The sequence below is a fragment of the Mobula birostris genome, chromosome 3 (assembly GCF_030028105.1).
Source record: "Mobula birostris isolate sMobBir1 chromosome 3, sMobBir1.hap1, whole genome shotgun sequence".
NCBI lineage: Eukaryota > Metazoa > Chordata > Chondrichthyes > Myliobatiformes > Myliobatidae > Mobula > Mobula birostris.
Genome location: NC_092372.1, coordinates 48,770,887 through 49,238,400, shown reverse-complemented (window position 1 = coordinate 49,238,400; position 467,514 = coordinate 48,770,887). Strand labels below are relative to the sequence as shown.

Genomic DNA, 467,514 nt, shown 5'->3' with positions numbered 1-467,514 from the left:
TGTATCTCGCTCTGCAGCAGGATCCTTGACTTCTTCACTGGGAGAGCACAGTCTGTGTGGTTAGGAAATAACATCTCCTCCTCGCTGACAGTCAACACTGGTACACCACAAGGATGAGTGCTCAGCACACTGCTGTACTCTCTGTACACCCATGACTGTGTGGCACAGCTCAAATGACATCTATAAATTTGCTGACAATAGAACTATTCTTGGCAAAATTTCAGATGATGATGTGGAGGCATACAGGAAAGAAGTAGACCTACTGTCTAGGTGCTGTCACAGCAACAACCTTGCATGGGTGCACCACAAGGGTGTGTGCTCAGCTGCCTGCTCTACTCCTTTACACTTATGACTGTGTGGCTATGCACAGCTCCAATGCCTTTTCAAGTTTGCTAACAGCACTGTTGTAGGCGAAATCAAAGGTGGTGGCAAATCAACATACAGGGGGGATTGAAAATCTGGCTGAGTGGTGCCACAACCTCTCACTCAATGTCAACAAGACCAAGGAACTGATTATGGACTTCAGGAGGAAGAAACCAGAGGTCAATGAGCCAGTCCTCATTGGAGGATCAGAGATGTCAGCAACTTTAAACTCCTTAGTGTTATAATTTCAGAGGATGTAAGTGCATTTTTGAAGAAAGCACGATAGCGCCTTGAATTCTTTAGGAGTTTGCAAAAATTTGGCCTGACGTCTAAAACTTTGACAAACTTCTATAGATGTGTAGTGGAGAATATATTGATTGGCTGCATCACAGCCTAGCATAGAAACACCAATGCCCTTGAATTGAAAATCCTACAACATGTGGATACAACCCAATCCACCACTTGTAAAGCCCTCTTCACCATAAGAGAAAGGGAATAACAAGGGGATCCAGGGGGAAGTGATAGGCGGGTGAGAAGAGGTAAGAGGCCAGAGCGGGGCATACAAGAAGAGGAGAGAGGGAGGGAAAAAATTGCCAGAAGGAGAAATCGATGTTCATGCCATCAGTCTGGAGGCTCCTCCACCCTAAGGGTGGGCAGGAGGGCATGGACCGGCATGTCGAAACGGGAATGGGAATTGAAACGTTTGGCCACCAAGAAGTTCTGCTTTTGATGGATGGTGCAGAGGTGCTCAACGAAGCGGTCTTCTGATATACAGCAGTTCTCACCAATGTAGAAGAGGCCACATCAGAAGCACACTGGACATTATAGATAACCGCAGCAGATTTGCAGGTGAAGTGTCGCCTCACCTGGAAGGACTGTTTGGGTCCCTGAATGGAGGTGATTGGGCAGGTGTGGCACTTTGGCTGCTTGCAGGGATAAATGCCAGGAGAGAGGTTATTGGGGAGGGACAAGTGGACAAGGGAATCACTGAGGGAGCGATCCCTGTGGAAAGTGGAAGGGGGAAGGAGGTAAGGATATGTTTGGTGGTAGGATTCTTGAAGTCAAGATGGCTGATGTCTCGACAACCTCAGTATTTTTCCTCTTTCTGCACTACTTACAGTGGCATGCAAAAGTTTGGGCACCCCAGTCAAAATTTCTGTTACTGTGAATATCTAAACGAGTAAAAGATTAACTGATTTCCAAAAGGCAGAAAGTTAAAGATGACACATTTCTTTTAATATTTTAAGCAAGAAAACTTGTTTATTTTCATCTCTTACAGTTTCAAAATAACAAAAAAGGAAAAGTTTGGGGACCCTGCATGGCAGTACTTAGTAACACCCCTTTGGCAAGTAGCACAGCTTGTAAATGCTTTTTGTAGCCAGCTAAGGGTCTTTCAATTCTTGTTTGGGGGATTTTCACCCATTCTTCCTTGCAAAAGGCTTCTAGTTCTGTGAGATTCTTGGGCTGTCTTGCATGCACTGCTCTTTTGAGGTCGATCCACAGATTCTTAATGATGTTTAGGTCAGGGGACTGTGAGGACCATGGCAAAACCTTCACCTTGTGCCTCTTGGGGTAGTCCATTGTGGATTTTGAGGTGTGCTTAGGTTCATTATCCTGTCGTAGAAGCCATCCTCTTTTCATCTTCGCCTTTTTTACAGACGGTGTGATGTTTGCTTCCAGAATTTGCTGGTATTTAATTGAATTCATTCTTCCCTCTACCAGCGAAATGTTTCCTGTGCCACTGGCTGCAACACAAGCCCAAAGCATGATCGATCCACCCCCGTGCTTAACAGTTGGAGAGGGGTTCTTTTCATGAAATTCTGCACCCTTTTTTCTCCAAACATACCTTTGCTCATTGCAGCCAAAAAGTTCTATTCAAAAGGTTCAAAGGAACATCTAAACAAGCCTGATGCATTTTGGAAACAAGTCCTGCGGACTGAAGAAATTAAAATAGAACTTTTTGGCTCAAGACGCCCCTAGAAGCCTTTTGCAAGGAAGAATGGGCGAAAATCCCCCAAACAAGAATTGAAAGACTCTTAGCTGGCTACAAAAAGTGTTTACAATCTGTGCTACTAAGTACTGCCATGCAGGATGCCCAAATTTTTGTTTCCGGCCCTTTTCCTTTTTTGTTATTTTGAATCTGTAAAAGATGGAAATAAAAAGTTTTCTTGCTCAAAATATTAAAGAAATGTGTCATCTTTATCTTTATGCCTTTTGGAAATCAGTTCATCTTTTACTCGCTTAGCTATTCACAGTAACAGAAATTTTGACCAGGGGTGCCCAAACTTTTGCATGCCACTGTATTTAATTTTCATTTTTATATATACTTATTGTAATTTATAGTTATTATTATTATTATTGCAATGTACTGCTGCAAAACATATACCAGTGATATTAATTCTGATTCTGACAAAACAAATGGATCAACAGAATAATAAAGCATCAATCACACTGATAGTTCAATTTCAAGGCTATCTAGTAGTTAAAGAGAGATGGAGGAAGAAATACATTGAAAACTTAGGGAAATGTGTAAAAATGCAGTAAAATATTCATTGAGAACTGCTTTACCCTGATATGAATTGGGCACGAGGTATGTAAAGGAGATAAGGCATTTGAGTTCTCACAACATATTCAGCACACCTTTCTAACCCTAAATGCAAAAAGACTACCAGGAAAAATATGCAAACAGATTTCGTAATGGAGAATGAAGCAGAACAATATATGCGATATAAAAATACAGAATTATGCAATTATGGCCATATTATATCATATTAATGTTAGGGAAGGATATAAGTACAGTATAACAGAAACTATATTACAGAAAATCAAATTTTGAGAGGCTGAGAATATCATATTTATTTATGCATTTTCAGTTTTTGGGCATCACTGACCAGCAATTATTAATCAGGCAGAGAGTAATGATGAGCTCCTATTTCAAGGTGTCTAGATTGTCTGGTGAAGTTACTCCAATTAAGTTTGATGAAGACATGCAGGATTCAGACCTATGTACACCCTGCAAAGATCGGAAAATTGCGCATCTACAGACCACAGCACCTGTTGACTCCAATGCTAGCAGGAGATCGCGAACTCTGATCTCAACGGCTCTAACACTCCAGAGCAGACTCAAAACCCGGACTCCACCACCATCAATACAGGTTCCAACGAGCTTGGACATTGCCGAAGTGCCGATTGTGCAACCTCCAACTCCGACTCCGGCCTTGACCTCCAGGCCGGGTCTTCACACGCTGCTGCTGGAACCTCCGTCTCCCCTTCCCCACCACCACCCCACAATCTTCACTCACACAGGTCCTACCGCCAGCTCTTGGGCCGTCGGAGACTCCATCCTCTCCCACCCCACAGTCCCTGAACACCCCAAACCTCCCTTCTCCTCAGACACCAGTAACCCCTTTCCCCCTCCGATCCCAGCTCTCACCCATGCCGGGTTCTCTCCATCCCCTCCGACATTCCCCTCTCTGAGACAGAACGCTCTGTCCAGAGTCAGGACCTCACTTTTGTCCCCCTGCGCCCACACCTCAGTGAGTTCCGCGCCCACCACGACGCTGAGCTCTTCTTCCGCAGCCTTTGTCTGTCTCCGAGCCTATTTCTTTGGTAAGGACTCCCCAGCCCGCACTGACAACCCCTTCTCCCGTCTTCATCCCTCCTCCTCTTCCTGGATACCCTGCCCTGGTCTTCTGCCTGCTGCAGACCTCTTCATTGCCAACTGCCGATGGGACACAAACCCTCCAGACTGTAACACTCCTCTCTCCTATTCCGACCTCACTCCTTCTGAACGTTCGACTCTCCTCTCCCTCCGCACAAATCCTAACCTCACCATCAAACCCGCAAATAAGGCTATGCTGTAGTAGTCCCGCAGACTGACCTCTACCTTGCTGAGGCCCAGCGCCAACTCTCAGACACCTCCTCTTACTCACCCCTCGAACAGGACCCCACTAAAGAACACCAGGCCATTGACTCTGGGGATCTCCCATCCACTGCCACCAACCTCATAGCTCCCACACCTCGCACCTCCCATTTCTACCACCTACCCAAAGTCCACAAACCAACTTGTTCAGACAGATCCATTGTTCTAGCTTGTTCCTGTGCCACTGAACTCATATCTGCATTCCTCGACTGTTTTATGCCCCCAGTTCAGTCCCTTTCTCCTACGTCCTTGACACCTCACACGCTCTTGCTCTTTTCAAGGGTTTCAGGTTCCCTGGCCCCCATCATCTTATTTTTACTATGGATGTCCAGTCCCTATACACCTCCATCCCCCACCAGGAAGGTCTCAAAGCTTCCTGGACACCAGGCCCAACCAGTTTCACTCCACCACCACTCTCCTCCCCCGAGCGGAACTTGTCCTCACTCTCAATAATTTCTCCTATGGGTCCTCCCACTTCCTTCAAACAAAAGGGCATTCACATGGGTCTCAGCTATGCCTGCCTGTTTGTCGACTACGTGGAATAGTCTATGTTCCAAGCCTACACTGGTGATCATCCCGCACTTTTCCTATGCTATGTCGATGACTGCTTTGACGTTGCTTCCTGCACATGTGCTGAACTCGTCGATTTCATCCATTTTGCCTCCACTTCAATCTGCATTTTCACTCAGAGTTGAACTGCACATGCATGTAACAAGAGCTGTATAACTCGTCTCCTTCTACGTCTGGCCACAAACTTATCAATCACCCCTGCTGTGGATCACCTGGAGGTCCAAGATGCTCTCATTACACGCACCTGCAGTTCAACTTTTTGAGTGATAATGCAGAAAGTTTTAAGTTAATAACTCATCTCCTTCTACCTTAGGCCACAAACTTATCAATCACCCCTGTTGTGGACTCTTTCTGGAGGTTCAAGATCCGTATGCTTCACGACCGCTGGACTAAGTGTGTACATGTAGGAGGGGACTATGTTGAAAAATAAATGTACTAAGTTTTCTAAAATTGACCCCTTCTACCTTAGGCTACAAACTTATCAATCACCCCTCATAGGTTGGAGGAACAACACCTGATATTCCGTTTGGGTGACCTCGATTTCTCAAACTTCCAATATTACCTCCATTCCCATTGTGGACTTGGAAGGATCTTTCAGAAAATAGAATGTTAGTTTCTGCAGAACATTTTGAACATGGTGACACTTCAATTATTTTACCCACTTTGGCAGAAGGAAAGAATATTTAGGGTAGTAGACAAAGTACTGATTAAGCAAACTGGTTTGTCCTGCATGCTATCGGGTTTGTTGAATGTTGCAGCTGGTATAGTAATTGGGGCAAGTGGTGAAGCTTTCATCATGATTGTGCCTTATAAATGCTGGAAAGACTTTAAGGTCTCAGAAAGAGAGTTACTTGCTAGACCTAGCCTCTGACTTGCTCTTGTGGCCACAGTATGACCATTGAGTTGTTGATGAACAGCAACAGTAAGGCAAGGATAGATGGTTGGGTGTTTTCTTGTTGTAAGTATCATGGCCTGCACTCCTAGGGTGAGAATGTTACTTGTTAATTAACAACCCCTGTCCAAAGGTTGCTGAGGTAAGCTACACACCATCATGGGCAGCTTCATTTGCTCAGGAATTGTGAAATGGAACATTCATACAATCATTGGTGAAGATCACGATGTAGAGAAGGTCATTAGACCTTCTGACGGATTTAGTAAATTACTCTATACAACACACAAACAAGTCAGAAGGGAGAAGGCAGCCTTGCTTCACACAGGTTTGATGAGGAAACTTAATTTCCTACCCCTTAATTTGGACTTATCAGTTGAAGTGTAGATCAGATGTACTCAATTCCAGATTCCCTCCCCAAAGCCTATTTTGGAAAGCATGTCTATTATGCATGTGTTTGTCCTCTCGTCCCACACTGAGTTGATGGTATCACTGAGCAGTGCAACGTTGCTGGAAGTCATCATGTCAGATACAGTGCAAGTCCTATCCAGGTGGATGAAATGATTGTCTCCATCCTTGTTTACTGCTGAAATAGAAAAGGTCTTTATCAATGTTTGCCCAAGCAGCTACATCACACAGAACTGACTCTATGATTGTCCCAGGAATGCACAGGAATGAGATAAGCATCAACAAGATCATTAACTTGCTGAAAGACAAATTACAGTCTGTCTGAAATTTATTGGTCATCCAGTGCAAACTGACTGTAAATAAATTCTTCTGATTGGTTCATTCTATTGTGCAGAGAAGCTTGCTGAGGGGGGCACTGATGCTCGGTACAGCAAGCACAAAGGATTCTTGGGGGGATGTTGACAGAGTCTAAGCTCCTGCCACAAATGAACACTGAGGAACTGTGCCCTCTGTAAAGGCCTCTCAAATTTCTCACTGTGCAATACACACAAAGTGCTGGAGTAATTCTGATCAGCCAGCATCTATGGAGGGAAATTAATAGTCAGCTGGTGAATGGTCATGGCCCAAAAAGGTCAACTGTTCAATTGCTTCCGTAAGTGCTACCTGACCTGCTGAGCTCCTCCAGCACTTTTGAATGTGTTGCTCTGGATTTCCAGCATCTGCGGAATCACTTGCACCTCAAATTTTGCACTGATACTGGAAATATTCACTGGAAAAACTGTATTGTGAATGAAGTATGTTTTGGAGAAACATAGAAAATAGGTGCAGGAGTAGGCCATTTGGCCCTTCGAGCCTGCACCGCCATTTATTATGATCATGGCTGATCATCCAACTCAGAACCCCGCCCCAGCCTTCCCTCCATACCCCCTGACCCCCGTAGCCACAAGGGCCATATCTAACTCCCTCTTAAATATAGCCAATGAACCGGCCTCAACTGTTTCCTGTGGCAGAGAATTCCACAGATTCACCAGTCTCTGTGTGAAGAAGTTTTTCCTAATCTCGGTCCTAAAAGGCTTCCCCTCTATACTCAAACTGTGGCCCCTCGTTCTGGACTTCCCCAACATCGGGAACAATCTTCCTGCATCTAGCCTGTCCAATCCCTTTAGGATCTTATACGTTTCAATCAGATCCCCCCTCAATCTTCTAAATTCCAACGAGTACAAGCCCAGTTCATCCAGTCTTGCCTCATATGAAAGTCCTGCCATCCCAGGAATCAATCTGGTGAGCCTTCTTTGTACTCCCTCTATGGCAAGGATGTCTTTCCTCAGATTAGGGGACCAAAACTGCACACAATACTCCAGGTGTGGTCTCACCAAGGCCTTGTACAACTGCAGTAGTACCTCCCTGCTCCTGTACTCGAATCCTCTCGCTATGAATGCCAGCATACCATTTGCCTTTTTCACCGCCTGCTGTACCTGCATGCCCACTTTCAATGACTGGTGTATAATGACACCCAGGTCTCGTTGCACCTCCCCTTTTCCTAATCGGCCACCATTCAGATAATAATCTGTTTTCCTATTTTTGCCACCAAAGTGGACAACTTCACATTTATCCACATTAAATTGCATCTGCCATGAATTTGCCCACTCACCCAACCTATCCAAGTCACCCTGCATCCTCTTAGCATCCTCCTCACAGCTAACACTGCCACCCAGCTTCGTGTCATCCGCAAACTTGGAGATGCTGCATTTAATTCCCTCATCCAAGTCATTAATATATATTGTAAACAACTGGGGTCCCAGCACTGAGCCTTGCGGTACCCCACTAGTCACCGCCTGCCATTCTGAAAAGGTCCCGTTTATTCCCACTCTTTGCTTCCTGTCTGCTAACCAATTCTCCACCCACACCAATACCTTACCCCCAACACCGTGTGCTTTAAGTTTGCACACTAATCTCCTGTGTGGGACCTTGTCAAAAGCCTTTTGAAAATCCAAATATACCACATCCACTGGTTCTCCCCTATCCACTCTACTAGTTACATCCTCAAAAAATTCTATGAGATTCGTCAGACATGATTTTCCTTTCACAAATCCATGCTGACTTTGTCCGATCATTTCACCGCTTTCCAAATGTGCTGTTATCACATCCTTGATAACTGACTCCAGCAGTTTCCCCACCACCGACATTAGGCTAACCGGTCTATAATTCCCCGGTTTCTCTCTCCCTCCTTTTTTAAAAAGTGGAGTTACATTAGCCACCCTCCAATCCTCAGGAGCTAGTCCAGAATCTAACGAGTTTTGAAAAATTATCACTAATGCATCCACTATTTCTTGGGCTACTTCCTTAAGCACTCTACGATGCAGATCATCTGGCCCTGGGGATTTATCTGCCTTCAATTTACCTAACACCACTTCCCTACTAACATGTATTTCGCTCAGTTCCTCCATCTCACTGGACCCTCTGTCCCCTACTATTTCTGGAAGATTATTTATGTCCTCCTTAGTGAAGACAGAACCGAAGTAATTATTCAATTGGTCTGCCATGTCCTTGCTCCCCATAATCAATTCACCTGTTTCTGTCTGCAGAGGACCTACATTTGTCTTTACCAGTCTTTTCCTTTTTACATATCTATAAAAGCTTTTACAGTCTGTTTTTATGTTCCCTGCCAGTTTTCTCTCATAATCTTTTTTCCCCTTCCTAATTAAGCCCTCTGTCCTCCTCTGCTGAACTCTGAATTTCTCCCAGTCCTCAGGTGAGCCACTTTCTCTGGCTAATTTGTATGCTTCTTCTTTGGAATTGATACTATCCCTAATTTCTCTTGTCAGCCACGGGTGCACTACCTTCCTTGATTTATTCTTTTGCCAAACTGGGATGAACAATTGTTGTAGTTAAAAAATGAATACACAGGATCTTTGTGCTTTTGAAGAAAGGCAGCTAAGAGATGAGCAAAGAGAGGTCTTTTACATTACGAAAGGTTTGAAAGTGGATACATGAGAATGTTTCACTTATGAGGAATAACTCAAGTAGAGTCATACAATATATTTAAGATAATCATCTTGAAACCCAATAGGTAAATCAGAAGAACCCTTTAACCAAATTGGGAATACAGAACATGTTACTACAGGAAAAGTTATAAATTTAAGAGGAGATAGAATGAGCAAATGAGGGAGAAGGAATAGAGCGTTATACTGATATGTAATGTACCATTTGTAGGGCAGCTTTTATTATTTCTCCTTTTAGTTTTTCATCCTTATATTAAGAATTTTTCACAGTTGTGGCTGAAGTTTATACAAATCAAAAAATAAGTTGATAAATATTTTTCAGTTTGGTGTAGTGCATATCACTATTGAGGAATTTCCTAATTCAATTAGAGGAATATGTTAGAGAATTCAAAACAAAATCTTATAAAAATAAATGATCTTGACCAGTGACATATCCATCACTCTGAATTAAGTATTCTTTTACTCCATGGGTGCTGATTTATATTATTCTCTTCAATCTTTTTATTTTTAAGCCTGTCACAGAACATTAAAGAAACATCATTAAGAGATTATATAATTTTATTACTACTACATAGATTTCATGTACTTGTCACAGCAATCTTTCTTGTATAGAGAATTTAGATTATGCTGATCTATATATTTATTTCTCTTAATGAAGTGCTGTTAACATTTAATTTTAAAATAGAACTTGCGTAATTTACTTAACAAACTTAGGAGAGTTTGATTGCTGCAATTTCAGTCTCTACTGCTGTAGCTAACAGTTCCTCTTCACCAATTCTGTTGTTGATGGGTGGCGGGGTTGCTGATGGTGAAGGTTGCAGTGTTGTTTCCAAACTTCTTTGTTCGTTTTTCTTTTTCCCTTCACAAAAAAAAGGTGAGGTTTACAGTGAATATTTTTTGTACAAGAATGTGAAACAGATGCAGATTATTCAGTATACGCTATTTTGAATCCATGCATCAAAATAAGTTCCCATTTTTATTTGTTTTATAATGTAAAATCAGTGTTTTTTTTTGAAGAATACATCTCATGATGCTCTGAAGACATCATCAGTGATGTAACCTGAGGTCAGCAGGTGTTTTGGGTCTTTCGGCATCAGACACCCTCACACATGTGACCCAAGCCACAACTTGTGTTCAGGTAGCATGTGCTGCAGATCCCAGTGGATTGTTCTCTTCATCCAGAGCTATCCGTTCATTATCTTCAGATGTGAGGTATAGTCATATGTACAAAAGTATCTTCCCACTCCATACGTATACTCCCAATCAGCCTTTGGAGGTCAATTTTAAGAACACAGAAGATTCTGCAGATGCTGGAAATCCAGAGCAACACATATAAAATGCTGGAGGAACTTAGCAGGTAGGCAGCATCTATGGAAATGAATAAACAATCGACATTTTGGGCTGAGACCCTTCTTCAGGAATATTTTTTTAAATGCCTTACATCTTTGCACAACTGTGCTCTGTCTACATGAATGAATGTGACTCATATTATGCACTGTATGGGAAAACCTGCAGCCAGATTGCAAGTTTTGTAAAGTTAATGTGAAAGTAATTGTCCAACACCAGAGTTGGTGTAACTTTAATCATTGTTTTTACAATCTTTATAAAGGATTTGAAGAGTTTAAATAGGTAACAGACACAAAAAATTTAAACAGTTCAATATATTGTAAAACAATTTAAAGATTTATATTATATTTTAATAGAAAATGTATTATATTTTGAAGATTATTTTTGAACTGAAAGGAAAAATAATGGTATAAATGCCCTACAGAGTTCGTCACAGTAATGCTAACAGGAAGACATTTTAACATTAGCACTATGCATGTGTATAGCACTATTTATTTCAGGAGTGGGTGTTTCATATATCCTATTGAATTAAACCATACATGTTTCAGGTGAACATTGTTACATTAATTTCCAAGCAATACTGTTTTCATAGTACTGAGCCAAGCCACAATCCCACTGAGCTAACATCTAGCAATGAATATCAAGCATAAGCTGATCAAAAAGGCATAAATGGACAGTTAAAATATGTTTTAGTAGTGAAATAAGTTACAGCATAAGCTTGTGACTATCTGTGGAGAATACCTTGGAACTCAGCTACATAGTTATTGCTCTTTAACTCCATCTAACAAAAGTGAAAATCCATAACATTCAAGAAAACATAATTAATGTACATAGTATAGACAACAGAGACTTAATTTCTCAACGAGGTACAATCCCCAACAGAAATGTAGTATTTTATGCACTCTAGTTGAAGTTATTCCAGGCTTGAGTTAATGTGAATAATTGTGGTATCTCTGTTTATTTCTACTTAAAACGTGGGACTCATTGCTTCTGGAAAGACAGGCCATTAAGGTGTACAGGATAGTATAGCACAGGTATCAATGAAGAGTTTGTTTCCCTTCTGACAGCACTAACTATCAAGCAACTATACTGTGAAAACCTTATGGTACTCTGGTGAAAGTGTCATAAGCATTCTTTCTCACCCTGAGGAAACATTTTAACCTCCCTAGATATGTTGAAGTAACATAGCCATGGGCCCTGTACACTGAACCACGCCAGCAGTTATGACCATATGCCTTCAAACAAACTCTTCACAAACACCAACTCAGAGAAAAATGATTGCAAAGATTCAATGATCGAGGCAAATAAAATCACATTGCACTGCAAACGAAGTACAATGAATTGAAGATCTTCCCTGGAACAGAATATATCAGACAATGGAGTGGAGGGTTAATGCCAGCTCCAAAGCCTGGGGGCATGATTTTAAAGGCTCAATATTCAATGGATAGCTCTTGCATCTGCAGATACCAGTGACTCAGCCATGTGTTGTGAGCACAGCATTTCAAGGAATTTATTATCTGCGTCACGGGTACCTGTGTGGATGGCTTTCTAACAAAGCAGTCTTTCCTGGAATACGTAGCAGCTTGAAGGACACCTAGAGAAGAGGCTCAAGGATATTCTGATTATCTTGTGCAGATATTCAAGCTGCTGCTCAGTAAATGAAGCAGCTGGCAGGGCACTGATTTCAGACAAAATGCCATTTTCCTGAAATGTTAACTCTGCCCCTCTCTCCACAACAGTTGCCTGACCTAATGCATGCTTCTGGCATTTTCTATTGTTATTTTCCACAACTTTATTAGAAGTACTCCAAAAGGAGCATGAGGCAACCGTGGCTGACAAGGGAAATCAAAGACAGCAAAAAAAACAAAAAAGAGGGTATACAAAATAGCAACACTTAGTGGGAAGCTTTTAAAAATCAACAGAAGGCAATCAGAATGCAATGGGGAGAGAAAAGATTAAATATAAAGGTAAATTAGCCAATAATATAAATGAGGATATCAGAAGTATTTTCAAATATGTAAAGAGTAAAAGAGAGGTGAGAGTGGACATCGAACCACTAGAAAATGACACTGGAGAGATAATAATTGGGGACAAAGAAATGGAGGATGAATTTAATACGTATTTTGCATCAGCCTTTACAGTACGCTAGAAATTCAATAGTGTCAGGAGTCGGAAATAAGTACAGTTGTTACTACTGAGGAAAAGATGCCTTGAAAGCTGAAAGGTCTAAAAGATGTCGCAGAAGGAATTGTGGAGGTATTAGTAGTAATCATTCACTAATCACTAGATTCGGGAATGGTTCCGGAGGAATGGAAAATTGCAACTGTCACTCCACTGCTTAAGAAGGGAAAGAGGCCAAAGAAAGGAAATTATAGACTAGTTAGCCTGCATTCAGTGGCTGGGAAATTGCTGGAACCCATTATTAAGGATGAGATTTTGGAAACTTGGAGCACATAATAAAATAGGCTGAAGTCAGCATAGTTTCCTTAAGAGGAAATCTTGCCTGACAAATCAGTTGGAATTCTTTGAGGAAATAACAAACAGGGTGGACAAAGGAGAGTCAATGAATGTTGTTTACTTGGATTTTCAGAGGGTTTTTGACAAGATGCTGCACATGAGACTGCAAAAACAAGTTAAGAACCCTTGGCATTACCAGAAAGATAATAGCATGGATAGAAAATTGGCTGATTGGCAGGAAGTAAATAGTGGGAATAAAGGGGGCTTTTACTGGATGGCTGCCAGTGTCTAGTGGTGTTCTGCAGGGATTGTGTTGGGACCATCCCTTTTCATGTTGTATGTCAATGATTTGGATGACAAAATTGATGTCTTTGTGCCCAAGTTTGCAGATGATACAAAGATAGGTGGAGGGGCAGGTAGTGTTGAGGAAACAGGGAGTCCTCAGAAGGACTTAGACAGACTATGTCACAGTCCCAACCGTTAATTCCCCATTTTCTCCTAATTCCCTTTAATTGTGCCATGCTTCCGACCATTAATTCCCCATTTTCTCCTAATTTCCTTTGATGGCGACACACCTGGTTTTCATCAAGACCTGCAGCATAAGAACTCCAGCTTTGCAACCACTAGTTGCCAGATCATTGGTTTTGCCTGTGTGGTAATTAACGTTTCCCGGCCACTTAGGACAGTGTTTTCTAAGTTTTGCTTTGGTACCGAGATTTACCTGTGAAACTCAGTCTCTTAGTGTCAAGATAAGTTTTCTAAGTTCTACTCCAGTTCCAAGGTTTGCCTGTGAAACTCAGTCTATCCGTGTCAAGATAAAGCTGTTAAGTTTTACCTCAGCACCGAGGTTTACCTGTGTAACTCCGTCTCTCCGTGCTAAGAAAAGTTCTGCCTGCCGTTTCCCTTTCTACTCTCCATGTCAAGATCAGTTCTGCCTGTCTCCTGCCTTCCAGCACTCTCTCCTGTTTGCCATTCAATGCTCATGCCTGCATCTACATTCTAACGCAACCTCCGTGCCTGTGTCCTGCGCTTGGGTTCACCTTGTTCATTGCAACAGACTAGGAGAATGGGCAGAGAAGTGGCAGGTGGAATAGCGTGGAGGGAAGTGCATGATCATACACTTTGATGGAAGAAGTAAAGGCGTAGACTATTTTCTAAACTAAGAGCAAACTCAGAAATCAGAGGTGCAGACAGACTTGGGAATCTTCATGCAGGAAAGCTAACCTCAGAAATGTCAACATGCAAGTTCTGAGTCTGATTAGCTGGATAAAGACTGGGAGATGCCTGCCTGTTCAGGCCACACATTTGATAGCCTTCCTCATACTATGCCCTCCCAATCTTTGTGTCATCAGCAAATCTGCTAATCCAGTTACTAGATCATTGATATGTATGGCAACAATGGATCCAGCACGACCCCTGCAGCACACCACTAGTCACAAGCCTCCAATCAGAAAGATAACTATTTACTACCGCTATCTGGCTTCTCCCACTAAGCCAACATTGGATCCAATGGACTACTTCATCCTGAGTCGTCATACTTATATAACCTGCCCCTTAGAATACTTTCCAATAACTTACTCACAATTGATTTGACAGGATCACTAACCCGTAATTTCCTGGCTTATTCTTAGAGACGTTCTTAAACAACAGAAAACCACTAATTATCTTCCAGTCCTCTCGTAACTATCCATGGTTAAGGACATTTTATATGTTTCTGCCAAGGCCCCTGCTTTTCTGCACTTATCTCCCACATGGTCTGAGGGGGTCACCTCATCATGTCCTGTGGACCTATCCACCTTAATTCACCACAAGACAGCAAGCATCTCCACTTCCATAATCCATGACCTCATCAGTTCTATAGACTGTGTCTGTCTCCTAAGTAAATATAGATGTAAACAAAAAAGTAATTTCCCCATATTTTCAGCTCCATCCATAAATGGAGACCATGTTGATCTTTAAGAGGTCGATTTTTGTCTCTTGCTGCCCTTTTGCTCTTAATGTAGCTATCGAAGATGTGATTTTTGGGTTTAGGACATATATACTCAGCAATTGGCTTTGGCTACCAGTCTTCACATCTGAAAATGTATAGTGCATTTAACTTGGAGTGCTGCTCTGAACAGTGGGTTCCTAAAAGCTGTGAATCCAGACAATGCTGATTGAAATTCATTTGGGTATTTGTGGTGTGGATGTGAATCAGGAGGTGTGAAGGTTGTATGTAGTTTCAAAGAAAGCACTGTCCACACATTGTAAATATAGAGTTGTTCTTTGATGTTTGACACATAAAATATGGAGCCCCAGGCTGGGCCAGCAGGCATTTCCACTAAAAGTGTCTCCTTATGATGCCAGCTGTACCTTGTTTTGTCGAATAAAGGAGCTGCTTTGAAAAGAAGCTCTGGTGACTGTTCATGTAACAGCAGGATTCTCCACCTTGTCTGCCAGAGCAACCTCATGTCCCCTCTTAGCTCTCCTGATTTCTCTTTTCAGTGTTCTCTTGCACTTCTTATACTCTTGAAATGCCTTATTTAATTCAAACTGCGTAAACCTGTTTCCTTTTCTTTACCAAGGCCTCAATATCCCTTGATAACCAAGGTTCCCTAAACCTTTAGTCTTACCTTTTATTATAACTGTAACATATAGATTCTTCACTCTTAATATTTCAGTTTTGAAGGCATCTTGCTTACCAAGCACCTCTTTGCTGGAAAACAACTTATCCCAATCCACACTGCCAGATCCTTTCTGATGCCATCAGAAATGGCACTTCTCAGTTTAGAACCTTAACCTGAGGACCAGTCCTATCCGTTTCCATAATATTTTGAAACTAATGGAATTAATGGATGAAGGAACACATACCAATCCTCATAGGGGGATCAGAAGTGGAGAGAGTGAGCAGTTTCAAGTTCCTGGTTGTCAAGATCTCTGAGGATCTAACCTGGTGCTAACATATTGATGCAGTTATAAAGAAGGCAAGACAGAGGCTATACTTCATTAGGAGTTTGAAGAATTTGGTATGTCAACAAATACACTCAAAAACTTCTATAGATGTACCATGGAGAGCATTCTGACAGGCTGCATCACTGTCTGGTATTGGAGGTGGGGGACTACTGCACAGGACCGAAAGAAGCTGCAAAGGGTTGTAAATTTAGTTAGCTCCATCTTGGGTACTAGCCTACAAAGTACCCAGAACATCTTCAAGGAGTGGTGTCTGAGAAAAGCAGCGTCCATTAGTAAGGACCTCCAGCACCCAGGGCATGCCCTTTTCTCACTGTTACCATCAGGTAGGAGGTACAGAAGCCTGAAGGCACACACTCAGCAATTCAGGAACAGCTTCTTCCCCTCTGTCATCTGATTCCTAAATGGACATTGAACCTGTGAACACTACCTCACTTTTTAAATATATATTATTTCTGTTTTTTGCACAATTTTTAATCTATTCAATATACGTATACTGTAATTGATATACTTATTTATTATTATTATGATTTTATTTTGTGTTTTTCCTTCTATATTATGTATTGCATCGATCTGCTGCTGCTAAGTTAACAAATTTCACATCACATGCCGGTGATAATAAACCTGATTCTGATTCTGATTCTGAATTATTATCACTATGTCCAAAGTGTTCCTCTACACTCTTGTCTGTCACCTGCCCTGTCTCATTTTCTAGAATCCAGTATCTCTCCAATAGGGGCCTCTACATATTGATTAAGGAAACTTTTGGGAACACATTTGACAAACTCTGTACTATCCAGTCCTTTTACAGTATGGGAGTCCCAGTCAATATTTGGAAAGTTAAAATCATCCATTGTCACAGCTTTATATTTCATGCAACTATCTACCATCGTTCTACAAATTTCCTCCTTTAAATCCCGACTACTGTACTTGGAGATCTATAATACAGTCAGTCCTGTTAGTTAGGCCATCACTTTTTTATTCCTCACTTCTACCCAAATTGTGTCAGTAGACTAGCCCCCCAGTGTGCCTTCAGTCAAAATTTATCAAAACAATGTGCACTTTGCTTCAAGGTGATTCACAGAAAATTGAGAAGTTAGGAAAGTATAGCAATTACATTAAGTCGAAGCAAAAAAAAGTGTACTCTTAAGTATGGTTATTTTCGGACCAGAGGAGCGATCATAGCTGGTACATTTGTAGTAATTTATTACTTATGAATCAGACTTACCCTTTTGCTTTGGAGATGTTGCAAGGTTTTGAAGCTTGAGGCCTGAATCTAATCGTTGAGGTTTATTGTAGAGATATAAGCCGCACATCACAAAAACACTGAAGATAAATATCAGTAGAAGAAGGGCAGCAACTCCTAATCCCACCATTGCACCTATACTGAATAAAAGAAGAAAAAAAGATACGCTCTTAATTTGGTTTGATTTGGACATGGTTTAATTTAATGATCACTTGTAATATCTGGATATCAATTGCACTCAAATACCCTGCCTCACAAATTGGCTGTAATTCTTTAAGGCCAATTTAAATTAAATGGTAATGAGGCAATCTAATCAATAGTATACAGTATACTAGCACTTTCAGATGGGTGGAGATATTTTTCTATCAAAGGTGCTCCTTCCCTTCACTAGCCTGCAGATCACCGTTGGGTAAGGTGTAGCGCCTGTTTAGTCTGCCGATCAGGGTCTGACTCAATGGGCCAAATGGCCTATTTCTACTCTTATGTCTTATGGTCTTATAGGAGGGGGAAAAAAAGATTAACCATGATTAAATGGTGGAGCAGACTCAATGGGCCTAATGGCCTAACTCTACTCCGATGTCTTATGGTCTTATGGGTCACGTGAAGACATTGGAGCAAATGGTGGATGTTATGGGCAGCTGGTGCATATCATGTACTAGCTGATGCCAGGCAGGCAATCTCTGAAGAGTATTGATAATGGCCTTGTAAAGACACTGACCAGAAGAAGGCAATGGCAAGCGACTTCTGTAGAAAAATTTCCCAAGAATAATCATGGTCATGGGTGGAGAAAGGAATAAGAACAACAGATGGAAAGGCAGGTGGAAGACCATGAGACCTGCATCATATGACATGGCACATAATGATGATGACGATGAACACTCTTGGAATATATTTGTTGAAATCCACATTAAGTCTAAGGGAAAGATAAAGGTTTGTGACATTAATGAAAAGTTTAGCTTAGATAACTGAAATGAACTTAGTAATTTAAAACAGAAATACAACTTAGTTTATTATACAATGTAAATAATGTTAACTTTGCTCCTCCATTCTTTATTCATATATAAATCAGATATCTATAAATATGCGTTAACACTAAGCCTTCTGTAATGAAAAGTTAGTGGTCTGAAAACATGTCATCTCATTTTACATGTTCTTCCTGTAAATCCTACTTTATTAATATATTCATGAATTTGATTTCTTGGCAGTAAATTAGAAGTATACTTATCTTCATACAAGTATTGCAATTGTAAACATTTCTATTTAATTGCTAGGTTTATATTTTTATTACATTCTGTGTTAAAAGTTAGCAGGCATTAAAAGTCATAAAGAAGAATTTTAATTCTGATCTGCAGCAGTAAAGATCTAATATATTTTTGCTGTAGTGATGTGTGGGAAAGCAAAATCTGGTGCAGGCAAGAGTAAAATTTGAATGAATACCTTGGAGACTGGGAGATTAGACAGGAGAAGATTTGAGCAATTGAGTCCAGCAATGATTAAGGTGTGGACGAGGGTTTCTGGAACAAAACTGGACAGTCAGAACTGAGAGTAAGTTAAGCCATGGAGACAATATGAGGTCAAAGTCTCATCTCAATAGTAATGCAGTGGTTACTTAACTGTAGTAGAAGTCACTGTTCCCTCTAAACTGCACGGATGCACAGCTGCACAGTAACTGAAATGCCCCTGTGCACATAGCCTTTGTTGCCAATTTCTTTTATGTAATGTTAATAACATTTTGAAATCTATATTAATATAATTGTGAAATACCCTGTAATTAATAATGTGTTAATGAATATAATCCACAATATTCACAATATTTCTAAGTAATAACCACAATAATAAAACCACAACTTTTATGTTGAAACATTGTAGAGCTTCAATGTAAACAGTCAGTGTTTCAAGTTGTAATGAACTGTAATAATAAACACAGAACAGAAGCTCATCATTAATAAACCACCAGCCCACTGAACATTGATGCCATCTATTCAAAACATTTTACTTTTGCTATTGTACCTTCAGCTGTTTTGACTGCGTGACATTATTTGCCTGTGTGGTGAGTTGTGGATTATGTTTGTTTGATGTGAAACAATCTCTTTCTGCCTATTTTGGTCAGAAATCTTTCCAAAAAAATTATAACCTAATAATTTTTAAATTAATAAAAAGTTAGAACAACATAAAAATTCAAATAGTTTGTATGACTGTAGTTATTTTAATAAAATTATAAATTTTTGACTTATCTTGTTACATTTTTCAAATAATAATCATTATTATTAGCATCCTAAGATTGTCAGTAAGAAAAACAGAAGAGTTAAGTGCTTTTAAGAACAATGCTTGTAAAGACAGAATGGATTTTGCAACTTATAGATACTGCACTACTGTCTTCCCATCAAAAACAAAAAATAAAAATTGGTGATAATTTACATAGCATGATACTGATGATGTATGCACCAATTGCGCAGAAGTGAAAATTGAGGATAAGTTCCGTTGTGGAAGAAAATGGGAAGAAGGGAGCTAGATTACTTACAATGATATTTTAACCAAGAATTCATATAGATGGAATTACCAAATTTTGCATGTCACCAGAAGAATTTTGCAGGTTAACTGAAACTCCAAAAGAACATGACAGCGTGAGCAAGATGCATGAAAGAAGTCTAATTTTGATATGGACAAAGTGGTAATTGATTTCAATATCTTAACAATTAAAAATAATGCTTCTATGCATTCTGTGCAAGAAATTCATGGCCAAATATGTAAGGATACCAGGGAGGTGGTGCAGTAAGAACTATGCATATTACAGAAAACCATGTAAGATACAACGCAGTTTACAGGCTGTGTAAAAATTTCCTGCTCTGAGTAATGGTTGGTCCGAGCTGCTGTAAATAAGATGAGGGAACACTGATAGTAATCCAGAAACCTGGGCTGATAATCCATCGACCGCAAGTTCAAATCTAAAAGTGAGTTTGAGCAATGAAATAATTTGAAAAATCTGGGAATTAAAATATTTGTGCCATAAAGAACACATTCATCTACCTTCAAATATCTTACATGGAAGAAATTCATATTGATTTGAGGTTTTAGAAGTATCACAGCTTTTGTTTTGCTGAATTTACAATGGATAGGAAAAAGTAGAATAATGACAATGGGCGAATACAAAAGCTATTTTGCACTGAATGTTAGAGAAAGAAATTCCAGATAAATGACTTAAAAAAAGCTATTAATGCAGGTACCGCACATTGGACACTGCACATTGTGCACTCATGCCACTAGATAAGAGCTGTAGATACAAGAGGAAACCAGCTATTTTCTTCTTGTGGACTGCCCTGAAACAGAGAATCATGTAATACCTTCGGTGAATCAGGCAAATCACAATAGAATTCAAGGAAAGATAACTCTGACCTATCTTCCTTGAGAAGATGCCATAAATAACTTGTGCATAGAGTATACTCTATAGTCCCTTCCCACCCAGACAACGGAAGGGTTTTTCATATAATAATTATGAAAACCGGTTCAATCTTGACCTCTGTGTGGAATTTGCATGTTCTCCCTGTGAACAGCTACTGTAGGTTTCCGCTGGGTGGTTCAGTTTCCTCCCCCTCCCCAATCACGTGGGGCTGGATAGGTTAGTTGCCCATGACGTGCGCAGATTTTAGAATCTAAGGGAGAGTTGACAAGAATGTGACAGAATAGATTACAGGGAAAATAGTGGAGCAGTAGATTTGCTCCAAAAACCAGGTTACACTGCATCGGCTGAATAGCTTCCTTCTACTTCATAAGGAAACATAGCACATAAGTTAAAAAGCTCAGTCACATCACTCACAGATAAACGACTCTAACAGTGAATTTGAATTTGACCCAAACTCAGTTTTTTTTAAAAACCAAACACATGAAGTACCTTGTATTTTTGTTTATTAATAAAGCACAAAATATATTATCCATACTTGGAAATTGGTGGAGGAGACAATCTAATACTGTATTAACATAGTTGACGATTTCACAAAGAAAAATCACTTAATTTGCAACGGCAATGCAATCGTGCAACAGGTTTCTTCCCGTGTAGCAATGAACCAACCTCTCTTCCCACAGTCACTGCTCTAACTCGCCAATTTTTAATCTTATGCTGTTCCTTCTAGGACACATGATACAGTGTAATTACCGCCCTGAGCCCAACAAATGTTACCCTGGTTCGGCTTGTGATACAGAAAAGAGGCTTCAGGACTCACTGTGTATTCCAGCGCACCATCAAAGCCACGGTGCAAAACTGACGGAGTGCGACACTGCCCAGGAGGGAGTTCGCTTCTCCATGCCGCACTCAGTCCTAAATTACAAAGTACATCAACATTTCTTTCGTTTCATTGCTGTGGGATCTGAAACCTGTCTGCTGCATTTACAGTACCTGGGTGTCAACAGACTGTGTAATTCGAAATGATTTATTGCCTGCGAACTAGTACCACCAGATTATTCGATTTCATTGGAGACTCAAGAGTCAATAGAGACACAAGAGACTGCAAATACTCAAATCTGGAGCAACAAAAATAAAACAAACTGCTGGAGGAACTCAGCGGTTTGTGCAGCATTGCTCAGAAGGGTTTCGACCCGACATGTCCACTGTCCATTTCCCTCCGCAAATGTGGCCTGGCCACTGGGTTCCTTCACCAGTTTATCGTCCAGTCAATATCGGCTTACAGAACTACCCCATTCCTCTTATTCCCTGAAACCAAAATCTCCCACTCTCACATGAACTCTTTCTAGATTGTAACCTCGGTGACACCAGGGCAATTTACAGTGGCCAGTTTAAAATTCCAGCCCCCCACCTCACCCCACCCCAAGGTGCCCCACTTAACATAAATTACAGTAAATCAGAAAACATCAGGATTGGGATACAAACAGTCTGCTACTTTGAAGTGAGATTGCTCGGTTTCATTTTCCCATATTCACCTTACTTGCCTCATCCTTGTCCTAAGCAACACACATGGTGCCCAGAACAGATTAAGGGATGTCCGTAGGAAACGTTAACTGCCCACGTTGATCCGGCCAGTCCCCGCAGAGCAGTTCCTCCAAAATCTGGTGTGTTGCTCCAGATTCCAGCGTCTGCAGGCTCTTGGGTCTTCTTGCCATGTGGGCTCCAATTTCCTCTCCATATCTCTGCTGTACTCTGCCCCTTCAGGAAATCACCCGACTTACCTCAGCGACCACATGTAGCCGTGCGGGTAGGGGAAATAGTTGCCAGCCTCATTGCAGCAGTACTTGAAATCGGAAAAGCCGCAGCAGTAAGCCTCGTCCCTGCCGTCTGTCGTCCTCGGACACTTGAAACTTGCTACCAGCTCCTCCCTCACGTTGGAGTAGCCGCTGCAAATTCGCGCGCCTCCGCTCATCTTGGCAGCTCTCCTCAGCCTTCTCAACCGCCGCCCAGTACGACGGCTCCAAGCAGACCCCGCCTCTGCCCAGCGCTGGCCACTCCACTCTTCCTTGGGGATTAGGTCCTGGAAGTATCACGCAGAGCCTCTAAGTAGGAGAGGGCGTGTGGTAAATCAATCGAAGTTGTTGAAGTATATATACTGAAAGCCTGTCATTTCAAGGGAATCGCTATTTTACAGAGAGCGCTGGTTTTAGAGGTAAACCTGACAGATATCTCTAAGAATATTTTTTAGTGTTTTGGAAGGGGCGTGAAGAATGGATGTTAACCTGTTTTGTAAAGAGATGAATCAACATCATCTTACTAACTGACGGAGTGATTAACTCATCTTCTGGTACAGTATCTGCAGATTAGCATGGTCACCGTCCTACGGCGCCATTGACGATCGAGTTTGAAAAGCACATCTCAGAATGCTTATTAATGGCCTGAAGTTGTTCGTACCGATGGTTCAACAAAAGTGTCAATTGGTAAAAAGAACACGCAATAACAATTTGTGAAACAGTCTGACATTAATTTAAAACAGAGTATTAGAAGCAAAGGGTACGTCATTAAAATGTATACGAGAGAACATTTTAATATTGGTACGAGTGCAGCTGGCTAGGGAAAGGCTTCTTTTACAAGTAGTTTCAGTATTGTATTTGAGCAGATCACGTTAAATTCTGTGGTATTGGTTAGACGCATGGCCAAGTGGTTAAGGCGTTCGTCCAGTGATGTGAAGGTCGCTAGTTCGAGCCTTGGCAGCCTGTATCCTTGAGCAAGGCACTTAAACACCCATTGCTCTGCGACGACACTGGTGCCAAGCTGTATGGGTCCTAATGCCCTTCCCTTGGACAACATCAGTGGCGTGGAGAGGGGAGACTTGCAGCACGGGCGACTGCTGGTCTTCCATACAACCTTGCCCAGGCCTGTGCCCTGGAAACCTTCCAAGGCACAAATCCATGGTCTCATGAGACTAATGGATGCCTAAGAAGATTGGTTAGATAATGGCAACAAATGGGATGGGGCCATTTGGCCCTTTGAGTGCAAACTAGCTCTCTGTAAATTCTACTTACCCGTCCTTTCATTTATCTATGCATTATTTTCTCCTTTCAAAACCCATGACTACGTTTTCCTTCATGGAAGGTAAATGCACCCAGAAGCTAACAACATAGTATGTTAATCCTAATGTGGTGTTTTGTTCTTTTGTTCATTAGTTTGTTCCTTCTGAATTTTTCCCACCAATAGTGAGATTCTTCATTGTTTTCACCGATTTTTTTACGTCTTCCATGAACCTTAACTGCAAGAGCGACAACACAGCCATGCTCCACGGTCTTAATGCAGGGCCTCGACCTAAAATATCCATTTATACCTTTCACCTCCACAAATACTAATTAACCTGTGGAATTCTTACAGCACTTGTTTTTTTATTCCAGATTGCAGCATCTGCATTCTCTTTTCTTTTCTAAACGCATCATCTCAGGCTGTCTCTCCAATGCTCTTAAATCATTCCAAATATACAGTGGTAATAAAATGAGCACAATATTTCATTTGTGACAGAACCATAGTTTATACATTTGTAATAAATTGCTTGGTTTTGTATACCTCGATTTATGAAGCCCAAAATCCTAAGTGATTTTTTGTTTCATTACTTTCTCAATGTGCCCTGTAATCTGCAATGAGCTATGACTTTCTACAGCCTGCCCTGTAACCCTTAAGAATATATACACAAGCACCTCTGTCCTTGAACTTCCTTAAAATATTTCTCATGCTTCTTAAAACACATACCATGCTGTACTTTTTATTATTTATTATTGCGGAATAAAGTCCTCCGGCCCTCCCAGCCGCACCAGCCAGCAACCCCCGAGGTAACCATAGCCTAATCACAAAGAAATGTACAATGTCCGGATAACCTATTAACCGGTAGGTCTTTGGATTGTAGGAGGAAACCAGAGCACCCAGAGAAAACCCATGTATTCCACGAGGAGAATGTACAGACTACCTACAGACAACGTCAAAATTGAACTCCAAAGCCCTGAGCTGTAATAGCGCTGTGCTAACCGCTACACCACCATGGTGCCCCCAATTACTTCCTACATTAAACTTCATCTACTATATGCCCATCATTTTACCACACTGATTATGTCCTCTTGAAGTCTGTGATCCGGTTGATGTTGTGCTTTTCAGAAGGCCTTTGACAAGGTACCACAGATGAGCTGCCCATGGTATTACAGGAAAATTCTAGCACGGATAAAGCAGTGGCTGATTGGGAGGAGGCAAATAGTGGGAATACAGGGAGCCTTTTCAGGCTGGCTACCAGTGACTAGTGTTGTTCCACAGGGGTCAGTGTGGGACCAATTATTTTTACATTATATGTCAATGATTTGAATGGAATTGATGGCGTTGTTACAAAGTTTGCAATTAATATGAAGATAGGTGGAGGGACAATAGTTTTGAGGAGGTAGAGATGCTTACAGAAGGACTTAGATTAGGAGAATAGGTAAAAGAGATGGCACATGGAATACAGTGTCAGGAAGTGTATGGTCATGCACTTTGGTAGAAGAAATGAAAGGATTGACTGTTTTCTAAATGGAGAGAAAATACAAGAAAAAATGAGACACAAAGAGACTTGGGAGTCCTTGTGCAGGATTTCCTAAAGGTTAATTTGTAGGTAGAGTTTGTGGTGAAGACGGGAAATGCAATGTTAGCATTCATTTCAAGAGGACGAGAATATAAAAGCAAAGATGTAATGTTGAGACTTTATAAAACACTGGTGAGGCCCCACTTGGGGTAATGTGAGCAGTTTTGGGCCCCTCACTTTACATAGGATGTGCTGAAACTGGAGAGGGTTCAAAGGACGTTTACAAAAATGACTCCAGGAGTGAATAGCTTGTCATGTGAAGAGAATTTGATGACTCTGGGCTGGTATTCACTAGAATTCAGAAGAATGAGGGGTGACCTCATTGAAGCCTATCAAATGGTGAAAGCCCTTGATAGAGTGGATGTGCAGAGGATGTTTCCCACATGGGAGATTCTAAGACCAGAGGATACAGCATCAGAACAGAGGGGCATCCTTTTAGAATGGAGATGAGGAGGAATTTCTTTAGCCAGAGAATGGTGAATCTGTGGAATTCTCTGCCATAGACAGCTGTGGAAGCCAAGTCTTTATGTATATTTAAGGCAGAGGTTGATAGTTTCTTGATTGGTCAAGGCATGAAGGGATATGGGGAGAAGGCAAGAGATTGGCGCTGAGAGGAAAATTGGATCAGCCATGTGTGAAATGGCAGAGCAGACTTGATGGGCCAAATGGCCTAATTCTGCTCCTATATCTTAAATGTAAATAATTTGTAAAAACCCAGTAAAATTAATCCTAGATTTCGAAAGAAACAAGAAAGAAAACAAATGATGATCTCCTGATGATCATTTTCTAAGCCACTTTTCTAAAGGTGAAGAACTGGACATCAGTTAATGTGCTGTCCATTGTTCGAAAAGTGAGAATGGAAAAGTGCAGGTAATTGATAAATTCGTGGCATAAGGTAGAAGGAGATGTTATTAACTTCAAGCTTTCTGCATAACCACTGAAAGAGTTGAACTGCACGTGCTCCTTCTACCCTAGGCCACAAACTTATCAATCACCCCTGCTGTGGACCACTTTCTGGAGGTCCAAGACGCCGACTTCTACAAAGAAGGGATCTGTATGCTCCACGACCGCCGGACTAAGTGTGTAAATGCAGGAGAGGACTATGTTGAAAAACAAATGTGCTAGGTTTTCTAAAATTGACTCCTTCTACCTTAGGCCACGAACTTATCAATCACCCTTCATATCATGAAATAATCAGAAACAATTGGCAGAGGGCAAATTGGTATCAGTCATTGAAGCCTTAAAGGAACTTTAAGGGCCAGATCTTGTTTCGTGCATTAATTAGGTCTTGTCTTATCTAATGTCTAGCTGCTAGAGTCTGGAATATTACAGTCCCTCTTCATTTCCACAGGTAGGCAAAGATCAGAGTAACTGCAGACAGCAATTGCAATTAGTGATCTTGTAATAGTCAAGACTGGCCTATTATCATTTATTATTGAGGCTGAGTAGTGAAGGGATAAGGAAGCTGGGGTTGTTAAAGGGTTGATGAGTTAAGAACTAAGACCATAGCAGAATTAGGCCATTCAGCCCATCTAGTCTACTCTGCCATTCCATCATAGCTGATCCCGGATTCCACCCTTCTCATTCCTTTTAAGAGCAAAGTTCTAGATATGAACTACCTGTCATAATAATACTAGTCATCCCTTTCTGATTAATTTTTAGACCTAGAAAATGAGATTCTTTTCAATCATTCCTACTGTAGGTGAATTTTGATGAAGGTTAAGGGTTCACTCCAAACTAACGGTGTCAGTGGACATGAGATTCAAGGTATTAGTGATAAATCCAAAAGGTGAAGTTGTTCAAATATGTTCAATTGGAAATGTACAGCAACCAGCATACACTAAGACTATGGTGTGGTGGGATTGGCAGGAGGGGCAGGAACAACGCTTAATTGGGGAGGATCGGCAGAGCGGCACAACTAGTAGAGTTGCTGGTTCACAGCCCCAGTGACCCAATTTCAATCCTGATCTTGGGCACTGTTTGTGTGGAGTTTGCTCGTTCTCCCTGTGATTGTGTAAATTTGCTCTGGGTTCTCTGGCATCCTCTCACATCCAAAGATGTTCAGATTAATTGGCTGCAGTAAATTGTGTGGGTGGGTGGCAAAATCTGAAGGAAATTGAGGGGAATATGACCACAACAACAAAGGGATTAGTATAGGATTAGTGTAAATAGAAATAGTGATGGTCATTGCAGAATGATTGAGCGGTAGATTCTGTTTTGGGTTGTAAGATTATATGACTCTCTGACTCTATGAGGAAGCAAGACTGGTGTATTAATGTGCAAATATAATTTTTCGAGGTATGCTGTCAGTGACAAAGGTAACAGTTTGAAAACTTGGGTCCTTTGATCAATTTTTTGCCATAACATCAATACTGTACACATGATGAACTAACCTTATTGTCTCAACATCATGAATGAATTGAATCAATGTTTGGAATAACTGCCATTACAGAATGGCTGAAATGAGAAAGAATAATCTTTGGGGAGGGACAGATCTCCTTTCCTCAAGCTGTTGATTTCCTGAGAGAGCATGGCCAACCTCCAACCTGAATGATGCCTTATTATTATTAATACAACTTCCAATTCCATTTTTTACCAGTTGAAGGTTTTTACCAGATGCATTATGCTTGTTGATTCCAGTAAGATGGCTGTGCGCTCGGATGCATTGGCCTCTCTAGGTCTAACCAAAGGTGTCATTGTTCATCCCTTAAGTATTTTTCATGATTGCAAGACATTGCTGGATATTAAGAACACCATGTACTCTCAGACTACTCAGAGCTGAACTTGTTGCACACTGTATTGCAGGGGTCCCCAACCTTTTTTGCTCTGTGGACCGGTTTAATATTGACAATATTCTTGCGGCCCGGCCGACCGGGGGAGGGGGGGAGGGTAGGGTTGCCAACGGACAAGATTAACAGTCAAATAAGTTGTGTTTAACCAGAAAGGACTGCAATGACCATGAAGCCTTGCGCGGTCACCAGTGCGCATACGTGTACCTGCCAATTTTTCCCCCGCTAATCGTTTTGGCGATTCTGTCCGGGGACAGGGGTGATGTTAAGCATGACCGGAATATAGGTGATAAGTGGCTAATACATTCAATTTCGTTTCTAAAAGGCTTTATCTAACGAATTTAATATTAAACACACAGCGCATATTTTCCTCGCATGAACATTGTGATAAGTCAATTATCAGGGGAGCTTGAAATAGGTATTGAACGAACTTCCAGTAGAAGTGGCAGAATCAGGTTCGACATTATCATTTAAAGAAAAATTGGGTAGGTGTATGGACAGGAAAGGAATGGAGGGTTGTGGGCTGAGTGCGGATCGGTGGGACTAGGTGAGAGTAGCGTTCAGCACGGAATAGAAGGGCCGAGAAGGCCTGTTTCTGTGCTGTAATTGTTATATGGTTATATAAGTCCATAGCATCATAACATTTTAAGTAATGTTTGGATATTAAACAGACAGCACATATTTTCCCCGTATGAACATATACAATCGTTGCAACACACCAATATTGCTGAATCAGTGGGAGCCCTGGGCTTGTTTCCCTGCAACAAAATGATCCTATTGAGGGGTGATGGGAGTCAGCGATACTCGAAGGGGGTTCCTTATGTCCAGTGTATTCCGTAATTCCATTGCAGAAAACTCCGCTTCGCAGAAAAATGTTGGAAATGGAAGCAATGTTTTCAGTGCTTTCATGGCTATCTCAGGATACTTATCCTTGACTTTGATCCAGAATGCCGGCAGAGATGTTATGTCAAACATACTTTTCAGCCCGCCGTCATTTGCAAGCTGGAGGAGTTGATCTCCTTCCCGTGCTGACAAGGATGACGCGCGGATAATAACCTCGCGTGCGTAATGGCTCAACAGTGGGCGTGACAGGGAATGAGGAAAGGTGCAGCTGACTCCTATCGCCAAATCATATTGTTTCTTCGCGGCCCGGTAGCACATGCTTTGGGTGGGGGCCACTGCCGTATTGCAATCAGCTTCAGCCGTCCAGGGAGGAAGGCGTTAGGGGTGGTGTGCAGAGCACAGTCCAATGGACGCTGCGGGTGATTGTCTTGGACGTTTTTGTTGTGATCGTGAGACCCTGTTAGGATTGGTAATGTAGAATACTGCGGATCTGATTGACTGGTTCGTTAGTGAGACCGACGGCGGGGGAGCTGTGTTGCATCAGTTGTTGTATGGACAAGGCCCTTGTGCCTTGGGGTGACCCGTTCCATCTGCTGGGGAAAACAATGAGACCATAAGAGATAGGAGCAGAATTAGGCCATTTGGCCCATCGGGTCTGCTCCACATTTTCATCATGGCTGATCGGATTATCCTTTCCTGCCTTCTCCCCGTGTCCCTTCAAGCCCTATCCAATCAAGAAACTATCAACCTCTGCCTTAAATATACATAAAGACTTGGCCCCAACAGCTGCCTGTGGCAAAGAATTCCACAGGTACACCACTCTCTGACTGAAGAAGTTCCTCCTCATCTCTGTTCTAAAAGGATGCCCTTCAATTCTGAGGCTGTGTCCTCTGGTCATAGGCTCTCCCACCATAGGAAACATCCTCTCCACATCCACTTTATCAAGGCCTTTCACCGTTCGATAGGTTTCAATGAGGTTACCCCTCATTCTTCTGAATTCTAGCGAATACAAGCCCAGAGCCATCAAATGCTTTTCATATGACAAGCCATTCAATCGTGGAATCATTTTTGTTAACTTCTTTTGAATCTTCTCCAGTTTCAACACATCCTTTCTAAGATAAAGAGCCCAAACCTGCTCGCAATACTCCAAGTGAGGCCTCACCAGTGCTTTATAAAGTTTCAACATTACATCCTTGCTTTTATATTCTAGTCCTCTTGAAATGAATGCTAACATTGCGTTTGCCTTCCTCACCACAGACTCAACCTGCAAATTAAACTGTAGCGAATACTGCACAAGGGCTCCCAAGTCCTTTTGTGCCCCAGTTTTTTGTATTTTCTCTCCATTTAGAAAATAGTCACCCTTTATTTCTTCTACCAAAGTGCATGACCATACACTTCCCGACACTATTCCATCTGCCATTTCTTTGCCTATTTTCCTAATCCGTGTGTCCTTCTGTAGCCTCTCTACTTCCTCAAAACTACCTGTCCCCCCACCTATCTTCATATTGCCTGCAAACTTTGCAACAAAGCTGTCTATGATATCATTCAAATTATTGAATTGTAATGTAAAAAGAATTGGTCCCAGCACAGCACTCTGAGGAACACCACTAGTCACCAGCAGCTAACCAGAAAAGGCTCCCTTTATTCCCACGCTTTGTCTCCTGCCAATCAGCCAATGTTTTATCTATGCTGGAATCTTTCCTGTAATACCATGGGCAGCCTCATCTGTGGTACCTTGTCAAAGGCCTTCTGAAAATGCAAGTACACAACTTAAACCGGATCACAGACTTCAAGAGGACATAATCAGTGTGGCAAAATGATGGGCATATAGTAGATGAAGTTTAATGTAGGAAGTAATTGGTGGTGCCACGGTAGTGCAGTGGTTAGCACAGCACTATTACAGCTCAGGGCTTCGGAGTACAACGTCAAAGAAAGAAGACACTGGAGCTAACTGTGTGCTGCTAGATTCCATGCTGGGGTGCAGAACCTCCTGTCGGTCTTGCTGTCCAGTGTTTGCTCAGTGGACTTCAAGCTGGACTGTCTTTGTCTGCAGCTGCCCTTGTGAAAGACGAGAACCGCTGTGGGCTTGTCCTTGTTCATCAATCTGTGGGCCGTGACACTCAAGGACTTGGGTGATATTATATTTTATATTTTTTTGTAACTGTATGTTGGTTCAAATACTTCAAGTGGATTATTATTTTATTAAAATAAAATAGTGCTGAGCTGGCCATTCCATCCCTTCAAGCCGTGCTGTACAGTAACCCACCAATTAACCTGAGCCTATCACAGGTCAGCTTACAATGACCAATTAACCTACTAACCGGTATGCCTTTGGACTGAGGGAGGAATCCTACACGTCTATGGTGTGAAGTGTACAAACTTGCTTACAGAGTTCACTAGGAATGAACTCTGCACTACAATACCCTAAGCTGTAGTAGCATCACGCTAACCCCATCGTTACCATGGCGCCCCAACTGCTGTGAGGAAGGAGCAGGTTTTTGGGATAAATTAAATAATTTTACGAAAGAGTCAGCACTTACAGAATGGGTTGATTATATTTTTTCCTGTATCTTACTGTTGTGTATGATAAATTACAGTTTACAATTATAATTTTACAATGCTTAGCTAAAGTACAGTTTGCTCTGAAATTTTAAGTATGATTGAATCTCACACTTACCTAATTTCAACTAACTGCTTCTGCCAATGATCTGGCTAGTATCTTAATACCATGTCATTGGAATATTGTGTTTAGTTCTGGTCACCTCATTATAGGAAGAATGTGGAAGTTTTAGAGAGGGTGCAGAAGAGATTTATCAGGATGGTGCCTGGATTTGAGAGTAAGTCTTATGAGGATAGGTTGTGTGAGTTAAGGTGTTTTTCCTTAGGAGCAAAGCAGGATTGAGGTGACTCCATAGATGATAAGATCCATAGATAGAGTGGACAGCCAAAGAATCTTTTCCAGGGTGAAAGTGACAATTGTGAGGGAGCATAACTGTAAGGAGTTTGGAGGAAACTATGGAGGGGATGTAAGAGGCAGTTTTTTTGCACAGAGACTGATAGGTACATGGAACGTGGTGCCAAGTGTAGTGGTAGAGGTTGATACATTAGAGACATTTAAGTGACTCTTAGGCTGGCACACGGGTGAAAGAAAAATGGAGGGTTATGTGGGAGGAAAAGGTTAGATTGGTCTTTGAGTAGGTTGAAATATAGGCACAACAATGTTAGCCGAAGGGCCTGCATTGTACTATACTGTTGAATATTCTATGTACTTTGTTTAATCACCTCTTTTTGTATCATCTGTAAACTTTTAAGTTTTTGTCCCATTCCTTCATCCAGAGTTACATTTTCCATTTTCAACAAAGAACAAAATAAATTCTGAGTAGATGACCTCGCTTCAATGGATGCTGTAGAAGCTTAAACATTGATTGTGCTCAAGGCTTGTGTTTCATAGACGTTATAGTGAGCGAAGGGTAGGGCTATTCAACAGTAAAGTGGGATGAAGAGAAAAGATCAGTTCTGATTTTGAATGAAAGAATAGACTTGAGACCGCAAATGGCTTTTCATCTTTCTGTTTTGCTTTGATGAACGATTACGGTCTGATTTGTCATAATCTGTTTAATATTGAAAGTACTTGTATAATTGTCAGTCCTGAAATAATAGCTTGTAAAGTTATTCTGCAACAATTCCTCTGATGGTACCAGCTGTAATAAATTTCTATCATAGTTTTTCTTGAGATCACTTGTTTTTCTCCAGCTTCTGCTGTGGTTATTGTGATAATTGATATGCTTGAGTCTAATACTGGTGGCACTTTTTCACTGCAATTTGCAGCAAGGCTCTATTTCAGCTGAAAGCTGAGTACTATGTCCTTGCTCTTCAAGCCTGTCAATGCCAAATAAAGACACACAGAACTAAAGGAGTACAAAAGGAAGAAATCTCATGATGGATTTCAAGCTGGACATACTTCCATCAGAGCTGCAATATTGTGGAAGATCAATATCCTACTTACTCCTGCAGATGAGTCTGTCCTGGTTAGAAATGCAAGGTATTCTGTAGATGCTAGAAATTCTAAATGGTCTCAGCCCAAAATTTTGACTGTTTATTCCCCTCCATAGCTGTTGCCTGACCTGTTGAGTCCTCTGGCATCTTGTGTGATCTTCTGGTTATATTTGTGGATTGAATACTTGTTGATTGAATATTTTTTCCCTCACTTATATCAGTGGGATTTTAATTATGCCCTGGATTGATCACTTCTCCTCACTTACATGCACCTACCTGTTCAGATGCAGAGGGACATTTGAGATGATCTTTCAAACTTGAGGGCCATCTGGTAAAAGATTCTCAGCAGTATATGTCAGTGCACCGAAGCAGTGCCCTACTCCTGACAGATACTGACAGAAAGCAAATGCTGTGGGTGTCTTAAAATACTTTTAAATGTCTGTGACATTCAGGGAGATTTAAAACTATTTCAAGGGATGTAAAAGAGTTAAAATTTGTAAGATAAAAATGATGAAAACAAATTGTGGTTGATCATTTTTCTTAAGTCCACTTTGCAATTGAGTAACCCCATCTCTCTATTCTTTTACATAATGTCTGAAGTATATAAATACTTGAAAGTTTATAAAGCTCAGTCTTCAAACGAAGATAATATCAAGCTAATGCAGAGTTTATAGCACTCATCTTGAAAGCAGTTTGCTTGTTCATTTATCCCACTGCTGTTTGTGGAGCACAGTTGTGCTCATAGGGGCTGAGTTGTCTCTATATTTCACCAATAACAGAACTTGCAAATGAATTTATTTGTAGCTGCATCCCAGCAGCTTGGGATGCCCTGAGGTGGGCAATACCACTATAATGATAACTATTTCTTACCCTTCAACATTACATACGTCCGAGTCGTATCCTAAAATGCTAGATGATAGTACTAGTGATAATAACTGAACTGACAGAGAGTGAGCAATTGGTCATTCCATGGATTGGATTAGATCAGTTTATTGTCAGGGTGCAAATGAAAATCCTTGCTTGGATGAAGCCCAGAGAGTAAGCAGTATACATAGTAATGATAAATACAATTAGGAATAACATGCTGAGCACAAAACAGTGGCATAGTGCAAATCTTGTAGTGCAAAATGAAGTAGTGCTAAAATAAATTGTAGAGTGCCAACAACATAATAACTGATTGAAGTAGCATTAACAGTAAGCGAATATGGCAGCACCACTGGGAAGGGGATGTGAAGGAAGTGCTTGGTTCAGAAGTCTGACGGCAGTGGGGAAGAAGCTGTTCTTAAGTTTTGACATTCGGATTTTCAAGCTTCTGTATCTTTTCCCAGGAGGTAGCAGAAGAAAAAGAAATAGCTAAGGTGGTTAAAAAAAAGTTGCCAGATTCATGTGAGGGATGAGACATTTTGATATACTGTAGCTCCTCTTTTACACGAGCCACATGTTACACAAAGTGTCCTTGTTGCCATACAGTACATGGGCAATTAAGTTACTTACATAAACACAAAGGGTTAAATCCTAACTAAGTTATTAATCAAACAACACAATCAAGGCAATGATTGTGTTATTTTGTATAATAGAAGGGTACTTGCAGAAGTCTATGGCTGTTTACAATGATGAAAGTTATACTTCCTAGAGCTTGGTGTAGTACCGTATCATTCAGGTTGTACTTGATGTATTCGACACTCAGAAGTATACTGTATTCATTACTGACTTGCATTTGCTGTGTACAAACTCTTGTCATTTGTAACCAGATACAAGTGAGCTAGAAAGCTATTAACAACCTTTGGTACAATTTATACCTCTCCTTTTATTGCTTCTTGAAGTGATGTGTGTTGAGGGAAGATGAGGTGGATAGTTTGATTCATCTCTCTCTCTCTCTCTCTCTCTTTTCTCCACCCCCCCCCCCACCCCCCTTTGCCGGCAAGAATGCTGCAGCACCTATAAAGGCAACCTTTTATAGAAAAAGAATTGAGAAAGCTGGTGTCATTTACAGTATAATAAAACACACTTCATGGAAGTTGGAAAAATTGAGGTGAGCTTTCAGATTACTGTATGACACTGACAGTCTATGTCAAGAAGATTGCTATAGAAACAAACAAGAACCTATCAGTCTCGATAGAGTCAGTGTCATAGCATTGTAGAAAAGCACAGGACATAAATGGGCCCTTCGACCCATCTAGTCCATGGCTGAACCAGTTAGATTGCTTAGTCCCATTGACCTGCACCCAGACCATAGACATCCATATCCTTACCATCCTTGTATCTATCCAAACTTCTCTTAAACTTTGAAATCAAGCTTGCATTCACCATTTATGCTGGCTGCTCGTTCCACACTCTCACAACCTTCTGAGTGAAGAGGTTTCCCCTCATGTTCCCCTTAAATATATCACCTTTCACTCTTAGCACATGACCTCTAGTTGTAGTCCAACCCAATCTCAGTGCAAAAAGCCTGCTTGCATTTACCTTATCTATACCTCTCATAATTTTGTATACCTCTATCAAATCACTGCTCAATCTTCTATGTTTCAGGGAATAAAGACCTAACCTATTCAATCTTTCCTTATAACCCAGGCCCTCCAGTCACAATAACATCCTTGTAAATTTTCTCTGTTCTCTTTAAATCTTATTTATATCTTTCCTATAGGCAGGTGACCAAAACTGCACACAATACTCCAAATTAGATCTCACCAATGTCTCATACTACTTCAACATAACATCTCATCTCTTGTACTCAATAAAACTTACGAAGGCCAATGTGCCAAAAGCTTTCTTTACAACTCTATCTATCCAGCCACCACTTTTAATGAACTATGGACCTGTATTCCCAGATCCCTTTGTTCTACTGCACTCCTCAATGTTCACTGTGTAAGACCTACCCTGGTTAGTCCTACCAAAGGACAAAACCTCACCCTTGTCTGTATTAAATTCCATCTGCCATTTTTCAACCCATTTTTCCAGCTGGTCCAGATTCTGCTGCAAGCTCTGATACTCCTCCTCAGTGTCCGCTACACCCTGATCTTGGTATCATCTGCAAACTTGCTGATTCATTTCACCACATTATTATCCAGATCATTGATAAATAGTAGATGACAAACAACAATGGACCCAGCACCAGTCACTGTGGGGCACCACTAGTCACAGGCCTCTGGTCAGAGAGTCAACCATCTACGACTACTCTCTGGCTTCTCCCACAAAGTCAAGGTCTAATCCAATTTACTACCTCATCTTCGATGCAAAGCAACTGAACCATTCTGTCCCATGCGGGACTTTGTCAAATGCCTTGCTAAAGTTCATGTTGACAACATCCACTGCCTTGCCTTCATCAAATTTCCTGCTAACTTCCTCGAAAATCTTTAGACATGTCCTACCACACACAAAGTCATGCTGACTATCGCTAATCAGGGTCTGTCTATCCAAATACTTATATACTGTATCTGGTCCCTTAGAATACCTTCCAATAACTTTCCACTACTGATTTCAAGCTTTTCAGCCTATAATTTCCCGGTTTAATTTTAGAAATTTTTTTAAACTCCAATCCTCTGGTATCTCACCTGTCACTAAGGATTATTTAAATACTTCTGCTAGGGCCCTGGAAATTTCTGCAGTTGCCTCCCACAAGGTCCAAGGGAACACCTTGTCAGGCCTTGGGGATTTGTCCACCCTAATTTGCCTCAAGACAGCAAACACCACCTCCTCTGTAATCTGTATAGGGCCCATAACCTCACTGCTACTTGACTCACTTCTGTAGACTCTGTGTCTACTTCTGAGTAAATACAGTTGTAAAAAAAATCCATTAAAGATCTCCCCCATCTCTCTGGGCTCCACGCAGAGATTACCATTACAATCTTCCGGGGGCTAATTTTGTCCCTTGCTATCCTTTTGTTTTTAATATATCTGTAGAATCCCTTTAGGATTCTCCTTCATCTTGCTGTTAGGTTTAAACCTCTTGCATTTTTTATACTCCATAAGTTCCTAATTTGATCCTATCTGCCAATACACACTATGCACGTCCTTTTGTCCTTTAACCAGGGCCTCAATATCTCATGAAAACCGAGGTTCTCCAAACCTGTTATCTTTGCCTGTTATTCCTTCAGGCACATACAAGCTCTGTAATCTCAAAATTTAACTTTTGGTGGCCTCCCTCTTACCAGGAACATCTTTGCCAGAAAGCAGCCCATCCCAATCCATACTTGCCAAATCATTTCTGATACCATCAAACTTGTTGTTTCTCCAATTTAGTATCTCAGCCCACATGCCAGACCTACCTGTTTCCATATTTACTTTGAAACTAATGGCATTATGATTACTAGATGCAAAGTGTTCCTAAAAACAAACATCTGTCACCTGCAACACACACAAAATGCTGGTGGATCGCAGCAGGCCAGGTAGCGTCTATAGGAAGAGGTACAGTCGACGTTTCGGGCCGAGACCCTTCGTCAGGACTAACTGAAAGAAGAGATAGTAAGAGATTTGAAAGTGGGAGGGGGAGGGGGAGATCGGAAATGATAGAAGAAGACAGGAGGGGGAGGGATGAAGCTAACAGCTGGAAAGTTGATTGGCAAAAGGGATGCAGAGCTGGAAAAGGGGGAGGATCATGGGACAGGAAGAGAGGAGCACCAGAGGAAGATGGAGAGCAGGCAAGGAGTTATAGTGAGAGGGACAGAGGGAGAAAAAGGAGAGAGAGAAAGAAAGGGAATAATAAATAAATAAATAAATAAGGGATGAGGTAAGAAGGGGAGGAGGGGCATTAACGGAAGTTAGAGAAGTCAATGTTCATGCCATCAGGTTGGAGGCTACCCAGACGGAATATAAGGTGTTGTTCCTCCAACCTGAGTGTGGCTTCATCTTGACAGTAGAGGAGGCCGTGGATAGACATGTCAGAATGGGAATGGGACGTGGAATTAAAATGTGTGGCCACTGGGAGATCCTGGCGGATAGAGCGTAGGTCTTCTTCTCTAACTTCCGTTAATGCCCCTCCTCCCCTTCTTACTCCCTCCCTTATTTATTTATTATTATTTTTTTCCCTTTCTCTCTCTCTTTTTTCTCCCTCCACCCCTCTCACTATAACTCCTTACCTGCTCTCCATCTTCCTCTGGTGCTCCTCTCCTCCCATCCCATGATCCTCTCCCTTCTCCAGCCTTGTATCCCTTTTACCAATCAACCTTCCAGCTCTTGGCTCCATCCCTCCCCCTCCTGTCTTCTCCTATCATTTCGGATCTCCCCCTCCTCCTCCCACTTTCAAATCTCTTACTATCTCTTCTTTCAGTTAGTCCTGACGAAGGGTCTCGGCCCGAAATGTCAACTGTAGCTCTTCCTAGAGATGCTGCCTGACCTGCTGCGTTCCACCAGCATTTTGTGTGTGTTGCTTGAAGTTCCAGCATCTGCAGATTTCCTCATGTTTCTGTCACCTGCCCTGTCTCATTCCCTAATAGGAGACCAAGTATTTCACTCTCTCTCTTTAGGACTTCTATGTACTGATTAAGGAAACTTTCCAGAACAAGTTTGACAAACTAGTCCACCTAGTTCTTTTACAGTATGGGAGTCCTAGTTAATATGCAGAAAGTTAAAATCACCAACTATACAAACCATAGGTTTTTTGCAACAGTCTGCGATCTATCTACAAATTTGTTCCTTTAACTCCTTCAGACTGTTGGGTGATCACACCTTTTTCATTCCTCAGTTCCACCCATAAAGCCTCACTATATGAGTTCTCCAGTCTGTCCTGACTGAGCACAGCCATGACATTTTCCCTGAATCTGTCCCGCTCTGTCACATCTAAAACAACAGAACCCCGGAATACTGAGCTGCCAGTCCAGCTCCTCAAGCAACCAAGTCTCACCAGTGGCTACAATATCATAATTCCATGTGTTGATTCATGCCCTGAGCTCATCTGCCTTTCCTATAATACTCCTTGCATTGAAATATACGTGTCTCAGAACATTAGCCCCACTATGCTCAACCTTTTGATTCCTGACTTTGTCTGAGGTCTTAACAACACCTGTCTCCACAATCTGTCTATAGTTCCCCACCCCCCCCCCCAGGTACAGCATGAGCGAACCGTCCCACTAGGACATTAGTCCCCCTCCACTTCATGTGCAAACCGTGTTCTCTGTACAGGTCCCACCTTCCCAGGAAGAGATCCCAATGATCCAAAAATGTCCCTCCTACACCAACTCCTTAGCCATGTGCTAAACTCTATTTCTGGCCTCACTAGCATGTGGCATGGCTAGCAATCCTGAGATCACATCCCCAGAGATCCTGTTCTTTAACTTTGTACCTAACTCCCTGAACTCACTTTGCAGAACCTTGTCACTCTTCTTACCTATGTCACCTAAATGGATCAAAACCTCTGGCTGCTCCTTCTCCCCTTAAGGATGCTGAGGACTCGATCCCACACCATGGCACCTGGGAGGCAACATACCATCCATGAACCTCGTTCTCATCCACAGAACCTCCTGTCTGTTCCCCTAACTAACTAATCTCCTATCACTACAACTTACCTCTTCTTCCCCTCCCCCTTTCTTTCTGAATCACAGAGCCAGACTCAGTGCCAGAGATCTGACCACTGTGACTTTCTTCTGCTAGGTCATCCCCTCACCAGTAAGCAAAGAGGCAGACCCGTTGTTGAGGGGGATGGCCACAGGGGTTCTCTGCACTGGCTCCTTAACCCTCTACCCCTTCCTGACTGTTACCCAGTCTCCTGTGTTCAACACCTTCAGTGTATCTACCTCTCTACCTCGGCCTCCCGAATGATCTGGAGTTTATCCAATTTCAACTCCTGCGCCTTAATGTGCACTGTTAGAAGCTGCAGCTGAACACTCTTCTTGCAAGGTAAGGTGGTCAGGGTCACTGGAAGTCTCTCTGCCTTCCCACATCCCACAAGAAGAGAATTTAACTATCGTGCTTGACATCCCTACTGTTCTAACTGTGCAATTATAAAGGAGGAAGCAATAAATAAACTGGAAAAAAATCTATCTACAGCTTTTTCACCTTCTCTCACTGAAGCCTCAAGTAACCACTCTACCACTCCACTCCAACAAAGGCCACTCCACTTGCCCCGCCTTATTTTTATTTGTTCTTGCTAATCAATCCCAATCGCTGATCGGCTGTTGTTTGAACGCCAAACTGCCGTGAATCAATGCCTTATGTGTTGCTGATTGGCTGCTGTTCAATTCGCTGTTAGTGAACTAATTTTTAAGTACAGCCTGTGAAAGTGAAACAGTGACCAAGGCATTCCGTAAGTATATTGACAGGAAAGAGAAGGAACGTTTGAGGGTCAGAGAAACTATCTATCTGGAGACAGGGGGTGTTGCTGAGGTCCTACATAAATGCTGGCATAGAGTCACACATGCAATGCCAACTAAAAATGTAGCTCAGAAATATATATAAAAGAATTTTGCACAGTACTGTATATGTCAATGTGGCGTGAAGATCAAATTTGTAAATCTGGCAGAAGCAATGCTTTGGGTGGAGAACCGCAGGTGGGGTGTGAGACAGGTGGCAGAGAAGAATGGGGATGGTGAGGATGCAGATACACCCAGCCCCAAGACACCAGGCGAGATTCCAAACAATTGGTTTATTGATCATTACAGAATGTCTCTCTGGTACTTCCCGCTCCCTCCCCTCTCTCTGCTGAGGTACCGCTGCTAAAATATATCTCTGTGGTTCAAAGACTTATTAGTCAGAAGTCGAAGCATAGGAAATCAGCCTCCTATTTAACATTCAACATTTCACTTATAATGATGTGAGTGTAGCTAGAATCAGCAATGCTAGCTGTAAAGCAGCTGAATTGATTTAAAACTCCATCAAGTTCATTTGTGTGATTTGGAGAAAGAGGTCTGTTACATGTACCGTGGTCTCAAATCTGACTCCAGTCATACTAATCAGTTTGACTTTAAACACGTGAAGTATCACGCGAAATCAATTAGTAAGAGGTGGCCCCGTTGGGCACATTCAATGCTTCTGCATGGACAACAAGCTTCTGCCAAAACAATAATTATTTTTGTTTAGGTTGACCACAAGATTAATAATAAAGTTCCTTCTGATCACAGTTTTCTATTCATAAGGCCCTATGCTTTCACTGCTACAGTATTTCTTTTTCCAGAGATCAGTGCTAGCCCTCTGCACACTTGTTTTTCATTGGCTTGACTCAGAAAGACACCACATACTGCCAGACATGGCAGGCATTTCTAGTGTTTCAAGTATGTTCTGTCATAAAACATGTTGTGCCAAACTCACCCACCATAATGAAAGCTCTTATATGCCAGATATTGATTCTGCAGCATGTGTTTGAATCTTTGGGGAACAATGAGCATTATGAGTGGAAAGGCAGAGGTTTGGTTATTGGACTAAAGTATGGAGAGTTCAGATGAAGGGTCTTGACCTGAAATATCAACTGTCCATTTCCCGCCACAGATGCTACCTGACCCACTGAGCTCCTCTGGCATATGTTGTGTTGCTCCAGATTCTAGCATCTTCTGTCTCCAGAGTATGGAGAGGCCTGGAGTGTTGATTTGGAGAAATGTTAAAATCAATCGCAGCAACAAGGGAATTAAACAGCTCAAATTAATAATACCAATTGTAAAACAGCTCGATTGATGTAAAAGGCCATCGGGTTCATTTAGACACTTTAACCCCCTTAAGAAATATTTTGGAAAGCCAGTCACTTAGGCATGAATAATAATACTGGCCTTGCTAATGATCAGCGTGTCCCATGAACAAATTAATAAACCAGAGGATCATGGAATTTGCTTTGGCAATTATGACCTCAATTGTTGGGAAAAGGATATCACTGGGTGCTAACAAAGGATATTGGAAAGGGTAACAGAAAACCTGGTGGATAACTTCCACCTCATCTTTAGTGAGATATTTCCAGCTATTGCCAACAAACTGGATACTAACACCCTTTGAAATGAATTTGTGTTTTCAGTTCTTCTCAGTAGGGCCACCAGAAACCTTTCCCAATACACTTCAAGGTGGATAGGCAAATTTTGTTTCTGATTTAGGACTGGAAGCAGATATGATAGTGGAGTAGCATTTACGAGGCTTTAAGGTAGACCCATGTATATGCAGGGAATGGAGGATATGAATCAAGTGCAGAAACATTTTCACTGTTAGCACAATGGAAAATAAATATAGCATTTGAAATAACATCTCATCCTTTACTTTAGAAGATAAACTGTTTGAAAAATAACCAGAAAATCATCTTACTTCAAGGAGAAAATGTAGCATTATTACCATTCACTGGAATGTTCTGTTCTCTTTACAGAATGAATGTGGATGGAATGTGTAAAAGCCATATCAATATAATAAAAAACTACTTTAAAAATGAACAAAATAACAGAATATGTCTGAGATAGCCACACAATCTGAATGAGTTTATTGTTATCTTTCCCACTGCACTAATCTTGTTCTCTCCTCTTCTCTGCAATTTCTAAACAAATTTAAATAAATGCTTTTACAGAGTTTTCCATAAATTGTAGCTTCCTAATGACCAGGACTTTGTATCTTGCTTAATTTAATGGCATCTTTACAGCTTGTAGTAGGATTAATAATTTTATATACTTTCAAATATAGGACTGTTATAATTGGTTGAAAATAATATAGAAAGATAAAATAAAACCAGGCATTATAACAGGAATTTGCTGGAAAATACAAATGGCAGATTACTTAATTTAAAACAGAGGAAGAGAGATTAAAGTTATTATTATGTGAAGCTATTATTATGAAAATATTCTCAGAACTACAAAGATACACTGGTAAAACTGCATTGTCTGAAAAAAGCTGTTATCAGCTGAATAGACATAGGGCGATACATACTGTATGTAGCTACAAACACTGATTAAGAAGATGTAACTTATAAATAATATACATCAGTGCCCTTTATTAGGTACACCTGTACACCTATTTGTTAATGCAAATATCTAATCCGCCAATCACGTGGCAGCAACTCAATGTATAAAAGCATGCAGACATGGTCAAGAAATTTAGTAGTTATTCAGACAAATTATCAGAATGGGGAAGAAATGTGATCTAAGTGATTTTGACTGTAGAATGATTGTTGGTGCCAGATGGGGTGGATTGAGTATCTCAGAAACTGCTGATTTCCTAGGATTTTCATGCACACCAGTATCTAGAATTTACAAAAATGGTGTGATAAACAAAAAAAAATCCAGTGAGCAGCAGTTCTGTGAGCAAAAATGCCTTGTTAATGAGATAGGTCAGAGAAGAATGGGTGGACTTGTTCCCGCTGACAGGAAGTCAACACTAACTCAAATAACCACGTGTTACAACAGTGGCGTGCAGAAGAGCATCTCTGAATGCATAATACGTCGAACCTTGAAGTGGATGTGCTACAGCAGCTAAAGACCACAAACATTCACTCAGTGGCCACTTTATTACCTAATAAATGAATGTACATTACTCTGGAATTGCAGTTAGTTTATTATCCAAGAGCTAACAAATTTACTTTTGTATTCTTTCTGTGGTCAACAAAGTAGATTGTTTAATATTAGGATTCTAAATTAGTTTGAAAAAGTCTGAAACAGAATGTATAAAGTTGGAAACATATTCTAGGCCAAACACCATTATGAAGGACAGGAAGCTTTTCGTGTGCAGAAGATTCAGATAGGAATGAACAGTATTCAGTTAAATGAGAAGAAAATCTGTAAAGGGCCAATGAACATATGAACACCTAGTATATGATGGAATGATGATTAATAGATTTATGCACCAGAACATCTCAGTCAAAGCACAAAATTATTAAAAACAGAAAGGAAATGAATAATTAACGTTGTGATATGCCAGAGAGAGGTGTGAGAAGATTGGGAAAATTGAAAGCATGGAATATCTGCAAGGTCAGGAATGAAATTAAACAGGATTGAAAATGTAGACATGAGGAAATCTGCAGATGCTGGAATTTCAAGCAACACTCATAAAAGTTGCTGGTGAACGCAGCAGGCCAGGCAGCATCTCTAGGAGGAGGTACAGTTGATGTTTCGGGCCGAGACCCTTCGTCAGGACTAACTGAAAGAAGAGCTAGTAAGAGATTTGAAAGTGGGAGGGGGAGGGGGAGGAGGAGATCCAAAATGATAGGAGAAGACAGGAGGAGGAGGAGGGATAGAGCCAAGAGCTGGACAGTTGATTGGCAAAAGGGATATGAGAGGATCATGAGATGGGAGGCCTAGGGAGAAAGAAAAGGGGGAGGGGGGGAAAACCCGGAGGATGGGCAAGGGGTATAGTGAGGGGGGACAGAGGGAGAAAAAGGAGAGAGAGAAAAATAATGTGTGTGTATATAAATAAATAACGTATGGGGTACGAGGGGGAGGTGGGGCATTAGCGGAAGTTTGAGAAGTCAATGTTCATGCCATTAGGTTGGAGGCTACCCAGACGGAATATAAGGTGTTGTTCCTCCAACCTGAGTGTGGCTTCATCTTGACAGTAGAGGAGGCCGTGGATAGACATATCAGAATGGGAATGGGATATGGAATTAAAATGTGTGGCCACTGGGAGATCCTGCTTTCTCTGTAGAAATAGCTATAAATTTGAAGTAATCAAGCCACATTCATGTCACGTATGATCAGAATGCAATGTTTCAGACTAAATATTAGCATGACATTAATCTTTAATCTTTAATCATTAATCTTTAACCTCAAACAGGCACATAATTCAGACACCCTGAGCCAATAGGCTGGTCCTGGACTTATTTCCATGTGGCATAGTTTGCATATTGTTGTTTGATTGTTTGTGGTTTTGGTATTGCTATATTTATGCTCTGTTCTTGGTTGGTGCAGCTGTAACGAAACCCAAATAAAGTATATCTATCTATCTATCTAATTCCAGGATTTTGCATTCTGACCCAAGCAGCGGGTTGCCTTATACACATTCAGAGTGGAATTTTGCTGTGGGAACCAAGAAGGAAACTTGTCCCAGGAGAAGGGCGAGAACCCCATCACCACCATGCTGGCAACAGTGGAGAGTCCTTTCTAGAGAAAGACTGCTTGAGCAAATGTAGCCTGGCATAAGTTTTGAAACCAATAGGTACACTGATGCAAATGGTAGAATGTTTGCAGCATGTACCTCCTTCTGCAAATTGATCCTCCACTTCCTTATCAGTAAGAAAACATCTCCTCGCTGCTGCCAATCAATATAGGCATACCTCAAAGATACATGCTTACTCCATTGCTCTGCTCTACACTCATGATTGTATTGCTAAGTACAGATTAAATGGCATCTATGAATTCACGGATGACAACAATACTGTTGGTAAAATCTGTTGGTGACAAGGAGGTGTATGGGAGTAACATCGATTGGCTGATAGAGTGGTGCTGCAGCAATAACATTGCACTCAGCATCAGCAAGACCAAGGAATCGATATAGATTTCAGGATGGGGAAGTTAGGATAACACACATAAGACCTCACTGAGGAGTCAGTGATGAAAAGGGCAAGAAGTTTTAAGTTCCTGGATGTTAACATCTCTGACGATCTGCCCTGCACCAACTCACTGATGCAGTCATAAAAAAAGGCACACCAGTTTGAAGTTTGAGGAGTCAATCTCAACCCTCCTTGCAGTTTTACACACTTGTCTCTTTTTCAGTTTTGGTGTGAGGTCTTCAAACTAAAAGCCAACCTGAAAGTCTTCCCACAGATACAGCCTGACTTGCTATGTATTTCCATGATTTTCTGTTTTTGGTTTAGATAAAACTTCTGAGAGTTTGAAAGCATTAATGACATTTGATTTCAGACTTTGAAGGAAGACAGCAAGGAAAGAATCTTGTTTCTTATATTACAATTTGTGAATATCTCTGACCTTTAAAAATCATTTGAATTAATATTATTAAATCACACATACTGTGTAATTGGTGCACACACTATAGCTCCAGTTTCAAATTGTGATCTATTTGTCTGTAGCAAATGATAGATAAGTTGCAGCTGAAATCATGTGACCAAATCAAAGAATCCTAGAGATTCATGACACCATGGCTGGTTATTAGGCTCCTGGTGTCTGTGTGGGTTAAGAAGGAACGTTGGTGAAATGAGCTGAATAGTAATTTTGCAACTACAGTAAATAATTACAAAATTGAACAGAATGTTACTGTTTACAACTAGGGGACTTAAGTAAAGAAATTGATGGTGTTACATTTCAGAAACCACATCTAGAATATCATATTGTATAGTATATCTTCATCCCAGGGAACTGCAATTTGCATCCAAAGAAGCGTGGAAGAGTGAGAGACAGTCTTTTGCTTTTGTATTATTGTTAATAAGAGACATGATGAAAGTGAATTTGTCCCTTTTCTAATTTCTGTTGCTAACAAAATCCTGTTATACTTTTTAATAGTGATTCTGTCAATCATAATTTCAAATAGACAATGTCTGCAAGAAATTATTGTAACAATGAAGTTTGCATGCAAGTAATCACAGGAACATTAATTGCTATTTCAGAACAATACTCCAAAAAACTGCTGTATTAACATGTGATTCAACTGAATCGCTGGCTGCAGATTTGAGCCTCTGATTCATCACACATGAGGCTGTCAAGAGTTATATTAAAGAGTTTTGTAGGATTTTTATTGGTACTACCAAATTGAAATTCTATGTAGAAATCATAAAGGGTGGTACTTATTTTTTTTACGTGCGTTCTTTTTACTATACCTTTAATCTTTATCCTTCACCAGTTACAAAGATGAACAGATACAATAATCTGACATATTTGACTTTCTATTATGAATTAGATATCAGAGCCAAGATCTTTTTCTTTGTAGGATGGGCAGACATGTTGGATTGCAAAAAAAAAGTCAAAAAATAGAGTGCAAGAAAAACACATTGCCAACATTTCAAGACAATATCTGGACCACTATGCTCTTGGAGCAGGCATGAAACAAATACATACTGTACACAAAGTGGCCTTCCCATTTACCCTGATTCGATGTTGTTCCATATCTGTGTGCCTCCATCAGGAAATGCCAGCCCCTCCATTGTGGAAATGTTATCCTTCCGGGGATCATTTGGCCTTGGTTTTGGTAATTCACATGGTTTTGCCCAACTGGACTCTACTTCCTTGGCTGATCCCCTGAACAAACCACTTGCGTATTTATTTAGAGATACAGCACAGAATAGGCCTTTCCGGCCCTTCAAGCTGCACCACCCAGCAATCCCCAATAACCCCAATTTAACCCTAACCTATTCATGGGCAATATACAATAACCAATTAACCTTTCTGAGATCTGAAGTAGAAGACCGTGTTGAAGATACTCAGCAATTCAGTAAGTATCTTCAGTTTACATCTCCTCCAAATAGACCATCGAGTATTTTAATAAGCTTTCATTGTCCTCTCTCATTTGGCACCAGCTTATTGTGTTTCTTTCAGCCTGTCTTGGACTTCACTCTAACCTAGACGGCCCCTTTCTTCTCTCCACCTCTCCCCATTTCCTGAAACTTGAAAGAAATTTGATTTTGACCTGAAATATTAAATTTGTTTCAGACTCCAAGGTGTTACTTAACCTGCAGACAACTTCCAATACTTACTGTTTTTATTTCAGATTTCTAGCATCTGCATTTTCTTTGCTGTAGAATTACTTTTTACCTTATTAGTTTTCAAAAGAGGCTCTGGGCATCCTTTCAACACACACAAAATGCTGGAGGAACTCAGCATGCCCGGCAGCATCTATGGATAAAGGTACAGTCGACGTTTCCGGCTGAAATCCTTTGGCACATCCAACATCTGCAGATCTTCTCTTGTCTGGGTGTCCTTTGTCAAAGGAGAATGGTTTAGATATAAGCTAGAGTATTTATTCACTGCAAAGTGATCAGAAGTTCACATAAAATTCCAAGATCACTTGGCTGTGTGGCTGCACAAGGTTACATAAATGTTCTTTAGCTTAATCAAATACTTGAGATGCAGCCATTACAGAGCAGCAGCATTTTAGTCATTTTGAAAAGGAAAGATCAAAGGATTTATTGATTCCTGCAATATTTTCTAGGTGCTGCAATCCGTTGCAGAAAGCTTGTATGATGGGTTACTAAGGAAACCAAAGTACCTTCATACATGTTCCAGGCATCTATCTTGTTGTTAAGTGACTTTGGACAATTGAAAAACACCCCTTATAGATCTTTGGTGAGCAGCCTGGTAATTAACAGTCTATTTTAGGATACAGTTGGTGGTGATGGGGAAAATTTTTTTTTTTGTCAACTAAACTTCAGAATCTTTCTATTGTCTTTGACTCTTAGTTATCTGCAATGTCTATTATCTGTTGAGTATGGAAATTTTAACTGCGTTAATTCCAGACAGGAGAAACTATCTGACTCATCCAATGTTTTTCGAAGTATCCTCTGCATCTGCCAATGTTTCACTGCTCTCTAGATGACTTAGATTGATTGCTTTTGTCAAAGAAGACAACCCAGTGACCTGTTGGGGCACCCTATCCTGGAGTCATGCAGCCCTGGCCTGATCCGATTCTTGTTCTCTCCTCCTTCTGTGCCTATTGTTGTCATTTTGGAGACGTGCATGCCTCTCCTCCTCTGTCTGTTCTTCTCTCATCCTTTTTGTCCTGACTGTTGATCCTGGAGTCGTGCGGCCCTGGCCTCATCTTGTTCTCTCCCTCTCCTTGCCGCTTCCCAATGACGGTTGGCGTCATTTCTTGACCATAATGTCCCCCTTCTCTTTCCATGCGGCATAATTAGGCTGTCCATTTTTTTTACCCTAATGCTTGATATGAAGCAGTAACACCAAAGCCTCCAGGATGCTGATTTTTCTTGATGATGTTGTTGGCGCTCTCCTAAATGGACGTGATAGCCCTGCCCTTTTGCTGCGGTTGGTGTTATTGCTGCTGTGAGCGTCGTGAGGTGCTGCTGGGGCTGGCTGTGCGCCTGCGTCGTGGTTTCCGTGAAAGGTGGAATCGGCTTAAGTTGTGGAAAGCGGGGCCTGTTGATTGATGAGTGAGCAATTTTATACAAATATATAATCCTGAACTTTGCATGCATTCTGCAAGTTAGTGCATTTTAAGTCGATTTAGTCATAAAAAGTGCCGCTGTAATGCACTGTTTGGGCTAATTGGAGGTCACAAACAGACAAACAAAGCATGAAAATTTTAGTAGTATATAGATTGTTTCTTGATGTAGGGTGAGTATCCTTCAGTGATAAAGTAATATATAGAGGGTACATTTGAACAGAAAGACTCTTAAAACTGTGACTGGTTTATTTGAAAATTTTCTCAGACTATGCCTTGCTCATCATCATACTACAGAATCAAATACATCACAAGTGACATTACACCATTTTTTCCTTTAAGGCAAGAGTGGAGCTAGTTTAATGATATTTATTAATAAATGCCCAATCAATTGAAATAAGTTTTCCTCTCTCTTTTGTTTGGTAACTCTGCTGGTAATGCTTCTGTGAATGCTGGAAACTGAACGAATAATATTAATACAGCATCGGTCTCTGAATTCATGAGGTGTGAAATTCATAGACTTCTTCACTTAAGTTGTTCAGCAATATTCATCAACAATTCTAAGAGGGAAAAGTAAAGTGAGAGGGTGGAAGGATAGGGGAGTGGTTACCAAAAGTTAGACAATCAATGTTCATGCCTTCAGGTTGGAAACTACACAGACAGAATATGAAATGTTGCTCATATTTTCAAAATTAGTACAAGTTCTAAAGATCTCATCCAACAATAGTCAAGCTTTGTATGCAAGATTTCTAAGCATTGATAAAAGAAAATTAACTATCAACTACATGCAACAGAACAGCTTAGCAAGATCTTTATTTTGTAATTGTGAACTTTCCAATTAATACCATGTTATGCCTTGAGGCTTTGCATCTTGGGAAGGTCATAAAATTCCACGTATAAAGGCTTTGTTTTTTTCTGAGAAATGGTAACAGCTTTGCTTTAGTCCGGAGTTTCCTGATTTTTCCGTGTTTTTGCCAGCTGTGCTCAGATTTTGGATTCCTGAGGAAGTTTAGGAATGAAGTGTGAATCTCCAACGCTGGGGAAAGTGGCCATCAGTCTCCACCAAGTTGGAACAGTGACTCCATTCTTTTTTAAAAGAGAGGAATGGCTGGGGTGGAGCTATATATCAATTAAAATGAATTTACTTAAATAATTTACTTACTGCTTTTATCCGTCTTTGTTTTTAAACTTTTACTGATTTTGAAAATATGAACAACACCTCATGTTCTGTCTGGGTAGTCTCCAACCTGATGGCCTGAACATTGATTCTGTAACTTTTGGTAGCCACTCCCCTCTAATCCTCACTCTTTACTTTATTTCCCCACCCCCCCCTTTGTCTTTTCCCTTATTCTGTTGGCTCTCTCAACACCTCTATTCCTCCCCACTCTCGTGACTTACACATCATCACCCTCCACTTCTTCACCTCCTTTCCTTTGCTCCTCTGTCCTTGCCTATCCAATTTCTTCTTCTTGCCCTCTACATCTTCCAGTGAACATCTCTCAGCTTCTCACATCATAGCCCCAACCACCCACCTACCTTCCCTCTCACCTGGTCCCACTTATCACCTGCCAGGTCGTACTCCTCCCGTCCTCACCACTTTTTTATTCTGCCTTTTGCCCCCTTGCTTTTCAGTCCAGAAGAAGAGCCTTGGCCAAAAATGCTGACTGTTCATTCCCCTCCATTGATGCTGCCTGACCCAGCATTTTGTGTGTGTTTCTCAAGATTTCCAGCATCCACAGAATCTCTTACATTTCTGATCTGTTATATAGAGTGATGCTATGTAAACATGGATGAACTTTTACCTCAGTTTTTTCCCAGAAGAAAAAGACTAGCCGCTACATTAATAAAAGAGGCTGGGGATATGTCTATGCCACAGGAGCACTGGCTGCACTCCTAGATTCACTGCCGGAAGCTCTTTAATATCCTTATCATCTTAGGCAAAGTCAGTGTGGTTGCACAGTCATCTATGTTCAGTTTTGTACTTTGTCACTGAGTCAGCCTGCCTCCACCTTGTCAGACTTACTTCATCATACCATTCCTTATATTCACTTATCTTGCAAGTGGAACCACTTGCATTTGTCACTTGCTATATATTATCCCTCTAAACATCTACATCATTTGCTATATATTTCTGTATGCTCCCATTTAATCATCTAACACCGTTGTTAAGTTTTGTAACTTCGAAGGCTTAAACCAGCTGCAAGAAAAATACAGAGCTGGGGATGCAAGTCTAACTTCGTGTTTTACTTAAACAAGTCATGCACATATCACACGGTAGCATCATGATGTATACAATTACCTATGGGAAGAAAATTCAAACATCAGAGTTGCAGTGGGATTTAGGAATCCTCGTGCAAGTCTCCCAGAAGGTTGATTTACAGATTAAGTCTGTGGTAAAGAAGGAAAATCGCAATGTTGGCATTTATTTCAAGGGGAATAGAATATAAAAGTAAGGAGGTAATGCTGAGGCTTTATAAGACACTAGTCAGGCCACGCTTGGAGTACTGTCAACAGTTTTGGGGCCTCATATCTTAGAAAAGTTATGGGGTCATTGGAGAGAGCCCAGAGGAGGTTCACGAGGATGATTCTGGGAATGAAGGAGTTAACATATGAGGAACATTTGGTAGCTTTGGGCCTATACTCAGTAGAATTTAGAATAATGAGAGGGGATCTCATTGAAACCTACCAAATATTGAAAGGAGTAGATAGGGTGGATGTGGAGAGGATGTTTCCTCTGATGGGGCTATCCAGAACCAGAGGGCAAAGCTGCAAAACTGAGGGGTGATCCTTTAGAACAGAGGTAAGGAGGAACTTTTTTAGCCAGAATGCTCTGCCACTGATTGCAGTGGAGGCCAAGTCTGTGGGTATACTTAAGATGGACGTTGATAGTTTCCTGATTGGCCAGGGCATCAAAGGATATGGCGAGAAGGCAGATGTACGGGGTTGAGTAGGATCCAGGATCAGACATGATGGAATAGTGGAGCAGACTCGATGGACTAAATGGCCTAATTTTGCTCCTGTGTCTTATGGTCTTTTGGTCTAATTCACATATTTTTATAAATAACTATAATGAATTATATAAACAACAAAGAATGTTTAAACAATCAATAGATTTTCAAGATTACTCAAATACTGTATCACTGAAATATTAAATACTCAACAACTGTCAGTAGTATCCAAGACTCCTTCAGGGAGCGGTGCCTCAGAAAGGCGGCATCCATTATTAAGGACCCCATCACGCAGGGCATGCCCTCTTCTCACTGTTACCATCGGGTAGGAGGTACAGAAGCCTGAAGGCACACACTCAGCAATTCAGGAACAGCTTCTTCCCCTCTGCCATCCGATTCCCAAATAGACATTGAACCCATGAACACTACCTCACTTTTTTTTCTTTAATATGTATTCCTTTTTTTTTAATATATATTATTTCTGTTTTGCACCATTTTTAATCTAATCCATATATATACTGTAATTGATTTACTCGGTTATTTATTTATTTGTTTGTTTATTTATTCTTTTTATATTATCATGTATTGCACTGTACTGCTGCTGCTAAGTTAACAAATTTCACGACACATGCCAGTGATAATAAACCAGATTCTGATTCTGATTCTGCTCCATGTCAGGCTGAAGAAGGAGACCAAATTGTTATTTGCAAGCATAGATGTTCCCAAGACCTTAATGTAGCCCAATATCTAAAATAAATTTAAAATATTGTGAAAGGGTTAATATTGGTCTCTACATTAAAAAAGTAATTCAGAAAAGTTTACTGTCTAATACATTTTTTCAGTTGGGTATGGAAACATCTTGTGAATTTTTGTAATTTTATTCTTTAAACTTTGCATTTTTGAATACAGTGTAAAAGAGAGAGTTACATTAATCTTGCACCCTCATGTCCCACTACGCTTTATACTCAATGATCTTCTTTTGGAGTGTTTTCACAGCTATAATGTAGAAAACATGGCGGCCAATTAATGTGCAGCAATCTCTCACTAAATGCATTGTGATAATGATCAGATCAAACCACTTTACAATGTTGCAGTAAGAATATATATTGTTAAGCGGTAACAACCTACTCTTCTTTGGAAAAAAACTATGGGATTTTTTAACATAACTGAGAGAGCAGATGTGGCCTGAGATTAATAGTTTCTCTGAATGACAGGACTGCTGACAGTGTGGCCTCTCTGTACAAAGCTTCTTAGTGCAACAGCAGAGTGACAGCCAACATATTTGTAATCAAATTCTGCAGCATTTTATTTGGAGATACAGCATGGTAGAAGGCGTTTCTAGCCCAAGGAGCCTGCACTGGCAAGTTCTACACATGTGACCAATTAATGTGCTGACCTGTACATCTTTGGAAATGAGGAGGGAAATTGGAGCACTCAGAGGAAACCCACATGGTCATGGGGAGAAAGTACAAATTCCTCACAGGCAGTGGTGGAATCGTATTTTCAAATTTCAGTTCAGATTGGTGTTGCTTTTAGAGTTCTCTTTGTATTCAAACCAAATTATGTATCTTCAGTTATTAAAATATGAAGAAATGCCGTGACAAAATCTCTAAAATTGCTTCTAAACAAATCAATAATATTATCTGCAGTTTCATTCAACCTTTAGCTGAAAAAGGTTCTTTGAAAAGCAATCAACTGTCTTTGATGTAAGTGAAAGCATCTATTGTCTTCCACTGGATTTCCACCCACACTGGTATTCATCCAGTCTTATTCACTGCCATTCTATCATCGGTCAACTTCCCACAGACATTTTGGATTGATCTATTGTCAGAATCAGTGTTTAGAGTATTCTGAAGACCATGTGCAGTATGCTTTATGCAAAATGTAAGTATAGTTTCTGCATTGCAGATAATTGTTGCTCATCAGGAACAAAAAAAAGACAATTATCTAGGTGGAGTGTAGTGATGCTTTGATTTTTATTTGATAGACATGAAAAAAATTCCAGGCCTAATTGTATCTTCAATAAGTGATGAATAGTCTCCATATCCAGGCAAAACTTCTTTACCTACATATTTGCTCCTGATACACAAGGAGAATAGAAGCAATGGGCATTCAAGATGAAGGGAGAAGGGAGAAAGAAGCAGAAGAAGAGTTATGTGGATCAATGCGACTTGGACAAATAAGTTGTTGAAAGCGCATCAGGTGGGCCTTTCCCCTGCACGAATTCCAGGCCTGGTCAGGAAGTTGCAGGTTGCATTAGCGTGTGATCGTCATGCCACTGTAGCATAGCGGTTTGCGCGATGATACTACAGCTTGGCTCCTTCCGCAGCTCAGAGTTCAATTCCATAAGGAGTCTTTGTACAACTTCCCCGTGGAACGTGTGGGTTTGCAATCGGTGCTTTGGTTTCCTCCCATATCGGGTAGGTTAATTGGTCATTATGAATTGCCCCATGATTAGGTTAGGATTAATCGGAGTTGTGGGATTGATAGAGCAGTGTGGCTCAAAGGGCTGAAAGGGCCTATTCCGTGCTGTATTGCTAAATAAAATTAAAAAAAGAGTAGCCTTATTTCCTAGTAGTGACCCCTTGATTTGCTACAGTAGCTTAAATGTAGACCAACACAGAATGAAGGGATCATCAGTAATTGCCAGGATATTTGGTAGTGATTTAGTTAATTCACTGTCACGTTCAAATTGGATTGTATCTACGTTGGGTGTGATAAAACCTGGCTGCATTTAGTAAATTGGTAAATTGGTTACTATTATTGATGGAAAATCTGTCTTGCATACTGTCTGTTTTAAAGTTAAAGTCTGTCCCGAGCCTTGTGGCCCATCAGGCCAGTGCTTATGCCGGTTTCTGTGGCATGAAGTGACTGAGAGTACAAGACCCCCCACCCCCGGGTAGGACGCCAGTCTATCGCGAGGTTAACCCCCAGCATCTGCCGGTACCCATTTTCAGCTGGGTTAAGTGCCTTGCTCAAAGACACAACACACTGCCTTGGCCGAGACTCGAACCCACGATCTTCAGATTGTGAGCCCAACGCCCTAACCACTTGGCCATGCGTCACACGCATACTGTCTATACAGATTCATTTATTACAATAGTGCACTGAGGTAGTACGAGGTAAAACCATAACAGGGTGCAGAATTAAGTGTAACAATTACAGAGAAAGAGTACTGTAGGTACAGAGTAAGTTGCAAGGTAACAACAAGGTAGACTGTGAGGACAAGAGTCCATCTTGTTAAGGAATCATTCAACAGTCTTATAGCAGCTGGAGAAAAGCTGACCTTGAGCCTGGTAGTACATACTTTAAGACTTTTGTAACTTCTGCCTGATGGGAGGGGGTAAAGACAGGATGTCTAAGGTGGGTAGGGTTTTTGATTATGTTGGCTGCCTTACTGAGGCAGCGAGAAGTGTTGAGAAAGTCCATGGATAGGTAAAGTGTATACAGAGAGTTGGTGTTTGTCATCTATATCAATGACCTGGATCATAGAGTGGTGAACTGGATCAGCAAATTTGCAGGTGACACAAAGAATGGAGGTGTAGCGGACAGTGAGGGAGACTATCTGAGCTTGCAGTGGGATCTGGACTAGCTGGAAAAATGGGCTGAAAAATGGTAAATGGAATTTAAAGCAAACAAGTGTGAAGTGTTACACTTTGGTAGGACCAACCAGGGTAGGTTTTACACAGTGAACTGTAGGGTAATGAGGGGTGTGGTAGAACAAAGGGATTTAGGAATACAGGTCTATAATTCATTGAAAGTGGCATCACAGGTAGATAGTGTCATAAAAAAGCTTTTGCTGCATTGATGCAAAGTATTGTGTGCAGCAGTTCGGATGCTATGTTGGAGTTATATTAAGACATTGGTGAGGTCTAATTTGCAGTATTGTGTGTAGTTTTGGTCACCTACCTACAGGAAACATGTAAATAAGGTTGAAGGAGTACAGTGAAAAATTACAAGGATGTTGCCAGGACTGGAGATCCTGAGTTATAAAGAAAGATTGAATAGGTTTGGGCTTTATTCCTTGGAACGTAGAAAATTGAGGGGAGATTTGATAGAGTTATACAAAATTATGAGGGGTATAGGTAGGGTAGATGCAAGTAGGCTTTTTCCACTGAGGTTAGGTGTGACTACAATTTGAGGTCATGGCTTAAGGGTGAAAGGTGAAAAGTTCATGGGGAACACAGTGGAAATGTCTTCATTCAGAGGGTCATGAGAACAAGCTGGGTGCATGTGAACTCAGTTTCAATGTTTAAGGGAGGTTTGATAAGTACATGGATGATGGGGGTATGGAGGGCTATGGTCCCAGTGCAGGCCAATTGGTGTAGACTATCCTTGATCAGCCCCTGTTTTTCCAAATGTTCAAAAATCCTACCTCTTAGAACTTTTTTCCAATAATTTCCCTACAACTGACAAGGCTCACCTTATTTGCCTTCTAAAAGAAAAGAACAACATTAAATATATCTTTCTGACTTCTGCCACCTCAAGAGTGAATAGTGAAAATGCAAATTTCTCTGCCAGGGCACCAGCTGTCACCTCCTTTGCTTCCCTTATCATCTGGGATAGAGCTCATCAGGGACTGTGGATTAATCAGCCCTTATAAATTGCATGACATCTATCATCTCCTCCGCCTTAAGTACAAAGTAATTTTATTATCAAAGTACATATATGTCGCCATTTACTGTACAACTCTGAGATTCATTTTCTTGTGAGCAAAATCAGCAAATCCTAGAAGCACAGTAGAATCAACAAAAGACCACACCCAACAGGAGGGACAACAACCAATGTGGAATAGACAACAAACTGTGCGAATACAAAAGGAAAATATTTTAATAATAGTCAATGTAAAAGCAATAAATATCAAGAACATGAGATTAATAGTCCTTGAAAGTGAGTCCACAGGATGTGGGAACAGTTTACTGATGGGGTTAAGTGAAGTTGAGTTAAGTTATTCTCCTTAGTTCAAGACCTTAACTATTCCTGAACTTGGTGACGTCGGTCCTGAGACTCCTGCACCTTCTTCCTGGTGGCAGCGGTGAGAAAAGAGCATGATCTGGATGGTGGGGGACCTGTGACAGTGCTCCATGTAGATATTTTCAATGGTGGGGAAGGCTTCACTATGATGTACTAGGCCATACTTTATACTTGATACTATATTGTTGCTAAACAATTGATACTAGAACGTACAATCATCATAACGATATTTGATTCTGGGCATCCTGCTCCCTGGATTACAAATCAATAGAAAATATGAAAAATATTAAAAATTTAAATTATAAATCATAAATAGAAAATATAAAAATGGAAAGTAAGGTAGTGCAAAAAAACTGAGGTGTAGGTCCAGATATTTGGAGGGTACAGCCCAGATCCGGGTCAGGATCCGTTCAGCAGTCTTATTACAGTTGGAAAGAAGCTGTTCCTAAGTCTAGCCGTACGAGTCTTCAAGCACCTGAGCCTTCTCCCGGAGGGAAGAGGGACGAAAAGTGTGTTGGCTGGGTGGGTCGTGTCCTTGATTATCCTGGCAGCACTGCTCCGACAGCATGCGGTGTAAAGTGAGTCCAAGGACGGAAGATTGGTTTGTGTGATGTGCTGCGCCATGTTCACGATCTTCTGCAGCTTCTTCCGGTCTTGGACAGGACAGCTTCCATACCAGGTTGTGATACACCCTAGAAGAATGCTTTCTACGGTGCATCTATAAAAATTAGTGAGGGTTTTAGAGGACAGGCCAAATTTCTTTAGTTTTCTCAGGAAGTAAAGGTGCTGGTGGGCCTTCTTGGCAGTGGACTCTGCTTGGTTGGACCAAGTCAGGTCATTTGTGATATTGACCAGAGAAACTTAAAGGTTTTGACCTGTTCCACTTGCGCACCACCAATGTAAATTGGGTCGTGCGGTCCGCTACTCCTTCTGAAGTCAACAACCAATTCCTTCATCTTGCTGATGTTGAGGGATAGGTTATTGTCTGTGCACCACGCCACCAGGTTCTTAATTTCCTCTCTGTACTCAAACTCATCATTACCTGAGATACGGCCTACAACTGTTGTGTCATCAGCAAACTTATATATTGAGGTCGATGGAAACTTGGCTACACAATCATGGGTGTACAGTGAGTACAGCAGGGGGCTGAGTACACAGCCTTGTGGGGCACTGGTGCTCAGAGTGATTGTAGAGGAGAGCTTGTCCCCTATTTTCACAGCCTGGGTCCTGTCTGTGAGGAAGTTGAAGATCTAGCTGCAGATCTGAGTGCTAAGGCCCAGGTTCCGGCGCTTAGGAATCAGTTTATTTGGAATGATGGTATTAAAGGCAGAGCTATAGTCAATGAAAAGGAGCCTTACGTATGCGTCTTTATTCTCCAGGTGTTCTAAGGAGGAATGTAGGGCCAGAGAGATGGCATCTGCCATTGACCTGTTGCTCTGGTAGGCGAATTGCAAAGTGTCGAGGTTGACCGGTGAGCTGTGGTTGATGTGTGCCATAACCAATCTCTCAAAGCACTTCATAGCAATTGATGTCAGAGCCACAGGTCGATAGTCATTCAGACATGCCACCTTGCTCTTCTTCGGCACTAGGATTATCATTGCCTTCTTAAAATACGAGGGAATCTTTGACTGAAGCAAGGAGCAGTTGAAGATGTCAGCAAACACTCCAGCTAGATTGCTTTCACAAGCCTGGAGAATCCATCCAGGGATGCCATCTGGGCCCGTCGCTTTCCTTGGATTTATCTTCAGGAAGGCCCTTCTAATGTCCTCCTCGGTGACGATGAATCTCAATGCCACCAGGTCCAGTTCATCCGGAGAGTTCTTCTGTTCGAATCTTGCGTAGACTACGTTAAGTTCGTCAGGAAGAGAAGCGCCACAGTTATTGATATTCCCAGCCTTTTCTTTGCGCCCAGAGATCTCATTTAGACCCTGCCATAGTCTGCTGGCATCCCTCTGGTTAGCCTGGGCTTCCAATTTGTTTCGATATTGCTTCTTGGTGCCTGTAATGGCTTTCCAGAGCTTACGCCTGGATTCCGTGTAGCGACTGGTATCCCCGGACCTAAAAGCCGCAGCTCTAGCCTTCAAAATGGACTTGACCTCATAAATCATGCAAGGTTTCGGGTTAGGGAATACCCGGATTGTCTTGCGAGACACATAGTCTTCCGTGCATTTCCAAATAAAGTCCGTGACAGCTGAGGCATACTCATCGAGGTTAGCTGCCGAGTCCTTGCATACTAACCAGTCCAGCAATTCAAAGTAGTCATGGAGGACCTCATCGGTTTCCTCCGTCCAACGCGACACTACTTTTGACACCGTGACCTCCTGCTTCAGTTTCTGTTTCTAAGCCAGGAGGAGGAGTACGGCCTGATGGTCTGATTTTCCGAAGTGAGATTGTGGGACGGAATGGTAGGCATCCTTGACTGCTGTGTAGCAGTGGTCATGTATATTCGGGCCTCTAGTGGGGCAGGAGACATGTTGGTATAACTTTGGCAGCGCCTTTCTGAGGTTGGCCTGGTTAAAGTCCCCGGCTGTAATGAGCAAAGCCTCCAGATACCTGGTCTCAAGTTTACTGATGTTGGCATACAGTATGTTCAAAGCACACTCCACGTCCGCCTGGGGGGAGGGGAATGTAGACGGCTGTCAGTATGACTGAGGTGAATTCCCGTGGCAGATAGTAGGGACGACACTTCACCGACAGGTGTTCCACGTCCAGGCTGCAGGATCTTGTCAGTGCCACTGTGTCCGAGCATCACGCAGTGTTGATCAGCAGGCAGACACTACCTCCCCTCATCTTACCCGAAGACACGGTGCGGTCCATCTGATGGATCGAAAATCCCTCCATACCCACTACATTTTGTGGGATTTGTAGGATTTTCCATTCAAGGGCATTGGTGTTTCCATACCAGACTGTGATGCAGCCTGTCAGTATACTCTCCACCACACATCTATAGAAATTTGTCAAAGTTTTAGACGTCATGTTGAATCTTTGCAACCTCTACGAAAGTAGAGGGGCTGCCATGCTTCCTTCATAATGGTACATGTGCTGGGCACAGGACATTCCTCTGAAATGATAACATTGAGCAATTTAGCGTTGCTGACCCTCTTCACCTCTGATGAAGACTTGCTCATGGACTCCTCCTGAGGTCAATAATGAGTTCTTGGTCTTGCTGACATTGAGTGAGAGGTTGTTGTTGTAGCATCACCCAGCCACATTTTCAATCTCCCTACTAATGACAGTGGTGTCTTCTGCAAACTGAAATATGGTATACTAACCACCTCCGATGTATCCCTCCATGAACATACTATCTTCCATGTTGATGCACCATCAATAACTCCAAAAGACTGGAAGTAGAGTAAATACTGAAAGGCTTTTATTAGCAGTAAAATGTGACCTCCAGCATGCTGAGTATCTGCCCCTGGACTGAGAGGAGGAGCAATGGCGCAATCGCCTTTATTCAGGGGGCTGTGGGAGGATCCACGGGAGCAGTCAGCAGAGGGGCGTGTCCAGACAGGTAACCCTGTTACAACATATATATATGGTTTACCACACATGTCCTTCTCCTTTCTGATGTTAGATACTCATCTAGGTCCTCGCCCACATCTCTTGGCTCCACACATAGAGTACTGTGCAAAAGTCGTAGGGACCCTAGATTTTTAATATGTTTTTAGATGATGGCCTCCACAGAGTCTTGATCTCAACATCATCAATGGTGTCTGGATTTACCTGGATAGAGAGAAGCAAGTGAGACAGGCAAAGTCTGCAGAAAAACTGAGGCAAATTCTCCAAGATACTTGGAACAACCTACCAGCTGATTTTCTTATAAAGCTGTACAACAGTGTACCTAACAGAATTGATGCAGTTTTAAAGGCAAAGAGTGGTCACACCAAATATTGATTTGATTTAGCCCTTTTACTGTTTACTGCTATTTATAGTATTTTTTTATATATTTAGAAACTCTTCAACCTTACAAAATTCTTTTACATGTGACTTTTGCACAGTATTGTTGATTATGCTAAGGAGACCTATTCCTTCCCTTGATACCCCCTTGTTCCTGGTAGACTTATAGGATGACTTTATGTTCTCTTTAATCTTACATAGATAATTTATTTGTCTCTTAATTCCTCTTTAAAGTTCTCCCCGAGATCCTCTATCTTCCTGAAGAGACTCACTCAATTGCTGTTATTGGCATGCTTCCTTTTTTCCCCAGATCAAATTTTTAATATGTTTTGTTATCTAAGGTTCCTTATCAGATTATCTTTGCCTATCGTTCTTAAGTGTGGTCTAAAGTGTGCAGTTGCAACATGACATCTCATCTCTTATATTCACACCTATAAAGGCAAGTAAAGCAGATACTTTTTTTTCACTATCCTATCCACCTATGTTGCTACTTTCAAGGAGCTACTAACTTGCACCCTATATCCTTAAACAATCCTCTTTGTTATCTACCACTCCATCCCTATTTCATCCTCTGCAATTGTTGGAGCATGTTCACAGTATCTAGAAGGAATTGTGCATAACGCTGCATCATCTGTCGGAGGAATATTAACTTTGCAGGCTTTGTGCCTTGGGAGTGTGTTTAATTCTTCCTTCATTGGCTCTTCTTGCTGCTAAAAATGGGGTCAGTTGTGTGAGCTTAAGAGGACATGGTTTTGTGCAGCCAATGGTAGAAGTATGAGATTGGGATATGTTTACCCAGTGTAAATGATCATGACAAGCTTGTTAGTAGGACATGCATGCCATTTAAGCCTTTTTGAAGGTCTAAGAGCATCCTGGAATGCTATAAGTGGATTTATCAAAGCCAATTTCTCACACAACATGTTATTTTTAATATTTAATTTTAATTATAAAAAATTTAGGCTTTGCCTATGGTGACCCCTACTGGCTCAATATGGCATCTGCTTCATACAAAGCGAAGCAAGGCAGTCAAAATGATCCGGTCCTGATGTTAGGTCTCAGTTCAAATCGTTGGCTTTTCCTTTGCCTCCACAGATGCTGCTCAGCCCACTGGGTTCCTCAAGCAGTTTGCTTTTTGCTCCAGTGGATGGCATTTCATGAAGAGTTAATGAGTGGTGTTTGGCAAGTTGCTGTTCTGGACCATCTAATGTGATTCTTCCTATTTCCCAGACCCACTTGGCCCTGCTGACCCCAGAATGACCCCGTCTGTGGGAACTCATTGCGGAATATAAGAAAATGTCTATCACAGCAATAATGGCCAATTCATGTTTTATTACTCATTAAGCAAACAATGACGTAACTGATGTGGCTTCTACAATTAAGTACATAATTGGTTACATGATTTTCTAGCTTTAACATAAATCTTGAAAGAGACATCTTGTAACTTACCCAGGCCCCTAGGCCAGAACTCTTATTGCTGTTCCCTTTTGTGCCGTGTAGCGCACCTGGTGGCATCTTTGTCATTTCTGTAGTATTTGACTGTTTTTTACAAGGCTGAGCTGCTAACTTTGATGCTCAACCTAGCATGGGTGCAAAGCATGCAAGGATCCAGCTGGATTCAAATTTGGAACCATTCTCCTCAAAGTCCAGTGCTGATGTCACCGGCTGGCTTAGCCAGAACTCTTAGTTCATATAAAACAAGCAGTGGAAATGTAACCGGATGGATTTTGGACTTTATTCTTATTTTTATCCAGAGGAATTACATATTACATAACATGGAACCCTGTTCCTTAATGGGAACAAGCACAAACATGTTGTATTTGATCTTCCTTGTTTCATGATACATTTCAGAATCTTGGGGTCGAAGTTCCCATCTTCCTGTAACTGGCTACACTGGTTAATATGGTGGTTAAGAAGGCATTTGGCTTTATTAGTTGAGGCACTGAGTTCAAAAGAGGCTTACCAGGGTGCTGCCTGGATTAGAGGGTTATGGTGAGAGATTGGACAAACTTGAGTTGTTTTCTCTGGAGTGGCCGAGTCTGAGGAGAGATCTGACAGAGGTCTATAAGATTATAAGAAACATAGGTAAAGTAGACAGACAGTATCTTTCTCCCAGGGTTAAAGTGTTTGATTCTAGAAGGCATGCATTTAAAGTGGAGGGGGGGGTAAGTTCAAAGGAGATGTGAGGGGCAGAGTGGTGGGTGCCTGGGGTGATGGTAGAGGCAGATACTTTTAAGAGACGTTTAGATAGGCACATGTATGTGAGGAAAACAGAGGGATATAGGCACAATGGATTAGTTTAGCTGACCACTGGTTTGGCACAACACTGTGAGCCAAAGGGCCTGTTCCTGTGCTGTACTGTTCAGTGATTTCTCTAGTAAAATCACAGCAGATGCTAGTGACAGTACAAGCAAGTGTAACCTGCTCAACAATTATCTACTCATTTGTCCAGGACCCACGCGGTTCCACACCTCACCACAGCCTTCCCACATCTGGAGTGTTGTAACTGATCTGGTCACTGCATTACGAGAAAGACGTGGATGCTTTGGAAAAGGTGCGGCAGCTGACAGTAAAGTTAGTAGCATAGTGGACAATGGAGCAGATTATCTAAAGTTACAATGGAATCTCTAACAACTGGGCTAGTGCACTAAGGAATGGCAGATGCAGTTTAATTCAGATAAAAATGATGGGTTGTATTTTGGTAAGACAAACAAGGGAAGGACTTACACAGTAATGGCAGGACCCTGAGAGGTATTGTCAGGGTGCAAATATTGGTTCCTTTAGAGTGATGACACAGGTAGGCAAGGGGGTGAAGAAAGCATCTGGCACACTTGCCTTCATTGGTCAGGATATTAAATACAGGAGTAGAGATGTTATGTTACAGCCATACAAGACATTGACAAGGTCACGTTTGGAGTACAGCATATAATTCTGATCACCATACTGTTTAAAGCATATCATAAAACTGGAAAGAGTGCGAAAAAGATTTATGAGGATGTTATAAGTACTGCATGATTTGAGTTATCAAGTTCCAGTTCAAGTTTATAGTCATTCAACTGTATGCAAGTTTACTGCCAAACAAAACAATGTTCCTTCAGACCCAAGTGCACAACACTGTACATATAACTCACACACAGCACATAAAGTAATATTACTACAAATAAATTAACAAATAATAAAATATATTCCAGAAGGTTGACATTTAGAATAAGGTGCTATTGAATTCTAATCTTTAAATCCAAGGTTCTCTGAGAAGTGAGGAAAGGGGCTTATTGCTTCATGATCAATTTAAGCATTGATAGAAGAAAGAAAAATTGAAACATAAAGTGGTGGAGGTCTGCTAAGCAAAGAGGAAACTAATAACTAAGATACTGAGATGGTGCAGCCTTATGGCCAGCTAATTTTATTTTACAGTGATAAGGAAAATTCCATTTAAATATGTAGATAAGAGTAATCGAATTAGAAAGCTATTACTCAAATAATGCAGTACAAAGAAGCTTCCAGAGCTTTCCAGAATTATACTTTGTATAACCATTAGAAGCATATTAAACTTGCATATACTTGCTATAACCACTAGGAAGCATAGTGAGCAGGTACAATTCTACAGAGATTTGTCATGTTCTCAAAAACCTTGGCAAACATCTACATAGGTGTGGTGGAAAGTGTGCTGACTGGTTGCATTACAGCCTGGTATGGGAACACCAATGCATTTGAGTGAAAATTCCTACAAAAGGTAGTGGATTTGGTCCAGTACATCACACGTAAAACCCTTCCAACCATTGAGCACATCTTCACGAAACATTGCCATAGGAAAGCAGCATCCATCATCAAAGATCCCAATGACCCAGCCCATGCTCTTTTCTTGCTCCTATCATCAGGTAGAAGGTACAGGAGTCTCAGGACTCACACCACCAAGTTCAAGAACAGTTATTACCCCTCAACCATCAGGCTCTTGAACAAAAGGGAATAACTACACTCATTAAAGACTCTTTTACCTTGTTATTTTATGCTTGTTATTTATTGCTATTTATTTATCTCTGTACTTGCACAGTTTGTTGTCTATTGATCCTGTTTACAGTTACTGTTCTATAGATTTGCTACATATGCCCGCAGGTAAAGTATCTCAGAGTTCTATGTGGTTGTATGCAGGAGCACTGCATACGTAGGGCCCTTAGCATTATGAATGATCCCTCTCATCTGCCCAATTATCTCTTTGACCCCCTACTATTAGAAAGGAGGTACCGTAGCACTAGGACAAGAACTGTTAGGATGGGAAACAGCTTCAGCCCCCAAGCAGCAAGACTACTGAATTCCTTACCACCACTTAGGTCTCATCATGTACTAAGTGTTATATATGCATCTTATTATTTGTTAATTTATTTGTGGTAAAGTTACTTTATGTGTTACGTGTGTGAGTTATACATACTGCGCTGTGCACCTTGGTCCAAGACGGTGACGATAAATGACAATAAACTTGAAATCTTTGTGTTAAATTTCATGCCTAAATTTCACCAGCCCGCCCATATCTTCTTGATATTACAACCTGTAGTCTATTTGTAATATTGATTGTGCACCATTTAAAGGATTGCACCATGGGACTATCAACGTTCTGTATGTTGCAACTATGTTTAACTTAGAAACTTCCATAAGACTTTCTTGCTCTATGAAATAAAGACACAGTGAATATACTGTCCTGGCTCTTCTATTAATGAATTCGCCTGCTTTTTTAATTTTAACATATATCCTCCAGTATATTAGAGAGATTGAGGAAGATATTGAAACATTATTGTCCTCACATTTCACTATGTTTTTAAGCTTATATCATCTGCAGATTCATAAACTTTGGCTTGTACAGCCAAATTCAAGTCATTGTTATATACTAAGAAAAGCAATAGACCTGCCAATGCTCACTGAAAAATTCCACAATATATTTCTCTCCCATCCAAAACAAGATGTCCAATATGTTTTCTTTCACTTTTCTGTTTATGCTGCAATCACCTCTTTGATTCTATTGTTGACAAGTCAACCATGCTCACTTTATCAAATGTCTTTTTAAAGTACATATACAGTACATTGTATTTAGTGAAAAACTACCAGTTGTTTAAAAATACCTTTGTGTTGGTTTTTGCTTTTGTTCAATTTTTTAAAGCTTTTAAAATGATTAAGTATTTTTGGATTTTAATATTTCATGTGTTTCTGAAACATAATGAAAACTTCAGAGAAGTCTGACAGCTGGGTCTATGTCAGAGATCGGCTCAGATTATAAAGATTTTTTTCAGCTGTTAATTGGACAGAGCTCATTACAGACTTCCCATGTGTCAGAATTACATTGTGCAAAGTATTGCTCTCCTTACAAGTTCAAGTTCAAGTTTAATTGTCATTCAACCATACACTTGAATGCAGCTAAATGAAACAGCGTTCCTCCAGGGCCAGGGTCCAACAGACACACAAAGCACACAGTACATATAGTCACGCTAACAGAAAAACATGCATTCATGAAAAAATATATAGCCCAAGTCCCTGAGTGTCATGACCTGTATATTGATGATGCACACTAGTACAGGGCTCACCATTGAATGTCTGGCTGTATTAAAGTGTTGGGTAGACTAAAAGTTTTTGAGAGAGCCAAAAATGTTTGTACTTATCCTCTTGATTGAATCCTGCAGAGACCCAAGCCAAAATACCGGCATTCTCTTTGTCTCCATTGGTGCTGCTTAATCCACTGAGTTCTTCCAGCAGCTTGCTTTTCACTCCAGATTCTAGCTTCTGCAGTCTCTTGTATCTCTGTGCATATCAAGTTGATCAGTGGTAAATCATTTCTGGCCTAATAAAGATGCAATTAACTTTGACGTATTTGTACAATCTGACATGGTAGTATTTGTTAGAGAAATGATGTGGTGGAACCTGGATCAGATATAAGGATGAAATAACAACAGGACACTGATAAATGTGATTAGAATTGTTTAGTGCCACTGAGGTTAAATGCTGTTGTGGACTGGCTGAGATAAATAGACAGTAGCCATTTTATTAGGTACACCTGTACATCTGCTCATTAATGCAAATGCATAATCAGCCAATCATGTGGCAGCAACTCAATATATAAAACCATGCAGACATGGTCAAGAGTTTCAGTTGTTGTTCAGACCAAACATCAGAACGGGAAAGGAATATGCTCTAAGTAACTTTGACCATGGAACGGTGTTAGACTGGGTGGTTTGAGTATCGCAGAAACTGCTGATCTCCTAGGATTTTCATGCACAACAATCTCTAGAGTTTACAGACAATGATGTAAAAAAATCCAGTGAGTAGCAGTTCTGTGGGCAAAAATACTTCGTTAATGAAAGAGGTCAGAGGAGAATGGCCAGACTGGTCCAAGCTGACAGGAAGTTGACAGTAACTCAAATAATCATGTGTTACAGCAGTGGTGTGCAGAATAGCATCTCTGAACAATACGTCGAACTTTGAGTTCAAAGTACATTTATTATCAAAGTATGTCTACTATATACAAACTTGAGATTCATTTCCTTACAGGCAGCCACGAAAGAAACCCTAGAGAACCCATTAAAAAAAGACAAAAAAACATGAAATGTGCAGAAAAAAAATCAATCATACAAACAATAAAAATAAGCAAATAACATTCAGAACTGAAATTCACAAACGAGTCCACAACCACGAAACCTGTCATTGCCGCAGCTAATCTAAAAACCCGTTTGTTGCAGGCCACAGCTGAGCAGCGAGCTGAACTTTGACCCATCCCTTGCCTTCGTCCCTGACACCCTGACCTTTCCAATCTGGCCCGGCACTTAAATCAGCCAAATCTTGGGTCATTTCTCATTATCAAATCTGGCCTGTTCTGCTTTGATACACTTTTGGGCCTGGGCTCCACTGCCACAATTTGGCCTACTTCTGACCTTTCCAATTCAGCCTGGCACTTAAATTGGTCAAATTTCCGCCTGTCCTTGCTGTAGGCCTGGGCCCCACTGCCTTGACTCTGCATTGCCTCAGTTCTGCTGCTTCAAATCACCTCCAAGTCCGTTCCAGCAACCAAACATTGGTTTATTCCCCACCCTCAGGCCCAGGCCCCACCACCTCCATTCAGCCTGTACACACCATGCCATAACCGCCCTGCATCACCTTTTAGAGATTTCAGTTCACACTGCAAGAACGCCCAGTTGTATAGGTTCAAAAACTTGACTCTGAATGTTACAGGCCATCGATTGCTGTGATCATTTTTGAGAAAAAGTGTGATTAATAAAGTAATTAATTGTTTCTGCTGCCAGCAAAGTGTCGCTGTGCTCACTAGCGTCATCTTAAACCTTGTCAAGTGGATGGGCTACATCATGGTACATGGACCATGAACACACACTCAGTGCCACTTGGGGTATCTAATACAGGAGGTATCTAATAATAAAGTGGCCACTGAGTGTGTATTTTATTTAGTGAAATACTACCGATTGTTCAAAAAGTGTTTGTGTTTTGGCTTTTACTTTTGTTCAAGTTTTAAAATGATTAAGTATTTTTGGACTTTAATGTTTTATGTGTTTCTGAAACAGTGAGAACTTCAGAGAGGTTTGACAGCTGGATCTATGTCAGGGATTGGGTCAGATTATACAGGTTTTTTTTAAGCTGTTCATTGGACATCTTCGAAGAGTAATGCCTCAAAAAGGACATCGTACCCATGAACACTGCCTCACTACTTTTTAATTTCTATTTTTGCACTTATTGAACACTTTAATATGTATATAACTGTAATACACATTTTCTCTATTATTATGTATTGTGTTGTACCTCTGCCACAAAGACAACAATTTCTTGACATACGCAGGCCATATTAAACCTAATTCTGATTCTGACTGACAAGGCTATTTCTGACTTCCCATGTACAGTATTACATTGTGCAAGGTATTGCTGCCCCCTGCAGGGCCCACCACTGAAGGTCTGGCTGGATTAAAGTTTAGATGGTGGAGAGCCATAGAAGTTTGTACTTATCCTCCTGATTGAGTTCTGCAAGGTTCCAACCCAGAACATTGACCATCGCTTTGCCTCCGTAGATGCTGCTGAATTCATCGAGTATCTCAAGCCAAACACGATGAATTCTGCAGGTGCTGGAAATTCAAGCAACACACATCAAAGTTGCTGGTGAACGCAGCAGGCCAGGCAGCATCTCTAGGAAGAGGTACAGTCGACGTTTCAGGCCGAGACCCCTTTGACAGGCCATTTGTTTCTTGCTCCAGATTCCAGCTTCTGCAGTCCCTTGTGCCTCTGTAATTATCAAGTTGATCAGTGATAAATAATTTCTGACCTTCTAAAGATGCAATTAACTTTGCTGGATTTGTACTATCTGTGATGTTGGTGGTTGTTAAAGAAATTATGTGCTGGTACTGGAAATAGATAAAAGGATGAAAGAATAATAGGACATTGATAAAAGTGATTAGAATTTTTTATTGGCATAGAGAGTAAATGTTGCCACAGACTGGCAGGGATAAATACGGGTTTCATACTTTTAATCCCTCTGTTCATTTTCTGTTAGGAGCAACCCCCCCACCCCCGATTTGGTAATGCTGCCTTCTTTCTGAAGAATGCACATTATTTTAATCATGCAAAAGATCCAATTTTCATCAGTAACAATAGCCCATCAAATGTCAACACTAGGATTTAACATAATAATTATTTAATTAATGTGAAATGTGTTTGTATTAGACAGAATTATCTCTGGCATAGCTAAGAACATCAAACGTTACACAAAACTTCATATGTAAGTATCATGCTTTTATTTTCTATTGTTAACAAAATGTCATGATTGCTACAAGGTAATTGTATACATAGTTATAGATACACTTTATATTTTGATATATTGCACATTTGAGTCATTCTTTTCATTTAAACAAAATTAAAGAAACACACAGCATGATACTGAATTCTGAATTTCTAGTGCTGAGAGTGACATCTATTACATAGCTGAAAATTAAGCCTTTGTTTAAAATATGTACATGTGCTAAAATTACTTATGATACGAAAGTAAAATTAAAAAAGTATCTGTAATAGGTTTTGCAATATTGATTTTGCTTCTAAGTTCAAAGTTGCTGCTGACTTGTTGAGAATATTCAACAGTTTTGTTGAACCGTTCTCAAAAATTATAAGATTTAGCATTGGAGAATGTCAGTATTGTGCATTCCAAATAGTGATTTTCCAGATTTGCTAGATTTGTTTGAAAAATAACTTTCACCAGATAGCACAAGTATTCCCAAATGAATCCATCTTCGCTGGTTAAAATTGACTTCTTGCCTCAAGACAGATTAAAGGGATGACTTTTAGCTTCACCCTCTGGGAAATGACCTCATGAGCCTGACTGACTTTTGTTTAAATGACAGGACAATCTGCATCATCATTTCGGCATTCATGTGGCAAAGTTGGAAACTGCCTGCTGAATTTGATTTGTATTATTGGTGTTGTTTGCTTCTTTGTTCCATATCTAAGGTATATTCAACTATATACTAATCGTAACACATTGAGGATACTTGTTGGGAAGTCATGTTGCAATTGTATAAATCTTTATTTAGAAAACATTTGGAGTACTGTGTTCTGGTTGCCATATCAAAGGAAGATGTGGAAGCTTTTGAGAGACGCAGAAGTAGTTTAGCACGATGTTGTCTGGATTAGAGAGTATGGGCCATAAGAGAGATTTGTGGACAAACGTGGATACGTGGATTGTTTTCTCTGGAGCAACATTGGCCGAGGGGCTGACCTAATGGAAGTATATAAAATTTTGAGAGACAGAGGCAGGTATATAAAGTGTTTTCTCCCCCACAAAGACAATGTCAAAAACTAGAGGGAATAGGTTTAAAGTGAGATGGGTGAGGCAAGTTTTCTTTTACACAGAGAATGGTAGGTGCCTGGAGTGCATTGGTGCGACAGGTGTGAAAGCTGATACTATAGCAATGTTTAAGGGCATTTAGGATGACACATGAACAAACAGGGAATGGAGGGGAACAGATCACATGCTAACAGATGAGATTAGATTAACATAACGATCACCACAGATACATAGGAATCAAGGGCCTGTTCCTTTGCTGAATTGTTCTATATTCCAAGATTTCTGGATTTTCAAATTGAAATACAAATAATATCCTTCAAAAACACAGAAACACAAATAATATCAGACAAACAAAACACACAAATTCTTTCATGTTTCCTTCTACAGCCTTGGTAATCATATACTGTAATTGTTCACTAAGCACGGCTGTCAATCTCTAATGACAAACAGAACCAGACATGAAGTGAGAGAAACCTCAGTGGTTGAAAGGTTTTGCACAATTGGTCCAAGATCACTCTCAAGCATTCTGCACTTACCATATGTTGTATGTCAAACTGGTTGAATGGTGTTGTGTTCAGGAAAACATCATACTTAACTACAATTGAATAAATTAACACCGTTTGTTTTCCTTGTTTTTCCAGGAAGCTTGTCCCACAGACAGACCACCCTGCTTCCAAGTGAATGTATCTCTCTTCAGCAGAGTCTCTAATTCAAGTTTTTTAAAACAAAAACTTGAAATAGTTTGGGTTTGCCTAGCTATGGTGGAATTATAAATGGTAGTCAAGTAAATCATCTCTTATCGTTTTAAAACTGACTATGTGTTATATGTTCATTCAAACTCTCATTCTTTCATGCAAGTTGCCCCCCATTTGTTTCTTTAAGTTTTGTGCAGTATCTTTTTTTTGTACTGTTACTACATCAATAATTTATATCATGGAAGTATTAATTCACTATATTGATTCAAAACTTTTAGTACAGTTGTGAGTTGCTAATCTCATGATTATCAAGCATTGCTTACCTCCAAAACCACAACCCCAATCTGCCCCCACCCATCCCCTGTGAGCATTCTACTTTGTCAGGTGTTTCTTTAAATTTTGTAAAATGTTTATTCTTGGATTCTTTGTCCCCACGTGACGTACTACACATTTTTTCAGACTGAATTTTATCTGTGATATGAACTTAGATTCCAGTTAGATTCAAATCATCCTGCATCTTGACTTGTTCAACTCTGGAGTCCATCAAATATCTGCCAATTGTCACAATCCAGAGATGGATTGCTTCCATTACTGTGAATTATAGGGGATCTATTGCACTAATTGCCATGAAGATTCAAGCAGTAATCTATTAATTAATAGATACAGCTTGGGTAAGCAAACTATCGCATTACTCCATTTAAACACAAGTTTCTTTTTTTTTCAAATCTGCTTTAGGACTCTTCATTCCAAGAGTTAAGGAATCTGTTAAGGAAATATTTGTACCATTTTATTTTAAATAGGCTATGACCTTTACATAATGTACTCACATGTCCTCATCAAGCTACAAAATCATGTACATTTCATTTTTATTCATGGAAAATCATCTTTTAAGAGTTCAGCATATGAAAATCAAATTTATGACATATATCCAGGCAAACCATTAGCAGAGACTTTGTGAATACTTGTAATAATGTTCAAAAAATATTTGGAGATGAAAAAAGATACATAAAAATAACCAAGGGGGAAATATCTTCTCACCAGAAGCATTTATTCCGAAGAATTAATACTAACATTTATTTTTTTCCTTCATTTTCTTTCCATATTCTAGCTTGATACAAGACAGCAAAGTCCAAAGAATCTCCGTTTCCTCCTTCTCACTAGTGGATATGGAGTCAGATTGAGGAGACTGCTATCATCTGTACAGAAAATATGTAACTCAAGTTTAAATCCAGTTATTAATTTTATCCTCAGGCAAGTACAGATTAAAACATATGATAGATTCTAAATCATTTATCATCTTAGTGTGTTCAAGACCACACTTTATAAACAGGTTTGTAAACTTGCTGATAAATGAAAACTAACTATGGAAAATCACTTACCACCTGGATCAGAAATGTACATGTCAGTAAGGACCACCTTGTACTTGTTAGCTGACGAAAAGTAAAATCAGGAGGGCATTTGCACTTTATTAAATTTCATTCATTTTGAAGCTGTGGTGGGCAAGAAGTCAAATGGACAAAGCAAGACAAATACAGTGTAAGTATAAAATAAATCAAGCCATTGTACAAATATCCAGTAGAGCGGAAGAATTAGGAATCTAGAGTAGAAGCAAAGAATGAGCCAATGAGAATAAAATAAAGTTTTGGAGGTAGAATGCACTAATTTAATAAAAAGACAGGCCAAACATACTAATCAATGGAGTAGTAATAGGAAAGATTACAATGGATGCATATTAATCTAGAGCCAAGCAAGTGGGAAATCAGTTACTCTATTTCAAGACTTCTGTAATTAAAATAATACGGAAAATAAATATGGGATTAACTCACCATAACATAAACAAAAGAAATCACTGAAAACTGCAACAACAATGCATGCATTTGTTTGGGGTCTTAAGGAAAAGTTGCCTTATGATGCTTTATATATTTGTGTGCATGAAGGCGATGATAGGACAGGAAGTTAAAGTTAAAAATACAGAAATGCAAACTGAAAGTGGGCAATAAAACAATTAAACAAACATGGAAGTTCAATTACTTAGAGAGCATGATAACATCTGACAGTCAGGCAAATGTTGAAATTAGTAGAAGGATTGGGATTGCTAAATGCACATTTGAGCATTTGAGCAAGATATTAAAGAATAGCATAATTTCTGTGTTTAAAAAACTTAAGAGTGTTGCAGTGTTACATTCATTCCACACTCACAGATGGAAGTGAATGTTGGACAACTTTAAAGCCGAATGAGGGAAGATTCAAAGCTGCAGAAATGTGGTTTCTGAGAGGAATGATGAAAACATCATGGAAGGACAGAGTAACAAAGGAGGTGTTGAGAAAAGCTGAAATAAGAAAAGACCGAACATCATCAATCAGGAAATGGCAGCTGGAACTTTCTGGGATATGTACTGAGGAAAGAGAAGCTCAAACCAGTGACGGGAAAAACTGATGGTAGAAAAAGTTGTGGTTGACAGTGCATGACATTTATGAGTTACAGCAAGGGATGGACAGGCAAAAGTTCTGAAGAGCTTATTAGAAACTCTCTGATTAAAGACAGCTAGAAGACCATGATCAGCCACGTCCACAAGATACCGCACATAATGATGATGATCGTTAAGTGAACAGCCTTTCTGATTGTTATCAAGTTAAGCCGCCAGTTTAAGTTAAACTTATAATTCAACATTCTCAGAGTACTTCACCTGCTAAAAGTACATATAGAAAAATCTGGTGCATGTTGGATGAATTTTCCAACAATTAATTCTTATTTTACTCTATGCATTTAACTTATGTGATGATCATACAGAGAAATATTGTAGAATATTTACTAAATACTATGTGCCATACGTAATTTTCCTTTGGTATTGTAGTAATAAGTTGGCCAAAAGAACTGTCATGGCAATATGATACAGAAGATACATAAGAAAAGTAACATAGATACTCTGTATTCACAATTCCAGTTTTGATGAAAAGCAACAGTACCAATACAGAATTGCAAAGTTTGGAGTGGAATTTTACTTTTGTGTCCTCTCTAAGTAAAGACCATAAGACAAAGGAGCAGAAGTCAGCCATTCGGCCCATCGAGTCTGCTCCGCCATTTTATCATGAGCTGATCCATTCTCCCATTTAGTCCCACTTCCCCGCCTTCTCACCATAACCTTTGATGCCCTGGCTATTCAGATACCTATCAATCTCTGCCTTAAATACACCCAATGACTTGGCCTCCACTGCTGCCTGTGGCAACAAATTCCAGAGATTCACCACCCTCTGACTAAAAAAATTTCTTTGCATTTCTGCTCTGATTGGGCGCCCTTCAATCCTTAAGTCATGCCCTCTCGTACTAGACTCCCCCATCATGGGAAACAACTTTGTCACATCCACTCTGTCCATGCCTTTCAACATTCGAAATGTTTCTATGAGGTCTCCCCTCAATCTTCTAAACTCCAAGGAATACAGTCCAAGAGCGGACAAACGTTCCTCATATGTTAACCCTCTCATTTCCGGAATCATTCTAGTGAATCTTCTCTGTACCCTCTCCAATGTCAGCACATACTTTCTTAAATAAGGAGACCAAAACTGCCCACAGTACTCCAGGTGAGGTCTCACCAGTGCCTTATAGAGCCTCAACATCACATCCCTGCTCCTATACTCTATTCCACTAGAAATGAATGCCAACATTGCATTCGCCTTCTTTACTACTGACTCAACCTGGAGGTTAACTTTAAGGGTATCCTGTACGAGGACTCCCAAGTCCCGTTGCATCTCCGAACTTTGAATTCTTTCCCCATTTAGATAATAGTCTGCCCGTTTATTTTTTCTGCCAGAGTGCATAACCATACACTTTCCAACATTGTACTTCATTTGCCACTTCTCTGCCCATTCTTCCAATCTATCCAAGTCTCTCTGCAGACTCTCCATTTCCTCAGCACTACCGGCCCCTCCACCTATCTTTGTATCGTCAGCAAACTTAGCCACAAAGCCATCTATTCCATAATCCAAATCGTTGATGTACAATGTAAAAAGAAGTGGCCCCAACAAGGACCCCTGTGGAACACCACTGGTTACCGGCAGCCAACCAGAATAGGATCCCTTTATTCCCACTCTCTGTTTCCTGCCAATCAGCCAACGCTCTATCCACGTATGTAACTTTCCCATAATTCCATGGGCTCTTATCTTGTTAAGTAGCCTCATGTGTGGCACCTTGTCAAAGGCCTTCTGAAAATCTAAATATACAACATCCACTGCATCTCCCTTGTCTAGCCTACTGGTAATTTCCTCAAAAAATTGTAATAGGTTTGTCAGGCAGAATTTTCCTTTAAGGAATCCATGCTGAGTTCTGCCTATCTTCTCATATGCCTCCAGGTACTCTGTAACCTCATCCTTCACAATCGACTCCAACAACTTCCCAACCACCAATGTCAAGCTAACAGGTCTATAATTTCCTTTTTGCTTCCTTGCCCCCTTCTTAAATAGCGGAGTGACATTTGCAATCTTCCAGTCCTCCGGAACCATGCCAGAATCTATCGACTTTTGAAAGATCATCGCTAATGCCTCCGCAATCTCCACAGCTACTTCCTTCAGAACACGCGGGTGCATTCCATCTGGTCCGGGAGATTTATCTACCTTTAGACTATTCAGCTTCCTGAGTACTTCCTCTGTCGTAATTGTGACTGCGCACACTTCTCTCCCCTGCCACCCTTGAGTGTCCGGTATACTGCTGATGTCTTCCTCAGTGAAGACTGATGCAAAATACTCATTCAGTTCCTCTGCCATCTCCTTATCTCCAATTACAATTTCTCCAGCATCATTTTCTATCGGTCCTATATTTACTCTCACCTGTCTTTTACTCTTTATATACTTGAAAAAGCTTTTAGTATCCTCTTTGATATTATTTGCTAGCTTCCTTTCATAGTTAATCTTTTCCCTCTTAATGACCTTCTTGGTTTCCTTTTGTAAGGTTTTAAAAACTTCCCAATCCTCTGTCTTCCCACTAATTTTTGCTTCCTTGTATGCTCTCTCCTTTGCTTTAATTTTGGCTTTGACTTCTCTTGTCAACCACAGTTGCATCCTTTTTCCACTCAAAAATTTCTTCTTTTTTGGAATATACCTGTCTTGCACCTTCCTCACTTCTCACATAAACTCCAGCCACTGCTGCTCTGCTGTCTTTCCCGCCAGTGTCCCTTTCCAGTCAACTTTGGCCAGTTCCTGTCTCATGCCACTGTAATTTCCTTTACTCCACTGAAATACCGACACATCAGATTTCGGCTTCTCTTTTTCAAATTTCACAGTGAACTCAATCATGTTATGATCACTGCCTCCGAAGGGTTCCTTCACCTCAATCTCTCTAATCACCTCTGGTTCATTACACAATACTCAATCCAATACAGCCGATCCCCTCGTGGGCTCAACAACAAGCTGTTCTAAAAAGCCATCTCGCAGACATTCTACAAACTCTCTCTCTTGAGATCCAGTACCAACCTGATTTTCCCAATCCACTCGCATGTTAACATCCCCCACAATTATCATAACACTGCCCTTCTGACAAGCCTTTTCTACTTCCAGTTGTAATTTGTAGTCCACATCCCTGCAGCTGTTTGGAGGCCTATAAATAACTGCCATCAGGGTCCTTTTACCCCTGCTATTTCTTACCTCAACCCATAAAGATTCTGCACCTTCCAATCCTATATCACCTCTTTCTTATGATTTAATATCATTTCTTACCAATAAAGCCACGCCTCCCCCTCTGCCTACCTTCCTATCCTTCCGATACACCGTGTATCCTTGGACGTTCAGCTCCCAGAGACATGCATCCTTTAGCCAGGTCTCAGTGATGGCCACAATATCATACCTGCCAATCTGTAGCTGTACGACAAGATCATCCACCTTATTCCTTATGCTGCATGCATTTAAGTATAACACCTTAAGACCAGTATTTGATACTTTTCGCTTTTCGCATAAAGTGAGAAAAAATTTAGGTGAAGTGAAATGGTTCATTTTGCTCCACTTTGGTTGTGAGCTAGCTTCTTCACTATGGCTGATACTTAAAGTTAGCAGATCAAGTTATTCCAATATTAGTTAAAACTGACCATCTGCTTTTTTCCTCCCAGTTTACACTTTTGCTTTCTACCAAGGATTGCAATGGTATGCATCAAGCCATCATGAAACTAATAGTTTGAATGACATATTTAAAAAAAAACTATCTTGAAGTATGGCAAGCAGAATGATACTTACCTTGGTTCTTCAATGGTAAAGGCATAGTCTCCCTGAGTTTGCTTAGAAGATTTTTCATTTCTCGTATGTCTCTGTAAACAAAAAAGATCATTAAATGAGAAAGTAAATAGAACATAGTTTAGAATTAAAATGTTTACTAACCTTTCAGTATTTTCTATATCTGTGGAAACATGCCACGAATACGGTTGATCTTGGAGAGGAGATGATGGTGTATCTTCTAAAATTGGAGCTTGGGAACTCTCATCCTTTCTAGTGTCTATTACTTTGGGAACCACCAAGGAGTCCTTTTCTTTAAAAGTAAAAGAAAGGGAAAATACAGCAGTGATCACCATCTACCATATTTGAAATGTTATTGTTTATGAAGTCCCTATTAAATAATGGCTCAATAACAACATTTTTTTTACCTAAATTACTAAAGCAATGTCTCAGGTATTGTAGTAGAATCCAATTAAATTCAATAAACAAGACTATTCCTTGCCATACTGAAACAAGCAAGAGAAAATCTGCAGATGCTGGAAATCCAAGCAAGACACACAAAATGCTGGAGAAACTCAGCAGACCAGGCAGCATCCATGGAAATGACTATTGTCGACATTTCAGCCTGAAACGTTGATAATACTCTTTTCCATAGAGGCTGCCTGTCCTGCTGAGTTCCTCCAGCATTTTGAGTGCGTTCCTTGCTATACTATATATGTTCCCACAAAACAGAGAAAACAAGGAAAAATACAAATTAGATCATGCAAAACTGGTTAGTCAGAATCTTGTAAGAAAATCTGGGAGAGCCTCTGCATCATACTTTAGAATTATTATTTCTTTTGATAAAGAACATTTACCCACCCATATTAATTGTCTTCAGTGTGCTCGTACAAGAACAGAAGTAGGGTATTTAAGCCCCTGATATAATTATTTATTAGATTCAAAATTAAACTTGCTCTCTAAGGCAGCTTGCACTGCTTTTTGAGGGAAAGAGTTCATTTTTACTACTCCTTCTGTGAAGCAATGTTTTTTAATTTCTCTCCTGACTGGCCTGTCTCTGGTTTTACTTTTACTGCGGCACTGAACTAGAATAGACAGTAGATGCTGGCTTGCTGACAATACTCCAGCCTTTCACCAAAAAAGGCAGAAAAATTATCGCATACATGACTTTGATCCTTCAACTTGCTTCCCACCAAATACTAGACCAACCCACCTCACAGCATCCTAACCCTCAAGACCCAGACCTTGACTTCTTGACCATCTAAGTCCCCAAAAATCCCACTCCAATTTTCAAATCATTGAAGGTTGTGAGTTGTCTCCACCTATTCACCATTCTCCATTCTTCTTGACAATGTATTTCAGGATTGTCTGGCCTCTAGTCCTTGACTTTCCACCAAAAAATGTATTTTCTCTAACTATCCAATCAAAGTCATAGAACCCCATATCAATAAAACCATTAATCTCCATTGTTTCAGAGAGTACAATTCTAACACATACCTTTTACTCATAATGTAACACTCAGAGCCCAAGTAACATCCTGGAGTATTATGTCCTTACGTTTTTGTCATTGAAATTTTACACAGGCACCAAACGGATAACCTTACTCTTCATGGTGTGCAAAATCACCTGCCATTATTTTGAGTACCTACTCAATTCAACAATATCCAATATATCTTCATAATTCTATGTCCCCATCCATATTACTTACTGTATTATCTATTTTTGTGTCATTGACCTCTTTGGTTTACTACTTTGCTCTCTTGGCACATCTCTCTCTATTGTATAACTTGTCAATAAAATCCTATGCAGTGATTAGTTGAGGACCCAACACAAATCTATGTATATTTATATCAATTTCACTCAAATACATAACTGTTTTTAATATTCTACAACCTAACCAATATCCTCATCAGATAAATGATACACCATCAATTTTTGAAACCTAATTTTAATTAAACTCTCTTACTAAAGTTTCCAGCAAAATTGTTTTATTTTAAACCGTAGGACACTTATGCTCAAGCTCCAAAGTTGAAGTCTCCACTTTTGGTACAGGATTTGCTTAGTGGCAGCACATTTCATGGCTACAAAAGCAATGAATGTTTTGCAGCTATTTAAATTATGCTCACATCTCCATGTTATGCTTCTGTTGAGAAACTTTCATGCTTGATAATCCAGAATTTCAAGATTTCAGCACAGCACAATATGTGACAAAATAAATGAATACATTCTAAATTGCTTTGTGAAAATATTAAAGCATATTACTGCATTTGCTTGGAGGATCCAGGCAATCTCAACTCTTCCAGATGTTGATGGCAGATCTATACTTCGACAGCTGCTTTGGGAAAGGCTTTACTAAAAAATTAAAATAGGAATTATTCCACCAAAACTGGTAGGATTTTATTGTATGATTTTCAGAACCAACGAGGAATCAGAAAAAAATCTGAAAAATTAATAATTTCATTCCGCTCATTAACTTAATAATGCAATTATGTAGATATCAGTGATGAAAAGGGTATTGGCATATATCTTGAGTCCTGATGAAGAGTCTCAGCCCAAAACATCAACTGATCATTTCTCTCCATTAAGGCATCCGTTAGTCTTGCGAGACCATGGATCTGCGCCTGGAAAGTCTTCCCTCTCCAAGGCGCAGGCCTGGGCAAGGTTGTATGGAAGACCAGCAGTTGCCCATGCTGCAAGTCTCCCCTCTCCATGACACCAATGTTGTCCAAGGGAAGGGCATTAGGACCCACACAGCTTGGCACCAGTGTCGTCGCAGAGCAATGTGTGATTAAGTGCCTTGCTCAAGGACACGACACATGTTGCCTCGGCTGGGGCTCAAACTCACAACTTAAGGCTAGTCCAATGCCTTAACCACTTGGCCACGTGCCCATGTTTCCTTCCATAGATGCTGCCTAACCTGCTGAGTTCCTCCAGCATTCTGTGTGTGTTACTGTATATTTCCACTACCATGATTTTCATTTCTAGTTAGAGACCGGATGATTGACTCATTTCTTTTACTGAATTTGGCATTTTGCTGTTATCAAACAAAATTGAACCAATGAAACTTAATGTGACATTGACCCAAGTCAATATTGTGTCTTTGCCAGAAGATAATACACAAAACAACAAGCGTAGCATTCAGACTTTTATTTTGAACTATAGCCCTGCTATCTTTTACTTGATAGTGCTGCCGACTAATTCTGATAGGGCTGCCACCTTTAAATTTGAAATTCAGTTGGATCATGTGAAGAGGGCTGCCATTTTGTTTTGGCAGCTTTTCAGTCAGACTGAAGGACGTTTACACAATCCTGTGTCGTCTTTCCTTCATTTGGACCGTCAAAATCATTGTCTGTAAGTGTTGTTTTAATTCATAAAGGAGAATGCTATCTGAGCAATATTTTGTGTTAATATTATGTGAAAGTTTATTCCTGGTTATCGGCATAGTGTTTGACTGGGCTTGGTAATTTCAGGAGTGTTTACATGATATTAATCTTTTTGTATATTTTAAAACTTTGTTTACTCATATTGTGTAATAGTTTACATGCAAGTCTAGTTTCATGTATTCCTAATTTCTTATGAATATATGACTTGAATCATTAGTTTTCTATATTGACTACTTACAGTTATTTTCTGTTTTTTTTCTCAGTTTTATTTTTACTTAATCATATGCGAGTGTGCTGCCCAAATAAGCACCTGGAGCTTGGACACTACATGCTGACTTCTGTGTTCAGTTTGACTTACTGCTGCACTTCCTACTTCATACACAAAGACAGGGGTACAGTAAAAAGTCGTGAATGCAGTTGGCCAAACAGCATCCGAATAGTCAATGGCAGTGAATAACAAGCATTATGAATGAGAGCTACACAAAACACACAACTCCACAGGAAAGACAAAGCTCGCCTGACAGAATGACGGACAAGTTCTCATCATAGTCCATTGTGATTGTGCACATAATCAGTTGGTGCTGCCGCAGCATGAGCTCCGGAGCAAAGGTAGAGGCTGCATGGGGACATGCTGCATTTGCAGAGAGGAAGTTTGCCATTACAACAGACAAAGCTCAGCTACAGGCTAACTTGGAAACGCTGCATCTTCAGAAAGAAGCTTCAGCTGCTATTGCCAAGGCAGAAATTTTGAAGGCAGCAGCAGAGCAAGTGGGTGAGGAGTTTTACAGTTAAAAAAAACACCCATGAGCCACAAGGGCATACATGAGCATGTCAGCAATTATGTCAGGGACCAAGCCAAATGTCTTAGCCAGCAGTCTGAGTCTCCCTACTACACAGCACTGGATCAAAAGTCACAACACACCATTCAACTTACCTCTCACACTTCACCTAACCCTTTGGAAAAAGACAGCAATCAGCACACTATAGTCAATAGCCACCCTCCAATAAGTTGCTTACAGCAAAGCTTAGAAGTACCTAATCTTTCACATATATTAAACAACTCTTACTTACCTGTCCAGTACCAAATAATAAATCCCCCTACTTTTAAAACAATGCCAAGATTTGATAGTAAGATCCAAGATTGGCAGCTAAGGTTTAATGTGCCTCAGTATACAGGTAGTTTACTAGTACACCATCTAGTGTCTTCAGTCATGATGAATATGGTGAAGTGTCTGGCACGCAAAGAGCTTATGAGCACTGGCCCATCACACTTTGACGATCATCCAGAAAGTCATAGAGTATGCAGTTCATCTTTTATCGATACAATCAAAGACCTGAATCTTACTGCTGACAAGGAATTGGACTTGCTGTCAAAATGGCTTAGTAAGGAATCTTCAGACTATGTTAGGTGCTTTAGAGCAGTTCATCTAATCATTCCCGCTGTAGCTTTAAGAATATCCTGGGACAGGCTCAGTGAATGTTATTGTGCATTGTAGGTAATTGAAAGCATACTTTTGAAGAAGCTGGTCAGATTTCAAATCAGGATAACTTAAGGTTAATGGAGCTGCTTTCAGCAAACAAAGCTGCGTGGCTTAGCTTATTCAGACACTGCCATGGGTTTAGTGCTACTGATGAAAAGCTGCCACATTCTTTGCAAGAGAAATGGATTCCTCAAGGTTCAAAGTATAAAGAGGAGAATGGAGTCATATATTCCCCCCTCCCCTTTTTCTTTCTTCACTGATTGTGTCTGCTGTAGAGATGAAATAAGAAATGACTCCAGCCTCACTCTTCCCAGTCACAGCTCATCTTGGAATGAGAAGGCTCCTCTAAAGCACACAAACATTAGGACTCCAGTGTCAGTCCATAAAACCAACATCTCCCAGCCTACAGATCAGAATGAGCCTGCACTTAAAGATGACCAGCAAAACATTGCCCCAATTCATAACAAACTTTACCCATTGTGAAAGTGCCGTAGCTTTAGGTAAAAATCCATTGAGTACAAAAGACTTCCTTGAAAGAGCAAGGGATTTGTTTCAGATGCTGTTCTTCATCATCACATCTCACACATAACCAATATGTGGTTATGAATGAAATGTAATGAATGAAGTGACAACAGTCATGCTGCAGCCCTACATCCTGATCCTCCTCCGTGGGCATCCAGGGTTTTAGATTGCACTTCAGAGCACCGCATGGAGGAAGAGAAATAAACTTTGCAATCCGTGAACTCCTTATCATAAACATTTGTAACATGTAGCCACTAAATTCTGTTCCAAGATATGCTTAGTTAAGGTGTATCCAAAAGGCAATTAGAGAATGCTCCCAAGGTGTACATGATGCTTGATGAACAGAGCAACTGGTGAGATCAGGTAGAAGAACGCACAGAGAAAGACCAAATTTTGCAGGCACCTGGGAAAGTGTGGAATGAAAAGAACTGGACATCTTCATCTCAGATTCCTTCTTGTTTTGTTAAACAGCATGCAGATCTGAGCAACTCCGAGAGGAACCCCATTATTTTGCCTGGCAAGCATCATGTCTCCACATTGCCTACACACCACTGTCATGAACTGGTGGAGCATCAAGGATGTACTTTCACAGAAAAGTTCGCAAAATAGGACTCAAGATGACAAATCAAGGGTCAAAAAAGAAGTTCTTTGGACCTGTGTCTGAATTGTTCTCCTGAAAAAGTAGGATCTTTGTGACCTGTTCCAGTAACCATTTGTTCAGGTATTTATTTTGAAATATAGCCCTGCTGACTTTTAATTTGATAGCACTATCAGCTTTAATTCTGATAGTGCTGCTGCCTTCAAATTTGAAATTCCGTTGGACTACGTGAGGAGTTTTTCAGTCAGACTGAAGCACATTTACACAATCCTGTGTTGTCTTTCCTTTGCACCATCAAAATCACTCTCTGTAAGCATGGTTTTGGTTCATGCTATCTGAGCAGTATTTTGTGTTACTATTAGGTGAAAGTTTATTCCTAGTTATTGGTACAGTGCTGAACCAGCCTTGGTAATATAAGGAATGCTTATATGATATTAATCTTCTTGTATACTATAAAACTTTGTTTGCCCATTTTGTGTAATATTTTACATGTACTGTAAGTCTAGCTTCATATATTCCAAATTTCTTATGGATGTCTGACTTAATCATTATAAGATTTCTGCATTTAGTACTTAAGGTAATCAATTTTATGTGTGTGTGTTGCCCAAATAAAGCGCCCGGAGCTTGGACGTTATATCCTGACTCCCATGTTCAGTTGAGTGGAGATTGGCTTACTGCTGAATTGTGTACTTCCTACTTCACACACAAGAAGAGCAGTACACATAGTATAATAAATGGGGGAGGTCAAAACAAGAAGAGCAAACCTATTGTTTGTGATTTACACACAACTATTTGTTGTGTCTGTGTACAACTACATATCAATTAAATAAAACCATGGACACAGGAGATGGTTTTAACTGGTGTATTCACACTGCAGTGAGGGGGAGAGAGAGAGGGAACAATGTGCAGGCGTAGACAACAGATCAATGTGCATGTACAGACAACAGAGCATATGTAGTGTTAACAGGGTCATTGCTCTAAAACAAATAGATCCATACATTACACTTCCTCCCCCTTTAGATAATGTAATATAAAACTATATATGTACAAAACCTTCAATTTCCCTTTCACAAACCATATTTAAATAAACATGCTTTCATGATCACAGTCCATAACTAACTTCCCATTCTAAAGATTCAGTCTTTTGGGTGGCACTCTGTTTTTTTCAGGATAGTGCCTCAGGACCTGTGGAGTGGCATCGGATTAGGCAGGTGTCTTGTCAATGACAACGTTCTCGTAGCGCCTCTAGATCTGTGGTGTTGATATGTAGTTGTGCACAAACACAACAAATTGGTGATGAGGATGGGATTTTTCTCAAATATTTACACCCAAAAAGTGCTGGCCCTCCACCTTTCAACACGTAAAGCTACAACTACTGTGTTTGGCCTCTATATGTCACATTCACTTTTAGTTTGCCTTTGGGAGAGATTTTTTTGCCTGCGTAGGTTTTTAGCATCACTGTAGTCTTCTCTAATGGTATCGTAGAAAACAGGCTGTTGTAGTCAACCTCTGAAATTATAGACAAGGCTGACCCTGTATCCAGCTCCATTTTCAGTTTTACCCCAGGCACATCTATTATGATCCATATGACTGTGATCTGCTTCAGTAATGCTATGCAATTCTAGGCATGACAGCTCACCTTTGTCAGTCTTTGTGTTGTCTGATTCCATTTCACATTCAGTCACTTTATACATTTGCTTAGTTTTGTGTTTGAAGCTTTTCACTCAGTGCGGTTTTTCTCATTGGTTGTGCTTTTTGTCTGCCTTGCACATTCTCTCTATGTGACCTTGTCTGTGACACTTTCTGCAAGTTTTTTTTTGAACCAACAGTGCATGATGGGAGGATTTGCCATATTGATAACATTTTTCACTTTTTGCACCATTCAGGGACATTTTGTGCATTTCACATTTGAACCTCTTTTTCTGTAGTTCTCCTGTATGCTTTGCTGCAGTCTCTAATGATATTGCAATGGTCAATGCCTGTTCTAAGGTTAGGTCTCTTTCTGACGTAGCCTTGTTTGAGTACTTCGATTATGTATGCCTGTCCCTTAATGCATCAGAAAGTCCATCTCTGAAGTCACAGTACTGGGAAAGTTTGTGCAGTTCTGCAATGTATTCAGAAATGCTTTCATACTTTGACTGTCTCCTTCTGTAAAATTGAAAACTCTCAGTTATTACTAGCAGTTTAGGGCTCAAGTGATTTTGTAAAATTGTCACAATTTTGTTGAACACCTTCCTTGCTGGCTTTTCAGGAGTTACTAGGTTGCATAAGATACTGTACGTTCTTGGACCCATTAAGTTAAGAAGCGTGGGGGCCGCCTTTTGCTCGAAGATATCCTTCACCTTACAATACAGTTCAGCTCTCTTGGTATATGACTCCCAGCCTTCATCAACTTTTCCGAATGAAGCCGTTGCCATGTTAATTTTACTTTAACTTTGCTAGTGTGTGTCTTTCACTGTGTACTAAGCACTGTTACTCATGTGTCACTTTGTTAGCGCCTGTGATGGGTTTCCATACTGTTTAACTCTCACTGTTTCATCCCATAACTGCCAATGCAGTTGGTGATATTCTCTAACATTCAAGTTCGTACTCATCGCCAATTTGTTGCGTCCGTGCACAACTATATATCAATTAAATAAAAGCACGCACACAGGAGATGGCTTTAACTGGTGTATTCACCTTGCAGCGATGGAGAGAGAGAACAATGTGCATGCATAGTCAACAGATCATACATCATACTAAGGGGAGTCATTGCTCTAAAAGAAATAGATCCATACATTACACTATTCTAATGCAGGCCTTAAACATTAAAGGTGATGCATCTTTAAGAAGTAATCAGGAATTGATGAAGGGTCTTGGGCCAAAACATTGGCTCTTTATTTCTCCCCATTGATGCTGCCCGACCTGAGTTCCTCCAGCATTTTGTATGTTTTAATCTGGATTTCCAGCATCTGCAGAATCTCTTGTGTTCAGGAATCCTGCTATTTAGTGTATATTATCATTCCAAATGTCATTAATCTCCTTCAGGAAGGAATCTATTATTGTTATCCAGCATGCTTTGGGAAAACAAGTCAAACAGGACAAGTAAATGGAGATGCTTCTGACTAAAAGCTACCAGTGCTAGAGGTAGAAGATTGTTTTTGCAGCTATAACAGCAGCTACAACTAAAGGGATACAAGAAGGTTTAGTAAGCTGTCACTGTCAAGCTCTGCTCCCTCTGTTAAATTTAATATCATGATTGTGGGGTGCTACTGCACTGGTGTCTTGCCTCTGCCGGCAGGACACAACTTCAAATATGAAAATAATTCAGAAAATGTTTTTCTTATTCAGCATAATATCATGAAGAATAAATGGTAGTTGTTGATAAATGTACAAGAATTGAGAAAAGCTATTGCGAAGTGAGATAGGTACACCAGTTACCACAGGGCTAGTATCATTGTCAGAGAAAAAACTGACAGCTCTTGTATCCTAGAAGGTTGTGCTAGTCATGTCCGTGAAGATATTTTAAACATTGCTCATAATTGGTAGTATCACTTGTATTTTAGTGGTTACAATTAGCAGTAATATGCTGTCCTGAGTTGGAAACAAATTAGGTTTAGGTACTCATTAAATGCTACTCATGAGGAACCCAATTGGTTAGGAAAATAGGAAATTTTCTCCTCTCTCCAGAGATGCTGAATAATTTGTGAAGAATATATGTACCTTTATAATAGTGCTTTCAATCAGAAAGGACAGGCATACCTCCTCTCCTAAACCATCCAAGCACCAAGATTTTTGATTCTATGGAATCAGATAGCAGTCACCTAAGTTCTCCAAAAATGTCCAAGAGATAGAAAATTGCCTTCTCAATGTGGCATATGCCTCAAGATTGTGGCTTTTTTGCTCATGTTGCCACTAAAATGCCATTGTTCCTTCAGAGATCATGTTAAGAGCAGAATTTGGAGAAATAGTTTGTTGTCCTATCCTCTTGGACATATGTCTAGTTGGGTAGACCCTAAATAATAATGCCTTGCAAATTTGTCATTGTAAATGGTTGATAAGCAATTTTTTTATCACGCATTTTAATTAAAGGCTACAACTACTGGTCCTTAAGGTTGTTTGAACCACGGGTGGTAATAGGGACAAGCACCTACTACCTATTAAATTCTCCCTATGGCATGCACCTCAAATAGCTTCTGACAGCCAAGTTCAGCTCCTGGCCTTCACATATGGCTTAGCTATTAATCCTGGTGGAACCATTTGTATTGAATGGAGAAGAGGTAAAGGTGGGATACTGGCGCCTTAAAACCAGTTGCTTCAGTCAGATGGGGCTCATCAGCAGTGGTTGGCAGCTTATCTAGGAGAACTAAAACTCTGATCTCAAACCTCTGTTGCCGTGCGGCTACACCCACTCAAGGGGAAGACTTAAGGAGTAATCCCTAAGGGGAAAATCCCCAGCTGGAGTTCTTAAGGCAATCCTACATTGAGTTCAATGTTGATTGGCAACTCCTGCAACACTGCTGGAACCAATCTCAGCCATTCTTTTGGGTTCATCAGATGCATGACAAAAGGGAGCTTGCTTCATGGGCAACAACTTTCTCTGCATATCATACTGCCCAGGTTTGTGTATCCAGCCATCCAGGACACAACATTCATCATCGATCCTGACCAACAGAGGCCTCACTCACAACTATATTTCATTTCAAAACAGGATGTGTGTCCAATTACTACAATAATTGATTCTTCAAAAATTGCAGGCTGAAATGATTCATGCAATAGATGCTGTGTTTACAGGGTTGTTACAGACTCTTAATGGCTTCAGAAATTGATGTGCCAGAAGTAAAGATTCCTGAGCTTTATACATTCAATTATGTGGCCTACCAGCTCATATAGGGAGGACAATTTGCCATTTGAAGAAACATGCATGGAACAGAGAAGTTATTTTAATGTGAAATTTCAATTAAGCCAAGAGATATAGAGCCAGATTGTTAAAATTAATGCAAAACTACTTAACAACTCAATGCTTAAGGGGAGCCACTAGAGGCCATATTCTTCGTGACATAGTATTCATAACTAACCCAGATAAAGAGCTAAATGGAAATTGTAGTACTCCAGAGGACGTTAGCTATAGAACAATCAAATTTAGCATGATAGATTATTCTATTTAAGGCCTTGTGCCAGATTGTAACTTCAAAAATAATAAATTTGAGGAGAAAAGGAGAAAAATTAAATAATTACAAGGCATATATTTGTTAATAACTCAGTATAGGACAAATGTTCATTAAAACTATAATACTAGAACATACAGGACAAATATATAGCTAAGATCAACACATTCAAACTTCAGCCCAACGCAGTGATTCCTTTTGTGATTTTAAACCATCTCGTCACAAATGAACCATTAACTATCTGATGTAAACTTTAATAATTTTTATGACAAGTTCAAAGAAATAAAGTTAAATTCCTCAATCTAAAACAATACCTTATTTTGTATAAATACATTAGTTCTCCTATCCTGGCATTATGAATAATTTATTTGCAGTCTTATGTTTTGCAACTTGCCAGTAGTTCCAGAACTATTTGTTCCAGAAACTTATTCTCAGCTGTCTTAACTAAACACACATGAAAACAATGGATTCGTACTGTATTCTGCTTCAATGAAACAGAATTTCATAAGCTGTTTGCAGCTACTGTAGGCAACTGAAAACATACTATGTGTATAAAAATTATGTAACTACATCTTCCAAGCAGACTAAAGAATTAGTTTTAGGTTTATTTTAACTGGTCACGGCTTTTACAGTAGCTATTTCCACACTTGCAGTCTCACAGATTCTAAATGACAAATAGACTGAAAAAAGATCTCAAAGTATCAATACCTTTCCAATGAAGTTGAAGGGATCCTAGCAGACAAACTGATTTCAGCATCTCTGTTGTATACATCTCTAGACAACACTGGAGTTGGATATAAAGCCTGCAGATTTCTGGATGGATTTCCCCATCTTCAGCCCTGCATCACAAAATATTTGCAGCATACATCATGAATTATGTGACATAGAGATACTTATAAATGAGTGCTTGCATTACCCAAGTTTATCTGGTTCAATATTCAAGAATGTTTAATATCATTTTCTGTACACATGTGTAAAGGAGAACAAAATAGTTATTACTTAAGATCTGCTGCAGCACAAACAAAAAGAGAAAAGATAAAGAACACAATAATAAAAATAAAAAAGAATTCCCAACAAGTGTAAATATATGAACTAGCTTATACACATTGTTTGCCAGAAAGAATGACAGTCTGCAAATCAGTGAATTCAAATGAATCAAGGACAATGGAAACAGATGGACTAACTGCCTTTGTTCTTGCCACATGCTTGGGGAAGGGAGGCTGCCATTTTGTGAAGACACTCTATTCTCCATTTTGTGAGCTTATCAAGCTGGGCTTGATCCATGTTTTAAAGATGACGCAATGATTCTTCAGGTAGTCTGCTGGACTGGAGATCATTTCGAAATAAGAAATTATTTGTGAGATGTTCTCTGGTTGCTATAACATGCAAGTTTGTGAATGTTGGGTTGATTCCTGCCTGAAGTGATTTGAGCTCACTGCTGATTGAGAACAAAGAGCCATAAATTATCGACTGTCACTTGATGGGAAGAGGGATATAAATTGATGCTGGCTTGGAGCAGAGCCAATAACAAGGTGTTAAAGGACAGACACATGGCATGTGGCCAATGACACTGGAATGCGATATTTGAATTGATAAGGAATGGATATAAAAGTGGATGCTTTGTGTGTGCTGGTAGTGGCAACTTTGAAGAATAACCATCGCAGATACAAGTGTGAGCAACCCTGTGTGAAGCACGTGGCGAGTGAATTGGGACAACGAGGAACGCCTGGCCAGCGTAAACTCCCTTGCCCGGGTAATGCCTTTGCTATTCTTTGACTATTCAGGAGAATCAGGGATACCTAGCGAGTGTGCAGACAGGTATTTAGTGTATGAATTCACATACTTATTAGTTTAAACAATAAAGGTACTTGTCAGTAAATACAGATCTCTCTGTGCCTCACCTATCATCGTTATAAGTAGTAAGTATTTTTTACAACAACATGGATTAGTATATGTCCATAAAGTGATGCTAGTCAGAGTAGTGTCTATGTTACATACTGAAAGTTAACAAATTGGGTAACTAATAGAGATTTCCATAAAATATTAAAATAGATTTAAAGGAGAAATTGAGAAACTGCAAGAGAGAATGATTACTAATTACCGTAGTTTTATGTGCATCCACTGATGATAATGACAATACCATTAGTCAGCAATTAGAAGTTTAGCTGTAAGCCAACTGCAACTAGAATTGTATAATGCTCATTGCATATTTACTCATACAATGAATCTTAGTGTTCTCAATCAAAGGTTTAATAAAATGTAATCTTGGAGAATAGGTAACTTCAGTATTTTGAGAAAAAGATAATGGAGGTTTAGCAAGGGGGCATGAACAAGTTGGAAGAGCTGGTGGAGTACAGATTGCTTCTCTTGAATTGAAAAATTATGCCTGTGTGACAATGAATAAAAATGAATCCTGCTGTGAAGAAACAATTTCCATAATCACATCCACACTGTTATCCTTGCCTTGAAACTGGATTTCTCCCTTTTTTGGTTTACTAAGTGAGCTGTGAATAAAGCCATCATATAATCAGATCCTGGTGAAAATGGGCAAACATACAGTGACACGTGACGATGGAGGTTTTGCAGACAAATCTGTGTGCTAAAATCCATGGTTCCTTTTGTGAGCTGAGTGAAGAGCTTGCCATGCCTCATCTTTACAAAAGTGAACACTGGGAAGCACTTCAGTTAATTATTTACCTATGGTTAGTCACAAAACAACTGTTTAAAAAGTTGCCAGGGAGGTAAGGAAAAATGCAGGTCCAAGGGACAGCTCCTGTGTGTCTGCACATTCTCAGTCCAAAGGCCTGCTTCAGCTGGCGCATGCTGCAAGTGCGACCAAGCCATTGCAAGGAGTAGGATGATGATCTCAGCAGGCAGCAAAGATATGATTTCAACAAAGAAGCTGTAAATAGTTAAGGGAGCATTACTGATTCAGTTTCTATAATCCTGAAAATTCAAAACTGAGACTTACAGTTGGTGTGTGTACTCATTGTTACCACAGTGCAAACCTTTTAACTGATGTCTCATTACTGGCATCTGCATGAAGTGCTCCTTCTTTATCTGTGTGTGCCCAGTGAAGGTGATAGCTTGCATATAAGTTACACTCTGAAGCTCAGATTTATGTTGGTGTGGGAGTATGTAATTTGTGATGTAGTTATGTGTATGACTGAAAGCATTCAAGAGAGGTGAACTAAGGTGAACTGACTTGGAAGCTTCCAAGTGAATTTTCCAGTAGAAACCATTTCAACCAGAAATTATTGCTGGTTCAGTCTACCCTTTGGTGGAACCATTTTTATGCATGATTTATACAAGAAAATTGTATGAAAATGGATCCAATTTCTACAGATTTCTAAACTGTGCAAGAAATAAGTCAATCACGTGGGACAATATGTACTAATATTATACTTTGTGAGCTACAAATTTTATTGCAGAAATCATATCAAGACTTCAATTAGTCCAATGAATTGGGAAAATAAATCCTTATAGAGAACATAAAACTGGACCAGAGATTGACAAGGGAGATTGCAGATGCTGGAGCAACACACAAAACACGACAGGAACTCACTGGGTCAGGCAGCATTTAGGAAGGAAAATGGGCAGTTGATGTTTTGAGTTGACATCCTCCATCAGGACTCGAAAGAAAAAGGGCAGTATAAAAAAGTGGAGGAAGGGGTGGAGCAGAGCAGGCAGGCTTTAGGTAGATCCAACTGCGAGGGGATGTTAGGCAGGTGAGAGAGGCAGAGAGTGGGAGTGGTGTAAGAAGCAAAAGGTAATAGGTGGAAGTGACAAAGGGCTGAAGAAGACAGGATCTGATAAGAGAAGATGGTGGACCATGGAAAACAGGGAAGGACGAGGGGAGCTGGAGGGAGGAATGTGTGGGTGATGGGCAGATCAAGAGGGTGGGGGAATGGGAAAGAGAAGGGGTGATGAGGTTGTTGGGATAAAGGATAGAGGCAAGTGGTTACAGGAAGTCAGAGAAATTGACGTTCATACTATCAGTTTGGAGACTACCAAGGCAGAAAATTAGGTGTTGTTCTTCTCATCTGTGTTTAGCCTCAACTTGGCAGTACAGAAGTCTGTGAACACACACATTGGTGTGGGAATGGGAAGAGGAATTGAAATAGCTGGCCACCTGGAGATCCTGGCTATTACTATGGATGAAGCGAAGGTGCTTGCTGAAATAATCTCCTAAACTAGACTACAGAGTCACCATGTTCATGAACAAGGTTTGTGGTTGAGTAAGTACTAGCTGCTAATAGGTTGCTTCTCAATATTTATCTTGCTCTTAAATATGGTCTGAACTAAAGGATTTCTTTGCACTCAGAAACATCAGCAATAGTGAACTATTCACGTCTAGTGTCCTTAATTTAGCAAAAACATGACATGTGATTAAGAGGTGTGCTGCTGGATAACATTTGACACAAGCCTCAAGGAGATACCATGGAAGTGTTTTCAGGGGCATGGTAACTGAGTTTAGAAAGGTGAAAAGGTCTATGAATGGCATTTAAGAGCTTAGGACTTTGGTAGCTGAAAACGTGGATACCAATAGTGTTCTGAATAAACTCATAATAATCAATAGGCCAGAAAGAGAGGAGCATAGAAATTCTGTAGGCTGTAAAGTTCAAGGTAGAAGCTAAGAAAGTTAAGGTGGAACCATAGTTCAATGTAGATCTATGGGAAGAGTAGCCAAAAATGGAATGAATCACATTCTTAACACTATGAAAATCATTTGGAGTCAATCCTCAAGGACGAGATTATGAAATTGGAGTCAATCCTCAAGGACGAGGTTATGAAATACCTCAAGATGCATGACAAGATAGGCCGAAGCCAGCATGGTTTCATGAAGGGAAGATCCTGTCTCACCAACCTATTGGAATTTTTTGAGGTAATCTCGAATAAGATTGACAAGGGAGAGGCCGTGGTCGTTGTGTATTTGGATTTTCAAAAGGCCTTCGATAAGGTGCCGCATATGAGGCTGCTTAATAAGATGAGAGCCCATGGAATTATAGGAAAGATATTGAAATGGGTGGAGCATTGGCTGATAGGCAGAAAGCAAAGGGTGGGAATAGAGGGATCCTATCCTGATTGGTTGCCGGTTACTAGTGGTGTTCCGCAGGGGTCGGTGTTGGGGCCGCTTCTTTTTACGAAGTATATCGATGATTTGGATTATGGAAGAAATCCAAAAGCACCCAATTAAAGAAAAAAATAAAAATAAAAGACCAACAGCCCATACGCAAAAGAAAGAAAAGAAACCACAAATCATGCAATCAATTGAAGCAAACAACAATCCAAATCAAAATTGAGTCCTCAGATCTGAACCATAGAACAGCCCAGAGTAGGCCCAAAGCATCGTTTATTAGTTCGTCACATTAGTGGGCATGGAGCACAACAGCCAGGGCAGCCTTCATAGCTTCAGCACTATATAGAGAGAGGAGAGACCATCGTGGAGAGTGAGCAAAATCGGCTCTCATCCTGGATCCTGACACCCTGTCTTTTCAATCTATCCGGGCCAGTGTTTAAATTGACCAAACGACAGAACAGCGAAAGGCTCTGGCACCCTGCAGAGAGGAGAAAACATTGCGGAGAACAAGTGAAATTGGCTCTTGACTCCAATCTGGGCCAGTGTTTAAATTATCTAAACAGCTCTATACTGGTAATCTTTCCTCTTCCCTTCAGACCTGATACAAGGACTCAATGCAAAATATTGACTTACAACTTTTGCCTCCACAGATGCTACTTGAACTGTTGAGTTCTTCCAGAGTTCCGATCTTAGCTTCATATTCTAGCAGCTGCCATCTCCATTGTCTGCATTCATTTATTCCTACTCTTTCTGTTTGATCTTTGAAATATCTATTATCAACATTATAGTGCCAATTATCTTTTTAGCAGTTTGCCATATGTGGTACTTGTGAACAGTGCCCAAGTTTAAAAGCTGCATGATCCCAATCTATTGGACAATGTGTCTTCCAATTTGAATCATTAAGCATTTTTCAAGGCTGAGTAGACATAGAGGTAGATCTTTTAGACTACAGGGGAACCAGGGTTTGTGGAGATCAAGAAAGCAAATTGAGAAGAGACTAAATATGAAAGTAGCAATGGATTGGAATGCCAGAGCAAGTAGCTGAATGACCTCCTTTTCTTTTTTTATTTTATTTATGTTTTTACAGATATTGGGAAAATATTGTACAGAATTTTCCAATGGTAGCTTTATTTATGTAATTCTATTTTATATTTATATTCTACATTAAAAATTAACAACAAAAATGCTTTAAAAGCCAAGTTAGCAAAAGTAAATATGTTAAGGACTAAAGTATAAAGACTAAAGACTTTCTGGAAAAGATTTTTAGCTATTGGATGGATTACATTGCTGGGTGGAAGACCAAATTAATTAATATTTGGCTTCTGGTGGCTCATTATCATAATACTCCCTTCAGCAGAACAAGTTGTAACTGTTCCTTATTCACAAAGACTTCATTTTTTTGTTACATTATTCAGCATTATCCTAATTCTGTTGGGTTTCCCCTCATATAAGTTGTGCAGTGCAAATACTATATACAAAACACAGTTTAATCAGCCCCAAATCCTATTTGTCTTATTGTATGTTCTAAGTTGGTTGAGTATGCATCGTGAGCAACCTTTGCTAGCAGCACCTGTATCTTTCAGGATCCAATTGCTGCTCCTATTGATCAATGGCAAAAGAAAGGAGGTCAAGAATTATTTGAGGTATGAAAGTTATCTGCACTTCTTTGTGAAATATACAATTGAACGTGGAATTCTGCACTGGTGATCCCAAACCACTTAGATATTCTAAAAGCACTCCAGTTGACCATTTACAGATTGTCTTTATCTATCTATTTCCCACAGGCATTCCATCAATTAAAAAACCGTAGCCTGACAAATAAAGCCACATCCAAGTCATATAAGCAAACAAGGTTATTTTGCAAACACACATTCAGATTTGTTGCACAATAATCCTACAAAGATTTGCAAAATATGTATATATGGAAGCTTACTTACTCCACATTGATTTTAGTCCATGAATAAAATTCTATAAGAATTGCTTAACAACCTAAACCAAGTCTATACGGAGCAGAAATAATTCACTATGTTTTTGCTGTCCTAACCTTGAGCCTGTAAACCCTCAGCAATGTGACATAAGTGCTATGGTTTTATCACATAATTAAAATGGGCAGGAGTTTATGCCATACAGGAGAGTCTTGGTCACCTGTACAAGTAAGAGGATTGCAAACTGTGATGAAGTATATCAGTTCCAGGGAGATGGGGATTAATTCTTAGCTCTGCACAGAAGTCATCCGCCTCTTGCTTTAGGCTGTTATTACATTTGCACACTGCACAGTATTATACCAAGCATCTGAGTCTGTTATATCAGGGAAACAGTTCCATTTATTACAACAACCTGAAGCACGATAGATAAAATTTGGAAAGCTAGAAGGGCTGTCATTCACTAAATATCAGGCTGGCATAATGATGGTTGTTTATCAGTCACTCACCTTGCTCCAGGCCAGTATCTTCTCAGTTGGGAGTCCTTACCCACAGTAATATATTAATTAATGTTCTCTGTACCAACAAGCTCAAATAGAAGTTCATTGACTTCCACTAGTTTTATGATTAGACGTCCAATTGACTCTGATAAAAGTTTCTTATCTTTTTTGTTGCAAATATTGCTGTAAAGTACCTCATGATGTTGAGTGGAGGAAAGTGAGAATACAATTTCCTCAGTATTTATCCTGTTATGGATCTGAACAGCTTACTCAAGAACAATCTGTTTTCTCTACAGTAAATGTCAAATCTCCTTTATTGACCTCCCGCTTAAGCTTTCTGAAAAATAATTATAAAATGTTGATATCAACCTGAAAATTATTCTGTAGGATATGATACTACTAGTAAATGTATGCGAATCAAATTACTCCGAATGTTGTTAAAACACATTTACCTCTAATTTTCCCTGGATATGAATATAATTAGTTTCAAATGCTTGGATTGGCACACAAGGAACTTCATAAGTGATTTATCTTCTTGTATCTTACACTTACAATGACAGAGAGATAACAGAGGCCATTTGGTCTATCAGGTCAATGCAAGTATTCAGGGAAGCAATCCCATCAGTCTCATTACTACACCTAATATCATTGTACTTTTGCAATTTATCCTCTTTTATATATGCCAATCAATATCTTATTGATTCCTTTTTGTCATTAATCTATAATAAAGAGTAATTTATAGTACCCAATTTGATTTTGGATAGTAGGAGGAAACAAAAACATTAGGAAGAAATCCACATGGTTACAAAGAGAATGTACAAGCTCTGAACAGACAGCACTGAAAGTTAACATTCAACATGATGTCTGAAGATGTAAGGCAGCAGCCTTAACAGCTGTGCCACCATACGGCCCTTCAGAAAGACTTCTGGAATGACAGATAGAGGATTATGGGGTCCCATAACATGCTAATGACCGTGACTGCCATTTGGAGGATAAAATATGTGAGGTTCCTATCAGGGTTAATAATGCTTGTCTTTGCTGAACCTCCATCAGAAATACATACCTTCCCATCTGGTAGACAATTCGCTACCTTCTCCAATAGATCCTTATTTTGGGGAATGTAACCTACTTGATTCATGCAAATATATTCAAGGCTTTAAGTTGGTTTGTGCTTCATGTCATTTACAATATGTGAGTTAATATTTGCTTTATTCATTAACAACCCAGAGTGCCCTCAAGCATTGGAAAAGGTCCTCAAATCTTACATTGTGTTGGTGAAATACTGAACAAATTTAATAAGTGAAAGATGATTACATGTAGCAAAAGTTCAGGGATCAGACAAATATTGAAGCCTATTCAGTGGCACTAAATGTTCTATATAGCTACTGACCAGAGATGACTTTTAGAATGTTAATTTTAGAACTTTAAAGGGATATAATAATGTAACATTAATATTTATATTGTTAGGTTTTGATCTTGACTTGCTCAAACTTCAATAAGAAGCTGACTCAAAATCCTATTTGGACTGTATATTCAAAGTTGGATCCACTAGATCTACTACCTCAGAGCTACAATACAGAGCATTGACTCATTGGTAGGTGGCAGCAAGTGGGAATAAAAGGACCCTTTTCTGGTTGGCTGCCAGTGACTTGTGGTGTTCTGCAGGGGTCGGTGTTGGGACCACTTCTTTTTATGCTGTATGTCAATGATTTAGATGATGGAAAAGATGGCTTTGTTGCTAAGTTTGCAGACGATACGAAGATTGGTGGAGGGGCAGGTAATGTTGAGGAAACAGTAGGCTGCAGAAGGACTTAGACAGATTAGGAGAATGGGCAAGAAAGTGGCAGATGAAATACAATGTTGGAAAATGCACTTATTTGCTTATTATTGAGGTGAGTGCAACAGGATGCCAGTCATTCAGACATGTTACCTTGGTCTTTTAGGTACAGGGACAACGGTGGATGTTTTGAAACAGGAAGGGATTCTACACTGGGGGATGAAGAGGCTAAAAATGTCTGTTATCACACCTACCCGATGTGCCGCGCACACTCTGAGAACCTGCCCTGGGATGCTGTCCAATGCTGCAGCCTTGCAACTATCCACTTGTTGGAAACACCTGCATACTTCAGCCTCAGAGATGACCAAGTTGTCGGCTGCACCAGTTGTAGGTCTCCTTAGGAGTCAGTGTTGGCAACATCAAATCGAGCATAAAAAAGACTTAGCTCATCTGGGAGAGAGGCAGCAATGTCAGAAACTCCACTGCATTTAGTTTTGAAGTCTGCGATGGTGTGCAGATCTTGCCATAAGCTGCGTGTGATGCTACATGGAGAGAATGACTTTGTGCAGATCGTAGCTGCATTTCTTGAGTTCCTGCTGGTTACCGGCAACATAAGCTCTGTGTCACATGGTAAGTGCTGTTGATCCAGGGTTTCTGGTTTGTCTAGACCCTGACCAATTTCTAGGGGACAACATCCCGATGCACTTCTGGATGAAACTCGTGACCCCTTCTGTAAACTCAGAGACTTCCACATCATAGAAGACATTCCAGTCGACGTCATCAAAGCAGTCTTGTAGCACGGAGGCTGATTGGTCGGACCAACAGTGGACAGTTTTAACTATGGCCGCCTCTTGTATCAGCTTCTGCCTGTACTTTGGCAACTGCATAATGGAGGAGTGATCTGATTTTCCAAATGGGGGGGGGGGGGGGGAGGAGGAAGGAACACTTTGTAAGCATTGCAGAAGGGAGAGTAGCAGTGGTCGAGTATGCCATCTTCTCATGTGCTCACCTGGATGTGTTGACAAAACTTCGTAGAGAATTTAGTTAGCAACGCTCTATTAAAGTTACGATCGAGGATGAGGGCAGAATCTGGGTGTGCAGTCTCCAGGGTGCTGATGGTCTCGTACAGTTCCTCAAGAGTGAAGTCAGTCTCAGCCTGTGGCGGAATATACACAGCTGTGATAATAACAGCCGTGAACTCCCTAGGCAGCCAGAAAGGTTTACACAGCAGCACCAGGTACTCCAGATCCAGGGAATAAAGTGATTTGAGGGCATGCATGAACCCCGGGTCACACCAAGCGTTATTGACCCTGAAGTGTACTTCACCTCCTTCACTCTTGCCAGAGAAGTTTTTACACCTGTCTGCCCAGAACAGGGAGAACCAAAAGGGCTCAATGGCATGATCTGGTATGTCAACCATCAGCCAGGCCTCGACGAAGCACAAAACATTGTTTCCGAAGAGGTACAGTCGACGTTTCGGGCCGAGTCCTGACGAAGGGTCTCGGCCCGAAACGTCGACTGTACCTCTTCCTAGAGATGCTACCTGGCCTGCTGCGTTCACCAGCATTTTATGTGTGTTGCTTGAATTTCCAGCATCTGCAGATTTCCTCGTGTTTGCATTTGTTTCCCACTGGTAGGAGATTCTGGCTCTCAGCTCACACAGCTTGTTATCCATGATAATAAATTATAATAAATGATACTTTGATGATAAATCTACCTTGACTTTGACTTATGGCAGTGATAAAGAAATTAGCCCAAAAGATAACCGGGAAATTTTTTGTGTGTGAATTGCAAGTGGTGAAGAGCTTGGGGAGCATAAAATATCTACTCCATCCATAACAGATCTCTTTATAAATAATCCCTTCACCATTCCACTGTAGATTGCACATCACAGAATCTTTCCCCAAGAGAACCTTTCACAGTTTCTATGTATCACTCAGCAGTATGCATAATGTGGAAGTTTCGGTAATGTCCAGGCAAGGATAAATTGCAAATAGAATGCATGCAGCCTTTGAAGGTTTTTGAAGAACTTACCTTTCCTTTGCAGAGCAGGTTATAGAAATATAACAAAAGGACTTGAAACATTAAAACTACTAAGGAGCAATTACTTTACCAACTTTAAATTATCATCAGTTGTTAGCTTATAGTTTCTATTGACTATTAACAGCTCTATTGTGAATGGTAATTGATCTTGCAAATAAAGAATTCAAACATACACAGCTTACCAAATGGTCAATATCTGTAACTGCTAGTTGATCCTGTGTAAAATTGTATTTTTCTGCTTTGATTTCAGAGCCGTGTGGTAACAGGGGCCATGCTATTTTCTTCGTGCACAAGTAAATAGGTATGATTGAGGAGTAAATGTGCATATGTTCTGAGTCTAGTTATCTCCACTGACAAATACATACTCATAAATGTCAAATTCTAATATTAGTAATACATTCAACCTTTCACCTTACAACTCTATGTCTGTGTTACATATTACTATCCACTGTGCTTCACCAGGAGTTTGAATAAGGTTCCAAAAGAGGACCGGAGGTTATTCCATAGGAAGGATGTTGAGGCTTTGGAGAAGATACAGAAGAGGATTAACAGAATGCTGACTGGATTTGAGAGCATGTACTATAAGAAGAGGTTGAACAAATGTGGGTTGCTTTCTTTGGAGCAGCAGAGACCTGATAGAAATGTAAGGTTATGAAATACATAGATAGAGTAGACAACTAGTATCCTTTTCCAGGGATTGAAATGCCTAATACTACACGCCATGCATTTAAGGTTATAGGGGTTATGCTTAAAGGAGATGTGTGGAGCAAGTACTTAACACAGACACTGATGGATGTATTGTTCCATGTTAAAACTTCCTCAATAGCTTAGTTAGTAATTGACCTAAACAGTATGTTGAATTAGTTTATCTAATAGTCATAATTAAATAATAATCATCACTTGGAAGCATGTTCTGTCCCATGAGGGAGATAGACTGACAGATCTGAAAACACAACATATATACAATCAGGAGAAATTGCCCATGAAAGCCATCAATACTGACTTTGGATCCCATGAAATTGACACTGGGTGCAAATCACAACAGGTTCTGGTGAATTAGTACTTAAGAACATAAGAACATAAGAAATAGGAGCAGGAGTAGGCCATCCAGCCCATCGAGCCTGCCCCGCCATTCAATAAGATCACGGCTGATCTGTCCGTAAACTCAGCTCCATCTACCTGCCTTTTCCCCATAACCCTTAATTCCCCTACTATGTAAAAATCTATCTAACTGTATCTTAAATATATTTAGTGAAGAAGTCTCAACTGCTTCCCTGGGCAGAAAATTCCACAGATTCACTGTTCTCTGGGAAAAACAGTTTCTCCTCATCTCCATCCTAAATCTTCTCCCCTGAATCTTGAGGCAATGTCCCTTAGTTCTAGTCTCACCTACCAATGGAAACAACTTTCCTACTATCTTATCTATCCCTTTCAAAATTTTGTATGTTTCTATAAGATTCCCTATCATTCTTCCGAATTTCAGAGAGTATAGTCCCAGGTGATTCAATCTCTCCTCACAGGTTAACCCCTTCATCTCTGGAATCAACCTCGTGAACCTCCTCTTCACTGCCTCCAAAGCCAGTATATCCTTCCTCAAGTATGGAGACCAGAACTGCACACAGTACTCCAGGTGTGGCCTCAACAGTACCCTGTATAGTTGTAGCATGACGTCTCTGCTCTTGAATTCAATCCCTCTAGCAATGAAGGCCAACATTCCGTTTGCTTTCTTAATATTCTGTCGTACCTGCAAGCCAACTTTTTGTGATTCATGCACAAGCACTCCCAAGTCCCTCTGCACAACAGCATGCTGCAATCTTTCACCATTTAAATAATAATCTGCTCTTCGATTGTCCCTTCCAAAGTGGATGACCTCGCATTTACCAACGTTGTATTCCATCTGCTAGACCCTGGCCCACTCACTTAACCTATCTATATCCCTCTGCAGACTCTCCACATCCTCTGTACAATTTGCTTTTCCACTTGGTTTAGTGTCATCAGAAAACTGGACATCGCTTCTAAGATGCACAGAATGTGGCAAGGACATAAAATGAATTGGCTCAGTGGCACTATCACTAACTGAGCTGGCTGACTCCTAAAGGATACAGCCGTCAAATAGGCTTAAAAAGGTAGTAAAAGAACCATGAAATTTAAACTTATTTCAACGTGTCTACAACAATCCACTTGTTGACTGTTGAAGCGATCATCATTCTTTCATTTCTCCTAGGGAAGGTAAAAGCACATCTTAGCGTGAAATAAATCCCCCATCATGCTATGAGGGGATCCATCAACAGCATTCCATTAAACTCATGATCAGCATACCCTTGTTTTACCATTAACCAACCCTGATTTAGTAAGGAGTACATAGTATGCTTCCTCCAAGAGGACCACAACCTTGCCGTGATTTGGAGGCTTACATGCCTCAATGACCTGGAGAGCAAAGTTGGCTGGAGACACGGCTTTATCCTTTGGTTCTTGGCAGGGTCACCCATGCCAAACAGGTCAAAGAGTAGAGGCTAGATTAAGAGTAGTCCACCATTCCAACAGGTTTGGGTGTTCACATCAGGGCTAACAATCACAACCGGTAAAACAAAACTGTTCCAGAAATAGCAATGAGGAATCCTTCCACATCTAAGTGCAATGGTATTCCTGAGTCTCCACCCGGGACACGCAAGGCTGACAGAGGTGAAAACTGAGAAGAAGCTATGATTAAGAAAGCCCTGAACACTGCCAGATTTGGAGGACCTTCATTGCTGCCTAAACATGAACTGCATAATGGGCAGCTTGGACATAGTGTACTTAATATCAGTGTACAGCAAAAATAGCTACCAACCTTTCAAAACAACAACATGTATGTTAACAGTAACAATCCCATGCTCTTAACAGAGCTCAATCATTCTACAATTGAGAATTCTGGAATTAATACGGAAGGAGCAGAATAATTTTCTTAAAGGCAAATTTTGTTTGAAGATCATGTTTTTTTCAAGAAAGTAGCCGAGAGGGTTGATGAAAGTTATATTGTAGATATATGTGCATATGTTTGAATTTTCAGGAGACCTCTGATATAAACCCACATAAAAGACTGGTTAGTAAAATTGAAGTCCAAGGGAGAAAGAAGGTCAATGGAAACATAGATAAGAAACTGGCCTAAGAATAGAAGACAGCAAGTGGTGGTAAATGGATGTTTTTTCCAGACGCAGAATGATAAGCAGTAGTGTTCCCAGAGGGTGAGTGCTGGGCTCTGCTATTTTGGGTACAGTGCAAACATGACAGAACTTGCTTCATTATATTGGAGTTTCGGATATACTGTGAGTGTTACCATATCCCCCATGATAGGTGTTCATTTATACCAGCATCACAGGAAGGCCGAAATATTCTGGCAGAGTAGTACACACCTTTATTAAAGAAAGTCATACCAATAATTCTGAGAAGGGAGTAGTAGTTTCTGGAAAATGATTGTCTATACAGTGCTGTAGATTTATTCCACAAATTATAGCTGTGAAGTACAGCTATAGAAATTCACAGTAGAGAATTAGGCTTTAACTTGAAGAAATTGTACTGTATTATAACCGATTTAAAAAAAGGTTTCAAGATCAAGTAAATGTTTGTTTCACTTACCATTAATTCATACAGCATCAAACAATAGCTCCTCCCTCTCACTTCCCATCATATGCAGTATCACACTAAAACACCCACAAGTTGCTCATACTGTATCTCACCACTGTGTCATCATCTCACTCAGACAGCATAATCCCAAAATTACACGATGGTGTGATGCTGTATTAGAAACTCCTGCAAGCATATCACAATCTGATTTCTGTTAACTCATCAAAGCACATTCACCATGATGAATATTTATTTTCACAATGTCCTTAAAGATGATAATTAAGCAGTAACAGTATATTTGAAGTTGTGAAATTCTTTAAATGATAAAAATTGATGATACCTCTAAGACAAAAGATTACAAGAAAACGTAAGCACCTCAGGTAAGAAGGCTGGAGAATACCATGGAGGGAAGTTGTAAATTGGTTCACCAGGGTTATTTCACTGAATGGTGGGATCAAATATGTTGTGGAGTTGGTACAGAGTAGGAGTGAAGGGATTTGATGATCTAGAGAAAGAAGTGAGCAAAAAGCTGGAGACAAAGAAAGAGGAATTCACCAATAAGATCTGGAAGACTCTGTGAGAACTGAACATGTTTACAATGAAGAGGATGAAATTTACAGTATAAAAATCATGAGGTTTCTTCAGAAAATATCTGACATTTCAAGGTAGCAAAGATATTCATTATTTTGCTGTTTGAATATGACCTATCTGAAAAGCACAGCTTTGAAGTGAAATGAGAAATCAGTGTTGCTATGATAATACATTTAGAGATTTATGTTGTCCATAAAGAACAAACAAGGAAAATCTGCAGGTGCTGGAAATCTGAGCAACACACACAAAATGCTGGAGGAACTCAGTAGGCCAGGCAGCATCTATGGAAAAATGTACAGTCGACATTTTTCCATGGATGCTGCCTGGCCTGTTGACTTCTTCCAACATTTTGTGTGTGTTGTCCATAAAGAATGTTCTTTCCCAAATCATCCTATGCTTCCATTCATCTGCCAACTTCAACCAAACACAATCTGCCTTCCCGCTTCCTTCCAATTTGAACAAAGTTTAATTATTAAAAGTACGATAGGGAGTTGGGAGTGGTACAAAATTCCTTTGTTAAGACTATTACAGACATATAACCATATAACAACTACAGCACAGAACCAGGCCATCTTGGCCCTTCTAGTCTGTGCAAGTAATCAATCTGCACCAGCAGAGTGCATGTACATTTTGTTTTGTTTCCCTAGTGAAGGAATGAGGAATGAATGGAAGAGGAGTGTGAGCAGTTGTTGAAAAGTACACAACATAAAAAAGTTACACTAGTGCCTGAAAATTGCTTTTGTTTTCTCAACAAAATTTTTTGCTATATGTTGCTACTTTGCCTTTCTTATTTTAGTTTTGATTTCAGTGAGTACATGAGGGGTAGAAGGCAAAGGGTTTTTTGTCATCTTTTTTTCCAATAACTGTAACCAGAGTGTTCCACTAACTACAAATAAAGCAGGTTCATGGACTGGGATAACCACATTCCAGATTCATGCCCAGCTGTTTCTGCACCTGCATGTATCTTTGCTACCACCTTCTGAACACATGACACACTATATTTTAAGTTTAAGAAAAATTATGATATTGTTTAATACATATTGAGGTATTTACTTACTCAGGTTAAGTAATTCGGTAGTCTATGTTTATGCCATTAAATACAGAACATTACAGGACAGCACAGGGGCTTTTAACCTACTCTAAGATCAATCTAACCCTTCCTCTTACATAAGCCTCCATTTTTCGATCAGCCTTGTCCCTATCTAAGAGCTTCCCAAATGCCCTTAATGCATCTGCCTCAGCACCACCCTGGCAGGGTAGTCCACACATCCACAACTTTCAGAGTAAAGAACTTACCTCTGTCATCCCCCTTAAACTTTCCTCCAATAACCTTAAAATTATGACACCTTGTATTAGTCACTTCCACCCTGGGAAAAAGTCTCTGGCTATCCACTCGATTGATGCCTCTTATCATCTTGTATACTTCTGTAAAGTCATCTCTCATCCTCCTGCCTTCCAAAGAGAAAATACCTAGCTCACTCAACTTATCTTCTTAAGACATGCTCTCTAGTTTGGATAGTATCCAGGTAAATCTCCTCTGCACCCTCTCCAAAGATGCCACATTCTTCCTGCAATGAAGCGACCAGAACTAAACACAATATTCCAAGAGTGGCTTAACCTGGGTTTTATAGAGCTGCAACATTACCCGACTGTTTCTGACCTCAATCCCCTGACTAATGAAGGCTAACATGTCATAAGTTTTCTTAACAACTCTATCATATTGCACAGCAACCTTGAGGGATCTATACACATGGACCCCAAAATCCTTCTGTTCTTCCAAACTGTCAAAAATTCTTCCATTAACCCCGTATTCTGCCTTCATTTTCAACCTTCCAAAATGAATCACTTCACACTTTTCAAGGTTGAACTCCATCTGCCACTTCTCAGTCCAGCTCTGCATCCTGTCCCAATGCAACCTACAACAATCCTCCACACTATAACTCCACCAAACTTTGTGCCATCTGCAAACTTACTAACCCACCCCTCCAAGTTTCATTCAAGTTATTTATAAAAATCACAAAGAGCATGGTAGGTTGATTTCAGACTTGCAAATTATTATTTGCAAAAGTTGATTTTTGTGTGCATCTCTGGAACATCGTTCATGAGCAATTAGGATTGAATTGAATATTCAATATGCATTTTCTGAACTGTATTTACCAAATAAAATTAATTGTTAGAATACTATTCAGTGAAATGGCTAACAATATGTAAAATAAGTATTTGGAATGGGCTTGTCACATTGCAGATATATCACATTTTGACATTATACTTTTCCAAATGTAATATTTGTAATGTCATTGCATATTAATATGTACAGGAAGATAAAGCCATTGCCATTGTACACACTTCCCGATGCCTTATGATAATTTTAACAATTATAAATTATTTCAATTGGAAAACAGATGCAAACCATGTCACTCTTCAAGGCTATTACGGTGGCCATCAAATCAGTCAACTAAGTCACAGCTGATTTGTACCTCAAATCCATTTGACCGACTTTGCTTCATATCCTTTCAGCTTCCTCCCACAGGCCAAAGACGTACTAGTTAGTAGGTTAATTGGTCATTATAAATTGTCCAGTCATTAGGCTAAACCGGTGGGTTGCTAGGTGGTATGGCTCAGTGGCCCGGAAGGGCCTGTTCTGCACTCTAATGCTAAATAAATAAATAAATAAATAGATAAATAGATAAGTTACAAATAGGTAAGTAAACAAACAAACAAATAAATAAATGAATAAATACCCTTACCTAGTAAAAATCCATTTCAGACACAAGTATTTCAGTTGGCCATCAACAGCCTTTTAGGAGGAAAAGTGTTTCAAACTTCCACCAACCCTTTTGTGAAAAATGTTTCTAACTGCAAATTTCCGATACTTTAGGTCTGCAAATTAAGCAGGTCTCTTTTTACAATATCCTCCTTCCCCCCCCACAAGAACTCCAGAATGCGTCATTTCACTGTACGCTGAGAAAGCTTTTAACAGAGTCGAATGGACATATTTATTTAATATGCTTGAGAAATTCAATTTTCGTCCGATATTTATATCATGGATTAAATTGATATACCTTACCCCTTTGGCTTCAGTATTTACCAATAATCAAAGATCTCCCTTTTTTCAGTTATTTCGTGGGACTAGGCAGGGTTGCCCTCTTAGTCCATTATTATTCGATATTGCCTTGGAACCTTTAGCTATTGCTATTCATGACTCACCTAATATACTCGGCATTACCCGCAGGAATGAGATACACAGGTTATCACTATATGCAGATGATTTATTATTATATATCTTTAACCCTGAGAAATCCATTCTGGCAGTAATATCCCTGCTTGCTCAGTTTAGTAACTTTTCTGGCTACAAATTGAATCTTAGTAAGAGTGAACTCTTCCCATTAAATATGCAGGTTCCCATTTATAGACATTCACCATTCAGATTGATTACTGACTATTACTTACCTGGGTGTTAAAATTACTAAGAAGCATAAGGACTTATTTAAGCTCAATTTCTTACCATTAATTAATCAGGTTAAACAATTGTTTACTAAATGGTCCCCATTGTCTTTATCATTGATCAGCCATATCAATGCTATTAAAATAATTATTCTACCTAAATTTTTATATCTATTTCAAGCGGTACCAATTTTTATTCCTAAATCCTTTTTTGATACTGTTGATTCTAAAATTTCCTCTTATATATGGCAGAATAAAAATCCCCGATTAAGTAAAAAATACTTACAGAAGTCCAAAAAAGACGGTGGTTTGGCTTTGTCAAATTTAAGATTTTATTACTGGGAAATTAATATTTGATATTTAATATTTTGGACACAAGATTGGTATATAATTCCAAGTCCACAATGGGTAAACCTTGAATGTAATTCTGTACAAAGGTTCTCATTGATTTCTATTTTAGGAACTTCGCTTCCCTTTGTTCTCTCTAAATTGAATAAACAAATGGTTAATCCAATAATTAAATACACATTATGAATATGGTTTCAATTTCGTAAATTTTTTGGTTTGAACAAATTTATTTTATTAAGCCCTATTATATCTAATTTTTTTTCCAACCCTCTATTATGGATCAAGCCTTTTTGATATGGAAAATGAAAGGTATAATATGTTTTCGTGATTTATTCTTGGATAACTGTTTCATTTCTTTTGAACAGTTGTCCAATAAATATAATTTGCCCAGATCCCATTTTTTTTTAGATATTTACAAATAAGAAACTTCTAAAATATTACGTTTCCTACCTTTCCGACTTCATATTCAACTCATATCACAGAAAAATTTTAGGCTTAAATCCTTATCAGAAGGGTTTAATAACAACTAATTATGATATAATTATGAAAATACAGCCAGGTATATCTGATAAAATTAAGAATGAATGGGAAAGGGAACTTCAACTTCACTTACCTATAGAGAAATGGGAGAAAATTTTTCAGTTAGTTAGCTTTTGCTCTATTTGTGCTAAACATACATTGATACAATTTAAGGTGGTACATAGGGCCCACATGTCTAAAGATAAACTAGCTCATTTTTACTCCCATATAAATCCTGTTTGTGACAGATGTAATTCAGGGGTAATTTCTTTGACTCATATGTTCTGGTCTTGCCCTCTTTTGGAAAAAGTTTGGAAAGATATTTTTGATATTATTTTGACAGTTTTGTGTACTGATTTACAACCTCATCCTATTACTGCAATTTTTAGTTTACCAATGATGGAACATAGTTCTTTATCCTCTTCAGCTCGCCGGATGATTGCATTTGTTACATTAATGGCTAGAAGATCCATTTTATTGAATTGGAAAGAGACCAATCCCCCTACTACATTTCAATGGTTTTACCAAACTATATCATGTTTAAATTTAGAAAAAATCAGAAGTGTCACTTTTGATCCTTTGGTTAAATTCGAAGAGATTTGGAGGCCATTTATTCAACACTTTCATATGACGTAGCTTGACCTTTTCCGAATCCTTTTTATTAACCTAGAATATATGGATAGAGGAGCGGAGTTAACGACATTAATGATTGTATTCGATGTAATATATTTGCCCAGCCTTGTTTTGTTTAGACCTGTTTTTGGTTTAGCTTAGCTTAGATTTTTTTTCTTAGTTTTTTTTACTTTGGGGTTTTTTCTCTCGTGATATTTCTTTCATTTTTCTTTTCATTATGGTTAACTATATCAAGAGTTTGGGAGGTCTATTACACTTGTATTACCCATAGTTTTTACTTGCATATGTCAATTACCAATAATGTAATCACAATCGTTTTGTATTAGTACTGTTATTATGTTTGTGAACTTGAAAATTAATAAAAAGACTATAAAACAAAGAAAGAAACTTCCACCAACCCTTTTGTGAAAAATGTTTCCAATTGCAAATCTCTGATATTTTAGGTCTGCAAATTAAGCAGGTCCCTTTTTACAATATCCTCCCTCCCCCAACAAGAAAAAGAAAATAATTTCTCTGTATCCGGCTTGATAGATTCTTTGTCACTGCAAAGATTTTGAGTTAATAATTGCAGAACTGTCTAAGCTCATGCATATAAGCCAGGAATATGCTGGTCCCATAGGTGACCATTTAATGCCCTTTGGCATTTTAATGAGTTTCCTGCAATCTCCAATATTTATAGGTCAATATATGTCATTCTATAGTTCAGTGTCCAACACATGGAACCTTACCAAGGCTCTGTGTAACAGAGGCACCATTCTGTTCAAACCTTTTGAGATAACGCCAAAATCAAAATAAATTTTTGTACAATGGCAGCAACTAACACTTCAGATTCAGTTAAACTTCAATTGAACATGAGAAAATACCAACTTGAAATATTATTAAGTTACAAAAAGAAACAGTCGCAAAACAGAAGCTAACAATGAAGTTTCTCAGAAGTCTTTCATCACTAAAGATGTCGTGGATATTCACATTCCTAGGCTGGTGGTCTCATGTTTTGCATAGTTATCTTTCTAAACACAGTAGCTGTCACTTGTAAGATCACTAACAGTTGTAAGTAAACTTCCAACTATGCATGGTTTAACTTTTGGTTGTAAATGGAACTCAGAATTCAGTTCATAAAATGTAAATGACAAGCAGTAATCAGTTTTAAGTTAAAAAAAAAGCACTGTCTGGAAAGCAGCTTTCTGACACTTTGTGAGAGGTAGAATGTACCTCACTGCAGTTGGTTTATTGCATCTCAAGATGAGGTATAAGACAATGGGTTGTTTAATTTAGCTTTTTTCAAAGCAAACAAGCTGACTCAAAGTTGCTTAGTTCAAGGATGTTAGCTTTTTATAGTATTAATTCAGGAACAGCTTTTTCCCTTCTGCCATCCAATTCCTAAATGAACATTGAACCCTTGGACACTACCTCACTTTTCTGTTTTTTGCACAATTTTTAATCTATTCGATATATGTATACTTTAATTGATTTAGTTTTTTATTATTATTATTTCATTTAGTTATTGTTTCTTCTATATTATGTACTGCAATGAACTGCTGCTGCTAAGTTAACAAATTTCACATCACATGCCGGTGATAATAAACCCGATTCTGATTTTGATCCTAATTGTGGAGCTGTGTCTCAAAGAAGCTTTTAGACTGTTTGTGTAAAAAAAGGGCTCAGAGAAAATATCATATGTGCGTGAAGTCACCAAAGTAATAAAGGAAAGGGGTATAAGTAAAGAGAAGGTCATGCTTATTAGGAATGGGGTAAGGAACATTAAGAAACGTGGAACAAACACAGGGTGAACTGGAGACTATAGTTTTCATTTCTGCAACAAATGACTGGCATGTATTTTCAGCTTATAGAAATTGTATCCATGTTTTAGAAATCCTTTGTGAGAAACGGTTTATATTTTAAAAGTGGTTTGTAATTTGGAAATGTTTTAAGATGGAAATCCTCTGTGAATTTGAAGTATGCTTTAAGAGAGTTGTTTGGATTTAAATGTGTATCACTGAATATAAATGAACTGTATTTAAACAACTTTGTTAGCTGGAAGCATCTTGGTAGGGAGAGGGGACACAGCTCGAATAGTGAGTATTGGCAGCTAAACTCACCATGAAAGATAAACAGGGAAGTAAACTAGTCTTTGAAGATTGGGTAGTTACAGTATAATCTCTCTTCAGTGAGGGTACTCATGGCTATGTATATTCAATAGGGATTAAGGTCTTCATTTGTGTTTATAACTTTGTGGTCAGCAAACCCAACACCATCACAAAGAATTACTACTAAACCTTATAATTGCAGAAGAACATAAGAAACAAGAGTAGAAGTACACCATCTAACCTTTTGAGCTGGCTCTAACATTCCCTAAGATTTTATAAATATATATTTAAAAAACATAAAAAATATAAAATGAAATTATAGAAATACATTTCTCCTGTTCATCAATAGAGTATATGCATTACTTGCAGGGCTAATACAGACAACCCCTGCATTATCTGGAGAGTGTGGTGGGGGGGCACGAGGGGATTGGGTTCCTAAAAAACAGTCTATATTACAAGTCGACACAAAGCTATATCTCCTGTCCAGGGCATATGGGTCCCATCATACACTGCTCCAACATATGGGATTGTTGCAAGAATTGCCATAGCTTTAATTAATCAAGAAGAGTATATTCTGAACTCTAATTTGCTGATTATGAGTTTGTTAATTTATATTTAGAGATACAGCATGGTAACAAGCCCATGCAGTCCAATGAGCCCAGCTACGTAATACACCATGTGACCAATTAACATGCTAACCCTTTGTAATGTAGAAGGAAACAAAAGCACCTGGAGGAAACCCACAAGTACAAACAAATTACAGGCCATGAATATTGCTTAGCTGGGATTTTAGTAGCATGAATTAAATCTAGTATATTTTCTTAGAAAGGAGCTTAATTACATAGAGATACTTCTACATCTTCCACTTGACCATTTCCATAAACCATAAGACAAAGGAGCAGAATTAGGCTATTTAGCTCATTGAGTCTGCTCCACCATTCCAACATGGTTGATTTATTATCTCTCTCGACACTGCTCTCCTGCCTTTTCCTTGTAACCTTTAATGCCCTTACTAATCAAGAATCTATCAGCATCCACTTTAAATATACCCAAATGACTTGGCCTCCACAGCCATCTGTGACAATAATTCCACAGGTTCACCTCCCTCTGCCTAAATAAATTCTTCCTCATCTCAGTTCCAAATGGACTTCATTCTATTCTAAGTTTGTGCCTTCTGGTCATAGACTGCCCCATTATCATGAACATCCTCTCCATATCCACTTAAATATAGGCCTTTCAATATTCAATAGGTTCCATTAAGATCCCTCCTTATTCTTCTAAACCCCAGCGAGTACAATCTCAATGACATCAAATGCTCCTCATATGCTAACCCTTTCATTCCCAGGATCATTCTTGTGAATTTCCTTTGGACCCTCTCCAATGCCAGCACATCCTTCCAAACTTCAAAGTAAATTTATTATCAAAGTACATATATGTCACCATATATAACCCTGAGATTCATTTTCTTGCAGGCATACACAATAAATCCAATAACCATAATAGAATCAATGAAAGACCACACCAACAGAGTGTAGAACCAGTGTGCAAAAGACAACAAATTGTGCAAATACAAAAAGAAAAAAGAAATAATAATAATAATAATAAAATAATAATAAGGGACCATAATGATGGATGATGCTTTCCTGCAACAATGCTCCATGTAGATGTGCTCAATGGTGGGCAGAGCTTTACCCATGCTGGACTGGGTCGTATCCATAACTTTTTGAAGGATTTTCCATTCAAGGGCTTTGATGTTTCCATACCAGGCTGTGATACAGCCAGTCAATACACTCTCCACCACACAGTTACTGAGGTTTGTCAAAGTTTTAGATATCATACTCAATCTTCACAAACTCCTAAGGCAGTAGAGGTGTTGTTGTACTTTCTAAGTAATTGCACTTACAAGGTCCTCTGAAATGATTACAGTGAGGAATTTAAAGTTGCTGACCCTCCCCACCTCTGATCCCTTGATGAGGACTGGCTCAAGAACCTCTGGTTTCCTCCTCCTGAAGTCATAGAAACATAGAAAACCTACAGCACAATACATGCCCTTTGGCCCACAATGCTGTGCTGAACATGTCCTTACCTTAGAACTACCTCGGCTTGCCCATAGCCCTCTATTTTTCCAAGCTCCATGTATCCATCCTGGAGTCTCTTAAAAGACCCAATAGTTTCCGCTCCACCGGCCACTGGCAGCCCATTCCACGCACTCACCACTCTCTGTGTAAAAAACTTACCCCTGACATCTCTTCTGTACCTGCTTCCAAACACCTTAAAACTATGCCCTCTCGTGCTAGCTATTTCAGCCCTGGGAAAAAGCCTCTGACTATTTACACAACCAATGCCTGAATAATCAGCTCCTGAGTCTTGCTGACATTAAGAGGTTGTTGTTATGGCACCACTCAGCCAGATTTTCAATCTCCTTCCTATATGCAGATTTGTCACCACCTTTGAAACGACTTATGTAAGTGGCAACTATTTTAAAATCCATTATGTGTTCTTTCCTGGTTCAGCTCAGGATATTCATATAGGTATTCACAAACAAAAGGAGATGACATATGTGTTCAAGGCCCCAAGAAAACACTTCATTAAAACTAGCATAAATGCAATATGAAAGGAAAAACAAATCTCTAGAGCAGCAAGTAGTAGTAGGAGAGAAATAAAAATAATACTGATCGTCCTCTAAATGAGTTGATCTGCGGAACACCAACAGACTTTCACACAGCCTCTCCTGTCTCTAAATCTAAGTCTAACTCTGACTCGACATACTCTGGCTCTCTCGACATACTGTTCCCTAGCTGTAACCTAGCCTAGGACAAAACTTTCTTCCCCTTGCACCAAGGTGCCCCTTTTATACTCTTCAAAACTCTTCACAGGTACTTTTCCATGCATTTGGTACTTGCACCTGCACAATGACCCCGCCTGAAAAACATGTTTTTCATCATTTTCCACTGTTATGGCTGTAGACTTATCTTTTTCAAAACATTGCTTTGGACTAGTTCTGTCGTATTTTCTGAAAACAATCCCACTCCAAGCTAACACCATTGTGTCTTACTGACTTCCATTTTATTTTAGTATATTATCAAGGAGGAATCACATTTAATTTTTTTCCTTACATCCTAATGCAGTGGTGTCATCAGCAAACTTAAATATGGCATTGGAGCTGTGCTTAGAAAGACATTCATAAGTGTAAAGTGGGTAGAGCAGGGGGCTAAGCACACAGCCTTGTGGTACACCTGTGCTGATGGAGATTGCGGGGGAGATGTTGTTGCCAATCCAAACTCAGTGGGGTCTGCAAATGAGGAAATCAGGATCCAGTTGCTCAAGTAGGTATTGAGGCCAAGGTCTAGAAGCTTATTGATTAATTTTGAGGAAATGACAGTATTGAATGTGAAGCTGTAGTCAACAAAGAGCATCCTGAAATTTGCATCATTGCTGTCTGGATGTTCCAGGGTTGAGTGAAGAGCCAATGAAATGGCATCTGCTGTGGACCAGCCAGATGATCAGCACAGATCTTTAGTACTCAGCCAGGTACCCCATGCTTTCCATGGGTTCACCATCCTGAAGGATGCTTGCACATTGACCTCAGAGACTGAGATCAGAGGCTCATCGGGTGCTATGGAAATTTGTGATGGTTCCTCCATGTTTGACAGTCGAAACAAGCATTGAAGGCACCGAGCTCATCTAGAAGCAAAGGCCTGTTGTCACCTATGTCACTTGATTTCACTTTGTAAGACGTGATAGCATTCAGATCCTGCCACAGCTATTCAAGCATCCTTCATTGATTCAAGTCTAGTCCGGGATTGTCACTTTGGCCATCAGATGGCTTTCCATAGGTAATACCTGGACTTCTTGTAATTTTCTTGGTTGCCAAACTTGAATATCTCCAATCTGGCCCTTAGTAGATTGTGGATCTCATGGCTCAACTAGAACTTTTGGTTGGGAAAGAATCTAAAAGATATTGTGTGTAAACACTTATCTATGACTGCTTTTGTAAAGTTCATGACAACCATGGTATATTCATTCAGATCCACAGGTAGGTCCTTAGATAAGACACCAAAACTGCTCACAATACTCCAAGTGAGGTCTGACCAATGCCTTATAAAGCATCAGCATTACATCCTTGCTTTTATATTCTGGTCTTCTCAAAATGAATGTTAACATTGCATTACAAATTAAACTTTAGGGAATCCTGCACAAGGACTTTTAAGTCCCTTTGTACCTCTGATATCTGAATTTTCTCCCCATTTAGAAAATAGCCTACACCTTTATTCCTTTTACCAAAGTGCAGGCCCATACACTTTCTTAAACTCTTATTCCATCTGCTCCTTCTTTGCTCATTTTCCTAATCTAAGTCTTTCTACAGGCTCCGTGCTTCCTCAACACTACCCACTTCTCCACCTATCTTTGGATTGTCTGCAGACTTTACCTCAAATCCATCATTCCATCATCCCAATAACTGACATATAATATGAAAAGAAATAGTCCCACACTGACCCCTGAAAAACATCTCGGGCCACCAGAAGCAAACCAGAAAAGGCCCTTTTTACTCCCACTCTTTCCCTTCTGCCAGTCAGCAAATCTTCAATCCATGCTACTATCTCTTTATTATCTATATTCTTAATGTGCATGTTACTTTAGAATCTTTTTAAATACAATTATGTCTACTATATTGCTGAGCTCACATACCAATGCTGCGATACATCCCAGGACACATCATCAATGATGTAATCTGGGGCCATTGGGTGTTTCGGGTCTTTCAACATCAGACACTCTTGCCCAGGCCACCCAGCATGGTTGATCAGGCCCTGGCTTGTGTCCCAGTAGCATTAGTCCACAGGTCACACCTCTTGATCCATTGCTACCTGGAGGCTTGGTCAGCAGCCTCTGTGAAGGCCCTGATGGCTTTTCTTTGCAGCCTTCATAATGACAAGGAGGGGGTAGGTTCTGCACAGTGTGTAGCTAGCAAAACCTATACAACACATGTCATGCCCTCCACACCTGTTTTTGGCACTGCCCTGTCAGCTCCTGGTATTTGACTGTCTTACATTCAAATGTCTCCTCAATCTGGTCTTACCGAGGAACTTTCAGTTCTATCATGTTTTTGAGGTTGCATCTATTCTCCATCAAAATATCTGCCTGTTTCTACTATTATGTTGCAATCAAGTTCCTGTGCTACTGAAGCCTCACATACTTGTGTACATGATTTGTTAATTCCAAAGCCCTAATAGTCTGTATAATAATTTCCACCAAAATTCTAGATTCCTGTATCTGAAGCCAGGGGTGGCAATCCTATGGCACACACACCCAAGATGGCACCAATGCTGTGCCACACCTTGATCTCTTAAAGCCCACCCACAATAAAAAGATCTTTACTGCCAAATGAAGCAGCAAATGATTTTTTTGCAACCCGAGAGCAGTGAAATGTTTTCACAGGAAATGTCTTACACCAGCAGAAAGTCATGAGGACACATTGTTTTGAAATCCTCACTGACCTGGCATACACATCAGTATTTAAATAGTAAACAGTAACAATAACAATACAATTTAGAAATGATGTTATTTTTCAATTGCCTTTTTAAAAGATTATTAAGTTTTGAACAGGCTTTGTGAAATAGTAAAACAATGATAAGCAACAGGACTCACCCTTTTTCCTTACAAGGGTACATAATTATTTTTACTGCTTCATTAATCAATGATAATCTCTACTTAAAATTATCATGGCATGTGAGAGAATTGTTTTTAGAAGGTTATCACCAATTTGGGTACACACTCTCAAAAAGGTTCACCCACCCCTGTCCTAAGCCACAGTAAGAACCATAAGCTTCCTGTTCTCCATTGATTCTGAGTTGAACTTCTATGAAGTCCTACGAAACATTTTAACAGACATCCCACCCTGCAAAAACTCATTTCAGGGAGGTAGCACCCCCGCTCCCCCCCCCCCCCCCCGGCAACCACATATCCCCTCCTCTCCCCCACCACCCCCGGTCGACCTCCAAGGGTGTATGTAATACCTTGTTTAGTGATTTTGTCTAATCTGTAAACCAAGTTGGGTATATGCAGAAAATGTGACATTAAAATATGTATTTATATTATATGATCATGTTTATTCTATTACAACTTTAAGCAAGTCTACAGGGAATTTGGCTTCATCACGTAGGACATCAATAGCGTAGCTCCTTAGCAGCCAGCCAGCTAGTTTAAATAATGTTAGCTATGCTAATGAACGAATGACACCTGTTAAACTCACCTCAACATGTCTTTTACATTTTAACCCACCATGGGCAATAGAAAAGTCACTGTTGCAAACAGTGCAGCGAGCAACACTGTCATTATTTTTGAGATCGACTGTAAAGCCTGCCCACAGAGAAAACTGATAGGTCTACGTAGCAGGGGTCCCCAAGCTTTTTTGCACCGCGGACCGGTTTAATATTGACAATATTCCTGCGGACTGGCTGACCGGGGAGTGGGAGGGGATGTTAATCACGACCAGAATATAGGTGATAAGTCAACAATAAGTCACTTATAAGTGGCTAATACACTCAATTTCATTTCTAAAAGGGTTTATCTAACGAATTTAATATTAAACACACAGCCATATTTTCCTTGCATGAATATAGTGATAAGTCAATAGCATCATAACATTTTAAGTAACATTTGGATATTAAACACACAGCACATATTTTCCTCGTATGAACAGTTAAAATCATTGCAACACACCAATATCGCTGAATCAGTGGGAGCCCTGGGCTTGTTTCCCTGCAACAAGATGGTCCCATTGAGCGGTGATGGGAGACAGCGATACTCAAAGGGGGTTCCTTATGTCCAGTCTATTCCGCAATTTTGTTTCCGTTGCATTCATTGCAGAAAACCCCGCTTCGCAGAGATATGTTGGAAATGGAAGCAACATTTTCAGTGCCTCCGTGGCTATCTCAGGATATTCAGCCTTGACTTTGATCCAGAATGCAGGCAGAAATGTTACGTCAAACATACTTTTCAGCCCGTCGTCATTTGCAAGCTCGAGGAGTTGATCTTCTTCCCATGCTGACATGGATGACGCGTGCGTAATGACCTCGCATGCATTCAAGTTCCAACAGTGGGCGTGACAGGGAATGAGGAAAGGTGCAGCTGACTCAAATCACCAAATCATATCGTTTCTTTGCAGCCCGGTGATTGGGGACCACTCTTAGAATGAAGAGAGACCAATCTGGATGCTCACTCTCCCTCTCCCTCTCTTTCTCAAAAAATCGATTTCTGGGATATTGTATATAATTTCCGGGCGTCAGGGCGCAGCTATCAAAATGTGGGAGAGGTGGGATGCCTGTTTTAAAAGCTTGCATACTGTATAAATAGAGATTGTTGTAAGGAGTCTGTAACATTTTAAACTTACCAGGGTCTTAGAAACTAACTGCTTTTTCAGTTTCACCAAAATGATGAATCTTGTAGCTAAAAACTTGTACATGTGGGCATTATAATGTTAGAAATGTTACAAATATGAACTTTATAATAATTGTGTGTGTGTGTGTGTGTGTGTGAGAAAAATGAACATAAACATGTTCGGCTAACTTTCTGAGCCGGGGAAAGATGTTCAAGAAACTGAAGAAGATATTTTGAGTACTCTACTCTAAGAGAAATTACAGTGAATCACTTGTAGACACCAGCACTATAATTACATACATCATTAAAGATATGATTTTAAAATAGTCAATATTTTACTGCTTTTGTTACCTCTTCTGCTCGGCAGATAAGCTATTCACCAGCATTACAGTATATCATCTAACACACATATTTCTGAGCAGAAACTAAACTCTCTGCTGTAGAAACTCTATTCACTTAGCTCAATACACAAGGGTATGCTATTTTCAGCATTACATTTTACACATATATAAGTAGCACTTGCTTTGAATACTAACCAACAAATTGTGCAGTAATCATCCATAAAATTAAATATCCAGTTTTGAAAATAAAATCTTACCATGAAACTGGGTAATATACAGCCTTGCATACAAACTAATACTGTTTTGAGTTTGGCTTTTGAAATCCACTGTTATTCAGATAGTAATCATTATTCTAAAATGCCTGGTGTAAATAAATGAAACTATGAATGTTATATTAGGTTTGATTATGATAATTCAATGCACAAAAAGAGCCAGTGATATTTTTTCTTTCATGTTCTTCTTATAAAGCAGCACTTGCATAACTATCACTTCTTGATATTATCTTGAAATTTGAGGCTGCACAATTCTTGTTTTAAGTAGATTCACTTTCCTTTATATCAAAGCTTTCCATTATTTAGATCTTGATAAGTATGGTAGTTCTAAGACATTTTCTAGAATACAATTAAACTTGATTCTTCCAGGCAGCTATTGCCAGGTATTACATGATATACTAATTAATTGAATATGTCAAGTGCTTGCAAAGGATGAGAAAAGATGTTCAGCAGACTAATTACACCTACAGTTCGACAGTATAAAAAGGGATTTTATATAGTATCAATATTTCAAATAAATGGAAAGAGAAAGATGAAACATGCTGACTAGACTATCATTTAAATAGATTTACAATAAAATCTGATATACTCTATGCAGTATATCACATGTGAACAATTGACATTTCAACATCTTATTTTACCCTTTGTACCTCTTTACTGTTTACATATATTGAACAGAATTCTGATGTGCAAGACTGAAGCTGACAAATGTTAATCACGTTTTTATATATATTTATATAGCATAATTATGAAAATGCTGCTTCCATTATACTTATGAAATAAGGTAAGTACAGCACTAACTGCTCTAATATGACTCAATCAAACAAAATGTGTCTGTGCTTTGATTTATCATTAATGTAACAATGTGCAAAAAAAGAGCATGATCGCTCAACAGTTACTTGTACTTGTGAGTATAGCATTGATTCTTGGCTGAACCTTATACCCAACATCTAGTCAGTTTCCTAAACAAACACAAAATAATCTGCAGATGCTGGCGTCAAAGCAACACTCACAACACGCTGGAGGAACTCAGCAGGTCGGGCAGCATCCGTGGAAAAGATCGGTCGACGTTTCGGGCCGGAACCCTTCGTCAGGACTGTAGGGAGAAGGGGCAGGGGCCCTATAAAGAAGGTGGGGGGAGGGTGAGAAGGAGAAGGCTGGTAGGTTTCAGGTGAAAAACCAGTAAGGGGAAAATAAAGGCGTGGGGGAGGGGAAGCAGGGAGGTGATAGGCAGGAAAGGTGAAGAAGGAATAGGGGAAAACACAATGGGTAGTAGAAGGAGGCGGAACCATGAGGGAGGTGATAGGCAGCTGGGGAAGGGGGCAGAGTGACATAGGGATAGAGGAAGGGAGGGGGAGGGAATTACCGGAAGTTGGAGAATTCTATGTTCATACCAAGGGGCTGGAGACTACCTAGATGGTATATGAGGTGTTGCTCCTCCAACCTGAGTTTAGCCTCATCATGGCAGTAGAGGAGGCCACGTATGGACATATCTGAATGGGAATGGGAAGCAGGGTTGAAGTGGGTGGCTACTGGGAGATCCTGTCTGTTGCGGCGGATGGAGCGGAGGTGCTCGACAAAGCGGTCCCCCAATCTGCGTCGGGTTTCACCGATGTAGAGGAGGCCGCACCGGGAGCACCGGATGTGATAGATGACCCTAACAGACTCACAAGTGAAGTATTGCCTCACTTAGAAGGACTGCTTGGGGCCCTGAATGGTGGCAAGAGAGGAGGTGTAGGGACAGGTGTAGCACTTGCACTTACAGGGATAAGTGCCGGGTGGGAGATCTGGCACAGACTGCGTGGAGGCCAAGTCCATGGGTATAGTTAAAGCTTAAATTGATAGATTTCTGATTGGTTGGGGCATGAAGTGAGAGGGAAGGAATATGGGGTTGAATGGGACCTGGGATTGGCCATGATGAAATGGCAGAGCAGACTTGATGGCCTAATTCTGCTCCTATATTTTATGGTTTTATAGTCTAATCCCTCCATTCTCAGTGTATTCAGGTGCCTATCTAAGAGTCTTTCAAGTGTCTCTGTCGTATTTGCCTCTACTACCATCACTAATATAAACCCAAGTCCTGCACATCTCCTTTGCACTTTCCCATTTCAACTGAAATGCATTCCTATATTATCAGACATTTATATCAGCTGGTTGCTCTACCTATGCCTTTCATAATCTGATCAGCTTTTATCAAGTGACCCCTCAGCCGCTCTAGACAAAGCAACACAAGTTTGTCCAACTTTCGGCACTTCTTTGTTTCCTGCATTGTGAGTTTTTCTGCATTTTGGATTTGGACTTTGGACTACAGAATCTATTTTTTAGTCATAAAGTTTTTATATTCTCTGTTTTCTCATCTGATCTTACCATTTTTTTGTGCAGGAAGAGGGATTTGGGTGGGGGGGCTGGGGTTGATGTGGCTCATTCATTTTGTTCATTTTTTTGTGCAGAAAGAGGGACTTGGGGGCTGATGTGCCTGATTTGTTTTGTTGAGAAACACAGAAAACCTGCAGCACAATATAGGCCCTTCAGCCCACAAAGTTGTGCCAAACTTGTCCCTACTAGAAATTACTCGGCTTACCCATAGCTCTCTATTTTTCTAAGTTCCATGTACCTATCCAAAAGTCTCTTACAAGACCTTATCGTATCTGCCTCCACCACCGTTGCCGGCAGTGCATTCCACTCACTCACCACTTTCTGCATAAAAAAATTTGTTTGTTTTTTTGTGTGGGAGGAAGGCTTTGGGGTTGATGTGTCTCATCCACTTTGTGTTGACTTTTGTGCAGAAGGAGGAATTTGGGGGTTAATGTGCCTGATCTGCTTTGTTTGTTTTTTTTGTGTAGGTAAAGGGATTTAGGCGTTGATGTGCCCGTTTTGTTTTTGTTTGTCTTTTTCTGCCGGGAGGTGGGATTTAGGGATTGATGATTGCGCTGCCTTTCTTTTCTTTCTAGGTTTCATGGCTATCCTGAGAATTGAAGAATTTCAGAGTTGTATACTGTACTTTGATAATAAATGAACCTTTGAACCTTATAGCACTCAAGTTACAACCAGGGAAACCTCATCTGTACCCACTCCACATTCTTCCTGTAATGCAGAATTCCAGATTTGTTCCAACCAGAGTTTATAAAGCTGTGACATAACTTCCTGACTCTTGAACACAATGCATCAACTAATAAAGGCAAGTATGCCATACACTTTCCTCTGTACTCTATCTACTTGTGCAGCCACTTCTGGGGAGCTACAGACTGTAATTGGGGTGGAAACTGTCATACAGACTATTAGTGCATTGTTTAGTCAGTGCATACTGGATCAAAAAACTTACTGTATAAGTGAAAAGTTTCTCATGCTTTCTCGGATTCTCTTGCCAATTATCTTAAAGCATAATGCTTTACAGCACCATCAATTAGAAAATTGGGGTTCAATTCCTGCAGCTGTTTATTAAGAGTTTGTACATTCTCACGGTGACTGCAATGATTTTCTCCAGGTGCTTTGGTCTCCTTCCACATTCCAAAGATGTACAGGTTATGGTTTGTAAATTGTGGGCATGCTATGTTGGCACTGAAAGCATGGTGACTCTGTGGATTAGCCCCAGCACATCCTCGGACTGTACTTCTACTTGATTTTTATTTTATTTAGAGAAACAGCATGGAACGGGTCCTTCCGACCCAACGAGCGGGGCTGCCCAGCAACCCTCCCCCCCCATTTAACACTGGCCTAATCACAGGACAATTTATAATGATCACTAAACAGTAGTCTTTGGACTGTGAATAGAAACCACAGCACCCAGTTTTAGTCGTTGATGTAAATGATACATTTTACGAAATGTTTTACTGTACATGTGACAAATAAAACTAATCTTTAAAGTCATTATCTTTAAATCTTTGCCTTCTTGAATAACAACAAAAGTTACTTTCCAATCCTGTAGAACCTTGTCTACGGCTAGAGAAGACACAAAGATATTGATCAAAGACCTGGCAATCTCACCTCTTGCCTCCCTCAATAACCTGGGATATATCCCATCAGGCCCTAGAAATTCACTCATCTTAATGTTTCCTTTTTTATACCCTCCACTTTCAAGTTACACTTCAATCACTAAACCACACTTTTATCTCTGTGAGAATTTTTCAATCAAGTATTTTCACAAGGAGTCTTTTTTCACTCAAATCAAAATCATTAACCAAATGTTACTTCTTCAAAAGTTTATAATCCTGGGATTCCTGTCCTTGCGATAAACAATGATTGGTTTATGCAGAATCCTCCTTGACGAGCTTCAAACCATTGAGTCTCTTATCTTACTTTGTGATCATATACCTCCTAGAACTTAGTTGCTACCAATTATCATGATCAATGAACATCAATAACATCTGTATCATTACTTTTCCATGATGGATAACTAAAGAAGATTTTTCCAAGCAGCAGGATTAAGCATCTCTAGCTAAGGGTGTGGTAGATTGAGAGAGGAGTTGGGAGATGTAGGTGTATGTGGTGCTCTGAAGCATTCATGAATTATTCATAATGGTATGTTGACACTGAAGGTCAGAAAGGGCTTTCTCACACATTGCGGCTGGCCAGATGTTCTCTTTGGTACTACTACTGGCCTGTTACCAGAGCATTCCAACCCAATATTGTAAATGGATTAACAGCTATATCAAAATGCAAGATGGAGGGAGAAATACATGAATGTGTCCTACGTTCACGTTAACATGTTAATATATTCATCTTATCAATGCTGCAATCACCGGAAAAAAAAACAAATTCAATTACTGCAGACACTGGAGGCTGCAGATACAGGAGTCTGGAGCAGAAAGTAAACATCTAAAAGGTCAGGCAGCATCATTGGAGGGAAAGTCATAATAGTAGGCCAATTTCTCTTTCTATAGAATAAAATTCACTATGTAATTCATATGTGCATAGCTGTTATAATAGAAGTTGTGTGGGAAAGTTACTGTGCTATGTTTTTTTGACTAAACTACAAATAAACAACATTGCTGTTCTTTTTATTTAATAACGACTTGGCTACCGTGTGCATATAAGAATGAAGCATGTTATACCATTCATACAATTATACAGTGGGATTGAGCCACGCAAATTATTTAGTGAAGGGATTACTTGAGTAAACCACAGGTAAAGAAACAGCCCAAGGAATACAGAAATTACCATGGAGAAAGTAGCAAAAACTGGATTAATTTGTTCACAAAGGCACAATAGAGGCATGTGGGCAAGAATAAAGCTGAAAGGGCTGCAGGTGGTGTACAAGATGCACTTACAATTTTGGCCACATTGACATTTATAATTTTCATATTACTTTACTTATTTATGAATATAAACCTGTCATTTCTGTTAGGAAAAGGCTCATCTTTCCAAGCAAACATAAAACATTTGTTTATTTCAGGAATTCACTTACTAAGAATTTACTGCTTCTATCTGCATTTATTGGTAAATTACTTAACATATAAACTATAATTTATAACCATGGCAAGTATGTTTATTTATAAAATTTTTTCCGAAGTACAACAATGCAATTTTCAAAAATCTACAATAAATTCCATTAACGGTCATGACTTACTTCCTCGCAGATTGCTTATTTGAAATAAAGAGCAAAATTACAGAGATTTCACAATATGAAACAAATCGACTTCCACATTAAGTTAACTTGCTCCTCAATGGAACATGCAGGTGTTCAGATTATTAGAAATTTCAGTAGCACATTCTTAAGTCTGTTACCAAAGTTGAGTTTCTTCCAATAGATGGAGCTCTTAAACTTGCAATAACACCTTGGATATAGTAAACTGAAAGTCAGGTTTTACACCATGTTACAATACCCTTCATTTGCCTTTTACATAGCAAAACACATTTTTCTTTTTAGAAAAGCCTCTCAATTATACATTGGGACAGGAAATGATTTGACTATTTTTGTTTTGTTATGAGTTGGCTTCATGCAAAAATCATTTTGCATATCCATAACTTACGCAGCTTTTACAATATACTTCTGTAAATGTTTCTTTATTGATATTTAACACTCAAATAATAAAGTAACTTTTCCTCAAGTATTAACAAAACATGTTTTGTTAGCTCAATAATATTTGAACCCAAAGAGGGCAGCAAAACATATATGCAAAGAAGTAATTAAACAGAAAGTGTATCAAACAAACCCTGACAAGTAGGGAAGCAACCATACAATGGAAACCACAGAACCAAGCTGAGTTGATGGCCAGAAAAATATCTTTTCAAAGACCTGGGAAAGGTTTCTCTGCTGGTTTCTCTGTAGCGCAGTGTTTGGGTTATGACTAGAGATAACGGGGGCTTTGGAATGCGTGCTGGCCAATGAAGGGAGATGCTTATCTTTCTTGTGTGCCCGAGCGAAGGTTTTGCAGTCTTTTGTTCAGCGGAAGATGGAGAGAGAAGATGCCAGAATGGGGAAGTTGTAGACTGCAGGATAGAGTGAACTTGGAATAGGGTCAGGAGTCAACACCCGGGGGGGGGAAATCAATGGAGAACAAACAGACAGGACAACAGTGAGCTCCAATGTTGCACATTGGACTGTTTCATGAGAATGGGCTCTTTTTTTGTTTTCTTTACTAACTCTACAGTAAATTGAGAATTATAAAACTCAATTGTTTAATAACATACTTTGTACTGTTTGTTATTTTGTGGTACTGATTTGTAACAGGGGAACACATCACGCAGCATCCACCTAAACAAGGTTTCTCAAGTTCGACCAGGCTGGGGGCTGTCTTCCCCTAGATTAAGCATCTAGCTGAACCTAGGGTTACACCTGAAAAGAGAAACTAAATGGAATGCAGATACAATCATAAAATGGTATAAAATCAAAGAATTCCTTAAACACACTGGAAAGAGAAGGCCATTGGATTATTTACAAAAAGCAAAACGTGCCTATTTTGATAAAAGAGCATGTAATAAATTGGACATCCTCACTACTACAATGTAATTTGGGATTTAGCAAGATGGTTTGGGCTGCACTAGTTCCACCTCATCACCAGTGCTGATTGAACTAAGATTTTGGTACAATAGTTTCTATATTGGTTAATGAAAGATCTGAAGAAAATTAAAATTTGCAGATATATTTAAGAGGCAACTTCTGGAATATATTTTTAGTTTTATTCTTTGTATTCTATGAAAGGTGAAATATTATTGGATAATGAGAGACAATAAGATTCATTCCTGTTACTTCAAACTAAACAGACATTTACGAGGAAAGTTATGTCTCAGCAGTTCACATTCTGAAGAAGATAAGCAGGAAACAGAGCATTTAAAATGTGTAGAAGTGTGGTGAATTTAGAATCATGCATTTGGGCAGTGAGTTAGTGGTCATAGAAGAAAGTTCAAAGTTAAGACTTACAGCAGAAATTTAACAAACCTACTTGTAGTAAGGGAACAATCTAATTGTGAACAAATTTCCAGCCCTAATGAGCCAGATTTTTAAAAGCAATTCAAAAAATAACACAATGGCTTACTGAATTCCTATCAGAAAAGGGGACACTGGATTATTAGTTTCAGAATCACAAATAATAAATCCACAGACTATTTCTGTATGTAGGATTTGATGATGACGTTCATAGGATTTGCGAGGAAAATATTGACAGTCATTAGATTATCATAAAGAATGAATAACTGTTGCTCTTCTGATATTTCCCTATTGACTACAGTATTAGGAAAGGAGTGGGAGAACATGCCAATGACTGACTTACAAACAAATGCTTGCCTTTCTAACTCTGCTCCTGTATTAGAATCTCCATTGAGTCCAGAAGCAGCGTGTCATCTTTTTGCAGTTTCTCCACAAATATCCTATGAGTGAGAGGTTAAGTTTCAAGTCATTTATATAAACCAACACACAGAAAATACTGGAGGAACTCAGCAGGGAAGCTAGGTCCCCCAGTGTTGAACAGGTCTCACCAATGTAGAGGAGGCTGCCTATCACCTCCCCCAGGTCGCTTCCTCCTTCCTTTTCTCTTATGGTCTACTATCCTCTCCTATCCAATTCCTTCCTCTCCAGCCCTTTATCTTTCCTACCTACCACCTTCTAGCTATCCTCCTTTCCTACCCCCCATCTTTTAATTCTGCCATCTTCCCCCTTCCGTTCCAGTCCAGAAGTAGGGTCTCGGCCCAAAATGTCGATTGTTTATTCAGCTGAATTCCTCCAGCATTTTGAGTGTGTTGCTTTGGATTTTCAGAATCTGCAGAATTTATTGTGTTTGAGTAATTTATATAGGTCATTAAAATGAGTTAATTAGAAAATATTTACATGATTACTTTTATGCCCTTTCTAGGGGGTTTAGGTGTCTTATTTTCTTGTGACCCTTTAGTCATTGAATATTGTTTCAATAATATTTTAAAATATTTTTGATAATTGTTGATGTCAAAGAGATTCACAAACATTCAAACAGGTTTGAAATCTGGTTTGGTTAGGAATCAGGAGATAGGAAAGTGGCACACTTCTCCAGGTGTAAGACATTTCTGTGAACTTGATTATCAGGAGTTAAGTTCCTGAGGAAGCTCACAACAATCAGGTCAGAGCCAGCTTCTTTCTGGAAGTTCCTGCCAATAGATATATTAGCAATGAATACAGAGAACTTGCTGCTCCCAATGTATTCTGGGCTATTATCTCCAAATTATAACTCTTTAGGGATAAAATAATAACAATGGAAAATGATAATATTAAACTTATGAAAATTTAGGATGCGGAATTTGATTTCATGACATGAGTAAAGTAATCTTATAATCCAAGGGTTAAAAACAGAAATTGATAATTTTAGCAAGTATACCTCTTGACAACTTCTCGCTCATGCCAATGCTTAGAAAGCACCATTATAATATTGCATAATCCCATAAGTTCCTTTACCAAGTAACTACCTAATTATCCTTTGGAAATATATTTTTGAGTTTACTTTCATCACTGTTTTGACAGAGCATGCTAGATCAAAAAACTCACTGCATAATTAAAATGTTTCTCGTTCTTTCTCTGATTCTGCTGCCAATTATCAACTAACCTGCTATAGAAACAGTTTAAGCTTAGATAAAAATACTTCAAAAATTTGAACATATCCAGCAGTTCCCATATTAATGCTCCCTGCTCTAAGAACAACACCAGAGTCTGATATCTTGATTGACATATAATTGACATATTTTATATTGATATTTTTTTTCTAAAAACTCTCTTGATCATACAGCTTCAACTCAAATTAGAAGGCCAACTTTTTTCTTAAGAGTATAGATACACAAAATTGGCTGATATATATTATCAGCATATGGACACTCCAGTACCCATATCTAAATGCACATTTTTCTCTTTCCTTTGTGGGAAAACATATTAAAGTATTAATAGTCTAGATCAGCGTGTGTAATTTCATGAATGAATTTGATTCTGTCCATATTTGAATACATTAGAGGACGAACTGATGAATCATTAATATTCTTGATTCTGCTTTTCCTACTTTCTCATTTTTTCTGTTCTTAATGGTGTTGCAGTACAAATGCACACTTCCATTTAAGTACTTTGCCAAATGGTTATTCTTCATGTATTAGCCCAGAAGACATCAACAAGATGATCAACTGGGGAAATATGTTAGTGGCTGAGCATTGTGGGTGAACTAAAGAAAAAAAATGACCTAAATACTGATAAAATAAATCAATTTTATTGTTCTGCTGCAATTTGCAGAATATTAACTTCCTTATTAAATATGCAAAGGAAACAAATTATAATACTTCCCCAAAATATTACTGAAAATTTTGGAGAAACATTTCAGCCTTCAAAGAAAATCATTTAATGCTAAAATCTGTCTGCACAAGGGAATAACTTGCACAATGGATTAAACATGATATAAGGCTTTGAATTTAGTCTCAGAAACTGGACATGGGGATCTTGAAACAGGATTATCATATATCTGTTGCTTCGACTACAAGTAAAACTCCAAATTTTCGCTCTTTGTTAATTAATAAAACTGTAGCATACAAACATGCTAATCATGCTGCTCAGTGGCCACACACCTCAGCAGTAGATCTAAACTGTGAAGTCACAGAATTATACAAGATAGAAATAGGCCTTAGGCCCAAAATACGCATGCTGATCATCAAGTATCTGTCTGTACCAATTCCATTTACTAGCAATTGGTCCATAACCTACTATACCTTGGTGATTCAAATGCTCCTCCAGATGCTTCTTAAATATTATAAGAGTAGCTGTCTACACAGCTTTCTCAGACAATGATTTTACAGTTTGCAAACACGATCCAGTTAAAAAAAAACCTTCAGATGCCCTCTGAATCTTTTGTTCCTCACCTTATATCAATGCCCTCTGGTCTTAGATACCTCTGCCGTGTGAAGAAGTTTCTTAGTACTTATCCTATCTATGCCTCTCATAATCTTGTATACCTCTATCAGGATTCCCCTCAGCTTCCTTTACAACCCCAGCATATCTAGTCTCTTCTTACAACTGAAATGCTTCATCATAGGCAACATCCTGACAAATGTGTTTTCCATCCTTTCTCGTGCAATCACATCCTTCCTATAGTCTGACAACCAGAATTGTACACAATATTGGCTAACATCAGATAAGGGTAGTCAGCAAAATGAACAACCAGCTGTGCCATGTAAAGGTGTGCCTAAGGAAGGTGGTGCAGACTGTTGTGGAATTCTGTCACATATGGAATACTATGTACATTATAATGACACTATATGGACGAATGTAGTTCCCAAGATTTTCCACCACAGAACCAGAGACCTTGTTGGGGAATAAAGAGCAGGAGAGATGTGATGGTCTCAGATGGCAGTAAGCCTGGATAGTAATGTAGGTCAATGTGAAGTATCAAGCCCCATGCACCTGGATCCACACCACAAAAACTTCAAAGACCTCACATCTCTGACTAATGCATTTTCAAATTCCACATTCTGCTGAACTCCTGAAATGCTCAGACCAGTATGTTTCATTGTTCACTAAAAAACCTAAAGTATTAAACAAGAATAAGATAAATTTAAAAATGTATACATATTTTAAGCAAATTAATACCTTGTCAATTCATTAAAAGCATAAGCATTCAGTGAAATGGAAGCAAAGAATAACAGCTGAGCTTATTTTTTAAATGAAAGTTGATCTTCCCATTCAAAAGATATGACAGTTATGGCAGATGTAAAGCCGAATGCATCTGTAAATTCGAGAGTGTCAGGGGGCAGAAGTGAGTGTAGTTGATATTACTAAGAAGAAGGTGCTTGGGAAGCTGAAAAGTCTGAAGGTAGATAAGTCACCTGGACCAGAAAGACTACATCCTAAGGCTCTGAAAGAGGTAGGTGAAGAGATTGTGGAGGCATTAGTAATGATCTTTCAATAATCACAAGATTCTGGCATGGTTCTGGAGGACTGGAAAATTGCAAATGTCACTCCACTCTCTAAGGGGAGGGGTTGTGAGGCAGAAGGAAGGAAATTATAGGCCAGTTAGCCTAGCTTCAGTGTTTGGGAAGATATTGGAGTCCAGTATTAAGGATGAGGCTTTGGGGTTCTTGGAGGCACATGATAAAATAGGCAAAAGTCAACATGGGGTAGTCAGTAAGGGGAAATCTTGCCTGACAAGTCTGTTGGAATTCTTTGAGGAAATAGCAGGCAGGATAGACAAAGAAGTGTCAGTGAATGTTATTTACTTGGATTCTCAGAAGGCTTTTCATAAAGTGCAACAAATAAGGCTGTTTAACAAGATAAGACCCTATGTATTAAAGGAAAGATACTAGCATGGGTGAGAAGTTTGGATGACTGGCAGGAAGCAAAGAGTGGGAATAAAGGGGGCTTTTCCAGGTTGATTCTTATTAACTATTGGTGTTCTGCAGAGGTTGATGTTGGGAATGATTTGGATGATGGAATTGATGACTTTGTGGCCAAGTTTGCAGACGATATGAAGGTAGCTGGGGAGGCAGATAGTGTTGAGGAAGCAGGGAGTCTGTAGAAGGACTTAGCCAGATCGGGAAAATAGGCAAAGAAGTGGCAGGTGGAATGTAGTTTAAGGAAGTGTATGATCATGGACTTTGGTAGAAGAAATAAAGGTGTAGACTATTTTGTAAGTGGAGAGAAAATTTGGAAATCAGAGGTAAAAAGGGTCCTGGGAGTCCTCATGCAGGATTCCTTAAAGGTTAACTTGCAGTTTGAGCTGATGGTAAGGAAGGCAAATACAATGTTAGCATTCATTTCAAGAGGACTATGATATAAATATAAGGATGAAATCCTGAGGCTTTAGAAGACATTAGTCAAACCACACTTATGTGGTTTCATGTGAAGTTTTGGCTCCCTTATCTGAGAAAAGACATGCTGGTATTGGAGAGGGTCCAGAGGAGATTCATGACAATGATTCCAGGAATGAAAGGATTAATGTATAATGTATGTTGGATGGCTCTAGACCTGTATTCACTGGTGCTTAGAACAATGAAGGGAGATCTCATTTCAACTTATCTAATATTGAAAGGCCTAGATATAGTGGATGTGGACAGGATGTTTCTTATAGAGGAGGAAGTCTAGGACAAGAGGACTCAACCTCAGAATACAGTGATGTCCATTTAGGACAGAGATGAGGAAGAATTTCTCTAGCCAGAGGATAGTGAATCTGTGGAATTCATTACCACAGACAGGAGGATAAGTCATTGGGTATATTTAAAGCAGAGGTTGATAGGTTCTTGCTTAGGCAGGGAGTTAAAGGTTACAGATAGAAGCCAGGAGAATGGGGTTGAGAGGGCTAATAAATCAGCCATGATGGAGTGGCAGAGCAGACTCGATGGGCCAAATGACCCAAGTCTACTCGCTCGTGTTATGGTCTTGTGGTGTTATGGTCTATCCAGTCCATAGATCAGAAACTCATAGAATGCCTTAACGAGTCCAGGGACAATTGAGAGGTCTGATGCACACAATATGTATTCTCATCTTTTATGGTGCAGAATGATAGGCTAATTAGCAGCACATTTTAGATCAATTTCTATCGCTCTGAGCTTGAAAGTAACATTCCTAAGTTCATTTCACTTAGCACATATAACTTCCACAACATGTACCCATAGACACTTAATCAAAGCTGACAGTTTTTTATAATTAATAATGTTCATGTTTTTAGATATTATTTAACAACAGATTTGTCCCTCTGTAGCATGATAAGCTGGCATGCAAAAGGAACTAGCAAAGCTAATCTGGTGGGGCAGGGGGTGCTGATATGACTGCAAGTGCTTATTCCCCAAAAGTACAATGGCCAGTAGTGGAAAGACCATGTCTGAAGCCCTGCTTAGCAGTTGATCTGAAATAACAGAAGCTGGAATTTTCATATCTGATCTGCTTTCTCATATCCCATTCCTCCTCATTCCATAAACTTTTTAATTTAAAAGTTGCAGAGAATTACAATTACATTATCTTGTCCCCCTTTACAAATAAGAAATTCAACCTGGCAAGGTAGATTTGGAGAAGCAAGAAGTCACACCACCACTTCATCTGATATACACAGCCATCAGTTCAGCTACAGATGCAGTATAAATAAGAGGATAGTTTGGAGACATAATTTGTATTTGGCTCATGTAATCAGGGTAAGAGCACAGCTGGCATAGGCACTCAAAAGACAAAGTCATATGCATATTCTGCTGTAGGAAAGTCTGATGGAGCTCTGTAGGACAGTTTCCATAAGAAGGGCAATGAATGGGCACAATGAAATTTGATGGAAGGGAAACTTGCATAATTCCTGCATGCAATGTCAAATGCAGAGAGCAGAAATGCAAATTCTCAATTTCACTGTGTTTAGATCTTCAGCCTCTTATGTTTACTACAGAAATAGAGGGAAATTCAATGAGCATATTTTTGAGTCCAGTCTTGATCCGGTGTATAATGTCCATGGTCTCAAATTCCATTGCAGCACTAGAAGTAGCCAATTTTAGATCACCCACATCATCATGGAGGTGTATGTAAAACATATGTTCAAAGATCTGTGATTGTACAATGCTGAAAATTAAATCTTTATATCAAGATGGCACCAACAGGATTCTTTTTGAATAAAAAAGATCATTTAACAACTTCAACTTCTGTCTCTATATATTTCTTTTAATTAAAGCTACTACTTGTTAGTGGCTTTGGTAAAAAAAATTAAAAAGGTCATAATCATATTATAAATTTCACAATCTCAGTTCCCAGCTATTCAATGTAATCTCTGTGTAATATGGAAATTCAACAGCCAAGTTCTACACGATAAATCCACACAAATAACAACGTGATAATCTGCTTTTGTGTTGTTGGTTGATGGAAAAATGGATTGGATACTAAGGATATTTCTCTTATTCTTTGGAATCCTGAGTATTCACTTGAGGGAGAAAATAAAGTTAATTTTACACCTACTATAAAAAACAGCTCTTCTATCAGTTCAGCCTACCCTCTGTATTGCCCTGGTCTAAACTTTTGTGCACAAGGCTTTAAGTGAAGTACTTCCAGACATTACACAATAAATTATTTTCCAAAATTGTTATACAGAATACAGTGCCAGTGACAATACACAAACAGATGTGAGATGAATGAACATATTTTTAATGATTGTGGCAACCTGAGACAAAAACGTTAACTGAGGACCTAGGAGAATTCTTTGATAGAAACTGGCTTGGATTTTAAAGTTTCTACTGGAACCACTGTAATAGGCAACTGGGATTCTGGCTTGACAACACTAATGAAGGCTCAATAAGCATTGACAATTGTCTGTCAATTTCTTGAACAATGAATGGTGTTAAACAACTTAAAGAGAAGAGAGAAGGGAAATGACACCAAAGCTTGTGTATGTCATCATCCAATACCTACATACAACATTGTAGTTGTTGTCTGGCTGATTTAAACCATATTCAGCAGTGAATCATGTGAATGTTTTAACATCTTCAAAAAAATCAGCTCCCCAACCAAATAAATGGCATTGCAGCCACCTAACAACTCTCTGATGTAGTATTTCTACTTTTTACTAAATTTGCAGTTTGGTATGAATCCTAAACTGCAGATTAACATTTGAGCAGAGGTTAAGTTTATGCCAGAACAAAGACAGACTGGCAGTAAGATTAAGAACATAGAACAAAATGCATAATATAGGCCCTTTGGCCCATGGAGCTGAGATGACCTTTTAATCTACTCCAAAATCAATCTAATGCTTTCTTTCCACACAGCCCTCCATTTTTCTTTTATCCATGTTCAGATCTAAGAGTCTTTTAATTGCCCTTAGCCACCACCTATAGCAGCATGTTCCACATATCCACCAGTATCTGTATAAAAATCCTACTTCTGGCATCCCTCCCCTATACTTTGTGCCAATCACCTGAAGATGATGCCTTCTCATATTATCAATTTCTGCCCTAGGAAAAGCAAGTACTGGCTGTCCACTCAAACTATGCCTCTTTTCATCTTATACACCTCTATCAAGTCACCTCTCATCCTTATTTCCTCCAAAGACTAAAGCCCCAGCTCGCACAACCTTTCGTCATAGGACATGCTCCATATAATAGTTCACTCTGCCTGCTGGGGGCAAGCCAATTCTGAATCCACACAGCCAAGTTTCCATTCATCCCTTGCCTCCTGACTTTCTGAAAAAGCCTACCACAGAAAGCCCTGTTGAACAGTGTACTAAAATACATATATGTCATATCCACTGCACTACCTTTATCAATTAGTTGTCAGTTCCTTGAAGAATTCATTCAGGCTTATGAGGCATGACCTGCCCATCACAAAGCCAGTCTGACTATCCCTAATCAGATAATGTTTCTCTAAATGCCTAATAATCCCGTACCTAAGAATCCTCTCCAGTAGTATGCCCACCACTGATGTAAGGATCACTGGTCTGAAATCCCCAGGATTATTCCTCTTACCTTTCTTGAACAAAAGAGTAATATATGCCCTCCTCCAATATTCTGGTACTATTCCTGTGGCCAGTCAGGAAGCAAAAATTTCTTGAAAGAGACTAAGAAGCAGTCTCTTTCAGCATATATTCCAGGAGAATTAGTATTTAACTGTTAAAAGTTAATTATCTAATCATAGGTTAAATTATTAAATGGTAATTTAACCATTGGCCCCAGTTGGTCATTTGTGTATCTCTTCTTGCTTATATCGTGGGGACACAAACACACAACTTGACTGTGTTCAGATCTGGTTCAAACTTTCTACTCATCCATTTTGAATGGCTGGCCAGAGGTTTTTATTTCCTGAAAATGTAATTTCTCATAGTAGTTCAACCGGATGGGGTGAAATTAATGTTGGCAGGAGTACGAAGTGAACCCACAGCAAAGGGACTTAAAGTGCTCATTCTAAGATTTTCTCCATTGTAAATCAACAGAAAGAAAATGGAAATTACCCACTAAACAGTCAGACTCTTCTCAGTTCTGTTCTGCTGATATGACTAACACAACCGTAACCAGCCCCTCATTCCTCATAATGCCCAAATCATGTCTCTATAGGAATGATCAGGTTTGTACAAAATATTTCAACAAGCAACCGAGTTCACTGTTATTCATCTTTAAAAAAAGTTGCTAATCTTTCCTCTATTTATAGAAGTTAGCAACAACTTGCTTTGTTACAAATTTCCTCAGAATTGGAAATATGACTTCTTATCAAATGAAAACCAAAGCGTAACTTCAAAATATTAGACAGGGGGAAGGGGAGAGTCAGCTGCCGAAGTGAATCCTGTTAATTCAGCGGTTTTTTCACGAGTCTTTTCAAGAGTAGCCACCCAACTAGTAAGGCGGAGACGCTTACAGTTTTCCTTTCATTTGGTATCGGCGTTCTTAGTATCTGTGGGGCAAGTAGAAAAAGCAAACGGGATCCTATCTGAAATTTACAAATGAAGTTCAATTGACTCATGAAACACTGAAATACCTCCACGGCTTGCTTTTGGAGGTCGCACAGTATAGAATTCAAGAAGTTACAACAAAATTGCAATTCAATGCTGGTAAATCTGGGACTGGGTCAGCCATGTTTGCTTGCACAACAATTATAATATCCGCCGGGAGAAAATAATTGTCACTTCGCCACTTACATACACTGTAAATTTCATACTTCGGGAGATGCCGGCGTTCTGTTTGAGTGCAATGCACGTAGCAAAAGTGTGACCGACTACGGAAGGTTCAACTTCTCCAGGGGGAAGTTGGCATTCGAAAGGGGAACAGAGACGTAATTTGCTAGTTGAAATAACGGTGACTCGATTTAAGTGCAAATCATTCTGTAATAAAACTATTAAATGGTAAAGCTTTAGAATATGTTCAGGGGTTAATGGGTATCGCGTAGTCAACATTTGATATAAACATCCTCTATCGGCAAGTTTGTTCACAAAGTTCAGAGTTGATGTTTGAGAAGACGACTTCGGTTTAGAGCTCACTCACCCCGAGATTGCGGAGAGCTTTTGATGTGCGCTTTGTGCCATCTCACAACCCTTGGTCCGCGTCTTCTGCATTTCAGATCGCAAGGACGGACAATCCACGGAGGCATCTCCAATGGAAATGACCAGTTCACGGTAAAGGGCAACTTGGGTGTTGAAGTCTTGCACCATCTGAAAAAAAAAATCTCTTGGTCATTGCCTTGAAGAGTTTGCTATAGTTTCTCTAAAAAAGAGAGCGGCGGAATAAGATTCGGAAAAAAATTAAAGATCGGCACTGGCTACTACTTAAACTGGAAAGAAAATCTGAAGGTCAGTCGTGGGACAGTCATACACTTCATCTGCGAAAATGCATTATTGTGTATGCATACACTCCCGTCCTATAATACAGCGAATAAATAGCAACATTACCACTGCACCAACAATCGCGACCCCTTAAAATACTTAAAAAATGTAACTCTATGAATTGTACCTGTCCAGCTTCCATCTGAGCCGCAAATCAGTGCAACCACGGCAAATAAGTCTGACTAGTTTCTGGTGTAAGATCAGTAAATCGGCACCGTGTTGGTAAAGGAAAACATGTTCGCTCTTTCTAAGAATGATACACCCATAACAAACAATTCTGTTTACATGGATACTTAATTAAAACGCCAAGGTTGATTTTAGTTAACGCAGAGAGAAGGGACTTGAGTCTTTAGGCACGGGAATACCACTTAGTATTCAATAAAGCACTTCAGTAGGCAAGGAGTTCACATGCAATAGAATAGATAAGACGGTGCCATAAATAGACGCGTCAGAATAACACTGACATTCAGTCATCAGTCAGGCATTCAGGCCATTGCTCCACATTAACAAATATGGTTGTGCATTTGCACGTGATCAAAATTGGAAGTAGTTTTGATGGGGAAAGGGGAGTGTCAATGTGGATTTTTAAATGTTCTGTGTTCAGTAGTTCGTACTTACCATCCTACACTCGTCCAGTGCTCGGAAGGACTTAGCGGCGCTCTCCGAGCTGCCTCTCCGCTCCGCTTCTCTGTATTGCGCCTTCCCGAGGTGAAGGATGGATCCGGGCGACTTGGGGCCGGTTTTGCGCCCATTCAGTGCAGAACTCATGCATACACATCCAAGATAAAATGGTCTTCGCTCGGGGTGAGGCAGGTTGCAACGGATCGCGCTCTCCGGGAAAGAAATGGGCTCTCAAAATGCAAGAAAATTGATGCTTTCTCTATTTTTCCCTTTCCCTTCTCCTACATAACATTGAGCCTGCAAAGCGGGCGCTGGCTTTCGTCTTTCAACATGCTTCAGAGTCACCACTATCTAGGATCAGACGAAATATCCTAATGTTAACATGCTCCATACTGTTTGGGATGATGATTTCATCGGGCAGAAATTCACATCTCGAAGATTTAGGAGTTTCCATTAAGAATTAGACGAATGCAGAAATCTTATGTGAGAACGATCTCGCTTTTAATTCTCCCAGGGTAGGCAGTCACAACGGTTTTTTATTTCACTTTTTTTTGGAACAAAAAATTCGAAGGTTCCAGGTGGGTTGGAAGTGGCTGTAGTCGTTTTCTCTAATCGTAAGTATTTCCGAATGGCCTTTGTGCTGTTCTAACCTTGGTGAAAATGCGAAGCGCAGGAATCAGCCAGGCTGACGTGAATAGCGACACAACAATTGATAGGACAGGAATATTAATACAACGCCAAGAGCTGGATCTTGCTGTTTCGACACCGAGCCAAGGAAACATGAAACGGCATCGGCAGTACCTCAACACGATGTCTTAACCCTGACGCGTTCAGATGTTAGGAAGGCAAGTGGCATGGCAATAAAATAGAACGATTTCCTTGGCGCGAAGCATTTACCTCCATGTATAGGATGTGACTCCGCTTTACTTCAGTAAAACAATCATTCCCTTTACCTTAGAAACAAGCTTTGCTCGAAGCTTCAGTTGTACATTAACAGTACCACGCCATTAAGCCAAATAGGAAATAAAAAATATGCGATATCACACCTGTTCTATATAGCGTGGTTACATGAAAACCTCAGACAAATGCTTATTCCCGAAAAGAAATATTGAGAAATTCTAAAAGAGAAACAGTGTGAAAAAATATTATTGTTGATACTACAGTTGATACCGTAACGAGCTCATTGTGCTCGTTAAAAATATTCTCTCGAAGATCATAATCCATTGGTAGGAATCCGGTAGACACCTGTTAAAGTATCTGTACAAAAAGCTCAGAGGCAGTCATTTCTGCCCAGATATCTCAGGGAAAGGGTTGCTTCAATTGATAGCCATTATAATCTTGCTTATTCTGCAGCGCGAACAACGAGGATACCAGAACGCACAGCAATAATCAGAGAATGAATAAACAATAACCCAGTGAAAATACCTTTTCTCTCTTTTCCAGTTCTAACCAAGTGTCTTCGACCTGAAACACCGTTTCTCTTTCAACAATTGCTGCCTGAGTGTTTCCAGCATTTTCTGTTTTTAGAACTATATCTGAATGGCAGCTAGACACCAAGAGGAATACAATGATAAATGGAGATCAAATAAAAGGCATGCATGAATAGCTTGTATTTCTAAGTACATATTGGTAACATATTTCACTATTATTGCAACTAGATTAACATTATGATGCATGGAAGGTGAAGCTGGAGAAGAAGGGCCTTAGAGAGAGGCAGTGAGTGAGTTCTGGTCATCTGTTGTTGTGACATTTTTTCGCCAAAAAGCTAACATAGACTATTTTGTTCATTGTATCCATATCTGTTCTTGTAAACATATATTCAATTAATCTCATTACTTCACCAGAGCTATGCACAATAAGGTTCACTGATATTCTTGGATTTCTACAATATTGGTCAATGTTCATCCTTTCTGCATGTGACATTATTGTACACTGAGAGTACAGACACTTATTATGACCCTACTGGAAGCCAGTGTACAGAAAAGAAAGGAACAACAAACACATTTGGGACAAACAAAAACAGAAAATGCTGGAAAGGTTTAGCAGTTCAGGCAGCATCTGTGGTTAAAAAAAGTCAATGTTTTGTCAGAACTGGTAAAGAGATGTAATCTAGTTTTCAAGAGGACAGAGGAGGTCTAGGGAGTGGTGGCCTATTTCAGATTATTCATTGTATGTAACATCTCAATTGTTTAAAGTACAAATCCTTTTTGTCAATATTGCTTGCTCAGTTATTTGAAGTCAGTGCCCACTGGTACCTATAAGGTAGTAGTCAACATGAGAAGGTACAAAGGGATGAGAAACTACAGCTCAATTGCAATGTAATTTGATCAATGGATCGAATAGGAAGAAGGATAAAATAAATAAGAAAGAAAATACAAAACAGAACTTTCTAAACCGAGGTCAAGGGTCTCCTGTGACCAGTGAGTTAACATAAACAGTCCATGAAGCTTTCCAAATCACCGCAGGAAGATTTCATCCATTTCTAGCACCAACAGATCGGAAAGTTTATACCCCTGATTACTTCCCACCTCAGGTCTCTCAAGTTCCCCCATCACCTCTTGGGTCCTTGGAACCTCCATCTTCTTCCCACTCTATCTACCCTGAACACTCTAACCCTCCCCTCTGATGCCACCAACTCCCTTCCCCCATCTGATATCAGCTCTAATCCCTGCTCTGTCTTCACCATTCCCTTCTGAGGTAGTACGTTCAGTCCTTAACAAGGACTTTCCTTTGTCCCCCTTCACCACACCTCAGTGAGTTCTGCACCAGCCATGATGCTGAGTTCTTCCATCACCTCTGTCTCCAAGCTGACTTCTATGGCCAGAGTTCCTCACCCCACACCAATGACCTCTTCTCCTTTGATGGTGAGGTTTTAATTGGTGCAGAGAGAGTGGAAGAATGTGAACGTGCTGTTCTCCACTCTCTCTGCACCAATTTCAACCAAACTATCAAACCCACAAACATAGGGCATGCTTTTGTAGTGTGGCTGATTCACCTCTACCTTGCTGAGGATAGGCAGCAACTCTCATTCACCTTCTTTTACTTACCACGGGGTCCCGGCTCTCTGTTCCACGCCCCTGCGTTCCAGTCCCTCCCTCGACCAAGGCTCTGCATTCCTGTCCTTCTCTCAACCAAGTCAAGGCTCCCGGCTTTGTGTTCCGAGGTTCCTGTTTCTCAAGACCACGTCATGTCTTCGCCCAGTTCCGGAGTCTGGGCCAGAGTCAAGACCCAGATTCTGGGTTCTTGTCCAGTCTCTGGCACGTCATGTCCTCGCCTTGAGGAATCCAAGCCTCATCATGTCCTCGCCTCGAGGAACCCAGACTTCGTCATGTCCTCGCCTTGCAGAACCCAAGCCTCGTCATGTCCTCGCCTTGAGGAACCCAAGCCTCGTCATGTCCTCGCCTCGAGGAACCCAAGCCTCGTCATGTCCTGTAGCCACGTCATGTCTTCGCCTAGTTCCAGAGTCCGAGCCCGAGTCTAGACCCAGGTTCTGGGTCCTTATCCAGTCTCTGGCTCGGAGTCCAAGCCCAGGCTCCCAGTTCCCAGTTCCTAGTCCTGGTCCCGCTTGCCTAGCCTATGTCCTAGCCCAAGTCTGTGTTCTGGTCCCAGTTCCTAGTCTGCATCCAGTCATGTCCCTAACCCAGCTCTCTAGTCAAGTTCTGTTTCTAGTACTTCAGTGTCTGTGTCTTGCATTCGGGCCTGCTCCCAGCGCCCCCTTTGTGACATTAAGACCATAAGACAAAGGAGCAGAAGTCGGCCATTCGGCCCATCGAGTCTGCTCCACCATTTTATCATGAGCTGATCCATTCTCCCATTTAGTCCCACTCCCCCACCTTCTCACCATAACCTTTGATGCCCTGGCTACAGATACCTATCAATCTTTGCCTTAAGTATACCCAATGACTTGTCCGCCACTGCTGCCTGTGGCAACAAATTCCACAGATTCACCACCCTCTGGCAAAATTTTCTTTGCATCTCTGTTCTGAATAGGCGACCTTCAATCCTTAAGTCATGTCCTCTTGTACTAGACTCCTCCACCACGGGAAATAACTTTGCCACATCCACTCTGTCCATGCCTTTCAACATTCGAAATGTTTCTGAGGTCCCCCCTCATTCTTCTAAACTCCAAGGAATACAGTCCAAGAGCAGTCAAACGTTCCTCATATGTTAACCCTCTCATTCCTGGAATCATTCTAGTGAATCTTGTCTGAACTCTCTCCAATGTCAGCAAATCCTTTCTTAAATAAGGAGCCCAAAACTGCACACAGTCCTCCAAGTCAGGTCTTACCAGTGCATTATAGAGCCTCAACATCACATCCCTGCCCCTATACTCTATTCCTCTAGAAATGAATGCCAACACCTTCTTCACCACCGAACTCAACCCTGGAGGTTAACCTTAAGGGTATCCTGCATGAGGACTCCCAAGTCCCGTTGCATCTCAGAACTTTGAATTCTCTCCCCATTTAAATAATAGCTTTCCTGTTTATTTCTTCTACCAAAGTGCATAACCATACACTTTCCAACATCGTATTTCATTTGCCACTTCTTTGCCCATTCTACCAATCTATCCAAGTCTCTCTGCAGACTCTGTTTCCTCAGCACTACTGGCCCCTCCACCTACCTTTGTATCATCAGCAAACTTAGCCACAAAGCCATCTATTCCATAATCCAAATCGTGGATGTACAACATAAAAGGTACCGGCCCCAACACGGACCCCAGTGGAACACCACTGGTAACCGGCAGCCAACCAGAATAGTATCCCTTTATTCCCACACTCTGTTTCCTGCCAATCAGCCAACACTCTATCCATGTATGCAACTTTCCCGTAATTCCATGGGCTCTTATCTTGTTTAGCAGCCTCATGTGCACCTTGTCAAAGGTCTTCTGAAAATCCAAATACACAACATCCACTGCATCTCCCTTGTCTAACCTACTTGTAATTTCCTCAAAACATTGCAATAGGTTTGTCAGGCAGGATTTTCCTTTAAGGAAACCATGCTGAGTTCTGCCTACCTTGTCATATGCCTCCTGGTACTCCGTAACCTCATCCTTGACAATTGACTCCAACAACTTCCCAACTACCGATGTCAAGCTAACAGGTCTATAATTTCCTTTTTGCTTCCTTGCCCCCTTCTTAAATAGTGGAGCGATATTTGCAATCTTCCAGTCCTCTGGAACCATGCCAGAATCTATTGACTTTTGGAAGATCATTGCTAATGCCTCCACAATCTCCACAGCTACTTCCTTCAGAACACGAGGGTGCATTCCATCTGGTCCAGGAGATTTATCTACCCTAAGACTATACAGCTTCCTGAGTACTTTCTCTGTCATAATTGTGACTGCACACACTTCCCTTCCCTGACACCGTTGAGTGTCCGGTATACTGCTGATGTCTTCCTCAGTGAAGACTGATGCAAAATACTCATTCAGTTCCTCTGCCATCTCCTTACCTCCCATTACAATTTCTCCAGCATCACTTTCTATCGGTCCTATATCTACTCTCACCCGTCTTTCACTCTTTATAAACTTGAAAAAGCTTTTAGTATCCTCTTTGATATTATTTGCTAGTTTCCCTTCATAGTTCATCTTTTCCCTCTTAATGACTTTCTTAGTTTCCTTTTGTAAGCTTTTAAAAACTTCCCAATCCTCTGTCTTCCCACAAATTTTTGCTTCCTTGTATGCCTTCTCCTTTGCTTTAACTTTGGCTTTGACTTCTCGTCAGCCATGGTTGCATCCTTTTTCCATTAGAAAATTTCTTCTTTTTTGGAATATATCTGTCTTGCACCTTCCTCACTTCTCGCATAAACTCCAGCCACTGCTGCTCTGCCGTCCTTCCCACTAGTGTCCCTTTCGAGTCAACTTTGGCCAGTTCCTCTCTCAAGCCACTGTAATTTCCTTTACTCCACTGAAATACCGACACATCAGATTTCGGCTTCTCTTTCTGAAATTTCACAGTGAACTCAATCATGTTATGATCACTGCCTCCTAAGGGTTCCTTCACCTCAATCTCTCTAATCACCCCTGGTTCGTTACACAATACCCAATCCAGTACAGCTGATCCCCTAGTGGGCTCAACAACAAGCTGTTCTAAAAAGCCATCTCGTGGACATTCTACAAATTCTCTCTCTTGAGATCCAGTGCCGACCTGATTTTCCCAATCCACTCGCATGTTAAAATCTCCCACAATTATCATAACACTTCCCTTCTGACAAGCGTTTTCTATTTCCTGTTGTAATTTGTAGTCCACTTCACAGCAGCTGTTAGGAGGCCTGTATATAACTGCCATCAGGATCCTTTAACCCCTGTGATTTCTTAGCTCAACCCATAAAGATTCTGCACCTTCCGATCATATGTCACCTCTTTCTAATGATTTAATATCATTTCTTACTAATAAGGCCATGCCACCCCCTCTGCCTACCTGCCTATCCTTCTGATACACCGTGTATCCTTGGATGTTCAGCTCCCAGAGACATGCATCCTTTAGCCACGTCTCAGTGATGGCCACAATATCATAACTGCTAATCTGTAGCTGTATGACAAGATCATCCACCTTATTCCTTATGCTGCGTGCATTTAAGTATAACACCTTAAGTCCAGTATTTGGTACTTTTTGCTTTGATTGCACTGCAACTCATCCCAATGGTTTCAAGTTTGCCCCATCACCTGCCTGTCCTTCCTGACATCTTTACTGCTCACTATCTTAGATTTATTTCTGTTTTCCCCCTCCTCTGCTCTATCATTCCGGTTCCCATCTCCCTGCCAAATTAGTTTAAACCCTAACAGCTCTATTAAACCTTCCCACCAGGATATTGGACCCCTTCGGGTTCAAGTGTAACCTGTCCTTTTTGAACAGGTCATACTTCCCCCAGAAGAGATCCCAATGATCCAAGAATCTGAAGCCCTGCCCCCTGCACCAGTCTCTCAGCCATGCATTCATCTGCCTGATCCTACTATTCTTGCCCTCGCTAGCATGTGGCACAGGTAGCAATCCCGAGATTACTACCCTGGAGGTCCTGCTTCTCAGCTTCCTTCCTAACTCCTGGAAATCTCTCTTCAGGACCTCCTCCCTTTCCCTATCTGTCATTGGTACCAACATGTACCAAGAGAGCTGGCTGCTCGACCTCTCTCTTCAGAATATTCTGGACCCGATCCGACACATCTCGTACCTTGGCACCTGGGAGGCAACGCACCATGCGGGTATCTCTATCAGGCTCACAGTATTTCCTGTCTGTTCCCCTGACTATAGAATCCCCTATGATTACTGCATTCCTCTTTTCCCTGCTTCCCTCCTGCACGACAGCGCCAGGTTCAGTGCCAGAGACCCGGTCACCGTGACTGTCCCCTGTCAGGTCATCCCCTTCAGCAGCATCCAAAATGAGATACTTGTTGCTGAGGGGGGCAGCCACAGGGGTGCTCTCCACTATCCGGGCATTTTCCTTCCCTGTCCTGACAGTCACTCAGTTTTCTGACCCCTGTAGCCTAGGGATGACTACCTCCCTGTAGCTCCTGTCTATCACCTCTTCACTTTCCCTAATAAACAGTAGGTTATCAAGCTGCAGCTCCAGATCCCTAACACGGTCTCTGAGGAGCTGCATCTCGGTGCACGTGGCACAGATGTGGCCATCAGGGAGGCTGGAGGTCTCCCAGGATTCCCACAACTGACACTCTGAACAAAGCACTAACCCTGCAGACATGCTACCTAATTCTACAGGAAACAAGGAAAAGTAAGTTACGCACCCACCTACTGCGCCAAACACACGCACTTTTTAAACCGTTAGCTTGTACTGTTAGCTGTGTGAGCCCTGCTGTTCCTCTGTCTGTCTGGGCCGATTCGCCAAGGGGAAAAAAAAGAGTTGGTGCCTCACTCTCGCCTCTTCTTGTTTCCACCTAAGCCCATTGAGCCAAAGCCCTACACTCTCTTACTAGTGACTCTGCTGCCTGCTCTGACCGTTGCCTGCTGTATAGGGTGGTCTCCTTTTTAAATTCTCCGTGCTGTCGTGTCTACATCACGTGCCTGCGCAGTCTTGCCCTTCTTGTACTCAAAGAATTTTTCATAAAAAACTGCCTTCCTTCAGAATTTAGCTCTCACGCTGCCCTTCTTGTCCTGATCCAAAAGACAACCTAGTCCCATTGATCTGCACTCAGACCATAGCTCTCCATACCCTTACCATCCATTTACCTATCCGAACTTCTCTTAAATGTTGAAATAGTTTGCATGAACCACTTGTGCTAGCAGTTTTTTCCACACTCTCATGACCCTCTGGGTGAAGAAATATCCCATGTTCATTTTAAGTTTTTCACCTTTAACCCATGACCACTCAATTTCACCCTACCTCAGTGGAAAATGCCTGTTTGCATATACCCTATTTTTACCTCTCATAATTTTACGCACATCTATTAAATCTCCCAACAATCTTCTACATTCCAAGCTATTCAATCTTTCCTTGTAACTCAGGTCCTCTAGTCCCGGCAACATTCTTGTAAATTTCCTCTGTGCTCTTTCAACTTTTATTACATCCTTCCTGTTGGTAGGAGACCAAAACTAAACCCAATACTCCAAATTAGGTTTCACCAACACCTTATATAACTTCTATATAATACTCCATCTCCTAAAAGCACTTCAACTTAAGATGGCCAATGTGCCAAAATCTTTCTTTACAACCTTTCTTACCTGTGCTGGAACTTTGAATGAATTATGGACCAGTATTTCCAGATCCTTTTGTTGTACGGCACTCCACAGTGCCCTATATTCACAGTGTAAGACCTATCCTGATCGGTCCCGCCAAAGTGCAACACCCATCACTTGTTTGCATTAAATCCATCTGCCATTTTTCAGCCGTTTTCCATCTGGTCCAGATCCTGCTGCAAACTCTGATAACCTTCCTCACTGTCCACTACACTCCCAATCTTGTTTTTTTGCCACAAATGTGCTGATCCAGTTGATCACATTATCATTTAGCTCATTGATATACGAGACAAACAATGGATCCAGCACCGACCCCTGAGGCAATCTATCGGTCACAGGCCTCCAGTCAGAGAGGCATCCAACTACTGCCACGGCCCAGAAATTTAAATACCGAATCTCAATAGCATTTGAATCCCTTTTAAAGCAAATATTGGGATTTATGCAAGGGATTAAGGTTGATGTAGATAGAACAATGCAGGTCAGGAATAGGCCCCTCTCCCCTCGATGTTGCACTGTAATTAAATTGCTGTAATTAAGCTGTTGTAATTAAGCCACTGACACCTGTTTCCCTCTAGCTACACATGATCCATATATCTCCATTCTTTGCGTATTTATGTGTCTAGCTTATAGCCTTTTTAATGCCTCAATTGTTTCTGTCTCCAACACCACACCCCTGGCAGTACATTCGCAGAAACCACCACCTTCTTTGGCCTGCACATCTCTCGTGAACCTTTTCCCTCCCACATTAAATGCATAGCCTCTGGTATTAGCCATTGCAACTCTGGGAAAAAATAAAATATCAGCTGTCTACCTCTATCTATGCCTCTCATAATTTGGTAAACTCAGATCTCCCCTTGCCTCTACTGGTACAGAGGAAACAACCCTAGTTTGTTCTGTCTCTCTTTATACCACATATAATCCAGGTAGCATCCTGGCAAACCTGTTTTGCATCCTCTCCATAGCCTTCACATCATTCAATACTCCAGCTGTGGCCTAACCAGAGTTTTATAAAGCTGTAACATAACTCAATGACTCTTAAATTGGATGCCTCCACTAACAAAGCCAAGCATTCCATACACCTTCTTTACCACCCTATTGACGTGAGGTCATCTTCACAGATTTGAACTTGGATCCATGGATTTTTCAGAGGTTATTACCCTTCAGGAGCATGCAGAAGCGATGCTTGACAGCAAGTATGGCATAGGACATGGTTATAATTCCATTTAAGTACATTCCAATAGGCTTATTATTTTCAATTCACAGCAAGAATAATGGATAAAAGTTGAATTTCACAGTAAATCACTAATTATAAATTAACTGCATCTGTTGGCACTAAAGTGACAGAACTGGTGCTGGAGGAGGGGAATTTTGATTTTACTGCTTAAATGTTTTCAATTTACTGCCAATTTTACAGTGATAACAGCTTTCACAGATAGGTATCAAGAGCTTAATCTCCTTTCCTGCATTTCAAAATAACTTGAGCCGTTCACCTCATAGTCTCTGCCAATTCTTCGAATTTCAACTCTCCCTAACTTTCTTGCTAGCCCACCTACACTAGAGGTAAATTATAATAGCCAATTAACCAACTAACATCTTAGGGATGTGGGAGAAAACCGGGGAATCCTGGGAAAATACACACAGCAATGAAGAATATGCAAACTTGAAACATACAGTCTCTGCGGCTCATCTCAAACCCAGGTTCCTTAAAATTGTAAGAGCCAGGAGTGCTAGAGGGGATAAGCTCACACTGTCTATTAAAATCTCCCAGTGGCATGTGTCTTAAATAGCCTCGGACAACCAAGTCCAGCTCCTGGGTTTCTCATATGTATTAGCTACTTAGCCCACCGGAAGCATTTCTGCTGATAGGTGAAAGGACAAAGAGGGTTACTGGTGCCTTAAAACCAGTAACTTTGGACAGATGAGGCTCATCAGCTGTGGTTGGCAACTCATCTAGTAGAAGGAAAACTCTGATCTCATACCTCTGCTGCCATGCAGCTATACCCAAGGCTTTGGAAGTAAATCAAGAGGAGAAATACAGAGCTGAAGTCCCTATGCAGTCCTATGCTGAGTTCAACTCTGACTGGCAACTTCTGCTGCTGGTGCCAAACCATATTGGTCTCTGCCATTCCTTTGCATTCATCAGCTGCGTGGAGAGAAGGAGCATGTGACATGAGCACCAGCCTGCTCTCCATATCAAACTGCCCTGACTTGCATATCACTTAGACAGCTGGGACACAACATCCATTGTCGAGCCTGACTAACAGAGGGCCTCATATCAAGCTTGGGTTGCTAGAACTCTTTGGCAGCAGTTCTGATTGCTGGACCACTATGTTACCTCAGTTGCACTACTCTCTTCAGATTGCATAAAGTGACAAATTATCTGTAGCAATTTATGGTCACTTGAAAGCAATGATGTCTCAATAAAACACTGCAAAAATATCTACACATATTCGTATGTTTACTTGTCGATGGTGTAATAGAGCAAAGGTTTGAAGCGAATTGTTTCAGACTGATGAACTTTTAGACATATAAAAGGTCATTTGACCTGAAACATTAACATTGTTCTTCTGTTCACTGACCTGCAGTATATTTCCAGCACTTTCTGTTTTACCCCCATCTATTTTTCCATCCTGTGCTTTTGATTCCATCCTGTGTCCATTCATTGAGAACCTTTATCACTGTGGTATATTCAGCTAGGTAGAACAGACATCTGTTCTCTCATTTCTTTATTTCCTTTATTTAGTTCTGCAGTGTATGCAAACTATTGTCTCTCTTCTTTAAATGTATGCTGTTTCTCTTCTTTATTCATTCAATTTCATAAATTCCATAAGATTTCTTCCATCTGACAAAATGCCTTGCTGTTCTACTCTCATTGAAATAAATTTTGTGAAATGTCTTGCAATACATTCTAATGCCTCTTCCAAGACTTCCAATGCAAGATTTTTGCCATCTGCTGAAATGCATTGCTGATCTACTTCCATCGAAATACATTTTGTACAAAGTCTGGCAAAACATTCTCATGCATGGCAAGCCTAAGAAGAAGCATTTAGCTCTTTAGCTCTTCTGCATCATCATGTTCTACTCCCACTCACCTTGTGAATTTTAACTTAGGCGTACAATTCTTTTCCATTCTCTATTCTTTGAATTTTCTCCTTTTAAGAATTGCTCTGTGGTTTGCAGAGTTTTCTAGAATTATTGGGTCTATAAGAGTTAAGAACATTAGGGGGCCTTCGATCCACACACGATCAATTACAGCACAAATATGTAATAAATATATCATGGCATTGACCAATAGAAAATTAATATGTTTCATTAATAATCATAGTAAAATATACTATTACTTAGTGGAACTAATGCATTAATGCTCTGCTTTGGACCCTACCGCACATCACCTCTTCCGTAAATTGTCTCTCCGTGTATTCTTCTCATCCTCTCCTTATACTGTTTAGCTTGGCTCTTGCATTTTATTTTCCATTCCCTTTCCTATACAATGAATTATTTTTCTTCCTGCTCTAACAAGTTCTACTGGCTAATTGAACAGGCCGAATCCTGGCAGCCAGCCTCAATGACCAACTCTGTACCGTAGAGCAATAACATGCTGGAAACACAGAAATAGTAAACTTACACTGTGTGGTACATTATTAGGTAGACTCATTTGGAACCTCATCACAGGATGTAATTCAGAAGTCCAGACTATGGTAATCGGTATCAGTAAATGTTGGTATGCCTACCCAGCTCCACTGTGTGGGAATACAAATGTAATATAGTAGATATTACAATGTAGAAGTGATTTAACTTTTCAAAACATTTAAAGTTAACTGATTTTGACTATTTATTGTGTTGTGACTCAGGCATTCTTTGAATTGATTGAAATTTTGTGTTGATGATGACAAAAAAACTGCTTTTCACAAACCCACACTGCACAATTCCGATTTCCATAACCTTGTGCTTTTGCATCTTCGAGTTTTTTTTAAAATGCTGAACCACAGCCCTTCAGAACTTGTGGCCTGTACAGCTTTATAGAAAAATTTCAGTTAAACTATTGATCTCATTTTCATAGAGAAGTGAACACCATAAACACTATTGAGAATACAACATATGACAATAAATGACTTTTCACTACAGTATATCAAAACAGAGCTTGCATTTTAGTAGTAAAATAATATAACAGAAAACAATGGAAGATCTTACACGTGGAATCTTGGAAGATTTTATGTTACAGTTTGTGGTAGAATAGTGGTTAGCACTGTTCTACAGTTCCAGCGACCCAGGTACCATTCCCACCACTGCTTGTAAGAAGTTTTGTATGTTCTCCCCGTGCCTGAGTGAGTTTCCTCCGGTGCTCCAGTTACCTCCCAGAGTCCAATTATCCTACCATTGGCAGCTTAATTAGGCATTGTAAATTGTTCTGTGGTTAGGCTAAGGTTAAGTTGGGGGATTGCTGGGCTGCTCGGCTGGAAGCGCCGAAAGGGCCTATCCAGTGCTGTATCTCAAAAAAATGAATGAATATAACCAATTCATAAACGCTTTCTACTGTTTCCCACTTCATAGATAGCGCAACACAGTTTATGGCACACAACTTAGTGCTTTTGACAACGTTTTAACACAGGGGCCCACACTACCACTTCTCTTTCTGACAAAACCTCCACTGAATTCACACCGCCGACCGCTGCGATCTCAAAACGCCGCAGGAGCGGCAGCGTCCTAGGTCACGCGACCGTATTTCCCCGCGCGCCGAGCGCTCCGCGAGTCATAATGGGACTGCCGTCCGCCCGGCACGTGGCGGCCGCTGCCAGGCAGCTCGAGTCCGACGTTACTATAACTACCGCACGCACGGCAGTTACGGCCCAGCGGTTCGTCTGTTGTTGTGGGCGTTGAAAAGATGGCGGCGGAGACGGCAAGTGTGCTCGACCCGTCCTGTGAAGCATCTGCTCCAGTGGTTCCGATTTTAACTATCCTCCACTTTAACGATGTTTATGAGATCCAGCCGCGCGCGGAGGAACCCGTGGGGGGCGCGTCCAGGTTACGGTCATTCTTTTTACACATTTACTTGGTGCAAGGTGTTTGTTAATAAACCACGAGGAACTGTTGCTATGTCAATTTCTCGTGGCTGTGAGTGAATTGAGAGAGACAGAAATAAGTTCGTTCTGTGCAGTTAAAGACGAAATGAGTATGATTTCCAAGAAAGATGACAAGATTGCAAAGACCATATTAAGATGCAAGTTTATCATACGTACATCAAAATATATGGTGAAATGTTTGCGTTAATAAGCAGCTCACCCAAGAATGTGCGGCTTGGGCGGGGAGGGGGGGGGGGCAATCCGCAAGAACCGCCACATATTCCGGCGCCAACATAGCTTTTACAGCTTCCCGACCAAAGATTACATATATTTAAAAGTGACAAAACATCTGAGTGATGCATTGGGGGTGGAGAATTTGCTTTGAGCATTGCGATCTTAAGGATAGAGTGGCATAGTTGTTAACATTGAACAGTTATCTAGATACCTGGACTGTATGTGTTCAATCCACCATGACTGGTGAATATTAAATAAATATTAAGCAAATTAACTGACTTTGGAATTCAATACAATGTATCACCAAGAAGATTACTTTAATTGACATGAAGCTCATCAGGTTCACTATAAACTTTGATCATATTTTACTAGTCTCTTAATTGCTAGACATTATAATAGAGGGCAATGAATAATAAACACAGTGGATTCCCGTTAATTGGGACAGGTTATGGCCCAATTAAGTGGCTGCCCAGTTAACCAAAATTTCATGGAAATTGTTAAAATGGTAGAAAAAGACAATACCATTTAACTGACTAACAAATTATGTATTTAAATGAAAAACAAATTAGAATACTATCAATACTGCTACAGTACTATAAAACTGCATTAGTTCATAATAGTTATTGATGAAGGAATTAATCCAGTGTGTATATTTCTTTGATTGACTGTAAATGGAATAAAATCAGCGCAGACACCTTGCATAGATATGGACTGCCTTCGGTACAATTCTTTTGATGATTGCATCCTCCAAATCTTCATTTTCATTGCAACATTCAGTGTTGCTGAGATACATCCTAAGGTGCATTGAGATGCTTAATCAGTGATGTAACCTGGGGTCATTAGGTGTTTTAGGTCTTTCAACATCAGACACCCTTGATCAGATGACCCAGCCAGGATTGATCAGGCTGGTGTCCCTGCAGCATTGGTTCACAGGTAACTCCTCTTGATCCACACCATCTGGAGGCACACTTGTCAGCCTCCGTGATGATCCTGATTGCTCTGTTCTTTGCAGCCCCCATAATGCCAAGGAGAGATTAGGTTCTGTAGAATGAACAGCCAACAAAAACCTCTCCACCACAACTCTATAGGCTTGCAACACACCCTCTACCACTGTCCCTGGCACAGCTCTACAAGCTCCTGGTATTTAGACTCTTTGTGCTCGATTGCCTCCTCAATTCAGTCTTCCCAAGGCACTGCCAGTTCTACCATGACCAAGATGATTGTCAATATCTTCAAATTCTTCTTAGGCCCTAACTTGTTGAAGTGGTGAAATTGTTTTATTTTCACTCCTGGCCATTCCTGGCATCTCCAAAGCCTCAGTGCTTGAAAATGCAATGGGCAAAACAGTTTTGAATTGTCTTACTGCTTGTGTCTTACCAACTATCAGTGAAAAAATCACTGTTTTTTGAACACAAACACATGCAACTGATGATATTTTAAAACTGTTGGGTCTATGTATGGTGGCGTGTTACCATGTAAGTGCACACGGCTGACGCTAGTTAGAAACTGTTCGGCAAGTCTCCTGCCCAATTAAGTGGCACAGTGCCCCAATTAAACAAAGGGAACCCCAACTATTTTCTTAATTAGTTTTTGTTCTTTAAGGGTTGGCCCAAATAAGCATCTGTCCTGACTTACTGATGGCCTGATTAACTGGAATCCACTGTATAAAGGTACAGTGAACATTCAATCTTTACCCTTGACAGGTGAAGTGAATTGGAAATATGCATTTGAAAAAGGAAATATTTCAGGTTAATTAATGAAGAACACATGGGAAAATATAAAACTGACGTGTAGTACAGGTCCTTTGGCCCACAATGTTGTGCTGACTCTAACCTCCTCTAAGATCCATCTAAACCATCCCTCCCACAAAGCCCTTAATTTTTTCTTATATCCTTGTGCCTATCTGTGAGTCTCTTAAATGGTCCTAATGTATCTGCCTCTGCCATCACTCTGGCAACGCATTTCACATGTCTTCCACTCTAAGAAAACCTCCTTTTGACTTCACCCTGTACGTTATTTCAAATACTTTAAAGTTATGTCCCCTCATAGTAACCATTTTCTTCCTGGGAAATGTCTCTGGTGGTGCACTTGATCTATGCCTCTTATTATCTTGTATATCCCTCTCATTCTCCTTTGTTGCAATGAGAAAAGCTCTAGCTGGTTCAACCCTTCCTATTAAAACATGCTCTCAGGCATGTTTTAAGAGGAACATGCAGCAATTCAGGCAGCATCCTGGTAAATCTCTGCGCCTTCGCTAAAACTTCCACATACTTCCTAATAAGGTGACCAAACTGAACACAATGCTCTAAGTATTGTCTAACTGAAGTTTTATAGAACAGCAGCATTATCTTGTGGCTCTTGAACTCATTTCCACGAACTAATGAAGGCCAACACCCATACATTCTCTTATCCACCCTATCAACTTGCGCGGCAACTTTGAAAAATATGACCATAGACCCCAAGATCCCTCTGTTCCTCCACACTGTGCTTTGCCTTCTGGCTTGGCCTTCTAAAGTGAATCACTTCACACTTTTCTGGATTGAGCTCCATCTACCACTTCTCAGACGAGCTCCTATCGGTGTTCCATTGTAGACTGCGACAACTTTATACACTATCCACAACACCACTAACCTTCGTGTTATCTGCATACTTATTAACTCACCCTTCTACTTCCTGATCCAAGTTAATTATAACTTTCTGAAAAAGCAGGGATCCCAGAACAGATCTCTGGAACAACTCTGGTCACTAACCACCAGGCATAATATGCTCTCTGCCTTTGTGGGCAAGCCATTTATAAAGCCATATAGCCAAGTTTCCCTCCATTCCATGCTTCTTGACTTTCTGAATGACCCTGCCCTGGGGAATCTTGTCAAATGCCTTAGTAAAATCCCCAACCACTGCTTTGCCTTTAATTTGTTTTGTCACTTCCTCAAAGAATTCAATCAGGCTCATGAGACATGACCTGCCCCTTACAAAGACATGTTGACTATTATAAATCCTGTCTCTAAGAATCCTCTCCAATAGTTTGCCGGCCTCTAACATAAGACTCACTGGTCTACAATTACTATGGTTATCCCTATTACCTTTCTTGTACAAAGGCGTGCCATTTACCACACCCCTAGTGAGGATGCTAAAATCATTGTAAAAGGTGCAGCAATCTCTTCCCTGGCTTCCTGTAGTAACCTGGTTATATCCTGTCTGGCTGGGGGTGGGGAGTTGGGCTTATCTATCTTAATGTTTTTCAAAAGTTCCAGCACACCCTCTTTCTTAACATCCACATGTTTAAGCATATCAGCCTGTTCTACACTGACCTCACAATCATCAAGTTCCCTCTCACTATTGAACATTGAAGCAAAGAGTTCATTAAGGACCTCCCCTAGCTCCTCTAACTTCAGGCACATGCTTTCTCTTCTATCCCTGAACAGTCCTATCCTCACTCTAGTCATCCTTCTGTTCTTTACATATGTGTAGAACACCTTGGGTTTTCCTTAGTCCTACTCAGCAAGGCCTTTCCATATCCCCTTCTAGCTCTCCCTAGTCCGTTCTTAAGCTCCTTCTTGCTACTTTGTAATTCTCTGGAGCCTTGTCTGATCCTTGTTTCCTAAGTCTTAAGTATGCTTCTTTCTTCCTCTTGACTACATGTTCCACATCTCTTGGCATCCATCTCTTAACCCTACCACCCTTTCCCAGCCTCAGTGGGACAAACATATCCAGAATCCCATGCATGTGCACTCTGAACAGCCTCCACATTTCTGTTGTGCATTTCCCTGAGTCTATCCATTCTCAATTTATGCTACCAAATCCGTGCCTAAAAGCATTATAATTTGTCCTCCCCCAATTAAATACTTTTCCATACTGTCTGCTCCTATTCTTATCCAAGGCTATGGTAAGTACCAGGTTCATTGCCTAGTACCATATCCAGTATAGCCTCTCCTCTAGGTTGGCCTTTCTATGTATTATTTGAGATATTCTTCATGGACACATTTATCAAATTCTGCCTCATCTAAAACTTGCACTGAGAAAATGCTGATCAATATTAGGGACGTTGAAGTCACCCATGACAATAACCCTATTACTTTTGCATCTTTCCAAAATCTGTCTGCCGATCTCTTCCTCAGTGACCCTGTTGCTATTGGGGATGGAGTATTCTATATCCTCATAGTCCCTCTGCATGCTGCAGTAACCTTTACACCAACTGCCTTATCTTCTAAACTATCACTCTGCTTCCCACCCCCCACCCCCCACCGGCAAGTTAGTTTAAACCCTCCCCATCAGCTGCAGCAAATATCTATCAATGTTTTAATCCTCAGCATTCCCTTCGAACAGTTCCACTTTAGGAAAATTTTCTATAGTTATGTATCATAGTGTTTATCATGTTCTGTGTAGTCTTTAATATTTTTCTTCCAGTTGCCCCCAAACCCCCTACTTGGACATCAGCTTCCACTAAAACCACATCACAATCATTTGTTCTAATTCCTTCCACAATTTGTGAACTTTCCCAATTATAGAATCCTGTGGTGCACAACTCAAGGACCTCAAATTTAGTATCAACAATAAAATTACTTGGATTGTCAGAAACCCTATCAGGTTCACCACAACATTTAATCATGTTTTCCTGGTCTCTTAATTACTTGTCTCTAACCAATATTGGTGGCAAATGTGAGCCTCCAGAAGTATGATACATCCTCTTATTGTTAATTTGTAGTAAAACCATTAACATTGGACTTATATTTTGTGTGCCACTCCCTGTTTTTCCATTCCATGCCACAATTCCTGACATCTCATATTTAGAAACCTGTTCCCACTGATATATTCTGTCAGGAATAACCCCATGTTTTGACACACTTAGCACTCTTAGTACTTTCCGTAATGTTTTAATTTATTTTAATATTTTAACTTACGTAAGCAGCAAAAATCATTGACCCCCTGAGCCTGCAGTTTGATCATATATTATGCTCACTTCTTGATTTCCATTTCCTACTTATGATTTCCTAAATGCCCATCAAAAGTCCATTGATCATTCCAAACAGTTCCAATTTTCTACATAAGGGAATTTTGGTTTTAAATGGAGGAGATAGTCTTTTGACATAAACCTACTAAGCTCCCGTTCATCTTGTTTCTTATTGTTTAAATTGCATCTTTTAGCTGCTAATCAGCTGGTCAGGTTTCCCACGGGAACGATTAAGTTCGGAAAGTAGCTCAAGAGAATTAACATTTTCAGCTTTATCTTAGCACCACAAAAGCCACACAGTTTGAGATTGAAAAGATGTTCAGACTGAATTGTTGCTCTGAATTCAGAAAATCTTAGAAGTGAATTTGTTTCAGATACGTTTTTAAATATAATATTTTTAATTTCAGTAAAGTTTATTTAACTGATTTAGACATAATTGTTCAACCTTTCCACCAGCTTATGAATCTTGAAAATCTATGATATATTGAATTACCTCCTAATGTTGAAAAATACACAGCTTCATTTGTTCTGGTCATTAGTATTTATTTTTTATTTATTCACAGGATGAATCACTGTGATTCAGTCACTGGCAAGGGCAGTATTTATTGTATATTTCTAATTGCCATTGAGAAAGCAGTGGTGAGCTGTCTTCTTAAACCCAATGATTTTGTTGAAGCTACTGTAACAATAGTTTTATGTTGGACGTTCTAAGAATTTAACCCAGTGAAGATAAACTTTCAGGAGGTGATTTGAAGAAGAGCTTTCAGGCGATGATTTTCTCATTCATTTGTTCTATTGTTCTACTAGATATTAGAAACAATGGGTTTGGTAAGTGCCAAAGAAACCTTAGAAGTTTGCTGCAAGTTTGGATAATACAGACTACGGTCATCATAAGCTATTGGTAGAGAAAGTGGCTTTTAGGGTAGTAGTTGTAGTAATATGACGTGGAATTAATTTGTCCTGAATGATGTCAAGTTTTTGGAGATTTAATCATCTAGACAAATGAAGAATATTTTACCAATAAATTTGGAGTGTCAGGAAATGAATTTGTTATTTGATATCAAGCATCTTACTAAATCTAGTAGACACAGTGCTTATGCTTGTAGTCCAGTTAGGCTTCTGATCAATGATAACTTCCAAGATGTTGATAATAGGGTATCTGGCAACAAAATTGTTCTGGAGAGATGGTTAAATACTTGGATAAATCTAGTTTTAGAGTATGGTCATAAATACTACTTGAAATAAAAGCAAAATTGCTCTACTAGTGCAACAGGTCAAGTAACATCATTGGAAAGAGACCCTTCATCAGAACTAGGAAGGAGAAAATAACAAGTTAATTTTAAGAAGGCAGGGAGGAGAATGGATATGGCAGAGGGAATATCTTTGATGTGCTGAGTCTAGGGTTGCAATAGAATGATCATGTTAATTATTTAATGGGACTAGTTAAAGAAACAGAATATATGAAATGGCTGATCCACTGAATGCGAAGGTTTGTCAATTGAGAGCCAGCACTTGCTCTTTCCAGGAATACAGGGTGTGAAAGCAGAAGTGCAGAAAATAAATGGGATAAAATCAAATGCCTGCTAACGATGGTAGAGGAATAGCTACAGTTCAAGAAGAAGAAAGACATCTCCAAGATTCTTTTATGTGGAAAGTCTCATTATCAGAGTGGATATGACAGAGATGGAAAATCTAAGAGAATGGAATTGAGTACTTGCAGGAGGCAGCTTGATGGGAACTAGATTTAAAATAGCTGTAGGAGTCTGTAAGTCTGTAATGCACATTTGTCACTACCCTATCCCCTTCATGGAGACAGAAATATCCAGAAGAGGAAAAGAAGGAAAGTGTCAGATACATAACTAATTTCATTGGCCTCATAATCTCTTTTAGTTATTCCCAGAGCACCTTATCAGAAAAATAAGGTCTCACTTTATCAGAAAAATACCACTATTCTCTCTGTAAGTTAAAACAAACTTGTTTCCTCTCTTTCCTAGATCTGACAAAGGATATTTTGACCTAAACCACTAACTTTTCTCTTTTCCTAGATGCTGTGTGGCTTGCTTAGTGTGTGCATCTTTCTTCTGTTTTTATTTCACATTACTACCAATTTTTTTGATTGTCACAAATAATATTTATTTTGGTTTTCTTGGATCTTATTTATTCTATGAATTCATCATTTTTTACAGGTTTGCTACAGCATTAAAACAATTTAAAGCACTAAATCCCTTGATACTTTTTAGTGGTGACTGCTTAAATCCTTCCCTCTTAAGTACAACTACAAAAGGACGACACATGATACCAATTCTTAATGCTTTTGGAGTACAGTGTGCAGTATTTGGTGAGTAATTTTAGATATCATAAGTTGACATGAGTTACCTGACTTGATTTTTGTATTTCATTCCTATAGTATATTTTTCTAATTGAAATTAGCTTCAGCAGAATAGATAAATCTAATGGCTAGCCATGACTTTTTATTTGCTTTAAATATACGGTAGTTTCCTACATAGTTCTTAATATTTCAGTTTTTAGGCTGTTTTTCTACATTTGATAGCTAAAGTTTTGAAGTATCAGATTATGGCTACAATCGGAATTGGATCAGTACATTTTGTTTACTGGACGTTTGTTTTACAGGAAATCATGAATTTGATTTTGGAGTTGACCTATTGGAAGAAATAATATCAGATATGCATTTCCCTTGGTTACTCAGCAATGTGTATGACTTATTTACTTCTGAACCACTAGGACATGGTATAGGAAGCAAGTTATTGGAATGGAATGGTGTAAAAATCGGTTTGATGGGATTGGTGGAAGAAGAATGGATTGATACTTTACCAACTATTGATAGGACAAATGTGAACTTTATTGATTACGTCATTGTTGCTAACCAACTTTCTGAAGATCTTCGAACCAAAGGTGCACAACTTCTGATTGCCTTGACACACATGAAATGGAGTAATGATATTAGACTTGCAAGGAACACTGATGGGTTGGACCTGATTCTAGGAGGCCATGATCATGATTATGGCACCAAATTAATTAATGGAACTCTAATCATCAAAAGTGGATCAGATTTTAGAAACCTAACCAAAATTGACATTACAAGAGCTTTTGAGAATAACTATAAGTACACCACACAAAAGATAAACATTACAGAAGATTTAGAGGAAGACGCTTCTGTGAGCAACATTGTCCAAGAATTTACTTCTAATTTGGAGGTATGTTGGCTATAGTTTAATGAGTTTATTGATGCATTTTCATTCTATAAATTTGTGTCAACAGTTGGGTTTGGTGGAACATACTTCTCTGATTGATGCCCTGCATAATTTTCTTGATGTTCAATTAACAGATAAATGTTAATTGGTAATACAAGATATTCTTGTTCAAAACACATGCATTATAACCTGTATTTACCTGGGAAAGTTAAGAATACTATTGCTGAAAGAAAAGAAAATATAAATTACAATGGGAAGAAAATGTTTGTATTTATCAATCCTCATTATCTGATAGGGCCACAGATTTTATGCAAGTAACAAAAAATAGTGGATGTTATTGATACCCTTTTTTCTAAACCCAGTGCATCTCCCAAGTAATGATAAATATGACCTATCACTCTAAAATTATGAATATGCATAAGTAAATACCAGAATCATAATCAGGTTCACTTGAACTGACATATGTTGTGGAATTTGTTGTTTAGTGGCAGTAACAGAAGTTACAATCAATCAACCAATAAATAAATAAATAGCGTTAAAGAAGTACAGCGAGGTAGTGTTCATGAGTTCATGGACTGTTCAGAAAACTGATGGCAGAGGGGAAGAAACTTTGAGAATGGGCCTTCATTCTCCCCTATGGCAGTAATGAAAAGAAGGTGTATGCCAGCTGGTGAGGGTCCTTAACAATGGATGTCACTTTCTTCAATCCCACACTTTGGAGCTTTCATATCAGGTAGTGATGCAACCAGTCCGAATGCTCTCCACACTATGTCTGTAGAAATTTGCTACAGTCTCAATCTCCTAATGAGGTATAGCCACCAGCATGCCTTCTTTGTGATTGTATCAGTTTGTTGGAGCTAGGATAGATCTTCCGAGATGTTGACACCCAGGAACTTGAAGCTGTTTGCCCTTTCCACTGCTGACCCCTCTGAGAACTGCTTTGTATGCTACCAACATCCCTAATGTCCACAATCAATTCATTGGTCTTGCTGATACCATGACATCTTGTGATACCATTCAAGCAGCTGATCTACCTTGTTCCTTAAATATAGTAAAATACTGTTGTGGTTGAAGAACCTGGGTTCTACATTATCTATATAAATGTTGTGATCAGTTTCAGACTTGTATTAAGTGGGATCCTATTGTGCAACATTGCCGCTGTTATTTTAATAAAGCAGTATTTTACACAGCTGTGTCTTGTGATTTCAAAAACAATTGCTGTTTGTAAATATCAATACCTATGATGTGAAGCCTAGTTCTTGTTTATACACCTCTGTATATATTTTATTTGTTGTAGGGATGACATCATCAGTATGCAGATAATGAATGGCAAGTCGTCAGAGTCATTATGCAAGGTTTCGACACGAAATGTCAACAGGATTCTTTCCTCCCATAGATGCTGCTTGACCTGCTGAATTCCTCCAGCAGACTGTTGCTCAAGATTTTAGCATTTGGAGTCTTTTAAGCCTTCAAAATGCTAATGATAACAATTAGAAAAGAATGTTTCATTACTCCAGTAAAACTAGAGGCAATCAAAGAAACAAAAAGACTTACAATGTTTCTTTAGCTACTGGGCTTGTGGAGACTGTACAATAGGGACAATGCTGTTAAGATAAGGAAAGTTGCCGCCTTACTTTTCTGCAGTCCAGAACTGCTAGGTCAAAGCCAAAGATGATAGAGGAAACTGAGGCTACATCCACACTAGACCGGATAATTTTGAAAACGCCGGTTTCACGTAAAAATGACAGGTGTTCACACTAGGCGTTTTAGAAACTACCTCTGTCCACATTAAAATGGATACTTGGGTGAATCTCCTCCTACTGGGCATGCACAAGACACAGAAAACAAGCGAGGAGGAAACGGTATACTTGGTGCGCATTTGTCCAGTTACAGACTAGAAAAACTTAAAAGGAAATTGCCAAACGAAAGACTTGGTGCGCGTTTGTCCAAAAACATTTCCTACATCCATAGTCTCTTCACCGATGAAAGGGACGACAGCTACAACTAAATGCAATAAGGCTTGTTACTGGGCAAAAGTGAAATTTGCTGTTACCTCCTTTGTTTGCCTTTACTTTTGCCATGTCCTTGTGTATTATTTTGCTGTATTTAACATGTGCAATAAAACGAGTTACTGGACAAAAGTGACAATTGTGTCTATTGAATGTTTGCACAAGCAATACATTAATGAAGCGCCTTGTTAAATGTATAAAACATGTCTGCATCAGTGTTACCTTGTATTTCCATACAATGTTATATTAGGCTGTTACACATCTGTTGTCAGATATTGTTGTGGTGTTGGAGGTTGTGTTCAGGAAAACAATGAAATGCCGCGCTGCTGCCGCCATTTGTTCCGGCACGTCATGACAGCGGTTTTAAAAATAGCTGGTTACCCTGTACACACTACGCCGGATATTAGGCGTTTTCAGATTTATTCACTCTGGAGAGCATTTCTGAAAAGCTCCATTTTCGGGGGAGGAAAACGCTGTTTCAATGTGGACGGAGGGTCAAAACAAAGAGAAAAAGCTTCAGTTACGGATATATCCGGTCTAGTGTGGACGTAGCCTGAGAGGTTCCCTGAGTGTGTGGTTTGAAGGTCCATCAAAGAAATATTTAAAGACAGGTTTGTTTTATAACAATTAAAGAAAAAACATTTGCAATCTATGAAGACTTGAAAAGAAAATCTGAGATGTGATGATGTGGCTCCTTTTAATTATAGCAGTGCTGTTTCACAGGATTTAAGCACTGTTTTTGGCATGCACAGTGTCAAACTATGGATGAAAACACTGCAAAAAATGTAGTTTTGGTTAATCTCATGTTTTTAGTTTAGAGCAACAAAATATACTGCACCTATAAAAATGCCATTATTAAAATCCTGCAGAAAAATTCTGTAAGTCCAAAATTCTTCAGCTGTAAACCCCCTTTTCACATTGAAAATTATTTTTCTAATGCAATTTTCAATTATGTGAGATTTCTTAGAAATGTGATTCTTCATTAGAGCAGGACCTATGTCTATCTTCAGAATCTTTTTGTGTTGCTTCAGGATCAATTCTTGAGTTAAGTCTTCAGTACAACTCAATGCTGCAATACCCTCCTCTTTTCCTCTTTTGAATGCACTGCCCCCTGCACTAACATAGTTTGCCAAAATATGTTTAATTTCCATATTGTTGTGGTTAATTGTAAAGCTTGAGGTGCAATCTTGGCTGTGATCAGATATCTCAAAACAAAATAGAAAACACCTTGAGCCTTTTTATGAGACAATTGATCTATTTGTCCACAAATGACTGGGTGTTAATAAAGCTTTTAATATCAATTAGGCATGTATCTGCTACTACTATATTAAAATAAGGCAGTATGTCATAAATTAAGCTTAACCAATAGTAGGATTGCTAAAGCAGCAATGCACTAGACTTTATTCAATTCAGTGAGCCAGTGTTAAAACATTCTTGGAATAAGCTTAATTATTTTGATGAAATTTTGTTCCCCAAGGATGATTTTTGGCTCTTGAAGCTTTATGGAACAAAAGTATCTTACAAGAGATTGCAATGTTTCATTGATAAGGTTTTTTTAAAATTTAAAATTCCCTGTAAGGGAATATGGTAATTTAAAGTACTTACATTAAAAGTTATATTGTTTCCATCATAATATTTTGTTCATTGTTCAAACCCCCAATCGACCTTGGTAAACTTTGATGTTTTCACATATTGTTAATGATCTTAAGGAGTGTTTTGTTACTTATGATAATTTAGTAATAGAAATCTTCTGATTCTCTTTTTGACCACTCAGCCTAAAGGCATATGAAACAATTATTTTTGTTAATTTTCAGTTATTAGAATAAATGATATAATCAGAATGAACTGAGATATAGTTTAATGTAATTGCTAGTTGATGATTTACTAGATACTAACCATAAACACAAATTAATTTTTTACTTTTTTTAATCAATGCAGCACCTGTTGGGAGAAGTGCTTTGTCAGATAGAGGTAGAACTGGATGGCCGTTTCACCACAGTAAGAAAATCAGAGAGCAGTCTAGGGAATCTTGTTACCAATGCTATGCTTGAAGCCACACATGCTGATGTGGCACTGCTTAATTCAGGTATATTTTCCTCAATAGATCCTTGTTTTTAATAACTTAGTTTCTACTAAACACCTAACCAGTTCCAATAGGACTTTAGGTTGGATTAAAGTGTTGAGATCAACTGGCAGTTCTGATCCTTGCTACCTGGCTGCTCTGCAGAATGTAGAACTGTTTGATGTTAGAGGAGGTGTATAGGTAGGGATTGTTGTCTTTAAAAATTTTTAGGTGAAACAATGACACCTGTCTTTTATGGTTTTCTGAGAGACTAGAAGATGGTCATAAAGAACCTTTGTACTGTTCTGAATTACAATATCCACCCAACTTTTGCTTATCATCAGATATCTTGAATTAATCATCTCAACTATTCAGCTGCCGACTGACATAGACTATCACAATTCCTGGGACTAGGGTACTTGTGCAAAGTTCTGCTTTATTTAGGTATGGTGGGAATCAACAATGTAATTAGTCTCAGTGGTATTTCAACAAGCACTAACAATAAAAGAATGTTTGTAATCTACCCTGAAATGAAATTATAGTAATACCAAATTGTAAGGCTTCCCTCAATAGCACAATGAGTAATTGCACTGTATGATTAAATATCGATCTGTTAAAAAAAAAGCGGCAGGGTCATTTTCTGTTTTGTGGTAGGCAAGTAGATAGGCGTTGCTTTTGGCTTTGGTATGTTATCCACTCCTAATTACAAACCAGTGACTTTTACGAAAGCTTAATTACTGTTGTTAAATAAGTGCGGCATTATTTGCAAATTATTCTGCTTGCGTGGTTACATATGCTTGTGTAGGGAAAAATCTGAAGAAAGGGCACATCATGGAAATTTACGAGTGATTTTGGAAATAAATAACAAAATGTCATTGTCTATATGGTGGAAGGGAAAAGGGGAAACATTTGGAAAATAAATTTTAATGTATAGGATGCATGCTGAATGTATTATTGACAACATATGGCACGTCCTATTAATTTTGAACTTTGTAATTTATGGAGCAGGAGGCTTTGTGATCTCTGCTTTAGTAGGAAGAAAGTTGTAGTCTTATTAATAGTACAGATTGTTGCAAAATTAGAATAATAACAGTTCTTGTTCTTGTGTATTAGCATAGATGACACCCTACTTTTATTAGCATGCGTAGCATTTTCAGGCTTTGCCATGTAGTGTGTAGGAACTAATGCTATGTCAACATCATAATTGCAAATTTAAAAACTATCTGTATTCAGTGTAGATATTTCATATGGCAAATCTGAGCTCACTCATTTAATCTGAGTTTTTAGATCTTTAATCTAGAAAGATGAGATTCACTCTCATCATGGCATCTGTGATTCAGTAGTTCTGGATCTTTTAAAAATATGTTGGCAATGATATGCACAAAGCTTCTAGATAGTTGGGTCCACTAATGTCCTTCAGGTTACAGATAACTTTTGCATTCTGATTGACATATGACTCCAGGTCCACAAAGTGGACCACTTTTAACTCTCTCCTTAATTCAGGGACAGTTATGGATAGAAAATAAACATTGTGTTTATCAGAGATGTCCATATCACTTAATTGAATTTTTGAAAATCTAAATGAAAATTTCACTCTAGTCGAAAAAGAGCGACTCAGACTTGTGTCACCATCGGACAGCTGGTGTGTAGCTTTGGAGGCTATGACTCTTCAACTACACAATAGGCATATTTTGAAATATTGTAAGTGCTTTTATCCCTACTATTATTTCTGGCAAAATTCCCACCTCCTTATTACTCTCTGAGTAACATTTTTTTCCCACACCTCTCTAATCTTTCTGCCAGTTATTTTAAATCTATCACTGTGCCTTCGAGTTTTTGACTCCTCTGCTAGAGGAAACAGACCCTTCATAATTTTAGGCAGATGAATTAGATTCATCTATTTCTAGCCTATCCTGTTCCAAAGGAAACAACCACACCAATCCAATCTATCTTTATTGATAACATTTTCTAGATCCTGACAAAACCTTAAATCTCTATACCATCACTGGTGCAATCACATTTCTTTTTAACGTGTCCAGAATCTTATGTACATTATCTAGGTATTGTTGTTCACCATCCTAGCATCACTATTCTTACATTCTTTTCTTGGCTAATAAAGTACACCAAATGATTTTTGAATTTAAGGAGTTCAGAAGAAGCTGTGAACACACACTCCTATGGCTTTTTGTTCCTGCAGACTTCTCAGTAATGAAAAAAGATTGAATTCACTCCTGATTATCAGAAATAGATTCCAAACAAATCAAGGAAATAAATGCGCAACAATAAAAAGTAAATGAATCATATGGGCTCAGTAAGATAAAACTGATCAAATCTATAAAAATAATCAATGATTTTGAATTTCTAGGTACGTTACGCTCAGATCGTTTACACCCACCAGGTGATTTCACCATGCATGATCTTTTGATGGTTTTGCCTATTGTGGATCCACTCTTGGTCGTTCAGGTGACAGCTGAACAATTATTGGAAGCGTTAGAAAATGGGGTGAGCATGTATCCAGAACTTGATGGAAGGTAATTATTTTTGGGTTTTTTATCTTGAGGTAGCTTACTGGATTATGACATATGACTCTATTTAACAAAATGAAGCAAAACGTTATGAAGAAATAAAACTAGAAGTAATTCATATTGCAACATAATTATTTGTAGCTTATTTGTGATAATTTTATCTTATGTGTTGCATATGAGTTGTTTGTTGTGCATCTTGTTCTGGAAGAACATTGTTTCATTTGGGGGAATACATATATACTGTGGAATGACAATAAACTTGAACTTAATTAAGAAATCCCCTTAAATGTAATTGTTAAGTAGCTGGACTATTTGTCCCACTCATATCAGGGAGGAGACAACGTAACATCCACGCCAGGACCATTAGACTCAAAAGCAGTAAGGCTAATCAACACCTCTACCCACTAACCCACCCCTCCACACCATAATAACCACTACTTCATTATTTCCTGTCAGTTACCTTGTGTACAGACACTCCTGTGTCTAGTGTTACTTCATGGACATACAATCTATCTATATACATAAGCAATCTAATGTATTTACATTTACTGTGTTTTTATTATTATTATTGTGTTCTTTATCTTTTTTTTGTGGTGCATCGGACCCCGAGAAGCACTTGTGTACAGGAAATTATATTTATTGACATTAAGCAATCTTTAATCTTGAACTTTGAATCTTGAATAAAGAGGCATCGATAAGCGGGCGACTCTTTGCATGCAGCTTCAATGTTTAGGACTCCATAGCTGAAATCCACAGTTACAGTCATGGGTACTTAAGTAAGCAACATTGTTTTACGATGTTTAAAAAAATCTATTGATGTTCAAATTAAATGATATTGGCAGATATTGGAGTACTGCAGACTCGTGGAAAATAGAAGCGCAGAAGTCACACTTGTTTACAGGTGTGTTTGAAATGCCTAGGCCTTATACTGCACTCCTGACTATCCTGTTGGTGAATGTTCTGTCTCTGGAAAATAAACTTGAAGACCTCAGAATAAGATTGTAGTACCAGAGAGAAATCAGGGACTGCTGTGTACATTATTTCAAGGAAGTGTGGCTCATGTCTGCCATTTCTGATGCAGCGCTGTAGCTTGATGCCTTCACCATTCTCTGCAAAGACAGGACAGCTCAGTCTTTTAAAGGTAAAGGAGATGGAGTATGCTTTATGCACAGATGTTGAGATTCTGTCTTAGTCCTGCTCATCTGACCTGAAACATCTAGGGGTTAAATGTCGTCTATGTTATCTGTCGAGGGAATTTTCAGCCATCATATTGGTAGCAGTCTACATCTCACCTCAAGCCAACATCAGGCAAGCACTGGAGGAGCTAGATACTGTGATTAGCAGGCATGAAACATTGCACCTTGATGCCTTCCCTATCATTTTGGGGTATTTCAACTAGGCCAGCTTGAAGAAGTCTCTGAACAACTGCTGTCAACATATCACCTGTGGAACCAGAGGAGCCAACACACTGCTATACTTCCACCAAGGATGCTTATCATCCAATCCTACATCACTTGACTGTACTTCTACTTCTGGCATATAGGTTGAGACTGAAGACTGCAGCACCAGTTGTGAGGATCAAGAAGGTGTGGCCAATGGAGGTGGAGAAGCACCAACAGGACTGCTTTGACTTGATGGACTGGACAATATTCAGGGATTCATCTTAGAATCTGAATGAATACACTATATTGCCACTGACTTCATTAAGATCTGTGTGGATGAATGAATGTGTGCCTTTGAGAATATACCCAGACCAAACACTGTCTTGAGGGCTAGATCTGTGGCATTTAAGACCAGTGAGCCAGAAATATACAAGAAATCAAGGTACAACCTACGTTTGTATATGAAGGGCAAAAGAACAATTCTGATTGAGGTTAGAGATTAAAAAAATCAGATGCAGGTCAACTGGTTGTGTTTGTAGGCCATTACCTCCTACAAAGTGAAAACTAACTGTTATGACATGCTCCCAACCACACCAGCTTCCTGCGTTTACACACTCTCTCTCCAAAATATGGATAGCTGGTGTGGCCCCTTTAAGGGTTCAGAACTGTCCTGCTGATTGGTGCCAAGAATTAAGTATTTAAAGAGCACTTGAACTGAGGTTTGGTGCTCAATAGTAAATAGTTTTTGCTCAGTTCTTGTCTCAGCTTTATACCATGTCTCGAATCCAGACTGATACAACAGTACTTGGGTCCAAACCATCCTCATCAAGGTCTCTCATCACAGTACGATTGAGCCAACATAGATCCAATGGGGTATCAGGGTCTCTCGGCTGCTGTGACCAGCCACAACGAGAGGATTTCCAGACAGAACCTGGAGCTACATGACCTTCAGGCCACCGTGTACTAGCTGTCGCAAGGAGGGTGCCAGCGTCGCTTGGGTGAAGCTATTGGTCGCTTTGTGGAGCTAGTATATCTTCCAACCTTGGAGAGATTTGATGGAGACCCCGGTTTTTGCCGTGGCTTTCTCACTCAATGCTCTTCGGGGCATGGAAAAGTGGCCTTTATGATCCGTCTCCTGACCGGGAGAGCACTCGCCTGGGGCACTGCGCATTGGGAATGAAGGTCAAAGATTGGTGCAGTTTCAGAAGAATTCATGGCCACCTTGAGAAAGGTAGTTTACCATCCTGCCGGTACAAACAGAGCCTCAGATGGTCTGATGTAGCTGCATTCGGGAAGTCGGTCAGCGGCCAATTACGCTATCGATTTCGATTTCCAAACTTTGACGCAGGAGAGTGGGTGGAACAGGGAAGCCTTGGCCACTCTGTACCGCCATGGACTCCAGCACAAACTAAAGGATGCCCTCGGCTTGGGAGAGCCAAAAGGGGACTTGTAGCCAACAGGCCAAAGCCAGCATGGTTTCCTGAAAGGAAAATCCTGCCACTAACCTGCTGTAATTTTTTGAGGAAATTACAAGCAGGGTAGACAAAGGAGATGTAGTAGATGTGGTGTACTTGGATTTTCAGAAGGCCTTTGACACAGTGCCACACATGAGGCTTCTTAGCAAGATAAGAGTCCATGGAGTCCATGGAGTTACCAGCATGGGTGGAGCATTGGCTTATCGGCAGAAAACAGAGTGGGGATAAAGGGATGCTATTCTGGCTGGCTGCCGGTTACCATTGGAGTTCCACAGGGGTCGGTGTTGGGACCACTGCTTTTTACGATGTATGTCAATGATTTGGACTATGGGATTAATGGATTTGTGACTAAATTTGCAGATGATACAAAGATAGGTGGAGGACCGGGTAGTGTTGAGGAAACACACAGCCTGCAGAGAGACTAAGATAGTTTAGGGGAATGGGCAAAGACGTGGCAAATGTAATACAGTGTTGGAAAGTGTATGGTCATGCACTTTGGTGGAAGAGATAAATGGGCAGACCATTATTTAGATGGGGAGAGAATTCAAAATGCAGAGATGCAAAGGGACTTGTGAGTCCTTGTGCAGGATACCCTAAAGGTTAATCTCCAGGTTGAGTTGGCGGTGAAGAAGGTGAATGCAATGTTGGCATTCATTTCTTGCAGTATAGAATATAAGAGCAGGGATGTGATGTTGAAGCTCTATAAGGCACTCGTGAGACCACACTTGGAGTATTATGCGCAGTTTTGGATTCTTTATTTTAGAAAGGATATACTGACATTGGAGAGGGTTCAGAGAAGATTCACGAGAATGATTCCAGGAATGAAAGCGTTACCATATGAGGAATGTCTGGCAGCTCTTGGGCTGTATTCCCTGGAGTTCAGGAGAATGAGGGGGGATCTCATAGAAACATTCCAAATGTTAAAAGGCCTGAACAGATTAGATATGGCAAAGTTATTTCCTATGGTAGGGAAGTCTAGGAAAAGAGGGCATGATTTCAGGATTGAGTGACGTCCATTTAGAACAGAGATGTGGAGAGATTACTTTAGTCAGAGGGTGGTAAATCTGTGGCATTTGTTGCCACAAGAGGCTGTGGAGGCCAAGTTATTGGGTGCATTTAAGGCAGAGATAGATTCTTGATTAGCCAGGGCATCAAAGGGTATGGGGAGAATGCAGGGGAGTGGGGATGACTGGATAAATTGGAACAGCCCATGATTGAATAGCTGAGCAGACTCGATGGGCCAAATGGCCTACTTCTGCTCCTATTTCTTATGGTCTTAAGGACTTGGAGGCCCTCATCGACCAGTCCATCTGCCTTGACAACAGTCTGGCAGAGCTTAAGAGGGAATACATTACAAGGCCGAAGAGGGCTAGCCTGAGCTGTTGGCTAGCCCATGCAGATCGGTTACACAAGGCTCTCTGCCAGTGAGAGGTCCTGCTGTCAGAATCAAGGCTGCTGCTATTACTGTGGGGAAGCAGGTTTCCTGTGTGCTGAATATCCAAAGCTGTAGCCACCTGAAGAACTGCTGAGACTGTCCATTGTCGGGAGGACTATGATGGTAGCAGTCACAGCTCCCTATCCCATAGATGACTGAAGACGGAGTTCACCTGGGGTAAATACTGGAGCTAGGTGAAGGCTTTTGTGGGCGCTGGGGCAGTGGGTAATTTTCTGGACTTTGGAACCACCCGTTGACGTACCACTGTGAGAGTTGAGCCAGTCCTTGCCCACGGCTGTCTTGGACGGCAGCCTGCTAGGTTTCGGGCAGATCCAGTAACAGACTGTAATTTTGCAGATGAGAATAATGGGTCATGTGGAAGACCTCAGTTTCTACATCATTGACTCATTACTTACAGCCCTGATCCTTGGGCACACTTGTCTGTCCCAGCATAAACCCATTCGTGGACTGGTGTTCCACAACCCCCCCTCCCCAGATTCTCACAAGACCAATGACCAGTAAGGTAGCAAGGGGACAGTATTCAGTTTGAGGTAACCTGAAGCCCAAGGGAGGACTCCTAAATGCGGACCTTTGGAGCCTGTTCCCACTGGACCATCAGTAACATTTTGTTCCGTTGCCTGAGGATATGACAGAGTCTAGTGAACCTAGGGAGGAGACTTAGAGATTGGTTGAACCACCCCTGCCACCTAAGAAGCCCCAGGAGACATCCTCGAAGGAGGGTTCAGAAGAATTTGCAACACCCAGGCCAGTGGAGGTTCCTTCATAGCAAGGGAAAGACCTTGACTCTTCTACTGCACCACTCCTATGACTGTGCTATAGATCTTCTGCCTGGTACTTGTCCTGTGGTTGATTATGCGTGCTCTTAGGTCCAGAGAGAAATGCAGAGGCAGAATATGTAAAGGAAGTTCTTGCTTATGGGATTCATCCAGCCCTGCACCTCATAGCCAGCGCAGGCTTCTTCATACAAAAGAAGGATGGAAGCCTGCAGCCATGTACTGATTATAGAGGATTAGACCGCATATCAGTCAAGAATCATTACCTGTTTCCACTCATAAATACTGCCTTTGAGATTCCCCAAGGGGCAAGAGTATTCATTAACCTAGACTGGTGGAGTGCATACAATCTGGTCTGTATAAGGGAAGGCAACGAGTGCATGACTGCATTCAGTACACCGACAGTGCTCTACGAGTATCCGGTTATGCCCTTAGGTCTTGCAAATGCTCCAGAAGTTTTTCAGACATTTATAAACAATGTGCTCTGGGATACTCTCCATAAATATGCCTTCATCTACTTGGATGATATCCAAATCTTCTTGAAGTCCATGGAGGAACACGTCACTCACGTCAGGGACATTTTAAAGAGGCTTCTAGACCATGGACCTTATGTTAAGTTGGAGAAGTCCAAATTTCACGTGACAACCATTTCATTTTTGGGTTTCATCATCTCCAATGACAACCTCAAGATGGACCCTACAAAGACCTAGGCAGTCAGAGATTGGCCACAACCATCCGGTGTCAAACAAGTCCAACGATTCCTGGGGTTTGCTAACTTTTACTGGAAGCTCATCAGGAACTTCAGCTTGGTGGCAGCTGTACTGATGGCTCTAACTGAGAAATCCACAGGCCCCTTTAACTGGGCTACCAAAATGGAGGCTGCTTTTGAAGAGCTTAAACAGCAGTTCACATCAGCTCCCATCTTGGTTTTCCCTAACTCTGACCTTCCCTTCATTGTGGAGGTGGATTCCTCAGACATCAGAATGAGTGCAGTAATGACTCAACGGTCACCTTGAACAGTAAACTGCACCCATGTGCTTTCTTTTCCAGGCAGCTATTCCCAGTAGAGAGAAAATACCACACTGGGAATCGAGAGCTATTAAGCTGGCATGGGAGGTATGGTGTCATTAGCTTTACAGACCACAAGAACATGGCTTATATTTAGAAGGCTAAGAGACTGAATTCCAGGCAGGCCAGGTGGTCTCTTTTTCAACCACTTTAACTTTGTCCTGACCTATTGACCTGGGTCAAATAATCTAAAACAAGATGCTGTGTCTCGTCGGTTTGATGAACCTGAAGGAGAGGAGCAACTTGCCACCATTTTGCCCCAGGCTAAGGTGATAATGCCAATCCGTTGGGGAATAGATGAACTAGTTGACAAGGATTGGGCACAAGGATGGTCTTCCTGGTCGACTGCTTGTCCCACGCTTTGTCAGGTCACAGGTACTCCAGTGGGGACATTCATCAAGAATGACTGTTCACTCTTAGATTGCCAGGAGGTATTGGTGGCCCAAAATGGTGAAAGAAATTTGATAATACATGCAGGCATACAAGATGTGTGCCGGGAACAAGGAGCCCCATTTCCAACCTCAAGGGTTTCTCCATCCCCTACCTGTTTCGGACTGAACGTGGGCGCACATCTCCATGGACTTTGTCACAGGTCGTCCACTTTCAAGGAGGAGGACCGTCATCATGGTAATTGTTGATCAATTTTCAAAGGCCAGCTGATTCATTGCCTTGGACAGGCCACCATCTGAGGTGGAGATGGCTGAAATTGTCCTGGACCAGGCCTTCAGAATCCATGGTTTTTCAGTGGACGTAGTCACGGATCACAGTCCACAACTGGCATCACGTTTCTGGAGGACATTTTGCAAGCCATTTGGAGCAACGGTGAGTCTTTCCTCTGAGTTTCACCCGCAGTTCAATGGCCAGATGGAGTGGATGAACCAAGATATAGAATGTACCCTAAGATGTCTGGCCTCTGAAAGACTGGACAAGTATAGTGACTATTTGATGTGGGCAGAGCTTGCCCACAACACTTTACAGCATTTGGTCCATAGGATGACGCTTTCGAATGCCAATTTGGGTATTCTGTGCCAGTATTAACTGAGCAGAAGGCCAAGGTTGGGGTTCCTGTGGCCGAAGATCTTGTCTGACGCTGCAAGGAGAAACAGACAAGAGAAATTTTGTTAGCCTCTATCCAGAAGGCTGAAATAAAGGCTAACCACAGGAGAAGACAGGGACCAGTTTTGTAGCCTGGGTAATGGATCTGGCTGTTGACTCAGGATTTGCCTTCAGGTGTAGTCTAGGAAATTGGCGCTCAAGTTCATTGGACCCTTCAAGGTTCTCAAAAAGTAAACCCGGTGGCTTACACTTTGCAACTCCCCAAGACGTTTAAGATCAATGCCACTTTCCATATTTCCAAGTTGAAACCTGTGAGTAGCAGCCGTTTAGCCCCACCACCGTCAGCTCCATAGCCACCCAGATTTGTTGATAGAGATCAGGTTTTCACTGTAAAAGGAGTTCTGGATTTATGAACTGTTCTGGATGTTTGGCAGTTTCTTGTGGACTGTGAGGGATTCAGACATGAGGAACGGTGCTGGGTTCCTGAAAGGGATCTCTTGGATCCGCTCTCATCCATGACTACCATCATTGTCTCTCTGAGCAGCCAGGGCCATCAGGCGCTGGCTGCAAGAGAGGGGGTCCTGTCATGACAGGCACCCAACCACGCCAGCTTCCAGTGTTTTAGATGCTTTAGCTCTCCAGAATATGGATAGCTGGTGTGACCCCCTTTAAGGGTTCAGGACCGTCCCACCAATTGGCAATCATGTTTTGTGTTTCGGGTTTCAAGTATTGAGCATTTAAAAAGCATCTGAACTGAGGTTCGGTGCTTAATTGTAAGCCTAACTGAAGGTATCGTTCACTGTTTTGTTTTTGCTGAGTTCTCATTCCAGCTCTATACTATGTCTCAAGTCTGGCCTCGGATACTCCAGCATTTGGGTCTAAATCATCCTTGTCAAGGTCTCTCATCACACTAACATCATGAATGGCTGTGATGCTTCACTTCCAGATAAGCTCAGTGTCTTTTCTGCACACTTTGTGAGGGAGAATAAACCTACACCTGTTCGTGTCCCTGCAACATCTGGTGACCTTGTGATCTCTCTCAGAGATTGACGTCAGAATATCTTTCAAGAGGGTGAACCCTCGCAAGGCACCAGGCTCAGATGGTGTGCCTGGTGGGGCTCTGAAAACGTGTGCCAACCAACTGGCGTGAGTTTTCAAGGACATCTTCAGTCTCTCACTGCTGCAGTGGGAGGTTCCCACCTCCTTCCAAAAGATGATAATCAAACCAATGCCCAAGAAGAGCAGGGTTAATTGCCTTAATGACTATCATCCAGCAGCTCTCACATCTACTGTGATGTAGTGCTTTGACAGGTTGGTAAAGGCCAGGATCAACTGGTGCCTAAACAAGGACTTGGACCCACTGCAATTTCTCTATTGCCACAATAGGTCTATGGTGGACACAATCTCACTGACTCCATTTGGTCTTGGATTACGTGGACAATAGCAGTTCCTATGTCAGGCTGCTATTTACTGATTGCAGCTCAGCGTTCAACACAGTCATACCCTCAGTTCTAATTAACAAGCTCCATAACCTGGACCTCCGTACCTCTCTCTACAACTGGATCCTTAACTTCTTCACTGGTGGACCACGGTCAGTGTGGTTTGGAGATAATATCTCTTCCTTGCTGACAATCAACTAGCATACATCAAGGTTGCATGCTCAGCCCTCTGCTCTACTCCCTCTACTTCCATGACTGTGTGGCTAGCCACAGCTCAAGTGCCATCTGTAAGTTTGCTGATGACACAACTATTGTTGGCAAAATTTCAGATGGTGACAAGGCGTAACCATGACACGGCTTATGGACTTGTTTCAGCCAGGAGCCCGGCCATCCGGGATTAAGTGTCGGCTTCGGGGCCCGACCCAATCGACAGCCCAGGCCCCCGGCAGCTGGAAGTGGCAGCGGAGCCTCCCCAGTTACTCGGCCCGACCCGGAGCGTGCGACGACGTGACAAGCCAATCGATCCCCGTGGGATGCTTCCACCAACATCAAAGAGCTGACAACAAAACATTGCATCGATGGAAACCTGGAAAGATGCACTACTTACCGAGGAAGCGTGGGAAGATAGCTGGGCTGCTGGTCAGATTGAAGCTGAGGGGCTTCAGGGTCCCTCTGCCCACCATCCTACTAGCTAATGTGCAAGCCATAGAGAACAAGGTGGATGATCTTAAAGGGAGACTCACCTACTGCAGGGAGATGCAGAACTGCTGTGTATTCTGACCTGGCTCTCCCTTGCCACCCCCGACTGTGCCATCCGACCGGAGGGATTTTCAATCCATCGGATGGACCGCACGGTGTCTTCGGGGCAAGATGAGGGTAGGTGGTGTCTGCCTTCTGATCAACACTGGGTGGTGCTCAGACACAGTGGCACTGACAAGCTCCTGCAGCCCGGACCTGGAACACCTGTCGGTGAAGTGTCACCCCTACTATCTGCCACAGGAATTCACCTCAGTCATACTGACAGCGGTCTACATTCCCCCCCAGGCGGACATGGAGTGTGCTGTGAACATACTGTATGCCAACATCAGTGAACTTGAGACCAGGTATCCGGAGGCTTTGCTCATTACAGCTGGGGACTTTAACCAGGCCAACCTAAGAAAGGCGCTGCCAAAGTTATACCAACATGACTCGTGCCCCACTAGAGGCCTGAATATACTTGACCACTGCTACACGGCAGTCAAGGCTGCCTACTGTTCCGTCCCACGACCTCACTTCGGAAAATCAGACCATCAGGCCGTACTCCTCCTCCCGGCTTACAAACAGAAACTGAAGCAGGTGGTCACTGTGTCAAAAGTAGTGTCGCGTTGGACAGAGGAAACGGATGAGGTCCTCTGTGACTGCTTTGAATTGGCGGACTGGTTAGTATTCAAGGACTCGGCAGCTAACCTTGATGAGTATGCTTCAGCTGTCACGGACTTTATTTGGAAATGCACAGAGGACTGTGTGTCTCGCAAGACGATCCGGGTATTCCCTAACTGGAAACCTTGGATGAATTATGAGGTCAAGTCTCTTTTAAAGGCTAGAGCTGCGGCTTTTAGGTCCGGGGATACCAGGCGCTACACGGAATCCAGGTGTGAACTCCGGAAGGCTATTAAGGGCGCCAAGAGGTAATATCAAGCCAAGTTGGAAGCCCAGGCTAACCAAAGGGATGCCAGTAGACTATGGCAAGGTCTAAATGAGATCACTGGGCGCAAAGGCTGGGAAAATCAATAACTGTGGCGTTTCTCTTCCTGATGAACTTAATGTATTCTACGCAAGATTCGAACAGAAGAGGAGCGTCCCGCTCCCTCCGGATGAACCGGACCTGGTGGCATCGAGATTCATTGTCACCGAGGAGGACGTTAGAAGGGCCTTCCTGAAGATAAATCCAAGGAAGGCAACGGGCCCAGATGGCATCCCAGGATGGATTCTCCGGGCTTGTGCAAGCGAGCTAACTGGAGTGTTTGCTGACGTCTTCAACTGGCCCTTGCTTCAGTCTAAGATCCCCTCGTGTTTTAAGAAGGCAACGATAATCCCAGTGCCGAAGAAGAGCAAGGTGGTATGCCTGAATGACTATTGACCTGTGGCCCTGACATCAATTGCTATGAAGTGCTTTGAGAGATTGGTTATGGCACACATCAACCACAGCCCACCAGTCAACCTCGACGCTTTGCAATTCGCAACAGGTCAACGGCAGATGCCATCTCTCTGGCCTTACATTCCTCCTTAGAACACCTGGAGAATAAAGGCTCATACGTAAGGCTCCTTTTCATTGACTACAGCTCTGCCTTTAATACCATCATTCCAAATAAACTGATTCCTAAGCTCCGGAACCTGGGCCTTAGCACTCAGATCTGCAGCTGGATCTTCAACTTCCTCACAGGCAGGACCCAGGCTGTGAAAATAGGGGACAAGCTCTTCTCTACAATCACTCTGAGCACCGGTGTCCCACAAGGCTGTGTACTCAGCCCCCTGCTGTACTCAATGTACACCCATGATTGCGTAGCCAAGTTTCCATTGAACTCAATATATTAAGTTTGCTGATGACACAACAATTGTAGGCTGTATCTCAGGTAATGATGAGTTTGAGTACAGAGAGGAAATTAAGAACCTGGTGGCATGGTGCGAAGACAATAACCTATCCCTCGACGTCAGCAAGACGAAGGAATTGGTTGTTGACTTCAGAAGGAGTAGCGGACCGCACAACCCAATTTACATTGGTGGTGCGCAAGTGGAACAGGTCAAAAGCTTTAAGTTCCTCGGGGTCAATATCACAAATGACCTGACTTGGTCCAACCAAGCAGAGTTCACTGCTAAGAAGGCCCACCAGCGCCTTTACTTCCTGAGAAAACTGAAGATATTTGGCCTGTCTCCTAAAACCCTCACTAATTTTTATAGATGCACCATAGAAAGCATTCTTCTAGAGTGCATCACAACCTGGTATGGAAGTTGTCCTGTCCAAGACCAAAAGAAGCTGCAGAAGATCGTGAACACGGCACAGCACATCACACAAACCAATCTTCTGTCCTTGGACTCACTTTACACTGCATGCTGTCGGAGCAGTGCTGCCAGGATAATCAAGGACACGACCCACCCAGCCAACACACTTTTCGTCCCTCTTCCCTCCAGGAAAAGGCTCAGGAGCTTGAAGACTCGTACGGCCAGATTTGGGAACAGCTTCTTTCCATCTGTAGTAAGACTGTTGAATGAATCCTGACCCGGATCTAGGCCGTACCCTCCAAACATCCGGACCTGCCCCTCAGTTTTTTTGCACTACTTTACTTCCCATTGTTTTATTTTCTATTTATGATTTATAATTTAAATTTTAATATTTATTAATTTTACTATTTTTAATATTTAATATTTGTAATCCAGGGAGCAGGAAGCGCCGAATTAAATATCGCTGTGATGATTGTACGTTCTAGTACCAATTGTTTGGCGACAATAAAGTATAAAGTATGGAGCGAGGTAGATCAGCTGGTTGAATAGTATCACAACAACAACCTTGCACTCAACATCAGTAAGACCAGGGAATCGATTGTGGACTTCAAGAAGGGGAAGTCCTTATCAAAGTATTAGCAGTGGAAAGGGTAAGCAGTTTTAAGTTCATGGATGCCAACATCTCGGAAGATTTATCCTGGGCTAACATATTGTCTGCAATTACTGTACAAAGAAGGCATGATGGTGGCTATATTTAATGAGGATTTTGAGGAGATTTGCTATGTCACCAAAGACTCTTGCAAATTTCTACAGGTGACCGTGCAATGCTTTCTAACTGGTTGCATCACAGCCTAGTATGGAGGGGCCACTGTATAGGATCGGGAAAAAAACTGCAGACAGTTGTAAACTCAGTCACGTGTACTAGCTTCCCTAGCATCAGTGGCACCCTCAAAAGGTGATGCCTCAAGAAGGTGGCATCCATTATTGAGGACCTTCATCACCCAGGGCATTGTCTCTTTTCATTGCTACCATCAAGGAGGAGGTACAGAAGCCTGAAGACAGATACTCAACATTTCAGGAACAGCTCCTTCCCCTCCACCATCAGATTTCTGAATCAACAATGAACCAATGAATACTATTTTTTTGCTCTCTTAATTTTTATACAAATTTCTTGTTGTAATTTACAGTTTTTTTTATGTATTGCAATATATTTCTGCTGCAAAACAACAAATTTTACAACACAAACAAGAGAAAATCTGCGGATGCTGGAAATCCAAGCAAAATATACAAAATGCTGGAGGAACACAGCAGGTGCGGCAGCATCTATGGAAAAGCAGGCTGAAGGGCCTCAGCCCGAAATGTCAACTAAATTTTACAACATATGCGGGTGATATTAAATCTGATTCTGATTCTAATTTGGGAAATTAATTGAATGCTACCTTAATTTTCATTCTTTGGATAGTTGTATGTAGTATACCAATGAGTTTTTAATTCAATCTTTTGGTAATTGAGACTTAATAGTATGGGAAAACTCAAACTAAGATTCAGGAAAAACAAAGGTGTAAAGCATTGATGCATGTTTTTAAGTAGTGTTTAAAATATCAAATGGATAGTTCTGAATAAAGAAATTAAATATTTATTAAAAATGTAGTTTGTATTCACAAATACTGAATTTGAAAAAAGCATTCTTTCCAATGCTCCAGTGCTTTTTTTTCTCTTATCTTTGAGGTTGACTGTAATAATCTCAACTAACAGAAGGCAGGTACTTTGCCTGATCAAATTGCTTACATGATATACAGTCATGTCTCATCTTGCCATTTTCACTGTGCTTCAAAGTAGGTAACTAAGACACCCTGTTGATGCTGGCTATACTTTGTTATAACATGCATGTCAGAATTTGATGTGGTCATCATGCCTTGACCAAGATTGTAATTATGCAGTGAAACTGAATATCATTGTAGCCTTCTCCTAGTCCAAAAATTTGCACTGATGTAGTTAATGGCAAGTGTAAAGAGATTCGGAAGCAGAAGAAGCCATTCAAAGTATTTTTTTTATGATTATGATACCAAGTGAAATTGCAAATTTTATGTGAATCAACAGCAATGTTCAGGTTATGCAGGATCACATGTTCCACTGTCCCATAAATTTACTCGAATGTTGGTGAATGGCAGTTCAGGTAACAGAAATTTATCCTTATGGAATTCACAAATCACCACCAAAAAATTACGTGAAAAGAAGTAAATAAATAAAAATAAAATTTATTCATTTTGAATTTCTTGAAGCATGGGTAGATGAGCATCCTTGTGAACCTAAAAAAATGTAAAAATTAACAATTAAAAAACATCTAAGTCTGAGCTGTGACTCAGCGGAGGTTGCAGCTCATTGCTATCTTCGAACATTCGTGGTTCAGATCCCCGGCTCTCCATAGTACCCTTCATCCTCCTGAAGGCACTGAGGCCTGATCCGAGGACTATTAAGCATGTATAACAATTAAAATTCAGAATAGACATTTGATCCAACAAATTACTGCCAGTTTATATGCCCATTTGGATTCCTCTTTCTCATTACTGTACACTTTATCCAGACAGGTGTTAGGTATCTTTGTTTTTCACTTCAAACCCTCCCTGTGGTGGAAACATCTGCATACACACCATTGTTTAAATAAGGTGCCACTTTTACAAATCCTTGTGTTTCTTATCTCAGGAGTTCTCACAAATGGAAAATTTGTTTCTCTTTTTCAAACCATCTTTTAGTTTCCATTTCTCTGGAAAGAAACTCCAGATTCTCAGGACTTTCTTATATCTTTATCCTCTCAATCTGATATTATTCATATATTTCTTTCATAAATTTTCTTTATCTTTGTAAATTCCATCTATGTAAATTTTATAGTATGGCGATCCAAACTCTCCATAAGAAGAGCTATGGGTCTATTGTGATGGTATTGTGTTTGCTGACCACGAAGTTCAAAACTCAAATGAAGACCTTAAGGCCTATTGGATATAAATAGCCATGGGTACTTCGCTAATGGATGGCTATATTGTAACCACCTAATCTTCAAAGTAGTTTAAACACATTTATTTTCAGTGATACACATTTAAATTCAAACAACATTCTTAAAACACATTTAAAACTTGCAGATGATTTCTATCTTACAAAAGACTTCCAAATTACAAACTGCTTATAAAACACAGATAATGATTTCCAAAACAATTCCTGTAAGCTAAAAAGACATACCCACAAGTTGTAGACGAACCAGTCATCTGTCACAGAAATCACCGCAGAGGAATGAATTCTAGTTTACTTTGTGTTTCTGTCATGATCCTTGATGTTTCTTTGCCATTTCTAATAAGCCTAAGCTGCTGTGTAAATTTATACTGTTTTTTGCCGCTTGGGTGACTTCACACACGTGATATTTTTTCAGATGCCTTTTAATATAAATGGTTTAAGGGCTTCTGGAGACAGAGATCCCAGATACTCAGAGTTAATGCTGTGAAGCTAACACCCTGAGTACATAAATCTTCCAAATTATTAATGCATTAGCTGTTGATGTGCTGAGCGATTGTCTCCATCTGATGTTCAAGCTTCCTTGAACTAAAGGCAGACCAGGTGGTATGGTAACATAGTGGTTAGCACAACTCTTTATAGTACTAGCAACCTGAGTTCACTTTGTACTGCTATCCGTAAGGAGTTTGTTCATTCTCCCCACGACTGTGTGGGTTTCCTCCCATAGTCCAAATTGTTAAGTTAATTGGTCATTGTAAATTGTCCCATAATTAGGCTAGGGTTAAATTAGGGGTTGTTGAGTGTCTATTCCGCACTGCACCTCAATGAGTGAATGAATGAATGAATGAATAAATAAATAGCCAGTTTTATCTAAAAAGGATCTAGTGTTTTCCCGGCGTATATGATGAATAAACTCTTAGGGGGCTTACAGCCGGTACAGGCTTCCTTCATCTTGTTGTCATTCTGTAGGTATGTGTACTCATCTTAATTCCTCGTGGAGTCTCTCAGGGTCTAAAATAGTTTTTGCATGTTTAATCAAAGTAGAAAGAACCGCTGAATGTTGGAGGGTACGATGGTGGCTAATATTATTGAATTACAAATCCATGTGAGTGGGCTTCTGATTGATGCCATTTCCGATGGCTACTGTCCCATTTTGTCGTATTAGAATATCCAGGAGCAAGATGCAACCGTTCTTCTTCATTTCCTTCATAAATGCTGTTCAATGTGGTCATGGAACTTTTGGAGTGCCTGGAGTCCATGAGGCCACACTACGAAGGTGTCATCACTGTATCTGAAGAAGCATTTGGGACGTAAGGGCGATGAACTCAGAACCCTAGCTTCAAAGTCCTCCATGTAGAAATTAGTAATAGCCGTTGACAAGGGCCTCTCCATTTGTTCGTTCATAGTCGTTTCCCTTATAGAGGAAGTACAATTATACACAACATTCTTATAGGGTGGCTACAAGGTGAAGGAAATCAATCGGACCCTAGAAAGGGCCAACGGAAAAAGCAGGAACCCTAACAATGAGGAGGAACCTATCACTACCACCTGTCCTCCCTATATTTCCACAATTTCTGGTTAAATTGCCAGGATCCTGAAGAAATACCTAATTAATATCATCCACAAACCCATAATGAAGCTCAAATCACAGATTATGTGAGCCAAAGATGACTTGGGATTCAGGACAGCTGGTGTTTACGGGATTCCTTGTAAATGCAGAGCAGCTTATATTGGCCGGATGGAATGCACAGTGGAAACTTGCATCAAGGAGTACAGGAGGTGTATCTGTTTGGATTACCCAGAGAAACCGGTGGTGGTAGAACATTGCATTCGTAATGACCATAGGATTGACTTTGACGGCACAAAACTACTGTGTCATGCCAATGACTTTTGGGATGGTCTGGTGAAGAAACCCATTGAAATAAAGTTAGAGGAAAAGAATTTTTATAAAGATGAAAGTCTCACTCTAGGTAAGAACAGGAATTCCATTGTAAACAAGATGGGACAGCAGAAACCTGATTGGATGAGGACTAACTAATTAGGAGGGTTGGATGATGGGGCTATAAATAACACTGGATTAGACATGCCCAGGCATCATCACTGATGAAGATAGTTTGTAATTGAAACCTGTAGTCTCATGGAAGCCTGAGAAGAGTTTATTCAGCTTTATCTAGTCCAAATTAAATGGCCTGTTGTCTTATACTGCACCTCTTGTGCAGTTAGACAGATACTATAATCCATTAAGTCTACTAGTGCTTGTTTGCAAAGCTGTCTTTTGCTGCTTGCAATGTACATTAGTAACTGAAGACTTGCCTCCACTTATGGCCAGAAACTAAACAAAGAATATTGGTTGGACGTTTAACTTATTCAAAAACAACGTTTTGATCTCCAAAACACACAGCTGCCATGCTTTGAAAGCTAAGCTTGGCATTAACCAAGGCCCCCTTGCCCAGGACAGTGAATATCCATCACACATAAGCTTTACATAACTTTTCTGCTTTTGAGAAATGGACTGCATTATGCACATTTTATGACTTTATTAACCTGCTATTGTATTTTTAATGAGTTGTGAATCTTGTAAGTTGCTTTAGATTTTAACCTGAGATGTGATAGCTATCTCTTAATTGGTTCTATGTCCTATATTGTAAGAGTGGCATGTTTTATTTTTCATGTGAAGACCAATGTTGAAATATGCCAGAGGTCTGTGAATGTCAGGGAACAGGAGTGAGTTTTTAAAAATTTATTCATTCATGGGATGTGGGTGTCATCAGCTAAGCAAGCATTTATTGCCCATCCCTAGTTGTCCTTGAGAAGGTGGTGATAAGCTGCCTTCTTGAACCGCTGTAGTCCCTCAGGTATAGGTACACCCACAGTGCTGTTAGGGAGGTAATCCCATGATTTTGACCCAGTGACAAGGAAGGAATGGCAATAAGTTTCCAAGTCAGGATGGTGAGTGACTTGGCGAGAGATTTCCAAGTGGTGATGTTCCCGGTCTCTGCTGTTCTTGTCTATCTAGTTGGTAGTGGTTGTGGGTCTGGAAGATGCTGCCATAGGAACTTTGGCATGTTGTTGTAGTGCATCTTGTAGACAGTACACACTGCTTCAATTGTTCATTGATGGTGGAGGGATTGAATGCTTGTGGAAGGGGTGCCAGTCAAGTGGGCTGCCTTGTGCTGGATAGTGTCAAGCTTCTTGAGTGTTGATAGAACTGCACTCGTCCATATGAGTGGTGAGTACATCACTAAGGCTGATTTATACTTGTGCGTACCAGCTTAAGCCGTAGCCTGCACAAGTGGGCTGTGCTGTTGTGAGCATTTATACTTGTGCGTTGGTGTGTCTGCGTTGCTCTGCAATTCGCGCACGTCATGCATGTGCACACACCTGCCCGTGCAAGGCTTCATGGTCGTGGTAGTCTTTCTCGGGGTAAACAAGTTTAAAGTGAGCGTCTTGTTTCGTAAAAGCGAAATGTGTCCTCCATAATTTCGGAGGTCTGTGAAGCTTTATGGAAAGCATTGCAGCCAGAGTTCCTTCCCTGCCCCTCAGTCGTCCAATGGGAAGCTATTGCAGCATAGGAGGAGATACGATGCTACCAAGCGGATCAATCACAGTTGTTGCGGTCTGCGTTGCTGCAGCGCGTAGTTACATTTTCGGAGAGGTATGCGTCAGGCTACAGCGTAGGGATCTGCGTAGGCACTGTGTAGGGTTCGTGGCTATGCTGTACCTACAGCGTCGATTTGACGCACAAGTATAAATCAACCTTTACATTCCTGACCTGAGCCTTGCAGATGGTGGACAACCTTTGGGGAGTCAGGAAGTGAGTTATACGCCTGAGGATTCCTAGCCTTTGATCTGCTCTGGTAGCCACGATGTTTATATGGCTAGACCAGTCCAATTTCCTGCCAATGGTAACCCCCAGAAAGTTGATAGTAGGGCATTCCGTGATGGTGATGCCTCTGAATGTCAAGAGACAATGGCTAGAGCCTCTCTTGTTGGAGATGGTCATTGCTTGGCACTTGCGTGGCTCGAATGTTACTTACCACTTGGCAGCCCAAGCCTGGATATTGTCCAGGTCCTGCTGCATTTGGGTATTAACTGCTTCACTATCTGAGGAGTTACGAATGGTGCAGAACCTTGTGCAGTCATCTGTGAACATCCCCGCTTCTGACATTGCTATTGCTATTACAATAGTGTCATTGCTATTACAAAGGAAAACATTCTAGGTAGATTCAAAGGTCTTAAGGTAGTTAAGTTACCTGGACCAGATGGACTACATCCCAGAGTCCTGAGAGAGGTTGCTGAAGAGATAACTTTCCCATTGGTCATGATCTTTCAAGAATCACTTGATTCCGGCATGGTCCTGGAGGACTGGAAAATTGCAAATGGCACTCCACTTTTTAAGAAGGGAGGAAGGTAAAAGAAAGGAAATTAGAGGCTAGTTAGTCTAACCACAGAGGTTGAAAAGGTGTTGGAGTCTATTAGTAAGGATGAGGTTTCGGGGTACTTGGAGACTAATGATAAAATAATTCTTCAAGAGTTCTTCAAGGAAGTAAAAAGCAAGGTGGACAAAGGAGGCAGTGGATGTCATTTACTTGGATTTTCTGAAGGCATTTGATAAGGTGTCGCACATGAGGCTCCTTAACAAGATAAAATCTCTTGGCGTTACAGGAAAGATACTGGCATGGATAGAGGAATGGCTGACAGGTAGGAGGCAGCAAGTGGGAATAAAGGGGGTCTTTTCTAGTTGGCTGCCAGTGACTAGTGGTGTTCCTCAGGTCAGTATTGCTTTTCACATTCTTTGTCAGTGATTTAGGTAATGGAATTGATGGCTTTGTGGTAAAGTTTGTGGATGATATGAAGATAGGTGGAGGGATAGGTAGTGCTGAGGAAGCAATGTGGTTGCAGCAGAACTTGGACAAATTGGAAGAGTGGACAATAAAGTGGCAGATGGAATACAGTGTCTGGAATGTATGATAATGCATTTAGACCATTATCTAAATGGGGAAAAAATTCACACTTCAGGGGTGCAAAGGAACGTAGGAGTCCTCATGCAAGACTCCCAGAAGGTTAGTTCACAGGTTGAGTCTGTGGTAAAGAAGGCAAATACAGTGTTGGTATTTATTTCAAGGGGAGTAGAATATAAAAGCAAGGAGATAATGCTGAAGCTTTATAAGGCACTATTCAGTCCGCACTTGGAGTATCGTCATCAGCTTTGGCCGCCATATCTCAGCATGTGTTGACATTGGAGAGAGTCCAGAGGAGGTTCATAAGGATGATTCTGGGAATGAAGAGGTTAACATATGAGGAGGGTTTGGAAGCTTTGGGTCTTTACTCAGTGGAATTCAGAAGAATATGGGGCGTGGGATCTCATTGAAACTTACCAAATGTCGGAAGTACTAGATAAGGTGGATGTGGAGAGGATGTTTCCTGTGGTGGGGGTATCCAGAACTAAAGGGCACAGCCTCAAGATTGAGGGGCAACCTTTTAGAACAGAGTTAAAGAGGAAGCTTTTTTAGCCAGAGATTAATGAATCTATGGAATGCTCTGCCGTAAGATTGCGGTGAAGGCCAAGTCCATGGGTATATTTAAAGCGGAAGTTCATATATACCTGATTGGTCAGGGCATCAAAGGATATGGCAAGAAAGCAGGTGTATGGGGTTGAGTGGGATCCAGGATCAGACATGATGGAATGGTGGAGCCCACTGGATGGGCTGAATAACCTAATTCTGTTCCTATGTCTTATGGTCAAATACTGGGCACGAAACATATATTCCATTAACTGTTCGCCAAAGCGATGAATAACTTAACCTTTTACCTGCTTTGAACAAATGCCTCTGCTCTATTCTACATTGGATTAGGTGTGTTTGCAGTGGATGTACATATATGTTCTTAATAAACGTCTTTGTTTATTTTTATATACGTACTTGCTGTGTAATCCCATTTTGTTCCTCTTGAATTTACCAAGATTTTACATGCTATGAAATGACTTAGAATTGTAAACTGTAGTTTATTTTCTACAAATCTTGATACAGTATTTCTGAATCCATAAGCTAAATTATTCATGTAAATACTGAAATGTTCAATAATGACCTCATGGTAATGTTTCAGATCAAAGACCCTCCATCAGAACTGTGAAAAGGATTAATAATATTAGTTTTAATTTGTAGTTTTGTCATTTAGATGTCTGGGTGGATGGAGGGTTGGTGGTTAGTAGAATGGAGGGCTGCAGATGGATTGCACAGAGGGTGTATCTGTTACTGGTATATCTGTTAGTGATGGTAGAATTGCTGTTGGGATGATCCATCCAGTCTGATGAATTAATATGGGAAGTTAGAAAATGATTAGAATTTTTTTAAATCACTGTTGTTAATAACAAGGCTAAGGGACATGTCCAGCAGTTCAGACTATGCTAATGGAGAGAAAATGGGGAGATTTTACCAAAACGTATCACGCACCACAAGGGGTAATAAAATCTTAGATCATGTCTACACAAATGTTGCTGACGCTTACAAAGCCACTACCCTCCCCCACCTGGGACAGTCCGACCATCTTTCATTGTTTCTGCTTCCCAAGTATAGCCCGATCATTAAACGTGTGAAACCTACAATGAAGGCTATTAAGATCTGGCTGGAGGGTGCTGACTCTGTTCTTCAGCACCAATTCCAGCACGCAGACTGGAGTGCGTTTGCTGCCCATGCCACCACAGACTCTCAGATTAACATTGATTTATATACCAACTCTGTCCTTGAGCACATCAACAAGCGTGTAGATAGAGTGTCATCACAAAGACAAATAAAAGTGTTCCCCAATCAGAAACCATGGATGAACAGAGAAGTTCGCCTCCTGCTCAAAGCCAGAGATTCAGCCTTCAGGTCTGGAGACTGGGAGGCTTACAGCTCAGCCAGGACCAACCTGAGGAGGGGAATCTCTTAGGCTGAACACATATACAAACAGAGAATCGAGGAGCATTTCAACTCCTCGGACCCCCAGCGCATGTGGCATGGCTTACAGGTCATTACAGACTTCAACCACCTAGTGCTGTGCCCCCTTCCAGCTCTGCTTCCCTCCCTGATGAGCTCAATTACTTCTACACTCACTTTGACCATGAGAACAAGGAGGTCACCCTCAAAGCGGACCTCCCACCTGGTGAACTGCCTGCCTCTCTCACTTTTCACCTCCGATGTTTGTGCCACCCTGAGCAGGGTGAATGTACGGAAGGCAGCTGGTCCGGATGGAATATCTGGCCGTTTGCTCAGAGTCTGTGCAGGGCAGTTGACCAGGGTCTTCACGGACGTTTTTAATCTGTCCCTGGCCCAGGCAGTTGTCCCCACAAGCTTCAAGATCGCCACCATCATGCCAGTGCCGAAGCATTCTACTGCCACGGGCCTGAATGACTTCCGTTCAGTTGCACTCACCCCCATCATTGCAAAGTGCTTTGAGAGACTGGTTCTATCACATCTGAAATCCTGTCTACCCACTAGCCTGGATCCCCATCAATTTGCCTATCGCACCAACAGGTCAACAGAGGATGCCATCTCCACGGCACTTCACTCTGCCCTGACCCACCTGGACAGCCCCAACTCTTACATCAGAATGCTGTTTATTGACTTTAGTTCGGCATTCAATACTGTGATCCCCTCCAAGCTGATCGCCAAACTTCACCAGCTTGGTATCAGCTTATCCGTCTGCAACTGGACCTTGGACTTTCTGACTAACAGACCCCAATCAGTTAAGTTAGACAACCTCTCCTCCTCCACTCTCACCCTGAACACCGGCGTGCCTCAAGGCTGGGTGCTGAGCCCTCTTCTGTACTCCCTTTTCATCTATGACTGCGTTCCTGTACATGGTTCTAACTCCATAATCAAATTTGCAGACGACACCACGGTGGTTGGCCTGATCAGAGGGGATGACGAGACGGCCTACAGGGACAAGGTCCAGCACCTGGCCACGTGGTGTGCCGACAACAACCAGGCCCTTAACACCCAGAAGACCAAGGAGATCATTGTGGACTTCAGGCATGCTAGGAGCCACACTCTCGTCCCCATGTACATCAATGGAGCTGTAGTGAAGCGCGTATCATGCTTCAAATTCCTTGGTGTCCACATTTCCGAGGACCTCACCTGGTCCCTGAACTCCCCCATCCTGATCAAAAAGGCGCAACAGCGCCGAGGAGCATCAAGAAAGCTCACCTCTGTCCCAGGATACCGACGGACTTTTACCACTGTACCATTGAGAGCATATTCACGAACTGCATCTCAATGTGGTATGGCAATTGTCCCGTATCGGACCGCAAAGCACTCCAGTGTGTGGTGAAAACTGCCCAGCGGATTATCGGCACCCAATTGCTCACCATTGAGAACAGCTACCATAAACGCTGCCTGGGCAGGGCGAAAAGCATTATCAAGGGTGCATTTCACCCTAACCATGGACTTTTTACTCTCCTACCATCCGGTAGCCGCTACAGGAGCCTCTGCTCCCGCACCAGCAGGCACAGGAAGAGCTTCTTCACTGAGGCTGTGACCCTGCTGAACCTCACATCACAGTGCTAAGCAGTATTGCACCCATATTGTACTGTCTCAGTACTTTTATATTTGTGTGCTGTAGCACTTGCTTTTTATTTGCAGTTATTTTGTAAATAACACTATTTGCATTTCTGGTCAGATGCTAACTGCATTTCATTGGCTTTGTATCTATACTCAGCACAATGACAATAAAGTTGAATCTAATCTAATCTGATCAAAAATCTTGAGTCACTATCACAGATGTATGACTTAAAAGACCAAACGACAGTTTTGATACAGAGAAAACAAATTACCTAAAGTTGAAAAATTCAGTATTGTATCTAGAAGGCCAGAATATTACCAGGTGGAAGCTGAGATGTTTTTTCCCCAAGCTGACATTGAGCCTTATACAGTGCAGGAAGCTACAGACAGTAATGTCACTGCGGGAATAAGATTGAGAATTAAAATGGTCGGCAACAGGGAGCACAGGATCATTTCTGCAGACAACATGGGTGCACCAGAAGACAATAATTGTACAATACTCTAGTTTGGAAGAAGTGCATGTGATTTGCTGCTTCATCTGGAAAGACAGTTTGGATTCTTGGATGATGGGTGGCGAAGAGGTGAATAGACAGGTGATGCATCTTCTTGGGTTGTATAGTAAAATGCTGTAAGACAGTATATAGTTGGTGGAGAGGGAATCGGAATAAATAATAAATCAGGGAATCACCAAGTAAGTAATCCAAGCAACACACATCAAAGTTGCTGGTGAACGCAGCAGGCCAGGCAGCATCTCTAGGAAGAGGTGCAGTCGAAGTTTCAGGCCGAGACCCTTCGTCAGGACTAACTGAAGGAAGAGTGAGTAAGGGATTTGAAAGTTGGAGGGGGAGGGGGAGATCCAAGATGATAGGAGAAGACAGGAGGGGGAAGGATGGAGCCAAGAGCTGGACAGGTGATTGGCAAAAGGGGATACGAGAGGATCATGGGACAGGAGGTCCGGGAAGAAAGATGGGGGGGGGGGCCAGAGGATGGGCAAGAGGCACACCCAGAGGGACAGAGGGAGAAAAAGGAGAGTGAGAGAAAGAATGTGTGCACAAAAATAAGCAACAGATGGGGCACGAGGGGGAGGCGGGACCCAGCGGAAGCCAGAGAAGTCGATGTTCACGCCATCAGGTTGGAGGCTACCCAGACGGAATATAAGGTGTTGTTCTTCCAACCTGAGTGCGGCTTCATCCCCACAGCAGAGGAGGCTGTGGACAGACATGTCAGAATGGGAATGGGATGTGGAATTAAAATGTGTGGCCACTGGGAGATCCTGCTTTCTCTGGCGGACAGAGCGTAGATGTTCAGCAAAGCAGTCTCCCAGTCTGCGTCGGGTCTCGCCAATATATAAAAGGCCACATCGGGAGCACCGGACGTAGTATATCACCCCAGTCGACTCACAGGTGAAGTGTTGCCTCACCTGGAAGGACTGTTTGGGGCCCTGAATGGTGGTAAGGGAGGAAGTGTAAGGGCATGTGTAGCACTTGTTCCGCTTACACGGATAAGTGCCAGGAGGGAGATCAGTGGGGAGGGATGGGGGGGGGGGACGAATGGACAAGGGAGTTGTGTAGGGAGCGATCCCTGCGGAATGCAGAGAGAGGGGAGGAGGGGAAGATGTGCTTAGTGGTGGGATCCTGTTGGAGGTGTCGGAAGTTACGGAGAATAATATGTTGGACCCGGAGGCCGGTGGGGTGGTAGGTGAGGACCAGGGGAACCCTATTCCTAGTGGGGTGGCGGGAGGATGGAGTGAGAGCAGATGTACGTGAAATGGGGAAGATGTGTTTAAGAGCAGAGTTGATAGTGGAGGAAGGGAAGCCCCTTTCTTTAAAAAATGAAGACATCTCCCTCGTCCTAGAATGAAAAGCCTCATCCTGAGAGCAGATGCGGCGGAGACGGAGGAATTGCGAGAAGGGGTATGGCGTTTTTGCAAGAGACAGGGTGAGAAGAGGAATAGTCCAGATAGCTGTGAGAGTCAGTAGGCTTATAGTAGACATCAGTGGATAAGCTGTCTCCAGAGACAGACAAAAAGATCTAGAAAGGGGAGGTTTTTTCAGGAGGTGCGGGAAGAAAGACAAGGGGGGGGGGACCCAGAGGATGGGCAAGAGGTACATTCAGTGGCCACACATTTTAATTCCACATCCCATTCCCATTCTGACATGTCTATCCACGGCCCCCTCCAAAAGTAAGTAATCCTTCTGATTTAAAACATTTAGTCTGTTTGTCTTTTCACAGATGCCTCCTGGCCTGATGAGTGTTTGTTGCATTTTCTGTTTTTATTTCAATTTTTCAACATGTACAGTTTTTCCTTATATCTTCAATAATTATCCCAGCACCATTCATTGTGGAATGCCATTTTCCACTAATGGGACCTGAGACCAATTTGGGAGGAATGTTTCCGAACCAACAACATGGCATAGTCTTTTTCAAAAGTATATTTATGACATGAATGACAGTGAATTTAGACCTTGGGACAAACAAGGTTAAGGAAACCTTTTGCTGATTGCCACATACCATACTCTTATCCTGCTTCTTAATTCCACTGTTTCAACCATAAAGTTCTCTGGAAGCAAAGGTATGTAATCCACAAGATTTCAATGTCATAAGGCCATAAGACATAAGGGCAAAATTACACCATTCAGCCAAACGAGTCTGCTTTGACATTCCATCATAGCTGATTTATTATCCATTCTCCTGCCTTTTCCCATAACTTTTGACACCCTGATTAATCAAGAACCTATCAACTTCTGCTTTAAATATACCCAATTATGTAGCCTTCACAGCCACCTGTGGCAATGTATTCTACAGATTCACTGCCCTCTGGCTAAATAAATACCTCCTCATCTCTGTTCTAAGTGGATATCTATTATCAGGCTGTGCCCTCCGGTCATAGACTCACTGAGTATAGGAAACATCCTCTGCACACGCACTCTATCTGTGCCTTTCTAAATGTGATTGGTTTCAATAAGATCTGCCCTCATTCTTCTAAACTCCAGCGAGTACAGACTCAGAGCCATCAAATGCTCGTCATACATTAACCCTTTCATTCCTGGATTTATTCTTGTGGACCTTTTCTGGACCAACTCCAATGCCAGTACATCTTTTCTTAGAAAAGGGGCCTAAAACTGCTCTCAATACTCTCTGATCAATGCCTGATAAAGCCTGAGCATCACATCCTTGCTCTTATATTCTACTCCTCTTGGAATGAATGCTAACATTGCATTTGTTTTCTTTACCACCAACTCAACCTGCAAGTTAAATTTTAGGAAATCCTCAACAAGGGTTCCCAAGTCCCTTTGCATTTCTGATTTTTGAATTTTCTGCGTTTAGAAAATAGTTTCTGCCTTTATTCCTTCTACCAAAGTGCATGATCATACACTTCCATACAGTATATTCCATCTGTCACTTCTTTGCCCATTCTCCCAATCTAAGTCCTTCTGCAGACTCCCTGCTTCCTCAACACTACCTGCCCTCCACCTATCTTTGTATCATCTGCAAACTTGGCCACAAAGCCATCAATTTCATCATTCAAATCATTGACATATAATACAGACCTCTGCAGAACACCACCAGAAAAAAACTTTTATTCTGACTCGGCCTCCTGCAAGTCAGCCAATCTTCTATCCATGCTAGTATTCTTCCTATAATACCATAGGTTCTTATCTTGTTAAGCAGCCTTGTGTGTGATACCATATCATAGGCCTTCTGAAAATCCAAGTAGACAACATCCACCGATTCTCCTTTGTCTATCCTGTTTGTTATTTCTTCAAAGACTTCCAACAGATTTGTCAGGCAAGATTTCCCCTTAAGGAAGCCATGCTGTCATTAACCTACTTTATCATATGCCTCCAGGTATCCTGAAACCTCATCTTTAATAATGGACTTCAATACCTTACCAGCACTGAAGACAGGCTAGCTAGCCAATAATTCCCTTTCTTTTCCTCCCTCCCTTCTTAAAGAGTGGAGTGACATATGTTGTCTTCCAGTCCTCTGGAACCATTCCAGACTATAGTGATTCTTGAGAGATCATTACTAATGTCTCCCCAATCACTTCAGCTATCTCTTTCAGAATCTTGGGGTGTCATCCATTTGGTCCAGGTAACTTATATATCTTCAGACCCTTTCAGCTTCCGAAGCACCTTCTCCTTAGTGATAGCAACTACACTCACTTCTGCTCCCTGATACTTACAAGTCTCTGGCATACTGCTAGTGTCTTCCGTAATGAAGACTAACACAAAATCCTTATTAAGTTAATTCACTATTTCTTTGCCCTCCCCCATTACTACCTCTACAGCGTCATTTTCTAGTGGTCCAAGATCCACTCTTGCCTCTCTTTTACTCTTCAAATATCTGAAAATTCTTTTGGTATCCTCTTTTATATTATTGGCTAGCTCACCTTCATATTTCATCTTCTTTCTCCTTATGGTTTTATCAGTTGCCTTCTGTTGATTTTTAAATTTTTTTTCAATCTTCCAACTTCCCACTAAGTTTTGCTCTGTTATATACCCTCTCTTTTGCTTTTATGTTGCCTTTGACATCCCTTGTCAATCATGGTTGCCTCATCCTCCTTTTAGAATCTCTCTTCATCTTTGAGATGTATCTATCCTGCACCTTCTGAATTGCTCCCAAAATCTCCTTTTACTCCAATATAAGACTGATACATCTGAATTAATCTTCTCCCTGTCCAACTGCTGGGCGAATACTATCATATGATCACTTCCCTCTAAGGGTGCCTTTACCTTAATCTCTCTGATCAATTTCAGTTCATTACATGATACCAATCCAGAATTGCCTTTTCTCTAGTGGGCTCAACCACAGGCTGCTCTAACAAGCCATCTCGTAGGCATTCTAGAAATTCATTCTCTTGGGATCCAGCACCAACCTAACTTTCCCAGTCTACCTGCATGTTGAAATCCCCCATCACTACAATAAAATTGCCCTTATTACGTGCTTTTTCCATCTCACATTGCAATTTATATCCCATTTCCAGGCTATTGTTTGGGGGCCTGTTTATAACTCCCACCAGAGACTTTTACCCTTGCAGTTACTGAGCTCTGCCCACGTGGATTCTGTATCTTCCAATCTAAATTTCAAATCTTTCTAGGATTTGATGACATTTTTTGCCTGCAGAGTCACCCCACCACCTGTCTACCTGCCTGTCCTTTCTATAGAAGGTGTATCCTTGGATGTTAAACTAACTGTAATATTTTATCAGCCACAACATCATATTGCACTACAAGATCATCCACCTTATTCCATATACTATATGCATTCAAATATAGAACCTTCAGTTTTGTATTCATCACCTTTTTCGATTTTGCCCCCATGTAACACTTCAGCTCATCTCACTGACTGCAATTTTGCCCTATCATTTGCCTGTCTTTCCTCACAGTGTCACTACACAATGCATTGACTTGTATACTATTGCTCCATTCTCAGCCCTATCACTACCAATTCCCATTCCCCTGTCAATTTAGGTTAATACCATCGCAACAGCTCTAGCAAACCTGCCCACAAGGATATGGTCTCCATCGGATTCAGGTGTCACTGATCCTTTTTGTATAGACTATACCTTCCTCAGAATGGATCCCAGTCATCCAGAAATCTGAAACCCTGCCCCCTGCACCACACCATCAGCCACTGATTAATCTATCATACTTCTCCTGTGCTGACTCGCACATGGTACTGGGAGTAATCTAGAGATTACTACCTTGGAGGACGTGCTTTTCAGCCTGTCCCTTAACTCCTACACTCACTGCGCAAGACCTCTTTTCCCTTTTTACCTATGTCATTGGTGCCAATGTGCACCATGACCTTGGGCTTCTCACCCTCCCTTGTCAGAATCTTCTGCAACCACACTGGGACATCCTGGACCCTAGCACCAGAGAGGCAATCCACCATCCTCGCTTCTCTTTTGTAGCCACAGGATCTGCTGTGTGTCCCCTAACTATCAAGTCACCTATTGTTATCGTTCTGCTTGATTTGACTTTTCCCTGCTAGACCTCAGAGTTGGCCACATTGCCATTGGCCTGACTGCTGCTGTTGTGCCTTGATAGGTCATCCCCTACTGGCAGTATCCAAGGGTGTGTAGTTGTTGCTGAGGGGATTGGCCACAGGGGAATCCTGCACGGATTGATTACTCCCCTTACTTCTCCTGGCAGTCACCCATCTACTAAAGCCTTCACATTATCAACGGCTATTGTCCCAATGTTCACCTTCCCCAGCCCCCACCTTCCATAAACTCCCCAGTCATCATGGACTCACCTTCACCCCTGAGCAGGTGGGAAAGACCCTGGGGAAACTCAGACATGGCAAAGCATTGGGACCAGGTGGTGTGAGCTCCAAGGTCCTGAAGGAGTGTGCTGAGCAGCTGTGTAGAGTTTCCAGTGCATTTTCAGTCTGAGTCTCAGCCTTGAAAGAGTCCCGACTGCGTGGAAAACATAATGTCTGATCCCAGTACCGAAGAAGGGCCAACCGAAAGTCTTGAATGACTACTGTCCAGTGGCCCTGACCTCACACATCATGAAGACCTAGAGAGGATGGTCCTGGCTCACCCGTGACCTCTGGTCAGATCAACCCTCGATCTCCTGCAGGTTGCCTACCAGAAGCACATTGGAGTCAGTGATGCTGTCATCTGTCTGCTGAACAGAGCCTACTCCCATTTGGATAAGCAGGGCAGCACTGTAAACATCATGTTTTTTGACTTCTCAGGTGCCTTCAATACCGTACAGCCCTCATTGCTGAGGGAAAAGCTCTGTTCAATGAAGGTTAGCACTTCCATTGTATCCTGGATAATGGATTATCTGACTGGCAGATCACAGTCTGTGCCGCTTCAGAGCCGTGTGTCAGACATGGCTATAGGCAGCTCTAGGGCCCCACAGGGGACTGTATTGGCTCCCTTCCTGTCTACTCTGTATACCTTGGACTTTAGATACAACATTGAATCATACCATCTGCAGAAATTCTCTGATGACTCAGCAATAATTGGGTGTAGAAAGGGAGGATGGGAGAATGAATACAAAGCCTTGGTGGTGGACTTTGTCAAATTGTGCAAGCTGAATCATCTGCAGCTCAACCTTAGTAAGACAAAGGAGATGGTGATGGACTTCAGGAAAACTAAGCCTGCATTGCACCCTGTTACTACTGATGGTTAGGACATGGATGTGGTGAGGATCTACAAGTACCTGGGGGTGCACCTACATAGCAGACTTAAGTGGAGCACCAACGCAGAGGCTGTGTACAAGAAGGGCCAGAGTCACCTCTACTTCCTGAAGAGACTGAGATACTTTGGAGTATGCAGGCCTCTCCTTCATATGTTCTACCAATCTGTTGTTGCCAGTACAATCTTCTACGTGATGATGTGCTGGGGCAATGGCATCACCATGAGTGATGCCAACAGGCTCAATAAACTCAGACTCAGAAAGGCTGGCTCTGTTTGAGGAGTCATACTGGACACACTAGAGCAACGGTCTCCAACCACCGGGCCGCAAAGCATGTGTGACTGGGCCACGGGCCATGAGAAAACGATATGATTTGGCAATATGAAACGATATGAGTCAGCTGCACCTTTCCTCATTCCCTGTCACGCCCACTGTTGAACTTTAACACACGCAAGGTCATCAGTGACCCAAGACGTGCAAAGGAATGAGTCCGTGACCCATTTGTGAATGTCCCCGGTGAATCATCCATGTCAGCGCGGGAAAAAATCAACTCCTCAAGCTTGCAAATGATGGTGGGCTGAAAAGTATGTTTGACATAACATCTCTGCCAGCATTCTGGATCAAAGTCAAGGTTGAATATCCTGAGATAGCCACGAAAGCACTGAAAACATTGCTTCCATTTCCAACATCATATCGCTGCGAAGCAGAGTTTTCTGCAATGATTGCAACGAAAACTAAATCGCGGAATAGACTGGACATAAGGAACTCCCTTCGAGTATCGCTGTCCCCCATCACCCGTCGATAGGACCGTGTTGTTGCAGGAAAACAAGCACAGGGCTCCCACTGACTCAGTGATATTGGTGTGTTGCAATGATTCTATATGATCATACGAGAAAAATATGCGCTGTGCGTTTAATATTCAAACATTACTTAAAATGTTATGATGCTATTGACTTACAAGTGACTTATAATTCAGTTGTCCCCAACCTCCGGGCTGCGAAGAATGCAGCGGTACCGCGGTGGCCGGAACGCACCCGGCACATCTTTAAGAAAAAAAGCCGAAATAAACAAGCTAATTGATTAGGTGCTGCCTGGCATGTAAGTGTCGGCCCAGATCAGAGGCAATTGCCGATTGCATTGCCTCTGATCTGGGCCGACATTTACGTGCTGGGCAGCACCTCATCAATTAGCTTGTTTATATCGGCTTTTTTCTTAAAGATGTGCTGGGTGCATTCTGGTTGCATTCTTCGCAGCCCAGAGGTTTGAGACCACTGTTATAATTGGCTTATCACTACATTCATGCGAAGAAAAATGCGCTGTGTGTTTAATATTAAATTCATTAGATAAACCCCTTTAGAAACGAAATTGAGTGTATCAGCCACCTACAAGTGACTTATCACCTATATTCCAGTCGTGATTAACACCCACCCCCGGTCGGCCAGACCGCAAGAATATTGTCAATATTAAACCGGTCCGCAGTGCAAAGAACTACTTGACAGATAACAGATATTCATCTCCGGAGTGGCCGCTGCGTGCTGCATCGCGTCACCATCTTCTCCTGTCCTCAAATAGAACTCAATAGGAAAGATTCTATTTGAATCCTAACTTTGGATTGACTTGGATGCCAAGTTATAAAAAAATTCTACTTCAAGCTGACTGGGAAGGAGGATAAAAGGCTAGACTACAAAACCTATAGTGTTTCCCTGACACTTAGTTTCTGAAAATTACATTTCATCCAAGGCTAGACAATGAAGTCATATTTTGATTGTACAGAAGTGTATGAGGATCAAGATTAGATGGTGGAAAGGGTGTAATGAAAGATAAACATACAAATAACATTTGACCTGAGATTGAGGGTGTTTTCAAGGGGCAGCAAACACAAAAGAAAGAGGAGTGAACAGTGGATGAATATAGAAGACAAAGTGGTAATAGGAAAGGCAAGAACAGAGGCAGTTCATCGTAATTTATTCCAATGTGCCCAAGGAGACTAGTAAGAAATTAGGCGGTGGATGGCGTGGTATAATCATTCATATCATAAGGTGGAGCAAGGTTGAAGTTATAGAAATAATAGCTTTTGACTTTGGTTTACATTGTGGAATGATGTACAATATACTGGACCCATTCAAATAGCTACAGAAATTGCCACATATCTGACCAAATTAAATGAGTAAATTGAATCTTCAGGATTATTTTCAACTTCCTGTCGTATTTGCTTGCTACATAGGCACTTAATAAAACTGTGCACCTTGACTACCAATTCATTGTTACTGATTGGAGTACTTGTGAAATTTCTTAAGGGCAGTCCGCATTTATTGCTCCTCTTAGTCCTGATAATTGCTTGTAGCTGTGCTTGGGTAAGTACCTACTTTACAGGCCAATGAATCAACTTGGCAGATGAATCCTCTCTGGAGTTCCCAAAGTTGTGGTAATGTTTCAGAATGCAAGCTGCAGGGTTTTTAACCTGGTTAGTTTCAGTGTACATCAAGTGCCTTTCTTATTGGCAGAACATTAAATGATAATTGGGTTATTTTATCATACTGCATATAGTGAAAAATGCCAGAAATGCTCGACAGTTCATGCAACACCTGTAGAGAAAGAAACTGCTAACATTAGTTTGGCGATCTTGCAGCAACATCGGAAAAGCTAGAAAACAAGTATGCCTTAAGTTTTAGAGAAGAGTACTGGATGGATAAGACACAGAGACTGTGATGGCTGGAGACTAGGAGAAACTGAATAATACTGATGAGATTGATGTTGATTGAGAGAGTCAAGTTAATTACTTGTCTCTAGGAAATGTAAATAGAAGGGAATGAATGAAAACACAAGAGACCAGGAGAAATGCTGGAAATGTGAAATGCAAGGTACAGCAGTGCTGGAAAAGCATGGGCAATATGAAATAATAAAGAATGCTGGAAATATCCAACAAATTGGGCAGTTGGAGAGAGATGAAATAGACTTAATTGAATAGTTCAATGACCATATAGGAAAAATTCTCAGTACTCACACAAATTAAGAAAGTTTGTTATCTGAAATTGTTAAATTTATTATTGAGTCCCAAAGGCCCATATAGAAAATGAGCTGTTGTTTCCTGAACACAAGAAATCCTGCAGATGCTGCAAATCCAGAGCAACACACACAATATGCTGGAGGAATTCAGCAGGTTGGGACCCTTCATCAGGAATGGAAAGGAAGGAGGAAGATGCCAGAATAAGAGGGTGGGGGGAGGGAAGGAGTACAAACCAGAAGGTGCTAGGTGAAGCCAAGTGGGTGGGAGAGGGGGTATGAAAAGAAGCTGGGAGGTGATAGGTGGTAAAGGTAGAAGGCTGGAGAAGAAGAAATCTGTTAAGGAGGGAGAATGGACTATGAGAGAAAGGTATCCAGGGATTGGTAATAGGCAGGTGAGGAAATGAGGTAAGAGGGAAGCCAGAGTAGGGAATTGATGAAGGATGCAGAGGAAAGGGAAAAAAAATTACTGTAAGTTGGAGAAATCAGTGCTCATGCCATCAGGTTGGAGGCTACCTAGACAGAATATGAGGTGTTGTTCTTCGCCCTGAGAGGGGCCTCATCGTGAAGGTGATGGACTGACATGTTGGAACATGAATGGGAATTAGAACTAAAATAGTTGGTCACTGGGAAATACTGCTTTTTATGGATGTAGTGAAGGTGCTCAATAAAGTGGTCCTCCAGTTTACGTCAGGTCTCACCACTGTAGGGGAGGCTGCATTGGGAGCACTGCGTACTGTAAATGACCCCAACAGATTCACAGGTGGAGTGTTGCCTCCTCAGAAGGATTTATAGGAACTTTGAATGGAGGTGGGAAAGGAGGTTAAATCAAGTACCTTTTCCACCAATCACCTCCCAGCTTCCTACTTCATCAACCCTCCCCATCCACCTGACTTTACCTTTCACCTTCTAGTTTGTACCCTTCCCCTCCCCTCAGATTCTTATTCTGGCATCTTTCCCCTTCCTTTCTTGTCCTGATGAAGGGTGTCGGCCTGAAACGTCGACAGATAATTTATTTCCAAAGATGCTGCCTGACCTGTTGAGTTCCTCCACTAGTTTGTGTGTGTTACTGTTTCCTGAGCAGTTTGGGCATTTATGGAACAGTGTAAGAAGACAAGATAGGTAAGTGGGAATTGGATGGAAGCTCAACAGAGTGCACAAAGTATATGAGTATAAAATATGAATGAACATACCTGTAAATTTGCTTACATTATACTATTTAATTTTTAAAGGTAAAGTTTAATAATGGAAGTATAAAGAATCTGCATTGGATGCACATATTTTTAAATCCATTCTAACTGAATGCATGTAGAGTTCTTGTTTTAGTCCATCAAGAACAGCTCAATGTAAATGTTGAATGTATGCATTGAATATTAAATTTGCCTGAAGCAAATAAATTTTACATTCTAAAGTTAGGTAAGTACCTTAATAAAATCTGCTTCAATATTTGAAACTTAATTTAGGTTTTGTGTTTTAAAGGTTCCCTCAAGTGGCAGGATTAGAATTTGGATTTGATCCAAGTGCCGAACCTGGGCACAGGATTGTAGTGGACTCGGTGAAGGTACAGGGACAGTATTTGGACAGAGACAGAACATACTTACTTGCAATCAAGGAATACTTAGCAAAAGTAAGTTGTGATGTGTGGTTTATTTTTATGATAATCTTGTGTGTTCACAAAAAAGCACAATAAACTATGTCTAAAATCTAATAGGTGCTTCAATTTGTTAATAAAACTGTTAACATTGAAATGGAGACGAAAGACTGCAGATCCTGGTATCTGGAGCAAAAACAAACTACTGGAAGAACTCAGTGGGTCAGGCATAATCTACAAAGGGAAATGGACAGTTGAAATTCAGCCCAAAAAGTCAACTGCCCATTTCCCTCTACAGATTCTGCCTGAGACACCAACTAGCAGTTAGTGTTTTGATTAACATAGGAATGATTAATTGTGATAGTAGTTTAAACATACAGTACACAATATGTTTGGATATTGCTCTTAATCTAGGCAGTGACCTAACAATTTGCTTACATTCCCTTGATAAATTTCAAAATACCAATGTATCATTTCATAAGTGCACAGGATTCAAAATTCTTTAATTGGGTAATGAGCTGATATTGGTACAGATGGAATCATTCTATAGGTCTGACAGAAGTCTAGAAAAATGGTGGAAACCTGAATCTGGTAATATGTAAGACCATTGACATTTTAGAGACCTGTCGTCAAATCAAAGGACAATTATTTGATGTGGTAGAGGACCCATGCCATACATCCTGAATTTTATAGTTCTGTCCCTTAAGTGAATGAACTTTGGTGCTGAGAAAACTAAGTGGTGAAGTTACTTTATATTTTTAGCAGATTAATTAAAAAATAAATTTAGTATAGCCTAATTTTAAAAGTCCCCATTACAATAATGGGGTGTGTCAAGCAGATATAACCTTTTGAAGAACAAAAGATGCCTGAAATGCTTCTTGGCGAGTTGCTAATTAGAATTTAGGAAGTCTTGAATTTTTACTCAACTTAGTTTAAAGAATGTGAGAGCACAACAATGTTTGGCAGAACTTTCTAGTCTTTGTGATGCTCTGCCCTGTTTGAACTTTGGCCAAATAGGACCTCCTTTTTCAAAGAAACGGGTTTCCCTTCCTCCACCATCAACCACATCTCTTCCATTTCACGGACGTCTGCTCTTAACCCATCCTCCTGTCACCCTACCAGGGATAGGGTTCCTCTTGTCTTAAGCTACCACCCCACCAGCCTCCGTGTCCAACACATAATTCTCCGAAACTCCTGCTACCTCCAGTGGGATCCCACCACCAAGCACATCTTTCCGCACACCCCCCCACACCCAATTTTAGCTTTCTACAGGTGTCGCTTCCTACACGACTCCCTTGTCCATTCAACTGTCCTCACTGATCTTCCTCCTGGCACTTACCCTTGCAAGTGGAACAAGTACTACACTTACCCCTACACCTTCTCCCTCACTACCATTCAGAGCCCTAAATAGTACTTCCAGGTGAGGCAACACTTCACTTGTAAGTCTGTTGGGGTCATATACTGTGTTCGGTGCTCCCGGTGTGGCCTCCTGTATATCGGTGAGACCCAACGTAGATTGGGAGACCACTTCACTGAGCATCTACACTCCATCCACCAGAACAAGTGGGATCCCAGTGGCCACCCATTTTAATTGCACTCCATTCCACTCTGATATGTCCATCCATGGCCTCCTCCACTGTTGTGATGAGGCCACACTTAGGTTGGAGGAACAACACCTTAGATTCCATTTGGGTAGCCTCCAACCTGATGGCATGAACATTGATTTCTCAAACTTCCAGTAATGCCTCCCATCCCTCCCCCATCCCTTCACTTTTTCCCATCCCCTCTTCCCTCCCTCACTTTATCTCCTTTCCCACCCATTGCCTCCCTCTGGTGCTCCTCCCCCTCCCTTTTTCTTTCTTCCACCATGGCCTTCTGTCTCTTTCACCAATCAACTTCTCAGCTGTTTACTTCATCCCTCCACCTCCAAGTTGCAGCTACCACATGGTGGTTCTCTCTTCCTCCCCCCCCCCCCCCACCTTTTAAATCTATTCCTCGGCTTTTTTCTCCAGTCCTGCCAAAGGGTTTTGGTCTGAAACGTCGACTACTTTTTTCCATAGATACTGCCTGGCCTGCTGAGTTACTCCAGCATTTTGTGTGTGTTGCTTGGATTTCCAGCATCTGGGGATCTTCTCTTGTCTAAAGTGTAAGAGAATTATAAGAGAAATCTCAGTACCATAGCTACACCAACCTTTTAGGAATGACATGACTGGTGCTTCTGCCACTGAACTCAATAACTTTACTTAATTTTGGTCATTGATTAAGAATTATCATATCTAAGGTGGCATGCAAAAGTTTGGGCACCCCTGGTCAAAATTTCTGTTACTGTGAATAGTTAAATAAGTAGAGGATGAACTGATCTCCAAAGTCATAAAGTTAAAGATGAAACCTTCTTTTCAACTTTTTAAGCAAGATTAGTGTATTATTTTTGTTTTGTACAATATTAGAGTGAAAAAAAGGAAAGAAGCACCATGCAAAAGCTTGGGCACCCCAAGAGATTTGAGCTTTCAGATAACTTTTACCAAGGCCTCAGACCTTAATTAGCTTGTTAAGGCTATGGCTTGTTCACAGTCATCGCTAGGAAAGGCCAGGTGATGCAAATATCAAAGCTTTATAAATACTCTGACTCCTCAAACCTTGTCCCAACAATCAACAGCCATGGGCTCCTTGAAGCAGCTGCCTAGCACTCTGAAAATTAAAATAAATGATGCCCACAAAGCAGCAGGAGGTTATAAGAAGATAGCAAAGTGTTTTCAGGTAGCCATTTCCTCAGTTTGTAACGTAATTAGAAAATGGCAGTTAACAGGAACGGTGAAGGTCAAGTTGAGGTCTGGAAGACAAAGAAAACTTTCTGAATGAACTGCTTGTAGGATTGCTAGAAAGGCAAACCAAAACCCCCATTTGACTGCAAAAGACCTTCAGGAAGATTTAGCAGACTCTGGAGTGGTGGTGCACTGTTCTACTGTGCAGCAACACCTGCACAAATATGACCTTTATGGAAGAGTCATCAGAAGGAAACCTTTCCTGCGTCCTCACCACAAAATTCAGCATCAGAAGTTTGCAAAGGAACATCTAAACAAGCCTGATGAATTTTGGAAACAAGTCCTGTGGACTGATGAAGCTAAAATAGAACTTTTTGACTGCAATGAGCAAAGGTATGTTTGGAGAAAAAAAGGTGCGGTATTTCATGAAAAGAACACCTCTCCAACTGTTAAGCATGGGGGTGGATTGATCATGCTTTGGGCTTGTGTTGCAGCTAGTGGCATGGGGAACATTTCACTGGTAGAGGGAAGAATGAATTCAATTAAATACAGGTTTTCCCCACCATCGGAAGGTAGAACGTTCCTATGAAATGGTTTGTAAGCCGGAATGTCATAAAGTGAAGAAACAATTAGCACTTATTTACATGGGAAAAATTTGTGAGGGTTCGCAGACCCAAAAAATAAGCTACCAAATCATGCCAAATAACACATAAAACCTAAAATAACAGTAACATATAGTAAAAGCAGGAATGATATGATAAATACACAGCCTATATAAAGTAGAAATACTTTTCTACAATCATTGCCACACTGTTCTCCGCAGCGAAAATCTCACGCAAGTGCTCTCGGCAGAAACACTCTCTCCAGGAACCTTTAAGCTATGAAGCTGCCAAATCATACCAAATAACACATAAAAATACACAGCCTATATAAAGTAGAAATAATGTACGTACAGTGTGGTATCATTTACCGGAATCTGGAAGACAGCGCCAAGCACACTGATGATGGCTGAGTCATCGGAGGTTGGGGCGGTGCAGTGGTCCCCACCCTCCTGGCCGCCGACCGATACATTGCCGCGAAGCATGCAGGGGTACAGCGGTAGCCGGGACGCACCCAACACATCTTTAGGAAAAAAGCCAAAATAAACAAGCCAATTAATTAGATGCTGCCCGGCACATAAATGTCAGCCTAGATCAGAGGCGATTGCCGATTGCGTCGCTTCTGATCTGGGCCAACATTTACGTGCCGGGCGGCACCTAATTATTCAGCTTGCTTATTTCGGCTCTTTTCTTAAAGATGTGCTGGGTGCATCCCGGCTACCGCTGCATTCTCCGCAGCAATGTATTAGTCCACGGCCCGGGAGTTGGGGTGGTGGGACACTGGGGTGTCATCTCATCGTCGTCTATTTCATCAGGGCAGGCAGGTCATCTTCTTCTATGTCTGCCTGCCATGATGTCGAAGGTCGAGGTTCGTCGTCTGCTGTGGCTGATGTGAAAGGCTTGAAAAATGACAGTATGCTTGACTGCTTAGCATCATGCATTTTTCTATCATACAGTTCTTTGTAAGCACTCAAACCATCTTGCAAATATGCCCTAAACCTCCGTACCCTTTCAAAATTAAAGTCATACTTTTCTGCAATCATTGTTGTCAATTGCAGCGAATCTCACACAGTTGCTTCACGTTCAGTTCCTGGACGACTTCACTTTCGGTCCGTTCGCTACTGCATTCGCTTTCAATTGTTATCCTTTCCTCTTCCAATTGCATCAACTCTTAATCTATCAGTTCTTGGTCATGGAATGCCAAAACGTCTTCATCATCTTCGTCAACTTCCACAAGCCAAACTCACTTTGTCCTTACTTCATTCACCACGATTGAAACGCATAATTAGGTCTAGTTTTACACTAAGTGTAACACCCTTATGAGCTCTTTTAGGCTTTTCCGATACCTCAGAACTCATCTTGCTAACGGCTGCTCACAGGCACGTGTTTAAGCAATGCCGGCGAGCAGTTCCGGGGGAGGAGCTTGGCTGCTCGGGGCGCGTGCTGCCTTTTGTTGTAACAGTGAAAACACCTTCTGTTAGTGAAAACAAGTAACTAATGTACAAACCCCGTTTCCAGAAAAGTTGGAATATTTTCCAAAATGCAATAAAAACAAAAATCTGTGATATGTTAATTCACGTGAACCTTTATTTAACTGACAAAAGTACAAAGAAAAGATTTTCAATAGTTTTACTGACCAACTTAATTGTATTTTGTAAGCAGACACAAATTTAGAATTTGATGGCTGCAACACACTCAACAAAAGTTGGGACAGAGGCATGTTTACCATTGTGTTACATCACCTTTCCTTTTAATAACACTTTTTAATCGTTTTGGAACTGAGGATACTAATTGTAGTAGATCTGCAATTGGAAATTTTGTCCATTCTTGCTTGATATAAGACATCAGCTGCTCAACAGACCGTGGTCTCCATTGTCTGATTCTCTTCATGATGCGCCATACATTTTCAATAGGAGACAGATCTGGACTGGCAGCAGGCCAGTCAAGCACACGCACTCTGTGTCTACAAAGCCATGCTGTTGTAACTCGTGCAGAATGTGGTCTGGCATTGTCCTGCTGAAATAAGCATGGACGTCTGGGGAAGAGACGTTGCCTTGATGGCAACATGTGTCTCTCTAAAATCCTATTATACGCCTCAGAGTCAATGGTACCTTCACATACATGCAACTCACCCATGCCATGGGCACTGATGCACCCCCATACCATCACAGATGCTGGCTTTTGCACCTTTCGCTGTTAACAATCTGGATGGTCGTTTTCATCTTTGGCATGGAGAACTCGACGCCCGTTTTTTCCGAAAACTAGCTGAAATATGGGTTCATCTGACCACAGCACATGGTTCCACAGTCTTTCGGTCCACCTGAGATGAGCTCGGGCCCAGAGAACTCGCTGGCGTTTCTGCATAGAGTTGATGTATGGCTTCCTCCTTGTGTAATACAGTTTCAAGTTGCATTTCTGGATGCAGCGACGGACTGTGTTGAGTGACAATGGTTTTCCGAAGTACTCCGGAGCCCAGGTGGCTATAATTGTCACAATTGCATGACGGTTTCTTAGGCAGTGCCGCCTGAGGGCTCGAAGATCACGCGCATTCAACAGTGGTTTCAGACCTTGCCCTTTACGCACTGAGATGTCTCTGAATTCTCTGAATCTTTTCACAATATTATGTACTGTAGATGTTGAAAGACTCAAATTCTCTGCAATCTTGCGTTGAGAAATGTTCCTTTTGAACTGACTAACAATTCTCTCACGAATTTTGGCACAAAGGGGTGAGCCACGACCCATCGTTGCTTGCAAAAACTGAGCCTTTGATGGATGCTACTTTTATACCCAGTCAAGATACCTCACCTGCTACCAATTAGCCTGCTTAATGTGGAGTCTTCCAGGCTGGTGTTACTTGAATATTCTGTGCACTTTTCAATCTTATTTTAACTCTGTCCCAACTTTTGTTGAGTGTGTTGCAGCCGTCAAATTCTAAATTTGTGTATATTTACAAAATACAATTAAGTTGCTCAGTAAAACTGTTGAAAATCTTTTCTTTGTACTTTTGTCAGTTAAATAAAGGTTCACGTGAATTAACATCTCACAGATTTTTGTTTTTATTGCATTTTGGAAAATATCCCAACTTTTCTGGAAATGGGGTTTGTAGGTCTTTCGTAACAGCGAGGTTTCATAAAGCGAACGTTCGAAAAGTGGGGGACACCTGTACCAGCAAATTCTGGAAGCAAACATCACACCATCTGTAAACAAGCTGAAGATGAAAAGAGGATGGCTTCTACAACAGGATAATGATCCTAAGGACACCTCAAAATCCATAATGGACTACCTGAAGAGGCACAAGCTGAGGGTTTTGCCATGGCCCTCACAGTCCCCGACCTAAACATCATCGAAAATCTGTGGATAGACCTCAAAAGAGCAGTACATGCAGGACGGCCCAAGAATCTTACAGAACTAGAAGCCTTTTGCAAGGAAGAATAGGCAAAAACCCCCCAAACAAGGATTGAAAGATCCTTAGCTGGCTACAGAAAGCATTTACAAGCTGTGATATTTGCCAAAGGGGTTGTTACTAAGTACTGACCATGCAGGGTGCCCAAAATTTTGCTTCGGGCCCTTTTCCTTTTTTGTTATTTTGAAACTGTAAAAGATGGAAATAAAAAAGTAATCTTGCTTAAAATATTAAAGAAATGTGTCATCTTTAACTTTATGCCTTTTGGAAATCAGTTCATCTTTTACTCGCTTAGCTATTCACAGTAACAAGAATTTTGACCGGGGTGCCCAAACTTTTGCATGCCACTGTATATGATTTTAAAGTACTTCTATCCTGTGGTTTCCAGCAGTAGTAGGCAGGGATTTGGATGGTGTTAGATGATGTTAGATCTAGATATTTCAAGTCATTCTGAATTTTCAATTGCATTTTAAAAACCCTATCTTTGAAACCAGAAGAATGCTATTCAATCCCTCATGGCTGCCTGGCTTTTGGTTCAAATGATCTAAAACTAATAATTTTCTCTCTAAAAATTTGAATTTTGCTTCCTCAAGTATTAACTTATTTTGCTTCCTCAAGTATTAACTTATTTTGCTTATAAGGTGAAATTGTTTTGGATCAGTAGCTCTGCTAACATTGCTTGGTCTTAATGATCCAATGTGTATAGACATTTCTCTAGCTGTATCTTCATGTTCCGCTGTTGCTGATTTGAGATGAAATTCCTTAATTACTTGCCAGAAAGTCTCTTCATGTTGCTTCTGTTTTATGGTAATAGTGAGATAAGCTCAAATATGTTCTCACAACTTTAGTTCCTCACACTTGGAATTGTTTCAATGAACAATTTCCTTTGTATAATACAGAGGCTGAAACTCCTGGTGCTTTGCACAAGTTTATCAGGTGTACTTTGTAAAATCCAAAATACTATTTTCATTTTTTTTTTGTGGTTGCTGTTTCTGTGAACAATATATTTCATCCCTAATTCTCCTTTCTTCTTTTATCTCATTGTTTTTAATTTTGAAAACTGTGTTTTTGTATTGTATGAATTACTGGATTTATTTTCTACTGCTGAAATATATTACATCCTGTCCGGACGTTAAGTAGTTTGTAGCATCAGTTTTTGCCTTCATTAAATTAAATACCTTGCACTTTCTTGCTTGCCAGTCTTCCTAATTGTGCATTTCAATATTGTGTATGCTACACCATGGTTCAGATTACTTATTCATACAGAACTAAGAGCTAGCTAAGAGAAACACCACTTACTTCCCTTCTTTAATTCAATACACCTTGCCTGACTTTCGTTTCGGTCTGTTAACTATTTTTGCAGTAATGTCTTGTTGTTGCAGGAATACCTTTAACTGTCAGTCTAGAATATTCTGCCTGTTCTGGGAAACCTCTCACACTGTTCTTCAATTAGATATGGTGGACTGTTCCCACTATTTCATGATCAATCAAATATCATGTAAATAGTTCCAGGACATAAACATCAGATTGGTGCTGAGCAAGGTAGAATTCATCTGTGGTCATCTGTGTAAGGGAATGTTGACTCAGACCATGAGAGCCCTGCGTCAGTCATGTTCATGCCTTATAAGGCGCAGATTGGAAGTCTGTGTGGGGCGCCACTCCTCGCACAGACACTAGGGCAATGTGTGATTAAGTGCCTTGCTCAAGGACACAAACATGCTGCCACAGCTGAGGCTCGAACTAGCGACCTTGAGATCACTAGACAAACGCCTTAACCACTTGGCCACGTGCCCAACGTTCCCCATCTGTGTAAACACGCACATAACATCCCATTTCCAAACTCTAGTTAGTAGAACTGAATTTCAGAAACGGTACAGTATACTGCTGTTATTACATAGTGCATACAGTTGACAGAAGAGGAATTTACATATCAACGTCCTTGTGATCTGAGCTACTACCCTATAGAGAAATGTCACAACATGTTTTCTATCTTCCACTGACAGCAAAATAATGAGCGATATATGCTCACTAGTTAAAACATGTTTACAGCCAAAAAGCTTTTGATTTGTCAAAAAACTTCCTCATAAATGGTGTTTTGTTGCTGATTATAGTGAAGATGAGGAAGATGAGGTGCCTCTCAGGACGTAGTGAAGATGTTGCAGAAGTTAACATATTTCATGTCACATGCCGGTGATAATACACCTGATTCTGAAGTAGAAAAGGAAAGTCCAGATGGATAAAGAATTGTCTGGACACATCTCTTTTGTATATAAAGAGACCTTGTTTGGCAGAGTTTACACATGCAATTTCTCTTTACAAAATAGAGGCAGACTATAAGAATGTTTGAAAGCATTGCATATATGCTAATACACAGAATGAAACTTGTTCAGGCTCAAATTTATGAGAGATATGAATAGGGTTAATGCACGCAGGCCTTTTCCACTGAGGTTTGGTGAAACTGGAACTAAGGGCATAGGTTAAGTATGAAAGATGGAATATTTAAGGGGAACCCAGGGGGATCTTCTTCACTCAGAGGGCAGCATGAGTATGGAATAGGCTCCCAGCCAATGTGGTGGATGCGGGTACAATTTCAATATTTAAGAGAAGTTTGGATAAGTAAATGGATGGGTGCGATATGGACTGCTATTGTTCAGGAGTGGGTCGATAGGTCTAGACAAATAACAGTTTGGCATGGACTGGATGGGCTGAAGGTCTTGTTTCTATGCTGTCATGTTCTATGACTCTAGACTCTTAAGTGTCCAGCTGAACATTCAAATGGCCCATATATAGAAGGCATAGGGTGAAGTACTGGAAGATTGGTTTAATATGGATCAGTGGTGTCCCTTTTGCTGTGGATATGACAGGCAGAGTGGCATATGTCTATGCTGTATAAGTTGAGGATTTCCTTTTTCACTTATAGGATTGTTGGGTCCTCGCCTGAGAAAGGAACCCACATCATAATTAAAAATATTTAGATATACGCTTGAAGGGTTATAACCTGCAGAGTTACATATCTAATGGTGGAAGGTGCGATTAGCATAGGCTGAGTGTCCCCCTGAGTTTTCAGTGCTCTATTCTATCATATTATCACCCATATTGTCTCTTGTCGTTTTGTCTGTTAACTATAGAACTATCTCATTATGTGCATTTGGAGGTTTTCTGCATTTCTTCTGTGGTTTCAGTTCTTTCTGATTGTTATGATGAATATTCTCAGGTAGACAATAGAATATCAAAGATTTGAAGTGACTTGAAGATTTCTGTTCAGCCTCTTCCTCTCCAAAATATCAATATAAATACAAGAGATACTGCAGATCCTGGAAATCCAGAGCAACACATACAGATGCTGGAGGAACTAAGCAGGCAAGGCAGCATCTATAGAAATGAATGAACAGTCAACCTTTCATGCCAAGACCCTGATGAAAGGCTTCGCCCCGAAATGTCAACTGGGTCAATCCCATTATGCTAACATAGAACATAGAAAATATTAGACACAACAACGCTGTGCGGAACATGTACTTTAGAAATTATCTCGGGCTACCCAGAGCCCACTATTTTACTAAGCTCCATGTACCTATCCAGGAGCCTCTTAAAAGACCCTAATATATCTGCCTACACCACCGTCGATGGCAGCCCATTCCATGCACTCACCACTCTCTGCGTAAAAAATCTACCCCTGACATCTCCTCTGTACCAGCTTCCAAGCACCTTAAAACTGTGTCCTCTTGTGTTAGCCATTTCAGCCCTGGGAAAAAGCCTCTGACTATCCACACGATCAGTGCCTCTCATCATCTTATACACCTCTATCAGGTTACCTCCCATCCTACGTCGCTCCATGGAGAAAAGGCCAAGTTCACTCAACCTATTCTCATAAGACATGCTTGCCAATCCAGGCAACATCCTTGTAAATCTCCTCTGCACCTTTTCTATAGTTTCCACATCCTTCCTGTAGTGAGGAGACCAGAAATGAATACAATATTCCAAGTGGAGTCTTGACTAGGTTCCTATATAGCTGTAACATTACCTCTCGGCTCCTGAACTCAGTCCTACGGTTGATGATATACCATACACCTTCTTAACCACACAGTCAACCTGTGCAGCAGCTTTGAGTGTCCTATGGACTCGGACCCCAAGATCCCTCTGATCCTCCACACTGCCAAGAGTCTTACCATTTATGCTATATTCTGCCATCATATTTGACCTACCAAAATGAACCACCTCTCACTTTTCTGGGTCGAACTCCATCTGCCATTTCTCAGCCCATTTTTGCATCCTATCGATGTCCCGCTGTAACGTCTGACTGCCCTCCACACTATCCACAACTCCCCAACCTTTGTGTCATCAGCAAATTTACTAACCCATCCCTCCACTTCCTCATCCAGGTCATTTATAAAAAAATCACGAAGAGTAGGAGCCCCAGAACAGATTCCTGAGGCACACCACTGGTCACCAACCTCCATGCAGAATATGACCCGTCTATAACCACTCTTTGCCTACTGTGGGCAAGCCAGTTCTGGATCCACAAAGCAATGTTCCCTTGTATCCCATGCTTCCTTACTTTCTCAATAAGCCTTGCATGGGTTACCTCGGCAAATGCCTTGCTGAAATCCATATACACTATATCTACTGCTCTACCTTCATCAATGTGTTTAGTCACACCCTCAAAAAATTCAGTCAGGCTCGTAAGGCTCGACTTGCCTTTGATAAAGCCATGCCGACTATTCTTAATCATATTATGCCTCTCCAAATGTTCCTAAATCCTGCTTCTCCGGATCTTCTCCGTCAACTTATCAACCACTGAAATAAGACTCACTGGTCTATTATTTCCTGGGCTATCTCTACTCCCTTTCTTGAATAAGGGAACAGCATCTGCAACCCTCCAGTCCTCTGGAACCTCTCTTGTTCCCATTGATGATGCAAAGATCATTGCCAGAGGCTCAGCAATCTCCTCCCTCACCTCCCACAGTAGCCTCATCCGGTCCCGGTGACTTGGTCCAACATGATGCTTTCCAAAAGATCCAGCACATCCTATTTCTTAATGTCTATTTGCTCAAGCTTTTCAGCCTGCTGTAAGTCATCCCTACAATCATCAAGGTCCTTTTCCACAGTAAATACTGAAGCAAACCTTCGGTTCTGTACACACTTTTCAACTGTCACACTTGATTGGTCCTATTCTCTCGTGTCTTATTCTCTTGCTCTTCACATACTTGTAGAGTGCCTTGGGGTTTTCCTGCTTGCCAAGGCCTTCTCATGACCCCTTCTGGCTTTCCTAATTTCATTCTTAAGCTCCTTTCTGCCAGCCTTATAATTTTCTAGATCTCTATCATTACCTAGTTTTTTGAACCTTTTGTAAGCTTTTCTTCTTGACTAGATTTTCATCTGCCTTTGTACACCACAGTTCCTCTACCCTACCATCCTTTACCTGTCTCATTGGAATGTACCTGTGCAGAACACCATGCAAATATCCCCTGAATATTTGCCAGATTTCTGCCATACATTTTCATGAGAACATCTGTTCCCAATTTATACTTCCAAGTTCCTGCCTGATAGCTTCATATTCCCCTTACTCCAATTAAGTGCTTTCCTAACTTGTCTGTTCCTATCTCTCTCCAATGCTACGGTAAAGGAGAAAGAATTATGATCGCTATCTCCAAAATGCTCTCCCACTGAGAGATCTGACACCTGACCAGGTTCATTTCCCAATACCAGATTTAGGACAGCTTCTCCTCTTGTAGACTTACCTAGATACTGTGTCAGGAAATTGACCTGAACACACCTAACAAACTCCACCCCATCCAAACCCATTGCTTTAGGGAGATGCCAATCAATATTGGGGAAATTAAAATCCCCCATCACGACAACCCTGTTATTACGGCATTGTTCCAAATCTGTCTCCCTATCTGCTCCTCGATGTCCCTGTAACTATTGGGTGGTCTATAAAAAAACACCGAGTAGAGTTATTGACCCCTTCCTGTTTCTAACTTCCACCCACAGAGACTCATAGACAATCCCTCCATGACTTCCTCCTTTTCTGCAGCTGTGACACTAGTTATGACGCTGGGCAGTCTGTAAGACTATCTCATCCACTGAAAACATAACCTTTATACCCTCCCAGTTATTGGACTATCATAGATCCCTGATCTAGACAATCGTATAAGCCGTGAACTGTGAACATATACTGGGCATTCTCAAGGTACTTTTCTGATGAAATTTGAATTTTTGGCCATTGTACAGCTGGTAGCAAAACTCTAGTTAAGTTATTCGGTTCCAAAAGTTAATAGTAATTCTGGTAAAAAGGACTTTGAATTCTACAGGTCTCAAATTAGGTAAATGTTTAAATTTTCATTTTGCTGGCAATCCAGCAAGGTCCTTCTGATGACTGATGATTAGATTGCAAGTAGATCCAAATGACCTGAGCATAACTAGCCTGGCAGCAATTTGGTATAAAGAAAGACAATATAGAGACATTAGGTATCTTTTTTAAGATTTAAAAGACATTTCATGCATGGACCCCGTAGGGGCCATGTATCTATTTTTAGGTACATGTATTGTATTTGTTGCACATTTATTATGAGTCATGGTAATTTGTCATGTGGGTTGTGGTATGGTAGAAACAAATGAGTCTATTCATGTATATGTTCTTTGTCCTTGTTAGTTAACTTAGATTAATTGAGAGGGAATGAACCTGGAAAGATGATTTTTGTTGACTGCTTAAGTACTCTAATTATGCTAATTTGAACACTAATTTCTCTTATTTCGCTAGATTGCTAAACTGGTTTCATTAGTTTTATTCGCTATAACATTGTCTGTCTTTGCTGGTTTTGTAATAGAGGAACGAGCATTCTCTTCTTGTTTTGGAACTCAGTTATTTGGAAGCGTGTCATACAGTATCAATTCCTGTACTCAGTCTCTCAGCAGTTTTCATTTGTTTTCAAGTAACCACAACATTTTGAAAATAGTTATATGAAGTGAAGACCTGTCTATGGCAAAGGATTGCCTCTGTTGGTGAAACTAGAGCAGTGTGCGGTAGGATTATCTATGATCTTTTGTTGATTCACGCTGTGTATTTGTAGTTTGAACACAGTTTGCAATAGTCAGCGATACCTGTCCATTGTGGACTGTTGCGTGATTGCATGGTGATTGCCTGAGGGTTCGTCACTTTATTATATTGAAGTGTTGAAACATTGTCCCAGTTGCCAACGTTTGAATTGAACTCCATTTGTTTGGGCTGGTTTAAACACTGTGGATGCGCAGTTTGTTGCCTACATTTATTGAACAGAATATCACCAGTGGGTGTTCCAAATATTCTGTGGGTGAACAAAAATTTAATTGCAAATGCTCAATAAGGAGAAAGTAATATGAGTGAATTGAAGCATGGAACTCACGTCAACGACCCTCAAGTCAGGGCTCTGTGAAGCTGTTGCTAAGCAACATCAAATAGTCATGTCATTACTTCCCAAGGACAAATAAGAGAAACAGAATGAACGTTTGTCAAAGTTTGGTAGCAAAGATTGAGACCCAAACATGTTACATTGAAGGTCATGTTGCTGCAGCAAGTGAATATGTGTTTCACCTTCCATCCGACAATGTTTGTCAAATTGCAAGGCATGTTTTGACGACACGTATAGCAGATGACCCACAAGATGATGTGAAACTGAGCCACAGTATGTCAAATGTCAGTGTTCAAAGCTGTGTTGCTGGAAAGAAATCGTCAGTATCTAATACCTCCTCTGCATGCATTAAAACAGAGGCTGATTTAGCTGCATTAATTTGAAGGACAAACATGCACTGCAAGAGCAAGAGGAGCACCTATGGAAAAGGTAAGAGCAACTATGCAAAAGGAAGGAGCGGCTTAAATTGCAGGAAGAGTTATGGTTAAAGTTAATGTGCTAAGGGCTTCAAGTGTAGAGAATGTTAAAAGTGCTCCAGCAGAACAGTCCTATGGTGTGAATTCCTATATTGAAAAGGCACAAAGGAAAACAAAAACACTAAATGTTAATGTTGACTCATTTGTTCCTCAAGTGTTTGTGAAACATGAAGAAGACCCCCAAGTGGTAGTTCAGGATACTTACTCTCAGCCTGCACTAATGAGGCACTCTGAACCTATGTCATATCCAACAACTTGAAGGGTTCATTGGGACATCCACATTACAGCATGGAAGCACTCTTGTTTCAGTTGATAAAGGTCAATACAGTATCAGTGATATCATGAGGGAACAAAATAAAACATCAACCTTATTGGCACAACAACATATCTCATCTTTGCCTTAAAAAGAGATTCAAATCTTCAATGGTGATCCATTGCACTATCATGCATTCATAAAGGCTTTTCAGAAAAGTGTTGAAGGCAAGACAGACAGCTATAATGACTGCCTCTATTTCCTTGAACAGTATACTAAAGGCCCCCCCAGAAAACTTGTCAGAAGTTGCCAGCATGTCGACCCTAAGAAAGGATATGTAAAAACTAAGGCTTTTCTACAAGAACATCTGGTAATGAATAGAAAATTGCATCTGCCTACATGCAAAAAGCTCTTTCTTGGGGACCTATCAAATCTGAAGACATGAAAGCTCTTTAAGACTACAGACTTTTTCTTAGAGGCTGTTGCAGTGCCATGGAAGAAGTACAGTACATGTGTGAACTGGACATGCCTACTAATATATATTGATTATTATTTTAAAAATGGCCTATATGCTTAGGGATAAATGGGGAACAGTGGTCTGTAAGCTGCCAGAAAGGCACAACTGTAAGCCTACTTTCATTGACATTGTTGGTTTTATTGAAAGGCAAGTAAAGATTGCTACAGACCCAGGATCTGGGAATATACATGAATCACTCCGGTTTCCTTGGCTGAGTAAGTCTAGGGAAGAAAATCTCTGTCCCGCCAAACATTTGAGATTGAGGCGCGAGCCCACCCCAAAACCCCTTGTTTGTGTGGATGCTGTGTAATTCATTACCCTGTTACAATTGAGTGCCATGAAATAACAGACAGTATACTGCATATAATTAAAAGATTTAGCTTTATAATTCTTAATTTGACAAAAGGGTTAGTAAAGAAAGAACAAAGGAAGGGCCCATTTTAATGAAACAGCACAAGTTGGAGCTCACGGTTTCTGCGTCGCCTATCCTCCATCGATCACTCCGGGCTTCGTCGAATCACAGCCCCACTCCAGGTCAAGTCCTATGACTTCTTCTCTCTGGTGTCTTCTATCATCATCTCTCTCTCATAAAAGCCCCAAGCCCAACCTTAGTGTCCCTCACCAGTGAAACCTCCCCTTAATTTGACCATTCTAATTGGATGGCACACAATTCTCCTATCTCTCATTTTCAGCAGTAACCCAAACGTAAGCAGAAAACAAGCAGCTCGCACAGAACAGCACAAAATGAAATACCAAACAGCATAACAGTAAAAAATATGAACCAGGGCATTACACTCTCTCCCCACCAAAATAGCCATGTCTTCATGATTTTGAAATAATTTATCATCCCATCAATAATAACACCATTTTCAAAGGAATTTTGTGATGCCAGAACCTCTAATCTAATTGTAAAGGGTAGTGACATATGTCACTAGGGGGATATCTGTTGCACTCTGTTCCCCCGGTGCTACATAGGCCAGCCTATCTGGGGTCTCCTGATTCTTTGAGACCTCCTTACCCCATCATCTACTTCTTCAGTTTCAGACACACCTTGGGATATGTCTGGTTTACATGGCGAGGCCTATGCCAGTCTATTACTCGTGCCTCCTGCAACTCAGACCCCTCTGCCACGTGGCTGAGCTCCACTTCATCCCCTTCATGGTCCTACTGAAACCCAGCCTACCATGGATAGTCCCCCCAATTTCACCTGCCTCTGAAAAAGATTGGGAATCTCTTCCTTAATCAGTGGGGAGTTAGCAAAAGGCAGCATATACCACACCCCGATTTCCTCATTCTCCGAGTACGTATCCCATTCAGGGGCGGGGAGCCGATCTAATCTTTCCTGCTGTTGGTCCTTCAGTCTCTCCATGTTGCCGTAGAGTTCTCTTACTAGAAGTCGGGACCAAGGTCAAGCTCCAGATCAACATGCACCTCTTGTCCCAGAGGTAAAATGTGGTTCTGATGGAGAATCTTGACAGGCCCATTCCTATCCTCTGGTTTCACCCAGACAACTGCTACATTTTGCACCTGACTCTCCACTACGTAGGGCTTAGCTGCCCAATGGTCAGTCAACTTATACTTCCCAGGTAGCCCCAAATCTCTTAAGAGGACCCGGTCTCCTGGCAGGATTTGGGAGAACCTAAACTTTTGATCATGCCTCCTCTTATTTCCTTGATTCTCCTTGGCAGCTGCAGCCTTAGCTAATTCATAAGCCTTTTTCAGCTCCCTTCTCATATCAGGCACATACTTCAGATAAGTCTTTGGTAGTAGATCTTCCTTGCCAGTCTCAAAACAAAGGTCAATGGGCAACCTTCCCTTGCACCCAAATATCAGATAATATGGCGAGTATCCGGTAGCGTCATTTTGTGTACAGTTGTAGCGGTGGTCCAGATGTCCAATTTGTTGACTCCACTCGTTCTTTTTGCTGATCTCCAAGGTTCTGATTAAACCTCTTGGGCTGGGGATCACCCTGCGGGTGATAAGGCATAGTCCTCGACTTCTCAACTCCAAGCATGCTCAGTAACTCATGTATAAGCCTACTCTTGATATCCCATCCCTGATCACTATGTATCCACCTGGGAAGGCCATTATAAATGAAATACTTCTCCCACAATGCTTTGGCCACTGTGGACACCCTCTGATCCTTGGTAAGGAAAGCTTGTGCATATCTGATGTAGTGATCTGTAATGACTAAGACATTCACCATGTTGCTGGTATCTGGCTCTATTGACAGGAAATCCATACACACCAGGTCAAGGGGACCCACACACTGCAAGTGGGACAACGGAGCGGACCTCATAGGCAGTGTCTTCCTGCGTATGCATCGAATGTACGACTTGCATTACTCTTCAACCTCCGGCTTCTTTCGGGGCCAGTAAAACTGATCTCTGAGCAACCCATAGGTCTTTTCAACCCCCAAATGTCTAGAATCATCATGAAGTGACTTCTACACAACCCTCCGATATTTCTCAGGCAGAACCAGCTGGGAATGTCGAGGCTGGGTCGGATGTGATGTGACCCGGTATAGGATCTGGTTCCTCAACTCAAATCTGGGCCATTCTCTCAGTAATGGAGGCATCTCAGCATGTTTCATCTTCTCCGCTTGGGCTATGTCTCTCTTTTTGACCGCTGACCAAATGGTACCAACGCCTGGGTCATCTTGCTGAGCAGCTGCCACTTCCCCAGGACTCAATTCTGGCAACTGTTTGTCTTTAGAGCAGTCAGGTTACAGTAAGCTTGTGGAATGACGCCATCAGAAGCTCCCAATTGATCTTTTGCTTGATCCTGCCCTTGCCTTCACCGTGATGGAAAACTGGCACATGGCTTTCACTCCTGGGGAAAAACACTCTCCCACTCTTTATCCCTATCCAGCACTTCATGCACACGTCGTGACAAAGCATCAGCATTAGTATCAGGCTGAAATCATAGGCAGACAACATCGCCAACCACTGATGGCCTGTGGCATTCAGTTTCGCTGAGGTCAGGATGTAAGGTAGGGATTGTCTGTCCTTACCTCGAACTTGGCACCATAGGAGTAGTCACTTAACTTATCCACCACAGCCCATTTCAGTGCCGGGAACTGCAACTTGTGCGTGGATAGCTTTTCTCAGAGGGTGACAGACTCTGGCTGACAAACGCAACAGGTCTCAACCCTGTGCCCTGTATCTGATACAGGACACCTCCAAAGCTCTTTCTGCTGCCATCCATATGCGGTACATACAGCAATCGGGAGTTTGCCAAAGCCAGCACAGGCGCCTGTGTCAGCAGCTCCTTCAGCGACTTTAAGGCCTCTTCACGTTTCGTATCCCACCTTGCTCCAAAAGGCTCAGCAGGGTAAAGATATTCTTTACCCTCCTCTCCTTTTGTCCTCCTCCCTTTCTTCTCCAAGGGAGGGTAACCACACAGAAGCTGATTTAAAGGGTGACTCAACTTTCACATAGCCCTTCGCGAACCACAGTCATAGTCATAGTCATACTTTATTGATCCCGGGGGAAATTGGTTTTCATTACAGTTGCACCATAAATAATTAAATAGTAATAAAACCATAAATAATTGAATAGTAATATGTAAATTATGCTGGGAAATAAGTCCAGGACCAGCCTATTGGCTCAGGGTGTCTGACCCTCCAAGGGAGGAGTTGTAAAGTTTGATGGCCACAGGCAGGAATGACTTCCTGTGACGCTCTGTGTTGCATCTCGGTGGAATGAGTCTCTGGCTGAATGTACTCCTGTGCCCAACCAGTACTTTATGTAGTGGATGGGAGACATTGTCCAAGATGGCATGCAACTTGGACAGCATCCTCTTTTCAGAACCTCAGATGGTACCCACAGAGCCCAAGGAACGAGCGCAGAGCGCTTACAGTCTGGGGCCTTGGCCATGTGGTTTCTGCCTCTATCTTAGATGGAGTCATAGCTACTCCATTCCGTGAGACTATGTGTCCAACATACCTGACAGATGTATTGCAGAACTGGCATTTGTCCAGCGAAAGTTTTAAACCTTCAGCTTTCAGGCAGCACAGTACCTTCATTAGCCTCACTTCATGTTCCTCCAAGGTGGATCCAGACACTGTGAGGTCATCCAAATACACCAATACCTCAAGAAAGTTCATATCCCCCACCGTTTTCTCCATGACTCGTTGGAAAGTCGCAGGGGCTCCTGATATGCCCTGGGGCATCTTTTCGAACTGGAAGAATCCCAGTGGACATATAAATGCTGTCTTCTCTCAGTCAGCCTCACTCATGGGGATCTAGTAATATCCACTCCTCAAGTCCAGCACACGGATCCACTTTGCACCACTCAGACAGACCAGTGTGTCTTCAATCCTCTGGACTGTATACTGGTTGGGCACGTTACGCCTGTTCAGAGTCCTATAGTTCACACACATTTGTACCTTCTCATTCTTCTTGCTGGCCACTACTGTTGGGGACGCACAGGGGCTTCTGGACTCAGTAATGATCTTAGCTTCCTTCAACTTCCACAAAGGCGTCAGAAAGGAAACTGTAGACCTGTTAGCCTGACATCAATGGTTGGGAAGTTGTCGGAATCGATTGTTAGGGATGAGATTACAGCGTACCTGGAGGCACTTGACAAGATAGGCCAAAGCCAGCATAGTTTCCTGAAAGGAAGATCCTGCCTGGCAAACCTACTGCAATTCTTTGAGAAAATTACAAGCAGGGTAGACAAAGGGGATGCAGTAGACATGGTGTACTTGGATTTTCAGAAGGCCTTTGACAAGGTGCTGCACATGAGGCTGCTTAGCAAGATAAGAGCCCATGGAATTACAGAGAAGTTACTAGTGTGGGTGGAGCATTGGCTGGTCGGCAGAAAACAGAGAGTGGGAACAAAGGGATCCTATTCTGGCTGGCTGCCGGTTACCAGTGGAGTTCCCCAGGGGTCGGTGTTGGGACCATTACTTTTTACGATGTCTGTCAATGATTTGGACTATGGTATTAAGGGATTTGTGGCTAAATTTGCCGATGATACAAAGATGGGTGGAGGAGTGGATAGTGTTAAGGAAACAGACAGCCTGCAGGGAGACTTAGATAGTTTAGGGGGATGGGCAAAGACGTGGCAAATGAAATACAATGTTGGAAAGTGTACGTTCGTGCACTTTGGTGGGAGAAATAAACAGGCAGACTATTATTTAGATGGGGAGAGAATTCAAAATACAGACATGCAAAGAGACTTGGGAGTCCTTGTGCAAGATACTCTAAAGATTAACCTGCAGGTTGTCAGTTGTGAAGAAGGCGAATGCAAAGTTGGCATTCATTTCTAGAAGTATAGAATATAAGAGCCAGGAAGTGATGTTGAGGCTTTATAAGGCACTCGTGAGACCACACTTGGAGTATTGCGTGCAGTTTTGTGCTCCTTATTTTAGAAAGGATATACTGATATTGGAGAGGGTTCAGAGAAGACTCACGAGAATGATTCCAGGAATGAAAGGGTTACTGTATGAGGAACATCTGGCGGCTCTTGGGCTGTATTCCCTGGAGTTCAGGACAATGAGGGGGGATAGAAACATAGAAAACCTACAGCACAATACAGGCCCTTCAGCCCACAAAACTGTGCTGAACATGTCCTTACCTTAGAACTATCTAGGCTTACCTATAGCCCTCTATTTTTCTAAGCTCCATGTATCCATCCAGAAGTCTCTTAAAAGACCCTATCATTTCCTCCTCCACCACCACCGCCAGCAGCCTGTTTCACGCACTCACTACTCTCTGTGTAAGAAACTTACCTCTGACATCTCTGTACCTACTTCCAAGCACCTTAAAACTTTTCCCTCTCCTGCTAGCCATTTCAGCCCTGGGAAAAAGCCTCTGACTATCCACAGGATCAATGCCTCTCATCATTTTGTACATGTCTTGCTAAAATCCATATACACTACATCTATGGCTCTACCATCATCAATGTGTTTAGTCACATCCTCAAAAAGTTCAATCAGGCTCGTAAGGCACAAACTGCCTTTGACAAAGCCACGCTGACTATTTCTAATCATATTATGCCTCTCCAAATGTTGCTAATTCCTGCCTCTCAGGATCTTTTCCATCAATTTACCAACCATTGAAATATGACTCACTGGTCTATAATTTCCTGGGCTAACCCTACTCCCTTTCTTGAATAAGGGAACAACATCCGCAACCCTCCAATCCTCCGGAACCTCTCCCATCCTCATTGATGATGCAAAGATCATCGCCAGAGGCTCAGCAATCTCCTCCCTCACTTCCCACAGTAGCCTGGGGTCCTGGTCCTGGTCCGGTCCTGGTGACTTATCCAACTGGATGCTTTCCAAAAGCTCCAGCACATCCTCTTCCTTAATATCTACATGCTCAAGCTTTTCAGTCCACTGCAAGTCATCCTTACAATCGCCAAGATCCTTTTCCGTAGTGAATACTGAAGCAAAGTATTCATTAAGTATCTCTGCCATCTCCTCCGGTTCCATACACACTTTTCCACTGTCACATTGATTGATCCTATTCTCATATCTTATCCTCTTGCTCTTCACATACTTGTAGAATGCCTCGGGGTTTTCCTTAATCCTGTCCGCCAAAGGCCTACACATGGCCCCTTCTGGCTCTTCTAATTTCATTCTTAAGCTCCTTCCTGCTAGCCTTATAATCTTCTAGATCCCTATCATTACCTAGTTTTTTGAACCTTTCGTAAACTCTTCTTCTTGACTCAATTTATAACAGCCTTTGTACACCATGGTTCCTGTACCCTACCATCCTTTCCCTGTCTCATTGGAATGTATCTATGCAGAACCCCACACAAATATCCCCTGAACATTTGCCACATTTCTTCTGTACGTTTCCCTGAGAACACCTGTTTCTAATTTATGCTTCATTGTACCTGCATGATAAACTCATATTTCCCCTTATTCCAATTAAGCGTTTCCCTAACTTGTCTGTTCCCACCAGGATATTGGTCCCCCTCAGATTCAAGTGCAACCCGTCCTTTTTGTACAGGTCACAACTGCCCCAGAAGAGGTCCCAATGATCCAGAAATCTGAATCCCTGTCCCCTGCTCCAATCCCTCAGCCACGCATTTATCCTCCACCTCATTCTATTCCTATACTCACTGTCACGTGGCACAGGCAGTAATCCCAAGATTACTACCTTTGAGATCCTGCTTCTCAACTTTCTTCCTAACTGCCTGTAGTCTGTTTTTAGGACCTCCTCCCTTTTCCTACCTATGTCATTGGTACCAATATGTATCATGACCTCTGGACCTCCTTCCTGGACCTCATAGAAACATTCCAAATGTTAAAAGGCCTGAACAAATTAGTTATTTCCCATGGTAGGGGTTTCTAGGAAAAGAGGGCATGTCTTCAGGATTGAGGGACGTCCTTTTAGAACTGAGAACTTAGTGAGAGGGTGGTAAATCTGTGGAATTTGTTGCAACGAGCGGCTGTGAAGGCCAAGTCATTGGGTGTATTTAACACAGAAATAGATATGTTCTTGATTAGCCAGGGCATCAAATGGTGTGGGGTAAAGCAGGGGAGTGGGGATGACTGGACGAAGTGGATCAGCCCATGATTGAATGGCGGAGCTGTCTCGATGGGCCGAATGGCCTACTTCTGCTCCTATATCTTATGGACAGTAGACATTACCGTCACCAAGAAGAAGTGCGCCAGGGACATTCCCCACTTGAAGGTGACCTCTCTCTTTGTAGTGTTCCTGACAATCACTGCCATCCTGTTCGCTTGTACAACCAAGGGCTTCTGCAGTTTGGGCCTCAGAATGCCCCAGCAGGTGAGCCCAACTCCTCTTCGTAGTCTTCCAGAGCATTCACCGAGGGCCTCGGCCTCAGGCATTTCGGGAAATTTGGGGTCTCCCATCAATCTCGCTACTTCTCCAGGCTGTAATATGATTGATTTTGTCTGGGTGAACCACACAGTCCCTCATCTAAGGTCATTATCTGCCCCAGTATGGTCACACACTTCCTCAAAAGCAGTTCGAAACACCGGGTGAATGGACATTGTTTTCAGAAAGCTGTCTCTTACAAGCCCCCATTAGCCTCCTCACAATAGGAGTATTTGTTTCCACAAGAATTGAAACCCTGCCTTTCTCAACGGGTTGTGGACAAACCATCGCTAATGTATCAAGGACCTCAGCCACTCCCACATCTGCCTCCAAAAACTCCAGCTTCTCTGACAAATTACCATCATACGGATGATCACCTGCACTAGGACCCCAGATCTGAGTGGTATCAATGGTAAATGATAAATGCGTCAAATACTGTTTGTAAAATGAATGGTGCAGCAAAGGGACCTGCGAGCCTGTGTCAAGTATGATTCTAACATAAATACCTCTATCCATAGCGATACACTGGAGCTTGGCCCCACTAAGCCTTCAGGAATAGAGTTTTTGCTTTAGGGTGTTCCTTGATATATTGCTGGGAATGTGTTCCCCCCGAGATGCCAGGCTGTTCCGTCACTGGGTCTCTTGTAAGTTTCCCAATGTCTCTCTCTGCTTAGGTACCTGGGGGCTCACTCTCCGAGGGGTTTCGCATCGTTCACACTCCCGCCTGGTGTCCCTCTTCACCACAGTTATAATGGACAATACCGGCTGCTTCACTTCTCGAGGGACCCTGGCCACTAGCAGCCCGCTGCATAGTCTGTGCCCTTTGGGCATCTGCCTCCCTATCAGCTCCATTGTACAGGGGGACCACAGCCGCTAATAACAACCGGGACATCTCAGTTCTCAACTCTGCCACGATCTCCTTTACCGCTCCCTGGGGTTGGCTATCCGTGGTCACTTCAACGCAGGGGGCTACTACCGAGGACTGTACCCTGCTGACGGAGCCTCCCTGTGCCTCTGACATATTCTCTTCCTTTCATACTTCTCTGATCAGTTCAACAAACGGTGGGGGGAGGGGGGGCAGGTCTTATGAGACAGTCGGAGGCCCCAAGGGATCAGATCCTGGGACTGGGCACCTTTTGCTATTTGGTCCATTCCTAGCTGATCCACCTCAGCCGTCTGAATGGTCCCTCTACGCCTCAAGCAATTTAGTTGCCTCTCTAACTAAAAAATGTAGGCAGAAAGCTTCTCCCCCTTCTCCTGACACCTGTTCTAAAACCCCGTCATGAGCTCCAGTGGGCTTCCCATCGTGCCAAACACCTTTTCTAGCACTTGCATGTAGGCCACAGTGGTGATTATGGCAGATATTGAAACAATGTTTCATCGGATTAAAGTACCAACAGAAGGTGCAGATTTGCTGAGGTTTCTCCCATGGCCTTATGGTGACCTCAGCCAAGATATAGTTGTACATCTCTTTGGAACAATGTCATCACCGAGCTGTGCCAATTTGGCCCTTAGGAAATGCGCAGAAAACAATGAAGAAAAGTTCAGCCGTGAGATGGTGAATAAGGTTTTGCATCGCTTCCATGTTGATGACTGCCTTGTGGCTTTCGACTCACAAAGTAAATAAGCAACAGATGTAGTATTGCTGCCGTGCTACCAAAAGAGCAAAGAGCGAAAGACATGAATAATTTGGATTTGGATCAAGATATACCTTTGGTGGAGAGAGTACTGGGTGTGCAATGGTGAATTCATTCTGATACTTTGAAATTTAGGATCATGATCCATGGTAGACCACTCACCAGAAAGGGTTCCACCTATCATCCTTAAGAATCTTGAGTCTGGTGGTGCTATCTGCTAAGAAGATCCTACAAGATCTATGTAAGGAAGATTTTAGATGAGATATCAATATAGCAACATTAGTTGCTCATGAGTGGACAAGCTGGCTGGAAGAACTCTGCCAGTTGGAAGAATTCAAGGTTGTTAGATGTTTGAAGCCGCTGGATTTTGGAGAAGTCACTGCTGCAGTTACATAACTTTACAGATGCAAGCAAAGTTGGCTATGGAGCTGCGACCTACATATTTTTGCACAACATACACTCTGTGGTGCACAGTATTTTTATCGTGGGAAAATCTAGGGTAACTCCATTGAAGTCAGTTTCTATCCCTTTTTTGGAGCTCACTGCTCACTGGAGCTACAGTTGGCAAACTGTATGGACGTGTGGAGGAAAGAGTTGCACATGGAACTTCATGACTCTGTTTTTTGGACTGATAGTACTGCGCTGAAGTATATCAAGAATGAAAATTCTTTGCAAACGGTTTCAGAAATTCTTCAGGTTTCACAGGCATCTCAATGGAGGTATGTAAACATTTCAAACAATCTGGCAGATGAGGCCTCTAGAGGGTTTAAGGTGAAGGTATTCCTGAAGAATGAGTTATGGGTGTCGGGGCCTCAGTATCTTCTTCAACCTGAAAGGGAATGGCCTGTGAATCCCGATTGTTCTTGAGAACTCCTGCTAGATGATCCAGAAGTCAAGTGAAGTGTTGAAATGAATGCCATGCAGATTGAAGAGGAGGTGGACACAGTAACATGTATAATCCAACACTTCTTGATTTGGACCCTGAGGGAGACAGTGGCCAGGATTTTTAGATTTAAGAAACTGTTCTTGTTTCTTAGTCTGAAGGAGAAGTAATTGAACATTGTTCTTGCTCAATCCGACTTGGATGAAGAAAAACAAGGGAATTTTTTGGAGAGAGAAATTGAGAAGGCCAAAGGTTCAGATCAGCCGAGGTTGTCTCTCGGTGGAAGAAGTCAGAGAGGCTGAAATGGAAATCATTGACTGCATCCAAAGAAAGAGATTCCTAGATTGAATTCTCATGTTTACAAAAGGGAGAAAGTGTGAAAAGTAGTAGCCGTATTTTCAAGCTCAATCCAATACTTGAAGATGGTGTCTTAAGAGTTGGTAGATGACTTAGTAGGGCAACCATGCCTGAAGAGTCTAAACATCCTGTTACATTGGCAAAGGAGCTTCATATCAGAGACATCATTCTGAGGCATGTGCATCAAGAGGTGGGATATAGTAGATGTAATCATATGTTATCCAGATTGCAGCATAAATACCGGACTCCTGGCACTAGTACAGCTTTAAGAAGAATCCTATCTAAGTGTGTTGTTTGTCAACAGTCTCACACAGCTCCAGCACGCGGCAGAGCTACCTCTGGACAGGGTCTCTCCCAGTGAACCTCCGTTGATGTGTAGGAGTAGACTACTTTGGACCTTTTGAGGTGAAGAGTAGGAGTACAGCGAAGCTGTATTGGGGTCATATTTACCTGTCTGGCTACTTGAGTTGTTCACATTGAAGTGGCGTCTTTTTTAGACACAGATTCCATCATTAACGCACTTCGAAGCTCTATAACTGGTTGTGGATTACAGGAGGAATGGAGAGGGGCTAACCTCTATTGATGTCAATGGATCTGGGGTTGAGAGGGTGAACAGCTTTAAGTTCCTCAACATACACATCATCGAGGACCTCACATGGTCTGTACACACCAACTGTGTGGTGAAAAAGGCATAACAGTGCCTCTTTCACCTCAGACAGTTGGGGAAGTTTGGTATGGGACCCCAACTCCTAAGAACTTTTTACAGGGGCACAGTTGAGAGCATCCTGACTGGCTGCATCACTGCCTGGTATGGGAACTGTACCTTCTTTAATCGTAGGATTCTGCAGAGAGCAGTGCGGACAGCTCAGCACATCTGTAGTTGTGAACTTCCCATAATTCAGGACACTTACCAAGACAGGTGTGAGAAAAGGGTCCGAAGGATCATTGGAGACCCAAGTCACCCCAGCCACAATCTATTCCAGCTGCTACTATGCGGGAAACGGTACCACAGCATAAAAGCCAGGACCAACAGGTTCTGGGACAGCTTCTTCCTCCAGGCCATCAGACTGATTAACTCATGTTGATTTGAGTGTATTGCTATGTTACATTGACTGTTATATTTATTATAAATTATTATAAATTACTATGATTGCACATTTAGATGGAGACGTAACGTAAAGAATTTTACTCCTCATGTATGTGAAGGATGAAAGAAATAGAGTCAATTCAATTCAATGTAGCAAGATGAGGACCGGTTCATGAACTACACTCTGATAATGCAACAAACTTTGTTGGAGTAGAGCGTGAGTTTCAAGAAGCCATTGAGAAGTGGAATTATTCACAGATCAGTGACGTCCTTTTTCAGAAAGGAATAAAGTGGATATTTACCCCCCCCCCCCCTTCCCCTGGCTGGTTTATATCTTGGAGGAGTGTGGGAAAGATTGATCAGGTTTCTGTGAAAGGTTCTCACTTCCACTGTGAAGGTACAGAATCTTGACAATGAGGGTTTTTACACAGTCCTTTGTGAAGTAGAGGCTATTATCAGTGGTCATCCAATTACTAAGGCATCCTCTGATTCCAATGATTTGGAAGCACTAACACCTAACCATCTGTTGCTTCTGAAGATTTTACCATCGTAACCACCGGGAGAGTTCCAAAAGGAAGACATTTATGTTTGTCATGGATGGAAACAGGGTCCAATACATGTCATATTCTTTTTTGGAAACAGTTGGTCAGGAGTACTTACCACAGTTACAGAAATGTCAGAAATAGTTAGGTATAAAATGCAATTTCCTCCCAACAGACAGTGTGCTTATAGTTGATGACACAGTGCCTCAAAACTCATATATCATGGAAAGTGTCATTCAGATAGAAGAGGATTTGCAGTATCAGCAGTGGTGGTCAAGTCACTGCCTGTCTGCTCCCAACATCCAGTTCAGCTCCTCTCTCCTGCTCCATATCCAGCAAGAAACTCTTTCTGCTTCTTCCCCCATCCTTCGAGCTGCTTGGTTCTTGTTGGCCCAGAGCAGACAGCAAACTCCATGTTGATCTTGCCAGGAACCCTCTCCAGCTAATCTCCATGGGGAATAGCCATGTCTGCCATCATTTGTCCCTGCACTCCTGCACTAAGGACTGGTACTATAGGACCTTCCTCTTGTGAGCCTCCCCGCATCCTTCTTCCCTTGGTACTGTGAGTTCCACCAGGATGATTTTCTTGTCTTCAGTGGACCACAGTACAATGGCTGGTTGAAGTGTGGTTAGCACCACCTCCGAGAACTGTAGCTTCCTCCCCACATCGACCCTCATCTCCCATGATTTGTCAGTTTGCAGCAGATTGGATTTAAGCCTCTTTGATATGTCTGGCATGGCCCTCTCCTTGGCGAAAATGACTGCCTGTTTGCATCTCTGCCAGCTGGTCTTTTTTTACGCCTCTTCTGCTCCAGTGTGTCAGCAAGGGACAACACCACCTATACCACCCTTGTGTATGTGTGCCAGTGAGCCTGCTGACCACAAAGCCTGCAGTTAGGGTTGTCTCTCAGCCCCCATGTGTACAGCTGTGATGGTGTAGGGAGAGTGCCATACACAGACCGCAGGAGAAAAGAAATGCCGAAGGGCTGCAGTCTCCAAAGCTCTGCCCAAGTAATCTTGCATTTGGGAAGATCCTATTTCATCCAGGCGCCCTGCGATCCCAATTCCACTGTCTTTGATACCTGCCTTTCATCCTTGCCGTTCTGAACATCTGCCTTGACCGTGTCCCGCCTATCCATTGCATTTGTACTTGCATTCCCCCATTGTTGGAAGTGTGCTGAGCAGAGGCCTTGTTTTCCCAGGCTTGGGTTGCCAATAATGTCTCTAAGTTGAAGGGAGCTCACTGCCTGGTCTATGGCCGAGTCGGCGGCCCACTTTTGGCCTGTTCTTGTTGTGACTCCTGCTTGGTTTATTAGCTTGTCATCAGAGCCCCTCAGTGTTAACACAACACTGCACTTTGCCACCTTGAGCTCCTCCACTACCAATGACAACGTTAACTGTAGCTGGCCTGTTCTTATGTAGAGCCCCACTGAAGAAAAACTCGGGGGGTGGGGGGGATCCCCAGCCACCTCCACAGGTGCAGAGGAGTTTTGGGCATTTCTTGTATACCTTGTAGGGTTTACCGCTTGGTCCTGGGGCAGCAGATGATTTTGCTCTCTTGATGATATCCTGGAGCTCCTGCCACATTCAGCTTGGCTGTTAGGATTCTTGGTTGGGGAACTTTTGGATTGAATTCTAGTCCCTGATTCCTATGGGGATCGCTATGTGGTTCGTGCAGAAATTCTTCCACCTTCTGCTTTGAGTTGGTTAAGGTGCCAGATTTTCACTGGCTGAGAAGAGACATAGTGAACCTGAATTATTTTTAACAAACTGTGCTCTCCTTCTCTCTTTCTCCTTTCTTCTCTTTCTCCCTTCTTCTCTTTCATAGCTGCTCCACCCTCCTGAGCTTGGGCAGCTGCCCCTATAGTTTGCTGGTTAGATCTTTGACACCTTCTTATTCATCAGGTGAATTATTTTTGAATTGTTTGTCCAGGGTCTTTATCTTGCTTCTCAGGTGGCGAATCTCCCTTTCCCTCCTGTTTGGTTGTCATGTTGGTTTATGATCCCCTTTCTTATCCATTGGGCCAAATCACTCTTTAGCAAAATTAAACACAATGGCTGTGAGGGGGGTTTTCCTGTAGACAGGTCCTGCCCATGTAGTTTCCAAGATGTAATCCGGGTCATCATCGAACTGCTTCCAAGATACATTGTCTGATGATCTAGATCATCTGATCTTCTTTCCTTGATGAATGGATTAGAGCAGGGTTCCCCAACCTTTTTTGCACCGCGGACCAGTTTAATATTGACGGTATTCTTGCGGACCAGCCAACTGAGGGGTAGGGGGGTGGGGGTGTTCAAGTACTGTTAAACTCACCTCCACACGTCTTTTACAGTTAGGGTTGCCAACTTTCTTACTCCCAAATAAGGGACAAAAGTAGCAGTCAAATCCCGGGACACTTTAGCCCAGGAAAGACTACCATGGCCATAAAGCCTTGAGCGGGCACCTCTGTGCGCATGCGTGCCGATTTTTTTTTTTTTTCCCCCACAAATCGGTTTTGCCTTCATCTTCCCAACTATACTCTACATACATTATTTCTACTTTACATGGGCTGTGTATTTATCATATCATTCCTGCTTTCACTATATGTTGGTGTTATTTATTTTCGGTTTTATGTGTTATTTGGTATGATTTGTTAGGTTATTTGTTGGGTCTGGGAACGCTCAAAAATTTTTCCCATATAAATTAATGGTAATTGCTTCTTCGCTCACGCCATTTCGGCACGAAAGGTTTCACAGGAACGCTCTACCATAGCGGCGGAAATATGGGACAAGGGCAGTCCAGTATGGGACAAACCAATTTAGCCCAATATACGGGATGTCCCGGCAGATACGGGACAGTTGGCAACCCTATGTTCAAGTTCAACAGTGCGTGACAGGGAATGAGGAAAGGTGCAGCTGACTCATATCGTTTCCTCATGGCCCGGTAGCACATGCTTTGCGGACTGGTACCGGTCCGCAGCCTGGTGGTTGGGGACCCCTGCATTACAGTGTCAAAGGGGCACTCACTTGGTCTCTTCTTTGGTATTTGGCGCCTTGGGTGCAGAGAGATCTTCAGCTCAGTGGGGTGTTTTCTGTCGGGAGTTCTCCATCGTCTCACCAGCTATTGCGTCCGTGCGTTGCACTTGAGTCGCCTTCTTTCCACAGCTGAACCTGCTTTGGTGTATCTTGAGGCCTTTGATGTTTTTGCAGATTTTGCTGCAATGGCACTTTGCAATGAATGCCTCCTTGGTCGGTATTGTTTGCTTGAGCCATCTTGTTACCATATTTCCAGTTCTGGTCATTGCTGTTATGTTCTTCCCGCACATCTCCCCCGAGGACTCTGGGGGTATTGTGTGTTTAGTTCATTTTATCCATAGCTTGTATGGTGCCATTTTGTGAGTTCTGCACACATGGTTACTAGCAAAGAGAAAGCCACTGTTGAAAAAAACATGATATCTTAGCTAGAGTTTGCCAGAAGGCATGTGGGAGACTCTGAAGTCAGCTGGAAGGAGGTTCTATGGTCTGATGAAACCAAAATTGAGCTTTTTGGCCATCAGACTAAATGCTATGTTTGGCATAAGCCAAACACCACACATTATCAAAAACAAAAATCTCTACTGTGAAGCATGATGGTGCCTTCATCACGCTTCACTGCAGCAGGCTCTGGAAGGCTTGTGAAGGTGGAGAGTAAAATGAATGCAACAAAATACAAGGAAATCAGGGAGGAAAACCTGATGCAATCTACAAGAGTACTGCAACTTGGGAGAAGATTTGTTTTCCAGCAAGACAGTGACCGCAAGTATAAAGCCAAAGCTACATAGGAAAGCTACAACAGTTAGTGTCCTGGAGTGGCCAAGTCAGAGTCCAGACCTCAATCCAATTTGTAAAGGGCTGTTCGCTCACGATCCCCATGCAACCTGACAGAGCTGGAGCAGTTTTGTAAGGAAGAATGAAGAAAAATTGTGGTGTCCAGATGTGCAAAGCTGGTAGAGACCTACCCACATAGACTCAAGGCTGTAATTGCTGCCAAAGGTGAGTAGTTATTCAGTCAATTATTTTGTGTTTAATAATTGTCATAAATTTAGACCAATTTGTAGAAATCTGTTTTCACTTTGACATGAAAGACTCTTTTCTCTTGACCAGTGTCAAAAAGCCTAATTAAATCCAATGTGATTCAACGTTGTAAAACAATAAAACATGAAAACTTCCAAGGAGGGAGTGAATACTTTCTATAGGCAGTGTACTCTCTTTGTCCTCGTTTGTTTAGATAGTTGAGAGGGAGTGAGCTGGGAATTATATTTTTATATTGATCACTTAATTACACTAATTTGAATGCAAATTATTCTTATCTCGCTATATCACTAATTTAGTTTTGTTAGTTTTTTTTATCGCTGTGAGATCATTCATCTTTGCTGGTTTTGTAATAAAGGATCTGAATGTACTTTTTTGACTTGGAACTCAGTTATTAGGAAGCACGTCATACAGTATCAATTCCTGTACTCAGGCTGTCAGTGGTTTTGGTTTGTTTTCAAGTAACTGCTGCAGACCTTGAATGCCACATTTTGGCTGTTTGAACAGGATGGGTATCATTCTTCTAGCTTATTATGAATATGGTTGCCCCACCAGTTTATGAGACGATTTCACCCTCTTTTGTGACTAAAAATTCGTCAAAATACCATTGAATTCACAGCTAATGTTTCTGTACCAAAACATAATGGAAGAATATCTTGCTAACATCTGAAGTATGCAGAAGTCTGTGTACCCTAATAATAGTTTTGATGCATTAAAAATCCTCTGTATTGAGAAATCTAAATTATTGTGGGGGAGGGATTTGGCAGGAAGAGTGACAATACTCTTCATTAGATTTTCTTTGACGGATACTGCAGCAACTCCCAGTTCCAATATTAGCTGGTGAAGGGCGTACTCACTTAATAGCATGATCAGCTTTCCAATTTAAGCAAGGAAGTGATCTTACTGAGAGTGAACTTTTTTGTTTGAAGTGACAGGGGATCAAGCAACATAAAACAGTCTGGTGTGCTACAGATTTCATGCCTTCTGCTGACAATAGCATACAGAAACTATTGTTGCTGAGATATTTTTAACTGCTGTGGAAAAAGTCAAACACTTTATTAGCAAGGTTACTGTCTGGCCTGATTTTTCTTTGAAATTTTATTCTGGTAATATTTTCAAAGGCAATTTAGTTCTTCCATGGCTAAAGTTTTATTAATTCACAGTCGTCATTCCTGGGCTTCAAGAATTTTAGGTATTATAGCACTGGCACAAATATATTATTTGTATTTTGTTTATGGAAATTATACTTCAAGTTTTTCATATTTTTAAGTAAATGATTTTCAAAATCAGAACACATGCTGATAACAGTATTCTCTCAATTTAGTAGCCTTTGGAAAACTAATTGTTTTTTTTTAAAAAAAGATGAATACAATTAATGCATTTCAGTTGGCACTATCATTTAATGTTACATTGTGTGACATTAGCAGTTTTCAAATACAGTGGATTCTGGTTAACTGGGAAGTATCAGGCCAGTACATTTCAAAGGTTTCAAAAGTATATTTAATGTCAGAGAAATGTATACGATATACATCCGGAAATGCTTGTACTTTGCAACCATCCATGAAGGTGGTACACTTTAAGGACAAACTCCAAGGCAGAGTACAAAGTAAATGGTAGGATACTTAGTAGTGTGGAGGAGCAGTTGGATCTGGGGGTACATGTCCACAGATCCCTAAAAGTTGCCCCACAGGTAGATAGGGTAGTTAAGAAAGCTTATGGGGTGTTAGCCTTCATAAGTTGAGGGATAGAGTTTAAGAGTCGCGAGGTAATGATGCAGCTCTATAAAACTCTGGTTAGGCTGCACTTGGAGTACTGTGTCCAGTTCTGGTCACCTCACTATAGGAAGGATGTGGAAGCATTGGAAAGGGTACAGAGGAGATTTACCAGGATGCTGCCTGGTTTAGAGAGTATGGATTATGATCAGAGATTAAGGAAGCTAGGGCTTTACTCTTTGAAGAGAAGGAGGATGAGAGGAGACATGATAGAGGTATGCAAGATATTAAGAGGAATAGATAGAGTGGACAGCCAGCGTCTCTTCCCCAGAGCAGCACTGCTCAATACAAGAGGACATGGCTTTAAGGTAAGGGGTGGGAAGTCCAAGGGGGATATTAGAGGAAGGTTTTTTACTCAGAGAGTGGTTGGTGCATGGAATGCACTGCCTGAGTCAGTGGTGGAGGCAGATACACTAGAGAAATTTAAGAGACTACTAGACAGGTATATGGAGGGATTTAAGGTGGGGGATTATATGGGAGGCAGGGTTTAAGGGTCGGCACAACATTGTGGGCCAAAGGGCCTGTATTGTGCTGTACTATTCTATGTTCTATGTAAGACGGAGAAGTGCCCCAAAGAATGAATGACAGTTAAATGTTAGAACCCCAAAGACCCCCCAGCTCCCCTCCCTCCCACGCATAAGCGGCAGCAAACAACGATACCCCTCCCCCCACCGGCAAAAAAAAGCATCGGCACCCATCACCGAGCACTCAAGCATGCAGCAGAAACAACAGCAAATACACAGACTTGCAGTACTCCAAAGACTACGTGTTCACCTGGTATTCGACATGCCACAGTCTCTCTCTCTCCCTAATAGGGAGAAAGAGATGTCTCCATTTTACAGTAAGAGGGGAAACATGACAAACAACTCGCTGGTTTACGATGTTAAAAGTCCGTTGTGTCGCTTTTTCCGAGCTCTGTGCCCAAAGATCTCAGATCTCAGGGCACACAGCCAAAGACCTTCCGGCTCCCACGACACATCGGTCTGTCAGGACTCCGCCCTTTGATCCGCCCATCTCTAGAGCCCTGAGATCCTAGGCCTCCAAAGGCATGTTCTTGGCATGTCAGATAATGGCCAGTCGTGAAATCCTGAGAGCGGGTCCCATTCCTGCAGAGAACCGAAGTCAGCGTGTAACTCCAGGTCATGGTCTTCAAAAGAACCCTGAAAGGGGAAAATAGAAATATTAAAGATGGAAATAAAGCCGTTTCCGAAGATGCAAGCAAAGGAGTCGCCGTTTAGTGCCATCATTTTGGCCCAATTGATGGAAGTTTCATTGAAATAGTTAAAGATGTTTAAAAAGATAAACTGAGTAATATATACTTAAATGAAATACAGAACAAATTAGTACACTTCCGATTTTACTACAGTACTATAAAACTGTATTAGTTGTCGATGGAGGAATTCATCTAGTGTATGCAATGAACAAAATCAGCACAGACACCTAGTGCAGATAATGGACTGCCTTCATACAATACTATCAACGATTGCATCCTACAAATATTTATTTTCATTATATCATTCAAGATGATTGTTGATACCTTCAAATTCTTCGTAGTTCTTAATTTGTTGTAGTGAAATGATTTCATTTTCAGCCCGGCCATTTCTGGATGCTAGAAACCACAATGAGCAAAACAGTTCCGAATTGCCTTAGTGCTTTTGTCTCACCAACAACCTGCAACAAAAATCACTGCTTTTTGAACACAAACACATGCAACTGATGCTATTTACAAACTATTCACTCTAAGCACAGTGTAGTGTCTAATGGCTACAGAAGTGCGTGTGACTGATGCTAGTTAGAACCTGCTCAATAACGGTCTCCCGCCCCAGTTAAGTGGCGTAGTGTCCCAAATAAGCAAAGAGAATCCAGGCAGTTTTCTTAATTAGTTTTTGTTCTTTAAGACTTGTCCCAAATACAGCAGCTGCTCCAATTAACCGTTGACTCAATTAAGCAGAATCAGAATTGTTGGATGATAGAAGACAAATGAATTACTGGTAGTACTTCTTAGAAAATCATCACTGTAGATTTTGCAGAGTTATGCTGTCAATAGTTTTACCATGAAGGAAATATCCATCACCATTTCCATCAGCACAGGAGCACTGTAGGGATGTGTACTTAGCCCCTGCTCTATTTGCTTTACACCTATGACTGCATGGCTAAGTATACCTCCAACAAGTTTCCTGATGACACCACTGCTGTGAGCTGTATCGAAGGTGGTGATGAATCAGGAGTAGTGCTCCATCACTGAAGTGTTCCCTCAATATATGGACTTTTCACCTCCTGTTCCACACAGGAGGAAGATTTAAAATTTGGCTGAGTGATGTAATAACAACAACTTCTTACTCAATGTCAATAAGACCAAGGAATTGATTGAAAATTTCAGGAAGGGGAAACCAGAAGTCCATGAGCCAGTAATCTTCGGAGGATCAGAGGTGGAGAGGGTCAGTAACTTTAAATTCCTGGGTGGCACCATCTCAGAGGACCTGTCCTGAACCCATCATATAAATATAATTGCAAAGAAAGTGCGACAACACCTTTATTTCCTCAGAAGTCTACAGAGATTCAGCATGTCATCAAAAACGTTGGCAAACTTCTATAGATGTGTAGACGTGTGATGGAAAGTGTGCTGACTGGCTGCATTACATCCTGGTATGGGAACACCAATGGCTTTGAGCAGAAAATCTGATAAAATGTGATAAAGTTTAAGGGAATAGGGGATTCTCAAGTTCCCTGTAAACAATGAATTAAGTACTGAGTATGTCTGTGACTGCAGTGTGTTTGAATAATGTCTCATAGCTGCTTTCTTTGGAGCAAGATAAGGGTTAAAGTTCTATTGGGGATATTCTATAGGCCCCCTGGTAGCAGCAGAGATACAGAGGAGCAGATTGGGAGGCAGATTTTGGAAAGGTGCAAAAATAACAGGGTTGTTACCATGGGTGACTTTAACTTCCCTAATATTGATTGGCACCTGATTAGTTCCAAGGGTTTAGATGCGGCAGAGTTTGTTAAGTGTGTCCAGGACGGATTCCTGTCACAGTATGTGGACAGGCCGACCAGGGGGAATGCCGTACTAGATCTAGTACTAGGTAATGAACCGGGTCAGGTCACAGATCTCTCAGTGGGTGAGCATCTGGGGGACAGTGACCACCGCTCCCTGGCCTTTAGCACTATCATGGAAAAGGATAGAATCGGGGAGGACTGGAAAATTTTTAATTGGGGAAAGGCAAATTATGAGGCTATAAAGCTAGAACTTGAGGGTGTGAATTGGGATGATGTTTTTGCAGAGAAATGTACTATGGACATATGGTCGATGTTTAGAGATCTCTTGCGGGATGTTAGGGGATATATTTGTCCCGGTGAGGAAGATAAAGAATGGTAGGGTGAAGGAACAATGGGTGACAAGTGAGGTGGAAAATCTAGTCAGGTAGAAGAAGGCAGCATACATGAGGTTTAGGAAGCAAGGATCTGATGGGTCTATTGAGGAATATAGGGAAGCAAGAAATGAGCTTAAGAAGGGGCTGAGAAGAGCAAGAAGGGGGCATGAGAAGGCCTTGGCGAGTAGGGTAAAGGAAAACCCCAAGGCATTCTTCAATTATGTGAAGAAAAAAAGGATGACAGGAGTGAAGGTAGGACCGATTAGAGATAAAGGTGGGAAGATGTGCCTGGAGGCTGTGGAAGTGAGCGAGGTCCTCAATGAATACTTTTCTTCGGTATTCACCAATGAGAGGGAACTTGATGGTGAGGACAATATGAGTGAGGTTGATGTTCTGGAGCATGTTGACATTAAGGGAGAGGAGGTGTTGGAGTTGTTAAAATACGTTAGGACAGATAAGTCCCCGGGGCCCGACGGAATATTCCCCAGGCTGCTCCACAAGGCGAGGGAAGAGATTGCCGAGCCTCAGGCTAGGATCTTTATGTCCTCGTTGTCCATGGGAATGGTACCGGAGGATTGGAGGGAGGCGAATGTTGTTCCCTTGTTCAAAAAGGGTAGTAGGGATAGTCCGGGTAATTATAGACCAGTGAGCCTTATGTCTGTGGTGGGAAAGCTGTTGGAAAAGATTCTTAGAGATAGGATCTATAGGCATTTAGAGAATCATGGTCTGATCAGGAACAGTCAGCATGGCCTTTGTGAAGGGCAGATCGTGTCTAACAAGCCTGATAGAGTTCTTTGAGGAGGTGACCAGGCATATAGATGAGGGTAGTGCAGTGGATGTGATCTATATGGATTTTAGTAAGGTATTTGACAAGGTTCCACACGGTAGGCTTATTCAGAAAGTTAGAAGGCATGGGATCCAGGGAAGTTTGGCCAGGTGGATTCAGAATTGGCTTGCCTGCAGAAGGCAGAGGGTGGTGGTGGAGGGAGTACATTCAGATTGGAGGATTGTGACTAGTGGTGTCCCACAAGGATCTGTTCTGGGACCTCTACTTTTCGTGATTTTTATTAATGACTTGGATGTCGGGGTAGAAGGTTGGTGGTGTTGTAGATAGTGTAGAGGATTGTCAAAGATTGCAGAGAGACATTGATAGGATGCATAAGTGGGCTGAGAAGTGGCAGATGGAGTTCAACCCAGAGAAGTGTGAGGTGGTACTCTTTGGAAGGACAAACTCCAAGGCAGAGTACAAAGTAAATGGCAGGATACTTGGTAGTGCAGAGGAACAGAGGGATCTCGGGGTACATGTCCACAGATCCCTGAAAATTGCTTCACAGGTGGATAGGGTAGTTAAGAAAGCTTATGGGATGTTAGCTTTCATAAGTCGAGGGATGGAGTTTAAGAGTCGCAATGTAATGATGCAACTCTATAAAACTCTGGTTAGGCTGCACTTGGAGTACTGTGTCCAGTTCTGGTCACCTCACTATAGGAAGGATGTGGAAGCATTGGAAAGGGTACAGATGAGATTAACCAGGATGCTGCCTGGTTTAGAGAGTATGCATTATGATCAGAGATTAAAGGATCTAGGACTTGACTCTTTGGAGAGAAGATGAGAGGAGACATGATAGAGGTATGCAAGATATTAAGAGGAATAGATAGAGTGGATAGCCAGTGCCTCTTCCCCAGAGCAGCACTGCTCAATACAAGAGGACATGGCTTTAAGGTAAGGGGTGGGAAGTTAAAGGGGGATCTTGGAAGAAGGTTTTTTACTCAGAGTGGTTGGTGCGTGGAATGCACTGCCTGAGTCAGTGGTGGAGACAGATACACTAGTGAAGTTTAAGAGACTACTAGACAGGTATATGGATGAATTTAAGGTGGGGGCTTATATGGGGGGGCAGGGTTTGAGGGTCGGCACAACATTGTGGGCTGAAGGGCCTGTACTGTGCTGTACTATTCTGTGTTCTATGTTCGCTCAGATCTACATAGATGTCTCTGGGCTTTTCACACCTTTTGATTTTGACAAAAAGCAGTACCTGATGGAAATTAGACAAGCATAAATTTGACAGATGTTCTTAGCTTTGTAATTAAGTTGTGGCTCCAGCAAACCAGGTAGGGCATTCTTTTCTTTAATTAAGGTGGCTGGAGTGTCTAACAAATTGATTGTTCTCTGTATCAATAGTCCATTGACTTGACCAGAACGGTTATCAAACTGACGGTTCTTTTGTATTGGTGGCCTTATAACTTCTGACAATTCTGACATCGGGCAGTGAACTTGTAGAACCGCCGGGGACATGAGAAAGGGTCTCTCCCTGATGTCGGGTCCAAGTTCACTCACCAGCTGAGCTCGAAGAAATAAACGGGTGAAAAGATAAGTAATGATCTTTTTGTGCTGTTGTTATTTGATCCAGCAAAGTTACGTTTACAAAGATAGTGGGATTCGGTCCAGTATAACATGGGTAAAACCCTCATCTACATCTACATGAAACAGTGCCGTAGAAAAGGAGCATCCATCATCAAAGATCCTCACCACCCAGGCCATGCTCTTTTTTTTTATTGCTGTCATCAGGTAGAAGGTACGAGAGACTCAGGACTCATACCAGCAGACTCAAGAACAGTTACTACCCCTCAACCATCAGGCTCTTGAACAAAAGGGGATAACTACACCCATTTAAGGACTCTTTCATTTTATTTTATGCTCTTTATTTATTGCTATTTATTTATATCTTCATTTGCACAACTTGTTGTCCATTGATCCTGTTTACTGTTACCATAGGGTAGATTTGGGTAAGTTTTGTTTTGTTTGTTTAAAGCAGAGAGAATGCCAGGCAGCATGTTGGAATGCTCCTCTTGCAGGATGTGGGAAGTCAGGGAGACCTCCTGTGTCCCTGACAACGACACCTGCAAGAAGTGCATCCAGCTGCAGCTCCTAACAAACTGCGTTAGGGAACTGGAGCAGGAGCTGGATGACCTCTGGATCATTCGGGAGAATGAGGAGTTTATAAATAGTAGCTTCAGGGAGGTAGTTACGCCAAAGGAACAGCGCACAGGTAATTGGGTTACAGTCAGGCGAGGGAAGGGGAAAGGGCAGGCAGAGCAGGGTTCCCCTGTGGCCATTCTCCTTAACAACAAGTATACCGATTTAGATACAGTTGGGGGGGATGACTTATCTGGAACAAGCTGCGGCAGCTGGATCTCTGGCACTGAGTCTGGTTCTGCAGTGCAGAAGGGAGGGTGGAAAAAGAGGAGACCGGTCGTGATAGGGGACTCGATAGAGGTACAGACAGGAGGTTCTGTGATCGTGACAGAGTCTCCCGGATGGTTAATTGCCTCCTGAGTGCCAGGGTCAAGGATGTCTCTGATCGCGTGCACAGCATTCTGAAGTGGGAGGGTGATCAGCCAGATGTCATGGTACACATCGGTACCAGTGACGTAGGAAGAAAGAGTGAGGAGGTCCTGAAGAGTGAGTATAGAGAGCTTGGTAGGAAGTTAAAAAGCAGGACCTCAAGGGTGGTAATCTCAGGATTGCTACCTGTGCCATGTGCCAGTGAGGGTAAGAATAGGATGCTCTGGCGGATGAACACGTGGCTGAGGAACTGTTGTAGGGGGCAGGGTTTCAGATTTCAGGATCATTGGGACCTCTTCTGGGGCAGGTGGGACCTGTGCAAGAGAGACGGGTTACACCTGAACTACAAGGGGACCAATATCCTTGCAGGGAGGTTTGTTAGTGCTATTGGGGAGGGTTTAAACTAGATTTGCAGGAGGATGGGAACCAGAGTGCCAGAGCAGATAGTGGAGCGGGGGTGAAAATAAATGATGTTAAAAGTTCATGCAAAGTCACAAATAGAAGGGTTGTGTGTGGTGGTAATAATCTTCTGAGGTGTGTCTATTTCAATGCAAGGAGCATTGTGGGGAAGGCAGACGAGCTGAGGGTGTGGATTGACACATGGAATTACGACATTATAGCCATTAGTGAAACTTGGCTACAGGAGCGGCAGGACTGGCAGCTTAATGTTCCAGGGTTCCGATGTTTCAGAGGTGATAGAGGCAAAAGATTGAAGAGTGGGGGCGGGGGGTGATATTGCTAGTCAGGGAAAATGTTATAGCGTGCTCAGGCAGGACAGATTAGAGGGCTTGTCTACCGAGGCCATATGGGTGGAGCTGAGAAACAGGAAAGGTATGACCACATTAATGGGGTTGTATTATAGACCACCCAATAGTCAGCGAGAATTGGAAGAGCAAATCTGCAGAGAGGTAGCAGACAACTGCAGGAAACATAAAGTTGTGATAGTAGGGGATTTTAATTTTCCACATATTGATTGGGACTCCCATACTGTTAAAGGTCTAGACGGGTTAGAGTTTGTAAATTGTGTTCAGGAAAGTTTTCTAAATCAATGCATAGAGGTACCAACTAGAGAGGATGCAATATTAGATCTCCTATTAGGAAACGAGTTAGAACAGGTGACAGAAGTGTGTGTAGGGGAGCGCTTTGGTTCCAGTGATCATAACACCATTAGTTTCAACTTGATCAAGGATAAAGATAGATCTGGTCCTCGGGTTGAGGTTCTAAACTGGAAAAAGGCCAAATTTGAAGAAATGAGAAAGGATTTAAAAAGCGTGGATTGGGACAAGTTGTTCTCTGGCAAGGATGTGATTGGTAAGTGGGAGGCCTTCAAAGGAGAAATTTTGAGAGTGCAGAGTTTGTACATTCCTGTCAGGATTAAAGGCAAAGTGAATAAGAATAAGGAACCTTGGTTCTCAAGGGATATTGGAACTCTGATAAAGAAGAAGAGAGAGATGTATGACATGTATAGGAAACAGGGAGCAAATAAGGTGCTTGAGGAGTATAAAAAGTGCAAAAAATACTTAAGAAAGAAATCAAGAGGGCTAAAAGAAGACATGAGGTTGCTTTGGCAGTCAAGGTGAAGGGTAATCCAAGGAGCTTCTACAGGTATATTAAGAGGAAAAGGATAGTATGGGATAAAATTGGTCCTCTTGAAGATCAGAGTGGTTGGCTATGTATGGAACCAAAAGAAATGGGGGAGATCTTAAATAGGTTTTTTGCGTCTGTATTTACTAAGGAAATTGGTATGGAGTCTATGGAAATAAGGCAAACAAGTAGTAAGGTCATGGAACCTATACAGATTGAAGAGGAGGAGGTGCTTGCTATCTTGAGGCAAATCAGAGTAGATAAATCCCCAGGACCTGACAGGGTATTCCCTCAGACCTTGAAGGAGACTAGTGTTGAAATTGCAGGGGCCCTGGCAGATATATTTAAAATGTCGGTATCGACAGGTGAGGTGCCGGAAGATTGGAAGATAGCTCATGTTGTTCCGTTGTTTAAAAAAGGCTCTAAAAATAATCCGGGAAATTATAGGCCGGTAAGTTTGACATCGGTAGTAAGTAAGTTATTGGAGGGAGTACTAAGAGACAGAATCTACAAGCATTTGGATAGACAGGGACTTAATAGGGAGAGTCAGCATGGCTTTGTGCGTGGTAGGTCATGCTTGACCAATCTATTGGAGTTTTTCGAGGAGGTTACCAGGAAAGTGGATGAAGGGAAGGCAGTGGATGTTGTCTACATGGACTTCAGTAAGGCCTTTGACAAGGTCCCACATAGGAGGTTAGTTAGTCGCTAGGTATTCATGGAGAGGTAGTAAATTGGATTAGACATTGGCTCAATGGAAGAAGCCAGAGAGTGGAAGTGGAGGATTGCTTCGCTGAGTGGAGACCTGTGACTAGTGGTGTGCCACAGGGATCAGTGCTGGGTCCATTGTTATTTGTCATCTATATCAATGATCTGGATGATAAATTGGTAAATTGGATCAGCAAATTTGCTTATGATACAAAGATTGGAGGTGTAGTGGACAGTGAGGAAGGTTTTCAAAGCTTGCAGAGGGATTTGGACCAGCTGGAAAAATGGGCTGAAAAATGGCAGATGGAGTTTAATACAGACAAGTGTGAGGTATTGCACTTTGGAAGGACAAACCAAGGTAGAATATACAAGGTAAATGGTAGGGCATTGAGGAGTGCAGTGGAACAGGGGGATCTGGGAATACAGATACAAAAATCCCTAAAAGTGGCGTCACAGGTAGATAGGGTCGTAAAAGAGTGCTTTTGGTACATTGGCCTTTATAAATCAAAGTATTGAGTATAAGAACTGGAATGTTATGGTGAGGTTGTATAAGGCATTGGTGAGGCCAAATTTGGAGTATTCTGTACAGTTTTAGTCACCAAATTACAGGAAGGATATTAATAAGGTTGAAAGAGTGCAGAGAAGATTTACAATGATGTTACCTGGACTTGAGAAACTGAGTTACAGAGGAAAATTGAATAGGTTAGGACTTTATTCCCTAGAGCGTAGAAGAATGAGGGGAGATTTGATAGAGGTATATAAAATTATGATGGGTATAGATAGAGTGAATGCAAGCAGACTTTTTCCACTGAGGCTAGGGGAGGAAAAAAAACCAGAGGACATGGGTTAAAGGTGAAGGGGGAAAAGTTTAAAGGGAACATTAGGGAGGGCTTCTTCACATAGAGAGTGGTGGGAGTATGGAATGAGCTGCCAGATGAAGTGGTAAATGCAGGCTTACTTTTAACATTTAAGAAAAACATGGACAGGTACATGAATGAGAGGTGTATGGAGGGATATGGTCCAGGTGCAGGTAAGTGGGACTAGGTAGAAAAGTAGTTCGGCACAGCTAAGAAGGGGCAAAAGACCTGTTTCTGTGCTGTAATGTTCTACGGTTCTATGGTTCTATAGATTTGCTAACTATGCCTGCAGAAGAGAATCTTAGGGTTGTATGTGGTGACATGTATGTACTCTGATAATTAATTTTACTTTGAACTTTTGAACTTTGATATACTCTGTTTTTACAGGGCAAGGATGGATATGTGATGTTCCGTAATTGTCAGTGGATGGTTGACACAGAAACTGCTCCCAGTCTCTCTACTGTTGTCATTAACCATTTTGAATCAGTAAAAATTGTTCAAGGACTTAAGAAATGTAAATCTGGACATCGCATGGGTTTAATCAAAGTCTCACACTCTGCATCCGTAACAGGTACTTTATGTTATTCTGTTGAAAGAATTTGTCTAGAAATTGTTTTATGCCTGTGTCTTTTGGTTTGTGACAGGTAAACAATCATTCTGTTCAAAGCTGTGGATGAAGCCCAAACCACTGTGTGCTAGTGAACAGGACTTGCATGAAGAGAATTCCTTTCTTCTGCTGAGCATACAAATAACATCATTTAAATTAAGCATTGGAGATCAGGAATCAGAAAATTAGGGATTGATGGTGATTGGTAAAAAGAGGTTAAGAATGAGAGCTATTGGGGAGGATGCTGGTTGGGTAAAATTGACTACTGGCAAAATTGGGAGGCATGGATGAGGCATTAGTTGGGGGTTACATGTTAAAAATATTGGTTAGTAATTCATGGTCCCATCATTATATGAACATGGTTGGTAGTCTAGATAATGGTGCTTAGTCAGGGGAACAGTTGGTGTGGTAGGTATGTCTTGCAGATTGTTGGACAGAGTAATTGGATGAGGGTTGTTTCCTTGCTTAGGATTGCAGTGGGCTGGGAACTGGTTGATACTGAGTAAGCAAATTGGAAGGAACTGCCTTGAGGGCAGTTCCTTGCATTGGATTGACTAGCAATGAAACAAGGTTCACAAGTGCTTGAAGGCCTTCCTTTGCATGAGTGTTTCACAAGTGAACATAAATGTTCAAATGACAATTACAGAAGTGATACCCAGTCACATATTACATATTATTAGATGCCACTGTTTATGTCCAGTTTTCTCTGTGCATTAGCTTGTCAGATACATCGCGAATCTAAAAGGACATTAATGTTCTGTGGAATCTATATGTAGGTTCTCGATTTTCAATCACATTTTATATTTAATTGAAATTAAATTACATGGTACATAAAACTGATGCTAGTGAATCCAATTTCTAGGCAGCTGTTTTTCCATTATGTGTACTTAAATGCTTGTAGAAATACCAGTAATCAACAATCTGATTTTCTCCTCCTTACAGTATGTTCAATTGCTCATTTCCATTGCTATTTGATTTTACTCCTCCTAAAATGGTTTGTTTAAAAGAAATGAAGTACACTTTTTGAAAATAATTTACCTCTGATTAAGTTATCAAGACTAAATACATTCAGACATTTCTATCATATCTCCTCTTAGCCTTTATTAATGAAGTGGAACTTTTTAAAAGATTTTCTGTAACTTTTAGTAAATATCTATATTAAGAATTTTAATATTTATGTCTAGTCTTGTTCTACACTCACTTGTACAATTGTAGTTGTTAATCCTGTATTATTTCTTACGTCATTTGAAATTAAATGGCTTATGTTGATAGTGAGATGTTTGATGCTTCTGCAGTTCATTATCATTTTGTATATTGTATAAAAGTACTGAATTTAAAAATTGCTTTCTTTTAATATCTAATCACTTCAGGATTATGAAATAGTTTTGGATAATAAGTATTTACATTGAACAGATCAACTACAGATGATTTTTCTCATTCATACATACTGTTTTAATAAGTACAATTTAGATTCATATAGCATGGAAACGGGCGCATTGAGTCCATGCCAACTATCAAACACCCTTTTGCACTCATCCCATTTTATTCTCCCCACATTCCTGTCAATTTTCCCTTATCTCCTACCACTCATCTACACTTTAAGGGTAATTTATAGTAACCAATTAACCTACCAACCCACACATCATTATGATATGAGAGCAACTTGGATCACCCAAAGGAAATCCTTTGCAAAGAAAGGGAGAATGTCAATGTTTCTCAGAAGAAATCATCATTTTGTTTATGGATTTATTTTAAAAAAGGGGAATTTTTTGTTTTTCATTAATGTAATCTTTCAAACTCAAAAATATTGTTTTGTTGTTTCTTAGATTTTGAAAAGAAAGCTGATGACAAAGTTGTAGTTGCCCCTGTTCCTGAAGTGGAAGGAAGGATATATCACGTAACTGAGGAAATGAAACAACACCTTAGGCAACTACGCTCTGAACGAGAAATAGGCCAAAGGACATTTTCCTTAGATCTTCATAGTGCAGATAACACAATTGGTTGTAAATTAAAGTAGTAACTTAATCTCTGTATTTTCAGGATTAAATTTACTTGTTATTCTATTGTAAAATCTTTTTTTAAAGGAAAACTTTTTTTCTCGACAGATTTGAGTAATGTGAAATCCCTGCTCTGATTTTTTAATGAAACATCCACAAAAGGTTGTTAATTCAAAATTAACTGAAGAAACTCTTCATGAAATAAAAGTGGATTCTTGATCTTTAGTTCTTATCTGTCTTGTCAAATTGAATCTAAAAACGATTCCTTTTCTCATTTAAGATAGGCTTCCCTGAAAATATTAACATTTAGTATCCTTATTTCTGAGCTTGCATCTTTACACCTTTGTACTTTTATATTTTGCTATGCTTTGGAATTGGCAGTAATATAATGAGACAACACGAAATGATTGAAGGGTTATTTAATAGGAGAAGTGCATAGCTTTCAGTAAATTTGGAAACATTATTTTTCCATGTCTTAAACATACTCGCACATACTGTATTTGGCCTGACTTGCAGCTGAAATGTTAAGTGAGATATATCTGGCATGCTGTGTAATTGGTAAAGATATGGAGTGGGCACAATTTACTTAATCCTGAATCAACAAAATAAATACTCAGCTAGTACAGAAAACAAATGGATAACATCCACTTGTATCACCATTCACTGCAGAGTTATAAAATTCAGTAAAGCAGCCATCTTAAAAAAAATAGGAAAAGTCAAAAGATAAGCAAACCAGATTGGGAATTTAGACAAAAACAGATCAGTAAATTTTCATAGAACAAAAGATGAGGAAATGCTCACTGTCATGTTTATTAAAATATTTTAGTTTTATAATACAATGTAAATTTTCATATGTGTACGTCCTGCTCAGTCAGTTTCTTTTTAGGGTCTTGAAAACTACAGCACAGAAGTAGGCCCTTTGATTCATCTAGGTCAGTGGTCCCCAACCTCTGGGCCGCAGACCGATACATTGCCGCAAAGAATGCCACGGTGTAGCGGTAGCCGGAACTCACCCAGCACATCTTTAAGAAAAAAGCCAAAATAAAAAAGTTAATTAATTAGCTGCTGCCCGGTATTGGGTAAATGGGCACCTACTTAATTAGCTTGTTTATTTCGGCTTTTTTCTTAAAGATGTGCTGGGTGCATTCGGGCTACCGCTGCACCGCTGCATTCTTCGCGGCAATGTATTGGTCTGCGGCCCAGAGGTTGGGGACCACTGATCTAGCCCGTGCCAAACCATTTAATTTCATAAATAGAAATAGAAGAATACAGATATTTTTCTGTTGAAAAACCAGGCACTGACCCACAATGTGAACTATTTCTTTTCATATATTGTAGGTATCTATTATACATATCCAGCCCCCAGCCCTCTACATAGGGCAAAGCTAGTCAAGATTCATAAAGCAGCATAACTTAAAACTCATTCAATAAGTGTCATGCATTTTAATTTTCAGAAGCACTATGTTTTACTTGTTCATAGATGTAAAAGGCACTGACATTGACAAACGTGAATTTATTAGGTAGGCCTAGTAGCTACCCATCATCTTGAGTAGACGATGGATAGGTATTGGCTTAGATTTACTGGAAGCAGTACCACACCTGTTAACTATTTCTTATTCATTAGATTTGCATTTGCCTGGAGGATATATTTGAACAGATGTTTGATTCATAAATCTGCTCTCACCTGATTATTGAGCCACATCCATTGTTTCATTATTTGCACGCAACAAACACTATCCACAAAACAGCTTTGGCAACCAGCACAGCCCATGTTTCCAAGCTTTCTGAGTGTTCAGACATCAAAATGGTTTTATATTTGTAAATCCACAAACATTCAATAGTGTTGATAATTAATCCTAGTATTGATAAATTCTGAAATTTAAAAAACAAAATCTAAAACACTGTAAAACACAAGACAATTAAATAAATTGATTCAAAATATTTACGACTTAAAATTTTGCCCGTTCCTTTTGTGATTGTACCTGTATTGAAGTGGAAAACTGATCGATTGCTCAGTGTAACTGCTGGAAAACTGTAGATATGCCTGTTATTTAACTACTTGTAAATTAGAGAACAGTCAGAAAGACAGCAGCAAGCGTCTACTAAAGTCTGGATCTTTCAGACAGATCTCTTATCAGTTAGAACTTTTGTTTCTTAGTAGTCCTTCAATTAATAGACCTGTATTCTATTCCCATCTAAAAGTGCTTTGTAACCATGGTGTATAATGCATACTTAGTGCAATGTGTGTTTCAGTAGAGGGAAAGGAAGTAATTGATTTTGGCTCAGCTCTGATGGAAAAGTGTGTCAGTTACATTGACTGAATGTAGCTAGAATTGCCTGAAATAAAATGAAAACATCCATGAAGTTCACATTAACTTATTGGGAAAATGAATAATTATGAAAGTCCAGGAATCATGATTAAGATGGGATGCAAATATTTATTTCCTTGACAATGAGTTGGAACATTAGATGGTCTTCTTTAATGATACCTGAATTGTGATCCTCTAGATGAAAATTCCTATCTCAACATTATAGCGGTAGACTAAAGATAAGTGAATTCTGGAGGTCAGACTCAAAAGGCTGTGAGGGGTTTGCACATTCACCCTGGGACTGTGTTTCCCCAGGTGCTCTGATTTCCTTCCTGATCCCAAATACTGCTTGTTGATAAGATAATTGGTATCTGTCATTATCCTTAGTTTAGGTGGCTGATGGGAGAAACACGGTGGAAATGATAGGTGCTCAAGAAAGGACAGGTTACAAGGAATAGGTAGGGGAAAATTATGATTGGATTGCTTTGAGAGTCAGCCTGTGCTGATGGCCCAAATTGCCACTCTATGCCATAAGAATGGTGAAACTAGACCATTTTAATCCTGCCAATGGTGTTCCATTTGAAGAAAGAGAAGGAAATGGTAAAGATAAAAGGACATCAAAAAATTTAAAGCAACATACAAAAGGCTGGAGGAACTCAGAAGGTACAGCAGCATCTATGGAAACGAACAAACAGCATTTCGGGCCAAGACCTTTTTAACGGGCTGAAAAGGAAGACAGAAGATGCTGGAATAAAAAGATGTGGGGTGGGGAGGGGAAAGAGGCTAGCTGGAAGGTGATAGGTGAAGCCAGGTGGGTGGGGAAGAAAGAATCTGATAGAGTGGACCAGGGAGAAAGGGAAGGAGGAGGGGACCCAGGGGGAAGTAATAGGCAGGTGAGAAGAGGCAAGAGGTCAGAATGGGGAATAGAGAATGTTTTTTTTTACCGGAAGGAGAAATAAATATTCATGCTATCAGGTTGAAATCTACCCAGACAGAATATAAGGTGTAGCTCCTCCACCCAGAGGGTGGCCTCATCTTGTCACATTAGAAGGCCATAAACTGACATGTTGGGACAGGAATGGGATTAAAATATTTGGCCTCAGGGAAGTTCTGCTTGTAGTATATGGAGCAGAGGTGCTCAACAAAGCGGTACCCCAATTTACCACAGGTCTCACCAATGTAGATGAGGCCACATTAGGAGCACTAGACACAATAGATGACTCCAGCAGATTCGCAAGTGAAGTGTTGCCTCATCTAGAAGGACTGTTTGGGACTTTGAATGGAGATGAGGGATAAGTGCCGAAAGGGAAGTTAGTGGGGAATGACAAATGGATAGGGAAATTGCAGAAAGAGCAATCCCTGTGGAAAGCGGAGGGGGGTGTAGGTGAATATATGTTTAGTGATAGGATCCCTTTGCAGATGATGGAAGTTGTGGAGTATAATATGTTGGATGCTGAGGCTGATGGGGTGGTAGGTAAAGAAAAGAGGAACTCCCAAGATGGCAGGAAGATGGGATGAGCATGGATATTCAGGAAATGGTGATGTGGTGGAGGACAGCATCAATAGTGGAGGAAGGGAAATCCTGTTCTTTGAAGGAGAACATCTCAGATGTCCTGGAAGGGAAAACCATGTCCTGGGAACAGTTTCAGTGGGGGCGAAGAAACTGAGAAAAGGAAAGAAGAAGTGTGAGAAGAGGTATAGTTGAAATAACCATGGGAATCAGTAGGTTTATAAAAGGTGTTGGTTGACTGTACGCCTCCAGAGATGGAAACGGAGAGATCAAGAAAGAGGAGGGAGGTATCAGAGATGGACCAAATGAATTTAAGGGCAGGGTGAAAGAGGCAAAATAGATAAAATTGACGAGCTCAACATGAGTGCAGGAAGCAGCGCCATTGCAAAACTTAGAGGCATTATATTTTGACTCTGCTGCCTTAATTCACTTCACATAAATTTGAAAGTCATTCAGAACTCTTCTGCACACCTGCTAATTTACTCCAAGCCCATTACCCACTATCCCTTCATTTGATCAACCTGATTAGGTCACACCTTGATTTTTAAATTGCTACATTTATTTTAAAAGTCATTTGTGTTTTTCTTTCCCCTCTTGTTTTCTGTTATCTGTCTCTGCCCTCTAATTCTTTGGCAGGTCTGTGTTCTACTGATTGTGATTTCTTGATATTCCCAGTATTTAATCTCATAAATATTGACAGCTGTATGTTCGTTTCCAGAGCTCATAGTGCTTAGTCAATCTATGCAACAATCTTTATGCCTTGTAAATTTTTGCCTATTCATCCCATTATCTCTAATCTGGTTCTGCATCAGTTTGTGTTTGATAGTTTTCCTGTGAAGCTTCTAAGGATGTTTTGCCACATGAAGGCCATGTTGCAAATATAATTGCTGTTAAACTGATGTTTTTACTCTAGATTTGGAAATGGAGCTTCTTGGAAAGTTAGAGGACTAATGCATGGCAGAGTTGATTACTCATTCAAATAATACTTTGGATACCTGTTTGATGAGTGTGTTATACTGCTCATTCAGAATGATGTGTATGCAAATCAAAGATGTCATCTTGACTGTTACTGGGAGCAAAATCTGTTTATAGTAAGATGGCTGCTGATGGCCTGCCTTGTACCTTGTAGATAGTAGGAGCCTTTGTTGTGCCAGGGGCTTATTTATTAACTAGTTTACCCAGCTTCCCACTTGCTCCTGTAACCATGGTATTTATGTAGCTGGCCTAGTTAAGTTTTTGGTCAATAGTGACCCCAGGATATTGGGCCTAAGACATTGCCTTTAGAGGGTTTATATGGGAGGCAGGGTTTGAGGGTCGGCACAACATTGTGGGCTGAAGGGCTTGCACTGCACTGTAATAGTCTATGTTCTATGTTAAGTTCCTGCACTGATATCCTGGGGAAGAGATGATTAATCACCGATAACCAATTTCTTTTGTGCAAATATGACTCATACAATGATATGGTCTTATAGCATGGAGATCAGTTACTCAGCCTACCACATCCGTGCTGACCAGTGTCCTCTTCTGCATGCATGCCTGAATGAACCATGCTTAAGTCCTGGCTTGAGAGTAATGGTAGAGTAAGGGAGAGGCTGAGCCATCCATGACTTTGCAGATTTTGATAGTGTACATTTCTGCAGATGGCCTACAACATCCCATGGGAGTCCAGTTCTGAGCTGCCAGATCTCTCTGAGTTCATTCCATTTAGTACACAACAGAGCAGAGAGTGTCTTCAATATGAAAATGGTACTTTGCGCAAGGACTGTTTGGTGGTCACTTTCATCATTTCTTTCGTAGCCAGGTGATCTGCCCTAGGTAGATTGGTGAAGGTGAGGTCAAGTAGATTCATCCCTTTTTATTGGTTTGCTGAGGTATTTGCCACAGAGCTTGGCTGGCTTTTCTTTACTTTGTAACTCAAACAGCTTGATCAATGACGTGCTCTTGGTGAAAGACATAGAATGTATTCTGGGTGGGGTAGCTTTGTGCTTTCACTATGTGTTACTCAACATGGAAGAGTATTGATTTGTTGTCTGAGAGATGATAGAAAGTTCATAATGTGGAGGTTACCTTGAGATATCATAAGGTCTGGAATCAAGGTTGAGGCTTCCAAGGGCTCCTCCCTTTTATGGGTAACCTCCTGTTCCTCCACCTCTTGTTGGTGTATTCTGGTGGTGAGATAAGACTTACCCAGGACTGTGATGGACAGTCTGACTGATTTTCAGTGTGGAATGATTGTGTATCGCTCTGACAGATTGTTGATAGCCTGTGGAATGTCTCTCCCAATTCAAACTCCATATGTACTGTATGTGAGGAGGACAATGCAAGGTCGACTGCTGTTTACACTATCACAATATATTATTAAAGACTAGGCTAATTTTTAAGGGTTTAGTAATCCAGTTGCATCCTAATTTATTGTTTTTAAATTATTTTGTGAACTAATATTTTTCCAATATTCATATTGATAAGCAAGACTTGATTGTTTTAAAGGAATAAGTACAAAATAATAAAAAAAAGAATGTGTAGCATTCCCATTTCAGTACTGATTTACAAAGCCAAAATAACTTTTCTTCAGTGAATTTCAGAATCAGGTTTAATATCACAGGCATATGTCATGAAATTTGTTGTTTTGCAGCATTGCAATACATGGTAATGAAAAACTATAAGTTACAATAAGAAGTGTATATATAAAATAAATTAAATAATTAGTGCAAAAAGAGAGAGGAAAAATATAGTGAGATAGTGCTCATGGATTCATTGTCCATTCTGAAATCTGAATGCGGAGGGGAAGAAGCTGTTCCTGAAATGCTGAGTGTGTGTGATGGTGATGTAACTAGTTAGAATGCTCTTCATGGTATATCTGTAGAAATTTCCGAGTGTCTTTGGTGACATACCCATTGTCCTTAAGCTCCTAATGAAGTATAGCTGTTGTCGTGCCTTCTTTGTAATTGCATCAATATGTTTGGCCCAGGATAGATGCTCAGAGATGATCATACCCAGGAAATTGAAACTGCTCATTCTTTCCACTTCTGATCCCTCTTCCTTCCACTTTCTTCAACATCTACTTCGTTTTTTTGTTCCCAGTTTTCAGTTAACTTACAAGTTGTAAAATTACTTTATCTCCAAGAGGCAGGAATAATTTTTTATTACCAACTTCAAAGCATTAACTGAAGTACAAAAACCTTGAAGGATAATGTAAAGTTTAAAGTGAGTATTGGGATATTGAATTAATGAACTTTGGGACAGGCCTCTTAGAATTTCAAGAAATGGAAGTATACATTAGACTGCAGATTGTTGTTGTACTAGTGTTAATTTTTAGGAAACTTATTGCTTAGTTGTACTTCCATGTTGGGGTGGCTAATCTTTGTGTCCAGTATTCCCACTTCTGAGTTCTGAAATTAATGTTAGAATAATGGCTACAACTATCTTAATATTATAGGAGGAAATACTGGACAAAATGGTGCCTGGTGTTCCAGGCAACATGCACATGTTATTAGATCATATTTTGATAATAGATTTTGATTGATAGCACAACTCAAGATATCTTGGATGCTAAAGTGAGCATTATTCCTAAGTTGAAACAAAGGTAGTAGCAAATTAATAGACAAATTTGAAATGAACCTCACAAAACACATTCATATTTGTTTAACTTCCTTCTATTAAAGGATTACTTTTCAGAATTAGTATCCTCTCACTTTCTTTGGATGGAATAATTCAAGTTAAGGTTAGTTGTGGTCATAGGCAAGATATAAATGCAGTGAAAATTAGTTTTTTTGCAGCAGCAGCACAGAACATTACAAGACAGGCAAACCTAAGTTAACATAAATTGATACAGATTATGCATAACCTACACATGTGTGAAATAAACATAACAACATTAGTACAAGATTGAGAAAGGGATACACAAAGTAGTCTGAGATAGTTTACAGGATTTTTAGGGCATTTTAAGATGGTGAGAAAGAAGCTGTTGTTGAACTTTGAGGTGCGGACCTTCAGGCTCCTGTACCTCCTGCTAGATGGCAGCATTGAGAAGAGGACATGGCTGGGATGATGGGTCTTGCTGACGATGGATGCTGCCTTCCTGAGATATTGTCTCTTGCAGAAGACCTCAATATTTGTGGTGGTGTTGGGAGGGGGAGGGGGGATGGTGAAGAGCTGAATTAAAACTGATTAAGTCCACTACTCGCTGTAGCCTCTTGCATTCTAGGCCATGATGCAACCAGTCAGAATGCTTTCCACTGTATACATGTAGAACTTTGTAAAATGTTTGATGACATACAAATTTCCTTAAACCTCTAATGAAGTAGAAATGTTGGCATACTTTCTTTAGAGTTGCATCTATGTACTGGTCCCAGGATAGATTCTCTGAGATGTCAAACCCAGGAGCTTGAAGGTGCTCACCCTTTTCACTGCAGACCCTTCAAGGAGGACTTGTGCGAGTTTGCCCGCCTTAGACTTACTGATGTTGAGTGCAAGGTTATGGTTACAGCACCACTCCATCATCTTACTTATCTTACTCATCATCATTCAACTAGTTCATTGTCACGGTTTCATTAATCTCTTACCGTTCCAACTACCTAAATCCTTTACAATTCCACAAACGGTTCTTCATTGTTTCTTTGAATTGCCCTCTCTTGTTCCTCCCAAGTTGCAAATACTTTCACCCTAAACCTTTTGTAAACCTGTGTTAAACTATTGGCCAGGAAAGTGATTAAGATACGTGGTTACGGATGCTGCAGGGATTAAGTGTTGGTGCGATTCAAAGAGATTGCCCATAACTAACGCTTGTGTTCTGAGCAGGGTGGATATGTACAGACCAGATGAATTGTTGATTAGGGTTTAAAGTACCGTTAAAGTATTAGGGAAAGTTAAGATCATGGAACGACAGTTTGACCAAATGGTCGGCAAAGATGTCGTTTTAGTTCAGAGTAGCAATGGTGTGATGGGAGTGCATCTGCCTGATACCATTGCGATCCAGGGGGAAGCAGGGCCATGGACCATCCATACTTTAAGAGAAGAGGGGAGTGCAGGCATGGGTGCTGAATTGGAAGTTGAGTTTCCTGTAGCTGAGGTGGAAAAAATTTAAAAGAAAAATTGCTCTCATTTCTACAGAGTGAGGGGAAGGAGTTGTCTAATGTTTTAGGTCTAATGAGTCCTTCAGTTGCTGATTTAAATTCTGAGCTTGTTTTGGCTATTACATCACTGGTTGATAAATGCAGAAGTATATCTGTGGAGATCCAAGGTTATTGTAGGCTGGGAGTGTTCTCTGGGGTCAAACCCACACGCGATGGGGAAGAAGAATATGAGGTTAGGGCTGAGCAGACATCTCTGAATGAATGGCCGTGCTCAGATGATATGAGAAAACAGAGACTGGTAGAGAGCTTAAAAGGGCCAGTGGCTGTGAAGTTCCTCAAGGCATAAATTCCATTACCCACATCTGCAAGCTCTGGAAGATGCTTTTGGCACTGTTGGAAGTGCAGCCAATCTTGGGATGAAGTTTAGGCACACATTTCAGGAGGAAGGAGAGAAGTTGTCTGCCTACATTTTCAGGTTGGAGAAGCTAAAAGGGGGCATTCAACTGGCTGAGAGAAATTGCTTGAGGATGGAGCTATTTGTGAAGGGCGCGTTGTTACACGATGATATTGCTTACATATTCAAATCACCTGCAAGATGCGCCCTCCTCCATCTTTTACTGACTTATCAGAGAAGTTAGAGGGGGAGGCCTCCGTCAGCAGGGCAAAGTCCTCGGTAGTAGCCTCTGTTGTTAAAGCAACCCCTGATGCCACACAAGCGGAGGTTTGCAGATGTCGCAAAAGATCTGAGGATCGAGGTATTTCAGATGATATCAGTTGGTGCTGCCACCAAACGTGACAAGGCTGGACCCACTAGTGGTATATACCAAGGTGAGGGCTGCTACTGAGCAGGGTCCCTTGACTAGGGACCTGACCGGTATTTTCTGTTACATCTGTGGTGAAAATGGACATTTCAAACGAGAGTGTGAAGGACAGGAAAAGCTTTGGAAAGTAAATTAATCAAACAGAGAAGAAAAGAGGCAAAACTACGAAGGGACCCAGTAAAGGAACAGGCTGGTGTTTCGGAGAGGATACATTCCTATCAGTGTATCAAGGGAAATACTAAAGTACAAAACACTATTCCTCAAGTTACTTGGCTTTATAGATCCTTTGACAATCGGTATTTGATGCATTTACCATTGACACCACTCAGTGCGCTTGAGATTCAGGGGCTTGGAACTGATAAGTACCCATACGACAGTTACTTGCCATTAAAGTTGGAGTTTCTGGAAGCAGACAGCAGAGTAACTGAGACTATTGGCACACCAGTGTTGGGCTGCCCAGATCCGGCCGAAAAGGGTGGAGATTCCATCCTTGTGAAACAAATACTGCCATTGTAAGAAAGCTCCTGGGAGCATGCAAGGAGAGAAATAAAGAGAACCTTTTGAAATCCTTGTGTTCAGAGCTGCTTTTGAGAAGGGGCAAGTTCCTCCTAAGCAAGATGATGGGCAGAAAGGCAGAACCGTGTGGTACACCCAGTCTAACCCTGTCATGTAACATCCCGGAGGAGTAGCTAGAGAGTCAGGACACTTCCAGGTAGGCTGGCCTATGACGCACTGGGAAAACAGGGTGTTGCATCTATCCCCCTAGTAAGATACGGATCTACCACTTACAAGTAGATTAGAGATAATGACATCACAAAATTCCTTTGAAAACTGTGTTATTAATGATGGTTTGATAAGTTTCAAAGTCATGAGGACATGACTATTTTTTTGTGGGGGGACAGTGTAATGCCTTGGTTAAGATATTTACTGCTATGCTGTAGGTGTTTTATTTTAGCAGCTCTGTAAATGCAGTCTATTCTCCTTTCAGCCTGTTTGGGTTTGAGCTAAGATAAAGGGCTTTGTTGTTCAACTTAGGAATATGGTGTCAGCCAATCAGGATGGTGGAATTGGGAGAAGGTTTTTGAGAATGCTGAGCGGAGAAGTTTTTGTGACAGACACTGGTGTGGGTTGAGGTCTTTTTAGCAGGAGCTTTGAGAATACAGAAGGGAAGATGGCTGAGGATGCAGTCCCCATTGCACAAGGTGCTTTGTGCAGATGCACGGCTTCAAGGAGGAAGGACCGGTACTCCTGTGGGAGAGCCTGTTTGTTCAAGATGGATTTCGAGCGACATTTGGAAGGTGGTGTATGCCTTCATGCAGACTGAGGGTCCAGCACATGAGTTAAAGGAAACTGCAAGATGAGCTCCAACTTTTGTGCATATTTGACTGCTTAATTATGATGGGCCCTTTTTTCTTTTCTTTAATAATGGTTTGGTTAAGTTAACATTCTTAAATATACTTTCTTTATAATTGTATGCAGTGTATGGTTTGTTATTTCTTGCAGACAGGCAATTGCATAGGAGCAATAAGTTACACAGCATTCACACAAATTGAGGTTCAGGTGGGTGAAACACCCCAACCTCACAGGTTTGGCAGGATCCAGGTCATATCTATCCTAGACAATCGGAGTCTGAAAAAGGGTGGTTTTCCCACATCTGAGTCCAGTGGCTGTTAGCAAGAGATGCTCAGTAAAAAGGGGTTTCACTTTTGATGTGTGTTGCTTGAATTTCCAGCATCTGCAGAATTCCTCATGTTCACTTTTTATTGTCTGTTTTCCTCCTTGTTGTAAATGTGATTAAGTGCAACTCTTATCATTCTTTGCTATGCCTTTTTTTTAACCTTTAAAGTCCCTCAGGCTGCCCTTACTCCACAATATTTAAACTTTAGCTTGTGTAACTGTTCCTCCTTTATTTCTTTGACTTGTCTATATTGTCCTTTGATAGGATTTTTTGATATTTTACCTATTCCATTTTAAAATGATTTATCTGAATATTTCTACTGCAATTACTTGACAGGGCTAATGAAGATATGTATCTGAGAATATTACCGTGGGTATATTCAAAGTGAAGTTGATAGTTTCCTTATTGGTCAGGGCATCAAGGGATATGGTGAGGGCAGGTGGAGCCATGATGAAATGGTGGAGCAGACTCGATGGGCTAAATAGCCTAATTCTGCTCCTATATCTTATGGTCTTATTACACAACACCCAATCCAGAATTGCCTTTTCCCTAGTGGGCTCAACCACAAGCTGTTTTATAAAGCCATCTCGTAGATGTTTTACAAATTCCTTCCTATGGGATCCAGCACCAATTTGGTTATCCCACTCAACCTGCATATTGAAGTCCCCATGACCATCATAACATTTCCCTTTTTATATGCCTTTTCTATCTCCATTTGCAATTTGTACCCCACCTCCTGGCTACTGTTCAGAGGTCTGTGTATAATGCACATCAGAGTCTTTTAACTTCCTGTTCTTAACTTTACCCATAAGGATTCTACTTTTCCTCATCCTATGTCACTTCTTGCTAAGGATTTAATTCCATTTTTATCAGCAAAGCCACACCACCCATTCTTCAGACCTACCTGTCCTTTCATACAATGTGTATCTATGGATGTTAAACTCTTGACTGTGGTTTTCCTTCAACCCTGGCTCTGTGATGTCCACAATGTCAATTTTGTCTACTTACTGCCTCAAGTTAAATTCTTGTCCCTTTCTAAACTTTTTGTCTTACTATTTATTCTGAGACTTCAGTAACATCTCCTGCACTCTCGTCTTTTACTGTATCCATATTTTTCCAAACTGTTAAACCCATCCGCAGCTCACTCTTTAGTTTAAAGCATTATCCTAAGTTGTTTGAGCCAAAGCCTCAGTACTCCACTCGCACTATGGTCACTCTACTTAAGCTTAACTTTTTTTTTGATTGGCCCTTGTCAATTACCTAATAACCCAATCAATCTGAAACTCAGTGGGAAGTCCTGATTGGCCCTGTTTGCTTTTAAAATCTGGCACTGCTCATGACAAGTAATGGTAACCCATGATTTCACACATAGCCACCTTGTTCTGCATGGTTCTTTGGGTAAGCACAATCATAGCATGATAGAATTCTTAATTAAGATGGAGCAATTAGTCATACATTCAGAAAATAGGTTCCTAAATCTAAGGAAACAAACTTACAGGAAGCTGAGGCATGAATTGACTATGATTGGAAAACTTTACTAGATGGGTTGATGGTGGATAGGTAAATTAATAATTTACATTGGTAAATTATTATTGTATATGTTATTATTCTGTACTTTATTAGTTAATATTATTATATTTATTATTATTGCTAAGTGTGTTTTTAAATGTTACTGCTGTAACAAAATAATTTCCCACAGGAGCAATAAAGAACTTATTATTATTATTATTTATAGATAATATTTATTGAATGCGTAAATGAACTACAACAATTATTCATTGCTGCCTGGCACAAAAATAACATTTTAAGAGGGCTTAATCATGACTTCTGAAGGGAAAAAGTGTGACAGTATTAGGTTCAAAAGAGAGTCTATATACAGAGCCATAGCCTCAAGAATCAATGTGTATCATTTGAAGTGAATTCAGGAGAGATTTCTTAACACAGAGGGTAGCGAACCAGTGCATTTCTTTACTACAGAAGGCAGTGGAGGTAAGTCATTACATATATTAAAGGAGGTGATCTATATACAGGATTTCCTAATGCCAAAGCAGGACAGGTCCTGAAGGAGATGCTAAACAATGATCTTGTTTAATTGTGCAGTAAGTCTGAGAAGTCAAATGGTTACTCCTACTTTCTCTGTTTTAACACACTGGTGTTTCTCTAATGCTTAGAAAATATTACTATATTACTGAATAAGAAGGAATAACACTTTGGCCATTTTATCTTGCACTGTATGTCAATGTAACAAATTATTTTTTCATCAATTCTTACACTTTGACAGCTACATAAATATATTACGGAAGTTGTAGTAAAGCAAGGGTTAAAAACATTTGGGCAAGGATGACCGCGGCAATGTGTAGCCAAACACAGATGAGGGAGATCTTTGAAGTGAGACCAACAGAGCCAAATTTGCTTATTGCGGGTAGGTGAGAAGGACTGCGGCAGTGTGTAATCAACCTCGAAGAACACAGCTTCCCTTTACACAGTAGGGAGTGACAGTTATGGATGAGGGAGGAGTAAGGGAAGGATGTGAAATACAATGCCTTGGAAAAAGTATTCAGGCCCCACAGCTATTTTCACATTTTACTGTCATTTTCTGAATTTAAAATGTATTGAAGCAGGATTTTGAACTAATCTACAAAACACTGTACATCATGACAAATCAAAAGAAAAATTGCAAAACCTGTCAACAATTTACTAAAAATTAAAAATCAAAATATTGAGGTTGTAAATACTATGCTAACATTCCTTAGGTGCAGTATTGTATATTACCTTACCAGCTCACTCAATTTGTTGATGTAGAAAATTGGAGGATCACCTGAATAAGTAACCCCTCTCTCTGTATGGTCCAACAGTATGGTAGATATTCAATAGACCAAACCAAAATGAAGACCAAAGAGCAAGACAAGTCGGGGAAATGACGATAGAGAAGCACAAGTCTGGAGAAGGATACAAGACCATCTCAAAGGCACTGAACATACCTTGGAGCTCAGTGCAGTCCATAATGAAAACGTGAAAAATGTGAAGCCACATCCATCCGCCTAGATCAGGCTGCCCCTCTAAACTTAGTCACCAGAGAAGAATGGCACTTGTAAGTGCTGCAGGAGTCAGTGGCTGCAACTGGAGATGAAGTTCATTATTTCACAATCTCTAAGGCGCATGGCCAAGTGGTTAAGGCGTTGGTCTGGTGATCTGAAGGTTGCTAGTCTGAGCCTCTGCTGAGGCAGCGTGTTGTGTCCTTGAGCAAGGCACCTAACCACACATTGCTCTGCGATGACACTGGTGCCAAGCTGTATTGGCCCTAGTGCTCTTCCCTTGGACAACATCGATGGCGTGGAGAGGAGAGACTTGCAGCATGGGCAACTGCCGGTCTTCCATACAATCTTGCCCAGAAACCTTCCAAGGCGCAAATCCATGGTCTCACGAGACTAACGGATGCCTATGCACAAAAAGGACATTTATGGAAGTGTGGCAAGGAAGAGCCCTGGCTTTAAAAAAAAGCATATCCTTGCCCATAAGGATTTTGCAAAGTGTCACTTAGAAGATACTGTAAAGATAGGGAAGAAAGAATTATGGTCAGTAAAGACAAAAGTGGAACTTATTGGCCTCAACACTAAGCAGTACATCTGGTGTAAATCTAATACTGCACATCAGCCATATAACACCATTCCTACTGTAAAGTATGATGGAGGTAGCATCATGCTATGACGATGCTTTTCAGCAGCAGGGACTCAAAATCTGGTCAGGATTGATGGGAAGATGAATGCTGCTAAATATTGAGAGATCCTGGATAAAAACTCACTAGCATCTACCAGAAAGCTTAAACTGGGGAGGAAGTTTGTCTTTCAGCAGGGCAACAAGACTATGCACATTGCCAAAGCAAACATTGAATGGTTTCAAATGAAGAAAATTGCTATCCTTGAGTGGTCCATTCAGAGTTCAGACCTTAAGCTTATCGAACATCTCTGGCAAGACCTCAACATTGCTGTAAACTGCCGCTCCCCAACTAACCTGGTGCGGCTTGAGCAATTTTGCAGGAAGGAATGGACAAATTTTGCTACATCACATTGTGCAAAACTAGTAACGACTTATCCATAAAGACTACCGGCTGTAATAGCTGCAAGCGATGGTCAACCAAGTACTGAGCAAAGGGGATGAATACTTTTGAACTGCTAACAATTCAGTTTTTCATGCTTTACAATTTTACCTGTTCTTTGGGCTCTACTGTGGGGAAAAAAAGGAGCACGTGATTCACAAATAAATATTCTCAATTAAATTGATCAAAATTCCTAGTTATAATGCTCATTTATGTGAACAAAGTGTTGGTGGCTGAAAACTTCTACAAGGCACTGTACACCCAACAACTAAGGGACAATTGCTCTATAACTTTAAGATGTCAGCTTGTAGCTTCCATTGACTTTTAACATCTCTACTGTGTATGACAATTGATCTTGCAAATAAGGAATTCAAACATGTACGACTTACCCAATGGTTAATATTTGTAAATGATAAACCAATTTTGTATAACATTAGAAGTTTTCTGTCCTGGCTTCAGAACAGTGTGGGTGACAGTGGCCATGTTATTCTCCTTGGTGCATGAGTAAAATAAAAGTATGTTTGAGTCATAAGACTGTGTTTGTACTGAGCCCAGTAATTTTAGTTATTTTTTTTATTATCAGCAATGAAAATATTAAGTAATTTAGATAAAGGAACTGAAAAATACCACATTAACATCTATATTTAAATTGTATTTGCAAGCATGATTAAAATTTGTGAACATTTGGAACATTAACGAGAAGCAAATGTACACAGGACACCTCCATGGTTGAAACGTAAATTTAATTACTGGAAGGGGTATGTTTACAGGTCCATGAGGAAATAACACTTAAATAGAAGTATTTCCATTGCTGTTTCAGACAGCATGATTGTTAGTTGGGTTTTCACTTTTTTTACTTGAATTATATACCACAAGTTAGCAATGAAATAATGCTAACTTCAGGATCATAAAGTGGAGGTCTGTTGAAAAAAAAGTATAAAAATTAAAGTTACTAATTTAATTCAAGGAATTTCAATTGAGCTATTTTCAGTTTCTAAGCAGTGCATTTCAATCTAGTGTAGACTCCAATTAAGGTCAATAAATGTTAATGACTAAAAAAACTTCTAACTCTAATAAAAGATACTTGAGTCAATAAATTTAACCAGACTTTGGAAAGGCATCTAACAGGGAGTTTTCCACATTGTTTTATGGACTTTTAAGTTCAAAATAAATTTATTGTTGAAGTACATGTATGTCACTATATACAAGCAGGCATACTCAATAAATCCATAATAGAAATAATAACTATAGCAGAATCGATGAAAGACCACACCAATCTGTGTGCAAAAGCTGCAAGCTGTGTAAACACAAAAAGAAAGAAATAGTAATAATAAACAAGCAATAAATTGAGAGATCATGAGATGAGGAGTTCTTGAAAGTGAGTCCATAGGTTGTGAAAAGCATTCATTGATGGAGCAAGTGAAGTTGAGAGAAGTTATCCACTTTGGTTCAAGTACCTGATAGTTGAGGGGGTAATAACTATTCCTGAACCCGGTTGTGTGAGTTCTGAGACTGCTGTACTACCTGCCTGAAGGCAGTAGCGAGCAGAGAGCATGTCCTGGCTGGTGTGGGTCTCTGATGATGGATGCTGCTTTCCTGTGACAACATTTTGAGTAGATACACTCGGGGGGGGGGGGGACTTTACCCATGATGGACTGGGCTGTACTACTTTATGTAGCATTTTCCATTCAAGAGCAGTGCTGTTTCCATACCAGGCCATGGTGCAGCCAGTCAATATACTCTCTACTACACACCTATTGAAGTTTGTTAAAGTTTTAGATGTCATGCCAAATCTTCATGAACTTCTAAAGTAGAGGTGCTGCCATACTTTCTTCATAATTGCACTTGCGTGCTTGGCCCAAGACAGGTCCTCCAAAATAACACTGAGGAAATTAAAATTGCTGACCCTCTCCACCTCTGATCCTCCAATGAGGACTAACTTATGGACCTCTGGTTTCCTTCTCCTGGAGTCAATAATCAGTTCCATGGTCTTGCTGACATTGAGTTAGAGGTTATTGCTGTGGCACCACTCAGCCAGATTTTCAATCACCATCCTTTATGCTGATTCATCACACCTTTGATTTGGTCTACAACAGTGCTGTTGTCAGCAACCTTGAACATGGCATTGGAGTGGTGCATAAACACATAGTCATAAATGTAAGGTGAGTAGTACAGGGGGCTAAGCACAAAGCCTTGTGGTGCACCTGTACTGATGAAGATTGTGGAGGAGATGTTGTTGCCAATCCAAACCGATTGGGGTCTGCAAGCAGGGAAATTGACAATCCAATTGTACAAAGAAGTATTGAGACCAAAGTCTTGAAACTTATCAATTAGTTTTGAGGGGATGATGGTGTTGACTACTGAGCTGTAGTTGATAAAGAGTATCCTGATGTATGCATCTTTGCTGTTCAGATGTTCCAGGGTTGAGAGAAGAGCTAATGAGATGGCATCTGCTGTGGACCTGTTGCTCTGATAGACAAATTGGAGCGCATCCAAGTCACCTCTCAGGCAGGAGTCCATATGTTTCATCAACAATCTTTCAAATCATTTCATCATTGTGAATATAAGTGCTACTGTACGATAATTATTGAGGCAGGTTACCACATTCTTCTTGGGCACCAGTGTAATTGAAGCCTACTTGAAGCAGGTGGGTACCTCAGACTGCCGAAACGAGAGGTGAAAGATCTCAGTCAACACTCCAACCCGTTGATCATCATAGGTTTATAGTACAGGCCAGGTACCCATCTTAGCTGGATGCCTTTACTATTATGCAACTTTCTTGAACCAAAATTAAGTTACAACCACAATGAACATGAAGCATGGGGGCAGCAATATGACCTAACGGATGTACACTATTGTTCAGGACTTAAAAGTGAAATTTATGGAATCATAGAAATTTATGACGAGGAAACACTGATAACCTCGTGTCTGTGCTTCCACTCATCTAATTTGCATGTTCTTGGTATTTATCCCTCTAATCACGGTGCTTCAAATACTCATTCAACATTTCTTCAATACATTGAAGATTTCTGTTTCTATACTCCTTAAAGGCAGTTACAGTTGCAGATCCCAATCCCCATCCCCACAGGGTGAAAATACTTCAATTACCTTCTACAGACTCCATCACATTAAATCTACACCTCCAGCTGAGGGAACAGACTCAACACTTCAATATATCTTTTCCTTAATGTACACTGATTCTAAAAAGAAAACCTTCCAACTTAACCAATCTTTTCTAATAACTAGGACATGTATTTTTTACTTTTATTAATAATAACTGAAAAGCACCAATGAAGGTTCATTTATGTTAGCTTTTTATTTGTTACACCATTGAAATTCGTGTTGGAAAAGTTTTAACTTCTAAATCATGTACTTTACTTTAAAATTCCATCCTATAAAATGCACAGACTATCAACCAATTACATTTGTGAACATGTGATAGAAAATGATAGTGTTGTGACTGGAGTAATACACACAATGTTGAAGGCACTCAGCAGGCCAGGCAGCATCTAGCCAAGAACTGATGAATGGTCTCATCCAAAATGTCAACCGTTCATTCCTTTGTCTTGCTGCCTCTTCTGCTGAGTTCCTCCAGCATTTTAGCTGTGTTACTCTGGATTTCCAGCATTTGCAGAATATCTTGTAATAGCGATGTGATTGGGTAACCTAAGGCAAAACAAGACAATATACATTTAGGTTAAGGGTTAACAGAATCAGAGTGGATATGATGAGACCTTTTCACCCAGAGAGTGGTTAAAGTGTGGTCATTGAAAGCATTTAACAACTCTATAGATAAGCATGTGATGCTGGGTATGATCTGGGTTCTGGGAGATGGGATCAGTGCAGATGGGTGCCCACTAGTTGGGGTGGATGTGGGCTGCTGAATGACTTGCTTCCATGCTGTAAGTATCCATATAAGATTAGTTGAGGAAATACATTATTAAAAATATGGATAGCAACAGTTAACTGAATTTATGGATGTTACTTGGCATCATTGCCAGTTTAGTTGCAAATTTCAAAGATTTTCAATTGAAATCAAAATTCCACTTGTTTGCCTTAAGTTTTTATTTCATTTTCCAAGATTATCCAGTTTTGCCAAATAATTGTAACTGAGGAACATACCCTCTAACTGGGAAAAAAAATCAAACTGCATTCATAGCTGCAACTCTCCAGCAGCAGGAACATTTGCTCTACCCATTCCGGTGCTTTGATATCATTTATGCAATGACGTAAACAACGTTTGATGTTGTAACTTTAACTTTGCCTTTATTAGTGTTTTGTACAATTCTGGCATGACTCTTGTGCTCTCACATGTTTTGGGAAATTAAGGAAATTATTTCACATCTTGATCAGTGTCTTGCTGTATTTAGGGACCTATACACCAGTGTCCATTTGTTACTAGGTATTCTAACTTTTATTCTATATTCTCCTACATTTTATTTTTCTAGCCTAAAATGCATTATTTCACATTTTTAAATGCTCTATTTAAATCCCTGATGAAGGGCTTCGGCACAAGTCGGCAACTGTTTATGCTTCTCCATAGATGCTACTTGACTTACAGAGATCCCCCAGGATCTTTTGTGTGTGGAATTCTTTTTGTTGCTTTTCTGTCCGACTGACTAATTCAGTTAGATCCTTGGAGCCTTTAGCTTATTATTCATTGCCAGCAGCATGGCTTATTTTTGTATAAAGGGCAAGGCTGCTGAGCATATGCGTGTGCGATGAGTGGGTAGAATGAACTACTGGGCGTAAATCAAGTGAAAGGAAACCCAATGTGGTGACAAAATAGAATACATTTTGTGGGTGTGATTGAATATTCACCACATTAAATCTATGTTTGAGGAACGTCCAAATGAGTGATGGAGAGTGTGACAAGGGTTACTATATTTGGCAATGAAGGGCATCCTACACCATATCCACATATTCACAGTAAACTAACAACACTGCCCTTTCTTGGTAAGAAACGGTAGTCCAACTTAGTGCAGTGTGATTTACCTTCAGAATCTGAGAAACATAAAAAGATGACACATTTAAAGGAACTTGAAAAGAGAATTACTGCTATTGTGCATCTGGTAATTGGGTCAAGATTGTATATCACATGGTACTTGTCAACATGTTTTGGAGACAATTCTCAACTGCAACAAGCCTTCACATAAATTTGCTTTCTCCATTGCATCTATACATACACAAGGCCATACGGCCACAAGACATAAGAGCAGAATTAAGCCATTTGGCCCATTGAGTCTGCTCCGCCTTTTGATCACAGTTGATCCATTTTCCTACAACCCTATTTACTTGTCTTCTCCCTGTAACATTTCACGCCCTGACTTATCAAGAATTTATCCACCTTTGCCTTAAATACACCCAATAACCCAGCCTTCACAGCTGCCTATGGCAACGAATTCCATAGATTCACCACCATCTGGCGAAAGAAATTCCTCATCTCCATTCTAAATGGACATCACTCTATTCTGAGGCTGTCCCTTCTCATCTTAGCCCCGCACCATAGGAAACGTTCTCTTGACATCCACTCTATCAAGGCCTTTCAACATTTGATAGGTTTCAATGAGATCCCACCCCCCTATTCTTCAAAATTTCAGTGAGTATAGACCCAGATCCATCAAACATTCATTATATGATAAGCCTTTCATTCCTGTAATCATTTTCGTGAACCTCCTTTGAACCATCTCCAATGTCAGCACATCCTTTTTTAGATAAGGGGCCCAAAACTGCTCACAATACTCCAGAAGCATTACATCCTTGTTTTTTATATTCTAGTCCTTTCAAAATGAATGCCAATATTGCATTTACCTTCCTCACCACCAACTCGACCTGCAAGTTAAATTTAGGGAATCTTGCACAACGATTCCCAAGTCCCTCTCTACCTCAGATTTTTGAATTTTCTCCCTGTTTAGAAAATAGTCTACACTTTTATTTCTTCTATCAAAGTGCATGACTAAACACTTCCTGACATTGTATTCCATCTGCCACTTCTTTGCCAATTCTCCTAACCTGCCTAAATCCTTCTGCAGCCTACCTGCTTCCTCAACACTACCTGCTCCTCCACCAATCTTTGTATTGTCTGCAAACTTGGCCACAATGCCATCAATTCCATCATTCAAAGTTGACATACAACTTTAAAAAAAAGTGGCTGCAACATTGGCCCCTGCAGAACACCAATAGTCACTGACAGCCATTCAGAAAAGGCTCCCTTTATTCCCAATCTTTGCTTCTGGCCGATCAGCCAATGCTCGATCCATACTAGTATCTTACCTGTTTGACCTGATGTTTGACACCTTGTCAAAGGCCTTCTGAAAATCCAAGTACAGAACCTGCACTGGTTCTCCTCTGTCTATCCTATTGTTATTTCCTCAAAGAATTCCAACAGATTTGTCAGTCAAGATCTTTCCTTATGGAAACCATGCTGACTTTGGCCTATTTTATCTTGTGCTTCCAAGTGCTTTGAAAACTTATCCTTAACTGTTCACTCCAAAATCTTCCCAATCACTGAGGTCATGCTAACTGGTCTATAATATCCTTATTTTGACCCTCTCCCTACTTGAAGAGTGAAGTGACATTTGCAATTTTCCAGTCCTCCAGAGCCATGCCAGAATTTAGTAATTCTTGAAAGATCATTACTAATGCCTCCATAATCTCTTCAGCTACAGTACCTCTTTCAGAACCCTGGGGTGTAGTCCATCTGCTCCCGGTGACTTATCTACCTTCAAACCTTTCAGCTTCCCGAGCACTTGCTCCCTAGTAATAGCAACTGCACTCACATCTGCCCCCTGACACTCTTGAACTTCTGGCATACATCTAGTGTCTCCCACAGAGAAGACTGATGCAAAATGCTTATTGAGTCATCTGCCATTTCCTTGTCCCTCATTACTATTTCTCCAGTGTCATTTTCCATCAGTTCAATTTCTTCTCTTGCCTCCTTTTTACTCTATACATATCTGAAAAAAACCTTTGGTCTCCTCTTTGATATTATTGGCTAGCTTACCTTCACGTTTCATCTTTTCACTCCTTATGGTATGTTTAGTTACCTTCTGTTAGTTTTTAAAAGGTCCCAGTCCTCTAACTTTCCACTCAAATTTTTGCTCTATTACATACCCTTTCTTTTGCTCTTCTCTTGACCTTGACTTCCCTTGTTAACCTCGATTGTGTCATCCTGCTTTGAGAATACTACTTTTGCTTTGGGATGTATCTATTCTACGCCTTCTGAATTGCTCCCAGAAACTCCAGCCATTGCTGCTCTGCTGTCATCCCTGCTAATGTCTCCTTTCAGTCAGCTTTGGCCTGCTCCTCTCTCATGCCACTATAATTCCTGTTACTCCACTATAATACTGATACATTTGATTTTAGTTTCTCCCTCTCAAATGGCAGGGTAAGTTCTATCATATTATGATCGCAGCCTCCTAATGGCTCCTTTATCTTAAGCTCCCTAATCAAATCACTTTCATAACATAACACCCAATCCAGAATAGCTGATCCCTTAGTGGGCTCAACCACATGTTCCTTTAAAATTCTATTTCATATGCATACTCCAGATTCTCTCTTAGGATCCAAAATCAGCACCAACCTGATTTTCTCAATCTACCTGAACATTGAAATTCCTCATGACTATAGTAGCATTGACCTTTTGACATGCATTTTCTATCTCCCATGGTAAATTCTAGCCCACATCCTGGCTATTGTTCGTAAGCCTGTATTTAACTCCCATCAAGGTCTTTTTACTCTTGCAGGTCCTTAACCCTACCCACAACGAATCTATATCTTCCGATCCTAGTCAACTCTTTCAAAGGACTTGATTTCATGTTTTACCAACAGAGCCACTCCACCTCCTCGGGCTACCTGCCTGTCCTTTCAATACAAGGTGTATCCTTGGATGTTGAGCTCCCAACTACAATCTTCTTTCAGCCCACAATGTCATACTTGCCAATCTCTAAATGAGCTACAGGATCATCTACCTTATTCCACATATTGCATGTATTCAAATATAACACCTTCAGTCCTGTATCTGTCACCCTTTTCAATTTTGTCCATTACACTGCAATTAATCCCACTAACTGCAATTTTACCTCAGCATCTGCCTGTCCTTCCTCACAGTCTCATCGCACAATGCCTCTGCTTCTATACTAGCTGCCTCCATCCTCAGCCTATCACGTAGTTTCCTCTCCTCCTGCCAAATTAGTTTAAGCACTCCCCAAACACTCTACCCAATTGGCCCGCAAGGATATTTGTCCCCCTCGGTTTCAGGTGTAATCCGTCCCATTTGTTCAGGTACTACCTTCCCCAGAACAGACTCCAATGATCCAGAAATCTGAAACCCTGCCCTCTGCACCAGTTCCTCAGCCATGCGTTCACCTGCCAAATCATCCTATTCTTATGCTCACAGGCATGTGGCACAGGCAGCAATCCAGGGATTACTACTCTGGAAGTCCTGCTTTTCAGCTTTCTACCTAGCTCCCTAAATTTTCTCTTCAGGACCTCTTCCCTTGTAATTGGTGCGATTATGTACCAAGACTTCTGGCTGCTCACCCTTTCTTCTTTAGAATGTCCCTGACCCTGCACTTGGGAGGCAACATACCATCTAGGTGTGTCTATCGCATCCACATAATCTCATGTCTACTCCTCTAAGTAGGTAATCCCCTATCGCTACTGGAGTCCTCTTCTTCCCTCCTGTCCTTCTGAGCAACAGGGCCAGACTCAGTGTCAGAGTCATTGTCACTGTAGCTTCCCTCTGGTAGGTCATCTGCCCACAGTATCCAAAGCAGTATGCTTATTATTGAGGGGAACAGTTGCCCATTTCCTTTCCCTATTCTGACAGTCATGCAGATACCTGCCTCCTGCAACTTAGGGGTGACTACCTCCCAGTAGCTCCAATCTACTACCCCTTCAGTTTCCCCTATGAACTGAAGGTCATCGAGCTGCAGCTCCAGTTCCTTAACATGTTTTCTTGCAGGCATGGTTATCTGGGAGGTTGGTGGTCTCCCAGGTTCCCACATCTCACACAAAGAACACACACAGCCCATGAGCCATTTTTACTGCTCCAACTATGTACTAATGGATGAAGAATGAAGAAGAAGAAATTTACCAGATGCTTAACTTCAAGCCTATTTTCGCTGAAACCTAATGAGCCAAAGCCTCTGCATTCTAACACTGGTCCACTCACACGGTGGTCACTCCACTTATCACTGCCTTATTTTTATGAATGAAATTAATTGCAATTTGAATGGACTGTCGGAAAAATGGCGAAAGCCCGTGAATGCTCCTTTTTAAATCTCACTCATGGACCTACGATTTTTTTTCTCTCTCTACCCCCTCTCCCTCCGATTGGGCTGCCAGGAAAATCCAAAACTCATAACTTGGGAAGGCTCATCTTCAAAAAATATAATACACACATAAAATTCTTGTCATACTCTCTCTACCAAGGCATCATAAACAAATGTAAGTAACCCTGACATTTTTGTACTGCTTGAGTGCGGACCTTTAGTTAATGCATATTTGTAACCATATTGATTCTAAAGGATATACTATTTTTGATAGCTCTGGTAGGATCTCTGATCTCAGCTACTGGGGTAACTGGCAATAAACACCCCAAGGGACTTCCTCGAATCATCACTTGGGACAATTCCTCCCTCTTCAGCTTACTGACAGCAAATGAACTTTCAAAAGGTACGTCCATCCAAAAAGTCAATCAGTATTGCAAATAAATAATACTCCATCTGATGCTACATGATTTAAAAAAAAAAGTAACAGAGTTCTGTAAAAGGTAAAATATTAAATGGAGTAAGAGGACACCAAAACAAAAGCTCTATATGCCTCCACTCCATACAAAACTAAGAAACCCAGAAATTCATTGGAGTGACAGGGTGGCACCAGTGAAGCAAGCAAACAGACATTGCTGTATCTAGGACAACATGAGTTTGAAGATTCAATACTGGCCAGTGCACCTTTGACACATAACGATGGTGCTAGGTTTCCCCACTTGTCAATCAAGGAGTATTTTTTGTAATGCCAGAAGCAAACAGTCATATTTTAAGGTAATCTATGCCTAACTTCATCAGTTGTTGTTGTACTTCTCTCAGTAACTTTTTTCACACAGATTCATGAGGAATCACCAGTCCTGAAGGAGACGGATATATATATAAAATAATATAATTACGTACATCCTGTACAAAATTGGCCTCATTATTCCTACTGCTATCAAAATGACACAGAGGAATACCAAGTTTGTTACATAATAATTGAGGATCTTTTTTTTCAAGCCTTTAGTAATTACAATTAGTGGAAAAATCAAAATAAGGATAGGAAACAGTTGTCCAAGATCATGATAAATTCAAATTGCTAACATTCATTATTAATCAACTCTACAAAATTAAGTATTACACTAAAACTTGTATAAAATGTAATTTTAAATTGGCTCTAGTATTCTACAATTTTTGTTCAAGTTATTTGAAAATTATCAATATTCTACTCAAAGTGTCACACTAACTTTGAAGAGTGTGTTTGAACCAATGAAAGCAAATGCTTAAGATACAGTACTTTCTGAAACCACATGTAGTTCTTGCTTTATACAGAATGTATTCTGCACTATCCCCAGTTAGTGCCAGTATTAATCCTTGTCCACAATATCTTCTTGGAGGTGGAAACAAAATACGAAAAGTCTCATAAATTGCATAAATAAATCATATTATGAGATGGTTATAATTAAGTTTTTAAACTAAGTTTAGATAGCGCTCAATCTCACGGAAACAAATAAAATTGCATTGGCTATACTCTGTAGAGCTGAGTTACAATTACACGAGATAACTGCAGCTGGAAAGAATATTGCTAACTTATTTCTTCAAAAGCAGCTTCATCTTATTTCTGGACAATTTTTAATATGCAATATATCAGGCAATTTCTTCTAAACTTATTCAACATTCTGTGCTTGAATTATTATCATGTTATCAAAGCTCTAATAATTTAAAAGGATGGAAAGAAAAAGTAGCAAAGAAAGCAAAATATAATGAATCCAATGATCCAGTTAACAGAATAAATATAAATGATAACCATGTCCATGTCAAATCTCCAGCCACGATTGTCATCTTCAAAATCCAGCCTGTAGGCACCATGAGGGAATTGTCTTCTTGCAACAGGATCCGGACGTCTTCGAAAACCTATGAGGAAGACGATATTAATAACTATGGCTCAGTACTCTCCAGCAAATGACAAACAGTATCTCGTACATTAAAGAACAGAGTTGTGTAAGCCTTAAAGTAATAGACACTTATAAAGCTACAAAAAGGATCTTTTTCCACTAACACATAATCAGAGTGCACTCAGTAAACCACATGATCTCTTTGTGGATTAACTTTCAATTATTGTTTCTTTTCAATCTATAATTGAAATTATTGAAGAAAAGCATTAACATTGTTAGATCGTTAAATAAAAGCAGAAAAGATAGGAAAAATAGCTTCCCCTCCATCCACTCTGCCTTCACTTCTCGCTGTCTTAGAGAAGCAGCAGGATGATCAAAAATGCCTCTGACTTTGGACATTCTCTCTTCTTCTCTCTCCCATTAGGCAGAAGGTACAAAAGCCTGAAAGCTCGTGCCGCCAGTTTCAAGGATAGATTCTATCCTGCTGCTATGAAGTCATTGAACAGACCTCTTGTATGTTAAGATGGACTCTAATCTAATTTATTGTGGATTTTCCTTTTGTTTTCCTATACTGCACTTTATTGGTAAATGTAACTCTATTCTGCATTCTGTCATTGTTTTTCCCTTGCATACCTCAATGAACTAATGTTATGAAATAATCTGTATGGATAACATACAAAACAAAGCTTGACACTGTACCTTGACAGGCATGATGATCATAAACCTATAGCCAATGAGCATTTTCACATCAGATATGCTTCATTCATTCCAAGGTACAAATTATTTGATCCTTCATAATATTTATTTTCAAAATATGTTGCAATGCAGAATGGTATGCAAAATATTTAAGTTCATTTAAAATATACAGAAAGCATTTCTACATAGTTCATAGAATCTTATGAATCAAATTCGTGGGCATCAAACTCTTGTGGCCTTATGTTTTTAGCTAACTTAAGAACCACATTAACATGCACCTTCCAGCTATGTGCCAAAGAAGAGGCCAGAGATTACAACGTGTATTAATGAGCTTGTACTCTATGCATCAAAATATAAACCTCCTGGAGATTACAACATTCTGTAACTTCTAGCTGATAAAAACAGCCTTTGTATTGTGATGCATAAAAATATATTTATTGCCAACTTCAGCACCATGTGTGACATAATCTCTTGATATGGGAGGTGGAGCAAAATTAAGATGACACTAAATGGCAACTCCTTTGCTTGCATCTTCTATTTCCATCTTTAATATCTTTATTTTTTCCTTTCAGGGTTCTTTTGAAGACCCTGACCTGGAGTTACACGGTGACTCTGGGTCTTTGCAGGAATGGGACCCGTTCTCGGTGTTTCAGGGCTGGCTGTTATTCGGCACGCCAAGGGTTTGGCCTGAGAGTCCAGCTCGAATTCGGAAGCCTAAGATCTCGGGGCTCTGGAGATGGGCGGATCGAGGTTCGGTGTCACAGCAGGAGACCCGTGTGTCGTCAGGGGAGTCAGGGTATCTGCTGTGGGCCCAAAGACCCGGGAACTTCGCGATCTTCAGGCACAGCGCTCGAAAAAAGTGACATAACAGACTTTTAACGTCGTAAACCAGTGGGTTGTTTGTTATGTCTCCCCACTCGCTGGGGAAAAAAACAGAGACACCTCCTTCTCCCTTATTAGGGAGAGAGAATCTGCGGTATGTCGAATGCCGGATGAAACACGAAGTCTTTGGGGTAACTGCAAGTCTGTGTCTTTGTTATCGCTTTACTCATGCTCAGTGCTCAGTGGCGATACCGATGTTTGCTTTTTTTTGCTGGTGGTGGTGGGGGGGGGATTGTTGCTCGCTGCCGCTTACGCACAGGAGGGAGGGGAGCTGGGAGGGACTTTGGGGTTCTTATGTTTATCTGTCACTCATTCTTTGAGGCACTTCTCTGTTTTTGTGGATGTTTGTGAAGAAAAAGCATTTCAGGATGTATATTGTATACATTTCTCTGACATTAAATTGGATCTTTGAACCTTTGAGATAAATGGTCTATAAAAGATGACAGCATGGAAACTGACGATCAACGGTGGCTGTACAATCTACAAAGTAGAGAGCTGCAACTTTCTGAAGCATTTTTATAGCACATCCCAAACCTATGTCCTCTGACAAAAAAGACAAACAAAAGAAGTGCATTGCAACCCCAATCTGCAAGATTGCCTGTAAGACATGTAATCTTTACTTGGAAATGTATCACACTTTTCCTATTTCTTTTGGATATATATCCTTGAAATCCTGACTAAATAGTACCATCTACTACACTAAATATTCATTCCTTTCACTACAATACTGTGGCACAATGTGTAGCATACATACATCCCAGTTATCTGCTCAGGCTACTCTGCAACAGCTCCCAAAACTGTGATATCATCACCATAGGCATGAAGTGCATAGAACACCACTGGGTTGTCTTCCAGGACACTATGTTGACTTGGAGTAATTCATCCTTCATTGACACTTGGTCTAAATCCTGAAATATCCTACCATACAGCATTAGGAGAGTACTTTCATTATAAGGGCTGCAGCATTTCAAGAAGGCAGCTCACTGTGGCTATTAGAGCTACTGAGCATTTGAGTAGAGTTTTTTCACTCTGACACTACTAACGAATTGAATGAAATTCAAGACAGAATTGTATAAATTGGCATTGCGACACTTTAATTCAAAAGAACAGAATTGAATAAGTTACAGACATATGTCATGTAATGTCATGTTAATGAAACCAATCATTTACAAATTATTTTAGTATGTTTTTTTTTTACATTTCATGGATACCGGATTCTCCTATAATTTTGTTGGCTCTTTACTGTAATTTTTATGAAAATAATAATGAAATAAAATATTTAAGTATGAAATGCATCTAGAAAAAACATTTTATACATTCTACTCTGCCATCTACACTGGGATACCTCTCAACTCTCTTCTATAAGACCATAAGACATAGGAGCAGAATTAAGCCATTTGGCCCTTTGAGACTTCTCCATCATTCGAATAATGGCTGATCCTTCCCCGCCATCCGCCCCCCCACCCCTTCAGCTTCATTCCCTGGCCTTCTCCCTGTAATGGTTGATGCCATGGCCAATCAAAAACCTATCAATCTCCACCTTAAATACACCCGTTTGGTAACAAATTCCACTAACCCACCACCCTCTAGCTAAAGAAATTTCTCCGCATCTTTGTTCTAAATGGACGCGCCTCTATCTTGAGGCTGTGCCCTCTTGTTCTAGACTCCCCCACTGTCGGAAACATCCTTTCCACATCTATTCAGTCTAGGCCTTTCGACATTCGAAACATTTCAATGAGATCCCCTTCATCCTTCTAATCTCCAATGAATACAGCCCCAGAGTCATCAAACGTTCCACATCATCCTTGTGAACCTTCTCTGAATCCTCTCCAATGCCAGCACATCTTTTCTCAGATAAGGAGACCAAAACTGTTCATAATATTCAAGGTGAGACCTCACCAGTGCCTTATAAAGCTTCTGCATCGCATATCTAGGCCTCCTGAAATTACTGCTAACATTGCATTTGCCTTCCTCATTACTGACTCAACCTGCAAGTTAACTTTTAGGGTGTTCTGCACAGGGACTCCTAAGTCCCTTTGCATCTCAGAATTTTGGAGTTTCTCTCTGTTTAGAAAATAGTCTGCACATTTATTTCTTCTACCAAAGTGCATGACCATGCATTTTCCAACATCGTATTTCATTTGCCCATTCTCCTCCTCTGTCTAAGTTCTTCTGGAGCCTTCCATTTTTGTCTGCACTACCTGCCCCTCTACAAACCTTCATATCATCTGCAAACTTGGCAACAAACCCATCCATTCCATCATCTAAATCATTGATATACAGCATTAAAAGAAGTGATCCCAACACAGACCCATGCGGAACACCACTAGTCACTGGCAGCCAGCCAGAAAAGGATCCTTTTATTCCCACTCACTGCCTCCTACCAATCAGCCAATGCTCTAACCACGTTAGTAACTTTCCTGTCATACCATGGGCCCTTAACTTGGTAAGCTGCCTCATGTCTGGCACCTTGTCAAATGCCTTCTGAAAATCCAAATATACAACATCCACTGCATCACCTTTATCTATCCTACTTGTAATCTCCTCCAAGAATTCCAACAGGTTTGTCAGGCAAGATTTTCCCTGAAGGAAACCATGTTGATTTTGTACTGCCTTGTCCTGTGCCACCAAGTACTCCATAACCTCATCCTTAACAACTGACTCCAACATCCTTCCAACCACTGAAGTTAGGCTAACTGGTCTATAATTTCTTTTCCGCTGCCTCCCTCCTTTCTTAAAGAGTAAAATGACATTTGCAATTTTTCAGTCCACCAGAACCATGCCAGAGTCTAATGATTCTTGAAAGATCATTAATGCTTCCACTATCCCTACTGCTACTTCTTTCAGAACCCTAGAGTGCAGTTCACCTGGTCCAGATAACTTGTGTACCTTTAGGTCTTTCAGCTTTTTGAGGACCTTCTCTCTTGTAATAGTAACTGCACTCACTTCTCATCTCTCATATCCTTCAATACCTGACACACTGTTAGTGTCTTCCACAGTGAAGACACAGTGAAGAATGAAGAATATTCATTTAGTTCATCTGCCATCTCCTTGTCCCCTGTTATTATTTCTCCTGCATCATTTCCTACTGGTCCTATATCCACTATCCTCCCTCTTTTATTTATCATATACTTAAAAAAGCTTTTTCTATTCACCTTGATATTGTTTTCCAGCATGCTTTCATATTTCATCATTTCCCTCCTAAAGATTCTTTTAGTTGCTTTCGGTAAGTTTTTAAAAGCTTCTCAATTCCCTACCTTCCTGCTAATTTTTGCATTGTTGTAAGCCTTCTCTTTTGCTTTTACATTAGCTTTGACTTCCCTTGTCAGCCACCGTTGTACTATTTTGCCATTTGAGTATTTCTTTGTTTTTGTAATACATATATCCTATACCTTCCTCAATTTTCCCAGAAACTCATGCCATTGCTGCTCTGCTGTCATCCCTGCCAGCGTCTTCTTCCAATGTATTTTGGTCTGTTCCTCTCATACCACTGTAATTTCCTTTACTCCATTGAAACACGGCTACATCAGACTTTACTTCCTCCCCACCAAATTTCAAATTGAACCCAATCGTATTGTGATCACTGGTTCCTAAGGGTTCCTTTACCTTAAGCTCCTTAATCGCCTCCAGTTCACTACATAACACCCAATCCAGTACAGCTGATCCCTAGTAGACTCAACAACTGCTTTAAAAAGCCATCTCAAAGGCATTCAATGAACTCACTCTCTTGAGATCTGTTACCAACCTGATTTTCCTAATCTACCTACATGTTAAAATCTCTCATGACTAATATAATATTGTCCTTTTGATACACCTCTTCTATTTCCTGTTGCAATTTGTAGTTCATATCTCAGCAACTGTTTGGAGGTCCTGCTGTCATCAGGATCTACTGACATACTTCATTGTCATATCTGCCACCTCCATCACAAAGGCTAGCTGCTATTTGACAAAGTGCAAATTAGCCTTAAGTTCTGAACATTATTGTCTATTAATAAAGTTTACATTTGCTTGACAGATCAAGAAAGTGAAGTTCTTGGGGTCTGAATGTTTCAAGGGTTCATGAACTAGATGGGCCCAACGGCCTATTTCTGTGCTGTAGTTCTCTATGACTCTATGAAAAACAGGTGTAGAAGAGGGCCCTTCTGGGGCTGGAATGAAAATTATTCCATGCATCTGACACAAAGGCCAGCATAGCATAGGCCCATGTGAGCTCCCAGAGCTATAACTTTGATCTGGATAGACTACGTGGAATTGAAGGGAAAATGGGTCAATATGAGAACACGTTCAGCCAAATGAATGAGCTTGTGGAGAACGACTGCTTGTGTCTCATTCCCTAATAGGAGATCAAGTACTGCACACCCTCTCATTGGGACTTCAGTGTACTGATTAAGGAAACTTTCCTGAACACATTTAACAAACTCTATCTCATCTACTTTTTTTACACTGTGGGAGTCCCAGTAATATGTGGAAAGTTATAATCACTGATAAAGCCTCACTAGATGAGTTCTTCAGTATGTTCTGACTGAGCACCACCATGATATTTTCCGTGACTAGTAATATCACCCCTCCAGCTTTAATCCCTCCTACTCCTACTCTCTCACATCTAAAACAACAGAACCCCAGAACATGCAGCTGTCAGTCTTGTCCCCCCTGCAACCAAGTCTCACTAATGGCTACAATGTCATAATTCCATGTGTTGATCTATGCCCTGAGCTCATCTGCCTTTCCTACAATACTTCTTGCATTGAAATAGATGCAGCTGAGAACATAAATCGCATTATGCTCAATCTTTTGATCCTGATTTTGTCTGAGGTCTTAAGAACGTCTGTCTCTACAGCCTCTCCACTATCTGTTCTGGCACTCTGGTTCCCATCGTTGTCAAATATAGTTTAAAACACCCCTTGCAGTATGATAATAAACCAAAGCAAACCATCATTTATAAGGGAAGTATTTTTTTTGCTGCTGAGAAGATGGTGATGAGTGGGAATTGCACGACCTTCTGGCAAAGTTATTCCTACAGTGCTTGGACTGTCCAGTGACAATGAAGGCATATATTTTCAAGTCAAGGTGGTTTGTGATTTGGCAGTCATCTTGCCGATAACTGTGTTCTCACGTGCCTGCCTTTTGGTGGCAGAGATTTCAGGTTCCGAAGATGCTATAGCTGAGTAACTACATTTTTACACAGCACACATTGAAGCCACTCTGTGCAAGTTGGAGGGACTGAACAAGAGAGGGTGGTGTGCCATTACAGCATGTTGTCTTGCTCTTGATGGTATCAAGGTTCACCACCATTTTTGCAACTGCAGTCATCCAGGCAAGTGCAAGATTTTCCCATCATCTCTTGCCCTGAGCCTTGTAGATGTTGCAAGAGCTTTGAAGATTCTGGAGCTGATTTACTAGGACAGCACAGCATATGGCCCACTCATGTAGCCATGGTAGCCCAACTCTGTAGGTCTCTTGTCAAGGGTGACCTCAGGTTGTTAATGGTAGGGTACTAAGATGGTAATGCTGTTAAATATTATGGATAGAAATTACAATATGTTCTTGCTAATGTCTTCATTTCTGAAAAGTTGGATGCTGTGCAATGGTGGAATAAGTAAAGTTGGCATTGGTTTCAAAGCCAGAATTAAATAATCAGAAATGCATCACAAGGTTACAGGGATGGAGGAGATTACAGAGGCAGTGAGAAGACCTTGCTAGAGATTGAGAATTGTAAAGTATTGCTTAACCGGGAGCCTACAAATCGGAGAGCAGATGGTGCATGTTAGGACAAGGTCTGCACAGTTTTGGATGATCTCAGGCTTATGGAGCATCGGACAAGGAAGGACAGTTAGACGTGTGCGGCAATAATTAAATCTACTTATAACATACTGATGAAGTTTCCAATTGTTTCAGGGGCAAAATCTGCAGACATTATAGATGTTAAACTAGTGGTAGAGTAGTAGAATGATGTGGTCTGAAGCAACATCATTCATGGAACTAGATTGGTTCCGCTTCAGATAGAGATCAGGAAAAGGGATGGAGTAGTTAATTGGAGAATAGAGTCTAGCAGTTAAGAGGATTTGTGAATGAATTTTTCTGAATTAAACTTGCTTTAATTTTTTTGTAATAAATATCTACAGTTTATTTTACTAACTCAGAAAAACAGAATTGTTCCTGCTTTATTACATTAAAAGTGGTCATGATGTTGTAGTATGTCTGTCGTCAACAACCTGTTCATTTGATCTTAAAATCATAATGCAAAGAAACATTTTTTTCATTAATACGGACATATTTCTTTTCATGCTTTAACTTTTCAAAATAAACCTGGAGAAACTGGATCTAAACAGTGCTTATGAACTCAGCTGTTGTGCAGAAAAATGTGAACTACCGAAGTATTTTGTTACCTCCCAAGACTTTGATCAGTCTCCTGCAGCTAGGCAATGGCCACTTTGCACAGCTTGCTTTTTGAAAGCTTTGTCTTCTGGCTAAATACTCCTCAGAGAATAAACTTTTCATGGTGTTATTCAACTCTGGAAAGCAGGAAAGATTAAAGAATGTTAACAATTTCTGTTAATTAAAAGTTACATGAGAACATAAAACATCGGAGCAGAATTAGACCATTCAGTCCATCAGTTCCATCATAGATGATTTACTATCCCTCTCAACACCATTCTCCTGCCTTCTCCCCATAACTTGTGACACCCTTACTAATCAAGAACCTGTCAATCTCCACTTTAAATATGTCCAATGACTTGGCTTCCACAGCTGTCTGTGACAATGAATTCCATGTATTCACCACCCTCTGGCTACAGAAAACCCTCTTCATCTCTATTCTATAGATTCATCCTTCCACTTTGAGGATGTGCCTTTTGGTCCTAGCCTCCCTTACTAGGAGAAACATCCTCTCCATGTCCAATCTATCTAAGCCTTTCAATATTCAATAAGTTCCAATATAATTCCCCTCATTCTTCGAAACTCCAGGGAGTACAGGCTCAGAGACATTAAATACTCCTCATATGTTAACCCTTTTATTTCCAGGATCATTCTTGTATACCTATCAGAACCCTCTCCAATACAAGCACATCCCTTCTCAGAGAAGGGGCCCGAAATGTCTCGCAATACTCCAACTGCGGTCTGACCAATGTCTTATAAAGTCACAGTATTTTATCCTTGCTTTTATATTTCAATCCTTTCAAAATTATGCTAACATTACATTTACCTTCCATGTCACCAACTCAACCTGCAAGACTTTTAATGAATCCTGCACAAGAACTAACGAGTCCCTCTGCACCTCCGATTTCTGAATTTGCTCCCCATTTGGAAAATAGTCTACACCTTTACATCTTCTACCAAAGTGCCTGACTAAATACTTTCCTACACTGTATTCCATATGCTTCTTCTTTACCCAGTCTCCTAATGTCTAAGTCCTTCTGCATTCTCCCTACTTTCTCAACACTACCTGCTCCCCCCCCCCCCGCCCCACAACCTAAAATTTGTATCATCAGCAAACACGGCCACAATGCCATCAATTCTGTCATCCAAATTATTAGCATATAATGTGAGAAGTGATCCCAACACTGACCCCTGCAGAGCACCACTAGTCACATGTCAACCTCTGAAGTAAATAGAGTGCTAATTAAAATGTCACTGAGTCCTCAGCTCAGTTTTGCTGTTGTCAGTACCTGTATGTTGAAGGGAAGCCACATTCCAAATGAGAGGGAGGGAAATGTCTCAGAGTTTCATCCAGGCTGTTGTTTAGCCTTGCAACAATGTTGTGAAGGAATGGGTGTGATTGGCAAAATAGCTTCATTTTCTTTTACGGCATTTTCATTGTCTGAGAAGATTAAGGCAGTAAACAGCTGGGACTTGTGAAGCTCAAGTTTAATCTGCAGTTTGTCCTAGCAGTAAGAGTCAACATCCTGATCAACTGAAAAGAAATCTGGCCATAGTTCACACTCCCAATATCAACTACCGACTTTTCGCTGAAGTTGAATGTGTTAGTAACATTGAGAGAAGACAAGGTGGACAACATGGTTAAATATGCATTCTTCATCTATACTCCTCATGCAGTAGTATACATGAAGAATGAACAGTTTGGATTGGCCAATTTAAAACCATACAAAACCAGCATTCAGGTCTTTCAAGTGGGGAGAAGTCAATTTAATATATAAAAAAGAAAAGTTCTTGCTATTTTTGTTACCCAAGGTTCTCGCTATACCACAATTGGCATCACAGTTAGGTAATTTTCTTTTAATGTGAAGGCTAAGCATTTTCAAGGTATTGGCTGTCTATTGTACATATCCATTTATTTAGGTCCAACCTTCTTGATTGTCAATCTATTCATTATCTTGCCTATTCCATCCCTCCATAAGCAACTTCCCATGGCTTTTACAACAACATCTGGCTGAACCTATGACCTCCAAAATCACTTCCAAGTCACACATTATCTGGACCTGGAGATATATATATAGGTTCCTCCAATCACATTAGATCAAAATCCCAGATCTACCCACCTAAGAGCATTGTGGGAGGACCTTTCCTTAAAAAAGTGCAAGGAGTCAAGAAAGCTGCTCCCCATCATGTACTTAAAGATCATTGGAAATATCCTTTAAATGAGGGTCACATCAGCAATACCCAATTCCCAAATGCAACTTTTCATTTTATATGCATCTACTTTCTTCCAGTTCTTTTCATACTATCCTTCTCTTGCTAATCATTTTAGGATTCATTTGACCACAAATGGCAAATGCAGAAGAAGATCAAACTAGCATTTATGTTACCATATTCTAATGACGAGTATGATTTAAAACATGAAATTAGGAGTGATTGATAAGGTTAATGGAACAATTGTTGTGAGATGGTGTGAAAGCTGTGGCAAGTCAAGGGTTAAGATAACCAGGCAAGTAAGGTCTTTTAAGGAACGCCTTTAAGAGCATAGCTTCCCTTTGCACAGCAGGGGGGCAGAACCATTTGGCTTACTGGGGCAAGATAAGGGACAATTACTTAACTAACTTCTAAGTATCATCACTTGATTGCTTGTAATTTCTAATGATTTTTTCACGTCAGTCATAAGAATGGTGATTAATCTTGCAAACAAGGAATTTGAACTCGCACAGTTTACCAAATGGTCATTATCCGTGTTGGTCAATTCTATATAATAAAAATGGCATTTCTCTGTTCAGACTTCAGAACAGTGTGGTGACAGGGGCCATACTGTTGCTCTGTGCACAAGTAAATAGGGTGTGATTGAGGAATGGGTGCAAAATTTCAGAGCCCAGTTAATCGGCAATGATAATGGGATTTGATAACCTTCCATAACCTTGACTGCACTTTTCTGCAGCACCACCTTCCTGATCTTGCAGTTTCATTTTTTGCAGTGACCTGTTCCCATGATCACTTGACTAGCTCCATGGATACTTCCCGTACTACTTGTGCAAAAAGGACTGCCCTGCTCCTTTCCACTTTGTTAACTGATTTTGCATCAGTCTTCACTCTGGAAGATACCAGCAATGTGCCAGAAATTCAAGAGCGTCAGGGGCAGAAATGAACATAGTCGCCCTTAATAAGAAAAGGGTGCTTGAGAAGCTGAAAGACCTGAAGGTGAATAAGTCACCTGGACTAGATTGACTACACCCCAGGGTGGAGAGATATTAATAATTATCTTTCAAGAATCACTCGATTCTGGAATGGTTCCAGAGGACTGGAAAATTGCAAATGTAACTCCACTCTTTAGGAAGTGAGGGAGACTAAAGATATGAGATTATAGGCCAGTTAGCCTGATTTCAGTGATTGTCCATTATTAGGGATGAGGTTTCGGAGCACAAGATAAAATATGCAGAAGTCAGCATGGAGAAATCATACCTGACAAAATCTGTTGAAATTCTTTGAGAAAATAAAACGCAGGATAAACAAAGGAGAGTGGGTGGATGTAGTGTACTTGGATTTTCAGTAGGCATTTGACAATGTGCCACACCTGAGGCTGCTAAACCAGATAGGAGCCCATTGTATTACAGGAAAGATACTAGCGTGGGTAGAAGATTGGCTGACTGACAAAGGGCAAAGAGTGGGAATAAAGAGGGCCCTTCCTAACTGACTGTTAGTGATTACTGGTGTGCTGCAGTGGTCGGTGCTGGGTCCACTTCTTTTCATATTATATGTCAATGATTTGGATGGTGGAATTGATGGCTTCGTGGCCAAGTTTGTGGACAATACAAAGATAGGTGGAGGGGCACGTAATATAAAGAGTCTGCAAAAGGAGCTGACAGGTTGGAAGAATAGGCAAAGAACTAGCAGATGGAACATCGAGAACAGCCCTCAAAGCTAGTTGGGTACTTGTATTATGATGGAAATAAACAGTGGAATGCTGATAATTCCATAACTTAAAGAAGCCCCTTCAATCACTATTTGTCAATCATGGCAAATCTTCAAGTGCAGATATTGTGAATGTTTATTTTGCAAGGAATTAAAATTCAAATGAAAATGCTACAATCAAGGAAGAACCTATGGCAGATATTCATTCAAAAGTTTAAATACATGTCATTTTGGATTAAATTACCTTTTAGATTAGATTAAATTTACTTGTCACATGTACATTAAAATATACGGTGAAATGCTTTGATTGTGTCAAATCCAATCAGTGAGCATTGTGCTGGGCAGAATGGCAAGTATCACCATGTTTCTGGTACCAACATAGCATGCCTCCAACCTACTAACCCCAACCCGTACATCTTTGTAATATGGGAGGAAAGCAGAGCACCCAGAGGAAACCCATGTAGTCAAGCAGATGTTCAAACTCTTTGCAAACAGTGGTGGGAACTTCAATCAGTGATTGCTGGCACTGTCAAACAATTGCACTAACCTCTATGCTACTGTGCTGCCCTTTTAAGATTAAAAAGATATTTTTAATCTTATGTAAACCTTCAGAAGTTTTTCAGTATCAGAGTTAATACTAAAATATTTTTTTGAGACTGAAGAAATCTTCCTCACAGACGACAATGAAATTGAAAATCCTTTACCCTCTCCTCTTCCCACCGCAGTCGTGGATTGCAAGGTACACACATGTAGCTGAAGAGAAGTGAGTATTCTGTATTCTGGTGGGAATAATATTTTACGGTATGAAGCATGTTGTAACAAAACAAATATTCCTGCTCTATTAAACTATCAGACCTGGGGAAGTAAAAATAATAGCAAACAAATAGCTCACAGGAATGTTCTCTAATGAGGTCAGAGGATTGTTGCAGCCCTTGAAGTAATCTATGACAATACAAATGGACATAAATGGAGAGACAATTGTTCTTTTGGCTTCGTGTAGGCAGACTATGAACTACCTGCAGGATGTAAAAGATATGAAAGAAATTATAAGCTTACTCCTAGGGTAACCTTTGCAGGAATGCAGAGAAGGGTCATTGTTCTGTTAACACAACTGAGCACCAGATGAAATATAGATTGATAAATTGGTAAATGTGGCTATTAAAGGCAAGCCTGTTGTTTACAAACTATCTTTAGAAGGATGTGATATTGATTGATTCAATCAAAGGGGTGCTTGCTATGATGCGATACTGACCAGAGGCAAGGTTTTATCTTAGATACAAGATGTGCTAACTAAATGCCTTGTACATTAGTCAAACAAATGCTCTTCTATGATTTGTAACCTTAGAACTGGATGATAGAAGGCGCATTAGTAATTCCCAGAGTATAAAAATTACTACAGAATTGTGATCATTAAATCAACTCAGAGTTCTGTATGTGGGTGTCTTCCTTGTCTGTGCACAAGCAAATCAGTGAACAAATAAATTTGTTTTGGCTGATTACTGTGAATGTGGAGTGCAACTAAACTGTCACAACATGTCTACAAACTCTCTTGTTAATTCAATAGCTTTTACTTTGTACAGGGACATGAGACAAGTAGTACTTATTCAACATGAACAGGGTGCTTGGCTTTTGAAATCATGGTATACCAAAATCAGATATTTCCTCTGTTCTTGCTTCTCTCTTTTCCAGCAATTATTGGGTTAAATTAATCCAATTTATGGTATGTTCAGTGATGGAGGTGGGGTTAAACAACCACCTGTTGGAGGAAGCTTTATCTGCCTTCCACTACTACATGATGGTGTCATTATTATTTTCAGTCTCCTCAAACAAAGGATAAGTTGATTTAAAAATCCACTAAAATTATTTTTATTTGTGATGGACCAAATCAAGTTGCTTGTCAATTGGTTCTATAAACTCATAACTAACATGGTAGTTTCAGATTATTCTAATATTTCCAAATTCTTTAATATATTTGAATTCTTTAACCTTATTTTGCCTGAATATTCTGGCAAATAGGAACCATAAATACATGTACTCATACAATATACTTACACTGATGGATCAGACCAGAAGACCAGAAGATTCTCAACGTGAATATCCGTTCAATTTTAGGGACATAAGAAAGAAAAGATTCTCTTGCAGACTGCACAGTGTAAGGCAAAAAAATTCTCTGTGGGCTTCTTCCACCTACTTTGACAGAAAGGCTACAAACCAACATTTAAGCTATTTTCCGTGATTTAAATGGTTGTGATATTGGCATGAAAGTATTTATCAAAATCTTTTTGTCACAGAAGACCTATCCATATCCTTATATTTGTGTACCTGTTTGAAAAAACACTCTTGTGATGATGGTACGACACAAAGGGCATGGCGTACTTGTCGGGTTGTCTTTTGCAAGGCTCCGAAGACAAGGTTCACAAAAGATGTGATGACATGGGTAGCACATGTAAGGACTGAAGAAAATATCCAGACAAACAGCACAGATGTAGCCTTCCTTTTCCCACTTAATTTCATCATCATCTGAAGTGGTCAGATTTGAACTGGAAGCCTGAAAACAAAACATTTTCTTTTAAACTCAGAATCCACATTTTCCTGAGCACACACAGAAAAGGTTAGCTAAATAACATTCTATCAAAAATAAAATTACCAGGCATAGTACAGTAGACTTGCTTTATATAAAGAAGCATTTAGCTAAACAGGTGATCTGGGATAAATTATTTTGCTTTGTTAGTTGATTGAAAAATCAAAATGACCACCTCCTGATGACGAGGTCAAACTCCCATAAACCAAGTACTTATTGCAACCATGTACACAACAGAAAATATGGAGCAAATCCAGAATCAGGCTAGAAAATGCTTTATCTTTGGTATGCCATTTTAATTGACAAGAGGTTATTCCTATCAGATGCTGGGAAATTATTCAATGAAGAAAATTTAAACTTGTTCAATGAAGAAGATCCCCTATGCACAAGGCAGATTCTGACTGATCTGCCTTGTGTATAGGAACTCTTTGACATATACAAACTGTGGCCACTTTATTAGAAACAGGAGTGGAATCGGGTGTGGTTTTCTGCTGCTGTAGCCTATCTACTTCAAGGTGCGATGGGTTGTGTGTTCAGAGATGCTCTTCTGCACACCACTACTGTAACACTTGGTTATTTGAGTTACTGTTGTCTTCCTGTCAACTTAAGTAGTCTGACCAATCTCCTCTGACCTCTTATTAACAAGGTGTTTTCATCCACAGAGCTGAAAGTTCAAAGTAAATTTATTACCAAAGTACATGTATGTCACAACACACAACCCTGAGATTAATTTTCTCGCACACAATCACAGTAAATACAAGAAACACAATAGAATCAATGAAAGACTGCACCCAACAGGATGGCCAACAACTAATATGCCCAAAAAAATATAAACTACAAATACAAAGAAAGGGAGTGAAAAAAGAAATAATAAATAAATAAGCAATAAGTATTGAGAATATGAGATCAAGAGTCGTTGAAAGTGAGTCAATAGGTTGTGGGAACAATTCAGTTACTGTGAGAGTGAAGTTGAGTGGTTATCCCCTTTGATTCAAGAGCCTGATTGTTTAGGGGTACTAACTGTTCTTCAACCTGGTACGTTCTTCCTGACGGCAGTAGTGAGAAAAGAGAGAGGCCTGGATGGTGAGGTTTTTGATGATGGATGATGCTTTCCTACGACAGCATTCTGTGCAGATGCCCTTGAAAGGAACTGCCACTCATTGGATGTTTTTTGTTTATCACACTATTCTAGGTAAACTTCAGAGACTGTTGTGTGTGAAAATCCCAGGAGATCAGCAGTTTCTGAGATACTCAAACCACCTCGTCTGGCACAAACAATCATTTCATGGTCAAAGTCACTGAGATCATATTTCTTCCCCATTCTGATGATTTGGTCTGAACTACAGCTGAACCTCTTGACCATTCCTGCATGCTTTTATGCACTGAGTTGCTGCCACATAATTGACTGATTAAATGTTAGTATTAATGAGTAGGTGTACCTAATAACATAGCCACTGAGTGTATAGTGGCTGAGTTGTGCAGCACAGAGCGATGACAAAAATAAACTTTCAAGCATAAAAGGCGGTTGTTGTCACTGTGGTGGCCAAAGATGAACTATCTGACCTAATCTGTTTCACAATCTTTTGGCCTATTGGAATATCTCATCCCAATCGTTCCCTGACATCTAGAATTTTTAAATGCAAAGGTTCTAATCTTTACCATTCTTTCAGGGAGCAAGTTCCAAACACCCAGTGAGTGACAGAAAATAACTCTCTAATTCTTCTGCAATTGCTTTACATGTATGCCCTCTGATTAATGACCTACCTGTTATTCTGTCCATGTCCATTATATTTTTATACTTTTTAATTAAATCATCCCTCAGCAACTTCTGTATCAAAGAAGAGCCAGCCTTTTAATGTTTCTCACAGCTCCAGTTCTGTGAGCAATATTCTTATAAATCTTTTCTGTGCCCTCTTGCTTGCTAGCACTTCTTGCAATGTGATGGCAGACCTATAAACAGTATGGTAGTTGTGATCTATCCTGCAGTCTAATATTAATATAACTTCCTGCTGATGTCGGTGCCTACATTCCCCCCAGCGCTAATGCTAAGGAGGCACTCTGTGAACTGTATGGGGCTATTAGCGAACTGCAGAACGCACACCCTGATGGACTCTTTATTGTCGCCGGAGATTTCAACCACGCAAACCTTAAGTCAGTGCTCCCCAGATTCCATCAGACCATGGACTTTGCGACGAGAGGGGAGAAGGCGTTGGACCTTGTTTACACAAACATTCCCGACGTGTACCAGCAGAGCCCCGCCCCCACCTCAGTTACTCAGGCCACATCTCTGTTATGCTAATCCCAGCATAGAGACCGCTCCTCAGGCGCTCCAGACCAGTTCAGAAGCAGGTGAAAACCTGGCCAGCAGGAGCCATCTCTGCTCTTCAAGACTGCTTTGAGCACACTGACTGGCACATGTTCAGGGAGGCTGCAACTGATGGCGACTCTACCAACTTAGAGGAGAACATGGCATCAGTGACTAGCTACATCAGCAAGTGCATTGATGACGTCACTGTAGCCAAGGCCATCACTACATGTGCTAACCAGAAGCCATGAATGACCGCGAAGGTGCGTGCGCTGCTGAGGACCCGAGACTCTGCCTTCAAAACAGGTGACCAGGCAGCCCTAACAACAGCGAGGGCCAAACTGTCCCGGGCCATCAGAGAGGCAAAGCATGCACATGCCCAGTGAATCCACAGCCACTTCCAGGACAGCAGCGACACGCGGCGCATGTGGAAGGGCATTCAGGACATCACCAATTACAAGACAACACCACCTGCCTGTGCTGGTGATGCCTCCCTCCCAGGTGCATTGAACAACTTCTACGCTCGTTTTGAGGCAGAAAATGACGTGGCGGCAAGGAAGACCACCCCTCCTCCAAACAACCTGGTGCTGTGCTTTACCGTGGCCGATGTGAGGAGAACCCTGTGCAGGGTCAACCCACGGAAGGCTGCTGAACCAGACAATATTCCTGGCAGAGTGCTTAGAGGATGTGCAGACCAGCTAACTGAGATTCTCACTGGCATCTTCAATATCTCCCTGAGCAGCGCCGTCATTCCTACACGCTTCAAGGCCGCCACCATCGTCCCTGTGTCGAAGAAGTCTTCAGTGTCCTGCCTCAACGACTATCATCCCGTCGCACTCACATCCATCATCATGAAGTGTTTCAAGAGGCTCGTCATGAGGCACATCAAGACCCTGCTGCCCCCCTCACTGGACCCCCTGCAGTTCGCGTACCGTCCCATCCGTTCAACAGACGACGCCATTGCCATCACCCTCCACCTGGCCCTAACCCACCTGGACAAAAAAGACTCGTACGTTCGAATGCTGTTCATAGATTTCAGTTCAGCATTCAACACAATCATTCCTCAGAAACTGACTGGAAAGCTGAGCCTACTGGGCCTGAACACCTCCCTCTACAACTGGATCCTAGACTTCCTGACTGGGAGACCTCAGTCAGTCCGGATCAGGAGCAGCATCTCCAACACCATCACACTGAGCACGGGGCCCCCCAGGGTTGTGTGCTCAGTCCACTGCTGTTCACTCTGCTGACCCACGACTGTGTTGCACCAGACAGCTCAAATCACATCATCAAGTTCGCCAATGACACAACCGTGGTGGGTCTGATCAGCAAGAACGACGAGTCAGCATACAGAGAGGAGGTGCAGCGGCTAACAGACTGGTGCAGAGCCAACAACCCTGTCTCTGAATATGGACAAAACAAAAGAAATGGTTGTTGACTTCAGGAGGACATGGAACGACCACTCTCCACTGATAATCGACGACTCCTCCGTAGAGATCGTTAAGAGCACCAAATTTCTTGGTGTTCACCTGGCAGAAAATCTCACCTGGTCTCTCAACACCAGCTCCATAGCAAAGAAAGCCCAGCAGCATTTCTACTTTCTGCGAAGGCTGAGAAAAGTCCATCTCCCAGCCCCCCCTCACCCCATCCTCACCACATTCTACTGAGGTTGTATTGAGAGCATCCTGAGCATCTGCATCACTGCCTGGTTCAGAAATTGCACCATCTCGGATCACAAGACCCTGCAGCAGATAGTGAGGTCAGCTGAGAAGATCATCAGGGTCTCTCTTCCCGCCATTACAGACATTTACACCACATGCTGCATCCATAAAGCAAACAGCATTATGAAGGACCCCATGCACCCCTCATACAAACTCTTCTCCCTCCTGCCATCTGGCAGAAGGCACCGAAGTATTTGGGATCTCACGACCAGACTATGTAACAGTTTCTTCCCCCAGGTCATCAGACTCCTCAATACCCAGAGCCTGGACTGACACCAACCTACTGCCCTCCACTGTGCATAATGTCTTGTTTATTATTTATTGTAATGCCTGCACTGTTTTGTGCATTTTATGCAGTCCTGGGTAGGTCTGTAGTCGAGTATAGTTTTTGTGTTGTTTTAACGTAGTTCAGTGTAGTTTTTGTATTGTTCATATAGCACCATGGTCCTGAGAAACGATGTCTTGTTTTTACTGTGTACCGTACCAGCAGTTATAGTCGAAATGACAATAAAAAGTGACTTGACTTGACTTGATATGTTCTAAGTCTCAGCTAATAAAGGGAATTGTACAAACATCTTGCTAAAAGGGAAATGAAAGCTTAAGGCAGACATCAATAGTTTTGGAGGTTGATTTGGTGAAAGGTATGACTGGGAATGTATTCTTCATTGGAGGATTCTAGACCTCCTAGTTTCAACTCATGGGGCAAAAGCCATTTCTCTCGCTCCATGTTATCAGAGCAGCAATGAAATCTTGCCTTATAGAACACAGAACAGAATAGCACAGTACAGTCTCTTCTCTCCACAATGTGGAGCTGACCTTTAACATACTCTAAAATCAACATAATCTTCTCTTCTACATAGCCCTCCATTTTTCTTTCATCTTGTGCCTATCTAAGAGTCTCTTACCTGCCTCTACCGCCACCCCCGGCAGTGTGTTCCACGCACTCACCAATCTCTGTGACAAAAACCTACCTCTGACATCACCCTCTATACTTTCATCCAATCACCTTAAAATTATGCCTCCTCATACTAGCCATTTCTGCCCTGGTTAAAAGGTAGGGCTGTCCACTCTATTTATGCTTATCAACTTACACACCTCTCTCAAGTCATCTGTAATTCTCAACACACAAAATGCTGGAGGAACTCAGCAGGTCAGGCAACATCTATGGAGAGAACTAAAAAGTCAATATTTTAGGTCAAAACTTCACAAGAGGATTCTTATCCTCCTTTACTCCAAACAGAATAGCTCTAGCTCACTCAACTGTTCCTCAAAAAACATGTTCTCTAATCTCGGCAGCATTCTGGTAAATGTCCTTGGCTCCCTCCCTAAAGCTTCCACCTCCTTCTTATAATGAAGTGACCAGTAGTGAACACAATACCAACACACCATACACCTTCTTAACCATCCTATCAACTTTCATGGCAACTTTGCAGGGTGTATGGACATGGAGCCCAAGATCCCTCTCTTCCTCCACACTGCTAAGAATCCTGCCATTCACCTTGTACTCTGCCTTCAATTCCGACCTTCCAAAGCATATCATTTCACATCTTTTCAAATTGAACTCCATCTGCCACTTCTCAGCCCAGCTCTTCATCCTGTCATGTCCTGTTGTAACCTACGACAACTTTCTACAGTATCTACAACACTACCAATCTTCATTTTATTTCAGGATGAAAAGTGTGCTAAGGTTATAATCATGCTTTAGATAAACTGTTATTCCTAATAATTTGTACGTAGAAGGACAGTAATTGCCACTTTTCAGCCAAGGGAATTAACCTCAAATTTAGCACTAAAACAGTTTACAGCCTGTCTTTTCTGGTTCAAATTAGTTCAGGCAAAAAGGCTCTTTTCCTAAATGAAATGAGATTGGGTTATCAGAAGTCAGTTCCCTGAAGGCACAAACCTCCAGCTAAGAACACTTTTAAGGCCCAATTAACAGAAGGGAGGCTACACAGTGCCATGTAGAAATGTTTTTTTAGTAATTAATAGTCGTAAAATATGGTAGAGATTTATGCACAAAGCAGAGTTGAGTATTATTAGCAACAAAACACATTAAACCCAGAAACATGGTTATTTTATGATCTACATGTTCGACTTGAGGTGTAGATAGAGCATTCTTACATAATAGTACATAATGCAATTTTGATCCTGTACACCAAGTGGGCTAATGCAGAAAGCACATAAAGCATGCAGGGGAGAAATCAAACCTTATGCAATGCCCACTTAAGGCTTCCCTTGTGAATTTGCTTCATGTTGATGAAATTAGCACTCAGTGAGAGCCGCATACAGAAAAGCAGGTCTGAACAACTAGTACAATCATTGCACTGGAGCTATTTAAAGGGATCAATTACTTGCAGTTGCCAGGGGAGTCATTTGGAGCTGAGCTCACTGCCAGATACTGTTACTAGAATTCTTGGAGGAACATTTGTTGAATCTTTAGGTGAAAGTTGCTTTTTTAAAGATATTGGAATAGTTTATTGGAGTAGGTATTCCACACTTAAACATTCTGAGGATAAATGCTTCTAAGACTTTTTAAGGCAGTGGAGGCAGAGATTTGTCAATCTGTAATTTATCATCATTGAGTTCCCCCCACAATCAAAAACCCGAGAGTCACCGTTGATCAGGAGGTCATCTAGACCTCCTCACCATCAATTCCGATGGGCAATAAATACCATTCTTGTTAGCAATGTCCAGTTCCCAAAAGAATACAGAAAAGTTGTGACTTATCATCTTTTAAGGTAAATCAGGATTAGCAACAAATTCTGATTAAGCCATAACATCAAATGATGTCATACCAATGAATAACACAATATCTGTCTTCCATAAAAGGCACATATCGTAACCCCTCTTTAATGATCAAACCAATACTAGTTTTTGCACAAAGCATGAAAGTCAGAATTAAGGAAATTAACATTTTGTATCTTTAATCAAGAGAAACAACCCTGGTGTCTTGTCTTCATTTTGTCTTCCATGAGCCTTTGTGTGTCTTATTCGCCACTGCAGTCCTTCCATCGTATTGCCACCAGCTGGTGGCGGTTATTCCCAAGAATATATCGTTTTGGATTCTGTTGAAGAGGCAGACCTAACAGAGGAGGACCACAGTGAACGAGACTCTGGCATTCTGCCCAGTGCCAAAATCAAGAGAGCAAGAAGAAATGTGGTAGTTATAGGGGACTCCATCGAAAGGGGGACGGACAAGAGATTCTGTGAGCCGGACAAGGATACCCGGATGGTGTGTTGCCTCCCTGGTGCCAAGGTACGGGATGTCTCAGATCGAGTCCAGAGTATTCTGAGGAGAGAGGGCAAGCAGCTGGAAGTCTTGGTACATGTTGGTACCAATGACATAGACAGAAAAAGAGAGGAGGTCCTGAAGAAAGATTACTGGGAGCTAGGAAGAAAATTGAAAAGCTGGACCTCCAGAGTAATAATATCAGGACTGCTGCCTGAGCTGCACGCTAATGATGGTAAGAATAGCAAAATTAAGCGGATGAATGTGTGGCTAAGTAATTGGTGCAGGGGGCAGGGTTTCAAATTCTTGAATCATTGGGATCTATTTTGGGGAAGGTATGACTTGTACAAAAAAGATGGATTACACCTGAACTCAAAAGGTACTAATATCCTGGCGGGATTGTTTAATATAGCTGTTAGGGAGGGTTTAAACTAAGTTGGCAAGGGGAAGGAAACCAAGGTGTTAGGATCGAGGAAGAGGAAAATAGAAATAAGTCAAAAATACTGTGCAGCAAAGATGGTAAGAAGGACAGGCCGGTGAATATACAGGATAATTTGCTGCAAAATAGAAATAAGCACAAGTGGCAACAGGTACCGATCTAAATGTACTGTACTTAAATGCACGCAGCATTAGAAATAAAGTGGATGACCTTGCTGCACAGCTGCAGGTTAAAAGGTATGACATTGTGGCCATCACTGAGTCATGGCTGAATGATGGATGTGATTGGGAGCTGAATATCCCAGGATACACAGTGTACAGGAAGGTAGGTAAAGGGGGTGGTGTGGCCCTGATGGTAAGTAATGATATCAAATCAATAGAAAGAAGGGACATAGGATCAGAAGAGGTAGAATCCTTATGGGTAGAATTAAGAAATGGCAAGGGTAAAAAGATACTAATAGCAGTTATACACAGGCCTCCAAACAGCAGTCAGGATGTGGACTACAAGTTGCAGCTGGAAATAGAAAAAGTGTGTCAGAAGGACAATGTCAAGATAATTATGGGGGATTTTAATATGAAAGTGGATTGGGAAAGTCAGGAAGGTAATGGATCTCAGGAGAGGGAGTTTGTAGAATGCCTACAGGATGGCTTTTTGGAGCAACTTGTCCAGAAGCCCACCAGGGGACCGGCTGTTTTGGATTGGGTGCTGCGTAACGAACCTGAGACGATTAGAGAGCTGAAGATAAAGGAACCTCTTGGAAGTAGTGATCATAATATGATTGAGTTCAGTTTCAAATTTGAAAAGGAGAAGCTGGTATCAGGTGTATCGATATTTCAATGGAACAGGGGAAAATACAGTGGTATGAGAGAGGAACTGGCCCAAGTCGATTGGAAAAGTAAACTAAATGGAGGGACGGCAGAGCAGAATTGGATGAAATTCCTACAAGAAATAAGGAAAATGCAGGAAAAATATATTCCAAGAAAAAAGAAAATCATGAATGGAAAAATGGCACAAATGTGGCTAACGAGAGAGGTTAAGGCAAAAATAAAAGCAAAAGAAACGGCGTACGAGGAAGCAAAACATAGTGGGAAAAAAGAGGACTGGAAGACCTTTAAAAACTTACAGAAAGAAACTAAGAAAGTCATTAGGAAAGAAAAGATGAATTATGAAAGGAAGTTGGCGATTAAGATAAAAAAGGATACTAAGAGTTTTTTTAAATATATGAAGAGTAAAAGAGTGACAAGGGTAGATATGGGACCGATTGAAAATGATGCTGGAGTAATTATAATAGATAACAAAGAGATGGCGAGGAACTGAATGAGTATTTTGCATCAGTCTTCACAGTGGAAGACATGAGCAATGTGCCTGAAAGCCAGAGGTATCAGAGAATAGAATTAGGTACAGTCAAGATAACTAGAGAGAAAGTGCTTGGGGAGCTAAGTGGACTAAGAATAGATAAGTCTCCCGGCCCGGATGAGGTGCACCCAAGGGTTCTGAAGGAGGTGGCTTTGGAGATGGTGAAAGGATTGGAAATGATCTTCCAGGAATCAATAGACTCTGGCGTGGTTCCAGAGGACTGGAAGGTCGCAAATGTAGTTCCACTATTTAAGAAGGGGGCAGCAAAAAGAAAATTACAGACCTATTAGTCTGACATCAGTGGTTGGAAAGAGATTGGAGTCAATCCTCAAGGACGAGGTTATGAAATACCTCAAGGTGCATGACAAGATAGACCAAAGCCAGCATGGTTTCATGAAGGGAAGATCCTGCCTTACCAACTTACTGGAATTTTTTGAGATAATCTCGAATAAGATTGACAAGGGAGAGGCTGTGGATGTTGTGTATTTGGATTTTCAAAAGGCCTTCGATAAGGTGCCGCATATGAGGCTGCTTAATAAGATGAGAGCCCATGGAATTATAGGAAAGATATTGAAATGGGCGGAGCATTGGCTGATAGGCAGAAAGCAAAGGGTGGGAATAAAGGGATCCTATGCTGATTGGTTGCCGGTTACTAGTGGTGTTCCGCAGAGGTCGGTTTTGGGGCCGCTTCTTATTACGATGTATATCGATGATTTGGATTATGGATTAAATGGTTTTGTGGCCAAGTTTGCGGATGACACCAAGATAGGTGGAGGAGCAGGAAATGTTGAAGAAACAGAAAGGTTGCAGAGAGACTTAGTCAGTTTAGGAGGGTGGGCAAAGAAATGGCAGATGAGATACAACGTTGACAAATGTACGGTTGTACATTTCGGAAGCAGAAATAATCGGGCAGATTATTATTTAGATGGGGAGAAAATTCAAAAATCGGAAGTGCAAAGGGACTTGGGGGTCCTCGTGCAGGATACCCTAAAGGTTAACCACCAAGTTGGATCGGCGGTAAGGAAAGTGAATGCTATGTTGGCATTCATTTCAAGAGGAATAGTGTATAAGAGTAAGGAGGTGTTGATGAGGCTCTATGGGGCATTAGTGAGACCTCATTTGGAATACTGTGTGCAGGTTTGGGCCCCCTATCTTAGAAAGGATATACTGATGTTGGAGAGAGTTCAGAGAAGATTTACGAGGATGATTCCTGGAATGCAGGGGCTAACATATGAGGAGCGTTTGTCAGCTCTTGGATTGTATTCATTAGAGTATAGAAGAATGAGAGGGGATCTCATAGAAACGTTTCGAATGTTGAAAGGGTTGGACAGAGTAGATGTGGAAAGGTTGTTTCCCTTGGTGGGTGAGTCCAGGACAAGAGGCCATAGTCTTAGAACTAGAGGGTACACAGTTAAAACAGAGATGAGGAGAAATTTTTTTAGCCAGAGGGTCGTGGATTTGTGGAATTCGTTGCCACATATGGTTGTGGAGGCCCGATCATTGAGGGTGTTTAAGGAGGAAATTGACAGGTATCTAATTAGTCAGCGTATCAAGGGATATGGGGAAAAAGCTGGAAATTGGAACTAGATGGGTGAATAGTTTAGCTCATGGGGGAGCTGCGGAGCAGACTCGATGGGCCGAATGGCCTACTTCTGCTCCTTTGTCTTGTGACCTTGTGAATGCTGAGATAGCTTTTAAAAGTGAAATGGACAGCTTGGTTTTACTATGAGTGGTAGCAGATTGTACTCATTACCGACAGGCAATTGTGAGGTTAGTATTGGAAAGGCAATGCAGGGAACATGAACACTGTCAACAAGAGAAAGAGTGGCCAATTCATTCTCCGTGGAATCTATCACCACCACTTTGGGGCAGAGTATCTGGTAAAGTGACTGCTGGAATGCAATGATACCCGCAAAACATCAGTCCAAGCATTCTGTGCAACACTCATGCATTTTCCCTTTGTTATGAAGAGTGACATCAACTGTAAATCATTGTCAAGTTTGTAAGTGTTGATAGTAACTGACCATCATTTAGGTGGTGAAAGATCAATTACGCAGAGTACAGGAAAGGTATGTTCCTATTGTAAGGAACGACGGGGACGGAGAGAGAAGAGAACCTTGAATGTCCGGAGAGGTAATGAATCCAGTTAAGAAAGAAAAGTATGGACTTCCGGGGTCGAGTATGGAGTGAGTTGGTGCGTGTGAGTGCGGTTCCCGATTTTTATTGAAAATCTACCTGTTTATCTTTGCCGTATGCTTGAGATAACTGGATATTTACCATTGTGAACAACGCGGGACATAGCTGGACATTGAAATGGCAAGTAGAATGTACCTTCGAAGTAAAACTGGGGAAAAAGATAGCGAAGCCTCGAGCAAGAAGGCGGATGTTACAGTAATGGCACCGTTGCACGCTGCTGGAGCTGGACCCGGACCTGCGCTACCCGATGACTTGGAGAGGCTTCGTTTAGTACTTATTACTGACATGACGCAAGCGGTGCATTCTGCCCTAAAAAGAGAACTTGAAGATGCTTTATCACCAGTGACTGCTACCATGGAACAAATTATGTCTGCTTACGAGACACACGACGAACGCATTCGTGGGGTTGAAGATGGCCTGAATGATTACAGTGACCTGACTGGTGAGCGCCGAAGCCGCCATTGCAGCATTGCAGAGCGAAATCGCAGTTCTGAAGGGAAAGCTAGATGACCTCGAAAATCGGTCGGGGAGATCCAATTTGAGAGTGGTCGGCATTCCTGAAAATTTGGAAGGTTCGGACCCTGTTAAATTTATGACCGAGTTTTTTGACGAAGTGCTGGGGACAGATTTTTTCCCAAGTCCTCTTGTACTTTCGCGTGCTCACCGAGTCGGACGTAAACCATCCGGTGTCTCTGGAGCCAAGCAAACGAGACCAAGAATGTTCCTGGTTTGCTTTCACTCCTTTCAAGATAAGCAACGCATCATCAATAGACGGAAGCAGGAGCTGTATTTCCGTGGACACCGCGTGTTTTTTTATGAAGATTTTAGTGCGGAGCTGGGTAAAAAACGAGCAGCTTTCAAGGAGGTGAAATCCCTGCTTTACGGGAAAGGGGTCAGGTTTGGCCTCTTCTATCCTGCCCAGCTCCGGGTCATACATGAAGGTAAAAAGCATTATTTCGATACACCAGAGGCGGCCAAAGAGTTTTACCATTCGCGCTGGGGAGAAGAAGAACGAGAAGAGCAATGACTTTTTTTTTAAGGTTATTCATGCAGCATGGAAGGGGTCTTATGCTGAAGCAAACTGTTAATTTTCACAATCCACTTCTTTGTTCATTTTTTCCAGTTTAATTTGTGGAACGCGATCGGGTCGAACTGCTATGCTGCCGAAACTGATTAACAAAAACTTTCAACCAGCAAAATGTAAACATTTGGGATTTATATCTCGGGTGTTTAAGTTGCCCAGTGTGTGTGTTTTTTTTTGTTTTTAATGCTTAGCTCGACCTGTGTCATCTTTAGCCTATATGTTATATTAAAGGTAGTATAAGTGATAGGATAAATTTTAAGGAGGGGAGCCACCCTAGATTAGATTGAAAGTTGGGTTGTATGGGGAACACCTTGGAAGTTTTTTGTTGGGTACTGCCTGCGATCATCCTCAATTGGGGAGGTAGATCTAGGTTTCGGGGGTTAATTGGGTTTTTTTGTTTGTGTAAAGGAGTGGGGGGAGTGTTTTGGGGGATTACCATGGCAGTTTATTCTTTTGTGTGTTTCGGATTGATCAGACTTTCTTTTCATTGTGCGTTATTGTGTGCAATTTATACCCTTGCACTGTTTTGGATTGTAGGCCCTGTGTGCCTTTTGATATGGTTAACGTGAGTGCTGCTGATGGAGGCCACCCTGTGAGGTTTATTTCTTGGAATGTAAAGGGGCTCAATGGTCCGGTTAAAAGAGCTAAAGTTTTCTCTCATCTGAAACAATTAAAAGCAGATATACTATTTCTACAAGAGACACATTTAAGAGTGGAGGACCATAATAGACTTCGCAAAGCATGGATTAGTCAGGTTTTTCATTCCAGATTTAACAGTAGGTCCAGGGGGGTGGCAATATTAATCACCAAAAGAATGCAGTTCACACCATCTGATGTAATCAGTGATCCTAATGGTCGCTTTATTATAGTCTCTGGCTCTCTCTTTCAGGTACCTGTTATTTTGGTAAATGTTTATGCTCCTAATTGGGACGATGTCCAATTTGCAAATAAGGTTTTGTCATTAATACCTAACCTGAATACACATAAGCTAATCTTTTCCGGAGATTTGAACTGTGCTATTGACCCACTGCTTGATAGGTCTTGCCCTAGGGGAACATTTTCTGGTATGGCAAAGGCCTTCTCGATGTTTATGCAACAAAATGGTTATATGGATCCTTGGAGATTTTTGAATCCATCAGTTAGGCAATTCTCTTTCTTCTCTCATGTTCACCACTCCTATTCCAGACTAGACTATTTCTTTATAGATGATACCTACGATTAGACAAATTGAATACACTGCTATAGTTATATCTGATCACTCGTTCGTGAAACTGGACCTATGTTTTCCTTTAAACGTTAGAGAACGGCCTCTGTGGAGACTTAACCCCCTTTTGCTTTCTAATGAGAAATTTTGTAGTTATATATCGGCTAACATTGACACATTCTTCGAGACTAACAAAACTGAGTCGGTATCGTACTCTTTACTTTGGGAAACTTTAAAAGCTTCCTTGAGGGGTCAAATAATATCTTATATTTCACATGCCAATAAAGAGCGTAGAAAGGAAATGTAAGTGTTATTGAAATCTATTTGGGACCTGGATAGAAAATACTCTGAGGCACCCACTGCGGAATTATACAAAAGCCGGGTTGATTTGCAAGCGAAGTTTAATCTTCTATCTACAAACCTATCAGAACAATTAATTCTTAAGACACGTGGCCTCTATTATGAATATGGTGACAAGGCGAGCCGGCTTATGGCTCATCAGTTGAAACGTCAAGCTGCATCACGACTTATTCCCCAGGTAAGAGACATGCACCAGAACTTGACAAGCAATCCAAAAGAGATTAATAACATCTTTGCAACTTTTTATTCCTCTCTGTATGCCTCAGGGTTCCCCTCAGATAAAACAAATATGGAACGTTTTTTAGATAATTTGGAAATACCAACTCTTGAACCAGAGGAGTTGGAGAACCTAGATCGGGCTCTTGGGCAGGAAGAGATTAATAATGCCATTATGGCTATGCAGAGTGGTAAGTCCCCAGGTCCTGATGGTTATCCAATAGAATTTTATAAGAAATTTAAGGATAAGCTCACACCGGTCCTTCTAGAAGTGTTTCAGGAATCTTTGGAGAATGGCTCCTTACCCCCTTTTCTTTCACAGGCAGCTATTTCACTACTTCTTAAAAAGGACAAGGACCTGACTCAATGTGGATCATATCGCCCCATCTCACTTTTGAATGTAGATGTGAAAATTTTGGCTAAAGTGCTTGCATGTCGTTTAGAACATCCCCTTCCCAAGATAACTTCAGATGATCAAACAGGTTTTATTAAAAATCGCTATTCTTTTTTTAATATCCATCGACTGGCTGATGTGGTTTATTCACCGAGTGATTCTCCAAATCCAGAGGTTGTTATCGCCTTGGACGCGGAGAAGGCATTTGATAGAGTGGAATGGGTATACTTATTTAGTGTTTTGGAGAAATTTGGATTTGGCAGAATATTTATAGCTTGGGTTAAGCTATTATACCACTCGCCTTTAGCGTGTATACAGACAAATTATTTTCGATCTGACTATTTCCCATTAACATGTGGCACTCGCCAAGGCTGCCCACTGTCCCCTCTTCTTTTTGCAATCGCAATTGAGCCTCTTTCTATTGCAATTAAGTCAACTACATTATTTCAAGGTGTTAGAAGAGGGGACATGGAACACCGTGTTTCCCTATATGCTGATGACCTCTTACTTTATGTTAGCGACCCTATAGGTAGTAGTCCTGCTATTGTGTCATTATTAGATCAATTTGGAGCCTTCTCTGGCTATAAACTGAACTTTCAAAAAAGCAAATGCTTTCCCATTAATAACTTGGCCCTACAGATCCGACAGGAATCCTTGCCCTTTCCTTTATCTCAAGATGGTTTTGTATACCTAGGAATACATATTACTCGCTCTTTTACGTCTCTGTTTGAAGCTAACTACAGGCCTCAGGTTAGCCAAGTGAAGGCTGATTTCGAGAGATGGCGCAGATTACCCCTTACTATAGCTGGGAGAATTCAGTCAGTGAAAATGACTATACTTCCTAGATTTCTCTATTTGTTTCAGTGTTTGCCAGTTTTCTTATCTAAGTTATTTTTTAAATCAGTTGATCAAGCTATAACCTCCTTTATTTGGGAAAATAAGGTCCCAAGGGTTAATAAGCACATTCTTCAAAGAGGTCGTGACGTAGGTGGAATGGGTCTTCCCAGCTTTATTCATTATTACTGGGCATCGAACATTCAAAAAGTATTATTTTGGCTTCACCGGCCAGATATAATCTGATGCCTGCTTGAGTCACGGTCTTGCCACTCCTCGTCTCTCCCAGCTTTGGTGTATTCTTCCTTACCATTGAAATCCTCTCAATTCACATCTAACCCGGTCGTGCTCTCCACCCTCAAAATTTTTAATCAATTTCGCTGCCACTATAAGTTCATATCAGCTTCAGTTTTGGGCCCCATTCATAAAAACCATTTATTTCCTCCCTCCACATTCAATTCAGCTTTTAGACAATGGGGTTTGAATGGTCTTATGCACATTAAGGATTTGTATACTGATAACATATTTGATAGTTTTGATAACCTGCGCGGTAAGTATGGCCTTCCGCATAATCATTTTTTAAATACCTGCAGATTCGCCACTTTGTCAAGGAAAAATTTCCCTCTTTTCCTGTTCTACCCCCTGCTATGTTATGGGAAAAATTCACTCTTAGCTTTAACAATAAAGGGCTGATTTCTGAACTATACTCTCAGCTGATGTCTCTGGGAGTTCAAGATCTAAACAAAACTAAGAGTAGGTGGGAGGACGACCTCGGTATGAACCTTGCGGAAGAATATTGGGCAAAAGTATTGAATAGGGTTCATTTCTCATCATCATGTGCTAGACTGGGGCTCACACAATTCAAAGTTTTACACAGGGTACATTTAAGTAAAGCCAGACTTGCAGACATATACCCTGGGACAGACGCTGGCTGTGACAGGTGTTCCTTCTCTCCGGCTGGTTTAGCACATGCATTTTGGTCGTGCCCTCGGCTTGATGACTATTGGGCACTGCTTTTTAAAATTATCAGTGAGGTTTTGGGGGTGACACTGAGACCTTGCCTGCTTATAGCTGTATTTGGTGTGGCAGATGATGATTTGGGTTTAAATGCAAGCCAGTCGGATATCATTGCATTTACATCGCTATTGGCCCGTAGGAGAATTTTGCTGGTTTGGAAATCTGCCACTCCCCCAACTGCTGCTGCTTGGTTAGAAGATGTAATGTTTTTTCTGAAATTAGAAAAGATTAAATTCACTTTGAGGGGGTCTGTGAAAAAGTTCTATTCGAAATGGGGACCTTTCTTATCATATTTTGGGAGTCTTAAGGAATTACCTACTAGTTGAGGGCATTTGATTGTACTAAGAAAGTTGCCTCCCATTTAACACACTTATAATTTACCTCACAGGGTGGTTGATGAATTGTAAATATCAGTGTATTTTGGATCATCTGACATGTTGCAGATGTGTATGAGCTGTCGTATTGAAGTAGTGTGGGGGTACGGTTGTGAAATGTCCATACTTGTATTTGTGAATTGTTGTGTTGTAGATATATTAGCTGCCATGATATGTTCGGGGAGGGCGGGTGGGGGGGGGGAGGTTTGTTTTGGGGGTACGATACTAAAGCAAAATGTAGGAAAATGTAATCCATTATATATTCTGTATTGTGTCATTCTTTCAATAAAAATAAAAATAAAAAAAAAGAAAAGTATATAAAGCTTTGGACGTTAGGATCAAGTGAAACACATGAGTATAAAGAAGACAGAAAACAACTAAAGAAGGGAATTAGGAAAGCCAGGAGGGACCATGCAAAGTCCTTGGCAAGTAGGATTAAGGTGAATTCCAAAGCATTCTATACGTACATCAAGAGTAAGACGATAACTAGGGAGAGGGCAAGAACACTCAAGGATAAAAGGGGTGTAGAAAATGTGAGTGAGGTACTTAATGAGTACTTTGCTTCAGTATTTACCAAAGAAAAGGATATGGAGGACCAGGAGGTTAGTGCTGAGTGTATAAATATTTTAGGGTGTTTAGAGGTCAAGGAGGAGGAAGTGTTGGGTTACCTAATGAGTATTGAGGTGGATATGTCCCCAGGTTATTGAAGGAGGCAAGAGACGAGATTACTGGGCCCTTGACCTGTATCTTTTTGTCTTCTCTAGGCGAGGTCCTGGAGGACTGGTGAGTGGCTAACGTTGTACCTCTATTTAAGAAGCAAATAAGGGAAAATTCTGGAACTATAGATTGGTAAGTCTCAGGTCAATTGTAGGGAAGTTCCTGGAGAAAATTCTTAGGGACAGGATATATGAACATTTGAAAACCCATGGCCTAATTAGGGAGAGCCAGCATGGCTTTGTGCGTGGCAGATAGTGCCTTACCAATTTGATTGAGTTTTTTGACAAGGTAACAGGAGTGATTGATGGGGGTAGGGCAGTGGATATTGTGTACATGGACTTGTGCCTCATGGGAGGCTAATTCGGAAGATTAAGATGCATGGGAGGCTCGGTGAATTGGTTGTTTGGATTCAGAACTGGCTTGCATGCAGAAGACAGAGATTAGTAGTTGAAGGGACTTATTCGAGCTGGGGGGTTTTAATTAGTGGAGCTCCACAGGGATCTGTGCTGGGACCTTTCCTGTTTGTGTTGTATATAAATGACTTGGATGAAAATGTAGATGGATGGATGATACCAAGATTGTTGGAGCTGTGCATAGTGTAAAAGACTGGTGAAGAATACATACTCATACAGATCAGTTGCAGATATGGACTGAGAATTGGCAGATGGAGTTTAACCCAGATAAATATGAGGTGTTGCACGTCAGTTGGGCAAATGCAAGGAGAGAGTACACGGTTAAGGGCAAGGTCCTTACAAGTACTGCTGAGCAGAGAGATCTTAGGATCCAAGCTCATAGCTCCTTGAAAATGGCTGCATATAAGGTGGGTAAGGAGGTTTATGGAGGCATGAGTTAAAAAGTCAGGAGATTATGTTGCAACTATATAAAACTCTGGTCAGGCCACATCTAGAGTATTGCATACAGTTCTGGACATCTGGAGTATTGTGTACTCCACATCTGGAGTATTGCATACAGTTCTAAACATCTGTAGTATTGTGTACTCCACACTTGGAGTATTGTATACAGTTCTAAACATCTGTAGTATTGTGTACTCCACACTTGGAGTATTGTGTACTCCACATCTGGAGTATTGTATACAGTTCTGGACATCTGGAGTATTGTGTACTCCACACCTGGAGTATTGTATACAGTTCTGGACATCTGGAGTATTGTGTACTCCACATCTGGAGTATTGTATACAGTTCTGGACATCCGGAGTATTGTGTACTCTACATCCAGAGTATTGTGTACAGTTCTGGACATCTGGAATATTGTGTACTCCACATCTGGAGTATTGTATACAGTTCTGGACATCCGGAGTATTGTGTACTCCACATCTGGAGTATTGTGTACAGTTCTGGACATCTGGAGTATTGTGTACTCCACATCTGGAGTATTGCGTACAGTTCTGGCCGCCCCACTATAGGAAAGATGTTGAGGCTTTGGAGAGGGTGCAGAAGAGGTTTACCACAACGTTGCCTGGTTTAGAGGGCATATGCTATCATGAGGGGGTGGATAAACTCGTGTTGCTTACTCTAGAGTGTTGGAGGCATAGAAACGAGTGGGCAGAGTCTATCTATTTCCCAGGGTTGAAATGTCTAGTACTGGGGGGGAAGCATTGAAGGTGAGAGGGGGTAGGTTCAAGGGCGACATGAGTGATAAGTTTTTTTTAAACTCAGAGTCATAGATGCCTGGAATGCACTGCTTGGTATGGTGGTAGAGGCAAATACATTAGAGGCTTTTAAGAGACTTTTGGATAGGCACATGGATGGAAGGAAGAGAGAGGGATATGGACATGATGTAGGTAGGAGGGATTAGTGTTTGGGTGATTGTATTTTGCTTTTTAGCTGTTTCAGTACAACACTGTGGGCCAAAAGGCCTGTTCCTGTACTGTACTTTTTTGTTCTGTATTGTAAAAGATCTTCAGTCATTGTGCACTACCTGGACTAGTTGGGTGCCACCATGCTTGGAACCCGCCTTTCCTTAATGCAACTCAGACAGGATTCCAAGTAAACCAAACAATGCCATAGACTCATCAGCCTTCATTTCCCTACCATGAACAGAGCTGTTCCTCTGAGGAGCTAGCTCATTGAGTACCTTCTCCCCTGGCCTGCCTCACTCACCGACTTACAACTATTGATCTCATCTCTGAAGTTCTGCCGGCAAAGCGGCAGGATCCGACCTTCTGAGGTGGCAGTTGCATTGAGATTGTACATTCTTCCTTCATTGAGTAGGATAGCTCCACTTCCAGGGCATGGTCAAGTCTTTGGTATGGAACATAAAAGAGCACAACACAGGAACAGGATATATTTTGTATATTAACAAATATACCAAATATTCAACATGTATCTGAAATCTTTTGCTCAGCCAGCCTCTAGGGATTTCTTAAGTTTTGTGGATTCTGAGGTGACAGATGAGGCCAACTTCGGAACCACGGGCTCTTCCATGGAAGGTTCCGGAGGTGTTAATGTTATTTATAGGTGAGCAGAATGGGAGATGGTGTGCACCTTTCACCAATTTTACTCAGTGTCCGTGTGTTACGCAACAAACTTGTAATTTCTAGTGCTACATCAGCTGCTCCTTTCCTGCAGTGATTGTTAAATGACAAGAGATTCTCACGAATCGCGAGCATTTTTTCATTTTTAAGAAGCTTTGAGAATATTCTAGATACACGTGACTTGCTGATAATCCTTTGCCACTACAAATCCTTGATCTGCCAATCAGACTTGACAGAGTGTAATTAGGATCTTAATGCCAGGGAAGGTGCCTTGGCAGAGGACTGCGGATGATTTTTGTTCATCTTACCAATGGATTTGGATGATTCGGTGGAGTCAATATCGGTGGTATTTCTAGATGTAGTCCATGTGTCAAAGTGTACAAAAAGACAGGGACCATTGCACTATGGTCTTTGTGCCAGCCTTGAATTGATCTTCAAACACTCCTCTTTTGCTAAAGGCTGTGTTGGTGAATTGGAAGCAGTGGTGGATTTCAACACTGTTACTTGCTCTTGTCATGACATGGCTGCTGAGGTATGTGAAGTAGCACATTTTTTCCAAAGTTTTGTCATGGGCCTCTAACGTCAGAAGGAGATGTTCTTTGGGGCGGGGTGGGGTTATGGGGTACAGGACCTTTGTTTTCATATTTTTGTTGAAAATTTCATTTTCTCATAAGGTACAGGAACAAATCAACAATAACTTGCAGAGAAAAGCAAGGTGATATACGAATTGCAACCCAATGACTGAGGAAGGAGTGACCTTCCATCATAGTGGAAGTGTCATTGGCTGAATAGTTTCCCATTAGTTCCACTCCAGTGTGAAGAAATTTGGAGGTGATCTAAAGTGAAAAATGTACAAACAGATGATGAGAGAAGAGGGCATGCATGAAAATCATGTACCAATAAAACTGGAACCCCATACAATTTCACTTTGGTACATTTTTCATACAGAATAGATTTCTGGACCAACTAGTAAGTTGATTTTATTAACTGACCTAGACAGTGTTTATCACCACCAGTTAGTTCTAGATCTCCAGGATGCTAATTTATAATTAATGTTTATCAGTCATACCAGTTCATGTGTTAAAATACTTGAAACCATTCCATCTGCAAATTTGCAAATGGCCCCTACCTATTCAGCAAAGAATAAACTTAAAAAAAAGATCAATTGGTACATTTATTACTGATACTGCACATATTAGTTTCATCTCATAATTATGTATTAGTTAAAGTTCAAGTGCCATCAAGGGAAAACAAATACACTTGTACACTCTGTACGAAGGGAGTTTTCTGCTACGTTTAATGCACATTACATTGCAGCTTCATGCTGGCAGAAGAAGTGAAGTGAAAACATTTTGCTAGTGACTTCCTACATAAATGTGATAAAATAATACATTGGAGCCTTGAAGGTGGAATTTTGTTCTTCAATTTTATCTTCAGTATTTGGTTAATCAATGATTACACATGTTAAACTTGAATCAAAAAGAAATCCATTCCAATATAAATGTGTTCTCTGCAAAGTTTTACCAAGATTAAGCAATTATGTTGACATTTCTTGTCCAAATCTGGTAAAAGGACTTTTGTTTACACCAACCTGGGGGTTCCCAATATAGAAACCTTCCAATGAGATATCATTAACACTGTGAGATGTCTATACTGTTATGTTTCTGCTCCCATAGATAAAATTGCATTGTGCTATTCTAGGAATTCATCACAGTACGGATGTTATTTTCACACGCATAGATCAGCTCAGGACTGGCAAGCTGTTTTACATATATATTTACATTTCCCTGAACTATCATATTCCAAACAACAGTTTTTTTTAATTAGTAAGTAAAAATAATCTTAATTGGGATTTATAACATTTACCCAAGGTGAGGATCAGTCTTCAAAAAAGTGCCTAGTATTCCTGTGCAAACTTTTAATTTTCTAAGAAATCATTTTATTACCATATGAATGCTCAATAGCATTCTTTTCCTGTTACAACAGTAGAGACGCAGGTTAAAACAGCAAACAAAGAAACACTAAAGAAAATCCTTAAATATTTGAACCTACAAACTGAAGGCTTGAATTTATAAAAACAATTTATTTGGGGGAGAGTGCGCTGGCAACTATTTCTTGGTGAAATTGTGCCCATCAGGAAATTGCATGGATATATCTGGGCGTAATTCATTTTGGTGCAACTGATATTTTCTTTGTTTTACTTATGAATCTAATGACACCACAGGTCATTCACTGCATGTTCCTTCTTACTGCTGGCTCAAACAGGGTGCAACCGAAGTCCTTCATTGAAAGCCAACAAGAAAAAAAACTTAGAAACGCATTGTTTCAAGATTGCTAAGTGTCTAAAAGTCTCTGCTCTGACTGATAACTTGCACACAGCGTTTGTCAGCTTCTGTTTTCAAGGCTCAGGATCTTTGAAACCTTATTACTTGCTATTTTATCAGTCATTACAGAATTTATGTACAATTCATATTCGAGCCACAGGCTGTAGTCTCTACTTCATTGATAAGCCCACACCTCACAATCGGATTGGACATTTGCAAAAGTGGGTTGATCAGGGAAGATGATTGCATGCTGTAGATGAAGATGATGGCATGCTCATGCAAAGGAAGTCATTGTGCTCCCTTGTCTCCCTCATCTACTCTCGTCTTCTGGACAACTTTTTAGTGATCTGCAGAGCAAAGGCATGCTATCTGGGAGCTCTGTATTCATATTCATACAAGAACTGAACAGGTCCCATTTTACTGCATGATTCTGTATGCAGATTGCAATGGTAACATTCTAAATATTTTCAATTTCACTAATTGTTTTTCAGGAAATTGATTTAGAGTCACACAGCTCAGAAACAGGTGCAGTGACCCATCATGTTATTGCTGACTTTCATATACTGATGTCACTAATGAGCATTTGGTCTATAGTCTACTATGCCTTGGCAGTGTACGTGATCATCCTGATGTACCTTATATGTTCTGAAGTGCCACTGGGCATGCTAGGAGCAACCATATGTTAATAGCATCTTCCCTTGAGCAGTCCCAACCTGCAGTAAGCTGAGATTAGATTCACTTATTTACCTTCTCTCCTTACGGACAGTCCTCTCTTCCCAGACATGAATATGTTCTCCACCCATCATCAGGCTCACCATTCTTACTAACATCTCCCCCATCCACTTCATCATTCACCAACCTAGCTTTCTAATTGCCTGATTTCCTCCAATTTGTTCCAGCTCAAGCCCCAAATCTCTGCGTTATGCTGATGCCCTGAAACCACAGTTTGACTTCCCGTTGTGTGCACAGCACTGCTGAGGGAGGATGTCTTATAGAAGGTTCTCCAAGTGAGGTCAAATTGGTAGAACATAGAAATAAAAAGGTGACAAGCATCTTACTGGGAATACCGTATACTGAAGACCTCACAACAGGCAGCCAGAGGCTGGGGCACACATTTTTTACCTGTGTTCATGAAAAAGAAAGACATTGTACTTGGAGGTTTCATTTGGGAAGATGAAATTCTAGAGCACATTAAGATTAAAATGGTGGAGCGGTTAGAAATATAGTAGGTACAAAGGTGAATAAGTAATGAGGGCTTGGTGAGAATTGTCACAATATGCCATTGGTAGGTTGGGCTCCGAACAGTGCTAGAAAAGGTGGCTTTATGTGACAACTTCTGCATCTACTCCGTTGAAATCACTGCTATGGTCATGCTGTATAGTTCTTGTCTTTACCTTTGCTCTGAAATTACCTGTTATTTGGGATTGCCACATCTATTACTATTGCCTTCTTCTGCTCCTTGTCCAATATTACTATGTCTGGTTGGTTGGCCAGTACCCGAGTATCAGTCTGTATTTGGAATCCCACAGGGTCTCAGCTCTGTCATTCTCCACTGCCTTCTCGGGTGTTTGCCATTTGGAACTGGGAGTGTCCAATCCATGCTCAGTGCAGATCTTCCTGTACACAATTCCTGCAACTTGATTGCGCTACTCTGTGTATGCTGTCCCTGTCTGCATCTTGCATCCTGCAACTATGTGCTGGATGGTTTCAGCAGATTCTACGCACAGTCTGCATCTTGAATCTTGTCCGGTGTGATAGACCCCTGCTTCTATTTCTCTCGCGCTCAGTGTCTGTTCTTGTGCAACCATGAGCAGCACCTCTGTGCTGTCCCTCAGCCCTGTCATTTCCAGCCATTGGTAGGACTTTCTAATGTCAACCACCTCTGATATCTGGCGATGGTAGATCCCGTGCAGTGGCTTGTCTTGCCATGGCCTCTGGGCCACTAGCTCTGCTTCACCCACTCCCATTTGTATGTCCCCTGCCTGCTGTCTGAGGTATTCTTCTAGCAGTTCATCCTTAAAGGTCATCTCCTGCATTTCTTCCAGGGCTGTGATTTCCATTTATATATTCACTCTATAGTCATAGGTTAACTTGTACAGTGATAATTATATAATAATTTATATTCATATATTCACTTTATATTAATAAGTTAATTCAAATAGTATAAGTCAGGGTACATATCCACTTTTTCTACAATGCAGTGATTGATTTATTAATTTCTTCTGTGACTTATAACGGGATACAGAAAATTTTATTTATTTTAATTTGTTACAAGTCTGAACGGCAAGCTTTCTGTGTGAAGTATTTCCCTTTCCTTTAACACCTTTTCGTTCCCTAGAAAACACATGAATATGTCTTCCAAGTCACATCTCCTCTCACATGCCTTTAGGATTAATTTTCACTTAATTAATGAATGGCTAACATAATGTTTCTTTCACACTTCTCTATTTTCAGTGCAGTTCTGTACCATGACCCTTTGTTTACTTGCATTTCCCTAATTAAAAATGCTTGGCAAGTCTTTACTTTATAACTTGTTCACTCTTTCTTAAAAAGACGTTTTGGTTCATTACAGTGTTAACTATCTTACACCTATAACAGAAAGTCTATTGAACTTTACATTATTGTCTGATGCGTGATATTAAATTTGAATATTTCTGTGTCTAGACTTTAGATAGGAAAGCATATGGAGTTAGTGCGGGAAAGTGCTGCTGAGATAATCCATGATCTCACTGAATGGTGGAGCAGGCATACTCCTGCTTCAGTTTTTCTTTTTTTTTAATTTTTAATTTTTATTTGGATAAGGAATTCACAAGTATCATGAACTTTTTTCACATGTATAACCTTTTCCATTTTTTTATATATGTATAAATCTATAATTATTTATACATTCCTAAGTACACATTAAGATGATATAAAAAGAAATTAGACACTTAAATAGATAATTATGTGCAGTTGAAATTCTACTCTATTAGGCTAAGTAATGATATTAGTTGTTAAGAAAAATAGTAATGATAGTGGATTAATAATAATTTCCGTATATCTCTTCTGGACCATTTCTTTCTGGTCCAAGATATTGTATGCAAGTCTATGTAACTACCATTGTAGGTGTTTATATCCTAACTTGTTCATGTTTGATTCTACCCCCAAACATAATCATCCAATCCCTATGTACTTATTTACTTAATTTTATCATGTTTTATCCTTTTCCCAAATATTTTCCTTTACTTGTGTTAATTCTCCATTTTCCAAAAAAAAAGAAAAAAAAAACAAAAACAGTAAACATTTAGACCAGGGGTGCTTACGTTAGCAATATTACTGTGTTGATGAGAAGAGCAGTATAAATCATTAGGAGAGTCGCTTCAGTTTTTCATATGTAACACCCTAGGAAAGGTTTCATTCCTAATGTAATGTTTTTTCTGTAGCAGCAGTGTTTGGGTTATGGCTAGAGATAACAGGGGCTTTGGAATGTGCGCCGTCCAATGAAGGGAGTGTTTTTTTCTTGTTGTGTGCCTCAGAACAGGGTGATCTGCGTGTTTTGTTTGGCAAGAAATGAAGAGAGAAGATACCAGAAAGGAGAGGTCGTAGACAGCAGTACAGTGTGGACTTGGAGTGGGGCCAGGAGTCGATGACGCCTGGGGAAATCGATGGAGGACCAACGGAAGGGAAACCATCAGCTCCAACTTGTGCACTGTTTCATTAAAATGGCCCTTTTCTTTTTGTTTTTCTTTAACAACCCTTTCGTCAAATTAAGAATTATAAAGCTAAATCGTTTAATTGCATATGATGTTCTGTCTGTTATTTCATGGTACTGATTTGTAACGGGGGAACAGATCACACAGCATCCACACAAACAAGAGGTTTTGTACCTCAGATCTCACATGTTTGGTGGGGCCAGAGACGATCTCCTCTAGACTAACGCCGCCGATCGAAGCTGAGATTTACAATTGCGGGAGTTCGTCCGGGATTGATTTCGTTGGATGCTGTGTGTTTGCCCTGGGCATTGAACCAGTGGGTTGTGTGTTTAAGTCTGTGCTAGTATGGATGCCTCCGGGGTTGAGCAGTGGTGTGCATCCACAGGGTTACCAGTAAAGAATGCGTGCATGTTGAATTGGGTACATATTCATACTCTGGATGAGTTGCTAATTCGACTTTTGAGTATTGTTAAAGCTGTCAGCAAAGTTACGATTACGATGGAGGTTTGCTAAGACGGCGGGCACAAACCTTGTTTTAGTTCAGACTAGCACTGATGTAATGGTAGTGGAACTGCCTGGTACTATTGGGGCCCCAGGTAAGGAGGGACCGTAGGCTGTCCATACTCTGTGGGAGGAGGAGAGTGTAGCGGAGCAGCCCAAATCGCATGTCGAGTCTCTTGCAGCTGGGGGCGGAGACTTCAAAGATAGGGTTGTCTCGTTTCTGAGAAGTGAGGGGAAGGAGTGGTCGGATTTGGAATGTCTAATTAGCCCTTGTTCCCGAGGGAAGAGCAAGAGTTCTGAGTTACCTCTCTGGCGAATAAACGGCCTAGTGTGCAGGCAGAGGGTCCTAGTTATCGGAAGCTAAGAATATTCTCTGGAATAAAGCCCACTCCCGAGGAGGAAGAGGGGTATGAGACTTCAGGAGAGCAGACCTCTCAGTTATTAGATGAGTGGCAGTGCTCTGATGATGTAAAGAGACAGAGAGTGGTTGAGAGTTTGAAGGGGTGGGCTGCTGAGATTGTGAGAGCCGTGAAGTCCTGGCACCCCCTTGCTACTGCTGCCGCTTACATGCAGGCTCTGGAAAATGCATTTGGCACAACAAGAAGCCGAATGGAGCTCATGACGGGGTTTCAGAACATGCATCAGGAGAAGGGGGAGAAGCTTTCTGTCTACATCTTTTGACTAGAGAGGCAGCTAAATTGCTTGTGGCGCAGAGGGAAGCCATTCAGGCGGCTGAGGTGGATCAGTTAGGGATGGACTAAATAGCAAAGGGCGCCCAGTCCCAGGACCTGATCGCTTGGAATCATAAGGCACATCTCCTCCCTATTTGTTGAGCTGATCAGAGAAGGTTTTAAATTCGAAGCAAGAAGGCTGCGAGTGGAATATCTGAAAGGATTTTCAGAGAGAAGGCATTTTACTGCTCAGGGTAAAGAGAGGCAAGACTGCACAGGCGCGTGACATCAGCCAGTACAGAGTGGGAAGAGTTTAAAAAGAAAACCGCCATATACAGTGGGCAGCATTTGGAGTGGGCAGAGGAGTAAGAGGGTAGCAGAGTGACAGGGCTTTGGCGAAGAACTGATTCGCAGAGAATCACAGATAACGGCCTTCGACTTCCCCAGCGGACTCTTCCCTTTCTCCCGTGGTCCTCTTCCGCTAACATCCGTTGCTCTGTCATGGCAGGTGAGCTCAGACCCATGCCACGCTCTTCCTGTGACATGAGGGAACTCAGGAAGGCTGACAGTGTCCCTCAAGACTACACATGCAGGAAGTGTGTCCAGTTGCAGCTCCTGGTAGACTGCATGGTGGCACTGGGGCTGTGCATGGACTCACTTTGGAGCATCCAAGATGCTGAGAACGTTGTGGATAGCACATTTAGTGAGTTGGCCACACCGCAGTTTAAGGATCTAAGGAAAGATAGGGAATGGGTGACCAACAGGAAGGTAGTACAGGAGTCTCCTGCGGTCATCTCCCTCAAAAGCAGATATACCGCTTTGGAGTCTGTTGGGGGAGATGGCTCATCAGGTGAAGGCAGCAGTAGCCAGGATCATGGCACCGTGGGTGGCTCTGCTGTGCAAGAGGGAAAGAAAAAGAGTGGCGGAGCTGTTGTGGTAAGGGATTCCATGGTAAGGGGAATAGAGAGGAGCTTTTGTGGCCGCAAACGGGACTCCCGTATGGTGTGTTGCCTCCTGGGTGCAAGGGTCAGAGACGTCTCGGAGAGGCTGCAGGGCATTCTGAAAGGGGAGGGTGAGCAGCCAGCTGTCATGGTGCATGTAAGGACTAACGATATAGGAAGAAAGCAGGATGAGATCCTACAAGCTGAGTTTAGGGAGCTAGGAGATAAGTTAACGAGTAGGACCTCAAAGGTAATAATCTCAGGATTATTACCGGTGCCACGTGCTAGCCAGAGTTGGAATAGCAGGATAGCTAGAATGAATATGTGGCTTGAGCGGTGGTGCAGGAGGGAGGGTTTCAGATTCTTGGGGCATTGGAACCGCTTCTGCGGGAGGTGGGACCAGTACCATCCGGACGGTCTACAACAAAGCTAGAATTAGTGAAGAAAAAAGTAAGAGTAGAGTGCATAAAGGGGGTCACGTGGGGTCTTGGTATGGAGTAGATGTGTGTCCCGGGAGCTGCACCTACCTTCACCTTTTGCCTCACCCAAATAGCAGTTAACTCTTATTTTTTAAGTGACTGAAGTGAGCTGTAATGGGCTGAACGAAATGACGAAGCCAGGTAAAAGGAAGAAACAAGAAAAGGGCACAGGAGAAGATTCTGGTGAGGGTTCTGCAAAGCTAGCGGGCCCAGGAGAAGCTAAAGCTAATGCTGCTAGTGCCCTGGTCCCAAATACCATTGAAGAAGTCCTTGTGGTGGTAAACAAGCTGTACAGTTTGGTAGATGGAAGACATGCAGAGCATAATAAGTCAATCATGAACCTAACAGTGGCTCTAACCGAAGTCAGTAAGTGTGTTTCTTTAATGGAGGATACTGCCAAATCGTACGAGAGGTGAATCGAAGAGTTGGAGAGGTGGCTTGAAAGCCAATATCCCAAAACATGCAGCTACAGGCTAAGGTGGATGACCTTGAAGCTCGGTCTCGCCGTCAAAACATTCACATTATCGGGGTTCAGGAGAAAGCCGAAAACAATAAGCCAATGGAACTTGTAGCCACGCTGCTTCCGAAATTGCTGGGGGAAGAATATTTCCACCAGCCAATTGAAGTGGACCATGCCCACGGAGCCTAGCACCTGCTAAGAATGGTAGGCCAAGAGCTATTATTGCGAAGCTACACCACTACCAGGTTGAAGAGCTGGTGCTATGGTTGTCCAAGGAGAGAGCTCCACTGCTATATGACGGGCGTCCGGTGTTCATTTACTTGGATTTAACCTTGGCTACCATGAGGAAACGGCAGGATTTTCAGCACATTAAGGAGAAATGCAAAGCCAGGAAAATTAGGTGTGGATTCCAGTATCCGGTGAGGTTTGTGGTTACAGTTAACAATACCACCAGTACATTCAGCACTGCAGCCATAGCGGAGGAGTTCCTGAGCCCAGGAGTTAAAGATTGGCATTTGGACACTGCATCAACCCAAAAATGGATTAACCCTGGGTTACTGGATTTGTCGTTGATCGATAGCAGCTTCATCTGGAGACTTTTCATTACGTTCAGTGCATGAAGAACTGAAAAATAAGCTCGCACTAAGATGTGGGTGAGGACTGATTGTTGTTGTTTATTTTTACATTTCATAGTGTATTTGTGAAGAGGTGTTTCTCCCGTGTTTAGTGAGTCTGAGTAGTTATCTCGCTATTCCGGGCCATGTGTTGTCTCTTGGATATAGCTTTGACTCTGGGTTAGGGGTATGGAAGTACTACTCCTGGTGTGTTTTTTTTATTTTTGGGAGGGTTTTTTGTGTTTCTCAAGGGGTTGTTACAGCACATCTATTTGTTCGAGTTACAGTTTGTGTTATGCCACGACCATACAGCATATTTTTTTGTTAAGCTGCAGATATGACATCTAATTCACATATGCACAGCATTGGTGAGACTAAACTTGTCAGCTGGAATGTACAGGGGATGAATAGTCCACTGAAGAGAGGGAAGGTGTATGCACATCTTCGTACACTCAAAGCTGATATTTGTTTTCTCCAAGAAACACACATTAAGAAAGCAGCAGCGAAAGTGCTTTGTCCCTCCTGGGCATCTCAGGTCTACCAGTCGAATTTTAGTACTAAAACAAGAGGTGTTGCAATCCAAATTTTATTCACACACAAACTATCGCTGACCTGAGGGGCAGATATATAATAGTAAGTGGAATATTAAATTCTATACTATTGACACTAGTGAATGTGTACGGGCCCAACTTTGATAATCCAATTTTTTTTCAGAACCTCTTTAAAGCCATGCCTAATCTGTCTGACTTTAACATAATTGTAGGTAGAGACTTTAATTGCATCTTCAATTCCCTCCTAGATAGACAACGTCCCCAAGTTTGTTCACTTAAAAATAGTGTAACACTTAATAATCTCATGCAATCGTATAACATAGTGGATATTTGGAAACATGAGGAATTCTGCAGATGCTGGAAATTCAAGCAACACACATCAAAGTTGCTGGTGAACGCAGCAGGCCAGGCAGCATCTCTAGGAAGAGGTACAGTCAACGTTTCGGGCTGAGACCCTTCGTCAGGACTAACTGAAAGAAGAGCTAGTAAGAGATTTGAAAGTGGGAGGGGGAGATCCAAAATGATAGGAGAAGACAGGAGGGGGAGGGATGGAGCCAGGAGCTGGACAGGTGATTGGCAAAGGGATATGAGAGGATCATGGGACAGGAGGCCCAGGGAGAAAGAAAAGGGGGAGGGAGGGGGAAGCCCAGAGGATGGGCAAGGGGTATTTGGAGGATTCTTACTCCCACGAAGAAGGATTTTTCATGTTTCTCCGCAGTACATAAATCCTACTCTGGGATTGATTATTTTCTGTTAGATTTGAAATTGGTCTCATCAGTAGTCGGTTGCACTTACCATAATATACTTATATCGGATCATACTCCTGTCTCCCTTATACTCAAATTGAACTACAAAAGAGGTGAATATAGTTGGTGTTTAAATAATGCTTTGCTAAAGGATAAGGATTTTTGCTCTTATCTTTCAGATAAGATAGATCTATACTTAAGCACCAATGATGTGGGCGGTGTTGATGAATCCACTCTTTGGGAGGCCATGAAGGCGGTTATTAGAGGTTGCATAACAGCATATGAGACAGCAGAAAAAAGAAGATTCAAGAAAAGGTTAACTGAAATAGATGATCAGTTGGCAAATCTGGAAGCTTCTTACAAAATAAACTAAGAAGCAGAATTACTTAATAAGATTACTGCCTTACGGTATAATTCTATAATGTCCAAGAGTGTTTCAAAACTACAGACACAAGTCAGACAGAGGTATTTTGAGCTTGGTGAAAAGCCCTGTAAGTTATTAGCCCGTCAGTTAAGACAGATGCAGGCCTCCAGGGCCATACATTGTATAAAGGCGAAAGATGGCATTTTATGGACGGAGCCGGAAAAAACTAATAAGTGTTTTGCGGAGTTCTATGCTAATGTTTACCAATCACAAGGCGGTCTGGACGTTGAAGCTATGGAACCATTTTTTGATAATCTGAATCTGCCCACGCTGTCAACAGATTCAGTAAATACACTTGATGCTGATATAAGCCTAGATGAGATCAAGAAGGCCATCTCTTCCCTCCCCAATAATAAGGCAGCTGGTCCAGATGGTTTTAGCATGGATTTCTTCGAAGTATTTGGTCCAAAATTGTCACCTTTGCTCTTATGAATGTTGAATCATTCTAGGATAGCTTCCAGATTGCCACCCACATTATGTAAAGCTAATGTTTCTCTGATTCCAAAACCAGGCCATGATCCCGTGATGGTTTCATCATATCGCCCCATTTTGCTGCTACCCATTGAAACCAAAATTCTTGGAAAAGTCCTGGCCAATAGGTTAAAAGAATGCATTTGTTCTATTATTCATCCAGATCAAACTGGCTTTATGCCAGGTAGACATATGTATTTTAATCTGTGTCGTCGTTTCAATATTTTATATACAAAACATACAGAAGAGGCTGTAGTCATTTCATTAGATGCGCAACGTGCATTTGACCAAGTGAAATGGCCATATATGATGTTTGCTGACAATGTCCTTTTATATATCTCCAGCCCACAAACATCAATACCCGCCCTTCTGATGCTAATTAATAATTTTGGTAGTTTCTCAGGTTTCTCTATTAATTGGGATAAGAGTGAACTAATGCCAGTCACTGCAGTGGTTAATACAGCGTATTTACAGTCCATTCCCTTTAAAATAACTTATGATAATTTTTCCTATCTTGGTGTGACTATTACAAAAAACCCAGATGACCTTTTGCAAGTGAATTGGCGAAACAAAGTTGAGCAGGTTAAATGCAATATTGACTTTTGGAAAACCCTTCCAATTCCTTTGGTGGGGAGGGTTAACGCAATTAAGATGATTGTACTGCCACGATTTCTTCGTCTTTTCCAGTCAATCCCATGTTTTATTCCTCTGTCGTATTTTAAGCAATTGAATTCAATTATTATACCCTTCATTTGGAATTATAAAGCCATTAGAATTACTAAAAAACACTTGTCAAAGCCCAAGGAAGCAGGTTGTTTTGCCCTACTGAAAGTTAAAATATATTACTGGGCTGCCCACCAATCCATTCTTGCATGGTGGAAAAAGGCCCACCCTCTACCTCAGACTCGTGCCCAACACGGTTACTCATAGAGCAAATGCTTTGTAAGAAGACTTCCTTACCAGCTCTCCTTAATAGCCCCACTGCAGTTAATAAGTCACATTTTAGTAACAGCTTCGTGGTTGGCAGCACTGTAAGAATTTGGAAGCAGATTCAACTACACATTAAGGCCCCAAAAACTTACATTGACACTCCGATTTGTGACAATCATTCCTTTTTGCCTGGCCTGAATGATACTGTTTCTTCTACCTGGAAACAGAGAGGCACCTGTAGTATAGGTGACCTATATATTAATGGAAACTTTGCCTCATTTGTGCAGTTACAAGCAGTTTACAATATCCCTGCATCTAGTTTTTTTAGATATTTACAAATTCGAGATTATGCTAGGAAATATATACCTAACAGGGACAAACATGAGTCCCTGGAGGCAATAAATAAATTTGATCCTGTTACTCATAGTGCGGTGTCCTATTTTTATCAGATCCCACATAATGGAGCTCTGGTGAATACTGCAGGTTTTGAACAGGCATGGCTGGATGAATTGGGTATAGAACTGACAGAGGAGGTCTGGGATGAGTGTTTAAAGAGTATACATGATTGTTTGGTCAACGTCAGACACATACAGTTTAAAACAATACATAGGCTCCATTATTCCAAAGAAAAGTTGCACAGTTTCTACCCTGATGTTTCACCAGTTTGTAATAGATGTAAATCTGTGAACAGTAACTTGTCACATTCATTCTGGTCATGATGTAAGCTTTATGCATACTGGAAAAGTATTTTTCACTGTTTCTCTGAGGCTTTTGGGAAGCGGTGGGAACCAGACCTGCTCATAGCCATCCTTGGAGCAACAAGCTTCCTATCTTCAGCCAATATGTATGAAAAAATGGCTGTATTATTTGGAATGGTGGTTTCTAAGAAGTTAATCCTGCAAATGTGGAAAATGGACTCGGCGATCAGTGGCTGAGAGAACTGGCAAATACTTTACATAGTCTCAGTCTCTCCAAATGTAATGAGGACAGAGGGGACATCTTTGAAAGGATATGGGGCCCTGTATTGGACTTTCTCATGGGGGGAGGACTGAGGTTTTTGGTGTGGTGCACCTCTGCTGTTTATGTTTACTTTTGCCTTTATATTTTTCTCCCTTTTGCTACTTGATATTTAATTTGATTTGATTTGATTTTGTTATGGTTGTGGTTTTTGTGGACGTGCTGTATTTTTTTGTGTTTTTGTTTGTAATAAATAAAAATAAAAATAAATAATTAAAAAAGAGTAGAGTGCACAAAAGTAAAAAGCAAAAATTGCATGGGGCACTAGATTCTAAAAGGACAATGAATATAAGGGCACTTTATCTAAATGCCCATAGTATTAGAAACAAGGTTAGTGAACTTGTGGCACAGATCAGTACCAAGGCATATGATTTAGTGGCCATTACAGAAACCTGGTTGCAAGGTGGAGATGACTGGGAATTAAATATCCAAGGGTATCAGGTAATACGGAAAGATAGGCAGGAAGGCAAAGGAGGTGGGGTGGCACTCTTAATTAAGGATGAGATGAGGGCGATTCTGTGAGAGACGGTATAAGATCGACGGAGCAGAATGTTGAGTCCATCTGGGTAGAGATTAAGAACAGTAAAGGGAAAAAGCACTGGTGGGAGTTGTCTATAAGCCACCTAATAAAAATATTGCAGTGGCAGAGGCAATTAACCAAGAAATAACTAAGGCTTGTAAGAACGGAATGGCAGTTGTCATGAGGGATTTTAACTTCCACATAGATTGGATGAATCAGGTTGGTCAAGGAAGTCTTGAGGAGGACTTCACAGAATGCATCTGTGATGGCTTTCTTGAGCAGCATGTTAGTGAACCTACAAGGGAAAATACTATCTTAGATCTAGTCCTGTGCGATGAGACAGGTAAGATTAACGATCTTGTAGTCAGGGCTCCTCTTGGAAAGGGTGATCATGGTATGATTGAATTTTGCATTCAGATGGAGGATGGAATAGTTAGATCTAAAACTAGTGTATTATGCTTGAACAAGGAAGACTACAACAGGATGAGGGAGAAGTTGGCTAATGTGGATTGGGAGCACAGGCTATTTGGTAGGACAGTTGAGGAACAGTGGAATACTTTCAAAGAGGTTTTTCACAGGGCTCAACAAAAGTATATTCCAGTCAAAAGCAAGGACAGTGAGTGTGGGGAGAGTCAGCTTTGGATAACTAAGGAAATAAAAGATAGTATCAAATTAAAAGCTCGTTTACAAAGTCGCAAAGAGCAGTGGGAGACCGGAAGATTGGGAAAACTTTAAAAAGCAACAAAGAACAACTAAACAAGAAATAAGGAAAGGGAAGATAGAGTATGAAAGTAAATTAGCACAAAATATAAAAACAGATAGCAAAAGTTTTTATAAATATATAAAGTGGAAGAGGGTGGCTAAAGTCAATGTAGGTCCCTTGGAAGATGATAAGGGGAAATTGATATTGGGTGATAAGGAAATGGCTGAGGCATTGAACGACTATTCTGTGTCATTCTTCATGGTGGAGGACCGTCTAATATGCCAAAGAATAATGTTATGGATGAAATGGGAGGTGAGGACCTCGATAAAATCACTGTCACTAAAGAGATAGTGATGAACAAACTAGAGAGCCTGAAAGTGGATAAGTCCCCTGGTCCTGATAGGATGCATCCCAGGGTGCTGAAGAAATTGGTGGAGGTTACAGTAGATGCATTGGTAATCATTTACCAAAATTCTCTGGACTCTGGGCAGCTCCTGGCAGATAGGAAGACAGCAAATGACAGCAAGACACCACTTTTTAAAAAAGGATGTAGGCAAAAGACGGGCAACTATAGGCCAGTTAGCTTAACATCTGTAGTTGGGAAAATGCTTGAAGCTGTCATTAAAGAAGAAATAGCAAAACATTTAGAAAGGGGTGGTTCCATTAGACAGACGCAGCATGGATTCAGAAAGGGCAGGTCCTGTTTGACAAAGCGACTGGAGTTCTTTGAGGACATAATGAGTGCAGTGGATAGAGGGGAACAGGTGGATGTCGTATACTTGGATTTCCAGAAGGCGTTCGATAAGGTGCCACACAAGAGACTTATAAATAAGATACGGATGCATGGAGTCGGAGGAAGTGTATTGGCATGGATAGTGGATTGGTTAACCAATAGAAGGCAGGGAGTTGGTATACATGGGTGTTTGTCTGGTTGGCAGTCAGTGGTGAGTGGGGTGCCGCAGGGGTTGGGGCTGGGCCTGCAACTGTTTACCATTTACATTGATGATTTGGAAGAGGGGACTGAGTGTAGCGTAGCAAAATTTGCTGATGACACTAAACTGAGTGGAAAAGCGAATTGTACAGAGGATGTGGAAAGTCTGCAGAGGGATATAGATAGGATAAGTGAGTGGGCCAAGGTCTGGCAGATGGAATACAACGTTGGTAAATGCGAGATCATCCACTTTGGAAGAAATAATAGAACAGCAGGTTATTAATTAAATAGTGAAAGCTTGCAGCATGCTGTTGTGCAGAGGGACTTGGGAGTGCTTGTGCATGAATCACAAAAAGTTGGCTTGCAGGTACAACAGGTTATTACGAAGGCAAACGGAATGTTGGCCTTCATTGCTAGAAGGATTGAATTCGAGAGCAGGGAGGTCATCTGCAACTATACAGGGTACTGGTGAGACTGCACCTGGAGTACTGTGTGCAGTTCTGATCTCCATACTTGAGGAAGGATATACTGGCTTTGGAGGCAGTGCAGAGGAGGTTCACCAGGTTGATTCCAGAGATGAAGGGGTTAACCTATGAGGAGACATTGAGTCGCCTGAGATTATACTCGCTGGAATTCAGAAGAATGAGAGGGGACCTTATAGAAACATACAAAATTTTGAAAGGGATAGATAAGATAGAAGTAGGAAAGTTGCTTCCATTGACATCGGAATCTGGGCCTTAGCACTCAGATCTGCAGCTGGATCTTCAACTTCCTCACAGACAGGACCCAGGCTGTAAAAATAGGGGACAAGCTCTCCTCTACAATCACTCTGAGCACCAGTGCCCCACAAGGCTGTGTACTCAGCCCCCTGTTGTACTCACTGTACACCCATGATTGTGTAGCCAAGTTTCCATCAAACTCAATATATAAGTTTGCTGATGACACAACAATTGTAGGCCGTATCTCCGCTAATGATGAGTTTGGGTGCGAAGACAATAACCTATCTCTCAACATCAGCAAGACGAAGGAGTTGGTTGTTGACTTCAGAAGGAGTAGCAGACTGCACGACCCAATTTACATCAGTGGTGTACAAGTGGAACAGGTCAAAAGCTTCCTCAGGGTCAATATCACAAATGACCTGACTTGGTCCAACCAAGCAGAGTTCACTGCCAAGAAGGCCCATCAACGCCTTTACTACCTGAGAAAACTAAAGAAATTTGGCCTGTCCCCTAAAACCCTCACTAATTTTTATAGATGCATCGTAGAAAGCATTCTTCTAGGGTGCATCACAAGCTGGTATGAAAGTTGTCCTGTCCAAGACCGAAAGAAGCTGCAGAAGATCGTGAACATGGCGCGGCACATCATACAAACCAATCTTCCGTCCGTGGACTCACTTTACATCACACGCTGTTGGAGCGGTGCTGCCAGGATAATCAAGGACATGACCCACCCAGCCAACACACTTTTCGTCCCTCTTCCCTCTGGGAGAAGGCTCAGGAGCTTGAAGACTCGTACGGTCAGATTTGGGAACAGCTTCTTTCCAACTGTGATAAGACTGCTGAACGGATCCTGACTAGGATCCAGGCCGTACCCTCCAAATATCTGGACCTGCCTCTCGGTTTTCTTGCACTACCTTACTTTCCATTTTTCTATTTTCTATTTATGATTTATAATTTAATGTTTTAATATTTACTAATTCTAACTATTTTAAATATTTTTAATATTTAATATTTGTAATCCAGGGAGTGGGAAGCACAGAATCAAATATCGCTGTGATGATTGTATGTTCTAGTACCAATTGTTTGGCTTCAATAAAGTACAAACCCCATTTCCAGAAAAGTTGAGATATTTTCCAAAATGCAATAAAAACAAAAATCTGTGAGATGTTAATTCACGTGAACCTTTATTTATCTGACAAAAGTACAAAGAAAAGTTTTTCAATAGTTTTACTGACCAACTTAATTGTATTTTGTAAATATACACAAATTTAGAATTTGATGGCTGCAACACACTCAACAAAAGTTGGGACAGAGTTAAAATAAGATTGAAAAGTGCACAGAATATTCAAGAAACACCAGTTTGGAAGACTCCACATTAAGCAGGCTAACTGGTAGCAGGTGAGGTATCATGACTGGGTATAAAAGTAGCGTCCATCAAAGGCTCAGTCTTTGCAAGCAAGGATGAGCCGTGGCTCACCTCTTTGTGTCAAAATTCATGAGAGAATTGTTAGTCAGTTCAAAAGGAACATTTCTCAACGCAAGATTGCAGAAAATTTAGGTCTTTCAACATCTACAGTACATAATATTGTGAAAAGATTCAGAGAATTCAGAGACATCTCAGTGCGTAAGGGGCAAGGTCGGAAACCACTGTTGAATGCACGTGATCTTCGAGCCCTCAGGCGGAACTGCCTAATAAACCGTCATGCTACTGTGACAATTATAGCCACCTGGGCTCGGGAGTACTTTGGAAAGCATTGTCACTCAACACAGTCCGTCGCTGCATCCAGAAATGCAACTTGAAACTGTATTACGCAAGGAGGAAGCCATACATCAGCTCTATGCAGAAACGCCGGCGAATTCTCTGGGCCCGAGCTCATGTCAGATGGACCCAAAGAATGTGGATCTGTGTGCTGTGGTCAGATGAGTCCACATTTCAGATAGTTTTTGGAAAAAACGGGCGTTGAGTTCTTCGTGCCAAAGATGAAAACGACCATCCAAATTGTTATCGGCGAAAGGTGCAAAAGCCAGCATCTGTGATGGTATGGGGGTGCATCAGTGCCCATGGCATGGGTGAGTTGCATGTATGTGAAGGTACCATTGATTCTGAGGCGTATATTAGGATTTTAGACATATGTTGCCATCAAGGCGAAGTCTCTTCCCGGGACGTCTATGCTTATTTCAGCAGGACAATGCCAGACCACATTCTGCATGGGCTACAACAGCTTGACTTTGTAGACACAGAGTGCGTGTGCTTGACTGGCCTGCTGCCAGTCCAGATCTATCTCCTATTGAAAATGTATGGCGCATCATGAAGAGAATCAGACAACGGAGACCACGGACTGTTGAGCAGCTGAAGTCTTATATCAAGCAAGAATGGACAAAATTTCCAATTGCAAATCTACTACAATTAGTATCCTCAGTTCCAAAACGATTAAAAAGTGTTATTAAAAGGAAAGGTGATGTAACACAATGGTAAACATGCCTCTGTCCCAACTTTTGTTGAGTGTGTTGCAGCCATCAAATTCTAAATTTGTGTATGTTTACAAAATACAATTAAATTGGTCAGTAAAACTATTGAAAACCTTTTCTTTGTACTTTTGTCAGTTAAATAAAGGTTCACGTGAATTAATATATCACAGATTTTTGTTTTTGTTGCATTTTGGAAAATATCCCAACTTTTCTGGAAATGGGGTGTGTATAAAGTAAAAGGTAAGACTAGAACTAGGGGACATTGCCTCAAGATTCATGGGAGAAGATTTAGGATGGAGATGAGAAGAAACTGGTTTTCCCCAGAGAGTGGTGAATCTGTGGGATTCTCTGCCAAGGGAAGCAGTTGAGGCTTCTTCAGTAAATATATTTAAGATACTGTTAGATAGATTTTTACGTAGTAGGGGAATTCAGGGTTATGGGGAAAAGGCAGGGAGATGGAGCTGAGTTTACGGACAGATCAGCCATGATCTTACTGAATGGCAGGGCAGGCTCGGTGGGCTAGATGGCCTATACCTGCTCTTATTTCTTATGTAAGTACGGGAGGAGGAGAACGCATTGGAGGTGCATCAGCAGGGTACAGTAGCCCTTGTGTTGAAGTTACCGCAGATAGCCCAACCCAGGGAGTGGTACAGGAGGTCGTAGCCGAGTTAAGAACTGAAATGTCCCAGTTGTTATCGGCGGGTGTGCCCCCCCCCCCGGTTGATGAAACTGATAGAGAGGTAGACCCCCTAAGGGGACGGACTACGCAGAGGGCTGCTGGTGGCCAGGGTTCCACGAGAAGGTGAGCGGGCGGTATTGTCTGTTATAACTGTGGTGAAGAGGGGCACTTCAGGCAGGAGTGTGAATGACGGGAAACCCCTCGGAGTGTGAGCCCCCAGGTACCTAAGCAGAGAGAGACGTCGGAAAACATAAAGGAGACCATGTGAGGGAATAGCCTGGTGTCCCGGGGGGGGGGGGGGACCTTTGAAAGCAAAAGACTCTATTCCTGAAGGCTTAGTGGGGTCAAGCTCCAGTGTATCGCTATGGATAAAGGGTATTTATGCTAAAGCCATACTCGACATAGGGTCGCAGGTCACTTTGCTGTAATAGTCATTTTACAACCAGTATCTGATGCATTTAGCACTGACGCCACTCTGTGCACTGAAGATCTGGGATCTTAGTGCGGGTGATTATTATACGATGATTATCTGTCAGTGAGGCTGGAGTTTTTGGAGGCCGATGTGGGAGTGGCTGAGGTCCTTGATACATTAGCGATGGTTGTCTGGACCCCGCTGAGAAGGGCAACGTTTCAATTCTGCTGGGGACCAACACCCCTCTTGTGAGGAGGCTCATGGGAGCCTGCAAGGAGAAGGCTGGGGAAAGCTTTCTGGTAACTTTGTCCGTGCACCCAGTATTTGAGCTGCTTTTGAGGAAGTGCATGGCTGCATTAGGCCGGATACTAAGTTTGGATACTAAGTTTAGACACTCCGGAAGACCACGAGGAGTTTGGATTACCTGCTGGGGTACTAGTGAGGCTCGAACTGCAGAAGCCCTTGGTTGTACATAGAAACATAGAAAACCTACAGCACAATACAGGCCCTTCGGCCCACAAAATTGTGCTGAACATGTCCCTACCTTAGAAATTACTAGGCTTACCTATAGCCCTCTATTTTTCTAAGCTCCATGTACCCAAAAGTCTCTTAAAAGACCCTATCATATCCGCCTCCACCACCGTTGCCGGCAGCCCATTCCACGCACTCACTGCTCTCCAAGTAAAAAACCTACCCCTGACATCTCCTCTGTACCTACTCCCCAGCATCTTAAACCTGTGTCCTCTTGTGGCAACCATTTCATCTCTGGGAAAAAGCCTCTGACTATCCACACGATCAATGCCTTTCATCATCTTATACACCTCTATCAGGTCACCTCTCATCCTCTGTCACTCCAAGGAGAAAAGGCCAAGTTCACTCAACCTATTCTCATAAGGCATGCTCCCCAATCCAGGCAACATCCTTGTAAATCTCCTCTGCACCCTTTCTATGGCTTCCACATCCTTCCTGTAGTGAGGTGACCAGAACTGAGCACAGTACTCCAAGTGGGGTCTGACCAGCGTCCTATATGGCTGCAACACTACCTCTCCACTCCTAAATTCAATTCCACGATTGACGAAGGCCAATACACCTTACACCTTCTTAACCACAGAGTCAACCTGCGCAGCTGCTTTGAGCGTCCTATGGACTCGGACCCCAAGATCCCTCTGATCCTCCACACTGCCAAGGGTCTTACCATTAATACTATATTCTGCCATCATATTTGACCTACCAAAATAAACCACTTCACACTTATCTGGGTTGAACTCCATCTGCCACTTCTCAGCCCAGTTTTGCATCCTATCGATGTCCCGCTGTAACCTCTGACAGCCCTCCACACTATCCACAACACCCCCAACCTTTGTGTCATCAGCAAATTTACTAACCCATCCGTCTACTTCCTCATCCAGATCATTTATAAAAATCACAAAGAGTAAGGGCCCCAGAACAGATCCCTGAGGTACTCCACTGGTCACCGACCTCCATGCAGAATATGACCAGTCTACAACCACTCTTTGCCTTCTGTGGGCAAGCCAGTTCTGCATCCACAAAGTAATGTCCCCTTGGATCCCATGCCTCCTTACTTTCTCAATAAGCCTTGCATGGGGTACCTTATCAATTGCCTTGCTGAAATCTATATACACTACACCTACTGCTCTACCTTCTCAAAGAATTCAATCAGGCTCATAAGGCACAATCTGCCCTTGACAAAGCCATGCTAGCTATTCCTAATCATATTATACCTCTCCAAATTGTGAACAGCATGGCAGTGATTGTCAGGAACACTGCAAAGAGGGAGGTCACCTTCAAGCGGGGGATGCCCCTGATGACAGTAATGTCTAGTGTCCCGGTGAAACAAGCCAGGGATAAACCCTCTGCAAAGGGGCAAAAGTTAACTGCTGAGTCATTCAACTTTGGGGACTCCCCGGTATCTGTAGGTTGGAAGAAGAGGTTGATAGAGAAGACGTTGAAATTGGAAGGTGTCTTTTCTACTGATGAGTTTGACGTGGGTTGTTCCAAGAGCATTTGAGGACACCCCATTCAGAGAGAGGTCGCGGCAACTGGCCCCTGCAGAGGTGGAAGATGTCCAGTAGCATTTGTGTAAGTTGAAGGAAGCTGGGGTCATCACTGAGTCCAGAAGCCCCTATGCATCCCCAATAGTAGTGGCCAGGAAGAATGGGGAGGTACAGATGTGTGTGGGCTATAGGAGTCTGAACAGGCACACCGTCCCTGACCAGTATATGGTCCCAAGGGTTGAAGATGTGCTGGTCTGTCTCAGTGGTGTGAAGCGGTTCAGTGTGCTGGACTTGAGGCATGGATATGAACAGTTCCCCATGAGTGAAGCTGACAAAGAGCAGACAACATTTTATACGTCCACTGGGAATCTTCCAGTTCGAAAGGATGCCCCAGGGCACATCGGGAGCCCCTGCAACCTTCCAGTGTGTCATGGAGAAAATGGTGGGGGATATGAATTTGTTTGAGGTATTGGTGTATCTGGATGACCTCATAGTGTTTGGGTCCACCTTGGAGGAACATGAAGCGAGGCTGCTGAAGGTGCTGGGTCACCTGAAAGCTGAAGGGTTAAAACTTTCCCTGGACTTATGCCAATTCTGCAAGATGTCTGTCAGCTATGTTGGGCACATAGTCTCACGGCATGGAGTAGTTACAAATTCGTCTAAGATAGATGTGGAGACCACATAGCCAAGGCCCCAGACTGTAAGTGCTTTGAACTCGTTCCTCGGGTTCTGTGGTTACTATTGGAGGCTCATGAAGGGCTCCACGAAAGTGAGTCACCCTTTAAATCAGCTTCTATGTGGTTACCCTCCCTTGGGGAAGAAAGGGAGGAGGCCAAAAGGACAGGAGGGTAAAGAGTATCTTAGCCCTTCGGAGCCTTTTGAACCAAGGTGGGATGTGAAACGTGAAGTTGCTGCCACATGTACTGCATATGGATGCCAGCAGAGAGGGGCTTAGGGGGTGTCCTGCATCAGGAACAGGGCAATGGGTTGAGACCTGTCGCCCTCTGAGAAAAACTATCCCACGCACAAGTTGGAGCTTCTGGTATTAAAGTGGGCTGTGGTGGATAAGTTGAGTGACTACCTCTATGGTGCCAAGTTTGAGGTGAGGACAAACAACAATTCCCTAACTTCTCAGAGAAACTCTGACCTCGGTGAAACTGGATGCCAAAGGCCATCAATGGTTGGCAGCATTGTCTGCCTATGATTTCAGCCTGAGGTACCAGCTGGGAAGTAGGAACAATGATGCTGATGCTTTGTCCTGACGTGCACATGAGGGACTGGACAGGGATGGGGACTGCGAGAGTGTTCCTGCCCAGGAGTGAAGGTCATGTGCCTGTTTGCCATCACGGTGAAGGCAGACAGAAGACAAGTGAGAAATCGAGCAGTAGATCATTTGGGATCTTCTGATGATGCCATTCCACAAGTTTACTGTAACCTGACTGCTCTGAAGGCAAACCAAATTACCAGAATTGAGTCCTGCGGTAGTGGCAGCTGCTCAGCGAGATGACCCAGGCATCGGTACCATTTGGCCAGCAGTTGAAAAGGGAGACGTGGCCCAACCGGAGAAGATGAAACACGCTGCGGTGCCTCCATTACTGAGAGAATGGCGCAGATTGGAGTTGAGGAGCCAGATCCTATACCGGGTCATGTTGCCCCTGGACCAGCCTCAGTGTTCCCAGCTGGTTCTGCCCGAGAAGTATCGGAGGATTGTGTTTTAGTCACTTCATGATGATGCTGGACATTTGGAGGTTGAGAAAACCTATGGATTGCTCAGAGATCGGTTCTACTGGCCCTGAAAGAAGCCAGAGGTCAAAGAATACTGCTGGTCGTGCATTTGATGCATACGCAGGAAGACACTGCCTATGAGGGCAGCTCCCTTGTCCCACTTGCAGAGTGTGGGGCCCCTTGACCTGGTGTGTATGGATTTCCTCTCAACTGAGCCAGATGCCAGCAACATGGTGAATGTCTCGGTCATTACAGATCACTACATCAGATATGCGCAAGCTTTCCCTACCAAGGATCAGAGGGCATCCAGGCTGGCCAAGGTATTATGGTTGAAGTATTTAATTTATTATGGCCTCCCCAGACAGATACGTAGTGATTAGGGATGAGATTTCGAGAGAGGGTCATACATGAGTTACTGGGCATGCTCAGAGTCGAGGTCGAGGACTATGCCTTATCACCCACAGGGTGATTCCCAGCCCAAGAAGTTTAATCAGACTTTGTTAGACATGCTCGGAACCTTGAAGATCAGCGAGAAGAGCAGGTGGAGTCAACATATTGGACAGCTGGTCCACCTCTACAACAGTACCCGAAATGAAGCTACTGGGTACTTGTCATATTGATGTTTGGGCACCAGGCAAGTTTACCCATCGACTTTTGTTTTAGGACTGACGAGGAAGACCTAACACCAAAGACTTATCTGAACTATATGTCTGATATGAGAAGGGAACTGAAAAGGGCTTATGAATTAGCTGTGGTCGCGGTTGCCAAATAGAATCAAGGAAATAAGAGGAGGTATGATCAAAAGGTTAGGTTTTACCAACATGCCGGGAGAACAACTCCTCAGAAGGAATTTGGGGCCACCTGGGAAGCATAAGTTGGCTGACCACTGGGCGGCTACGCCCTATGTAGTGGAGAGTCAGATGCCAAACCTACCAGTTTTCCGGGTGAAACCAGAGGATGGGAATGGGCCTGTCAAGATTCTCCACTGGAACCACCTTCTGCCTCTGGAACAAGGGGTGCAGGTTGACCCAGAGCCCGACCTGGAGCCCACACCTAGTAGGAAGACTCTGCAGCGACGAGGGGCAACAGAAGGACCAACAGCAGGAGAGATAGAAACAGAAAACCTACAGCACAATACAGAACTTTCGGCCAATAAAGCTGTGCCGAACATATCCTTACCTCAGAAATTACCTAGGGTTACCCATAGTGCTCTATTCTTCTAAGCTCCATGTACCTATCCAGGAGTCTCTTAAAAGACCCTACTGTATCCGCCTCCACCACCGTCACTGGCAGCCCATTCCACGCTTTCACCACTCTCTGCGTGAAAAAACTTAACCCTGACATCTCCTCTGTACCTGCTTCCAAGCACCTTAAAACTGTGCCCTCTCATGCTAGACACTTCAGCCCTGGGAAAAAGCCTCGGACTATCCATACGATCAATGCCTCTCATCATTTTATACACCTCTATCGGGTCACCTCTCATCCTCCGTCGCATCAAGGAGAAAAGGCCAAGTTCACTTAACCTATTCTCATAAGGCATGCACCCCAATGCAGGCAACATCCTTGTAAATCTCCTTTGCACCCTTTCTATGGTTTCCACATCCTTTACAGTCTGTAGTGAGGCAACCGGAACTGAGCACAGTACTCCAAGTGGGGTCTGACCAGGGTCCTATATAGCTGCAACATTACCTCTTGGCTCCTAATCTCAGTCCCATGATTGATGAAGGCCAATGCATCGTACGCCTTCTTAGTCACAGAGTCAACCTGCGTAGCAGCTTTGTGTGTCCTATGGACTCAGACCCCGAGATTTCTCTGATCTTCCACACTGCCAAGAGTCTTACCATTAACACTATATTCTGCCATCATATTTGACCTACCAAAATGAACCACTTCACACTTATCTGTGTTGAACCACTTCACACTTACCTCAGATTAGACCAGCCCCCGCCCCTGGGTGGGATGATCATTCAAAGGATGAGGAAATGTGGGTGTGGTATATGCTGCCTTTTGCTCACTCCCCACTGATTGAGGAAGAGATTCCTAACCCATCTCACACTGAGTCAGGTGAAATTGGGTGGATTGTCAGGGGACAGCCTGAGTTTCAGTGGGACCCTGCAAGGGATGAAGTGGGGCTTAGCCAAGGGACAGAGGGGTCAGAGTTGCAGGAGGGCATGAGTGATAGACCAGGGAGAGGCCTCGCCAGGTAGACCAGAAATATCCCCGGTAGTGTCGGAATATGAAGAAGTAGATGAGGGGTAGGGAGGTCTCAAAGAATCAGGAGACCACCGGATAGGCTGGCCTATGTAGCACCAAGGGAATAGAGTGTGGCATCTACCGCTTTGGGGAGCTAAGTCACTGCCTCGTACACCCGGACTTTGTGCTTTGCAGGAAGAGTTGGCAAATTATCTCAATATCATGAGGACATGACTAAATTTGGTGGGGGGAGAGTGTAACACTCTGGGAAAGGTTTCACTGCTAATGTAATGCTTTTTCTGTAGCAGCAGTGTTTGGGTTATGGCTAGAGATAACGGGGGCTTTGGAATCTGCACCGTCCAATGAAGGGAGTGTTTTTTTCTTGTTGTGTGCCTGTGAACAAAATGATATGGGCGTTTTGTTTGGCAAGAAATGAAGAGAGAAGACATCAGAAAGGAGAGGTTGTAGACAGCAGGGCAGTGTGGACTTGGAGTGGGGCTGGAAGTCGATGACGCCTGGGGAAATCGATGGAGGACCAACGGAAGGGAAACCATCAGCTCCAACTTGTGCACATTAGACCGTTTCATTAAAATAGGCCCTTTTCTTATTGTTTTTCTTTACTAACCCTTTCGTCAAATTGAGAATTATAAAACTAAATCGTTTAATTGCGTATGATGTACTGTCTGTTATTTCATGGTACTGATTTGTAACAGGGGAACAGATCACACAGCATCCACACAAACAAGAGGTTTTGCACCTCAGATTTCACATGTTTGATGGGGCCAGAGACTGTCTTCCCCAGACTAACGCCGCTGGCCGAACCTGAGCGTTACACATATATTTATGTTATGCTTAAAATTGTAGAACCTTCACAAAATCCAACAAAGATCCAAAAATATTTCACAGAAATACAGAAAATACTGAAGAGTAAATGGGAAGGAAATTATAGAAGCTCTGAAGGCCTGGAGATATGAGGCTTTCGGAGATATTTTGGAAAGGGTGAGGCAAGCAACAGAATTTTGTAGGTTTCAAAGCACAACATGTAGCGCCTGCCTGTGATTTTGGAGCAAAGTATGCCAGAAGTGGAAGAGCAGATGGCACATGGTGGAGCGAAGATGTTACATGTACTGAGAAAACTAGCTATGGTACTGATGCTCTGTTTGGCAAAAGAATGTGAAAAGCAAGGCATGCTTCTTGCTATATCAAGGGCAGCTGAGGAGCATCTTACACAATGACTAGTAATAAAATTGGAAAGGAGCTTATTATTATTATCAGGTTCTATCAACATCGAGTTCAGAAGCTGTGTTTTCAGTACAGGCATCCTCTCACATCACAGCCTTCCTGGTAACAGAAATTTACACTTATGGAATTCACAAATCATGACCCAAAAACTTCAGATGCAGAATAGAACTTGGTTTTATAGAACAATATCAGGGGAAAAAACAATCTTAAATGTGAAAGAAATAAAACATTCAATTCTTAATTTTAGTCACTCAGTATTGCAGAGCAATAAGATTTGGACATGATGTCACAGCTTCAATTCGGCTGGCAGTCACAGCTATCTCCCTTTGCAACATTCTCTTGAATCTTAGGAGATATGATTAGATGTCTGAGTGCGGTGCTGCCATACTCTTTGCAAGGCATCTTCTCCAACGTGCTGCATTGTGGGGAGGTGCAGTAGCTATGGCTTCTTAAAGTAACTTCTTCCTCTATGTCATTGTGCTTTAATGCATTATCCTCCTGAACTCCGACACATCTGTCTCATGCACCCCAGTTCTTGAATTCCATCACTTTTCCTAATATCCCCACTTCCTAACCCCTTTACTGACCCACAAATCTTGTCCATCTCCTCAAGTCTAATGTTGGCCTCAACTGTAGGGTAGTGAAAGCAAGTCATTTTGTCATCGCAGATAAAATTGTTTAATATGAGGCAGAAACACTCCATAGGAATGTATGTCCACTTATAACACGGGGCTCAAAAGGAAAGGCAGGTGGCATTCCAGAAAATCATGATACGGGCAATTTTCTAGAAATGCAAACCCTCCAAAATACGAGGTCACCTCTGTTGCAATTAAAACCTATCATATCACTAAACTATTTCTGAGAAGGGGCTGCAAATTTATTTCATATGCAAGAACCCTTCCAATAATGATCAACGCTCTCTTTCAACTCCAAATCCTTGATGTGGATATCAATTGCCCAGCACTTCAGATGGTCTGTCAAATGAGGCAATCCCTCTGGGTCAAGTATGATTTGCTTTCACCTTGGTTATGTGAATTCTTTTAATGTGGGATGGCCACAGCTCACCAGCTATCAATCTTATTTGACAGAGTGAGAACCTCCTCTAATGCCAATGAGGTCCAAGATAATTAAAGACTGTGCTCTCCTGAACACAGCCACACATGACCACATAATTATCTGTTCTCTTTCTTCTATTAATCTCCCCCTCCATCTTGATGCACTTCTATGTTCCCTCCATTCACTCACTTTCAACTTCCCTCTCCCCCTCTCTCACACCTCTCACCCACATGCTCCAGTGCACTTTATCCTTCATTTATTACCCCCTCTTTCGTGGCTCCCTTCACTCACCTGCAAGAGCACCGTGGAGTCAGTTTTCAAAGATTCAGGATCTCTCCTGTGTTCAGGCCTAAGGCTAAGCACCAAGAAGCAAGCACCAGATTGGACCTAAACAAACCTTTGCTGATAATGGCCAAGTTTTTTTTTTGAATAGCTGTTGCTTGCCTGATGAACTTACAGGATTCTTTGAAATACAATCTGTGCCTGAACCTCCCTCCAGGATTTTACTATTATTGGAGATGGGAACACGTGACAGATTCTCAGAAGTGAGCCACTCCCTTCTGAATGTATCTCACCTCTCTGCAGCTGGTGTGTCAGTATGTGTCCAAGGGCAGTGATAGAGGAGTTTAATATATTGGCTGCAAGAGAAACATGAGCAATATTGTTTGAACAGCCAAAGAATCTCCTGAAACTGTCCAGGGAAGGTTCAGTGAAGGGTGTGGATTAGGTTCCAGATTCCAGGTAGTGTGGCTGCTGAGATCCAGGGCTTGGAGGATGGGTGGTTATTCAAGGAATGGGGAGTATTGTTGGAAGGACCAGGATGGGGAATAGCCTCATCCAAATGACTGGATGAGAGTTGTGTCCATCAATAGACTGTTGGCCCCATATATCAGAAGGAGTTATTAACTTTAATAGATTGATGGGATTAACTGTTCACTAGGGGGTTAGTATCAGTTCCAGAAATAAACTAGACAAATCATCAGAAGAAAAAGAATTTCAGGATGTATATTTTATACATTTCTCTGACATTAAATTGAACCTAATGAACCTACTGAGATATTTTTAGCCCAATCACTTTCGATAATTGGCAAAAGTAACCTCAGCTAAGATTACATAATTTACCAGCGGAAGGTGCAGCGTTAGCAGAAACCCTTACTCAAACAGGTACGCCCTGAATGTTATTCCTTACAAGGTCACAAAAATGATATGAAAGATTAGACTGGACAATGATTCCCTTGAGTGGTGGGGTTCATCACCAACAACCATGTCAGCCTACTGAGAAGAGGTAGAAGAGCTCGAGACCTGGTGGTAGGAAAATGACCTCTTCTTCAATGTCAACAAGACACGGAGATGGTTATCGACCTCAGAATACCTCATACTATTCACACTTATCAACGCCTCACTTTCTGAGGAGGCTGAGGAGAGCTGGACAATACACATCAGTTCTCACGACCTTTTATAGATGTGCAGTAGAGAGCATCCTAACATGCTGCACTGTGCAGGCAACAAGGCTCTACAACGGGTGGTCAATACTGCCCGGTCCATCACTGGCACCAGCCTACTCATCATCAAGGACATATAAAGAGAAAGGTGCAGGTAAAAGGCCAGCAATATCTTGAATGATCCCATCCACCCTGCTTGTGGACTGATTGTCCCACACCCATCAATGCCCCTACAGGCCCTCCAGACATTACAACAGGACAACTAGGCTCAAAAACAGTTACCTTCCCCAAGCAGTAAGGCTGCAGCTTTTCTTCCTTCAGTGCCCATCTTCCCAAATCCCACAGATCCAATCAGTTGGTCTGTAGCTGCTATGGAGAGAGTTCCTTCAAGGTTTGACAGCCCTTTCAGTTGTCAGCATGGCAAAGATGTGCAGCTAACAGTATTTCATTTAGCTGCCATTAGGATTTGCACATGATCCAACTTAGTGTATGAAGTGAGAACTTCCCAACTTACAGATTTTTTTTTAATGACAATCAATTTAGTGTTGGAACTAGTAGCACGGTAGAGGAGTGGTTAGCACAACGCTTTCTAGTGCAACTAACCCGGGTTCAATTCCCACCGCAGTAAGGCATATTTGGATAGTGAAGCCAAGCTATTGCTGTTTGTAAGGGTATTGGTGTAAAACCCATACACCCCATAGTATCCTACCCCACCAACTATGAGATTAGTGATTTAAGAACTCCTAAACACAAAGCTCCATGCCTTCTTTCCCTGCCGCTTTGTCTTTCAGTCCTTTGTAAGTCCTTCTAAATGCTGACCCTACTCTTCCTTACTGAGATCACCACTGACCTTCCATCTCTCCTGTAGGTTGCATTTCATTTGAAAACACAGTTTAATTCAATTTTTTAGGAAACTGATGGAAACTCAGACAAAACCTTTAGCTGAAAACCCTTAAAGTTATTAAGGCCGGAGAGTTAGGTCCAGGGGAACTTCTTTGGAAAATTTGTCTGAATGGCAAGAAATCTTTAACATGCATGCTACTCCTGTTGCTACACAAATTTTATGATTTTATGGTAATATATTTTTTTAAAAATTCAACGTGTGCAAAGCTCTTAATTTTCTGTAAATGCATGTCCTAAATAACTTCTAATTCTAAAACATAAAATACACATCTTTTCAATTAACATCCTATTATAAGACAGTTATCCCAAGTGAGTAAATGTGCTACTTTTAATCAGATAATCTTGGTTAGAGGAAGAGTGACAACTCTTCAAATTCAGACCTATTTCTGCATAATTTATATGTGGCTTCTATAACACTGAAGTAGATGTTTCTACAATTCCCATTGCTTTTATCCTATCACTGGTAGTGCTATATTACTCACCTTGGTCCTAAGCCTTTGGATTGCCAGTCCGAAGCCTTTGCCACACCAGGAAAACACAGCAGGTCAGATTGATGACTCTCCATAGATGCTGCTCAACCCAATGAATATTTGCAACATTTCCTACATTTTAGGTTTGGCTATAGACAGTCAAAATAGCTCAACAGATCTTTGTTGCTGCAACTAGGATCATAGAAACATAGAAAAACTACAGCACGGGGCAGCTGGTGGCACAGTGACATCGGCGCCGGAACCGGGAGTGGAGGTTCCCAGGTTCGAGACCAGTTGGGTCCGCTCCCGAGTGCGCTTTCCGTCCGTGTCAGGTTGAGTGTCAAGGTTGTGACTCGACCTTGTGGAATAAAGGGGAGGGGTGCTGTGAAAATGTTTCTGTGGGGAGTGGCACGCCACACAGTCTCTCTCTCGCTCTGCGCCTTGTAGAGGCCACGAAAAAGACATCATCATCGACGCACGCATGCACATGCAGACGCACACGCACAGACGCGCACGCAGATGCACACGTACAGACTTGCATGCACGCAGGCACATGCCAAAAAAAAAGAAAAACTACAGCACAATAAAGGCCCTTTGGCCCACAAAGCTGTGCCAAACATGTGCTTAATTTAGAAATTACCGAGGGTTACACATAGTCCTCTATTTTTCTAAGCTCCATGTACCTATCCAGTAGTCTCTTAAAAGACCCTATCGTATCCATCTCCACCATCATTGCTGGCAGCCCATTCCACGCACTCACCACTCTCTGCATAAAAAAACTTACCCCTGACATCTCCTCTGTACCTATTTCCAAACGCCTTAAAACTGTGCCCTCTTGTGCTAGCCATTTCAGCCCTGGGAAAAAGCCTCTGACTATCCACACGATCAATGCCTCTCATCATCTTACACACCTCTATCAGGTCACCTTTCATCCTCCGTCACTCCAAGGAGAAAAGACCAAATTCCCTCAACCTATGGCATGCTCCCCAATCCAGACAACATCCTTGTAAATCTCCTCTGAACCCTTTCTATAGTAAATATTCATTGTGAAGATGTACTTCCAGTTGATGACAATACTAATAATGGGGCAATTCAAAACCATTGGATTTCAATTGGAAAAGAACACAGAAGCACAAAACTGTAATGAGGGGCATAGTAATGTAGTGGTTAGCACTATGTTATTACACCACCAGCAACTTGGATTCAATTCCTGCCACTATCTATAAGGAGTTGGAACGTTTTTTCAGTGACTGTGTGGGTTTCCTCTGGGTTCTCTGGTTTCCTCCCACATTTCAAATATGTATGGGCTAGTAGGTGAATTGGTCACATGAATGTAATTGGGCAGCACAAGTCATTGGACTGGAAGGGTTTGTATCTCAAAATAGATAAAAAATATAAACACTGTACACCCAAAATAAAAGCAGAACATGCTGGAAATTTTAATTGGATCAGGCAGATGATATAGAACAAAGAAGAAAGGTAGCATTTCATAGAAACATAGAAAACCTACAGCACAATATGGCCCTCCAACCCACAAAGCTGTGACGAACATGTCACAGAAATTACCTAGGGTTACCCATAGCCCTCTATGTACCTATCCAGGAGTCTCTTATAAGACCCTATCACACCCGCCTCCAGCACCGTCACCCCATTCCACACACATTGATCATCAAAACCAGTTCTACTGTAAAGTTGTTAACCCTTATTTTAAGCACCAATGACTCTATCCCACAGCAACCTTCCTGGGCCCATTTCACTGTTGTTTCTAACCAATAGGATATCACAAAGGCCATATCACAACTAAAATATAACAAGATCTCAGTAGTAGAATCTGTTCCTGCTGAAATACTAAGCTTTAGGCACGATCATCGACAAAGTGGCAGATGGAATATAGTGTATGGAAGTGTATGTTTATGCACTTTGCAAGAAGAAATAAAGGCTTAGACTATTTCCTAAATAGGGAGAAAATTCAAAAATCTGAGGTACAAAGGACTTGGGAGTGTTCCATGCAGGATTCCCTTAAGGTTAACTTGCAGGTTGAGTTGGTGGTGAGGAAGGCAAATGCAATGTAAGCATTCATTTCGAGAAGATTAGAATATAAGAGCAAGAGTGTAATGCTAAGGCTTTATAAGGTATTGTTCAGAATGTATTTGGAGTATTGTGAGCAGTTTTGGGCCCCTTATCTAAGAAAAGATGTGTTGGCTTTGGAGAGGGCCCAGAGAAGATTCACAAGAAGAATTCCAGGATTGAAAGGGAATGTTACAGCTCTATAAAATCCCAGTTAGACCACACTTGGAATATTGTGTTCAGTTCTGGTTGCCTCATTATAGGAAGAATGTACAGGTGTTAGAGAGAGTGTGAAGGAGATTCACCAGCCTGCTGTCTGGATTAGGGAGCATGTTTTACGAGGAAATATTGTGCAAGCTGGAGAAAAGCATAGATTGAGTGGATAGTCAGAGATCTCTTCCCAGGGTGGAAGTGGCCAATACAGAGGGGCATAATTTTAACGTGCATGGAGAAAAGTAAAGAGGGCATATCAGAGGCAATTTATTTTTTTAACACAGAAAGTGGTGAGTGCATGAAACACCCTTCAGGGGTGGTGGAAGGGGCAGATAAATTAGGGACATTTAAGAATGTCTTTGATAGGCACATTGGTGATAGTAAAGAGGGAGGCTCTGCTGGAGGAAAGGGTTAGATTGACGTTATAGACATTAAAAAACATATTTTATAGACATTAAAAGACATCATGGGCCGAGGGGCTGTACTGTGCTGTAATGTTGTATGTGATCTGTTCATTTGATTTGCTTCTAATATGTTGCCCAGTTTCCATAGCTGTAGCTACTGAATCCTGTGATTCTGCTAGTTTTCAACACAATTGCAGCAAAAATTAATGGAGTCCCCAGAGTTAAAAATTCTCATACTACATGGAGGGTGCAAAGGCTTCTCTTAAATTATGAAGGATGCTGTGTTGTGACACTACTTTGAAATATGCATACATGCATTGTTGAACTAGGGCATCAAGAGACAACATATTGAATGGATTTCATTCAACAGAATAAATTTGAATAAATGTGAAATATAAGGTTTTTTTACCATTAATATTAGTGACACAATACTACTCTTGAATTTTAAAAAAAGTCAGTGCTTTCTTCTTTGTGTCAAATTGTTGTTGCCACAAGATAGGAATGGAATTGTGTAGCAAAGAAATATTCTGCTTAGCAGAAGGACACATCCTGCTGATCATCACAGCGTTGACAGCCAGTGTGAAGAATAATGGTGTAAACACTCCAAGGATAAAAGTGAATGCAGTAACACTGCAGAATGCAAAGAGAAGGTGAGAGCGAATTACTAATCCCACTTTGCAGTCTGATTTTGCAACATTTACCTAAAATGTGTACTATTTTCTTTTTAACTTATAAAAACTCGGTAATGTTTATTTAAGCAACACACACAAAATGCTGGAGGGACTCAGCAGGCTTGGCAGCACCTGTGGAAAAGAGTACTGCTGATGATACGGGCTGAAACCCTTTGGCAGGAATATTTATTTATTTATTCATTCATTTATTTAGAGATACAGCGTGGAATAGGCAGTTGTGGTCATTCAAACCACACTGTCCAGCAACACCTGACAACCAGTTTAACCCTCACCCAATCATGGGGCAATTTCCAATGACCACGAACCTACCCGGTACTACTTTGGCCTATGGGAGAAACCAGGAGCACCTGGGGCAAACGGTAGCAGTCTACAGGTAGGACATACAGAAACTACTTACAGATGATGCCGGGATTGAACTCCAAACTTTGAGCTGTAATAGCATTGTGCTAACCATCAATTTCTCCAGTCTTAGGACTTTAAAATATTTAGACCGTTGGAAGAAGTATCCAAGTCATGTGAAACCATTGTTTATAGAGGATTTGAAATTGGCTAGCCCAGTGGATGGTCATAGGTGGAGCATATTCTGCATGGAGGTTTGTGACTAGTGTTCCTCAAGGATCTGTTCCAGGAACTGTGTTCTTTGTGATTTTTTATAAACCATTTTGATGAGGAAGTAGAAAGGTGTGTTAGCAAGTTTGCAGATGACATGAAATTTGGTAGGGTGCTCCTGGGTAGTTTGTGAGCAGTATAGGAGGTTGCGGTAGGATACAAGACACACAAAGGATGCAGAACTTGGTTGAGAAGTGACTGATGGAGTTCAATTTGGACAAGTGTTTCATTTTGTACAGTCAAACTTGGAGGCAGAGTACATGGTTAATGGCGGGATTCTTAACAGTGTGGAGGAACAGAAAGATCTTGCAGTCGACGTCCATAGGTACCTCAAAGTTACCCTGCAAGCTAGTAGTTGGGTAAGGTGTATGGTGTGTTGGCCTTCATTAATCAGGTGATTTAGTTCAACAGCTGTGAGGTAATCTTGAAGCTCTGTAAAGCTCTGCTTAGACCACATTTCAATTATTGTGTTCAGTTTTGGTTGCCTCATTATCAGAAAGATATGAAAGCTTGAGAGAGGGTGTAGAGGAGATTTACCAGGATGATGCAGGATTAGAGAACAAGTCCTATACGGAAAGCTTGAGCAAGGTAGGGCTTTCTTTTAAGGAGTGAATGTGGATGAGAGGCAACTTGATTGATGTGTATCAGATTATAAGCAGCATAGATAGAGTGGACAACTAGCGCCTTTTCCCCAGGTAACAATGGATAATACCAATGGACATCCTTTCAACGTGAGTAGAAGAATGTTTAGGGGATAAGTTAGAGGTAGTTTTTTTTTTTACAGAGAGAGTGGAAAGTCCCAAGAATGCAGTGTCAGGGAAGATGGTTGAGGCTGACACATTAGAGACATTTAAGAGACTATTAGATGGGTACATGAAATGGAGGGTTACAGGCTGTGAGGGAGGGAAGGGTTAGATTTATCATAGAGTAGGTTTAAATAGGTCAGCACAACATCATGGGCCTAAGGGCCCGTACTGTGCTGTATTGCTCTTTGTTCTATGCTCTAAGTAATCTAACCTATTTATTTGCAACATTAGCATGAGATAAATGACATGTTTGGCATAAACATGGGAAATCTTTAATATCATACTGATATTACTTATAAGTAATGGTTTGAAATGAAACATTTTTTCCTCTTTAAAGTTATGATATAATTTACATGGCTGAGATTTCTTTAGTTTCACTTTATCAACACTGTTCCAGCAATAAATTTTACGTCTTTTTTTCATTATTCTGATGTGACCTCATTAAAGCCAAATGCTAACAGTAAACAGAATGGTAAACAATTCTATGTGGAATGGTTGATTTCTAGGACAAGCAAGCAAGTTTGTAAAAATATTTCCTTTTAAATTGAAAATTTCATGACATTCAAGCCAGCCCATTTTATTTAAGGCACTAGAATTTAGACAGATTCTGAAATAACACAACAGCCCATCTATCAATGTGAATAAACAATAACTTAATATTTTCCTTGATGTAAAAATGAAGTCATGGAGCATAGCTACACTCTGCACCATAAAACAACCATGGTGATTAATCTTCCAGAAACATCCCACTGCAGCTAATTTAACTGATATGGAAAGATAGAGACAGCATTTTAAAAATGGCATAAAGATTTTTGAACTGTCAATTCTGACACCTCAACCACATTTGGTGAAAAGTGTGTTAGAATATAGAACACAGCAGTTTACAAATGTACCATTTCACCACAATGTTAATTAGCTCAATGCACTGTAAATCCCAAGTATGAACAAGACTTCTATATGTCTGAGAGATTCCTATCACATTTCTCTTTATCCTTTACAAATTTTAGTGCAGTGCTTGACAACTTTTACTTGATTTTACCTTTGAGCTTCCAATCTTCCTCAGCCTCCCTTTTGCTACAGTTTTTGTCTTTTGTTATTTTGCTTCATTCTTGGAATTATAGAATGGTCTAATATTGATGGAATCTACTTGCATTGATATGCTTGTTGTACCCCATCTGTTATTTATTTATTTATTATATATATATATATATTCTTTTTCTCTCTCTCTCCTTTTTCTCCCTCTGTCCCTCTCACTATACTCCTTGCCCATCCTCTGGACTTTATCCCTCTCCCTTTCCTTCTCCCTGGGCCTCCTGTCCCATGATCCTCTCATATCCCTTTTGCCTGTCACCTGTCCAGCTCTTGGCTCCATCCCTCCCCCTCCTGTCTTCTCCTATCATTTTGGATCTCCCCCTCCCCCTCCCACTTTCAAATCTCTTACTAACTCTTCTTTCAGTTAGTCCTGACGAAGGGTCTCGGCCCGAAACATCGACTGTACCTCTTCCTGGAGATGCTGCCTGGCCTGCTGCGTTCACCAGCAACTTTTATGTGTGTTGCTTGAAATTCCAGCATCTGCAGATTTCCTCATGCTTGTTAAGTTTCTACATTCATTTTCCTTCCATTGTATTTCCCACTTCACCGGTCCCTTCAATGTTGATTAAGTCTCTGAGTCCTGTGTTTACCTACAAGCTTTGAAGAAAGCAGTATAGCAGTTTCGTTCAACCTTTGAAAGAATCTGCTGATTCATCTTTCCTTTCAAGCTTTTATCCAATATTATTTTGAATCTGCTCCTACCATTATTCAAGGCTGTGCATACCAGATCACAGCAATTAACTATATAAAATTATTTCTCCATACTTAATTTTGTAAAATCATTAATGGTTTGAAGTAACTCCATGAAATCTCTTCTTAACCTTTTGTGCTCTGTGAAGATCAAGCTCTTTCAGTTTCAACACATACAGTAATTCTAGCTGCCTAAGCTTGGTGATTTCTAGTAAATTTCATCCCATCCAAACTTATTATCAAGCTTCAAGATCTGGCCCTCCGTACTTCCCTCTGTAGTCCTCATCAGCAGACCTCAAATAGTGGGGAATGGTAACAACAACTCCTCCTTGCTGACCATCAACCAGGGGCATCTCAATGCTTCATGCTTAGTCCCTTGCTCTACAATCTACTTTCACTGCACCTATGCACACATGTACTGTACCCATGCATATGACCATAAACTCAGATTGGCCTTTCATAATTCAATGCACCTCTATAAGATCACATCTCACTCCCTTAAGCTCGATTAGGTTGTTTGATTTCTGAGCTTAATATAATGGAATAAAGACATGCAATACTAGAAGTACTTAGCAAATCAATCTATATCTGCAAAGAGGAAAGCCAATTGCACACTTTGATCTCACATGTCAATACTGTTTCTCTCTCCACAAATGAGGTCTGACTTGCTGAATATTTCTAACATATTTTGTTTTTATTCTAGATTTTCAGCACCTGCAATTTTTTTCATATCATGTTGTATGATAACAATGGTTACATTACTGTATTAGTTACCAAGCGACATAGACTAAGAAGTTTAGGCACATTTAAATCCCATATAGTCAGCTGGGAAATTTAAATACAATTTATTCAATATATCTGAAATTTACAATAATAATCTGGGTTTGGTGATCCATCTGGTTAATATCCTTCAGAAAATGATACCTATCTAGCTATACGTGACTTCAGACCGCAATATGGGGCTGGACTAGGTCTCAAGAACAGCAGTTATTTCAATCCACTGCTTGACTTGCCAGCAATGACCACATGAATAAAACTTATCATTTTCAAACCTTGAAGATAGCAATATGCTTCCCCCGTCTGAAAAACAATCATTTGACACCATCCTCTGTCTGTTCAGTCAAAATATGTATCCTCACCAGTGTTATCTCCTTAATTCCAAATACATCAACTTTGCTGATGAGGTTTTCATCTCTGGTCTCTCATCAGTTCTCAATTATTGACACGGAAGCTTCTTCTTGCTTGTTTTTTTAATTGTGCCAAAGCTGTCTCATTGTACTGTTTTCTCGTATAATTGATTTTTTCACAACTTACTGCAATGGATTAAAACCTTAACCTTTTCAATTTTCACCTTCTCCAGCTATAAAAATGTTTTAAAAGCTGTCTAATTATCTAATGAATTATAAATTAGGAAGCAACAATCTGAAGTCCAAAAGGTTTTCTTGTTCTACCTTGGGTTGTTGAATAATAAGCAGTACAAATATTTAAAACAAACACAGGAATTGATCATAATGTCCATCAGACTAACACTGTATTCAATAAAAGCTCAGGAAACTATTACACTAATTTTTCTACAATAACTCAATTTTCATTCCTTACCACAATTTCTTTTAAGACCCCAAAAATGTAATAATCTTCATTATAAATATGCTTTCAACCTTATATCCTCATGCCTCTCAGACAGAAAACTTCAAAGGTTCATGATTTCTCCTCATCCTAGCCATAAATGCCCAACCTTTTATGCTCCTTTATTTGAGAATTTTTCGGTTTTAGGAAGAATAAATTGAAAATCTCAGCATTTAGCCTGTCAAACAATCTCAAAGTGTTAAAGTGAATGCAGTAAGGGGGAAAGGAGCTACGAGGGAGCAGAAAGCAGCCAAGATGAAAGGCAGTGAGAACAGCAGCATGGCCCAGCAGCAGTGAACCAGGGATGGAGCCAACTAACCTCAGAGACCAGAAACAGAACTGTGACAGATCTCACCATTCAAAGTATGATAGGAGAAGCAACCGATTGGTAAATAGAAACAGATGAATATTTTCACTACTTTTATAGTTTACTATTAAAGTTAGAGACAACTTCTTTGGATTATGTGGGGGAGTGTTGAAAGCAAAATAGTGCTTAATGTGATACCTAGGTTTTAATTTAATTTAAAATAATCAAAAGACAAATGATGGCAGAAATTGTGGCATTCTCCTGGGTGACTAGGGGGAGACTAAGTCATCAAAGCCGTCCATGTCTGGATCTGCAGGGGATAGCTGAGATTTTTGATGTCTATTTCTCCTCTGTGTCTACTGAAGAAAATATCATGGATGCCATAGAAATGTGGGTGGTAAGTTGTGAGGTCAGGAAAGAATTTTTGGACATCCTTGCTTTATCATTAGCCACAGGTGAAGTTCTAGAAGACTGGAGGGTGGCTAATTTTGTTGCATTGTTCAAGAAGGGTAGCAAGGTAACTATAGGCTGTGAGCCTGACTTCAGTTGTAGCAAGTTACTGGAGGGAATTCAGGGGGATAAGATCTACCATCACTTGGATACTTAAGGGCTGATCAGAAATTGCATGATTTTGTGTGTGGGAAATATGTCTGATGAATGTTTTGGAATTTTTTGAAGCAGTAACTATCGGATAGATGAAGTTAGGGATGTTGTCTATACACTCTTTGGTAATGCCTTTGACAAAGTCCTGCATAGGAGGCTGATCTGGAAGGTTGGGTCACATGGGATACCCGTAATCTAGTGAGGTGGATTCTAAGACTAATACATCCTTACTAGTACAAACGTATAAAGAGACTAATTTTTTTCCTCAAGTGTGGTCCCATTAAAGCCTATTTGTGGCAAGGCTTCCTTATTCTTAACCTCCAAGTCTCATACGCTACAGGCAAATGTTCCATTTATCTTCCTAATTGTTAATTAATTCTTAATGAACATGCTGTACCTGCATGTGACTCATGTACCGTACAAGGACAGGAGCATTTATTAGTGTCTCATCTTTTAAAAGCTACTCTGCTTTATTACTCATTCTAACAAAGTAGGTTTAGTCCATATACCACCTTGCCTAATCAGTATGATTTTACTTCTCTTTACAGTCTCTTTATGTTCACAGCAGTTTTATAACATGAGTAGCTTTAGATACATTAAATTGGCCTTCTCTTCCTAATCATTGATACAGATTGCAAATAGTTGAACCCAAAAATTGATTCTTGCAGAACTCCACTAATTGCACCTTGCTATCTATAAAAGAGACATTTATTCATATTTTGTTTTTGTCCACAGCCAGTTCATAGTTCATTATTCCAACTGCAATCCCAAGAGTCCAAAACTAATGTAATGTGCATCAATTGGTTTGTTAGTATAATCTGTTAGGTATATCCTTTAAAAATTGAAGATCAATCAAACAGATGGTATTTTTCAATGGCTTTTAGATTTTACTGAGCACTTACATGCAATGGTGCCTGCTTTTTGTACCTAAATCAGCTTATTGTGTTTCCTTTGTTTAACAAATACATGTCTAGAAATAGTTGTGAAAATAGTTGCTGTTCAATAGAAAGCATTTTACAACTATAGTTGTGCAGCCCTTAATTATGATGCACACTAATGATGTTTAATTTTGTCTAAATTATATTAATATATATTAAATATTAGACCATAAGACCATAAGACAGAAGGGCAGAAGTAGGCCATTCGGCCCATCGAGTCTGCTCTGCCATTTTATCATGAGCTGATCCATTTTCTCCTATTTAGTCCCACTGCCCCGCCTTCTCACCATAACCTTTGATGCCCTGGCTACTCAGATACCTATCAATCTCTGCCTTAAATACACCCAATAACTTGGCCTCCACTGTTGCCCGTGGCAACAAATTCCATAGATTCACCACCCTCTGACTAAAAAAATTTCTTCGCATTTCTGTTCTGAATGGGCGCCCTTCAATCCTTAAGCCATGCCCTCTCGTACTAGACTCCCCTATCATGGGAAACAACTTTGCCACATCCACTCTGTCCATGCCTTTTAACATTCGAAACGTTTCTATGAGGTCTCCCCTCATTCTTCTTCACCTGTGCCACATGGGTTCTAATTATTTATATCTTTGCAATACAATTTTAAACTTCTTTATAATTTCATACTTCAAAAGAGTTTTGAACAAGGAGATGCAGGGTGCTGTATCATTGTGGTTCAATTAGCATAGAGATGCTTGCATCAGTGATCCTGAGAAACAAATTCAGATCTCACCAAAACAGCTGAAGAGTTTAAATTTAAGTAATTAAATACATCTGAAGCAAAAAGCTACCATCAGAAATTATGACATTGATGTTCCTGGACTGTCATTTTAAAAAAACTACTTTGCATCAGGGAAGGAAGTTTGCTATCGTTACGTACCCCGTAACTGGGTTGCCAAACCAGCAGAAATGGGTCACTCAGTTGGAGTCTGGATTACTAGAACTAAGAAAGTTTTATTAAAGAAACAAGCAACACGGTAATCGAAAGGATAATAAATGCAACAGTTCAGCAATGATAAACACACATGTGCACAGAATTAAGATAACAGGATCAATCAAGCTCTATCGTTGTCTAGGGGTAAATGACCAATTTCAAAGTGACACAAAGTCCAGTTCAATTTAGTTCAGTTCGCAGTAATCATTGCCATGGCGATGGACAATGTGGGGGGAAGGAGAGAGAGAACGAGAACGAATGATCATTTAAAACGGCTTCCACTCACAGACCTGCGATATTGCTCACAAGCAGCTTTCGGGCGGGTCCTTTGTGATGTCACCTGGGGTCACCGACTGTGACCCCTCCTCCAGATGCGATCGATCCTCTGCAGTGAACCCGGCACCCAAGCAAGGGCGGACACACATCGGGTTCCCGCTGATCGTACCTTTCCACCCTGTGCGTCTAAGGCTGATCCCGCGATCAGCCGTCCAAGAGCTTCCCACCGACTTGTGAGAGGCGCACCGCTTCCAGGGTCTCGTTACCTCAGGGTGTCGTGTGTGTGTCCCGCTTTAGCGAACCTGTCCCTTTTTATCCCCCTGCTGGGGTATCGCCTTGTCCATCACTTCAGACAGTTCAGGGTTCAAAGGGGGGAGCCGCTCTAGACAGCTCTCTCTCCCGTCCCTTCATTACACATCTCCAAATCACCTGTCCATCACTTCAAACAGTTCAGGGTTCAAAGGGGGAGCCGATCTTGACAATACCCAGACTGATGGCTCCTTCATTAACATCTCCAAATGCTGCTTCATTGTTCCTTATCTCTCCCTCCCCTGAGGACAGGTGGCAGACCAACTGCTGATGCCACTGGTGCTATCCCAGGCCAGCAAACATCTTAATTTATGTGTATTCTCGTCACACTATCCTTACCCGGTCTATGTATGACTCCAGAGCCACCAACATGGCTGACTCTTAAATGTCTCATCGGATGAGGGGAAATCAGGGATAGGCAAAAATGTTGGCATTGTCAGCAATGTCTATATCCTGTGAAAAAATAAATAAAAGAAAAACAACTGCAGGAATTTTCTCAAATTATCCATGGTTATAGGGAGATAGCTAATATTGCATTAACAATGTAAAATAGAATCCTAGCTGAAATTCACACTTTTGATGCAGTTCACCAGTTTGTTCAAGGCGATGGCACAATTTCTTTCAGCTTTTGATGAACTTTATTAAATATTTAGGGAGACTATTATAGAGTTAATTTGGATATTAGGTTTTTATCAATTGTTTATATTTAAACACAGATGTTTCTAACTTGTGATAAAGTACTTCCACAAATACAGCACAGAAAAATAAAAATCAGACTGATTTATTTCCCAAAGTATCACTGCAGCAAATTTTCCATTTTTGTTCCCTGTCATATGATTGGAATAATTTTAAAAAGACTATTACTGGACATGTGATTAATTGCAGTCCTTCGAACTAAAACAATAAAACACTTGCTTATTTCTGGTGGTGCAGTTTGATTCAACCAACTGATTACTGAATTAAAAGAACTTCCATTAGAGTGCAAAGTAAAATATCCCAAACTTTATCTTTTTTTTTAACTAAATAAGCTATGTATGTATTTTCTCCCAACAACATTCCCTTTAGTGCTGCATTAGTGAATACACCTAAATTGTGTATTCAACTTTTTAGGAAGCACTGTTGAAGGTAATGTACTGTGAAGATAATGTTCATGACAAGCAAACATCATCAGCCAGCAATAAACTCCAAAAACACTGAACGTATTATTTATTTTAAAGAAGTACTGGACATTCTTGAAGTGATCATGCTGTGCAGCTGAAATCTATCTATTAGCTTTTGGTTGCAAGGTGAAGTTCATGTGCTCAGACAAATATATTCATACATTAGTGAACTTAATTCAAGTTATGACACTCTTTTGTATCAAAAGGTAGTATCACAGTGGTTTTGTGACCAGTTGTAAACAAACCATGATGAAAGTTATGCTTCATACAATTTAAAAATGACGTGTTTGACCTCTAAAGACCATAAGATACAGGAGCAGAATTGGGCCATCTGACCCATCTAGTCTGCTCCACCATTCAATCATGGCTGAACCTTTTTGCTTCTCCTCCTCAACCCCAGTTCCCAGCCTTCTCCCCGTAACCTTTGATGACATGTCCAATCAAGAACCTATCAATCTCTGTCTTATATATACCCAACCACCTGGCCTCCACTGCTGCATGTGGCAACAAATTCCACAAGTTTACCACCCTTTGGTTAAAGAAATTTCTCCGCATCTCTGTTTTGAAAGGGCACCCCTCTATCCTGAGGCTGTGCCCTCTTGTCCTAGACTCTCCCACCATGGGGAACATTCTTTCCACATCTACTCTATCTAGGCCTTTCAACATTCAGAAGGTTTCAGTGAGATCCCCTGTCATCCTTCTGAATTCCAGTGAGTACAGACCCAGAGCCATCAAACATTCCTCATATCATAACCCTTTCATTCCTGGAATCACCCTTGTGAACCTCCTCTGAATCTCTCCAATGCCAGCACATCTTTTCTAAGATGAAGGGCCCAAAACTGTTCACAATACTCAAGGTGAGGCCTCACCAATGCCTTATAAACCCTCAGCATCACATCCTTGCTCTTGTATTCTACACGTCTTGAAATTAATACTAACATGGCATTTGCCTTCCTCACCACTGACTCAGCCTGCAAGTTAACCTTTAGATAAAGGATATGTAACAATAGTTTAAGGACATATGAACAATCCAATTGGCTGTCAAGCTGTTCATTGATCAGTTTCTTAAATCCACCTATCTTTGTTCTGTAACTTTTAATTGCTTTGTCAAGTGAAAAATTTTCAACCATGAAATTGCTGCATTATTAGAAATGCTATATTTCTCACTCAACTTGCTGCACCATGGCCACACTGAACTAAATTAATGGCAAAGTTGAGAGGAAGGATTGGAGCAGGTGGCTTCCTTCTATTTCTCTGAGAAACTGCTTACAGAAATGTAGATATTTCACACCTTTAATATATGAATTTTAAGGGTAATGGAGAAAACATATGGCCTATCAGAGACCAAAGAGATGATCTATGCAGACAGCCAGGAATCTTCACTGTGAAGAAGGAGGACATTGTAGTCCAAGCAAGGGGACCTGGGATTCTCTAATAAATTGCAACAGAAAAGGAGGAGGTATGAGCTGAATTTGTGAATTTTAAAGTGGATAAATCTCCAGGACTTGATGAGATACATCATAGGCTGCTATGGGAGGCAAGGGAGGAGATTTCTGAGATTCAGACCGAAATTTTCCAATCTTTTGTCACAGCAGAGTTGCCAGGTAACCGAAGAGCAGTATGTATATAGTCATTTAGTCAAGGAAGTCAGTGGGAAAGAGCAGGAAATTACAAGTCAGTCAGCATTAGTAGTAGGGAAATTATTGGAAAAAGTTCTGAGGCATGGATTAAGCTATGGAGCTGGGAATTGATCGGGGTTAATCAGCTTGGCTTTGTTGAAGGGAGATCCTGTCTAGTTAACTTGATTGAACTTTTCAAGAGGGTGACCTGGTGTGTTGCTGAGGATAGTGTGGTTAATGATGGCAATATGAGTTGCACTAACACCTCCAATAAGCTCCTTCTTGGGAATGTGGTGGAAAAGGTAAGAATCCAGGGATCCAGTTCAACTTGGCACACTGGATTTGAAAGTGGCTTGGTGACAGGAGGCAATCAGTAGCTATATTTTGCGTTATGTAATTAGAAACCAATGATCGGTGGTTTACCACTGAGACCCTGGCTGTTTCTCTATTTTTTGACAATTCAGTTGGCCAACGGCTCCACTGAGTCTATCCCAACTTTCCCATCGATCTCACACCCACACTTCCTTCCATGTAGCCTATTCTCTCTCCCTTTCCCAACTTCCTCTTCAATTCTCCTGCCACAAATCTACTTGGTCTGGGTTACTTACAGTAGTCAATTATTATGTTAGGATGTCTTTGGGATGTGGGAGGATATTAGAGCATCTAAAGGAAATTCATGTGGTCAAAGGGAGGATGTGCAAACCCACACAAACAGCACCAAAGATCAGGACTGTATCAAAGTAATAATTAGTAAGTTTGTAAATTGGTGGTATCATTAGTAGTGAGGAAGACAGTGTTCATCTATGGAATTATATTGATCAACTGTTAAGATGAACAACGTGAGGTGATGCAGTTTGAATGGACTAATTAGGCTAAGATATACAGAAGGAATGGTAGGACTCAAGGAAGTAATGAGTAATCGAGAAGCCTTAGTGGTTAGGAAAGGATATTTCCACTTAAGAGCTTGGTATAGAATAAAAGAGCTGGGAAATTATGGTGTAACTTTGTAAAGATATTTGTTAGGCCACAGTTAGAGTACTATGTGACATTCTAGTCATTATACTTCAGGAAGGGTATGATTGCACTGAAGGTCTGCAGAGTAGACTTGGCAGAATGGAATGGAGAGCTTACGATATGAAGAGAGGCTTGCAAGGCCGTGTTTGTTTTCTCATGTGTTGAAAACTGAGGGGGACCAGACTGAGATACACAAAATCGAGGAACATACTGTAGTTTGTACAGGCCGTGAAAAATGTTTTCCTTAGCAGAAGAACTTATGACCAGAAGAACTTAAGATTTTAGAGATCAAATTTCAAAATACACTTATCATCAATGTGTGTGTCCCACATACAACTCTGAGACTCATCTACTTGCAGGCAGCCACCAAACACGACACAGCCCATCAAAAACCGCCATATATTAAAGACCATCAACACCCAATGTGCAAAAAAAAACAAATCATGCAAACAATAAACAGTGAACAAATAACAACATAAACAGCAGTGTCCCCGAAAGTGAATCCACAGCCATGGAGACAGCAGTGCTGCAGCTGATCTAGGAGTCCAATAGCTACGAGCCTTGGCCACGGAGCCGGTTCAGCACAGAGGCGAGTAGAGCTTCTTGGAATAGTAAGCTGAGCACTAGTTCATCCTTTGCCCTCAGCCTTGACACCTTGATCTTTTTAATCTGGTTTGGCAATTAAATCAGCTAAACATCAGTGCATTTTCTACTCTTGGGTCTGGGCTCCCCCTCTTTGATCTAGCCCGAGGTTTCAATCCGGCCCCAAGTCCGCTCCAGCAATGGTCTCCATGGCTGTGCCTGCATTCTTGAGAGTCCAGTTTGCTGAATCACTCAGGGTACTGCAAAAGTGCCAGGGTGTACAGACAGTTCTAAAGCACAACTTCCAAAGGGAAATTACAGGTTGCAGATTGCAGCAATCATAGTCCAGAAAAAGTATGATTAATAGAATAGTTAAAGGTTTTGTTTGCTCTCTGTAAAATGTCGCGTGTCTGGCCAGCGCCTCTTGTCTGATGAACATAAGGTGGTGTTTTTTAACCTTAGAGTGTGGTTGAAATCTGGAACATACTGCCAGAGGAAGTAGCAGAGGCAGCCACTCTCACAACACTTTGTAAGTATTTAGAGAAGCACTTGAAACAGCATGGACCAGACGCTGGAAAAATGGAATTAGGTCAGAAAGGCACTTGATCCATAACACAAAAGTAATGGACTGAACAGCCAATTTCCATCCTGTACAACTCAATGACATTATTCCCAAAAAGGCACGCATTAGTGAATTTCTCTTTGAACATCCTGGGCAGATATACCCTCCTCCCGGGAAACCTCTACCCCCTCAAATGCCTCCTTCTTCCTTCAAGACACTGCTCTGCATGCACAATGCTCATTCTCCCACTAATGTTGCATTGCCCAAGGGAAATTTGTTGCATTACTGCACTCATGACCCAGAGCTTTGAAGTCCCTCAGCACCTACTACACTAGAACTCTGAAGTTTAGCAACTTTAAATCATATAATTACAGGTTGAGGATGAAGTCCATTTACATTATTGACATCATCAGCAATGACCTTGGCATACTCCTCAATGCATTTCACTGCTGCTTCAAGATCAACAGACACTTCATCTTTAAAATTTAATGCCATGTCTTTTTCTTAAATATCTGCAAACAGCCTGCTGAATATTCACAATTACCATCAATTTTCAGTTTGTCGTATTAGATCTTTGCTTGCTTCATGATCAGTATACCACTAGGCGGCATATGTTCACTCTGACACTGATGAATCCACTCTCTCAATACACTTTCAAGATCTTCATTTTTCACTTTTATGCAGAATTCTATTTTTCAATAATTTCTGTCATTACTTTCTGGATAATTCTGTCCTTCTGCTTCTTCAGGTCATAAATGGTGGTCATTCCAAGACCATATTCCTCTGTCAGATGCTTCACATTTACACTCTGTCAAGTTTTTCCAACAACTTAACTTACTGTGTTATAAATAAACACAAATGCTTCCTCTTCTTCTTTTCACTATTACTCATAGGGGTAACTACAGGTCTTTCTGGCATTCTTAGTCATCTTCACAGCAGAGAACAGAGAATAAGTACAAATCACACAGTAGTCACCGTGAGTAATACACAGTCTGGCTATGAGGACCTGCTGCAAATAAACTGGCACCAGTAGGGCCCCACTCAGAGCGTGTGAGATCACTTCTCAGAACTGTGTGTGGCGCACAGAGACCAGCTCATTGCTTGAGAACCATCCCAGAAATCTGTGGAATTTTCCATTTGTGGTGTCATGTCAGCACTGAAAAGAAATTTGATTTTGGAGGTTTTTGGTTTTGGATTTTTGGATAAGGGGTGCTTAACCTGCAGTAAATGATTATTTGATATATTGTTAGTGGGCAGAAGAGAGCAGGCGGGGATGTGGGTCTTTCTTGTTGCTGAAAGTTTAATCAATTATATGAATATAAGAATGTGTTTGTGCCAGCCTTTAGAGTGGCTTTGGCTTATCAGGCTCAGATAAGATCAGAGGTAGATTGTCTTGTAAGTTACTCTCTATGTGTTTATATTTGTTCACTCATCTATTAATGCATAGTATAGTGAGAATGGCTCCCAGGTCAGTACTTTCAACCGCATATGAGATGTGGGAGGTCTGCGAGACCTCTGGTCTCCCAGATAAACACATCTGCACCACCTCTACAAATCTCTGGTGAGACCACACTTAGGGTATTGTGTTCAGTTCTGGTCACCTCATTATAGGAAGGATGTGGAAGCTATGGAGAGGGTGCAGAGGAGATTTACCAGGATTTTGCCTGGATTGAAAAACAAGTCTTATGAGGCAAGGTTAGCAGAGCTGGGATTTTTCTCTTTGGAGTGTAGAAGGTTGAGAGGGGACTTGATAGAGGTCTAAAAGATTATCGGAGGCATAGATAGGATGGATAGCCAGTAACTGTTTCCCAGGGCATGAATAGCAAACACCAGAGGGCATATCTACAAAGTTAAGGGAGGGAAGTTTAGGGGAGACATCAGGGGTAAGTTTTTTCACACAGAGGGCTGTGGGTGCCTGGAATGACTTGCCAGGGATGCTGGTGGAGGCTAAAACATTAGGGGTATTTAAGAGCCTCTTGGACAGGCACATGGATGAAAGAAAAATAGAGAGTTACAGGGTAGTGTGGGTTTAGTACCTTTTTTTTAGGAATATATGGGTTGGCACAACATCAAGGGCCGAAGGGCCTGTACTGTGCTGTAGTATTCTAGTGTCTAGTGTCTAATGTACTGAGCTACAGCTCCTGAGAGAACATATTAAGGAACAGGAGCTGCAGCTCAATGACCTTCGACTCGTACAGGAGAATGAGGAGGTGATAGACAGGAGCTACAGGGAGATAGGCACCCCTAGGTTGCAGGAGACAGGTAACTTGGTGACATCGGGGAAGAAGGAGAAATGCACAGGCCACTCCCTTCAATAACAAGTATAACTTTAGATACTATTGAGGAGGACAACCGACCAGAGGGAGCCATAGTGACCGGGTCTCTGACACTGAATCTGGTGTGTGGCTCAGAAGAGCAGAGAGGTGAAGAGGACTGCAGTGTTGATAGGAGATTCCTTAGTCAGAGGAACAGAGACGAGGTTCTGTGGACGTGATAGAGACATCTGGATAGTGTGTTGCCTCCCTGATGCCAGGATCAGGGATGTCTCGGATCGTGCCCATGGCATTCTCAAGGGCGAGGGTGAACAGCCAGATGTCTTGGTGCACATTGGCACCAATGACATAGGTAGACAAGGTGAGAAGGTCCTGAGGACAGATTTTAGGGAGCTAGGTAGAAAGCTGAGAAACAGGACCTCCAGGGTAGTAATACCTGGATTGCTGCCTGTGCCCCGTGCCAGTGATGGTAAGAACTGGATGGTTTGGCAGGTGAATGCCTGGCTCAGGACTGGTGCAGGAGGCATGGGTTCAGATTTATGGACCATTGGGATCTCTTCTGGGGAAAGCATGACCTATACAAAAGGGACGGGTTATACCTGAATCCAAGGGGTCCAATATCTTTACGGGCAGGTTGGCTAGAGTTGTTCAGGTGGGTTTAAACTAATTTGGCAGGGGGATGGGATGCAAAGTGATAGTGCTGAAGATGAGGTAGTTGGGTTACAAACAGAGGCAACATGCAGCAAGACTCCTAGTAAGGAGAGGCTGATGATAGGGCAAGATTACAGTCAACAGAATGTTGCAATATAAAAGGCGGACAAAAATTTAAATGAGCAAATACAGGACTAAAGGTGCTATATTTGAATGCGCAGAGTTTGGTAAAAAGGTCAATGAACTTATAGGACAGTTACAGATTGGCAAGTATGATGTTGTAGGCATCACTGAATCATAGCTGAAAGAACATTATAGCTAAGAGCTTAATGTTCAAGGACACACATTGTATCAAAAAGGTAGGCAGGAAGGCAGAGGGAGTGGCGTGGCTCTATTGGTAAAAAATGAAGTTAAATCATTAGGCAAAGGTGATGTAGGGTCGGAAGGTTTGAATCATTGAGGATAAAGGAACTGCAAGGATAAAAAGACCCTGATGGGAGTTATATACAGACTCCCAAACAGTAGTAAGGATGTGGTCTACAACAGTGGTCCCCAACCACCGGGCCGCAAAGCATGTGCTACCGGGCCGCAAGGAAATGATATAATTTGGTGATATGGGTCAGCTGCACTTTTCCTCATTCCCTGTCAAGCCCACTGTTGAGCCATTACGCATGCGAGGTCTTTACCCGTGCGTCATCCATGTCAGCGTGGGAACAAGATCAACTCCTCGAACTTGCAAATGACTGCGGGCTGAAAGTATGTTTGACGTAACATCTCTGCCGGCATTCTGGACCAAAGTCAAGGCTAAATATCCTGAGATAGCCACGAAAGCACTGAAAACGTTGCTTCCATTTCCAACATATCTCTGCAAAGAATGCAACGAAACCTAAACTGAGGAATAGATTGGACATAAGGAACCCCGTTCGAGTATCACTGTCTCCCATCACCCCTCAATGGGACCGTGTTGCAGGGAAACAAGCCCAGGGCTCCCACTGATTCAGCGATATTGTTGCGTTGCAATGATTTTATATGTTCATACGGGGAAAATATGTGCTGCGTGTTTAATATCCAAACGTTACTTAAAATGTTATGATGCTATTGACTTATATAACCATATAACAATTACAACACGGAAGCAGGCGATCTCTGCCCTTCTAGTCCATGCCGAACGCTACTCTCACCTAATCCCACCGATCTGCACTCAGCCCATAACCCTCCATTCCTTTCCTGTCCATATACCTATCCAATTTTTCTTTAAATGATAATATCGAACCTGCCTCTACCACTTCTACTGGTAGTTCGTTCAACACTTACTTCAAGCTCCCCTGTCCTCCTCTGATAATTGACTTATCACTATATTTATGCGAGGAAAATACGCGCTATGTGTTTAATATTAAATTCGTTAGATAAACCCTTTTAGAAATGAAATTGAGTGTATTAGCCACATCACCTATATTCCGGTCGTGATTAACAACCCCCCCCCCCCCGAACAGAATCGCCAAAAAACGATTTGTGTGGGGGGGGAGAATCAGCACGTAAAGTCACGGATGCGCACTGGTGCCCGCGCGAGGCTTCATGGTCATTGTAGTCTTTTGGGGTAAACCCAACATATTTGACTGCTACTCTTGTCCGTTGGCAACCCTACCCCGCCCCCTCCTCCCCCACCCCCCCCCGGTCGGCCGGTCCGCAAGAATATTGTCAATATGAAACCGGTCTGCAGTGCGAGAAAGGTTAGGGACCCCTGGTCTACAAATTACAATGGGAAATAGAAAATGCATGCCAAAATGGCAATGTTACAATAGTCATGGGGAACTTCAATGCGCAGGTAGATTGGTAAAATCAGGTTGGTGACGGTTTCCAAGGGAGAAGTTTCTAGCTTTTGGAAGTTAGAGGATTGGGAAGATTTTAAATACCAACAGAAGGAAAATAAAAAGTCATTAAGAAGGTAAAGACAGAATATAAAAGTAAGCTAGCCAATAATATTAAAGAGGATACCAAAGGTTTCTTCAGATACATTCTTCGTAAAAGAGGGGTGAGAATGGATATCAGTCTGCTGGAAAATGATGCTGGGGAGGTAGTAATGAGAGAGAAGGAAATGGCAGGTGAACTGAATAAGTATTTTCACATCAGTCTTCACGGTGGAAGACACGAGCAGTATGCTGCATGTTCCAGGTGTCAGGGTCATTAAGTGTGTGAACTTACCATTACTAGGGAGAAGGTTCTCAAGAAACTGAAGGTCTGAAGGTAGATAAGTCACCTGGAACAGATAGTGTACACCCAGGGTTCTGAAAGAGATGGCTGAAGAGGTTGTGGAGCCATTAGTAATATAGGCATCCGTTTGTCTCGTGAGACCATGGATTTGTGCCTTGGAAGGCATTAGTAATGATTTCTCAAGAATCAATAGATTCTAGAATGGTTCCAGAAGACTGGAAAGTTGCAAATGTCACGCCACTCTTCAAGAAGGGAGAGCAGTGGAAGAAAGGGAACTATAGGCCAGTTAGTCTGACCTTGGTGGTTGGAAAGATGTTGGAGTTGGTTGTTCAGGATTTGGTTTTGGGTTACTTGGAGGCATATGATAAAAAAGGCTGTAGTCAGCATAGTTTTCTCAAGAGAAAATCTTACCTAACAAATCTGTTGAAATTCTTTGAAGAAATAACGAGTAGGGTAGACAAAGGAGAATCAGTTGACGTTGTGCATTTGGATTTTCAGAAGGTCTTTGACAAAGTGCCACACATGAGGCTGCTTAACAAGCTACAAGCTTATGGTATTATAGGAAAGATTCTGTCATTGATAAAGCAGTGGTTGATTGGTAGGAGGCAGAGAGTGGGAATAAAGGGAATTTTTCCCGGTTGGCTGCCGATGACTAGTGGTGTTCCACAGGGTTCTGTGTTGGGACCAACTCTTTTATGTTATTTGGATGATGAAATTAATGGCTTTGTCGCAAGGTTTGTAGACAATACGAATATTGGTGGAGGGGCAGGTAGTTTTGAGGAAGTAGAGAGGCTACAGAATGACTTGGACAGATTAGGAGAATGGGCAAAGAAATGGTTGATGGAAGACAGTGCCGGAAAGTGTATGGTCATTCACTTTGCTAGAAGAAATGAAAGGGTTGACTATTGTCTAAATGCAGAGAAAATACAAAAATCTGAGATGCAAAGGGATTTAGGAAACCTTGTGCAGGATTCCCTAAATGTTAATTTGCAGGTTGAGTCTGAGGTGAGGAAGGCAAATGTGATGTTAGCATTCATTTCAAGAGGACTAGAATACAAAAGCAAATATATAATGTTGAGATTTTATAAAGCACTGGTGAGGCCTCACTTGGAGTATTGTGAGCAGTTTTGGGCCCCTTATCTTGGAAAGGATGTGCTGAAACTAGAGAGGGTTCAAAGCAGGTTCACAAAAATGATTCCAGGATTAAACGGCTCGTCATATTAAGAACATTTGATGCTTCTGGGCCTGTATTCACTGGAATTCAGAAGAATGAGGGATGCCCTCATTGAAACATATTGAATGGTGAAAGATCTTAATAGAGTGGATGTGCAGAGAATGTTTTCTAAGGTTGGAATAGAGCGGTGTCCTTTTAGAACTGAGATGAGGAGGTACTTCTTTAGCCAGACACTAGTAAATATATGGAATCCATTTCCACAAGCAAATGTGGAGGCCCAGACTTTATGCATAGTTAAGGCAGAGGTTGACAGATCCTTGATTGGTCAGGGCATGAAGGGATATGGGAGAAAGCAGGAGATTGGGGCTGAGAGGAAAAAATGGATTACCATGATGAAATGATAGAGCAGACCTGATAGGCCAAATGATCTAATTTCACCCCTATATTTTATAGTCTTATGGTACAGCTGCAGCACTGACTTCTAATTTAGCGTTAATTGACAACTTCATCAACCTACCTTTCAAAATTTGGATCTAATACGGCAACTCTGCAGATAACGTGGTGATATAATAGGTGCGACAGAACTGAATTTTGCAGCCATGATCTCTTATTAATATGTGAAGACTAAAAACTGACTTCATAAACCTTTCTCTGTTGATCCCCAAAGGAAGAAATTCTACTCAGTTAATTTTGAAGAATATCAAGCTTTACTTTAAGTTTGAATATCAGCATGCAAGAATGTGAAATATTTATTTAATTGATTATATATTACTCTGAATGGATGGTCTCTATTTCTGACACTTGTTTTCCACAGTCCCTTTAAAACTGAGAAAGGGCACAAAATAAGAAGTTCATGTGGATTTTATTGCTCACTTCCAGAAACGCTTGATCTTCAGATGAAAATACAATGGTGGTCTGCAGTAACAAATATTCTTAAATGCTTCTTGTATAAACAAGAATTGGCTCAATACCTAGAAATTCCAAACATGCTTTTCTGGACAGAGTCCTGCAAAAGTGGCAGCCTCATGAATTATGGTACATCTTTCCTTACCTGGTCACAAGGATCAGAATTGAACTGTATACTATGAACTAGATTCCATTTAGCTAAAGGGATTTTGATAATGTTCAGTTGTTTGGTGTGTAAGAGTATTGTATTAGCCAAAAGAACTAAGTCCCATAGGGTGAAAAAGGAAATAGCATACCAATAACAACCATAATATAACTCGGATTACTCATCCGTGCACTTTGCAATATCATTCCATCAGGGTACCAACTGCAAATACATTTGTAATTTACTTTACAGGCAAGAACCAATAAATAATTTAGATGCTATCAGCACAGTATAATCGACACAACTAGTTCTAACTGTCCAGCAGCTGAGGCATATTGTATCTTCAATAGCAGCACCCTTCAGAATTGTAATGCTGAACCAATGTTCCATTGCATGTATCCTACATATTCAAGGCATAACAAATGATCAGTCTGATTAAACATTAAAATGTAAATGTATCACATTTTAACAAATTATTAAATGCTTGCTCTCTAAAACTTCACTTGATTTAGCCAATAAAAAATAACCAATATAATGTTTCACACCTCATCAAGCTGAGTTAAAATGGCTCAATGAATGAATGAGCTGATGTAGAAATTGTAACACATCTTCAAATTATTCTGGCAGTCCGGTGGGTCCCTTGGAATATATATATTTTTTTACAGGAAATCAAGAAGAACATAAAGCCTGGATATCCTTCTCGTATCTCAACTTTGTCCTTGCCCTCCCCGTAGTTGAATTTCCAAGAGCATGAAATGTACCCACTTGGATCTGATATAGCCTGTCTGAGCCAGTGTTGAAGAGTACCAGCAGCTGCAATCTCATTAAGAATTCGGGAAAGGCTTTTGTGTATGTTTAGCTTTGCTACTCCATTCTTCCCTGGATCTAAAAGTTAAAGCATTAGGGCGTCCGTAAATCAACAAGAACTATTTAAACCCTTTCCTACCAGACTAGGTTAGACATTCAGATGCCTGGATTAACTATCCAGTGTTCAAAACTTAACATGGCACATGTGGATTTTAAATTGAGTTCAATAATCTGGATTTTGGAAAAAATCTACAGTAACAATAACCATGAAAGTATCAGATTGCAATATAAACGGATTCAGAAATGGCTTTGGAGGGGAGGAAATCAGTCATCTTTACCCATCTGTGGGGAGACGAACAAATTCAATGCTTCAGATCGAGGATCCCTATTTAAATATGATAGTCAAAGCTAAGGAATCTCATAACAAACAGATCAGAATGAAATGCTGTGTCTGACCACATCTAGATGTCGATGGTATTGGACAATTAACAGGAGGAGAAGATCCCAAAAACATCAATATCCATAATGACCATGTGATACCAAGAAATAGTTGACAGCACCAGATACAACAAAAGCTATGAGAATTAACAACAGTCCAGTGCTGAAGATTCGTGCTCCAGTACAAACCACACCAACAATTAGGTTGTTTCCGTACAGTGCCATTTACCCAAATATGTTTTGTTCACAAAAGGCAGGACTAATCCATTGCATCTAATTATTGCCCAATCAGTCTACTCACAACCATTAGAAAATGAATCAATAATATTTCTGATTCTATGCATAAAAGATTGACCAGCATTATCAATAGCTAGCAACTATAAAAACTTTAGGTAAAACCAGAATTTGCTCTATTTACAATGCAATGCTGATATCATTTCCAAATGTTGTAACACACTATATTCTCCAACTCACCATGTGTACTTGATGGACCCAGAATATCACTCAAAGTCATGCAATTTAAAGAAATTAAAATTAATTCTCCATGGAAATGTGATATTGTTAGCCACCAGCATGGTGTGAGGATGACTAAAGCACATTACAAAATTCAGTTTGACCATGAGGTTCTGTGTTTGACTTTTTGGTTTATGGGCATCACTGATGATCTTTGCAAAATCATTGTGAATAACTTTACTATGCAGTTTTACTATTCTGTCACACTATAGATGCTTAGAAATATCAAATTATCCACCTATTCAGGATTTGGGCAACTGGCAAGGCCAGTATCCCAGATTGTCCTGGTGAAGGTGGGAGTGAGCTGCACTTTGTCCTGGTATAGCTTCTCCAATGGTGCAAATTGGGTAGGGAGTTCTACAATTTAAATCCAGTAAAGGAGGTGGAATAGTGATATGTTTCTGGGTCACAAATCTTCCTAACACTATGTTCAAAAACCCGAACCTGGACTTATGCTTTTGATGTGCTCTACAGCACATACCTTATTAAAACAGATATCAATTATTTCATGGTAAAAGCTAACAATGTCAGATGAAAAAAATTATTGGATAACTACTTAATGTGTTCATATTCTTCCACTATTATTATTCTGACTTTTTATTCCAGTTAAGGACTTTATTAAAAGAGCAGACTTGCGAATGTGATTGATAAATTCACAGTTGATACTATTATCGATCATTTCTAGCCTTGCAATTCCTGTTAGGATAGAAGTAAATGCTCACTTGTCTATATTCTGGGATTAATGATGATTCCCATTCCTGTCAAGTAATTGTACAGTAGAGCTTGTCATTTCATGTAACACTTAATTCTTCAAAGATGGAGTTTAACATCAAACCATTCCTTTCAAACATCAATTGTAAAGAATAATGTTTGCTTTCAATCCCCTCTAAACATATACAAACTTATTTAAAGGAAAACATGATTTGTTTCCTAAAGTAAAGGACACAAATTTCAGACAAATTTATTAATCAAGTAATGTACTTACATTACCAGTATGTTTTATTAAAACATTATTAGCAAACAAGTTTCTTAAAGGTAACTTCCTGGCAAAACTGTCTTCACACCGTATCCAAAATGATTTTTAATTGAGATCCTAATGAGCATGAATTAGCTATAAATCAGAAAGTTCAATAATAATTTTTTGACATTTTTTCTGTGACATTAAAGTTTGCAACATAACATCAAATAAACTAGTGAAAGCTAAAGTGGAATAAAACTGCCCAGATACGGTGAAATCTTTTCCCCATAAGCTGCAAGGCTGGCAACATATGACCATAAGAGCTAGGAGCTGGTGGAGGCCATTTTGTCTCCCAAGCCTGCTCTGCCACTCCATCTATGATTGTTCAATGTAATGTCCAGTACACGAGTGTAAAGGAGAACAAAATAATTGTTACTCTGGATTTGATGTTGGTTGGTTGTTCATCCATCGTTGACGTCAATGAGGACCTCGACACCATTATGATGGTGTCGAGACTAGCACGTGATTTGGATTTAAGTGAGGGAGAGTTGCGCAGCGTCAGCCTCACTCTCCCTTCCCAATTCCCATCTGGATCCAGTGGCAAGACAGAATCTAGACAGCTGGAGATGGGACTAGGTGCAGTGGATGACCAGGACGTCTTCTGTGTCTTCTCCTGCTCTACACGTTCCACGACGCTTGCAGAGACTGCCTTCTTGACCGTTGGACCTTCCACAGGTCTCGTCCGCTCAATCCGCCGGAGTCTGTCTTCACATGCTGGGAAAGACAACTCCCTACCTCACCGAGGGTTTGAGACCCGTCGGCTACCCTCACCTGGTTTAGCCCGCTTGTCGAAGCCGTTGCCCGGGGTGTTGCCATTGTCGCATGCAAACAGCTACAAGTGAGAGCTGAGGTGAGAGCTGAGTGCCAGGTGGGGACCAAAGGTGGACTAACCACCCTGAAAAGGACGCGACATGTTCCCCCACCAGAGGTGCTACAGATCTGATGTAGCACAGAGAAAAACACAATATAGTAAAAAATGTAATAAAAACACAAGTATAACTACATAAGATAGCTTGTATACATGGATTGATTGTCTGTCCATAAAGTAAAACGAGGTACAGCAGTGTTTAGACATAAGGTGGCTGACTGGGGATGATAAGGTAGTGGTGGCGGTGAGTGTGGATGGGTGGGTTAGTGGGTGGAGGTATTGATCAGCCGTATTGCTTGGAGAAAGTAACTATTTTTGAGTCTGGTGGTACTGGTGTGGATGCTACATACCCTCCTCCCTGATAGGGTTGGGACAAACAGTTCATGAGCAGGGTGGGTGGGATCCTTCATGACGTTACTGGCCTTTTACCGGCACCTTTCTGTATATACAGTATGTCCTTGATGGCAGGGAGACTGAAGCCAGTGATGCATTGGGCAGTTGTGGCTACCAGTTGCACAGCCTTCCTAGTTGCCATAGTGCAGTTTCCATACCATACAGTGATGCAGCATGTTAGGATGCTCTCTGCTGAGCATCTGCAGAATTATGAGTGTAGATCTGCATAATCTAACTCTCTTCAGTTTCCTGAGAAAGTAGAGGTGCTTGTGATTGTGTGTAATGTGTTCTGGGACCATGCGAGGTTGTGCGAGTTGTGCATTCCTAAGAGTTTGAAACTGCTCACAATTTCCACTGCTGTCCTCCCAATGTAAAGAGGGGTGTGAGTGGTGGGAGTTCTCATGAAGTCGATAACCATCACCATTGTCTTGTTGATATTGAGGAAGAAGTTATTTGCTTGGTATCAGGCCTCAAGCTCTTCCACCTCCTCTCTGTAGGCCATCTTATCATTGCAGGTGAGCCCCACCTCTGTTCTGTCATTTGTGAACTTGACAATGGGATTACAGCTGATGTTCTGCATTTCACTGCTTCCTTTGACTTGCAAAAATATTCAGAATGCAAAAACACCTCTTTGATGTAGATTCACTACCCTCTGAATGGACAAATTTCCCCTCATTACATTTGCAACCCTCATTCTGAGAGTGTGACTCTTAAGTTCTGGATTCCTTCACAATTCGAAACATCTTCCCTGTCAGTCCCTCTAAAAATTCTGTAGGCTTTCATTTATTTTTTGTTTAGGAAAGTTGATTTTATTGAAATATACAGTAAAAAAGGTGTTTTATATTTGATCTTGAAATAACCATCTGCCAGAGTTATGTCCCAAACCCCAGGTGCAGTTAGACTGACTGAAGCCCTACCAATTACTGCATCACCTACCTGAAAATACACAATTTCATCTCAAACTCTTGCTCATAACACTCCAGCATTTTGGTAGCTAGCTCGGATCAGAACAGGAACACATTTAGTCCAACCCAGCCCTGGCCTCACAGTGATATTGCTTAAAACCAGCATTAAATGAATAGCTCTTATACAAATTTGTGCGTTGAGAAACTCAGACAGGGCACTGTGGTTTACTATGTATTAATTGTAAGCTATTTGAACCAAACCCAGCCCTGTGTATCTGGCCTATGTGACTTCTGACCTACAATAATGAGACCAATACATTTTGGTATTAGTACACATCATAGTAATTTATCAAGAACACTGCTGACATCAATACCAGCACCACAGACCCACTATTTCTAGAAAACCATAGATTATATTAAGGTCTAAAGGTTATGTTGCTGCCTCTATATGTACCTGGTCCTGACCAGACCTCTGCTTTATTGTCTGAAGAAACAAAATAATTACTACATCAATAAAATCAAAAGGAGAAACAGAAATTCATCAAAGTTCAAAATTATTATCAAAGTCTGTATACAATATACAACATAGAGATTCATTTTCTTGCAGGCACTCACAATACAAAGAAATGCCTTATGTTTCTATGAGATCCCCCCTCATTCTCCTGAACTCTAGGGAATACAGCCCAAGAACTGCCGGATGTTCCTCACACGGTAACCCTTTCATTCCTGGAATCATTCTCATGAATCTTTTCTGAACCCTCTCCAATGTCTGTATATCCTTTCTAAAATAAGGAGCCCAAAACTACACACAATACTCCAAGTGTGGTCTCACGAGCCTCAACATCACATCCTTGCTCTTATATTCTATACCTCCAGAAATGAATGCCAACGTTGCCTTCTTCACCACCGACTCAACCTGGAGGTTAACCTTTAGGGCATACTGCACAAGGACTTCCAAGTCCCCTTGCATCTGCGCATTTTCAATTCTCTCCCCATCTAAATAATAGTCTGCCCATTTATTTCTTCCACCAAAGTGCATGACCATATACTTTCCAACATTGTATTTTATTTGCCACTTCTTTACCCATTCCCCTAAACTATCTTTAGTCTCTCTGCAGGCTCTGTTTCCTCAACACTACTCGCTCCTCCACCTATATTTGTATCATCGGCAAATTTAGCCACAAATCCATTAATCCCATAGTCCAAATCACTGACATACGTCGTAAAAAGCAGTGGTCCTGACACCGACCCCTGTAGAGCTGCACTGGTAACCAGCCAGAATAGGATCCCTTTATTCGCACTCTCTGTTTTCTGCCGATCAGCCAATGTTCCACCCATGCTTGTAACTCTCCTGTAATTCCATGGGCTCTTATCTTGCTAAGCAGCCTCATGTGCAGCACCTTGTCAAAGGCCTTCTGAAAATCCAAGTACACAACATCTACTACATCTCCTTTGTCAACCTTGCTTGTAATTTCCTCAAAAAATTGCAGTAGGTTAGTCAGGCAGGATTTTCCTTTCAGGAAACCATTTGGCCTATCTTGTCATGCACCTCCAGATCCTCCGTAATCTCATCCCATCCTAGAGGGAGTTTGTAGAATGCCTACAGGATGGCTTTTTGGAGCTGCTTGTCCAGAAGCCCACCAGGGGACCGGCTGTTTTGGATTGGGTGCTGTGTAACGAACCTGAGGCGATTAGGGAGCTGGAGGTAAAGGAACCCCTTGGAAGTAGTGATCATAATATGATTGAGTTCAGTTTCAAATTTGAAAAGGAGAAGCTGGTATCAGGTGTATCGATATTTCAGTGGAACAGGGGAAATTACTGTGGTATGAGAGAGGAACTGGCCCAAGTCGATTGGAAAAGTAAGCTAAATGGAGGGACGGCAGAGTAGAATTGGATGAAATTCCTACAAGAAATAAGGAAAATGCAGGAAAAATATATTCCAAGAAAAAAGAAAATCATGAATGGAAAAATGGCACAAGTGTGGCTAACGAGAGAGGTTAAGGCAAAAATAAAAGCAAAAGAAACGGCGTACAAGGAAGCAAAAATTAGTGGGAAAATGAGGACTGGAAGAATTTTTAAAACTTACAGAAGGAAACTAAGAAAGTCATTAGGAAAGAAAAGATGAATTATGAAAGGAAGTTGGTGATTAACATAAAAAAGGATACTAAGGGTTTTTTTAAATATATGAAGAGTAAAAGAGTGACAAGGGTAGATACGGGACCGATTGAAAATGATGCTGGAGAAATTATAATGGATAACAAAGAGATGGTGGAGGAACTGAATGAGTATTTTGCATCAGTCTTCACAGTGGAAGACATGAGCAATATACCTGATAGCCAGAGGTATCAGGGAATAGAATTAGGTACAGTCAAGATTACTAGAGAGAAAGTGCTTGGGAAGCTAAGTGGACTAAGAACAGATAAGTCTCCCGGTCCAGATGAGGTGCACCCAAGGGTTCTGAAGGAGGTGGCTTTGGAGATTGTGGAAGCATTGGAAATGATCTTCCAGGAATCAATAGACTCTGGCATGGTTCCAGAGGACTGGAAGGTCGCAAATGTAGTTCCGTTATCTGAGAAAGGAAGGAGGCAGTAAAAAGAAAATTACAGACCTATTAGTCTGACTTCGGTAGTTGGAAAGATATTGGAGTCAATCCTCAAGGACGAGGTTATGAAATACCTCCAGGTGCATGACAAGATAGGCCGAAGCCAGCATGGTTTCATGAAGGGAAGATCCTGTCTCACCAACCTATTGGAATTTTTTGAGGTAATCTCCAATAAGATTGACAAGGGAGAGGCTGTGGATGTTGTGTATCTGGATTTTCAAAAGGCCTTTGATAAGGTGCCGCATATGAGGCTGCTTAATAAGATGAGAGCCCATGGAATTATAGGAAAGATATTGAAATGGGTGGAGCATTGGCTGATAGGCAGAAAGCAAAGGGTGGGAATAAAGGGATCCTATGCTGATTGGTTGCCGGTTACTAGTGGTGTTCCGCAGGGGTCGGTGTTGGGGCCGTTTCTTTTTAACGATGTATATCGATGATTTGGACTATGGATTAAATGGTTTTGTGGCTAAGTTTGCGGATGACACCAAGATAGGTGGAGGAGCAGGAAGTGTTGAAGAAACGGAAGGTTGCAGAGAGACTTAGTCAGTTTAGGAGAGTGGGCAAAGAAATGGCAGATGAGATACAACTTTGACAAATGTACGGTTGTACATTTCGGAAGAAGAAATAATCAGGCAGATTATTATTTAGATGGGGAGAAAATTCAAAAATCGGAAGTGCAAAGGGACTTGGGAGTCCCGTGCAGGATACCCTAAAGGTTTACCACCAAGTTGGATCGGCGGTAAGGAAAGTGAATGCTATGTTGGCATTCATTTCAAGAGGAATAGTGTATAAGAGTAAGGAGGTATTGATGAGGCTTTATGGGGCATTAGTGAGACCTCATTTGGAATACTGTGTGCAGTTTTGGGCCCCCTATCTTAGAAAGGATGTACTGATATTGGAGGGAGTTCAGAGAAGATTTACGAGGATGATTCCTGGAATGCAGGGGCTAACATATGAGAAGCGTTTGTCGGCTCTTGGATTGTAGTCACTAGAGTATAGAAGAGTGAAAGGGGATCTAATAGAAACATTTCGAATGTTGAAAGGGTTGGACAGAGTAGATGTGGAAAGGTTGTTTCCCTTGGTGGGTGAGTCCAGGACAAGAGGCCATAGTCTTAGAATTAGAGGGTACCCAGTTAAAACAGAGATGAGGAGAAATTTTTTTAGCCAGAGGGTCATGGATTTGTGGAATTCGTTGCCATATGCAGCTGTGGAGGCCCGATCATTGAGGGTGTTTAAGGAGGAGATTGACAGGTAACTAATTAGGCAGGGTATCAAAGGAATATGGGAAAAAAGCCGGAGATTAGAACTAGGTGGGGGAATAGTCTAGTTCATGGGGGAGCTGCGGAGCAGACTCGATGGGCCGACTGGCCTACTTCTGCTCCTTTGTCTTGTGATCTTGTGATCTAACAATCAATTCTGACAACTTCTCAACTACTGATGTCAGGCTAACAGGTCTATAGCTTCCTTTCTGCTGCCTCCCACCCTCCTTAAATAGCAGAGTAACATTTGCAATTTTCCAGTCTTCTGGTACAATGCCAGAATCTATCCATTCTTGAAAGATCATTGTTAATGCCTCCACAATCTCTCCAGCTACTTCCTACAGAACCCGAGGGTGCATTCCATCAGGTCCAGGAGATTTATCCACCCTCAGACCACTAAGCTTCCTGATCACCTTCTCAGTCGTAATTTTCACTGCACATACTTCACTCCCCTGACACTCTTGAATGTCCGGTATACTGCAGATGTCTTCCACTGTGGAGACTATTGCAAAATATGCAGTCAGTTCCTCTGCCATCTCTGCGTCTCTCATTACAATATCTCCAGCATCATTTTTTGTTGGTCCTGTACCTACCCTCAACTCTCTTTTACCCTTTATATACTTAAAAAAGCTTTTCGTATTTTCTTTGATATTCATCACCAGCTTCCTTTCATAATTCATCTTTTCCTTCCTAATGACCTTCTTAGTTTCCTTCTGCAAGTTTTTAACAGCTTCCCAATCCTCTAACTTCTCACTAGCTTTGGTTTCCTTGTATGCCCCCTATTGTGCTTTTACTTTGGCTTTAACTTCACTTGTCAGCCTCGACAGCGTCCTTCTTCCATTTGAAAATTTCTTCCGATTTGGAATATATCTGTCTTGCACTTCCATCATTTTTCGCAGAAACTCCAGACATTGCTGCTCAGCTGTCCTTTCTGCTAGTATCCCTTTCCAGTCAACTTTGGCCAGTTCCCCTCTCATACCACTGTAGTTTCCTTTATTCCACTGAAAAACCAACCCATTGGATTTTATTTTTTCCCTCTCAAATTTCAATGTGAACTCGATCATATTGTGATCACTGTTCCCTAAGGATTCCTTAAGCTCAAGCTCTCTTATCACCTCCGGATCATTGCACAACACCCAATCCAGCACAGCTGATCCCCTAATGGGCTCAACAACCAGCTGTTCTAAAAAGTTATCCCTTAGACATTCTACAAATTCTCTCTCTTGAGGTCCTGGTTTTCCCAATCCACTTTCATGTTAAAATCTCCAACGATCATCATGACATTGCCTTTCTGAGATGCCTTTTCTATCTCTTGCCATAATTTGTAATCCACATCCTGGCTGCTGTTTGGAGGCCTGTATACAACTGCCATTGGGGTCCTTTTATCCTTGCTATTTCTTAACTCAACCCATAGTGACTTTACACCTTCCAATCCTATGTCATCTCTTTCTAATGACTTAATATTATTTCTTATACACAGAGCCACACCACCCCCTCTGCCTACTAACCTATCTTTCCGAAACACCCTATAGCCTTGGATATTCAGCTATCCTTTAGCCAAGTTTCAGAGATGGCCACAACGTCATAATTGCCAATCTGTAGCTGAATTTCAAGATCGTCCATTTTATTCCTTATGCTGCATGCATTGAAATATAACACTTTCAGTCCAGTATTTGTTGCTTTCTGTTTTAACTGTACCACACCTCTATTGCCCTGTAACTCATGCCACTGGCTGTGATTAACATAGAACAGTACAGCACAGTACAGGCCCTTCAGCCCACGATGTTGTGCCAACCCTTAAACCCTACCTCCCATAATAGAGAAACACCCTCACCTTCTGCCTGTTCTTTTTATAATCTCTGTTACACGCTATCTTTGATTTATTTCTGATTTCCCCTTCCTCAACCCTATCATTCTGGTTCCCAACCCCTGCCAAATTAGTTTAAACCCTCCCTAACAGCTCTATTAAATATGTCCGCTAGGATATTGGACCCTTTGGGTTCAGGTGTAACCTGTTCTTTTTGTACAGGTCGTACCTCCCTCAGAAGAGGCCCCAGTGATCCAGGAATCTGAAACCCTGTCTCCTAGACCAGTCTCTCAGCCACACATTAATACGCCTGATCATGCTATTCTTGCACTCGCTAGCACATGGCACAGGCAGCAATCTTGAGCTTACTACCCTAGAGGTCCTGCCTTTCAGCTTTCTACCTAACTCCCTGAATTCTCTCTTCAGGACCTCTGCCCTTTTTCTACCTACGTCATTGGTACCTACGTCATTGGTACCAACGTGTACCAAAACTTCTGGCTGTTCATCCTCTCCCTTCAGAATACTCTGCACCCGATCCAAGACATCCCACACCCTGGCACCTGGGAGACAACACACCATGCGGGTGTCTCTATCAGGCTGTCAGAATCTCCTATCTGTTCCCCTCACTATGGAATCCTCTATGACTACAGCATTCCTCATCTTCTTCTCTCCCTTCTGCACCACGGAACCAGGCTCAGTGCCAGAGACCTGATCGCCGTGGCCGTCCTCTGTCAGGTCACCCCGCTCAATGAGATAACGATTACTGGGGGGATGGCCACAGGGGTGCTCTCTACTATCTGAGCTCTTCCCATCCCTTCCCTGACAGTCACCCACTTACCTAAATCCTGCAGCCTCAGGATGTCTAACTCCTTGTAGCTCCCATCTATCTCCTGCGCAGCAGAGTAAAAGTGAAGGTGGCTTGAATCAAAGCTTTGCAATGGTAAAAAGAATAGAAGTTCATGTGCTCACTTTTTTGTAATTTATTGCCATACTCAGTTCTGTACTATTCCTCTGATCGAAGGTTTATCTATTTTGAGTCCACATTGACCACTTTTGATTTTATGTCTCCATTCAAAGTAAACTGAGAAAAGCACCTAAAGATGTGAATAAGCTCTATTAATATGCTTTTCAAATTTTACAAGTATCTGAAAAGAAAAGAAAACTGATTGTTTTATTTTAAGATTTCGAAAATAATGAATAAGTAAAGCATTATTTTCCATCACACAGAATATCAAAGCTCTGTTAAGCTTGTGTAATAAACTTTATGCTAATCTTACATGTTACATAAATATTTAACTTTTTGAACATTCGTAACATCTGAAATATGACTTTGAACATTGTTTATGTTGCAATAGAAAATCAAGCATAAAATGCATCATTATTCTGTCAGTTAAACATTTGATAAAAAGTTCTTAAATTATTAAGAGCTTCAGATAATGAACGTCAATTAATTTACAGCTGCTAATGAATGAAATTCAATCTGTCTGGCCTGATATACTGTACACAGTGGCTTGATTCCCCATTCTGCACTATTTACAACATTTTCAAACTTTATAGACAATTCTCAGTTAAAAGGAAAAATGACACCCCATATCAGAGTCGGAAGCTGCAAAGGGGAATGGAACCATTGCTTGAGGGTGGCAAGCTAAGGGAGGCAGATGAATAAACACTGCTTGAGCTTCCAGCCGGGTACAGGTATCGATTTTAACTGACATTTCGATGACAAACTACAATCTTTATCTGGGACCACTTGGTAAAGGAAGTCATTGATGGCCCAAGTATCATCCCTGCTGAAGACATTTGGGTTAGTCATCAAAATGTCAGTTAAAATTGATATCAGTACCCGGCTGGAAGCCTACAAAGGGTTTATTCGTCATTTATGCCAGGAAAGCACTTTTTACAAGGTAGGTAGAGTTTGACATGTATAAGTGTGCAATAATTTGTTTGGAATTCAAAAAGAAACATTAAAATGACAGAACAACACGGAAGCAAAGAATTGGGTATGCAGGAATGCAAATCATTGAAATTTGAAAGCAGCTACAGTGAATTCTTTGGAATACAAAAGATAAGAAGTTATGCTAGAGCTTTTGTAATTATCAGACTCTATCTGAAACACTTTGTTTGGAAGCAGCCTAACAATATGTAAGAAACATATACGGAAGAAGTCCATCTGGCCCTTTGAGCCTTGTCTGTCATTCATCAAGACCATGGCTGATCTTCTACCTCCCTACCATTTTTCAGCACCAGGCCCATAACCCTCGATTTCCTTTATGTCCACAATGACTGAGACCACAGCACTATTGAGTAGAGAGTCTCAGAAGTCAAATTTTCACTAACCTTTGAGAAAAGAATGTTTTCCTCATCTCAGTGCTAAAAAGCCTACCCTTTATTGTGAATCTTTGTCCCATGTTCCTAGATTCCTCAGTTAGGCGAACAACATAACCACACATCCCTCCACTCCAAACTAAGAATTGTGCAAAATTCAATGAGATTTCTTTTCATTCTACTAAACTCCAGAGAATAGAGATTTGCTCACTAAATCTTCCTTTATGCAGCATTCATCACTGGAACTTTTCAAGTAAATTTTTTGCTGCAGTGTGTGGAGACTAACAAAGCATGAGCACACACAGAAAATCCTTCGTTCCTGATATGCTGAATGCGTTCTATGCATGATTTGACCAATTGACAACTGTGACATCAAGGAAAGCCTCTCTCTTCCTGAGGAACAGGCACCATATCTGGCTGCAACTGGAGTAGATGGCCAAAGCTATGGCATCATCAGCCATGGTAAATGCATGCTAAGCTACAAGGCCAGACAACATATCTGCTCAGGTGCTGAGGGACTGTGCAGTCCAATTAACAGAGGTCCGAATGGATATCTTTAATATCTCTGTGAAACAGTTCACTGTCCTTACAGGCTTCAAGATGACCACCATCATTTTGGTGCCAGGAAGGGCAACAGTAAATGGCCTAAATCAGTGGTCTCCAACCTCCAGGCCGCAGACCGATACCAGGCCACGGAGCATGCAGGGGTGCAGCAGTAGCTGGAGCACACCCAGCACATCCTTAAGAAAAAAGCCGAAATAAACAAACTTATTAATTAGGTGCCACCCAGAAGCCAGTCTTCATTAGAGGAACTGAGATGGAGAGGGTCAATAACTTTAAATTCTTCAGCATTAAGGATCAACGTTTCTCTCTCTAAAAGTGTCAGAGGATCTGTCGTGGGACCAGCACATAACTGTCATTACAAAGAAAGCACGGCAGCGCCTATACTTTATTAGAAGTTTGCGTAGATTGAACATGTCACCTCGATCCTGACAGCCCTGTCTTTTCAGCCTGTCTGGGCTGGCGTTTAAATTGACCAAACAATGGAACAGCTAAAGGCTCCAGCGCCCTGGAAAGAGGAGTGAACATCGCGTAGAGCAAGTGAAATCGGCAATCGCCTCTGATCTGGGCCAACATTTACGTGCCGGGTGGCACCTAATTAATTAGCTTGCTTATTTTGGCTTTTTTCTCAAAGATGTGCTGGGTGCGCTCCGGCTACCGCTGCACCCTTGCATGCTTCGTGGCCCAGAGGTTGAGGACCACTGGCCTAAATGATTACCGCCCAGTGGCAATGACTTTAACAGTCATGAAGTGCTTTAAGTCGCTGACAATAGATTGTATGAACTCCCACATTCCAGCTACATTGGACTCCTTCCAGTTTGCTTACCCTTCAAAGCAGTCCACTGATATTGCCATAGCCTTGGCCATCCACTGCTTCCTCTCCCACCAAGAAACCGATGCCCTGTACCCCAGGAAGTTGTTCATCGACTTCAGCCTGGTGTTCAACATGATCATCACTCCAAGACTGATGGGTAAGCTGTCCTCATTGAGACTCAACACTCCTCTCTGTAACTGGATCTTCTTAAAGGAAAGACTCCAGTCAGTCAGAGTTGCAGCAACACCTCAAGCTCCATCACACTGACCATTGGTGCTGCCCAGGGTTGTGTGCTCAGCCTGCTACTGACTCACGAATGCACTGCCTGATTCAGCTCAAACCGCATCAAGTTCACTGATGATATTACAGTGTGCAACAGTATGCAACGGTCCCCATCCCCATTCTACAACTTTTTACAGAAGCACCATCAAGTGTGTCCTGTTTGGCTGCATCATTATGTGGTACGGAAGCTGCAAGGCATCTGACCACAAGACCCTACCAAAGACATTAAAAACAGCCAAGAGGATCACTGAGGTCTCCCCCACGCCTATTTGTGACATTTACCGAGAGCATTGCAGATGAATAACACAAAGCACTTTTGAGGATCCCAACCACCCATTCCACAATCTCTTGACCCACTAACATCAGGAAGGAGATAAAAAAAAAAGAACCAGGACTTGGACTACCAGACTAGATAACAACTTCTGCCCTCGGGCTGTAAGACTAATGAACACCCTGCCACCACCGAGGTCTCTTCACTGAAACAACGACCTGTTTACTGTTTACCTGTGCCGCACTTTACTACATGCAGTATATTTGAATTATATTTTATTGACTTATTTATAGTAAAATATTTTGGTTTAAGTGCAGCCTGATATACATTGTGTGGGTGCACTGTGGTCCAGAGGAATGTGGTTTTGTTTGGTTGTATACAGTACGTGGACAGTCAGATGACAATAAACTTGAACTTGGATTAGAATTAACACTGCACACAAAACCCTAAGTGTGGTGTGACCAAAGCACTAAATAAAAGCAAAAATATTTCCTAATGGTTCTAATTCAAATCCTCTCATAATAAAGGCCAGCATACTACTTACCTTAGAAACATAGTTGCAGACCACAGGCTGTATGTAAATTTCAAATATAAATAAAAAGGCTTCACAATATTTGCTTTATTTCTGGATAAAAAATTCAGATATAAAGATTATAAGTAAAATGCTTACTTGTGCAATCTATCAGTGGCATTTTATTCCAGATGTCCAGCATTTCTCTACTCTCTTTTCTTACAGTACCATGTTAGTTTTATTGCTATCATTATACTTACATTATTACAAATTTGATGATAACTAATCAAACCATGTGCAAAGGCAAGCTCGCAGCATGTTGCTTCCAAACAGAAATTTATATTTTTGCAGTTTGAAGCAGGGTACAAAAATGGTATACAGCACTGCAGGGATCAACACACAATTAAAGCCTGGCTTTCTTAAACTTACCATATATTTAGACAATGTACTTCATGGTCGGATGATTCACATTATGCTGCCATACACGGAAAGTTTTGCAACTTCCAATAATATATAATAATTTGTAATGTTTCATGTGCCACCAAGAGAAAAAAAATTCATTGTTGTATGGACTTATACAAACCAACTAAAACTAGCTAAGTTAACCAGAGTTAACATGTTTGAATTACTTTTAATCTCCCCTATCTGCTATTTTTCCCTTCCCTTTTTGTTATGAAAGTACAGCTTCATTAGTAGATAAGGAAAGGTTATCTCCCACTAAAACAAGTCATTTGGTCATTAACAATTCACTTATCCAAACCAACTGCTGTTTTCTACATTACAAGAGCAATTACACTGAGTATACTATTGGCTGTAAAGTGTCAAGGTTGGAAAAGCAAATAATGGCTTTTAATAGATGATAATCACAGAAGTCTTCGGGTCATAGGATTCCACACTTCTGGAGCCATTCTGCCACTGATGTGTGCACTAGTCATAAATAATGCCATCTTCCAAAACAAGGTCAAAATTCAAAGTTCAAAGTAAATTTATTATCAATGTATATGTCACCATATCCTACCCTGACGTTCATTTCATGGCAGACATTCACAGTAGAACAAAAATACAACAGAATCAATGAAAAACCACACACAGATTGACAATTCAATGTGCAAAAAAGACAAACTGTGCAAATACAAAAAAAAATACCGAGAACATGAGTTGTAGAGGCCTTGAAAGTGAGTCCACAGGTTCTGGATTTGGGTTGTGGCCCTGCAGATCACAGTTTTTAAGAATGCAATCTAACTATTTGCTAAATGCAGTGAGAACTTTTGTGTCTACCACTCTCCTAGGCAGTAAGTTCCAGGCCCTTACTGCCTTACATATGTACTATGACACAGAAAGTTGTTATTTTGCTTCCTGGTCAGTTTTGTCTCCCAGTGGAGCAATCCCATTATTTTGGATAGAGCTGTGAAATAATAAAGGAGCAACCACTGTTATGGATTCTGACTGGCACTCTGTGCCTGTGCTGTTCTGTAGGGATCAGTGCTGGGATGTCTGTTGTGTGTGACACATGCAATTCATTTGGACATAAATGTAGATTGGTTGCTTTGGAAGGTTACAGGTTTCTCATAAATTGGAGGAGTTCACGATATTGAAAGAGGTGGTCAAAGGACACAGAAGTATATAGATTAATTGGAAACATGGGCAGAGAAAAGGCAGATAGAGTTTAAACAGGTTAACTGTGAAGGTGTTGCACTTTCGGAAGTCAAATATAAGTGAAAAAGTATGCAGTAAATGGCATCGGGAGTTTTTTTTAAATTTTCTTCTATAACTTATTTTCCTCTATCAACAGAGTTAACTATTTTAGATCTTGACCCTTGCTTTTAACTCTTAATTTCTTCACTAAATACCAGAAACAGCAAGGGACGAGAACAGATTCCTACACAATCCCAACTGTCATAGCCTGCCCCTGCTGAAACCCTGGTCACGTTAACCATCTGCTTCCATAGGTTGTAGCCCTGCATCAGTCAGCGTTTAATCAATCTTGTAACCCTCTCTTGGCTCCCAAGTGGTTTTTATTAACTGTTTTATTTCCACTGTACTTTATTGTATACAACCATATGAGTTATCTAACCCTTTTCCGGAAGTACAATCTTATGTCATTTGAGGAAAATTGTCATGCCATGGTGGGAAACAATCAGATGCAACCACCAAAGCTCCTTCACCAGCCCTGCTCTTCAAAAATGTCACCACCAGACTATCTAGGAGGTTAATTGACATTAATGGCCCGATTACTAAAGCAACATCTAGGATCTTGGTGATGCGCTCACCTCTTGGTTCTGAATGGGTGGAATGGTTGCTCAATAATTGAGTTTGCTACTCATAGTTCCAAGGACATGGGTTCTACTCAGACGTCAGATGTACACATTCTTCCCAAGGCCTAGAGAGTTTCTTTTGGGTCTCCAGCTTCCTCACATATTTCAAAGATGCACTAGTGAGGTTATTTGGTTACTAGAAAATATTCTTCGCCTCAGTACAGCAGCAATAGCAGTGCCCAGATCAATATTGTTCACCCGCTTAGCACTATTGTCAAGGAGCTCAGTCTTCATCGGCAGAATACTGTGGTGCAGATCCCATTGGCTCTACTTGGATTCCAACCTGGATATATCTTTCTGCTCATTCCTCACTGCTCACTCAACAATGGCCAACCCAAATGCATCCTCTGATATATGTTCTAGCACTTACAGATCATGGCTCTGCTTAACTAATTTCCAAAACTAAGTAGTCTTCAATTCACTGTAAAGATATGCTTCACCTTCCAACAAGTTTCTCTGCTTTCTTTTATTCAGAGTTCAAAGTAAATTTAATATCAAAGTACATATAAAACACTAAGATTCATTTTCTTGCAGACATACTCAATAAAGCCATAATAGAATAATAATTATAACAGAATCAGTGGAAGACCGCACAAGCTTGAGAGTTCAATCAGTGGGCAAAATATAAAAACTGTGCAAATACAAAAAGAAAGAAAGAATAATAATAAATAAATAAGCAATAATTAATGAGAACATGAGATGAAGAGTCTACAAAAGTGAGTCCACAGGTTGACGGAACAGTTCAGTGATGGGGCAAGTGAAGATGAATGAAGTTATCCCTTTTGGTTCAAGAGTCTGATGGTTGTGGAGTAATAACTGTTCCTGAACCTGGTGGTGTGGGTTCTGAGGCTCATGTACCTTCTTCCTGATGGCAGCAGCAAGAAGAAAGCATGACCTGGGTGGTGGGAGTCCCTGATGATAGATGCTGTTTTCCTGTGACAATGCTCTGTGTAGATGTGCTCAATGGAGAGGAGGGCTTTACCCATGATGGACTGGGCTGTATTCACCACTTCATTTATTTACATTTACATTTAGTATTCATTTACAGGTAAAATCGTTACTTGATAAAACTAGTGTTAACTGCTCACTCCTAGTTGCCTTTGAAAACCTGATGGTGTGACACCTTCTTGAAAAGCTACTTTCCTTCTAATAAAATTACCATCACTGTGTTGTTAAGTAGAGTGTTTCAGGGCATAAAAATAGCAAGTAAAGGGATGCTTCTCGTATATTTCTAAGTAAGGACAGTGTGCAACTTGGAGAGGAACCTGGAGGTCATTCAAGATTGCCGAGCCTCTGGCAGATTGCTGAGTCTCTAGCAATGATCTTTAATGATCTTTGCATCATCAATGGGGATGGGAGAGGTTCCGGAGGATTGGAGGGTTGCAGATGTTGTTCCCTTATTCAAGAAAGGGAGTAGAGATAGCCCAGGAAATTCTAGACCAGTGAGTCTTACTTCAGTGCTTGGTAAGTTGACAGAAAAGATCTTGAGAGGCAGGATTCATGAATATTTGGAGAGGCATAATATGATTAGGAATAGTCAGCGTGGCTTTGTCAAAGGCAAGTCGTGCCTTACGAGCCTGATTGAATTTTTTGATGATGTGACTAAACACGTTGATGAAGGTAGAGCAGGAGATGTAGTGCATATGGATTTCAGCAAGTTATTTGATAAGGTAACCAATGCAAGGCTTATTGAGAAAGTAAGGAGGCATGGGATCCAAGGGGATATTGCTTTGTGGATCCAGAACTGGCTTGCTCACAGAAGGCAAAGAGTGGTTATAGGTGGGTTATATTCTGCATGGAGGTCGGTGACCAGTGGTGTGCCTCAGGGATCTGTTCTGGGACCCCTTCTCTTTGTGATTTTTATAAATGACCTGGATGAGGAAGTGGAGGGATGGGTTCGTAAATTTGCTGATGACACAAAAGTTCGGGGTGTTGTGGATAGTGTGGAGGGCTGTCAGAGGTTACAGCGGGACATCGATAGGATACAAAACTGGGCTGAGAAGTGGCAGATGGAATTCAACCCAGATAAGTGTGAGGTGGTTTATTTTGGTAGGTCAAATATGATGGCAAAATATAGTATTAATGGTAAGATTCTTAGCAGTGTGGAGGATCAGAGGGATCTTGGGGACTGAGTCTATAGGACACTCAAAGCTGCTGCGCAGGTTGACTCTGTAGTTAAGAAGGCATATGGTGCATCGGCCTTCATCCACCGAAGGATTGAGTTTAAGAGCCGAGATAATGTTACAGCCATACAGGACCCTGGTCCGATTCCACTTGGAGTACTGTGCTCAGCTCTGGTCACTTCACTACAGGAAGGATGTGGAAACTGTAGAAAGGGTGCAGAGGAAATTAACAAGTATGTTGCCTGGATTGGGGAGCATGCCTTATGAGAACAGGTTGAGTGAACTCGGCCTTTTCTCTTTGGAGTGGCAGAGGATGAGAGGTGACCTGATAGGGGCGTATAAGATGATGACAGGCATTGATCATGTGGCTAGTCAGAGGCTTTTTCCCAGAGCTGAAATGGCTAACACGAGAAGGCACAGTTTTAAGGTGCTTGGAAGTAGTTACAGAGGAGATGTCAGGGCTAAGTTTTTTTATACAGAGAGAGGTGAGTATATGGAATGGGCTGTCGGCGGCAGCGGTGGAGGCGGATACAACAGAGTCTTTTAAGAGACTCCTGAATAGGTACATGGAACTTAGGAAAATAGCTATGGGTAATCCTAGGTAATTTGTAAAGTAAGTACATGTTCGGCACAGTACTGTGGGTCGAAAGGCCTGTATTGTGCTGTAGGTTTTCTCTGTTTCTATGTTTCTATTTTTCTGTTTCATTAACATAACATTAAGCTTCACAAAACTGTTTCAGCAGTTCCATCTTGAACCAGATCTACCAGAGAGGAGCCATCTGAATTCCTGAACTCTGGGTTTGAAGCTGGACACAATTCATTAAGCGCTTTTGCCATTTATCCAACCCTTCAGAATGACACTGGAGAATTCGCTGTCATCCCTTCTTCCACCAAATGAATTTTTATCTTTATATACCTCACAGTGTTTTTTTTATCTATCTGATATTCAGCATTTAAAATTATAGAGCATTTTTATGTTTATTTTGCAAGAGCAGAAATTACTTTCAAAAATTGTGAAGACACTAAATATACCCTCAATTGTTGTCTAATCATTGCAAATTAGATACTATTTTAATTTTTAACACCATCAAAATCCAGCTTTTTTAAGAAACAATTTCATTTTTCTATTATAGGTTTTGGAATCACGGAAGCAGTAAAGTTCAAACCATTCAATCCATCTAAATTATACTGGCTTATACCAGAACAATTTAGTCAATTCCACTTTCCAATTCTTTCTCAATAGCCCTTTAAACTTCAAATATTTGTCCTGCAATCTGCATCTACTACACTAACAGATTATTGTTATTTAGTGTCAAATTCTAGTCTCCCCTTAATACCCTAGACATTTTGATAATAACTTTATTGCTATGCCTTTTGGAGTCCACTGAGAACAGGTTCTCCATAATCATCCTATCAAGAACTTGTACATTTCTATCAAATCTCCTTCTCTTTAAAAAATACCATTCTCTCTTCCCTCTCCTTGTATCCAAAATACCCAAACCCAGAAACATTTCAGAAAATCCTTTCTAGGGGCCTTGACATTCTTCCTAAAATCCAATGACCAATGTAAAGTAGTTTAGTTACGGTCCTCATAGTATTTTATAACACTTTACTTTTGCATTTTGTGTGTGACACCTCAAACCCTTATGCATTGAAGTTGAGAGGGTGAGAGTTTCAAGTTCCTAGGAGCGAACATCACCAACAGTCTGTCCTGGTCCAACCACGTAGATGTCATGGCCAACAAAGCACAGCGATGCCTCCACTTCCTCAGGAGGCCAAAGAAATTTGGCATTTTCCCATCGAGCTTTACCAATTTTTAGCAATGCACCATAGTAAGCATCCTATTCAAATACATCATGGCTCATTATAGTAACTACTCTGTCATGACCACAAGAAACTTCAGAGTTGTGGACAGTGCTCAGCACATCATGGAAACCAACCTTCCCGCCAAAGACTCTTGCCTATAACTTCTCACTGCCTCAGTAATGCAGGTAGCATAAACGACGACCTCATCCACCCCAGATACTCTTTCATCTCCCGCTTCCATCTGGCAGAAAATATAAAAGCACTTACCACCAGACTCATAGATAGTTTCTACTCCATGGCAGAGTTTGTCATTGAAACGTTAGTTAAAATCGATACCTGTCCCCGGCTGGAAGCCCGAGAAGAGTTTATTCATCATATAAGCTGGGAGAGCACTAGTTCCTTTTTTTTCAAACAACTAATTAGTTCTCTAATGTAATAAATGGACTTTTGACCACACAATCTACCTCATTATGAACTCGCACCTTATTATTTACCCACACTGCACTTTCTCTTTAGCTGTTTCACTTTGTTTCGCATCGTGTTATTGCGTTTCCTTGTTCTTCCTCAATGCATTGTGTAATGATTTGATCACTTTGCAAGAAAAAAACTTTTTACTATATATTGGCACACGTCACAATAATAAAGCAATTCCAATTCCTATTCACTTACATAATTTGACCAACCATCTTCAAATATTTGCATACATTTGCACCCAAGCCTGTTGGTTTCTGCAATTTTACTATTATACCATTTAGTCTAGTTGGTTTCCCCCCTTTCTTCAGTTCACACTTGTCTGCATTAACATACATTCACACTTCACCAGTTCATCTGTAATGTCAACTCTAGTTAGTATCCTCATCATTGCTAATGTATTTTGTGTAAACTACAAATTTTATTTAACAGTAATGTCCATCATTAATATATATCATAAATAATAGCAGCTCCAATATGAAACCCTGAAGAATACACTGTTAATATTGCTTTGATCTAAAAACAATTGTTGTTTATAACTTGGGATTTTTGGTGCCTAAGTTGTGCTCTTCTTAAGCAATCACTGACTCTTTGATTCTAATTTAAATGCAGATTATATTTTAAATGATATTCCTTATTTTTTACTGAGTAGTTCCCAATTTTAACCTGACTTTCTGATATTAACATTACCGCATGTAGGCTGTCTCAGGCTTTCAAGCACTGACCTGTTTTTGTTCCTTCAATTTGCTCTGATGCCATCGCTGCCACTTCCGCTGTTTCCTCTTCAAATTCTTAAGTTTATTTCTCTCTCTTTTACTCAAGGGTCTCTCATCTACAGAGGAAAATAAGGGAACGCATGGCGCAGGATCATCACAGGGATTGTTTGTTCCAGCTTCATGTCCTTCTCCCCTCTCTTCTGCATCACTTGTTTCAGTACTTGAGTCAGGGGACCAACCTCTAACAGTGGTGGATACATGAGCAGCTTTGTTCCTACAGTGTCTTGGCACAGATGGACCAGGATCGATGTTTCCTTCATCAACTGGATGGTCATGGAATGACTGAGGGTTCAACACAAAATCAGCCTCTTTAATGTATCGATTAGGAAAGAGAGATCCATTTGATTCTTCTCTTGCAAGCAGTTGCAGTTTAGTATCTTCTGACACCGAAATCTGCTGTATCGGATTAGAAGCCTCATCTATGTGATTCATTATAAGGCCACAAGAAGAAGATCGCGGACATAATCCATGAATGCTAGCAGAACTAACTGACACATCCTTTGAGCTTATGCTGTTAAAATCCAAACTGAAAGACTTTTTGTGAAAACCTTTCACTGCACATCTGGCTGTCACTGGCTGTGAAGCAGAAGAGCATGGCTGTGGATAAGCTGCTTTGAAGTTGCTGTCAACTTCTACAATTCCTCTGTTGTGTGATCTTGCCTCCAGGCAAAGGGCATCAGTCCCTTGTTCATGATCCATCTTTTTCAAATGATGTAAAAATTCTTTTTGCCTGTAGTGGAACAAACTATTTTTTGACCCATGCTCCAACTTCTCCACAGGTTCTAGTATGTGTATATATCGTATTTTCTGCAAGGATTTCACCTCTGCAGACTCAGTGGTTCTGATTAAATGTAGCGGTTCATAGTCAGTCCGACGCTTGCAGATATGAACAGTCACTGTCTGCCCACAAGGGCATTTGGCAGGGCAAACAAAATTAAATTCCCCTAGACGGGCCCCACAGTGCTGGCAGTTCAGTTTCCCAATTGTCCACCATGACTATAGAAAAGAAATAAACAACACTGGTCATTGTAATTAAAAAAAGCGGGAAAGTGACCACATCAACTATTTCATACAAATCATAAGGTCAGCTTTTCTTTCTGTGTGTCATGTGGAATCTAGTACTACACAGAAAAGCCCACATAACTGCATGCTGAGGCACCTGATTTGGCAGATTGTGTGGGTTTACAGCGCATCAGAGAAGCAGACTTTAGAAAATACATATTATTCAGTTGTGCCTGAAAATTCCCACTGTTTTATGCCAAAAAGCATAATCTATAATAATGCCTTTAACAGTTAAGAACATAAATAGCTTTATGATCACAGACCACTGATAAAAGTATGGCTGAACTATCAAAAAGATCTCAAAACCACAACCTATGAGTACTAAAAATGAAGTTGTTTTCCAGCTCAAAATACCCAAAAATTAAAATGCTGAATAGATGTTCCATCGTTATTTCAGAATACAGTAGAAAAAATGTTAAACATTTTGAGGATTATTGTTAATTAGTCAAAGCAAACAGTTTATGTTCCATTCATTTCATACTGAAAAAAGTCATTATTTGTTTAAAAATGGCAACAATTATATTTTGATTATAGTGGGTGTAGATTTTCTGCATATCTTATTTTAAAGTATTCTAATTTGGATCCTGCTCCAATCTAAATAGTAATTTTACCGTTATACAGATTTGTTTTACTAAAATGCATATTGCAAGTTTAGTAAAGACAAAACAATTTATGGAGTGAATAATCTCCTGAAAGTGATGAGTAGCAACACCATTTAATGAACATTGAGTATGAGTTCATGTTATAAATAATGCAAGAAACTTAAAAATCAATAATCATTACATTTTGATTATAAATGAAAATTCAGTCAATTGTTTTTAAAACAGTATTGGCACTGTGTCACAAAAGGAGAATGAATGTAAGACCAGAGAAATAGCTACTTCCAGTTACATCATGTAACATGAATATAATCATCATTTCTCAATGTGTGAAAGACTCATGAAGACAATACAGTCAGAAACTTAGTCTCATCCATTTAATACGACGATGAGGAGCAATTTCCTCATGCAGTGATTTGTGACTCTGAAAGTTTCTATCCCTAAGTACGATAGCTGTCAAGTACCTTCAGGTCCAAGATTAACAGACTTTTTGAATCAAGGCTTAATTTTTGTCATGGGGATCAGGAGAAGATACATAATTGGAGAATGATCATGATCATATTAAATGGAATATACAGCACTCAAGAAGCCCCTTGATTCACTCTAGTTCTACTTTTAGTGTTATTATAATAAAACTATCTGAATTATATTTTTTCTCATGAGTATCAAATGGTGATTTTTGTGCTAAACTCACAAAGATCTCAACCCAGATGATTTACATAAGCAGTAAAAATTCCTGTCAGCAATTGCATCTGTGGTCCAGGAAAAGGAAGTTCAATACCAGAGGGGGAGAATCACTCTAAGAAAGAGCAAATTTAATAAGCTTCAGATTTTGTTTTAACTTCAGCCACAATACAAGACTGATAAGGTAGACAAATCTGGTAAGAGAGAGAGAGATACCAATTATTGGTGCTCAGCAGCTTCCAATCAACTGTCTGTTTCATCTTAGTAGCACAGGCTAATAAACAGTTGAAGTAATTTATAATATAGTAGTTTAGGACACACTGCTAAGTCTTAAATTAGTTACAATGTTTGGCAGGAGTTCAAGTCAATCTGGCAAATTGAGGTTCAACTCAAATTAAGTCCTTCCCTGTCAACTCTCTCCGTCCAAAGGCATAGAATATTTAATATTCCAAAAAGATTTGTTGTTTTATTCCACAAAAAAAACAGGCAACCCCTGTTTACTAGATTCCTTACCAAAATGTAGTTCACATATCAGAAAGGATGAGCAAATCATTGATAATTTTTTTAATGCAGTTTACATGGTCCACTTTGCCAAATCATAGCATAGGACTGAGCTTGCATATTTCATTTAATTATCCATATGATCTCACTAGGATTCTCAAATGCAAGTTCACTGATGTGCTGGTAGAATAAGATGATTCATCCTTTAAAAAAAATCAAATCGAACAAGAGTATCTGCAATCTGGCTACAGCAGAATCTTAACTGGCTTGCATGGAACAGGCATTAAATAAGGTAAGGTGACTATTTTTTGGTAATGAATTGAAATAGAGGGCTTACCTCAGTCAAAAATCAAAAGGCTGGCATTTAGCATATTGTGGCAATAAAACAGATGATCAGGTAATTTTTTATGGCTAATAAATTCATGGCAAAGTAAAAACTAATCCGTGACTAAAGATACTGAAACCTCTTCAGTCATGGAAGAACACAACTGGCATGTTCAAATTCTTATACAAATTATATGCTGAACATAACACAGCAAAAGTTCAGTAGTCAAGAAAAATAATTATTTACTGCTGTAGAAATTAGTACTCAGTGGAGAGTTAATGAAAGAACCTATAATGCTAAAAGTTAGAACAGAACTACAAGTTAAGAGTCCTTCTTTAGTTACTAAAATAAACATAACAAAGGCAAATCTAAGAATAACAAAATTAGTACTTACTACTTCAGTTAAAATATGCAATTTAATCACTTTAGTGGTCTCCTGCTGATACATTAACATCTTTTTCTGGTCCATTTTCATTGCTAAACATTGCAAATTATTTTTTTTAAATTTAGCATCGAAAAACCATTAAACAGACAAGATTTTATCTACTGCTCTACTTATTTACTGGATTCTACTTAAGTGTTTCAAACTTAAGTTTAAAAAACTGTCCAAATACCTTTTCAGGGCTACTGAGGAAGATAATCCCTCTCCAATGGTGTGCCTCTGCACTCAAAGTGTATATACTGGGAAACAAGCAATGGAGACTTTTCTCCCCCAGCCCCATACGCTGTGCTTCAGCACTGCGACATAAACACAAGAGATTCTGCAGATGCTGTGTCCTTTCCCCTCCACACCCTCACCCCATCTTCTTATTCTGGGTTCTGTCCCCTTCCTTTCCAGTCCTGACGATCACCCGAAATGCCGACCGTTGGTTCCTCTTCATAGATAAAGTCATATAGTCATAAAAAAGTACATCACATAAACTAGGCCCTTCAGCCCATCTAGTTCGTGCCACATCATTTAAGTTGCCTAGTCCTATGGACCTGCACCCAGACCATAGTTGTCCAAACCCCCGCCAACATGTACTGATACAAACTTCGCTTAAACATTGAAATCGAGCTTGCATGCACCTCTTGCACTGGTAACTCCTTCCACACTCTCACGACCCTCTGAGTGAAGAAGTTTCCCCTCAACTTCCCCTTAAACTTTTCACCTTTCACCCTTAACACATGATCTCTAGGTCTAGTCTCACTCAAGCTGAGGAGAAAGAAAAATTTTGATAGGTAAATGGATGAGAGGGGCTTGGAGGGAAAGCACATTATATATATATATAAATATGGTATGAATTATTTTGTAGTAGATTTCCATAAGACCATAAGATATGGGAACAAAATTAGGCCATTTGGCTCATCGAGTCTGCTCCACCATTTCATCATGGCTGATTCAATTTTCCTCTCAGCCCCAACCTTCTGCCTTTTCCTTGTATCTTTGTGGGTAGAGTTAAGAGACCACAAGGGTAAAAAAAAACCATTGTGGGAATCAATATAGGCCTCTAAATAGCAGCCAAGATGTGGGATTGAGATTTCAAAGGGAGCTGGAAAAAGCATGTAATAAGGGTGATGTCACAATTGTAATGGGAGTCTTCAATATGCATGGCCATTCGGAAAATCCGGTTGGTGTCAGATCACAAGAGAGGGAATTTGTTGAATGCCTATGAGATGACTTTTTAGAGCAGCTTGTGCTTGAGCCTACTAGGGCAAAGGCTATCTTAGATTAAGTGTTGTGTAATAATCCAGATTTTATTAGTCAGCTGAATATTAAGGAACCCCTAGGAGGCAGTGATGACAATATGATTGAATTCAATAAGGTTTGAGAGAGAGAGAAGCATAACTACCATGTATCAGTATGGCAATGGAATAAAGGGAATTACAGAGGCATGAGAGAGGAGCTTGCCCAGGTGGATTGGAGTGGGATACTGGCTGGGATGACAGTAGAACAGAGGTGCCTGAAGCTTCTGGGAATAGTTCACACGGTGCAGGATAAAAACTGTATGTCACAGAAGACAAATACTGTATGTCACAGTTCTCAAACGGCAGAGCTAGGTAACCATGGCTAACGAGGGAAGTTAAGGACTGCATAAAAGCCAAAGAAAGGACATATAAGGAAGCAGAAGTGAGTGGAGAAGTTGGATGATTGGGAAGCTTTTATCATCCTACAAAAGACAACTAAAAAGCTATAAGAGAAAAGCTGAAATTTGAGGACAAACTAGCTGATAATATAAAGCAGGATACTAAAAGTTTTTTTCAGTTATATAAAGAATAAAAGGAAGGTGAGAGTTGATACTGAACCACTAGAAAATGATGCTGTTGAGGTGGTAATGGAGGATAAAGAAATGGTAGATGAACTTAATAAGTACTTTGCTTCAGTATTCATGTGGAAGACACTAGCAGTCTGCCAGAGGTTCGTGAGTGTCATTGCTATTACAAAGGAAAAAGTGGTAGACAAACTGAAAGGTCTTAAGGTGGATAAGTCACCTGGACCAGATGGACTACATCCCAGAGTCCTACAAGAGGATGCTGAAGAGCTAACAGATGCGTTGGTCATGATCTATCACCACAATAAGTCAATGGCAGATGCAATCTCAATGGCTCTTCACATGGCCTTAGTCCACCTGGACAACACAAACACAGGTGTCAGGATGCTGTTCATCGACTATAGCTCAGCATTTAATACCATCATTCCCACAGTCCTGATTGAGAAGTTACAGAACCTGGGCCTCTACCTCCCTCTGCAATTGGATTCTCAACTTCCTAATCGGAAGACTACAATCAGTGCGGATTGGTGATAACACCTCCTCCTCACTGACAATCAACACTGGTGCACCTCAGGAGTGTGTGCTTAGCCCACTGGTCTAATCTCTATATACCCATGACTGTGTGGCTAGGCATAGCTCAAATATAATCGATAAATTTGCTGATGATACAACCATTGTAGGTAGAATCTCAGATGGAGACGAGAGGGCATACAGGAGTGAGATATGCCAACCAGTGGAGTGGTGTCGCAGCAACAACCTTATACTCAATGTCAGTAAGACGAAAGAGCTCATTGTGGACTTCAGGAAGGGTAAGACGAAAGAAAACATACCAATCCTCATAGAGGGATCAGAAGTGGAAAGAGTGCGCAGTTTCAAGTTCCTGGGTGTCAAGATTTCTGAGGACCTAACCTCTTCCCAACATTTCGATGCAGCTATAAAGAAGGCAAAACAGCGACTATACTTCACTAGGAGTTTGAAGAGATTTTGTATGTCAACAAATACACTCAAAAACTTCAAGCAACACACATCAAGGTTGCTGGTGAGTCTCGGCCCGAAACATCAACTGTACCTCTTCCTAGAGATGATGCCTGGCCTGCTGCGTTCACCAGCACCTTTGATGTATGTTGCTTGAATTTCCAGCACCTGCAGATTTCCTCGTGTTTGCAGTCAAGAACTTCTATAGCTGTATTGTGGACAGCAATCTGACAGACTGCATCATTGTCTGGTATGGAGGGGCTACTGCACAGGACCAAAAGAAGCTGCAGAGCGTTGTAAATTTAGTCAGCTCCATCTTGGATACTAGCCTACAAAGTAGCCAGGACATCTTCAAGGAGCTGTGTCTCAGAAAGGCAGCATCTATTATTAAGGACCTCCAGCACAAAGGGCATGCCCTTTTCTCACTGTTACCATCAGGTAGGAGGTACAGAAGCCTGAAGGCACAAATTCAGTGATTCAGGAACAGCTTCTTCCCCTCTGCCATTGACATTGAACCCTTAAACACTACCTCACTTTTTTATATATATTATTTCTGTTTTTGCACAATTTTTAATCTATTCAATATATGTACATTTTAATTGATTTACTTATTTAATAATAATAATAAATTTTTTCTTCTTCTATATTATGTATTGAATTGAACTGCTGCTGCTAAGTTAACAAATTTCACAACACATGCTGGTGATAATAAACCTGATTCTGATACTGAACTTTCAAGAATCACTTGATTCTGGCATGGTCCCGGGGGACTAGAAAATTGCAAATGTCACTCCACTCTTTACGAAGGGAGGAAAACAAAGGAGGAAATAATAGACCTGCTCGCCTGACCTCAGTGGTTGGTAAAGTATAGGCGTCCATTATTAAGGATGAGGTTTCAGGGTACTTGGAGCCTAATGATAAGTCAAAGTCAGCATGGTTTCTGTAAAGAGACATCTTGCCTGACAAACCTGTCAGAATTCTCGAGGTGGTAAGAAGGGACTGCTATTTTTCACATTGTTTGTCAATGATTTGGGTAACAGATTGATGGCTTTGTGGCAAAGGTTGTGGATGATATTAAGATAAGTGGAGGGGTAGGAAATGATAAGGAAGCAATGTGATTGATTACAGCAGGACTTAGACAAATTGGAAGAATGGGCAAAAATGTGGCAGATGGAATACAGTGTTGGGAAATGTATGATAATGTTTGGTAAAAGGAAATATAGTGCAGACTAGGATCTAAGATGGAAGAAAATACAAACATCAGAGGTCTTTGGAGTCCTTGTGCAAGACTCCCAGAAGGTTAATTTACAGTTTGAGTCTGTGGTAAAGAAGGAAAATGCAATGTTGACATTTATTTCAAGGGGAAGAGAATATAAGAACAAGGAGATAATGCTGAAACTTTATAAGACACTAGTCAGGCCGCACTTGGAGTATTATCAACAATTTTGGGCCCCCTATCTCAGAAAGGATGTATTGTCATTGGAAAGACTCCAGAGGGGGTTCATGAGGATGATTCTAGGAATGAAGGGGGGGTTAGCATATGAGGAGTGTTTGGAAACCTTGGGACTGTGCTCACTAGAATTTAGAAGAATATATGGGGATCTCATTGAAACCTACTGAATGCTGAACAGACTAGATAAGGTGGATGTGGAGAGGATGCTTCCTCTGGTGGGGTATCCAGAACTAGAGGGCACAGCTTCAAAATTGAGGGGTGACCTTTTAGAGCAGAAGTAGAAAAGATAGCCAAAGAGTGGTGAATTTGTGGAATGCTCTGCCACAGTCTGTGGTGGGGGCCAAGTACATGGGTATATTCAAAGCAGAATTTGATAATATTCCTGAGCGAGGCATCAAGTGATATGGTGAGAAGGCAGGTGTATGGGGTTGAATGGGATCCAGGATCAGCCACGATGAAACGGCAGAGCAGACTCAATGGGATGAATGACCTAATTCTGCTCCTATACCTTATAGTCTTATCCCTTAATCCCCTGACCAATCAAGAACCTATCAACCTCTGCTTTAAATATGCATAAAGACTTGGCGTCCACAGCTGCATGTGGCAAAGAATTCCACAGATTCACCACTCTCGGGCTAAAGAAATTCCTCCTCATCTCCATTCTAAAAGGATGCCCTTCTAGTCTGAGGCTCTGTCCTCTGGTCTTAGGCACTCCCACCATAGGAAACATCCTCTCCACATCCACTCTGTTAAGGCCTTTCACCATTTGATAGGTTTCAATGAGGTCACCCCCCATTCTTCTGAATTCCAGTGAACATGGGCCCAGAGCCATCAACCACTCTTCATACGACAAGCCATTCAACCCTAAAATCATTTTTGTGAACAACCTTTGAACTCTCTCCAGTTTCAGCAAATCCTTTTTAAGATACGGAAACCAAACCTGCTCATGATACTCTAAATGAGGCCTCACCGGTGTTTTATAAAGCTTCAACATTACATCCTTGCTTTTATATTCTCGTCCTCTGGAAATGAAGGCACATTCATTTGCCTTCTCTCCCCCCCGCCCCACTAACTCAACCTGCAAATTAACCTTTAGGGAATCCTGCACAATGACTCCCAAGTCCCTTTGCACCTCAGTTTTTTGTATTTTCTCTCCATTTAGAACGTAGTCAACCCTTTCATTTCTTCTATCAAAGTGTGTGACCATACACTTCCTGACACTGTATTCCATCTGCCATTTCCTTGCCCATTCTCCTATTCTAAGTCAGTCAGTAGCCTCTCTACTTCCTCAAAACTACTTGCCCCTCCACCTATCTTCATATCATCTGTAAACTATGCAATAAAGCCATCAATTCCATCATCCAAATCATTGACATATAATGTAAAAAGAATCAGTCTCAACGCAGTCCCTTGTGGAACACCACTAGTCACCAGCAGCCAGTCAGAAAAGGATCCCTTTATTCCCACTCTTTCCTGGAATACCATGGGGTCATAGCTTGTTAAGCAGCCTCATGTGTGGCACTTTGTCAAAGGCCTTTTGAAAATCCAAGTACATAACACCAACCGATTCTCCTTAGTCTATCTTGCTTGTTATTTCAAAGAATTTCAACAGATTTCTCAGGCAAGATTTTCCCTTGAGGAAACCATGCTCACTATGGCCTATTTTATCATGTGTCTACAAATACCCTGAGATATCATCCTTAATACTCGACTCCAACATCTTTCCAACCACTGAGATCAGACTAACTGGCATATAGTGTCCTTTCTTCTGCCCATCTCAGTTCTTGAAGACTGGAGTGACATTTGCAAATTTCCCATCTTCCGGAACCATTCCAGAATCTAATGATTCTTGGAAGATCTCCTCAGCCACCTTCTTTCAGAACTCTGGGGTTAACATCATCTGGCCAGGTGACTTATCTATCTTAAGACCTTTTAGTTTCCCAAGAACCTTCTCTCTGATTACAGTAACTTCACAGACTTCATGCCCCCTGACACCTGGAACTTACACCATTCTGCTAGTGTCTTCCACGGTGAAGACTGATGCCACGCACTTATTCAGTTCATCGGCTATTTCATGGTTCCCCAATTACTACCTCTCCAGCGTTGTTTTTCAGTGGTCCAATATCCACCCTCACCTCTCTTTTACATTTTTAGATACAGTGTCGGGTACAGTTCAATGGGACTAGGCAGATGAAGTTGGTATGGACTAGATGGGCTGAAGGGCCTGTTTCTGTGTTATAGTATTCTAAATTTAATACTATCTTCATCAGTTCTTACATGGCAGAGCCTTATTTATATGACCAAACTGCAACTGAAATTATCAATCTAACGGATAACTCGGTGGTTGTAAACATAAGCAAAACTGTACTTGAGGTATTTAAATTTTAATGCTTTTAAATTCTGTTTTTATCCTGCTGCGGTTACACAGCCAGCAGAGCTGTTGCCTCACAGTTCCAGTAATCCAGTTCAATCCTGACCTCAGGTGCTTTGTGAAGAACACGCGTTCTTCCTGTGTTCCAATTTCCTCCCATGTCCCAAAGACATAATGGTTAGTGGACTAATTGGACACTGTAAATTATCACTAGTATGTAGCTGAGTGGCAATGCCTGGGCGGTGTTGAAGGGAATAAAAAGGGATAAGCATAGGATTAATGTAAATGGGTGCTTGATGGTTGGACTTAGTGGACTAAAGAGACTTTCTGCGTTGCTTAACTCTACGACTCTATGGATTTAATTGTTGAATACACATAAGCACAACATTAAGTATGAGATTCGTTCTCTAGAAATCCAAGTGAAGGATTTTAACTGCAGAATAAAATGTCAGCCACTATTAACAATTTATAAAAAGATACACAACTGAGCTGAACTGCAACATGTAGTCTCAGGCAGTCTTTAAGTGTATGGTTCATGAATATCATTACTAGCAATAATAGTAAGGATTCTGTGTTAATATCTTGCATTATGACAACATCATTAAATTGTTCTTTCATGCCAGAGTGCAGTGTTCTTCAATGAATCAAGGAGAAAGTACCATCTGAAGCTGTATTATCATCACTCCCTTTGGCCTGTTGCAACTAATGGACGAAGTCAGTGTTTTAGAATCATGAAAATTTACAGCACTTATGCCCGTTCTGGTCAGCCAACTAAAAATCAATCTAAGGTCAGATTAAGGTGTAGAGTTGTTATTTTTCTCAATTTGTGTATCATTAGCATTTATTGCTCATCCCTAATTGCCGTCAAGGTGTTGGTGTTGAGTCAATTATTACACTGTTTCTGGTGAACAGTCTGTTGGCTGACTTTCTAGTCAAAGGGTCTCATACCATTGAATATCAGGCTCTCTGTTGTTTGAGACGGTCATTGCTAGGCACTTCTGTGGCATTTGTATTACCTCATAACTGAATAAAATCTCGATTTTGTGGCACATAGCTAGAGACAGCTTGATATTTGTGGAAATGTGAATGGAACTGAACAATATCCAATCAACAGTGGATAACCCCACTTCTAACCCTTTAATATAAAGTCACCTTTGAAGCTGCTGAATATCCTGAATATAGGAGACTTCCCAAGGAACCCCAGAAAATAAGTCCTGAGACTTGATAATTGATCTCCAATAACTGAAAGATTTTTTTCCAATATTTGGAGAGTTCTCTATGGACATTTACAGCAATTTATTTTTGGACTAGTATGTTTTCTCTTCTATGCCCATTGATTTCAATTTTACCAGGATTCCTTGAAACCACACTTTGTCAAACGCTGCCTTAATTTCACAGGCAATCAATCTCACAGCAACTCTGAGATTTATCCCTTTAGAACATGTTTGGATTAAAGCTATAGCAAGGTCAGCTACTGAATGGTCCTGGGAAAATTTGTATTGGGCATTGGTGAACAAGTTATTGGCAAGTAGTGTTACCGAATAGCACTATCAACAGCACCTATTGTCATTTTGTTGGTAAATAAGAACAGACTGATAATTGATAACTGGATGCACTGATTTGTTCTATTTCTGTGGCTCTTATGTAACTTAGCAATTGTCATGTGGACATTACTGTGAAGGAAATCTATGGCTAGAAGCACAGTTAGTTTTGAAGTACATATCTTCAGTAACACAGATGGATTGCTTTATGGTCTCACACATTTCTCCGTCTGGAGCCAGACTTTCACTGTTTTTTGGCTGAAGAAAACATTTCTTAACACCCCTCCGATCTTCCTACTAGTTAATAAATTAATGTAGGCTGAAGAGTCTGTTCCTATGCTGTACCATTCTATTGACCCCACTCTGAAGGGAAACAAGTCATCGTATTTTCCCTTTTTAAATAACAGTCCTTCAGTACAAAGATTATAACCAAAGAGATTTTAAAAATCCTACACATAGCCTTCCAAATGTTTTCCACTTCTTTTAAAGAACTTGGAATATGTTATATACTGGTTTAGCAAATTAGCCACTCTTAAAAATCCTGGAGCCCTTAATAAATCATTATTCCATAATGTTTACTACTTAGATTAATTTTCTTTCTCTTTAAAAATGAATGTCATAATCGTCTTTCTCTTTCTGAAGAAAGAATGCAAAGCATTTATTTAAAAATAAACATCTATATTGGAGCCACACATTGTCTCCTGATTTGATCTCTAATAGAACCTGATCCTTTTGTTCACTTTCTTTATACACCTGCGAATACTAATAGAATCGCTTTAAAATTTCTCCTCAGCACGCTCAAGACTCTTCCATGTTTTCCACAGTTTTGAAGTCTCTAAATTGTATATTATCCTCTCTTTATTGCCTTAACCTAACATTGTATGTACCTCAACAACCATGGCATCTAGATTTGGGATTCTGTTTGTTGAGGACGTATTTGACTGAATTCTCATCAAGCCCTCCAGAAATTACTCTTACTTAAGAAACTGTTTTCAATTCATTTTTGCTGAATCAAGTACAATTCTGGTAAATTTGACCGTATTCTAATTTAAAGCTGGAAAGCATTCTAAACGCTCAATTCATAGTTAGTGTGTTATTGTAGTTGAAGCATAACACAACCAAAATATAATAGTTGATATGCTTTTGCTTGTGCTTGCATATGTGCATATCTTACACTTTACAGTAGAGCAGTAAATAAAACTGACTACAAAATTCAGAAATTTTGCCTGCTCTATTCAATTTCTTGTTACTTCAATTTTGTAAAAATGGCACTTGAATTGTTAGATTTAACTCAATGAGAGGCCCTCCATTGGTCAGAGTTGACCATGGATATTGTGCCCTAGCTGACTTCATGATACACAAGCTAGTACACAGCTGCGGTAGTACGATATGGAGAGCAAGCTGTTGCCTATGCAGCAGGCTCCCTCTCTCCACCCAGCCGATGAATCCAAAGGCAGAACAGAGACCAATACAGTTCGACACAGACCAATACATCAAAAGCACCACAGGGGTTGCCAGTCAGCGTTGAGTTCAATGTAAGACTGCCTTAGGGACTCCAGCTCAGGAATTTTCCTCATGGTTTACTCTTGAAGCCTTTCCCAGGGGTGGAAGGGAGCAGAGGTTTGAGATCAGAGTTTTCCTTCTCCTAGATTAGCTGCCAACCACAGCTGACGAGCCCCATCTACCCATAACAACTGGTTTTAAAGCACCAGTAACCTGCCTTTGCCCTTTGACTTGTCAATAGAAACGGTTCCACTGGGCGTAGTTAAACTACATGTGAAGGTCAGGAGCTGGACTTGGTTGTCAGAGGCTATTTGAAACGCACTTTATTGGGAGCATTTAATAGGTGGTGGGAGCTTATCCCCACTACCTCTCCCAGCTATGACAACCTTAATTTGAAGTACACAAACCCATTTCTGATGATTGTTCAGCCCAAAGCAGGAACCAATTCCCCAAATGCTGAGTGTTCTGTGACTTTTGCAACACTTGCCATTTTCATTTTAGAATTATTTACCTTTTCTATTTCTTTTTGAATCCACTCTGGAATAGACTCTAACTTTACATGCCATACTGTACAGTTGACTTGTCCGGTTGATTCCTCAGCAGCATCCTAAAATAAAGAACAATTAGATCTATAAAATGATAAAGATCATTCAAGCCACATCACAATAAAGAAGTGGAGAAAATGTATATCAAACAGCAGTTTTAAGAATCTATAACATATTCTGTCTGTCATATGTTATGTAATTAGGACTGGAACTGATAATATTTTCTCTCCTCACCTCTCCACCTGTGGTTTTGAAAACTAAAGAGACAGCTGCAAACCCATGAATGTGAAAAGGAACAACTTGAAGACAAAAACATGTTCTAACATGGTGAATAGGGGAGGGAGGGAAGGGAAGAAATGAAATGAAATTAGAAAATGCTTGTCCACTACAGAGTAGAAATGGACAGCAGTTCTAAAACTGCTGAAAGCAGGACTGAAGAATCAGATATTCCAGGAACTCAGCAAGATGAGTTGGTATTAAACATAGAATCTTAAATCATGGAAGGCTGCTACTTAGCCCATACTATCTATGTCTGTTGTAAAACAGCCAAAATCCACATATAAGCACTTAGTTCTTTGATTGGAGGTCATGGATCTTCAAGTACACATCCAATTACTTTTTAAATGCAATGAGGAATTATCCTTGATCATTTTTTTCCCAAACAGCAGTCCCAGAGTCCTCCGGATTACTTGTACTCCCCCTCAGCTGATCTCTGATCCTACTAATAATTATTTTAACTTTATGTTGTCTATTTTTGTGCCACTCTGTTAAAGGAAATACTAGTCTATCCAGACCCTTCGTAATTTTTATGTATCTCAATTATGTCTCCCCGTGGTTTCTTCTCTTCCAAAGGAAACAATGTTAGTTTATCCATTCTTCATTCATAGATACACCCAGCAACCTCTTCTTAAATCTTAATAAAGCATTCAACAATCCTCTTTTCCCTCACATCACTCTGTTTTTTTCCCCATTTATATGTTATCCAATTGTTTTTTTTCACCTTGCCAAATGCCTTTGTGGATTAAACTCCATTTGCTATTTTTTCTGCCCAACTATAATTATTTGGACTGCAAGTACTTGGTTTATCCTTTCCTCCCATTTTGAATAATAGTACAACAGTAGCGTTCTCCAGCTTGGCACCAGATCTGATAAGTTGTAGCCAGTATCTTGCACCTTACTTCCCTGCTTTTTTTTTAGACAACCTGGGCTGTATTTAATCCAGCGCTGGTATTTTACCTACTTTCAAAAATGAAATTTTGTTTTAATACCTACTTCTTTACCATGTTTATCTTACCTTATATTTTAACACCTATTCCTTGGCATCATCTTCCTTCTTCTGACAGAAAAAAATCATTAAGAAGCTTACCCACATACCTCACCTCTGTCTTTTTAAGTTACCTTTTAGATCCTTAACAAGTTCTACTCATTCCTTAGTTTTATTCTTGCTCTTTAAGCATTTATAAAAGATCTTTGGACTTGTTTGATTCATTGACAATACCTGTGTATTCCCATATGTTTTGTTGCTTTTCTAATTTCTCTGTCATGATTTTAATACTCTTCCAGGCTTTGTGATATGCTCTTTCCCTATTTTGATCAATTGTATCTTGAACGTACTTTGTCATCCAGGGTACTCTTGATTTGACAACCCCAAGCTTTATCTCTGTAGGAATGATTACCATACACACCTTGAGTATCTCCTATTGCTTCAAGAATAATTTGTCTTTAAGTATTTGATTTCAACCTACTTTTGGTAAATCAATTCTTAGGTGAATAAAATCGGCCTTACCCCAATTTAGAAACATTACCCTTATCCCATTACTGTCCTCTTCCGTAACGATGTTAAATCTCACTCAATTCTGATAACAAACACAAAGGTGCTAACCCACTGTTAATTCTTGCACCTACGCAGCTTCATAAGAAATGAGAGCAGGAGGAGGCCAATTCGCTCTTTAATTGGCTTCAATATTCAACAAGGTCGTGGCTGATTTCCCACCTCAACAGCATTTTCTTGTTCTATCTCCATTCGCCTTTATCCAAAACCCTACTGATTTCAAGCTTGAGTGAAATGAATGGCTGAGGTACAACAAGGTAGAAAAAATTGCTCAACATTGAAAGCTGAGTTTCTAGAACTATGTTTATTCCACAAAATTAAGAAATGTAGCATTTATGTCAGCAAATGATCAAACATGAACAATACCTGCATTTTTGATTTTTGTATCCCCTGTGGAAGGGACAAACTATCAGCGTTCAATACAAATATTCGACATTTCCAGCAACGTAGTATACCTTCCATTTCTGAATTCTCAGTGGATCCTCATATGTCTGTAAGAGAATGTGCATGAAACAAGGATTAACCTTATTTGTCACATATATATCAAAACAATACAGTGAAATGTTACATTTGTATTAACGACCAACACAGTAATTGGTAAAAAAAAAGATATAAAATCCTCAGAAAGAAGTGACATACAACTGGAAGATGTAGAATCCTTGTGGATAGAGTTAAGAAACTGCCAGGGTAAAAAGACCCTGATGGGAGTTATATACAGGCCCCCAAACAGTAGGAAGGATGTGGGATACAAATTACAATGGGAGATAGAAATTGCATATAAAAAAGGCAATGTTATGATAGTCATGAGATATTTCAAAATGAAGGTAGATTTCGTGCTTGGTCCTAAGAGGGAATTTGTAGAACGCTTAAGGGATGGGTTTTTTAGACAAGATTGTGGTTGAGCCCATTAGGGTAAAGGCAATTCTGGATTGGGTGTTGTGTAATCAACCCAATTTGGGTAGGGAGTTTAAGACAAAGGAACCTCTAGTAGGCAGTGATTACAATATGATAGAATTCACCCTGCTGTTTGAGAGGAAGAAGATGTAGAGAAAGGGAATTAGGCATCTGAGAGGAGCTAGCCAAAGGGACACTAGCAGAGGTGTGGCAGAACAGCAGTGGCTGGAGTTTCTGGGGGCAATTCAGAAGGTCAGGATAGATACATCCCAAGGATGAAGAAGTATTCTAAAGGGAGGATGATGCAACCGTGGCTGACGAAGCAAGTCAAAAACAGCACGAAAGAAATTAGAGCACATATAACAAACATCGGGAAATTAGAGGATTGGGAAACTTTTAAAAACCAACAGCAGGCAACGAAAAAGCAATAAGGAGAGAAAAGATGAAATATGAAGGTAAGCTAACCAATAATATCAAAAAGGATACCAATCACAAACAAGAAAATCTACAGATGCTGGAAATTCAAGCAACACACGCAAAATCCAGGAGGAACCCAGCAGGCCAGGCAGCAAAGAGTACAGTTGACGTTTTGGGCCAACACCCTTCATCTTACCATAAGTTTTTTTTCAGTTAAATAAAGAGCAGAAGAGAGGTGACAGTAGATATTGGACTGCTGAAAAATGACACTGGAGACGTAGCATTAGGGGAACAACTACAAAGAAATGGCGGATGAACCTACTAAGTATTTTGCTTCAGTATTCTCTATGAAAGATACCAACGGTATGCCAGAAGTTTGAGAGGCCAGAAGTGTATGTAGTTGCCATTACTAAGGAGAAGGTGCTTAGGCAGCTGAATGGTCTTAAGGTAAATAAGTCACCAGGACCACAAGGACTACACCCCAGGGTTCTGAAAGAGGTATCTGAAGAGATTGTGGAGGCATTATTAATGATCTTTCAAGAATTAATAGATTCTGGAATGGTTCTAGAGGACTGGTACATTACAAATGTCACTCCACTCTTTAACAAGAGTGGGAAGCAGAAGAAAGGAAGTAATACGGCAGTTAGTCTATAATTTCAATAAAATAACTTCAATGGTTGGGAAGATGATGGAATCCATTATTAAGAATGAGGTTTCAGGGTACTTGGAGGCACATGATAAAATAGGCTGAAGTCAGCATGGTTTCCTGAAGGGGAAATCTTTCCTGACAAATCTGATCAAATTCTTTGAGGAAATAACAGGCATGATAGACAAAGAAGAGTCAGTGAATATTGTTTACTAGGAATTTAGAAGGCCGTTGACAAGGTGCCACACATGAGAGGCTGTTTAACAAGAGTCAATGGTATTACAGGAAAGAAATGGGTATGAATAGAAGATTGGTTCACTGGCAAGAGGTAAAGAGTGGGAATTAAGGTGGTATTTTCTGATTGGCTGCTGGTGACATGGTGCTCTGCAGGGTGTGTGTTGGGACCGCTTCTTTTCACGTTATATGTTAATCATTTGGATGACAGAACTGATTACTTTGTGGTCAAGTCTGTGGATGATACGAAGATTGGTGGAGGGGCAGGTAGTGTTGAAGAAGCAGGGAGTCTACAGAAGGACTTACACAGATTGGGAAAATGGGCAAAAAAGTGGCAGGTGGAATATAGTGTAGGGAAGTGTATGGCCAGGCACTTTGGTCAAAGGAATAAAGGCATAGACTATATTCTAAGCAGGGAGAAAATTCAAAAATCAATGGTGCAAAGGTACTTGGGTGTCCTTGTGCAGGATTCCCTAAAGGTTAGTTTGCAGGTTGAGTCGGTGGTAAGGAAAATAAATGCAATGTTAGCATCCATTTTAAGAGGACTAGAATATAAAAGCATGGATGTAATGCTGAGGCTTTATAAGGCATTAGTCAGACTGCACTTGGAGTATTGTACTTGGGAGTACTTAGGCCCTTATTTAAAAAAAAGATGTGCTGGCATTGGAGAGGGCCCAGAGGTCCTCTCCAATATGATTCCAGGAATTAAAGGGTTAATGTATGAGAAGCATTTGATAGCCCTGGGCCTGTACTCACTGGAGTTTAGAAAAATAAGGGGTGGTCTCATTGAAACCTATTGAATATTGAAATGCCTAGATAAAGTGGATTTGGAGAGGATGTTTCTTACAGGGGGAGGATCTAGGACCAGAGAGTAAATCTCTGAATAGAGATAAGGAGGATGAGGAGGGTAGTGAAGCTGAGGAAGTCAATGCCACAGATGGCGTGGAGACCAAGTCATTGGGTATATTTAAAGTGGAGATTGGTAGGCTCTTGCTTAGTCAGGGTGTCAAAGATTACAGGGAGGAGAATAGTGTGGAGAGGGATAATAAATCAACCATGATGGTATGACAAAGCAGACTCGATGGACGGAATGGCAGAATTATGCTCCTATATCTTCAGGTCAGATAGTCCGGGCACATGTTACGGGCAGCCTACAAGTGTTGCCATACTTCCAGTGCCAACATAATATGCCCACAATCTACCAACCCTAACCCAAATGTCTTTAGAATGTGGGAGGAAACCAGAGCACCCGGAGGAACCTCAGCAGTCACAGGGAGAACGTACAAACCCCTTACAGACATCAGCAGGAACAGAACTCTGATCTTCTGATCATTGGTACTCTAAAGTGTTATGCTAACAATTACGCTACTGTGCCGTACCATACAAGTAATAGTCGTTAAAAATAATTAAAGAGCAGAGCTTAAATTGTAAAACTTGCAAATATGAAAAATCCTGAACTGCATTAAACCAAATTAGAACACTAATTCTAATGAAAACATCATCATCATCAGGTACCATGCCCAGATTGAGCTTTGACTGCCATGGCCCACACATTCCTGTATCGGGTCAAGTGGATCAATTCATTGGTATTCGTTTCCAGTTCTCTGGATGCTGTCTCCATCATCATTTGTCTTTGCCTTCCTCTTGCCTTCTTCCCTTCAATCTTTCCCATAATTACCATGCATTCTAACTCCTCTTTCCTAATCACATTTCCAATGAAGTTACGTTGCCTTTTCATCATCTCACACGTTATTTCTCTTTTTGTGTTTGCTCTGTTCATGACATCCTCGTTAGATATTCAGTTTGTCCATGATATTCTTTGCATCCTCCTCAAAAACCACATCTCTGCTGCTTCATTTCATTTCCTCATTACTAGATATCATCCAACATTCTGATCCATATAACATAATTGGATAAAAGTAACATTTCAGTACTCTGAGGCGGGTTGTCATGCCTAGCTTAGTGTTGGTCAGTATACTCTTCATTCTCGCAAAGGTGTCTTTAACCATCCCTATTCTTCTTTTGATGTCTATATCGCACCTGCCTTCTGATGTCACCCAGCTTCCTAAGTAGCAAAAGTTCTGTACTTGTTTTATGTTTTCCTGTTTATTTTCAGCCTGCAGATAGGATTCTCCTTCTTTTTGGATATCACCACACATTCTGTCTTTTTGCGATTGATAGATAGACCCATTTTTGCACTTTCTTCAACAATTATATCAATTAAGTTTTGTAGTTCTTCCTCTGTAGTTGCAACTAACGCAGTGTCATCTGCATATCTGAAATTATTGATGTATCATTCTAAACTGCAACCAGTGATGAGGCTCTGACTGGGGACTTTCAGAGCTTTGGGGAAAGTGGAGTTACCCCTTAGTCATTCATTGCTCCCAGAGCTGCTCTAACCCGGATGAAAACATACATATTTGAAATGCCTGAAAAATTCTCATACATATTGTTGGAATTTATGAGACATTCCCGTACCAATAAAATCATCTAAAGTGAAAAAAAATTGCGAACTACAAGTTATGGTACACTTGGAATTCATATTTTGTAGAATATTTATGATTAACATTTTGTGATTTGCTATAATTACGAGGCTTACTTTTGCTACAATGTTCCCTATGCACATATGTTACTGCAGTCAAAAATCACTGGGGAAGCCATTATTTAAAGCAGTGTGGCTTTTAAAAGACTGTAATGTCAGGGATAAGCTCAAAATAACTTTGAAGACAAAAATGGAATATATAATACTCTTATACACTCCACAACCCTATCAACTCTATTATATTCCCAATACATCAACGTATCATAAAATTCAGAATTTAATTATTTTCAGTATTTATCTGTCCATGGAAAGAGCAATTATTATACATGAATTCATCGTTACTATGTTAATAATCTGGACCTAGTCAGTTGCAGCATTTTTCCATTGTTAACAATGGTTTCATAAATATCCCTGGCACAATTTCAAAAGCTTTAAAAAAAAGATAAAATTAGTTATTGGCAGTTCCAACTCAGCACTATTTGGATCCCTCGTGTCAAGTTGCTGTGTTTCAGAAACAGCAGGTGCTAGTAGTTCAATTTCCCACATTAATAGCACCGTTCTTCATAGCTCTTATCTTGGCAAGATGGTCCTAAACATGTAATGCCATAATACAGTCTCCATTCTTTCAGCTGCTTGGGGCTTAGCAAGAAATGGCAGAGCCCTGTCAGGGCAGAGGGACCTACACAGTCTACTGAAGAACAATATGTAAAGGAGGCAGCCTCCTTCTCCCACAGGAACTCACAGCAGCTCACAGCAAGATGTTGCCAAGGAAATGACTGTAGAAGGCATGAGCTCACTTATATGAATACCTGCATTTTTAGGGGGCCCAAGAATGGAGTTGAATGCCCCTACCCACTTTGCCTGTAATTACAGAAGTCACAAGAAGTCACACACAGTATATCTCAGCAGGATCTTAAAGCAGGATTTCTGACAGTGACTCAGACTCTACCTCTCAGTATGCTACAGGCACAACTTAGTCAAGTCGAGTTTATTGTCATGTCACAAACACGGTGAGGTACAGGTACAATAAAAATTTGCTTTCAGCAACTTCACAGGCATATAGGTTCAGACACCACGAAACCTAAATATGCAAGACAATGTAGAGAAAAAAATGACTGTAATTTAAAAAAACACATTAATGCAAGAAAAACACAATCAGAGAAAAGTCCATAATAGTGCAAGAGGTAGTCTGTAGTGTTCCATTGCTTCAGCAGAGTTAGCATTCTGCAGGTCAGTTCGTTCTGGCTTCCCTATTCCTTTCCGGTCCTGATTAAGGGACTCAGCCTGAAATGTTGATTATTTATACCTGTGACGAGAATACACATAAATTAAGATGTTTGCTGGCCTGGGTTAGCAACAGTGGCATCAGCAGTTGGTCTGCCACCTGTCCTCAGGGGAGGGAGAGATAAGGAACAATGAAGCAGAATTTGGAGATGTTAATGAAGGAGCCATCAGTCTGGGTATTGTCTAGAGCGGCTCCCCCTTTGAACCCTGAACTGTTTGAAGTGATGGACAGGCGATACCCCAGCAGGGGGATAAAAGGGGACAGGTTCGCTAAGGCAAGACACACGACACCCGAGGTAACGAGTCCCTGGAAGCGGTGCGCCTCTCACGAGTCGGTGGGAAGTACCGGGCCATAAACGCACAGGGTGAAAAGGTACGATCAGCGGGAACCCGGTGTGTGTGCACCCTCGCTTGGGCGCCAGGTTCACTGCAGAGGATCGACCGCATCTGGAGGAGGGGTCACAGTCGGTGACCTCAGGTGACATCACAAAGGACCCGCCCGAAAGCTGCTTGTGAGCAATATCGCCGGTCTGTGAGTGGAAGCCGTGTCTGAATGATCAGTCGTTCTCGTTCTCTCTCTCCCTTCCCCCACGTTGTCCATCGCCATGGCAACAATTACTGCGAACTGAACTAAATTGGACTGAACTTTGTGTCACTTTGAAATTGGTCATTTACCCCTAGACAATGATAGAGCTTGATTGATGCTGTTATCTTAATTCTGTGCACATGTGTGTTTATCATTGCTGAACTGTTGCATTTATTATCCTTTCGATTACTGTGTTGCTTGTTTCTTTAATAAAACTTTCTTAGTTCTAGTAATCCAGACTCCAACTGAGTGATCCATTTCTGCTGGTTTGGCAACCCAGTTACGGGGTACGTAACATAAGTGGGGTTCTCGTCTGCGATTTTGAACGCTAAATTTGGGACGGAGTAAATTGATTGGGTTAAAATTCCTGAAAGAAAGGAAAGACAAACAGCAGAAATGGAGGCTGAGGAATTTATAAAGGCGCCAACCTTGGAGGCATTAGAGGATGCCAGGAAATCGGAATTGGTAGCTGTGGCCAAACGGTTGAATCTTGCTAAGGGGAAGTCGACAATGAGGAGAGAGGAGATACACAGAGCTATCGTAGAGCACTATGTATCTGAAGGTGTGTTTCCCCAAGGCGAGCTGGGGGTGGTGTCTATTGAAAAACCTGCTGGAGACGCGGTACAGGTGCCGCTTGAAAAACTGAGACTCGAGCACGAGTTCCGGGTACGGCAGTTGGAGCAGGAAGAGAAGGAGAGGGACAGAGAGTTACAGCGAGAAGAGCAGGAGAGAGAGGTAGAAAGGCAAGAGAGAGAGAGACAGTTGGAAAGAGAAGAGAAAGAGAGAGAAAGACAGTTGGAGAGAGAAGAGAAAGAGAGAGAGAGACAGTTGGAGAGAGAAGAGAAAGAGAGAGCGAGACAGTTGCAGCAGTTGGAGAAACAGAGGGAAAGGGAATTCGAGCTGGAGAAGTTAAGGTTAAGGGCAGAGCAGGGGCTCGTGCTGAACCAAGGTGGAGGGTTCCAGGCGACCCAGGAGGTTAGGCTGGTTCCCCCATTTGACGATACCGACGTGGATCGGTACTTCCTCCATTTCGAAAAAGTGGCTATAAGTCAGGACTGGCCGAGGGATAAGTGGGCTGTGTTACTTCAGAGTGTACTGAAAGGGAAAGCCCAAGAAGCTTACTCAGCTTTGTCCGCGGAAGATGCCCAGAGGTATGAGGTGGTGAAAGAGGCCATCCTCAGGATTTATGAGTTGGTCCCTGAGGCATACCGGCAGAGGTTCCGGGATGCGAGGAAGCAGTGGGACCGCACGTGTTTGGAGTTTGCCCGTGAGATGCAGACATATTGTGAGCATTGGTGCGCCTCAAAGGGGGTAGAGAGGGATTATGACAGACTGCTACAGCTGATCCTGATTGAGCAGTTTAAAGGTTGTGTCCCTGAGGGCATGAGACCCTACCTCGATGAGAAAGAGGCAGCCACGTTAGCCGCAACTTCTAAGTTAGCGGATGAGTACGCGTTGACGCATAAAATGAAGTTTGCCCCGAGTAAAGGCTACCAGAAGGGTAGTCAGGACGGCGGGGAGAGTCCGCCGGAAAAGTCAGAAAGTAAGCCGGGGACTAGTGAGAAGGATAAGGTAGACCGGGAGCAGTCTGTTAGGAAGTCTCCGGGGGCCGTCTGTTATAATTGCGGGAAAGTCGGACACTTTGCGTCCAGGTGCTTTGCCCCAAAGGAGACGGGAAAAGGGAAGACAGCGATTTTGAATGGCTGTATCGAGCTGTTAAGCGAACCGCTAGGGGAGGACAGGTCTGCCAAAGTTCAGGAAGGGCGCAAGAGGTTTATCTCGGCCGGATTGGTGTCAGTAAAGGAGGGGTTAAAACCAGTTCCAGTGCGGATCTGGAGAGACACGGGAGCGTGTCAGTCACTAATACCGAAGAGTGTATTAGAGTTTAGCTCAGAGACCCAGACTGGGGAGGTAGAGGTCAAAGGTGTTGGGGAAGGGACAGAGTCAGTCCCTTTGCACCAGATACACTTACAAAGCAACCTGGTCTCTGGACTAGTCACGATCGGGGTGAGGTCCGAATTACCGATGAAGGGCGTGGAAGTCTTGCTCGGTAATGACGTCGCCGGGGGAATCGTGTTCCCAATCGAGAGATTGACAGGTCAGCCTGCCAGCAGTGAGGCCCCGCCCATGGACTCACAGGTTCATCATGGGGCTGCGGTGGTAAATTTAGCTGACATGTTTCTGCCAGTCTTGTACGAGAAGAGGGTAGAAAATGAAAAGAAGGAATGTGGTGAGACAAGAGGTAGTGAGGGAGCTGGGAAAGACGTAGCAGTAGCCAGGAAAGAAATTGTGCAGACGCGGGAGCGAGATGAAGGGCTGATGGTTTCGGCAGAGACAGCTCTCTCCGACACAGACTTGACAAGGGAACTAGTAGGCTATTGTGCAGAGGAGGAAGTGCTAAGGAAGAAAGAGAGACCAAGTACCGTGCCCGCCAAAGAGGAGTGGGGGGTGGTGCAAAAGGGTTATGGGGATGAGGTTTTTAACATGGCCCACGAGGTACCCCCCGGTGGACATTTTGCGGTGCTGGAGGAAACAGTTGGTGGAATCATGAAAGAGGTTTACCAGCTGCCCAGGGGGAAGAATGTTATTGATCATGACCGACGCGAACTAAGGCAGTCACAGGCTTTTGATATGCTAGCAAACCTAGTCGGGGTTAGCGTGGACATCAATGAAGCTAGGGTCCCCCCGATAAGAGGGAAAAACCATTTTGAAAAGATTAGTATGGTATCGATCAGATGGGAGAAGGCTATTGTTTTGGCCAGGTCTACTGATAAGGTCTCTCCCTTAATCCCCAAACAAAGCGGCTCTTTAGGAGAAGTAATTAAACGACTCGCACCCGTGTGTTTGATTGTCCCGAGGCGATGCAAAGAAATGGGACGTTGGGGGGTGTCTGTTACTATAGGTCAGCCTAGCAAACAACAGCCATATATAATGAGTAATTCAGTGACTAAAGGGCTGATGAACACAGATGTGTGTATTGGCAATTTAATACGGCTGTCTGAAGTCAGCTTGATAGTGAACCTTGAAAAAAATGAGTTCGGCCACGCGAAGGTCACTTACCTGGGAATTGTGGTGACACAGGGGCAGCTGGCAGCGATGCAAGCTACAGTGCAGGCTATCGCTGACCTCCCAACCCCGACAGACAAGAGGGCCCTCAGAAGGCTCTTGGAGAAGGTGGGGTACTGTAGGAAGTTTTGCAATAACTCTGCGGTCACTACCCCTCCTCCTCCTACTAAGCCCTTGCGAGAGAAAACTGAGTCGGAATGGGACGACCCTTGTTATTGTGGTCCGGGACAAAACCAAATGAGAGGTTACATTGATCGCAATTCATCAGTGTTTCTGGCCACTATGAAGTTTGCTGAGTTGGAGCCTGGTCTAAGGGATTATTAATAACACATATAAAAGGGACGGAAAATGTGATTACTGACTGTCTGTCAAGGTGCTGACAACTTCAAATTCTCTGTATTAGCCAGATAGCTGATAAAGATGTATATTTGTGTGTATCAAATAATGTACTCATGTTTGTAATTTTTACCCCGATAAAAATCCTTAAAGGGGGGAAGTGTGACGAGAATACACATAAATTAAGATGTTTGCTGGCCTGGGCTAGCAACAGTGGCATCAGCAGTTGGTCTGCCACCTGTCCTCAGGGGAGGAAGAGATAAGGAACAATGAAGCAGCATTTGGAGATGTTAATGAAGGAGCCATCAGTCTGGGTATTGTCTAGAGCGGCTCCCCCTTTGAACCCTGAACTGTTTGAAGTGATGGACAGGCGATCTGGAGATGTGTAATGAAGGGACGGGAGAGAGAGCTGTCTAGAGCGGCTCCCCCCTTTGAACCCTGAACTGTTTGAAGTGATGGACAGGCGATCTGGAGATGTGTAATGAAGGGACGGGAGAGAGAGCTGTCTAGAGCGGCTCCCCCCTTTGAACCCTGAACTGTTTGAAGTGATGGACAGGCGATACCCCAGCAGGGGGATAAAAAGGGACAGGTTCGCTAAGGCAGGACACACAACACCCGAGGTAACGAGACCCTGGAAGCGGTGCGCCTCTCACAAGTCGGTGGGAAGTACTGGGCCATAAACGCACAGGGTGGAAAGGTACGATCAGCGGGAACCCGGTGTGTGTCCACCCTCGCTTGGGTGCCAGGTTCACTGCAGAGGATCGACTGCATCTGGAGGAGGGGTCACAGTCGGTGACCTCAGGTGACATCACAAAGGACCCACCCCAAAGCTGCTTGTGAGCAATATCGCCGGTCTGTGAGTGGAAACCGTTCTGAATGATCAGTCGTTCTCGTTCTCTCTCTCCCTCCCCCCACGTTGTCCATCACCATGGCAACGATTACTGCGAACTGAACTAAATTGAACTGGACTTTGTGTCACTTTGAAATTGGTCATTTACCCCTAGACAACGATAGAGCTTGATTGATGCTGTTATCTTAATTCTGTGCACGTGTGTTTATCATCGCTGAACTGTTGCATTTATTATCCTTTCGATTACTGTGTTGCTTGTTTCTTTAATAAAACTTTCTTAGTTCTAGTAATCCAGACTAAAACTGAGTGATCCATTTCTGCTGGTTTGGCAACCCCGTTACGGGGTACGTAACATACCCCTGATGCTGACTAATCTGCTGAGCTTCAAACTCCTGGGAGTGCACATCTCACACAGCCTTTCATGATCCCAGCACATATCCCACACAGTCAGGAAAACTCACCAACTCTTCTTTCTGAGGAGGCTGAAGAGAGCTGGACTTCGCACATCCATACTCACATCATTCTACAGATATGGAGTGGAGAGCATCCTTACAAGCTGCATGACTGAGTGCTATGAAAACTGCACTGTGCTGGACAGGAAGGCCCTAGAATGGGTAGTTAAAACTGCCCAAACCATCACCGGCACCATCATCAAGGACATATATACGGAAAGGTGCGGGACAAGGGCCAGTAACATCATGAAGGATCCCACAAACTTTCTCATGATCTGTTTGTCCCAATCCCATCAGGGAGGAAGGCTATGTAGCATCCACACCAGGACGACTAGACTCAGAAGTAGTTACTTTCCCCAAGCAGTAAGGATGATCAACACCTCCACCCACTAACTCCACCACTACCTTATTATTTCCTGTCAGTCAGCATATGTACAGCCTTGTGTCATTTTATGGACATACAATCAATCTATGTATATAAGCTATCTTATGTACTTTTATTTTGTGTTTTTTTATTATTATTATTGTGTTCTTTATTTTTATTTAAAGATACAGCACGAAATAGGCCCTTCAAGCTGCACTGCCAGCAACCCTTATTTAACTCTAGCCTAATCACGGGACAATTTACAATGACCAATTAACCTACTAATCTGTAGATCTTTCAGCAGTGGGAGGAAACCCATGTATCCCATTGGGAGGACATACAAACTCCTTACAGATTACTTTGGGATTAAACCCTGAACTCCAACATCCTGAGCTGCAATAGCATCGCGCTAACCACTACACTACTGTGGCACCCTATCTTTTGTCTTTTTATCTTTAGTGTATCATTTTGTGCTGCTTCAGATCTGGAGTAACAATTATTTTGTTCTTCTTACACTCGTGTTCAGGAAATGACATTGAACAATCTTGAATCTTAAGTTCCTCCATATGAATTGCTCTGGATTTCCAGCATCTGCAGAACCACATGAGTTTATAGTTCAAGAATCCAATATGTTGTAGTAAAGTAGCTTCTATACCTCCTGCCTGACAGTAGCAGTGAGAAGAGGGAATAACCTCAATGACTGCAATGCTTGATGATAGATGCCACCTTCTCGAAACAGCTCCTCCTATAGATGCTGTTAATGATGGAGAGGGCTGTGCCCATGATGGACAAGGCTGTGTCCACTACTGTCTGCAGCTGCTTGTGTTCCTGAGCACTGGAATTGATGCACCAGGCGATGATGCAACCGGTCAGAATTCCTTCAACAGTGCAACTGTTGAGAGCATTTGATAATATGCCAAATTCTCTTAAGCTTCGAAGGGAGTAGAGGCACTGGCGTGCCTTCTCCTAATTGCATCTGATTGCTGGACCCAGGACAGCACATCCGAATGTTAACACCCAGGAATTTGAAGCTGCTTACTCTCTCTGCTTCCGAGCCTACAAAGAAGGTTGGCACATAGCCACCCAACTTCACCTTTCTGAAGGCAACATTTAGCTTCTTGGTTTTATTAACAATAAATGTGAGGTTGTTATTGAAGCACCACAAAACCACAAAAGCAGATGTTGAAGCAGTCCTGATGAAGGATCTCGGCCCAAAACATCGACAGTTTATGCATTTCCATAGATGCTGCCTGACCTCCTGAGTTCCTCCGGCATTTTATGTGTGTTCAACCAGATGTTTGTTTACTAACAAATGTGTGTGCAGTACAGGTGACTTTTTTTCCCTCAAGTAATGATGGAAAAGCCTCCATATGGTGCACCCAGGCACCTGCTAACATTACCTTGACGTTAATCACCTGCATTGATTGTTGTAGTAGATTGAGATGTATGCTATGCCTACATATTGCTTTGATATACAGAACATTCCTGCTGTTCTTAATGGCACCTCATAACTCTCCAGCTTTGAGCTGTCATATAAGTTTGCCCGCTTTGTTGCCATGGCGACATGGTAGCATAGCGGTTAGCGCAATTCTATTACCACTCAGGTTGTTGGATTTCAGAGTTCAATTCTAGCGCCGTCTGTAAGGAGTTTGTACATTCTCCCCGCGACCGAGTGGATTTCCACCAGATGCTCCAGTTTCTTCCCACAGTCCATGGGCGTACCAGTTGTAGGTTAAATGGTCATTGTAAATTGTCTTGTGATTAGGCAGCAGTTCATTGGGCTGAAAGAGCCTGTTCTGCCCCTTATCTCCAAATAAGTAAAAAATCTAATCTGCTAGTTACGTCCTTCAGAACTCACTCAGTAGTGGCACAAATAGTGAAGATAAGGAAGTCCTCCACTCTCTGTTCCTGCTATTTCCAGTGCTTCTTCTTTGAGTGCTAAATAAGGACCAGAATTACTTCATCAGCTGAAGGAGGATAGTATATGACTATCAGGAGGAGGTCTAACTGATGCCATGAGACTTCAGCGACCTCCAAGATCAATGTTGAGGTATCCCATGGCTACCTCCTCCCACTGGTTAATCACTGAAGTGCTCCCTCTGATAATTCTATTCTGTCAGGAAGACAGAATGTACGGAGGATTTGTGACTGAGGAAACTGGAACATTTTGGCAGATGTCTTTCTCCAGTATTTTAGTCATTTCTGATCTGATAAATATAGAAACTTGTTTTTCTGGCAGGATACCTGCAGGCATTTCTAATCACTTAACTTTCTGAGGGCACCTGCTGAAACAATCTGCGGGTGTGTGGTGACTAAAATCCTAGCCTGGGTCACACTAATTAACCTTTGACAACATCTTGAATAGCACCTGCCAGTGACTGCAAGAGAGATGTGCTTGACCATTTAACTAACATTCAGACTGAGCCTTCAGTCAGGTTAAAGGCTGTTTTTCATTCTTCTTCTCTCTCTCCCCCCCTCCCCACACCCCCCCCAATTGAACAGCACCAATTGTGAATCAGTTGAAAATCTTGCTAGAAAACAATTTTGACAGGTCCTTCTGGGGGTCTTGACCTGAAGCATCAACTGTACTCTTTTCCATGCATGCTGCCTGGCCTGCTGAGATCCTCCAGCATGTTGTGTGTGTTTCTAGGAGCTAGGGCTTTACTCTTTGGAGAGGAGGAGGATGAGAGGAGACATGATAGAGGTGTACAAGATAATAAGAGGAATAGACAGAGTGGATAGCCAGCGCCTCTTCCCCAGGGCACCACTGCTCAATAAAAGAGGACATGGCTTTAAGCTAAGAGGTGGGAAGTTCAAGGGGGATATTAGAGGAAGGTTTTTTACTCAGAGAATGGTTGGTGCGTGGAATGCACTGCCCGAGTCAGTGGTGGAGGCAGATACACTAGAGAAGTTTAAGAGACTACTAGACAGGTATATGGAGGAATTTAAGGTGGGGGCTTATATGGGAGGTAGGGTTTGAGGGTCAGCACAACATTGTGGACCGAAGGGCTTGTACTGTGCTGTACTATTCTATGTTCTATGTTTCTTGGCAGTTATACTGATGTTGACTTCGTTTGGGTGAGGAAATATCAAAAGAAATAACATTAAGGTAATTGCTGCAAAAGCATATATCTTGTTAAGTTACATAGAAGAATGTGTGAAATTGGTCTATGTCATGTTAATATGATGTTTTGAGGCACTGCACAAAACATCATTTATGGCACGGGGTTCAGGTATAATTTTCTCAGGGACAAGAATGTATTCTTATGCTCCTAGTTCACAAATCTAAGGACTCATATTGGTTTGGAATGTTGTTGTTCACTTCTATGTTTGCATGATTTGTGTTTTTTTCCCTTTTGGGTGTTGGTCTTTATTCTTTTTTTAATCGGGTTCTTTCAGGTTTCTTGTTTTTGTGGCTGCCTGTAAGCAAATAAGTCTCAAAGTTGTATAATTTATACATTCTTTGATAATGAATGAAGCTTGAAACTTTGAAACATATAAATAATTCAAACTGCACTATTTAAACTTCGGTGCACAGAAATTCACCCTTGGTTGCATATGCCAAATCCCCATAGTGCTTGTCCTCATACTTGGTTGTGTTGAACAACTTCAACAGCAGAAATTAATCTACAGATTTTATTATATCAGCTGTATAATCCCCATGTGACCAGGGAAAATTTTCCACCTATACATCTGTGATAGATGGCAGCAACATACTGGATCAAAGTTTTCATCATAATTACTCTGCAAGACTGAAAGTGGCATTATGTCACAAGTCCAAAAGTTGCTTTCCATAATAGTCTGCTCCTCCACAAGGTATGATGCTACTATTTCCATAGGCTGAATCTACACAGGATCATAGAATCAGTAATTCAGTGTGAACTTTAACTTTTTGCATATTTTTCATTGTAAAAACACCTGAAATTTCCTTTCTGACTGTTAAAACTCGGTCACACTTCAATGTACGAAGTTTTAATAATTTCTGAGCAGTCTTTCTGGCCTGGAAAAGCTAATTATATGAGTGATGTTTTGTTCCTCCCATTTCATGATAACAAAGATCCTATGATTTTTAAAATAATAAAATCAATTTTTGATCTTACCTGCCTCTTTTAGTTCAATATCCAGTAGGTGGAAATGCACTGACCTGCTTTAATTCTGACCACCCCAGATGAGCCACTGTCTCTTCTCAATCCTGCATGTTTACTTTTATATCATAAAGATAGATCCTTGCCTCTTTCATTTTCCTCCTTTCCAATATAACTTAAAGAATGCCAAGATGCACATTTGCTCCAACCTGTCTCCCCACCACTTCCCATGACAACTCAGCTACCTCGGATTTATGGCACTTCAGTAAAAATTTCCTTCAACTAAATATCAGTGACTAACTCATTAACTAATTTTCCTGCCAGTTGTCCTAACTACATTTGTTCATAATGCAGTATTAGTCAATTTCACCAAACGTTTTTTGCTTCTTCCTATTTCTGTCATCTCCCCTGAAGCAGCCCTATAACTACTGGAAAAATTCAGACTCCTTGGCACCTCCCCATAAGGAGCATGCTCAGAACTGGATCAACCCCAACTCTGGAACTCTTTCCCTTCACAATGCTATGAAAGAAAATTGTAAGAGCCATGTATCTATTTTCTGTTGTCTGTATTGTATTTTGTATTGTATTTTGTGTTGCACATTTATTATGGGTAATTTGTCATGTGCATTGGGGTATAGTAGAAGCAATGAGTATAGTTACATATTCTCACTTTGTCTTAGTTAATCAGTTTAGTCTAATTAAGGGAGGGTGAGCCAAAGGGGCTTTTTTTGGTTGACCACTAATTTCTCTTAGTTAGGCTTATTTCATTAATTTCTAATATTTCTAATAAAGATCATTTGTCTTTACTGGTTCCATAATAAAGTATCAAATGTACATTACTTTAACTTGGGACTCAATATTTTTGGAAGCGCCTCATACAGTGCCAACTCCCACATTCAGTCTCTCAGCAGGTTTGATTTGTTTTCAAGTATCCACTACATTTTTTTTGTCAATTAAAAAAGTTATACCAAGCAAACATCAGTTTACAGCAAAAGATTGCCCCAGCTCGGTTGATGAAACTGGAATCGCAACACTGAGAAGCCCAAGCAGTTTGCAGTAGGATTATCTACGGCTTTTTGTTGACTCATATAGTACACTGCCAGTCCATTGGGGACCGTTGCTATTTACCTGAGAATGCATCATTTGTTTTATTGAGTGCTGAAGCATTGTCCCGATTGCTAACATTTGAACTGAATATTGTTTCTTGGCCTGGTTTAAGTGCTTAAGATGTGTGAACAGTTTGTTTGTTGCCTACGTTTATTGAAAGGAATACACCGGTACATTTTGCAAATGTGCTGTGGGAGAATAAAGAGTTAATTGCAAGTGGCGCAATAATGGTTGATCCAAATATGTTACATTGAAGGCCATGGTGCTGCAACAAATGTAACATGAGTGAATTGAAGCACGGAACTGTTGTCAGCGACTCTGCAATTGGGTCTATCATAACAGAAGTGAAACTTCTTGCTAAAGATAAAGCTAATCAAATTGAAGGTCTTTGAAATGAGCATGAAACAAATGTGAACAAAATTATAGGTGTAATACCATCAATTAAGGATCTTACAGGAAATAAAGAAAATGCCTTGCAAGTGCAATCTCGTCTTGAGGACTTGACTAATCTCTGAAAAGCCATAGTTAAGCAACATCACATACTAATCTCATTACTTCCCAAGGTCAAGCAGGGAAAACAGAACAAATGTTTTTTTTCCCCAAACACTGATTGCCTTTGTAGTGCATTCATAGAGGATGCTAAACAAGTTATATTGAAAGTCATGTTGCTGCAACAAGTGAATATGTGTCTCACTTTCCATCAGATAATGTTTCTCAAAGTCTGAGGCATGTTTTGTCTACAAATATAGCAGAGGACTCACAGGATGACGTGAAACTGAATGATGGTATATCCAATGTCAACGCTTGAAGTTCTGTTGCAGGGAGAAAATCATCTGTATCTACTACCTCCTCTGTATGCATTAAAACAGAGGCTGATTTAGCTTCATTCATGGCATGTCGACAATTATTGAAGGCAAACATGTGCTGGAGAAGTAAAGGGAATGATTAGTTGATATGGAGCTACAGAGAAGGAGGGAACAGCTTAAGTTAGAGGAAGAAATTGTCACACAGGTAGCCAAGGTTAATGTGCTAAAGGCTTTATGTGTGGCAAATGCTAAAAGTGCTCTATCAAAACAGTCCGATGGTGATAATTCTTATATTGAAAAGGCACGGAGAAAAGCAAACACACTCAATGTCAATGTTGATTTATTTGTTCCTCAAATGTTTGTGAAACATGAACAAGATCCCCATGAGGTGGTTCGGGGTGTTTATTCTCAGCTGGCTGTAATGAGGCACTCTGAACCTATCTCAGGGGCTCAGAGGGACATGCACTTACAACATGGAAACACTTGTTTCAGACAATAAGAGTCAGAATAGTATTAGTGATATCACGAGGAAGCAAAATGAAATAACTACTTTAAAGGCACAATAACAATGCATTTCATCTTTGCCTAAAAGAGAGATTCAAATCTTTAATGGCGATCCATTACAGCATCATGCATTCATGAAAGATTTTGAAAACCTTGTTGAAGGCAAGACTGATAGCCATATTGACTACCTGTTTCCTTAAACAGTACATTAAGGGATGACCTACAGAACTTGTCAGAAGTTGCCAGCACGTTGAACATAAAAAGGAGCTAAGGCTTTACTACAGAAACATTTTCATAACGAACAGAAAATTGCATCCACCTGCATGTAGAAGTCTTTTTCTTGGGTACCTATCAAATCAGAAGGTATCAAAGCTCATCAAGACTGCAGTCTTTAGCTTAGAGGTTGTTGTAATGCCATATAAGAAGTGCAGTATATGCATTAGCTGGGCATGCCTGCAAATATGTTCATTGTCATAAAGAAATTGCCCTGGAAGCTTAGGGATAAATGGAGGACGGTGGTCTGTGAACTCCAAGGAAACCATAACTGTAAGACTATTTTCCCTGACATTGTTGATTTTATTTAAAGGCAAGTAAAGATTGCACCAGATCTAGTATTTGCGAATATACAGGATGCTCCATCACTTGCAATAAGCAAAGGCATGAACAAAACTAAGACACAACTTCATTCTAAGTTGTGAGAAGTAAAGCTAAAACCGAACCTGGAACTAATGGAAGGGAAATGGTCTTGTAAACCAAAGGGATTTGTCTGTTCTGCGAGGGTGAACACACAGTAGATTTATGTCCTCAGTTGGAGAAAAGAGCTCATAGTGCGAAGATTACCTTTCTAAAAGAAAATCGTGTACTGGACACATCAGCAAGGATTGCAGGAAGCATCTTTCATGCGGGGTAAGCAGTAGCAAGCATCCCAGCATACTTCATATTCACTCTGACAAAAAGGGTGCAGAATTAAAACAAGCAGTGAAAGAATCAGACACAGCAGTGAGTAGTGCCCTGGTATCCAATGGCCTTACAGGGGATGACGATCGTGGTTGTAAACTTCCCATTATTCCAGTTCAAATGAAGTCAAAAAGGCTAACAAGACAGTGGTTACTTATGAAGTACAGCAGTGTTCTGCACAGTGGGCCTCACAGGAAAAAGTACACACATTCTCTTATACACCAAGGGTCAAGAGAATGCCATGAGTAGTTACATTATTTCAGGATTGGAAGTGGATGGCTTAGACAAAATTGTGAATTACCTAATATTTGTATACAGGAAAGTCTGCCTGTCCCTGGAAGGAACATTCCATGATGGAGAGATCTCCAAGGAGGCCTCACCTGAAGCATGCCCATTTGCCAAAGGTTGATTCAGAAATTTAGGATGAATGTGCCTACAGCATTGGTGCCATTATAAGTGACTCACAGTATTAATAATGGACCGTATGTAATCAGAACAATGTTGGGTTAGACTGAATAGACCACTGAAAGGAGATAATGGTGAAGGGAGCGTTCTGTGCTTAGCCTGAGCTGGGAGTTAACAGGATCTCAGTTTTGAGCTTAGATGAGGAAGCTTTGTCAGCAGCAATTCCATGCAGACTTCCCTGAATGTAGTCAGGTGAACAACCTGGTTTTGCCAAGAGAAGACCACAGGTTCATAGAGCTGGTCACAAACTCTGCAAACCTGGTTGAAGACTACCACCAGATTAGTTTACCTTTGAGAATGATAAACAGGAAGATTGTATAACAGCATGCTCTAAATCTAAGGAAGAGGTTTAAGAAGAATTTGTCATTTCACACTGACTGCGCTGCTTTCGTGAAGGATGTCATCTCCAAAGGTTATGCCGAAAGAGTGACAGCAGAGGATCTGGAACGTAGTGATGAGGAAGTCTGGTAATTCCACATCATGGTATTTATCACCGCATAAAAGGGAAACTTCATGTTATGTTTGACTGTGGAGTGACTTTTCAGGGAATATCACTTAATGCTCAGATTTTGTAGGGACCAGTCTTACTAGCTTATTGATTGGAGTCATAACCAGTATCAGAGAAGAACCAGTGGTGAACCACCTAAGATATGGTTGACTTTAGAATGGTGGTACATCTCTTTGATGCAACTTAATCACCGAGCTGTGCCAACTTCACTCTTACGAATTGCTCAAAAGACAATGAAGAGCAATTCAGCTGTGAGATGCTGGATAAAGTTTTGCAATGCTTCCATGTTGATAACTGAGTAGTGGTGTCTCTCTATCATGACCTTGTACCCATTTGTCCTAAAGGCATCTTTCAACTCAAAGTGGATACGCAACAGACATAGTGTGCTGTGATATCAGAAGAGCAAAGAGCGAAAGACATGGAGAATTTTGATGTGGATCAAGATATACCTTCAGTGGAGAGAGTACAGGATGTCCAAAGGTGCATTTATTCTGATACTTTCAAGTTTAAGATCATGATCCACGATAGACCACTTGCCAGAAGGGGGATCCTTTACACAGTTAGTCCCATCTCGAGTCCGATGGTGCCATCTGCAAAGTGAGAGCTTGGCTGAGGTGATACTATACCAACATTAGTTGTCTATGAGTTGAACAAGCCAGCTGAAAGAACTCTGCCAGTTGGAAGACTTCAAGATTGTTAGGCATTTAAAGCCCCTGCATTGTGCAGAAGATAGTGCTGCTCAGTTACACCACTTTACAGATGCAAGAGAAGATGGCTGTGGAGCAGTGACATACCTATGTCACACAACACGTGCTCTCAGATGCACAGTGCTTTTATCAAGGGGATCTCTGTGGTAACCCTGTTGAAGTCAGTTTGCTTCTCTCATATGGAGCTCACCACTGTTGTGATAGTAAGCTGTATGGACACATTGTGGAGTTGCACATGCAGTTTCATGACAGTTTTTTGAACCAACAGTACTTCTGTTCTGAAGTACATCAAAAATTAAACTCACAGGTTCCGAACCTTTGTTTCAGAAATTCTTAAGGTCACACAGGCATCTCAAGTAATCCAGCAGATGTGGCCTCTAGAGGGTTGAAGGTGAAGAATGAAACATGTGTCAGGGCCTCTATCTTCTTCAGCCTGAAAAGGAATGGCCTGTGAATCCCAATTGTTCTGGAGAACTGCTAGACGATCCGGAAGTCAAGAGAAATGTTACAATGAATGCCATTAAGATTGATGAAGAGGTGGGACATGCTGGGCGTAACAATATGCTATCCAGGTTGCGTCAAAAATACTAGATTCCCTGCACGTACAGCTATAAGAAGACTCCTGTCTAAATGTGTTGGTTTGTTGACAGTCGCACACAGCTCCAGGATTCCAGCACATGGCAGATCTACCTCTGGACAAGGTCACCCCAGATGAACCTCCATTTATACATGGACTACTTTGGACCTTTTGAGGTGAAGAGTAGAAGTACAGTGAAGAGGTGTAGCGTCATTAGCTGTCTGGCTACACGAGCTGTTCACATTGAAGTGGCATCTTCTTTAGACACAGATTACTTTGTAAATGCACTTTGATGCTTTATAGCAAGACAAGGACAGGTTTGTGAACTGTGCTCTGATAATGTGTCAAACATTGTTGCAGCTGAGCATAAGGTGTGAGGAGCCATTGAGAAGTGGAATCACTCAGATTACTGATGTCCTTTTTCAGAAAAGAATTAAGTGAAATGTAATCCCCCCCCACCAGCTTGTTCACAAAATGGAGCGACATGGGAGAGATTGATCAGATCTGTGTGATGGTCCTCAATTCCACTATGAAGGTACAGAATCTTGATGCAGAGGCTATTATCAATGGTTGTCCAATTACTAAGGTATCCTCCAATCCCAATGATTTAGTACCATCACCCAACCATCTGTTACTTCAGACCCAACCATTCTTCACACCAAAAGGAAGATATTTACGCTCATTATAGACAGAAGCAAGTCCAATACATGTCAAACCTGCTTTGGAAATGGTGGGACAAGAAGCATTTAACACAGCTACAAGAACACCAGAAATGGTCAGGTATAAAACAATTTCCTCCCAGGACACACTGTGCTCAATGTAGACAAATCAGTGCCTTGAAACTTATGGATTATGGGAAGAGTGATCCCATGCCTCCCTAGTATCAAAAATATCTTCAAGGTGCATTGTCTCAGGAAGGACCCCCCATCACCCAGGACATGCCCTTTTCTCACTGTTACCATCAGGAAGGAGGTACAGAAACCTGAAGGCACACACTTAGTGATTCAGAAACAGCTTCTTCCTCTCTACCATCCGATTCCTAAATGGGCATTGAACCTATGAACACTACCTCACTTCTTGTTATTTCTGTTTTTGCACTATTTTTAACTATTTAAAAATATATATTTACTATAATTGGTTTACTTATTTATTTTTCTGTATTATCATGCATGACATTGTACTACAGATGCTAAGTTAAAAAAATTTCACAATGTACACTGGTGATATTAAACCTGATTCTAAGACAGAGTCCAATTGGGTGGAATTCAGGAATAGGAAGGGTGCAATCACACAGATGGGATTGAACTACAGATCCCGTAATAGCCACTGGGACATTGAGGTACAGATATGTAATCAAATTAAGGAAATATGTAAAAATATATAGGGTTATTGTCATTAGGGATTTCAACTTCCCTAACATAAATTCGGATCTACTTAGTGTAAGGGGGTTAGATGGGGCTTAATTTGGTAAGGGTATCCAGGAAGGTTTCTCAAATCAATATGTGAATGGTCCAATGAAAGGAGGGGCCATACTGGAGCTGATGTTTGGATAATGAGCCTGGCCAGGTGACTGACCTTTCAGTGGGTGAACAGGGAACAGTGACCGCAACTCCGTAACGTTCAGGATAGCTATAGCTAAAGATAGATATGGTCCTTGTGGGAGTCTTAAATTGAAGTAGAGCAAATTACCAAGGCATTAGGCAAGAACTAAGAAGAGTTAATTGAGAACACCTTTTCTCTGGCAAGTCCACATCAGACATGTGGAGGGTGCTTAAAGATCAATTGCACAGAGTACAGGAAAGGTACGTTCCTGTTAGAAGGAGGGATGGGGATGAAAAGCTAAGTGAACCTTGGCTGGTGAATTTAGTCAAGAAGAGTGGTGATGAATTCAGTCAAGAAGACTAAATTAGTTTGAAAGCTAGGATTAAACAAAGCACACAAGGACTATAAAGAAGCCAGGAAAGGGCTAAAGAAGGGAATTAGGAAAGCCAGGAGGATGCATGAAAAGTCCTTGGCAAGTATGATTAAGGTGAATCCCAAAGCATTCTACATACATCAAGAGTAAGAGGATAACTAGGGATAGGGTGAAACCACACAAGTATAAAGGATGAATACATTTAATTGGATGTAGAGAATGAGAGTGAGGTACTTCATGAATATTTTGCTTCAGTATTTTGCAAGGAAGAGGATATGGAGGACCAGGAGAATTGTGCTGTGTGTATACATACATTAGGGCATTTAGTGTCAAGGAGGAGGAAGTGTTGGGCCTCCTAATGAATTTTAAGGTGTATGTCCCCAGGGCCTGATGGGATTTACCCCAGGTTATTGAAGGAGGCAAGAGGTGAGATTTCTGGGCCCCTGACCTGTATCTTTGAGTCCTCTCTATTCTTAGGCGTGGTCCCAGAGGACAAACGAGTGGCTAATGTTGACCCTCTATTTAAGGGAACAAGGAAAAATCCTGTGAGCGATAGATCGTGAATCTCATGTCAGTTGTAGGGAAACTGCTGGAGAAAATTCTTAGGGATAGGATATATGAGCAATTGGAAGCTCATGACCTAATTAGGGAGAGCCAGCGTGGCAAATCGTGCCTTACCAACTTGGAGTTTTTAGACAAGGTGACAAGAGAGGTTGATGAGGGTAGGACAGTGGATGTTGTCTACATGGATTTCAGAAGGAATTTGACAAAGTTCCTCATGGGATGCTAATCCAGACGATAAGATGCATGGTTAATTCCCTGCGGATCCCAACTGGATTCAGAACTGGCTTGCGCACAGAAGACAGAGGGTAGCGGGTGAAGGAACATATTCATGCTGAAGGTCTGCAATTAGTGGAGTTCCACAGGGATCTATACTGGGACCACTGCTGTTTGTGATGTGTGTAAATGACCTGGATGAAAATTTAGATGGGTGGGTTCGTAAATTTGTGGATGATACCAAGATTGGTGGAGTTGTGAATTCTGTAGAAGACTGGAAAGAACACAATGTGATATAGATCAGTTGCAGATATGGGCTGAGAAATAGCAGACAGAGCTTAACCTAGATAAATGTGAGGTGTTGCACCTCGGTAGGGCAAATGCAAATAGACAGTAAACAGTTAAGGATAAGGTCCTTAACAGTGTTGCTGAGCAGAGAGATCTTGGGCTCCAAGTTCATAGCTCCTTGAAAGTGGCTACACAGGTCAATAAGGTGGATAAGGCGGCTTATGGAATGCTTGCTTTTATTAGTCGGGGCATGAGTTTAAAAGTCTGGAGGTTATGTTGCAACTTTATAAAACTCTGGTTGGCCACATCTGAAGTATTGCGTACAGTTCTGGCCGTCCCACTATAGGAAGGATGTTAAGGTTTTGGAGAGGATGCAGAAGAGGTTTACCAGGATGTTGCCTGGTTTAGAGCAGCGGTCCCCAACCACTGGGCCGCGGACCGGTACCAGCCCCCAAAGCATGTGCTACCGGGCCACGAAGAAACCTTTCCTCATTCCCTGTCACGCACACTGTTGAGCTTGAATGCATGCGAGGTCATTACGCACACGTCATCCATGTCAGCGTGGGAAGGAGATCAACTCAAGCTTGCAAATGACAGCGGACTGAAAAGTATGTTTGACATAACATCTCTGCCAGCATTCTGGATCAAAGTCAAGGCTAAATATCCTGAGATAACCACGAAAGCACTGAAAACACTGCTTCCATTTCCAACATATCTCTGCAATGAATGCAACAAAAACTAAATTGCAGAATAGACAGAACATAAGGAATCCCCTTCGAGTATCACTGTCTCCCATCACCCCTCGATAGGACCATCTTGTTGCAGGGAAACAAGCCCAGGGCTCCCACTGATTCAGCGATATTAGTGTGTTGCAATGATTTTATATGTTCATACAGGGAAAATATGTGCTGTGTGTTTAATATCCAAACATTACTTAAAATGTTATGATGCTACTGACTTAAAAGTGACCTATATAACCATATAAAAATTACAGCACAGAAACAGGCCATCTCGGCCCTTCTAGTCCGTGCCGAACGCTACTCTCACTTAGTCCCACCGACCTGCACTCAGCCCATAACCCTTCATTCCTTTCCTGTCCGTATAGCCGTCCAATTTTTCTTTAAATGATAATATCGAACCTGCCTCTACCACTTCTACTGGAAGTTCCTTCAACACCTACTTCAAGCTCCCCTGTCCTCCCCTGTTAATTTACTTATCACTATATTCATGCGAGGAAAATATGCGCTGTCTGTTTAATATTAAATTTGTTAGATAAACCCTTTTAGAAATGAAATGGACTTTATTAGCCATTTATCACCTATATTCCGGTCGTGATTAACACCCCCCCCCCCAAACGAACAGAATCATCAAAAACAATTTGGAAAAAAAAACAAAAAAAAAAAACCGGCAGGTATATGCATGCGCAAGGCTTCATGGTCATTGTAGTCTTTCTCGAAGTAAACACAACGTATTTGACTGCTACTCTTGTCCATTGGCAACCCTACCCACCCGCCCCCCCCCACCCCGGGGTTGGCCAGTCCACAAGAATATTGTCAATATTAAACCGGTCTGCAGTGCAAAAAAGGTTGGAGACCCCTGGTTTAGAGGACACGTGCTATCACTGGAGGCTGAATAAACTTCGGTTGTTTTCTCTGGAGTGGAGGCTGAGGGAAGATCTGAAAGAGGTTTACGAGATTATGAGAGGCATAGAGTGGACAGAGTGTATCTGTTTCCCATGGTTGAAATGTCTAATACCAGAGGGCATGCATCGAAGGTGAGAGGGGTAGATTCAAGCAGGATGTGAGGGGTAAGTTGTTTTTTTTTTTTTTTTTTATTATTACTCAGGGAGTCATGGATGCCCAGAATGCGCTGCCTCATATGGTGGTAGAGGCAAATACATAACAGGCTTTTAAAAGATGTTGGATAGGCACATGGATGTAAGGAAGCTGGAGGGATATAGACATAGTGTCGGTAGGATGGATTAGTGTTTGGGTGTTTTTGATTTGCTTTTTAGCTGGTTCAGCACAACACTGTGGATCAAATGATCTGTTCCTGTGTTGTATTCTTCAAACTAGGAATCAACCTGATGAATCTGCATGCTAACTTTTTATGTTTTATTTATGAGAGTATCCAGATTTCTCTGAAAACAGCATTATGAGTCCTCTTTATATTTAAACACCTCTATTCATCCCATCAAACCTGACATCCTCACATTTGCTCTCATTATGTTCCAATTGCCAGATCTTTGATCACTCAATTAACCTTTGCATATCTTCATGTAAACCCATTGCAGCCTCCTCATTACTTAATTCCTGCCTTTGTATTTCAGAAAACACATTGTGCTTTCATCAAAAATTCAGGGTAATTATGGTAAAAAGGTCCTCAGACTAAGATTTTAAATGGGAGAAAGGCCAATCTTAATGGTATCAGAAGCCTAAAGGCACACACTCAGCGATTCAGGAACAGTTTCTTCTCCTCGCACATCCAATTTATTATTTTATCATTGCTTTCTTTCCTCCTATATTACATATTGCATTGAACTGCTGCTAAGTTAACAAATTACATAACACATGCCGTTGATAATAAACCTGATTCTGAATCTATGGAAGTGAGGCAAAGCAGCAGTGAGGTTATGGACCCTGTACGGATTACAGAGGAGGTGGTGTTTGCTGTCTGGAGGCAAATTAGGATGGATAATTCCCCAGGGCCTGACATATGTTCCCTTGGACCTTGAGGGAGGCTACAGTAGAAATTGCAAGGTCCGTGGCAGGGATGTATAAAACACAAGAAATTCTGCAAATGCTGGAAATCCAAAGCAACAAAATGCTTGAGGAATTCAGCAGGTTAGGCTGCATCCAAGGAAATGGAGAGGGAATTTTTGTAATACATTTTTCCAATATATTTGTAATATTATTTAGACATTTAAAAATCCTTAGCCATGTGTAAGGTTTCAGAAGATTGTAGGATAGCTACTGTTATTCCATTGTTTAATAAAGGTTCTAAGAATAAGTCAGAAATTTAGTGGCTATGGTATTGGAAGGTATTGTATTCTAAGGGACAAGATATATAAACATTTGGATAGGCAGGGACTGATTAGGGGTGGTCAAAATGGCTTTGTGCATGGTAGGTTATGTCTAATCAATCTTATAGTTTTTTGAGGAAGTTACCAGGAAAGTTGATGAAGACAAGGCAGAGAATGTTGTCTGCATGGATGTTAGCAAGAACCTTACCAAGTTCCTGCATGGGATGTTGGTGAAGAATGTTCAGTTGCTTGGCATTTGTAAAGTAGTAAATTAGATTAGACATAAGCTTCGCAGGAGAAACCGCAGATTGACAGTACATGGTTGCTTCTCTGACTGGATCCATAATTCCTTGAAAGCGATGTCTCATGTTGATAGGGTCATAAAGTTTTTGGTACATTGGCCATCATAAATCAGTGTATTGAGTACAGGAGATGGGAGGTTCTGTTGAAATAGCACAGGATGTTGGAGAGGCCCAATTTGGAGCATTGTGCGCTGTTTTGGTCACCTACCAACAGGAAAGATATAAATAAGATTGAAAGAGCACAGAGAAAATTTACAAGGACGTTGCCAGGTGTTGAGGACCTGAGTTATAAAGAAAGGTTGAATAGGTTAGGGTTTATTCTTTAAAATGTAGAAGATTGAGGGGAGGTTTGATAGAGATACAAAAAATATGAGAGGTATAAATAGGGTAAGCTTTTCACACTGAAGTAGGATAAGACTAGAACTAGAGGTCATGGATTAAGGGTGAAAGGTGAAAAGCTTAAGGTGAACAGGAGGGGGAACTTCTTCATTCAGAGGGTGGTGAAAGTGAGGAACGAGCTGCCAGCATAAGTGGTAGATGTGAATTCACTTTCAACATTTAAGAGAAACGTGGATAGGTACATGGATGGGAGGGGTATGGAGAGTGATGGTCCAGGCACAGGTTGATGGTTCTAAGCAGATTAATGGTTCGGCACAGTCTAGATGGGCCAAAGAGCCTGTTGCTGTGTTGTAGACTCTATGAAAAGTCAATTATATAGATTATAAGTAGTTGAGGTCCCAGCACTGATCCCAGTAGCATGATACTATCTAGATATTCATCATCATCATTTTGTGTCCAGTCGTATGACATAGGCAATCATGGTCTCATGACCATGATTGTTCTCGGAAATTTTTTCTGCAGAAGTAGCTTGCCATTGCCTTCTTCTGGGCAGTACCTTTAAGAACAAGGGGTATTATCAATACTCTTCAGAGATTATCTACTCGGCATCAATGGGTGCATAACCAGGTCTTGTGCTATGCACCAGCTGCTCATACAACCAACCACCACTTGCTCCCATGGCTTTACATGACCCTGGTTGCTGAGGGGTTACCTGCAAGCTAGTGGAGGGAAGGACCAATCATCTTTTCATGCTTGTATATTATTACCAAAGCCCTAATCTCTTACCTTATGCAGTAACTTTTTATTTGGCAATTTAGTGATTACACCCTGAAAAATGAAATACACAACTTCTTCAGGTTCACCTTTATCTGCATTATTCATTACATCCTCTAATAACTCTATTCAATTTTCCCAAACACAATTTCTGTATTGTACAACCATGTTGATAATGCTTGATTATATTATGATATGCTAAATGTTCTATTGCTGCCTCCTTAATAGTGGACTTATTCTATTATGCTTGCCAGAATTAAATTTGTATAAAAGCAAAATAACCATAATGTATTTAGCAGAGTTGTAAACCATGAGCAACTTATTTCTCAAGAGTCTGAGTATTTCAACAATTACTTTGATGAAATACGCTTCATTCTTCAAGTTATTCCATTGTCTGAATGCAGTCAGACCACAGACTGAAAAATATATCCACAGGTAAACAGATATATAACATTAATTAAGCCTAATGATAAAGCAATTTAGGGGGACCATATAATCATGTTAATCAATCTTGCTAACTTATTATGTAATAAACGGTTCATTACTATTCATACATTTCCAACTTTACCATGAGTTTTTTTTTTAACAGGGCAAATGGCTCAAATTATAAATGTCAATTATAAAAGCATAAATTATTAACATATTAAGAGCATAGACAATTGTGAACAGTATATAGCCTTGAAGTTAGCAATTATATAAAACATGTCAATTCAGATAATTAGGGAATTTCAGCAATTGAATTTAACCATTCTAAGGCCTGATAACTGGGTTTTTAGGGATTGAAACCTATTGATTTCAGAGAGATTCAACAAATGTTGCTTTTATTTTGTAGTTAACACTGGGAACACTAACTGCAAAATGCCTGCTCTAAGCAATATACAGGGGAAATGCTAAAAATTATTAACTAATGGATCAGAAATTGTGGCCTAATGCTGTTAAAGTTCACAATAAATTTTCAATAGGATTCTGCAGGTTCAAAAACCATAAAGCATGATGCCGTCAGCAGAGCAATCGGGTCTTGTGTGAAGACAAAGTAACTGTGTAACTCCTTAAGCCATCAGGGCAACAGAATCACTAATGTACACCAGAGTGAATTGAGGAAAATATTACAAATGCTTAGGGCAAAACGCAGGTCCTGTGAGGACAGAAAGAGAGTGAGTGAGTGAGTGAGTGAGTGAGTGAGTGAGTGAGTGAGTGAGTGAGTGAGTGAGTGAGTGAGTGAGTGAGTGAGTGAGTGAGTGAGTGAGTGAGTGAGTGAGTGAGTGAGTGAGTGAGTGAGTGAGTGAGTGAGTGAGTGAGTGAGTGAGTGAGTGAGTGAGTGAGTGAGTGTGAGTGAGTGAGTTTTTAAAATCAGAGCTGGAAGAAGAAAGATTAGACAGAAACAAGCTTTAAGATACAGAAAATGTGGAAACAGGAGAAAAGAGCAACAGTGAAGTTTTGTGATAAAGCAGTTTGTGGTATAGATTAAATTTCAAATGGAATGATGTTGCAAGATGAAAGAGGATGCCAAAAGGCCAAAATAAGCATCAATGTTAAGGGTGTGAATGGGAGCAGCAGAATTATTTTCTGAAAATTATAAATGTGGTGTCTGGAAACCTATAATTTGCTCAAATGATGAAGTAAATACTGCTGATCAAGAATATGTTGAACTTCACTGTAACAGTGCAGGAAAGCAGGAACAAAGAATTAAAGTGACAGGCAACTTCAGATTATGCTGTGATTTGAATAGAGATCATATTCAATTAATCAATCTGCAGCTGGTCTCCCAATTGCAGAAGAGATTATATCACGAATAACAAATAAAGTATAATAAATGAGAAGTACAAGTAAATCATCAGCTTACCTGGCAATTTCACTTGGAGAGCTGGATGGTGAGAAGTATGTAGGTAAATGGCATTTTCCGTCATTGCATTGGAAGGTTGACTGGTTTTGTTAGAAGAGCAGTCCTTTCTAAAGCTGAAGCTGAGGAGAGAGGGAGAGATGTTATGTGGTGACATCAGTGGATGTACTGGAAATGACAAAATCCTATGTTAGCTGTACATGTTCAACTTAAGTTGTTACCCATTATTCACATAAATAATAGCAACCTCTTCTTTTTCGTCATTACGACTAATCTTACTGAATAGATCCTGCTGTCTGGAAACAGCATCCTGTTCTGCATCCAGAGGGACAATTTTAATAACCAAAAGCTACTTGGAATTCAGTGACCTTGGCATTAATAAGGCCTTTAATGCCAGAATGAAGACCTCCCTTAGAAAGATCCTGAAAACTTTGCCGGTTGGCAAAGTGCAAGCTACAGCTTTATCGATTGTCAAAACTACCAATTTTATTTAAATATTTAGGGACATTTCAAAACCATTACAACATGTCATTTAAAAGTTATCAAAATGTTTAACAATAAATATATTCCAACACAAATAATTTAAGAACTTGTCTTCCCCTTATCTACTTTTCAAAGCCTCAGTTAACAAAGTTATTATTAAGAATGAATAAATCTGCCAGATGGCATTCATCCAATATTTCATTAGCAGAAAAAAGAGTGAACACTGAAATTAACTAGTGTGTATGCTTCTGCCATTCCCATACTAAGTAGGTAGCCAATAGTAGCTTATACAGACTCTTATTTTAAGTTTCCAAGGTTGCTTAGACTAACTTAAGTAAATATGTGAGAATACTTGATCTATGAACAATTGGTAATACAAGATAAGAAGAGGCCTTCTGTTTGTAAAACTTGAGGAAAAAATTCGTGAGTGGGAAATGCAGCTGAGTACAATTTAAAATCTGCTTTTGCATTGTGAAAAATATGCTAAATGGTCACAATGGCTGCATTTGGAGGGTCAGACACCCTGAGCCAATAGGCTGGTCCTGGACTCATTTCCGGGCATAATTTACATGTTACTATTTAACTATTTATGGTTTTATTACTACTTATTTATGGTGCAACTGTAACAAAAACCAATTTCCCCGGGGATCAATAAAGTATGACTATGACTTTCTCTGACATGAGGGGTGAGTCCAGAATCAGAGGATACAGCCTCTGAATAGAAGGATGTCCCTTGAGAACAGGGGTGAGGAGGAATTTTTTTAACTGGAGGGTGATGAACCTGTGGAACTCATTGCCACAGTTTGTTGTGGAGGCCAAGTTAATGGGTATATTTAAAGCAGAGGTTGATAGATTCTTGAATAGTATGAGCATTAGAGGTTACAGGGAGAAGACAGGAAAATGAAATTGTGAAGTAAAATACATCAGCCATGATCAAATGGCAGAGCAGACTCAATGGGTTGAATGGCCTGATTCTCCTTCTGTGTCTTCTAGTCTTGTGTTCAAAGATACACAAACAATAATAATTTATAAGAAATGTGACAAGCTCATTTAATGTGATGGGACTTTTTCCTCATGCAAAAATAATGCTGCAAATGATTGATTGCAATTAAATCTTACATGTCCATTTTGTTTAACAATTGCTAGAAGAATTTGCAGCCTAAGCTAACATACTGTATTTGGCTAGTTTTTCCAATAATGTAGAGGGATTGCTTCCAGTGACATCCTATCTGTCTGCTCAGATGGACACAAAAGGCCCTGCAACATTTAATATATGTAAGAAATTATTAGTGCCTTGACCAATATTTATTCTTCAACCAACACAACTAAAATAACAATTCACTCATCGTATTAGAATAAGTTAGAGTCGGCACAACACTGAGCCAGAAGGCCTGAACTGTGCTGTACTGTTCTATCTCATTGTTTACATTTCCTCCCATTGCATAGAACACTTTAACCATCAATGGAGCCAGGGAAAACATTCCCCCAACCACCCACCAGCAACTTAGAGCTCCTGCTTTCTGAGTACTCAATAGGATGTAATTAAGTAATAACCAAAAAAACTTAGAGTACAGCTGAAACTGAGTCTATATGGACACCCCCAAGGCAACTTTGCCCTGTAGTGGAAAACGAAGATAACAATCTTTTTCAAACAAGAGAAAAACTGCAGATGCTGGAAATCCAAGCAACACACACAAAATGCTGGAGGAACTCAGCAGACCAGGCAGCATCTATGGGAAAAAAGTACAGTCGATGTTTCCAGCCAAAACCCTACAGAAGGACCGGAGAAAGCATCAACTGTACTTTTTTCCCCATCGATACTGCCTGGCCTGCTGAGTTTCTCCAGCATTCTGTGTGCATAACAATCTTTTAAACCACTTGTATTCTGACTCCCAGCAGGCATTCAGCCCTGTCTGTCTCATCCCCAAGGTTTCTAAATTATATGCCTGTCAATATGGGTGACCACCTTCGATCTTCCAATGCAGGAGTCCTAACAGTGACATGGTCAAGCATTTCAGCTCCTGTATTTTTTTTTTCCCCAGTGATTGCTGTCATATTATTGTGGAATAAATGTCATCTTCAATAAAGTACTTTTGGCTTATAAATCACTGTTTACAGTTTACCTTTGCCCAAAGGTTTGCTTCAATACTTATGTATGACATTGTAACATTACTATCACTTAGCTCCTCAGCTGTAGTAGCACAATTTTGTTCTCCAATATTGAGTACTTGACACTCCTCCTCTTAAAAAATAGCAACTACTCCTGCAATTATTTCAGTTCAAAATTATACAAGGCACATTATATACATAAATATGATATGAATTATTTTGTGGCAGATTTCCATAGGACCATAAGATATCGAAGCAGAGCTAGGCCATTTGACCCATTGAATCTGCTCTGCCATTTCATCATGGCTGATCCATTTCCCTCTCAACTGCAATCTCCCGCCATCTCCCCATATCCCATCATGCCTTGACTAATCGAGAATCTATCCACCTTTGCCTTAAATACACTCAATGGCTTAGTCGCCACAACCGTCTGCATGGATGCACCACTCTCTGGCTAAAGAAATACCTCATCATCTCCATTGAACATCCCTCTAATCTGAGGCTGTGTCCTCTGGTCTTAGACTCCCCCACCATAGGAAACATCCTCTCCAAATCTACTCCATCGAGGCCTTTCAACATTCGACAGGTTTCAATGAGATCCCCCTCATTCTTCTGAGTTCCAGTGAGCACCAGCTCAAAGCCATCAAGTGCTCCTCAGATAAGCCTTTCAATCCCAGAATCATTTTCATGAACCTCCTCGAATCCCCTCCAATATAAGCACACCCTTTCTCAAGGGGCCCAAAACTGCCCACAAATCTCCAAACAAGGCCTCACCAGTGCCTTACACAGCCTTAACATTACATCCTTGCAAATATATTCTAATCTTCTCAAAATGAATGCTAACATTGCATTTGCCTTCCTCACCACTAACTCAGCCTGCAAATTAACCTTTAGAGAACCCTGCACAAGGATTCTCAAGCACCTTTGCATCTCAGATTTTTGAATTTTCTCTTCATTTAGAAAATGTTATTTCCAACCACCAAAGTGCACGACCATACACTGCCCTACACTCTATTCCATCTGCCACTTCTTTGCCCATTCTCCTAATCTGTCTAAGTCTTTCTACAGACTCTCTCCATCCTCCACAGTACCTGCCCCTTAACCTTTCTTTGTATCCTCCACAAACTTGGCCACAAAGATGTCAATCCCTTCATCCAAATCATTGACATAATACAAAAAGAATCGGTCCGAACACAGACCCCTGTGGAACACCACAAGACACTGGCAGCCAGCCAGAAAAAAGGCTCCCTTTATTCCCATTCTTTGCCTCCTGCCAATCAGCAAATACTCTATCCATGCTAGTATCTTTCCTGTAATATCAGGGCTCTTAACTTATTAAGCACCCACACGTGAAGTACCTTATCAAATGCCTTTGAATATCCAAGTACACAACATCCACCGATTCTCCTTTGTGCATCCCACTTGTTATTTCTCTAAAGAGTTTCAACTGATATGTCAGGCAAAATTTTCCCTCAAAGAAACTATGCTGAATATAGCTTATTTTATTTTGTGCCTCCAAGTACCCCAAAACCACATCCTTAACAATCAACTCCAGCATCTTCCTAATCATTGAGGTCAGGTTAACTGGACTGTAATTTCCTTTCTTCTGCCTCTCTCCTTTCTTGAAAATTTGCAATTATCCAGTTTCTGAAACCATGCCAGAATCCATCGATTTTTGAAAGATCATTATTAATGCCTACACAATCTATTTTGCCACCTCTTTCAGAACAGTGGGGCATAGACCATCTGGTCCAGGTGACTTACCTCTCTTCAGATCTTTCAGTTTCTCAAGCACCTTCTCCCTCGTAGTGGCAACTTCACTCACTCCTGCCCCAACACTTTTGAACCTTTGGCATACTTCTCCACCCAAACAATATTCTTTCAGAGCAGTATACTCACCCGTTGTGGGATGAAGAACTGGTAAGTTCTACATCTACATGGTGAGTGGCTCTCCGATTTTACATGAAATTCCTGGAGAAATGTAATTATTTTTAGCATAGAAGTAATAATCTAAATGTTAGTTAGGAATGAAAATATAATGTTACCAAGGGAAAGCTGTTGTCTTCTGCATACGCTTGTGCATCCACAAATATTTCATTCACACTCATGGAGACATCTGCAAAGACAGCAATGAACGTGAATGAAATATTTATGGCCATAGCCAAAAAGCTGCCGAAAAATGAACCTAGAATGCAGGTGGAACCTCAGGACGAGTCCCCACAATGAAATCTCCTGGCTCCACACTTACACAGCCAAGGAAACCAGGGGGTTTCATTGTGGGGGCTCGTTCCTGATCACTATGTATCCACCTGGGGAACCCATTATAAATGAAATACTTCTCCCATAACCCTTTGGCCACAGTGGACACCCTCTGATTCTTGGTAGGGAAGGCTTGCGCAAATCTGGTGTAGTGATCCATAATGACCAAGACATTCACCATGTTGCTGACATTTGGCTCTATTGACAGGAAATCCATGAACACAAGGTCAAGTGGCCCCACATTCTGCAAGTGGACTCCTGGAGGTCTACGCCTCTGGCTTGGTCAAATCATGGTCCCGCTCCGGGTCAAATCCTACGACCTCTCTCCTACATCTTCCTTCTTCATCTCCTCTCAAACAAAAGCCTTAAGTGTCCCTCACCAGGGAAATCTCCACTTAACTCGACCATCCTAACTGGATGGCACACATTTCTCTTCCTCTTTCTTCACAATAACCCGAACAAGCATGAAAACAGAACAGACTGTTCTTACAGAACTGCTAAATGAAATACATACAGCATAACAGTAAAAATATGAACCAGGGCATTACACCTCATGATGTTTTAAACTTCTGAGCCTGGTCAAAGTTAATGTATATAATTTTCCAGATAAATCAAACACTCTTATGATCTTCTAAACTTCAGACAGCATCTGATATTTTCAATTGGCCCTAATTTTCAAATAATTTAGTTGCACAGAGTTGTTGACCAGGGGTGGGTGTGGCAGGGGCTGGGCAAACTGAAAAATGTAGGAAGCAGGTGGCCAAACAACCCCAGAATAGAAACAGGAATCTAAAATGCTGGCTTTCTGAACATTGCTAGTCTTTCCACATCAAGCAGCACCAGGTTACTCTATAATGTACCTCACTGTCTAATGAAGACTGATAAATATCATGTGATAGGCATTATCAACATGGACTTTAGTAAGGCAGTTGACTAGGTCCTGCATATTAAACTAGTCCAGAAGGTTAAGATGCATAGGATCAGAGGTCAGTTGGTTAATTAGATCTAAGATTGGTTTGTTGATAGGAAGAAAAAGGTAATGGTGGAAGGATGCTTTTCTGATGGAAGTTTCCAAATAGAGTTATACCACTTTTGTAATTTATAATATATTGTAATTATATTTGTAAAATTTAAGTGACTTGGAAGAGAATGTAGGAGGTACTGATATTAAGTTTACAACTAATGCCAAAGGTAGCAATGTCGAGGATAAAGAGGAAGGCTATCTAGGGCGACTATTGGAACCTGAAAAGGACAAGGTGACTTTATACATGGTAAATGGTAGGGCACTCAAGAATGTTAATAAGCAGAAAGACAATAGGTGCAGGAGTAGGCCATTCAGCCCTTTGAGCCAGCACCACCATTCACTGATCATGGCTGATCATCCACAATCAGTATCCAGTTCCTGCCTTATCTCCATAACCTTTGATTCTGCTATCTTTATGAGCTCTATCCATCTTTTTTGAAAGCATCCAGAGACTTGGCCTCCACAGCCTTCTGGGGCAGAGCATTCCATATATCCACCACTCTCTGGGTGAAAAAGTTTTTCCTCAACTCCGTTCTAAATGGCCTACCCCTAATTCTTAAACTGTGGCCTCTGGTTCTGGACTCACCCATCAGTGGGAACATGCTTTCTGCCTCCAGCGTGTCCAATCCCTTAATAATCCTATGTTTCAATAAGATCCCCTCTCAGCCTTCTAAATTCCGGAGTATACAAGCCCAGTCCCTCCAAGCTTTTGACATATGACAGTCCCGCCACCCCGGGAATTAACCTTGTGAACCTATGCTGCACTCCCTCAATAGCAAAAATGTCCTTCAAATTTGGAGACCAAAACTGCACACAGTACTCCAGGTGTGGTCTCACCAGGGCCCTGTACAGCTGCAGAAGGACCTCTTTGCTCTTATGTTCAATTCCCCTTGTTATGAAGGCCAGCATGCCATTAGCTTTCTTCACTGCATGTTGTACTTGCATGCTTGCTTTCAGTGACTGATATACAAGAACACCTAGATCTCATTGTGCTTCCCCTTTTCCTAATTTGACTCCATTTAGATAATAATCTGCCTTCCCGTTCTTACCAAAGTGGATAACCTCATTTATCCACATTAATCTGTGTGCCATGCACCTGCCCACTCACCCAGCCTGTCCAAATCACCCTGCATTCTCATAAGATTCTGGACTAGTTCCTGAGGATTGGAGGGTGGCTAATGTAACTCCACTATTTAAAAAAGGAGGGAGAGAGAAACTGGGAATTATAGACCAGTTAGACTAATGTCAGTGGTGGGGAAACTGCTGGAGTCAGTTATCAAGGATGTGATAACAGCACATTTGGAAAGCAGTGAAATGATCGGACAAAGTCAGCATGGATTTGTGAAAGGAAAATCATGTCTGACGAATCTCAGAATTTTTTGAGGATGTAACTAGTAGAGTGGATAGGGGAGAACCAATGGATGTGGTATATTTGGATTTTTAGAAGGCTTTTGACAAGGTCCCACACAGGAGATTAGTGTGCAAACTTAAAGCACACGGTATTGGGGGTAAGGTATTGGTGTGGGTGGAGAGTTGGTTAGCAGACAGGAAGCAAAGAGTGGGAATAAACGGGACCTTTTCAGAATGGCAGGCGGTGACTAGTGGGGTACCGCAAGGCTCAGTGCTGGGACCCCAGTTGTTTACAATATATATTCATGACTTGGATGAGGGAATTAAATGCAGCATCTCCAAGTTTGCGGATGACACGAAGCTGGGTGGCAGTGTTAGCTGTGAGGAGGATGCTAAGAGGATGCAGGGTGACTTGGATAGGTTGGGTGAGTGGGCAAATTCATGGCAGATGCAATTTCATGTGGATAAATGTGAAGTTATCCACTTTGGTGGCAAAAATAGGAAAACAGATTATCTGAATGGTGGCCGATTAGGAAAAGAGGAGGTGCAACGTGACCTGGGTGACATTATACACCAGTCATTGAAAGTGGGCATGCAGGTACAGCAGGCGGTGAAAAAGGCAAATGGTATGCTGGCATTCATAGCGAGAGGATTCGAGTACAGGAGCAGGGAGGTACTACTGCAGTTGTACAAGGCCTTGGTGAGACTACACCTGGAGTATTGTGTGCAGTTTTGGTCCCCTAATCTGAGGAAAGACATCCTTGCCATAGAGGGAGTACAGAGAAGGTTCACCAGATTGATTCCTGGGATGGCAGGACTTTCATATGAAGAAAATGGATGAACTGGGCTTGTACTCGTTGGAATTTAGAAGATTGAAGGGGGATCTAATTGAAATGTACAAGATCCTAAAGGGATTGGACAGGCTAGATGCAGGAAGATTGTTCCCGATGTTGGGGAAGTCCAGAACAAGGGGTCACAGTTTGAGGATAGAGGGGAAGCCTTTTAGGACCGAGATTAGGAAAAACTTCTTCACACAGAGAGTGGTGAATCTGTGGAATTCTCTGCCACAGGAAACAGTTGAGGCCAGTTCATTGGCTATATTTAAGAGGGAGTTAGATATGGCCCTTGTGGCTACGGGGGTCAGGGGGTATGGAGGGAAGGCTGGGGTGGTGTTCTGAGTTGGATGATCAGCCATGATCATAATAACTGGCGGTGCAGGCTCAAAGGGCCGAATGGCCTACTCCTGCACCTATTTTCTGTTTCTATAACATCCTCCTCACATTTCACACTGCCACCCAGCTTTGTGTCATCAGCAAATTTGCTAATGTTACTTTTAATTCCCTCATCTAAATCATTAATACATATTGTAAACAGCTGCGGTCCCAGCACTGAACCCTGCAGTATCCCACTGGTCACCGCCTGCCATTCTAAAAAGGGACCTATTAATCGCTACTTTGTTTTCTGTCAGCCGGCCAGTTTTCAATCCATGTCAGTACTCTGCCCCCAATACCATGGGTCCTAATTTTGCCCACTAATCTCCTATGTGGGACTTTATCAAAGGCTTTCTGAAAGTCCAGGTACACTACATCCACTGGCTCTCCCTTGTCCATTTTCATAGTTACATCCTCAAAAAATTCCAGAAGATTAGTCAAGCACAATTTCCCCTTCATAAATCCATGCTGACTCGGACCAATCCTATTACTACTATCCAGATGTGTTGTAATTTCATCTTTTATAATTGACTCCAGCATCTTTCCCACCACCGACGTCAGGCTAACCAGTCTATAGTTCCCTGTTTTCTCTCTTCCTCCCTTCTTGGAGAGGGAGGACATTAGCCACCCTCCAATCCACAAGAACTGATCCTGAATCTATAGAACATTGGAAAATGATTACCAATACGTCCACGATTTCTAAAGCCACCTCCTTAAGTACCCTGGGATGCAGACCATCAGGTCCCGGGGACTTATCAGCCTTCAGACCCAACAGCCTATCCAACTCCATTTCCTGCCTAATATAAATTTCCTTCAATTCATCCATTACCCTAGCTCCTTTGGCCACTATTACATCTGGGAGATTGGATCTGCCTTCACTAGGGAAGACACAAACAAAGTACCTGTTCAACTCGTCTGCCATCTCCTTGTTCCCCATAATAAATTCACCCGCTTCTGTCTTCAAGGGCCCAATTTTGGTCCTAACAATTTTTTTCCTTTTAATTGAGGTTCAAGTCTATAGTTTGTGGAAAGTAGATAGATAGGGTGGTAAAGGTCGCATATGGCACATTTGCATTCACAGATTGGAGCATTAAACATAGAAGTTCAAGTTCAACAACGATCGTGCAAAAAAAAAGTTGGGATATCATAATCGTAGAGAAGCACAGCACAGTAAGAGGTCCTTTTGGCCCATTAGTCCATGCCTACTCACATCAGCCTGCACCAGGACCATAGCCCTCCATACCTCTATCATCCATGTACTTTTCCAAACCTCTCTTAAACATTGAAATCAACCTCACTTGCATCACTTGTGTTGGCAGCTCATTCTACACTCTCACAACCCTCTGAGTGAAGTTTCTCCTCATGTTCCCTTTAAACTCTTCACCTTTCACCCTCAACCCATGTGCTCTGGTTTTAATACCACCCAACAGTGGAAGAAGCTTGTTTGTGTTAACCCTATCTATACCCCTCAATTTTGTATACTTCTATCAATCTTCTACATTCTAAGGAATATAGCCCTAATCTATTCAATCTTTCCTTATAACTCAGGTCCTCTAGACCCAGCAACATCCCAGTAAATTTTCTCTGTACTCATTCAACATTGTTTATATTTTTCCTGTAGGTAGGTGACCAAAACTGCACACAATACTCCAGATTAGGCCTCGCTAATGTCTTTCTTTTTAAATCTTTTTATTGAATAAGTATACAAAAAGGTAAGCCATATAGGCACTAATACACTGTTAGAATATAATAAAATTACAGGAGATATTAACACAGATAAAAAATGATACAATGTAATTTAAACATAAGGTAACATAATAGTATACTAATATACATATATTTATATATCAATAGAGGAAAGGAAAAAACCCAAAACCCACCGTGCAACTAAACTAAAAGCAAAGCAAAGCAATGGGCTAACTTGGAACCAAGCAGAGTTAAAGAACTTAAAATCATGTCCTCAAACCCGACCTCCATTAAAAACAGTTTAAAAAAAAGGGAATATAAATATGGAGCAAAGAGAAAAAAATTACATTAAATGAAAATATTGAATAAAAGATCTCAAGGTCTGTTCAAATTTAAGTGAGGAATCAGAGATTGCTTCTAATTTTCTCCAAATTCAAGCATAATATCGTCTGAGAAAACCAAGAAAAGGTAGTTGGAGCATTAAGCTCTTTCCAATGTTGTAAGATACATCTTTTCGCCATTAAAGTAAGAAATGCAATCATTCTATGGGCTGAAGGAGAAAGATTACTGGAAATTTTAGGTAATCCAAAGATAGCAGTAATAGGGTGAGGAGAGATATCTATATTCAATACCTTTAATATTAAAAATGTCTCTCCAAAAAGTTTCCAGAGTAGGACAAGACCAAAACATATGAGTTAAAGAGGCTATCTGCCCCAGACATCTATCACAAAAAGGATTAATATGAGAATAAAAGCGAGCTAATTTATCTTTGGACATATGTGCTCTATGAACAACTTTAAATTGAATTAGGGAATGTTTAGCACAGATAGAGGAAGTATTGACTAATCGTAAAATCTGCCCCCAGTCATCCACAGAAATGATAGAACCCAATTCCTGTTCCCAATCTACCCTAATCTTATCAAATGGAGCTTTCCTAAGTTTCATAATATTATAAATCATAGCCGATGCACCTTTCTGACATGGATTAAGGTTAATTATAGTATCTATATGTAGGAGGAAGCATTGGAAAGGAAGTATAGTACTTAGGAAATTTCTAACTTGTAGATATCTAAAAAATGTATTCTTGATAAATTATATTTATTAGATAATTGTTCAAAAGACATAAGGGAACCATCTAAACAAAAAATCCAAAAACCGTGAAATACCCTTCGTCTTCCAAATTTGAAAAGCACGATCTGTGAAAGAGGGAGGAAAAAATGTTACCTAAAATAGGAATCACTAGCCCAAATTGGTTAAGATCAAAAAATTTTCTGAATTGAAACCAAATACGTGAGGTATATTTAACTATCGGGTTAGACACTTGTTTAAGGCGTTTCAAATCAAAAGGAAGAGAGGAACCTAAAATAGAGCCAAGTGTATAGCCCTGAACAGATTGTAATTCCAATGCTACCCATTTAGGAATGGATAGTATATCCTGGTCAAGTAACCAAAATTTCATATGCTGAATATTAATTGCCCAATAATAGAATCTAAAGTTAGGTAATGCTAAACCTCCATCTCTTAGCTTTCTGTAAATGGATTTTACCCAGTCTTGGGTTTTTATTTTGCCAAATAAATGAAGAAATTTTTGAGTCAACTTTATCAAAAAATGGTTTTGGAACAAAAATCGGTAATGCCTGAAATATATAAAAATTTTGGCAGAAAAAACATTTTAACTGCATTAATACGACCAAAGTTAAATATAATGGAAACCATTTAGATGAAAGTTGAATAATATGGTCAATTAAGGGTAAAAAATTAATCTTACATAAATCTTTGTTTACAAGTAATTTTAATCCCAAGATATGAAAAATTATTAATCAATTTAAATGGAAAGTTATGATATAAGGGAAGTTGTTTATTAATTGGGAAAAGTTCACTCTTACTAAGATTTAATTTATAACCTGAAAAAAAAGACTAAATTGTGCTAATAGCTCTAAAACAGCAGGGATGGATTTTTGAGGATTAGAAATATATAAAAGTCAGTCATCAGCATAGTGTGATATTTTATGGGATTTTAAGCCCTGAGTTATCCCAGTAATATTTGGAGATTCTCGAATGGCAATTGCAAGAGGTTCTAATGCAATATCAAATAATAAAGGACTAAGAGGACAACCTTGTCGAATACCTCAAAAAAGAGGGAAAAAAGGTGAGCTTAAAGAGTTAGTATGGACCGAGGCCACAGGAGAATGATATAACAGTTTGATCCAGGATATAAATTTCGAGCTAAAATTAAACATTTCAAGCACCTTAAATAAGTAAGGCCATTCTACTCTATCAAAAGCTTTCTCAGCATCTAAAGAGATAACACAGGAACATTGTGTGAGGGGGTATAAACAATATTTAACAGTGTGCGAATGTTATAAAAAGAGTAACGACCTTTAATAAAACCAGTTTAGTTTTCCAAAATAATTAAAGGAAGTACTTTTTCTAATCTGTTTGCTAATAATTTAGAAAAAAATTTTAGAATCAACATTTAATAAATATATTGGTCTATAAGATGCACATTGAGCAGGATCTTTATCCTTCTTTAATATTAGAGAGATTGATGCTCTATTGAAAGATTCGGGAAGTTTACCAAGTTTTAATGAAGCCTCGAAAACCCTACAGAACCAAGGGATTAATGAAGGTGCAAAACATTTATAAAATTCTGCGGTAAACCCATCAGGGCCAGGAGCTTTCCCCAGGTTCATAGAGGAAATAACACTTAATCTCATCAGTGGTAATGGGAGTATCTAGCATAGAAGACATATCCTGTGAAATCTCAGGGAAATCTAGGTTATCTAAAAAATCATTCATATATTTAGAGTCTCAAGAAGACTGATTGATATAAGGAAGAATAAAAATCAAAGAAGGTTTGATTAATCCCCACATGATCAAGTATCAGTCGATCATTTTGATTATAAATCTGATTAATTTGAGATTTAGCATAATTAGACTTCAATTGGTTAGCCAACAGTTTGCCAATTTTGTCACTATGTACATAAAATTCACTTGTTTTCTTTAATTGGTTTACAATCAAGGACGAAAGTAATAAACTGTTCCATTTGAAGTTCAGTTCTTTGTTTATATAACTCCTCAGAGGGAGCTGTAACATATTTCTTATCAATTTCCTTAATCTTGTCCACAATTACCAACTCCTCCTGCTTCAGCTTCTTCCTCAAAGCAGCAGAATACGAGATAATCTGACCACGAATATAAGCTTTAAAAGTATCCCAAAGAAAGTTCAGAAATATCCTCTGTATAGTTGATTGTAAAAAAAAAGATCAATCTGTTCATTCATAAAGTTAACAAAGTCCGAGTCCTGAAGCAACAGCAAATTAAAACGCCATTGTCTATTATTTTGTGTATTGGCCTGAATTTTAATAGAAAGCTTAAGTGGAGCATGATCCGAAATGGTTATAGAGTCATATTCACATTTAATCACTGAAGAAATAAGACAAGAGTCAATAAAGAAATAATCAATTCTTGAATAGGAATGGTGAACATGTGAAAAAAAAAAAATTTTTCCTGAGGATGCAAAAAAAATGCCAAATGTCCGTCGACCCAGAATCAGAGAGGAATGAATTAATCAAAGTTGCAGATTTATTAGGTAAGGTCCGTAGAGGAGCCAAACGGTCCAAAGCTGGAGATAAACAGGTATTAAGATCTCCGCCCCAGATCAATGAAAACTCATTCAAATTCGGGAACTGATTGAATAATGATTTATAAAATTCCAGACAGTCCATATTGGGAGCATAAACATTAACCAAAACTACCTTTTTATTAAATATTAGACCACTAACCAGTAGAAATCTACCAAGTAAGAGTGGCAGGCCGACAAATCCAGGGCAAGCATTAAAAAGGGCCACTTTTCAGCATAATTGTATAAGGGCTAAGAGAGTTGTAAAAGAGCGCCTGAAGGCTTTGTGTGTCAATGCAAGGAGCATTCGTAATAAGGTGGATGAATTGAAAGTGCAGATTGTTATTAATGATTATGATATAGTTGGGATCACAGAGACATGGCTCCAGGGTGACCAGGGATGGGAGCTCAACGTTCAGGGATATTCAATATTCAGGAGGGATAGACATGAAGGAAGGGGAGGTGGGGTGGCGTTGCTAGTCAAAGAAGAGATTAACACAATAGAAAGGAAGGACATAAGCCGGGAAGATGTGGAATCGATATGGGTAGAGCTGCGTAACACTAAGGGGCAGAAGACGCTGGTGGGAGTTGTGTACAGGCCACCTAACAGTAGTAGTGAGGTCAGAGATGGTATTAAACAGGAAATTAGAAATGTGTGCAATAAAGGAACAGCAGTTATAATGGGTGACTTCAATCTACATGTAGATTGGGTGAACCAAATTGGTAAAGGTGCTGAGGAAGAGGATTTCTTGGAATGTATGCGGGACGGTTTTTTTTGAACCAACATGTCGAGGAACCGACTAGAGAGCAGGCTATTCTGGACTGGGTTTTGAGCAATGAGGAAGGGTTAATTAGCAATCTTGTTGTGAGAGGCCCCTTGGGTAAGAGTGACCATAATATGGTGGAATTCTTCATTAAGATGGAGAGTGACATAGTTAATTCAGAAACAAAGGTTCTGAACTTAAAGAGGAGTAACTTTGAAGGTATGAGACATGAATTATCTAAGATAGACTGGCAAATGACACTTAAAGGATTGACGGTGGATATGCAATGGCAAGCATTTAAAGGTTGCATGGATGAACTGCAACAAATGTTCATCCCAGTTTGGCAATAGAATAAATCAAGGAAGGTAGTGCACCCGTGGCTGACAAGAGAAATTAGGGATAGTATCAATTCCAAAGAAGCATACAAATTAGCCAGAGAAAGTGGCTCACCTGAGGACTGGGAGAAATTCAGAGTTCAGCAGAGGAGGACAAAGGGCCTAATTAGGAAGGGGAAAAAAGATTGAGAGAAAACTGGCAGGCAACATTAAAACGGACTGTAAAAGCTTTTATAGATATGTAAAAAGGAAAAGACTGGTAAAAACAAACGTAGGTCCCCTGCAGACAGAAACAGGTGAATTGATTATGGGGAGCAAGGACATGGCAGACCAATTGAATAATTACTTTGGTTCTGTCTTCACTAAGGAGGACATAAATAATCTTCCAGAAATAGTAGGGGACAGAGGGTCCAGTGAGATGGAGGAACTGAGCAAAATACATGTTAGTAGGGAAGTGGTGTTAGGTAAATTGAAGGGATTGAAGGCAGATAAATCCCCAGGGCCAGATGGTCTGCATCCCAGGGTGCTTAAGGAAGTAGCCCAAGAAATAGTGGATGCATTAGTGATAATTTTTCAAAACTCGTTAGATTCTGGACTAGTTCCTGAGGATTGGAGGGTGGCTAATGTAACTCCACTTTTTAAAAAAAGGAGGGAGAGAGAAACTGGGGAATTATAGACCAGTTAGCCTAACGTCAGTGGTGGGGAAACTGCTGGAGTCAGTTATCAAGGATGTGATAACAGCACATTTGGAAAGCAGTGAAATCATCAGACAAAGTCAGCATGGATTTGTGAAAGGAAAATCATGTCTGACGAATCTCAGAATTTTTTGAGGATGTAACTAGTAGAGTGGATAGGGGAGAACCAGTGGATGTGGTATATTTGGATTTTCAGAAGGCTTTTGACAAGGTCCCACACAGGAGATTAGTGTGCAAACTTAAAGCACATGGTATTGGGGGTAAGGTATTGGTGTGGGTGGAGAGTTGGTTAGCAGACAGGAAGCAAAGAGTGGGAATAAACGGGACCTTTTCAGAATGGCAGGCGGTGACTAGTGGGGTACCGCAAGGCTCAGTGCTGGGACCCCAGTTGTTTACAATATATATTAATGACTTGGATGAGGGAATTAAATGCAGCATCTCCAAGTTTGCGGATGACACGAAGCTGGGTGGCAGTGTTAGCTGTGAGGAGGATGCTAAGAGGATGCAGGGTGACTTGGATAGGTTGGGTGAGTGGGCAAATTCATGGCAGATGCAATTTCATGTGGATAAATGTGAAGTTATCCACTTTGGTGGCAAAAATAGGAAAACAGATTATTATCTGAATGGTGGCCAATTAGGAAAAGGGGAGGTGCAACGAGACCTGGGTGTCATTATACACCAGTCATTGAAAGTGGGCATGCAGGTACAGCAGGCGGTGAAAAAGGCGAATGGTATGCTGGCATTTATAGCGAGAGGATTTGAGTGCAGGAGCAGGGAAGTACTACTGCAGTTGTACAAGGCCTTGGTGAGACCGCACCTGGAGTATTGTGCGCAGTTTTGGTCCCCTGATCTGAGGAAAGACATCCTTGCCATAGATGGAGTACAGAGAAGGTTCACCAGATTGATTCCTGGGATGGCAGGACTTTCATATGAAGAAAGACTGGATGAACTGGGCTTGTACTCGTTGGAATTTAGAAGATTGAGGGGGGATCTAATTGAAACATACAAGATCCTAAAGGGATTAGACAGGCTAGATGCAGGAAGATTGTTCCCGATGTTAGGGAAGTCCAGAACGAGGGGTCACAGTTTGAGGATAGAGGGGAAGCCTTTTAGGGCCGAGATTAGGAAAAACTTCTTCACACAGAGTGGTGAATCTGTGGAATTCTCTGCCACAGGAAACAGTTGAGGCCAGTTCATTGGCTATATTTAAGAGGGAGTTAGATATGGCCCTTGTGGCTATGGGGGTTAGGGGGTATGGAGGGAAGGCTGGGGCGGGGTTCTGAGTTGGATGATCAGCCATGATCATAATAAATGGCAGTGCAGGCTCGAAGGGCCGAATGGCCGAATGGCCTACTCCTGCACCTATTCTCTATGTTTCTATTTGGATCAGAGATAATATCATGTTGTATAAAAGTAACTGAGGAGTCTATAAAAATAGAGACGCCTCGAATCTTAGCGTTAGAGCTCAAATGAAACTGTTGTTCCTTCCAGAATTTAAAAAAAAGTCCCCTCTCCGCACATGGGTCTCTTGTAAAAATAGAATTTGTGCTTTAAGTCTCCGGAACACTAAAAACTTTTTTCCTTTTAATAGGATGGTTTAGACCATTAGTATTCCAGGAGACAAAATTAATAATAGACTCCATAAACTCTAAAGTCAACCCGCAAAAAGGAGGATTGACGATAGGCTCAACCCACGAACCCGGAAAGGGAACAGAACAAACAAGAGATAACTGGGAGGAGAACGCAACCAATACTTCAATAGTGTAAATAGCCCAAGAAGAAAAAAATCTAAAACGTGAAGCCCCTCCCACCACCCCCCACCCCATGACCCCAAGGCTAAATCTAAAACAGACCAGCCGGAAAGAAGCACTAAAACTACCCCCATGACTTCCGATAGACGCTCCCTAAAAAAAAGTGTAAATATAAAAAAGATCAGCTAGTTATAAAACAGTAAAAGAGTAAAGAAAGTAAATCAATTAAAACAAACACAACAGAAAAAGCCAGAAAATATAAAAACCACAACAAACCCCAGACCCTATGAATATACAAAAAAAGAAATGAAATTATTAACATAAACTAGTTATGAAAACCTACCAAAAAAAGATTTAAAAACTACAAAATTTAAGGCCTCAAAGGAAATACGTAGAATGACGGAGGAAATAACCACCCAGAAAGGAATGACGCAGATAGAAAGTTTAGCAACCATATTAATCAATCAAAAATAAACTTTTCTGCCCATATAAGGCAAAAAAAATTAAGACCGACAGATTCACAACCTCCGATCAAACGGAGATAGTTAAAGATTACGATTAAGATGTTGAAGGTGAAAATTGATCCAGATAACTCTGGGCATCCGATGGAGATTCAAAAAAACGGAGGGCTCCATCCAACGTACGAATCCTTAGACGTGCTGGGTAAAGCAGCGCTGGTTTTAAATCCATCTTGTAGAGTTCCGACATCACAGATCTGTAACAAACCCGTTGATCCCGAATTGGTTTGCTGAAATCCTCCACGAACTGAAAATGAAGATCCAAAAAATCAATGTAACCTTTAGATCGAACGAATTGAAACAGTTTCTCCTTGTCTTGAAAGTAATGAAAACGTAAGATGACATGTCGAGGTTTATCTGACTTAGACGAGTATGATGGAACTCTGAACACGATCCAATAACAGTGCTTGGTCAGGAAATACAGTAGGAAATGCATCTTTTAAAAGTTGAGAAAAAACTTCATAGGGTTGTCAGATTCAACAGCTTCACACACACCAATCATTCGAAGATTCTGCCGTCGCATTCTGGATTCTAAGTCAGAGTTTTTAAAGGTCAGAAAGTCAAGTTTTTTCTTCATTATAGTAATTGTTTCTTCAATTTTCCCCATCTTGAGTTCATCTTGTTGCGTGGACTTTTGAAGATTAGATATAGCCGACTGATGTTCCGTGATAGATGTTTGTATTTTATCGATTGAATCGGCAATTTTCTGAAAATTAATTGAAATTTCCGCACGAATCAGCTCCGTAATAGAGGTTGAAATTTCCCTTTGAATTAGATCTGATATAGCTTTCAAAGTCACCGGTGGTTCAGTCGGAGGAAAATCGGTACCTTAATCGGTCTAACCGGAGGTTTGCCGTCTTTCCCATTATTCCATTCTTAGACATAGCAGACCTAAAAGCACCCGATTATCAAAGAGGCCAATTTGTTTCAAAGTATTGTAAAAGTCGATGCCTTAATGGTTAGTTAAAATATAGCTGATCATAAGAAGAAAAACTCAGAGGTAATGGAGCGAGTCAAGAACACGACTTCACTCCATGAGCTCTACCGGAAGTCCCCGCTAATGTCTTATACAATTTCAACATAACATCCCATCTCCTCCACTCAATATTTATGAAGGCCAATGTGCCTAAAGTTTTCTTTATGACCCTATCTACCTGTGACACCACTTTACATGAAACATGTTGAACTGCGCTTGGAGTATTGTGTGCAAAGTAAATTTAGTGTGGAAGGGATATGGTTTTGCTAGAGAGAGTGCAGGGGAGAGGAGATTCACCAGGATTTGCCTGGATCAGAGGAATTTAACTATAGATGAAGATTGGGTATGTTGATTTCTTTTCCCTGAAATGAGAGAGGCTGGAGAGTGACCTGATGGAGATATATAGCAATGTAAGAGGCACAGATCAGACAGAGGATCAGAATTCTTTTGCAAATTCAAATTTAATTTTCATTGTCATTCAACTACCCATGAATACAGCCAAATGAAACAGTGTTATGGTAGGGGTAACAAAATTGTAATGTTTAAGGGAAAAGAAAATCGTTTTACAGGGGATTTTAGAGGAAATTTTTTTCTAAATTTTCACACAGAACAGGAGAGATTGGAAACTTAGGGCAGACGGAATTAGATACCATCACTGCATTTAGACAGACACTTGAAGCAGCAAGGTATAGATGGATATGGACCTAATCAGGGCAAGCGGGATTTCGGTATATGGACACGATAGATCCAAGGGCTGCCTTTTTTCTTTGTTGTACAACTCTGTCTCAATGCACTGGTCATTTCTCAGAAAGAGGGGGGGTTGAAATGATAGGCTAGTAAGCAAATATCTAATTTATGCTTCTCTTAAAAGGCAAATTGCAATCATTTCAGCTTAGATTCCACAGCAACTGTGGCAGGCAAAAATTGCTTTTAGTAGAATTTAGGCTTTAAGGTATATGTCAAGGAGAGATTAAATTAAGAAAAGGAAACTTAGCCAGAGGGCCCCTTGTGGTTGCTCTGCAATTAAGTGTGATCATAGCTGATTTCCTGCCTCGCTGCCAGTTTTCTACACTAACACCATCTTGTTTGATTCAATTATTCATCTCTGTTTTAAACATTGTCAGTAAATGAACTGCACGGGCCTATTGGATTTTTCCTCAGATAAACATTTTACTGGTTACCCTCAAATGCCTCTACGATGGAGAAAGTTTTCTAGCCCAATCAGACTCCATGTCCATAGAATATGCGGTGTTATTCCTCAAGCTTGCATTGGGCCTCATCATAGCAGAGCAGGATGCTGCAGACAGAGACAGTTTTGGCACTGAGATACAGGCTGTCCTTGGATTAAAATGCCCAGCATATGGAAAAGCCTATATCTGAACAAGATCCTATATTATCAAATTCAAAAATCTGATATGTGTACATCCATTCATTCACACCATCCTAGATAAATGGCAGAACTAGTTCCTGCCTCTCTTTTTCTCTCTCTCCACTTTAAGCAATGTTCTTTCTGATTAGTCTTTTGTGTTTTTGATGCCATTTGATATCATATTGAGTGATTTTTGTGTATTTTCTGACATGGACAAAATTAGAAACAGAACCTGACCATTACCTGACTAGGAATGGCCAGTAGCTCAGGATCACTCCTGAAGACTGAATGCAGGTGCCCTGTAAAATTGTCACCCACTGAGAAAATCAAAGCTGTGCCCCCCTCATGTTACTCCTCTTGCAGATCAACTTGGACACATTTCCTCAATGGATACCAATAGGCACTATCTATTATTACTTGTATCCATCCTCTGCTCTCCTAATTCCCACTTTTCTGCAGATTAACACATGCTTAATTTCAAAATTTTCCCCAGTTATGATAAAAAGTTACCAACCTGAAAGGATAAATTGGTTTCTCACCAAATGTGGATGTACGCTGGCAAACACTATCAAATTCAATTAAATTCAAATTTAATTGTCATTCAACCACACATGACTACTCATGAATACAGCCAAATGAAGCAACAAAACTCTGGGGTCAAGGTGCAAAACACAGTAACAACAGTCACACACAGCACAAAGCACATACCTAGGAACCATCTTAGATAGACAACTTGGTCAGCATGGATGAGTTGGGCCAAAGGACCTGTTTCCATACTGAATAACTCAAAGATGCTGCCCAACCGGCTGAGTACTACCAGCAGATTCTGTTTTAACTCAGAGTTACAGCTTTTACATTTTTATTTCTGATATACTCTGAGTCTGGCTCAGTGGTTCAGAAAGGAAGGAGGGAGAAGTGGAGTGCAGTAGTGATAGTTACAGGAGCACACAGGAGATTCTGTACACGTGAGACACACCCAGCTGGTATGTTGCCTCTTAGGTGCCAGGGTCACAAATGTCTCAGTTTGGGTCCATAACATTCTAAAGGAGGAGGATGAACAGCTGAAAATCATGTTATAGTGGTACTAATGACATAGTTAGGAAAAGTGATGAGGTTCTGAAGAGAGAATATAAGGAGTTGGGTAGAAAGCTGAAAAGTAGACCTCAGGGATAGTAACCTCTAAATTGCTGCCTGTGGGCCAAGTGCCAGTGAGCATAAGAATAGGCAGATATACGTGCAGCTGAGGAATTGGTGTAGGAGGCAGGGTTTCAGATTTCAAGATCATTGGGATCACAGTATGACCTTAAAAAGAAAAGGTTACACCGAACTCGAAGGAAAAGTTACACTGAATTCAAGGGAAATGAATAACCTTGCAGACAGGTTTGCTAAAGATATTGGGGATGATTTAAACTAATTTGGCTGGGGGATAAGAACCAGAGTGATAGGGCTGAGGATGAGGCAGTCGTATACAAGTAGACGTAGTGTGTAGTGAGACTGTGAGGAAGGTCAGGCAGATGATAGGGCAAAATTGCAGTCAGTGGGATAAGTTGAAGTGTAATATTAGACAAAATTGAAAACGGTGATGAGAACAGGACTGAAGGTGTTATATCTAAATGCACACAGTATACAGAATAAGTCAGATGATCTTGGAACACAGTTAGATATTGGCAGGTTTAACAATGTCAGCATCGCTGAGTTGAGGGTGTAAAAAGATCATAGTTCAAAGTTTAACATTTAAGGATACACATTGTATCAAAAGGATAGACAGATAGGCAGGGAGTGGGGTAGCTTTGTTGATTAAGAAATGAAATCAAATCCTTAGAAAGTGGTTTCACAGGATCGGAAAATGTAGAATCCTTGCGGGTAGTTAAGAAACAGCAAGGGTAAAAAAGACCTTGATAGGTGTTATACACAGGCCTAAGAACAGTATGGGGTACAAATTACAACAGGAGATAGAAAAGGCATGAAAAAAGGGCAATGTTATGATGGTCATGGGGGATTTCAATATGCAGGTAGTTTGAGAAAATCAGGTTGGTGCTGGATCACAAGACAGGGAGTTTGTAGAATGCCTATCAGGTGGCTTTTTAGAGCAGTTTGTGGTTGAGGCCACTGGGGAAAAGGCAACTCTAGACTGGGTGTTGTGAAATGAACCAGATTTGATTAGTAAGCTTAAGTTAAAAGAACACTTAGAAGTCAGTGATCATAATATGATAGAATTCACCTTGCAGTTTGAGGGGGAGAAGCTCTCTCCTGATGTATCAATATTATAGTAGAGTAAAGGGAATTAGAGGTATGAGAAAGCAGATGACCAATGTTGATTGGAAGGGGATACAAGCAGCGATGATGGCAGAACAGCAATGGCTGGCATTTCTGGGGGCAATTCAAAAGGTGCAAGATAAACCCATCCCAAAGAAGTAGTATTCTAACAGGAGGATGGCACATCTGTGGCTGACAAGGGAAGTTAAAAGCAAAATAAAAGGAAAGGAGAGGGCATATAATAGCTTGACTTCAGTGGTTGGAAAGATGTTGAAGTCCATTATTCAGGATGAGGCTTCAAGGTACTTGAAGGCGCATGATAAAATAAGCCAAAATTAGCATGGTTTCCTTGAGGGGAAATCTTTCCTGACAAATCTGTTGAAATTCTTTGATGAAATAACAAGCAGGATAGACAAAGGAGAGTCAGTGGATGTTAGTTACTTGGATTTCCATAAGGCCTTCGACAAGGTGCCATACATGAGACCACTAAACAATATAAGAGCCCATGGTATTGCAGGAAAAATACTAGCATGGATAGAAGATTGGCTGTTTGGCAGGAATGATGTTAAAATGGGCCTTTTCAAATTGGCTGTCAGCAACTATTGGTATTCTGCAGGGGCTGGTGTTGGGACCACTTTTTCCTCACATTATTGTGTTAATAATTTGGATGACAGAATTGATGACTTTTTGGTCTACTTTGCAGATGATACAAAGGTAGGTGGAGGGGCTAGAAGTGTTGAGGAATGAGGGAGCCTGCAGAAGGACTTAGACAGATTAGGAGAATGGGCAAAGAAGTGACAGATGGAATAGTGTGTATAGTCATGCACTTTGGTACAAGGTATAAAAATGTAGACTATTTTCTAAACCGTGAGAAAATTCAAAAATTAGAGGTCAAGGTTAACTTACAGGTTAAGTTGGTGGTAAGGAAGGTATATGCAATGTTAGCATTCATTTCGAGAGAACTATAATATATAATCAAGGATGTAATGCTGAGGCTTTATAAGGCATTGGTCAGACTGTAATTGAAGTATTGTGAACAGTTTTAGACCCCTTATCTCAGGAAAGATATGCTTGCAATAGAGAGGGTCCAGAGGAAGTACATAAAAATGATCCCAGGAATGAAAGGGCTAACATATGAGTATTTGATTGCTCTGGACTTTTACTCACTGGCGTTTAATAGAATGAGGAGTGATCTCATTGAAACCTGTTGTATATTGAATTATAGTGAATGTGGAGATGATGTTTCCTGTTGTTGGGGAGTCTACCACAGGAGGGCACAACCTCAGAATAGAGGGTCATCCATTTAGAACAGAGTTGAGGAGTAATTTCTTTAGGCAGAGTAGTGAATCTGTGGAATTCATTGCATTCCAACTCTGGGGGTGAAATCATTGAGTATATTTAAAGTGGAGGTTGATAGGTTCTTGATTAGTCAGGGCATCAAAGATTACAGGGAGACAGCAGGAGAATAGAGTTGAGATGGATAATTAGTCAGCCATGATGGAATAGTAGAGCAGACATGATAAGCTGAATGGCCTGATTCTACTCCTATGTCATATGTTCTTATGTTAAGTAGAAGCAACTTATTACATATTAATCCAGACATCCCACCTCTCCCGGAAGTTCCGGGAGTCTCCTGCACATCAATAGCAGAACCCTGACGCCCACAAATTATATACAATATCCCGGAAATCAATTTTTTCGGGGGAGGGTGGAAGAGGGGGAATCCTGATAGGTCTACTTAGCACAAAGAGACACCAATCAGTTTTCTCAGTGGGCGGGCTTTACAGTCGACCTCTCTCTTTCATTGTCCATCAGTTCAGTTTAGTGTCCTGCAGCACCATGGCAGAGTGTTCCAAAAAAAAAATACAAAATGTACTTCACCCCAGACTACACTAAAGTGTACCCCTGCCTAATAGGGGGTCAAAATAATGACAGTGTTGCTCGCTGCACTGCTTGCAACAGTGACTTTTCTATTGCCCATGGTGGGTTAAATGACTGTAAAAGACATGTTGAGGTGAGTTTAACAGATGTCATTCGTTCATTAGCATAGCTAACATTATTTAAAGTAGCTGGCTAGCTGCTAAGGAGCTACTCCATTGATGTCCTATGTGATGAAGCCAAACTCCCTGTAGACTTGCTTAAAGTTGTAATAGAATAAAAAAAGACTCCATGATAATATATACAATTGTGAATTTTGTGAATCTGATGTCTTGCAAAATTAACAAATTCATTGGCACAGACTATGAGGTTGAGACTTCCGGCAAAATGTTCAAATCTGCCAAGCCAGCCACATCACAATACAAGGAAAGTTTGCAAAAGAAATAAGAAAGCTATTTGCATTAGCATTTAAATATTAGCATCGAGACTGCCAACAAAATACTCAACAAGAAATACGTGTGTGTGTGTGTGTGTGTGTGTGTGTGTGTGTGTGTGTAATATATATATATATATATATATATAAATAGTATCAATATGTGATCGAATAGATTGTTGTTTTCTTTCATAATCAAATGTCCTGTATACATACACCCTTGGAGGTCGTCCAGGGGGCGTGGGGGCTGATGCTACCTCCCTGAAATTAGTTTCTGCAGGGTGGGATGTCTGTCAATCCATGGGTAAGTGGGGAACCATGACATCTTGCTGCGTTTGAACCACGCTATTACAAGAAATATGAAATTACTCCAGAGCATCGCTCTCTAGCAAAATGTAAATCATATCATGGGTTATCAAGACAGCTGACCAAAAGTAGGTCAAGGAACTGTAATTATGTTCCTCCGGAAGAAAGGACAGTAATAGAACAGGTGTACAGCGTTCACCTTCCGTCAGGTTTTTGGCAGAGGGTATACACACACAGGGTGACAGTGCTCTTCTCACACCCTCGCTTGTCAGCAACAGTGGTGCTTCCGAAACCTGGCAGCGCACTGGGCCCGGAATCCCCGTGCTCAGAGCCGCTCCCCACATTCGGGCCCGTCCTCTTATCAACAGTCTGCGGCCCCGAGCCCGGGCTCCATTCGTCGCCCGGCACCCGCTCCGATTCGCCGATCCCCGTCACCCCTCGTAGTCCGCATCCCTTTCCCGAGGCCCGACAGCTTTCGCCGTCCGCTCCGACTCCCGTTTCCCGAACCCCGGCACCTCTCACCGTCCAGCTCCGGTTCCTGTTTCCCGAGCCCGCGTTCCCCTCGCCTTCGACTCCGGCTTCCTTTCGCTGTTTTCACTTTCCTTCCCTTTCAGCTTTTTCACCTCTACTTCCTTCTCTCCTCTCCTTCACTGAGCAAGCATCCCTGAATGTGAGCTCTCGTTCTTACCATATTTTTGGCATTTCCACCCACTAAAATAATGTGAATTTAATTTTTTTTAAAAAACCTTCGGATTGCATTGGAACCTAGGAAGAGATTTTTTTTTTAAATTTCAGTACTGTGAAATCATTTCTTTTTTGCTTTTTGGAGAACTGCGATTAATACAAAAGTTCTTGCATCACAAATATTTTTAGTACAAATGCTGACATACGTTTACTGCATCTCTGCTCAAGCATTTCTTAACTTATCATTCTTTTTCACAAACATATGCTCATCTTTTGCTTCGAATAATTCCTCAAAAGTTTCCTGTTGCAATAAACTATATCCGTCTCAGGGGCACCCACCGTCCTTGGTCATGTTCTCTTCTCGCTGCTGCCATCGGAAAGACGGTATAGAAGCCTCAGGCTTTACACTACTAAGTTCAGGAACGGTTATTGCCCCTCAACCATCAGGCTCAAACCAGTGGGGATAACTTCATTCAACTTCACTTGCCCCATTGAGCTTTTTCCACTCACTTTCAAGGTCTCTTGTTCTTAATATTTATTATTTTCTTTGTACTTGCAGTTTGTTGCCATTTGCACTCTGGTTGTTTGTCCGTCCTGTTGGGTGTAGTCTTTCCTTGATTCTATTATGGTTCTAGGATTTACTGAGTATGCCCACAAGAAAATGAATCTCAGGGTTGTATATGGTGACATTCTTGTACTTGGATAATAAATTTACTTTGAACTTAAAGGTGACCATTGTTTTGTGATTTTTTTAATAACTTTTCAGTGCAGAATATGTATGAGACATTGACTGCATATAAAAATATTGGGCTAAATTTTTCTTTTTGTCTTGAAACCTCTGACATTCAGTTTATTTACTGATCACAATCCAAAAGCACACCATTCAACCCATTCTTGTTTATCCTGGCTCCTAGCAAAGAAAATCCATCAGTCCTATTTTCCCTTATTTCCCTGGACAACTCCAGCTTATCACTTCCCAAGTAACCATTAACCCTTTGATCCACTTGCCACTTACCCATGAAGGGATAACTTATGGCATCCAATTACCATAACAGTGTACATTGGGATGTGAGGGGAAACCAAAGCAATTAGCAAAATGACAAATGGTCATGTGGAGAATGTGCAATCACCAAATATATGGTAACAGATCAGAATGGAATTCTAAACCCACAAGCTGGCAGCACTCACCTGGCATTGGGTTTGCTGACTGCAAAGTTCTAAATTCAAACAAAGACCTCAAGCACCATCTGATATAGATAGTCATGGGTACCCTCACTTAAAGGGAAGTGATACTGTAACTACCCAATCTTCAAAGACTAGTTCACTTTCCTGTTTATCCTCCACGGCAAGTTTACCTGCCAATACCCACTATTTGAGCTATGCCCACCCCTACCTAGGAGAATATCCTTCCAGCTAACATAGTTTAAACACAGTTCATTTATTTTCACATTTAGATCCAAGTAACATTCTTAAAACACATTTAAAACTCTCAGAAAATTTCTATCTTATGATTTCCATATTACAAACCATTTCTGAAACAAAGTATTTCCAAAAGTCACAATTTCAATAAACTAAAAAGACATACCCACTAACCAGTCAACTGACGCTGAAATTGAAGGCAAATGAATGGATTCTCATTCACCTCGTGTTTCTGTTATGCTTTTGATGTTTTTCACCATTCCTAAAGAGCCATAACTGTCTTCACACAGGATATTCTTTCAGATATATTTGAACAAATAGCCTAAGAGCTAATTAGGCTATTCCAGATTCCCATAATTAATGCTGTGAAACTGACTCTGAATGTGCAAACCTTCCAACCATTGACAGATCAGCTATTTGATATGCAACATGATATTTTACATTTGGCCTGCAAGTTTCCTTGAACTAAATAACTTAGCCAGTGTTGTCTAATTTGAAACAAACCCAATTAAATAACCCTTTGCAACACACAAAGTTGCTGGTGAACACAGTAGGCCAGGCATCAAAAATCTTATTAGCTCTTTTCAGTTAGTCCTGACGAAGGGTCTCAGCCAGAAACGTCGACTGTACCACTTCCTAGAGATGCTGCCTGGCCTGCTGCGTTCACCAGCAACTTTGACGTGTTGCTTGAATTTCCAGCATCTGCAGAATTCCTGGTTTTTGCATAAATAATCCTTTGTCTTATATTGCACCTCTTGAGCAATAAGCCCAGTGCTGTGGGCCAGCAATTCTGCAATATGGACTGTGCTTGTTTGCAAAATTGTCCTTTTAACTTCAAGCTGATTTATGCTTGCCAGTTACATTAACTGAAAACTGGCTCCTGTTTGCAACAAGCTAAGGAAAGAATATTAGTTGAAAGTTTAACTTACTCAAAAACAACACCTTGATCTTTAGAAATGTCAGCTGCTAGTGTTTAGAAAGCTGTGTTTGTAAGAAAAGAAAGCCCCCCTGGCCTAGGACAATGAATATCCATCACATAGCTACCTCAACCACCCCAGGTATGTAAATACTGGATTTACATAGGTTTGAGGCAGGTTGAGCAACCTGCAAGTATGTTAGTCCATTCTAAAAGCAAAGTTTAACTATAGAGCTTGGGGCGTAATTTTTACCCGGCATTTAATTTTGGGAGTTCATATTTTCAATCTACACCAGCCCAAACGAGAGTCCCAATTCATCTTAATGGGAATTCTTGTGATGAGGATTAGCCAAGAAATTGTAGGTTACTTTATTTATATTCAGTTTATTTCAATCCATTATGGTTTAATTAATTAATGTATTTTTATTTTTATTATTTTTATTGACATAGTGAGATCGCAGTTGATGCTGCTGTTTCACTGATCCAGGTTCCTGGTCTTATCCTGTTGTTTGGTGTTGTCCACAAGAAACTTGCATGTTCTCTGTGACTGTGTGGGTTTACCTCAGCTGCTCAGGATTCTTCTTGCATCCCAAGGATTTGTTGGTATATTAGCTGATGATTGTAAAATGCCCTTTAATGTTGCTTAATGGCAGAAAGGGTGAAACAGCAGGTAGTGCTGCTGTTTCACTGCTTTGTCATCCTAAATTTAACCCTGACACATTCCTCCCCAACCACCCCCATGCAATCTATGAAGTTTACACATTCTCCTTGTGACCATTGGATTTCTTGGTTTTCTGATTTTTGCCGAAATTTTTTTTAAATGTATTTGGTAGCTGAATTGGCCATTCTACATTAATCCCAATGTGTAGGAGAATTAGGGTGGAGCTGAAGGCCACATGGAAGAGAATATAGGATATGGAAATCAGTGGACAAATGGAATTGGTGAAAAGTTACCACCTGATGCAGATCCACTTTTTCAGATTCTGCCCAATGTAAGACTTGGCACCAATTGTTTATCGTCTTTTATCCAGGACACCAGAGGCTATATATACACCAGTGCAAAAGGAATCCTTTCAGTTTTCCCTGGGGCAGTTATCCTTACATATACTGGATCCTGCTGCACTCCTGCAAGGCAGTATTCCAGGGCACCTCTCTTCCACAACCCGATCTTAGGGTTATTCCATGTCAAAACCTGGACTTGGTCTTTGTTCCAATCTAAAACATAGAACGTTCTAAGTGGATATGCTGTATGTTCACCCTATTTGACATTCGTCAGTCTGTCCAACCAGGGCTTGCATCCTCATTGCTGGTGCTATGTTTACACAGACTCACATTATGCCTTAGGACTGAGTTCTTCTTCGGGAACCCCGGTATGGAATGATGAATTAATTGACGATCTCTTTTATGCCATTCAGTTGCTTTCTGCAGTTTCTGTCATTAAATGTATGGCTCATGCTCTTGGGAATGACAGTGTCTAAAGGTAATAAATGGGCTGATTCCACTGCCAAGGCAGCAGTGGATTCTCATAAGCACAATGCATCAAGGCAGCCAATCCATTCCAAAATTCTATTGATGAACTTGTAAAATTACAGTGTGATGTATGAGAGGGTGAAAATATTCTATGGACTAAAACACAGTGTGCAAGACTCCCAACGGCTCTATTCGCAACCCACTGGTTATTCTTTTGCTCTCCTCTCTTTTTGCCTGGCTTACCTACATTATACACAGTTTGATGCATGTCAGTAAAAGGGGATGATGAGTACAATTGAGGATAAGCAATACGTCTTGGGTTCCTCAACTATAGCAGGAATAGTGTCAGCAAATTGTATCATCTGCAAAAATGCACAATTGAGGAAAGACATCACTGGTGTCTGCCACTGCTGAGCCCTTTGTATATCTCCAAATGGAGTTTATACAGTCACCTAAATGTATGGGCTATAATTATGGGCTGGTTACTGTATATTATTTTCTCAAGTGGTAAAAGCCTACCCAACTCAAAAATGATGTTGTAGCTGTTGCTAAGTTTTTAATTATAGGAATTATTCCTAGTTTTGGAATCCCCAAGAAGATGTAAAATAACAGCTGCCTACACCTTCCAAACAAGTTGATGCTGGAACTGTTGAAAGCTTTACAGTGTAAACATCACTTCTCTTGCCTATGCCACCCACAATCGACTGGAGCAGTTGAGTGACAGAATGGACTCAACTGAATGACAAAATGAAAAACAGGATGGTTAAATTTTGCAAGAAAATTAGATTGTGGTCAGAGGCACTTCCGTAGCGATACCCTGCACTCTAAACCATGTAATCAGCCTATCTCCACGCAAGATAGTGTTGGGTGTGACTCATACATATGTTATTGGTCACTCCTTCTGTCAAGCAGATGGACATCCACACTATCAGTGAAAGCATGTTGCAGTATTGTGAGACACTAATGAGAAAATGAACAGGCAGGGAATGGGAAGACATACCACGTTACCATATACAACCCCGAGTCATTTTCTTGTGGGCATACTCAATAAACCTGTAATAGAATAATAACCATGATAAGATCAATGAAAGACCGCACCATTCTGGATGATTTTATTTTTACTCTCAACCCCATAATTCTTGACACTTTTACTGATCGAGAACCAATCAACATCTGCTTCAAATATACCCAATGACTTGGATTCCACAGGCATCTGTGGCAATGAATTCCATAGAATCAACACCCTCTGACTAAATGAATTTTCCTCATCTGTTCTAAAGACATCTTTCTATTCTGAGGCTGTGGCTTTTGGTCCTAGACTCCAGCACTATATGAAAAATCGTCTCCATGTCCACTCTTTTGTAGGTCTTTCAATATTTGATGGGTTTCAATGAGATTCCCCTTATTGTTCTAAACTTAACTACAAGCCCAGAGTGATCAAATGCTCCTCAAATCTTAACCCTCACATTCCCAGGATCATTCTCGTGAATCTTCCCTGGTCGCTTTCCAATCCAGCACGCATTTTCTCAGACACTGCTCAGAATACACCAAGAGCGGCTTGACCGATGCTTTATAAAGCCTTGGCATTTCATCCATGCTTTTATAGAACTGTAGAACATAGGAAACATAGGAACATAGAAACAGAAACCCTACAGCACAATACAGACCCTTCAGCCCACAAAGTTGTGTCGGACACATCCTTACTTTAGAAATTACCTAGGCTTACCCATAGCCCTCTATTTTTCCTGAGCTCCATGTATCTATCCAGCAGTCTCTTAAAAGACCCTATCATTTCCACCTCCACCACCGCTGCCAGCAGTCCATTCCACGCACTCACCACTCTGCGTAAAAAAAAACCTACCCCTGACATCTCCTCTGTACCTATTTCCAAGCACCTTAAAATTATGCCCTCGTGCTAACAATTTCAGCCCTGGGAAAAAGCCTCTGACTATCCACACAATCAATGCCTCTCATCACCTTGTACACCTCCATCAGGTCACCTCTCATCCTCCGTTGCTCCAAGGCAAAAAGGCCAAGTTCATTCAACCTATTCTCATAAGGCATGCTCCCCAATCCAAGCAACATCCTTATAAATCTCCTCTGCACCCTTTCTATGGTTTCCACGTCCTTCCTGTAGTGAGGCAACCAGAACTGAGCACAGTACTCCAAGTAGAATCTAACCAGGGTCCTATATAGCTGCAACATTATCTCTCGGCTCTTAAACTCAATACTACGGTTGATGTAGGCAAAGTGCACCGTGTGCCTTCTAAACCAGAGTGAACCTGCACAGCAGCTTTGAGTGTCCTATGGACTCAGACCCCAAGATCCCTCTGATCCTCCACACTGCCAAGAGTCTTTACATTTATGCTATATTCTGTCATATTTGACCTACCAAAATGAACCACCTTGCACTTGTCTGGGTTGAACTCCACCTGCTACTTCTCAGCCCAGTTTTGCATCCTATCGATGTCCCGCTGTAACCTCTGACAGCCATCTGTCATGGCGGGGGGGGGGGCAGCACTAGGAGTGGACCCAAATGCAAGACACCCACACTGAAGTACTAGGAACAGGACTTGACTAGAGACGAGAGTTAGGGAAATGAATGGATGCAGACTAGGAACTGGGACGAGAACACAGACTTGGGCTAGGACATTGGCTAGGCAAGCAGGACTAGGGCTAGGAACTGGGAACTAGGAGCCTGGGCTTAGACTCCAAGCCAGAGACAGGACAGGGACCCAGAACCTGGGTCTATTCTCGGGCGAGGCTCCTGGATGTGCCTTGGACAGGACGAGGGAACCCCAGCACCAGGCACAGGGGCAGGAGTCCAGAGCCCCGGGCAGGGCACAGGGGCAGGAGCCCAGAGACATAGAACAGTACAGCACAATACAGGCCCTTCAGCCCACAATGTTGTGCCAACCCTCAAACCCTGCCTCCCATATAAGCCCCCACCTTAGATTCCTTCATATACCTGTCTAGTAGTCTCTTAAACTTCACTAGTGTATCTGCCTCCACCACTGACTCAGGCAGTGCATTCCACGCACCAACCACTCTGAGTAAAAAAACCTTCCTCTAATATCCCCCTTGAACTTCCCACCCCTTACCTTAAAGCCATGTCCTTTTGTATTGAGCAGTGGTGCCCTGGGGAAGAGGTGCTGGCTATCCACTCTATCTATTCCTCTTAATATCTTGTACACCTCTATCATGTCTCCTCTCACCCTCCTTCTCTCCAAAGAGTAAAGCCCTAGCTCCCTTAATCTCTGATCATAATGCATACTCTCTAAACCAGACAGCATCCTGGTAAATCTCCTCTGTACCCTCTCCAATGCTTCCACATCCTTCCTATAGTGAGGTGACCAGAACTGGACACAGTACTCCAAGTGTGGCCTAACCAGAGTTTTATAGAGCTGCATCATTACATTGTGACTCTTAAACTCTATCCCTTGACTTATGAAAGCTAACACCCCATAAGCTTTAACTACTCTATCCACCTGTGAGGCAACTTTCAGGGACCTGTGGACATGTACCCAGAGATCCCTCTGCTCCTCCACACTACCAAGTATCCTGCCATTTACTTTGTACTCTGCCTTGGAGTTTGTCCTTCCAAAGTGTGCCACCTCACACTTCTCCGGGTTGAACTCCATCTGCCACTTCTCAGCCCACTTCTGCATCCTATCAAGGTCTCTCTGCAATCTTTGACAATCCTCTACACTATCTACAACACCACCAACATTTGTGTCGTCTGCAAACTTGCCAACCCACCCCTCTACCCCCACATCCAGGTCGTTAATAAAAATCACGAAAAGTAGAGGTCGCAGAACAGATCCTTGTGGGACACCACTAGTCACAATCCTCCAATCTGAATGTACTCCCTCCACCACCACCCTCTGCCTTCTGCAGGCAAGCCAATTCTGAATCCACCTGGCCAAACTTCCCTGGATCCCATGCCTTCTGATTTTTTGAATAAGCCTACCATGTGGAACCTTGTCAAATGCCTTACTAAAATCCATATAGATCACATCCACTGCACTACCCTCATCTATATGCCTGGTCACCTCGTCAAAGAACTCTATCGGGCTTGTTAGACACGATCTGCCCTCCACAAAGCCATGCTGACTGTCCCTGATCAGACCATGATTCTCTAAATGCCTATAGATCCTATCTCTAAGAATCTTTGCCAACAGCTTTCCCACCACAGACGTAAGGCTCACTGGTCTATAATTACCCAGACTATCCCTACTACCTTTTTTGAACAAGGGAACAACATTCGCCTCCCTCCAATCCTCCGGTACCATTCCCGTGGACAACGAGGACATAAAGATCCTAGCCAGAGGCTCAGCAATCTCTTCTCTCGCCTCATGGAGCAGCCTGGGGAATATTCTGTCAGACCCTGGGGACTTATCTGTCCTAATGTATTTTAACAACTCCAACACCTCCTCTCCTTTAATATCAACATGCTCCAGAACATCAACCTCACTCATATTGTCCTCACCATCATCAAGTTCCCTCTCATTGGTGAATACTGAAGAGAAGTATTCATTGAGGACCTCGCTCACTTCCACAGCCTCCAGGCACATCTTCCCACCTTTATCTCTAATCAGTCCTACCTTTACTCCTCTCATCTTTTCCTTCACATAATTGAAGAATGCCTTGGGGTTTTCCTTTACCCTACTCACCAAGGCCTTCTCATGCCCCCTTCTTGCTCTTCTCAGCCCCTTCTTAAGCTCCTTTCTTGCTTCAATAGATCCTCAATAGATCCATCTGATCCTTGCTTCCTAAACCTCATGTATGCTGCCTTCTTCCACCTGACTAGATTTTCCACCTCATTTGTCACCCATGGTTCCTTCACCCTACCATTCTTTATCTTCCTCACTGGGACAAATTTATCCCTTACATCCCGCAAGAGATCTCTAAACATTGACCACATGTCCATAGTACATCTCCCTGCAAAAACATCATCCCAATTCACACCTGCAAGTTCTAGCCTTATAGCCTCATAATTTGCCTTTTCCCAATTAAAAATCTTCCTGTCCTCCCTGATTCTATCCTTTTCCATGATAATTATAAAGGCCAGGGAGCAGTGTTCACTGTCCCCCAGAGATCTGTGACCTGACCCGGTTCATTACCTAATACTATATCTAATATGGCATTCCCCCTGGTCAGCCTGTCCACATCTGTGACAGGAATCCATCCTGGACACACTTAAACTCTGCCCCATCTAAACCCTTGGAACTAATCAGGTGCCAATCAATATTAGGGAAGTTAAAGTCACCCATGATAACAACCCTGTTATTTTTGCACCTTTTCAAAATCTGCCTCTCAATCTGCTCCTCTGTATCTCTGCTGCTACCAGGGGGCCTATAGAATACCCCCAGTAGAGTAACTGCTCCCTTCCTGTTCCTGATTTCCACCCATATTGACTCAAAAGAGGATCCTGCTACATTACCCACCCTTTCTGTAGCTGTAATGGTATCCCTGACCAGTAATGCCACCCCTCCTCCCCATCCCTTTTAAAGCACTGAAATCCAAGAATATTGAGAATCCATTCCTGCCCTGGTGCCAGCCAAGTCTCTGTAATGGCCACTATCATAATTCCATGTATGTATCCAAGCTCAGTTCATCATCTTTGTTCCTGATGCTTCTTGTATTGAGGTACACACAGAAAAAAACAGAAAATAGGTGCAGGAATAGGCCATTCAGCCCTTCTACCTTACTGTCTTTACACCATTTATTCTGC

At 41.0% G+C, this 467,514-nt stretch overlaps 4 protein-coding genes across 10 annotated transcripts; 1 reads left to right on the top strand and 3 right to left on the bottom strand.

Annotated features, from left to right (window-relative positions):
• Positions 1-9,864: 9,864 nt before the first annotated feature.
• LOC140194587 (protein shisa-like-2B) lies at positions 9,865-22,522 on the bottom strand. Its single transcript, XM_072251808.1, has 3 exons — positions 22,332-22,522; positions 17,136-17,293; positions 9,865-10,013 (listed from the first exon to the last, which is right to left on the bottom strand). The coding sequence occupies exons 1-3, from the start codon at positions 22,520-22,522 to the stop codon at positions 9,865-9,867; spliced, it is 498 nt and encodes a 165-aa protein (XP_072107909.1).
• Positions 22,523-67,101: 44,579 nt separating this feature from the next.
• Positions 67,102-137,834, bottom strand: rgs7bpa (regulator of G protein signaling 7 binding protein a). 6 transcript variants are annotated; one of them, XM_072252600.1, is made up of 7 exons: positions 137,259-137,814; positions 136,303-136,469; positions 89,113-89,243; positions 77,439-77,586; positions 77,298-77,368; positions 72,153-72,277; positions 67,102-68,834 (listed from the first exon to the last, which is right to left on the bottom strand). In XM_072252600.1, the coding sequence occupies exons 1-6, from the start codon at positions 137,406-137,408 to the stop codon at positions 72,186-72,188; spliced, it is 759 nt and encodes a 252-aa protein (XP_072108701.1). In that variant the 5' UTR covers positions 137,409-137,814; the 3' UTR covers positions 67,102-68,834; positions 72,153-72,185. The 6 variants fall into 6 exon arrangements, with proteins under 6 accessions (XP_072108701.1, XP_072108702.1, XP_072108700.1 ...); XM_072252601.1 differs by lacking the exon at positions 67,102-68,834 and adding an exon at positions 69,334-71,843; XM_072252599.1 differs by lacking the exon at positions 67,102-68,834 and having other exon boundaries at positions 69,334-72,277; positions 137,259-137,813.
• Positions 137,835-158,466: 20,632 nt separating this feature from the next.
• On the top strand, positions 158,467-275,288 carry LOC140195024 (trifunctional nucleotide phosphoesterase protein YfkN-like). Its single transcript, XM_072252597.1, has 9 exons — positions 158,467-158,531; positions 158,825-159,408; positions 163,353-163,500; positions 165,842-166,007; positions 200,812-200,959; positions 244,696-244,879; positions 271,747-271,848; positions 271,948-272,076; positions 274,813-275,288. Exons 1-9 carry the CDS (start codon positions 158,486-158,488, stop codon positions 274,821-274,823), a joined length of 1,518 nt encoding a protein of 505 aa, XP_072108698.1. The 5' UTR covers positions 158,467-158,485; the 3' UTR covers positions 274,824-275,288.
• A 6,267-nt stretch (positions 275,289-281,555) lies between these two features.
• LOC140195023 (E3 ubiquitin-protein ligase RNF180-like) lies at positions 281,556-457,966 on the bottom strand. Of its 2 annotated transcripts, XM_072252595.1 has the most exons (8): positions 457,814-457,966; positions 432,270-432,388; positions 401,989-402,113; positions 399,758-399,853; positions 385,930-386,976; positions 287,738-287,963; positions 282,787-282,938; positions 281,556-281,634 (listed from the first exon to the last, which is right to left on the bottom strand). In XM_072252595.1, the coding sequence occupies exons 3-7, from the start codon at positions 402,082-402,084 to the stop codon at positions 282,844-282,846; spliced, it is 1,560 nt and encodes a 519-aa protein (XP_072108696.1). In that variant the 5' UTR covers positions 402,085-402,113; positions 432,270-432,388; positions 457,814-457,966; the 3' UTR covers positions 281,556-281,634; positions 282,787-282,843. The 2 variants fall into 2 exon arrangements, with proteins under 2 accessions (XP_072108696.1, XP_072108697.1); XM_072252596.1 differs by lacking the exons at positions 281,556-281,634; positions 282,787-282,938; positions 287,738-287,963 and adding an exon at positions 350,281-351,271.
• Positions 457,967-467,514: the final 9,548 nt, after the last annotated feature.

Bases quoted from the DNA above. Each gene is read 5' to 3' on its own strand.
- LOC140195023 (XM_072252595.1), bottom strand. From the start codon at position 402,084: ATGGAAGGTATACTACGTTGCTGGAAATGTCGAATATTTGTATTGAAC. The intron at 386,977-399,757 runs GTAAATAATTCT...TCTTTTCTATAG, and splicing joins TTCAAAAAGAAATAGAAAAG to TCATGGTGGACAATTGGGAA. The intron at 282,939-287,737 runs GTACACAAATAT...TAATCTTCTCAG, and splicing joins AAGAGTGTTTTTTCAAACAG to ACAATGAAAATGCCGTAAAA.
- rgs7bpa (XM_072252600.1), bottom strand. From the start codon at position 137,408: ATGAGTTCTGCACTGAATGGGCGCAAAACCGGCCCCAAGTCGCCCGGA. The intron at 89,244-136,302 runs GTGAGTGAGCTC...TTTGTGATGCAG, and splicing joins AAGCTCTCCGCAATCTCGGG to GGCTGAAGATGGGGAAATCC. The intron at 77,369-77,438 runs GTTAGTAAACAT...TTTTGTTTACAG, and splicing joins GATATAGAAAATACTGAAAG to AGACATACGAGAAATGAAAA.
- LOC140194587 (XM_072251808.1), bottom strand. From the start codon at position 22,522: ATGAGCGGAGGCGCGCGAATTTGCAGCGGCTACTCCAACGTGAGGGAG. The intron at 17,294-22,331 runs GTAAGTCGGGTG...TCTTTTATTCAG, and splicing joins GGCTACATGTGGTCGCTGAG to TATAGGTGCAATGGTGGGAT. The intron at 10,014-17,135 runs GTAAGTCTGATT...TTTTTTGTGAAG, and splicing joins AACATCTCCAAAGCAAAAGG to GGAAAAAGAAAAACGAACAA.
- LOC140195024 (XM_072252597.1), top strand. From the start codon at position 158,486: ATGATACCAATTCTTAATGCTTTTGGAGTACAGTGTGCAGTATTTG. The intron at 163,501-165,841 runs GTATATTTTCCT...TTGAATTTCTAG, and splicing joins TGTGGCACTGCTTAATTCAG to GTACGTTACGCTCAGATCGT. The intron at 200,960-244,695 runs GTAAGTTGTGAT...CTGTTTTTACAG, and splicing joins TCAAGGAATACTTAGCAAAA to GGCAAGGATGGATATGTGAT.